This window comes from Alosa sapidissima, chromosome 2, assembly GCF_018492685.1.
Source record: "Alosa sapidissima isolate fAloSap1 chromosome 2, fAloSap1.pri, whole genome shotgun sequence".
NCBI lineage: Eukaryota > Metazoa > Chordata > Actinopteri > Clupeiformes > Clupeidae > Alosa > Alosa sapidissima.
Window position 1 is genome coordinate 10,307,145 of NC_055958.1, and position 430,345 is coordinate 10,737,489.

The following is a 430,345-nucleotide window of genomic DNA, read 5'->3' on the forward strand; positions in this document are numbered from 1 at the left end:
TTAAATTTTCAGTCTGTCAACAACTTTTAACCCTTACAAGCCCGACCGTTCTAATTTCGTTAAAATTTTAACGATGACCAATTATTTAATATCTCAGCTGTCCAATGACTGATTTTATTTCTGAAATCTTCCCCGTAATGCTGACAACATAAGCTTCAATTTGATATGATTGGTTAAGGGATTTATGGCGCGAAATGTTTTGGATACTTGAAGATCAGTCGTGGAAAAAAACGTTTCACTTCAGTCGTATATATTGATATGGACAGCCAGATGCCACCTGCACTTCGTTGGAGTTTACCTCGACTGGAAACCACACAGCTGGATAAACTGAGGTAATATATGTTTTTACATTGGTTGTAGTTATGGTTAATCTTAATTTGTAGTCCTAAAATCATGTTATTTGACAGAAATATGCTTTCTCATCAACGTCAACATTATGGCATAGCGGGGGCTAAGTGCATCGTCATGTAACTTTAGCTAGCTGCATTACTCTGAACTGCTTGCAGTACTCTCGTTTGCTTTTGATGTCAGTTTTTTTCATTTGACAATTTCATTTAAAAACCTGTTAGTATATAACCTGTAAGTAAGTTTGTTTTCTAGTACCAATTTGCTTGTTAGGTAAGCATTATTGGCAAGTCAGTATAACGTTAGCACACCAAAGCTGGATAAATCAATGGGCGCTGCGTTTGTTTGCGTCGGTTCTACATGAAATAAGTTGAGCGATATTTGTTCTCCTCTCAATATGTAGTTGTAGAAAACAAGATGTGAAATCACATATTCTGTCAGAAATGTAGTGCTAATTAACTTATTGCCTGTCCTCGAGTTGTTACCTCGCTAGGCAGTTTGTAGTGAGCTGATTTAGCTTGCTAACTTCTAAATGACAAACATCAGACGTGCTCGTCTCAACATTTTCTAAAATGACATGACTTGATAGCTTTTCTAGTCATCTCAATATGTAGTTATAGAAAACATGATGTGAAATCACATATTATGTCAGAAATGTCATTGCATTTTCAGCAGTTAGTTAGGTGAAATGTAATCTGTCTTTATCTTGATGCCAGCCAGGCAATCAGATTTAGGGCAGCTATAAACCCATGTGTAATAAAATTACTTTTCATACTTCTGAATATTTTTGAGTTACTCAGAATGCTTCAATAATTTCAAGGCTACCTGCACACACACATACATCTGTAGTTTTGATTTTATTTTGTAAATTAATAAAGGTATTACATTTGTATGATTTTACTGTTGTTTCAGATGGAGGATAAAAAGACCTATACAGACCTCGTTGCAGGCCTGAAGAGGTAGCTGACTGCTGATGAGGTTGCGTTCACAATGTTGAAGACCATGTGAGGATGGAGGAAGAAGGTATAGATTTAGGTGGCGTGCATAGGGTGGTGTAGACTGCCACTAAAACACTGTGAAATAGACTTGTTATGTTGTTTTTTATATGTCGTTGTCCCAGGCATATGTGGTTTTATCAACCGGAACGGGTGGGAGGTTGTGCTTAGTAGGCCGTCGTATGCAAACACACAGTGCAGGGGCATGGGACGAAGAGACTCCAGAAGACTTTCACAGTTTTCTAGGATTGATCATTGACATGGGGCTTTACTTCCCTCCCTAATATCCATTGCTACTGGGGAACCAAGTCTCTGAAGGGATCAGGGAGCGTTGACCAAATGATAAATACATATCATATTGTGTACACTTTTTCTCCATTGACATTGCCGTTGTCAGTAGTTTCTTATTATTTCAAGTTTGGCAATGCAGAATCTGATGTTGAACCTAGGTTTGGTAGTTACAGCCAGAAAGACTTCACAACAGCTGGCAGGCATTTCCGTCAAAATTTCAGCCTCGCCTTCAGCTGCTCCAACTTTTAATCTGTCGTCTTTTCATCAAGTACATATTCCTGTACAGCAGGAGCCAAAGAAAAATGGTTGGCTTTGTTATAAAAAAGAATACATAATAACACTAGTAGTTGTATGGCCCGGAGTTTAGCGGTAGGTGACTTCGTTTTTTTGGTAAACAAAATTGCTGTCAGATTTGGCATTCTACAGGAGGGGATGCGTTTCGTTATGAGTCACAGGTCTTCTGTGTTCAACCTTCAGGATCCCCACCCCACCTTTCCCTATCCTCCTCTTTGTGTGTGTGTGTGTGTGTGTGTGAGTTTGTGTGTAAATGTGTTTATTCTCAACAGCCTTGTTCTATGTAATCCACTTTCAAATGTTTAGAACACATTGATTTTTGAGTGATGTTGAAGTTGATTGTATTCCTAGCTTTTCATAAGTAATAATACATTATTATACAATAATTCATTTTCATATTATACTGATTTATATAAGGAAGTTATTTTTGTTGAATCAAATGTATTTTATGTCTCTATTCGAAAAGATCTTCAATAACTATACAGTATACTTACTTCCTGTATTACTGGTAAGGTACATGTTTTTTTTTATATATCATTATTATTGACTGTAGCATTTGCTTATATACAAATAAATGGTTTATTCTTATGGACCAAATAAATCTAAACCATTGTGTCTGACTTCATTATTAGTTTTTATGCATACTTTTATGTTTTTGGTGAGAAAGAGAATGTGAATTCTTTCAACATTCTAAATCCCGTTTCCTGCATTTTTTTACACTGATCACTAAATTTATCATAACTTTTGAAAGGTTAATGATATTCCAATTCAGTCTTTTTTGTTAAATAGCCCACAACTTGCTGAACATGTCATACACTATATTTTTCTCTATCTTGTATAGAAATATGATGAAAATGATTTTTTATGTGAATGAAATTTTAACGAATTTCGGTATACATCTGGAGAGGATTTTCAAAGACTGTTCATTACTATATCAACATTACCATAGGCATTTTACACCATTTGATAGAACTGATCCTTCTGATTACAATGGTATGTACAGTATATCCCATTGATGGTATGTAATATACTCAAGAAATAAGTTTTTTTTTAAGGAATCGATGTGCTTTGATACCAGCTTGGTAGTAGTGATTAAAAAGCATGTGTGTGTGAAGTATCCAAACAATGATAACACTTTCATTATGGCGGCTTTAGCCACAGACCTTCAGCTACTGTACAGTGGGTCCCATTTAGAAGTGGCCACTTCATTCGCACTTTCTGTGATTCTCGCAGCTGCATGAAATGTATTACAACTTTTTGCCACGAGGTGGCAGCTGAAGTCCACTTGATACTGTAAGCCATTGGTTCCCAAAGGAGATTTTATTTGGGTCGCCAGCATAGCCTAGTGACAATTTATGTTGTGTAATAGGCCTAGCTTATACCTTATGTAGCTTAGGAAAGCTAACAGCTTTTTTATTAGGATCTAGTTTGTTAACAGTCACGGTTTTGTCATAACACCCTTTATGCATTTTTGCATTTAGAATAGCTCTGAAACTGGGAGGCGAACACGTCGCAGAGGGGACGCCAGAGCGTGGATATCTCAGTCGCAAAATTAAACAATATATATTGGACGCCTACCATAGTCTAGGCTGGGTGAACCCAGCCTGATCTGCTGGCCTTTTCTTTTTCAGTTTCTTAAAAGATTGAGCTTGGTCTGGTGAAAGCCAGACTAACCATGGACCTCACAGTTGCAAAATGCAAGGGAACATGAATTAGCCTATTTGCAGCGAACAATAACGGACAACAGCTCTTCAACTTGACCCGTTAAAATGTGTATGTAAAACAGTCTAACGACGCATTTCATGAAGGTCCTTTTGGACATGTCAGTTGCACCACTGGTTAGATGTAAAACTGCATTTCGTTTTAGACTACTGGTACTTAATTTGTAACCTGACCCTAGCCAGATGAATTTCGCTCCGCCTAGCTCCACTCATCCATCTGGAACCGATCCATCGGAATGGTGTTTCAGAAGGCTGGGCCTAATCAAAAAATGCTTGCATATGATTGAATAAGCCACTTGTCCGTCATCTATTGACGTGCTACTTCAACCACTCACATCGAAGCCAACCCGTGACGCTGATAACAGTCTCACTGTCGCTTCTCCACTACGTCACATCTCTGAAACTCCCGCCCTGCGTCCTGATTGGCTGAACCATAAAGTCGGTTGCAGAAATCACTCTCAATGGAAGAGGTCCCAGATGGATGTGAGTGAAGCTAGGCGGAGCTAAGGGGAACGAAATTCATCTGGCGAGGGTCAGGTTACTTAATTTGTGCATTGACAATAAAGTTGAATATCATATGAACTAAAGATGACTAAAATCTTGCATATGTAGAAGAAGAAACATTAACAAAAACCCATGGCATGAACTCTCTTCTTGATAGCTGTTGAAAACGGCATGGGACTGACAGGGATTGTTTTGTTTATTAATAAATAAATAAATAAATAAAAATAGAACATTATGCTGATACCTTCTGCTTTCGCCAAATACAATGTAACCTACATGTAGCCTACAGGTGTGCATGACCTTTCATCAGTCCAGTTGCAATGGATGAACTGTGATGAACTGCCCTACTTGTGTAGATTGTTTAGAGATTTTAAAGGTTTTATAACAATGCTACACATTTTTTGGCTAGTGCTACAAATCTATTCACCTTTGCAGCGCCAGTAGGCTACTTTCTGTGCGGCCTGCACACACACACACAGCATGCCAAACAAGCATACACAAAAGTTTCAAGAGTGGGGGATGGAGTAGAGCCACCCCAGCATCACATAGTGCAGTTGTTCAGCTACTTCCATCTAAAAGTTCTCTGATTGTTTTCCATAGAGCCATCTCTATGTGTAACCCACCAAGCATCACAAACCTTCTCTCTCCATAATAGTCTGGATCACTCCACTGAACCATTTTTGTAAATGTATATAGTGGTTGGTCAAATGCCATAACTGGGACTTGGCCGGGGTTTAGGTGCTCTGTCAATGGTTTTACAACATTCATGCCATGTCTGACCATGGCAAAGCTGGCAGCTGTTTCATGAAAGAGAGGAAGGAGTGAGTAGCAGGTGGGTCAGAATGTTCTGGCTGAAGTGAAGCATCAGTTTGATTGCATGCTCAGCCCACTTTCCTCCTCTGTTATTGCCCATGCTAAGTTCACCACAGGTATTGGTTTGGTTAACTTTTGGCACTGAGATGGCCTTTGGTTGACAAGTAACAGCTGGAATTGTAGTGTATACTTCTCTGGAAGACAGAGCAGATTTTTGCGCTTTGAGCTGGCTGAATGTATATGCTCTCTAGCACCTCAGATCGGGAGGCAAGCGTGCTAGTAATTGAGCTAAAAGGCCCAGGCTGCTAGTTCTCTCACTGGTACGTCAAGGTATTGTGAGGGAGGTTTACTCAATGTACATACAGTACTGCACAGCTAAATACTAGCTGGCTACCGTTACTGTAGTACAAAATGCACATATATTATTCAAGAATGCAGTACAAAATTAAGCTCAGCAATTTGAATTCCCCCCTAATGTCCAAGTATCCCTTTAATGTCCCTTTAAAAGACTGTAGGCCACGGCTCCCGGTGCAACGGAGTAAGGGTTTCCCCAAGTAGGCGTGGCCAATGACGTAGACGGTGGGAATCCCCGAGTTTTAGTTAGCGCAAACCCTATAGGTTATTATTTATTTAGCGTAGGCCTACCTATAAGGCTTTTTTTCCTTATCAAAAATGAGGGGGACGACGGCCGTCTCTTCAGCACTGCGGGGGACATATCCCCCACGTCCCCCGTGCCTCCTGCGCCCTTGCTCGGGAATAGGTAGTGTGCTCCTAGTCACAACCCCTCGTTGAGTAGTTCAGTGGACGGATGAATAGACTCCAGCAGGCCGCGAGCTCACGCTGTAAACGTAAATAGGAAGACCTCAGCAATGTGACGATCATCATCGTCCGGATCGGAGCAGCGCCCCGTGGTAACGGCTCCTACACACAGCGTTGCGTTGCAGTGCTGGAGACGCATCCCATTCACTTTACATGGGCTTACGTCATCCGTTGCCAAACTGCATTGTGGGTCCGTTGCGTCACGTTTCTCCCGTCGCTCACGTTGAGAAGTTCAGCTGTTGCTGCACCGACAGACGGCACCGGCCAATCGACGGACGGTACCAACCAATCAAAGTACGGTTATACTTCAAGTAATTTGCATAGCTACCGTCGGGAACACCCACTGGCATGCGTTGACGGAACGCAGCTGTGTGTAGGAGCCGTTAGTATTTCAGTCTCTTAAATAAGTCCAGCAATAGTGTTTAGGCTGATTGGGAGGCGTGATGGCTGATAAGTTGATGGGGGACACCTGGAGCTGTCGCTAATGTCCGCAGTAGGCTTTTAGTGCAACTTGTAAACAAACACACATGCTGAATTGCAATCAAGAAAACACTGCACATCGCCACCACAATCTTTGCCGTGCTCACACTCTATTACATTTGTGTCATATAATCACATTGTGAACATGCCAACCAAGAAAAATAAACATAAAGCCATACTGTCTCATCAGGCATAATAATCCCACCTGACAGTTCTACATTGGCTAATAACATTTGGACAATGAGTTGTGTCCCTAATTAGGGCTTGATCTCTGCTCATGTGGACATTTTTGCAATAAACTGTCTTTTGAAAATTATTAAGTGATTCTTCCAAAAGTTGAAATATAAAATATTTATGTTATGCATACATAAATAATTAACTTCTCAGATGAGGATTCATTTGGGGAGTCATGTCATTCTGACCATTTTAAGCCTGTTTCCCCCCCTTTAAAGCTGTATAAAAGGCATGTAAGATTATTTTCATGGGCTATCTTGCACATATTATTTGTTAACCATCTATATATATATTTACCCTGGAAATCCAGAGTTCTCGCGAGAGCACAATGCACGTTACTTTTACCCCTTGCATCCCGGGGAACCAATCATATCGGTGTATCTGATATATGCGGGCCAGAGGCGAGCTAAACTGATGACAACAGCGCTGCAATGTTGGAGGTCAGTAAACATTGGTCGTAGTGTTATCCAATTGCGTCGAACTCCGGAATCATTCAGAGTAAACATTGGTCTAGTGTTATCCAATTGCGTGCAGTGAGATTTTCAAATGCATGCTTGGTGCCGCCCCTTGAGTTGGGCCATTACATTGTTCACAGCCAGACCCTTAATCTTTCTAGATTACCAGGGTCTGGATTTTCCCAGGCTAATATATATTAAATGTAAAATAATAAAGTAGCAGAATGAACCATGATGCCCAACTATGTAATGTTTTATTATCCTTGGGTCATTTTAGTCGGCCATCTTGGATTTTCCCTTAAAAAATGACCTAAATGAACCAGACATTTTGGGCACCCTTTCTCAAATGATGAGATACATCATAAAGAGTGTCAGTACCAATTTTGGTGCTTCTATCCACCACATAACGATTAGGCCCTTTTTTGTTGATAATCCCCCCTACTATAGGCCAAAGGGCTGAGAGGGACTGAAATGTTCCACGGACCCTTTTTGGTGATGGACCAAGATGCAGGAACACACTCGGCTCCGACAAGCTCTGTTACACGGCCAAAAAAGCCCTTAAATTAAATGTAGATAACCTGACTGTACCCTGAGCTGAGGTGAAGTCAAAACTATAATTAAAACCAAAGTAAATCAAATGTGGCAAGAACAATGGAACACAAACACAAAGGGCAGGTTTTTACATAAGATTCAGAGGCAGGTTCCCTCTAAAAGACAGGGGAGTTGGAATCGAAGGGGGGAAACTAGTGACTAGACTGTTTATTTTGTCCCCCATACCTATTTCATTCACCCGGACCAAGGTAGGCTGCGAACGAACATAGGCACGTTCAGCTGTTGTTGAAAAAATTCCTGAACGGTTTTTATTCCGAGCTGAAAATGCAATTATAGCCTATTTGACAGACAACAGGTTGCTAGTGACAAAATATTAGCTTTCAGTGTGGTACGATCTCTGTAAATTACGTTAATTCAAGTGTTTCAATCATCCAGCTCTCCCTTATGGTTGGCTAGTGGTACACTGTAAAAAATGTGACCAATGGTTACTTAAAAAAATTGTGGCAACAAAGTGACAAGTGATATAATTGAATAGATTTTAAGTACAACTTTGATTAAAATTCATTGAATAAGTCAACTAGATTTACACACTAGATTTAAATACATTGTAATAACAGCAACAGTTAAAATGTGTAAGATTTACAGTAGTAATTGCATGCCAAATGATGAGTTATATAGCCTAAAACTATTGAGTAAATCCAAATTAATTTCACAAGCAAAACTGACTTGCATTTACTAACTTTCTATGCAAAATTGATTTAGATTTACTACATATCTGGTCCAACCTAATTTATATTTACTAATTATTTGGGCAAAAGTTATTTATATTTACTAATTATCTGGTGGAATTTGGTATAAGATTACTAAATGTCTGGATGAAGGTTATTTGCATTCATTAAATAAAACATTAAATAAAATTAATTATATAAATCATATTTCAGTGCCTTGTCTAATGCCTTCTAAATCACTAAATATCATACCTTCTTATCATACCAAAATTTACTTAAGTTACTTAGTCAACAGATCACCATGCATAAAAATAATAAGAGGTAAACATGTATCATTTCATTTTTTTGTGCAACTTTGTCTCACAGGTTTACCCAACATTTTTCAAATGCAAAATGCATTTGGACTTAAGAGACAGAGCAGATAGAATTAAATAGAACTGGAACGATCACATTACTCATTTGTGTAACTAAAAATTCTTTGAATAAATCATGTCCAATTTGCATCCTCGTTGTACACAGTAGAATCACAAGATAATTGCCAATATTAAGTAAAAAAGTCACTTCTCTTAAAATGAGTATGGTTGAGCAACTCAAGCATTTGAAGGTAACCATGTGACATTTGACAGAGACTTAACAATTCCTTTTCCTTTTGCAAGGGTCCATTTTCCTAAGCTAGCAGTTTGTTCTTGAGAATGTTCACGTTTTGGCTTTGAACAGTCCAGCTCAAAGAGGAGTTTCTGGAGGATTTCAAACATATATCTGGGCTCCTTGGTATAGGCCGGATTCACTGCATATGTCCACCCAAGCAGCATGGAGCAAGCCCTTGGAAAGTTCTCCAGAGCAGTCAGAACTTTCATTCCCTCTACCACGATACCAACGTCATCGGGACCCTCTGATGTATTGGTCTCGATGCTGTTGATTTCCATTCTTTGTACAGCAAGGTCCTGTGGCACACTATCTTCATCAGCATCCTGGAATAGTAAGAACATTGTGTATATAGTATATGACTGTTCAGCCCTGCACTGTATTGATGAGTATTTTACTCTACATTCACAAAGACAGGCTGGTCACCTATCAACCTATCTCTAAAGGCATTCATGAAGCCAAGGGTCAGCAACTGGATTAACTCTGCTGCTCTGCTTATTAATACGGTCTGTAAAAGTGGCTGCTGTTTGGAAAGAAAACCTTAGCAAGGAACTTTTAGAGGCAAATTAGAAAGAGACATAGTAGTGCAAATCTGCAAACATCAGTAGCGTGGCAAGGATTATTGGGAGAAATACACTTTATATAGGGATGACCTTCATATTTAATATGTACTTACATCATACTTTTTTAGAAGATGATCTAAAGATCCCCCAAACACCGAATGACAACATCTCTGGTCAAGTTAGCGTTAGGATTGGTTGGAGCCTGAAATGACAAAAATAAACATTATTCAAGGGCTGGAAAACATCCACTGACCTAAAACTTTTTAAAGCTGAAATTGTATTACCGGTATATGAAACCCCATCAAGGCTCCTTGATGTGCTGTTTCAGGGACCCGTCTATTGAAACACTTCCTGTATTTATAGTTGGTTACCTGACGTTTTCAGGTAACCAACTATGACTCCAGGAAGTCATTGGTCCCAGCAAAGCAATAGTGCATAGCATCTGAGCCTGAATTGCAGGCTAGCATTATTTCTTGTACATTTAAGTAATGCAAACAATATTCCAACCCATTCCTAACCCTTCCTTAAATAAAATATGAGCTAACATAACTCATTAAAGGATACCTTGAGTAGGATGGCCTGCATCCTAAGAGACAGCTATAGCCTGTTGTAGCCTATAACATTATACTGTACTTTTCACATGAAATTGTCATATTTTAGCCAAACACTGTTTAGCCCTGCCCTTGCTTTAGGCTAAGTAGAAACAAAGTCAAAACTGAATATAACCAGCTTCAGTTTGAGTTAGGCTACAGCGCAGCAAAATTGATATGCAAACTTACAGTAGGCCTAGATAAAAATAATGTTCGACTGCATAGGGCTATATGTGTAACAATAAATTAAACGGGTTTTACCTTTGGGAAAGTTTCCATATGTGTGTGTTCCATCCATGTGGCGCGAAATGCTTTGAGCGGAAATGTAACTAAGGTGATTAAAAACAACAATCTCCCAATGAGTAAAATTTACTAATTTTCTGTATCTTTGACTTTCCTGATGAAATAAAATTAAATACTACTCATTGATTCACAGCTAATTTTATTCACACAAAACTGAGTAAAATGCAAGTAACAAATACTTAAAAATTGTTGAATTCCACTCAATTTGATTCCAAACTACACATAGCCTTTTTTATTATGTATAGCTCACTATAATTTATTTATTAAATATCAATTAACCCCAGTCTCAGTTTTTACAGTGCATCTCATTTCCATTCTTCACCCCTATGTCTTGCCACTCGGTTTCGAGGGACAAGGGCTAGGGGTAAGATGAAGGGATAGGGGAAGGGGAAGGGGTAAAACAGAGAATTGAGATTGGCCCTAAGAATAGGTCACACTAGTCTTAATCACAACCTCAACATTATAGGGAAACATGATACGGGTCAGTGCACTTTATGTAACCAAAACCAAAGTGAAACTGTAGAACATGTTTTGTTAGATTGTCCATTTAATAATGAGAGAACAATCATGTTAGAAAACAAATCACTAAGTATCACATTGTAAAGTTTACTTTCTTTCTCAACTGTAATACCATCAGCCTGGAAACACCTCATGGATTTCTTAAAATCAACCAGATTATTTGAGAGGATTTAGCAAACGTTTATTTTTTATTTTTTATTTATTATAATTATTTATATTGTTAAACGTCTAATTCCATTGATGCTCCACACCCACCCAACAGTTGGTGGCGGTAATGCACCATGTTGGATGCCAACCGCCAATAAAATTAAAGAAGAAGAAGAAGAAGCTCTGTTACACCTCCGGTAAATACAGGCCGGTGCTGTAGCCTAGTCCTACATGTCCCTGCGGTGAGTAGGCTATAATTAACCTCTTAATATTGCGCTGTAAAATCGAATGTTCTTTAATGTGACGTTTGCAAGTCGAGTTACGGTTTAGGCTACCGTCTGACATATGACGCCCAATGATATGCAGCGTATGTTATGCTCATCGTTGAACCTACACACATTGTGTTATAGTTGCCTCTGAACATTTTTCTAAAAATCAGTCGATTTCGGTTAGCTATTGAGAACTTACAGGAAATGTGACTGGAAATTGTGGCTCTAGACATCCGGTTTCGGGCGTTCTGAGGAAATAATTATTAAGGGTTAAGATTTATGCAGTTTGATTTTGCTGTGTGTGTGTGTTTCTTCAAATTTACATTTCTTCATGACAATGTCAGTGACGACTGTCAGGCTACACAAAGGCGGTGCTTAGTCTACAAATGATTTCCAATGAGCTTTGCTGCATTCTTGATGTCTGGGAATAAACATTCTTTGTGATAACATCGTTCTTCCGACTGCGAGCGCTTTGCAGTCGGAATTTGTGAAAAACATGGACGGCACAGCAACAAAGGTTAATACTCCTTAACCTTAAATAAACGAATGTATTTGCTCAGAACATAAGTATGGTGTGAAACACTTAAGAATATGCAGTTTTCAAGTGAGAAAAACGGCTAGGCCTAATTGCCAAATTTCCCAGTCCCAAGCCACAGCTGGGAAAGTAGCATCCCCCCCCCCCCCCCCCCCCCCACGAGGAATAAGGAATGTATTTTTCATTTTCGTAAACTTTATACTTTTTGAGATATTAACATAAATCAAGCTTATTTTCCCCCATAGACTTTGCAGTGGCACTATGACATCACAGTGGGCTAATCAAACTGATTTGCACCTGTATCAACTGCTCAAATAGGCCCCCTCACAGAGCTAATTAACGACTTAGAATGCAATCAACTGCACCTGTGCTCTCTCACTGACTGCAGCAACTTCAATGGAACTTCTTCTCTGTGTCTCTCTCTATTAAACTGGATAGCTCACTTTTTTCTTCATTTCATCCATTAAACTATCTGTCTATCAACATCCATTAAACTATCTACCTATGCATATATATATATATTAATTCACTATTAAATAATTTAGCTACTTTATTTAATTTAAACTACTTAACTATTGAACTGTTCAGCCATTCCAACTGTCAATTATCAACAATGACTCCCGCCAAATGTTTTCTCTGCTTAAAATTGTTTAAAAATAAAAATCCTCACTACAATAATTCCCTATTAAATAATTTAACAATTTAAACCAGACATCCCAAGTCTCCTGGGAGTCTCCCGCATATTGATAGCGGCTCCCTGATGCCCGCAAATTAGATAAAATCTCCCGGAATCTAGAGCGAGCGATCAAGAGCGTGCATGCGAGACCGCATGTGCATCTGAGTGTAAGCACGCACACGACACGGGGGAGACAGAGGGGTGGTGCGTCTGTGCCTGAGCGCATCCAAGACAGAGAGAGTGTGATACCTCCATGAAATTACTTTTTGCAGGTTGGGATACTGTTAAACTATCCAACTGTTTAACTGGTCAGCCATTCAAACTATCAGTTGTCATCAACAATGACTCCCACCAACTGTTTTTTCTGCCCACAACTGTTTCAAAATACAAGTCCTCACTACAATAATTTCCTATTAAATAATTTAACAATTTAAACTATTTAACTGTTCAGCCATTTCAACTGCCAGTTGTCATCAACTATGACTCCCGCCAACTGTTTCCTCTGCCCACAACTGTTTCCAAATAAAAGTTTGTTTTGAATTTTATGTTAATGTATGTTTTGCTTTTTCATGCACTGGTAATTTCCTCAAAATGACATTTTCTGTGAACTTGCTGTAAACAAGCCAGAGTTAGCTACAAGTGTTAGTTTCCATCTGTTGTCCCTAGCCAGATCTTAACAGGCACCCTAAAATGCAAAAGTTGATTTAAAAAATACAGTAGCAAAAATATGAGCATACCCTCAAACAGACACAGATATTGCTCGCCTCACCTAACCCTCCACTTAAAGGAGAATTCCGGTGTGATATTGACCTAAAGTGTATTGAAACATGATACCGAGTGTGAACGTATGTCTCATAGCCCATCTCGGCTTGTCCCCTGCTACTGGAAGAAACTGGAATCCATGCATTTCCACTGAATTATTTTTGGAATCTGATCCCTTATCATACCCGTTCATTCTTACTCGTTGCTCGACTTATCGTGACTAAATTCAAGATGGCTGCAAACGCTAAACTTCGTGAAGATACTGTCTGTATAAATAGTCTTGTAAGTAAACTACCAGTGCTTTTTCAAAGTTCTCAATGTCTCGTTTTAAATGTCAGGGCCCTCAGAAGTCTACCAATGAAGTGTGGAGATACATTGAGCCTCGTAAATGGGTGTAAAACAGTGATTTATTTGCATGGCTAGCCCGATGCCGAAGCACCACTATTGAAAAAGCTGTTGGTAGCATCGGCTAACTAGCGCCAGATTTTGGAGTGCAGGGGATAAGCCGAGATGGGCTATGAGACATACGTTCACACTCGGTATCATGTTTCAATACACTTTAGGTCAATATCACACCGGAATTCTCCTTTAAATACAGTACAAAGTAAGAATACAGTATAAATACAGGAAGAAAAAAGAAAAGTATGTTTATGGACTTTATTTGGTGTATGGTTACAATTGTAATTGCCCCTAATCCAGGTTTTGAGCTGATTTTTAAAAATGGGAAAGACTATTACACTCCCTTAACTCATTGGGCAGACTATTCCAAAAAATTGTGGCTCTGACAGAAAAGGCTGTTTTTCCAATCCTACTTTGTCTATATTGAACTATGCAGTCCCCTCTGGTGGTTGCTCTGGTTACTCTATTGACCTTGTCCTTCTGTTTTATGAACTGGCACAGTGGTGGAGCAAGCCTGCGGAGTACCTTAAAGACAAGATGAGCATCAGCAAAGTGTCTGAAGTTTTCAAAGCTAAACATGTTGTGTTTTTTGACTATGTGACAATGTTGATAGCTGTTACCCTTACGATCCAATGTCTTTAATGCCTGTTTATAGAGTGACTCCAATGGTTGCAATGTTGTTTTATTGGTTTCGGGCCAGCTAGTTAAACAGGAAGAGAAATGTGAGAAGATCATCGCATGCAAGAAGAGCTTTGGAGCCTTCATCGGTAGATATGACACATGGTCTTATGTTCTTAAAATTTGCCAGGTTAAATTTGACAGTATTGGCAACCTTTTTTGCATGCTTTTTAAATGAGAGTTGTGAGTATAGAATGATTCCCAGATATTTAAAGTCAGGCACCATTCTAACCTTCTCTTGGTTACCTATTACATCAGGGTCATGAGACGCAGTACTTTGTTTTGTAAAATACATACATATGGTTTTGCTTATGTTCAGGTGTAAGCATGAATTAGTTAGCCAGATGGATACCTTGCTCATGGCCTCAGTGAGTTGGTGTGCAGCTTGTTGTTTATTTTTAGCATGCACGTAGAGGACTGTCATCTGCATACATTTGTAAATTTACAGATGGAAAAACAGTGGGCAGGTCATTTATATAGAGACTGAACAGAAGGGGGCCCAGTATAGATCCTTGAGAGACACCTATTTTAGAATTTAGGTATGTAGACTGGGGTCGTTTCTCAAAGTCAAGGATGGGTCCTTCAAAGCCGCTCTTTCAAGGACATTACGTCATCAAATCACGCCAAGCACTGTTCCAATGTCAAGGGTGCTTTAAAATTCTATCAAGTACTGAGTCCTTCGTTCTGAGATTTTCGAGGATGCATGCATGTATCCTCTGCGTGCTTGGAATACCCAAAATCCTGTGCGCACACGTGATTTTTAATAATGCACCTGCATCTTCCTGCACACTCGCTAGTCTGTTCCATTACGGCTCCTACACACAGTGGCATGCGTTGCAGTGCTGGAGACGCATCCCATTCACTTTACATGGGCTCACGTCATCTGTTGCCGAACTGAATTGTGGGTCCGTTGTGTCGCGTTTCTCCCATCGTTCGCGTTGAGACGGGAGAAATGCACCGACAGACGGCACCGGCCAATCAAGCCAATCGACGGACGACACCAACCAATCAAAGTACGGTTATACTTCAAGTCATTTGCATAGCTACCGTCGGGAACACCCACTGGCATGCGTTGACGGAATGAACTGTGTAGGAGCCGTTAGGCTTGTTCGACTTCATGCAGATCTGCTCAGATCTGACTTGATGTGATGCATGCTGGGTTGAACACAATGCATACTGGGATGGACGCAATGCTCACTGGTTAGAAATCCTGTCCGACTTCTGTCAGCAGGGGAGGGACTTACCACCGTGTCACCATGTCACATGACCTAAAATATCGCCGGAGTCTTAGCCTGCAGACAGATCTTGCAGTTGCCTTCCACGGTCTGCACGACCGGAAACCCCCCCCCGTGACGTCAGTTCAAAGACGTGATGGGGCCATTTGGGAGGAATCTCCTCATGGTGATTTTGACTGGTGTCTCATGCTGCTTCCTTATGTTGGAATATGCGAAAATTAACCGAAATTGAAGGGATACCTTCTCATATGTGATTTCTGCAACAATGGTAGGCTAGCCTACTGAAAACGTTTGGATATTCTGTTATTTTCTGCTGTTGGTTAAATAGATAGTAGGGCTGCACGATTATGGCCAAAATGATAATCACGATTATTTTGATCAATATTGAGATCACGATTATTTATCACGATTATTAATTAATTTTAGTGAGAATTTTTTTTTTCCCTAAACATATTGGACTTGCTATCTGGCTCACCCAAATTCTTCCCCTCACATTTACTCCCCTAAATTACTGCAAATATAGATTTGACTGCGACTTCCAAACTTCCAAACAACTTCCAAACAAATGTTTTGTGCGTGCTACTTTGTTAATATTTGGGAAAACGTTAACAGCCCACCGGGAATCCTCCCAACGCTCCCCATTAGCCACTTAAGCTCTGCTTCTTGTTCATGAGTTTACTGTAATTGTTTAGTCCAGGGGTGTCCAAACTTTTTGACTGAAGGGCCACATTGGGTTTTGAAAATTGGCCAGCGGGCCACACACAAATAATAATAATAATAATAATAATAATGTTTTGTATTATTTAAATGACAAAATAATTTTGTTGTAGAAAAATAATTTCTTAAGAAATACTGTTAATTTGATGCTGTTTAATTCATTTATAAATGGTGCACTGTCACTTTAAGACTCTTTGCCAGCTCCACTCAAATAGCCTATGGCTAGTGCTGTGCCTATGCTGTTTAAAAGTTTAAAATTGGTCAGTAGTGGGAACTACTGTTGCCATCGCCCTCTCTCCCACGCTCAAATGCGTCCCCAATTAAATGGACTAGCATAACGTAGTTAGATCTGCTGCAATGGAGATACTATGTATCTCGATGTGACAAGCTGTTTTGACATTGACATTGTAAACGTTCTCTAAGAAGAGTGTAAAGCAGTTTGTAGTAGCCTAAAGTTAACCACAACGTCGTCTATCGCTGGAAAAAAATAGCGAGCGGCCTATGATAAACTAATAAATGCTCGGCGGGCCGGATTAAAGTGCATGGCTGGCCGCAGTTTGGACACCCCTGGTTTAGTCATTCGTTGATATGTAAAACACTGACGTGTAGGCTACATTTTCATTATTGTTCACTCGTTTTGAGTAGGCCGTGTCTTGAAACGCATATGCATTGTAGGTTGCACATGAAGCTTATAAAATACATGAATAAAATTCACGGATCCCGTCGTTAGCTCAACTCTTATTACAGTAGGCTATAGGCTATCGGAGGAAGCAAACAAGGACTAAAAGTTAACGTGATAAAAAAAGGCATGTGTGGTTTACGTCATGTGATGTGTTTCACGAGTTGAGAGCCCTGCTTTGCTTATATTTTTGGTTAACTTAACTTGCCTGAAATCAGAAATATTTTTGAACAATGGATGATCCGCTTCGAGGGACAAGCTCTTGGCCTTCTGCTGTGCCACACATTTGATTTTTGATCGTCGTTTATTGTATAGTCTAACTAGCCTACTAATAGTTAACATAATGTCACTAGTCCACAGTGCATCAGGCTGAACAGTGCAGGGAACAGCTGTCATTGGTAGGCTGCATGCAGGCACATGGTCAGACAGGTTTAAGGAGCGCTTGATTTGTTTTGTAGCGCAGCGTTCTATGGGTTGCCAGGTTGGTTCTATGGGGTAGAGCACGCATTTGAAATATCGCTCGATCACGCAAATTTGATCGTGGGAAGCCAAAATCGTGATCGTGATTAAAATTCGATTAATTGTGCAGCCCTAATAGATAGACACACATATAGGGAAAACACTTGATATTGAATTTATGTGCTACAATGCAGGCCTGTTAACTGTATGACAACAGTGGTTTATTTAAACTACATCAGAATGTATTTCGTCAGTCATCATGCTCATTTTAATGAGTAAGAATGAAAGTTATGCTGTATTTATTGCAAACAAAATTCCGCAATATCTCCCGCGAGTTACGTCAGGCAGACTGTAGCCTGTCTGTCCGGGATGAGCTGCCCTCTGTTGTAGCTCCTCCCGGCTAGCCTCTGAAGATCACGTTAACGTAGAAAGCCAGACAAAGTCAGACGCAGTTCATTTCAAGCCTACTGTGTGTTTTCCGTATGCTAGGAAGAAGCCTTGCCTCGTCTTTGAAGGATTCGACTCGGCAGGACTCGTTCTACCAAGCACGAATCCTTGGCTTTGAGAAAAGCCCTGAGTGTTGTTAATGCGTGTGCTTTGTTTTCTGTCAGTTAAATATGATTCCATCCATTTGATTGCATCCCCAGAAAAAATAAAATAGGATGGTTTTGACAAAAGAGCGTCATGATCGACAGTGCCAAATTCTTTCTTTAAATCTAAAAATATTGCACCCACTATACCTCCTTTGTCTAAATTCATTTTGATGTTCTCGATAAAAAAGCAGTTGGCTGTTTCTGTGGAGTGATTACTTCGAAAGCCAAACTGCATTGGGTGCAGTGGTGAATGGCCTTGGCTAAGATGAGTAATCAGCTGTTTTGCCACCCATTTCTCGGCTACCTTGCATATCACAGGTTACTGATGGGCCTGTATTTCTCCACCAGTGTTTTATTCCGGCCTTGAAAATGGGGGTTACCACAGCTGTTTTCCACGGCCTTGGGAAAATACCTTGTTTAATTGATAAATTGATTAAGTGTGTGTGGTTTGATTAAAGGGGGTCATTCCGTGTCAAACCACCCAGTGGCTGACAGGTCACCCTCTCCAAAAAAATCTGAAAAAATCACAAGTGTTTGTAGACCAAACCTATGCATAAATCTTAAATAGTATATCTGTATCACTAATGGTTCCAAAACTACAGCCCTTTGAAGTTTGAAGTCATTTTAAGCATCGTCGTGAACAATCCTTTTTGTTCAAATTCCAACATTATTGGCTATTTTGGTATTTCACACACATTAGTGAAACTATGTGAATAGAAGTACATTTTCCTGTTAAATGAAAAAATCCAATCAAATCAGGTGTATCTTGTGTAATTCCCCCTCAGCAAAGCTATGAAAATGGCTATAAATTCATTATGTAAAAAAACATCACCACCTTTGAGGGCTTCTCATTCAAAAAGTATGTGACACACATTCATCAGATTTTTCCCCCACTCATATATGTATTATAAGGTAATGTCCATGCATTAACTTAGGTTGTTTTCATTATCATATTGTCAGAACATTTTTTAAATTGGGCTTGATTTTCTTAAAGCCTGTTTTCATCTTCTCATTTCACCACGTGGACAGTTAACAGGATTTTTTTTAACATTTTACCATATATCATTCTGTATGTGAGGATCATCTGCCCAACATTTGGGCTTGTTGCGGAGTTTCTTTATTGAGATAATAGTTTTGAAAAATATTGTCTATAAATCCACTGAATTTGTACTTCATCTGCAGTACCACTTTACACCACATGTGGTGCTCTTTTAATACAATGGAAGTCAATGTAAGAGTAGGAGAGTCACTTGTTTGCTGCACATATTCAATCTAAACACACAGTTTATGGTTGATGGTTGAATTGCTCCAAATAATTATTGCAACATTAACAACATACTACTCATACATAAATCTTGTTTAGAGAAAATAAACTGATCAAGTAAATTATACACACATAAGACTGACTGGTCATCATACATGCAGCAAGAGGATTTAGCATAATTGCCATCTTTTATGAGTTTTCAACAACAGCTTCAACCTATCAGTGCCTATGCGAGTACTTTAATAAATATAGCTGCAAGCAGCAATGTGGGGGCCAAGCAGCTGAGCAGGAGTTGGGATTGCATTGGACTGGACTGGAATGGACTGGACTAGACTGGAATGGAATGGACTGGACTGGATTAGATTGGATTTGATTGGGAATGGGTCTTGAATGCATGTACAAATTTTGCTTTCCATGCGTAAAAGCATTGCTGAGATATGAGCCTACTTTATGTGATTATAGATTGGACTGGATTGGATTGGATTGGACTGGACTGGATTGGATTGGGATTGCTGCGATACAAACCTACTTCATGTGATTGTTGATTGGATTGGATTGAATTGGACTTAATTGGACTAGATTGGATTGGATTGGGATTGGGTCTTGAGTCCATGTACAAAGTTTGGTTTCAATACATGAAAGCGGTAGTAAGATATGAGCCTAATTCATGTGATTATAGTTCCCCCTAGTGGTCAAAAGACACCAAATGTATTGTACTTATTATAAGCCTACTTCCTGTGATTATACATTGGATTGGACTGGGTTGGGTTGGATTGGACTGGACTAGACTGGATTGGATCGAACTGGATTGGATTGGACTGGATTGAATTGGATTGGGATTGCTGAGATATGAGCCTACTTCATGTGATATTGGATTGGATTGAATTGGATTGGGATTGGGTCTTGAGTCCATGTACAAAGTTTGGTTTCAATACATGAAAGCGTTAGTAAGATATGAGCCTAATTCATGTGATTATAGTTCCCCCTAGTTCCCCCATAAAACACCAAATGTATTGTAGTTATTATGAGCCTACTTCCTGTGATAATAGATTGGATTGGACTGGATTGAACTGGATTGGATTGGATTGGATTAGATTGGACTGAATTGGATTTGGATATAAGGCTGGATATATTTCCTGCTAATTATAGCGCACGTAGTGGTCAAATGTCACCAAATTTATTGTAGGTACTAGTGCTGGGCAGTATACCGGTTCACACCGTATACCGGTGTATATTTTCGTTATGATATGAATTTTTAATATACCGCCATGCCGGTGTATTTGATTACACAACGTTTGGAATGCTGCGCCGCGCAACAGTGTTTCAGACGGGACTTTTTTCACACACGCATGGTGCGACTGCGAGGCATGGTGAGGGTAAACACAAAACACCTTAAGTTTTTCCCCTGAAGTATACCTTAAATTGTTTCTTTAGTTAAGGAAAAACGTTAAGGGATACTGCACTGAAAGGGATTTACGGTCACGAAAATTCTATTGAGATTGTTCAACAGCTGTAACTAGCAGGCTAGTAGGTTAGTTAGCAACCCAGCGAACAGAGTGAAGTTTAATGAACTTATCATTCATCTCACCTTAAGAATCCACTGAAATTATCCAGGTAGCAAGTAAAGCATGTTATAGACATGAACTGGGCAATACTAGCTGGCTAGCTAGAAATGATCCTGACTGTCATCAGTGCACCAAAACAAACCTTTTTGTTAATGTTTTGCCTAGCGAACCGAACCGAAGCTCATGACAGGCTAACAAGACATCCACATCAAGTTAACGTTAGCCTACCACTAACATAGTCATGTAAACCACACAATAATAATAAGGCATGTTTCTGATAGTCCTATTTGACAGAGTAAGCATATTAGCAGAGAGGTTTTATTTTAAATTGTATAATTTTCAAAAAAGTATATTATTGCAAGTTGCACTACTTTTTGTATTGGTTTTATACAAGATGTTTGTGAAATTTGCACAGTAAAAGTTCTGTATTTTGACTGCAATTGTCTTGATTAGATTCTTCATTAGAATCATGAGTGGCTCTTTGTAAACAGCATCATTTTCTGGGGCCATGCAAAACTGCATTATCCCTTGTGTGGAGTTATTGTACATCATGACAGTAAAATAGACCATCCTTAGTCAATGTACTGCAGCAATTCCTCTCAACCTGTAGAAAATACTGTGAACATCTGATTATGCATGAAAAAAATACCGCCATATACCGTGAAACCGTAAGAATTTTGAAAAATACCGTGATATACATTTTTGGTCATACCGCCCAGCACTAGTAGGTACTCGGGGCGTGTTCACGAGTCTATATACCAAGTTTGGTGTTGATATGACAAAGTCTTGCTAATTATAGTGCCCCTAGTGGTCAAAATACCAACTATATCAAGTTTGGTTTACGTGAAAGCATTGCTGAGATATGAGCCTACTTCCTGTGATTATAGCGCCCCCTAGTGGTCAAAAGACACCACATTTATTTTGCGTCCTCAGGATTGGGTCCCAAGTCCATGTGCCAAGTTTGGTTTTGATACGTGTAAGCGTTGCAGAGATATGAGCCTACTTCCTGTAATTATAGCGCCCCCTTAGTGGTCAAAGGTCACCAAATTTCTTGAGCCTCCTCCCAAGTGGGTCCTGAGTCCATGTACCCAGTTTGGTTTTGATACGTGAAAGCTTTGCTAAGATAAAAGTTGACTTCCTGTTTGAGATTCTTGGAAACTGATGAGCGTGAATGTTGATTGTCTGATGTCATTCATGTGCTGTTCAATGATGTGAATCTTAAATGAGCAATAGTAGAATGTCATGTGTAGCTGGATCATAATGCTGTAGCTGGGATTCGAACTCTCAACCTATGGATCCCTAGTACCAGGCATTATCCCATTGAGCCACAGCCAATGCTAAACTTTGGAAAGTCACGTTCACATGGTATAAATGTGTATTGATAATCTTTGAAATTTTGGGGAAATTAAACACTTGTAGTCAAGAACACTAATGGAAGAAATATAAATATGGCAGAGTGAATTATGAGGAGAAATGGTTAACAAAGAAGCTCTGTGTCTTGAGATTCTGATGAACTGATGAGCTTGAAATGTTAATTGCCTGATGTCATTCAGGTGCTGTTCAATGTGAATTTTAAATGACCAACAGTATGCAGCTTGAAAATAATGCTCTAGCTGGGATTCAAACTCTCAACCTAAGGATCGCCAGTACAAGGCATTATCCCACTGACCCACTGACATGTTGGCAAGTCACATTCACATGGTGAAAATGTGTATTGGTAAGCAAACAACATCAAGAAATCTCCAAGCCCAAATGTGACAATATAATTTAGGCCTTTCCTAAAAGAGTTAATTATGAAGGAAAAATGGTTAACAAAGAAGTTCCCCTTAATGCCATACTGTGTCTCAGCAATTCTTGGGAACTGATGAGCGTGAATGTTAATTGCCTGATGTCATTCAGGTGATGATCAATGTGAATCTTAAATGACCAATAGCATGTGCAGCTAAGAAACACCAGTACAAGGCATTATCCCACTGATCCACTGACAATCCTTCATATTGCTAAGTCACATTCACATGGTGAAAATGTGTATTGGTAAACACACAACAAGAAAACTCCAAGCAAACATTTCACATGAGAATTAAGAGCTTTTGAAAAAGAGTACAGATCTGAAAATTTGCACTGTTAATGGTATCCACCTCCATACAATAACAAAAGTACTCATATAGCAATATAGGTGATATAGGAAAAAAGGACTGAGTGGTCCAACATCATTGGCCTATATCTCTGAAATGGAACAAGATATCAAAAATGTTTTGATAGCTTTTGTGTGATTTGGTCTAAACATTGTCTGTGAGAATTTTGGTGAAGATTTTATAATTTTTGAAGCCTGTGAAACTTTTTATAATGTTTAGCTTTTCTATGAAATTGTGGCAAAAGTAAACATTTTTAGAGCATAAGACCAGGGTGAAAAATATGCATCTGAATTTAGAGATTAATATGATAAAATAATTTTGAGTCTAGGTCAATCTGGTAAGGAGAAATAAGCATAATTTACTTTTTTTTTGGCAATAGCGCCACCTTTGGGTGCAGTACCCCAGGTTTTGGGTTATGGGTAGAGGGGGGTACTGGTAACCATACCTGAGAATTTCACAACTTTTTACTGTATGGTTCAATGGCAAATATATAAGTAGTATACTCTTTTGTAGGGATGCACGATATATCGGTGGCCGATATATTATTAGCCGGTAAGTGAAAAAATGAAAATATTATTATCGGTCCGATAACAGAATTCTGGCTGATAATTTGCGTCAATATTTTTTAAAGTCCTAATATAGGCCTACGTAAGGTCCGTCTGGCTACACTGAGCTAGCCTACTTGAGCTTGGTTGGCTATACTTTTTCCTCAATATAATGTCAGTGGTGTGAATGTATTTCACCACTCTAACAAAATCTGTGGATATGCGTTCATTTGGGAATCTGTGCATCTCAAAATCCTCTTGTGAATGATCCGCCATTTAGCCTTAACAGAGCGGAGCTCAGCCCTATCTAGAGCCGTCTTGTGCTGATGTGTTTGCACTTTTTAAAAAAAAATTTCAAGAGTAATATTATCGGTTATCGTATCGGTATCGGCCACAACAAACCAATAAATATCGGTTGTCGTTATCGGCCCTAAAATTCCATATCGGTGAATCTCTACTCTTTTGATCCCGTGAGGGAAATTTGGTCTCTGCATTTATCCCAATCCGTGAATTCGTGAAACACACTCAGCACACAGTGATGTGAAGCACACATTAATCCCGGCGCAGTGAGCTGCCTGCAACAACAGCGGCGCTCGGGGTGCAGTGAGGGGTTAGGTGCCTTGCTCAAGGGCACTTCAGCCGTGCCTACTGGTTGGGGTTCGAACTAGCAAACCTCCGGTTACAAGTCCGAACCAGTAGGCCATGGCTACCCCTAAATGAGCGTTTTGTATAATAGGAAAAAGTACAATCACTATGGGTGCCTCGCAGCTTTTCTGCTTGGCCCCCAATTACTAGCCAGCTGGTTATAAAGTCTATATGCATGGTAACGCAGTCCTCTGTGAGAGACAGACAAAGAGCATCAAAACTTCTCCTGGTGCCTAAAATGACGCCAGGATATTTCAAAAAGTTTGTGCTTTTGACCATTTGTGCCCTGAAAGGCAAGTCTTTTACATTCATATTCGGTTACATCTGCCAAGAACGAGAACGAGCTGACACATTGAGTAACGAGTAATGAGTACATTTTAGCTTTAGCCTACCGTAAAACCTTATAGCGGCGTGGACAAAGGGAATGACTGCTAATGTGTTGAATCTTCACCTAAATAAAGTAAGGGTTTAACAGTCCGTGAAATTTGTTCACAATATGAAAGTGTATACTGTCGAATTATGCAAAAGCGTGAAATTCGACATTTTAACCTGTACGTTTGTTTATCGTGGATTTTCTCAAAATAGCACCGTGCGCAAAACGACTGGTTTCGCCTTGCAGGTTCACATACTTACTTATATGTTATGATTTTAATATCTTGTGTAACGGATGCCAGCTAGCTTAGCTGTGCTTGTGGAACGTCGGTAAACCTCACTCCCCGACGCCTCAAGAGTGCTGCTGGCATGCGAGCCAGTAGCCTGGGCTATTGTCTCAATTGTTAGCGCGCTCACCTCCCGATCCGAGGTGCTGCTGTTCGCGGGTTCGAGTCCGGGCGTGTGCAGGGCTGAATCGCGCAGGTTCAACACAACGCAGGTTACACTTGCACATAAACAGGAAATGTATCATAAAGTCAAAGTGCATTGAATGAACAGTCTGAAACTTCTCAGGTTAGTAGATATTATGATTATGATTATGAGAATATCCAGAAACCCAATTGGCCTTCCTGGCATAGCGCCACCACCTGGCCAAGCAGGAAATGTGCCAGAAATGGGCAATGCCTTAACTGATTTATATGAAACTTAGTAGGTATAAAATATTGGAAATCATTATTGTGGTGATATTCACATGTGCAATTCAGATGCCTAGCATAGTGCCACCATCTGGCCAAGCATGAAATGTGCCAGAAATGTTCTATGCTTTGAATGAACAGTCTGAAACTTAACAGGTTAATAGATATTATGATTATGATGATATCCAGACACCCAATGGGCCTGGGACCTGGCCAAGCAGAAAATGTGCCAGAAATTGATAATGCCTCAACTGATTAATCTGAAACTTAAATATAAGATATCATTATTGTGATTATATTCACATGCATCACAAACACACACACGCACACAGATATATACACACACACTTACAGAATCTGACACACAGAAAATACATTATTATTAACATGACCAGTCAAATAACACAAGTCTCACTACACACCACACACATGCTCACTCTCTCTCTGTGTCTCTCTCTTTCTCACACACACACACACACATGCACACGCACAATAACACTGACCTCGCCTACAACGTGAATTTTTCCTGATTGATTTATTTCTGGAAGTCAAGTGAATTAGCAAAATTTCCCTACTAATCTAGTGCGTATTCACTGTAACTCCTAAACTTGAAACAATTTCCACTGTGTTTGACATCAAATGAAAGTTAGATGAACAACTTTAGTTGTGTACTGTATGTGGTTGTTTTACTGTTACAACTTATTGCAGTATTTGTATCATTAAAACAATCAGGCGTGAACTGGTAATCAATGCAACTGGCGGATAAAAAGATAAAGGACTGTACACATCAGCTGATTATGTTATTGTATTAGCCAATGAATTGATTATTATTATTTTGAGCGTAGAATTCCTAATCATCATAATGGGGCGCATCGTCTCAAGTAAACGCTTGGTGACACCACCTTCCAATTAGCATATTCGTGACGTAATAATGTTATGTTGGCATTCATTTAATAATGCCAGACGTGATGGCCCTTTACACCTGTTTGCTCTCTCCTACTCTGTACTCATACAGTAACTGTATTTTAACAACCTAATTCAAAGAATTTTTAATATTCTAAAACTGATAGTTCCGGTCCTTGATTGTGATTGGCTGAATTGCGTTCAATGGCATTGTTAAATCCAGCATAAACATACACCTTGACCGCATTTCGTTCTATATTACTGCGCTACCATAACTTGATAGTAGCTGCATCTCGACGTTGCTTGGCAACCATTCAGATAGAGGAAATATATTTCTTGGCGGAAAAATGATTATCTAGGAATAACTCGTTATATTTATAGTTGCTGTGCCTTTACTTTATGAAACTTTGCCAGGTATTTATAGTAACAGTTTTAGAAAAGCAATAAGCCATTCGAGTCCATAGTTTAATGCTATCATAATACAATGTCATACTATGGTCTGTCAACATTGAGCCTTGAAAATAAAGGAGATTTCCCCAGGGATTTCAATATTGGGTTTTCTGTTGCTATCCCTCTGCTAACAGGACAAATTCACAGACTAAAACACGTCAGGACATGTTCTCAACAATTTTAACATTCTGCAGGTGCACATGAAGCATTTCATAGATGAATAAAGCACTTGTGTTTGATTTTTTGGCAAATTTTTCTTGGCTTCATGAACAATGTATTCTCTTCTTTTGTTATGATTAGTTTTGTCGTGACAGTCTGGAAGTGATGGAAGGTGTGGAAGTTGAGGATGTCAGCCCTGCCTTGGAGGCCACAGAAGACTTTCTTGAAAGTAGCCAGGGTGATGGCCAACTACAGCCATGTAGATTAGAGGAGGTGTCCGTACTGTGCAAACTAAGTGGGATGTGGAACCTTCTGGCTGGACAGCATCAAGAAGATTCAAAAAGTTGGGCCTGGACTGAGCAGACAACCACCCACAGTATCTTGGGCTATAGGCATGGAAAGAGGTGTCGGGCCCACTCGACCAACGACCTTGCTGTCCATAGCAGTACTCTCAATAATGGCAGCTTTAAGCGTGGCCACAACCGATCACACTCAGATATGAACTACAGCACCTGCACAGATAATGGCTTGCCAGTACTTGACAGAAATATGTTGAAAACCTTGGCCTTCAGGACAAGAGGAGAAGGTACGACAACCTTTTTATTGTCTTTATACCCTCATGTGGAACCAGTGTCACACAAGCCTGTTGAACTAATTGCCTCTATTCAAAGAGATTCCATATCAAATCTGCCAGGTTCTAGATCACCCTATCATCAAATCTATTTTGTGCTTTTTGCTGAATGTGCCTTTCCAGCTTCTGAGATTCATGGTTCCTTTGGTACAGTATGTACAGCTTTGACATTCTGTGATGAGGGCCATTTTCCATAGAATTCCAAAATGTATTTAGTGGTAATCAAAATCTAAATCAGGTATACTTTATGTACTTTCTCTCTGACAAGGCTCTAAAAATGGCTGAAAACTAAGAAATGGGATAGAACGACACCTAGTCCATGGGCCAGATGAGATGTCGGTACCACTCAAGGTGGCAAAGGTTGCTTATACTTTTTGAAAAGTCTGTAGTGTCTGTAGTTAGCATTTTTGTATGATAACCCTTCTGGAGTCACAGCTAAATTAGTGTTATCAGCTGTTAAATTTACCCTCCCCCATTGAAAAAACACATTTTCGACACAGGTGCCTATACTGCTATTGGCCTTTGTTAAAGACATATGTGCATATTTGATTTTATTATGTGTGGTATCATTTTAAAGAGGACAATCTGAGCTTTCATTCAAGTCCTTTTATGAACACTTTGGACAAATACAGCCGACCCTGGAGCTCTTCAAGCTTTTAATCACACACATTTTCCTGTCATTTCCGCCTAAATCATCTTTTTTCTTTTAAACCTGTGGCATCAGGCAGAATCAGAGATACAAAATACATGGCGTTTTTTCGAAGAAAGATAGTTTTGCCTACCTCTGAGGTTTCCTTTGCTATTGGACTCTGACTTTAATTTATACTCAACCATCTTCTGGGCTTTGTGATTTTGAAGTTTATTTTGCTATTGCTGGTCCTGTCAGCACTGTCTGACCACTTCTATTTGATCTGCATCTGTTGCCTGAGCTTCAGACAGTGACAAATGTATGCTTGTTTTTGTGAGGCCAAAACTGGTGCATGAACATAACTTCTTGTCCATGATGGGTTGAGACCAGACCAGGGTCAAACCTGAAACTTAAAAAGCCTCAGGGCAGGGCCACAAACACTGACCCTGGTGCTTCACATGAAAATTAATGGTTCTCTATCAGTCGAACTACTCAGCGTTAATCAATGGGAATACACTCCTCGATCACCACTGAACTCCTCTAATAGGTTCTATTGGCGCGAAACGGCTCGGCTATATATTAGCCGTCACGGCCAATAGCAAACACCCTTTCAGGGCTTTCAGACATACGTATAAGACCGGAGGTTCTGCGGATGTTAAATGGTTGGGCACCACCTCTCACCACGTGAGGACGTGTCAATGACGTTTCTTTTGTGCATCCATGTGGCGGGAGCACTTAAATGCCAGGGTCATGACCATGATGGAGTGGCATAATGCTGTCCAGAAAATCGCCGACCTGGAATGACGAAGACATCACGGAGCTACATGAGGGCAGACAGTGTCGTGATAGAATACATGAAGGGAACGGCAAAAGACACGTTGATGTAGGCCTACAACCGCATCGCAAGGCCAAAAGAAATTCAAAAGACCAAATCCTCATAAGCCGAAGGCGCTGAAAAGGCAGTATGACGTCGTCATTGATGACGATAACAGTATTACAGTTTAATACTGTATTACAGTTTAATACTGTTTAATAAATTGTTAGCCAACACGGTCGGTTTTCTGTTCATTGATAGCCTTCTCATGACCTCACTGCTGAGCCCGATATTTGTTGAGAATGAATAATGCCTAGCTAGAGAAAATGAAAAGAAGAAGCTCCTTACTTAAATGCAATAGACACATACAGTATTTGACTAGTTTGCAGGAGCACACAAAAGGCATGTGAATGGCAGATTATCATTTATCATGTTTGATGGACTGTAGTTAGCAGGTGCGTATCCCACATGGGACAGGGGAGATGCTTTTGGGAAAAAAAAAACAGGAAAAAACTAACCACTTCCCCGTTATGTTAGTATTTTGTTTGTTTTTTAAAAACGTTGTATATGATGGCCTTGAAGTCTTGAGTTACTGAATTGGCTGGTACCATAAAGCCTACAAGTTTGTGCATGCTCTCTCCAACGCAAACCAGATTTGGGTTCCATAGCCAAGTAATTCTGCTACATGATGTTGAAAACAGATAAATGTGTTTATTTGAAGCACACATACAAATACTGTAGGTCCGCTTCAAGTAGGCCTATGCACACTTACATGACTACTTCAAGTATTAGCCTACGTACAATAGATTTTTCTTCTTTAGCCTACATAATGCATAGATTTTGTAAACAAAAACAACAGCTGTGACAGCGGCCACATATATTCTGCGTTATAACACGCCTCTTGCGAACTCTGCAAGCCCCCACTCCTCACTCGACAGCCACACAGAGATTCTGTAATGTGCGTGTATGTCGTTCACACATAGGTCAGTATAAGGTCCGCAGGTTAGAATCATATCTGAATCACCCGAAGGGTCAGACCTCCGTTTGACAAACCTCCACATATACTCTGGAGGTTATGTCTGAAAGCCCTTTTTCATTCTTCAGCGACGTCTATTGCCACTGGTCTGAGAACGGAAGAATAGGATCTGAAACAACTGACGGATGACAGAATAAACATTTTCTCTGAAAATAATAAATCAAATCCTAAAAAAGCAAGTATGTCCGATGCCGCCCAAATGAAGCAGTGTGGGCAGTTCATCCCCGCCCTGGACCCACATTCCATTTGCATAAACTGTCTGTATATATCTCATGCCTGGACAGAGTTGGCGGTCCCAAAATTCTGCTCGCACTGCGAGAGGCTGGGGCCGAAGGCTGTCCCCTTCCGGGCTTGCTTGCTTGAGGAGATGGAAGCCAACGGCCCCCCTCCCAGTCTGCCTCTCTTGGGGAGCCACTTGCGCTTCCTGAGTGGCTGCTGGTCGAGCAGGGGGAGGTGAATGTGCCGGTTGGGCTGGCTGCAGAGCTCTTTGGGGTCTCATGATGATGACCAGGTGTCCTTCATGGCCTCCGAGAGTAGCTCACTGGAGCAAACCCGGAGGAGAGTGTAGGGGACGATATGCTCTTGGGGGAAACCCTATTCAGGACGATCACCCGTCCAGGGCTTCGGGCCTTTCTCTGCCCTGCACGGGGCAGAGGAGCAGGGGCTGATCCACCTGCCCAAGGTGGAGGAGGCGCTGGTGCGGTAGCCCGGCCACTCTGCCATCTAAGCCGCGCAGGGCCACTGCCGGTCAGTCGGCTAAGGCTTACTGTGCCTGTGTGGGGTAGGCATGCCGTGCCCTCAACACCACAGCCTTCCACCAGGTCTACGCCGGGGAGAGCATGAGGCTGGCTGCGGAGGAATACCACTGGACCTGGCACAGGGCAGAGCAATGGGCCATTTGGTGGGGCTGGTACGCCATCTGTGGCTCAAGCTGTCCCAGCTACCCGACAGGGAGAAGACTCCATTGCTGGATGCATCTATCTCCCCCTCCGGATTGTTCGGGCCGATGATGGAGAGTATGAGGGAGCATTTTGAGGTGCTGCAGAATAGCACCGTGGCGCACAAGACATTCCTGCCCCGGCAGGAGGCGATCTCCCATCTGGGAGTGGATGCTCTGGCACACGAATGGCCGAAGGCCTTGCTGTATGCTTTCCCCCCCAAAGGCACTGATCCCAGCGATGTTGGAGAGAGTGAGGAGAGGCAGGCACAAAGTGATTGTGATGGCCCCTCATTGGCCCGATCAGATTTGGTTTCCAGTTTGACTCTGGTCTGGTCTCCGGGTGTCCGCGGGGTTGTAAAAAGTATCAAAAGGTAGTAAATGAAATTAGCCAAATTTAAGGCCATTTAAAAGTATTAAAAAGTAATAAACGTCATCTGATGAGGTATTACATTTTCAAACCACTAACTATGATGTTTTCCATTTGTGTTAAGTGCAGGCCTATCTCCTAAAAGTCGCGTCAATTTATTTATATTATATTAATTATATGTGCGAGTAGGACCTGAGCGATATGTCCGTGTGCGTTCGCGGTAAAAACTTTTAGCGCCCCCTCAAACTCTATGCTCAAACTGGACATACGGCTGGCTTACTGCCTAAACTTGTTACCAAAAGTTCGCTACCATTGACGATGTCATGGGAAATTTTTTTTTTCCGGACATTTGGTTAGAGGACTCGAGATTCAAAGACTGGCTTAGGCTAGTTGGCAACAGCCAAGAGGCGTATTACCACGTCTGTAAAAAGACAATAAATGCCCCTGGATGGGAGTGAATGCCGTCAGGTCACATATGGAGTCTACCAGAGCCGCTTTTCTACCGCTCTGGAGTCTACTAGCCAGCAAACAAGAATGGGCGGACGTAATCAGAGGTGGAAGAGTCGACTGCCTGGCTCATCGGCCACGTAGGGCTACTGTCTCCACATAAATATGCGTCATTGAAGCTATCAGTAAGTCTACGCTACCAGCTGTCATTGTCATCCAAAAAAGTAATCATTTGCGCCATCGCGTTTTCAATGACGCAGGCTGTAAGAGCAGCAGACATAGCCTAAACTAGGCCTACATACAGTATCACAATAACCCATTTTCAAATTAAAAGTCCCCATAAAGGCAGAAGGCCTTTTCATTCAAACAAATATATAATTAAATGAAAGGGGAAAAAACAAGAATATAACAGGTAAACATATGCACATGTTATAAGGGGTTATTTGCAATGAGCTACCCCTACCTTGACTACAGAATAGAGGTTAAATATAGGCCTGACAGTGTTGCTTTGTTTAGGCTATAAGATAAGGTTTAGGCTATAGCTCTACCCTCAGTAAGATGTCATGTTAAGGTTAGTTTAACAGGTGTTACCTTTACATTATTCAAAGCTTGCTCAGGAGCTATAGGGTTACTCCCTTGATGTAGTATGTGATGAGATCAAAGTCCCAATAGACTTGCAATTAGTTGAATATAAGAACCTGTGTAGGTTTGTATAGGCTGTATAGTAATATGCTATCAATATATTATAATAGTCAATTTGTCAATTAGTTTCCACAAAATTCCCCAGAAGTCACCATTTAAGGGGTTATTTTTGCAAGCAACAGCAAGGGTGAGCAAGGGACAACAAGGGTGTGTGTGTACTGCGTATGGTCGTGGGCCTTTTTAGAAGAAAGTCCAGTATACCTTTTCTTATTTTCATTTCAAGACTAGGGCTGCACGATTATGGCCAAAATGATAATCACGATTATTTTGATCAATATTGAGATCACGATTATTTATCACGATTATTAATTAATTTTAGTGAGAATGTTTTTTTTCCCTAAACATATTGGACTTGCTATCTGGCTCACCCAAATTCTTCCCCTCACATTTACTCCCCTAAATTACTGCAAATATAGATTTGACTGCGACTTCCAAACTTCCAAACAACTTCCAAACAAATGTTTTGTGCGTGCTACTTTGTTAATATTTGGGAAAACGTTAACAGCCCACCGGGAATCCTCCCAACGCTCCCCATTAGCCACTTAAGCTCTGCTTCTTGTTCATGAGTTTACTGTAATTGTTTAGTCCAGGGGTGTCCAAACTTTTTGACTGAAGGGCCACATTGGGTTTTGAAAATTGGCCAGCGGGCCACACACAAATAATAATAATAATAATAATAATAATAATAATGTTTTGTATTATTTAAATGACAAAATAATTTTGTTGTAGAAAAATAATTTCTTAAGAAATACTGTTAATTTGATGCTGTTTAATTCATTTATAAATGGTGCACTGTCACTTTAAGACTCTTTGCCAGCTCCACTCAAATAGCCTATGGCTAGTGCTGTGCCTATGCTGTTTAAAAGTTTAAAATTGGTCAGTAGTGGGAACTACTGTTGCCATCGCCCTCTCTCCCACGCTCAAATGCGTCCCCAATTAAATGGACTAGCATAACGTAGTTAGATCTGCTGCAATGGAGATACTATGTATCTCGATGTGACAAGCTGTTTTGACATTGACATTGTAAACGTTCTCTAAGAAGAGTGTAAAGCAGTTTGTAGTAGCCTAAAGTTAACCACAACGTCGTCTATCGCTGGAAAAAAATAGCGAGCGGCCTATGATAAACTAATAAATGCTCGGCGGGCCGGATTAAAGTGCATGGCTGGCCGCAGTTTGGACACCCCTGGTTTAGTCATTCGTTGATATGTAAAACACTGACGTGTAGGCTACATTTTCATTATTGTTCACTCGTTTTGAGTAGGCCGTGTCTTGAAACGCATATGCATTGTAGGTTGCACATGACGCTTATAAAATACATGAATAAAATTCACGGATCCCGTCGTTAGCTCAACTCTTATTACAGTAGGCTATAGGCTATCGGAGGAAGCAAACAAGGACTAAAAGTTAACGTGATAAAAAAAGGCATGTGTGGTTTACGTCATGTGATGTGTTTCACGAGTTGAGAGCCCTGCTTTGCTTATATTTTTGGTTAACTTAACTTGCCTGAAATCAGAAATATTTTTGAACAATGGATGATCCGCTTCGAGGGACAAGCTCTTGGCCTTCTGCTGTGCCACACATTTGATTTTTGATCGTCGTTTATTGTATAGTCTAACTAGCCTACTAATAGTTAACATAATGTCACTAGTCCACAGTGCATCAGGCTGAACAGTGCAGGGAACAGCTGTCATTGGTAGGCTGCATGCAGGCACATGGTCAGACAGGTTTAAGGAGCGCTTGATTTGTTTTGTAGCGCAGCGTTCTATGGGTTGCCAGGTTGGTTCTATGGGGTAGAGCACGCATTTGAAATATCGCTCGATCACGCAAATTTGATCGTGGGAAGCCAAAATCGTGATCGTGATTAAAATTCGATTAATTGTGCAGCCCTATTCAAGACATTTGTCATTTTGTCTTGATTGAGATAGAATGATAGTGAAAGAAAGAGTGTAATGCTGGAGAAGTGGTGTGTGCTCTTCCTACACATACAGTAACAATGAAATAACTTTTTTATCTTGGGTTAGGATTAAATAACAAATAATTGTGTATAGGCCAGTGTTTTTATTGAAGCAAAAAAGGAACAAAGTATCCAGTAACTGTAATAATAGATAATTGATTTGAATTGTAAGCATTGCTATACCTTCTTATTCAGAAAGTTAAGTAACAAAAATGACATCTGTTACTTTATAATTAGTCACCCCCAACACTGAATTTCGAAAGGTTGCCACTAGTTGCAGCTCGAAGTCGTGTTGGTATTAAACAATATTGTGAAGGTATTAAAAAAGGTATTAAAAGGTATTAAATTCAACTTAAGAATTTCTGTCTATACCCTGGGTCTCAACTCCTTCATGGACAAGAAATGATGTTCAAGCACTTGTTTTGGCCTCGCACAAACAAGCATACATTTGTCACTGTCTGAAGCTCAGATCAAATAGAAGTGGTCAGACAGTACAGACAGGACCAGCAATAGCAAAATAAACTACAAAATCACAAAGTCAGAGTCCAATAGCAAAGGAAACCTCAGAGGTTGGCAAAACTATCTTTCTTCGAAAAAACGCCATGCCTGATATAAAGCTGAAAATCACCACCTCAGAATGAGATAATATGGGTAAATTATACATTTTCTGAATCCTTAGTCATGCCAGTATTGCAGTGTTTGTATTTTGTATCTCTGATGCTCCCCGATGCCACAGGATTAAAAGAAAAAAGATGATTTAGGTGGAAATGGCAGAAAAAATTGTGTGATTCAAAGTTTGAAGAGCTCCAGGGTTGGCTGTATTTGTTCAAAGTGTTCACAAAAGGGCTTGAATGAAAGCTCAGATTGTCCCCTTTATGATGCCAAACAACAAAATCAAATATGCAAATATGTCTTTAACAAAGGCCAATAGCAAGATAGGCACCTGCATCAAAAATGTGTTTTTTCAATGGGGTAGGGTAACTTTAACAGCTGATAACACTAATTTAGCTGTGACCAGAAGGGCTATCAGACAAAAATGTTAACTACAGACATGTATCTTTTCAAAAAGTATAAGCAACCTTTGCCACCTTGAGTGGTACCGACATCTCATCTGGCCCATGGACTAACCCCCTTTGAGAACTTCTCACTCTAAAAATTCTGGGCTTGGGCCCATGTTGATGTGGGACGCCTGGCTATGGCCCGAATGGAACGAAACTGCCATATGGGTCACTTCATTGATTTTGTGGAGATGGGCTGCATCCACACCCTCTATGATAAAACACACAAGAGACACTAATTGTGTCTTTCCATCAATTTACTATACTGTGTCTAGACACTGATTGCAAATTGGCTGGCAAATCATGTTGCCAGCTGCAATTTTTTGTTTAAACTATCACCTCCTTTCCCAACACATACAACACAGTCATTGTTCTTCCTGCTTAGACATTCTGAGACGTTTTCATGGCATCAGACAGGAGCTCTTCAAAAAGTCTAGTATGAATAATACAAATAGTGATAAAATGTGTTTATGCTAAATTGGTATAATGCTTTAAGTTTACATACATTTTGAGATTACTATTTGTTTCCGAGTTAAGTGCCTCTCTCTTTTCCATGATCTTTTGTTTTGTTTTCTGTTACAGCAAATCCAGAATGGGATTCCAGTTTGGTTAAACAGGGAGCGCTGGAACAGAGAGAGGGCACTAGGGGCCGCTGGACTTCATGTCATGTCGAACTTACCAACTGTGAACTTCGCCTGTACAGCCTGGACAGTAGTGGTAACAGGCAGCTCTGTACTGCACTGTCGCTCTCTCACTGCCAGGCAGTTGGTCCGTTGCAAGGCCAAGATGGACATGTGCTGGAGGCACTCTTTTTTAACAGTACCCTCCTGCAGCTTCGAGCTTCCTGCCAGTGGGAGGCACAAGAGTGGAGCAGGTTGTTATGGGCATGTGTAATTGCCACCCGACCACATAAAGACCCGACCTATTCCAGTAGAACTGCCTTTGAAGCATCTGCTTCAACCACATTGCTGGCACAGCTTACTCCAACCAAGCGACCCACCACCTTACCTCTGTTCATAGAACAGTGCACCAGTGTCCTCAAGGTGGGCCAGTTAAAACAACTCTGTGACCTCAATAACTGGAGGGCCTTTAACTTTGTGCTCACACATACCCATCTGCAAGCCTTCCCAACTGAGGATAAATGTTGTCTGTCTGAACCGTTGCTCCAATATCACCTTGCATCCTGCCTTGCTGTGCAGCATGATGCATCTGAGGAAAGTGGCTGTTTACGCTTCCAGGCAGTCTTTGCAAATGAGGTACTCTGTATGCAGGCAGCGAATGAACCTAAGGCACAGAGTTGGGTGGAGGCCTTGCGTTCTGCAGTAGCTGCACAGAGAGGACGGGGCTCTTTGGGAGAGGACAGCAAGCCTGGTCTTTCAACTCTAACTAAGACTCAAGAGCGTCTCCATGGGCAAGTTCAGAAAGACAATCACCAGTCAGTCACCACCAGCTTCCTCAGCATCCTTACATGCTTGGCTGTGGAGAAGGGACTGACTGCCCAGAACTTCAGGTGTGCAGGTATCCAGTCTGTTCCATAATTCTACTTGTCTGGGAAAATGTCTTCCTATTTGTATTTGTTACTGTAATAGTAATTGGGTCATTCCATGTCAAATCAGACATACTCCAGGAAAATGGTTGCTGCACCATCTCAGGTTTTACTCAGAGTTTGTGTAAATAATGTTTAAGTCCCAAAACTAAGACCTGTAAAATTTTGTTAAATTCCATTCTCATAAATGTTTTCACACTTGAATTTGTATTGTTTCTACACTCTCTAAAATGCCTAATCTTGGAGATCACGTTTGAGCATTAATATCTTAAAAAGTATTATTCCTAACCTGCCCAGGATTGAAGACAAAGTATGACTGACTGGGTTGGGTACCTATCACATTTGAACCAATATCGGTACCGTTGCTGGTGTCTGAGGTTCGGCGTTGGTATCCAACGGTACTGTTTTCGGTACAGTACCTTACCCTTACCCAACTGTGGGTTTTGTGAACCGTGACACCCCTACTTTGAACTGTTTAAAGTCTTGCTTTACCCTTTTGAATGGATTCAGGTCACTTGCGATTCAGAACGATGGGTGTATTTCATTCACAAACACATGCAGGTTTAAATGGTGCGTATTAAGTTAGCAATAATAACTTTTGCTTTTGACACAGACATAACATTACACTCAGACATGAGCTCAGATGGTGCACTCCACTCCTGATGCACATGAAATTACCGAAATTTAGCACCATTCACCGTCATGTGAACCAATACTTGGTAATACCGACCTAATTCGGTCGGTACCGGTAAAAGTACAGTGTTCGGTACCCATCCCTGACTGAACCATTTGATGTTTATACTCCATGCCCATTAGTTGTATATAAAGCCATAGATTTGGAACAAAGTGCAAAACTAGTGATATTGAGGGTCTGGTACCCATTTATTTACCCACATGGCATCAATCAGTATTTTGTCTGCAAATACAATACTTAAAGGACAATTCCGGCGCAAAATGAACCTAGGTGTTCATAAGACATGTGTACCGAGTTCGACCGTTTGCTGGGATTTGTTTTCATGCTAGTCGAATGTGACCAGTTTTATTGCAAACCGCTTATTGGCGTTTAACGCTAGCCTTCGGGGCACTCGTACAGTAAAAAGTAATCGCTATTTCTATACCACTAACCAGGCTCAAAATACACCACACTTACACGGTAGCATAATGAGGGGCTCTACATGTAAACCGAAGCATTGAGAACTTTGTAAGTGTACAGGCAGTTTATTAATTTGAAGACATCGAGGATGAACCCTTTCGGTTTGATGGACGTCCTTATCTTTTCAAGCCGGAATATAGGCTACCGACAAAGAGTGGGACCTGTTGCGTCGCGACACCCAAGAGACGCAGTGTTTTGTAGAGTCTGAAGATTCCCCCTCATTGATAAACAGGGCTGTAGTTGAAACTTTTTCCATGTCCCGAAAAGTAATTGGAGGCGGCGATCCATTCCAGAAGGACCAGATGGACAGTTATCCACTAAGTACATTAGACAAGTTATGTTACATCAGAGCTATTATTTCTGATAGGCCTATATTGAGCAAATTACATTTGATTTTAGTTCACATCGCCTGCATGTGAACCAGATGTGAACGAATGTGTTTCTTTTTAATAAACTGCCTGTAGGCCTACACTTACAAAGTTTTCAATGCTTCGGTTTACGTGTAGAGACCCTCATTATGCTACTGTGTAAGTGTGGTGCTATTTTGAGCCTTGTTAGTGGTATAGAAATAGTGATTTATTTTTACTGTACGTGTGCCCCGAAGGCTATAGCGTTAACCCCTAGGTTCATTTTGTGCCGGAATTGTCCTTTAATTAATGTTGTGTGACCTGTGTCAATAGTTGAGGTCTCTGGAACAAATACAAAAGAAGATATTAAGGATAAAATTAGGTGTGATTGCATTTTTTTTGGTCATTTTCATAGGACTTAAAATGGTAGTTGGGGTAGCTAAGTAGACATGAAAACCAATGTGGGAATAGCTCAGTTTATTATAATTATGTGTACAATGTTATGTTTAAATGAATATGTTTCATTCATAGATAACTACACTTTATTAGTTATATTGTATACTTATGCTTTTTTATTTTTGTCCCTGAGGCAAAACAAGAAGATGCAGTGCAACCGGAAAGTATTCAGACCCCTTCAAGTTTTCCACATTTTGTTATATTTTAGACTCATCTTGAAATGGATTCAATTCGGGTTTTTTTCTCATCAATCTACACACAATACTCCAACACTCCACAAAAAAATCAGGTGTTTGGAGTGTTTTGTAAATTTAGAAAAAAAAAAGTCTAAAATATTCCATTTACATAAGTATTCAGACCCTTTTTTATGACACTTGCAATTAAGCTCTGGTGCATCCTACTTCTGTCAATGGTCCTTGAGTCTTCACACAACCCTGTCTCACAGGTCTACGGACAATTCTCTTGACCTTGTGGCTTGGTTTTTACTCTGACATACACCATCAACTGTGAGACTGTATATAAAGAGATGTCTACCTCTCCTAATAATGGCCAATGAATTAATTTAGGCACAGGTGGACTCTAATGAAGTTGTAGAAGCATCTCAACAGCTTCATAGCTCCAGGAAATAAAGGAACTTATGTCTTTGCGCATACAATTAGGCAGAAATTGGGAGAAGTGCGACATCCATCGTTTGTGTGCAAACTGGATCTACAAAGCTATAAAACTTTTTACAGACACGAATTTTGGCAGTGTTTTGTTGTCGTTTCTGAAGAGCCAATCAGCGAATTTTGGCACGGTCTTGACAGTGTTTCTGAAGAGCCACATCAGCACATTGCATCGCCTACCGACTAGCTAATCAGGGGACGTCCTGCGTCACATCTCATGCGGGTTCTCGTCAGCCAGGGTCGGCGGGCACCATAGCGCGTACAGGAAGGCACAGAGCTAGCGAACTTAGGTCTCGAATCTAACAAGTTATATGGGTCATTCCACGTCAGTTCAACCAGGGCCCACGCACTTAGGTCTCAAAAAATTCTGAAAAAATTACCAGGTGTACCTATGTTACCCAGGAGACACACTGTAAAATTACTCTTATGTAAGATCAATACTTTCCAAGATACAGCCAGTTTTACAGGGGGAGGGGGGTGTCGATTTTGTTCGGGCTCTTTTTTTTGTCAAAGTTCACAAGCCCACAGCGCAAGAACTAAACCATGTAGGAGGCTCAAATTTTGCATGCTGGTACATAAATAGGAATAGTATGTAGCAAAATCGTCATGTTTGGTCTGGATAATCCTGCATGGTCATAGCTGTCCCTCAAAGTTGATACAAATTTTATTGGAGTTTTTGGCTGGGTTCTGTTAAGCCTTTTGTACTCAACATAGGCTCTTGATTTATTTTTCTTACTGAGATAAGTAGAAACACTCTCACAAAAAGCAATGAACAGAAAACAAATCCCTTCAGGGTCTGAACAGCAGACCTCACAAGTCTGAAAAATCATTTTGATTATCATTTTCAGAGCACTCAAACACCTTGTGGGAATATACAAAGATTTTTTAAATATGTGTTTCCTTATTCTCTATGATCCCTTCTTTTTGAAAACACCAATTTGACTTGTCTTATGCAAATCTTTCTTTTTTATTTTCCACCCTGAACATGGGCAAAATGCCCCATTGACATCAATATGTTTTATATAGAGTCACCACACTGCCACCTGTGGTTGTAGAGAGTAACCTGTGATAGCTCTATACAAAGGCATGGGCTGCCATGCATAGACTCCCATGGCAGAAGAAAGTATAATAAAAATACATAAACACAATGGGGTCCTGCACCTTTGGTGCTAGGACCCCAACAATAGTGTGCTGCTTTCAGCAAGCACACTAATAACATAAAAAAATTCCTTAGTTGATCCAGCAGTTTCTCCTTCAGACAACATGGAGATGAGTCATGCATAGTGCTTACTGCTGTTTTTCCTCCAGCTGAAGGAGACGTCAAGTCTTGATTTTTCTCTCGCATAGTAAAACAAATTCCTGCCACAAATCGCTTAACCAATCATATAGCCAGAAAGCCTATGATGTGATGTTTTTGAGGAAGTTTTCAATAATTAAATCAGTTGGGGCATGGCAGAGTTATTAGACTGAATGTCATCGGTACTGGAATACCGAAATTAGAATAGGCCATCCGCAAAGGGTTAATAAAATATAGCATATAAAGAAAAAACGTATGATTGATACCAAATGCGTACAAAAACAAGTGTATACTACCTTTAATGACTTAATGAATCACTTTTTTCCAAATCTAGGTCCTTGTAGAAAATCAACGAGAATGCCGTACAAACCCTACAAAGTTTGGGCTGCCTATGAATAATAGTTTTCATGATGTTAATGTCCAAACATTGCTTCCCAGATAATGTGATTTTCAGGCTGTAAAACTGGTGTAATTTCAAGAACTGAAAATAAAGACATAGGATTTCAACAGAAATATTTTACAGGCCTTGGTTTTGGGATCAAATTGATTGAATTATTCTTGATATAGACATGGTTTGAACAAAATCTGAGATGGTGCTGCAAAAACCTTATCTGATTTGGCTCGGAATGACCCCCATACAAACTTGTATGCACTAGCTCACTGAGGGAAGCTTGTGATGCACAAACGCATCCGAGTGTGTGTGTGTGTGTGTATCTGTGTAAGTGTAATGCACCCTCATCCACTGGTAGCATTTATTGCTACCTAAGGTGTCCTTTGCAAGCTAGCTTGAATGTCAATACTCATTTTTTATTAGATTAGATTCAACTTTATTGCCATTGTGCAGAGTACAAGTACAAAGACAACGAAATGCAGTTTGTGTCTAACCAGAAGTGCAAAAAAAGCAGAAAAGTGCAATGTGATGTACAAAGTATAGGCAGGTGGTGCATAGACAGGAAAATAAATATAGTGCAGTGTAGACAGTAGTATACAGTTGATTTATAGAAGGTGGTTTAGAGTAGTATAAATTAATATAAATATTTACAGTGTATTAGCAGTTACCTTAAGAGCAGAATAAATATGGCTATGTAAAATGAACAATGTATGCAATGTAGTAGTAGTAACATTATAATAGTAGTAATAATAATATAGATACATGTATATGCAGAGTATTAACAGAATATAAAATTCAGTATGAAAAATAAAGACGGATATTTACAGAATGTACAGCTATGTGCAGTGTGGTAACAGTACCATTGTAGTGCAGAAACAGTAACATTACAAGAGTAGTAAGAATAAGTGTATGTGCAGGATGAATAGTATGAAGAACAGTAGAAAATGGCTATATGTAAGTGTAATTACAGTATGTGCATTTGTAAATAGATAGAACACTATGGATGGGATAGGGTAGTGCAAATGTCCAGGGGGGTGCTTTTGATGAAAGCATCTGCTAAATAAATAAATTTAAAGGTAATGTGTGTTAAGAGGTGAACAGTGACATCATTGTCTGTATTGGTGCAACCAATAGAATTATTTGTATCTGTATTCGGATAGGGAACCAGATGTGGCTGTGGTTTACACTGGAAGTTGTGCTAAATTGGGCAGAGACTTTATTTTGTATCCTAATATAATTGGAAACATAATTGATGTGACACTTGTATGACAACCACCACCCCTAAATTAGCTGCTTGGGGTGTCAAGTACATCCAACTGCCATAGCCACATACACTGCCTTACCACATTTACAAGGGTACTGTTCACTTTATGGTGAAATCACTTAACCCATTTACTCCTAATATGCCTTCTAAAAACGCCTATAGAATCCTATTATCCTTATTTCCTGAGGGTTTTCTGAAAAAATACTAAGAATTGTCAACGTCTACCAAAACCTTAATATCTAAGCCTCTGTACACCTAGAAACATGAAATAATAAGCATGCTGTGCTACACAGCAACCAGCGGGAGAGTCAATGCTGTGCTATGCAGCAACAGGCGGGAGATGGAATGTTGCGTCGTGCAGCATCCAGCACAAATGGATTAATGAACAGTTCAGTGTATAGCATTCCCAGCACATTAAAATGTCTGGATGTACAGCTGTATGATTGAGGTTTAAAATAGTACAAGTTATTTGTTATCAAAGTTATTTTAACAAACTGATTAATACTTCAGAGTGATTTTTGATGTTTTTGTATTTCTTATAGGTTGCCAAAGACCAGTGGGTTTATCACAAGACAAAGCAAAGGTTTGCTACTATAGTGGAAGGTATTACTGCCAAAACTGTCACCAGGACAACTTGTTCATTATACCTGCACGATTGCTTCACAACTGGGACACCAACAGATACAAGGTATTAATAACATTTATAATTTATAAGTACTCTATATATGTATCTGTCTATCTCTCTATCTATTTATCGATTTATTTATTTATTTATTTATTTGACTCAAGAAACCACACTGTCTGATCTCTCCAAGGATAGCAGCTGCTTGTCTGTGTGACGACGTGTTGGCGAGAAAGATAATTCCGAATTTACATAAAATTAAAACAGTTATAATCTGTGTTCAACTCTCCGTCCATCTCTGTACTGGTTGCTCTCATTTCAGTACTTATTAACTCCTCATTCCATAAATATGGAGCACATATCACAAGAAAGAGCAGAAGATAAGCTTTGCAATAATGCTAGACATCAATGTTCTTATTTGTACACTGAATTGTGATGTCAGCGCCGGACATATGGCTTCCATCACTTAGTGTCCTCTTCAACTTTAAGGTTTTTTTTTTCATCTTTCTAGTGTTATTTTCACACTTTTCATCAGTGTGTCAAACGCTAATCACTTACGATAGACAGACTCTCTTATTATTGGACTAAATCTGCAATCTGCAACAATATCGAGGGACTTTCACTCTGCTAGTTACCAAAGTTGTTTACCCGGTTGTTTACCTTGGTTACCTGGGAAGAAGCGGCGCTGGAGGAAAAGAGGGAAAAGAGCAGGTCAGATTGATGAAAAAACAACATCGTCCTCCCCTTCCTAGCATTCTCCTTGCTAACGTCCAATCATTGGATAACAAGCTGGATGATTTCAGACTGGCATTTCAACGGGATATCAAGAACTGCAATGTCTCGATACTGAAACGATACCACGGCGAAATCCTAAAATATCTGTAAAAGAAAGGACGCAGACCTCCTCCAAGTGTATTAAGTCATTTGTGTTGAATTTGGTGCACTTTTGTGGTGTGCAAGTCAATTCTGGGTTCTAAACTTCCTACATAATTAATATTTTTTTAGTCAGTAAAATCGCAATTTGTGTGTGATTTAAGTCCTTTATTGTTTGTTATAGGCTAGTTCATTTGCATTGTGTTGTGTTTTGGCAATAAAGTACCTTTAAATAGCCAAGGCTAGATCAAGGTCAGTGTTGAAATTACTGCCTGCAAATCACTGAATGCAGAGGGGCCTAATCTTTAGGCCATCTGATGTAGGCTACACTAGGCCTTAGTGTTGCACGGTGTATCAATACTAAAAAGGTATCACGATGCCTTCACGCAAAAAACGATGCGATTTCCGACGTTTTTAGAATCGATACTTTATTAAAATAATAACGTTCTGCGTCTGTGTGAACTGCTGCTCTTTGCTCCTTGCACGCATCTAGGCAAGAGGGCGTGTCAAGCAGGCATCTCTGAGTGAGTGAGTGGCAGCTAACGTCAACAAAGTTCTTTGCCGACAGTCCTCTGCCTTGTGGATAAAACAAAAGGTGAAGTGAAATCTGGAACTATATGGGATACATCGGGAATAGTGAAGGCAAGCCATCAGGTACACAGAGGCCCGTTTGTAAAATATGTGTCAAAGTCATTTATAATCAGTAGCCTAGGCTACGCATGGCTAAACACCTCGCAGACATATCCCAACATTTTTAAAGAGTTCAAAGAACGACAGGTTAACGAATATGCTATAGAAAACACGACTACATGTTTAGTGCCAAGTTCTTCTCTTCTGTTTTAGTCTAGCCTAAGTGAAACGAGTAGGCCTATGGTTCTCTGGGATAAAGCGAACCTTCCTTCATCAAATGAATTTTGACGAGACATAACGAGGTCATTTTGACGAGACATAACGAGCTGTAGCCTAATCATAGGGTGCTAATGTGATGAAAGCGCAACGTTCACGCCAGAATATCATTACCATAACTTGTAAACAATCTATTTCATGTTCGGTCAGTACTACTGGTAATATTTGTCATGGCATGTTGACTGCAATTTGTTCAATAATTATTGCCCAGATGTTGGATAGGCTACCCGAAATGCGCTAATTAAAGCCCACAGCATATTACCACCGTACGTGTTGAGTCCTAATAATAGCGGCTTATTGTTACGTGGTAGCAAATCATGTTATCAAAGAAATGGACGTAATGTAGGAATGCACACAGATATATTGCAACAGGTAATGGTAGGCCTATCTGACGAAGACCTGAGTGGTTGGAACGTCGTACTTGTACACTGGGCGCAAGACTATCCTCACATTTTTCCCTTTGCAACTGTCAAAGAAATCCCATGAACACTCAAAAACGTGAAGGTGAAGATAGCAACAGTACTAGACTAGCCTACTCGAAAGCTGTTTCACATGAACTCATTCGGAATATTTTGAAAACGTAACAGCTAGATATTCTGTCTTCTCATTTTGTAGACTTTTATCTTAGTTTTTATTTCATGCAAAACATTTTAGTCTCGTCTTTTTTCGTCAACAATAATGCATCTTAAGATGGCCTTAGTCAGGTCCCAGCGGTGGCGCAACTGGCTGGGGCATCTGCACCGTTCGCCAGCGACCCGGGTTCGATTCCCGCCCCGTGGTCCTTTCCGGATCCCACCCTGACTCTCTCCCACTCACTTCCTGTCATTCTCCACTGTCCTGTCATTAAAGGCATACGAAGCACAAAAGAATATACTTAAAAAAAGAAAAAAAAGATGTGTTTCAGGACAGTAGTGCAGTCTTGTCATCGTCTCGTCTTAGTCATGGAAAATGTCTTGTCTCGTCTCGTCTGACGAAATTAACACACTTACAGGTCTCTCTCTTTATTATGACCGTCGCGCTAGCAGAGTTTTTTTTGTTCTGGATTTTTTTTGTTTATTTATTTATTTTTTCTACAGTAAATTTGTGTCAACAAAAGAACAGGCTACACGAAACTTGGTGGGAATGTAGCCCCTCAAGGATGACACGGAACCATTGTTTTTTGTTTTGATCCATCGCCCACCCACCACACCAGGAAAGGAGGGTAGGCCAGACACAGTTTTCTGTGAATATCTCGAGAATTTTAGGGCCTAAAGAACTTGGTCGTTGGTCTGAAAAGGCCATGTCAACCTATCCCATATCCACTCATTTGAGGTATAGCGCCACCTAATTAAAAATGAAAAAGCAAAAATGAGGCGATCGAAGGTATCTTTGGCTGATGTGTTCAAAACTGCATGAAATTTGAAACCTAGTATCATTATTACACCCTCTAAATGCATGCCAAGTTTCATGGAATTTCGTTCATGGGGGGAGCCATATAGCAAATTAATATGTGTACATTTAGTGACTACACCAATTGGCCTGTAGATGGATGGACACAGTTTTCTTTGAATATCTCGAGAACCGTAAGGCCTAGGATGACCAAATTATTTTGGTTTGTTGGTCTCCAGGGGCCATGTCAACACATCCCATATCCACTCATTTGAGGTGTAGCACCACCTAGTTAAAAATGAAAGGCAAAAATGAGGTGTTGTAATCACAGGTATCTTTGGCTGACAGGTTCAAAACCACAAAATTTGTGTAGGATCATTATCACACCATCTGAATGCATGCCAAGTTTGATGGAATTCCATTCATGGGGGGGGGGGGGCGCATATCAGCTATACACACACGCACACCCACGCACAAATGCACGCACACACATACACACACACACAAACGCCAAACACAGGCACAAACACATAAAAAACACACATGCAGGCACATGCGCACACACACAAATGCAGAAACACACAGAAGCACACATGTTCACAAAAACTATGCACACACTCATTTACATACACAAAAGTTGCAGGACAAATTGACAAGTGTTTATTTTAGCGGAGAGAATGTGCAGGAATGAGCGGCATATTTTGTACCGCTTTGCGGTACATCTAGTTTGTATAAGGTTGGCAAATGTCCATAGTGTTTTAGATAATACATTTGATAGCATCTCCCATCTTGCACAAGAAAATTAAGAAACTACTCATGACTATGAGTGACTATGTAACACAGAACATGTTTGAAAGTTGTTCATGACTAATTACTACTCATTATTAGCCTGACGAGCCAGACCTACATCAAAATGTAGGGTCTGGGAACATACAGTACCATTGGCACTGCTCAATCTGAGGGGCAGGATAAATGGTTGTCTTTCAAATTTGCTCTCCACGCAATAGGATAGCACTACAACTGATGAGTCCCATGCATTTTCCCACCAACAGAGCTAGTTGGCTAATTGATCAAACTTTTGCTCTTTTAAAAAAAAGCTTAACTAGTTGCAATTCAAAGACCACTGTTCACCAGCAGCAGCAACCATCTTCTTTGTTTTCAAGTAGCAGGAAATTCACGCGGAACTGTCGCTGACTGCTCTATACATGATGTGATTGGCCTGATAGAAGTTTATTAATTAAATTTGCTGCCGCTAGGGTGCGTCTAGATTTCTAGGCTAACTCATTATCACTTCATTAGAGAGGTCATTTTTTGAATACCAGGAATGGATGAGCCATTACCAGATGAAGGTAGAAAAATAAGAAGCTTATTAAATCTGATCCTGAAGCAGTTTGCTTACCCTGATTGTGGAACTGCCCACATTAAGATCATATTGATACCAAAGTCTTTTGTTGCTCTTTATGGCTCTGTTCCTGTTCTTTGATGATCCTCAGGTGTCCAAGCAGGCTAAGGAGTTTCTGGAGTTTGTGTATGAGGAGCCCCTACTAGATATTCAGCAACTGAACCCCTGTCTCTACCGGCACTGTGAGCTATTGGCCACTGTGCTGACACTCCGGCAAAGATTGCAGTCACTGCGTGCTTACCTATTCAGTTGCCGTGCTGCCATTGCTGAGGACCTCCGCCGCAGGTAAGCACTGAATAGAAAGAAGTTTACCATGTTATTATTGGCCTATTTCTCATTTAGATTTTTTGTTATGATGTAAGTCGCTGGAGAAAAGCGTCCACTTAGAGACCATAACCAAATGCTTTTGTTTGTATTCAGTAGGCATACAGTAAATAGCTTAAAGCAGGGGTACTCAAACTTTTTCCGTCTTTCCCCACTTTGGAAATGGGGAATTTTCAAGTCCCACATCACCCCAATAAAATGGTAAAGTTAAGATATTATTTTCGCATTGTGGTTCCACGTTAAAGTTCCCATCTTGGTCCCCCTTGGTCTGATGTTTTAATTCATATGTAGGCCTATCTATCTATCTATCTATCTATCTATCTATCTATCTATCTATCTATCTATCTATCTATCTATGTCAGTGTCTAATCTTTCTTATAAAAAACAAAGGCATTAATAAGGATAGGCACAAATTGTTAATTTTTTTGTAAAAATGAAATTCAAACATATAAAAGATATTCTTCATTGAATGAATAATGATGCCTCTTTCCATTTGGCCCGTACTGCCCGATGTTGTACACGCAAACGTGACGTAATTGCCTGGCTTGTAGCAAAAACGTTACATTGTATTGCACACACAGCAAGACCGGGCAATGCATAACTTGGTGACCGGATTAAAGCAGTAATGTAATCAAGTGTAAAAGAGCATTTAAAATCGACATAGCTGGGAGATTTACACTTTCCAACTCGGGCGGGGGATTTCCGATATGTCTCTTTACATTTATTTGTTACTGTTTCATTGTGGCTTTTGCTGAGAAACATAGTTCGCAACACACGCTGAACTTGAATCAAACGTTCTTTAGAACACAGCTGATCAACCGTCTGCCTTCACTTTTGAATGAGATCCGTTACCATTGACAGCGGTCATTATTTAGAGGTCATTAGGCGAAAATAATGACCGGTAGAACTTTGGGAAATCCCATTCAAGTCAATGGAGCGTTCTACCTGCATTGTGAAGAGCCATATAATAATGTAATATAATGTTGGTTTCAGACACCTATAAATGTAATAATTTCCCAATATTGCAGTAACTTGGATGTTTTGGTAGGATTCAATTGTTGGGGGCCAAGCAGTGAGCTATGTAGACATCCATGATGTGTCTACTTTTTCTCATGAAGCAAGCAGAGAAGCTGTGTAGGCACCCATAGTGTCTCAAATTAGCGGCCAAGCAGGGGTACGTTTCCCAAAAGCATAGTTTCTAACTACGATGCATCTTCCGTGGTAGTCGTCACTGCCAAATATGAGTCGACCGTTTTTGAGTCACATGTAAATGATACAGAAATGCGGTGTTGATGTTCAGACGTATTTCGGTCACATTTTTAATAAGAGCTAACAAATATGCTCATATTTTTTAATTTTCCAAATTAGAAACATATGTGACAATATGAAGCTTAGTGTTTGTGCATGTGTAACTCAGTGTTGTGCGTGAATGAGTTCAAAAGAACGCGTTCATTGAACACGCTCATTTTTTCGTGAACGTTGAACTGAACGCAACACATTTTTTAATAAAGAACTTGAACGTGAATTAGTTCACATTATGTGTCATAAACGGCAGACATCACTGTAAATGAACATTGGAATTTGTTTTCCATTGAAAACTGAGTGACATCTGTTTTCTCTTTTGAAACGCAACGAGAGAAAGTTCCTCCCTCCTGTATTCTCGCTGGTGCCGCTTAAATCATGTATCACCAGACAGAAATGGTTTTGACATTGTGTGCGCAATGCATTGCGGGCAACGTAGTGTCCGGCTGAGAATAGTTGAATAGCATACTGGCTTCAGCACAACGTTACCCGTGATGAATTTCAGCAGAGCAGGGTAGGCATAGCAACGCCGCGTAGCAGGCAACGACGAGAGCGCGGAGGGCTGGATTTCATTGCACTAAGTATAGAACTGGTCTACCTTGTCTGTAGGCTACTGCTGCAAGTTTCATCACCTGGTAAGAAACCCCCAATTGCAGTGTCATGAGCAAATGTCTACAATGAGCAGCTTCAAAGAACGTATAGTGATTTCTAGCTCGTGGTGTGAAAAAAAGTATTTATTTGAATATCTCACGAAAAAAGTAAAATGAACTGAACTTGGATTATGTGGCATGCTCTAGGAAATCATGGTAAAAAGTACTTAATCCTTAGAACCCTACACTGTTTTAAGGGCATTTTCACCATGTTTAGTTAAAATGATTTATCCTGGTCATTGTAAGTGCCATACATACATGCTATATATTGTTTTTTCAGCAGAGTCTAGGCTACCCAAATCTGCCACAATTTCATGTATTAATACTTGCATTGATTTAATTGATTTTTAAATAATAAAAATACAAAAAGCGTATTATAAAAACTCTTATATTTTGACAAGTATCTCACCACTGCAAGCTGGCAGCTCGACTTGCATGTGTGTGTAGAGCAGACTGTCCTGAATTTGGCAATATCATTGCCATGGTGGAGGGACATATGTGGTGTGCGCCTTACAGAAATAAATGGCATTTTTATATTTAGTGATAAAATGACCTTTCTGCACTCCATATCTGTGACACGAACTGATCTGACCTGACTTGACCCGAGTTTGCGTGTTAGCCTGTGTGTGCCTATGGTGTATGCACTCATAATGATTCTCTACAACTTTTTAATGCATTGCCATGAACAAAGTAAAGGCAAAAAACATGTTTCTTTGTTGAACAAATTGGGATGCAATGTGAGCCTTGAATTGGATGCCATGCAGGAATTTGCTAGGATCTCAAAACCGGATTAGGAACATGCTTTGCCATAGAGAAACACACGATAACATTGGATTATAAACATGCTTTGCCACAAAAACAGACAAAAATGTAGGGTAAGTCCAGCTATATGAAGTTATTATTTTGCTGTCACTTCATTGTTTTATAACCCAGAAGGATGTACTTGGTATCAAATGATAGCTCTGTGTCTCCTCTTTCATCTGACATGCGTGGTATCTATCCGGTCACAGGTCCGCGAGTAATTCAAATGAGAGTAATGGATGTGCAGTGTTGGTTTATGGACATGACGTTATTATTTTGCAGTCACTTCGTCCGTCTTTATAAGCCAGAAGGATCGATATACATGGTAACAATGGATAGCCCTGTGTCTCCTCTTTCACCTGATATGCTTGCCATATCTATGCGATCACAGGTTCGCGAGTAATTCAAACGAGAGTAATGGGTGTGCAGGTGAACGCAGAGAAGTGTAGACTGTAAATATGATGCAAAAGTGCCTAGTCTCGTTGGAAAGCCCCACTTCTGCTCTGTCACACAATAAAGTTTTCATCTCGCTGCGAAGAACAGTTCCGGACAATGTAACAGAGAAGAAAGGGTGTGTTTTTTTTGACGCACTTTGTGTCAATCGGGTTCTAAGGGTTAAAGGAATATTTCACCGCTGGAAAGATGAATTTGTATTGAAATTGGGTAATTTATATAGTAGAAATGTGACACTATTCCGGTGCCTTCTTGACCGAGAAAAGGCATAAATTGTATTTTTGGCTCATGTGGATGAAAGCCAACAACTCCCAGAATGCACCGCATGCAAGGCAAAATATCCAATAAATATCCAATATCAAACTAACTTTACAGCAGTCAGCCAGTTTATGTTATGTGTGGACAGTTAAGATTTAGCCACCATCTAGAAACAAAGCAATACTGCTTCATCACCACTTTTATTCTCGTCTTTTCTCTTGGGTTTTTAGCCCACTCAGAGCATTCCTGCAAAGTCCTTAGGTAATCATAACTGAATATACATATGTCTTTTAGAATCTTCCCAAGAGAGTACCTCCTTCAGCACATCCACTTGTACTCCATGGCAGACCTCCAGCAGGTAAGCCTCACTTATATGAATAGAAAGAGTAGATAAGTTGTAAATTGAAAATGTACTTGGTTCTTAACCATGATTTTTCTCAGTCTAGGGCATTTCAGGGTTCTTAACTCAAACTGATATTTGCAATTAGGCCTACTGAAAAGCACTATTGGATGATAATGTTTCAGAAATAATGCAATACACTATATTATTGTAATTTAAAATTATATAAGCAGAAAAACAAAAGAAGGCTGCACTTTGCATAATATACTACTTTAATTATTGCTGACACATTTAGACGCACTGCCTTCTTTAGTGTGCAAGGTAAGTGCAAGCATGTTGTTGCGTCCAATACAAACATTTGAAGGTATTTCGGGTAATTTGAAAGGAAAAGGTGGTTGACGCATATTGAACACACTGAAAAATATTGTGACGTCACTGGCATATCTCATATCATGAGCCTCCCCATGTAGGCTACAGTGTGATACATGTGCATTTGTTGCAGCTGTGGAGGTTGAGTGTGTCCCTTACTGGGTGTTGATGTTACTTGCCGCTTTTGAAATAAAAAGACCAATTCAGAATGTTTCTAATACCCAGCCTCACAGCAGAACATTCCTTGTAAAACGGTAAGGTGAGAGAGAAACTTTCAAAGTCAAAGTCAGCTTTATTGTCAATTTCTTCACATGTTCCAGACATACAAAGAGATCGAAATTACGTTTCTCACTATCCCACGTTGAAGACAAGACATATTTTACCAATTTAGGTCCACAGACAAACATAACATTCAAGTAAACAAAAAAGTAAGTAAATAAGTAAATAAGAGGGCACATATAATAATGAAAAAATAAGAGCAGCAAAATTTGGTTGAAATTGTGCATAGACAGTCAATAAAACTTTGATAGAACTCCTGGAGCTCTGGAACAATCAAAACAACCAGGTCAAATAGCATAGGTACTGACTATTAACAGAACTCGGAGGAATGCATTTATAGCAGTTTGTAGAAAGAAAGCTCCAAATTCCGGTTGAACCTATTCATACAGTCTATTGCATAACAGCTCTTTCCCATTTAATTTTTTTTTTTTTGTTGCAGGAGATTCAAATTAAATGCTGCCACTCAATTCGTGTCACTCAATTAGTCCTTTTGCCACTCTTAGCCCTTTCCAACCGGTTCTGTTCCCAAACCAACATTTGAACCATTTGGAGCGGCACTTTGGTTTTGAGCTGGAACCAATAAATAGTCGGTTTTTCCTGTGAACTTGAGTGGGTGCCATTCTACGGTTCAGAGGGGAGAAGGCTAAAAGCATGAGGTTTCCCTCTTTTCATCAACTGTTGCAATGGGTAAACAAAACTGGTCATCTAGCACTACACTGCAAAAGTTAACTAGCATTTTGCACAGATACAGTAATTTCTGCCACTTTCACAGGACAAGTGTCATCATCCTCCTGTTTAAATCTAATTGACTCTTGTAATGCATGCAACACCCATTGATGATGACACATCTTTGGTTCTCGTCGAAATTGGTGGAAACTGGTTCAAAGGCTGGTTCACTAGGTAGCACCAAGGTTCAAAGAATTCTGAATGGAACCGGTTCAATAAAGCATTCTCTGACGGTCGAAAAAATGCCAATGTTCAGTATTTTCCCTCAGCAATGAGCTGTATTTTCAACAAATTCATTAAACATAGGTGTAGTTGTGGAATGGAATAAGAAATACCCCCCGCTATGTTTGCTATGTTTTGTCTTTACTCAAAATATTCGGTTACACTTTACTTGACAGTATCGACATAGGAGTGACATGACACTGTCATGAACGTGTCATAAACAAGTCATATTGAATGTTATTAAATGACATTCGGTTTTTGTCATAAATTAGGGTTAGAGTTAGGGTTAGGTTTCATGTCTCATGACAGTGTCATATGTTCATGACAGTGTCATGTCACTCTTCTGTCGATACTGTCAAGTAAAGGGTTACCAAATATTCCAGTATGTCTTGCAATGTCTATATTAGGTTTACAGGAGTTTAACTAACATACAAGTGAATAAATAGCATTTTGCATTGTATACATGTTTCTGGTTTTGGATAATGGTAGGGTTACAAATAGCATAATGCTTCAATGCAAAATATTTTCACTGTATGCATCATACCACAATTATATATTGTATACTATGGTGAGGACACATATAAGTTAAGTTGACTGGTATTTTGCAGATGCTTCTATTCAAAGCGACATGGGCTTCCACCTGACCGATTGTCAGGCGGTGACATTAACGCTGCTCCACTATGCCCACAATGCTTCATCTTCTGTAGTAGCTCATTTTGGGGTTATAACATTACCTAAGAAAACAGCCACTTCAGTTTCCATTAATCCTTTTCTTAACTTATTTGTTAGTTAATTATACCTGCGACTGATATCTACACACCAGAGCCACCCTTGGTTTGTGGGAAACTTCTAACAATCTGATCTGACGCTTGTCCGAAGTGAGTGAGTCTGGTGATACCATTCGTATGCATGGAAGTACTTCACCAGAAAATGAGACCTGTTCCACAATGGCATGTAATTTTTGTGCAGCTGTACATGTTGTGTGCAGGTAGCTGTAAGTATAATAACACGTATGCTGTCAATAACCATGTAAAGAAATGAAATATTTGCTGCCAACAGCTAGCACTATCAGTGATCACCAGCACTGTACTGGTACATTATTACTGTTATTACCAAGATGGCGGCGCGTACACACGCAGCGACCTCTCTCTGTCCCAACCGTACGGTGTTTTGTTCGTTTAAAAAGTGTTTGTCCGAAAGTTTTACGTGTTCGTCTCGTCTTACTACAAGTACAGCAGGCAGTTTTTAATTGACATCTGCAAAAGCAAGTTTTGCAGCGTTCTGGACTTTGCAACAGAGACGCTAAAGGAACTCGGACTACTCCGGCCTGCAACAACACCGGACTCGCCTGCTACTCCTCCCCCGGAAAGAAAGCGTCGGAAGCGGTGTGCGAGGAAGCAGAAGAGGGGCAAGCGCGGAGGCGTCCGGGCCAGGCTAGCGGCCAGCCCAACTCGCCCAGCAATACCATCCATTCTCCTGGCAAATGTACGATCACTGGACAACAAAATGGATCACATACGACTGCTGAGATCAACGAACCGGACAGTAAGTAACTGCTGTGTGCTCGTCTTCACTGAGACTTGGTTAAATGACAACATTCCGGACTCTGCTGTACAACTGGAGCAGCTAGCATGCTATCGAGCAGACAGGGCCATTGTAAAGGGAGGTAAATCACGAGGAGGAGGAATCTGTGTTTACATCCGTGACGAATGGTGCCGGGACACTGTAGTAGTATGCAAACACTGCTCACCACTGGCAGAGTTTATGATCATAAAGTGCCGTCCTTTTTACCTGCCAAGGGAAATTACTGCGATTCTGCTAGTCGCAGTATACATCCCGCCTACCAACAACAACAGCGATAAGAACGCGGCTCTTAGTGAACTGTACCAGGCTGTCAGTGAACAACAGACAGCACACCCAGACGGTTTCACCATCTTCACTGGAGATTTTAACCATGCTGATCTCAAAACTGTACTTCCAAAGCTACACCAGCATGTTGATTTTCCAACAAGAGGAGATAACATCCTGGACCTGGTCTACACTACACACAAAGGAGCATACAAAGCCACCCCCCTCCCCCACATTGGACTTTCAGACCATATCACTGTTATGCTAATGCCCGCATACAGACAAAGGGTAAAAGCGAACAAACCGGTTCGTAAGCAGGTAAAAGTGTGGCCTGAGGGAGCCTCCGATGCTCTTCAAGACTGCTTTGACACAACAGACTGGGAAATGTTTAAGCAGGCAGCCACTTACAACAACCGGACAGACATAGAGGAGTATACAGACACTGTAACCTCTTACATCACCAAGTGCATCGATGATGTGACCCACACAAAAGACATCATCACTCGGGCTAACTGGAAGCCATGGCTGACAGGGGATGTCCTCAGGCTGCTGAGGGCCAGAGACAAAGCCTACAGAGCTGGGGATGAAGCTGGCATGAAAACAGCGAGAGCCAACCTGTCCCGTGGCATCAAGGAAGCAAAAAAGGAATACACTCACAAGATAACCACCCACTTCAAAGACAGCAGGAACGCACAAAGCCTATGGCAGGGCATTCAGGCCCTCACGGACTACAAGCCCGCGCCACAGAGCTGTGAGAGCAACATCCCTCTGCTCAACAACCTGAACCGCTTCTTTGCTCGCTTTGAAGCACAAAACAGCACCTGCCCACAGAAGACCCATCCCCCTCTACATGAGCAGCCCCTGTGCCTCTCTGCCGACAGCGTGAAGAGGACACTTGCTGCTATCAACACCCGTAAGGCAACAGGTCCAGACAACATCCCAGGTCGTGCGCTGAAGGACTGTGCAGGGGAGCTTAAGGATGTCTTCACAGACATCTTTAACACTTCCCTGAAGCAAGCCATCGTCCCATCATGTTTCAAAGCTGCCACCATCATACCTGTGCCGAAGAAAACTGCTCCATCCTGCTTCAATGACTACCGCCCTGTGGCACTGACACCCATCATCATGAAGTGCTTTGAGCGGCTTGTCATGTCACATATCAAAGCCATTCTCCCCCCCACCCTGGACCCCTTCCAGTTTGCATACCGAGCCAAGCGGTCTACAGAGGATGCAATCTGCTCTGCCCTCCACCCAGCCCTCACCCACCTGGAAAAAAGAGACTCATATGTGAGATTGCTGTTTATAGACTTCAGTTCTGCATTCAACACCATAATACCACAACAACTCATCTGCAAACTTGACAAACTGGGACTCAGTACCTACCTCTGCAACTGGCTACTGGACTTCCTCTGTCAGAGGCCCCAAGTAGTATGTGTTGGCAACAATACCTCAAGCAGCATCACACTGAGCACAGGGGCCCCCCAAGGCTGCGTGCTCAGTCCGCTGCTCTTCACCCTGCTGACGCATGACTGCACTGCAACCTACAGCAACAATCACATAGTGAAATTTGCTGACGACACAACTCTGGTGGGTCTCATCACCAAGGGCGACGAGACTCAATACAGGTTGGAGGTCGACCATCTGACCAAGTGGTGCAGGGACAACAACCTCCTGCTGAACGTCAGCAAGACCAAAGAGATTGTTGTTGACTTCCGGAGAGGTCACACCCAACACCTGCCACTGACCATCGACGGTGCTGTGGTGGAGAGAGCGAGCAGCACCAAATTCCTGGGGGTGCACATCAGTGAAGACCTCTCCTGGACCACCAACACTGCATCACTGGCGAAGAGAGCTCAGTGCCGCCTGTACTTCCTGCGGAAACTCAGGCGAGCAAGTGCTCCACCAGCCATCATGACCACATTCTACCGAGGCACCATCGAGAGCATCCTCTCCAGCTGTATCGCTGTGTGGGGCGGAAGCTGCACTGAATACAACAGGAAAGCCCTGCAGCGCATAGTGAACACAGCTGGAAGGATTATTGGTGCTTCACTCCCCTCCCTGAAGGACATTTACACCACCCACCTCACCCGCAAGGCGACCAAAATTGTGAGTGATGCAAGTCACCCCGCTCACAATCTGTTTGATCTACTGCCCTCTGGGAAGAGGTACAGAAGCCTGCGCTCCCGCACTACCAGACTCACCAACAGCTTCATACACCAAGCCGTAAGGATGCTGAACTCTCTCCCTCCTCTCCCCCCTCCACCCTCAGCTACATAACATCCTGGACATTGGACCCAAAATGGCCGCCTGCACTACTCCACTTGCACACTTGCACACTTGTACACTTTACAACTGGTGTTGTTGTCCTGAAAACACAACACTTCTGCTGCTCTTACATAACTTGCACCACTATGCCACTTTCTTCTTACTTAGGTCAAACAGAACTACCCAAGCCTTTTATTGGCCTGAATTTGCACTAGTATTTTTATTGACTGTCTATGCACAATTTCAACCACATTTTGCTGCTCTTATTTTTTCATTATTATATGTGCCCTCTTATTTACTTATTTACTTACTTTTTTGTTTACTTGAATGTTATGTTTGTCTGTGGACCTAAATTGGTAAAATATGTCTTGTCTTCACCGTGGGATAGTGAGAAACGTAATTTCGATCTCTTTGTATGTCTGGAACATGTGAAGAAATTGACAATAAAGCTGACTTTGACTTTGACTTTGACTTATGAAAAACTTGTCACCTTGACAATGCATGCATATTTGGGGGTCATTTTATGCATGATGCATAGCTCTGAAAGAGCCTTGTGTTAAAGGTTGGCAGTCAGCTATTGTGCACATGCAGTTTTGACAAATGACTCTTCTGTTCTTTTTGTAGAGCACTATGGGAAATCTTTTTTTTTTTTTATTTCGGCATCCGTGGTGTGGAAACATGCCAGAAACATTTTACATCACCCAATACCAAATGACCTTTGTGGACCTTCTAGTATGTTTGGCACCACTGACTTCTATTAAGCCCTTAGAATTGTTAGTGTTATCATATGTATTTTTTTTTACCCATATTGTGGATGTATTTCAATGGGATGATAAAAAAAACATGGTTTTTGAGGAACATGGAATATTAAATGTTAAGAACTTTTTAGTACAATGATATTGCATCTATGGATTAATGGGGTAAAGTCTTGTAGCTTTGTAACTAACACCATTGGATTCCCTGACCCTGACAATGTGGGTTTAGCAGTTAAAATCAACATCCCATTCACTTTTAGATCTAAATTACGGAAATAAATTAACTTTTACACAATATTCTAATTTTTTGAGATGCACCTATACATTTAGAACCTCTATTTAAAATGATTTATTTTAAAAAAAATATAAAACACCCTGTCCTCAGAGGTGTGTTCAAATTCGCAAACATAGGTGAACATTTGCAAAACAATTTTCTGTTTGCCTTGAGTTTTCCACAAACGTTTGCGAACACTTGCAAACAGGTTGAGGAGGTAGTTCTCTGTGAACATGTTGGAAGTTGGACGGAGTTACCATTGAGATGGAATGTTTACACAAAATCATTCAAATTGAGCTGTTCATAAAGACATATTCGCCACGAACCTTCACCTCTGTTCAAGGAAATTGAACGCACATCTCAAATCTAAAGCATGACCAATGAAAAATAAATACTTTTTGTCTTTGATTTATGCTATTTGTATGTGTGTTTATTCTTTAATCTTTATCCTTCTCTTCCTTCTGTTTCTATTATTTTATTTAGGTTATTGATGGAAAGCTAGCCCCATTCCTGTCGAAAGTGATCAAGTTTGCAACCTCTCATGTCTACAGCTGCAGTCTGTGTAGTGAAAAGGGCTTCATCTGTGAGCTTTGCCAAAATAGCCAAGTCATCTACCCCTTCCAAGAAAGTGCCTCCAAGAGGTGAGTCATCAGAGCTGGAACAGTCGTCAAATTCAGACTTTTGGCTTCATACAGATCTATCTCCTTATATTAGTGCCCAATGCATCTGTTCTTACAGGCTCTTTTCTTTCTACAGGACTGCATGATTTTATGTATGCATGATGTTAAGTGTTCCACTGAATATGCTTTGCAAAACAAGTTTGGAGTTGTATTCCCACCATTATGATCATGTTTGTTTATAGCCATGTTTGTTACAGTGCCTGCGTGTGACCATCCAGGTTTACTTGTTTTGGTAGATGTAAACAGTGCAAAACAGACCTACTGTCTTCTCTCCTGGTAAGAAAATTGGACCAACTGAACAGTCAGTGCGCAAATTTGGTCCTAAATTTAGTAGGAGTAGCCATAAATAAGTCTAATTTATTAAGTAGAAAAAATATTTTTTTATTTTTGGACATTTCTAGCCATTATATGACTGTGAAGAGTGGATAGGAAATTAGTTGGAATGAGAGAGATGGGGAGTAAGTTTTGGAAAATTACTTCCTGTGGGCACGTCAGTCTGTACAGGAGTTGGACAATGGAACTGAAACACTGGCCAAAATAATGTTTGAGGTTTCAAGCCTATGTTGTGTGACCTGAAGTGCGTTCGTCGTCAAACAGTGGCAAACGTTTGTGGCAAAGCCACAGTTTTCTTTTTAGTTTTAAATTTCAAAGTTCCAGTTTGTTTTAAACTGTAAACAAAAATGGCGAACAGAAAGTGCATTTTTTTTAGCTACAGCCGCAATTATCATCGATGAATTAACAGAAGAAAACGGACTTGACGTAGTAGATTTGATACAAAGTTGCTTACAGACACGGAGAGAATGTGACACTACAAGAATAGAGAGCTACGTCTCCATGGTTGTCCCTGCCTACTGCAATGTCACATTCAGGAAGCATTTTTGGATGCATAAGACTACAGTTGAAGTAGACTGTAGTAGAGATAGATATTAAAATGCTTGTGACCCAAACGTAGGAAATATAATTTATGCCTGATTGACACAGTCATGGAAATTAGGTTTACCAGTATGGTTTGGCTATTGTTGTTTATCAAAAACTTTTATCCAAACAAAATAGGCTAGGCTTAAAATAACATGTTAGGCTTTAAGTTAGGCTAGACTACTGTAGCCTACTTCAGTGCAAAATAAATATAAATAATTACATGTCTTTATTAAAAATAAAATAAAAACACAATACTAGTTCATACCTGGTTTATTTCAGAAACTCTATCAAGACTTTGGACCAATTCTCAGCCAATATAGTGAACCCCCTATTGAACTGCCAATTCTGTCAACGTTGTGGCTGCTGGAGAATCAAGAGTCATTTCGAGGAGTGGCTGATAGTTTATAATAATAATAATAATATTTATTTATATAGCACTTTTCAAGCATTGAGCACAAAGTACTTACAGACAAACATGAAGAGCATTTTTCTATGCACAAAGTGGAACAAAAGTGCTTCATACACAAGACACAAACAAACAAAAATGCCTACCGGAGCGGCATAATTGCCAGCGTACACGTGACACACAAAACGTACAAGACGGACAACAAACAAAAAAATAACAAATAATAAAATACATGAATAAAAACAAATAAACAAATAAAAAGTTATTTTAAAAAGAAAACTCATGTTAACTTAGTCCAGTTGGTTGCATCTAGTTAACCGGCTGTATAGTCCAAGGGCAATGATGAAGGCACACAACTGTGTCCAACCCGGAGGATTTAACATTATCCTAGCAGTCTGGAGAGCACTGGAAGCAATGAACAGTCTGAAGTCGTAGGTGATCCTATAGATCAGCAAATCGGTGGACATTGACAGCGACCGTTTGTTGTTTAGTGAGATCGCTGTCGTCAGAGTTCTTCAAACTTGCTTCTAACGTTATTTAATCCAGACTCCAGGCAGCAGAGCATGGCAGCTCGCAGGTTTGGAGTAAGCAAGGGCAGTTTGCACCATTATTTCATTCTGGAGGTTGAGGTTCTGACCACATTAGCTCCGCTATATATCTGCTGGCCATCACCTGATCAGAACCCTGTTCTTGCAGAGAAGTTTGACAGAAAGGGAGGTTTCCTGGGTGTGATAGGGTGTATTGATTGCACCCACATACCCATTAAAGGTCCATCAACATACAGAGATTCCTACATTAACAGGAAGTTCTATGCAAACTTTCAATTACAAGCAGCACACAGGAGCCAAGAGTTTACATACATCCACACAGGCAATGCAGGGTCAGTACATGATTCACGTGTCTACAGATCAGTGACTTAAAAGCTATGTTGACTGCCGACCTCTGCCCAACCTCTCCCTCCCCAATACCATTTACAATGTGATTCAGCCTACCTTTAAGATACCAACCTGCTTGTCCCTAGGGACAATGGACATCTAACTGAGCATCAAAAGCAATATAACAATGTGCATAGTTCGACAAGAGACAAGAGTGAACGTGCATTTGGAATCCTGAAAGTGCAGTCGTCTCTATTTGCGTCTCCTTTGAGGGAGAAGATGAAACTGTTAGTGTGGACAGTGCACAGATGAATCTCCTCCTGCTGAAGATTTAACTAGGGGAACACAGAGGATTGCAGCAGAGCAAAAGAGAGATGACATTGCTACATTGCTATGACACCAATTTAATCAGTCATTTTTAGGCAAATGTGTGCTGTATTTTATGTATTACATAACAATTGTGTATTATTATTATTATTATTATTATTATTATTAAGTGTGCTTGCTGAAAGCAGCATATTGTTATCAGTCACGCAAGCACACATTTGTATTATTACTCCTTTCAGCCCACTTTTTTGGCCAGCTCCTGCCCCTAGGCCTTTTGAGATATTGACACCGTTCCAACTCTAATACATTGCTTAAGAAGATGGCGTCACTGACCCTTGTCGTTCTTCCGCCATATTGGATTTAATAGAAAGTGAAACCAAAGTTTCACAGGTCACAAATTTGGTCCGATCTTCATCAAACTTGACGTACATGATCCTTGGACCAAGCCTCACAAAAGTTACTAGAAGGATTTTTGATTTTCGGAAGCGTTTAGCTGTCACAGCCAAACGAAATCGCCGGTGTAGCCGCGAAACGGAAAGTAGGGTATTATCTCAGGAACGCTTTCACGCATCGAAACCAAACTTTGTACATGAACTCGAGACTCCAATGTGAGAATGCACAAGATCTAAAAACAAAAACATTCTAAAATCTTTTGACAAATCCCACACAGCTATTTTAAATGACCATCATCTCAACTATTCCTGACGTGACGCATTCCAAGTGTACACAGTTTCTACCCAGCCTTGCCACGCTCATCAATGTAGTGTTCTGCTATGGGATAGTATGGACTTACGAACTGAAAGAACAAGGAGAACATTAGCTATATATAGCTGACATATTACAGTAATTTTCACATCCATGGTGTTCAAATCTAACTGATGATTATTGGTTAATGTCATGATGGGAGAGTATTATTCAAAATGTTACAAGTATGCAAATTCATATATTTACAGGAAATTATGTATTATTGTGCCGTTTTGTTGTAAAGACATGCAAGGCATTCTGGGCCATGTAATAGACAAGCAGTTGTCGCCAGAGTTTAACTTAATTTCCATACTTATGAATAGGAACCTAGGGAACCTAGGGACAATAATCAGCCATCTCTGTTATGAGAACGAGCTGGTAATCACTCACTGAAGAGGGGAAACTATCGATAAAAAAGGTTGTTTACTCTAGAGTAGGGATGTCACAGTAAACCGGTTTTACTAAAAAAAAAAAACATGCACAGCAATACCCTGAAATTTAAACATATTACAATTCCTTTTTTTTTTTTATTGATCCTAAGAATAACAGTGTTGTTTTGCAGTACAATGTGTTTCTAGTGCCTTGCCTCCCCAAGGCGTGTGTTTCTAGTGCCTTGCCTCCCCTAGCCTGCGTCTTTCCTCCTCACACACTTTCAAGCAGCAGCTGTCATGCCAAATACAGTGATACATGGCTGCTAGTTTAAGTGGTGCTGAGGCTGCCCAGCAACAAATAATAATAGGCCAATGTTAAGTAAGGGATAATGTATAGAACGCCGGTCATTATGGGGAAAATAAGTCCCGACAGGGCGAACCAGACTTGTTTCGCCCTGAAGGGACTTATTTTCCCATAATGACCGGCGTTCTATACATTATCCCGCTTATTATACGGCTACTTGCCAAAACGAAAAAATAAACTCCATGATATGTCTCTTTACACTTATTTGTTACCGTTTCGTCGTGGCTTTTGCTGAGAAACAAATAGTTCGCAACACACGCTGAACTTGAATCAAACATTCTTTAGAACACAGCTGATCAACCGTCTGCTTTCACTTTTGAATGAAGTTCCAAGCACAAACTCCGTTGCCATTGACAGCGGTCATTCTTGTTTTCAGAGGTCCTTTCCCAAGAAATAATGATGACCGCTAGAACTTTCGGAAATCCCATTCAAGTCAATGGAGCATTCTACTTGCATTGTGAAGAGCCGTATAATAAGTTGATTTACTCACTTGCATCTGTCAAGTTTGTTTAGCTAACCTACCTAGGCTATGAGATTTAGTTAATTTAGGCCTACTGTTGGGTTTAATGACATTTCAGAAATAGGCTACGCAACCTATTGGCAAACGTTTACATCTGGAGTTACTCGCTAACTATCTCGCTAGCTCACGTCATGTCATTTAAGTACTGCTCACCAAAATCATAAAGGAACATTGTGAGTCACTTATCTCTTCTATGATCCCAGAAAGATTTTCTTCGACTTGTCATTTTTTTGAACATTTATTTTATCTAATGACAAAAAGAACACGATGAATTGCATCCACATATCCTTACGTACTATGCGCAACTATTTTTCACTAGCCTAAAACTGTTCGACTGAAGGCTAATTACTTTCACATATTTCTTACAGTGACAGGCACTAAATTAGACTTAGACACCACAAATGTGCACCCAATTAAACCTACACATCACATTAATGATATGCTTAAGTGTAATAGATTATTTTAAATCTAAATATTACTAAATATTCTTACCTACTGGTAATTACATAATAATTTACTATTATACATAATAATTTGTACCATTAACAAAATATAATCTTTATATGAATTCTAAAATATATGAAATAGAAACATGTCATTTAGCCATAATCTTGTGTGTGTGTGTGGAGGGTGGAGCAGAATTTAGGATGTTCTCTAGATGTTCTCAATTTCTATCTAGCCCAGGGACGGCGGAAGGCAAGCCTGCGCCCTGTGCGAAATAGGAATATAGCGCCCCCATGTTCATAGACTGTGCCACTTTCGACTGTGTGCTACCTTCGCAGAAGCCCCTGGTTGCAGCGTGCAGATCGGGGCTGGTTTCAATGTGGGGGAGCTCAACTTGCTACTTTCCAGCGCTACTGGACCGCAAGGAAAAATAAAAAAAATGTTGCGGGACAATTGCGACCAGGCCTCACGGAAAAAAAATGGTAGTTTACAATTAAGCAATTAGGCTTTTCACATAACATAAACATTTTATTATTACAGGCTATTATACAGAAATCAGACTACCTATTTAATATGTCACGTTTAATAACATTTAAACGTGACATTAGGAACGATTGTGAACGAGTGTCGCTGTCTCATATCACCCTGCGATAGGACCATCAAAGCAGTGCTGCAGAATACAGAAAAGTGCAAAGGTTGAAAAACTTTTCTCCCGCGTATGGGTGCTGTCTCATTCATGATTGTTATTTAACCGATATCACTGAAAATGAATTACTTACTGCTCCCGCATTTAAACAGTCTGTCATTATTTGACAATGAATGTGTTTTCAATGTTGTAGCCTATACTGTAGCTAAGCTCGCTGCGCTGTGGCGCCCTAGTTTGGCGCCCACGGCTATTGCCCAGAATGCCATGCCTTCCGGCACTGATCTAGCCTATTTCATGTTTCCATTATCTACATCCAAAACAATTGTTGAAAGAATGCACAAACTGAAAATACTAGAACACTAGTGTTAAATTATCAGGAGAGAGACTACAGCCTTTGACTTTTTCCAAAAGGGAAATGCGGATATAGTTTACAAAGCAGAGTGATTATTTTATTATTACTACTATGCAGTGTCTTACTGTGAAAAAACGGCAATAAATAACCTTTTAAAGATCAAAACCTCTAAAGAATGTGTTTGTTTGATTTTATACATTAGTATTGTTGTGAAAAATATTCACACAAAACAATCGTAATAATCGTAAAATCATGATTATCCTTCAGACAATTATCGTACCACCAAAATCTCTAATCATGACATCCCTACTCTAGAGCATCGAAGGTTTGAGCATCAAAGGTTTGCCCCTGAAGCTAGACGATAGAACGAACAGGAACTGTAACTGGAATTGGCAAGAGTTCAGAGCAGTTGTCAACTAAAACAGCAAACTGGTAGGAAAAAAATACTTATTGATATCTGGTAAAGTTAATGCCACTGTTATGCCTTTTACTATTATTACTGCATGGAGTCGAAATTTAAAGGCTAAACATGGCTATGCTTTAGACGTGTTGGCATAAAAATCACGATTATCAATGTTAATGCTAATAAACAAAGCAAATGAATAGGCTAATTTTACTAGCCTACTTTTAGGAGGGATGTGGTCTCTGAAAATGTAGGCTATTTTCCTAATCAAACTATCTTGCTAAGGCGACATGTTTGGACACTGATGTTGTTCATAGACAGTGAAACATATGGACAGAGTCATCACGTAGACGTCAGTCGAGATGGGTGAAGCAAATTTAAACCGTTTCCTATTGGTCGACGAGGCTTTCTGCGCAGGCTCAGGGGACGTAAATGCGTAGGCACGTAGTCTGACTCGTGTAACTCTTGTGATAGCTGCAGCGAGAGATTGGTACTTCGTTACCACCACGTCTACATTTACTTTTCTTAAATGTCCTAGTTGTTCGTAGATATATGTGATTTCATATAAACAACACTCGCCACATTCATAGCCTACTGTCTTAAACTTCGCTGAAATGTTGTGGTCCGATGCTTTCGTTCTTATCCAGAGAATACGGTTATTTTGCTCCTGTGCAACGCTTTCACCCGCTCTGGTCGCATGCTCATTACGTAAATTACGTCACGTTAGCATTGATTTTGGAAAAAAGTTTATTATTCAGCCGGTAAGTCAGTTACGAGGTCATGACGCCAATCACACAATGTTGTATTACTCCGAAAATAGAAAAAGTTCATATAAAGGCTTAAAACGCTTCAGCTGTAACGTTATTTGATGTCAAAGTGGCGCCAAATTGTATGGGGTTCAATGGGATGGCTAGGTGCAACTGGTCTACTATTTAGCCTAAGATCCGCCATAGTGTCTACGCTCTCCGAACGTTCGCCTGCCCCCTTGATGTTGTTTGCCTACTATAGCTATGGAGTTACTAGCCAACTATAAGACAGCTAGTGGTCTCTGAAAATGCATTTAAAAACCAGTTTGAATAGCCTTAATTATTTACATGTATTCTAAAGTTTGTCATCATGTTATGTTTCTTAGAGCAATGTATGCCAGCAATGTTGTGAGCATTGTCACAAAGTTTGCTTAGAAAGATTAGAACTTCACGATAGAGCACTCTTATTATTTTGTAACTTCTGTAACTCGTGAACAATGCTGCTGCCCTCTTAAAATGTCTAATTTACATCTGTCCATGTGATATTATTTGGCTTTATTACACATGATTCTGGCGATTTATAACATGTGCAAAGACGTGGCATATTCATAATTAGATGTCACGTTGGTGAACATTTTTCCCCTCGCACTTTTAATGTTAATGCATGTGGACTTCCTTCTCCAAATTGATGTTATGTTTCCATCTTTGATGATAATGAAGATGTATAAGAAGCATTTATTGGATAATCATAAAGCATAATCATGAACCATTTTGCACTGGCCGCTTATGAATTATTGTAAGGCGACAGTGGGATGAGTGTAGCACTTGTGCAGGCACAATTTAACGTGGGTTGGTATTTAGAAGCAGCCGCCTGCATAAAGGTGTGTACCGCAGGGCTTTATGAATAACAATGTACATACACACAAAAATATTTTAAGTTTTGGGCATATGCAGTGTTTTATGTTTGAATCTATGGTGTTTTTTTATATATATAAATGAGGCCTCTGGCCACTGTTTAGGAACGGTCCAAAATCCCTCTGGCCACCATGCAGGACTTTTATCTCTCATTCCCAAGATAAGTTGATGCAGTATTGCAAAAGGAGGACCTACATACTAATAAATTGTTATCTAAAGCTAGATATTTCAGTTTCATTGTTTATTGTACTGTATGTGGTGCAGGACAACGAAGCTACCAGTAGGCTACAGTGTGCTCCTTCTTGTCTTCAAAGCACAACATAATCTTGCACCCTCTTATCTTTCAAGCCTCCTGACCCCTTACCAACCAACCCGCACCTTACGCTCCACTGCTATCCACCCCCACTGCACATCTCCGTTCCATGGGTGACAGGGCCTTTAGCATGGCTGGCCCCAAACTCTGGAACTCCCTCCCACTTGCACTATGTCAAAGCACTTCCCTGTCCACCTTTAAATCCATGTTAACTCACCTTTTCACTCTTGCTTTTCCTTCCTACTTATAACCATGCCTCCTCCATCCCACTCGCTCCTCTATTACTGTTTTATTTTATTTTATTTTACTTTTGTTGGCAATGTCGGTCTCCTGCTGAATGTATAGTGTGTTTTAACTTTAACTATTAAAAGTATACTTTTTGAAAGTGTACTAAGTACAGTTTGTACTTTTTTCGTCAAATCCAAGTGTAATTAAGTATTGAATTATGTATTATGTTCAACTTAATACCAACTTGACTATACTTTGAGTGTAATTAGTGTGCTAAAATGGAACAACTTTTTTCAAACTTAGTGTTCTTAAGTACATTATACAAAAAGAGATTTTATGAGCATTCGGAACACAATCGCAGTACAATTTTGTAACATCCCAAGTGTATTGGAAATGTACTTAAAAGGCATTACAGTATAACTAATAATAGTGTAGTAGTGTATTTTGAATACTCTTATCCTCATTTCTACCGTATTCATTTGGCATGCTTCTGTAATATTTTAAATTAACTTCAAATGTACTTCCTGACTACAATAAGTGCCTTGAAAGTTTGCAGTTATGTTAATAAAAGTATATTCTTAAGATACTTTAAGCATTATAAAGGCATGCAATTTAAGTATAATATTAGTGTGATTTAAAATTGTACTATTAGTACTCTCCTACCTATTCTGTTACATGACAAATTACACTTTGATTATGAGAAAAACATTTTATTGACATGAATGAAAACAAAACATAATATTCATCCATAACAAAAGTAAAACATTTTTCTGAAAGTTTTGGATCTCTTGAGCATATCTTTTCAAGTTGGATGTGGTAACGCGATAAAACATGCATTTGGGCGTATTATATTATTTCACATGCATAGATTTTTCGAGTGGCTTTTTGGAGCGCTGGTCAGATTCCTCCTCGCTCGCAGCATTTTCTTCCATGCTTGGGGAGCAGATTCCTCTGAGTGCTCACGCGCAGAGAGAATTTGCGTGCACGCATTTAATATATACGTGTGTGAAATAATATATAATATAATACACCCGAATGCATGTTTTATTGCGCAAGTGCTTTTTGCCACTATTGTGTCGCGATACTCTACAGCCTCATTGGTAGACCATCAATTCAAAATGCAGATTTCATGAAAAACAAAAGTTGTTTACCCTCCTAGGTGAGAGAATTTGCCCTCTAAGCTTGAAATTGTTTACTGGACACCCAGCCTACAAGCCAACAACTTAACAGTCTAACATGGCTAAATTTGTAATGTATGATCATTTATTGCTTATTTGTTTGCAAAGTCTTCTGGCCCAGAAAGAAAACCATGGTGGTTACGGATCATGGCTGAGGAGGAAAGGTACAGCTGGTAGAGTTGTGCAGTGAGTGAACTTCCCTCCCAACACTGAGATGTGGTGGCAAAAGCTGTGGTAGCTAGCTTCCTTACTAGCACACCATCTTCCAGTCCAAGATGCATAAAGTTTTCGGTGGCAACCCGGGGCTGGACAGCAGTCAAATGCATTGACCTTGGTATTAGAGAATTTGTCTCTGTTGTCTGTGAACAGAAAGAAGATGGACAGCATTTTACAAGATAAACAATATTTTACACAGAAATCCATTGGCAATGATGAGATTAATACAGATTATCTGTACCTATTTGACATTTACTTTTTATGGGTCAAATTGGTATTGACACCATCTGTTCGCCATCCTGGTATGGGTAGACCTGGCCAGGTAGGCCAGGTAGTTGTGCACCTTGGCACCAATATGAGTGCAACCACCCTGTTTTCTGCATTTGATTACCTTAGATTCCTTTGTTTCCAATACAACCCTATTATGGTTTTCGGGTCAAATGGCATTTTAAATGGGAGTCGTAGGGGCACTAGCCTACTATTTTGATGCATCAATCAAAATCATGTATCAAAATAGTTCTGCCCCTACGACTCCCATTCAAAATGGTATTTGACCCAGAAACGACAATACAGTTAAGCTTAATGGTGGCGCTTCTGACTTATTATGCTTATTATGCTTTCAAACGAAAGTTTGACTCGGGTACATTCACAAAGACCCTAGGTTGCATTTTGGCTTGAGTTATGCTTTAAGAGTAATGGGGCAAGGTCCTGGATGAAGAATATTTACCTTTACTGCTGATTATTTGAGGCGTTCAGACATCTCGGTTTCAAAACTGTCCAGGAACACCTGTAAAAACATAGTTAGGCTACAGATTAAAACTAGGTAAATTACAAACACTACCATGAAATGAACTTGAATGCTCTGTCAAACACGAATAATTAAAAAAATCTAAATCTATCGCATAAACCAAGGCATAATATCAATCATGTAGCCTAAGGTTCATAGCAATAACTTAGAACACCAGGTTTAATTCCCCCTCTAATATCAATGGTGGAAAAAAACGTTCTACTTCATAAAATGCATGTAATTTGTCCTGTAGACTCATTTTAAAAGATGTCTCCACGATTAAAGAAAAAAACAGCTACAATGTCATTAGCATGCCTAATGAATGTGAAGTGTGACTAGCCTAGCACCATCCTCCTTTCTGTGAGGTAGCCTACACCACACATAATATTAAAGAACATTGGTGAACTTTAGGCAAACGTTGCATAATAAAGAACACACTTTCTTCCATCATAGTTTGTCTAACGTTAGTGCTAGCCAACGCTTGTCAATAACCCCACAAACACAAAGCAGGCTAATGTAGTTTTCTTCTTGATAGGGATCTGGGTCGACGTGTATGATAACGTTAGCTAAATTAGCTAACGTGATCTGGCATTGCTAGCTTGTACTAGCAAGGATAAAAACAAACTCTTGAAAGATTGCTAAGCCATCAATTTAACTTCTCCAAAGACTACCGAAGGTCATAAAGAGTAAGCTACATCAGAATAATTTAACAATATGCTTTAGGACTCACCTGATAACGAATAACTTGGCACTTTAGATCCAACTGGCTTCAGCCCTTGTTATCTCATATGAAGAGTCCTTCTGGCTCTGTAGGACCAACGTCTCTGGCATGACTAGAATTTATGGTATCTTTAATTTGGACAAACCTGTAACCTTATACGGACCGTAAACGTATGCATTTTCTGGTCTCTACAGTCCATCTGTCTTGCAAATAAAGTTAATGTTTGCTCACACCACGTTTTGCTCGAAAGGTGCACAGATCCGCCCACTTCATTTCAAATTCAAACAGCCATGTTATTGGTCAACTGGACTGCCCATACATTTAACTGTGTTGCCTATAAATTTATTTAACAAAATGCCACATTCATCCTCTCACAACCTCTACTACATCACAAACGTATAGGCTACTACCTTACTAAGACACAAAATCAACAATAAGTATATTTAATTTTAGTACTCTGAAGTTGAACTTAATAACATCTACTTTGAAGTATACTTTCTAAAAGTACACATTAAACATACTTTACATAAAGTACAAAAAGTGTAAGCATACTTGCTTTATACTTCATACTCTATACTTTAATCATATTTCTAACACACTAAAGTATACTACTTTTTTACCTGGGTTACTAAGTGTACTGTGCCTGTATATTGCTTTTATGTCTCTTGTATACTGTCTGTTTGATGCTTTTATGCTACTCTTATGTCTATGTCCTCTTGTCTTATTGTACAATGTCCTTGAGTGACTTGAAAGGCACTTTTAAATACAATTTATTATTATTATATTTATTACAATTCTCCTAAATAAAGTACATTTAGAATGTAGAGAGAAGTGTTGAGCACGTAAATCGCAAATCAGTGTGTAGGAGATGCATAATAGAAAGTTTCTCATTTTTTAGTCATTGAGATAAGGATTGACAAGATTCTAACAACAGCACTAATGTTATTATTGATTTTGCTTATCAATACAACTCTATCAATTCCTAATGTGTGGAAAAGTAGGCCTACACAGGTTTGCAAAATCAAAGCGGGTTGCCCACACACAGACTGTACAGCTCAAGAATATTTGACGATCCATTTTATGTTACTGAACAATAATTAAAACAGTTCAGATTTTATTAGGAAGACTATTCAGACTACTGTAGGCCTACTTTTTTCCCCTCTGAGAAATGTGATCATACATTTTATTAGCAGAATCAATAATGGCATCAGTATTGAAGAAATCCATTCCCATCCTTAGTGCTGGCACATGTAAGTATAGAGCCTTCATGACCGTTCTTACTTTGGTACCTGTAAAATATGATTCTGTGTGTTTGTAGGTGTGAGGGCTGTGGTGCTGTCTTCCATGCTGAGTGCTGTCTACGAGGGCAGTCATGTCCACGTTGTGTGCAACGGGAACTACATAAGAAGCCAGCGTCTTTCTGGAGGCGACTAGATACTGATGACAGTCCTAACAACAGTGTCCTTGGCTACTTTGAGTTGGGCAGCTGAGGTCCAAAAACCATCAGAGGCCAAGAAGCCGGTCTCACTAAAATCAGGGCCACTGAGGCAGCAAAGACAACCACAGCATTCTCTAAAGCAAGAGAGTACCATGTGGCTATGCTATACAATAGACAACTGATTCTTATAATTCTCACAAAGTCACAATACATATTCATTATGGACTCCTTCCTACACTCAAATAAAGGGAAAACCTATATAAAACAATTATTAATATTATGTTTGGACTTACAGTTATGGCAGACTGCACAGATGGGGTTTCATAACCCAGTGGCTTTTAAATTAAACCTTAATCACACCTCCACAACAATACCATGTGATGAACATGTGTGATGTTTATATGGGTTAATACAGTAATGCCATGAAAATCAACAAGACAATAAAAGACTAATTTGGAGTGTAATTCTCCTGGAACTGCCAAGATGATTCACCACAAACTTATACCAGCAATTAACTAAGCTGATTTTTTTTCTTGATGCCGTATGGTCATTTGTGAAATCATTGAACTTTAAAGTTGAATTTTTGAAACAGGGCAGACGTCCAAAAAAAAAGGGGGGAAAATCTCAACACACAGCAAATTTGATGACCTTACACCAATTATACTCTGTTAGACATGTAATTCCAGTAATGTTAGGTGAAGGTTTCTCTACAAGTCACCAAAAAAGCTCGGCCCAAAATGTAAGCTCCCAGGGTCAGACAAGACTTTGGCATGATTTACCAGACTTCAGATTGCCCATTGTCAGAAACCTTTTTTTTTTTTCTTTTTTTTTTTTTAAATAATGCACCTACAAGCTCTCCCTTTAAGACACAATTCTTAAGACTTGATCCTTCCTGTACTCTGGATTTTTTATGTCATCCTTCAAGCCTTACCCTCAGGAGGAGATTAAAATGAATTCCCACATTTAGCCCACATTGCACTATGGTTGTCACACGATGTGTGTGTTTGTATGTGTTTAATAATAAATAGCTAAAACTATTTCAACACCCCCCCCCCCCCCCCAGACTACAGACTAAAAGAAATTAGTGTTGAAATGCCTCATATAAGTTAAATTGATATCATCAGATTCAATAGCAATATATTCAAGTATCCAAAAGGTAAAAAGTGCATGCAGTCATATGCATTTTGTATGCTCTTGTTTGATTGGAATTAAGCATGATGGAATATTCAAAGAGTGTTTGTTTGTTCATTTGATTCTGTATTTATTTATTGGGGGACTAGCAGTGAAGCTTCTTTCTTCCGTGATGGAAGCCATATGAACCCATATGGCAACCTATAGAACCCTATGGTGAAAAATTGTGAAATTTGGCACACGGATTGGGGACAGTCCTCTGACTCATTTCAGCATGTTCATGTCTGCTCAGAATCTCTAGTGCCACTAATAAGTCAAAGTTAGAGTTGCATCTATGCACGTAACTTTTGAACCATAAGCCTGATTTTCAAAAACGTGCACTGTTGGATTCCTTGGGTCAAACTGAGTTCAGTGCTCCCAATGACGTAAATTTCCACCATATCGGATCTAATTAAAAAAGGTTAAGTCTTGACTGGTCACAGATTTTGTTCATTCTTCTCAACATTTTGCACAAATGATCTTTAGCCCAAGCCTCACAAAAGTTACTTATTGCCATTTTGATTTCCGATTGCACCCAATACAGCCGATCAAAACCGCCAAACAAGAAGCAAGTGTATGTCTCAGCAAAACTTTGATGAATCAAATCTTAAAGAAGCCCTATGCAGGTCTGGTTATTCCTTCGCTGTTTCTGGGTTTTCGCCTGATTTGGGCTCGCATTTTTCATGACATAGCTCCCCCTGCAGCTTCGGTAGCAAGTGACTGCTATGCTAAACCCCCACTAGCTAGCGAGCTAGCCATCAATAAACCAAGCTAAAACATAGGGCTCACAATAACACGGTCGAGCAAACACATCGTTCAAGAGACTATCAAATCACATTACAAAAACAAAGTTCACCCAAGGGTAGGCTACTTACAATTTCAACAGCAACAAAGCCAAGTCGGAGTCCGTTTTGCGGTCTTCTTAGAAACTACAATCTGACTACATTTTCGAGGCGCGATTGGATACTTCCGCCGAGTTACATCCGGATGTGTTCGGACCGCGATGATAAAGTTGCATATTCGTTTTTTCCGCGGAGAAGCACTAGAGGGAGACGAAGCACCCACCAAACGACCCAAAAAGTGTTGTAGAACCACTTTCGGCTTCTTTAACTTGGTACACACTAATTACATTAACGATAAAGGCAGCTACAACATGCCTGGCTCCACCGAAGACAAATGAGCAGGCTAAAGAGCCTTCCGTGCATAAGGTCCATTGTAAGGACGCACAAGGAATTTTGCAATATTTGGCCTCTGGGGGTGTTGCAATAAACAGTAATGCATTTTTGTGAATATTTGTTTGCATTCTAATGTTAATTCTGTTGTCTTATTGGTTCACTCTAATCAGACCTCCATGTTTTTTTGTTCGTTTTTTTAATTAAGAACTTTATTCCATGTACCTATGTATTCTATTTGCTATTTTTTATTTGCTCATAAAACATCACAGATAGTTTACATTTGTAATACCATTGGGTTATCATTTTAAAAGTTAATTTAAAAAATATTTTGCTTCTTTTGTTGATAGATGATAGTTGATAGATAGAAATTGAGGCCAAATGGTGTTTTCTTCATTCTTCATCCTCCAGACATAACCACTGGTCAGGAGGCCTAAAAAGTTCTAGTTTTGTTCCGTCGCTCCACAGAATTAACTGCCAACCCTATTGTCACTCATTTATATGGTTTTGGTTCAGTATTCTGTTTTGTTTTTTCTAATTTTTCCTTCCTACCTAAACATGGGGGGCCGTATGAAACCTGCTGGCGGGCCTGATCTGGCCCCTGGGCCATATGTTTGACACACCTGCTCTAGGCCTATTTTGCTTCTTCTGGCACTGATAATCAGCTGCATATAAAGAGGTAGGTATAGTCATTCAAATATTTAGACTGACTTTGTAAAGTGAGTAAACTTGAGTCTATTGTCCATTAGAAATGGACTGATATTTCTCAGAAATGCTTTCACACATACATACATATTTTGAGTTGATTGGCAAAAGGACACAGGCAAATTTTAATGCATTTATTTTTTTCATGGCAACAATTCCCAAATCATTCCAAGATGAACAATTAATATGAACTAGCTTGCTAACCTTTGGTGTGCTGACAGAGCAATACCTAAGATAAGACTAGCTATGAATTGTGAGGCCTTCTCTGCTGGTTTCAACACTCTTTGACTAGACATAGACAATGCACATATCCAAGGCTCCAAGACAAGGCTTGAGGTGGGGGTGGATACAGGGGCTGCCAAAGAAATAAATGTTAATGCAACATATTCACAGTGCATAAGTTCAATAAAAACAATGACATGGATATGCACATATAAGATGTAAAACCTCACTTCTAACTTGATTCTCAGTCAAGGCAAAGGAATTTCCTCATACGTGATTTGAACATATGGTGGCTTCATGGGCAGGTGCCAATATTGGAAGTTATAGAACAAATAGAAGCTTTTCTCCAAGATCAACTTTTCATAGACATCAATGATGCTAATAATGGTATCCACAATAGACTGATGGGGCTGAAATGCATGGTAGAAGTTCCTTATGTCCCAAGCCAGAGATTTCATGGAGGCTTGACCAAAGATGGTATCGTCATCTCCCAAGTAGGTGGGCTCTCCACTGTACAAGTAGATCTTAGTATAGTTTGTTTGCGTTTTGCTTGTGAGCTTAGCACCCAACTCGGATAGCTTTCGATAACTTCGATGCACAAACTGGGAGCAGTCATAGGATTCAAACCATACAGTTGCATTCACACTTGGGTCAGAACGTGCAGTCCAGGTTTCATAGTAAATCCCAGTCTCATTGTCCTCTTGGACCCAACGAGCCATGTCATTGAACTGGTCACCTGACAATGTAAAAAAACAATTACATGTCATCAGAAGTAAAAGCAATTCAGTCATTCACACAGTTTTGAAAATTCCAGGGTTCCCACTAAGTCAAATGTAAAATTCCATGACTTTTCCCTGGCTTTCCCTGACAAAAAAAACTGAATTTCCATGACCTGCTATATAATAAATAAATAATAGTATAAATAGTACAATATACCGACCAAAGATTTCAGAGCAGCTGTGTAGTGTTCAAGAATCTTTTACTTTTTTTTAGAGCAAGAGATGAATAAATGGGCATTGAATAGGCCTAAATAAAGTTGGGCTAACCACAACCACTCAAAGTTAATAACCAGATATACACAAATTCTGTATGGAAATATATTTCTATTAATTACAATTGTTAAACTGCTACATCTTGACCCAAATGTGATGTCTATTCCAGACATGGAAAGCCAGGGGATTTTATAAATATTCCATGACATTACAGAAATCCCATGACCCTTGGGAACCCTGAGATTCCAAAGAAGATATGACTATTGCAAAGATTTTGTAGTGGTAACTGAAGACTCACATATAACAACAATGCTTTACATAATACAGTAACTATATGTCTAATTGATGTAATCAACAAAAGGAAATTATGGGTTTTGCCTATATTTGAGTTCTCTACATAAAGACTAACGAGCACAAATATATTAAGGATAAAACAAGGGAAGGATGTGTTTAGGGGGTAGCTAGTAGGGACCAAAAAAATCTATATGGAAGCAACTGCTGGGCAAAGTGCAAAGTCAGTGTTTGACCAAAGCTCTCTTGCATGAACTAACTGAATCATGTGGTGAAAAAAAGTCATATAACCATTCCAATGACTCCGAAGCTGTTCAGTTAAGGTAAATTAAAGGGACACCAGGCAAGCCTGATGCTTTTTCTCTAGGAAGCACCCCTAGCGTCTGTACGTGTCGATACGTGTGCGAGCCCTCGCTAGGTCCGAAGTTCTTTTCCTTTGCATCTTCGCCGGCTTTGCCATTATACACACGTTTGCAACGATCGCTAGCGTTTCGTTAGCCTGCCTCTGTGCTGGGGATGCAGGATGTAAACTGATCCTGCTTCTCACGATGTCTGAGACTTTGTGAGACTGAAGGTCGGCGGGTACGATACACCGAACTTGCAAGCAGGATATTCTTCCTACAGGCAGTAGGGGCGGGCGAGAGTCTTCATTCGCCATGTAATGAGTCATTTACCGACTTACGAAGATGATTAATTAACACATAAACGTTGCCTGGTGTCCCTTTAAGCTAAAAAAACTGCATAGTTCCCATTTAATTAAAACAAATTAGGAAACATCCAACCTTTAAGCACACAAATTTTCTTTGTGAATGAATAATGTATCGTAAATAAATAAATGTACTATCGGTGCACCATGAAACACTAGTTTGTGCTCACCTTTGGAAAGAAGTTTGTCAACAGTTGTTTTCCCTTGCTTTCTCCCTCTCTCCTGTCTATCTTTTCTTTTCTGATGTACCCGATATAGAGACATATTACACTAGCAGCACTACAATTTGCGCTGCAGCTCTAGTAATGCGCTGCAGTTCTAGCTCAACTATCATAAACAAAATTAATTTAGTTATGAATCTTGGCCATGCAGCTGGACTAAACCATTTTGGACTTTGGAAAAAGGACCTTTCATCCCTCTACGACGCCCGTGATGTCAAGTTATCGGACTTAGGTTTACCCACTGCACATGTCACCTTAGCAATCATAGTAACAACAAGAGTTTCAATGTATTTAGCCAAGGTATATGCAAACTTCTGATTTCAACTCTTTATGTGCAATTCTACATTCATGCGCAACATGGGTTTGGTATAGGTATAAAGAATTATAAAACCAACCTGTGATTTCACCCACTTTCTCCAAAGTTCCATTCTGTTTCCAATGCATATCATCTATCCCCTCAAAGAAGCATGCAGCACCTTGATTACACCAGAAGGGGGCACTGACACCTGGCCTTAGGTGAGGAAAGGTGCAGTTTCCCAGCTGGAACAATTCATACCACTCCATGGTGTAGTTTTTCCCAGTCTCTGTGCTGCTGAATCCGATTGCATCATGCATGATGTGCTGTGGAATACATTGGTATAGTTTTTCACAACCTTAATGAAATACAATTAAACACTTCTGAATTAGTTGGACATGAGTTGAAATGTTAAAATATAATTTAAACTTAACTTTAAAAAAAAGTTTCTCCGAAAAAGCTACATGCAGGGACCCTCTCTATAGTAGCATAGATGTGTATTTTGAGCCTAATCAGTAGAGTATTTATTTTGTTGTAACACCATTTCCCCCCAACCTCAGTTACATAGCTATTTCATTGTGAATCCATTTTCAGCCTAACTCAAAACTGCACCAACTGATGTTGTTTGTAGTGCCAAACGATTCATATCTTATTAATATCATATCTTAAATGGTTTACTCAATCATTTGACTCACACAACAAAATGGGTGCAAACAACCAATCAAAGAAATTATTTTGTGGCAATACTTTAGCAAGTAGGGGTAATGGTTCAGAGTTCACAAAAGGTCATATGCTGCATTGCTACCACATTCTTTAGATGCTGACAAATTTTATTCATGCCCATATGATTTATCAAGACCTCAAATAATGGCACAGCATTAACTAGGGTGGACCAGACATTAGGAATGCACAATTAATCGAATTTTAATCACAATTGCAATTTTGGCTTCCCACGATCAAATCAAGCAATATTAAAATGGTGCTCCACCCAGAACGCTCTGTTACAAAACAAATCAAGCACTCTGTCTGACCATGTGCCAGCATGTAGCCTACCAATGACAGCTGTTCCATTCACTGCTCAGCCTGAAGTTTCCTGGATACACTGTGGACTAGTAGCATTTTGTTAAAAGACTATACAAAAAAATGTGCGGTACAGCAGAAGGTGAAGAGCTTGTCCCTCGAAGTGGATCTTACACTTTCGGAAATACTTCAGATTTCAGGAGAACTTCAGATTTAAGTAAAGTTAACCAAGAACAAGTCATAAGCAAAGCATGGCTCTCAACTCGTACCGTGAAACACATATCACACGACATCACGCCATACATGCCTTTCTTTATCACGTTCACTTTAAGTCCTTGCTTGCTTCCTCTTATGTATAATAAGAGTTGAGGGATCCGTTAATTTTGTTCATTAGTCCATGAGCCAGCGGAGAAGTCGGTGCCATGAGTGGGCACCAAAACAAACCTTTTATTTTGTTTGTCTATGCCCCCATATGACAAATGTCTGATGGACTTTCCAAACTCACAGCTGAATATTTTTACAGCCTCTTGAGTAAATTTCCCATTGAAATGAATGGGATTTTATGGATATAAGTGAAAAAATTGTACACCTAATACATTTTGGTCTGTACCATGAGGGGAAAACTGATTTAATCATACAGTACCCTCCAGAATTATTGCCACCGCTGCTAGAATTTTTTTATGGACATACTTATTTGGAAGTTACTGTACTCTGCCTTTGTATTATCTGCCAACAAATTAAGAGTCGTGCCAAGGCAAAAGGCAGTAACTTCCATAATAATCAATATAGTTGCTGTACCCAGCCCCACAAGGAACTGAGATTAAGAGAAAAATAATTATTATGATGAAAATAATTAATATAATGAAAATAATGATATTTTATCGATATTCAATGTCATATTAAAGCTGCAGTTGGCAAGATTTTTTTATCATATTTCACTGAAACCAACACTATGCTCCGACAGAACAACATAAATCAGCACTTCTACCTCCACCTAGAGCCTGTTATTTGGTTTGCAAAAATCCATAGCTCCCGGTTCTTCTGGTCCAATCAGAGCAGGGCTGTGTGAGATCTGACTGTCAATCACATTCTGGTGCAGTCTGGTGCGCACTGACGAGCACAAACTCAATGAGAGGGTGCTCGGTGGTAGTTGGGGAGGGGCATGAGAGTTGTAAACATTTAAGATTTTGGCTAAGTCCCCTCAATCTGTCAGACTTGCCAACTGCAGCTTTAATATTATAAAATGTTGCTAAATTATGCTCCAGATGTACAGTTGATGGACTAACCCAGGGGTCCGCAACCTTTACTTTCAAAAGAGACATTTTTTGACCAAAAAAAAAAAAAATGTAAGCCCTTTAAATACAAGCAGTTTTCAGCCTATTGGTCTGAATAAGCTTATCAACATCACCTGAATCAAGGGTTAGCCAATGCGTTTTTATTGAATGACAGGCCAGGGGCCTATTGCACAAAACTAGAATAAGGGATTAAGCCAGGATATCTTGGTTATCCTGGCTCAATTTATCCGTGATCCGGTTGCACAAAAGCGGGATGGGGGCAGCAGGATATGTTATGGTATAAGCGATGGCTATTTATTCTGTGGCTAGCCTGCTCCAGCCCAGGCTAAGTTCCAGGATCTATTTAATCTCATCCCTTATCTCAGTCAGCAGTCACCACAAACAGAAACCAATAGTTATTCCACTGCCCACTACACATTGTTATCACATATAACTAGACCCACTGTCATTATTTAAACATTTGTGATGATTAATTAACTTTTACATACTCGCCATTCCCGACCTGTCATGCTACAATGTGACGCCACGGGAGCGCTGTAACCATTTCGCGTGTGGTGGTCGCGACACTAGTTGCAATTGTAAAAAAGGCTATCGCTACCTACTTTACACCGTAGAAGAAGCAATGAAGCCGCTCTAGTTGCCATGGTGAATCAGTGAATCTGTGATCGGTGGCGGGGTCTATTTGAGGGAGCCGTGAGCGCGCACTTATCCAGGATAGGTTTCACCTGGCTTGATGAATCCGTGTCTGCTCATCCTGGCTTGGTCTTTGTGCAACCAATTAAGCCTGTACACTCTTGTTTTGGATTCATTGAGCGCAGCTCAGTAACTTATCCCGGATGTCTTAATTCTGCTTTTGTGCAATAGGCCCCAGAACTTGTCAACTAATCAAACAGTTGAGTGGCCCAAAATAGTCTGCTGCGTCTTTAAGTTGATTCTAAATGGTTCTTATTCCCATTTCCCTTTTACAGTCGCAATCGTTTTCCCTAGTAGCAATCGTAATAATAATCATAAGAATACAATTATTATATGGATATTGCTGCTGGCTTTGTAGGCTAAGCATGCCTTGACATTTTTGCTCAGTGTCCAAATGCAATGTTCCAATGCAATGTTCCAATGCGATTTCATTGTTTCCTGAGGATCACACAAAACTACAAGCCCAATTTTACAAGCTGGAGGAATGTAGCGAGGGAATCGCTGGGCTGCCCCACCCAGGCAATTTTAACTTCCAATGTTGCATGGCATGGTAGCCTATTTGGTCTGCATGGATATCCGCTGTCTTCAACATTACATTTGGGGCAGTCATGGCCTACTGGGGCTTCGGACTTGTAACCGGAGGGTTGCCGGTTCGAACCCCGACCAGTAGGAACGGCTGAAGTGCCCTTGAGCAAGGCACCTAACCCCTCACTGCTCCCCGAGCGCCGCTGTTGTTGCAGGCAGCTCACTGCTTTGGGATTAGTGTGTGCTTCACGTCACTGTGTTTTCACTGTGTGCCAGGCTTGTGCAAAATTCCAGAATTGAATTGAAACTGGCTCTTAAATTCCAATTCAATTCTTGAATTGCACTTGCATTTCAATTGAGGTAGCAAACAGGAAGCAGAATTGCAATTTGAATTGTGCACAACCCTGCTGTGTGCTGAGTGTGTTTCACTAATTCACGGATTGGGATAAATGCAGAGACCAAATTTCCCTCATGGGATCAAAAGAGTATATACTTTTGTGTGTCCTCTTGCTGCAGATCAGACATCCCACCGATAATTCAGTGGCAGTGGTGGTGAAGGCAAACATTCGTCCAAGCATAATTGATTATTAAATTGATCTGTTTTAGCCTACTCCACGACGTTTTGGGGAGTTTGACAACATCGCTTGCTTGTCCACTCAAGCCACGGCAGAAGGGACGCAAAAAAGTGACACAGCCTATGACACGTTTAAAAAAACATGTTTTTACAAATTTTACACGGCATAGACTACAGGCTACATATTTCCACAAGTTTATAACGTAAGGATGTATTAAAGCTTAACACTGTTGTGCAAATTTTTTAATCTTCTAATATTCATTTTTAAGAAATGATATTCATTTATATTTTTAAACAAAGCCAGGGAGCCAACAGAGAGTGGCTACTGTGGAAACAACAATAAAATGTGAGGTTAAAATGTGATGATAAGCAAGTGAAAAAATTAATTTTGCCTTCTAGCCCTATAGACTCCCATTCATTAGGGACTCACTCACCAACGCCCCTATGGAAACTATGGGTAAACTACAACCAGTTTTGATGAATGACAGTCAATAGGGAGTGAACAGGCTCTGCCTAAATGCATCAAAACATCCGGCTCCATGCTGCGCACACATCCATCACTGTTTATAAACAGTAAAAGGGTCTATATGACATGAAGGTATGCATTCATTTACATTAATAGGTTTACGTGTTACAAAATTGTTAAATTAACTTGTTTTAATCCTCAGTTGGCCAACCAAAACAAATCACTAGCAGCAACCACTGAAACCACTGAACTGTATGCAACGCGACTCAACATACAAGTTACCAACCTACTGTACCAAGTTAAGAGTACTGTTACTAGTGGAGAAGCAAAACAGGCCAGGCATTACCATAGCAAAAACTGCCAAATGAGTCAAAAAGGAGCTTGGCACGGCTCGGTTGTTTTGGCATGGTTTGCCAATTTTGACAATGGAGACAGAAATAATTGTGTGCTGTACTGTACCGAACTGAGCCGCGCTGTTGTTGGAAATTCCTCATTACTTGCCCGACTTCGGGCACCAACACCTGACATATTTTGGTCGAAATGCGCAGAACTTCTAGATGAGGCACTGGCACCAGGGCGGTTGAAATAAACATTTCAGTTGTTACTAGAGTAACGAGTAAGGGGTGAATCGACAGGCTACTTACAAATTTCCCCAATAGGTTGCCATACTTAAATTCCCACACAGGAGCTTGGAGTCGAAACACTGAGATAATATCAGAATCTCGCATGTAAGGTATCCGACTGTCGCTGTCACCAGTGGGACAGAAGGGATATAACGCCTGGCAGAACGGATCCACTTCTGGACGTCGATCAAAGCGCCTGTCACACACAAATCATTATTAAAGTTAATGGCAACAAGGATACATGAATCAATTACAGGGGTTTTCAGGTGCATCTCAAAATAACCTTTAGGTTTAACGTTACCGGTCTTGTGTGCCTTCTGGTTTCTCCACATACTGGTTTCCTTGGCGTGCACACGCTGTGCTCATAGCCTACCACAACAGCAGGAGTTGTCAGACATTCATAAACAAGTTGTTTTAGACAGATTTGAAATCGGCTTTTCATATATACGCCATGAGCATTACTTTACAGCCACGGACAAAAGTCTTATAAAAATATATACTTTTGCAAACTAACATAGGGTTGGGCGATATATCGGTATTACGACTAAGACCGATATATTTCTTAAATCGATATGTAGTTGAGACAATATCGTCATATCGATATAATATACAGTGTTTCCTCTAGATTTTTTTTTAACGGTGGTGGCAGGCCATCAACCCCCCCCACAAGGCCACAGTATGAAAAAACTGGGGGTTGTGGGTGTCACTCCCGGGATTTCTTTTGGGGGGGCCAAGCAGCGAAGGCACCCATTGTGTTTCTATTTGTTCTTATTATTGGGGGCCAAGCAGCGAAGCTGCGAAGGCACCCATTGAGTTACTAGCTTTTCCTATTATTATTATTATTATATATCTGCCATTGGAGTCTATGGCAGCCCATAGAACACCTGGCTAAAAAGTTCAGATTTTTTGGCAGAAAGTTTCGGGACACTCCACTGACCACTCACACTTATTTACGGACCTCTAAACCCAGCCATCTAGCGCCACCAACAGGTCAAAATCTGGCCGAAAATTTAATCGCTGGGTCTAAAATTATGAAATTTGGTACACTGATTCAGCATTGTCCCATGATCACTCTCACCAATTTACAGAACTCTATGCCCAACACTCTAGCGCCACCAATGGGTCAAAACTGGATTGCATTAACGCATGTGAAGATTGAACGGTGCATCCGATTTTCACAAATCAGGCACTGTTGGAATCCCTGGACTGACCTAAGTTCAATGACTTCTATTACGTCACTTTCCGCCATATTGGAACTCCGCCATATTGGATTTAGTCCAAACTCTACTAAAAGTTTCAGCGGTTACAAATTTCATTAGATTTTCACAGAACTTGGCGGAGATGATCTTCAGACCGAGCCGCACAAACGATACTTGTCAGATTTTTTAATTTCAAGTTTATTTGCCCGTGACAGCCAATCACACATGGCGACGATGCCACCTAACAGGAAGTGGGCTAACATCTCGGCTATGCTTTAATGTATGAAGTCCAATCTTGGTACAGGGACTTGGTATCTGATTGTGAGGACGCACTACAAAATTGGCATCATGTGGCCTCTATAGGGGGCGCTGTAATGCAGGAAGTGAGCTTGTATCTCAGCAACGCTTCGGTGTAAAAAGTCCAAACTTGGTATAAGGACCTGTTACCTGATTATGATGACGCACTAGGAAATTGGAATCATTTGGCCTCTATAGGGGGTGCTGCAATACAGGAAGTGAGCTCCTATCTTAGCAACGCTTTGATGTATGAAGTCCAAATTTGGTACAGGGACTTGGTACCTCATTGTGAGGACACAGTAGGAAATTGGCATCATTTGGCCTCTATAGGGGGCGCTGTAATACAAGAAGTGGGCTCATATCTCACCAACGCTTCGTTGTATGAAGTCCATACTTGATACATGGACATATTAGCTGATTGTGAGGACATGCAAGGAAAGTGGTCTCATTTGACCTCTAGGGGTGCTGTAATAAAGAAAGTGAGCTCACATCTCAGCAACACTTTGGTGTATGAAGTCCAAACTTGGTAGAGGGACATGGTAGCTGATTGTGAGAATGCAAAAGGACATTGGTGTAATTTGGCCTCTTGCTGTGAGTGCTTGCTCATGCCATGGCAACGCCATTCCTGCTATAGCGCTCTGCTAGGCCCCCGCATTGCTGCTTGCAGCTATATTTATTACACATCTTTCCTCTGCCATTGGAGTCTATGGCAGCCAAAGTTCAAAGGGTCAAAGTTGACATTGCATTAATGCAATTAACTTTTGAACCGTATATGCCCGATTTTGAACTTGCCCCAGTATACGCTATAGCCCAAAATTGCAAACAGTGGATTAGCTGTGGGCGGTGAGCCAAACGCTTCCCAAATAGGATTTTTGAACCAGTTTAGTTTATTACAGAAGACGTAAGAAGTAACACTTACCAACTAGGGGCGTAACTACCGACGGTGCAGCCGGTGCGGTGCAGGGGGCCCACTTCCACACCCCCGATATGAGCCCCCTCCTGTCAGTACTCCGGCTCATCGCATAACATCGTACATAAGCTGCGATCACATCGGCAGTTGTCAGATATCAATATTTTTTTCCTCACACTACAGTATTTCTCTTTCAATGGGATTGACAGCTATTTATACCAGTCTGATGCCCTATAACTATTAGTCATGGTGACTTTATTTTTTGCATTGTGTTTATATCCCAGGGCTGCCAACTTTTCAAAAAACCTTGGAGTGAGATTTGGTGGGGCCAACCCAAATTTTGCTGCGGAAATTTTTGTTTGGCTCATTCAGCATTATACCGTACAGTAAAAAAAACATACATCAGTGGTCCTCAGGTGTAGGGACCAGGCATGGACAGATTATGAACTTTCGGGCCCCTGGGCCCCACATGTATTAAAGGAATTATCCGGAGTAAAATGCACTTTAGATCAATTTACGGATGATTGGGAGTATATACGTTGAGTTGACATCAAAATCATGTCATTCGGATGTGTTTTGAGAAAGTTCGATTTTACCGTTTTTAGTCAAAACTCATTAGCCTGGAAGTGACCAGGGCAAGTCATTTCGCCGCTACAAAATGCTATTTTTATACCTCTTCTACAGTTCCAAACAACATTACACTTACGTGGTAGTGAGTAGGGTCCCTAAAGCCAAACCGAAGTATCCCGAGGTCTTTATGTGGTCAGATAGAGAGTCCAGAATGAATTTCATCAAGCCAGTACCTTTCCGGAAATGTTGCTGCTGCAGCTGGCGTCTTTAAGGGAAAGTCCGTAGGAATCGATTGCCGAGTGTTAAGTAACACGCTCTGGAAATTCACAATTTCGTCGCCGTTTAAAAAAAAACTTCATTTCAATTTCGAAAGAAATACTGGACTATTTTTTTTTTTTTTTTTTTAAAACGGCAACGAAATTGTGAATTTCCAGAGCGTCTATATATTTGTCTATATAACAAAATAAAGCCAGCCTACGAAATTAATAAAAAGTAAATTGTGCATAATTTAAAAATAACTCAATATATAGGCTACTTGGCTACGCAATAAGGTTTCCATTATAGCACCGCGGACCTTCAATGAACGCATGAAAGGTTTGTTTGAAATCCCAACACTCTTTCAACTACATACATAATAGTGATCATCAAATACCTCCCCAGATTTCAGTGCCCATCAGTCCCAACATTTAACAATATAATCAAACAGTCCAAAAGTAAATTAAATATCAAACTAAACCGAAAATGTCATGCTTTTGAAGGCCTACCAGTATGCCGCTCCAAGGAACGCATGTCTCAAAATAAAACTCGCATAAGGAGAAATAAAGGGCTGTCTCGAATACAATCCTGCCCCTAAAGGCCTGTACTTTGTCTTAAGACCCCGGCCATAATTTGAGGATTTACAGTATCTAAGTAGACAAACTGGCTTCAGATATCTAACAGAGTGCCTAGCGTAAACCTATAGGTTATTATTTATTTAGCATACCTATAAGGCTTTTTGCCTTATCAAAAGTGAGGGGGACGACTGATCTCTTCAACACTGTGGGGGATTTGGCGCTCGTCACTGTGTGTGTGACAAGCGGAATGGGAGAATGCGTCAAAAAAAAAAGTTTATGAGCGATTTACGCGCAAATGGGAGAATCCAATGAAAATGACTAAGCACTAAACAGATGCTGAAAACAGCACTGGTATTTCGCACGGCAAAAGTGGGGGGGTCCAAACTAACAATTTTAAAAAGTGGGTGGGTGTTTTGTAAGAGTTTAAGAAATTCTAAATTCAGGTCAGACTTGCTTATTTTTATGGAAATATGTGCTGTAGCCTAAGCTATTTTGCACTTCAGAATTATAACCATGCATTCACAGGTGGAATAGTTATGGTGATATTGCAATAAGTTCACAACCACAAAAACATGCTACATTTCACAGTTCAGAAATGTTCAAAAATGTGTGTACATTTCAGAAATTATTCAGAAGTGGTCACCTGTGTTATTCAGCTAGTTCATTTAAGATAATATATTGGTCATTGTAATGGCCATAGCCTATAGCCTACATGCTATTCCTTTTTCAGGATGTACCCATACCTGCATGATGTGAATGTTTGCATATGGCTTATGTCAGGCTTTATATCAATATTTGTGTCTCGTTATTTGATTTTCTTCATATTTTTGCATTAATGTCACTAGGGAGCATGCCAATATAAATATATTAATTTATCTGTGTGGACTGTGTTAAGTGGGATTGGCTGGAACCTGACAATATACAACATGATAGTGGGATAATCTATGGCTGAGCAATTTACAAAAATGTATGTAGGCCTACTGACAAATTGTTTATATTAGAATACATTATAATTTCGCCCCAATGAGGCTATGTAGAAATGTGTTGCAATTTCAAAACCGGATTACTCAAGAACCACTTATTGCACAGAGGCATGCTTTATATCCTCGTATTCGGTACGGTTTGCTGTTTATTGTGATATTGGGTTTGCCATGTGTTGTGTGAAGGGTTAGTGAGATATTAAACCGAGAGTAATGGGTGTGCACTGTGTGCAAAATGCAAATATGATTAGCCTAAATTGCACGTCGGTTCAATGATGATTTTCTCGCGACCCATTTATCACAGCAACTTGGCGCTAATCATTGGAAAGCTTAGATTCCGTTCGTTCAAATGATGTGTGATATCATATGTATAGGTTTAGTTTAGTTGAACCTCATCTGCCAGGTATTTGACCTACCAGGTTGACACTTCAGCGTGAAAAATACTCAATAATACTCAAAGCATACCTGAAGCCGGGGAAATGCGGGGGGAATGCTCCTGGGATGGCTTCTGAAGTAGCATCGCAAATGAGAGAAAATGTAGAAAATTCCACAGACAGGGGGTGCTCTTGAACCCTCTTACCGTCTCTGAAAGCATAACCGTGGCTCAACAGGTAGATCTATAGATAGGCTAAACTCATTTTTCAGGAATCTGACCGACCGGGTTGACACTTCAGCGTGAGAAATCGGGGGTGTGGCGTGTGAGACTAATCAAATGCGTGTGTCTCACGGCCAATGCGTGAGAGTTGGCAGCTATGTATCCAGATGTTACAACATGAGTTAGAAGTAAAAAACTACCTACAACTTATTCAATTTCTTTATATATTGTCCATTTTTACAAAGGAACAAGGCCTGCTGGGAATGAGGAAAATGTGTTTATCCCAATGATCTTACTTCCTGTCATTCATGATAACATTACGTTGTGAGGCTACTTCTGGATGTGTTGTAGCTTAATAATCATCAATGCAATCAGCAATTAGTAAGCATAAAGGTGACACACAGAAGAGAAAAGAAAGGCCAGAACTGGATGAGGCTAAATCCAAATTGAAGTTTTCTTTTTTTTTTTTTTTTTTTAAAAACACCTCAAATGTTGCTGCTGGCATTGATGCCAGCAATGCTGACGTTAAGTCCTACCTAAGGAGTAGGCTAGCATGGGACAAGAACGATTGAGTGGATTGGCTGTACTCTCCATAGAGAACAGCAGAGCCAGATAGTTGGGTTTCAACGATTTATCATCAATGACTTCGCTGAACAAAAGGCCCGTAGTGGGTGAGTTACAGGTTGCTTTCTGAGGCTATCTGACCGCTGCGCCACACTGTTAGGCTAAATTAAGCAATTGTGTGGTCATTGTGTAGGCGCCACGCGTATGAGTTGCTGTGTTTTCCTTGATGGCTATTTAATTGTTCTATGGGTATATACGTTATCTGCGTTTCAGTTTCGGAAGTTGGGGGAATTCAGTTTAACAGGTGGTAGCGATGACTAGTCAGGTAGCCACTGTCCATGGCTCTTTCTGACCATTTTGGTGAATCTCCATCACACACATGCAACTATGTGTGTGTGTGTGTGTGTTTATGTTGCAGGGGGGTGGGGTTGGTGTTGGGAGGTGCTTGCACCGGAGCCCAGCACAGCTACGCCATTGCCTCCAACCCAGTATCGCAAGAATTCGTTGTACTGTCACGTTTGGTTAATCTACTATTTGTGCTGGGGTTGGAGGAGCTGGTAGGGGGGACAGTTAGTAAGTGCTCTTTTTTAGCGGTAAACGCAAGAAGGCTATGACCCAGAATATTTGAAGTAGCTTACGGATTCACACTTGAATTGAGACAAAGCAACCGAAAAGTTGTTGGCATAAGTCAGCGGCGTTAGTTTAAGCGCATAATTGACCGATCGCAAAATCCCGCCCATCGAATGCAGAAGAGCCAATGGCAGTCCAGTAGCTCCGCGCAGGCAGGCATACTCCGTCAACTTCACTTTACGGCTCCATAGAAATGCATTGGGAGCCGTGATTTTTGTCCGGTTTAATGGGATTTTATAGTGATGTGAATTGAAAAGGACGGCCAAACGACGATGTGGGATTAACGCAACACTAACACATAACACCTTTCAATCTTGATTAAGTTTTCTGTAATTATGTTCAATTAGATTAAATTCTCTCCTCCCAGCTCTCCACTATTTTAAGCAAATGATTACTCCATAGAAAACCATAACAAAACAGTGCTCCACCACATCTGTGGATTAAAGGGGAAACAACATTTTCAACTTAAAAACACAGTTTAGAAATCATTGTGCTGGTAAAATGACCTGTTGTGGCCTGCTCCCCCTACCGTCTTCTAGCAGAAAACCAGCCTTGCAAGACCTGCACTTACGTCCCGGTAATGTCTGAATCCCAAAGTCCCGTGAGAAGCGGGATTCCAGACCAGTTAGCCATGCCAGCTAGCTATAAGATGGCTTAATTTTCTAGATGTTCATCATAACAGAGCAGGCGAAAATGCACTAGAGACAGTTGTGAAATATGCAGCCCAAAGCTGTAGGGGGGGTTCCATAAAGAAAAATGCGACATCAAAAGTGAGAAATTGGCGAAGAAATGACTTGAGTTACAGAACGGCCCTTTAAGCCACACAGTCAACTCAATGTAAGTAGGATAAACAAGGATGTTAATTGTTCTCAGCATTGCCAGCATTGTGTATAATATGATTGTCACTTGGAGGAGACTTGTGGATCACTAACGTTAGCATAGTTAGCTTCCGCTGCTAACGTGCTAGCATCGTCACGTCAGAAAAGCATGGGGCTTTGCACAGTAGTGTAACATTTATTCACCATAAATTAATAAAGTTGAAGTGGCTCTGCAATGCAAGCTATGTTTCCGTTTTTTTGCAGTACCATCCATGTTCCTTACATGACATGGCCCAGTGTCCTTGTAACATCAAGTCTATCTAGCACAGCTAATATTAATATCAGTGAATCACTGGCCTCCCGTCTAACCCAACATAGCTAGATTTTAAATGAAATCAAGTCCGTGGCTCTCTAAAAGAGCCTCTTGGGCTATAACTTTTACAGACAGTCTTACAGCTATGATACCATTGCAGTTCTAGTCAACCCTGATCTGAGTTTGATGCAACAATAACTAAGGGGGCGTGGCTCCCTCGGCCAATTGATGTTTTGTTAACATGTGTTGAATGGAAGTCAATGGGAGCCGTAAATAGCGGTAACTAAAGAATATTTTGCCGGATAGCGAGACGGCGGTGACTCCGGCACCCCTGTCAAAGCCAAACCTGTCGAGTACTTTGAAAGGTGATATCAGGAGTTGAAGATTTCACAAATGTAATGCCAAACATCAGCATATTCGACACAAGTAGGCCTACAGGCACTTCGCGTGTCTTAACATGTAGCTCACTGTATCTTGATCGCTAAAAAAATATACGGGTCGCAACTTAAAGGAACACGCCACCTAATGTCAGTAGTAATATGTTCTTACCTTAACTTTCACGAGTTGAGTCATACCTCTCCCGTGTCGGTACGTGCACTCAAACGCTCTGGTGCGCGGCGCGAATGTGTTAGCATGTTGCTATGCTAGCGGGCTCAGACGTAGCCATAGAGAGAGGAAGATAGCAGTAATCAAAAACATCCACGTTTTCCCTACTTAAATACAGTTGCACGAGTAGTTGATAAAAATGTGTAAGGTCACACAACATGAAACGTGGCTATTTTCCAAGCGAATAAACAGGAGAACTGCAATGTGTGGCGCAATAGCACTTGGGAGTACTTCGACCTAGCGTAGTAATTAATTAACACCTAATTGTAGATCCTATCCACCACAGAGTTTAGAATCATTGCTTGATCGACCCCTCAGCCTCCCCCTCCCCTCTGAGCGAGAGAGAAAGGCACACACACTAGAGATGTGCGGATGGGCTATTATTTCAACCGTAACTGCATAGCAAAACTTATCATCCATCTGCACCAAAGTTTTTTGACCAATTTTCAAAACCACACCCGCCCGCCATCCGCTGGTTGTTTTAATGTATATGCGCTGCTGACGTGAGGCTAGAAAGCGCTTTCCTGTTCTAGAAAGACTGATCCAATGCAGCAAATATATTAAAAGGCTAAAGTCCTACATTGGCTATGTTGTAGCCTATCCCCAGAATATCAGCAGCAAACTCAGTCTCTGTCTCGCAAAACAGTCTCCAAATAAAACGCACATCGGCCTGTAGCCTACAAATTTTATCATTGTAATAAAAAACGCAATTTGGCACATAATTTCAACATGCTGCTATTTAGCCTACTAATTAATGCCTATTGTAGCCTACTTTATTTTTTGCAAAAAGAAAGAAATCCTTGATAAAATAACAAGTCATTCACATTATAGGCTACTTTACGCACTAAAGTACGTCATATCAGGGTGACACTATGACAAGCCTGTTCTGAAGATTTAGAAAATGCACAACTCAAATGGTCCTACCCTCTTCAGTGTTTCCCATACATTGACTTATTTATGGCGGCCCAGGTGCGCCTGCAGGTGTACGGCCACGGTGCGTACCATCAGGCAACTCAACAACGAGAGAGAATTTCCCCTGTGTGTGTATTTACACCAAGTTGGCCCACCATAACTTCCCAACTGCACAGTATCCCATTAACTGCTCGACAATAGGCTAATTACTGTACAATTTAGTAGGCTAAAGTTATCAAAATCAACTTAATGCACGCACCTTTTGTTTGAGCAGTAGAGAGAATAACAACGAATGCATGCAGCAATTACAGAAGTTGTGGGCTATATAGGCCAGGGGTTCCCAAACTTTTCCACGACAAGGCCCCCCAAATTGTGTCACCTATTTTTAATTTAGTCTTAGTCTTGTGACAAAATGTCCTTTTTAGTTAGTCAAGTTTTAGTCGACTAAAAGTCTCATCATTTTAGTCTAGTTTTAGTCAAAAGAAAACTAAAGGTATCTTAGTCTTAGTCAGTTTTAGTCATAACATTTTAGTCTTTTTTTATAACAAATTATTTCGGATTACCATTTGCGTCAAATAGTGTTTTACACATCTCAATTTTCCAACAAAATTGTGTGTCAACAGGGCTACTCGTCTGTTATAATTACTCATTCTGATTTTTTGTCAGTCAGTACGTTTACATGCACAGGTAAGTCAAGCTACAGTTATAGCTCGGCTGGGATTTGACCATAGACTTGACTGGACCACTGTCATGATATTCGTAGACCAGAGTTTCTCAATGTGTGGTCCGAAAGCTATCCCACGTGGTCCGCGAGCAGACGTGGTAAAATATAATATAGATGAGTTGTTTGCAATATTGAACCAACTTGTATGTAAATCCAAACAGTTCTGCAACACTGTCTATGTAAGATATGCCAGTTTAAATCATACAGTATGAATCCTCTGACACAATAAGCAAGGTGGTTCAGTGAGTAGGCCTATTGTGTAGACTAATGTACTGTTGAAGTAGGTCTGTATTTTTTTTTTTTTTTTTTTTGTTAGCTAGGGTTAGTTAAGTGGTCCTTCGTCTAAAAAAATTATTGAGAAACACTGTCGTAGACCAGAGTTTTAATGTTTTACTCCGCCACGCTAGATGGCGATATGCGCCAAACGCAACACATTCCCCAAACAAACTCTCTATCTTAGCCATAGCTAACTTGCTAGCGAACTTTCCATATTAGCTTACTTGCTAGCAAACTTTGCATCATCAGTGTAACTAGTTAAATAGCTGACATTACATGCTGAACATTTTCGTATGGACATTCTGGGGGATGTTAATTTGTATGAGAGAAGCTTCAACTTCTGGGTATGTAGCATTGTGGCATAAAGCTTAGGTAGTTAGCTTAACTCTGGCAGAAATCTCCGGTGTTCTTGTTCCATGTAGTTTCGTGTTGCAGCCACAGGGTTGCAGCAGCAGCACGTAGACTAGCCTACAGGAAAGCTGTTGCGTATGAACTCATTCGGAATATTTTGAAAACGTAACAGCTAGATATTCTGCCTTCTCATTTTGTAGACGAAAATGAAGAGAGATTTTATCTTAGTTTTTATTTCATGCAAAACATTTTAGTCTCATCTTTTTTCGTCAACAATAATGCATCTTAAGATAGTCTTAGTCAGTGTCTCAGGACATTAATGGCGTCTCGTCATCGTCTCGTCTTAGTCATGAAAAAAAAAGGTTGTTGACGAACATATTTCCTCTCGTCTCGTCTGACGAAATTAACACTACTAGGTTTTGGCCAAGGACCCTCTTGATGTGTTATTAAACCCATCGACAATACAACGGCAAATGTAAAAATACATTAAGCTAATCCTAATAATTATTTTAGCCACAAGCACTTCGCAATGGAGCATACAGTGTGTAAAAATTGTATTTGGGGCTTTCTGCTATATGAGAGCTATCACTCTACTATTATTCCCAGTCATTATCATGGGAAATATAATGTTCAGATATGAGTCACATTATTATAATGGCATTGTATAACAACCCTCATAGTAATAGGTATATTTTACATTTTTTCAAATGTATTTATTTGTTGCTTTTATTTTTCCTTCCAACTTGCTGAGGCCCCGTCCCCCACTTTGAAAACCACTGATATAGGCTACTTGTGTTCTTTTACTATCTGTACACCATGTTAAGCTAATTCACCAACTCAAGACTTCAAGGCTATCATGGATATAAAACATAAAAAGAGCAGTTATTTCAGATGAACAAGGAGGGCAAAATTGGTATGTTTGTCAAAACGTTAGCATTACATCTGGATTGTACTGAATAATGTTTACTGATGTTAAAGCGTACACGCTGTTTAAAGGCATACACAACAGTGAACTATAACAAAACTAATGGTAACTTTACCCATAGGGCTGTATAAAGTCGTCCAAATGAATAGGTCGTTATTAGGCGTTGTTGTATATTGCATGTGGATGTTGTACTAGGCTACTTTTTAGGTGACCAATGCACGAACAAAACTGGAAAACGGACAAATATTATCAAGGCTTTCAATGTTTCGTTGTGCGCGGGGGGGGGGGGGGCTGGCTGCAGGCGGCCCACCACAATATCAACATTGACCACCACACAATGATTTTCCAGGTTGTATTAAATTGTGCTTAAATCTGGTTAGCATCATAACCACGCTGCACTAATTTGCTAAAAACTGTTTTTCTGTAATTCTGCAAACCTACCACCACAAATAGAATTCAGTTCTGTGGGAAACACTGCTCTTTCCTCCAACGCTGGCCCTGCCTCCACCCATTCGAAGAACATGGACGTGCAATCATGCACGAGCGAACACTCAGATGCACGAGAGCGAGCCAGGCTAGTGTAGGTTGCACTATATGCGGTGGGCGGTGGTAGTGTAGTGGTTAAGGAGCTGGGCTAGCGTGCAGTAGCCTGAAAGTTGTCGGTTCAATTCCCGGCTTCCACCGTTGTGCCCTTGAGCAAGGCACTTAACCCCAAGTTGCTCCGGGGACAATGTGATCCCTTGTAATATAGCTGACATATGTAAGTCACTTCGGTCAAGAAGTGTCTGCTAAATGTAATGTAATGTAATGTAATGTAATATGAGCTCTAGTCTCCATACATACATACAATCGCTCACATTAGCTTCCTAGCTAGCTAGTTCTACGTTCTTTATTCACCTCCAAAAGGGTTGTAGTTACACAAATGCCCGAAGGCGCATGATTTTAAATACAGCACATAAGAACTAAGAGACGTTGACTATAAAAGATCACAAGCCAATAGCCAGGACCACAAAACTGCAATTGTTTGTGTTAGCCACATAATATGCTGACAACAAGAGCCCATAAAGACCCGTTAACTTTGTGGTTTTACTGTCGTGTAAATGACAAAAATACTTAACATGTCCCACGGGTTAATAGTTCATCGGCTTTACAGCCGCATCCGTTTGTAGACAGTTGTCGCCAACGTCAGAAAGCAGCGCCTCTTGTTGACTCTAGACTCATTATCGCTTTTTTTTTCTTTCAGCCGTTTTGTTCAGAATTGCTCTCTCAAATATAGATTTCCTTTTTACATATGCTAGTGGTGGTGGTGGCGTCTTGTCTGCAATTATCTTCTAGTTATCAGCTAGCTCCAGTACCGCAGGATAATGTCAAAACTGAAGCAACTTGCACTTCGCACTTGCTCTGACCGGGTCAAGGGCCCATCACATTACACGCATTATAGTCAATGGCTTGCACACACAGGAACTGGTCTGCCGCTGCGCTGAGCAAAGCGCAGTGGCACTTTGCCGCTCCTGCACGTGCCATGGTCTAAGTTCAATCAGGTTGAACTTTGACCGCGGTGCGCTGTAGGGGCTTCTACACACAGTTGCGTTCCGTCAACGCATGCCAGTGGGTGTTGATTGGCTGGTGCCGTCCGTCGATTGGCGTCCGTCGGTGCAGAAACAGCTGAACTTCTCAACGTGATGCAACAGACTCACAATTCAGTTCGGCAACGGATGACGTAAGCCCATGTGAAGTGAACGGGATGCGTCTCCAGCACTGCCACGCATGCAACTTGTGAATGAGCCGTCAGTCATTGGTATTGACCTACAGGGCATGAAATTGGCACACGCCAAATGCGGGTAACTTTTGTGATTGGCGAGTGAAACTGTCAATCTACCTGCCACGTTGGCGGGTAGCCAATAAGACTGAGCAAGTGTTGTGTTTTTGACCAATCACGTAGCCCATTGTTTTTGTTAAGCAAGCCCGCCAAGCCGCCATTTTCTTGGATATTCGAAAGAAAATGTGGCGGCATATAGCCAGGGTGAAGAGGCCGTTGGCTGTTACAGACCAAGAAAAAGATGAGGATGATTCAAAAAAAGATAAAAAATTCTAATTGGAAACTGGAGAAGGACTGGCTGGTGTATGACGATAAAACCGAAGAGATGCACTGTAGTGATTGCCGGAGATATGGGTCAGAAAAAGCGAGAACGAATCCGTTTGTAATTGGAACGAAAAATTTCAAATTGGAGACCATTAAGGACCACGAGTCCTCCAAAAGCCACTTACTCACTTTTAAAGTTGGGAAGACGGCTCCCCCAGAGCAGACAGCTGCAGTCAAGGCGCTTACTTCGATGAAAACATCGCAGTTGGAGAGGATGAAGCTCCTGTTTAGGAACGTACACGCCATCGGAAAGAAGATGAGACCCTTCTCCGACTACGTGTGGATGTGCGAGTAAGTACCAACCTGCTTTAACGTTAGTAGATAACTAAAGTACAACACAGTGACACAGTGCAATGACTGCTATGTTATCGTTAACTTAACTCGTGTTAACTTAGCTGTGTGTGTGTAGGCTACGTGCCTGTGTGTGTACGTACGGTACAGTGTAGGCCTATTAGTGCTAGGCTACGTATGTGTGATCAAGCTAACGTTAACTGTGAATTGTCATTCGTATTTTTAGGGTTGATGAACAGAAAGGGTTAGCTGTAGGGAAGACATACAGAAACGCAAAACAGGCCCCAAGTTTTTGTGTTCTAAAGACCAAATCACCAGACACTGAAAAGGTCAATGCCAGTCAACGGAACCAGGCACAAGGATTCTGCAAGTGGGCAACAGATGGAGCCACTCTGAAGTTTTGCTGCTTCATGCATGACACCTTGACTCATCTTGGCAACCTGTCAGTGACACTGCAGCAGTCATGTTTGACAGTGGCTGATGTTGACAATTGTCTTACTTCCACTCAGGCTGTGATCTGCAAATACAAATCCAGGTACATATTGCTTACTGTTTGTAATTTAAAATGTGGTATTAATCATTGCTTCACTTCCAAAAATGTTCCTCCCCTTAAGGCCTTTGCACACATAGTTCAAATTTTATTTTACCTCCAAATATGTGACCTCCCTTTCCTCTCCCTCTGCTGTAATGACTCATGATTAAGCACATGTATTTGGAAGATTTATTCAAATGATACAGCAATAACCTCATTCACAGCAGTATCCACTGAACCATATACATATGTTCACGGTGATGGTATTGTGATAAATATAATTATAAATTCTTGATGTAAAGAAAACTTTAAAATAATTGTAAACTACAACTTCATTTTGTATTACAGACCTGGACCTATGCTGAGCAAGGTGTTGGATTCCAACAGCTACGAGGGTGTCAGGCTTAGCCCTAGTGACACCAGCCAAATGATGGCTAACAAAGACAAACTTCTGGACAAGCTGTCAGAAAGCATGGACAACAGGTTTAGTGATGTCAGGTCAGGAATCCTGAGCAATACGAAGATAGTGAGCTTCCAACAATGGCCTAATGAAAATAATGCAGGTAAGCATCTTTAAAGGAGAATTCCGGTGTGATATTGACCTAAAGTGTATCGAAACATGATACCGAGTGTGAACGTATGTCTCATAGCCCATCTCGGCTTGTCCCCTGCACTCCAAAATCTGGCGCTAGTTAGCCGATGCTACCAACATCTTTTTCAATAGTGGTGCTTCGGCATCGGGCTAGCCATGCAAATAAATCACTGTTTTACACCCATTTACGAGGCTCAATGTATCTCCACACTTCATTGGTAGACTTCCGAGGGCCCTGACATTTAAAACGAGACATTGAGAACTTTGAAAAAGCACTGGTAGTTTACTTACAAGACGATTTATACAGACAGTATCTTCACGAAGTTTAGCGTTTGCAGCCATCTTGAATTTAGTCACGATAAGTCGAGCAACGAGTAAGAATGAACAGTTATGATAAGGGATCAGATTCCAAAAATAATTCAGTGGAAATGAATGGATTCCAGTTGCTGCTACTGGAAGAAACTGGAATCCATGCATTTCCACTGAATTATTTTTGGAATCTGATCCCTTATCATACCTGTTCATTCTTACTCGTTGCTCGACTTATCGTGACTAAATTCAAGATGGCTGCAAACGTTAAACTTCGTGAAGATACTGTCTGTATAAATCGTCTTGTAAGTAAACTACCAGTGCTTTTTCAAAGTTCTCAATGTCTCGTTTTAAATGTCAGGGCCCTAGGAAGTCTACCAATGAAGTGTGGAGATACATTGAGCCTCGTAAATGGGTGTAAAACAGTGATTTATTTGCATGGCTAGCCCGATGCCGAAGCACCACTACTGAAAAAGTTGTTGGTAGCATCGGCTAACTAGCGCCAGATTTTGGAGTGCAGGGGACAAGTCGAGATGGGCTATGAGACATACGTTCACACTCTGTATCATGTTTCAATACACTTTAGGTCAATATCACACCGGAATTCTCCTTTAATAATAATAATAAAATATAACAGGTATTACTGTATATGCACAACAGAATTACAGAGCTTTAGAACTGTTGCAATAAAATCAGAACCATCAAACTGTAAATATTTGTCAAATAGTCAAAATATTAGCCTCTTGTCTTGAAACAAACAAAAACAAAAACAAACTTCCTCTTTTCATATAATTTCAGACTTTGGCGATTCAGAGGTGGAGAGGCTCATAGATCACTTCAGGCCAGTATTGATCTCTGCTGGAGTTGATGTTGATCTGATCCCAGACCAGTGGACCATTGTCAAGTCCTACCTCTACAAGGAGCCAACGACCTTGGAGAGACTCACCTGGTCTGAAGCCAACCGGAAGCTGAGAGGATCGTGCCCTGACATCTTAGACTTTGTGGATCTGGTGTTATGCATGCCAGCATCCACAGCGGACTGTGAGCGTGGGTTTAATGTGACGAAGATGGTGAAGTCTGACTGGCGGTCTAGTCTCAAGTGTGAGACACTGTCTGACCTGCTCATGGTGCCTGACCCTTTACATTACAGTGTAATATGGTTTGGTTTCTGTTAATTATTATGATTGTTGTTGTTTATCTAAATGTTACTCAGTCAAATATTAGACTCTTAGTCTTGAAAAGCAAAAAAAATGTTGAACCTGGATACACTACAGTGACATAGAAACAGTGATGAATTGCAGTTGGGTGTTAACTAAATAAATAAGACCATCAGTGAGATGATTGGCTGTTTGTATTTCTGTTATTTTCTACAAGTAAATGCCTGTCACACCAGGTCAGATACAGTTGTAAGTCATTATGTAGGTCTAGTCATAAATGAGATTAAGTTGGTTAATAACTCGACAGGAGTTTAATTTGTATTCTGTACAAGTTCAAGAACCATTCTTATGCATTTTCTGAGTTGTTCACCTTTATTTTAGGCAGGAAAAAAATTTGGCTGGTAAAAAACCTCTGTGGCAGGTGGCCCTGTTGACCTACCTACCAACCTATCGGAGAGCGTAGCGCATACCGTGTACAATGTGATAGCAATACAATGTGTGTGTGTGTGTGTGTGTGTGTGTGTGTGGGGGGGGGGGGGGGGCGTTTATTGACGAACTCACGGCTCGTGTCCATTATTGCGGCGCATAGACGCTTGCCTAGCCCATTTCGCGGTCGCCGCTTGTGGCGTGTATTGGCTGAAATCAGTTGCCGCTTGTGGGCGTGTAGTTTAAACTGTTCAATTCCGGCACTATCGTTCTGGTAGGACCCGCAAGAAACGAACTTCACTGGCTATCATTTCATTGGCTAACCGCCTTGCGTTAGCCACTCTTATTTGCATAAAGTTCAGCCGAGCCCAACTTTTTGACGCGCCGCTTCTGTTCGAATGGCCGCGCCGCCTTCCCAAGGTGCATTGCGGAAGCGTAAACCCCATCTTGCCGCTCTCCATAGGAAATGACGATGAATGTGCGGCACGGTGGGCTTTGCCGCGATAATGGACACGAGCCGTTACTGTCCAATGATTCTAGGTGGTCTTGGAAATAACAGGTCAGGTGATTGACTTGTTTAATTTCCATTTCAGTGCTTCCAACTCAGTGGCTGTAAGTGTGGAATAGGAATTCAAGTGATTTTGCAAAAATGGCCAAAAAGAGAATCCCATACCCATACCTTTTAAGGATAGTTACAGTCTTGTAATCAAGGCCATCCTTAAAAATATTTTCGTTTGCCGTAACCCGACCGACCCTGTCAATTTAGAACCGACCCAAATATTTATTTTTTTCCCCTTTTAGTCCGACCGACTTGCCGGTTGTAAACTTGCGTTAATACCGACCGATTGTTTTTTTTTTACTCTAAACAACCAATACAAATGCAATAAAATAATATTTATTTTAGTAGGCCCAAGTATTGTGAATATAAATTGCCTACATGCAAACGTGGCTCACTTAAAAAAAAAACCTGTGGCGTCATCTCTACACCATTGGTTTTACGCATGTCACACTATGGCCTACGCTTCGTTTCATTCACACAAACTGATAACGCTTTTACTTGGCACGAAGTTCTGGAAGAACTGTGGCCAGATCTTTTCTCATCCCTCCTCCCCCTAGTCTAACGGTGACCGTGTCGGAGTATTGAAATTGGTTGTGGTCTATTCAGCATTTCTCAAAATATGGGTCCGCAACATGGAGACTGCTGGTCCGCGGAGTCGTGGAGTGAAATTAGGCCCGGTGCTTCATCTGATAATTTGCTGCGCAGTTGATCAAGAAACCGTGGATCGACGAAAAAAGAAAACAAACGTTTCTGCTATCGATGTCATTAAACATGGAGCCCTACAATTAAGTGGTGGTATGAGCATTCATTCAGTGCGCGTCTGCGCGAGAGAAACTGAAACTAATCGATAACGTTGGTATCAAAGCTCCGCTGTTGGAAGGCTATTTATTTATTTAACGAAACTTAATAGAACGACATTGTTTTTTGGAACTTCCTTAAAAACAGAGCAGAGACTGTATAATACACTGTATAGCATTGAGTATTGTATAGTCAAATTTCAATATAACGTGGCCAAGAGCTATTGTAGCCTTCTTTCTGGGTACATGTAGATGAGCCCTATGACCCAAAAGTCTGCCATGACCGGGCCTCAGGTCAAAGAAGTTTGAGAAAGGCTGGTCTATATAACCTGCATCAGAATGAGGTTTGCAATGGTGCGCCTGAAGGCACGGGTTGAAGACCCAGTCAGTTACGTCACGATATGCACATTTGTGTAAATTCATTCCTACGTAATCACCATGACCAAAATTTTACTTTTTTTTTTTTTACTTTGAATCTTGAAAAAAAAAAAATATTGACCTATCTACCGACCCATTTTTATTTTTTTTTGGCTGTTACTGCAAACAAAAATATTAAGGATTTAAGGATGGCCCAATGCTCCGTGAGATAAGGAGCTTGATAGGTAAGCTATAGGCACGTTTGTTTATAGCAGGATCGAATCCAGTTTAATGATATAGCTTGCAAAATATTACATGTCTTTTGTCGGAGGGGCTGTAGTGTGTAGTGCTCGTTGCGCAGATATGCGACTATACTTCAAAATCCGCCGCCCTAAACAACTTTTTTGTGAATGTACGCCAACTCCTGTAGCTCTAACACGAGCAAGGAACCAGTAGGTGGAAAAACAAGAAGTAACACCGACCTTACAATGTAGCCCACTTGAGTTCGGTAACGTTAAGTTAGAGTAGAGCCCGTCTAGAGTTAACACGCTAGTAAAGTTATGACCCAACGTTAGCCTTACCTGTACGGTACTGGCCATTTTCTCTCCCCATTACGAAGATGTGACTCCGTTACTTGCTCCAATGTTAGGTGAGTAAGTAAATAGGCACAAAACAACGTGTATTTCATATCAAGGGATGAATTGGCAGATAATTTTGCTGTTATCAAGTGGTGCTTTCGCTACGGACTTTTCCGTTTACTTCCGTATAATTTAATAAACATCCGTGTCACGTTGTCCAGGTCACGAGATTCTGGTTAATTGCCTCTTCAGTCCTTTCTCCTTCGATGTCTTCTTGGTTGAGTTAAAGACGAAACGCTGCCATGCATAAGATTCAACAACTTTTAAGTTGTGCACTGAACGCTCTGTATGGGGCGCTAAGTATCTACATGATTTCGTGGACAGAATGCCTTTTGTGAATAGGCCTATATATTCATTACGAAACCATGTTACATCGTAACGCCTTTTGTCCACGGAATAGGGCCTACACTTATTAGTTCGCATTGTGTCCACGAAACAGTAGCACAACGTTTCGTGGACCAATAGGCCAGTCAATCTAGCCAAAAGACAAAACATTTGCAACAGAAATGACTGGTCCCATAGGCTACCCTCCTGAATCATAAGGCTACTAAATGTCTACCGCCGTAGATGGAGTGGAACATATTTTTTTTCGAGATTAAAAGTCAAAGTTGCGCCCAACACTAAATTGAGTAGGCTACAATAGGGGAACATTTTCGATTAATAGCTATCACTTCTCCTGTTGATTAGTGACATCATACCAAAGAAAAAATGTATTGCAAGTTTTTGAGATTTTGGCCCTTGGGTCAATGACGTGACACTCATTTTTGTGTGTACATATGGGTTACATACATTTAAAATAGTTAAAATGTGAAAATAATTTGACAAATTATTTTCAAATATCATTTTCATCAAACCCTAATCTTAATGTTTTGGATTCATTTAATTTTGAAAGAGTATTACCTGAATTTAGGTAAAATTGTCAACACGGTGTAACCACAAAAACATGAACCAAATAATTACACTTGCTGAAAAAAAATGTGAAATTCTCTCCAAAATCCCTTCTAAAATAATCTGGCATGATCTTGCACAAGAACTTTTCTATATTTAATACAAGTAATGAAACCCCATTGTTCTGAATGTTTGAATTAATATGTAACACAGAATCGTGTCTGTCACATCAACCACTTAAAATGTCAAGTGGTGTAACCACCATTTAAGGAGCAATTTTGTATGTATTATGTCAGAGAATTATGTGACAGGAAATTATGTCATAGAGAAGGACCCGTCAAGACCCCAACTGCTATGAGTCAAGGTTAGCAACTCTCTTAAAGTAACATAATAGTGTTTTTAGGCCATGGCCAGGCAAGCTTAGGTTACATGTCAAATGGTATGACCTTTTAAAAATGTTGATAAATCATAATAATCATAAAATATTCAATTTAATGTAAAAACTGTGTTTCAATATTCACATAAAGGTGAAGTGTGTACATAGTTGTCCATAATAATGCCTGCAAATTTTGCTTTTAAATAGAAATGTCAAATGGTGTAACCGGTTACACCATTTGACTCTTTTCTGTTTGAGACCAGTTTGATCAGATTCAGGGCCAAGAGTATGTAATTTTAGGTGCCAATTATATTATTTTTATAATTTAAATAGTGACTAACTAGCATGAACAATAGCTTTAAAAGGGTTTAATTAGATTGCAATTTAAGCAATTTTTGAAATGTCAAAGCTTTTCATTTTAAATTTAAACTTCCATAATTATTTTTAAATATTTTATGATGTATGTAAACAGTATGTTCAAATTATAAATAAATAATATAAATACATTTATTATATATAAAATGTGCCTCTTGTCCCCCAATGGATGCCACTTACAAGCAAGAAAAACTTGTCTCGCCACAGAGTCCATGTGAACGCAGATCCTGCTGTTGGTTGGTTGTTAAGAAATGATCATACCCACTTTTTCACTCACTCTTATTCTCTCTCACACACACTTTGGGCCCTAATTTAGCAATATAAAATGCATGGTCACTAGCAAATAGCGTAAATACATTTAGGGGTTTGTCCAGTCCACATTCGGGGTGGTTTTGTTATCAAACGTCAGGTGCCTGGCGCAAAAAGGTGGCTCTTATGTTTCTTAATCAGTCATGGGTGTGTTTTGGGCTTAACATCCTTTAAACCAATGAGGAGGACATCTGTCATTCCCTTTAACAGCAAGCAGGGCAACTTCAAACAGCTTATCAGTATTTTGATAGTCAGCGGTGTATTTGAAGGAATCTGCTTGTACGCAAGACCGTATGGAACAGGTATTCCACTAAGCCATTCTTTACTAAAACCGAGTAGAGTATAGGCTACACACATCTGCACTTGTCTATTAATTGAACATATAGGCAAAGTGAAACTAACTTCACTGTGGTGTCATATAGTCAACGACAAAACAGTTATACACAGTTAATTACTTTCAATATTGAAGGACAATGGGTTACCAGCAAAAACATAGCCTGAAAAAAGCAACACTTCCCCCTATAATGTTCGAATGACTGAATAAATAACCAAAGGACATTTATTCTGCAGAGGAATTGCTGCTTACATCTCGTGACAGTGACGTGTTTTATATGCGGCTTTCACTATAGACCAAGCTTTTCTTGGTCAGTGGCATAATGCTTTTTAGACGGTGTAAGATAGCGATTTTTAGATCATGTGCCAGACCACACCTTATGTCGGTAATTGCCACACCCCTGGGCGCATTATTTAATGTGTAAGATAGGAAAAAACGTATAATAATATAATATAATAATACGCTTTGCGCCAGGTTTTGCATCGCGAAAATAGGGCCCTTTATCTCACTCTCTTTGGAAATAATGAGTATAGACTGAAATTGTATGAGAACTGAATTTAAATCAAATAGAACACAAGTTTCTTCATCAATGTTATGAAATGATATTTGATATGGAATATGATGAATGACATGAATACATATCAAAATATCCAATTCAGTTTACCTTGATGCCTATTTTCTGTGTCAATTTCTTGTCCTATTGCTATAAACGTTTTATGGTCAATTGGTGTAACCGATTTATGTCAATTGGTGTAACCAGTATTTTGTCTAAAATACTAATAATGTACAAAAAAATGTATATGGATAATGATTTAATACTCTACTTTACTGTAATAATGGTTGTTTAAACCATTTTTACTCAAATGGTCAAAGAATAGACAGAAAACAAGATGTTTACAGCATATGGTCTTGGCTCAGTACAATGAAAAACCCATATAATTTAAATTTAGAAATAAATATAATAAAACATATTCTCATAGGATATTACAAGATAAACTAATAATTTCATGAGAGCAATTGCATGAACTCTAGGAGGTGTGAAATATTAGATATTTGTCATTTTTGTGGTTATACCATTTGACAATTTAACAGGCTATTAGTTCTATCTTTTGTTAAAAAATAGCATATACGTCATATTAAATAATATGAATACAACAGAAATACAAAGTATACACTTTAGCAAACCTCAGGCATGTTTTGTTTTAAAGGTTTAAACATATTTTTAATTTTCTCATCTTACCAACCCTTATCTGTCACTGACCCCCCTATTTTCCACCTGGCGCAAAGTTTATTTTCTTATTTTGCACATCTGTTTTTTAAACAATGCGCCCAGGGGTGTGTTAATTAACAACCTAGGGAGTGGCCTAGCGCATTGTCTAAAAATTGCTATTGTACACTGTTGTGTGTGTTTTCAACCCCCCCCCCTTTCCCCAGGGAAAGACCCAAACCACATCCCTGAGAAGTAGTTACGAAATTTAAAACTGTCCCACTGGATCAAGCAGGAACATTGTAAAGAGAACACCAGACTAAAACAGCTGGAACGGTGCAACCTGCAAACACTGTAAAACATGTGAAAACATATTATCACTCTTATTACTGTCAAACATGAAACCATCACTCTTATTACTCCACATAGTCCCCGAGATAGCCCGGTCTGACCCGGGCGCGAGTCGGTCGCCTGGCAGGGTCATCCGGGCCGGTGGGACCTGCATTAGAGGTCCGTCTGTCCTCCAGGTCCGCTGCGGTAGGTGGTGGCACCCTCCGGAGGCGACGGGCATGCCACCTCGTACTGTTGGACAGGCGGAAAGTAGCAGGGCCCAGCTGCTCAGTCACTTGCATGGGATCAGACCAGAATGACCTGAGGCCTCATTTATAAAGCGTTCTTACGCACAGATTTCAACTTAGACCTTGCGTACGCTCAAATCCATGCAGTGTTTGCCATACATTGACTTATTTGTGGCGGCCCACCACAATATCAACATTGACCACCACACAATGATTTTCCAGGTTGTACTAAATTGTGCTTAAATCTGGTTAGCATCATAACCATGCTGCGCTAGTTTGCTAAAAACTGTTGCATTCAAGTTAATTCTGCAAACCTACCACCACAAATATAATTCAATTCTGTGGGAAACACTGCCATGCCAATGCTCAGATTTATAAAAACCGTCTTTGACGTGGAAAAGGTTCAAACTTCACGTACAACCATTTCCTTGTGGTAATGCCGGGGTACTGCAAGTAATCTGAGGTCTAAGTGCGATGCATTTTCAAAATTCCAAGACGAACGATCACATGTCTTTCTTTGCCATATGCATGATCAATATCATAAGATTTTTAAAGACGTTTTTGGACGCAGCTTAATGTTTCATGGTTTGGCATAAAACTGCTAATGAGAACTATAGCCCAAAAACTATAGGCCTAGCTTACTTATTTCATAATATCTAAAAAACACCACCAACACCTACGATAGAATGATTGAAACATTCTTACAGGTGATCTAGTATATTTAGTGTTCTCACCAATCTAATATTGACCATAAAATGTCCAATTGCCCTCGTTTAGGAGAGGAAAAGTACATTTGTGCCAGGGATGTAGTGGTAAAATAAGAGGTGGGTGAACTATGAATTCTGCAATCTCGGTGAGGTGGACTGCGCCATGCGGTATCGGATTTTTAAAAAAGGCATTCAGAACATGTTTGCTAATGGTGGAGGTTATTGTACAATATTGGGAATATAGGATAGTATTGGATAATACAGTTTTGAATGTTAAAAGTGAATAAACTCTTTTTGAAAGGTGGATAAACTCTAATAAGAGGTGGGTAGGCCTAAACTCTATTTCTGAAATGTCAGAGGTGGATAAACTGCGTTTACTCGCGTTTAGCCTCCACTACATCCTAATTTGCGCTCATAGGCCTATTCCCAGCTCCGTAACAGAAAGGTAATATTTGAATGTAAGCTATACAATGTAGCCTATAGATATTTTATATCATATATAGCCTACACAATCAAGGGACGGAAGTTATCCTCTGAAAGCAGGGCATCTTCATATTTAGTGTTGCGGCGGAGTTGCGTAAAGAGGTGCAGAGCGCGCACCTGTTTGCTTTATTTGACTGGCAGTGCCCAAGATCAGATGACAATATGTGAGTTGGATAATGTAGGCTAAAATATAAAGGTAGGCTTAAAGCAAACAATAAAGGACAATGTTTAAGCCATTGGACATTATTGAAAGAAAACGATCGCAAAGATATGCAGAATGAATGAATAATGACCGGTGAACTAGGCTATTTTTTCAGCAAAAACATAGGCTATCCTAAAAGAAACGTTAAGCCTACATGATCACATACATATCACGCTTATAATTTAGTCCTGTTTTGTAGGCTAAATCAGCATATTACCCTGGGTCATATTGGAAACGTACAGTAGCCTACTGTACCATAACGTACAGGATTATGCTGTAGGCCTAGAGGTCTTTCCTTCATAAGGTAGGCCTACCCAATTTTTTTTCCCTACAAAGTAGGCCTAAACATACGAAATGTTGATTATTCACATTACTGCAAGCAAAAGGAATGAAAGCGAGCAGAGGACAATGGACATGGATGCATACGATCTCTTTCCAGAAAGCTTTGCTGGAAAAAACATAATTAGCAATTCGAACTGACGCATATAGGCTAACATCAGATGGCATAGGCTATACAATGTTTTCAATATATCATTTTACATAGGCTACAGGTTTTAGGCCATTGATTTTATTAAAACATATGCTAATTATATTGATGAGGGGGTGTTTACAAGGCGGAGACCTAAAACCATCCGGCTGCGCACAAGTTGACGTTCATTTGTGATTTATATTGGGCACATCTGGAAGGGTGGCGTACGCACGTTTTTTTGTGCATACGTTTGTTTTCTCTGAATCACACGTACGATCATTTCAGAAATGATCTAAGATCAAATGAAGGATGGTTTCTACGCAACACTTTTATAAATGAGGCCCCTGAGCTTATGGCCCCGGGTGGGTCTCTGGACCCTGACCCAGTCCAGGGTGGTGAACGCCGGGGTTTTGACCCTGTGGGAACGGTCAAAGCGCTGCTTCATTCTGTGCTGCTGTGCTGTGACTCTGTCGCGCAGTTGGCCGGATGACTGCCGCTGCACACCCTGTTGTGCGCTTGATGGAGGGCAAACAGGGCCTCGAAGGCGATCCAACGGCAATGACAGCTCCCGTCCCAGCATGAGGCGTGCTGGAGAACTCTCTGTAGTGGAATGTTGAGTAGCTCGATAGTGCAGGAGGGTTCGTGCTGCTGAGAATTGAAAGCCTTCTGCCAGGTGAGCTCTGATTTTTTTTCAGTGTCTGGTTCAGGCGTTCAGGCATTCGCCTGTGGGTTGTAGAAAGCAAGTGCGTATCTGATACCCCGCTCACTGAGAAAAGAGGTGAACTCAGTGGAAGTGAATTGAGGGCCGTTGTCTGTGGTCACTGCTGATGGCATGACCCAGCAGGTGAACAGTGTCTCCAAAAAGTCAATAACCGTGTGTGTGGTGACTGAACCTACCGAGACAGCCTCAGGCCATTTGGAGTAGAGGTCATAGGCCACGATGAGAAAGCGTTGGTGATGCGGGACACCATGGAGCTCACCACAAATGTCCATCTATATATGCTCCCAGGGCCCTGCTGGCCACTGCAGGGGCTGGAGGGGCGGGGCCGGTGGAGGGCCCGTCTTGCCACTCACCAGGCACGCCGTACAGTCCTACAGTACGCCATGCACTAGACCCATTACAGTTTGCATACCAGGAGAAAGTGGGCGTGGACGATGCCATCACTTATCTTCTACACAGGACACATTCTCACCTAGACAAGGGGAAAAGGGCTGTGAGAATCATGTTCTTTGATTTCTCAAGTGCTTTTAACACCATCCAACCCCTCAGACTGGGAGAAGCTCTTGCAGATGGGTGTGGACGCTCACCTGGTAACCTGGATTACAGATTACCTGACCGAGCGACCACAGTTCGTCAGACTGAAGAACTGTCTCTCTGACACTGTGATCAGCAGCACCGGAGCGCCACAGGGAACTGTGCTCTCTCCAGTCCTGTTCACCCTGTACTCATCTGACTTCTGCTACAACACCGAGTCATGCCACATGCAGAAGTTTTCTGACGATACTGCAATTGTGGGGTGTATCAGGAACGAGCAGGAGCCTGGTGGAGGACTTGGTCCAATGCAATGGTGCAAACTCAATCACCTTCAACTCAACACTTCAAAGACCAAGGAGATGGTGGTGGATTTCCGCAGGTCTAAACCAAGCGGCAACATTCTAATCTGAACAATGCTGAACTGCAATACATCGAAAATCCGCTAGGGACTGGTCCCAAAAGCGAGCAAATGTCCATAGACTCCCATGTTAAAATGTCCGTTTTCACAGCGTAAATACATAAAGCGTAAAGCCTGGTCCCATGGACTTTTATTGTACTTTTTGGTAGTTTCCCAGTGCCTGACAACTGTGAGGGGGGTGAATTTTTTTCTCATTACTCAGAAACTCATTAGTTTAGATAACATTTAGATATAAAATATATGAATAATTAAGGGCGTGGTCGGCTTGATTGACGGCTGACGTCGAGGCATACAGCAGCAGACGTTGCCAGCTGAGTGGAAAGTGGAAACCATGAAACTTTGACGTCTCAGCCATGATTATACACAAAGTTACCACATCCTTTCTGAACATCTTTATTCAAAAAGCTGACATAAAATGGTTTGCTAAGCTATTAATTGAAGCCTACTAACCGACACTTTCAGAAGACTTCGTTCCAGTTTTTTCAGGTAAGTGACATTTATTCCACTACTATTTCACGTACATTAGCACTAGATGTTAGATTATTTAGCATCGAGTGGGCACTAACGTTAGGCTACGTTAGCGTCATATCGCCTCAAATAAGTTAATGTCGAAAATGATGACCGAATGGCATAAGCACACACATACATTTAGTTAACTTGAATAAAGTTATAGTTAGTGAAAACCATTGTGCTCCCGTTATGAGTTAACAGACAGCTGTAAAGTTAACGTTAGTTCACAAACATACTGGGGCAACAAAGCATGTTCTCGTCAAAAAATGCTCTGTGGGAATGCTTAGTCCATTGACAATTTATACAGTCTTTGGATTGTCACGTTTAAGATAAAAAACGTTTGTTCATATGATAACTTCAGCCGAAGCATTAAAAGGCTACCGAGGTGAAGTTAGTTTTATATTTGATATTCGGATATTCGACAGATATTCAATTTTTTTTAATGCAGCCGGGTTTAACCCCGTGTTTGCAGACAATGTACAAACAGATAACCTGTCTACTTGCTCCCAGCCGACCTACTTAGGGACCGTCTATAAAGTACCTTCGGAATTACCTTCATAGTCTTTTTTGTCAATAGCTTTGACATCATGTGACTCCAAACCAATGTAGAATAGTTATCCTATATGGGACTCTTCAGACACACCTGTTTTTATAGCCACTGTATGCACACTGTATTTTATATGAATATTTTAAAGAAAATACATTATTTCCCATAAGAAATGGTCTCCTTTCTTTCAATATCTCCCGTCATGTGACCTAGGGACTCCAAACAAATGCAGAATAGTTATCCTATATGGGACTCATCAGACACACCTCTTTTTATAGTGAATGTGTGCACGCTGTATTTTATATGAATTTTTTAAAGAAAATACATTATTTCATATAAGAAACAGACTCCTTTTTTCAATACCTCCCAAGCCATATGACCTAGTGACTCCAAACCAATGTAGAATAGTTATCCTATATGGGACTCATCAGACACACCTCTTTTTATAGCCACTGTATGCACACTGTATTTTATATGAATATTTTTTTTTTAAAAATACATTATTTCCTATATGAATGGTCCTCTTTTTTCCTCCAAAGTCATGTGACCTAGTGACTCCAAACCAATACAGAATAGTTATACTATAACTATAACTGTTCTGCTATGTGGTCCTAATCAGACACACCATACTATAAAGTAATATTTTGCACCTATTTTTTTTTTAAGAATCCCTTTCATTTGGAAAAGGGCCTTCAGATCAATAGCTTCCAAGTTATGGGACCCAAACACACCCCAGAACAATGCAAAACTGTTCTGTTTTGGTACGGTGTACTAATCAGACACACCACACTCTAAATTATTATTTTGCATCTACTATTGTATTATTTTTAAAGATGTTAATTTTCCACTGAAAACCGATTATTGCTTTATGCTTCCAACCAGGGCCAACCACAGAATTTGTAACAACAACAAAGCATTGTATCATTCAACATTTTGTTGCTCTGTTCTTCATTGACCATTTCATTATGATAACTTACCCAATGGAGTTTTGCAAATGATATTTTTGATTCAGACCTTCCTGTAATAAAAAAAATACAAAACTTGACACTCAAGTTGATCTTCAGACCAAGCCACACAAAAGTTATTTGTCAGATTGTTCAATACCAAGTTTATTTGCCAATGAGATGTTATAAAATATGGCAGTGAAACCACTAAACAGGAACTGTGTTCACATCTCAGCAATGAATGAACCGTTGGACAACATATTGAGTATCGTGGTGTAGCAATACTTTTTGGACAAGAATTGCTAGCTTCTTGGTCACCTCTGTACACACGAAACACTCACCATTTATTTTAACAATATCATCGTGCTATATCATTGGTATGAAAGAATATATTTATTATTAATTTATCTGAGTTGGCAGAACTGCGTTCCTCCCCGTTCCCCCCCACCTTAACCCCTGCCCATAGTTATAGATATGGACAACTTACATGGAACCATTGATTTTTTATTATGATTTGTCACCCCCTTATTTTAGGAGATCAGTTCTTCATTGGTCTGGGGTATTTGGGTCCCATAACATGGAAGCTATTGAGCCAAAAGCCATTTTCCATAAGAAATGAATGTGTTTCTTAATATATATATATATATATATACACACAGCGGGGAAAATAAGTATTGAACACGTCAACATTTTTTTCAGTAAGTATACTTCCAGTGAGGCTATTCGCATGACATTTTCTACAGACATTAGTATATATATATATAATAGTAGATAGTAGTACAAAATATTATTTCATATTGAGGTGTGTCTGATTAGTACCACATAGCAGAACAGTTCTGTATTGATCTGTGATGTTTAGGACCCATTATATGGCAGCTATTGAGCAAAAAGCTGTTTTCCATAGAGAATGAATGTGATTCTATTGTTGATCTGTGATGTTGATCTGTGATGTCTAGGACCCAGTATATGGAAGGTATTGAGCACAAAGCAGTTTCCATAGGAAACCATTTTCTTTAAGAAATTAATATAAAACAGTATGTGCAAAAAATCTTATTAAATTGATGTGTTTCTGATGAGCCCCATATAGAATAACTATTCTGCATTGGTTTGGAGTCACTAGGTCACATGACTTGGGAGGTATTGAAAAAAGAGGACCATTCATATAGGAAATAATGTATTTTCTTTAAAAAATGTATATAAAATACAGCGTGGATACAGTGGCTATAAGAAGAGGTGTGTCTGATGAGTCCCATATAGGATAACTACTCTCCATTGGTTTGGAGTCACTAGGTCATATGGCTTGGGAGGTATTGAAAAAAGGAGTCTGTTTCTTATATGAAATAATGTATTTTCTTTTAAAATTCATATAAAATACAGCGTGCACACAGTCACTATAAAAAGAGGTGTGTCTGATGAGTCCCATATAGGATAACTATTCTGCATTGGTTTGGAGTCCCTAGGTCACATGACTTGGGAGGTATTGAAAAAAGGAGACGATTCCTAATGGGAAATAATGTATTTTCTTTAAAATATTCATATAAAATACAGTGTGCATACAGTGACTATAAAAAGAGGTGTGTCTGATGAGCCCCATATAGGATAACTATTCTCCATTGGTTTGGAGTCCCTAGGTCACATAACTTGGGAGGTATTGAAAAAAAGGAGACCATTCCTTATGGGAAATAATGTATTTTCTTTAAAATATTCATATAAAATACAGTGTGCATACAGTGACTATAAAAAGAGGTGTGTCTGACGAATCCCATATAGGATAACTATTCTGCATTGGTTTGTAGTCCCTAGGTCACATGACTTGGGAGGTATTGAAAAAAAGGAGACCATTCCTTATGGGAAATAATGTATTTTCTTTAAAATATTCATATAAAATACAGTGTGCATACAGTGACTATAAAAAGAGGTGTGTCTGATGAGCCCCATATAGGATAACTATTCTGCATTGGTTTGGAGTCACTAGGTCATATGGCTTGGGAGGTATTGAAAAAAGGAGTCTGTTTCTTATATGAAATAATGTATTTTCTTTAAAAAAATCATATAAAATACAGTGTGCATACAGTGACTATAAAAAGAGGTGTGTCTGATGAGCCCCATATAGGATAACTATTCTGCATTGGTTTGGAGTCACTAGGTCATATGGCTTGGGAGGTATTGAAAAAAGGAGTCTGTTTCTTATATGAAATAATGTATTTTCTTTAAAAAAATCATATAAAATACAGCGTGCATACAGTCGCTATAAAAAGAGGTGTGTCTGATGAGTCCCATATAGGATAACTATTCTCCATTGGTTTGTAGTCCCTAGGTCATATGGCTTGGGAGGTATTGAAAAAAGGAGTCTGTTTCTTATATGAAATAATGTATTTTCTTTAAAAAAATCATATAAAATACAGCGTGCATACAGTCGCTATAAAAAGAGGTGTGTCTGATGAGTCCCATATAGGATAACTATTCTCCATTGGTTTGTAGTCCCTAGGTCACATGACTTGGGAGGTATTGAAAAAAAGGAGACCATTCCTTATGGGAAATAATGTATTTTCTTTAAAATATTCATATAAAATACAGTGTGCATACAGTGACTATAAAAAGAGGTGTGTCTGACGAATCCCATATAGGATAACTATTCTGCATTGGTTTGTAGTCCCTAGGTCACATGACTTGGGAGGTATTGAAAAAAAGGAGACCATTCCTTATGGGAAATAATGTATTTTCTTTAAAATATTCATATAAAATACAGTGTGCATACAGTGACTATAAAAAGAGGTGTGTCTGACGAGTCCCATATAGGATAACTATTCTGCATTGGTTTGGAGTCACTAGGTCATATGGCTTGGGAGGTATTGAAAAAAGGAGTCTGTTTCTTATATAAAATAATGTATTTTCTTTTAAAGATTCATATAAAATACAGCATGCACACAGTCACCATAAAAAGAGGTGTGTCTGATGAGTCCCATATAGGATAACTATTCTACATTGGTTTGTAGTCACTAGGTCACATGACGTCAAAGCTATTGACAAAAGACTATGAAGGTAATTCAGAAGGTACTTTATAGACGGTCCCTAAGTAGGTCGGTTGGGAGCAAGTAGACAGGTCATCTGTTTGTACATTGTCTGCAAACACGGGGTGAAACCGGCCGCATTAAAAAAAAATTGAATATCTGTCGAATATCAAATATCAAACTAACTTCACCTCAGTTAAAAGGCTTGTCGGCTAGCTGAGGCAAAATTGTGAACCGCTATGAACCATTGACCGTATACTTTGAACATGGAGCTGTGATAACAAGCGATAGCTAGTCACCATAACTGGTGTTAGTTATAACTGACGTTTGAAACTCTTATTGATGCCATTTATTTGTTAAACACAAATTTGAACGAACACTTCTTGTCTATGCAAAGTTTCCCTGTAGGTAATCCAGACAGACTGGGTCCTGGAGAGGGCTCTGGACTCCTAACTTCAATTCTCGTCTGTGCAGTCGACACTCAGAAGCATCACTTCAGCACTGATTCCATGGTACTTTGACATTTTTCATACATTTAATTGGAGCAACCTACTGGTTGTATATTCCAGACATCGTTACCATATACTGAACAAACATGAATGCATTTCAGAGTGGCCTTTTATTTTGAGCAGTCCAGGGAACATCTGTGCAATAACTATCAAAATAATTATCATTAGCATCTTTTGATAAGTCACACACGGAAAGTAGTTGTATTATGCCTTCAAATCAGCAGGTTTTGGTTGGATACAAATTGCATAATTAAACAATATGGCACCAGTGGCTGGCTACTGTTTGACTGGACCTTGGCCTAACTGTTAATAACTACCTCAATAGGGTGTAGATATGACCTTACACTGTTTCACTGAAAACACAAAAATACAAGAAATATTTATTCTACATTACTTTAAATACACCACATTTGTTTTTGCTTATTGCCCGCATAAACAGGGCATGTGCAATAGTTGAATACGTGTGTCCTGTCCCCATTCAGCTAAGTGTTCTGTGAGTATAAATTTTGGGAGTGAGTCTGCAAATCTTACTTCGTTGTTGTCATATATTGCCTCCACAATCTATGATTGCCACATAAAAAATATTTTTTTAGCTTAATTTGTGAGCACTTGTTCATAGTTTGCAGTAAGGGTGTGACATATGCAGCAAGGATGTGACATATACCAATATTTCTGTTTTCAGATCTGTTTTGATAATAGCCTGACAAGAAGGGGAAATAAGGCAAGCTAACCGAACATGAACGCTGGATCGTGAAATGGCCACCGATGAGAAATTTCAATGTCATCTTAGACCAAGCTACCACTGACAACTTTAGAGCAATATAGCGATTTCAAAACGTGATATTAAGAGTTAATCAAAATGAATTAATGATGTACAAGTTAACTAATACCCTACTACGATTTTGTTATCAATTCACACCACACGTTGACAGAATACAGCGAGCTGGCTGATGTTATCGTAAATTAATTAACGTTACAATGATGGCTGCCACTGAGGATATGAGATGGGTAACGTTAATCACAAAACAATAAAGGCAAAGATACATTTTTGTCAGTATGAGTTGCTGAACCTGTAACGCTAAACTGCTAAATTACTCTACGTTATTTTACCGTAACTTCAGCAAGGGAGGGATAGCTAACGTTATTTTACCGTAACTTCAGCAAGGGAGGGATAGCAAACTCAACTCTTCATTCTCAACTTTTCAACCGTTCACCCGAACACCTTTCAGCATACAAAATTAAAAAGTGTCTGAACATGGCATTAAGAAACATACATGAACTTCACGTTAGCAGATCAAACTTACCAGCAAATTATGTTACAGCAACATTTGTGCCAGTCCATCTTGTAGGCCTAACGTTACAGATAGCTTAGCTGAGGCTGCTCGGTTGACGACGAGGCGGGTTCACCGGCTTGCTCAGGAGGTGGGCGGGGTTAGGATTTCCCAAGGTTTTCCAAGATGGTGCCGCCCATACCCCCCATAAACGGTGTCACTCTCCGATGTGAGTCGCTACCCGACGTGAGTCACGCATGCTCAGATTGATCGGTTTTACAGCATAACGCCAAGGGATCCGACTGAAATCCATAAAATAATTCACTTTTCTGTTTCAAAAACGTTTTAGCTATCTAAGATTGTTTGATTGCTAACGTTAGCAAACGCCATTCAAGTGACAGCCTTTGTTGTGCTTGATTGCTTACTTACTTGCCAGCAGTGAACAAACTTTGTTATGTAGGTCCATTTTTATTGATATTACAGAAGTCTCTCGCTAGCAGGCTACTTCAGCCTCTAATCTAGAACTGACATTAGAGATCATGCCGTGAAAATGTGATGCCTTACGCTAAATAATACATTACTGCTGTGTAGGCTAATGTCATTATTCTGTGGCTAACTGCACTGGTAGTCGCAAAGTAGCAAAGTGACGCATGCGTGACTCACATCCGGTAGCGACTCACATCGGGGAGTGACAACGGCTTCATAACCGTTCTTCAGAAAATCTATGGGTGACTTCAGAGACGCTTTGTCCATATTTTTACAGTCTATGGTCTAAACCCACTCTGCTACCAGTCTCCATTGATGGGGTCAATGTGGAGGTGGTAAGCACCTACAAGTATCTGGGTCTCCACCTGGACAATAAACTGGACTGGTCAGCCAACACTGACGCACTTTACAAGAAAGGGCAGAGCAGGCTGTACTACCTGAGGAGGCTGCGGTCCTTCAATGTGTGCAGCAAGCTCCTCAGGATGTTCTACCAGTCTGTTGTTGCCAGCGTCCTCTACTATGCAGTGGTATGCTGGGGAGGAAGCACAAAGAAGAAGGATGTGGGGTGACTTGACAGGCTGGTAAGGAAAGCTGGCTCTGTAGTGGGAGCTGAACTGGAGTGCATCACTTCAATATCTGACAAAAGAACCCTGAACAAACTGATCAACATCCTGGACAATGAGTGTCATCCACTGGTTGTAAAGCAGAAGAGCCTGGTCAGCTGGAGACTTTGCTCACTGCCTTGCACAACAGACAGACTGAGGAAGTCATTTGTCCCCAGGGCCATTGAACTGTTCAATGCTTCACTTAAGGGAAGAGGAGAGATAGACTTCTGCATAGTCTGTCTGCCTCTTCACCCCTCCATGTTTGGATACTGTCTGTCCACTAGCCACTTTTTACCACTGTCTTACTGCCTCACTGTTTGCGTGCTATATTAGCACATATGCATAACCCCTCCCTCCATGCCACAGCCGAATTGTGGCCACACTTATACCTTTTCTTAATATAGTTATATATATATACATAGTTTTTTCTATAGTTTTTTTATATTACCTTGCCTACTCGGTGATATGTCCATATTTATTTTATGCCGGTCTCTAGACTTTATTCTTGCACTGTTGCACTGTTGGACTTACTCATTTGCACCATCACCATGACACTCACTCACACAGAGCACCTTACCTTACCTTATTATGCACAGAGAATCACAGGCTCAGTCCCTGCCTCAGTCATTGCAAGCGCCTCTTGATTAATCACCCACTATGTGGATACTGTTTTTAAATTGATTTAGATTAAGTGTTATTTAGTATAATTTGTATTTTAGTATATTTAGTATATTCTTTATCTTCTACTGTCCTTATTGCTTAGTTGTGTTTTTTATATTATATACTTTTAATTACTTTTTTCTGCTGTTAGTGAATGTGTGTGTGATGTCTGTATGCTACTGAGACCTTGAATTTCCCCTGGGGATCAATAAAGTATCTATCTATCTATCTGTCTATCTTGACCATGGCTTCGATGTCCCCGTCTATTCCTGGCCACCAGACCACCTCTCGGCACCGCTGCTTCACCCTGACGACGGCCAGTTGGCCTTCATGAGCCAGGTGGCCTTCATGAGCTCGGGCCACACAGTGATCGTTTCAGCAGAAAAGCTAATCCTTAAAGCGGTGAAAAGGTGTCAGGCTGGTAGGGAGGCTGGAGACTGGAGGCCACCCCGAGTGGATGAAGGAGTGGAGCTGTGCCAGCACTGAGTCCTCATCAGAGGCCTGCCGAAGCTCCTGCAGTGACATGGTTGCCTCCTGCGGAGAGTGGAAGAGCTGTATAAGGTCAGAGTCTGTGGTGTCCGTACTGAAGTCTGTGGCTGAGGGAAAAGTAGCCAGAGTGGGTGTAGAGTGTGACAGTAGGTCTGCCACCACGTTCTCTTGGCCTGGCGTATATTGCAGTGTAAAGTTATACTGGTGAAGTCTTAACATACCAGCGATGGATGCTCAGAGGCCTGTGTCCTGATCTGGATGTAGCAAGCAGAGCTGTGAGCGCTTGGTGGTCTGTACGGAGAGTGAATGAACGGCCATACAAGTATATGTGCCAGCACTCGCATGCCCAGACGCAGGCCAGAGCCTCTCTCTCCCCCACTGAGTACTTCTGCTCTGCTGAATTAAAGGCCCGTGAGGCAAACACCACCGGCCGCTCAATGCCGTCATGGAGCTGAGGCAGCACAGCCCCAACTGCAAAGTTTGAGGCATTGCAGGTGAGAAGAGTTGGGCTGGACAGGTCAAAGTGGGCGAGCACAGGTGGTGAGATAAGTTGAGACTTCAGCTGTGTGATGGCGTCCGCACAGGCCGCGGTCCATGTCCATGAGTAGACGGAGTGGAGCAGTAGTGGCAGAATACTGGGGTAGGAAGCGCAGATAATAAGCCGTCATGCCTAGAAAGGAGGCGAGTTGGGCAGGACTGGAAGGCATGGGCAGCCGTTGGATGGCCTGCACATTGTAGTGTAGAGGGCTGTGGATTTGACACCACAGGGCCTTCTGGGGTCAGGCGAAACCCCACAAACTCTACCTCAGATGCAGAGAAGATGCATTTCTCCCCATTCAATGTGAGGTTATGAGAGGCCAGAGTGTCCAGTACCTGTGTCAGGCATTGGTCGTGGATAGCAGGTGTTGGTCCATGCACCACTATGTCGTCGAGAAAAACGACCACTCCAGGGATGCCAGCAAAGATAGTAGACATTATCTTTTGAAAACAGCTAGGGGCGGAGTGTGATGGTCTAGCTACGACCGCGCATGACTGGTGACCTGTTGGCACTCGTCCTCTACGCATCAGCTGATATTTGCACACACACACACACAACACATACACTCATACATGGGCCATTGCTATGTGGATAGATATGTGAAAAACAACACAAGACGGAGCTATTAGAAATGGTGGCACGTTTATTGTTTGTCTGAGTTAGATGCGTAAGCTTGGGTAAAGTATTAATGTTTGTCAACCGATAGCTACCGATTTGCGTTCTTGGAGTCGTCCTCTCGTTCCGGCTTCTGAAGGTCCGGTGGCAAAGGAGGGCCGACTGGATGCCATGGACTGTTTATTGTTTCCGGGCGGCAGTGGACCGTTTCATTATGCTAATTTGTTGTGGGGGATTTCGAGATGGTCCTGATCAAGCCGCATCGATGATAGTCTTTCCACATGTAACCGAGTCTGTTATTTAATAATGTATTTTGCTAATTCTGCTAGTGACATATGTAATATATTTATGCTTGTGGCCCAGAGTCTGTCTTGTCTATTGGGTGTTAATTGATTGTTTAGTGTTTACCTATGTTAAATGGTGCTGGTCGCCAGGTATATGTTCCCCTCTGTTATGCCAGTTCACAGCTTTTCTGAACTAGTTCAAGTTCAGTTCATACATGCTCAAAGTGAACAGTTCACGTTCAAAGTTCACAATTTTAATTCTGAACTAGTTCAAAGTTCAGTTCATTTTACTTTTTTCGTGAGATATTTAAATAAATACTTTTTTTCACACTACGAGCTAGAAATCACTATACGTTCTTTGAAGCTGCTCATTAGACATTTGCTCATGACACTGCAATTGTGGGTTTCTTACCAGGTGATGAAACTTGCAGCAGTACAGACAAGGTAGACCAGTTCTATACTTAGTGCAATGAAATCCAGCCCTCCGCGCTCTCATCGTTGCTTGCTACGCGGCGTTGCTATGCCTACCCCGCTCTGCTGCACTTCATCACGGGTAACGTTGTGCGGAAGCCAGTATGCTATTCAACTATTCTCAGCCGGACACTACATTGCCCGCAATGCATTGCGCACACAATGTCAAAACCATTTCTGTCTGGTGATGCATGCACTGTAAAAAATGTTCCTGTAAAATAACAGTAAAGAGCTGGCAGCAGAGACGCCAGCAGTATACCAGGCTTCAAACTTCAAGTCATAGCATGTTACCTAAGCATTGCATGTGACTCGAGATGAATGGCCGATATGATATATAATGTGCCTATCAATGAATCTAAATGAAATGTATGTATACCAGGCAGTTATTTTTACGGTATTTATATGTAAAATGATTTTACGGTAGTAGCCTGTATGTATACCAGGCAGTTATTTTTACGGTATTTATATGTAAAATGATTTTACGGTAGTAGCCTGTAAACCATAAAAACAGTATATTTCTGTTTTTCTATAAATTACAGTAAAGAGCTGGCAGCAAAGACGCCAGCGATATACCGTAATTTGACGGTATCCATACCGTAAATTGGATTTACAGTAGTAGTCTGTAAATCAGAAATACAGTATATTTCTGTATTCACACAAGCAATAAAAACTTAAGAGAGAATCAAAATCAAATACCTTTATTTCAAAGAGCAATGTCAACATGAATATTGCTACTTTCAAAAAATGGAAATATGGAATGGAAATGTGTTTTTACATCTTAAAATAGTCCTGTGAGGTAGGTTTGTGTTTTTACATCTTAGTTGTTGTGGATCCAGTAGAGATGACCATCACTTTGGTTGCCGCTGTTCCTCTCTGCAGCATTATTCCAGTGTTGCCACTGTCAAACAACAGCAAGAAATCATAATCAGAATAATAAATAAACTATACAATCAGGAATGTACAGTATACACTCCAAGCTAATGCTTATAAAGTTAATAGCAGTTCTCTTGTGGCTTAATGTGTCAATGCCAGATTGTCAAAACAAAGAGAGCGAGATTAAAGAGCTCACCGGTCTATATCAAGTTCCATTCAAGTCAATGAGATTCTTCAGAAACATGGCGACGTGTATATTGACTGCAGAAGACTTCTTCTGGATGATAACACCTTTCTTCTTGGAGACAACCTTGCCCATTTTGGCCTTTGTCCCGCTCTCTGGATTCATACCAATGATGCGCCTGAAATGAAAATAGTCTAAGATCAGAGTGGGGTTGCAACAACATACTGTTTCGTGTATATTCAATTAAATGCAATGAATTGTTCATCAAATGGAATTAGATTAAAGCCTATAGTCCAACAAAATACCCAGTCTGTGTGTGTGTTGAAATTTACAGTAATAATACCATTTTATGCAAAAAATACAAACACATTAATTTAATTGTATATATCCATATAATAATGACAAGGAATGAAAGGGGTTTACCTCTGAATGAATTCCAGAGTGCAGGCTGCCTCATCTTGATACTGAAGGTTGAATGAATATGTAGTAGATTGCAAACACAGCAGTAAGTCCCGTTGCAAATGTTGGTGGGATGCCCTCAGAGATTACACGGCCCTCAAAGGTGATCATCCAACCTCTAATTGTGCCCTGTTGCACCTGAAACTTCAAGTCATAGCATGTTACCTAAGCATTGCATGTGACTCGAGATGAATGGCCGATATGATATATAATGTGCCTATCAATGAATCTAAATGAAATGTATGTATACCAGGCAGTATCAGGCGAGGACTTGCAGGAGAGTTGTCTGCAGTGGCAGACATCTGTAGGAAACAAATACTTTATGCCTACCATAATAAGATTTTAAAGAAGAAAAAATATAAACACACTACTACAGGTAGGTGAGAGTAACCTAGAGCCAAATAGGGTAGGCTTCAGAAGTACCTACAGTCAAACTGCTAAATAGATTTGCCATTCAAAATTTAAAGGGTAACCATTTGTACAGGTCTTGTGGAGTTCTACTGCAAATGTCTAAAACGTAGTATGAACCCTTTTGTGGCTCCAGAGGAAACGACACTGATAATCTGATACGTTTCTGCTGTATTGATTTGATCATCATCATATGTTCAACAGTGTCATAGTAGGGCAAAGAAGACAAGTGAAATACTTTTTAAAACCTTGCACCCACTTTACCCATAATGCAATTTAGCTACTGTGTGACAACATGGTGGTAATGTATCAGCTTAGATGCAGCTTCCTCTGAGCCACAAAATAATGTTTATGTAGTAGTACTCTCCAAATCACACATTGGGTGTCTGGGCACTTAAGACTGATGGAGTCACCCTTTAAAACACAGTGTGCAATATATAACATACAATGGGGGGGGGGATTGGGCGACTGGATGAAACGTGTTGAAAACGGTCTCCACTGATAAATATCACACTTGCTTACTTGGAAATGAGGTCCTATGTCCAAAATCCTGAACCACCCCTTTAACCAAACTAGCCTAATTTCCTTGTTAGCCTAGGCTAACTGTAAAACACACTTCATTAAAGGTTGACACAAACAAAATAAAACTCACCAAAACCATCTCGGTTAGCCGATGTTCCAATAATCCTATAGTTACTTTGTATCCTCAGTTAATTTGTAGATGTCAGACCCGATGTATGTAGATGAAGAACATTCGATGATGTGTAGCACATGTCATCCAAATTGTGCCTCCTCTTCTGGAAAATCTCCTATCCAAATTATGGTTCATGAAGTCCCTCCAATGGAAAACAAATTCCAACGTTCATTTACAGTGTCTGCCGTTCATGACACATAATGTGAACTAATTCATGTTCAAGTTCTTTATTAAAAAATGTGTTGCGTTCAGTTCAACGTTCACGAAAAACTGAGCGTGTTCAATGAACGCGTTCTTTTGAACTCGTTCACGCACAACACTGCCCCTCTGTCTAGTCTGATGTTAGTCTTGTCTGGTCTATGTGATGTGTACTGTGATTACTATGACTCTGTTACAGCTCCCCTGCATTTTGATTAGAGGCTTAAGCAGATTTTTCATACTGGTTCAATATTGCAATTTTGGAAGATTATCATTGTTAGCATTTTTCTATGGACTCTTCTGCTTGGTGGTTCGATCCAAGTCGAATAATAAATTACTGTCCATCTTCAACTACTGCCTCTGCTTCTTTGGCCACACAAACATTGGTTAATGGTAACTTCCGCTCGGTTCCATTACACAGAGCAAAGGCCAAAAGGCATCCTGGTGTAGCAAAGGTTAGGCAGTGAGGTTATGACAATCTGGGTGCAGGGGAACCTGCAGGTAGCCCTGGCGGAGATCAAGCTTGGAAAATGTCTTGGAGCCATAAAACTGTGAGGTCAGTTCTTCTGCAGTGGGCAGCGGGTATTTATCTGGTACCACAGCCTTGTTTACCGCCCTCAGGTCCACACACACTCGCAAGCCGCCTGTTTTCTTTTTGCCAATCACCAGATTCGAGATCCATGGTGAGGCGTCGACTGGTTCGATGATGCCTGCTTCCAACAACTTTGTCAGCTCCGCTTTGACATAGTCGCGCAATGCTAGGGGAATGCGTCGAAGGGGCTGTATGACTGGGTGCGTGTCCGTGTGCAGGAGAGGTTAATGCGTGAAGGCTGAGAGGCAGCCCAGGCCTGAAAAGAGCTGCGGCCATCGCTGTTCCCATGCTGAGCTGACCTGCAGGATTGGTGCCTTGCCGCAGTCCAGGAATGTGAAACCCAGGCTGGTGATGAGGTCCAGCCCCATGAGGTTAGCACCGTGCTCTGCCACTTGGAAGGTGAAGGTCGGGACGCATTTGCTCCCATGGCGTACTGCACAGTTTAGGGAGCCGACTAGGGAGATCTTTGCATTACCGTACCCGTGTAGCACTGCAGATGGCGTCTGTAAAGTTATGTGAGGAAGGAAACGCTTGACTGTGGGCCAGTTGAGAAGTGATACGGCCGCCCCAGTATCCAACAGCAGCGGTACACAGACTCCATCCAACTCCACAGTGCATGTCTTGAATGGTACACGAGCAGAGCTGACTGAATGTATGGGAGTGGGGCTTGTAGTGGTACCTTTCCCGTGTCGTGGACCAGCCTGCGGTCCCGCTGTGGCTGGTGCAGAGCGGCAAACCCTGGCAAAATGGTTGCTTTTCCCACAGCGTTGACACACCTGTCCTCTGGCGGGGCACTCGTGGGCTTTGGTGAAGTGCGAGGAAGAACCACAATCGCCACAGCCGCGGCGCCGCTCGCCATGTGTGCGGTCCGCGTAGTGTATCCCTGTGTCTCCCTCAGACGATGCTGGGCTAGGCAGGTGCTCAGGCTCCTCGACCTGTTGAGTTAAGGCGGGCTGCGTGGAAGCGCGGGAAGATAGTTTTGTGGATAACTCTGGCTGTTTCAATCTGCAGCGCTATCTTTAAAGCCTCGCTTAGTGTGTCACTTAAAGCCTGTGCTTAGAGTGTCCGGCGACATAACCAACTTCTCCCTTGCTACCTGCCTAAGCTATGAAAGTAAGTTAATTAAGGCCTACTTGGTTTACTGACATTTGAATAGGCTACAATATGCAACCCATTGGCAAACTTTTACACCTGGAGATGTCCTTTTAGCTCGTGTCATGTTTGCTAGCTTGTGGGCTCAGTTTGTGTAGTGCAGTGCTACCAAAATCATAGAAATTAATAATATTGTGAGACATTTACCTCTTCTATGATCCAAGAATGATTTCATACGAGTTATTTTTCTATCCACATATCGTAATGCACTATGCAAAAAGTTATTTCCAGTCGTAGCCGAACAAAGTGAGATGCAAGCGTTCAAATCCACTTATAACCAAGGGGGCAGGCGAATTCCCGGAAGTAGAAGAATCAATGTAAGCTGGAGGGACCACTTCTTAGCTAACCCCTATAGAAGCTCATTCATTTTAGGATTTTTTTGAAATACCATAACTTCATATAACATATATCCTGTGCCGATATTGTAGCTTCTGTGTAATCTACATAAACAATAAAAGGCAAAACAAGACTCGACTACCTCATACATAACATTAGGTTCCCGTAAGAAGAATGTTTAGCATGTCCGGTTGTAGTGAAGCTAACGCACCGTAGGGGGATATCCGTATTGTTTGGATAAGAAGCTCCAGCCAGCACGGAAACTCATGAACAAAGCTACAGCGGGGAAAAGAAGTATTGAACACGTCAACATTTTTTTCAGTAAGTATACTTCCAATGAGGCTATTTGCATGAAATTTTTACTAGATATTACTATTAACTCAGATAATCCACCCATATAAAAAAATCCAAACATTAAAGTCCATAGGTTATGTGTAATAAAGTGGAATGACACAGGAAAAAAGTATTGAACACGCCTGCTGAAATTTCTTAAATACTTTGTGGAAAAGCCTTTATTCGTAATGACAGCTTCAAGGCATTTCCTGTATGACGAAAACTAATCAGTGACAGTATTCTGGTGTTATTTTGGCCCATCCATTTGGCCCAACAGATAGTCCTTTAATACTGAAGATTCCAGGGGTCCCTCTTGTGAATACTGATCTTTAGTTAACTTCCAAAACTGTTCAATTGGATTGAAGTCAGGGCCTTGATTTCCTTTCTCTGAAACCAATTGAGAGTTTCCTTTGCTGAATGCTTTGGATCATTGTCCTGCTGGAAGGTCTAGCCATGTCTCAAGATTCTCCCGGAATAAAATGACTCCATTCATCATTCCTTCAACTGTATGAAGTCTGCTAGTACCATGAGATGAAAAACAGCCCACACCAGTCTTTCTGGAGCTTTCTCTAAGTGGTCCTTGGATCTTGGGCTACTCTTCTGACTATCCTTCTGACTTCCTGGTCAGAGATCTTGCAAGGAGATCCTGTGCATGGCCAGTTGATGATGCAGTGATGTTCCTTCCACTTGCAGACAATGGCTCCAATACTGCTTGCTGGATGATTCAGAAGTTTTGAAGTGCATCTGTAACCAGTTCCATTGATATGTTTTGCAACAATAAGGTTGCAAAGGTCTTGGGAGGGCTCTTTGCTTTACCCATCATGAAATGTTTCTTGTGTGACACCTTGGTAACAAAAAACCTTTTTATAGCCCACCAGTATGTACTAACCCAGTTTATATCAATTTGCACAGATAGGAGGGATAATTTCTCTAAATACTTATAGATTCCAGTTTGTTTTTCCCTGTGCCATTCCACTTTTTTACTCATAACTCTACTTTTAGACATTAATGTTTGGATTTTTATATATGTGTGGATTACTTAAGTTAATACTAATGTCTGGTGAAAATTTCATGCGAATAGCCTCACTGGAAGTATACTTACTGAAAAAAATGTTGACGTGTTCAATACCGGTACTTATTTTCCCCGCTGTATGTAGCCACATTGTATGTTCAAGTAAAGCATTGCATAGAGGCAATTAAACCTAATGAAAAACGGCACTAACAATAATCATTTCAGAGGTTTTCGAACTTTTTTGTTTTGTTTTAGCATGACTGTTTTTGAAGATGATCATGTGTGGTAGCTTCAACATTAACACGACTTGGTATCACTTGTGAGGATGATATTAATAATAATACATAAATAAATGTTTAACTTTGATGACTTTGAAGACGAAGGAAGTGTGAGAAGAATGTCTGTGTATCTATCATATGAGTTACAAGATTCAGTTCGATGGCTAACGTCACGAAGTTAAGTGTGAGTCTGGGGCCTGGGGGGACCAACTGAAAAATCGTTCTATTTGACTCTGTGCCCTCCCATTGAAAACAACGGAGTCTGTTCGTCCATTTCTTTTACTGTCTATGGTTATAACGCTACTCTCACGTCCTTAAAGTGTCAGGCAGTCAATTAGACTTACACACGACCAATGTAATAACATTAAAGAAAAGTGTAGTCTAATAGTTTAAATCAATATGAAATAACTAGATACTTAGTTGGCTATTAGTAATTATGCAAGTCACAGAATATTAATTATTAAAAAGATATGAACTGAATATGAATTACAACATATATGAATGTATTGAAACATATGACATTATGCCATCTCTTTAGGGGGCAGTTCTACGAAAGGTTATACTGCTTTGTGAATTACCCCAGTCAAAGTATTTACACAAATAAAGTAGGCCTACTTTGATTTTCTGTAACCCTTACTATTTACCTTTACTTATCCTTTATAATAAGCATCAAGATGAACCGTGTAATTTTGGTCTTACTAAACTTAATTACCCTCAATTAAAAAATAATAATAAAAAAAAACGGAACTATTTTTGCAATTTTCACTTCCTCTCGCAATTTCTTCGCAACAAACGGCTAAAAACACACACAACAGAAAAGTTGTCGCGAAATCAGGCATTTTAGATCGCAACAATCTCAAATCGCAGTTTGTAGGTGCGCAAATCCATACATACCGTAAAACTCCAGATAATAGCCCGGGCTTTTATTTGAGCATTGAAAATAAGGGAGATTTTACAGGTTACTCACCCAAAATACAGGGAAATTATTATCTCACGCGCGACTGGGGTGCCAGTCACACGAGGACTCAGCAGGGTGGTCCATTCCAAAATCCCCGAGATGGGTGAAGTTCCACACCGCACCATACCTAACTATGGGAGGCAGTAAAGAGGTATGTTTTAAGTCTAGACTTAAAAATAGGGAGGGTGTCTGCTAATCGAATTGAGGAGGGTAGATTATTCCAGAGGAGGGGTGCGCGATAGCTAAAAGCTCTGCCACCTACTGTCGTTTTTGAGATTCTTGGAATTACAAGAAGGCCAGTATTCTGTGATCGTAACGGTCTGGGTGGGTTATATGAGACTAGGAGATCTTTAATATATTCTGGTGCCTGGCCATTAATGGCTTTGTACGTTAGAAGTAATACTTTGAAGTCAAACCAAGCGAGTGCTGAGTCTTTAATGCCTATCAAATGTTCAAGCCTGTGAAGTAGTATGTCATGGTCTATGGTGTCGAAGGCAGCACTGAGGTCCAGGAGGACTAAAATTGATATATGTCCATTATCGGCAGCAATGAGGAGGTCATTAAAAACTTTAACTAAGGCTGATTCAGTACTGTGGTGAGCTCTGAAACCAGACTGATATAATTCTTCGATTTTATTCATATGTAAAAAGGCACTAATTTGTTTGGACACTATTTTTTCTAGTATTTTCGACAGAAAAGGGAGATTAGATATAGGCCTATAGTTGGCCAGGCCGTTAGGGTCAAGGGTAGGTTTTTTGAGGGATGGCTTAATAACAGATAACTTAAACGGCTGTGGTACATGCCCTGACAGCAGTGAGTTATTTATGATCTGGAGCAAAGCATTGTCCAAGAAAGGGAGAGCAGATTTCAGAAGATGAGTAGGGATAGGATCTAGTAGACTATTTGTAGATTTTGATGAGGAAATTGTGGAAGTGAGGTCTAATATGTCGATCGGTGTAAATGAATTCAAAGTTGTTCGTCTCATCTGTGATTCAATTATGTTTTCGCTACCGTTCAGCAATGGAGTATGAATATCTGGTGAGACTGATTGGTTATTAATCTTATCTCTAATTGTTTCAATTTTGTCATTGAAAAAATTCATGAAGTCGTTACTGTTTAGGCATATAGGGATAGATTTGGTTACTTCAGTGTGGCTCTTCGTCAGGCGGGAAATTGTGGTAAAGAGGAATTTTGTATTATTTTTGTTTTCTTCGATCAGCAAGGAATAGTAGGTTGACTTAGCCTCGTTGAGTGCTTTTTTGTAGGTGATAAGGCTATCTTTCCATGCTTGGCAGAAGACTTCCAATTTAGTAGTACGCCATTTTTGTTCAAGTTTGCGCGCTGCTTGTTTGAGGGTTTTTGTCTGTGTGGTGTACCATGGAGCACGCCTTACTTGTTTCCTTACTCTCTTTTTTAGTGGTGCTACTGAATCAAGGGTTGAGCGTAATGAGTTCATCTCATTATCAGTTAACAGTCGACCTCGGTTGGATTAAGGAAGGGCCTTCCGATACCACATGGGTCCGGAAGGGGGCAAACGTAAGTGAGATTTTTTCTAGAAAGTCTGCATTAGTTTTTTCAGATAGGCCGCGGCTGTAGTATTCAGCTAAATTGGGTACTGCATATTGTAATGTCATTGTAAAAGTAATTAGATGGTGGTCAGTTAAGGTCGGGTGTTGTGGCAGAACTGTTAACTGCTCTATGCTTATGCCGTATTACAAGACTAGATCAATAGTATGGTATCTCGGTGTGTGGGTGAATTAACATTTTGACAGAACCCAACATGTTCAATTAGGGATTGAAATGCAGTTGTGAGACAATCATTCACATTATCCATATGAATATTGAAATCACCCAATATAAGTATTTTTTCAGTTTGGATGGTTAAAGTGGAAAGGAAATCAAAATATTCTTCTAAGAATTTTGTGTAGGGGCCAGGGGGTCTGTACAATGTGACCACAGTTACAGGCTGATTATTTTTCCAATCTGGGGGTAAAAAATTTAGGACTAGAACTTCAAAAGATTTAAACTTGTGTGTAAGCTTGGGAGATGTGAGAAGACTAGATTGATAAATTGTAGCTACTCCCCCTCCCCTGCCAGTGTGGCATGGTACATGATAATTAAGATGAGAGGGAGGTGTAGACTCATTTAATGGAAGGTATTCGTCTGGTTTAAGCCAGGTTTCAGTAAGGCACATAACATTTATATGATTGTCTGTAATAATTTCATTAACCAAGGCAGTTTTATTCGACAGTGATCGAATAGTGATCGAGTAAAGCAAATGCAAGTTGCGTTTGTGGAGGAATTTGCTTAGCCGAAGAAGTTTTTATCGTAATAAGATTGCTACAAATAATTCCCCTCGTGGGTCGAATAAGAGTTGACAGTCTTGGTACAGACACCCTCTCTATTTGGCTATGTATGCCCTGTATATCCTGTATATCTGGGTGGCTGTTAGGACGGCAGAGATCTGTGTAAGACAATATCTCTGCTGCCTGGATCTCTGGTTCGTCAGGAACTAGCCTCGGTTAAGTGACGGTCTATGTTACTTGAAAGAAGATAAGCACCCCTCGGATTGGGGTGGATACCGTCTCTTTTCAATAGTCCAGGTTTCAAAATAATAATGTAATCCGGCCCTTGAGACTATTTTTAATTGCGACAAACAACGATACTGATTAAAATAGACGATAGTTCCAAGTACGGTGACAAATCTCATTTGTACTCTGCTCCACTATGTGCTAGACATCCAGAGCTTCATTCAAACCCAAAATCGCTGCGCAAGGTTTTCAGGAAATACTTGTATTACACGCGAGAAACACAAAGACGTGCATTTGTAATGACGCGGAAGCGATGCAGGCCATAGTGTTGCATAAATTGAAGCAGAAATTAAGCAATAGGGCCTAGGCCTACACCAAATGTTGAAAAACGTTTACATGTGATGAAGTCTTAGGTAGGCTATGCTATTCACCTATTCTAAATCTGAAGGAGAATATCCTTTTGGAGATTGTGATCGTTCGATCGTCTATTGAATGGAGGGGCTGGGTGCTGTCTGCGTGTATACGACGGTGTCCACTAAGCATACCATGCTTATTTCGACCCTCTGCCCAACATAGCTTGGAGGTTGCAGTGGTAATCGTGATGATAGTGTCTGTAATGGACGTGGTACAGACAGCAGGGCTAGTAGAAATAGGGCTCTAAACTACAAAGTCACCCGCAATATGATGCGAACTTCTGATTACCCGCCATAGGAACTGATTTGACCAGAATACTTTATTGTAGGCCTTGTGGTTTAGAAACCATATACATCTTAGGTGTTGGTATACATCTTAGGTGTTTTCCTGTTAATTTGTTATGTGGGTAATATCAAAAAAGGAAAGTAAACCTGCTCAAATATGTTCATCCAGTATTTAGAAAGGTGCATAATTTGAGGTGCTTGCCATCCAGTGGCAAATTAGATGGGTAAATTTACCCCCTTCATAAACTTTTGTTTTACTCAAAGATTTTTACATTTACAGTAGGACTTTATCTCTGCCCGAAAAACACAGGACGTCCCCCGGACCTTATGCCGACATTCACGACGTCCCCGATTGGTCCCGAACGTCATGTTCTCTAGCGGACGTTCCGGTGACCTTATTGACGTCCGGAGCAAGTTATTGTTTGGTTATTTGGTCCGGTGCAGGACTTTCTGGGGACGTCACCGTCAGGTCCCTCGGATGACATTTGCATTTGGTCATTTCAAATACCTCCTAAGGACCCGACAATAACGTTATACCGGGGACATGGGGGGGACGTTTGTTTATTCACACATGGCAGCGGAGTTGAGAACGCTCTGGCTACTGCCTGCAGGACGGAGACATCACATCCATGCACGACTTCACGTTACACGTCTGGGGATGACTAAAGTATCTATCTATCTAGTCTCTAGCAGTAGTTGCATTAGCCTACCGTAGTCTAAGGCAACATATCATACAGTTTATGAAGTTGTGCGTCTATGAGCAAAGTAGAACCATATGTCTAATTTGCTCATATACGCACAACTTCATAAACTGGGAAAAGGGTTAACGTTAAACTCAAAATGTATGTGCTACATAATTACATAATTCAGCATGTCTGCATGCAGACATGCTGAATTATGTAGCACATACATTTTGAGTTTAACGTTAATGTATAACGTTACAAACTAGGGAAGGGATTTTATCAAAATGTTAGCTGATGTGATGCTTGGTGTAACGTTAGCAAAGTCGCTGTAGCTTCTAGCTTAGCCTACAATGCGCTTTTCTTGAGCTGTCATTACGTGATGCATGTAACATGCTCTAAATAGGCAGTAGTTTATTTAACGTAGTCACGTACTTATTATCTGTTTTATTTTCAGAAACACACACACGGCCGAATTGGGACTGAACTGGCTTTTGGAGCTGAATACGATGCAATAAAACTAGAGAAGAGATTAGGGCATGGGACTAGAGATGTCTAGCAACATAAGTGACTACTTAATTTGTAAAGCAAAACGATCTAGCTCTACATTGCAGAAGAATTAAGGATACTGCTTCTTCATGACTTGTTTAAATGTCATTGTAATTTATTTGACGCATGCTCGCGTTTAAAACTGTCACATAGGCCTAGCTGTCCCCGATGTTACAGCAGCTCCTTGTGGAAACAGCAAAGCGTGCACATATCCGATGAGATTTCTAACGAGGAGCAGAAGCTCTCTGCCTCACCAGAGCCTTACTGTTTATTAATAAAACAATGATATAGAATAGAAACATCAGAATCTATTTATTTCATCTTAAAGTTGGCTATAAAGAGCATTCATAGCCTAGAGAAAATGATACATTTTTCTTTATCTGCAATGTTCCAGGAAGAAAGGCTTACATTTATAGGCTGTCCCTGTTTGATCACAGCACGTCCAAGAAAACGAGTGGATATAACGTCAATGCATTCTAGTTATGTTTCATGTACTTTATTTCATGTTGAGTTTTGCTTCCCAGCATGCATTGTGATTCATTTAGTATTTTTGGCTATTATTAGTTTTTAATATTTTGAAACAATATGGTTTGAACAATTTATCTTAGGCTAGCCTAGGCCTACTCTGATGATGTTTTGAACAATATGCTACGGGATATGCCCATTAAAACGTTGTATTAGTTTATTAAGAAAATGACACCGTAGATGTGAAAGCAGCACATCCTAGCCCGGTATAAATGTCCATGTCTACTCATCGTTAGTGTAATGCATTCAGAGGACGTGATTTCATACATGCGTGAAAATATGAGGTGAGTGAAGTTGATTGCATAGTTGTAGAACAAGTCATTAATGCGTGTTCATGTTCCGTCTACCTCTTTCCTAGCAACGCTGAGATTTACAGGATGTAATACCATACCAAATCGCGCTTCATGTTTTTTTTTTTTTACCATCGCGGAAATTTACACGTTGCGCGCATAACGTCGCGGTGACCATTACAGGACGTCCTCTCAAAGTCTCGTGGACGTCTTTTAGACCTCCCGAACAGAGGACCGCGGGACGTAAAGGGCTACACAATGTCGAGGAGGTGACGTTCGCCAGGGGACCTTTAGGGGACGTCGCCAGGACTTTATTTTGTTTACTGGGTGACCACTTTCAAGCCATGGCCTTTTGAAATTTTGATATAAAAATCCAATGGTGTTGCTTTCTTAACCCTGATGCCTATAGTTTGCCAGGTTTAAAAAAGTTATGAGAGGAAAATATTTTTATTTGGTGTGAAACACACACATACCTGTTTTTATGCTTTTCATTTGTTTTATAATTTGTATTAATATTTATTTTATCATTATTTTATTTATAAGCTAAGGTTGCTAGCACAGGTGTCTAAAACTAGATAAAAACACTTGCATTTTCTGTTTGGAGTTGTGTGTGGTATTGGAAAAAAAGAACATTGCATTTTCAGAAATAGCCGGCCCTCCAATCAGATGACGTTGGCAGAATTGGCCCCCAGCTTATTTGAGTTTGAGACCCCTGATGTAGAGGATGTGTGTTGGAGAAGATCTTGAAGACAATGTGCTGTGTATGTAGGGGGAGGGGGGGGGCAGTGTGCAGCAAGTATGTAGAGGAGGCTTACTGTAGCAAGCAGTGTGCTGTATGTATGTGAGGTGATGACAGTGATGATGTAAGTGTGTGTGTTTTTTGTATGTGTGTTGGGGATGGGGGTGGGGGTGGGGGTGGGCAGAAAGGCTAGGCAATCAAGGACATGGGTAGAGCCTATTTAAAGTTGATTTTTAAGAAAAATCACTACTCACTACTATCTTGCTTCATGCCCCTTCATTTGTCAAAAATGTTTTTTAACCTGACATATAGGCTACACTGAACGCTCTTGTATTGCATTCATTGAGCTCAGCAAAGTCACTTATACTGGATGTCTTGATCCTACTTTAGTGCAACGGGCCTCTGGTCTAGAACACGTTGTGTTTTACGCGACTTTTATTTAGCAAATTCGGCTCGACCGGAAGTCTTATTTTCGCTGAACACTCGCTGATTTCACTCAGAGACGGTTATCTTTGTTTCACTCATGGTTTCACTAGACTCACCATATATATCTATGAGACTCATGGCACAGCCGGAAGTGCAACGTTTGAAGGCATTCTGTCTGCTGAAAATGGATGGCCAGCGTTGGTTGCCACTGGAGGCGAACCCTGATGTATGAATTTAAACGCATTATTAACCTGTGTTATAAAATTCAACATTTCTATAAATGAGTTTATACAATGCGAAACAACATTTCTACTACATTTGGCTGAACTGTTTAATGTTCAGGTGAACTTTCCAGACTCAGTATTTGGATGTAACGTTAATGTTGCTGTAGCTAGCTAGCAATCTGTCTAGCACTAACACTACGTTATTTGTGATATTAGAATACTAATCAGCGTGTTGTATCTTTGTCTTTCAGGTGATGAACCAGGTAACGTTATGTTTCAACTCGTGTCGGTAAGACGCACATAATTAAAAACACAGAACATTAGGGCATGGGAAGTTTTGATTAAGTGAGCAGTTACTTTACGTTAGCCGCCTGACTAACTTGTCGGGGCCCTTCAATCATATACCATAGCTTAGAAATTAGCGTGCAAGCTAACTTCATCCTATGATATCTGACTGTCTGCCTTTGAAGTCAGCGAAATGTGGAATACCGGTGTTGTGTGCCTTCTGGTTTCTCCACATACTGGTTTCCTTGCGCGTGCATGCGCTGTGCTCGTAGCCTACCACAGCAGCAGGAGTTGTCTGCAGACATTCACAAACAGGCCTAGTTTTAAGGGGCCATCACATTGTGCACGGTATGCGCTGCGCTCGCCGCTAGGTTGCTCTTGGTTGAGGTAACGTCCTAAAGATTTTTGTTGTGCTTGCCGCTGGGCTCAGCCAGAGAGCCTGGCCACTCAGTATTAAAGGACAAGTTCGGTATTTTACACTTAAAGCCCTGTTTTCAAAGAGTAGCATAGGCCTACTGTGCACAGTGCACTGACGACTGTAGCAGCCCAACGTAACCAGTTGTTGTAGATGAGAGGCAACCCCTTGTTTCAGATAGCCTGGACAACATGTTACCTGGGTGTTGCCTACGTTATTAATTAATGGTAGCCTACAATAGTTAATTGATTCACGTAACATATTAGTTGGCTCAAAGAGTAGGGAATCAGGATGGAGAGTCACGCGTGTGTTGCTTTTGCGGGATCGAATCCAGTTTAATGCTAGTTTTCAAAACATATATTTTTTACATGTCTTTTGTCCGAGTGGCTGTAATGTAGCCGAGCGCTCATGGCGTATGAAAAGCGACTTCAAACCGCCTAAAACAACTTGTTTGTGAATGTCTGACAACTGCTGCAGCGCATGCACGCGCAAGGAAACCAGTAGGTGGAGAAACCAGAAGGCACACAACACCGGGACGATTTTAAGGCTATTTCGCATAGGCTACTCAATGGTGCTATTTCACACGCATTATAGCGACCCCCACTCACCGGGGTTAGTGGAAGGTGTTAATAGACGATTGGCGTAGCCTACAGTGGACTAGGGCTGTCAAAATTGCTCAAAAATGATGTTCGAATATCCCCTCTAAAATAAACACATATATTCGAATATATTGGAATATCTAGGCTATATTATTTGCGCATTATGTCAGTGATGCGCATCATGTCATCTGTTTTTAACTTTTTGTATGGTTATTGCTTGACAGGGGGGATCCCAAGCAGCTTTCAGCCATAAGGCATTTCCTAATTCACCTGACACTGATATTCAAAATGTTGAAACTATTTCGGCATAGCCTATAAGCAGTTTAATTAAATGTAATGTTAGTTGTAAACAAACGGGCTACTTGGTGAGGCTTGGCCTCACAGATGCGCTCGTGCCTTAAATGGCAATACAAATCTTCACGATAGGCCTATTAACTGACCGCCCGATTCACGTTGGCTGGGGGGCAGGGGGGGGCCATCAGACATTTGTTCCCAAGGGTCTATGAATTGTTAACCCGGCCCTGCCCCCAACGAACGCAACTTTCCACCTCTGAGATAGCTGAAAAGAAGTCTAGAGGACTCCTAACTCACTAGACCTACTTACTGTAGGCTGCGCAAACCACAAGCCTGCATTCGAGGCAGGCCTTCTGTTGAAGAATTTTATATAAATCCTGCGCTAACAGTAATCCTCCTACCCCCGCTACCACAGCTGTGGATAGTGTGGCATGCTCACGCTTTATGTCTCCTTCTTGCAAACTAGGCCTATAGCCCAACCATTTACGTCTTCAAAAAATAACAACTTGCCAGATATGCCTTCATAAATTTGGGCTTCATTCAGCATTTTGTTCTTCCACTGCCTGCTGCATCCTTTCTGTTTTGTATTGTTTAGAAAATGTTTGACGTCTTGAGTTAATGCATTAAACATTGTTTGCTGGTAACCAGCCACAAATAGCCTACAGATTCTTGCGTGCGTTCTCTCCAAAATGTGCCTGTTCTATAGGCTATCCAAGTGCATAATTCTGCGGCATAAAGCAGATGTATTTGTGTATTGTACAGAAAAATAAAAATAACCTGTCAAGCAGTCAATTGACTACATTGCAGTCAATAAGTAGTGCAAATTATGAAACCAAAACGTGGGTCATAGTTGTCTAAGCCTCTGCTGTGAGGCCAAACCCATGAACAAAGACGCATTGATATCTGCAATAGTTTTTTTTTTTTTGGTGAAACAAGCTCACAGCCGAACAAGTCATACTGAAGGGAGAGGCAACTGGCATGTGATCTCCCCACGGGCCAATGGATGTACAAGTTTTCTCCTGTGCCTACGATATTTAATCCAGTGTTTTGTCAAGTTGCAAAATGCTATTCGTTTTAACGAATTTTTATGATAGTATGAAGTACTTTTTGTATAGGGTACTATCTTAATTGCTTTATACTCAATACTTGACCAATGGCTATTGCATCTGTCTATTGAAAGTGAGAATGTGGCATGTGATATACTGTGTAGGCTTCATAAAATAAAATAAACAGATTGCTAATGGCCTACAAGCTGATCTGGGGGGCGTTTCCCGTACAACTACGGAGGTTAGCTTTTTACTAACAGGATGCATCGTTCAACTAACCAACATGTAAGTTACGACTGTTTCCCAAAACTGTCGTACTTACATAGTACTGTAAGTTTGGACCATGATAGTTTCCAAACTTCAGTAGTCTGGACTAAGGTGGTTAATGACGTTTAGTAGCACGTGAACGGGCACCTGCACATACTTCTGTTGCGCATTGCGTTAAGGCCGGCAGATGACAGCCGCCGTTGCACAGCAGTTACCAGTCTCCTGTCCAAGAGTTCGAATCTGGGTTAAGACGTTGACAACAATATTGACATCGTTGTTTACCTAAGTTTATCTTTTGTGCAGATCATATTATCAAAATCAGAATCAGCCTTCTTGGCTTGGTTTGCGTAAACTAACAAGGACCCCCCCCCTCCATGAAAATCAAAGGCTACATATTCTCAGCTGACTCGTCAAAAAGTGCGCACCACCTTATTATTATCTGCAAGTGCGTAGCCTGTTAAAAAACGTCGCCAGATAGTATTAAATCGGCAACAACATTGTTTTCTGCAGAAGCCTACCCAAGGCTACAGATTCATTCTGAACAGTTATTTCTCTACTGGCTCAATTATCACACAAGACACTGTTTTGATTTGCGTAGTTGTGTTAACCCCAACACTGACAATAATGTAGACAGCAAATTTCGATTTCGATTTTCGTTACCACCGTGTAGTCAAGCTTTAAGCCATACCCAAGTAGCCTAAATCGAGGTAATGTTTAATTATGCATGATTTATTTTGTTATTGAATTCGTAGGCTGGGATTACTCTCGGCAACAATTATGTTTAATGGTAGATCCTGCTTTTTCACAAGGGACCGCAGGCAGAGCGATGTACAGTGGTAGAGCGACGCACAGTGGCTGAAAGTGGTACTAAAGCTTCACGCAGCTTCACGCCGCGTAATGCGCGAATGAAGTGGTCATTTGAAAGCGATGCCCACTGTAGCTCTGGCCCCAGATATCGATTGTACTATAACCGATGGAGTCGCTAGCCTCACGTGTCGTATAGTAGAAGCGCCAATGACCAGGGTAGCAGGTTTCTCAGGGCTAGCTAAGGGGAAGAATCTATTAGAAACGTGAATAGGTTGGTGGTTAGCAGTGGGCCTCATTCGTTTGGATATAGCTCCAGGCGAAACAGGCCCAACGGGCTGCTTTTGCTTGGGCTTAGCTCGCCTAACAGTCACCTAAGAGCTATCCCCTTGCTGCGAGGGGGCTGTCATGGTTGTGCTAACTGTGCGAGCGTACTGTACAAGCGTACTATTCCTACAAAACAACTAGATACTAACAATGTAGAGCAAGAACAACTATGTGGTGACACTGTTCCAGTGAGATTTATTTTGGAATTAAAGGGATATTCCACCATTTGGGGAAATTCACTCGTTTTCCACCTCCCCTTGAGTTAAACTGTTGAATTTTACCTTTCCCCAGTTTATCCAGCCGTTCTCTAAGTCTGACAGTAGCACTTTTAGCTCCAGCTCATTGAGAGATCAGATTAGACCGTTAGCATCTCGGTCTAATATGATTCAATGAGCTGGAGCTAAAAGTGTTACTGTCAGACTTAGAGAACGGCTGGATGAACTGGGGAAAGGTAAAACTTTTTTCCTAAAATACTCAAATAGGCCTATCAGAAACATGCCTCATTGTTATTGTGTGGTTTGCATGACGTTAGTGTTAGGCTAACGTTAACTTCATGTGGATGTAGATGTCTTGTTAGCCTGCCATGAGCTTCGGTTCGCTAGGCAAAACATTAACAAAAAAGTTCGTTTTGGTGCACTGATGACAGTTAGGATCATTTCTATCATTTTCTAAGGATCATTTTCCTTAACTAAAGAAACAATTTAAGGTATTCTGTGCAACACCCTTAAATAAACCCCTTACCTAAGGATAAATTAAGCCTTAAGGGTCATACTTCAGGGGAAAAAGGTCTTTTGTGTTTACCCTCACTGCGGCGCAGCGTTCCAAACGTTGTGTAATCAAATACACCGGTATGGCGGTATATTAAAAATTCATATCATAACGAAAATATACACTGGTTTACGGTGTGAACCGGTATACCGCCCAGCACTAAGCGGAGGAGTGGCCGAGTGAACAGCCACCTGAGCGCGGAGCGGGATATTCGCACCGCTCAGCTCCGCTCACTAGCTCTGCTTACCACCATGTCACATGACCTTAAAATATTGCGGGAGTCTTAGCCTGCAGACAGATCTTGCAGTTGCCTTCCACGGTCTGCACGACCGGTTTCCCAGTTCAAAGACGTGATGGGGCCATTTGGGAGGAATCTGCTCATGACTTTTGACGGGTGTGTCATACTGCTTCCTTATGTTGGAATATGCAAAAATGAACCGAAATCGAACGGATACCTTCTTATATTTGATTTCTGCAACAATGGTAGGCTAGCCTACTGAAAACGTTTGGATATTCTGTTATTTTCTGCTGTTGGTTAAATAGATACACACATATAGGGAAAACACTTTTTGAATTTGATATTGAATTTGTGCTACGATGCAGGTCAATTTGATATTGAATTTGTGCTACGATGCAGGTCTGTTAACTGTATTGTATGACAACAGTGGTTTATTTAAACTACATCATAAGAATATATTTCGTCAGTCGTCATGCTCATTTTAATGAGTAAGAATGAAAGTTATGCTGTATTTGCAAACAAAATTCCGCGATATCTCCCGCGAGTCACGTCAGGCAGACTGTAGCCTGTCTGTCCGCGATGAGCTGCCGTCTGTTGCAGCTCCTCCCGGCTAGCCTCTGAAGTTCACGTTGACGTAGAAAGCCAGACAAAGTCAGACACAGTTCATCTTGAACAAGCCTACTAAAAACTTTTTTAGTAACTCAATTTCGCCTATTTTTCAGCTCGAATTTTCAGTTTCAAAGCCGCTGGAAAAAAGTTGTTACATTGTGTTGCACGCACAGCAAGACCGTGCAATGCATGAATTGGTGACCGGATTGAAGCAGCAATGCAATCTAGTGTGTAAGAGCATTGCATCGACATTAAAATGACCAACACAGTACAAATGCAAAAAAAAAATACATGTCATCTCATCTCAACTATGGGCGCAGCCATGTTTGTCGTAAGGTCGTACGGTCACCTCGGGGTACCCTAAAGAACTCCGAGGTAAAGGGGGCGTGCCTTCGTGAAATGGCGCAAGAAATCTGGGTAATTTACACTTTCCAACTCGTGCGGGGGATTTACGATACAAAAGGAAACCATTACACTTAAGATGCTCAACATGCTTCTGCGTCAACTCCACGGCGTAGCCACGCCGTCACTCCTACGGCGTCGTGACCCTTTTATGTCTTTTCTGTGTCGGGTTGCTGAGCATCGCGGTGCATTTCACCGCATTGCATCTGCATCTTCTCTGTTAACCATTTCTTGACTTGTTTGGCTGTATGTGTTTGGATCATTGTATGGTTTAATGGTCCAATGATGCCTATTGGGGCAGGTCTCTTTGCAAACTGCCTGATCTTTTCCTCCAGAATCTCAGTGTAGCCTCTTGCTTTAGTGTTACCGTTCACTTTGAGAAGGTCACCAGAGGGCTATTTCACAAAGGCAGAGTTAAGACATCCAAGATAAACCTCGCTTTATCACTTAACATAGCGTTGTCTGGTCATCCTAGCTCAACTCGTTTCACTAATGCCAATCCAGGATGAGTAGGAGCGACTATGTCAAGCCAGGTGTAAGTAATTCAGGATGTGTGCGCGTTCTCATTTCTGCTCCAAGTGCCCACGGTTGGAATAAAAAAGACGCGGAAAATAGTGTTATTCACACAAAGTGAACAACCGCTTTTGATATAGACTAACAATGAAGTAAAGTTGTCCTTTTTGGAATGGGGAATCATGGCTATTTCTGTAAAACAGCAGGAGTAGGCGTGGTAGACCAACTGAATGCAAATTTACGTATGCACCCACGTGTGAGTGCTTCTTTGTCTGGGCACGCAACGTCATTAAGAAAGCGCTTGCCACTGCAAAGATGCTATGCTATGTATACTATGATATACCTTTACATTATATTTGAAAACACCTTTGAAAACTTGACCCTCCACTTCCAATCAACTACAGTAGGCTATTCATCAAACGTCTATCAACAAAAGAAGTAAACAACGAGTACCTAGGCCTATGTTAATAATTATAAGGCCATCACAATTAAAATGATAACCATATGGTAGTAGACAGACAATCTATTTTGTTTTGCGAGCAAATACATTTAGCAAATAGTATATAAATGGAATAAAGCCCCTTAAAAATTAGCATGGAGGTCTGATTTGAATGATAGCTAGCTGAACCAATAAGACAACATAATTACCATTAGAATGAACTTAGCTTGGCTGTTAGCCTGGTCTTAGCTTGACTTAGCTTGGCTGCTAGCCAGGCTAGGTGCAGAGAATAAATCCCCATGGTAACTTATGTGCCATCTCTTTTGTGAAACCAAGTCAAGGCTAAATTCATCCAGGATGACCAAAAAGCTTATTCCCTTATCTAGGTTTTGTGAAATACCCCTCTGGTCCCCCTGGTTGAAAAACATTCCAAAAGAATACTTTTCGAACCCCCACAATTGAAATGGACATGGTGTCATTGGAATTTGATGCTTCTTTTTTTATGCCAATCTCAGGCCATGTCCCTGGGTCAAAAAAATTCAGCAAAAGCTAAATTCTTTGTCCATGTGTGCCCTTATAAAGGTTTAGCGGAGTTGTGCATGTTTGGAGAAGAGTGATCCATGATCAGCATCCAAGATGACCAAGTGATCCATTTTGAGATGGAGTGAACATTTCAACCACCAAAACACCATCCACAATGTGGAGAATAGCTGTAAAAATGTATTAGTTTTGGGTGTTTTTCAGACAATGGGACCTGGTGAACTTCTCAAAGTAAACGGTAACACTGAAACAAGTGGCAAATTGAGAATTTTGGAGGAGAATATCAGGCTGTCTGCCGAGAGACCTGCCCCAGTAGGCGGCATTGGACCATTAAACTACACAATGTTCCAAAACATACAGCTAAACAAGGCAAGAAATGGTTAACCGAGAACAATACTAACATTGAAGAGTGGCCCAGACATAGTCCAGAACGAAATTGCAATCAAATCGCGACTCTTGGACATTAGAGCAGAACAGCAGTTCATAGCTCTTATAGACTCCATAAATTTAGATATTTTACATCATCCCATTGATCAAATGGTAGAGGCTCTCAATCGTGAATTAGGCGCTCTGCTTGACAGAGTGGCACCCTTAAAGACTAAAAAAAGGCCCTGTAGCAAACTGACACCTTGGATGAACGAAAATATCCATGATCTAAAAAGATCATGTAGGAAAGCTGAGAGAACATGGAGAAAAACTAAGTTACAGGTTCACCATGCCATTCTAAAAGAAAAAATTGCAAATTATAATAGAGCTATTCGGAATGAGAGGAGGAACCACTTCTCTAAGGTAATTGCTGAAAATAGTGGAAACTCTAGGGTGTTGTTCTCTACCATTGATAGGCTATTGCATCAAACACCTTTTGATACACTCAGTCAGGCATCCTCTCTAAGATGCGAAGAATTTGCAGACTTCTTTAAAAACAAAGTCATTTCTATAAGGGAGGCTATTGGTAACACAAGTAATATGTTTGATAGTACACCCAAAAACAGCCCCCCAAAATTAAGGTCCTTTAGCACTATTACTCAATCTGAGCTTGGTAAAATTATAACTCAAACCGGCTCCTCAACATGTGTTTTAGATCCAATCCCTACTACATTCCTCAAAAAAGTATATGATGGCTTAGCTCCCTTTTTTCTCAAGGTAATAAATACCTCATTAGAAACAGGTATATTTCCAACTGCTTTTAAAACCGCTGTTGTGAAACCTTTACTTAAAGTCAAATCTTGACCATACCAATCTGAGCAACTACAGGCCTATATCAAATCTATCGTTTTTGAGCAAAATACTTGAAAAAGTTGTTTGTAATCAGTTAAATACCTTCCTCAACGAAAACAGTATCCTTGAAAAATTCCAATCAGGTTTTAGATCAAATCACAGCACAGAAACGGCTCTAGTAAAAATAGTCAATGATCTCAGACTAGCTACCGACTCAAACAAAGTCTCAATCCTTATTCTTCTGGATTTGAGTGCGGCATTTGACACCATTGATCATAGCATCCTAATTCACCGCCTTGCGAAGTGGGTGGGTCTCTCTGATAATGCTCTAAACTGGTTTCAAACCTACATTACCGGCAGAGATTTTTATATCAGTCTAGGAGATCATGTATCTGAAAAACATGACTTGCCTTTTGGTGTGGCCCAGGGGAGCTGCCTTGGTCCCCTGCTATTTTCTCTATATATGCTTCCATTGGGAAACGTCATAAGTCAACATAATGTAAACTTCCACAGCTACGCAGATGATACCCAATTGTATCTTTCTGTGGAGCCAACTAACCCAGATGGCCTTTGCTCCCTCACTGCATGCCTAACCTCCATTAATCAGTGGATGAGCAAAAACTTTTTGAAACTAAATGATGACAAAACAGAGGTACTTCTGGTTGGACCAAAACTAAAGCGAGATATTATTCTTAGTAATCTGGGGAACTTGGCACACCAGGTCAAACCAAAAGTAACAAGCCTCGGTGTCATCTTAGATGCAGAGTTAAGTTTTAAGCCCCATATCAGTAAAGTTACTCAGACAGCCTATTTCCACTTGAGAAACATTGCCAAAGTGCGGCCCTTTTTAACTCAACAAGATGCAGAAAAACTAATTCACGCCTTTATCACTAGCAGGTTAGACTACTGCAATGCACTTTTCACTGGTCTTCCCAAAAAACATCTAAAGAAATTGGCACTCATACAGAACTCTGCGGCTAGACTTTTAACTAAGACTAAGAAGAGAGAACACATCACCCCTATGTTGGCTGAACTGCACTGGCTCCCTATTTCCTATAGAATTGATTTTAAGGTTATGTTAATTACTTACAAAGCTCTGAATGGCATAGCACCTTCATATATCTCTGAGCTTTTAATATCTTATCAACCACAAAGGAAACTTAGATCATCCAATTCTAATCTTTTAATCGTACCCAAAGTGCTCCACAAACAAAGTGGAGAAGCTGCGTTTATCCATTATGCCCCCAAACTATGGAACACCCTGCCTCTGTACATCAAGCAGGCGAGTTCAGTAAATATTTTTAAAAAAGATCTGAAAACATACCTGTACAGGAAAGCTTTTAGTTAACTCATCTTATCCTGTAGACTACATTTTCAGATTATTCTACATCTGCTACTATTGGAGGGCGCAGCCAGCCAGAAGCAGATGGGCTCCCCCTATTAAGTCAGGTTCTGCTCAAGGTTTCTTCCTGGAATATGGGAGTTTTTCCTTGCCACAGTTGCCATATGGCGTGCTTGTGGGGGGTAAGAGGGTTAAGGCTGCCAGTCTTATGACGTCATTTTCTATATTTTTGATATGTTGCTGAGTATATCATAAACAGCAAAGAAAAGTGATTGATAATGACTGACTGACTATTATTGTGTTACATGCTTCAAATGTAAAGCACTTTGAGCTGCATTCTGTGTATGAAAGGTGCTATACAAATAAAGCTTTATTATTATTATTATTATTATTATAACTCAATCTGTCAAAAAAGTTAGCACAAGGCCTGAGGGGTGGCAAATAATCGCTCTTGACTCAAAACCCAGATTGCTGTTAAAAAGGTGCAGTCTATCTAATCATTGTGGAGACATGGAGAGGCTTTGTAGGTATTATAAGAACCATTTTGAGAGCTGTGAATGCAAATAAAGATGTTTTCATAAAAATGTAAAAAAAAAAGATAAATGCTTTTTTTGATTCCATGTTTCTACCACATTGTCTTACAATCTTTTGACATGTGGTAGTGTCATTTTCAGTCAGAACAAACATATTGGTAAAGAGAAAATTGAATCAATATTTACCAGGGGTATGAATAATTTTGTTTTTAACTGTATGGTAAAGACAGTTGGCTACTTTTCCGACAGCTCTCTCTCCAACCTCCCTGGACATTACTTTCAAACTGAGCTAGTTCAGACAAAGACCATTGGACTGTCTATGCTCATTTAAACAATTGAGCAAAACCTTGCAGTCGTTTTTAAATAAATTTGAAACAGATTCAATAACATCTCAATAAAAAATAAAGCATCACAACAATGTCTTATATAAATATAAAATAGGCACACACAGGGGTGTAAAGGTAAGCCTATTATACCTTACCATTTAGTACAGGATGTTCAATGCAGATGCAGCCTTTAACAGTAATCAACAGTAGAATTTTACGCCCACACAAACGTGTAAGTGCAAGGAAACCAGTAGTTGAGAAAAACCAGAAAGCACACAACACCGGTTACAAAGTATGATATTAAGTATGCTATTGATTTGCTTCTTTTAAATGTGGGAGTTAATGTGACCGTTTCGCCAGGTTTACTCACAAACGTCATTGGACAGTACTTGAAATGATGTTAGCTTATGGTAGTCAAATATGTTGGCTCGGTTCGTTACAATGACTAGTTAAAATAATTGGTCCATTTCAGCCCTCGGATAGTCTTTTTCCACAGACAGAGAACCAGCTCCGTTCCTGTTCTCGAACCAACATTTAAACCAGTCGGAGCATTTCGACCAAACAAAAAACGGTTTGGAACGTGGCACTTTGGTTCGGAGCTTGAACCAGAAAATGTTGTTTTTTCCTGCGAACCGGAGTGGGCATGTCACTTTACCATTCAGATGGGAGAAGGCTTAAACCATGCGTTTTCCCTTGTTATCAACTGTTGTCATGAGTAAACAAAACTAATCAACTAGAACTAGTCTGCAGACGTTAACTAGCATTTTACACAGCTGATTTCTGCCATTTTTACGGGACAACTGTCATATTCTCCCATTCATGCATCTCATTAACTTTTGTTTTGCATGCAACACCCATTGTTGATGACGCACCCTTGGTTCGGTTCAAAACTGGTGGAAATGCGGACTGGTTCACTGGATAACACTAAGGTTCAAATAATTCTGGACAGAATTCAAGAAAGGGTTCACTGTCGGTGGAAAAACACGACCTCAGAGCAATGAAGGCTGATTTATGCTCCTACGTAGAATTGACAGTGTAGCTCCGCAGAGCCCTCTGCGTCGCCATGTACAAGCCCTACACCATCGCTTGACATGCACCTCCAAAACATTTTAACTTACTTAAGGCTTAAAGGACTGGCCATCTGGCATACCAGGCATTTTCCCGATGGCCCGACGCAACTTTTGGGCCGATATAATAGGCTATATAATTTAATTTGTCCAACGATCGGCCCATATGAAGGACAGTCAGCGGCCCACTGGTTCATTTTCCATACTGACACTGGACTGATCCACTAACAGCTCTTGTCAGGCCCCACCCTTCCCCTTTTGGCTCAGAGCCAGGATTCTGTGAGCGCATCAAAATGGTTAATCGAAGTAACCTACACGTTGAAATTGCGGCCTATGTAAGCAACAGGTTGAAGTTTGTTGAATTTGAATGAGATGTAAGCAAGCATACAGAGCGGAGTGACAGTGAGCAGGTGGTGGAGAGTGTAGCCTAGTTGAAGCTACCGTATTTTCCTGACTATAAGTATAAGTTGCATCAGTCAAAAAATCCGTCATGAAGAGGATAAAACATGTATAAGTCCGAACTATAAGTCGCATTTATTTAGAAATGTATTTCACAAAATCCAAGACCAAGAACAGACAGACTATGTAACTGGACACATAGAGGCCAAAAAGATTGAGAATTGTACTGGGAATGTTAATGAAGACGAAGGAGTGAATAGCGGCAAGCTGATAACAAAGGAGGCCAAGGAGGACCCGATGGTAATTGTAAAGGAATTTACAAAAGATTCAGTGAACAAAAACGCTGATGTGGTACATGAAAATTTAGCTAGAAATGTGGAGAATGCAATCAAACATTTTGGGCGATATCGAGGCACAAGCCGGCAGCAGAGCAAATGCTCGAGAGGCTACCTCTGAGAACGAGAGAAAGAAAAAGATGCACGTTTTAAAAGAACGTTTAGACGAAGGAGTGAATGGCTGCAAGATGAGGCGAGCCGGGCGATAACGAAGGCAGCCAACGAGGGCCCGACGGTAATTGTAAAGCAATTTACAAAAGATTCACTGAACATAAATGCTGATGTGGTATATGAAAATTTAGCTAGAAATTGCAGTGCAGTGCAATCAAGCATTTTGGGTAATGTCGAAAAAAGCCTGTCGGGACGCTAAAATGTCCCGGTTTACACCTACCACCTTTACACCAACCACCTTATTATAGCCTCATCATTAACTAAAACCATGTAGAAAGTCTCGAACTTCGAACTTAAAAGTAGAATCGACGATGCAGCCACACCCCCAATGTCACGTCCAGCATGTAAGCCAAGACGCACAAACACACATGCATGTGCTGAACTGCAGCGTCAACACTCTAATTTTAGGCTGCAGCCAGTTAAAATATACACATCAACCTACCGAAATCAAAGCCCCTCTTGCTACTTTGAAATCACCGAAGTGGAAGTATTCATTCATTCACGTCAATTAAAACTAACTTGGCCTACTCAACTTAGCAAGTGAAAAGATGATCTAGTTACAGTCCAAAGTTACTTTAAGGCTTAAAATGCACATTGGTACATATTCCATGAACACTAACTTTGGGTCTCTTTGGAGTGTGCTGAAACAATTAAATTAACATTCTGTGTTTCATTCCACTATGTTCACGTCTCTGTTTTAGCCTAATGTTAGTTCTGTTTACATTACAACCTCGCGGTTGGAACGGATTCAAAATAAAAAGCGGTTTCAAAATAAAAGCCCCCCAAAACAGAAAAGGAAAAGGCCAAAAAGAGTAAATAACATATAAGGAATGCATTAATAGTAATATTTTAAAAAGATTGAGAATCGAATCGTGACTTTAAAATCGAAAATTACATCGAATCGAGGATTTGGAGAATCGCGACACCCCTAGTAGAAAGGCTATAGCCTAAAGTGTACGCCGTATGAGTTCGATAATGTGTGTGCGTGGCGCGCGTGTATCAGTCTGCATAATCAATCGTAACAGTCTGCATAATCTTGCAACCTTACAGTGTATCTATGTAAACATTGCTGCAATGCCTCGTCATATCTGCCTCGTTTTAACAGGACCATGCTGAAGAGAAAGTCATCATTCTCGAAATGACCTATGACTGAGTTTTGTTTTCAAATGTTTTCATGCATGTCTGGATAACTGGTGAGGAATGTTTTGGCGACAGACTATCGTACATCCTCAAATTATGGCCAGGGTCTTTTATTTACTTAAGGCTGATTTATGCTTCTTGTGCATAATGTAATGTTATGTTTTTGTCCACTTTTAGTGGACTGAGTTTGTTCTTTTAAAAGGACTTTATGTCAAAACATTAACAAAAAGTTAATTACAAGTTAACTGTTGAGAAGTAGGGAGGCCTACGTAGATGTTTTATATTAAATGAACGCTTGCTTTGTGCTGTAATTAAGCTTTATTCAAAACAAGTTTATGATGTGCAGTATATTGATATTTTTCATTCCTCTTTCAAGTTTCTTCGGCAGTTGGGTTTGTTACCAACATGGCAGTTTGGAGATGTGTATGGTTTGGACCCAGAACTACTCAACATTGTTCCAAGGCCCGTCTGCGCAGTCCTGTTATTGTTCCCTGTTACAGAGAAGGTAACTTGGCCTCTCCCTCATCCTGTTTGATATCATTAGAATTGTATCATTAACAACAGTAGTTCCCACTACTGCGATTTACAGTGGGCAGTGCTTCGACTTGGCCAGCTTCACTCGCTGTCCGCGCGTGGGATCACGCGGCTTTAATTTGGTGGTCACATGTTTACTTCATTAGCGGTTTATTATTTTTTTGATTATTAAAGAGTGTTTTTCATTTAAAGGTTTGACTTCGTGCTTATTCAGTAGAGCATTTAGTGCTCTCCCCAATCCCAGACGTTCACATTGCATGTTTGTTTGTAATGGGTGCAACCGCGAGATAGGCTATGTGTTTGACGGCAATGAGTTGTTAACAGACATGAACCAAGACATATAGCCCAGCAGCAATCTAGGGACTGTTCGTTATTTATTGAAGGGGCCACCGGAGGAATTTTGAGTGCTTCAGTTGCAAGTTGCATGACCCTCTCTTGCCTGCTAGAAATTGTTCAATGACCCTCCGACAGAATTGTTAAAAAAGACATGACCCTCCCCTGCCAATTGTCGCTGTTTTCCGCCCGCGCCACAGCCACACACTGTGATAACGTTCTTAAATCAATCTTTCCCGTGAGCTTGCATGCTACCAGTCCTTCCTTTTCAAATGTGTTGCGCCTGTTTGCACAATTTCACAAATAATCATATGTGATTAATAATATGACAAATAATCCCTGTGCACGGGGACCGAAACAATGCATGACAACTTTTTCCGTGTTTACCACGTACAGTGGGCAGTGCTTCGACTTGGCCAGCTTCACTCGCGGTCCGCACGTGGGATCACGCGGTATCACGCGACTTTTAATTTGTATTTTTCCAGTGAGACGCTGCAACAACCTAAACAACCGGTAGATGGCTCAAGTGAGCAGGGTGTCTCGTAAAAAGAAATGGAGCCTGGAAAACCCTACACAGACTTCACTACAGACTTTAGCAGACTGGTTTAGAAATAATTTAATAGCCAGTGTCAACAACTTTATTAGCCAGTGTTTAACAACAGTGTTTCTCAAACTTTTTCAGTTTCAGGACCACTTAACTAACCCTAGCTAAAAAAAAAAGACCTCCTTCAACAGTAGCCTATAATTAGTCTACACAATAGGCCTAGTCACTGAACCACCTTGCTTATTGTCTTTGCACTTTGCTTATTGTGTCAGAGGATTCATACTGTATGATTTAAACTGGCATATCTCACATAGACAGTGTTGCAGAACTGTTTGGATTTACATACAAGTTGGTTCAATATTGCAAACAACTCCTCTATATTATATTTTACCACGTCTGCTCGCGGACCACTTGGGATAGCTTGCGGACCACCAGTAATCCCCGGACCACACTTTGAGAAACACTGGTCTACGAATATGACCGTGGTCCAGTCGAATCTTTTACTGTCTATGGTCAAATCCCAGCCGAGCTATAACTGTAGCTCGACTTACCTATGCATGCAAACCTACTAACTGACAAAAAATCAGAATGAGTAATTATAACAGACGAGTAGCCCTGTGGACACAATATTGTTGGAAAATTGAGATGTGTGAAACACTATTTGACTCAAATGGTAATAATTTGTTATAAAAAAAAGACTAAAATGTGTTGACTAAATCTGACTAAGACTAAGATACCTTTAGTTTTCTTTTGACTAAAACTAGACTAAAATGACGAGACTTTTAGTCGACTAAAACTTGACTAACAAAAATTATATTTGAATGACTAAATATGACAAAGACTAAAAAGGACATTTCGTCACAAGACCAAGACTAAATTAAAAATAGGTGACAAAATTAACACTAATCCATATTAACAATAAAAAGCAATTATTGTGTATCTTAACCTGTGTGATTTTCCTATGTACAGTACGAGTCTTTCAGACTGGACGAAGAGAAGAAAATCATCTCAGAAGGGCAACAGGTCTCTTCAGATGTGTATTTCATGAGACAAACCATTGGTAATGCTTGTGGGACAATTGGAATGATCCATGCTGTGGCAAACAACCAAGAACGTCTGGAATTTGGTAAGTGGAAGTGAGTAAAAGTTGATTAGTTATGGTTTAGAGGTGACGCCAAATGGTCAGCATCTATAAATCGTTCAGTCTAATAGTTGCAAAATGTGATTTTCAATGTGCAGAGAACATGCCACAATGAAAAGCCAAATCACTGTAGTGATCTCCTTGTCCCTTATCTTGTCCATCAGCCCAGGAAAAAAACAATGAGAATCTAATGATTAAACCTTGCCTGTCTGTGGGTATTATGGTGTTGAAGACAATGGTGCTTGGATGTACACTATGTATCAAGTTGATACATATTTAAATTATGCCATAAATTATTATTGCCATTTGAATGTATTACAAAATATGGAAAATATCTTCACATCTTTACATTCATGTATACCAGTGTTTCTCAAACTTTTTCAGACCAAGGACCACTTAATCAATAAAAAAAGCCTCACGGACCACCTAGCTAAAAAAAATAAATAAATTAGACCTACTTCAATAGTAAATTACACAATAGGCCTACTCACTGAACCACTTTGATTGTATTATTGTGTCAGAGAATTCATATGATTTAAACTGGCATGGCTTACATAGGCAGTGTTGCAGAAATGTTTGGATTTACATACAAGTTGGTTCAATATTGCAAACAACTCATCTATATTATATTTTACCACGTCTGCTCGCGGACCACTTGGGCTAGCTTGCGGACCACCAGTGGTCCCCGGACCACACTTTGAGAAACACTGATGTATACCACATTTTACATGAATTTGATGAACCCCGTACGTGAAATGCGTCGGAACACGTCTTGGTAATGCGTATTCTGTGTAATCCGCGCCCTGATGAGGTTGTTTTAAATTAGGATAATCTTTTGCCCAATCTGACTCCAATTATACTGTTATTACCAATTATTTTACTGATGTCTGAAGTCGAACAAAACCAAAAGCAGATTACACCCTATTATGTTCAAAAATTGCATTGCGATTAATTTTTCATCTCAACCATATGTAAACATAACACATTTGTATTGATTTTTAGCTAATTTACGGTGCATTGTTAATGCACTACTTCTCCGTTTTTGTGCGATTTACTACTTCCTCTACTTGCTTGAATCAAAACTCTGGATGTCTGCCATCTAGTGGTTGAGAGTACAAATCTATTGGATCTATTGTCTGTTTTAATCAGTGTTGCTGTTTTTTGCAAGTTTACCACTTTGGCGCTTAGAGGGTTAAGTATTGGAGTAATATGCTCAAATCTCTTGGATTTTGTGAGAGCCCTAGCAGCAGCATTTTGTATGACTTCAAGCTGTTTGGTAGTCTTATTGGCAAGGCCTGTTAGGAGTCCATTACAGTAGCCAACCGTACTGGAAATAAAAACATGAGTTTTTTTCAAGTCATGCTGTGACACAAAATCACTGTTTGGCAATGTTCTTGAGATGGTTAAAAAGCCGATTTAGTGATGGCTTTTATGTGCCTGTCAAAATTAAGATCTCAATTCTGACACCCAGATTTTTAACGGAGTCCTTTGCTTTAAGCCCTTTGGATCCAAGAACAGTGGTAACTCTACTCCTTTCATCTCTCTTACCAAATATGATTACTTCTGTCTTGTACCTATTCAGCTAGAGAAAGTTGGGGGACATCCAGTTGTTGATGTTATTGATGCTTTCACATAGAGAGTCAAGGGGACCGTGGTCATTCGGTGATAGGGCTAGGTAGATCTGGGTGTCATCAGCATAACCGTGGTACGAAATTCCATTGTTCTTGATTTATTATTTGTCCGATTTGTACTACTAGAGGATTACAATTGGGAGAATGATTTGCTGACAGTGACCGACCATTCTAGTCAAATGTAAAAATCTGCTTTCTTTAGACAGCGGTCTGCCCATGTCTATTGCCACTGCTACTATTAACTGTGACCATATTTTTTAGAATCAGACTCACCTCTGAAGAAGTTCCTACTGCAGTCATACAAGTTGAGTCCAGATGAGAAGGCTATTTTTCTTGAGAGAGATGAGGTATTGAACAAAAATAATTAAAAGTACTTCATTTTGAAGCATGCATTATATGTAACCTTACACTGGCGAAAAATACCAAGCAGTGGTTGATTCGTTCCCTTGTATTTACAGAGTATACGTGTAACACATGAAACAAGTGCACAAGAAGGACAGACTGAGGTAAGATTTCAGTTTCATTCACCTCGCAGCATGAAAATCCAGGCAATTCTAGCAAAACAATGATAAATTCACATTTGTATCGCGATTTAAAATTGATTCATAGAATTCCAAAAATCGATTACTATTTTGTTCTGTTTCATAACAGCGTTTAAAGGGGTGATTGAATGGATGAACAGCGCATTTGACCTTATATTCTTCTTGTTAACACAGAGCGTATGCAACTTAGGTCAGTCCAAGACATGCTCAGATGTTATTTCACAAGCCCTGTTACAACCCTATAATTAGGCTGGAGAATAAAATGGTCCATTTTGGCAGATTTAGCGCCCCCTCAATGTTTTCTGGACATCCTCATAAATAATGAATTACCTTGCAGCCAATGACTACTCACTTCTCAACACACTACACACTTAATTCCAATCTTTGAGAATTGGAGAAGGGATCAAATACTGAGGAAGAATCAGTCCCGTAGGTGGCGGTATGAAACAAATGAACAATTCAATCTGCCAATATTAACTGAAGAAGACTACTCACTTCACAGTCTTCCAGTTTAGCCTACACATATAAGTGTGCATGCACAGGGCGACCAATTAGTAGCTGAAGCATAAGTAACACAGTTTTTATACTCTCAGCAGTTTGTTTGCTGTGCCAATGCGTGTGCCATTTTTAGTTTGTAGGCTCCTTCCATCTTTGGTAAAAGGGAGTTCGTATGGAGATGGAGGGAATATGAGACTCTGCAAACTCTTATTATATGTACTATGTAATCCCAAAATACTCTCACAAATGCACTCGCGCGCCGCAATTGTAACAATACCCAGCTGAGTTTGCAAAGTTTGAAGAAGCTAGCAACCAGGCCAACACTCAGGGCTGGATGTAGGGTTACAAAGAAATATGTAATAGGCTACTGAGTTTTTCTATGCAGCGAACGCTGTGTTTTGCCATATTGCGTGGAAGGAGCACCTAATCGCTATTAGCTCTTCTCCTCCCCTGTGTTTGCTGATGGCCTACTCCCACATTTCCCTTGCCCTCCTATAAATTCATCAATGCATATGAAAATATGTTACATATTAGGATGTTCAAATCATGAAAATTGTTCTTATAATGCTGGGCGGTATACCGGTTCACACCGTATACCGGTGTATATTTTCGTTATGATATGAATTTTTAATATACCGCCATACCGGTGTATTTGATTACACAACGTTTGGAACGCTGCGCCGCGCAACAGTGTTTCAGACGGGACTTTTTTCACACACACGCATGGTGCGACTGTGAGGCATGGTGAGGGTAAACACAAAACACCTTAAGTTTTTCCCCTGAAGTATGACCCTTAAGGCTTAATTTCTCCTTAGGTAAGGGGTTAATTTAAGGGTGTTGCACAGAATACCTTAAATTGTTTCTTTAGTTAAGGAAAAACGTTAAGGGATACTGCATTGAAAGGGATTTACCGTCACGAAAATTCTATTGAGATTGTTCAACAGCTGTAACTAGCAGGCTAGTAGGTTAGTTAGCAACCCAGCGAACACAGTGAAGTTTAATGAACTTATCATTCATCTCACCTTAAGAATCTACTGAAATTATCCAGGTAGCAAGTAAAGCATGTTATAGACATGAACTGAGCAATACTAGCTGGCTAGCTAGAAATGATCCTGACTGTCATCAGTGCACCAAAACAAACTTTTTTGTTAATGTTTTGCCTAGCGAACCGAACCGAAGCTCATGACCGGCTAACAAGACATCCACCTCAAGTTAACGTTAGCCTACCACTAACGTCATGTAAACCACGCAATGATAATAAGGCATGTTTCTGATAGTCCTATTTGACAGATTAAGCATATTAGCTTTTAAATTGTATAATTTTCAAAAGTATATTATTGCAAGTTGCACTACTTTTTGTATTGGTTTTATACAAGATGTTTGAAATTTTCACAGTAAAAGTTCTGTATTTTGACTGCAATTGTCTTTGCATTCTGATTAGATTCTTCATTAGAATCATGAGTGGCTCTTTGTAAACAGCATCATTTTCTGGGGCCATGCAAAACTGCATTATCCCTTGTGTGGAGTTATTCTACATCATGACAGTAAAATAGACCATCCTTAGTCAATGTACTGCAGCAATTCCTCTCTCAACCTGTAGAAAATGCTGTGAACATCTGATTATGCATGAAAAAAAATACTGTGATATACATTTTTGGTCTTTAGTTGGATATTGGATGCGAGAAGGAAAAAAAAATGGGTGTTCCATAACAGTGCATTTATATTAGTAGTCTGTGAAATGAATGTCCCACACTGGGAAGCATTATAGTTTGATAATGCAGCTGAAGTTAGACTTGAAGAAGAATCTGTCTGCTCACCGGTTCCATTTTTTTAACAGCCATTTCATTATTGATAAGTTGATTATATTTCTATATTAACATGTTATATTAAAGAAAAGATAACTATTTGTGTGTGCTGTAAAATGGTTAGAAGAAATTAAATCGGAATCGGCTAAAATCGGTATCGGCAGGTCAAACTCTATGAAAAATCGGATATCGGAATCGGCCCAAAAAATTGCAATCGGTGCATCTCTAATTAAAATGCCAAACAAATATCTGCAAATACGGCCGTCTTGGATCATCTAGCCTGGTGTCATAGATCTTCCAGTGAAGGAGCTGCTGCATGAAGCTGGAAGTGGGCTGGTGTGTATGTAAATTACGGGAGCGTTACAAAGGTACAGACCAGAGCTAAATAAGGTGCAACCGCCGAACTGTCGTCATCTATTAGCTTCGTCGCGATTCATCCATTTTATAGTTTGAAGTTGTGAGATTTCCATACAAAGGAGTTGACAATGGGGTTTTGAAGTTCCCTGTATGTTTATTTTACATACCGAACTGCAGTTATTGAACTATGCCAAGACAAACTCTGTTTTGCATTCTATCACCATTTAAGGAGAAATCCGTCCGATTTTTACATGGTACTTGATCGCTAATTGTTGCCGAATACTGTCGATAGGGGAATCGGTGCTACCGAACTAGAGTAGCTGCAGCTAATGGCTAGTACTCCCAGTCAGCTACAGTGCTAGGTCTCGGGGCCTCTTAACAGACTCAAAATGTCATTAAAAGGTCTGTACTAGATGAACAGAGTCCTTTAGTGACCTAACGATGCATTTTCTACTCATTATCTGTAATGTAATATATGTACATTGTACAGGTTTATGGGCAGGTTATGAAATATAAAAAAAATAAATATATTGTGTAGTTTTGGGTGTTGGCAGTGTAAGGGCATTGATGAAACGGTGCAGGAGTAAATGTAAACAGGTAAACAGTGCAGTGCAGTCAATGTAAACAGGTAAACAGTGCAGAAGTAAAAGGTAAACGGGTAAACAAGTAAACAGCTAAAGTGCAAATGCTAGACAGGTGGTGTAATTTTGGTGAGCAGTGTTACAGCTTCTGGAACAGAATCGCCTGTATCAACTGCCAGATGAGAGTAGGCTGAAAAGATAGGCTGTGTGTTGTGGATGGAGGGGAGTTGGAAGCCAATAGTCCTTTGGGCAGATTTCACTACTCTTTGCCTTGCGATCGGCAGCGTTGCAGTTGCCTTACCATACAGAGATGCAGTTTTTGAGTATGCTCTCAATGGTAGAACGGTAGAAGTCTGATAGAATCCTTGGACATGGGTGTGCTTTCTTACGGCTTCTACACACAGTTGCGTTCCGTCAACGCATGCCAGTGGGTGTTCCCGACGGTAGCTATGCAAATGACTTGAAGTATAACCGTAATTTGATTGGTTGGTGCTGTCCGTCGATTGGCTTGATTGGCTGGTGCCGTCTGTCGGTGCAGTAACAGCTGAACTGCTCAACGCATGGAGGTATTATATATAACTGGAGAGAGTGACTAAGTCCCACCCTCTATACAAATGAATGGTGGAGGCTAGGCTAGTAAATCCGGCCAATTCATAGTCAACGCCATCTTGAACACTGGGGTTCGGATCCAGTGCCAGTCGGCTCTGACCATGCGCCAAGTTACAAAGATGGAAATGACTCATGGACCAACGTCGATTTTTATTGGATATTCTGTAAAAAGAGAGTCGTCCTCCAGTAAGAAGGTGGCGATAATGCACATAAAGTCCTTGCCTCAAAACAAGAAGAAGAAAAAGTTGCTCGGGAACGCGCATGGAGTCCGAGTGAAGTCGCCCTGAAGCGCAACTTAATTTCATTGGATAACAGCGGCTCTAACTAAGAGCGGTCTGCCTGCTGTCCTGCTGCAAATATTCGATGTGAAATATCCGTAGTCGAACTATAAATAAACTATTCGGTTTTTAGTGACAAGTGTAGTGCATTTTTACAGTTGATGATTGGTTTGTTTTTTATTTGATTGTTTGCCATCTCATAGCGGGTGCTCTAAACGTATTCTAGCGTTGGCCCATGACCAAATCAAGCCAATAATAGCCAGTAGCCACAATAATGACTGGAGCCAGAGCCCTCAATAGCCACCCTGTTTTGAAAATAATATTGAAGATATTCAATATTATTGAAGATAACGCACAGAACGGTCAGCCTGAGCGGACAATTACGTCCCCAACTCATCTAAAATGTGGTGTCTTTACTTTGAGTTGTACACCGCAGATGGTAAAGTAACGGTTAAAGAGAATGTTGTCTGCGGACTCAGCAAAAAAACAGTTTACTTGCGCATCCACGACATCCAATCTTCGCGCTCACCTGTGGAGTTACCATCCAAATGAGGCAGCGGTGTCAGAGGCACAGTAGACGGCCAGAGCATCGTCAGGCGTCCAACATCGTATGATGGCATACTTTCCGTAAATCCTAAATTATTTCCGGCGTCTGCTATTTACTTAGGCTGCGCAAAGCACAGGTATTTATTTGAGGTAGGCTTATTCGAGGCAGACCTTTTCTACGTTATTGTGAGACATGCGTTTTGTTTGGAGCGACATACCAGGCTATCAAACGCAGACGATTTTCGGTTTTGGTATGAGATTTAATTTACTTTTTGACTTTTATTATATAGTTAAATGTTGAGACTGATGGGCATTTAGATCTAGAGGGTATTTGATGATCACTGTAAAGTTTCGTGTAGTTGAAAAAGTGTTGGAATTTCCAGCTGTTTATTGCGAGACAAGGCCTTTCCTTCATTCATTGAATGTGCGCTGTGCTCTAATGGAAACCTTATTGCATAGCGAAGTAGCCTAAATTGAGTTGTTTTTTTTTTTTTAATTATGCATGGTTTACTTTTTATTAAATTCGTAGGCTGGAATGCCTCGCGGCAATAATTGTGTTTAAATGTAGTAGCCTAGTGCTTCAGCCTCTGGCGAGCTCCAAAGGGGGCGGCTATAGGTTGAGAGCAACGTGTTGGAGACCCATGGTGTAACGAGACAAGGGCTTTATGCCGCTGTTGTGTAATTTATTGTCTTTAATCATGTTTAGGCTATGTTTGTTCGGGACAAACAACAACGAAACAAGATCAATACAATTTTCTTTTTTGTCATATGATGGATAAACAACCACAATATGCACGTCTTCTCATAGGCTCCTCAAGAAATACGCACTGAATAACGTTTGGCTGTAGCCGCTGGATAGGTACCCGCCCACCAACATGTACGCGCATGAGAGCTCGTGCCCAACACGGATTTTCGTGCATGGAGCTGGTTCCAAATGCTCCATGCAGCGCCATATTTAAAAATGGCGTATGCTTACATGCCGAAGCTAATCTGCACGCTCTTGACCCCCTGGCTCAACGCGAGCGACGGGAGAAACGCAACACAACGGACCCACAATTCAGTTCGGCAACGGATGACGTGAGCCCATGAAAAGTGAATGGGACGCATCTCCAGCACTGCAACACACGCAACTGTGTGTAGGAGCCGTTAAGGGATTAAATGACGACCTCGCTTACAGTGCCCCCCTCCTCCTCCCCGTACTACCACTCTTCTGCTATACGAAAAAATCTTGCGAGCTCGCGATTTCTTCTTCCTATTTTTCCTAATAATTTCGCATGTGAGATGTATAGATACAGTGGGGAGAATAAGTATTTGAACCCATGCTAAAGTTGACGAAAATGCTCATTGGGTTCAATGCAAATCAAACCAGCTAATAGGCTAACTGAAAAACACACCATGCCAATGTATGGTGAAGGGTATGTGATGTGGGGCTATTTTAGTTCCAAAGGCCAAGGGAAGGATGGATATAGGGATGTAACGATTACCGGTATAATGATAAACCGTGATAAAAATGTTGACGATAACAATTACCGTTTTCTTTTGAAATATCATAATTATCACGGTTGATTACCACGGTGTTGAAACCGTGTGTTTAATCCTTCCCAGCTTCATCCGAGCCTGCTTTTGACATACAGTAGGCCTGGTACAATGAAGCAAAATTGGTACCCTACTGATTCTGTTGTCTAATTGATGGTTTTAACTGCTATTTGGATTAGGCTACAACTGATTTTAAAAGGCGGAACATTTTCACCGCAAAACTTGCACTGTATCATTTAGCCACTCTGCGTCTTTTTATGTTCGCGTCCACATTAAATCCATTCCACTCACGTTATCAGAAGAACACAGTAGCCTAAAGTTTTATTTCGAACACTTAATTTGGTCTTACTCAGGGTAGGAATTTCACGGCGGCCACGTCGTTGCCCCTTGCGTTGGCCGTGATGTCCCTTTGAAAAATAGCCTATGGCCTGTCAAAATATTCACAGTGCAAATTAATTTAGTCTTTTACGCAGTGGAAAAAGTGACCGCGCAAGAAAGTGCGTCTAAATTCACCCAGTCTTCTCAGTTGAACTACTCGCGAAGTAGCCTATTCATCACACAGACACCACATATCACATGAAAGAGCTTTTTCTCAGCTTTTAAACGATGTTAGCCGCGAATTGCTGTGGTGAACGGTTCGCGAGAAAAGTAAATAATATAATTCAATTTAATCATAAATTCTACTGAAGGTTTTGCGTCCATCTCCCTACCCATTCCTCTCGGTGCAATACTTCACGAACCTTTCATTTAACACATGACGAACCATATATCAGAATAAACAGCAGACCTTACTGAACACAAAGGTGTAAAGCAGTCCCCTGTACAGTTAGCCGTTCCAGAGTAATCCTGTTTTGAATTTGCAGTAAATTTCGACATGCATGGTTGTCTCCAAATTTGGGCTTTAAGTTTTACAATGTGTTTAAATTGTTCCACATGATTTCATAACGGGCCAAATACAAAATAAATGTTACAAATATCACCTAGATATTGGTAAATCAGAGGACAGCTGACTAAGAGTTTGTGAAAGTAGATCACAAAATGCTAAGCATGCATCTAGGCTATTTGAGTTTCTTAAAGCTGAACTGTGCTTAAATTGTTCAATACATGATTTAATAACAGACCAAATATAAAATGAATGTTAAATATAGCCTAGATATCTGTAAATATTAGATGATCAGATGATTTGCAGTTCTATGTAATATGTCATGTTTCATGTTTTTGTAATGTTTCATACAGTGATGCAGGTCTACTGCAGTGAATAGGCTATACAACTTTGATCATTTTTATAGCTTACTACTGTATAGTTAACTTTGGCCTTGGTGCCCTAACATGTGGCCTTTGTGCCATCCACCAAATATGCCCAACTGAAGGCCAAGTGGCCTTGCCCCCAGAATGGTGAAATTCCAAGCCTGGTCTCACTCATTGGATCCAAATAACAGTAATAGCAACCTCCAAGTAATGTTAGGGTAAGTTAACACTGCAAAAAATGAATTCTAACCAAGTGTTATTGATCTTATATTAAGATTAAAAAATCTATTTGGTATTGATTTTAGTATGAAAAGACTTACCTAGCGCCCTCTCAAAAGATCATTTTGACTTAATTTAAGAAGACTTTAACTTATTTTAAGGAGTCTTATCAAGACAAATTTGCTCAACGCACTGGCAGACAAATTTGCTTGTTTTCAAGATGAGATGTCTTAAAATAAGTCAATTTTTTTTAAATTAAGTCAAATGATTTCACAAGAAAGCGCTAGGTAAGTCTCTTCATACTGAAAACAATACCAACTAGTTTTTTTTATCTAGATATAAGATTAATAACACTTGGTTAGATTTTGTTAGATAAGCAGTTTTTGCAGTGAAGCTATAAGCACATAGCCAATTAAACATGAATGGGACACTTTTTGAAACTATTTCAGCTTGTGTAGGCCTATCAGTGCTTTCTGAACATATTGAACACACTTTTAAAAATACCGTGATAATACCGAAAACCGTGATCATTTTGGTCACTATAACCGTGAGGTTAAATTTTCATACTGTTACATCCCTAGATGCATAGTATCCTGGATCCATGAAATAAGTGGCCTTTAAAAATAAAAAATCTGCCTGCCTCTATGGGAATTTAACATAGGGGTCAAATACTTATTGCCCCTGTAATTTAAGGAAGAACATTTATTTATTCACGATACATTCTTCATTCGCTAAGAAAATTGGTGTCCTTAAAGTTAGGATTTTTACTATTTGTTTTAATTAAGGCATTAAGATCAATTTCTAACAGATGTTTTATATTTTTCCTTTTAGTCAACTTTAGCATGGGTTCAAATACTTATTCTCCCCACTGTGTATGTGTGTGTGTGTGTGTGTGTGTGTGTGTGTGTGTGTGTGTATGTGTATATATATATATATATATATATATATATCTATCTCGGAGGGCCAATTTGAGGGGTTTAGCACAGCCGCCGCAGAAAAAATGCCGTTGTCATCGAGCCTGCTCTGAATGTTATCGGCCAAGGAGATGAAAAAACGCTCATGAATGGTCTCTGCCTTTAGTTGTTCTCTGTCACTTGGCTGAGACACATTAACCCCCTTAAATGTTTGCTTGCTGCCCAATTCCTCCTTCAGACATCGTATGTTCACTCCATCGGCCTTCCTCATGGACCTCAGTGTCCGCACGGCAACGCCCACCTCAGCATTGACGGTGACAGCTGTGGCATCTCGTCTCTGAAGAAAGAGGGACAGGGCCTGCATCGTTTCGAGCGTGTCTTTCACTAATGCCATCTCCACCACAAAAAGCCACTGAGTCATCTTAACATGAATTCCCTTACATTTGGCCCTGTCTTAGGTTGATCGTGATGTGTCTTCGGCCAGTGCCGCGAAGAGTTTGACCAGGGCTGGATAGCTTTCCTAAAGAGCAGTCACAGATGTGCACGACGAGGATAGCCAGCGCACGTCAAACACCCTTCCTATCCTGCGAGCTTGCATTTCCAAATTGGAAGCGACAAGCTCTAACTCTCGCATGTTCTTCGGACTTTGAGAGAAGAAGGCGTACAGGGAGTCAGTGAACATCTGGAAATGACTTGCATCTGTAATTTGTTTGACAGTGTCATGGACGGCAAGTTCTAGTTTGTGATTCATGCAGTGAATGACAATCAGGTTAATCTTCTCGCGTAGGAGTGTGGCGACCCCCTTGTATCGGCCCAACATAGCGCCGGCCCCATCCATTGCGAACCCAATTAGTCGGGAGCGCAACATGCCTTTTGAGACCCTGCTTCTCAAGGCACTGAAGCAGAGCGTCACAGATCACTGATCCAGTGCACGACTGCAACTCAGGAAGTTGGAAGAAAAAATTGCAACACTCCCCTTCAAATGGAATTCTAATGTAAATTATCAGACATGTTTTATTTGAAACTGTTGTGCTCTCATCAATGAGAATGCTGAACTTGTCGGGTGAGTTTTTAAGGAAGTCCACCAGACGCACTGACATTTTCTCTGCAATAAACATCAGCATATTCCGACATGCCTTGTCAGAATGCAGCATGTTACCGAGGTCAACACCGTTGAGTTGTTGCAGTTCGACCAGGTGAGGCTGCATTTTGAATGACAGGTCAGTGTAGCAGATCATATATGCTGTGCAAATGCAGTTCTCTGTGGTTTTTAAACTATGCTCATGATGCTTTCGCCACAGAGCTGCACTGTTCTCAGTTGCCTTCTCAATTGTGGTCTCTTGTCTTTTTTGTAAAATTTCAATGCATTTGATATGGGTTTGACATTTTCCGTGCTTGATTTTGTCATTTAATTTTTTTGCCGTTTTGGCTTTTATGCCTTGAAGGCAGAGTCTATATCAGGGATGTCAAAGTCAAATACATTAGAGGGCCAAAAAAACAAATTTGCTACAAGCCGGGGGCCGGACTGGTTCAATGTTTATTAAAACATATTAAAATGACTGCACGTAACCTATTGAACAAAGACGTGTACTGTATTTTATTTAATGATTAAATGAATAATGACTGTGACTGAAGTGCAGGCAAAGTTTGCACAGAAATGTACGATTTTTCCCATCCTCACCGACCTTGTCATAAAACTTGTTTAAATGATAATATGATGCCTCCTTGCTGCTTTGTCGTCTACATCAGCCTTTCTCAAACTTCTTTGACCTGAGGCCCAGTCAAGGCATACTTTGGGGTCATAGGGCCCACCTACATGAACCCACCCCCCCCATCAAATTATCATAATGATATCACAATTATTATTACTTTTATACTATATTGCTATACATGCACTTCAAAACAGTCAGTTTTGACTGACACAAACAGTGTTTAAAGTGCTAAGATTGTTCACAAAAGTTTGTGAAAACATGCACATCAGAGTACTGCTTTACTAATGTAAAATATAATTAGGCCTACAATAGTTTCATTGTTTTTGCATTGTTGCATGATGCTTGCATGAGAAATACTTCTCAAAACAACAACAGTTATATGGGTGCCATTGTTTTGGGATGTTTCCCTCATGCAAGAATATTTGCACTGATAGAATATTTATATGCTATTTAATTACATTTAATTTGAATGCCTGAATGTAAGGATTCAGGAAAAACAATACCAGCTTTTGTGAATGGTAAATGGCAGATCAGATCATGCGTAAATAACTGATCTGGAGATCTTTAACTAAGACTAATTAATAGCTTTTGGCTGACTTTAATACTTAATGCCAAACAGTGTTTTATATAGTCTGTGCTCTGTTTTTAATGGAAGGTGCAAAAATCCACGTCGTTCTATTAAATGTCGTTTCATAATTAAATAGCCTTTCAATAAGTTGAAGCTTAGCTTTGCTACCAACATGCACACGCATGCATTAAATAAACAGGAAATTATCAGACGATGGCCCGGGAATAATTTCACTCTGCAGACCATTGTCCACATTGCGGACCGCGGCCTATAGTTTGACAAATGGTGACCTGCACGCTGCCATATTAAGGCCTTTTTACGGTGTGTTTTAGCCGGGTTTTCGCGTGGAAGGCTTTGTAGAAATCTGGTACCCTATTCAACGAAGTTAAACTGAAACTGAGCGTGCCGTTAAGACATCAGAATGAACGAGTTCACAGTAACGTTCATCAGGCAGTAGTAATACAGTATGTTCAGTTCACGTTCGCTCAAAATATGAACACGTTCAGGCACAACACTGGAGAGGGGGGTAGCTGAAAGTTGACATCTGCCCTGACTGAATACTGATGAATAATGAAGCCGAGGCCCACTTGTGGCGCCGCAGTGAGTTCGTGGGCTACCGTTGCATTGTGGGGAACAGAGTATTGGTGCGTGCAAAACAGCAGCCGGCGGCTGTGGCCTGCGGGTTGCCGGTTCTAATACTAATCAAATATCCCGGGGGCCGTAGATAATTCATTCGTGGGCCGGATCCGGCCCGCGGGCCTTGACTTTGACATGTCTGGTCTATATGAAGCGCCTCCTGTGTGTGTGGCCCCAAGTCCCTGATGCCGGAACAAGCTTGGCACTTGACTGACCCGTCTGTGCTGACAGCTAGCCACTCATGACCCTCCCTCCATTTAGCAAAGCGCCCCGGCTCAATACACCCTCCTACCACATGCGTTTCAGAGTCGCTAGCAACATCGGCGTTTCCTTCATCATCAAGAGGCTGGGAATCGTCCTGTAGGCCTACATGAGCGCCAACCTCCAGCGCATTTCTTGTGCTATCACTCTCAGGTGTTAATTTAGTTGTTTTATTATTGGGTCCTGTCAACTTATTTTTCTGACCAGGAACTGATGCTTGTTAGCTGATTATTACGTTACCTGCCAGATTAAAACGCAGTCTATCAAATTAAATATTTTAATAACCTTATCGGGCTAATTGCATATGATCTGAGCTAATTTAAGTTAAAACCCACCAGCTGCATCCCTGCAGGTGGCCTGCAGTGGCAGCCAAACAAAGCTTTCCCAGCTTTGATTCCAATCTACCTTTGACTCTCAGGCATCCTTGCAAATGCAGTTACACAGTACACTCTTTCACTGTTGTCCTGTAATCCATTAGAGACGCAAAAACACCACTTAAGGTAAAAATAAAAGTTGCTGATGTAAAATGGAATGGTTTAGCTGATCGGTCAAAATTCTTAGTATTGGTTAACAGTGAAAATATTGATTATGAACGTCCCTAATATATATGTTTTTGCAATCGTTTAAACTGTGACGTCGTCTTTCAGGCTCCAAGTTCAGATGAAAAGGTGGATTTGCATTTCATAGCATTCGTGAATGTTGGAGGTCATCTATATGAACTGGGTAAGACGCATTGTATACAAATATTTTTGTAGTTCAGTAATTTGGAAAGGGCTTTGTATCACTACAAATACTGAACAATCTTATATCTGTTCACAGATGGCCGCAAGCCATTCCCCATAGTTCATGGAAAAACCACAGAAGACACTTTTCTTGAGGTAAGGACACACAATCTAGAAACTACAGTCTTAAGGAGAGACACATCAGGTGAAAACGTTTTTTCACGCACTGGTCAATTTCGAGATTGAGCTAGTTTGTTACCTTAGCATGTATTCTCACACTACTACAACAAAAAAGTCCGATTTACACATTTAGATGTTTATTTCATTATATTGTGTCTACTCGCGCCTGTATATTTATCCTAAATTCAGCGAAAGTTAGCATTCTAACCTTGCATGCACTCCCGTGACTGTGACCCAAAACATATTGTGTGTAGTACCGTTGGAAAGCTCTGTTTTCCCTGTATCCCGCTATGTGATCCATATATGGACACTTCCTTTGTATCAGCAACCAATCGCGAAAGTTCAAAGACGAGTCTAGGCTGAGAACGGAATCTCATTGGCTGTCTTTCAAGGCTGTTTTCTCAAAACGAGTTTTCTCTCCCACTCTGAGCAAGGAAACTCCACTTCAGAAGCACGTACATACACCAAACTTTCTAGACTTATGCCTAACTATATTTCGAAGATTTTTACAGAAGGGTTTGTTAATTATTCCTAGCCTGACTTGCATGACATTTTATGCCTAAAAACATGGCAAAAATCGATTTTTTAGGGCTATTAACATCATATTCTGATTTACAGGATAACTAAAGTAGATATTCATAAATCCCTCTGTAAATTTTTCAACATCTATTATCTGAACACAATGAAAACATAATTTTGAACCTGGCTGTATCCAATGCTCAGGTTTCTTGCTTTAAAATGTATGCAAATTAGCACATATTTAATTAGATAATGGCAAATTTGCATATGTAAACATTAAATTACAGAAAACTTGTAATACATTTTTTTCTCATATTAATGTAAGTAATCAACTGGGTAAGTTTCATAGTGATATCTGCTTGTTAAAAATGTTACCCTATTCACCTGTAGTGTCTCACCTTAATGTAAGTAATCAACTGGGGAAGTTTCATAGTGATATCTGCTTGTTAACATTTTTTACCCTATTCACCTGTAGTGTCTCGCCTTAAAATACTAAATACCTTTCCTGTGATTGAAAAAAGATGACACTTAGTGAATACATTATCAACAATGTTATTTGGCTGATTATAGTTGACAATGAAAGAGGGAAGTGGCTGTTAAGTTTATTTTGATTTAATTTTTTTGTGATTATTTATTTAACAGGATGCCACAGAAGTTTGCAAAGAGTTCATGGCACGAGATCCACAAGAACTACGTTTCACTGTCGTTGCCCTTTCCAAAGCATAACGTGTATTACTGAATTCCAACAGAAGGAATTTAAATACTGCCATTCATTGTTGAATATTAGTTAGGATGTTTGCATTTTTATAGAGAGGTTTGACTAGAACAAATAGTGTACTGCAAGAGGTAAGGTCAGCAAATTACTGTGGCCTAAAAAAGTGGCATCTCAAGGGAGTCGCTAACTGATGAGCAAAGTAACTCCAAACTGATTTTCTGATGCAGAGGTTATATTAGTTTGGTTTTATACTTGTATTTAAATCTGTGAGAAGTTAATCTCCCTCATTTCATTACTTTTTTATTTTAATGTGATATTTCTTGTATGCCTTTTGAAGTGTGGACTGGACATTTTGCTCTCCATTTATGACTGTTCTGATATAGGAAAGATCACATAAACCACTTACTTTTTTCCTCTTGAAATGTTTCCATCTTAATCTTTTCAAAAAAGTAATTAATTGCTAGGAAACTGTTATGGAATGAGACTGAGATTATGAAATGCCACTCTATTCCTTTTCATTAAAGAAAGGGTTGTCTTGGTAAACAATTCATAAATGTTGCCTCACTTTATGCTGCCTCTTTTAAAAATATATATAATAAATGCAGTTCTTTAAGAAAAGGTCTCAGATGTGTTCTCAGTTTGATATGACAATGGATTAAGTTGAAACATTTTGCCAACAGCCTACATTTAGCCAACGGTCTTTACATTTGTAAATGGGTAGTTGACAAATGGGCAGCAAAAAAGTTTTTGTAAAATATCACTTTTGAAGAAAAATACATATATTTAAGTAGTGTGAAAAAGTTAAACGTTTTGGCCTAACTGCACTGTAAATGTGTCATGATGTGATTATATAAAAAATATTAAGAAAATATACTAAATAACAAACTAGGGATGCACGATCGTCCTGACATTGGTATCAGTGTTGCGCGGTCTGCCCGAAATTGAGCGGTCGTTATGAGTCATAAATAATAGAAAAAAAGAAAATAATATTTTGATATTCGGGTCATTTGCAGGCATCAGGGTCAGTTAAAATTAATTTTTAATTAAATATATATTTTCTAAAAATACTTAAAGTATCACAAGAAGGCTAGCATCAATATTTAACTCATAATTGGTTTTCAAAGATAAATTGCTATTTGCAAAGCTTGTAAAGTAGGAGGGGTAAAATGATACTCTTTTAACATTACCAATTTAATTACACATCTACAAGAGCATACAGGGATTGTATTTTATTAAAATTCCTTTTGATGGCATAGAGAGCTCTGCGAGCTTTCTCTCTTAGCGCATTCACTGCAAGGTCAAAGCTTCCTGAGGCACTGAGTTTCAGGCCCAAGTAATTGTAACATTGTGAGTGCTGTAGAGCGGTGTTTCCTAGAGTAAAAAGGTATCTGGTTGCCTGGGATCTGGCTTTCTTTTGGAAGATTACAATCTTTGTTTTTGCAAAATTAACTGTCAAGGCCCAGTTCTGACAGAAGTGCTGTGTAGCCCTTGTTCAGAGGGCGAGAGCAGCACCAGGTCATCTGCGAAGAGCAGGAATTTAACTTCCGTATTGTTTAGGGGGAGTCCAGGAGCTGTAGATTGTTCCAGTAACACCGCTAACTCATTAATATAGATATTGAACAGGGTAGTACTCAAGCTACAGTACAGCCCTCTCACCCCATGCCCCTGAGTGAAGTATTCTGTTCTGCTGTTATCAATTATCACAGCGCATTTGTTGTCCATATACATGGATTTGATTGTATCATATATTTTACCCCCTACACCACTTTGTAAAGTTTTATAGAATAATCCATCATGCCAAATTGATTCAAATGCTTTCTTAAAATCAACAAAACAAGTGAAGATTTTACTTTTTACTTTTGTTTGCTTGAATAACCATGTTTGTTAATTAGGGTGTGTAGGGTGTAAATGTGGTCAGTGGTACGATGTTTTGGTAAGAAGCCAATCTGACCTTTACTCAAGACATTGTGTTCGGTAAGGAAGGCCTGTAGACGGGCGTTTAGAATACAGCAGAGATCCTTCCTCAGGTTACTGTTCACACAGATGCCTCGATAGTTATTGGGATCAAATTTATCTCCACTCTTAAAGATAGGGGATATAAGCCCCCTGTTCCAGACTTCAGGAAAGCAGCCAGCTTGAAGAACGAGATTGAACAGCTTTAAAAGGGCCTTTTCCAGCTCAGGGGTGCTGTGTATCAGCATTTCAGTCCTGATGCTGTCAGGTCCACATGCTTTTTTCGGTTTTAGTTTATGGAATGTGAGTGTTAATTCTTCCTGAGTGATTTCATAGTCAAGTGGGTTTTGACCGTCTTTTATGATTTTTTCAAGGGAGTGTAACTTTTGTGTAATGACTTGTTGGCCAATTATAAGGTTATTTGAAGGGATTTTGTTGTAAAGGTTTTCAAAGTAATTATTCCACGTTTCTCCATCCATCTTCAGAGGTGTGCCTTGGTTTTGCTTTGGGTTTAGGTTATTCCATTTTAAGGCTTATTGAGGTTTCAATTTCTTCTAGGGTTTAATTATAATAGTGTCTTTTTCTGAATCATATGTTTATATTCTTTACGTTTGCTGCAGTAGTTTTCTCTAATTTCTGGGTTGTGTGGCTGGCGTGTTTTTGGTTGGACATTTTTCTGAGGTTTCTCCTCATTAGTTCACACTCCTTGTCAAACCATTTTTCTTTATGGGTTTAGGTTTACCCTTTACCCGGGAGATTTGCTTTGAGGGCTGTCCTGTGATATATTTCATTTATTTGATTTATTGTCATAATTACATCTGCATGAAGTGCTGTGAATCTTGTTATTAAAAAGTTGCTAATGAGATTAGTAATTTCAACTGAGTTAGATGCATTGATGAATTCAGACACACTGTCAGATGTCCATTTATAGGACAGATTGAGTTTTAGAAGTTTTTTAGTGTCTGATTTTTATTTCCTTTTATTTCCGTTGATGGAAGAGGGGTGTCATGTCAGTAATTGCGTAATCAACTACACTAGATCCAAGAGCTGAGCAGTATGTAAACCGACCTAGTGCTACTAAAGATGCCGCTGGTCTAGTGCGCTGACAAAGGGAGTTCGTCATGCCTATGCTGTAAATTAAATAGCCCTCAACAGACTCTATCACACTACACTGTTGCGTTTTAAGAGCGAAACTGATGCCACAACTGATCTGTGTCTGCTGAAGTAACCTAGGCTGCTACAGGCTGCATTTATTACAGAAAATCAAGCAACATAGCAAGTAGGCCTAGTCTACACTATAGAGACAGGATCTAGTTTACCGCGACAACAGCTGTCACTAATTCACATCGTTGTAGGCTGCGCCAATGCACAGACTAAACGGTAACTTGGACTAAATGCACTTGGTTGTTAGCGACTGACCAGGTTGCTTTTTGAAATGAAATGCCGATTGTAAAAATACGGAAATTAAAGTGCGTGCCGTGCCTATACATTACACAAACGATCTTAAATCGCGGAGATAACATACAGGCAAAGCTGTCAGCAGCAATACATAAGAGCCGTAATAATGTAAGAGCACAGCTGGGTCTCGCGGACACTCGCGGTCTGGGTTAACATTAGGCTATATTAATTCAACTGTGACATGAAGTGAATGAGGCTTTGCGATTTTTTTATTTATTTTTTTTTATCTAGGCCTACGTGAAATTCTGCATCCATTGTACGATTTATTTATTTTCCCCCTCGGAAGGGCAATTTGAGTCGAGAAGGGCATATGGGCAGTTGCCCGGGCAACCTGAGCAACCCCCCTGTGCACGTCCCTGACTAGCTCCTTACCATTTCTATTAATGACGGAGTCAGGGTTGTATCTAGGTTTCATCTGGTTTTCTATGTTTGGTGATGTAATGAATTTGTTATCTTTCTCACTTATTTCAACTATTTAATTTTCCAAACCTGTTCTAGCATTGAAATCCCCACATAGCAGTACATTTCCCTGAGCCTGGAAATGGCTGCATTCTGAGTTCACTGAAGAACAAGGTCACTGAAGAACTCTTCTTTAAAGTATGGGGATTCTGCAGGTGGGGCATATACTGCACAGATGTAGAGATCATTTTCATGACTTATAACTCCTTTATTCAGCTTTAACCACACTCGTGTAAGTTCTTTCTTTTTGACAGATAGATATGGTGTAAGAAATTATTTAAACCAAATTATTATACCCCCTGAGTCTCTGCTACATTTTATGTTTTTGTATTTTAAAGATGGTAAAATAATTTCATTATATCCTGAGGGACAGTCAGTACTTAAATCTGATCTACGCCAAGTTTCCAATAATATAACAATGGCATGGTGTTTGATACTGAGTAGAAAGTCAGAGTTAAGACTTTTGGCTCCAAACAGCGATGAATGAAGCCCCTGGATATTCCAGGAAGTTATGGAGAATGCTCTCGTCATTCTCCATAAGATACACTAAAACAAGAGGCTACATTAAGATTCTGGAGGAAAAGATCAGGCAGTGTGCCGAGAGACCTGTCACAATAGGCGGCATTTGACCATTAAACCACACTATGATCCAAAACATACATCCAAACAAGGCAAAAAATGGTTAACAGAGAACAATATCAACATTTTAGAGTGGCCCAGCCATAGTCCAGACCTTAATCCATCAAAAAAGTGAGCACGAGGCTAGAGTGATGGCAAATAATCGTTCCTGCCTCAAAACCCAGGTTGCTGCTAAAAAGGTGCGGTCTAGGATCATTGTGGAGATATGGAGAAGCTTGGTAGGTATTATATGAACCATTTTGAGAGCTGTGAATGCAAATAAAGATGTTTCCAGTGATTGTTAAAAAAAGGGTATGAATCATTTTGGACACGCCATTTTTCATAAAAATGTTAAAAAAGAAAAAAAAACACTCCTTTTTTTGATTCCATGATTCTACCACGTTGTCTTACAGCCTTTTGTCATGAGGCAGTGTCATTTTCAGTCAGAACAAACGTATCAGTCAAGAGAAAATCAACTTTAAATTAATATTTGCCAGGGGAATGAATATCTTTGTTCTTAACTGTATATTCTTGGTTATTGAGTCATTGAAAGAGAAATTAAGAAGAAAGAAATAGTCACAAATAAATAGATATGGGTATTTTTCCCTTATCCTTTTTTATCTTTAATTTCTTTTTAGCCTAGTTTATTGAAGATGACGTGAAGCAGTTGCCTCACTTCTCCGATGTCAGTACAGACTGGGTGTTTTTTTACCTTGGAGTTTGTCTGAGTAGGTTGTGTGGTGTTGTAAAGCTCCACAGCAGTGGCAGTTGTCCAGCAGAGTGCTGTCCTCATGTGTACTTGTGGTGTTGGAGTTCCTTGCATGAGGGCATGGTTCAGCTTGGCCGGGTCGGTATTGTTGAGCTGGGGTCTGCTGGTTTGAGCACTCCTGGGCTGAGTCCTGCTAGCCTGGGCCTTGCTGTGCTGGGCTCTGGTTGGCTGGCCTGGTCATGGTTCTGCTGGGTTGGGCTCCATTGTGCCAGGATTGGTTGGTCTGCCGATGAGATGGCTGGGCTCCGGTGTGGGCTCTTTGTGTATTAACTCTGTTGAGTTGGGGTTTCTGTTGTGGGGCTGGGCAGCCTGACTGGATCGGAGGTGAGAGGGGACTCTGCCCAGAGTTGTATCTTTTCTGTCCTTTGCTAGTTGTCTAACTGCATCAGGATATAGGTCCACACGGTCATAGAGATGCTCCTCTGACAGAGATGGGTGGTGGGCAATGTGGGTGTTTGGGATTTTTGAGCAATTGCGAAGATATTTTTTGGTTGATCTTGTTGATCAGATTGTTGGGAAAATCTTTTCTGGGGAGGAGTGATGAGATTATGATGTTTCCCATAGGGAATTCTTCATTGACCTTCTTTGCCACCATTTTTATTGCTTCTGCTACGGCCTCTCTTTTTGATCTTCAATTGTTTGTTCCAGTATGAACTAGAACTATGAACACATAGTGGTACAAAATATGACTGCCGCTCAGTCTTGTACATCCGTTCCACGAACATAAATCACACTAATCAATTTTTATCCATCTTTAACTCCATCCCCCACTCTTGAAACTTTTGTGTATGCTTGTTTGGCATGCCTTTGTGTGTGTGTGTGTGTGCGGGCCGCACAGCAAGTAGCCTACTGGCGCTGCGAAGGTGAATAGATTTGTAGCACTAGCCAAAAACTTTGTAGCATTGTTATAAAACCTTTAAAATCTCTAAACAATCACAAGTAGGGCAGTTCATCACAGTTCATCCATTGCAACTGGACTGATGAAAGGTCATGCACACCTGTAGGCTACATTGTATTTGGGGAAAGCAGAAGGTATCAGTTTTACTTTTATCTATTTATTTATTGCAGTTTTCAACAGCTATGAAGAAGAGAGGTCATGCCATGGATTTTTGTGAATGTTTCTTCTTCTACATATGCAAGATTTTAGTCATCTTTAGTTCATATGATATTCAACTTTATTATCAATGCACAAATTAAATAACAATAGTCTAAAACGAAATGCAGTTTTACATCTAACCGGTGGTACAAATAACTGGTATGTCCAAAAGGGCCTTCATGAAATGCGTCACTAGACTTTAACGGGCCAAATTGAGAGCTGCGTCCGTTATTGTTCGTGGGAAAAATACTGATTCCCACATTGCAACTACTGCATCCATGGTCAGGGATCGCCAGCCACAAGTGGGCCGCAGACCACTGGTTGAAAACCCCTGGCTTACAGTATCAAGCGGACTTAAGCTGCCACCTCTTGGCGAAAAGTTGTAATACATTTCACACAGCTGCGTGAATCACAGAAAGCGCCGAATGAAGTGGCCACTTCTAAATGGGACCCGCTGTACAGTAGCTGAAGGTCTGTGGCTAAAGCAGCCATAATGAAAGTTATCATTGTTTGGATACATCACACACACACGCTTTTTAATCGCATAGACTACAACTACCAAGCTGGAATCAAAGCACATCGATTCCCCTCTCACACCCTAAACACGCACTTCAAACAAACAAACAAGCTTCTCAGTCTTGCACATGTATAGCCATAAGCCAAACTGTATCAGACATAACGTTGGTAAGTCATCCATCGCACAGAATGATTTTTGTAGCACGTGCAACAGGTACAGCCCTGCACTGGATACATCTCTCAAAGTGCGCTCTAAAACATTTGGTTTAAATGGAGATGTAGATCATCACTGGTGCGTTATTAAATCTACATTGTGACAAGTTGACACAAATGATTCACTTTGACGAATTTATTTAGTGTAATCAATTACATCGTCTCAGCCCTAGTTACTTTACTTTGAGCCATGCTCTTCCTTACCGGAAACACCTTTGTTTGGGAATGAACGTTAGCTCAGATGCTTTTTGAGACTTTTTGTGGTCTCAATGCAACATTTTACAAAGCACTGACAGGGCCACCAAGTACTGTGAGCGAATCAACAGCAAACCCTATTTAGCAAGCAGAAATGTCCCAGCCTGTTTAGGATGCTTCATAGACAGGTTATCTTTCAGGTATATTTTCCATTAGAAAACCATCGCGTTGTGGCTAACTCACATAGCTCCTGTTAGTAGGCTATGGTCAGAAAAGAATGAGATGACAGTCGAAATACAATTACAGCGCTGATATCAATTTGCTTGGTAACCACATTTATGGTTTTCTACAAATACACCAATAATCAAATTGGCCTCCATCACTCAACCAATGCTAACGGTAGGCCTTACATTATTTTACCTAGGTTCTAGGCTATAGAGATTGAGAAACTATGCAGTATTGACAATTTCCTTACTGTTTTCTCGGTTTTTGCTTCTTTTTCGCTGGCTCGGTCATGACGAATATCTGAGACAGGGCTGTAGTCAAGACCACCTTTGTCGAGTCCAAGACAAGTCCAAGACCAGGACTAGTCAAGACCAAGTCAAGACCGAGTCCAAAGAGGTTCGAGTCCAAGACAAGACAGAGTCCAGGACGGGGAAAAAAGTCTTATGCATGACAGTATCAAGACAATCATTTTGGGTTATTATTATTATTATCTAAAAGCAAAAACAGTGTGACACCACCCATGGTTTGTAAGTGTAACCATTCCCCTTCTCCTCCAATATTATTATAAACTAGGGCTGTCAAACGAATAAAAAATATATTTTGAAATGAATTAATCTTGATTAACTGCAATTAAAAAGTTCCTAAAGACTAAAGCTTCTTAAATAGCATATTAAAATACAACATAAATCACAAAATGAATGAGTAACCACAAAGGTAAAAGTAAAACACTTTTTATATTATTTAAATGATAATACTATTACAGTAATTGTGTTTTAAAGTATTAATTTCTTAGGAAATACTACTCATTTGATGCTGTTTAACTGATTTGTAAATGGTGCACTGTCACTTTAAGCCCATTGTGGCCACGTTCTCATAATGATCTTTTTTTACCAGCTCCATTGAAATATAGCCTATAGCTAGTTCACAAACTCTAACATTGTTTGTACCACATGTATTGCACAATATTAACAATGATAAGCATGATATTACGTGGAATAAACAGCTTTCATTCCTTTGGAAATAGAAGCATGTAATGTTATGAGCCTGAGCAGTCACCTAGCTAGCTAAGTGGAATGCGTTTCAATCGGCATATACTGTATGTGCTTCATGTAAACGAATTATTGAAGACTCACCAGTTCCATTACACAAAGGCAAAGACAACTCTTCATATTTTTGTCCATTTTTCAAATCACAGTGAGTGCAGCCTACAGTATGTCAAAGTGCCCTGGCTCTCACAGTTTATAACTGGTCAGTAATGGGAACCGGATAAATCCGTAATCTCCTGTAACCTCGTCTTTGTTACCTTCCTTTTATAAGTGTCTTATATTAAAAAGGAGATATCAATCATCATCAACAACGACAAGCCAGCTGGAACCTACCGTTTTCTCTCCCTCTCATGTGTGCTCAGACGCGCTCTCAATTAAATGGAGTAGCATATGTTCACGTTGGATCTTAATGGAGACGAACTGAAAAGTATCATCTTTATGTAACTCTTGCTGTTAGTGCATTTTGACATTGTAAACGTTCTCTAACAAGAGTGAAAAGCAGTTTGCAGTAAAGCTACTATTTATTGGATAAATGTTGGTCCCTCTGTCTCTTGGTGCCCTACGCACAGTGTGTGATGCATGTGGTCGTAGCTGCAGCACTGATCGCTGTCCTTTTGGCAACTTTTTTAACTGAAATGTTTCGCTCCTCACGGTTCCTCTTCATCTTCAGCTAACTCCACAGACCGTAAAATAAACTCTCAGGCTTGCGGTTTTAGGTTTTGCGCCTTCCGTAAAACCTAGCGAGTCCGAGAGAAGTCCGAGACCATAGAAAATCGGCCTCGAGTCCAAGACCGGACTCGAGTACTACAGCTCTGATCTGAGAAACTCCATCGCTACCTTTTTCTAGCCGGTGCCTGGCGTGTATGTGTATTTGAATGCAGTAAAGCCATTTGTTACACTCGTTTTACTTCCTGACACTGAGGCCGTCGGCCCGCCGGCCCACAGTTGCAAGGGTGGTTTTTCCGCTCCCAGGCGCTAGGGGGAAGCGAGACGGCCACCATTCAACCCGAAAAAAGTCATATAACCATTCCAATGACTGTTAAAGCTGTTAAAGGGACACCAGGCAAGCCTGATGCTTTTTCTCTACGAAACTCCCCCTCGCTCGGTCTGAAGCTCTTTTCCTTTTCTTTGCGTCTTCCGTCAAGGGTTTTCGCTGCTTCTCTAGCGTTTCGTTAGCCTGCCTCTGTGCTGTAAACTGATCCTGCTTCGGTCAGCGGGTAGGATACACCGAACTTGCAAGTGGGATATTCTTCCTACAGGCAGTAGGGGCGGGCGAGAGAGCCTTCATTCTAGAGCCCGACCGATTTATCGGCGGGCCAATATTAGGCATTTTCCAAACTATCGGTATCGGCATTTATAATGGCCTATAAATGAATATTTTAAAAATAAAATAAAAACGGACGAAACACCCTTCAACCATGTCATGAGTGTTGGCGTTGTATAGTTTGTCCACCAGAGGGCACTCTACACCGTCCCTGCTGGCAACACTCATGTATAACGCGCCACACATCCTGCAACCTGCTGATCCAGCCAGAGTCGGGCAGAGAGAACCAGTTATCCGCGAGTGAGATCATCAGTGAAGTGTGTTCATGGTGATTTGGTCACGAGACATACATTGCTTGAAATAACAATTAAAAGAACATCCCCATCAGTTCTCTTAACTCAAATAAGCATGACAAAATTCGTGAAAACAATGCCCAGTTTTGCTGCTGTTAAATAAGCCGAGAGTGAAGCGGAATTAGCTAGTAATTACGTTACGTTGTTACAGTGTAGTTGACTGTCTGTCCTTTTAACTTTTGACAATGTGACTGAAGATGTATTTCTTTAACGTGACAGTTATAGTGACAGTTATAGCAGTGAGACGCATCATCTCTCCCCGGCCTGTTATTTTGAAAGCGTATGTTTTACCATTTGCAGTATGACGTTATCCATTGCTAAATTAGGGCTCATCAGAGACTAGCTAACCACAAAGCTAGCTAATTCAATGAATATCAGTGAAAGACCGCTAACGTTAACATTAATGAGCTTGGAAACAACAACAAACTTATTCTGCCTAAATAAAGTAATGATTGATAACTAGTATATCTGTAGTTACAGTCCCTGCATTGTAAAATGTAAGTTAGACGTGCGAGGAGTGAACATTTAGACAGAGAAAAAGTATCAAACGTAGCTTGTGAAAAACGTAGCTTGTGCATAAAAGTTTGCTTTTCTTTTACACGTGTGTGAAATCCAATGACGCCAACTGTGCTTTTCAGACTGTCGTTCAGCCGCAGCATTAACGAGTTACATAATGGATTTAGATCACTAAATAGTAGGTTTTAAAAGGCAGGCAGCAACTGATGATTGAAAATGGTTTGATGTAGCTTGATGGAAATAATTTTAAAAGTGCAGGTAAAAGAGATAAGCAAGCTGACATTGTAATTATAAGGTAGCTTATAAGGCAATAGGGACTAATTATTACACACGCACACTCAAACATTTAAGAGTGACCTTTATCTTGTTTAATGATAATACAAATGATGATGATGGTAATAATGTCATCATTATTTTTTGTAATTATTAATTCTTAGTTCAAAGTTATATTTATGAAGCTTCAGTGTTTCCCATACATTGACTAATCTGTGGCCGCCACACATAAATATTCTATGTTTAATTTAATTTAAATTAAATATAAGATTAAATCCTTGCATTGCCATTGAGCTGCACTTTTTACGCACGCAGCCTTTCCTTGTCCCGCCCGCTCTCTCTTGTAGCCCCCTGCCCCTCCTCTGCATGTGCATTTAACAAAATATTCACGATTGTTGAAGGATTGTTGTTGCCACATAGAAGCATTGCATAGAAGACGTCTGGCTAAATTGCTATTAAATCCGCTTAGCATCGTGACCATGCTACGCAAATTTGTTCAAAACTGCTGCATTGAAGTTAACTCTGCTAAGATCTTATCACAACATAGTAGGCTACATTGAAGAGACTAAACTAAGCACAATCAAGCAGTATCTCAAAGCTAACGTTAGAATACTGTTTGGATGTCAAATTTAGCATGCTTATACTTACAGCTGCTTGTCAATTTCGTTGAAGGGCTCATTTTATTGACTCTGACACTGATGTTTGCAAAATCCCGATGTAAATGGAAGTGTTTTCCAAAATTCAAAAGTGCTTGTCCCAAGGAGAAGTACGAACCTTTATTTTAACTGAAAACGTTATGAATTGCATCCACACATTTTATTTATCACATTTTATTTATCAGAACTTTAATATATTTCGATGTTCCTCTGTTCCACTGTGACAATATTATTTAAAAATAAACAAGTTTGTTTTTGAAATGCATTATCATATTATTTTGGTCAATAGTCATAAATAACTACAAATAATGTTAGGGAATTTCCCTAAATAATGTTAGGAAAATCTGTTAATGTTTTGTTGCGCGTTTCTGAAAAAAAATATATATATCGGCCGATATATCGGAATATCGGATTTTTAAATCAACAAATATTTGTATCGGTATCGGCCTTCAAAATCCGTTATCGGTCGGGCTCTACTTCATTCGCCCCGTAATGAGTCATTTAACCATATAACGACTTACGAAGATGATTAATTAACACGAAAACGTTGCCTGGTGTCCCTTTAAATGAAGGTAAATTAAGCTAAAAAACTTGCATATTAAGATAAAAAAAACCTGCATAGTGTACCTTTAACTTCCAACAAAATTATGTCTCACTGCAACGATGCGCCATCTGGTGGACAAACTACTACGTAACGCCGATACTGGAAATGCAGCCAAATGATGATGAATATTTGGTTTTCCTTTAATCCTACTGAATTTGTAATTATGTATCGGCCGTTCTAATTGCCGATACCGATAGTATGTGCACCAATAGTATGTGCGTGCCTGTGTGTGTGTGTGTGTGTATATAAGACCAGGCATGGCAAAACCAGGCACATGTCTCCCCAGAGACATTTTGAGTTATTCACAGATTCTGAAAGTGTAGTTTCAAAGCTATCCAATGATGTCTCACTCATGGAGATCTGATAATATTTGAATAAGTTGAATAAGTATCTGATAAGTTTGAATAAGTAGCCATTTTAAAGTATACACATCTCAAAGCTACAAGCTGAGAAATTAGGCTTTTCAATTTGACTACTTTCTCCCTCAATCCATGGGAGGGGAACCTCACCACACAGTTGCTAGTGAGGCAGCCAGGTCTGGTGTTTGATGCATCAATGGTCCTTATTTACATGACATTAAGATCAACCCTCCCCCCTGTCACGGTCACTGATCTGAGCCTGCAGTGCATCATATGATGCTAATGACCCATCGAAACTATCTGTAATGGGTTACAGAACCAGCTAGTAGCAATGGATAAAGTAGTGTAAAACAAACATGAGATCACATTTGCAAACCATGTTATTTTGAATTAACACTTAGTGCAAGGCACCAGGTTGGCAATGGTTTTAGCAGGTTTAGCAATGGATAAAATAGTCTAAAACGCAAACTAAACAAACATGAGATCACGTTTGCAAAGCCTGTTCATTTGAATGCTCACATGATGCAAGGCACCCTGCCATCAGTCAAAACAAGACATTCTCGCATTATTCAAATTAATTGCCCACCGAAACTATCTGTAATGGGTTTTGGCTAGTAGCCTATGGTGCCAATAGCTAACGACAGTAGGCCTACGTTAGCTAGTAGCAATGGATAAAGTTTCTAACACACAAACTTTATCCCCGTCAAACGTAACTGTGGAAATAGCATCTGATATCTTACGATCTAGCTCCTCTGCTGCCAGACCGAGAGATTCTTCCTCGTTGCCTTGCATCTTTGGCTAAGGTCAGCTCAAGATTAGCGATGTTCTCCAATGTAATGCAGTCGCCTTCATCATCAGATTTAGCTCATCTGCAATCCGCTGTGCTTTGTCCATCTCCATTCCAATTGTAAACAAACAGCATGCTGGTTCAGTAAGTAGCCATGAGGTTACTTCTAGCATACAGCTGATTGGCCGACAGAACAAAAGAGCACTAATAGTCACGCCCAATTCAAACGCTGGTTTACTTCCTGAAACTTAACCATTTTCAAAGACAAAATATACACTTTTAAAGCAACCAATGCTGTTATCTGAAACAATGAATTGCTTCTTTATGACTTCAACTTGCACACTCTGCAAAAAAACGAAAATCACTAATTTTGAAAAAAAAAAACAAACTTCAAAGTCGTTTTTCGACTTGCGTCTGCGACTGAGCCTGATTTTGCCATGCCTGGTCACATATGTGTGCGTGTCTGTGTGTGTGTGTTTCTGTCTGTGTGTGTGTGCATGTGTGTGTGTTTCTGTCTGTGTGTGTATGTGTGTGTGTGCATGTGTATGTGCGTGTGTGTGTTGATGTGTGTTTGCGAAAAAGAGTGTGTGTGACACAATATCCTCTTCCAGCAACCCTTCGCTTAACACAGGGGGTCAAGAGCGTACAGATTAGCTTCGGCATGTTAGCATACGCCATTTTCAAATATGGCGCTGCATGGAGCATTTGGAACCAGCTCCATGCACGAAAATCCGTGTTGGGCACGAGCTCTCATGCGCGTACATGTTGGTGGGCGGGTACCTATCCGGCGGCTACAGCCAATCTTTATTCAGTGCGTATTTCTTGAGGAGCCTATGAGAAGACGTGCATATTGTGGTTGTTTATCCATCATATGACAAATAAACAAATAAAGAAAATTGTATTGATCTTGTTTCGTTGTTGTTTGTCCCGAACAAACGTAGCCTAAACATGATTAAAGACAATAAATTACACAACAGTGGCATAAAGACCTTGTCTCGTTACACCATGGGTCTCCAACACGTTGCTCTCAACCTATAGCCGCCCCCTTTGGAGCTTGCCAGAGGCTGAAGCACTAGGCTACTACATTTAAACACAATTATTGCCGCGAGGCATTCCAGCCTACGAATTTAATAAAAAGTAAACCATGCATAATTAAAAAAAAAAAACTCAATTTAGGCTACTTCGCTATGCAATAAGGTTTCCATTAGAGCACAGCGCACGTTCAATGAATGAAAAAGGCCTTGTCTCGCAATAAACAGCTGGAAATTCCAACACTTTTTCAACTACACGAAACTTTACAGTGATCATCAAATACCCTCTAGATTTAAATGCCCATCAGCCTCAACATTTAACTATATAATAAAAGTCAAACAAAAAGTAAATTAAATCCCATACCAAAACCAAAAATCGTCTGCGTTTGATAGCCTAGTATGCCGCTCCAAACAAAACGCATGTCTCACAATAACGTACAATGTAAGAAATAAAGGTCTGCCTCGAATAAGCCTACCTCAACCTGGCGATGCTCTGGCCGTCTACTGTGCCTCTAACTCCAGGTGAGCGCGATGATTGGATGCGTAAGTAAACTGTTTTTTGCTGAGTCCGCAGACAACATTCTCTTTAACCGTTACTTTATCATCTGCGGTGTACAACTCAAAGTAAAGACACCACATTTTAGATGAGTTGGGGACGTAATTGTCCGCTCAGGCTGACCGTTCTGTGCGTTATCTTCAATAATATTGAATATCTTCAATATTATTTTCAAAACAGGGTGGCTATTGAGGGCTCTGGCTCCAGTCATTATTGTGGCTACTGGCTATTATTGGCTTGATTTGGTCATGGGCCAACGCTAGAATACGTTTAGAGCACCCGCTATGACATGGCAAACAATAAAATAAAAAACTAATCATAGAAAATGCGTTACACTTGGCACTAAAAACCGAATAGTTTATTTATAGTTCGACTACGGATATTTCACGTCATGTTCGAATGCATATTTGCAGCAGGACAGCAGGCAGACCGCTCTTAGTTAGAGCCGCTGTGTTATCCAATGAAATTAAGTTGCGCTTCAGGGCAACTCCACTCGGACTCCATGCGCGTTCCCGAGCAACTTTTTCTTCTTCTTGTTATGAGGCAAGGACTTTATGTGCATTATCGCCACCCTCTTACTGGGGGACGACTCTCTTTTTACAGAATATCCAATAAAAATCGACGTTGGTCCATGCGTCATTTCCAGCTTTGTAACTTGGCGCATGGTCAGAGTCGACTGACGCTGGATCCGAACCCCAGTGTTCAAGATGGTGTTGACTATGAATTGGTCGGATTTACTAGCCTAGCCTCCACCATTCATTTGTATGGTGGGCGGGACTTAGTCACTCTCTCCAGTTATATATAATACCTCCATGGCTTAACACCACCATCTACAGGCCAATGAGTGTACAGTCACTAAATGTAAACCCATGGATGAAATTCTACGAAACTTGGCATACCCCCAGAGAATGTCAGGTTAATCATATAAAATTTAGTGCAGTTCTTAACATCAACTGAAGAGAGGGGCGATTAAAGCAGAATGATATTACATTTTCATTTTTTACCAGGGGGGTGCAAATCACAAATGAGTGATTATGGGCTAGGTTGATGTGGGCCCTTGAGACCAACATACCATAAAAAGTTCTTCATCCTCGGTGCCACGGTTCAGGTAGTTATGTAGTTATTTAAGAAAAACTGCATTTTTTGGGTTTCGGGTAGATGAAAAAAAACTTTGACAATCCCTATATGACCGCTTCACTAGCGGCAGTCATAATTATGATATTTTGTGGATCTCTTAGGGTGGATGGACAGAGTACTTCAAGAGCAGATTCAGTGGTGGGGCACCAGAATTTTGCCACTCTGTGGGTGGGAAACAGCTTTAAGGGGTTGAGGTATCGTCCATTAGAGTCAATGAGTATGGCTGTTTTGATGGTCGGCTGGGCTTAGTGATAGAGCCGCAGGCAGGTGTGGATGTGTAGCAGGTGAGGGTGCAGTAGTGGATGTTAACTGGGTTGGGCTAGTCTCTGTTGTCGGTGTGGGCGTGACTGGAGAGGTGAGCAGGGGTGGTAGAGTGGCATGTGTGGACGCGGCTGTAGGTGTTGGCAGGGGTGTTGTAATCTCTGCTGTCATGTGGGCATGGCTGTGGAGGTAGGCTGTGGCAGGGGTGTGACAGGTGACATCGGCTGGTTTGCTGAGGCAGATAAGGTGGATTTGTTGGTGAGATAGTGTCCATCCTGTGGAGCCGTGCTGGTGTCTGTGGCTGCTCTCTTCTGGGTCTCTCTTCAGTCTCTTCTGGGATTCTGGGATCTTCTGGGGTCCATATTCGAGCTGAGCTCGACCAGGGCCTCCTCCTCCTGCAGGCTCAGTCCATAACTGTGTGTGGCGGCGAAAGAGAATGGATTTCTCACCCACTAATTTCCCATTGCGTCCTCCAAAATATTTGCCAAATTAGTCACACAAGCCTGGCGATGGAGACCGATGTGACGGCCAGTCATTGACCTTGCCCCATCAGTGCATATCCCACAACACCGGCCCGAGTCAAGGCAATTAGCCTGGTAAAAGTTGTTCAAGGCCTTGAAAAGTTCGTCAGCGGTTGTGCGGGCGGGCAGAGGAACACGAAACAAAAAATCTTCCTGCACACTGAGCTCTGATAAACCGAATGTACACCATCAATTGAGCACAGTGTTGTCAGTGGACTCATCCAGCTGAATGGCATGAAAGGGGCTTTCACGAACACCGTCCAGGACCTGCTCTTTGACATCACAAGCCATGTCTGATATTCGTCGCTGGATGGTATTATCAGAGATAGGGATCGCGTCAAGTTTAGCAGCAGCTGCTTCTCCCAGCATCACTGAACACATATCTCTAGCTGCAAGAAGTAGCAATGTTTCGCCAATGTTATGGGGTTTGCCTGCCTTTGCTATACGTAGCGCGACACGATAAGATGCTTCTGTCGCCTTCATGTTAATAGTGCCAAATGACTGTATTATGCTTTTTTGTGACTGCAAATCACACTTCCTCTTAAAAAACTCAACTGGCTTGTTCACTAGATTTGTGTGCTTAGTTTCAATGTGACGCCGAAGTTTGCATGGTCTCATGCTATCATTTGCTAGCACCTCCTTGCAGACCACACACTGCGGCAGAGGTGCAGCCTCGGACTCCGACCAGGTGAAACCTAACTTTTTTTGTTGGGTCCTGTCTCCTGCCTTAATGCTGACTTCTGTTGAGAAGGAAACAATGCATTTTAAAGGTAATACACGCACACACAATTACCGATATCAATAGAGCTGCATAAAGATGTGGACCGTTATTTTTTCTTCGCATGGCACCCCCCAGGGGAGTCACCGTCATCGTCATCAGGGAAGATTGCTTTGCTTTATCAGTAGAGAGAAACTGAAACTAATCGATAACGTTGGTATCAAAGCTTCGCTTCAACCTGTTGAATGCTATTTAATTGTTTAACAACACTTAATAGAACAATGTTGATTTTTGGAACTTCCATAGAAACAGAGCAGAGACTGTATAATACACTGTATAGCACTGAGTATTGTATAGTCAAATTTGAATATAACGTGGCCAAAAGTTATTGTAGCCTTCTTTCTATCTGTTAAAGATCAACAGATCAGTGATTTACGCCTATCTGCTCACCAAAAAAGCTGGTATTGTGTTTCCTGAATCCTTACATTCAGGCATTCAAATTAAACTTAATTAAAAACACATGTATTTTTTTTCTCCTTTTCCTACCAATGTATGATGGTTGCATGAGGGAAACATCCCAAAACAATAGCACCCATATAATTGTTGCTGTTTTGAGAAGTATTTATTTTCTTATGCAAGCATCATGCAACCATGCAAAAGCAATGAAACTAATTATATCTTACATTAGTAAAGCAGTCCTCTGATGTGCATGTCACAAAACATTTAAGTGAAAGTGCATGTATAACAATATAGGCGGCATAATGATTGTGATAATGATAATGACAATTTGATTTGGAGGGAGTGGGGTTGGGTACGTGTAGATGAGCCCTATGACCCCAAAGTCTGCCATGACTGGGCCTCAGGTCAAAGAAGTTTGAGAAAGGCTGGTCTACATAACCTGCATCAGATTGAGGTTTGCAGTGATGCGCCTGAAGGCACGGGTTGAGGACCCAGTCAGTTACGTCACAATATGCACATTTGTTTAAATTCATACCTACGTAACCATGACCAAAACTGTACTTTTTTTTTTACTTTGAATCTTGAAAAAAAATATATTGACCTACCTACCGACCCATTTTTTATTTTTTTTGGCTGTTACTGCAAACAAGAATATTTTTAAGGATGGCCTCATGACTGTGAAAATGGCTGACATTGAACCACAGTGCTTTAAATAGGAGCCCCCAGTATCAGTCATCAAGGCATCAAAATCTGCCACAAACACTTACAACACACAACATCACTCATAAACACACACACACACACACACACGGACAGAACCACCACTGTTCAAGAGACCATTTTGGGGCTAAATGTGCTTTTTCTCATTTGGTTGTTTTCTGTTTGTTTAGAGCAGAATGAGCCACTGTTGTTCAAAGGGCCCATTTGGGTGAAATTATTATTATAATTTATGTTATTATTATTTACTATAGGGTTCTAGAATAAATAAAATAGTGTGTTTGAAATAATGGAATTTGTGCTCTCATGAAGCTGGGTCGATGGGACATGGGGAGGGTGTGTCTGTTGATCAGGGGGGAGGGGGCGTGGCGCCACGAGTAGTTCAAGCAGACGTAGGACTTTCATGTACTTCGATCAGGGGGGAGGGGGCGTGGCACTGTGCCAATGCCATGCCCCCCCTGAGAAACAAAGTCTCACTCCTTGCAAACTTCAAAACTTGAGAGCCCTGGTTAGATCTATAGAACATCTACTTACGTGGATAACATGTAAGGGATAATGGACGACACGGTGGTCTGTTCACAGAAGTTAATGCACGGTCGAGGTTGTAAAACGGCCCCGACGCGACACTAAACCTTGTAGTGCATTAACTTCTGTGAACAGACCACCGTGGAGTCCATTATCCCGCTTATTCCACTGTTGCCACTTGCGTTGTGTTCATTTCCTGTTACAATTTAAACGTTTTAATTGCTAAAACTGTCTTGTTTGTAGAACTAATTTCTTCCGACACATATCAACTAATTTTTTAACTCACAGGACAAACTGCCGTTACTAGTTCTAAATGGATGGTTGCTACGGCCAAAGGCCAGTCGTTAGTTCTATCTTTCCCGTTGTCAAGCGGGCGTATCCCAAGATTCTGATGAACTTTAGCTTTGAAACATCGCTATTTTACTTAGCCTGCTGTCATCCATCTAGCTAAAAGCCACCTCCGTCATATGCTACAATGTTGCAATGTTCTGAACGTCTGCATTTTACAGCTCGGATGCAACGTGACAGAGTGGTGAAGTCCCGCCCCTTCCGTTTGCCTCCATGGGACCTATCTTTCAAAAAAATTTGAACGGCAGTCTATGGCGAAAAATAAATTATTTTCTGGTCCCGGTTGACTTGTGCCTTGAATTACCCATATGATGTTTGTCAATTTTAAAGACAATTTTTCATGTAAAGACATTTGCAGTTTGTTTCGTAACTATTGAATTGCAACATTGTGAAAGATCGTAATTCCAACGACTACAAACCCATCAGTCGCGCTAGTGACGTTAGCTCATTCACAGCCACACTAGATTGTACAAGCATACCAGCAACAGGTCTTAATTGGGCTTTCCTTGCCGAAGAAAATACCATGAGTCAGAGGATTAAACACATCAGGTAGTTGTATTCGTCCATAGACTGTACATTACATACTGTTAAGTGACATAGCAGGCAGCAAGATGCAACCGTTAACTAGCATAACAGCTCTTATCGTTTCATTACGTTGGTGATGTACATCGTTCGAGGCGAGAGATGTAGTCCACTGAGTGGATTCGCATAAAACCAACATAACTTTTGAAGTCTATCGAACAACAGTACTTTCTTGACGTGAAAAATTATCTTTTAAATTCACACACATCATATGTGAAATTTGTGGCACAATTCAAACTGGACCAAAAAATAATTGTTATCTCTCCATTAACTCCCGTTCATAATTTTTTGAAAGATAGGTCCCATGGACCGGAAGTAGAAGGGGCGGGACTTAACCACTCTATTTAAACTTCACAACGAGTTCGGCGAATTAATATACAAGTGTGATACGGCCAAAAAAATGGATCTACTTCATAGGTGTGCAGATAACATACGGTTAATGGTCGTTCTAAATTACGTAGGACAATGGGAAATTTAACCAAGCAGTGGAATAAGGGCTGATACTACATAGGCCAGTCATTACTTTTATAATCATGGGGCAACGCTTTGGGCGAACTCGATGTAGGCTAATTCACAAACGAAACAGGCATGAGACTCTTACACAGCACAGCCGAACTCACTGCTCACTCAGAAGAGTAAAAAGGGACGTTACATGCCATCACATCAGAGTCTCAAAAAGTCTCCAAGAACGCCAGAAAAAGTAGCTAGATTTGTCGCTAGTCGCTTTTTACAAAAAAAGTCGCTTGGGGGGTCTGAAATCTCGCTAAATATGGCGACAAAGTCGATGTCCATGACTTGGCAATTCTATGGCAAGCGGTTTTAACATACCTTATGGCAAACCGCCTACACTGGGTAAACTTGAAAGCAGAGCTTACCATTGTGGGTGCATGCATGGCAAGCTGTTTTAAGATTTAAATGTATTATTCGTAGGAGCAATGAGATATTGATAGTAAATTGAATATAACAGTTCTATTGCATGTTCAAATTTGTCTTATCAATAAAAAAGCAATTCATGCTTTAGACCATTTTAATTTAAAACATTTTAAAAACAAAGTACCAGTTCAGGCACCGTTTCGGCACCGGCACCGTTTTAAAAGTATCGATTTAGCACCGGTATCGGATAAAACCCAAACGATACCCAACCCTATTTATCAGTAAGATTTATTTGCTTTGCGGTGTTGCCTTTCTTTTTAATTATGTCTTTTACATACTCGCCATTCCCGACCTGTCGTGCGACAATGTGACGTCATGGGAGCGGCGTAACCATTTATACTTGCGCGTGGTGGTCGCGACACTAGTTGCAATATTGTCCTAAACAGAGGTGTTGCTGTTGTGAAAAGGCTATTGCTACCTACTTTACAAGAAGAAGCAATGAAGCCACTCTACTCATAGATATTAGAGTATTGATCCTACTTTTGTGCAACGGGCCTCAGGTGTTGGAGGATGAAGTGGAGGGCCATGTTTACTGCATCATCTACAGATCTGTTAGCTCTGTAAGCAAACTGCAGGGGGTCCAGGAGTGGGTCTGTGATGGGTTTTAAGGTGGGACAAAACAAGATGCTAAAAAGACTTAATCAGCACAAAAGTCAGGGCAACTGGTCTGTAATCATTTAGTCCTGTGATCTTTGTTTTTTTTGGGACAGGAATGATGGTGGAGGTCTTGAAGCAGGTTGGTACGTGGCATATGTCCAGTGAGATGTTAAAAAAGTCTGAACACTGGAGACAGCTGGTCGGCACAGTGCTTCAGGATGGATGGAGAAACAAAGTCTGGTCCAGCTGCTTTGCGGGTGTTCTGTCTATTGAACACTCTGTTTACATCCTTCTCCAGGATGGAGAGAACTGTCATTGTGGTGAAGGGGGAGGGAGGATTGGGGGCCTCTGAGCTGGGCAGTTGTGGAGGGACCTGGGCCTCTACTGAGGTAGGCTGAGGAGGGACTGGAGGTTTGGGGCTGATGGATGGGATCACCAGGGTTTGTCATTGTTGTAGCTCACCCTGGTGCGTGTTGGTACTAAGAGGTCCTCACAGAAGCTGGTGTATGAAGTCACAGCTTCTTTAATGTCCTCACAACAGGTTTAGAGAGTTTTAGTTTCTGCCTATATGAGGGAATCAGGTGGACTATGGCGTGGTCAGAGTGACCTACTGCAGCTAAAGTGTTCTCCTCTCTGGTCGGGCATTTAATCTGCTGGTATTTAGGTAGATCATGGCTGAGACTCCCTTTGTTAAAGTCACCGAGAACAATAACAAAAGGTTTCTGATTGCCATGGTGCCGCAAATGGCTGCCTCGGTGTCTTGGTGCACTTTGTTTTGTTTTTGTTTGTTTGTAAACTCAGTGTCATGCAATACTAGAACTCTTACACTAGAGAAGAACTCGTTAATATTAGGGCTACGATCCCTGAGGACTTATTTCCTTCCCTCACTGCCTCAGTAGCTGTCATTTTGGACATTATCACCACCGCTGCATGGAAAGTGAAACCCCGAAGGAGAAGGAGACGCGCTGGGGCGCTTGTACGTCTCCGGAGACAAGGACATCGCACTCCGCTACCGGGAATATTTCTCTTTAACATGCGTTCACTGTGCAACAAACTGGATGAACTCCAGCTACTGGTGGTAAATTTCTAAGACTTTTCTTCATCCTTCATCCTTCATCCTTCATCCTCCGTTTTGTGCTTTACCTAAACTTGGCTGGGTGTAACACTACCTGATTCTGCGCTACAGCTTGCTGGCCTCAACCTGGTCAGAGCGGACCGAGACAGAGCTTTCTGACAAAACGAAGGGTGGAGGTATCTGTTTTTACACCAACAGTGGCTGGTGTAAATATGTGACAGTGATTTTGCAGCATTGCTGTACTATTCTGGAATTATTTTTCATCAATTGTAAACCTTTCTACTCCCCTCCGTGAATTCGCCTCATTTATTCTGGTCGGTGTCTACTAAAGATTGGTGTCTACATTCCACCGCATGCACAAGTGCAGGAGGCACAACGTATATGCTCGTCGACCATATACTGTCTGTAGAGCAGAATAACCCGGACGCTGTTGGACGTTCTTCTGACCTAGTCGGAGAACACATGGGAGTCGAATTATCTGCAACTTCGGGGCTAATCCCATTTCCCTCTTCAGTGGGAGAGTATTGAACACATCAACATTTTTTTCAGTAAGTAGGCTATACTTCCAATGAGGATATTTGCATTACATTTTCACCAGACATTAATAATAACTTAATATCTACACAGGAGCGTCATGCAACATTCTTGGGTGGCACAATCAGGATTTTTTTTCGGGGGGGTGCTGAGGTCTGACTTTGTGGTGCTCAGAAATTAAAATATTTTAATTCATGTGATGAAGGACTTTGAAAGAAGTTTGACCAGACATGTGGACTCGAGTCACATGACTTGGACTCGAGTCAGACTCGAGTCATGATTTTAATGACTTCAGACTTGACTTGATAAAATTCGGCATGACTTGCGACTCGACTTGGACTTGAATACTATTCACTTGAGACTTGACTCGGACTTTGCCTCTTTGACTTGTGATGACTTGACATGTCTCGAATCAAAAACTAAATTTCCTGATCGTGGACCAGTCACCCCACAGACGCTTTCCCGCGACTAAAAAAAATAATAAAAAAAATAGCGGAGACAAGCGGCCAGAGCACAGTACAGTACTGCCGCTACCCCCACACCACACGCGTTACGCACTGTGTGTAGGGCACCAAGAGACAGAGGAAGGACCAACATTTAGCCAATCACTAGTAGCTTTACTGCAAACTGATTTGCACTCTTGTTAGAGAACGTTTAATGTCAAAAAGCACCAACAGCATGTTACATAAAGTTGATACTTTTCGAGTCCTCTCCATTAAGTTTAAGTTTATTTAATTGAGAACGCATCCAAGCACGCACGAGAGGGAGAGAAAATGAGTAGGTTCCAGCTGGCTTGTCATTGTTGATGATGATTGATATCTTCTTTTAAATATAAGAAACATATAAAAGGAAATCGTGAAGGCAACAAATACGAGATTAGAGGAGATTGTGAATTATCCGGTTCTCACTAGCCTACTGTACTGTTATAAACTATGAGATCCAGGTCACTATGACATAGCTGCACTCACTGTGATTTGGAAAGTGGACAAGAATATTATGAAGAGTTGTCTTTGCCTTGTGTAATGGAACTGGTCTTAATAGTCTTGAAGTATTCAATAATTTATTTACATGAAGCACATGATATGCCGATTGAAATACATTTCACTCAGCTACTGTAGCTAGGTGGCTACTGGCTACCAGGCTCATAATTCACTTTTAATTGCAAACAGAAAATGTTAAGCAAGCATCATGTCATACATGCTTCTCTTTCCAAGGGAATGAAAGCTGTTTGTGCCAACTTAATATCATGCTTATCGTTGTTAATATTGTGCTATACATGTGGCACAAACAATGTTTGAGTTTGTGGACTAGCCATAGGCTATATTTGAACGGAGCTGGTAAAAAAAGGATCATTATGAGAACGTGTGACACAATGGGCTTAAAGTGACAGTGCACCATTTACAAATGAGATAAACAGCATCAAATGTGTAGTATTTCTTAAGAAATGAATACTTTAAAACAAAATTACTGTCATTATTATCTTTTAAATAATATAAAAGTGTTGACCTTGGCTTCCCTTATGAGTCGCCACTTCCAGACAGCCTAATAAATTGTTTGCAGGCAAATCTGTGGCCTAGCGCAGTGAACTGCCATCAGTCAAATTATTACTCATCCTTACAGTGGGCTCCGCAATTTGGAAAAACAATATATATATTTGCAGCTGTGCTGAGTGTTATGTAGCTATCCGTTTACAGATTACACAGGTATGCGCATGCATATGTCGTAAAAGATTACAAGACAGAAACATTGAACATATTTTAATCTGTATTTATAAACAAAAAATACTGTGGATTAGATGGAAGTGCTAAAATTATGATCGATAGTCTAATAATGGCATTATTAAGTGAAGAGTACCTGATGACTTGTTCAGGACTTGAAAAAGATTGGGACTTGGACTTGGACTCGACTTGGCTTTGATGTGACTTGGACTTGGACTCGACTTGCCCTTCTCTGTATTTACTTGGGACTTGACTTGGACTTGACTGCTAAGACTTGGGACTTACTTGTGACTTGCCAAACAGTGACTTGGTCCCACCTCTGAGTTTGACAGGTTTCAGTGCTGAGTAAGGTTAACACTAAATATTTGAATATTTTACTAGGCCTAGTAATATATTTATCATTACCATTATGGCAAGCAATAGCTACCTCATTTGTAAGTTGCTACCTGCAAATCATGAGCAATATTGACCTGATATATGAGGGACTGCTATTATTTTCTTGCCCTCTACATCACGGTCATAGCGATCTTATTTAGGCTATATAAAACAACTGTAGGCCTCCTTTTGAACTGGTAGCCTATCCCTTTTCACTACATGGATTAGCTGACAGATACGTGAAAAGAATGTGGAGAAACATCAACGTGATGCCTTGGTTGGATTTTGTAGTTACTGCAAAATGAACACCCTCGTTTCTATGAAACTGGAAACAATTGAACCAGGAGTCTTTGTCACGTACAAGACAAAACAGAGCAGATGTCTGTTAGCCAAATATTTGTCATATTTGTATAAGTAGGCTAGCCTACGTTGTATCAGTGTAACGTTAACGTAGCTTCTGAATTCGCGGCCAACATCAAATCCATAGTTCTAACTTTTTAACACCAAGTCAAAATTTCCAGGTCAACCACAAATAATTCCACTACTTTTTATTGCTTAGCCTACTTACCACTTCAACACCATTACCACTTCAACACCATAACTGTAACAGTTCAACTGTTCAAACTGTAGCCTAAAGTTAACTGTAAAAGTTCACCACAAGCAAAACATTGCGAGCTCAATATGCATGTGAGTTGCTATTAGGAAAAGGGCTGCTGATCGGTCTTAAACTATTTTGGTAGCCTACGATTTATTACACATCCAGAAGAATACATTTGAGTCGTTACAGGCTCTTGCTTATTATGGAGCATAATAGGAACAAAGTTATGATAAAAAAAATTATCAGGGAGGAAAAATCTGAGGGGGCACGTGCCCCCTTAATTTCAATGGGCATGACGCTGTCCACACATAAAACAATCCAAACATTAATGTCCATAAGTAGAGTTATGAGTAAAAACATGGAAAGGCACAGGAAAAAACTATTGAACACGCTAAGAAAAAGCAGGACACAAAGGCAAGGAACGAGCTGGAATTTAAGTAGTTATAGAAGTAATTATCCCTCCTATCTGTGCAAATTAATACTGTATAAGTTGGGTTAGTACATATTGATGGGCTATAAAAAGGTTTTTCGTTACCAAGGTGTCACAAGAACAGTGTTGGGAACATTACTTTAAAAAAGTAATTAGTTATAGTTACTCACTACTTGTTCCAAAAAGTAACTGAGTTAGTAACTGAATTACTCTATGATAAGAGTAACTCGTTACCAGGGAAAGTAACTATTTGCGTTACTGTTTAAAAAAAAAAAAAAGTTGTTTTATCAAAGAATTTGGATTTTTTGAGCAGTTTTGAGCAGCCAGTTGAAATGAGAACAGACAGGTGTTTGTACTGTAGGCTACATAACTTTCGATATTTATTAGATAGATAGATAGATACTTTATTGATCCCCAAGGGGAAATTCAAGATATTGCACATCGACAGACCTACGGTTGTCTTCAGCCTGTGTCATAGGTTTTTGTTGTGAGGCAGAAAGATCTAGCTTTTGTTGCTTGGAGGACTTTGCTCCGAGTCCTTTGTTAGTGGATGGCGAGCTATCATCTGAGGTGGAGGTATCTGTGTTTTTGGCACTGTGCATCACCCTAAAAATACCATACCAACAGTGAGGTTTGAAGGTGGAGGCACCATGTTGTGGGGATGTTTTTCATCTCATGGTACTGGCAGACTTCATACAGTTGAAGGAATGATGAATGGAGTCCTTTTGTCTCAGGAGAATCTTGCCATCCACCAGGATGATGAGTATGAGACATGGCTAGACCTTCCAGCAGGACAATGATCCAAAGCATTCAGCGAAGGAAACTCTCAATTGGTTTCAGAGAAAAGAAATCAAGGCTTTACTTAAATCCAATTGAACAGTTTTGGAAGTTAACTAAAGATCAAGATTCAGAAGAGAGACTCCTGGAATCTTCAATATTAAAAGACTATCTCTTTAAAAGAATGGGCCAAAATCACACCTGAATACTGCGACTGATTAGTTTTGTCATACAGGAAATGTCTTGAAGCTGTCTCTACAAATAAAAGCTTTTCCACAAAGTATTTAAGACATTTCAGTAGGCGTGTAAAATACTTTTTTCCTGTGTCATTCTACTTTATTACACATAATTCTACTTATGAACTTCAATGTTTGGATTTTTTTATATGGGTGGATTATCTGAGTTAATAATGTCTAGTGAAAATGTCATGTGAATAGCCTCATTGGAAGTATACTTACTGAAAAAAATGTTGACGTGTTCATTACTTATTTTCCCCGCTGTATCTGAAATTGGTTAGCAAATTCAGATTCAGTTTGCACACATTGGATCAAATTTAGATAGATATCCGACATTAAAGATGGGTTGCTTTCCAAAATGTATCTTGTGTGCACGGCAATGTCTGTTTTTGGCTGCATGCATAAAGGCCGACGTGAGCAATTGTTTTTTCTCGGCTCGAGGTGCTACTCAAAACATTCTTCAAGGTTGGCAGGTCTGTTACACTAGCCTATAGGCTTATTCATTTTAGTTTATTTAGGCTATAGCATGGCCTAATATTGTGCAGCCAAATCATCCCGGTCTTATAAATTTGCAATTGCGTTTTAAGAGTGTGGCAGTCAGTTATGTGCTTAGGCAGAGCCCCCTCAAATAAAATCTGTGCCCCCTTAGTGTGACCACCAGATAGGCTATTACGTTTCTATTTTGTTGCTATTTCACGTAAATATGGTCTTCTTTCGTAAGTTAGGCTACATGTAGCGCCAGAAAACTCACATACAGTAGGCTACCTATAAAAAGTCTTCAGCCCCATGCTAAAGTTGACTAAAAAGAGGAATAAAAAAAAATCATCTTTTGGAAATGGACCTTAATGCCTTAATTAAAAAAAATAGGAAAAATCCAATCTTTAAGGACACCAATGTTCTTTGTGAATGAATAATGTATCGTAAATAAATAAATATTCTTCATTAAAATACAGGGTGCAGAGTATTCATACCCCGATGTTAAATTCCCATAGAAACAGGCAGATTTTTATTTTTAAAGGCCAGTTATTTTATGGATCCAGGGTACTATACATCCTGATAAAGTTCCCTTGGCCTTTGGAATTAAAATAACCCCACATCACATACCCTTCAACATACCTAGAGATTGGGATGGTTTTATTTCAGTTAGCCTAATAGATGGTTTGATTTGCATTGAGAGATGATCTTATGAAAAGTACCCCATTCCAATCATGAGATATGGTACACATTGAAGCCATTCAGCAGATCAGCAGCTCAGCGTATCCCCAAAAGCGACAGATCCTCCATTGCTAGTGTGAAAACCTTCATATTTCCATGCGCACAGGTCAGAGGCCGGTTTAGGCAGCTAGCATGACCGCCCAGCAACGGTTAGGTAGACATTGGGTGAGTTTCCACAGAAGCAAGACCTGTCTTCCAGTCCCAGGCGATCTCTCTGACCAGACACTGAAGTGGCAACTCTGACTCTGCAGCAGTCGGACTTCAGGCCTACACCCTGTTGATAGTCCAGCCAAGGCTCCTCACTCCAATGGACTTTAACGTTAACGGTAACGTTAGCCTGATGCAAACTGATAACGTTACTAGCCTACTACTACGATAATACCAGGAGAGAATGCACGATAATTGACACCTATGCAAAGCAAATAAGCCTAACTTAAAGAGCACATACAAAAATAAAACAAAAACTTACATTAAATTATGGAAATTATAAAAAAATAAAACAAAAACAAATTGCCAGAAGGAGCAGTGTGACTCGACTGCGTACCCGTTATATTAAAAATTCTATCTTAGCACTCAGCACACAAATGACTGATCCTTGTTAGCAGATCAAACCACTGACACAAAGGGAGGTTGGCCATAATCTTTTGGAAGTCACACAAGATTTTATTATTATTTTGCATTATAAATAATGTATTTACATAGTTGTGTTTATAATTTAGGGGAAGCACATATTTTATCTTGTTCCCACACAACTAAAGACTTGGAACTTGCTGACTTGGTACCATCAGTGGCAACTGTTGGTGGTAATTGCTTTCTACGTCATTTTGAATGTTTTGAACTGAAAAACAAACCACACATAGCCTCTTCACATATAATTGTCAACACACTTATATTCTTTATAAATATGTTGACACATTTACATGCCACAATTAAACAAATTAATTTAATTAACTTTTGACATATTTCATGGCATATTACATATTTTTAGATACAAATTTGTGATATGGCTCTTTTAATCCTTCATCTGCATGTATGCATATTCTTGTGTGTTTGTGGCAGGGCAGAGTTAGCACTGTATTCAATGTTTTATTCATGTTTTCAACTTGCATATCATTTACACATCATGACGGTGTACCAGGTTGATGCATAAAATCTTAATAGAAAGTTATGACAAAAATAGTACATTAGATCTGATACAAATGGGTGTAATCAGGAAAACCAAAACACTTGTTTTGCTATCTGAAGGTGAAACACAGCATGACGGGGTTATTCCAGAGCCAAAGTATAGACTTAAGGATGCTGGGATTATATGGAGCAGGCCACCTTAGGCACTAGACAACATGGTGGAGGTGAAGATCTGCTGCAGTATTTGAGGGATCTGCTTTGTGTCCATGGCCACAAAAGATCGGCCTGAAGGCAGCATTCTCTGAAGCCTAAAGATTGTGAAAGAAAAAAAGGAAGATGGTGGTTCATATTTATCCCCAAAAATATTACCTGGCCAACTGCTGCTTTTATCCTAGTATAAAAGTGGGTCCCTTTCCTTTTAAGGGAAACACATTTATCAACACATTTACAATGTCTGACATTAAGGGGAAGTGTCCACCAAATGCATTTTTTGCGCCGATGTCCGCTATTTTCTATACAAATCCTATGAAGTTAAGCGCTCACAGTGCTCAGCGCCCTTGGCGCTGACCATTTTTTTCCGCGGCGATCTGAGTGCTGAAAGTTGAAATCTGTTCAACTTTTAGAACAGCAGTTGGGCTTGTCAATGTCACTTCTCTCTTGCTAGCCAATTGAAATCAAGGAAGGGGCGGGACCTACAATGTCAACAATGTTGGTAGTGGCAGAGGAAAACTCCATCAGCCCCAAGTCCTATCGTGACTAATATTAAACCACTGCTGCAAACTCAACGCAAATTACAAAGCCTAGAGGGATTACCTATTCTATTGTTTTTCTTTGTTGTCCTGAACCTATTTCAGTTAGCTAGTTAGTTAGCATTAGGCAGAGTTCCAAAAGACGTGCTGGCAGACGGTTTTGGTAACATAGCAACAATAAACACTTGACCAAAGCGCTCTGAAAATGAGGTTGAGGGCGCTAACACCGCAAAAAACGCGATTGGTGGACACAGGCCCTAATGAGTTGGGCCAAAGACCTATTGGTCAAACAGGACTAAAACAGGGTACACAACCTCCATTCCAACACTGGACTGCAGCAGCACGCAGCATGTCACATTATTCAGTGTGCTTGCTGAAAGCTTATTGTTCTTCTTAAGTTTTCTTATTCCTGTAAGCCCGATTTTTGGCCAGCTCCTACTCAGACTTTTTGAGATATCGCCACCGGTCCAACTCTGGAACGTCCGGCCGGAACCGGTGAAGTGTGGAAATTGAAAATGACGTCACTGACCCTTGTGGTTCTTCCGCCATATTGGATTGAATAGAAAGCGAAACTAAAGTTTCACAGGTCACAAATTTGGTCCGAACTTCACGAAACCTGACGTACATCATCCTTTGACCAAGCCTCACAAAAGTTACAGGAAGGATTTTGGATTTTCGGAGGCCTTTGCCCATCACAGCCAAACGAAATTGGTGACGTAGCCACGAAACAGGAAGTTAGATATTATCTCAGAAACGCTGTTATGTATCGAAACCAAACTTTGTACATGAACTCGAGACTCCAATGTGAGGATGCACAAGGGGCAAGGACAGGGGGTTTACTTCTATACTGTTTGGTAAAGTTGAACACATAGTCTACAATGAAAGTAACGAGAGGTATGAAATTATGATTTACTTATTTATTTTTGAACAACGTAGGCTACCGGTAAGTAAAGCGGGAGATGTGGGTTGCTTATGCGGCCGCGTAAGCTGCAAAGCACTGCGTTAAATACTAGAAAGGGTGTGTCGCGGTTCTGCCTTTTCACACCACGACACAGGTCCGTGGATGAGTGTTGTGATTTTGGTTTCGCATATCGTTACAGCCCTACTATTTATTCAGTTATTCATCATCTTTCGTCCTTCGCACCACTTGCAGCCTAGCACATGCATTCTCAGACCTGTCACTCATCATCGTAGGGGAGGTTTTTGGAATCATTCCCGTGTTACAATTATCAGCCAAACAAGGTGATCACTTCAGTCAAGCTTGTGCATCAGTAATGTCATCCATAGCAATGAAGACTCACTCTTAGTAAGGAAAAGTGACAACTAATAAACTAAGAGTAGGTCTGAGAGGCTTTGTGAATAACTTTTAAGAGAAAACTCCCAGCTAAAATATTTTAGTGCGATTTAGGAGTACTCCTAGTGGTAAGATACCACTAGGTTAATATAGATTATTTGTCAAATAAACCAGTAGAACAGAACAATAAAATCACACCCAGTTTCTGTCATAGCAGAAATTACCAGAAGGATTTTTGCCCGTTTGCTCATCACAGCCAAACAAAATTGGCAGCATAGCCAAACAGGAAGTAGGGTCATATGATTATGGTTATGGTTATGGATTTAGCAGACGCCTTTGTCCAAAGCATATCTCAGGAACGCTTTCTCATATCGAAACCAAACTTATTACATAGACTCGGGACCCCATCCTGAGGACGCACAATCCATTTGGCATCTTTTGACCACTAGGAGGCACTATAATCACAAAAAGTAGGCTCACATCTCAGCAACGCTTTCACGTATAGAAACCAAACTGGGTATATTGACTTGGATCCCCATCCTGAGGACACACAATACATTTGGTGACCTTTGGCCACTAGGGGGCACTAGAGTTACAGGAATTTAGCTCATTTCTAAGCACTTTCACATTTCAGAAAACTTGGTACAGGGACTCAGGACTCCATTGTGAGGCCACACATATAATTTGGTGCCCTTTACTAAGGGGTCGCTGCAACTAGCAAAAATGTGTTTTGGCATTTTGGATTCATGTTAATGCACATAACCTTTGACCTGTACGCCGATTTTGAAAAATGAGGCACTGTTAGAATTCTTTGATCACGCCAGGTTCAACGTAGCATATTCTACTGTCTGCTCATGTTAGTGACCGCACCAGAGCAAGCACACTTTCGCAGTTCCTCCGGAAAGGCATTCTAGTTCCTTTCAGCCCACTTTTTTGGCCAGCTCCTGCCCCTAGGCCTTTTGAGATATCAACACCATTCCAATTCTAAAATGTCCGGTCAGTACCGGTGTAAGTTGCTCGAGTAAAACGATCCCACATGTCTACATTCAATGCTATGAAGCCACTTCGAAAGTTTGTTTAGATCCAGTGACACTGCTGTCATGGAAACGGAACGTCACACTTCGGTACTCTATTAGCGTCCCACATTCCTTCCATAATAGAGTACCGAAGTGTGACGTTCAATAATAAATAAAAGTAGAGAGCGCTATAATTGAAAAAAAGGACTTGAATGATGAATTATCATTTGAAAGATGATAGCTAATAAGATTAGCTAGCATACTGCCATTAAACCAAAGGAGTGATGATGGCAGAAAAAGGACCATTTACAAATATTTAGATATTCCATTCATAGTTGGCTATCTAACCTGTGAATACAGGATTAATGACAGCTTTAATGTCTTCACTATATTTCTTATAAAATTCATGTTATTAGAATGGAAAAATAAAGATATTTAACAAAGGTGATTCTAAATTTTGAAAGGTAGTGTATAACTAGAGATACATATTAGTGTGAGTGTACAATGGTAGCTACATGACTCATGACTCACCTTTCAGCCTGGTCTCCAAGTGATCCAATGAAGACAGCAAAGGCATTGATCTGCGGGTTGATTGTAAGTATACGGGCAAAGCGATCTGGGCTGATACCATAGCGCTCTAGGTTGGCATCGCTCAGCACCACCACAAAATGCTCGTCAGCCTCCTCTCTTGCAAGCTCCTGCACTGCATGCTCTGTGCCCTCTAGAGTAAAGTCACCACTCATGCAGAATTGAGCATGAGCGTGCATGGTCTAGGGAAGGTTCAACAACAAAAGGAATGTCATTAAAGGCCAGGCTTAAACTTAAAGAGCAACTTGCAGGTTGATTTACAAAACCTATGGACAGTAATTCAGAAGAAAGTGTACCCATTTTAAGCAGGTTACTAAATATGCCTCTCCCGCCCAAAAACACGTCATATTGGATTAGATTAGATTAGATTCAACTTTATTGTCATTGTGCAGAGTACAAGTACAAAGCCAACAAAATGCAGTTTGCGTCTAACCAGAAGTGCAAAAAAACAGAAAAAGTGCAATGTGATCTACAAAGTATATGGTGCATAGGCAGGACAAGAAATACAGTGCCGTGTAGACAGTAGTATGCAGTTGGTTTGCAAAAGGTGGTTTAGAGTAATATAAATTAGATATAAATATGTGCAGTGTATTAGCTTTATAAGCTTTATATATTTCTTTATATTACGTAGGAGGTAAACGTCTTAAATTGGCGCTTGAGCTCTGTTGTCATTGCGGGTGTAGTTACTAGTCTGAGCAGTGGTTAGAGATAGAGTTCGTACATTTTTTGGAAAGTCATAATGGTTAATCACTGAATTCCAGCCTGTTAGAATAACACGTCCACCATTTTCCTAACAAGAAAAGGAAGGGTTTTCGTATTTGGGTGTGTTTTGTGCAGGCAGCCTAAACAGAGGGGACTTCACCGCCTCATCTGCCACAAAACATTTACACATACATTAATATTCCGAGCATTGACCGTATTCAGAATAACACAATATTGCAAATATAGTGTTTACATGAGTTGTTAATAAAATGTTCCATTCATATTCCCGTTTACATGTCACGCATAGACTGTATAAAATAGGTCACACAACATACTGTATTCTGACGTTTATCAAACGCTGTATCCGTGAATGTTTCCATTGTGTGCATTCAGATACCTGTAAGTATTGTTAAATTGTGTTTGTTACATATTTGCGCTGACATTGCCAGTGGTATTTCATTCTGTAAATGCGTTGTTAGAACATGAGTGTTTGTTTACCGGCCGTGGTATGAACGCAAATGCGTGTAATTTAATTATAATTAGGCTCGCTTATGCCTTGCTTGTTCGCTAGTGTAGTCTACTGTTTGCCACTTGTAGTTAATGTGGCAGCAGCTGGAAAGCAGCCTAAGCTATACTCCCACTTATGTCACTACTAAGCTGTCTTACATGTGTTTCTTTCTTCCTCAACCCAAAAGTGTAGCCTACCTTCTTTGTCATTTCCGAACTTACCGACATCTTTTCTGAAGCTGTAGCCTACTCCGCTCATAAACTATTCCGCCAAAAGGTTGTGACAGAAGAAATATGGGCCGTCAGTTTGATGTTATTTGCCATGCTGCCCAATTTTCGCGACATATTGTGAATATTCCAATAGGACTTTAAATAAAAGCAATCTACATGGATGTTTGATCAACAGCAACGTCAAAAGTATGATTGCTAAAGCAGACTTATTAAACAATATCAAGATAATGTCAATAGACGCAGACACAGCGTTAGCCACCATTTTCACTGAGTCACTCACCAAAACTCTACCTTATTTTAGTTATTCCTTACCCTGTTCTCTTCCTGGCCCCTATCTCGCCTAAGTGGCTCATAATTATAGGGCTATGGCCTGTCACAGGATCCATTACACCATTCATTGTACTTGACCTGTTTACCCTATGTTACCTCACTTCCGGTTAGTGGTTTATAGATCCAGAAGTTATTTTCTCACAATTGTATCACAATATGTTGTTTCTGACGTAGTTATCATTTTATTTCTTTCTGAGTATCTAGTTTTTTCATCATTTATCTACACTATTATATGCTTCATAGGAGTTTCCATCCTGCAAGTTGCTCTTTAATATTAAAATAGTCTTACCATGTAATGACTTCTCACTGCACAACTGGTTTGTCATGAGATATGGGCCTAACATTTTTTACTAATTCTAAAAATCTGTGTGGGAAACCTATTTTTAAAAGTGTCAAAGTGTAAACGGGTCAGTGTATTCTCCCACCTTCAATTGTAATTACAGTATATTTCATTTTCATGATTTCATGCAGGATAAGACAATCTACAAAACATTTTAAATTAGGGCTGTCAAAATAACTGATTAATTTTGATGAATTCATTTGAGAAAAAAATAACTGATTAAAAAAAATAGCGCAGATTAATCGATTCCATATGACTTTTGACCCCGAGCCGTTCTAGTCATTAACATTTAAAAAACGGCCTGATGGTGTTGATAAAAATAAAGTGTTGATTAAAATAAAGTCCTCTGCAATGTCTGCAGCAAGGAAATCCCCAGAGTTCGTCAACTCTAAAGTCGCACATCAATGCAAAGAAATAGTGTTGACATTGAGAGGAGTGTTAATTTATCCTCCCTTTATGTCCCCTAGGTTATATCTGTGGCCTGAAATGCCTTGTATGTGAAAAAAAAACTTCCCGAAGCACTTTTGAATTTATTTCCTCAGCATATTAGATCATATCATAGATTATTATAGCCATTATTTGAACAGTGAAAATAATAATAAAAGAGTTTTTGAACATGTCACTGATGTTGATTATTCAATGATTCATTTGAATTTAAATATTTAAAATACTTTCACAGCAAAAATTATATATGCGATTCATTTAGATTAATCACAGAGTATGTAATTAAGTGTGCTTGCAAAGCACACTTATTGTTCTTCTTAAGTTTTATTATTATTATTATTATTTTTCCCGTCTCCCTAATTTTTTGTCAGCCCTAGCGCCTAGGCCCTTTGAGTCAGACACCGTTCCAACTTTAAAACGTCCGGTCAGTACCGGTGTAAGTTGCTCGCGAAGATGACGTCAGGTGGGCGTGTCGTTCGTGCCCGTCACAGCCAAACGAAATCGGCGGCGAAGCTCCGAAACAGGAGGTCGTCCATATCTCATGAACACTGTCACATATCGATACCAAATTTTGTATTTGAACTTGGGACTCCAATGTGAGGGTGCATAAGCTAAAAAAAAAAAGAAAACATTCCAAAATTTGATATGAGATGCTTGTACTCGTAACTTCATCACTCGTAACTTTAGGACTCCTATTTTTTTTTTACTAAGAGTAATTCAGGAAGCATTTTAGCCCTAAAAGTAGCGCCTAAATCTGTGACAGCTTAAGCGAGGACTCCTAATAAGACCGATTCACAAACAATGTTTTGTGGTGGCATTTCACGTCGCGATGTTTTGAAATGCGTCTAACAATCACGAGGGAACAATTCTGCATTGTAGGTGTAACCCACCTTAAAGTTTGGTTACTAAGACCATAACTTTAGTTTTAGAACAGTTTGAGTTCAATAAATATTTTAATATATAAATAGAATAAATATGAATAAATAGCAAGAAGCTGAGTTTACATGATTATATGTATTTCTTTTTTGGTCTGCTTGAAAGTGCAGGTATTCTAAAATACTTTTATTGTGGTATAGTCATCTCCTAGGTGACGGGTTTGTTTTTTCACTCTCGAGACTCCACTTGAATGAAATTGATTAGACGTTACTGATAATCCTCTTAAGAAAATTAATACTAACTTTATCTAACTCTAATCTAACTTTTTCTAAATCTATTGATCGTATTGAATCATTTTACCTTTCCTTATACCTATTTTTCTACTGATTGTTGAAGACCTGTGTTGTTTGAACCTCGAACTCCGATTGGTTTTTTATGTACACTGGAACACTGGATGGCGAGTCAGTCCCCTTGGATCGATTGAACTGTTCTGCCCTTTCATACTGGATAACCAACCCCTTGAACTGCCCTTTCATACTGGATAACCAACCCCTTGGATCTGTTCCCTGGATACAGATAAGCCTTCACACATACACTGACATTGTACCCTCACACCACCTTACCCGGGTATTTCTTTTCTTTTGGACATTTGAGTTTTTAACTATTGATTTGATACTTTGCATTTTTAAGAGCTCTTTTGTTATTTTATAGGGTTTTGTATTTATTTACTATTTATTTTCTATTTACTAATATTTCCTCTTCTTTTCTCATAGAGAAAAGATATTCTTGCATTTAATAAACCTGCATTATTTATTTATAACATTTTACATACTGGTGTCCTTGTCAATTTACTCCCCCCTTAATGCCGAACCTAGAACTGGCCTAAACTTAACAGTAACTCATAGAAGCACCTCCTTTTACTTTAAAGTGCAATTTATTATTAAGTAGAGTAGAGGGGTGCTACATAGGCATAACTAAGGGATGCAGTAACACCACCAACAACAACCAAAACTAGCCTACTCATTGTTTACATGTACATTAAATGTAACGTTTCATTGTGAATCAAATAAAACGTTGGCATAGGCATATGGTGACAGATTAATTTAATAATATTGCTGCGTGAATCACGGTAAGCGCGAATGAAGTGGCCACTTCTTAATGGGACTCACTGTATGGAAATAAAATAGAGATGTTTAAAATAAGATAAAGTTAGGATATGCCCGCTTGACAACGGCAGAGATAACTGGCCTTTGGCCATAGCAACCATCCATTTAGAACGACTGGCCTTCATAGCAACCAAGGATCTTAGCTGTGATTCATGTAGCTACAGTATGCATGCAATGTGATGCAAAGTATAGAAAGGTGATGAAATATACAAAGACAGGTCAAGAAATATAGTGCAATGTAGACAGTAGTATACAGTTGATTTACAGAAGGTGGTTTAGAGTAATATGAATTAAATATAAATATGTGCAGTGTATTAGCAGTTATCTCATACAATAAGTAGAATAATGTATGTAGATGTAGCAGTAACATTATAATAGTAGAAATAATAATATAGATATATGCAGTGTATTAACAGAATATAAAAAAACAGAATAAATATGGATATTCAATATGACAAATATATAACAGATATGTACATAACATACAGCTATGTGCAGTGTGGAAACAGTGTCATTGTAGTGCAGAAACAACATTATAAGAGTAGTAAGAATAAGTCTATGTGCAGGATGAATAGTATAAAGATCAGTAGAATAACTATGTATAAATGTAATTACAGTAGGCCTATGTCCATTTGTAAATAAATAGAAAACTATGGGTGAGAGGGATAAATTAATTTTATTTAATCGTAAAAGTAAATTGCATTCAATTAAATTGCAATTAAAAATCTTTCCAGTAGGCTTTAATGTCATGCAAAAAGTACAACCAAAGCTGAGCTTGATCAACTAGAACGTCTAAAGAACTAGAACTTGAGTGTAGTTTTTTGCTGGGTCCCAGGCCATGTTGGTCTGAGGGGAAATGAGAAAGCAGACAGTGCTGCTAAGCAAGCCCTCAATGAAGAAGTCACAGAATGTCAAATCCCTGCCCCAGACCTTAAACATATACTGAACTCTTACATCTCAGATAAGTGGCAATCTGAATGGGATTAATATACCAACAACAAGCAAGGAATGGGAATTTTGGCACATTTTCATGATCCACTGGGTCGTTATGGGCCACACAAAATACGGTGTTGCTAAAATTACTCCTATTGTGGCTATTAGAGACATGCGTTCATGAGTATCCAGCTACATTCAATGAGTTAAGTAAAATACATTCACACACACAAAAAAAACATCACTAATGTTGTGGACATTTCTTTATTCTGAGATACATCAATAGGCTCTCAAAACAATCCCAAACAGACATAAGGTCTTTATAGAGCAAATCCATATAGATTATTTGTCAAATAAAACAGTAAAACAGAATTAGGGGATGGAATATATAACATTCACACTCATAGCTCATATTTTTAAAATAAATCAGTGAAAAAGTATCCTGACAAACAAGCAGAATTTTAATGCCTTATTTTGTTTAATGCCATATTTTATAATTTCACATTTTTCTCTAGGTTACCTGATTTTTCTCTAGGTTAGCCCAGTTTGAGAGGTGCAAGACGCGTGACATTATTTATTTTTGCAGCCAATCACTGCTGTCGTTTTATTTTATTGATATGATTTTAGTCATAGAAGCTAAATTCGAAGGCAGGCCACAGGTAAAATCCAACGAACCGCATTCACCCCGCAAGGCAATAGTTGAATAGAGCTTTTGAGGTATTGCCACTGCTCCAACACTGAAAGGCACTGTTAGAATGCTTGGATCAAGCCAGGTTCAGCATGTAGTCCATGAGCCACAGGGGGTCGTCACTACCACTTGGGGGGGCAAATTCTCACTATATTTTTCTGAAAGCTACATATATCTGGAGTATAAAATGGTATGATAGCAAGTTGGATCTAGTAGCTTTGTGGCTGTACAGGCCTTCAAAGTTGACCTGATTTGAAAAAAAAAAGGAAATTCCGCCTATTGGCGTTTTTTTTGTTAAAACACTCATGAGCCCAGAAAATAATCCAAATCGTATTATTACTGATGCATATGTGGTGTTTGATGTTGGCATACATATACTCATTATGTGATTTTGCTCTTCATTTTGGTTGATAAAATTCAAGATTTATGTGCAAAAAAAAAGGAGGCAACAAGGAGGCGGACATCCCCTAGCCCCCCCTCACAACTGCACTACCCTATCCCACCCATCTATCCCATCCATCTATTTATTTACAAATGTACATACTGTAATTACAATTATACTGTACATAGCCATATTCTATTGCTTTTCATCCTGCACATACACTTATTATTAATACTATTGTAATGTTACTGTTTCTGCACTACAATGGTACTGTTACCACACTGCACATAGTTGTACTGTACCCATCTGTCTATATGGTTCATACTAAATATCCATATTTATTCAGTTCTTCTGTAATATATTCTGTTAATACACTGCATATATCTATATTGTTCTTACTACTACTATAATGGCACCGCCACTACATTGCACATACCTGTACATGTTGTTCATACATTGTTCATATTACAGTACATAGCCATATTTATTCTGCTCTTATAAGGTAACTGCTAATACACTGCACATATTTATATTTAATTTATGCTACTCTAAACCACCTTCTGCAAAACAACTGTATACTACTGTCTACACTGCACTATATTTCTTGTCCTGTCTATGCACCACCTGCCTATACTGTGTATATCACATTGCACTTTTCTGCTTTTTTGCACTTTTTTGCACTGGTTAGACGCAAACTGCATTTTGTTGTCTCTGTACTTGTTCTCTGCACAATGACAATAAAGTTAAATCTAATCTAATTTAATCTAAAAAATTATCTGCCTCTGCTTTGCCTCTTTACGGATCATGCTATGAATAGCAGCAGCAATGTCTGCATAAGTTGAGACATTGTTATTGACCTTCTGGACCAGAGACATTCCATCAATGATTGTTGCTGTATTATATGCATCTGGAAGATTATCTGATAGTGATGCAAGTTTCTGCAAATGCTTTGCAAGTGCTGCTTTAGAGGTTTTCCTTGGGGTCCCCTCAGGTGTTGCCAATGACCATGGTTAAGGTCCAAGAGGGTGACAAAAGATTTATCTTATGTCCAGTCTTTAACATGATGGTCTTGCCATGTGCATGTATTTTCTTTTTTGACTCATGCTCGTAAATGTCTTTAATTTTTGCTTTGTCAATGTATCATGGAATTTGTGCTTAGGTGTATCTGACTCCAGCCTCTATGTCATGATCTTTGCCTGTAGTATGAGCCTGAATCAGATCATCCCTAACCTCTTGTGTTGCTTTGCCTGCTGTAGATATGCAAATTAACTCATGTTCCTCTGAAAATGGATTGATCCAATTTCAGTTTCTGTCTCATTCGATCTAACTATGTAGAATTTTTAAAACTGTTGTAAATGTATGTACTTGTAGATCAAGTCTTGGAAAATAGTTATTATTTCTTTTCAATGGAAATGATTTTAACATCAGATGAAAGACAATTTTAAGTATGATGATAATAATAATAATAATTGTACATAATGATAATGTGTAAAGTATGAATATTTTCACCAACCAGTTCATCTACATCTCATTCCCACATTCTTACTAGTCAAAAGTACAACTGAAATGTATAATGTAGATTTTAGCACCTGTGATGCAATTACCATAATTTCCCAACTATTAGCTGCAGCTTTTACATTGATTTTGCAATATTTTCTTTCACTTAATACACAGGGGCAGTTAATATGGTATATGGTTTTGTTTCTTTTAACTTGCATAAAACACTGTCCTGTGGCTTATACACAATATGGCTAATACACAGGAAATTACTGTATGTATTTCATGTGCCCTGGACATTATAAAATTATAATATTTATGTTAAGCTGGGTACATGTGGTGATGTGAACAATTTTCATATGGTATTCCTTGAATGTAAAGGTAATATTTGATTGGTAATCTTAATGTTTTGATCTCTATGGGTAGTTTCAATAAAATACTAATTTACTGAATTTTGGGGTGTTTCCAAATAGTACATTTACAAATAGTAAATAGCATAGCAATGCAGACCTATGTAATCATTTGCATTTCAAGTCTCTGCTGGGAGGTAGGAGGGTATAAATACATTGATTAATGAGGTAGTGGGCATTTCAATTAGTGCTGCAACCTGTGTCTCTGAAAACGTAGATTTGCTCATTATTACACATAAATCTTGAATTTTATCAACCAAAACGAAGGGCAAAATCACATAATGATTCAAAATATGTATGCCAACATCAAACACCACATATGCATCAGTAATAATGAGGTTTGGATTATTTTCTGGGCTCTTATGAGTGGTTTAACAAAAAAAAGCCAATAGGCAGAATTTCCTTTTTTCAAATCAGAGGTCAACTTTGAAGGCCTGTACAGCCACAAAGCTACAAGATCCAACTTGCTATCATACCATTTTATACTCCAGAGATATGTAGCTCTCAGAAAAATATAGTGAGAATTTGCCCCCCCAAGTGGTAGTGACACGCCCCTTTTTGGGCCTGTGGCTCATGGACTAATAGCGTATGTCACTGTCTGCTCACGTTGGTGACTGGACCAGGGCAAGCACACTTTTGCAGTTCCCGCCGGAAATGCAGTCTAGTTTGATTAAATGTTTTAATCGATTGACAGCTCTATTTTAAATGCAGTATAGTAGATATCATAATGAGCAAATACAGTCAAAAAGCAGGTGGTTAAATTGACATGAGGATACTAAGCAGCACTTCAAGATGCCAAACTGTATAGTGAAAAGTGGAGTTTCACAATGGATTACTTACCTTCAGAACTTGCAGTCTCTCTTTGTTGTTCTTAGGGACTTTGTCACTTCTAACTAATTCAATATCAAATCCATCTCCTGAATGGCCTACAATATCATACTGAGACAGAGGGTATAAAGATTAGGAGTAGCATAGTGAGAATCAAAATCCTCTTTCGAGGTAAGGACTGATTTAAGCAATATGACACGAGTGGGAGTGGGGCTGGTAAAGGACAATGGCATGGCTGTAATTCGGCCATAGGAACAAGGCCGAATGGCCAAGTGCCGTAGGCAAGGACACAAGTGTCAAATTGCTTTTATACAACAGTTCCATTACCAATAAATGTTTATGAGTGTGTGTGTGGTTTATGAGAGTGTGTGTGTGTGTGGTCTTACTTTAAACTTATGCTCGTAGTTCTCCAGTGCCTCCATCACCATGCACACAGCCTCCATCGAGCGCTCCAATCGGCCATCTACCGCATTAAACCGGTACATGCTGCCTGAAACGTCTACCAAGAGACGCAACCGCTTGGGCTTCTGCTGTGGGGTGCCGAGCTGTAGCATTAAATAAAGTCATGAGTGCTTATATGCTTACAAACTACAAAGCTACACACTGTCAAAAACGTAATATTTGTGGCTACAGTTAGGCAACAGATTATAGCATCAGATTAGATTCAACTTTAACTTTGTTGTCAATGTGCAGAGTACAAGTACTGAAACAACGAAATGCCGTTTGTGTCTAACCAGAAGTGCAAAAAAGCAATGCAATGCAATGTGATATACACAGTATAGAGAGGTGGTGCAGTATAAACAGTAAAAGACATATAGTGCAGTGTATACAGTTAAGAAAGTGGTAAGGTTTACAGTAATATAAATTAAATATAAATATGTGCAATGTATTAGCAGTAGCCTTATAAGAGCAGAATAGATATGACAGTAAGCACAATGTATGAACAACATGTACAGATATGTGCAGTGTAGTAGCAGTAACATTATCAGATTTGTAAAATATAATAATATATGCAGTTATAAAGAAACTTTACAGAATAAAGATGGATATTCAGTATGAACTGTATAGACAGATATGTACAGTATGTACATATATGTGCAGTGTAGTAACAGCAACATTATAGGAGTAGTAAAAAATAAGTGTATGTGCAGTACGAATAGTATAAGGAGCAGTAGAATATGGATATGTATAAGTGTAATTACAGTATGTACATTTTATAAATATAAATAGAATACTATGGATGGGATAGGGTACTGCAATTGTCTGGGGGGAGGGGACTGTTGAGGGGCAGAATGTCCGCCTCTTTGCTGTCCTTGTAAGGGTTGCCATGTCTTGATTGCCCCTTTACAGAAATTTCAGGTTTCTGGCAAACAGTTGCTGCAAATTTGCGGCAAGGTTATATTTTCACATGCAAATTAGGTTTCTGGCAAATAGTTGTGGTTAACTTTTGGCAATGTTGCAACAAATCTGCAGCAATGTCATATGCAAATTAGTTTTGTCACCAGAAGTTCACTGAAAGTTTGCCATTATTGGCTGTGAACAGTCTGTGGTTGGGGTGAGAAAAGTCTTTGATGATGCTGCTCGTAATATATGTACAGTGGGTTGCATAGGTTTACACCCCCATGCTAAAGTTGACTAAAAAGAGGAATAAAAAATCATCTTTTGGAAATTAATCTTAATGCCTTAATTAAAAAAAAATTAGGAAAAACAGACCTTTAAGGACACCAATTTTCTTTGTGAATGAATAATGTATCGTAAATAAATAAATGTTCTTTATTAAAATACAGGGGGCATTACATATGATGGGCACATCATTATGATTTATTAAGAATGATCATGATGATTTCTTTTTCTGCCAAAAATGTGGTCATCACTACTCAAATTCTGATTTGAACACAACTTGTGCAGTTCTCTAAACACCACAAATGCCATTGTTCACAATTTAGTTGAGGGGCCACAAAGATGATGATCATGCTTAAGAAATCATAAATCATAACAATGTACCCACCGTACTTAATGCTTTAGTTGATGTGTTGTTCATGCATGAGGTCATGAAATACTTTGAACTCATGTCAATTCCTGATTCATAAGATATAAAGGAATGAAGTAATGCATGAATCATGAATTAATTCATGAACTCTTACCGTAAATTGTAACCCTATAAATTTAGATAACTAAGTATAGTCCAATAAATGCAATCTGAAAAAAATGTGCTACATGTTTACTTCAGTAATAATGCTGTCAACGCTATGGTTGTGTCACAAAGCATTTTGTAATTATTATCTGTGGATGATCTAACCATATGAACTATGGAATTTATGTCTGTGTGTGCCCCAGTAGCAAAGAAGGGATGCCTTAACAAAAGTTTTCCAGCTTTTTCCAGGAACATACCTCTGGTTCCAGCTCTCCTCTGCGTTTATAGATTGCTTTTTCTCCGGTCAGTCCATCAATTATTTTTGAGTCATCTAGTTCACCCAGAGCCTGATTCTTCAGCCACTGCCTTTCTTTGCCTTTTGCCTAAGATACACATCAAGGGCACAAGGTCAGAGACATGCTCACACCATTATGCTTCCTAAAAGATCTAGGTTCAGGCCACAAGTCCTCTTTAGATTTGATCAGTAAACGAATAGGGAGAACCAGCAGACAATTAAATAAACTAACCCTTGGACATAGAAAAAGGTGTACAGTGTAACGTGACTAATCTGAATCTTTTATTTTTAAATTTAGAGATTCAATTGTCTCTGGGGTGCCAGGCAGTATTTGCTGCCAATTCAAATGTAGTCACAGTTAGAGTGAAACTATCACACAAATCAAACAACATAGACACGTTTTATAAGTTTCAAATCATATATTGTGATAGTTTAAATTAAACCAAAAATATTCATACACAACTTAAATAATCGATATCCCTCCATACAATCAAAAACAAAAATGCTATTTAAACAAAAAGGGAAAGTATGAAAGAGTCTGAGTCACTGAAGGAAAGTGAGTTGTGGAATATGTTGAATTAGTTGTATACTGGTGGAAGGGAAACGTGAACTCGGAGATGAGTGTTGAGTTACCAGCGGGAGACTAGCCAGGGGAGCTGCAGAGTAGGCCTACGACTTGAACCAGGGATCTTCGCAACACCGCGACAAGAGAAAGGAAAACATCTTGCCATGCTGCCGATCCATTCCGTTGTGCGCAACACAAAGTAATTTGAGCCGGTCCTATTTTGCTCAGGATCCGCGCTGCTTCATAGTAATTCCTCAAAGGGATTAATCCACAAGGGTACGATCCAAGGAATCCAATGTAACTTATCCAGTGTGAATGTTCTGTTTTAAAATGCTCCCGCCATGTCTCACATGCCCTCGGTAACTACTCGCTCCGATAGAGCTTCCTGTAATTAGCGCCGCTCTCCCTCCGCAGGTTAGGCCAAGCAGCCTTTTATCGTCAGCTGACTGCGTGACGTTAACCTAATTGTCGTTTAAGCAACCCGGTTGGATAAGCCTACATTTTTATTATAAAGAATATGGAGCGGTCCGCTACAACAGTATTGACAATGTATTTATTTGGCCAGAAAAGTTGCACAGTCTATATTTTGTTGTTATGATGCACACCTAATGTGGCATTGTGTCAACAACCTTATGCAACGTCACAATTGAACACAGGTCGGTTGATTGTCAGTCGATGAGTTGCATTCATTTTTTGCTGAGATCTTATTTTGACAAAGGGAGAGTTGAGCCACTATGTACAGTCTTTTCCAGCACATACCAAAAAAACTGTGGATTCTGTGGTGACCAATTCATGTATAAAAATGACTCCTCTTGCTCCCTGAACCACAATTACTAAATCTACATACAATACTCTAAGTCCGAGAACAAAGAAAATCAGGGAAGAAAAAAATGTACCGCATAGCGATATATGATATGAACGCTGCATGACGTTGCCACCTGCTATACAAAAAATAAAGGACACCCCATTACTCAATTGAAATTACTATTTGAACACAATAAGGTTGTGTTTTATGTAATTGTAACATAATATGGTTTGATAAATTGGACAGTACTGACTTTTCAATTTTTACAGTGTATGATGTCATCACGCTATATCTCAGAAAGTATTTTAAAAATACAAAAACAAAACTATATAAGTCTTTTGATACAAATACATTATCACTGTAACCAAAGAAAGTAGAACAACATGCCAAACAAGCTGGCTTCTTTTTAAACTCAATCACATTTCCTTTGTGTGCCTGGGGCGGTGGTAGTGTAGTGGTTAAGGAGCTGGGCTAGCATGCAGTAGTCTAAAAGTTGTGATTTCTATTCCCGGCTTCAAATGTTGTGCCCTTGAGCAAGGCACTTTACCCCAAGTTGCTCTGGGGACAATGTAATCCCTTGTAATATAGTTGACATATGTAAGTCACTTTGGACAACAGTGTCTGCTAAATTAATAAGTAAATGTACAAATGCATGACTATTGCCTACATACAAACAGGGGGATAAGCAGGATAATGGCCTTCGAGGTCTCCATATACTGTATGGATATCCGCCTCGTCTATTAATTCCGTATATCAGGACACCTCCCTTACATAATGTTGCATTTATTCCATGTTCAGAGAAACATGATGGACTTCACTGGAATCAAGGTTGTGACTCCATTATTAATCTCTCTTTCTGACACACAAACACATTACCTGAAGGCTGTCCAGAATGATTCGTAGAGACTGAACTTGCCGACGTACTGCTCCAGAAATACGCTCGTAAGTGGAGGCATCATACTCAGTCATTTGAATTTCTTTAAGTCTGATGAATACAAATACATGTGATTTCACAGTAATGTTATGACACAAATCTGAGCTCAGCATTCAGTATCATTTAGGTTTTTAGTTATCGTAATATGTGCTTAATCAGGTTATAACTGGAAAAGGTGTTTACATGACTCATACGCAATCGGAATATTGTTATCATTCTAAATATTTAATTAAATTGTTTTAAAACAGGAATATGGAGTGCACGGGAACATAGTCTATGTCAATGAAAAAAAAAAACAGTGAAGAGTATGTAAAGTCAATCCTGAATCCTGAAATCCTGTTCAACTTCATAATTCTTTGAGAAGATGTCAATTAAGTCTCCTAGAAATATATGGCACCATACCTCTCTTTAAAAGCCTTCTCCCCCATCTCACGTGCTGCCTGTTTGACCTCATCAGGTACAGCATCCTTCTCCATCTGGGAGACCTGGTAAACTTTGTGTCCAGAATCCAAACGGTAGGGGCCTCCCTTGCCCCCAAGTCCTGCTGTGTCCCTGCCACCTGTCAGCCAAAAAATAAATACAATCGTTATGCAACACCTCAGAGTGAATTGAATCATCCCACAAAGTATTTGGAGGTAGCAGAATAATTAGCAATGAAGAAAAAAGGTGCTTTCAGAAATGTGTTGCCCACTGGATCTGTACCAAAGGAGACCAACATTTCTGGTCTTTTTGTTTTTATTTAGATAGGACAGTGAAGATTGACGGGGTGAGTGGGAGAGAGAGAAAGAGATGGGGTGGGATCGGAAAATGACCGCAGGTTGGATTCAAACCTGGGTCCCCATGGGTACTTGGACCCAACGAATTTATGACGAATTATGTACCCATCATCTGATGGCTACTTTCAGCAGGATAACGTGACATGTCACAAAGTTTGAATTATCTGAAAGTGGTTTCTTGAACATGACCTCACTGTACTGAAATGGCCTCCACAGTCACCAGATCTCAATCAGATAGCGCACCTTTGGGATGAGGTGGAATGGGAGATTCACATCATGTGCAGCCGGCAAATCTGCATGAACTGCATGATGCCATCATGTCAATATGGATGTGCATATGGATGTACTAAATTAGTATCTAAATACAGATCCTGTCATTCAGTGTAATGGATAACACTGGGATAACACTGGTGTAATGGAGAAATTACATAAGACTGAATGATAAAAACATTGCACTGAATGATGAAATGTTTACTTCAACAAGTAAAAAATGGTAATTCCATTGTGCTTCTGGTCACAATAACAATATTTTAGAATGGTGCAGCAAATGACTAACGTTTCAATGTGGTTACATCTTCATCAAAGTCCATGGGAGACAGAGGCGGTAGTGCCCTATTAAGTTAAATTGAAAACACCCTCAAGTACGTAAAGGGGGCCATACCTTCAATTAGCCCACGTCATCCCTAGGCCTACTCTCATTTGAACTAGATGTACCGCAGAGCGGTACAAAATATGACCGCTGCCCAGTCCAGCACATTTTTTCCACAAAAATCACGCTGAAAGGCCTATATGATTCTAACTGTCTCACTAAATTGCATTATCCACACTCAATTCTCACTGGTATCTGCTAGACAACAAGTACCAAAACATGATTAGTTCATAGATTTCACATTTTATACAACCCCACCCCCATCTTGCCTGTTCATAATTCTGAGAAATTCTTGAATTGTGTGCATGTGTGCGTGTACATGTTTATGTTTATGTGTGTGGGTGTGTGTGTGTGTGTGTGCGTGCTTGTGTGTTTGCCTGCGTATGTGTGTTTGTGCATGTGCATGCATGCGTACATATGTCTACTGTGTGAGTATGCGTCATACGTATGATTACTGTGAATGTATGTGTGTGCGTGTGTATCTGTTTATGCACATGTGTGCACATGGAATGGGTTAACATGAGCCCTGGAGGCAAAAATACGGAAAAAATTGGTCATCCTAGGCCAGGGGTGGGCAAACTGCGGCCCGCGGGCCGGATCCGGCCCGCCAAGCACTTTCATCCGGCCCGCTGAGCATTTCATTTGGTTATCAGGCTGCTCGCTATTTTTTTCCTGCGATAGAGACGACGTTGGTTAGCTTTACTGCAAACTGCTTTTCACTCTCCTTAGAGAACGTTTACAATGTTAATGTCAAAACATCATGTTAAATAGAGATAACATCATGTTAAACTAAGTTAACTCTTAGTTATCTCCTTTGCAGCAGATCTAACGTGAACATGCGATCCATTTAATTGGGAACGCGTCTGCACTCACGAGAGAGAGAGAGAGCCGCAGGTTCCAGCTGGCTTGTCATTGTTGATAATTGATATCTCCGTCTTATAAGAAACTTTTAAAAGGAAATCATGAAGGCAGCAGTAGTTCCCACTACTGACCATTTAAAAAGTGTGAGAGGGCCATACCGTAGCAGGCAGAAGATCATTGAAAAATAAACATGAATTAAAGCGACTGTCTTAAAGCGACAGTGCACAATTTATACATTTGTTAAACAGCATAAAATTAGCAGTATTTTTAAGCAATTAATATTTTAAAATAAATATTTTGTCATACTAAATTATAGGCTATAAAAAATGTATTTTTTTTTATGTGTGTGTCGTGGGGGGGTTGTTGTGCGGCCCGCCGGCCAATTTTAAAAACCCAGTATGGCCCTTGAGCCAAAAAGTTTGCCCACCCCTGTCCTAGGGCCTACGGTTCTCAAGATATTCACAGAAAACTGTGTCTGCCCTACCCTCCTTTCGCGGGGTCCAGTACAGCGGGGGGGGGGGGGGGGGGGGGGGGGGGGGGGGGGGATACAGATCAAAACAAAAAACGATGGTTCCATGCTATCCATGTGGGGTTACATGCCCACCAAGTTTCGTGTACCCCGGTCTTTCAGTGTCCCGGGAATCCTTGTTGGTGTACGGTCACTAAATGTACACATTTTATTGTAAGGCCCCCCATGAACGAAAGTTCACAAAACTTGGCATGCATTCGGAGGGTGTCATAATGATCCTACACTTTCAATTTCGTGCAGTTTTGACCATGTCAGCCAGAGATATTGTGATGAAAACACCTAATTTTTTGCTTTTTAATTTTTAACTAGGTGGCGCTATACATGAAATAAGTGGTAATGGGATGGGTTGACATGCCCCCTTAAGACCAACATAAAATAAAATTTAAAGAAAAGAATTTAAATATTTTTTTATTTAAATAAAATTTAAATAAAAAAATAAAGACAATCTATTCTCAATAATTGCTTCAATCATCAGAAAATCAATCTGCTTATCTACGCGAAAAAAAAACTTTTCTAGAAAACTTTGACCTGGCCTAGTATTTCATATTGTTAATTTGGTTTGTGTAGAACAGAAATTCGGTTGCTACAGAAATGTGACATCACACTTTGGTACTCGATAGCGAAAGGCGCATATGAAGCACAACTGAAGACACACCGTCACGATATGTGTGTCTGCAGGATAAATGTCCTTAGGGTTTTTTATTCAGTCATTTGAACAGTATTGGGGTAAGTGTTGCTTTTTTCAGGTTATGTTTTCGATGGTATCCCCTTGTAAGTCAATAGAGAAAGTAATTAACTGTGTATAACTGTTTCGTCGTTGACTATGACACCACAGTGAAGTTAGTTTAACTTTGCCTTCAAATAATTGAGTTCAAATAATAGACAAGTGCAGATGTGTGTAGCCTATACTCTGCTAGGTTCAGTAAAGCATGGTTTAGTGGAATACCTGTTCCATACGGTCTTGTGTGCAAGCAGATTCCTTCAAATGTGCCGCTGACTATCAAAATACCAATGCGCCGTTTGAAGTTGCTAACTATGCTAATTATGTTAACCATGTGACGTTGCTAACTTAGCTAATGTTTTTAACAGTTATGCAAACAATGCTAACTATACTAACCATGTGACTCAGTTAACTTAAACTTTTAACTTAAAGCTAACTTTAGTAGTTATGCTAACAATGTTAACTATGCTAACAATGAGACTTAGTTAACTTAGCTAATGTTTTTAACAGTTATGTTAACAATGTTAACCATGCTAACAATGTTAACTATGCTAACCATGTAACAGCTAATTTAGCTAATGTTTCTTCACAGTTATGCTAACAATGTTAACTATGCTAACAATGCTAACTAGGTAGGGAAGACTTATTTTGAAACAATTGTAGGCAGAGGATACAGTTGATGGGAGTCATAGTTGATTGACACTTGACAACTGACAGTTGGAATAGTTGAGCAGTAAAAAAGTTGGATAGTTTAAATGGACTTTTATTTTGAAACAGTTGTGGGCAGAGGAAGCAGGTGAACAGGATCTGTAGTCTGTAGCGGGAGCGAGGAGTTACTCCGCTGCTAAAGTGTGTGTGTGTGTGTGTGTGTGTGCGTGGGTGTGTGCGTGTAGGTGTGTGTATTTTAATATTCAGTCTACTGCCCAGGAGAGGCACTTACCTTAACAAATCACCAGCGCAATAAACTAGGTGAGTATATATTATAATATAACAATAGTAGCTATACTAAATAACAGACAATTTAAATATAGATAAATGCGTAGTTAATATATTGGAATGTCTATATTTAATCTAGTAATAAAATACCCTTCGGTAATAAAACATCAAAACAGTGGCCTAATGCCCAATCACTCTCTCATTCACACATTATATATATATTTTTTTTTTTATAATTTTGCACGGCAATGTTTCTCCAGAATACCACATTTGAACTCCAGTAACCCACCTGTGCCCCCAGCCCACTGGTTTCCTCCTACATGGGGATCATTGTTGGGGTCAACCTTGCCATGTTTTGGAGAGCTGACATCCAGGCCACTGTCCCTCTGGATAGTAATCTGGGAGGGGAAACGATAAATGTGTGTTTGTGTGTGTTTGAACAGAGTGAAACACTGTTATATACATGTCCCTAGTATGATGGTTGGAACAGTCTATTCCATCTAGCTGGGTTGTCTTAAACTCTGTTGATACATTAAAAGAAAGGTCTGGTCTAAAAACAACCTAGGGTCTTTATGGATGAAGACTAGTGTAAACTTCTGTTGGGGACTTAAACAACGTTAACCAGAGTAGTTCTCCCTGCTGAAATGCTGCTGTATGGATCATTGATCTCTTAGTTTATGGAGTACTGTTGCTGATCGAGAATAATATATAACTTGTAATGATTAAATCACTGTCTTGTCTTATTGTCACTGATAAAGAATTCCACATAATTTGACATCTTTATGTTTGATGCAAAAAAAACAAAAAAGACTTGTCTTGCATCTTTTAGTATCTGGCACCTGTTAAAATATATAGATGTCTGTGCACTCTTACATTACTGAGGTGGACAATCCTCAAGTCCTGCCATGTATTCTTTCTACCTAATTTACTACCTAACTTACCTAATTAGAAACCAACACAAAGGTTGGTTTGGGTTGGTGCCAACTTTACTGAATCGTCATAACTGATGAACATATAACTGATGTACTCCTCCTAAGGTGCATTATGGAAGAAGTTCCTATAAGGGCAGGGACATCCCTCTCCATTTTCAAAAAACTCCTGAAGACCCAGCTCTTTAGAGAACATCTCTAACATCTCTACATAGCACCACTTACAGGTCTTGCTGATCCTAGCACTTACCACCCGTCTTGAACTGACACTCAACTGTTTAAAAACAGCACTCACTGATGCACTTATTCTTACTGTACTCTACCGTTTTTAAATTGTCCTAAAATTGTTGAGAGAATTGCTTTAAAACTTAAACTGTTTACCATGTTGTTGTTGCTTTGGTTAAAAATGTGTCAGCCAAATGTAATGTAAAGTTCTATTAAACTGCACAAAACAAAAACAACAGCAACAACTGCACATACTTTGTCCTCTTGAGGAACCGCGGGTATACATTTCCAGTGCACCCATTTAGATAATAGTATTAGACAACCTTCTAATTTCTTGCCATTGTTTAGTCACAGGTGACCCAACTTGGATAATCACCCTTTTTTAATTGGGGCTTCATTAGTCACAGCACATCATCGCACAATCTGCCAAGTTAGACGTGTGTTAGAAATACATATGGTAAATAAGGCCCATTCGCCTTATTCACCCGGTGGCCAGAACGAGGCTAAAGGGTACACTTGCCATTACACTTCAGTCCAGCAGATGGTGGTGGTAATGCGTCTGCAAACTGCCAAAAAAAAAAGCTCACCGATAAAGAAGGGTTCACTGGCCTGTTCTTCTTCTTCAGTGAGTTTTTCTTGGCAGTTTGCAAACAGAGTGCATTACCACCACCATCTGCTGGACTTATGTGTAATGGCAAGTGTACCCTTCAGCCTGACCGCCAGGTGAATAAGGCGAATTGTTTTTAATGATCTGATGATTATATCTTATAGGGCGCAGGGGCGGAGCCAGACATTTGAAACATTGGGGGCTTAGCCCAGTGTCACACACAGGAAGGCTAAGGGGGTCCAGGGGCATGCCCCCCCGGCAGAAAAATTTGAAAAATAACCCCTTAAATAATGACTTTTTCAGTGAATTCTGTGTAAACTAATGGACACATTGAGACTTTAAAAATGTGAGACTCAAGGTATATCTGACTGGCACTTTGGGTCTTTCAAGAGGGGTCTATAGGCATAGCCTATCTGATCAGCAGGCACTTAGTTAATTAAGCGTTTTTTATGAGTTATGGTTTGTATATTATAGGCTACTATACTATGCTGAGATAACCCTGATGGTATGCTACCTTGTCTCAATACATTTTTACTTTAGCCTTATGGTCAGGTTTAGCACAGCCCCACACATAGTGAACTGACTTGTTATAATGTTCAGTAGAACACATGAAACTAAGTTTAATCCAGGGCTTGGGGGGGAATGGGGGGGGGATTCCCCCCTTCAGTGCTTCACACTAGGCCTATGCGCTCTGTGTCTGAGCTGTCTGTGCACGTCCGCAATTGATTATGTTACTCAAAGGGAGAACACATCAATCACATGGTATTGTTTGCCCTAAAATGCATGAAACATGCAAGTTCAAAATCCCGCCGGTAGCCACGTTACATCTCCGTTTCATATTTGCCTAGGCTACTACAATACTTTAATACCTACAATAAATTAATTGAACGAACTCAACTGACAACAGGTAAATCTACTGATTCGGTCATTGAGACTCTATGAATACAGTACAACAAACTTTCTGTCTTTCTGAAGTTTATTTTTGTATTCCGGGGTACATTAGCCTAATTGCCTAATGTCTTGACAATAGTTTTTCTTACCGGCTTACTGTTTAAACTGACTGTGCCGCTCTGAACTTTCCTGCCAGGTTTATGACGTAAACCGCTACATTTCGGCTCTGGCATTGCCTAAACTCATCGTGTGGGAAATCAGATTATCTGTCAATATTGGGCTTTGAAAATAAGGGATAGCCTATTTGCTCAGTAATAGTAGCCTACATTGTGTAACATTTATAGAGAAACCAAGGGGAAGTTAAATTAGAAATTAGAATCGTTGGAAATTGAAAACACATACAAAAAAAAGATTTGGGGCTTGAGCCCCCGAAGCCACCCCCTCACTCCGCCAATGATAGGGCGGTGGTGGCTCAGGAAACAGAGGAGTGATTCAGTAATCCAAAGGTCACAGGTTTGAACACATCTCCTGAACCTGTCAAAGTGTCCTTGAGCAATACACTGAACATCAAACTACTCTCTATGTGCTAGTTGGCCCCTGAAATGAAATAAATACTGTAAAATGAGAGTTAGGTATCACACCATGTACTGTACCATGTACTAACTCTTCAGACTTTAGAAACAACATGACAGACTGACTTGTATAGGGCGACCATCCTCAGATCCAATCATTCCCCTCCACTCCATCAAGGAGCGCTGCAAGTTGTCTAGTCCAGTCTCCCACAAGCGTACATAGCCTCCCATATCCACAGTCACTACACCTCCTGTTCCAAGAGGGGCCAGCAGCACATCTGTGTCTGACAACTTTGAAATCCAGGCAGTGTAGGGGGACATAGTAGAGGACCTATAAATTCAACAAATGTAAAACCATGTAAAAAGATGTTCCCATATAGATTTTAAGGTTCCTACTAGCTATCCCACATGACATTTTGTCCTATGAAAATGACTAACAAGTGCAACCATGCCTAGTTTTCTTCAGCTTCATGAACTGTGAATACCTCAAGTATTGGCACAAGTATAGTACAGGCCAAAAGTTTGAACACACCTTTTCATTCAATGCGTTTCCTTTATTTTCATGACTATTTACATTGTAGATTCATCAAAACTATTAATGAACACATGTGGAATTATGTACTTAACAAAAAAGTGTGAAATAACTAAAAACATGTCTTATCAAGTCAAGTCGGCTTTTATTGTCAATTTCTTTACATGCACTGGTCATACAAAGAATTGAAATTTCGTTTCTTACTTTCCCATGCAGACATAGACATGCTTTAAATACAGACATAGACATACTATGGACATAGCCATAGACAATAAACATTAAATTAAAGTGCAAGACTGGAATATAGAACATGTATGTATCAAAATAGAAATATAGGACATATATATAAAAAAAAAAAAAAATAGAGGTAGTTGTGTTGTATATTTCTATAGTCTTAACAGTTACATGAAGTTTAAACTTGTGCTTGTGTGACCTGTATATTTACATTGATATGCAGTATGCAGTAATTCAAGTATATCAGGCTTGATGTGAAGCAGCAACACGTTTGGCTGCGCAGTCACAGTGCAGTTCCACATGGCGGTGTTGGGGGAGGGGGGGGGTTTGGTAGACAGGATCCTAGTTTCCTAGGTTCCTGGTTGGCTGGTGGGTGGGGGGGGGCTGTCAGTGATGGGAGAGTGGGTAGAGTGTTCAGCATCCTGATTGCTTGGTGGATGAAGCTACTTGCCAGTCTGGTGGTGCGGGAGCGGAGGCTCCTGTACCACTTTCCAGAGGGCAGGAGGCTGAACAGTTCGTGTGCAGGGTGGGTTGTATCCTTGACAATCATTAGTGCTTTGCGGGTGAGGCGGGTGGTGTAAATGTCCTGCAGGGAGGGGAGTGGTGCTCCAATGATCCTCTTAGCTGTGTTAACAGTGCGCTGGAGGGTCTTCCTGTTCTGATCTGTGCAGCTTCCGCCCCACACTGTGATGCTGCTGGAGACGATGCTCTCGATGGTCCCTCTGTAGAATGTAGTCATGACAGGAGGCGTGGCACTTGCCTTCTTCAATTTGCGCAAGAAGTAGAGGCGCTGCTGGGCTTTCTTCGCCAGTGATGCTGTGTTGGTGGTCCAGGAGAGGTCGTCGCTGATGTGCACCCCCAGAAATGTTGTGCTGCTCACTCTCTCCACAGCATCTCCGTCGATGGACAGTGGTGGCAGTTGTTTGTGGCCTCTCTGAAAGTTGACAACAATCTCCTTGGTCTTGCTGACATTTAGCAGGAGGTTGTTGTCTTTGCACCATTTAGCCAGCAGGTCTACTTCTTCTCTGTAGTGAGCCTCATCGCCCTTAGTGATGAGGCCCACCAGTGTTGTGTCGTCCGCAAACTTCACCAGATGGTTGGAGCTGTGAGTGGTTGTACAGTCATGTGTTAGCAGTGTGAAGAGCAGGGGGCTGAGCACACACCCTTGAGGGGCCCCCGTGCTCAGGGTCAGAGTGCTTGAGGTGTTGTCCCCGACACGTACTGCTTGTGGTCTCTGCAACAGGAAATCCAGCAGCCAGTTGCAGAGGGAGGTACTGAATCCTAGCTTGTCCAGTTTGCTGATGAGTTGTTGTGGTATTATGGTATTGAATGCTGAACTGAAGTCTATGAACAGCATTCTCACATATGAGTCTTTATTGTCTAAGTGGGTGAGGGCTGGATGGAGGGCAGAGCAGATTGCATCCTCCGTGGATCGTTTGGCTCGGTATGCAAACTGGAAGGGGTCCAGGGTGGGGGGTAGGGTGGCTTATATTTCTTAATGGGAGAAGGAATACATTCACAACACATGCAACTCCTTGAAAACTTGATCTTCTATTGTCACTACATTGATGATGTGTTTTTGTTTTGTTTTAGATGTACTGAACCCAACCTTTCTGGAGTTTCATAAATATGTAAACTCCATTAATCCTAACAATGACATTAGAATACAGCCAAAGAGAAATCTCATTTTTGGATGTATTAATTAGTAAAGGGGTAAATGGAGATTTGCATTCATCTATCTTTAGAAAAAGCACATGTCGCAAAACTGTCCTGAAAGCTTTCATTCATCACACCTGATAAACAGGATCTGTGACACAGAAGTTGACTATCAATCTAAATCTGTGGAGATGGCTAAACATTTTGAGGAAAGGGGATACAAGACAGAGGTGGTTCAACAGGCCCAAAGGAGGGCCAACCAATGTAACAGGAGTGACCTACTCATAAAAAGACGGAAACCCAAGAGGAATAATCAAGTCTTTTTTTCCACCAGATACAGTAAGGCAGCTTTGAAAATTAAAAAAACATAATAAAGAGCAATTGGGCCATACTTCAAGTCGACACTTCACTGAAAGAGGTATTTTGTGATCCTCCCTCATTCTGTTTTAGACGAGCACCCACATTAAGAGATAAATTGGTGCAGAGTCACCTTACAGTTCAAAAGAAAAAACACTGGCTACGTAAACTTAAAGGGAATCACAGATGTGGGAACTGCAACCATTGTGGAAATGTAGTTAAAACTGCTACTTTTGTGGATGTATACAAGCTTTACTGTCAATGCCTTTGGCAATTGTAACACTACATTTGTAGTCTACAGATTAGAGTGTGAGTGTGGCTGCTTCTACATCAGCAGAACAAAAAGAAGGCTGAGGGACAGAGTGGCTGAAAATAAGAACGCCATAAGGACAAAAAATCCTGCTTATCCCATGGCGGTCCATTACTCTGCTTCCTCCCTCAAAGTGACGATGGTAGAGGTTGTCCCCAAACCCCAGAGAGGTGGAGACCATCTAATGACCCTTCTCCAAAGAGAAACCTTTTGGATTAGTAAATTTAAGGCAACCTCTTTCCCTGGCCTTAATGAGGAATGTGACTTTTCTATGAAGTATGGACATTTTTGTGTGCTTTTATTGAAATCTATTTCTCTCTCTCCCTTTCTTTCTCTCTAGTGATTTGTCTCTTTGTCAGTGTTTTGTCAATTAATTGTGTTTTGGTAACCTACTAGTTGGTCACATGGTGTGTGACATAATAGGAAGGCTCCACCCACTAAACACCTATGGGTGTCCATTGTCCATTTTAAGCTTTGTTCTACTTCCTGTTTCTATGCCCTGATGAAGGCCAATATGGCCATAACATGTAGGCCCATGTGCTTTTAACCAGTTATTGCCATGTTAAATTAAAGGCTTTTTTATACTTTTCAACTTCAGAGTGCATCTGTATTTTCTGTATCTTTTGTATCATCTGCATCTGTATTTTTTGGATTCTAATTTACAGGTCTTTGAGCAAAATCCTAACAGTGCAGCAACCATTTTCCTGAATTCTTTCTGATTTGATACGGAATGACCCCATACCATAATATGTGTTCTGAAATATGAGTCATACAACGTTGTGTGCACTGCCTCACTGAGACCAGTTTGCAACAGCAGAAAAAAGTGGTAACCCCTTCCTTTTAAAGTCCCCTAAATACTAAGTACTAAGTATATGTACTTACCTAATACCTGCCTTACTAAAATCATAGTATATTAATTTCCGCAGGTTACATGAAGTAAAATACAGAGAAACTACACAAACAATACTAAAATATAGCTGCAAGCAGAGATGTGGGGGCCTAGCAGTACACTAGCAGGAATGGCGTTGCCATGGCATGTGCAAGCACTCACAGCAACTTTCATGGCAATTAGATAAAGAATGGTTGAGATATCAGCTCATTTACTTTATTACAACGCCCCTAGAAGCCAAATTACGGCATTATCCTTGTGCATTCTCACAATCAAGTACCACGTCCCTGTACCAAGTTTGACTTTAGTACATCAAAGCGTTGCTGATATATGAACTCACTTCATTTACTACAGCGCCCCTAGAGGCCAAATGATGGCAATTTCCTATTGTGTCCTCACAATCAGATACCAAGTCACTATACCAAGTTTGGACTTCTTACGTCAAAATGTTGCTAAGATATGAGCTCACTTCCTGTATTGCAGTGCCCCCTATTGAGGCCAGATAATGCCAACTTGCCAGCTAGTATTGTTCAGTTCATGTATATAACATGCTTTACTTGCTACCTGGATAATTTCCGCAAATATTATTAAGGTAAGATGAATGATAAGATCATTAAGCTTTAGCCTACTGTGTTCGGTGGGTTAACTAATGGCATCGCGGCAACGACAGCTAGTTACAGCTGTTGAGCAATCTCTGTGGAAACTATAGAATTTTTGTGCTGGAAAATTTTGTGACGTTTTTCCTTAACTAAGGAGACCATTTAAGGTATTCTGTGCAACACCCTTAAGTACATTCCTTACCTAAGGAGAAATTAAGCCTTAAGGGTCATACTTAAGGGAAAAAGGTGCTTTGTGCAACCGGCCACAGGCCCCCAAAAACACCTTACTGGGTAAATGCTTGGTAATTAGGGGAAAATAAAGGAATGGTTACCAGTGAAGAGTTTGATGACACCCAAGCGCAAAACCATTTCTGCATGTGTTAGTGTGTTCTCTGTACATTTTGCATATGACTACCTGTATAGATCACTGAAATAGTAAACCCACTTTCTACACACATATACACTACAAAACACACTTACATTCCCTTTGTTGTCCCTGAAACTATTTTTCACAAACTTCACAAATTCTGGCAAGGTATACTTTAGCATCAATTGGAAATAAAGGAGCCTTTTAAGACCTTTTTAAAGAAGTAATTGCACCCTGTTTAAGAGGAAAATTCAGTTGTTTTGCCCCTTATTCTTAAATTCTTAATCCGTGCACAAATCCACATACTTTTCCAATGAAAAGATAATTGATATTATTAAGGACAATTTAAGGAGCAAATTATCAGAATATATTTTGTAGTGGGAGGAAGGTAGATTTAACATAAAATATCATTAGAAGTCTGGTTACCTTGGAACAGGGATATATTTGACCTTTTTGGAGTTTAAGTCGGTCACCTCCAAGTACGCAGCTGTCATAGGTGGAGTCACATCTGTGAGACGTACACATTCAAAAGGTTATAGTCTACTCATTACTCACAGTCAAGATTGATGCGAAAACAGATAGAGCAGGAGGTAGGGAAGGAGACCAGAGTAGTGACTTACACCTTCTCCAACTGGCAAATTAACTTTTTGCTAGTTTGTAGATTTACTTTTAGAGAAACAAATTGTGTGAGCACACCATCATGTGGAAACACATTATGGCAGACAGATATTCATAGTAGTGTAAAAGTTATGATTAAGGCAATCATGAATTAGAGGTCCATTGCTGTTTTTTTTTTTTTTTGAGTTGTTCATGACTAACTGGGGCAGTTGACATGGGAGAAGCACATGCAGGGCCCCTGAAACATAGGGACATTATTGGACTGATGCAGAAAAAGGCAGGGGGTTAGATCACATGGTTACACTTTACTTGAAGGTATCTACATACAGTAAGAGTGACATGACTCATGAACGTGTCATAAACATTATAAACAAGTCATAAACATTTATGACATAACACTTCTGTCACTCGCTTCTGTCAAGTGTCGTTTGGTTTTTGTCATGACAAGTTAGGGTTAGGGTTAGTGCCAATCACATACTGAATAAAACCATGGTGCAAGAAAACATGCCTCAACACATGGAGACTTTTTTCTCATTGGGAGAACTGAATGAATGACGTTGAGAAAAACAAAACTGGATGGAAAATATTTGATGTTGCATTCTGGTAACAGTCAGTAGAGTGCTGCACAGTAATTTCAAACATCAAAGGCTTCCTCAATCACATCTTCAAAGGGAATAGTTAGCTCGACAATGCACAACAATACACTGTGGAACTTGCAGTTGCCTTCCGAAATCCACCCGGAGCTTGTATTGCTTGTATTTGCCCACTTTTCTGCCCCTCACGCACAAACAAAATTCTACAGTCCCTGTCATTTGCTGGCATAGAATACTGTCTTGTTCTCAAGGAAACCCACCAGAAAATGTAAAACCTAAGTATGTCTCTAGGTGTAGTGATCTTGGGTCAGACTAGTTTTGCAACCAGAATGATTATGCTCTAAAGAATAGTGAATAAACTTCTCTTCCTATGTCACAGGTGACTTAGTCCTTTGTTGCCAAATTAGCAAAGACATTAGGGCCTTATTGTGTGCAGTGTATGATGTGTGGTGTTTAGTGTGTGTGTGAGTAAACATATTTTGTACCCTGATTTGTAGTGGCTGTTTCACTGTGTGTGCATCAATTGTAGTGGGTTTTCTTGATACTATTACTTTTTCTGCCGTACTGACTTTTGGACATCTGCTCATGGACTAACCTGGCAACCTACTTCCTGTTTTACCCCATGCCCATATTTGGACTGTGTCTCCTCCCCTCCTATTGTGAAAGAACTGATCACTGGAATCACTTCCTTCAAAAGAACGCAGACACAAAACCACTGATCATCAACGGGGAGTGTGTGGAAAATATTTTTAAATGTCAAGCTCTTTGGCACACACATCGCCAAGGATCTCTTTAGGACCACCAACACCATCACTGTGGTCAAGAGGGTTCAGCAGCAACTCCACTTTCTGAGAATCCTCAGGAAGAACAATTTGGAAGAAAAGCTGTTGGTATCTTTCTACCGTTGCTCCATAGAAAGTGTGCTTGCATTTTCAGAAGGGTCCTCCAGAGGGTTAACACCGCTTTCCAGAGGGTTAACAGCGCCTTCCCTCGAAGACATCTTCAGTTCCCGCTGGCCACAGCAGAGCAGCCAACATACTGAACATCCCAGACATCATCTGCTAACTCCGCAGCCCACTGGAAAACGATTTATATCCATAAAATATTGGACAAACAGGCTGAAAAACAGCTTTTACCCCACGGCAATCCGTAAACTAAACTCCAAGTAACAGCAACAATTGGCACTACTGTATCAGAGACACTGATTGTAATAACTACCGGAATGTATTTATCATTTTGCACTACTTCATTTATGTGTGAAAGGTGGAGGATGGGTGAGAATATGTCTGTGTGTGTGTGTGGGTGGGTTGGGTTGGATGTATTACTGCTTTGAACACACCGTTAGGACTGCTAATAAATGTCATTGTACTCTGTGCAATGACAATAAAGGATTTCTGATTCTGATTCTTATTACAGCATAGTTACCCATCTAATCAATTTGGCAATGAGCTAATGACCAGCTTTGTGCTTACAGTATATTTGTTTTTTTCGGTTACACTTTACATGACAGTATGGACATAAGAGTGTCATAAACAAGTCATAAACGTTTATGACATAGCGCTTCTGTTATTAAGTGACATTCGGTTTTTGTCATAAGTTAGGGTTAGGTTTAGGGTTAGGGTAAGGATTAGAATTAGGGTTAGGGTTCATGTCAGGTCAAGTCAAGTCAGTTTTATTTTTAAAGCTCATTTAAACATGCACAGAGTGCAACCTAAAGCGCTCCACAAACAAGACACATAACAAGACAAAAGATGCCGGATGGAGTGGCGTAGTCGCCAGCGTGCCCATGACATCAAGACATGACAAATACATTTAAAAAAATAACAAATACAAAAAATGCTGGACGGAGCGGCATAGTCGCCAGCGTACCCGTGACACCAAGACATACAAGACAGACAACAAAACAAATAAACAAATAAAAAGAAAAAAAAAATATATATATATATATATATATATATATTTAAAAAGTGGGAAAAGTGATGTTAAAATTAGTCCAATTTCCAAACCAGCTGAAAAATGTCCAAGGGCAATGATGATCCATGAAAACTGCGCACAGAGCTGTGTCTTCACATGCAACGCCAACAAAGTTCTTTAGCAACTGACCAACCCGGTGAATTCACTGGCAGTCTGGAGATAACGTTAACGTTAGGCCTTGTAGACTGCAGTCTGGAGATCACTGGAAGCACAGTCTGAAGTAGTGGGCGATCGTGTAGATGGACTTTTAACAGCGACCGTTTGTTGCTCCGTGAGATTGTAGCTCTTCACCGTTAACGTTAGTCTGCAGTTGGCATGGCAGCTCGCAGGTCAGCAACAGCTCGGCGGCCACGGCAGATCTTTCGCAGAGTAGCCTAGGTCCAGCTGTCCCGAGAGATCCCCTCGACCAGACAGTGAAGTGCACCGCTCACGGATGGATGGAAGGATGTCAGGGCCAGTTAGTCTGCAGTTGGCATGGCAGCTCGTAGGTCAGCAACAGCTCGGCAGCCACGGCAGATCATTCGCAGAGTAGCCTAGGTCCAGCTGTCCCGAGAGATCCCCTCGACCATACAGTGAAGTGCAGCACCGCTCACGGATGGATGGAAGGATGTCCGATGTCCAGCTAGGGCAAAAGCTAGCCATAGCAAGCTCCCAATGGACAAACGTCAACGACATCAGCTGACTTAGAAGCAGTAAAAAGGACTAAGAATAACACGAAAACTATAAAAAAAAAATGACGTAAATAAATAGGGAAAACATTTAACTAGACAAACCAATACAAAAAATAAACATGACATTACATAAAATTCCGAACATTACATAAAAACAAACAAAAACATGACGCCAGACGGAGCGGCGTGTCTCGCCAGCGTCCCCGTAACCTAGCAACTGTGTCATGACAGTGTCATGTCAATCTTATGTCGATACAGTCAGGTAAAGTTTGACCATTTTTTCATTGTCAAAAGAGGGGTTGTCATGAAAAGTTTTGAAATCAATCCTCTAGGTGCAATTACTTTTTGCAATGCAATTGATGCAATTAACTCATTGAATGCCAAGCTGTTTTCGGAAACTTTGTCCTAGAGTGCCAGCAATCTAGACCATTGTTGATGATTTTTGTACAGCCACAGCATATTCTGTGTTATAGCTATGAACACATACAATGGCTCGTTTAAAAGGTAAGACTTTAAGCTCTCAGTGGGTGCAAACCGTGTATTTCTACACGCCTCTGTTCCTGAGAAATCCCAAGCTAAACAGTGGCTAGTTTTCATCAAAATCACTGTTTTTTTCTAGAAATGGAGATATAATGTCTTTCATGAAATATTAAGTGTTGCCTGTAAACTTTCCGGGAAGTGATCAGCGAGACCTGGCGAGACTGCCACAGACCCACGAAAATGGCCTGGTTTTGAGATGACGTGCATGTGTCACTGATTCGACCCAAAGCGGCAACCGAGTTATGATAAAATGTCCAGATAAAATGTCCAGATTGTGCGTTTTCATGAGTTTTCGATCGTCATATATTTAATTTCCATTCATCACAGAGTTCCCAAAATCACATATAAGGCGTGTTAGAGTGTTTAGTTTCGTAATTTAAAAAAAAGCTAAAAACGTAATATTATGTTTTTGGCACTCAACGCATGGGAAGGAAAAACGTAATATTACGTGTTTGGCACTCAATAGGTTAAGTCAATAGAAGATTTAATTCCTAGGTTATGATGGGTTTACCTTTTGGGTAAATGTCAGCAACAGGCACTTGTGAGGCCTGCAGAGCTCTCACCACCTGGTTTGCCATCAATAACGTTGCACAGTTCATCCTCTTAGCAGTTCCTGTCCGCCGATTCCCTCCAAAGAACATATCCCCACCCCTACCCTCAGTGAGGTGGGTCTCTCTTTTAAATGTAAATACCTCATTAGGCGACTGCAAACAAGAAAAAATGAATTAATCAACATGAAATATTGAAATACTTTTCATACATGTTCTTTTTCAGTTGAGTTCACACAACGTTAAATAATGAGAAGTCATTCTCGGATGACGTCTTCGATCTGAAGCAATCTCCAAACCCCTGTCTAAGGGATTTTTCAAGAGAAACTAGTCATCTTAACATTCTTCAGTGATCATGACTATTTCGAATCATGCAAGACGAAACCTCCAACTCGCCTGCCCGAGCCTCACTGGCTTCTCGTCATCTCCATGTTCACACTGAAAACATCAAACTCCTTTTTCAAGGCTGATGCTCAAAGTCTTTCTCAATGCAGCACTTATTCCAGAAGGTGGCAGATTACCGTCGATGCCCAGCTCCATGCGGTTAGGCTATCCCTGCATCGGATGTGCAGGACCTGTGCCCTCTGCTTAACTGACATCTGCCCCCACTGTGCAAGGATAAAACCCCAGACGCTGTACTTCCATACTAGGGATGTGCATTTCTTTACTTAAAACATTGGGAAATTTCTTTAATTTATTTCTTTATTTTTTGAAGACAAAACAATAATCGCATTCTGTAATCTCAAATATTCAATATTCTATAATTAAATCAACTATTTGGATATTCGAAAATCATGACCCATCCCTATTCTGTACCATAATGTGCAAGTACATGAGTTTCATCCTTCCCGAGCGCCACCAAGGCGCTCTTGCTTCCTGGTTTGCGAATCTTATCCACCGTTGCCAATAAGGAGAACCCATTGGTTAACGTTGAGTGAACTCGACTGAAAGAGAATCTATGGTTGTGAATATAACCTCGGTTCTCTGAAGGACAACATGAAATGTAAATATGCTTCAATGGCTCAATCCCATTTCTAACTTTCAATCCCCCCCCCCCGCATTATGTAACAACATCGCATTTTGTATGAACTTGAAAGATTTTCACTTTATGTAACAACTCCTGAATTTTGAAATAATGTGTCACATTTTGAAATAAACTGCCTAACCGCAGGATGTAATCAATTTCCCCGCATTTTGTGATACATTATTACAGTAAGTCATCTCACAAATGAATGTCTTCATCTGTACATGTTCTATTTTGTAACCATTAAACTTGTGCTAAATTCAACTTAAATAAAATAAATTCAGCCTAAATTGCAGCACCCTCTACATTAAAATGTGGGAGTTATTCCATAATGAATTAAAGTTGTATTGCATTTTGTAGCGTTATTAGAAAATGTGGAGTTTTTATATAGTACAGGGTTTCCCTTAAAACAGAGTTAAAGCGTAACTCTCACCAAAATGCATCCTAGGGTGTTTTTTTGAACGTACCGGAGTCAAACTTTCGTTTTTAAAGAATAATTACATCCAAAGTGCCACTTTTAAGCTTGTCCGCATTGACGTTTTCAGGTGAAATGGCCTTTTGAATGGGAATCCTAGGGGCACTACTATTTTGATACAAGATCGCATCAAAATCGCTATTGTAAACCTTGATATGTTCAGGAGGAGGTTCTCTGGATAAGGATTCACGTACAAACGAGTTCGAACTGAAAAGCGTGTTTATTCACCAGCCACAACGCCAAATCTCTCTTTCCCTCTTCAACCTTGCCACCTCCTCTCTACCCCGCTAAGCATTCTGGGCCTTGTAGTTCTGGCCAGGTATTACAGTTCTTACACTACTTCCCCCCTTCTGAAAATAAAACGTCCTCGTTTTAGATAATGCACATCAACCCTTCACACGGTCAAAAGTGTAACAAGTGAACTCTGTTTACAAACAAACACACACAAACCACAACAACAACAAAACCATCCAACAGAATGCAGTTATGCTGTATTCTGCCATGTAAGTAGGCTATACATCCTGGTCCATAGTGTAGTGTACCTATACTCATCCATACCTATTTTCACTATATCAGCTGGGTCAGTGAACAATGTAAGCGTAAACATACACTTATTTAACAAACACTTAATCCAGTAATCGGCACACTCCATCAGCTGAACAAAATACATGCCATATACTGTATGTGAACATTCAAAACAGTTGTTTTACAGAGAGTATTTAAGTGTCAACTCTAAAGCGTTGAGGAGGGCGCACCATGCGCCCACATCTGGTTCTCTGTTCCTGAGGGGCAATGACCGGTGTGTTTGCCACCAGGTCAAGGGCACTGTCCACTGTTGAGGAAGACGTAGGTGTGTTTGCCACCGGGTCAGGGGCACTGTCCACTGTTGAGGAAGACGTAGGTGTGTTTGCCACTGGGTCAGGGGCACTGTCCACTGTTGAGGAAGACGTAGGCTCACTTGCCACAGTCTCACAGCTCTGATAGACATAGGGCCGTGAAGCTGAGAGTGCCGTGAGCTGCCGGTTGTGCACAGGAGTAGTGGCCAAGTTACAAGTCCATGGTGAACGGTAGGGCTTCAGGCGATTATAGTGAACCACCTTTGGCTTTGCCCTTGGGTCCAGTTGGTCTTGTAGGTTGTAATCCACCCCAATTTCCCCTGGGGATGGGTCAAGGCGTTGCAGTACTTTGAAAGGTCCCGTCCATCTGGGAGACAACTTGTGTCTGGCAAGTGCTGGAAGATTAACCCACACAAGGTCACCTGCTTCATAAGCATTGTGCCTCATGTGGCGGTCATAGTAATACTTCTGTTTAGCACCTGCGGCCGCTATGTTGTCTGCTACCATATTAAATGCAGAATAAAGTCTGTGTCTCACAGCCGTGGCGTATTCACCAGGCGTTCCAGGTGTAGCATTTGTCGCTGTTGGCAAGTCCCCAAGAATGATATCTGCCGGCAAACAAGCTTCTCTACCATGAGTCAGAAAGAAAGGAGTGTGGTTAGTTGATGAATGCACACTTGTATTATATGCAAACTCAACATGGCGTAGATGATCATCCCATTCACCCCCTTTGGTGTAGAGGAACTTGGCTAACTGGTCTTTAATAGAACGGTTAGCTCTCTCTACCATACCATCTGACATGGGATGATAGGCGGTTGTCCGTGTCTTGTGGATTCCTAGGTGTGTGCATAACTCTTTGACCAAATCTGAGTCGAACTGGCGTCCCTGATCTGTGTGCAGACTCAGTGGTACCCCATGTCTACTAATGTAGTCCTCAAACAAGCATTTCGCAACGGTCGTTGCTTTTTGGTCCGGTAGAGCAAATAAATCCATGTACTTTGTGAAGTAGTCCATTATAACTAGTATATAACGATTGCCCTTGTGACTGAGTGGCAGTTCCGTCAAGTCAGCGGCAATCTTTTCAAAAGGCTTAGTTGTCATTATGTTTTGCATTGGGGCCTGCTGGTGTGGAATCTGCGGCCTGCGTGCCTCACATGCAGTACATTGGAGGCACCACTGAGTAATGTCCCTGCTCATGTGTGGCCAATAACAACGGGTTACTGCATTTTGTAATGTTCTTTTGCAGCCAAAATGTCCAGCTAGGGAATGGCCATGTAACATCTTAAAGACTTCATTCTGCAACCTAGTCGGGACCACCACTTGACAGACAGGGTCACCTGGTGGGGGTCTGACCCTACGACATAATATAGAATCCACAATGACCAGTCTGGGAAACTCTTTCCAGTAGTGACGTAACTCAGGCAGCTCACACTTCAGCTGTGAAAAGGGTGGTCTACTGTCACTCAAGACCCATACGGTGACTGTTTTCAAGACAGGGTCTTCCTTTTGAGCATCCTGAAGAGTTTGTCTGTTCAGGTCAAACCAGAATGATTCACTGGGTACAGGATTCGCCACAGCAGGCTGTACTGACAAAGTCAACGCGGTAGGTTCTGGTGATGACTGACAATCTGCAGGACTGACAATCTGTGTTTGTGCTGAAACTGAGTTCACATGTATGGTTTCTCTTATAGGCATACTGTCTTCACCCCGACATGGACGCCGCGATAAAGAGTCCGCATTGCAGTGTTTGAGACCTTGCTTGTGTTCAATTGTCCAGTCATATGGGTCTATCTCCAGTGCCCATCTTGCCCTGCGTCCAGTTGGATCACAATCCAAGGCCATTTTTCTCAGTCCTAGGAGAGGTTTGTGGTCTGTAATGATTCGGAATGGATGGCCTGAGAGATACTGGCGGAAATGTCTTATGGACCACACAATGGCCCACAGCTCCCGATCAAATGTTGACCATCGTCTCTCGGTGGATGTGAGGGTATGACTACCATAGGCAATGACGTGTTCCTTGCTGTTCGCCTTTAGCTGTGACAGCACACATCCAATAGATATATTAGAGGCGTCAGTGAAAAGCAAGAATTCTTTAGAGAAATCTGGATATGCCAGAATGGGGGTATGTGTGAGGGCATGGCGGAGAGTGTCAAATGCTTTTTGTTCCATATCAGTCCATGAAAAAGGCTTTCCTTTCTGAGTAAGGACATGCAGAGGCTGTGACATCTTGGCAAACTGATGTATAAAACGTCTGTAATAAGAACAGAGTCCTAAGAATGCCCTAACCTCAGTAGGATTCTCTGGTGTTGGCCAATCCCTCACTTTGTCAATATTCTTTGGGTCTGGTTGCACACCTGATGCAGAAACAACATGCCCTAAGAATGTCACATGAGATTGTGCAAAGTCACACTTTGACGGTTTCAATTTAAGGTTTGCGGCTCTGAGACGTTCAAACACCTCCCTCAAATGCAGCAAATGAGCAGAGAAGGATTTACTGTATACAATTATATCATCAAGGTACACTAAACATGTTTTCCAAGACAATCCCTGTAGTACCAGCTGCATAAGATGTTGAAATGTTGGGGGTGAATTGACTAATCCCATTGGCATGACTTTAAAATGATAGAGAGAGCGGCCAGTAGTGAATGCCGTTTTTTCTTGGTCTTGTTCGTCGAGCTGAACCTGCCAATAGCCTGATGACAAGTCCATGGTACTGAACACAGCAGAGCCGCCCAGTGCATCTAGGGTGTCATCTGTTCTGGGCAAAGGGTGTGCGTCTTTGATTGTGACTGAATTTAGTGCCCTATAGTCTATACAGAACCGCCAATTTCCATCTTTTTTTCGCACCATCACCACTGGCGCAGCCCATGGACTATGGCTCTCCTCTATTAAGTCTTGTGCCAACATGTCTTCCACTTGTGACTGAATCACAGATTGCATGTGTGGAGAGGTGCGGTAGGCGCGTTTTCTGATGGGGGAAGCTGAATTTGTATTGATTTTGTGCTTAACTAATCCAGTTCTTCCAAAGTCATTTGGAGTCTTGCTGAACACATCCGTGTATGACAGTAAGAGACATTTAAGTTCAGAAAACTGAGAATCTGAAAGACTGCCACACTTCACATCAAATGGCAAAGACTGTGGGGACATTGATGGGGTGGCTGATATCTGACAAACTGCAGGACTACCTGTACTGATTTCATTGTCTGTTACTGGAGTGAACTGTCCTAGCTGCATACCTGGTTGGAGTACAATGGGAGTATTGGTAGGGTTCATGACGCGTACAACAGTAAAACCGTTGTCAGCTCTTGCAAGTGTACGTGCTACTGCAACCCCGTCCAAATCTGTGTGGTAAGGCTCCAAGAGACCATTGTATCCTGTCGGTGAACAAAGATGAGCAACCGTAGGCATCAGTCTTGCTGCACAGTGCATTTCACAGTGAGGGGGTATGGTGGTGCATTCAACAATCTGGGCAGTGCAGCTGTCTGGTGTCATTTCTGAGGTGCGTAGCAGGGGCAGATCTTGATTGTGAAGATGACATAAACCTCTACCTAAATCTAGCACAGCATAATGTTGTTGCAAAAAGTCCCAGCCAAGTATAATAGTCTGACCAACATTCCTAATAACTTGTACTTCATGTTGCAAATTCAGTGAGCCTAGACGCACAACAATGTTCACAGTGCCAAGTGTGTCCAAATGTTGCCCTGTTACAGACTTAGACAAGATAAAGTCCTTTTTGAGAGGCCTTTTGTTCAATGATGGAAGTGACATTCTTATATTCTCATTAATAAAGGAAATGTTTGAACCAGTGTCCAGCATAATATGCATATCAGACCCTTCTACTATTCCCCTTATGTAGGCAACGAAAGTGTTGCAATTGTCATTGTCTGTTATAGAAGAATTTTTGTGCAGGGTATTTTGTCGGCCACAAGGTGGCACCATTGCACAATGAGAAGAAGTTTGGTTCAGCGAATTACTATTTGGGGCTGGTTTGAGGCTAGCTGACGAATGCCCCACTGCATCAGCTAGTTGAAGTTTCCCTGCCGATAGCCATCCTGATACCCATGGTCACTGTCATGATGTTGATGATCACTCCTGTCGTCTCGGAAAGAGACCCGCTTGCGCACTGGACTTGGGCTGTACCGACGGTTTCTGAAGTTCCCTCTTGGTTCACTGTAGTGAGGCCGTGACATCTCCTCATCAGAGTAGTCTGGGTGACGATTAGGTGACGATTTGGAGTAGTGGTCTCTGGGAATCTCCCCCCTGTGTGGAGAGTGTGGTCTATCAAGGCTGCGTGCATAGTAGTCCTGTCTGCGATTGTCCACACTCTGGCGTGCAGACCAATTGTGGTGCCACTCAGGAGACAGATTACGACGACTCATGTGACTGGTAGGTGAAAAACTGCGACCATATCTCTGTGCTGCCGAGGAGTACCCTTGGTCTCCGCCCCGTGGAGAAGAGGATCTCTGAGGGCGGGTTGGTGAATATGCATTGTGACGTGACTTCAAGGTTTGGGCATTAAGTGTCAGTTTTAGGTCAGTTAAGTCTTTGCTTAAGTGTCTGACGGTGTCTGTGAGATCTTGTACCACTTTATGAAGAGGTGCCGTATCATCTGTGATTGTGTTGACTGATGGACTTGTGGCACCGCAGCTGTTTGGAGCAGGTGCTGTTGGTGGGAGTAGTTTAGCAGCCTGTCAGGCACGCTCTGCTTGGGTAGCAATATCAAAAGCCTCTTGGAATGTTTTTACTCCTCGCTCATGACACTTAATCTGAAGTTCCTGATCCAGCCCAGCCAAAAAACGTGTGAGCTTCATATATTCTGTAGCGTTTGGCTCAAAGTCTGGAAAAGCCTCTTTTACCAATCTACATACATCAGCAGCATACACCTCAATGGCCTCATTTGGCCTCCTGCTACGTGAATTAGGAAAGGCCTGGAAGGAGGCTATTACGTCTGTTTTGCCAAAAGCCTCTTGTAAATGTGTCTTTGTTGAAGCAAACGAACGTCGTGTTGCAGAGGGCAAATTATCCCAAACAATGAAAAGTTCAGGCGGTAATCTAGTGGGCAACTCTGACGCCATTACTGCATCCATATTCACACCAGTGTCTCTGTAGCGCGCCTCCTGAATTACCTCGTAACGTCTGGCCCACAATTGGAAGGTCTCGCTGCCATCGTTCCGAAATGGCGGAGGCAGGGGAACATCCCGCGCCTTCCGAGGGACCTGGGCGGCTACATCCGCAGGGGCTCGACGCTCCTCTTGAGACATGATGAGAATGGAAACGATACTCACTTAGCGCCAGCTAGCAAAGCAAAGTCGCGCCCTAGCAGTTAATCCAATTCACAGTTCACTGCAAACAGTAGGCAACTTTGTAGTGCTGGAGAAAACTTCAGACGAAACTCGAACGTGAAGAAACACCGCTGCCACCAGTGTAAACCTTGATATGTTCAGGAGGAGGTTCTCTGGATAAGGATTCACGTACAAACGAGTTCGAACTGAAAAGCGTGTTTATTCACCAGCCACAACGCCAAATCTCTCTTTCCCTCTTCAACCTTGCCACCTCCTCTCTACCCCGCTAAGCATTCTGGGCCTTGTAGTTCTGGCCAGGTATTACAGTTCTTACACTATTTTTAAAATACTAAGAAGGCTCGACACAACATGAAACTTTGATCGAAATGTCATCAGTGTCTCTACACATGACCATGAGCATTGAGAGTTGTTCAAAACCTTTCTTTTAGTAAACTCTGTGTACACAAACAATGTTCTCAATGCTATGATGACAATCAAATGCTTACTGTAACATGTACAACTGTAGAAATGCTATGACATTCACAAATAAAGCTTTCTACAATACAAAATTCAAATCAAACCAAAAGCTGGAACACTCTCAGCAACTCACCATCAGATCAGGGAAACCTACAATAGCCCCGGCATAGGAGCTGTTATCACAAAAGAGGCGATTAGGTGAGATAATCTTTTGATCTAAAGCAGCACTCAGGTTCTCAGAGGTCAACTGGTCACTGGATATTTCCTGGGGAATTGGTGTCTCAAATCCTGATCAAAAGAGAAGTAAGGAGAAAACAATGCAAGAGAGACAAAAACAAAAACAAAAAATTGATCAAAGGCGTTTCAGAGCAAGTTATTCATGTAAATATATTTCAACTAAAAATCCAACATCTCTTAATGCTAAATATGTAGACCGTTTCGTTATCAAAGTTGCTGGGATTTTTTTACTATTGGTACTGACATGTTGACAACAATACTAAAGATTTCTGATCAAGACATTTGAACTCTGAGCTAGATAGATGCCAGCTGCTGGCTAGCTGTTGGCTATATATTTATAATTGTAGCATTCCTGCCATAATTGTAGCATTCAGTAGTTTTATTCTATTGGGTGGTGGTAGCATGGTGGTTAACGAGCTGGGTTAGCATGCAGTAGTTTGAAAAGTTGTGGGTTCAATTCTCAGCTTCCACTATTGTCATATTGAGCAAGGCATTTCACCCCAAGTTGCTCAGGGACAATGTAATCCCTTGTAATATAAGTGACATATGTAAGTCACTTTGGATAAAAAGTGTCTGCTAAATGAATACATGTAAAAATGTAAATGTAGTGCTATATGGGGAAGATCACGTGCATGTTAACATCTAGGGTAAAAATAAAACTTTATACATCTCTACAAAACACATCTGGAATGATTACCAATCAGTTAAAGTTTACAAAACACGTACAAGTTTGTGTCTATGTGCCCTAGATCAAACGTTACAGCATTTTGAAGATAATGACAAGTGGAGTGTCAGGCATTAGGATTTTGAACTCATCTGAAAGTAATTGTGAAAGATATTACTACCTTTTTTCTTATTCTATTACTACAAATTATTTCTGATTACTAGGGATGTCTCGATACCATTTTTTTTTCAAACCGATACGAGTGCCACTTTTTATTTTCCTTTTTTTAAGTTGAAGTTATACTGTAATTATGTCTGCACTGGTTCAATTAGCAACTTGTCTGGAGTAAATAAAGAGAACCTCCTCTTTACCAACATCCACTGCATCATCCTTTGGTCAAGAAAAGACCACTGGTCATGGGTACCTTTTCACGTGTTCAAGTGTTGACCCAGTGGCCCATTGGCAGAAATTGGCTTTTGACTGCATTCAAGCTTTATCTGCATTTATATTTCCTTCCTTTTCTTTAACCATAGCATGTCAGGGTTTCCCGCAGAAAATTTGTAAGTCAAGGTGGTAGGTGAGGTTTGCTGTCGGGAGGAGGGAGGGTGTTGATTTGTTTGTGCCATATTACAATTAGGGATCGACCGATATATCGGCCGGCCGATATTTGCGTTTTTACGTGTATCGGCATCGGTCGATAAGCCGCTGCATTCGCCCGATAGTTTTTTTCCCCGCATTATTTACATACAGGCGTCCACAGGCAGCTCTGTGTTGCTGGAGACGCTGCAATTCACGTGCAGACTGCCCCTCCCCCACAAGCAGAGTGCTGAAAGCCTGCTCTTCAAGACAACAGTAAACTTTAAACTTTCAAAGCATCTTTTAACTGTTTGACTTAGCTGAAATATTGCCATACACTTTGAAGGTGGAAGCAAGTTTGTGGGTCCAAATGGAAAACAAGAATGATAGATAGGTAGGCTACTTTTTTTAACGCTTAACCCGTTTACTGCCAACGGTGCATATATGCGCCCACAATGAGTGTGTTCTAGAATGCCAAGGGTGCATATGTGCGCCCAAGGAGCATCATCATTGCCGCGATAACATGTAGCCAATTAAAACATCGTTACTGTGCTGTTGCTATGTTGATATGATAGTAAACATGTTCTAGACAGATCACGATTGGTTAATATTTCACAAATATGCTAATTACGTCATTCACAAACTTCAAGAAAGAGAGTTTGCGATTGCGGTACCGTGAATTTATGACCATGGAGGAGAGTTTTAATTTCAACTGGGACAGTGACGGCGATGAGTTTTTCGGATTTGGAGAGGAGGACTTGGAGGGGGTCCTGTGTGGTCCAGGGGAGGACGAGGAGGGAGTCGAAGAAGGAGGAGCGGCCGGCGACTTCACCGAGGCCAGCGACTTCACTGGCTGTGGTGAGGGAGACGTCCCGCGGGAGTGGCTAGATGTGACAGGCAAGACGGTGGCCACTGAGGGGGAGAGGAAGCGATCTGATGGGAGGATCCCTCTTGTACACACCAACCCACGACCTGGTCCGCAGAGAGTTTGGGATTGTAGTGATCCATACCTTTTTTTTAAAGCCTTTTTCAGCGATTGTGCTGTTGATCTCATGGTGGCTGAGACAAACCGCTATGCTGAGGCGTTAGCTTCCACCGAGCTAGCGAGTCACTCACGTTTACGTGATTATAAGCCCACTGATCGTTCTGAGATGGAGGCGTTTTTGGCCATTCAGATCAGCATGGGTCTGACTAGAAAGCCTCAAATCTCAGATTACTGGAGCACCCAAAATTCACTGGGCTTGACACCAAATTTCGCTCGTATAATGACACGCAACCGCTTTCAGCTCTTGTCCTCCTGCATCCACTTCAATGACAACTCTCTGAGGTTGGAGAGAGGTCAGCCGGGTTTTTTCCCATGGTTTATTTTGATTTTTTTACAGTTACAAAATCCATGCAAAGATAGAATCAGTAAATATACGTATGCATGTAAGATACATATGCAATTTAGATTGATGATCCACTTTTTAAAATCCGCCCACTTATGGATCTAGTCCTGAAGAGTTTTCAGAGCGAGTACTACCCCCACGAACACCTGTCCATTGACGAGTCCATGGTTTCATTTCGTGGAAGGGTGTTTTTTCGTCAGTACGTGCCAAATAAGACACCGGTTTGGTCTGAAGAATTTTGTCCTGTCAGACGCGACAAGTAATTACACATACCTGTGGCACGTTTATACTGGAGGGGCCTTCAACTACGATCGCTGTCTGGGTATTGGCCATAGTTCAGTTGTTGGCTTGCTAAGGGAAGCCAAGCTTTTGGGGAAGGGACACACTCTGTATACTGACAGCTACTACACCTCACCCGCTCTTTTCCAAGAGCTTCACCGGCAAAACACCGGCGCGTGTGGAACTGTTCGTGTGAACAGGAAAGGTATGCCCCCTCAACTCCATGGTCTGAAACGGCGGCCTTCAGATCGCCCTGTGTTTTTTGAAAAACGTCCACTTTTAACTGCGTCTTTTCGTGATGCTGGTACAGTCACCGTCCTCTCCACAGTGCACGATAATCTCGTTATCACCAAACGAGTGCGTAGCAAAGGGCCTGATGGCTACAGAACTTTGCGCAAGCCAAAGAGCGTGGAGGACTACAACCGCTTCATGGGAGGGGTAGATCGCGGAGACCAGCTATGCTCCTATTACAGCTACCAACACCGTGCAATGAAGTGGTACCATCGGTTGTTCCATCATATCGCACTTGAGAGGTCGCACTTGTGAATACCTACATCTTGCACAAAGAAAGTGGCAATACAATGCAGTCGGCTGGATTCCGCGAGCTTGTGGTGAAGGGGCTACTGAGACGGAGGCAAACTGAGCTCACTCCTCCTCCCAGGCCAATCAGCACACCGTTAGTGCCCGTGCGTCTCACTGGTCGACACTTTCTCGGACAACATGAGAAATCGCGTCCGGACTGCAAAGTTTGTTCCACGCGGAAGCGAAGACCAGATGACGCACGAAGAGGGAGGAAGCAGACACCTTTCTTCTGCAAGACCTGTCCAGACCACCCTGCACTGTGCCCCACTGACTGCTTTGAGATGTACCATACAAAGCTTGTACAAACACTGGTGAGATGTTGTTTGCTTATTATAGTAGGCTATCTAGTATGCGTATCTGGTAAATTACATTAATTTTAATATGCACATGTTGAAATGCATTTTCCTTGTTTCATACAACGTAATAATTACTACTATTGATTATATAAAAGTTATTTATGCACATTAAATTACACTGCTAATAACTATAAATGTAGACATTTGCCAAAATGTTCCATTTTGTTTGAATTTTCTTCTCTAAATATAGTTTTTTTTTTTCTTTTACAGAATCCTCCATCTCAGGCATCCACCACTACCAGCCTAGGTCGTCTAGGAGCACTTTCAATCAGTTAAATCAGCCTTCTTTCAATCAGTTCAAAGGATCAGTTCTTTCAATCAGTTCAAATGATTAGTTCTTCCAATCAGTTACTGTTCATTTTTAGAAATCTATACAAAACTTGAACTGATATTTACTGTTTGTTTGTTCAAATCTCTACCAGTGTGGAGGTTTTACTGTTCATTTTTAGAAATCTATACAAAACTTGAACTGATATTTACTGTTTGTTTGTTCAAATCTCTACCAGTGTGGAGGTTTTACTGTTCGTTTTTAGAAATCTATACAAAACTTGAACTGATATTGTTTGTTCAAATCTCTACCAGTGCAGAGGTTTTACTGTTCATTTTTAGAAATCTATACAAAACTTGAACTGATATTGTTTATTTGTTCAAATCTCTACCAGTGTAGAGGTTTTATTGTTCATTTTTAGAAATCTATACAAAACTTGAACTGATATTTATTGTTTGTTCAAATCTCTACCAGTGTAGAGGTTTTACTGTTCATTTTTAGAAATCTATACAAAACTTGAACTGGCTAGTAGCTGGCTAGCAAGTAGTACACCAGTTTCCAAAAGATGTTCAGAGTTCTTTTTTGTTCACTTCAACAGTTATTACATGTAGCTGTATACTCAAATGAAACATGGATCTAATCCAATGTGTTTTCAAAGGCAAAATAGGAAATTAATCACAGAGAACATAAGTATTGTGGCCACATATAGGTTGCTCCCCGGGCACAACACTGGTCTCTGCTGTTAGTGTGCTCACAAGAACTTAGCCTATGTCAGTCCTTTACTGTTTGCAGATGTTAAAAAAACACCCCAGCAGGTGGACATTTTTTCTTTTATGATCTGCAAATTGACATGTGCAAAGTATCTTGGTTTGTCACCAATACCACCAATAGTATATACTCTTTTGATCCCGTGAGGGAAATTTGGTCTCTGCATTTATCCCAATCCGTGAATTAGTGAAACACACTCAGCACACAGTGAACACACAGTGAGGTGAAGCACACACCTTGCTCAAGGGCACTTCAGCCGTTCCTACTGGTCAGGGTTCGAACCGGCAACCCTCCGGTTAGTTTGAAGCGCTAGCCAGTAGGCCACGGCTGCCCCTCAATTAGCAAAAATAACTTATCATTCATATTTATTGTTCAATATTACTACAGGGGTGTTTATGTTTAGTCATTCTAAACCTTTCTGGACCTGAATTTAATTGCAAAGGAACAGCATAAATAATGACATGCATGGTACTACATGATTAACATGTCACTGTTTGTTAGACTACCTGATTTATCTGAATTGAAACCGCCTACCGTTTGTCACGCTGTATGTTATAAGTTTGCTACTCAATCATTTTGTAATGATGTAATGAGATGTGTGCATATTTAGAGTATGTAATAATATATTATTAATTGATTAAATTACATATCTTCCTATGAATAGTATTGTGTGTGTTTTTGAGGTGATAATTCATTAGTACATATTACAAATTGTATTGTGCAACTGCTGTTTGTAATGGCCACAATGACATACACAATGTTTTTTGGAGCCCTAAATAGAGGCAGTGGTGTAACATCCTTTGTTATTTGACTGTAGCTATCAAAAAGTAGTGTAAAACCAGAAAACAGGTACTTTATACACAGTTTGACAATATCCAGCAGATTTTTGGGGGATTTAGAATGTTGTTCTGGCAGTGAGGGGGTGCAGTATTCTAGAATTCCGTGGCAGTTAATGATCGTTTATAAAACTGCTTGCCATTGTATTTAGGGAGCTGCAAATAGCTAAGTTGTAGGCTATCCATATTCATGCGGTAGCTGTTACAAACACTGGTCATATGAAAGTAGCCTAATGCCAACGTTGTTCCGTGGTATTTGTGGGAGTTTTATTCAGCGACCACCTGGCTGAGTGTTGGACGCGTGTGGTGTGTGTGTGTGTGTGTGTGTGTATGTCTCCCTCCCTGAATGCCTGTTCTATAAAACATGCTTGCCATTGTATTTAGGGAGCTGCAAATAGCTAAGTTGTAGGCTATCCGTATGCATGCGTTAGCGGTAGCTGTTACGAACACTAGTCAATCATATGATTAAGTAATGCCGACGTTGTTCCGAGATATTTGTGGGAGTTTTATTCAGCGACCACCTGGCTGAGTTTTGGACGCGTGTGGTGTGTGCGTCTCCCTCCCCCTCTCCCTTCGAGCGGGGCGGAGTTGCCATCGCAGTGATATCAGAGATTTAATAATGAGAGACGTGTTGAATATTAATTCGTGTTAACGTTTATCATGTACCAGACATACCGTGTATGCCTTACTTGTTTAGAGCCGTTTGCTAACGTTATCATTATCAATCCAATTCGATGGTGGTTTGTCAGCTACCAAACAGAAGTTTGTGTGTGCGTCTGGTCTGTCTCACTCAGTGGGACACAAGCATTACAGCGATATGAGAGTGCTGCGCTACCTGAAGGAGAGATTTTAAAACTTTGAGAGATACGTTTTTATACCTTTTTACGTTGATGCCGTTTAGAACAGAAACATCTGACACCACGTTATTTCCACGTTATTTTCCTCTGCTGATTTATGTTCTGTGGTTGACAAATCTGGCAGCTTTTTTTAGAAAAATATAGACATAGAAAAATTGAAACCATGCAGTCTAAAATGACAAATCAAGCACTTTATTTCAATAGCTACTTTTCAGGCTTATTGTTTTCTTAAATTATTTAAATGTGTTGACAAAGGACATTTTGTGATGACTTGAATTATGTCTTATAATATGTCAGCAAGCAACGCATCATCAAGGCTGTGTTGTAAGATGTTGATGAAAGCATTTTGCACAGTTAACCATATCCAGTGCACTCATCCATAAGTTCAATAAATGTTCCTTTTTTAAATTGAGACTTATAACATTTGTTATCATCATTTGTGTAATTATGTGTCATTTGTATGATGTAAATTGAGGGAGCAAAATAAAAGCAGTATCGGCTCCAAATATCGGCTCCAGAAAATCGGCAGCCTGTATCGGTCATCGGCTAAGGCTGATGGAAAAAAATCGGTATCGGTATCGGCACTAAAAAATCCATATCGGTCGATCCCTAATTACAATTATTTATAAAATTATGTATAACAATTATTTATCAAAATAACAGTTGCAATGTGCAATTTTAATTTATAATAGGCCTATACAACACTATACAAATATGTGTTAAAAAGTGCTAAACAACATAACAACTGAAACAAGAACAGTGAATTAATGTGTGCAAGTTTAACAAACACTAGGCTATACAAACTATACAACACTGAAGTGCAAAAGAAAGTGCAAAACAACAAGGGCCCTAATTGCACTCTTTTGCAAGTGCGGACCATTTATGCTTATTTTCATGCAGGCTGTCAAACTGTTGCCCTGCAGCCTGTTCCGCAAGTCTGTCTAGATCTATACACGGAGAGTGAATGAAGTTGAAAGTATTTTATACTTTGGTGAAAGATTTACAATTTTGATGAGAATGTTTGGAAAAGGTGATAGATGGCGCGATGACATTCAACCAGCACATGCTGCTGTTCGGACGCATCACACGATTCGGAGGCATATCCTACCCGTAAATCCTCAAACTATGGCCGGGATGATAATTGCCAGTAACCTGGCTATCAGTCCACGAGCACTAAAAGACATTGTTTCGATTTAACTCAATGAAATTAAAGAGCTCTTCTTAATATTTTATATTGTCCTAATGGGTCTCAACACATCGCTGTCAAGCTACCAGTCGCTTGCCATCCCCTTCTGAGCTTGACAGAGGCTGAAGCCACTACATTTAAACACAATTGTTGCCGCGAGGTACCCTGGAAATCCAGAGTTCTCGCAAGAGCACAATGGAATTGTCTCTGGGCAAGGAGCAATGATGCACGTTACTTTCACCCCAACATTCCGGGAAACTAGCTAAACTGATGAAGACAGCGCTGCAACGTTGGAGGACAGTACACATTGGTCGTAGTGTTATCCGATTGCGTCAAAGTCTGAAATCATTCAGAGTAAACATGGTCTAGTGTTATCCAATTACGTGCAGTGAGATTTTTAAATGCATGCTTGTTGCCGCCCCTCGAGTTGGGCCATTACATTGTTCTTGGCCAGACCCTTAATCTTTCTAGATTATCAGGGTCTGGATTTTCCAGGCTAGCCGCGAGGCATTCCAGCCTATGAATTTGATAAAATAAAAAAGTAGGCTAAATCATGCATAATTAAAAAAAAGAACTCAATTTAGACAGTAAATTAAATCCTGAACCAAACCAAAAATCGTATGCTTTTGATAGCCTACCGCTGGTATGCCGCTCCAAACGAAATGCATGCCTAACAATAAAATGTAGAAACAAAGACCTGCCTCAATTAAGCCTGCCCCAAATAAAGCCCTGAGCTTTGTGCAGCCCAAGTAAATAAGTAGGCTAAGTAAGTAATAGAACGTCATTATTTGATTTACGGCATTTCAAAATTGTAAAAACTTCCAATTCATGGCACGTTTTTATTATTATTTTGAATGCGTTCTGAAGAGGGAGACTGGCGTTGGTCACGGTTTGAAATGGAAGGGAGAAAACAGTAGCCTAGCCTATAGCTAGAGTAACACGGCGAAAATCGCTCATTTAGGCCTACCTATATACAGTGGGCAGTGCTTCGATTTGGCCAGCTTCCCTCGCGGTCCGCGCGCGGGATCACGCGGTATCACGCAACTTTAATTTGTATTTTTCCAGTGACGCTGCAACGACGCTGCAACAACCCAAACAACCGGCAGATGTCTCAAGTGAGCAGGGTGTCTCGTAAAAAGAAATGGAGCCTGGAAAACCCTACACAGACTTCACTACAGACTTTAGCAGACTGGTTTAGAAATAATTTAATAGCCAGAAATATGCCTGCCCTGCCCTAATAAAGAAATATTTGGTTAACTGCGAGTAAATCCCGTTTGCAGCCGTAGAAGAAATGCAGGACAAATGAAACATTCCGGTTTTCTCTGAGTGCAACGATGATAGACAGACATCATTTGGACAAAATATAGAGCACATTAACCTCCGTTGCTCAGCCAAATGCCTTCCTGTTACGTCCTGTTATCACGGAGTTACAGGCGATAAACGATTTTTGATGGTCACAAGTTTACTTCATTAGCGGTTTACTTTTTTGATTATTAAAGAGTGTTTTTCATTTAAAGGTTTGACTTCGTGCTTATTCAGTAGAGCATTTAGTGCTCTCCCCAATCCCAGACGTTCACACTGCATGTTTGTTTGTAATGGATGCAACCGCGACGCGCTTGACGGCAATGAGTTGTTAACAGACATGAACCAAGACATATAGCCCAGCAGCAATCTAGGGACTGTTCGTTATTTATTGAAGGGGCCACCGGAGGGATTTTAAGTGCTTCATTAAAAAGTTGCATGACCTTCTCTTGCCTGCTAGAAATTGTTCAATGACCCTCCGACAGAATTGTCAAAAAAAAAAAAAATGACCCTCCCCTGCCAATTGTCGCTGTCTTCCACCTGCGCTGCTTTGCACCACGAAGACACACTGTGATAACGTTCTTAAATCAATCTTTTCGGGAGCTTGCATGCTACCAGACCTTCTTTTTCAAATGTGTTGCACCTGTTGTGTCATAATGTGACAAATAATCCCTGTGCACAGGGACCGAAACAACGAAACAGATGTCTTCAAATCAAATTGCCTTGCTTGAAGGCAAACTTAGAGTGATGTTAACCTATTTAAGTTTAACGGCGTGATTGTCGTGAGAGCACAATTCATTGGCGCTTGCATGTTCGGCAGTATGTCTATGTGCGCACCTGCCTACCATCAGGCTACTCAGCTAATAGAGTTTCCCCTGTTTGTATGTTCACTCCAAGTTGGAGTGAACATACAAACAGGGGAACAAACAACAAAACAGGGGAACAAACAACAAAAACAGAAAGGATGGAGACAGCAAAGCTAGAGATTGGGCAGGAACAAGGTCAATTGGTAGATATGCTTGTCAAAACGTTAGGAGCTGGATGTGGATGAATGAAGCACAATTATGCTTTACTAATGTTAAGCATGCACACTGTTTAACGTTACACGGTATACTAAAAGTAAGCCAAAGGTAAATGTAGCCTTTTTAACGTTACACGGTATACTAAAAGTAAGCCAAAGGTAAATGTAGCCTTTTTAGGGCTGTGTAAAGTTGACCAAATTACTGTAATATAGGCTGTTAGGCGTGAATAAAGTAGGCTACTTTGTTGCTACAACCCTTCCGATGTTAATGGGGACGATGTTGACATTTTCCCGTATTTTGGGTGAGAAACCCGGAGCATCGCCCTTATTTTCAATGTTGACAGCTATGGAACGAAAGAGAACGTAATATGGCGCCAGAAATCACATTCCCTCTAGAACCTTTGCTAGTGCCTATGCCCCTCAGTCTCCATTGAGTTTCTACTAAAGCCGCAGTGCGAGGCCTTTATCTTGCTACTCTGCAAGAAAGAAGGAAATGAGGGGTAAACGTGGTGTGCAGAGAGGGGTGCCCGAAGTGTGAAGACTGAGACTGAGAGCTACATGGAAAAATGTGCACCTAGGCCACTTTGAAATGTTGCTGTTTTCCTGATTACAAAATTTGGGTGACCCCCCCTCCTACACTAAAAAAAGTTGGGTGATCCTCCCCTCAACAAAGAATAAAATGACCCTCCCCTATTTTCCTCTGGTGGTCCATTTCATAAATACCGAACGGTCCCCTATCTAAAATAACACATACTTGAAGTACCATTCATGATATGTTGTCAAATATTGAAGTCGTGGGAAGTTTACATAATACGATGTCTTTGTCATGGGGAAGTGTTTTTCCCCATGCATTTATTCTAGGCTACTGTCAGTGACTGCCGCAAGAGAAGCCGGTTCTGTGTTGCGTTCATTTCAGTGACTGACGCGAGAGAAGCGGGGTCTGTGTTGTGTTTTTTTTCATTGGGCATGCCCTGCCGTGCCGTCCACAGCTCTTCAGTTCCGACAAAGCTGAAATTACTTTTGAGTAACAATGAGTGCAGGCGCGCGTTCACGATATATAGTCCTATTAACTGGCCGCCCAATTCACGTTGGCTGGGGGGCAAGGGGGCTATCAGACATTTGTGCCCAGTTAATCCGGCCCTGCCCCCAACAAATCACACCTTCCTACCTCTGTGACAGCTTAAAAGAAGTCCAGAGGACTCCTAACTCACAGACCTATTCACAAACCGGTTTTTGTGCATGCGGCTACAGGAGCTTCCAATCGTGAGGAAGCAATTTTGCATTGTAGGCATAACTAACATGCAATAACGCCACCAACAACAACCAAAACTAGGCTACTCATTGTCAACATGTAAATTAAATGTAACATTATTGTAAATTAAACCAAAATGTTCTCTTTTGCAAACGTAGGCATAGGCATAGTAACAGATTAATTTAATAATGTTACAAAGATACTACATCAATCCGTATGTTTCATGTTCTGTCTTTTTGGCACTGGAGTAGCCCATTGACTCAGATGTGACGAGATCAGGTAAGAGGTTTGGAACAAAAACGGCAATGCTGCTTTGCAATTGTTGGACTTTTATTTTGACACATTTTTGTCGTTCTGTCTTCCACATTCATGAAAGGTTTGGTATGAATGTTGAGTCATGTCTCATGAAACAGTCATGAATGCTTTATGTGCAGTTTATGACAGCTGCTATGAATGTGTTATGAACTCACCTGTCAAGTAAAGTGTTACCAAATATTTTATTGCTATTTAGGAGTAGCCTACTCCTAGTGGTAAGATAAAAGGCTTTGTAAATATGGCCCTTGGTGTCTAACCCATGCATAGCCCATTAACACAAAATAATGGTTGAATATTACTGATGATCATTGTTATTTAAGAACATGCAGTGCGCGTAGGGCACCAAAAACATCTTGCTCGTAAAAAATCATCATACCGCACATTGTGGCGGGTCTGTTATTTAACCTAGGCTACTTACTGTCTGAAATTATTGTGATTACGAGCCAGTGGTTTTCAAACATTATGCGTGACTCGGACATCTAACGAAATGCAACAGGCTCATATCGTCCTCGCATTCGCAAAATGAGGACATAGGCTACAGACTGCTCAGATAACAGGTGTAGCTACCTCCAGTTTTGCACGGTTTTAGTCAAGTTATAGGTCATAGTTGTCTAAGCCTCTATTGCGTTGCCTGTTAAAAACGTCGCTAGATAGTATTAAATCGCCAACAACATTGTTTTCTACAGAAGCCTACCCAAGGCTACAGATTAATTCTGAACAGTTATTTCTCTACTGGCTCATTATCACACAAGACACTGTTTTGATTTGCGTAGTTCCGTTACCCCCAACACTGACAAAAACGTAGATGTACAGTGGCAGAGCGACGCACAGTGGCTGAAAGTGGTACTAAAGTTTCTAATCTAATAATCTTTTATTTATTTATTTTTTTTGACGACATAGGCTACTTAAGGCGGCATGCGTGCGTTGTTAAGGCGGCTGCCTTAACTGCAAAGTGCTGCGGGAAACCCTGCATGTGATTTGCTACACAAATCATCAGCAGTATGTTTGTGTTCTGTTTTCAAGAAATTGTTGTTAGAAAGTTGTTATAAAAAGAAAGTGTTTCAAAACATTCCTTTCCATAGAATCAATTACCGATAAGGATTCATAGAAATGTTTTGAAATAATAATTAAAAAAACCTTACCTAAACTATACTGTTTTGCATGTGCTTTCTGGTAGCACTGAGAGCATGCTTTGATTTTTTTCTCATTGCTTTTAGTTTTTTTTTACCTGAACTCATCCCAAAGCCCATGTCATGTGATTCCTCAGTGATAGTGTGGAGCTGACAAACTCCAGAGTCCTCTGCACCCATGTGCATGGGCTTGGTCAACAAGAATTTCCTAAAGACAGAGTAAAAACAGTCCATCAGTTTGTAAAGGGGTGATAACAGAGTCAAAAGATGCCTATACATTAACCACTGAAATATACAAATTATGGTTTTATGGACTAAAAATCAAATCCCTCTCTCTTATCATAGCCTTACAATAAGATGCATGTTTAGTTCTTAACAGTGAGAACCCTAGTGGTTAGAAGCCCTTTGTAAGGTCTTGCAAGTTTAAGGTCTCATTTGCAATGTAGCTTGAATGTTATTCCTCATTTTGTAAGTCACTTTGGATAAAAGTGTCTGCTAAATAAATAAATGTAAATGTAATGCCAGTGTAGAAGAACCGAAACAAACTTGTTTGTTTTGTTCTCAATCAGAAGCCAGCGATCCTCAGCCACAAGGAAGACAGCTTTTAGGTTGATGGGAAGTGAGATGATGTGAACTTGTCCCTCCAAAACATCTAGGACCTCCAGCTGATTCCTACCAAAACAATATGATGGATGTTTGTATATAGAGTACCATTCAAAACATTGTGTGTAGAGAGGTGTATGAATAGTCTGACTAAGTTAGTCAAACCAACTGTTTTTCTTTTTTCAAAGGGCCTACACTGTAGGCACAGGAGCTGGCCAAAAATTAGGGAGACGGGAATAATAAGAAAACTTAAGAAGAACAATAAGTGTGCTGCTTTCAGCAAGCACACTTAATAATTGCTTATATGAATAGGAAGTAAAATCAGAAGAGGTACCAGATGCTGGCAGGAAGACCTCCAAATAGTAACGTAATAATGACTTACCCATCATGTTTGTAGAAAAGCAGCCAATTCTTTTGGGAAAACTCACAGCACATTTTGAAGTTAGGCTATAGGGAGAGTGATTGCAAGGGCAAACAGGCAGATATTCATTACATTATCTTCATACATGTGGTAAAGAGCTGATGACGCCGGTGGCTGTACTTTAGCTTTTACCTCACTGTCCTTGCTGCTCCACCACTTAGGGGACTGGTTCCTCTTGTGGGTTTGCTCTTCTTTATTTTGAGTGAAAAGCAGCTTGCGTGCAGCGCCAGTCACCAGGTCCAAGTGAACCACTGTGTTACTCTAAAGAACCCAGAGGAGGGGTTAAAAATGCACAAAGAAAGCAATTTTATTTTTTATCAAATTTGAGGTTAGAGGACTATGACACACAGATGGAATAGCATGGTGTTGTAATATATTGTACTATAAATGTTTGTTTGATATCCCCTTGATAGTATAATAGTATAATGAAAACATGGCGGCTACATATGGGAGATTGTCAGCGTCTATAAATAACAGCCCAGGTAGCTCGGTCTCCACTCTCTCTTGTTTCCCTCTACCGGTGTCTCGTCTGCTGTGTGTTTGGTTCGCCGGTGTTTCCCCGTGATTGCTGAACGTGACAACAGGTAGTGTGTTTTGTCTTGTGAGAGCGACCTGGTTTGGTCCTCGTCTCGGACACTTGGACACAGGACTTTTACGGGCTTTTCCCAAATCACGGAAGAAACGTCGACACAGCGGTATAGTAGCAGATAATCAGGCAAGTGATATTTAAATAAACTCCTTAAAACTCCTGGTGCACTTACAAACTTTCTAATGCCTTGTTATTGGACTAAAGGTCATAGTTGTACTACTGTAGAAGTTTCGTACCATTCAGGGCATTATCAGTGGGGTAATTTACGAGATAAAAGTTGGTTCCATTACGACTGCAGAACGTCATTAGTTTCTGACAGCGCTACTCGACCAGGGTTCGACCAAGGGAAAAAAGGTTCTGGGAGGGTGTTTGGCTCGGGGTAATGGTGCAAAGGACCCTAGGGTGAAATTACGCCGAACCATCGCTTTAAGGCCCACTTCTCTGTGTTTCTCCGTGCTTCTTAAAAGGTGCTAATGTTAATCAGTCGTGAGCGGTGCGACTTTAAGTTTAATATATACTTATGCTACCGGGGAGGTTTCCTTAGGGGTTTTCCTGGGGATTTTTATTTTCTCTTTTGGGGATATTTTTATTTTCTACATTTTCCTTTCCTCCGGCGCCTGGGCTGCCTTTAAATGTAATCTGAACTGAGCAAATCACGTTTGTTGCGCTCTTGTTTTGGAGAGCTTCTTTTGTTAGTGACTTTGCTATTTATTATTATTTTGTACTCGTGTTTATCAGCACTGGAAGCTTAAAAGCAGTAGGCTACGTTGTAGTAGTCTGGATTGTCTGTTTTGTATCCAATGGGCTCCATCTTGCACTCTAGCGCAATTTACTTTGTATACTCGCGCTTTTGTCTTTCCTATTTTGCAGTCAGCGCATATTGGAATTTTCCCTCCACAGGTACATGTGCGCCCACAGGGGTGTTTCAGCAGAAAGAGGGGGCGTGTTCCGGCGCAAACGGTCCCTGTTGATATTTTGCAGTTTTTGAAAACAATTCCACCACAGACCAGGAACCTCCTGGTCTAAAGTCAGTGGCGCAAATTCAGATGCTATTTTAAGGGCGCATGCATGGCCACAGGCCTGCAGGAATGAATGCTATGCACACCGATCTACAGAAACCCTGTGCACAGATGGAAATATTCAAAGCCTTGATAATATTTGTCCGTTTCCCGGTTTTGTTCGTGCATTGGTCAACTAAAAATTTAGTAGCCTATATAGTACATCTACATGCAATATCATTACAACAACAATGCCTAATTACGACATATTAATTTGGACAATTTTATACAGTCCTATAAAGGCTAAAGTTACCTTTAGTTTTGTTCCAATTTACCGCCTATAAGCATTATTCCTGCTGCGCTAAGGTTTTGACAAGCACCACAATTTTGCCTACCTTGTTGTAGCCCATCTGAAATAACTCCAAGCTTTGCTATGTTCCCTCCATCCTTTTGTTGTTTTCAAAAAACGTTTTATATCCATGATGGCCTTGAAGTCTTGAGTTTGTGAATTAGCTTAAATCAGCTTATTATGTGCTGTTAACCAGCAACCATAGATAGTAAAAGAAAGCAGCAAGTAGCCTTGGCTACAATTTCTGTAGTTGCTGCGTCCATTCATTGTTATTCTCTCTCCTGCTCAAACAAAAGTTGTGCGTGCATTAAGTTGATGATAACGTGTTTACAAACTCTACTTTACATAAAATATTGTAAATAGCCTACTGTCATGCAGTTAATGGGATACTGTGCTAAGTTGGAAAGTTAGGTCAACTTGGAAACTGTTTCTCGTTGTTGAGTTGCCTGATGGTAAGGTACAGCCGTAGCTTACACCTGCAGGAGCGCTTGCTTGGGCGCCTGTGTTGCGCAATGCACTTTGCTCCTCTCATCTATACGATGCAGTTCCCATTTCTCCAAACCATACATAATTACAAGGACAAATATTGCTACACAAGGGAAATCAGTGTGAAAATGTGAAAAAATAGGTATAAATCTAGCGTACACATTTCCACGAATCATGGATGTGTTGGTGACATAAATTAGGAAATATTAGAGGACTTAATGAGACGTGATGTTGAACTGCATGCCGATGCCATTTAACCCAAATGCCCCAGCAGCAGCACGGGAGAGGAGAGCTTTTCTGACAGAAGATCTGCATTGTCTATAGTGAGGTAATGTTAGATTACATTGCAAAAATATCACCATGCATTCATAACCTCGTGATTCAGTGAGAATGATCCCAAAACATCAGAAAGAGACATTTCTGTATTACATTTTGTCAAGAGGAAAAATCAAAAGCAAACTGTTCCCAACTGACTATAGCGCTGTAAACCATTCCTGGCTGCACCTGGCAAATCCGCCATCATAATAGCAATCCGCTATGGAACAAGCGTGCCTGTTGTTAAAGGGAATGTGAGATGACGCTCTGATAGGTTTATTGCACATTACGCCCAAACCACATCACACCCATGAGTAATGTAGCTACTACAGACCACCCCATTTTAGATTTGCGTGGGGCGCAACAGTCATTATCCCGCCGGTAAAATAGCAACAGCGCCCAAGATCCGCCCACAAAGTGACTTGCGCAAAGTCAATTGCGCTGGAGTGGAAGATAGAGCCCAATATCTAAAATGCCTTGTTTGCGTTGCATTTCAGCAGTTTATTATATTTGTATCTATCCTGCTGCTGCATATATGAAGGAGGCAGACGAGAAAGCACTGCTTGGTCCTGTGAATGAAACATTTAGCTAAGTTTAAAAAAAAAAAAAACACGCCCAGACCACTCCTGTTGACAGGAGCATCATTCTCTACTATTTCTGCAATACGCTTAAGGCATTTTCGTTGCCTACGATAGGAGTTTGTCAAGTCTGAAGTATAACCTCAATGCAAAGCAATCCGGGGGTATGAGTTAGCACACCTCTTGATGATAATAATGCTAGACGCCAGCCTTGTCAAAGTTAACTTTGCAAATGTATTGACTGACTAGCTAACCAACGAACTTCCTTACTAAGATGACTACATTTGTTGCACACTTGAAATAAAATGTCTTCATAAGTATGTTGAAGGTGGTTACATTTATTTCTATTCCAATAACTTCACACATTACATTTCCGTTCGCACATGTACGCTGCTTTTCTTTTCTTGATTTTTTCTACTGTTTAGTTTAATCTCTTTCTACTCAACTACTTGAACTGCTCTATGTGTTATCCTGGACTGCCAGCCACTGGATAGAAAAGGCAAAAACATAGTAATTATGTGAATACAAATCTACAACATGTTTAAATGGCCAAAAAAGAGCAAATCATAGGGGTATACCACACATTACCTTGGTGTTAGGGTACTGCACATGTGACTGACAGTGAGTGGAAACTTCAGTCATTTACATTTATCAATCATACTAAAAATCTGACAGGCACTATGGTGATAACTACACCAGAGGGAAAATTATAATATGGGGCCCTTCATTAGCGTGATAAGGGGATTTATTGGAACTTATTAAATTAAATGAACATTTCTTATAATAATACATTTTATTTATAGAGTGCTTTTGAAGTACTCAAAGCAGCTTTATGTGCATGTTAAAACAGTCATAATATCAAAAACCTTAGATTCTGAACTGAACTGAACAAACGGGTTCATGAAAGGAGGACCACAAACCGCAAACCGTTGTGCAAAGCTTGTGGAAGATTACCCAAAGTGTTAGATTAAAGTTAAATTAATAAAGTGTATGTACACTTTTGACCCTATGATTGATTGATTGAATGATTGTGATGATTCATGTCTACTATTATTCTGGAATACTGCCTCATTGAAATAAAGTAGTTTGACTAATATGGATATATTGCAATGAAATATTCAGAATTGTGAAAAACTGGATGTATTTTTTCCAGGGTGTATGTAAACTTTTCAACTGAACAAAATCCAACTGTATAGGACATGATGATAAAAAAAGTTTTTGTTTTGTTGGCATCCTTCCAGCCTTCTCCACACATTAAATGAGCAATACATTATGAAATAATATAGGCCCATATGATTTTTATCAATGTGTATGTGCCTTGTTCTAGTGGAGTATTCATTAGGATGACCTCACCTCTTCTTCATGGAGAATCACCTGGCCTTCAAGAGGTCCACCAAGTGGTGCTATGGTGACCAGAGGCTGCCAAGCACCACTGAGGGTTCTTGGGAAGATTTCATAGAGGTCCACACAATGTAACACATTTGCCCTTTCTTTCATGGCATAAATGGACACTGGATTACACGTGGCTACGAAGATGACATCTGAAATAATAAACACTTGTTCATATTATTGATATTTTTTGTCTGCAATATTGATATGAACAGAATGATTTATGACAGGAAAATGTCTAATGAAGGGTAGCTTGTTGCTATATCATTGATATTGCTTTCACATTTGCAAATGCATAAGTGACAAAGATTTTGTCACATTATTATCCTGCCATGAGGTTGGCATGTGTTGTGCATATACAATTGTGAGAATAAGTTTACACACCCATGCTAAAGTTGACTAAAAAGAGGAATAAAAATTAATCTTTTGGAAACTGATTAATGAAAGTTTTGAAAAATCATCTTTTAAAGTGAGTAAACTTGAGTCTATTGTGATATTTCTCAGGAATGCTTTCACAGCTGACGTCTGACTACCCATAACCTTAGCACCTGATTTTAACAATGAAATGTATGCCTTTATCAGTGCAAAAGACACTTTTTGTGAAGGGTGACAAGACTTTTGACCGTGTCAGTTTGACAGTATTACACTTCCCGCAGCATTTTGGTAATATTTTGCGTTGAATCTGGGGACAACAATTGTTGTTTTGGTTGTGTTGAGCTCTTGAAATTGTCCTGGTTTGTTTGTTTTCTCAAAAAAACTACAAAAGTGTGTGTATTTTTAAAGGGGTGACAAGACTTTTGTTTATGTGTAATAAATTGGAATGACACAGGAAAAAAGCATTGAACGCGCCTACTGAAATTTCTTAAATACTTTGTGGAAAAGCATTTATTTGTAATGGCAGCTTCAAGACATTTTCTGTATGACGATACTAATCAGACACAGTATGCAAATGTCATTCTTGCCCATTCTTCTAAACAGATAAGTCAGTCTAGATAATGTTGAAGATTCCAGGGGTTCCTCTTGTGAATCTTGATCTTTAGTTAACCTTCAGAACTGTTCAGTTGGATTTAGGGCCTTGATTTCCTTTGTCTGAAACCAATTGAGAGTTTCCTTTGCTGTATGCTTTGTTTCATTGTCCTGCAGAAAGTCATTAGTTTCTGACAGCGCTTCTCGACTAGGGTTCGACCAAGGGAAAACAGGTTCTAGGAGGGTTGGCTCGGGGTCATGGTGCAAAGCTCCCTAGAGTGAAATTACTTCGAACCATCGCTTGAAATTAAGGCTCATTTTTTTAATCCAATGACAGATGAATTGACTTGTTTTTTATGTTTTAATTTTAAGAAGATTTTGACTTATACAATACTAACTAGACATTTTATCTTATCTTAAAGATATCACTTTTTGCAGTGTAGGGCATTTACATGTGTTGGATGTGTGTGTGTGTGCGTGTGCAAGGTCCTTCTGCTGGACACATACCCTTTGCAGTGGTGACATCACATACAATGTTGACCTCATTCATAGGAATCTGCCAGTGGGCATGTTCTTCAGTGAAGCTCACAGCTCTAGACTCGTTTCTCTCAATGTCATAAGGCTGAACACGCAGGAAGACTGGGCCCTGTGGTACAAAGCAAATTGATAACTGTTATAAAAGGTTTCAAAAACCAGTACACAAAATAATATAAGCTATTACAGTTTGGAAAACTGTAGCATTTGTTAAAAAGCTCATACCTTGATGTCTATTTTATAAGATTCAGTGGGGCACAAGAGTTTGCGCCGTACATTTCCACTTTGATTTATGGTCCAGTATCCAGACATCTTGCATACAGGAAGAGGCAACCTTAGGGAAAGGGTGCACCTATATTTACTATCTAGGCCATGACTGAATGAACTGGTACACTTTTCAAAATGATGATTAGAAACAACATTTCTCTTGATTTACATCTCTTATACAGCTAATGTGTCAAAGTAATAACAGGCTTTTGGTGAGATTCTGGGAATGAAGTTGTCTCCTTAAACTGCACTCCCGTCGTCTAGATCGTATAATGTAAGGTGGCAATCCTAGCGGTTTTAAGCCAGTCCAAGTGAGTCTTTTTCTAGTCTTGACATTACGACAAAATCAAGCGTGTTTGATATTATTGCAAGTCTTTTAGTCTCGGCTCATGATAACACTAGTGTGGACAATATAAAAACCAATACTGAGCTCTCTCCAGCACCGGACAGATAGGGGCAAAGTGATTAAAGCCAGATGTGAATATTTGTTATCTAATTTCTTATAAATTATTAGTATTCTACCTGACAGAACAAATCTAAACACTTCACCTTCCCCTGCAGGAACACTAGTTTTAGGCTGATGTTAAAAAACTGACGTTTAAGCCACTGTACTAGATTAATTCAGTTATATGTATAACCATAAGCAGCACATGTTGCAGCACTCCGTATTGTATCTCTCATAAAGGTTTGCGACTTTACACAGTAAATAAAAATCCGAAAAATACTTGGCCTCTTCACAAATTTGCAAAGTTTGTCCCCACCTTCTTTTTTACGGTAGCACCCTGTGGAAACTTGTGAATGTGAATTGTTTTTAAATGTGAGAGGGTGTGAGACGGTAGTTTTCAGTCTTTTCCAAATCTGTTCAAAGTCTTCTGATGTATGGGTAGCATTTGTTGTCCAGGAGTCCTCTTTACCAGTCAATAGACCTTTACCTCTTTTATTTGACTTGAATAACAAGTGTACCATTATTTCATGGCAATAGTTTGTTCATCAATATAATCACAATTATATGATTAACAATAACATTGTAATAACAACTAGTAACCAATTTAACAGCTAAATAAACCCCTGACTCCCATAATAAGGAACTGACATAGTATCTGAATATTAGCCTGCTGGTGAACTGGACTGAAGCGTTCTGTTGGTTAAACTTTTGACAAGAAATAGGGCCAACCACCAAGGTATAGCAACACACATGGGACCTGTTGTTCAGTTGCACATGCATATTCTTGTTTTACTCAAAACTCTACCAATTGGACTTTCGCCTTTGCCATGTACTGTAAGAGGGTTGCAACTGGATCACGGACAAATTGAGCCAGGATAACCAAGATATCTCGGCTTAATCCCTTATCCTAGTTTTGTGCAACAGGCCCCTGGAAAGAGTGCACCGTACACAAGCTCCAAAGCCTGCCTTGGGACAACGTCCGCGAGCCATCATTGTTAGATTCCATCGCTATCAAGATAAGGAGCGTGTGCTCCGATGGCCAAGGTCACAGAAGGAAGACAAAGTTCGACGGCAACAGAAATCTATTCCCCGATATGAGTTCAAGCCTGGCCAAGCAACGAGCGACATTCAAGGACATCAAGAATAAACTCTAATCACGTTCCTACGCCACCCTGCTCGCCTCATCTCTTCGACACCCCTGAAGCAGCAGAAGCATTCTACAATCAGATGAAAGGGAACTTTCCAACACCGATAAAGAACAAAGCTAAATGATGCCTGCCACGTCTGAAAGGTTTGAGATTGAGTTAGCTTGAACACTAAATAGCCTGGGTGATAGGCTATTAGATGCTGATTTTGGATAATTAATAAAACACCTGAATTGCGCTTTAGACTATGACACTGAAAGGCGAGTTTTGTGTTGGGTGGGGTGAATTGGGTAAATGTAGAAAGAAGCTTAACTTTTGAACAAAAAAAAAGTGTTTTATTGTGTGCACTTGCAGTGTATGCGTTCAGTAATGGGAGCAAAACCCTTCTTGTGTTGAACTGAGTTCGATCTCACCTCTACAGAGAATGCAGAAAAAAGCAGACTGAGATCTAAAGGGATGCTGTATGAATATGGCGACAAAGCAAGCCATCTGCTGGCCCTCCAGCTCAAACACCAAGCAACATCACGACACATTGATCAAATTAATGATCAGTTAGCGGGTCTTACAACGTGTCCCCCTGAGGATCAATGCAGCTTTCAAAGCATACTATTCCAAACGTTATACTTCTGAACCCCCTCCTGCAGACTTAAACATGAACACATATTTGAAACATGAACACATATTTGGACAGCATAGACATACCAACAATTGATATTTTAACACAGATATCACTAAATCAACAAATAACCCTAGGGGAAGTATATGACAGTATTAGGGAAATGAACAATGGCAAAACACCAGGGCCTGATGGGCTGCCGCCTGAGTTTTACAAAAGATTCTCCATTAAATTATCCCCTTTATTTCTAGATATGTTTAACCACTTCTTGTCTATAGGAACACTGCCAAAGACTTTGACGGAGGCGTCTATTTCAGTTATCCTTAAAAAGGATAAGAATCCTGCTGAATGCAGTTCCTATCAACCCATATCACTTCTAAATGTTGATGTAAAAATACTAGCAAAAACACTGGCAAGAAGATTGGAAACATGTCTCCCCTCGGTAATTTCTGAGGACCAAACTGGCTTCATCAGAGGCCGTCAGTTATCATCAAATATAAGACGTCTATTAAATATTATCTCTGCCCCATCCAATGCGATAAAGCCTGAAATAGTGCTTTCACTGGATGCGGAAAAAGACAGTATAGAATGGGGGTACTTGTTTAAGGTGCTGGAAAAATGTGGGTTTGGGAAACAATTCATAACATGGATACGCCTACTCTATTCATCGCCCCTTGCCCGTGTTAACACAAATAGGTAGTACTCAATATACTTTCCTCTGTCCCGCGGAACTCGCCAGGGGTCTCCGCTGTCACTGCTACTTTTCGCCCTCGCTATTGAACCGTTCATCAACCCATCTGCAGGGTATCAGACAGATCCCATCACCTGTGCTAATAAAATACAGATACTAGAGAAATGTGGTACATTTTCAGGCTACAAAATCAATCTCCAAAAAACAGTGTTTCCCAATAAGCTCTAAAGCCAAAACACTTACAGTACACAGGGACAAATACGTTTCAATCTTTCACCAGGTAAGGGGTTACATAAATATAACATTGGCAAAGTAATGATTAAAGTAAAAGCCAACCTACAGAAATGGTCCAGATTGCCATTGTCATTAGCGGGCAGAGTACAAACAATAAAAATGAATGTCTTGCCTAGATTTTTGTTCCTTTTTCAATGTCTACCTCTCTTCCTGGCAAAATCATTTTTCAAGAAGCTTGACCAAATTATCCTCCCATTCTTGTGGGCAGGCAAGGTTGCCAGAATTAACAAAAATGCTTTGCAGGCAGCAAAACCAGAGGGTGGCCTGGGCCTGCCTAATTTCATGTTCTACTACTGGGCTGCAAATATACAAAAAATACTCAGCTGGAGAGTGAGTTAGACTGGTGCAAAATGGAGTCCCTCTCCTGCCTCACCTCCTCACTTGTAGCTCTGACATGCTCCCCTTTACCATTCTCAGCCACAAATTACACCTCAAACCCCGTAATTCTGTCAACCTTGAAAATATGGGCACAGTTCCGCAAACACTTTAAATTAAACAATTTCACCCTCCTTGGTCCATTATGCTATAATCATAATTTCTTACCTTCCAAACTTGACTCTGCATTAAAGGTATCACATCATTCAGGGGGCTGTTTTTAAATGGAACATTTGCTGACTTTAAAAGTTTGTCCCATGAGCATGACTTACCCCAAAGCAACTTCTTCCGCTATCTTCAGGTACGCAGTTTTATTAAAGACCATTGCAGCATGTTCCCATCTCTGCCTGCAGACTTACCAAGAATTCTTGACAGACCTGAAAGCCTGACAAAGATCTTGTCCAAGTTATACACATATATCCTTCAATCCAACCCCTCTCCGCTGGTCAAAGTTAAACAGGAGTGGGAAAACGAGCTTGGAGTCCAATTTCAAGACTCCTAGTGGGGGCCAAATAACAAGCGAATTGCTCCTCATCCTGTGCCCGTCTTAACTTAATACAATACAAAGTGCTACACAGAATGCATTTCAGCAAAGCCAAATTAGCGAAATTTTTCCCTGGCACCAGCGAGGCCTGTAATAGATGTGTTTTTGTACCATCTGACCTAACCCATACCTTCTGGCTATGCTCAAAGCTAACAGGATTCTGGAAGAACTTTTTCAAGATTATATCTGAGGTTCTAGATACAGATATCACTGTATCTAGAACCTCAGATATAATCTTGAATCCTGTCCATTTATTGCCATGGTGTTCCCCTGAACTACTCTGAATTTAGTAAACAGAAATGAAATGTTTTAGCATTTGCCTCTCTGATTGCCCGCAGATGTATCCTTCTACACTGAAAGTCTCCCAAACCCCCAGCAGATAAGTCTTGGGACACTGATTTAATGTCATTCCTTAAGCTAGAAAAGATCAAATTCTCACTTAAAGGGTCAACTGAGGAATTCTACACTACATAGCAGCCTCTCCTCTCATATTTTGATAATGTACCTATGACTCCTACCACTTAGATATAAACAAAACTTTTCTATTTCTCTAACCAGTTGTACTGTTGCCACAATGCCAATGTACAGATACAAGTTGTTTGATGTGATACATTGATGGAGAAAGGTGGACCAACTTGGGGTGGGGAATTAGGTGGGTTTTAAGTTTTGTATTTGTGTTTTATGTGTATTTGTGTATATTGTGTTTTTATTATTATTATAATTATTATTATTATAATTATTATTATTATTATAATTATTATTATTATTATTATTATTATTATTATATATAGATTTTTTTCTTTTGTTCTTTCTTTCTTTCCTTTTTTTCTTCACGTATGTTTAGAAAATAATAATGATGGTCACATACATACAAGATCTATGTAATTTGATGTGATGTGTTCTAATAAACAATGTTATAAAAAAAGAAAAAAAAAAAAACTTTTTTGACATTTTTTGGTCCCAAACAAAAATGTACACATATTATCTTCCAAAAATAGACCCTAGGTAGGACTACTTTAAGCACTTGTCCCCAACAATGTCCTCCATAACACGCTGTTCTTTTGAGGTGCTGCACCAGTGCATCCATGGTTGGGGGGATTTGATCCATTACTTTACTTTTTTTTGTGGCTTAATTGATGTTCAGTTGGCTGCCGGTGTGATCATAGTGAAGAATTGTAAATCATTCCACCATGTAAATTACCTTATCTAACATGGTTTTTGGAGCTTTTTAAGTGAAGGTCTCTCTCATAGGCCATCTCATAGGCATTGCAGGTATCCCATGCAGTCTTCTTGCTCCTGGTTGTAAATGCGACACTATGAGCCTTGGATATTTCAGGACCCAGAGACTTTGCAATCTCATGGGCAGTTATGCATCTGAAGTGCTTTTCAGTCCCAAATGCCACAAACAGTTTTTCAATGTCCAGCTCTAGCTCTATGTGCAATAGCTAGGGCGACGACATCTGTATCTACAGTGTGCAGGGTGATCTTTTTAGAGTCTCTTCTTGCAGAATCTGCCTGTTGGAGTAGCATCTTCATATCTGCCTCTTAATGTGCACCAGGGGCAATCTCTCTCTTTCACGTGGGTAAGAGTGGAAACAATTTGTGGAAAAGTTTGGTGGTCAACATTTCACAAGGTTCCTGGTCAGGAAGTCAAACCTCTGATTTGCTTTCATCCACTCTCAGGAAGCCTTTCCAGTTGGTTGGCATATTATTTCTCCATCCACCATCTCATCCACTCCATCTTGGCCCCTTTCCCCACTTCAGTCTTGTCTGGGACTGTTAAAACCTCATAGCAGTCATATTCAATATGAACTCTGTTGTCCCTTTTTAGTGTGTGTGTGTGTGTGTGGGGGGGGGGGGGGGGGGCACTAAACAGGTTTCAGCATGTTGATGCACTAAACTCACATATTGGTTTCACAGTTGGATTATAACATCCCAATAAGTCTGGGTGATATGTGAAAAAACACATCAGGGTGGGCATTTTACTTCCTGTCATAACCAAATTATGTTATTATGTTTTGATGGTTAAGAGTTACAATGTTGTCATATACGACAATGTTAATTAAATGAATTTATCGACGCTGTGAGAAGAATTACAGTACCTAAGAAGATCCAGAATGACATTTCGATCCCATATTTGGGACCGTACGATGTGATATTACGTGCATCTTTCTTATATCAGCCTTTATATCAATGAAAACATTTTGTCTTAGGAAGCATATAGCACAGAATAGAAGTCACCATGTCACTGACTGTTAATTGGGCTACCAATCTTGCAGTCGCAATAAACAATGGATCCGAGACATTTTCCTGTTCCTATATTCTGTTTATGTAGGCTAATGTATTTTTTGAATGTAGCCTGCACTGTGCAAAGAAATAAAAGATAAAGTATGGTGCATATCCACACTCATAGAAATGAACATTGTGTGACACTTACGTATCTCCTTTTATGATCTCATTCAAGAAAGATTTTCTTTGACTTGTTAATTTTTTGAACATTTATTTTATCTAATGACATAGCAAACATGATGAATTGAATCCACATATCATTGCACTATGCTAAACTATTTTCCACTAGCCTAAAACCTTGAGTCTGAAAGGTAATTGCGTTCACGTTCTCCTTAAAGTGACTGGCACACAATTAGACTTGCACACCACAAATGTGATGATATTGAAGACGACTGAAGTGTAGACTAATAATTTAAATATCAATATGATGTATTCAAATTACCAAATGTTTAGCTATTAGTAATTATGCAGATCATAAAATTCTATAAATAATTAACAATATACAGTATATAAAGTTTATATTAATTCCAAAATATGAAAAAGAAACCTAGGACAACCATCACTTTCTGTGTGCGTGTGAGTGTGTGTGTGTGTGTGGAGGGTCAATCAATTTCAATGACTGCCACTGATGTGAATGATCACACAATATTCAAAATTACTAATGGCGTCAAGGTGGTTGAGATTCTTCACTTGGTACTGGTATTGAAACAAAAATGTTGGTATCGTGACAGCAGGAGTTGGGGATGTGTCCTGAGACCAAACCTACGCCCTTGAGACAATAGAAGAGTTTGGTTCCCAAACGCTATATCCACCATTTTAATGAATTTTCATACATTTTTTTTTTTACATTTTGTTTTCCAAGTAATTTCAGTAGAATAAACCCTTTAAAGAAAAAATGGAACATGTTGGATAACTAAAAGGAAACATGTTTACATTGTATGAACTATTTTACTTCTATGCCTGTATAAGTCAGGCCTTAAGATATTCTCTGCTGAAAATGTTTGACAAAAACTACTAATTTCAGAGCTCTTTTTGAAAGCAATGTTTTTTATGGTGACCATATGGGCTAGCTGCGATTGTTTGGAGTTCTGATAAAATATACAGATACTACTAGTTTATTTCATGTTTCATAACATAGACATTAACAAAGGGCATATTTTGAAATGAAAATAGGCCTGTTATATAAAGCCTTGGGTTATCTTACTCCTTAGCAAGGTGCACACTGCTGGGCTTTGCTCCAATTGGGATTCCATGCTTGTGCAGTGCTGTAATCAGCACCTCACGTGCATCTTTGTTGTAGGAGTCAAAGTCAAAAACATTTCGTACCACATTGGCAAGTCCTTCATTTGGGAATTTCTGTAATACAAAAAAGTACAAAGAGAGTTACAAAACACACTTTCAGTATTTTTTTCTGGAATCTAAAATGGAATTTCAATCTTACAAATATGATAACATTATCCACATTAAGTTCTAAGAACATACAAAGTATTGATTTCTATGGCAGTTGCTAGGTAGTAATCATGGAAGTGATTCCTGGCATTTTGCTAGGGTTGAATGGAAAGGGACAGTGAAAAAAGGCGCCTTTCAAGCACTCTGCACATTGGTGCCGACATAAGTGAATCACACTCCACTTCCGACTTTCGATTCAATTTCAAATTTTGGCGCTGATGTTTATGGCAAGTGTCAGAGCACTATCGTCGGTGCCTATTTGCGCGCTTCAGGCACAGCCGTCAGTAGAACACAGCTGCAAGGCGGCTTGATTGTGCTATTATGATGTAATAATGGCCCAATTAAAGTAAGTTTTAGTTAAGTGCTTACTTTTTGGGACAGCCGTGGCCTACTGGTTAGGGCTTCGGGCTTGTAACCGAAGGGTTGCCGGTTCGATCCCTGACCAGTAGAAAAAAATGTGGGCGGGGGAAGTGGTTGAGCACTCCTTTCCCAGGCCCACATCCACGGCTGAAGTGCCCCTGAGTAAGGCACCTAACCCCTCACTGCTCCCCGAGCGCCGCTGTAGCAGGCAGCTCACTGCTCCGGGTTAGTGTCTGCTTCACCTCACAGTGTGTTTACTGTGTGATGAGACTAAATTTTCCTCACAGGATCAAAAGAGTATATACTTACTTACATATACTTAAAGGCGCCAACATGAGTGCGCTGACATTTACTAATCACACCAGTGACAATATTTTTAACGGAGTTTATTGAGCGCCACCAACAAAAATTGTCATCAACATGGCGGTGGTGCCAAAGATCGACGATGGTGTGTGGGGTTGTATTAAAAACACTGGAATCTACAGTAATTAGCCTGACATAGTTAGACTCAATTCTATTCAGAATTTGAGTCTGCTACTGCACCATTGAAATGTAATTACGGGGCGTTTCAACCGATACAATGAGGATATATCCAGCCTTGATGGGGTTTTGGCATGGCACATGTTTTTGTTAAAAATATTTATTTCTTTATGATTTTCCTTTTTCTCAGAATAAAGTTGCTTCCCTTCAAGGTTGGATTTTCTCTCATTGTTTTCATTGACAGATTACAATAAATCTCTAAAAGATTTTTTTTTATAACTGTCAGCAAATAATTCCGGAGGGTACTGTATACATGCATATATCCCTTGGATAAAAGTGTCTGCCAAATACCATAACCAAAATCATGTCGAATTGAGAGCCTGATCATATCATTGTGCGTACCTGAAGGTGTTTCACAATATTGACCACTTCCCTTGTTGAGTAAGGGTATGTAATAGTACCCTTGTCTGCCATGGTTCGCAATTCTCCAAAAGCAGCCACTAGCTTTTGCAGAATTACTTCTGGGACATCTGGCCCATATCGTCTTAGCATTGCAAGCTCTGCTTCCGGCTTGGGATTGTCAACAGCATGACAACTGAAGATATCACCTGGAAAAGGAAAATGTCTGAAGTATAACAAAGCATCCCACAAAAGTATTAAACAAATAATATATGTTACTACTGACAATAAAGTCTTACCAAGTGCACCAAAGAAGTCATTCCCCAAAAATGGAAATCCAGGCCGGTTGGCCAAAACAATCATTCTGAAGTCTGGGTGCATGACAATGACATTGGGCATTTCAACGGCTTCTAAAATTTAAAAAGAACAAGAAAACAAAGGAAATAAAGAAACATTAAAAAATGAATATTGTTTGAATGCATGTGTATTTCATTCATTAGTTGAAGGAATACATATCACAAATATATAAATTAAAAATTGAGAACACAGCCACAATTGTGAGCTCAGTGTGTGTGTGTGTGTGTGTGTGTGTGTGTGTGTGTGTGGTGAGTCTGTTGTGTGTGTGGGTATGTATGTGTACATGCATGCGTGTATATGTGAAGGCTACGGTCTGTCACAATGAGGCACAACATACTTCAGAACACAACAGCAAGGAGATTCCCAGTATTGTGCAGCAACTTTAGGGAGTTTTTCCTCTGTCTCTCTACATTCAACTGGATATTTCACTTCTTTCTTTCCCACTTTCTCTCACATCTTCTCTTTCTTCGCTTTCTCTTACTTTTGTATCTCTGTAACCTCCCAATTTCAATTACTTTTTAAACTATTGTTATTTGTATAAGTCCTTTCCTAATAATAATTAATCATTTACAGTTTACAGTTACTGTTCTAGCCAGAGCATGTATGTTGGAGAGAATTTAAAGTCGAAGGCGAAGTAATGTTAAAATTCCACAATTTAAACTTTAAAATGCAGGGCGGTATATGGCTCTAGCTGTTTATCTGCTGGTCAATGACGGACATTAGGTTAACTGCAGGGTAGCTGGCTAGCACTCCAGCTTGTCAATATTATCAGAGAAAAAATAGGCTATTGTCCATTAATACTTGTTTCCTAATTAAAAAACACGTTGGTAATGTTAATGTCACACAGTCTGTCCACAAAGGAAACCTATCACATGAACGAGCGGATCTAAGCTTTAAAATGACATTAGCGGCAAGTTGCTCTGGTGAGAAAATTAAAATTGAACTTGCATGAAATTTAATCTGAATTCTGCACACCCATTTCACTTGGTGAAGTATCTCACAAACTCTTCACTCAACGCATGGCAAACCATATATCACAATAAACAGCAGGCCTTACCGATTATGAGGATATAAAGCAATAAAGCATGCCTCTGTACAATAATTGGTTCCTGAGTAATCTGGTTTTGAAATTGCAGTAAATTTCTACATGGTCTCCAACTTTTGGGCCGAAATGTAAACTATTTATGTCAGTAGCCTGCATACATGTTTGTAAATTGTTTAGCCAGAGTATCCCACCACCATGGTTCATATATTGCCAGATTACAGACAATCCCACCTAAACAGATATGAATATATATTTTTACTGGCATGCTTCCTACTGACATTGATGCAAAAAATTATGAAGGGAAAACAAATCATACTTTTCTGGATGGGTAGCCCAGAATGAAAAGGTAAGTTATAGCATGTAACCTATACATGGCCATTACAATGACCAAGATAACTAGCTTATTTTAGATTTACTAGCTGAACAACACAGGTGACCACCTGCATAATTTCATGGAGTGCTGAAATATACTATTTTGACCATTTCCATTTCAACTGTGAAACCCACAACTTTGTAGTTGTGAATTTATTGCTGTAGGCCTAGGCCAGGGGTCGGCAACCTTTTTTGCCTGGAGAGCCACTTTTACCAAATTCATTTTTTTTTTATCTCAGAAGAGCCACATAAAGACATAAAACATAAAACAGAGGATTTTTTTAATACATTTTCTACTAGTTTTAAAAGTAATGTGCAAGTAACTTGAAATGTAAAGTGGAATGACAGAAGTATAGGCCTTAGGCTTCCCATGTAGGCTAAACACCACCCCCTATTTTCCCAGTGTCCTTTGGTATGCAAAGTAACATCATACAGTGGGCAGTGCTTCGACTTGGCCAGCTTCACTTGCCGTCCGCGCGTGGGATCACGTGGTATCACGCGACTTTAATTTGTATTTTTCCAGTGAGACGCTGCAACAACCCAAACAACCGGTAGATGGCTCAAGTGAGCAGGGTGTCTTGTAAAAAGAAATGGAGCCTGGAAAACCCTACACAGACTTCACTACAGACTTTAGCAGACTGGTTTAGAAATAATTTAATAGCCAGAAATATGCCTGCCCTGCCCTAAGAAAGAAATATTTGGTTAACTGCGAGTGAATCCCGTTTGCAGCCATAGAAGAAACGCAGGACAAATTAAACATTCTGGTTTTCTCCGAGTGCAACGATGATAGACAGACATCATTTGGACAAAATATAGAGCATATTAACCTCCGTTGCTCAGCCAAATGCCTTACTGTTACGTCCTGTTATCACGGAGTTACAGGCGATAAACTATTTTTGATGGTCACAAGTTTACTTCATTAGCGGTTTATTTTTTTTATTATTAAAGAGTGTTTTTCATTTAAAGGTTTGACTTTGTGCTTATTCAGTAGAGCATTTAGTGCTCTTCCCAATCCCAGACGTTCACATTGCATGTTTGTTTGTAATGGATGCAACCGCGAGACACGCTTGTCATAGGCGCCGATACCGTGGGTGCTCCGTCTCTCGGGCACCCACTGAAAACATCGAGCACCCACGTGTGCCAGCTTACAGTCCAGCCAGCTTACAGCTAAATTTATATTAATTTAAAATCAAACATCGCAGTTTATGTTAAATTCAGCATCTCTCATAATGTGTATTAGGATATGTTGCTGTCAATTCCCTACTCCATATACTAACCACCAACGAGAGCGTCTCTCGCATGAAAATTCCTGACACTTCCCATCTGAAGAATTAACACAAGGTCTTCAGCCCCAAATGTTTAAAATGTATATAGCCCTGAATATCATTTTAAAAGTAGTCTGACAAAGCTTATTGTTTTGTGACACAGCTAAACACTGGTACCTCATAGAACGTCTATAACATAGCCTAGATGGTCGCAACTCACAAAAGTAAAGCAGATAGAAAGAACTCACGCAAATCTAGCCTACAACACGCAGACAGCTTCAAGATTCAAGATTTCTTTTATTACATCTCATTATAGGTTTATAATAAAGTAACATTTGTTGTGTTTTTTCTCCTCAAAAAATAAATCAATGAAAGGGTGTGTGTGTGTGTGTGTGTGTGTGTGTTTGTAGAAAAAAAAGGGGGGGGGGGAAGAAAAAAAAAGTGCCTTGTTGTCTTCAGCATGAGTTCAGCAATCTAACTGCTTGGTGAAAGAAACTACTTCGGAGTCTGGTGGTACGAGCTTTCAAGCTTCTATATCGTTTGCCAGATGGTAATAGCTCAAATAGTTCATGGTTGGGATGACTAGGATCATTCAAGATTTTTTTTGCCTTCCTAATGCATCTTCCCTCAAATAACTCCAGTATGGAGGGTAGGTGACAGCCGCATATGGTCTGTGCTGTACGCACAACTCTCTGAAGTGCTTTTCTATTGTATTGAGAGCAGTTCCCATACCATGCGATTATGGTCCCAGTCAAGATGCTCTCAATGGTGCCTCTGTAAAAAGACCTGCGCAGGGGAGAGAGCGCACACGCGAGCACAGGTGCTTTATGATTGTTGGCTTCTGATGGTATCTTGCTAATTCGCTGAACTGCATTAGGTGACACAAATGGTATTGCCTTTATCTTATAACTCCTTGTCTGAGCGACTACCAGGCCTATGGTTTTTAAAAGTCAGATGTTCGCTGACAAAGACATTAGAAAATTAAGAATGTTTATTGACTTGAAAAATACACTAATTTTTGCTTCATTCAACCCTTGAAGACATCGCGGCCTGGTGCGCTATCAGTGTTGCGCAGGTCGCCCGATATTTTAATCAACCCAACCGCAACTCGGACCGCGAATATTAATTAGGACAAAATTATACCCGACCCACGATCCGACCCGCTTATTTACAAAATGTGTGCTTTTGGTTATAGCCTGCATGCAGTGTGACAGTAGGCCATTTCTGTAAAACAAACTGATTTATTTGCAAAACTTTATGCAGTAGAACTACATGCAGTAGGCATGCAGGACATAATGTTTGCGCAGGAGAGAGAATGAGAATAAGAGCGCAAGCACGCACGCAACCACCAAGGATTAGAACACTAGGATAAGATTTGAAGGCCATGGACGTACATCTTTCTTTCGGAAACAGAAATGGTGAGGCAAGGTATAGGCAAGAGAGATACATTGCTGATCAAAACGTTAGCGTAAGAACTGGTTTATAATGCGGAATGAAGCACAAAGCACATTTACTAAAGCACATCCACTGTTTAAAGTCACAAACACAACGAACTAAGGTAACTTTTATGCATGCGCGAACCTACAGTGGGTCCCAGTTAAGTTTGGACGGGTTCCTTCATGAATCACGCACCCCATTTTCTCAGCAGAAATGGCACAAACTGCAGTTGACACAAACAACCACAAAGTGTCACTCTGGAGTTCTGCCACTACTATTTGTGATGCGACTTGACTTAACTGCTTCCATGACGCAGTGAGCCATTACCAAACATATGATAATACAATAGCGTGCCTTTATATATATTATACCCTATTTGTAGTGTAACGATAAGCGCATGAGACTTTCAGCGGGGGCACGGGAACTTAAACAGACTCATATTGCTCCTCATAACCATCTATAAAAAAAGTGTTTTTTCTTTTCTTTTTGAGCACGTCCGAATCCCAGGACATAACGCACTGGACCTTATAATAGGCTCGAGATATAATTCCAAAGGGGGCAGATATAGGGGCCTACTGCACTTAAAACTTAAAAAGATTGAACGAAGCTTCCCGAAATTTGAAATTGCGATAAGTGACTGGCATCGGGTGAAGCTTTTCGAAGTTGAACAAGCTATTAAAAACTATTTGCGCACCTCAATGTCACAGGAGAGACTGGGCTCTCCCTTCTATGAATTGAAAAAGACGTTATGCTACCTGCAAACTTTCACTGCTAAGTTTGCGGCAAAGCAAGACAATGTTTTTTCAGAGTCAGGATATGGCGAGTCAGTGTCATTTATTTGTCCAATGCCTACAGACCAGTTTCCACAGTGCACATCTTATCAACAGTTTGAATGTCGTGTGTGTTTCTGCTCATTGACAAATACCGTTCAGCACAATGATTCATGCCCAATTAATTTCCCCTGTTAGGAGGAATAGTGTTCGCCTTTGTTACACTATTTGGTTTCGTGATGTAGCCTATGATAAACACCATATGGCCAAATATGTGACTCAGCTAATGTTATAGGCTATACAATTTCCCCTCTTAAAGACAAGCTGGTGTAGCTTATTAGACTAGGCTACTAAATTGCACCGACGGTAGCCTTGGCTATGTGTAAAGTAAGCTATCGCATGATTTCATGCACGCAAGTTCATGCATCTGTCAAGTTCGCACAGGGCCTCGCACCATCTGTCAAGTTCGCACAGGGCCTTGCACCCCCTTGCGACGGCCCTGCAGCTCCTCCTAAGACAGCGAGGAAAAAGTTAAAATATGCGATAAACCCGGGAAAAGTTGACAAGTTTGTTTCGGTCCCAGTGATTATTTGTGAAATTGTGCAAACGACAGCCTTTTCAAGGCATTTCAAGGAAGGTGTCATAGCATGCAAGCTCCCAAATTGACCCAGTAGCCTACAGAAGGCATCAATAAATTGTTGGGACTGGGGAGGGTCATGCGTTTTTTCTCAATCACTTTGGAGGGTCATAGAAAAATTTCTTGCTGGCGAGGGAGGGTCACGTCTTTTTTGACTAACGCTCCCAAAATTCCTCCGGTAGCCCCTTAAATAAATAACGAACAGTCCCTAATTGATTATAGCTGTAGGCCTACACCAGCAATTGTTGAACATTTACCTGTACAGGACATTGACAGTAGCCCAGCCTAACAAGCAGATGTTGCAAAAGACATCAAAAGAGGCAATTAATCAGAAATAAATAATGTAATCTGCATCGCTTTATTTAACAAACTGCAAGCAACAAGGGGGTTGAGTTCGCTGTGAGGCCAAACCCAAGAGCAGAGCCTATCTGTTAAGGCACTCGATAGGCTATATAGTAACGAGCTGTGTGCGCCTGGAAAGACAATAGAAGATGCTTTCTGAATAGCACAGCGAAGACGGCTCTGGTCATCCCATACCCTCCCCCCACTTCCTGTAGCCTATCATTATGACTTGTTGCCGTTTTGGGACATTAAGCTTTTTCACGATAAGCCCCCCTCCCCCACCCCCTTCTGTCACAAGCAGTGGGGGAGCGCGGGGCACAAAGTAACACTTTTTGGTAGACGAAGGAGGGTTCTCCGCGCTTCTGTCGTTTGGCGACAATCCGGTGCAACCAGGCCAGGACAGATATTTTAGAGAGGAGTTGAGACGCCGGTGCAGCTCAGATGTCTTCTTAATTTTCTTTATTCTTTAGTAAAATGTGCAGAACATTATTAAACTTTGACTAACGTTTCGATGTGTCGATGTTTTTGACTAACGAACATCGAAACGTTAGTCAAAGTTTAATAATGTTCTGCACCTTTTACTAAAAAATAAAGAAAATTAAGAAGACATCTGAGCTGCACCGGTGTCTCTAACACTTTTTGGCTTTGGCTAAATATTTCTAAAATCATTTGAGTTTCACTAGTCACATGTTTTAACAAGGAACACTTGTTATTGAACTAATAACAGACGTGTGTCGAAAATTTACTTTATTTTCCATACGGAGAAATAACATATGCAGAGTCTAACCAAGGTCAATCTTGCCAAAAAAGCCCTCAAACCTGGAAACACATGAGACAAAAGTGCAAAACGTCACAAAACTAACTAAACTAACACGCGCATATTTTTGTATTGCAATCATTGTAGCCCACAGTTGTAACAGAGCGTAACAGTCGTTTTACTCCCCGTATGCACTCATTATAAAGAATGTTTAACGTGTCCCAAAAACAGCTATCAACTAATCACCAAACATCTTATAAACAAGTATTGCCAGGAGCAACACCTTGCAAAAAATGATAACAATAGGCCTAGGCCTTTATATGGCTCTGCTCCTGCCTAGATTCGAACTCAGAACTGCCTGAAAGTTGCAGACCTGTTCTGGAAATACGCGCATTAACCCACTCGACAGTCAGACAATGCTATCTGCTTCGAGTAGGCCTATTGGGTAGGACTGTAGCCTACACTGGTTGCTGTGGCACACCTCGTTAGTGTAGTAAAACAAATCAGAACTATTCACGAGGTTTCTGGGCAGCATATTTATGTTCTGTTAGCAAGCAAACTTCTCATGACTGCCGACAAAGTAGCCTACTGCCAGCTGACGAAGCTCTCATTTTAAAACATTACTGAGAGACAGGCACTGTACAATCAAGACATCTTGCCACTGAATCCATTATGTACAAAGCTTATAGGCTACAGTGGACTAGCATGTTGCAGGGGCTGCTAAAAACACAGAGAAACGCACTGAAAACTCGGCCAATCACAGCCCTTGCTGTCGAATGCTCCGCCCGGTTCGACCGTGGAACGCCACAGCGGACTATGCTGCCCCCAAGCGGCTGTAGTTGTACTTAAAATTCACCCAGCTGTGTGAATCACCTTGATGGTGAATGAAGTGTCAATTCTTAACTGGGACCCACTGTATACATACCGGTAGATATGGCTGTGTAGTCTGTGCCATAACATTTATTCCTGCAGGCTGCCCGTTTTGGCTGTCATACTTTTAAATGGCTTCGCAAGAAGTAGGCCTACATAGACCATAACTTGTACTACTGTCATCTTCTTTAAGAACTTTTCCCAATATTTCCCATAGCCTATATAGCTTTTCCTGAAGGGGTGTCTTTATTATTTTAACTCGCATCTTCAGCTTCTTTACTGTTGACTTTACTGTATTGATGCTTTACTGTATTGATGCTAGCCTTCTTGTGATATTTTAAGTAGGCCTATTTGTAGAAAATATATATTTAATTCATTTTAACTGACCCGCCTGGAAATTACCCGAATATCATTAAAATATTTTGTTTATGACTCATAACCGCGGGTGACCGCTTAATTTCGGGCATACCGCGCAACACTGTGCGCTATGTAGATCGTTTCTCGTACCATTTAATTTCTCAGAATTTAGGTCTACTAGGCCTACAATAACGTCATCAGCAAATACATCTTTTATTTTTAGTTGATCAACCACAAAGAGTAGCATAGGCCTACTGTGCACAGTGCACTGACGACTAGCAGCTCAAGGTAACCAGTTGTTGTAGATGAGAGGCAACCCCTTGTTTCAGATAGCCTGGACAACATGTTACCTGGGTGTTGCCTACGTTATTAATTAATGGTAGCCTACAATAGTTAATTGATTCGCGTAACATATTAGTTGGCTCAAAGAGTAGGGAATCAGGATGGAGAGAGTCACGCGTGTGTTGCTTTTGCGGGATCAAATCCAGTTTAATGCTAGTTTTCAAAACATATATTTTTTTACATGTCTTTTGTCCGAGTGGCTGTAATGTAGCCGAGCGCTCATGGCGTATGAAAAGCGACTTCAAACCGCCTAAAACAACTTGTTTGTGAATGTCTGACAACTGCTGCAGCGCATGCACGCGCAAGGAAACCAGTAGGTGGAGAAACCAGAAGGCACACAACACCAGAACGATTTTAAGGCTATTTCGCATAGGCTACTCAATGGTGCCATTTCACACGCATTATAGCGACCCCCACTCACAGATAGGCCTATTAACTGACCGCCCGATTCACGTTGGCTGGGGGGCAGGGGGGGCCATCAGACATTTGTTCCCAAGGGTCTATGAATTGTTAATCCGGCCCTGTCCCCAACGAACGCAACTTTCCACCTCTGAGACAGCTTAAAAGAAGTCTAGAGGACTCCTAACTCACTGATCTACTTACTGAAGGCTGCGCAAACCACAGGCCTTTTTTTTGGGCAAGCCTGCATTCGAGGCAGGCTTTCTGTTGAAGAATTTTATATAAATCCTGCGCTAACAGTAATCCTCCTCCTCCCCGCTACCACAGCTGTGGATAGTGTGGCATGCTCACGCTTTATGTCTCCTTCTTGCAAACTAGGCCTATAGCCCAACCATTTACGTCTTCAAAAAATAACAACTTGCCAGATATGCCTTCATATCTTTGGGCTTCAGTCAGCATTTTGTTCTTCCACTGGAAATGACTCTTCTATATTTGCTGCCTGCTGCATCCTTTCTGTTTGTATTGTTTAGAAAAGGTTTGACGTCTTGAGTTAATGGATTAAACATTGTTTGCTGGTAACCAGCCACAAACAGCCTACAGATTCTTGCGTGCGTACATTCTCTATTCTCTCCAAAATGTGCCCGTTCTATAGGCTGGCCAAGTGCGTAATTCTGCGGCATAAAGCAGATGTATTTGTTTATTGTACAGAAAAATAAAAATAACCTGTCAAGCAGTCAATTGACTACATTGCAGTCAATAAGTAGGGCAAATTACGAAACCAAAACGTGGGTCATAGTTGTCTAAGCCTCTGCTGTGAGGCCAAACCCATGAACACAGACGCATTGATATCTGCAATAGAGTTTTTTTTGGCGAAACAAGCTCACAGCCGAACGAGTCATAGCACTGAAGGGAGAGGCAACTGGCATGTGATCTCCCCACGGACCAATGTACAAGTTTTCTCCTGTGCCTACAATATTTAATCCAGTGTTTTGTCAAGTTGCAAAATGCTATTCGTTTTAACAAATTTTTATGATAGTATGAAGTACTTTTTGTATAGGGTACTATCTTAATTGCTTTATACTCAATACTTGACCAATGGCTATTGCATCTGTCTATTGAAAGTGAGAATGTGACATGTGATCTACTGTGCAGGCTTCATAAAATAAAATAAACAGATTGCTAATGGCCTACATTCGGTGCATTTCCCGTACAACTACAGAGGTTAGCTTTTTACTAACAGGATGCATCGTTCAACTAACCAACATGTAAGTTACGACCATGATAGTTTCCAAACTTCAGTAGTCTGGACTAAGGTGGTTAATGACATTTAGTAGCACGTGAACGGGCACCTGCACATACTTCTGTGACGCATTGCGTTAAGGCCGGCAGATGACAGCCGCTGTTGCACAGCAGTTACCAGTCCCCTGTCCAAGAGTTCGAATCTGGATTAAGATTTTGACAACAATATTGACATAGTTGTTTACCTAAGTTTATCTTTTGTGCAGATCATATTATCAAAATCAGAATCCGCCTTCTTGGCTTGGTTTGCGTAAACTAACAAGGACCCCCCCCCCCCCCCCATGAAAATCAAAGGCTACATATTCTCAGCTGACTCGTCAAAAAGTGTGCACCTTATTATTATCTGCAGGTGTGTGACTTTTACTTACGTGCACATGGCTGCAAATTGACTTTTAATTTATGTATTTTCTGCCTTGGGCATTTTAAAATATGGATGTATGGTGGTTAGAAGTGTACATATCAATTAGAAACCTAAATATATTTATAATTATTAATTTGCAAACAAATAACTGGCGTCAGTGACGTCTTTGACATGAAGATCCCTGGAACTACAGTGGGCATCGCTTTCAAATGACCACTTCATTCGCGCATTACGCGGCGTGAAGCTGCGAGAAGCTTTAGTACCACTTTCAGCCACTGTGCGTCGCTCTGCCACTGTACATCGCTCTGCCTGCCGTCCCTTACATAATTGTTGCCGAGAGTAATCCCAGCCTACGAATTCAATAACAAAATAAATCATGCATAATTAAACATTACCTCGATTTAGGCTACTTGGGTATGGCTTAAGGCTTGACTACACGAAAATCGAAATTGAAATTTGCTGTCTACATTATTGTCAGTGTTGGGGTTAACGCAACTACGCAAATCAAAACAGTGGTGTGATAATTGAGCCAGTAGAGAAATAACTGTTCAGAATTCATCTGTAGCCTTGGGTAGGCTTCTGCAGAAAACAATGTTGTTGCCGATTTAATACTATCTGGCGACGTTTTTAACAGGCTACGCAATAGAGGCTTAGACAACTATGACCCACGTTTTGGTTTCGTAAATTAATTTGCCCTACTTCTTGACTGCAATGTAGTCAATTGACTGCTTGACATGTCATTTTTATTTTTCTATACGATAAACAATTACATCTGCTTTATGCCGCAGAATTACATTCATATTTGGCTGACTGCAGACGCGCCACTTCCCTCCCCATATTCCAATATTAAGATAGTATAAAGTGCTTTTTGTATAGGCTACTATCATAAAAAAAATAGTTAAAACGAATAGCTATTTGCAATTTGACAAAACACTGGTCCTCATTTTGCGAATGCGAGGACGATATGAGCCTGTTGCATTTAGTTAGATGTCCGAGTCACACATAATGTTTGAAAACCACTGGCTCGTAATCACAATAATTTAACACACGACAGTTGGATAACCTACTTCATCATGTCCCCATGCCTACATTTTTGTGAGTAGCATAGAGGTCGTTAAAAACAATAAAGTATGGCTCTCCGTTTGGGACATCGAAAACTTTTTTTAATTTTTAATAGACTACCGTCGAAGATGCTGACTTGCAAAAGCCTCGGGATAACACGTTATCTCCACTATCATCAGTCATGCCCCTTGATCAAAGTGGGGAATGAAATAAAAGTTTGATAACCACTGGCTTAACAAGTTACCTGCAGTCCAGAACACAGAATCTATTGCAATATTCTGATGATTGGCGATGATATCGGCAAATGTTTGTTTTCCAAAGTAAGAATTTCACTTCACCATGCACCTTCGACAATACCTGGCCTACCTGGTATCATTACAAACATTATTCTGTGTCCTAAAACTGGCATATTTTATGGCATTGTGTCATGTAAGTTCGTTGCAAAATCTAGAGAAATGTGTGAGGTGGTCAGCGGGGGACAATTGAGACACACATTGGATTGTGTTATTACTTGAACATTCCACACTATCCACAGCTGTGGTAGGCCTATCAGGGGCAGGAGGATTACTGTCAGCGCAGGCTTTATATAAAATTCTTCAACAGAAGGCCTCGAATGTTGTCTTGTTTGTGGAGCGCTTTGCTTCGCTTCTGTAATTTCGGCTTCATTGAAAATGAGGGCTTCCCTCAATGACCCTCCGAGAATAAATAAAGGTTGAATGAATGCAGGCTTGCCCAAAATAAAGGCATGTGGTTTGCGCAGCCTACAGTAAATAACAGACCCGCCAGAATGTGCGTTATGATGCTTTTTTACGAGCAAGATGTTTTTGGTACCCTACGCACACTGCATGTTCTTAAATAACAATGATCATCAGTAATATTCGACCATTAATTTGGGTAAATGGGCAAGCGTGACCACCTTGATTGGCTGATTGTAACGCGGGCATGATTCCAAACACCTCCCTTACGATGATGAGTGACAGGTCTCAGAATGCGTGCGCTACACAAGGACGGAAGATGATGAATAACTGGGGCCGTAGGCTATTCACAAAGGCTTTTATCTTACTACTAGGAGTAGGCTACTCCTAAATCGCACTTAAAGATTTTAGATTGGAGTTTTCTCTTAAAAGTTATTCACAAAGCCTTTCAGACAACTCCTAAACTAGGAGTGAGTCTTCGTGGCTATGGATGACGTCATTACTCATGCACGAGCTTGACTGAAGTGACCACCTTGATTGGCTGACGATTGTAACGCGGGAATTCCAAACACCTCTCTTCCGATGATGACTGACAGGTGACAGGTCGGAGAATGCGTGCGCTACACAAGTAGTGTGAAGGACGGAAGATGATTAATAACTGAATAAAAAGGCCTAGCCTAAATGAATAAAGACTAAGGCAAAACAAATAGCTTAGTAGCCTAATGAAACATAGGCCTATGGATTGATGCAGTAGCCTACCTTTGCAACATTATTAAATGAATCTGTCACCATATCCCTAGGCTACGTTTGCAAAGAGGAGAACATTTTAATTTGATTCACAATGAAACGTTACATTTCATTTCCATGTTAACAATGAGTAGTTTGTGTTGTTGTTGGTGGCGTTATTGCATCCCTTTTATGAATGCAAAATTGTTCCCTCGCAATTGGAAGCTCCTGTTGCGCATAGGCTATTTCAAAACATCGCAACGTAAAATGCCACAAAAAATCTGTTTATGAATAGGTCTTAGTGAGTTAGGAGTCCTCTCGACTTAAAGGAGAATTCCGGTGTGATATTGACCTAAAGTGTATTGAAACATGATACCGAGTGTGAACGTATGTCTCATAGCCCATCTCGACTTGTCCCCTGCACTCCAAAATCTGGCGCTAGTTAGCCAATGCTACCAACAGCTTTTTCAGTAGTGGTGCTTCGGCATCGGGCTAGCCATGCAAATAAATCACTGTTTTACACCCATTTACGAGGCTCAATGTATCTCCACACTTCATTGGTAGACTTCCGAGGGCCCTGACATTTAAAACGAGACATTGAGAACTTTGAAAAAGCACTGGTAGTTTACTTACAAGACGATTTATACAGACAGTATCTTCACGAAGTTTAATGTTTGCAGCCATCTTGAATTTAGTCACGATAAGTCGAGCAACGAGTAAGAATGAACAGGTATGATAAGGGATCAGATTCCAAAAATAATTCAGTGGAAATGCATGGATTCCAGTTTCTTCCAGTAGCAGCAACTGGAATCCATGCATTTCCACTGAATTATTTTTGGAATCTGATCCCTTATCATACCTGTTCATTCTTACTCGTTGCTCGACTTATCGTGACTAAATTCAAGACGGCTGCAAACGCTAAACTTCGTGAAGATACTGTCTGTATAAATCGTCTTGTAAGTAAACTACCAGTGCTTTTTCAAAGTTCTCAATGTCTCGTTTTAAATGTCAGGGCCCTCGGAAGTCTACCAATGAAGTGTGGAGATACATTGAGCCTCATAAATGGGTGTAAAACAGTGATTTATTTGCATGGCTAGCCCGATGTCGAAGCACCACTATTGAAAAAGCTGTTGGTAGCATCGGCTAACTAGCGCCAGATTTTGGAGTGCAGGGGACAAGCCAAGATGTGCTATGAGACATACGTTCACACTCGGTATCATGTTTCAATACACTTTAGGTCAATATCACACCGGAATTCTCCTTTAAGCTGTCCCAGACTTAGGTGCTACTTTTAGGTCTAAAATGCTTCGTGAATTACTTTTTGTGAAAAAATTAGGAGTCCTAAAGTTAGGAGTGACACGCCCATTATTTTTAGGAGTTGCTCCTAAATTCGCCAGTTAGGAGCTACTTTTAGCCTTAAAATTCTTTGTGAATATGGCCCCTGAATAAAAAGACCTAGCCTAAATGAATCAAGGCAAAACACATAGCCTAGTAGCCCAATGAAACATACGGATTGATGTAGTATCTTGTAACATTATTAAATTATTCTGTTACTATGCCTACGTTTGCAAAAGAGAACATTTTAATTTGATTCACAATAATGTTACATTTAATTTACATGTTGACAATGATTAGCCTAGTTTTGGTTGTTGTTGGCGGCGTTATTGCATGTTAGTTATGCCTACAATGCAAAATTGCTTCCTCGCGATTGGAAGCTCCTGTAGCTGCATAGGATTTCAAAACCGCAGGTTTGTGAATAGGTCTGTGAGTAAGGAGTCCTCTTGACTTCTTTTAAGCTGTCAGAGGTGGGAAGGTGTGATTTTTTGGGGGAAGGGCCGGATTAACTGGGCACAATTGTCTGATGGCCCCCCTTCCCCCCAGCCAACGTGAATCGGGTGGTTAGTTAATAGGCCTATCGTGAAGATTTTTCCTGCCATCTAAGGCACGAGCGCATCTGTGAGGCCAAACCTCACCAAGTAGCTCGTTTGTTTACAACTAACATTCCATTTAATTAAACTGCTTTATAGGCTATGCCGAAATAGTTTTCAACATTTTGAATATTAGTGTCGGGTGAATTGAAATGTTCTCAAAGTAGCCTTATGGCTGAAAGCTGCTTGGGACACCCCCCCCCCCCCCTTTCTGCACTCATTGTTTCAAAAGGAGTAATTTTGGCTTTGTCAGAACTGAAGAGCTGTGGACGGCACGGCACGGTATGCCCAATGAAAATAAATTAACAATTAAAAAAATTAACAACACAGACCCCGCTTCTCTCGCGTCAGTCACTGACATGAACGAAACACAGAACCCGCTTCTCTCACGGCAGTCACTGACAGTAACCTAGAATAAATGCATGGGGAAAAACACTTCCCCATGACAAAGACATCGTAAAACACTGAAAGTTAATATTTTGTCACTAGCAACATTCATCTGTCCTTTGTCAAATGTATTATGTTCCAAGTACCCTATGCGTAATTCTGCTTCATAAGGTTGAACAAATACATTTGCTTATTTCACAGAAAAATATAAATAGCCAGTCTACAGTGCAGAGTTGGTAAGTTATGGTAGGCCAACTTGCAGTGAACATACAAAGAGGGGAAATTATTTCTCTTGCAGCTGAGTAGCCTCAGGTGCGCACGTAGACATAAGGCCGAACATGCAAGCGCCAATGAATCGTGCTCTCACGGCAATCGCGCCGTTAAACTTAAATAGGTTAACATCACTCTAAGTTCGCCTTCAAGCAAGGAAAACGATGATTTGAAGACATCTGTTTCGTTGGAAGGGCAAGGGGTAGCAACAGGGCAACACAGAGACAGGCCCGATGGCAGGGCTGTTATGAGAGTATTAAAATATAGGATATTCTACGGGAAAACATTAAAACGGCAAGACAGCGGGGAAAGTTAAAATACGTGATAAACACGGGAAAAGTTGGCATGCATTGTTTCGGTCCCCGTGCACAGGGATTATTTGTCATACTATTAATCACATATGATTATTTGTGAAATTGTGCAAACAGGCGCAACACATTTGAAAAGGAAGGACTGGTATGCAAGCTCACGGGAAAGATTGATTTAAGAACGTTATCACAAAGTGTGTGGCTGTGGCGCGGGCGGAAGACAATTGGCAGGGGAGGGTCATGTCTTTTTTAACAATTCTGTCGGAGGGTCATTGAACAATTTCTAGCAGGCAAGAGAGGGTCATGCAACTTCCAACTGAAGCACTCAAAATTCCTCCGGTGGCCCCTTCAATAAATAACGATCAGTCACTAGATTGCTGCTGGGCTATATGTCTTGGTTCTGTTAACAACTTATTGTCAAACGCATAGCCTATCTCGCGGTTGCATCCATTACAAACAAACATGCAATGTGAACGTCTGGGATTGGGGAGAGCACTAAATGCTCTACTGAATAAGCACGAAGTCAAACCTTTAAATGAAAAACACTCTTTAATAATCCAAAAAAATAAACCGCTAATGAAGTATCGCTCGTAACTCCGTGATACCAGGACGTAACAGGAAGGCATTTGGCTGAGCAACGGAGGTTAATATGCTCCATGTTTTGTCCAAATGATGACTGTCTATCATCGTTGCACTCGGAGAAAACCGGAATGTTTCATTCGTCCCCGTTTCAATCGTCCCGGTTGTACCTACTCAAAACGCAGATAGAACCTTATTATTCTAAGGTAGCGAAATAGCGTTCAGCATGATTCATGCCCAATTAATTCCCCCTGTTAAAGTGTTCGCCTTTGTAGTTTGGTTTCGTGATAGCCTATGATAAACGGCTTATGGCCAAATATGTGAAAACGTTAAAATACAGTAGGCGATAAACCCAGAAAAAGTTGACAGTGATTTTTTCATAATCACTTTGGAGGGTCATAGAAAAATGTATTGCTGGCGAGGGAGGGTCACGTCTTTTTGGACTAATGCTCCCCAAACTCCTCCGGTAGCCCCTTAAATAAATAACGAACAGTCCCTAATGAAGTAAACTTGTGACCATCAAAAATCGTTTATCGCCTGTAGGCCTAACTCAGTGATAACAGGACGTAACAGGAAGGCATTTGGCTGAGCAATGGAGGTTAATACTCTATATTTTGTCCAAATGATGTCTGTCTATCATCGTTGCACTCGGAGAAAACCAGAATGTTTAATTTGTCCTGCGTCTCTACGGCTGCAAACAGGATTCACTCGTAGTTAACCAAATATTTCTTTATTAGGGCAGGCATATTTCTGGCTATTACATTATTTCTAAACCAGTCTGCTAAAGTCTGTAGTGAAGTCTGTGTAGGGTTTTCCAGGCTCCATTTCTTTTTACGAGACACCCTGCTCACTTGAGCCATCTACCGGTTGTTTGGGTTGTTGCAGCGTCTCACTGGAAAAATACAAATTAAAGTCGCGTGATACCGCGTGATCCCACGCGCGGACCGCGAGTGAAGCTGGCCAATTCGAAGCACTGCCCACTGTATGCTTCTACTAGTATTCTACCAAAGGTCGAGAGGTGTAGTTGTAACTACACAACTTTACGATAGTGGTTGCGAACGTTCATTGCTACTATGGTTTTGGGAAACACTAACGTAGTGTAACGATGCATTGGACTAGGCCTATGTAAGTTGCAAATATGAATGTAATTCTGCGGCATAAAGCAGATGTATTTATTTATTGTACAGAAAAATAAAAATGACATGTCAAGCAGTCAATTGACTACATTGCAGTCAAAAAGTAGGGCAAATTAATTTACGAAACCAAAACGTGGGTCATAGTTGTCTAAACCTCTATAGCGTAGCCTGTTAAAAACGTCGCAGAAGCCTACCCAAGGCTACAGATTAATTCTGAACAGTTATTTCTCTACTGGCTCAATTATCACACCACTGTTTTGATTTGCGTAGTTGCGTTACCCCAACACTGACAATAATGTAGACAGCAAATTTCGATTTTGATTTTCGTTACCAGTAGTCAAGCCTTAAGCCATACCCAAGTAGCCTAAATCGAGGTAAATCAAGCTTTTTCAGAAGGGGCGGCAGGCAGAGCAATGTACAGTGCCAGAGCGACGCACAGTGGCTGAAAGCGGTACTAAAGCTTCACGCAGCTTCACGCCTCGTAATGCGCGACTGAAGTGACCATTTGAAAGAGATGCCCACTGTACCAACTCTGCACTGTAGACCCTAACTGGCTATTTATATTTTTCTGTGAAATAAGCAAATGTATTTGTTCATTAGTTTATGAAGCAGAATTACACACTAGGCTACTTGGAACATAACACATTTGACAAAGGACAGATGTTATAGTGACAAAATATTAACTTTCAGTGTTTTACGATGTCTATGTCATGGGGAAGTTTTTTTCCCATGCATTTATTCTAGGCTACTGTCAGTGACTCTGGGTGTCTGGGTGTCAGTGTCAGGGTTCTGTGTTTCGTTCATGTCAGTGACTGACGCGAGAGAAGCGGGGTCTGTGTTGTGTTAATTTATTTTCAATTGGTCATGCCGTGCCGTGTCGTCCACAGCTCAGTTCTGACAAAGCCGAAATTACTCATTTTGAAACAATGAGTGCGCGCGTTTGTATGGTTATATTGCTTGACAGGGGGGGATCCCAAGCAGCTTTCAGCCATAAGGCTACTTTGAGAACATTTCCTAATTCACCCGACACTAATATTCAAAATGTTGAAAACTATTTCAGCATAGCCTATATAAGGGCAACATACCAACTACCTGGAGAGTGTCAGAGGGCTGCTTTGTGCCAAAGGAGAAGGACTCTTCTGTGATCGGCCAGTTCCGCACCATCTCTCTGCTGAGTGTAGAAGCCAAGATCTTCTTCTCAGTCTTGGCGAGAAGAATAACTAACTACATGACAGCAAATGGATATGTCAACATCTCGATCCAGAAGGGGGGGATTCCAGGGTTCTCTGGATGCCTGGAACACACTACCATCCTCAGCTATCTGATCCAGGAGGCCAGGGGGAGCAAGGGCAACCTAACAGTTGTCTGGCTGGACCTCGCAAATGCATATGGGTCCATGCCCCATTCCCATCAACAAGGCTATGGAGCAGTACCACATCCCCGACAAGATCAGGCAGATGATCAACAGCTACCTGGGGTCATTCAAGCTGCGGTTCCAGACTGCCAAGTTCACCACCACATGGCAGCCACTGGAGAAGGGCATTGTAACAGGATGCACAGCATCCCCCATTCTGTTCATCATGGGGATGAACCTCCTGATTACAGCAGCAGCAGCAGTGGCCAAGGGACCAGTTACGGCAGCAGGGAGCAGACAACCCCCACTGAGAGGATTAATGGCCTCACCATAACAACCACAACGCATGTGCAGGCAAGGTGGATCCTGAAGACTCTTGGGGCTTTAGCATCATGGGCGAGAATGGCTTTTAAGCCCAGGAAGTCACGGAGCATGGTGATAAGACGGGGGAAACTAACAGAGGCTTTCGAACTGCATGTCCAAGGCAAGCAGATCCCTACAATCAGGGAGAACCCCATTAAAGGCCTGGGGAAGTGGTACGACGACACCCTCAGGGAAAGAAACAACATCTCTGACACTGCAAATCAGGCGGACGAGTGGCTAAGGAGGATTGACAAGTCAGGCCTACCCGGCAAGTTCTGGATATACCAGCAAGGCTTATGTGGCTGCTGACAGTCTATCAGATCCCAGTGACTGTAGTGGAGGGAGTGGAGAGGAAAGTGAACAAACATCTGAGGCGGTGGCTTGGTATCCCTCCCAGCTTCACTGCAGTGGGGCTCTACATCCGATCAGGACAGCTCCAACTTCCATTTTCCTCTGTGGTGGAGTTCAAGGTGGCTAAGTGCAGGGTGGCAATGATGCTCAGAGACTCAAAGGACAAGCAAGTAAGCAACGCAGGGGTCACAACACGAACAGGCCGTAAGTGGGCAGCAGACACTGCAGTCAGACAATCTGAGAGCTCCCTGGAGTTGAGAGACATCATTGGCAATGTCTGCATGGGTCGGCAAGGACTGGGAACATCTCACTTCACACAGTGGAGGAAGTCAAGCGTCCAGCAGAGGCGGGAGATGGTACAAGCGGAAGTTCGTCACCAGGAGGAAGAGACACGGAAGGCTAAGGCTGTGGAACTGGCAACCCAGGGAGCATGGACCAGATGGGACCTCCCAAACAGGAGGGTCACATGGACTCAGCTCTGGAGGCTGGAACCTTTCCGTGTTAGCTTCCTCCTGAGGTCTGTGTATGACACACTCCCATCACCAGCTCTGCAAGATGTGTGGGAAGAGGGGGACACTGGCCCACATTTTAGCAGGGTGCCAAATCACTCTGGCTCAGGGGAGATATAGGTGGCGGCATGACCAAGTGCTCCGAGTGATGGCTGACATTTTCGAGCAAGCCAGGAGAAGACCACAGCCGACCAAGCCACAAGTACCATCAATGCAATTAGTCAGGGCAGGAGAAAAGTCATCCTCTGTTAAAAGAGCCAGGACCAACATCCTCCAGGGGGCACAGGGGTGGGAGATGTCAGTCGACCTGGGGAAGAAGCTCACTTTCCCACCCATCGTACAGACCACCTTGAGGCCTGACGTTGTCATCTGGTCAGCAAGCTAAGAAAATCATCCTGGTGGAACTGACTGTGCCTTGGGAGGAAGGCTGTGAGGAGGCCCATGAGAGGAAGAGCCTAAAATACCAGGACCTCATCATGGACTGCAAAGACAAAGGCTGGCAAGCATGGCTGTTTCCAGTGGAGGTCGGGTGCAGAGGGTTCCCAGCACAGTCAATGTGGTCTGTGCTCACTGCACTTGGCATATCTGGCAAGGAGAGGAAGACAGCTGTGCGCAGGGTTGGGGAGGCAGCAGAGAGAGCCTCATGCTGGTTGTGGTTTAAGAGGGAGGAGGGGGGCTGGAGGCCTGGAGATGATGGGCAGTGACCTGGCCACCACTGCTGACCCGCCAGCTGGAGGGTGTAGCGGTTAAGGGTCGAAACACTCCGAGAAGGTTCGGCACCGTCTGATGGCATCAGCTCCAGGCCAAAAGCCACCCACAGTCACTTTAGGGAGTGGCTGTATGTATAGCATCACGTGATGTATTCAACAAGTAAGCAGTTTAATTAAATGTAATGTTAGTTGTAAACAAACGGGCTACTTTGTGAGGCTTGGCCTCACAGATGCGCTCGTGCCTTAGATGACCTATTAACTGACCACCCGATTCACGTTGACTGGGGGGCAGGGGGGGCCATCAGACATTTGTGCCCAGTTAATCCGGCCCTGCCCCCAACAAATCACACCTTCCCACCAGCTGTGACAGCTTAAAAGAAGTCGAGAGGAATCCTAACTCACAGACCTATTCACAAACCGGTTTTGTGGCATTTCGCCTGTTTTGAAATCCTATCCTGAGGAAGCAATTTTGCATTGTAGGCATAACTAACATGCAATAACGCCACCAACAACAACCAAAACTAGGCTACTCATTGTCAACATGTAAATTAAATGTAACATTATTGTGAATCAAACGTAGGCATAGGCATAGTAACAGATTAATTTAATAATGTTACAAAGATACTATATTAATCCGTATGTTTCATTAGGCTACTAGGCTATTTGTTTTGCCTTACTCTTGATTCATTTAGGCTAGGCCTTTTTATTCAGTTATTCATCATCTTCCGTCCTTGCGTAGCGCACGCATTCTCAGACCTGTCACCTGCCACTCATCGTAAGGGAGGTGTTTGGAATCATTCCCGCGTTCAGCCAATCAAGGTGGTCACTTCAGTCAAGCTCATGCATGAGTAATAACGTCATCCATAGCAACGAAGACTCACTCACTCTTAGACTGTTAGTCAAAGATTCTAGAACGCTCAGCTCCAGAATCTGTTTAGGAGTTGTCATTTTCCCTTACTAAGAGTAGGTCTGAAAGGCTTTGTGAATAACTTAATAAGAGAAACTCCTATAGCTAAAATCTTTTATTGCTATTTAGGAGTAGCCTACTCCTAGTGGTAAGATAAAAGGCTTTGTGAATAAGGCCCCTGGTGTCTAACCCAATGCATAGCCCATTTACACAAAATAATGGTCAAATATTAGGCTACTGCATACCAAACGGGAGATTTTTTTTCGGGGGGGGGGGGGGGTGTCAGTGTTTATACCGGATCTGTGTTTGCATATTTAATACGTTTCATACACGTGTTTCCACACTGCATTTCGGTCATTGCTTTTACCTTACCATTACCTTACGCATTTTGGGTTGCCAGGATTTAGCCTATGACAAAACGGTTGAAATTGAAATTAAGTGATCGTGTATGTGTAGATGTATTTCAAACACAATCTGACAACCAGAATGGATCAATGATTTTAATTTTGATGGCCATGCAAATTACGGGAGTTTTCCGGGAGAAATAACAAAACGGGAGGGTGCTGGGAGATGACCTTGAAATACGGGAGAAACCCGGGAAAAACGGGAGTGATGACAGGTATGGGCTACTGATGATCATTGTTATTTAAGAACATGCAGGGCACCAAAAACATCTTGCTCGTAAAAAATCATCGTACCGCACATTGTGGCGGGTCTGTTATTTAACCTACCTACTGTAGGCTGCGCAAACCACAGGCCTTTATTTTGGGCAAGCCTGCATTCGAGGCAGGCCTTCTGTTGAAGAATTTTATGTAAAACCTGCGCTAACAGTAATCCTCCTGCCCCCGATACCACAGCTGTGGATAGTGTGGAATGTTCAAGTAATCTTACCCCTAGCCCTTGTCCCTCGAAACGGAGTGGCAAGACATAGGGGTGAAGATATTCTCCTTGAAAATGAGACACCACTAGCCAACCATATGGGAGAGCTGGGATGATTGAAACACTTGAATTAAACGTAATCTACAAATCTTCATTATTAAACTGTCATTTAATAATGCAGGCAAGCCTAAAGTAGACGTACAGTGGGCATCGCTTTCAAATGACCACTTCATTCACGCATTTCAGCCACTGTGCGTCGCTCTACCACTGTACATCGCTCTGCCTGCGGTCCCTTCTGAAAAAGCAGGATCTACCATTAAACATAATTGTTGCCGAGAGTAATCCCAGCCTACGAATTCAATAACAAAATAAATCATGCATAATTAAACATTACCTCGATTTAGGCAACTTGGGTATGGCTTAAGGCTTGACTACACGGTGGTAACGAAAATCGAAATAGAAAATTGCTGTCTACATTATTGTCAGTGTTGGGGTTAACGCAACTACGCAAATCAAAACAGTGGTGTGATAATTGAGCCAGTAGAGAAATAACTGTTCAGAATTAATCTGTAGCCTTGGGTAGGCTTCTGCAGAAAACAATGTTGTTGCCGATTTAATACTATCTGGCGACATTTTTAACAGGCTACGCAATAGAGGCTTAGACAACTATGACCCACGTTTTGGTTTCGTAAATTAATTTGCCCTACTTTTTGACTGCAATGTAGTCAATTGACTGCTTGACATGTCATTTTTATTTTTCTGTACAATAAACAAATACTGCTTTATGCCGCAGAATTACATTCATATTTGCAACTTACATAGTCCAATGCATCGTTCCACTACGTTAGTGTTTCCCAAAACCATAGTAGCAACGAACGTTTGCAACCACTATCGTAAAGTTGTGTAGTTACAACTACACCTCTCGACCTGTGGTAGAATGCTAGAAGCATAGTTCCAGGGATCTTCATGTCAAAGACGTCACTGACGCCAGTTATTTGTTTGCAAATTAATAATTATGAATATATTTAGGTTTCTAATTGATATTTACACTTCTAACCACCATAAATCCATATTTTAAAATGCCCAAGGCAGAAAATACATAAATTAAAAGTCAATTTGCAGCCATGTGCACGTAAGTAAAAGTCACACACTTGCAGATAATAATAAGGTGGTGCGCACTTTTTGACGAGTCAGCTGAGAATATGTAGCCTTTGATTTTCATGGGGGGGGGTCCTTGTTAGTTTACGCAAACCAAGCCAAGAAGGCTGATTCTGATTTTGATAATATGATCTGCACAAAAGATAAACTTAGGTAAACAACGATGTCAATATTGTTGTCAAAATCTTAATCCAGATTCGAACTCTTGGACAGGGGACTGGTAACTGCTGTGCAACGGCGGCTGTCATCTGCCGGCCTTAACGCAATGCGCCACAGAAGTATGTGCAGGTGCCCGTTCACGTGCTACTAAACATCATTAACCACCTTAGTCCAGACTACTGAAGTTTGGAAACTATCATGGTCCAAACTTACAGTACTATGTAAGTACGACAGTTTTGGGACACATTCGTAACTTACATGTTGGTTAGTTGAACGATGCATCCTGTTACTAAAAAGCTAACCTCCGTAGTTGTACGGGAAACGCCCCCCAGATCAGCTTGTAGGCCATTAGCAATCTGTTTATTTTATAGCCTACACAGTATATCACATGCCACATTCTCACTTTCAATAGACAGATGCAGCCATTGGTCAAGTATTGAGTATAAAGCAATTAAGATAGTACCCTATACAAAAAGTACTTCATACTATCATAAAAATTTGTTAAAACGAATAGCATTTTGCAACTTGACAAAACACTGGATTAAATATCATAGGCACAGGAGAAAACTTGTACATCCATTGGCCCGTGGGGAGATCACATGCCAGTTGCCTCTCCCTTCAGTATGACTTGTTCGGCTGTGAGCTTGTTTCACCAAAAAAAAAAACTATTGCAGATATCAATGCGTCTTTGTTCATGGGTTTGGCCTCACAGCAGAGGCTTAGACAACTATGACCCACGTTTTGGTTTCATAATTTGCACTACTTATTGACTGCAATGTAGTCAATTGACTGCTTGACAGGTTATTTTTATTTTTCTGTACAATACACAAATACATCTGCTTTATGCCGCAGAATTATGCACTTGGATAGCCTACAGAACGGGCACATTTTGGAGAGAACGCACGCAAGAATCTGTAGGCTATTTGTGGCTGGTTACCAGCAAACAATGTTTAATGCATTAACTCAAGACGTCAAACATTTTCTAAACAATACAAACAGAAAGGATGCAGCAGGCAGTGGAAGAACAAAATGCTGAATGAAGCCCAAATTTATGAAGACATATCTGGCAAGTTGTTATTTTTTGAAGACGTAAATGGTTGGGCTATAGGCCTAGTTTGCAAGAAGGAGACATAAAGCGTGAGCATGCCACACTATCCACAGCTGTGGTAGCGGGGGTAGGAGGATTACTGTTAGCGCAGGATTTATATAAAATTCTTCAACAGAAGGCCTGCCTCGAATGCAGGCTTGTGGTTTGCGCAGCCTACAGTAAGTAGGTCTAGTGAGTTAGGAGTCCTCTAGACTTCTTTTCAGCTATCTCAGAGGTGGAAAGTTGCGTTGGGGGCAGGGCCGGGTTAACAATTCATAGACCCTTGGGAACAAATGTCTGATGTCCCCCCCTGCCCCACAGCCAACGTGAATCGGGCGGTCAGTTAATAGGCCTATCGTGAAGATTTGTATTGCCATTTAAGGCACGAGCGCATCTGTGAGGCCAAGCCTCACCAAGTAGCCCGTTTGTTTACGACTAACATTACATGTAATTAAACTGCTTATAGGCTATGCCGAAATAGTTTCAACATTTTGAATATCAGTGTCAGGTGAATTAGGAAATGCCTTATGGCTGAAAGCTGCTTGGGATCCCCCCTGTCAAGCAATAACCATACAAAAAGTTAAAAACAGATGACATGATGCGCATCACTGACATAATGCGCAAATAATATAGCCTAGATATTCCAATATATTCGAATACATGTGTTTATTTTAGAGGGGATATTCGAACGTCATTTTTGAGCAATTTTGACAGCCCTAGTCCACTGTAGGCTACGCAAATCGTCTATTAACACCTTCCACTAACCCCGGTGAGTGGGGGTCGCTATAATGCGTGTGAAATAGCACCATTGAGTAGCCTATGCGAAATAGCCTTAAAATCGTTCTGGTGTTGTGTGCCTTCTGGTTTCTCCACCTACTGGTTTCCTTGCGCGTGCATGCGCTGCAGCAGTTGTCAGACATTCACAAACAAGTTGTTTTAGGCGGTTTGAAGTCGCTTTTCATACGCCATGAGCGCTCGGCTACATTACAGCCACTCGGACAAAAGACATGTAAAAAATATATGTTTTGAAAACTAGCATTAAACTGGATTCGATCCCGCAAAAGCAACACACGCGTGACTCTCTCCATCCTGATTCCCTACTCTTTGAGCCAACTAATATGTTACGCGAATCAATTAACTATTGTAGGCTACCATTAATTAATAATGTAGGCAACACCCAGGTAACATGTTGTCCAGGCTATCTGAAACAAGGGGTTGCCTCTCATCTACAACAACTGGTTACGTTGGGCTGCTACAGTAGTCAGTGCATTGTGCACAGTAGGCCTATGCTACTCTTTGTGGTTGATCAACTAAAAATAAAAGATGTATTTGGTGATGACGTTATTGTAGGCCTAGTAGACCTAAATTCTGAGAAATTAAATGGTACGAGAAACGATCTACATAGCGCACCAGACCGCGATGTCTTCAAGGGTTGAATGAAGGGAGTTTGCAAAAATTAGTGTATTTTTCAAGTCAATAAACATTCTTAATTTTCGAATGTCTTTGTCAGGGAACATCTGACTTTTAAAAACCATAGGCCTGGTAGTCGCTCAGACAAGGAGTTATAAGATAAAGGCAATACCATTTGTGTCACCTAATGCAGTTCAGTGAATTAGCAAGATACCATCAGAAGGCAACAATAATAAAGCACAGTGCGCGTGCGCACACTCTCTCCCCTGCGCATAAAGCTGTCTGCGTGTTGTAGGCTAGATTTGCGTGAGTTCTTTCTATCTGCTTACTTTTGTGAGTTGCGACCACCTAGAATATGTTATAGACGTTCTATGAGGTACCAGTGTTTAGCTGTGTCACAAAACAATAAGCTTTGTCAGACTACTTTTAAAATGATATTCAGGGCTATATACATTTTAAACATTCGGGGCTGAAGACCGGACAAAGCCTTGCGTTAATTCTTCAGGTGGGAAGTGTCAGGAATTTTCATACGAGAGACGCTCTCATTGGTGGTTAGTATGAAGTAGGGAATTGACAGCAACATATCCAATCACATTATGAGAGATGCTGAATTTAACATAAACTGCGATGTTTGATTTTAAATGAATGTAAATTTATTTAGCCGGGACTGTAAGCTGTCACACGTGGGTGCTCGATGTTTTCAGTGGGTGCCCGAGAGACGGAGCATCCACGGTATCGGCGCCTATGGCGTATCTCGCGGTTGCATCCATTACAAACAATCATGCAATGTGAACGTCTGGGATTGGGAAGAGCACTAAATGCTCTACTGAATAAGCACAAAGTCAAACCTTTAAATGAAAAACACTCTTTAATAATCAAAAAAATAAACCGCTAATGAAGTAAACTTGTGACCATCAAAAATCATTTATCGCCTGTAACTCCTATATAACTATATTTTGTCCAAATGATGTCTGTCTATCATCGTTGCACTCGGAGAAAACCAGAATGTTTAATTTGTCCTGCGTTTCTTCTACAGCTGCAAACGGGATTCATTCGCAGTTAACCAAATATTTCTTTATTAGGGCAGGGCAGGCATATTTCTGGCTATTAAATTATTTCTAAACCAGTCTGCTAAAGTTTGTAGTGAAGTCTGTGTAGGGTTTTCCAGGCTCCATTTCTTTTTACGAGACACCCTGCTCACTTGAGCCATCTACCGGTTGTTTGGGTTGTTGCAGCGTCACACTGGGAAAATACAAATTAAAGTCGCGTGATACCGCGTGATCCCACGCGCGGACCGCGAGTGAAGCTGGCCAAGTCGAAGCACTGCCCACTGTAGGCTATATCATTTAATTGGATTTATCCTGACTGTAGATTAAGCAGGATGGATATGAGTTCATAACAGTGTTTAGCCTATTGTGATATAGATAGATAGATAGATAGATAGATAGATAGATAGATTCAAGAATTCAGAGTTTGATATTGATTCAATATAGTTATGCTACTGTAACGTTAATGTTGTAGCTCTTTTGTGAAAGTTGCATTGGTTTGATTCTGCCCAACTGTTAAATTGTTCATTTCTCTTGTCCTTTGTTTTATTATTTTATTTTTTGTATTTTTGAAGAGTTTGGTTCCAAAATGCTATATCCTTCATTGTCATAATTTTTTTTTTATTTTTTTTTAAATGTTGTTTACCAGGTAATTTCAGTGGAACTGTAATTGTGTTATTGCTATTTGATTTATCTTTACTCAATCAAAACAACACAACTGCAAAATTATTGATATTGCCTGAGATACACAATTAAATGACATTAATGTTTTTAAAAATTGAAATATAGCGTTTTGGAACCAGACTTTTCATTCATCCCTTCATTCATTGCACCTACTGTAATGTACCATTTCTGTATTATCTGTTTTTACCTGAGTGTAATCTTCCACTGTGCGTACCCCAGGAAGATTAGCAACCACTTTATGGAAGCTAATGGGGATCCAGATAAATAATAAAGAATGAAGAGTACACTGCAAAACTGCTTATCTAATAAAATCTAACCAAGTGTTATTAATCTTATATCAAGATCAAAAAGTATTTCGTACTGTTTTTAGTATGAAGAGACGTACCTAGCACTTTCTCGTAAAATCATTTGACTTAATTTAAATAGAGCTTGACTTCTTTTAAGACGTCTCATCCTGAAAACAAGCACATTTGTCTGCCAGTGTGTTCAGCAAATTTGTCCTAAAAACAAGCAAATTTGTCTGCCAGAGCGTTGAGTAAATTTGTCTTCATAAGACTCCTTAAAATAAGTTAAAGTCTTCTTAAATCAAATCAAAATGATCTTTTGAGAGAGTACTTGGTAAGTCTCTTCATACTAAAAACAATACCAAATAGATTTTTTGATCTTAATATAAGATTAATAACACTTGGTTAGATTATATTTTTTTGCAGTGTAATGATAATATTCATAATAAACCGAAACAATAGAAACAGAAACAATAGGCTTTAAGGCCCATTCACACCAAAAACGATAACGATAACGATAACGATAACCAGGCTTGGAATTTCACCATTCTGGGGGCAAGGCCACTTGGCCTTCAGTTGGGCATATTTGGTGGGGGGCACAAAGGCCACATGTCAGGGCACCAAGGCCAAAGTTAACTATTAGTAGTAGGCTTTAAAAATTATCAAAGTTGTATTTAGCCTATTCACTGCAGTAGACCTGCATCACTGTATGAAACATTACAAAAACATGAAATGAAAACATGACATATTACATAGAACTGTAAATCATCTGACTATCTAATATTTACAGATATCTAGGCTATATATAACATTTATTTTATATTTGGCCTGTTATGAAATCATGTATTGAACAATTTAAGCACAGCTCAGCTTTAAGAAACTCAAATAGCCTAGATGCATGCTTAGCATTTTGTGATCATTAAGGCTACTTTTACAAACTCTTAGTCAGCTGTCCTCTGATTTACCAATATATAGGCGATATTTGTAACATTTATTTTGTATTTGGCCCGTTATGAAATTATGTGGAACAATTTAAACACATTGTAAAACTTAAAGCCCAAATTTGGAGACATCCATGTATGTCGAACTTTACTGCAAATTCAAAACTGGATTACTCTGGAACGGCTAACTGTACAGGGGACTGCTTTACACCTTTGTGTTCGGTAAGGTCTCCTGTTTATTCTGATATATGGGTTGTCATGTGTTAAAAGAAGGGTTCGTAAAGTATTACACCGAGATGAATGGGTATGGAGATCATGGGACGCAACACCTTCAGTAGAATGTATGATTAAATTGAATTATATTATTTACTTTTCTCGCGAACCGTTCAACACAGCAATTATCGGCTAACATCGTTTAAAAGCTGAGAAAAAGCTCTTTCATGTGATATGTGGTGTCTGTGTGATGAATAGGCTACTTCGCGAGTAGTTCAACATGAGAATGGGTGAATTTGGACGCACTTTCTTTCTTGCGCTGCCACTTTCTCCACTGCGTAAATGACTAAATTAATTTGCGCTGTGAATGCTAAGATTATTTTGACAGGCCACAGGCTAAATAAAAATCGCTATTAGTAGGACGCAAAGCAGAATATTGAAAGAAGGGGGCACCAAGGCCACCGTGGCCTGTAAACCTCTGATTTTCAAAGGGGCCTCACGGCCAACGCAAGGGGCTACGACGGCCATGGCCGTCGTGGCCGCCGTGAAATTCCTACCCTGACGATAACTATAAATAAATATCGTTCTCGTTAATATGAATGACGACGTTCACACATAAACTATAACGATAACGACATAAAGAACGATATCGTTGGGGATCACTTTCAGAGCGATTTTCACAACAATAAAATGCTAATAGCCAATCAGAACCCATCGAATTTTAGCCCTCACACAATGAGAGACTTTGTTTATCGTTTGTTCAGTGTGAACACTTTTATCGTTATGGTTATGGTTATAGTTATAGTTATCGTTATCGTTCTTGGTGTGAATGGGCCTTTACACCTTCGGTGCAGGCCGCAGCCCTCCAGTGCTCGGGCCCAAATCATTCCTATTTAAACTATGTCTATGAGAGCTGTACCTGACACAATCCTCCTTCCATCTGCCAGAATCATCTCTCCATCCTCTACAAGGGTCTTCAGTATACATGTGACATTGGTAGGGGCTTTGTCGGCTTCATCAATGACCAAGATATGTCCCATTTTTACTGCTTTTACCTTCATACACAAATACACAGGTGAAGAGGGGAGAAATTAGGATTGTATTGTATTATTCATGTAAAACCTTCATGGTTCATCAGGGTCCATCTATTCCAGTGTCAAAATACACTCCATGGTCAAGTTTGTCACAGGCTTTATTGTGCTTTATTGGCACTTTGAAAGCCTTAAAGGAATGTTCCGGAGCAAAAACAACCTAAGGTTTATTTCCAGAAACTAACAGGTTCAAACAGTTGTTTGAGAGCATAATGACATTTATTGGTGCAGTTTTTGAGCAAGACAGTTGTTCGCATTAACACCAAATTGTCTTACAATGCAACTGCAAAGGGCAAAGGCACACATCAAAAAAACAAACTCTGTTTTCACCACTGACAATGTACAAAATAGAATGACATTTCTGTGGTAGTGTGGTGAGGTTCTCTACAGACAAATAGAAGTATTGTAAACATTGTAACTGTGTTGAAAGGCCATAAAAAATATTTTCCAAAGGGAGTGTTTTTTAACCTGCTGCTCCCAGATGGGTGTAGTTACTTAAGCAATAAGCCCCGAGAGGCCGTAGGTTACACTGATTCTACAACAGCTAAGGGGCGTTGTTAGGCACGACGTGCTAGCGGAGATCACAATCACAATCAAGGATCGGAACTATCCATTTTAGAAAAGCAAAGATTCATTAATGACTTTTCCCATTTCTTTCTCTGCCTAGCACCAAAATGTAATTTGCACCTACAGTGGCTTCCACAATATTTGGCACCTCTGACAAAGATGAGTAAAAAGGATTATTAAAAAATCACTGAAATCACTCCAAATAATTTCAAATAAATGACTGATTTAATTGAATTAATTTATCCTGACAAATCCCTCAGAATAATCCACAACTTTCTGTTTCACAGAGATATAAATATTAAGACACATAAGCCAAATGCCCTTTCTCATTCTCACTCACACTTGACTTGTTATTAAAAATCAGCTACTCCTTTGAAAATATCAGGGAAGTAGCGAGGGTACATGGGACGTTCAACCCACCCAACACCACCTTTTACAGTTATGCAAGTATCAAGTATGTTTCAAGTATGTCAGTAGGTGACTAGCCCAGGCTTTATTATCCTACAAGATATTTATTTTTTCTTTCATTTCAAGTGCAGGAAAAGTATCAGCTATGTACAATTATTTTTTATTTTCATCTACAGCGTTTTCCACTTTATTTCTGGCTATTTGATGTGAATATGTCTCTGCAGAATCACAGATCGGGAGAATCTCATGGATGATTCTTTACTGCTTGTGCTATACATAGCAAAATACAGGATAGGCCTACTTAATTTTGCTGCTGTAGGCCTAATTCTAAAAATATGTAGTGCTCCACTTCTGAAATAAAAGTTTGAGTATGGTCCCATTAGAGTGTCTGATAGGGTGCAAATAATTGTGGAGGCCACTGAATGTTCTATGACAATGCCTGTGAACATAAGCTATTGCAGGATAGTTGTCCTATTTCTGGTCTATGCCAAATACTTAAAGGTAAAAGGTAAATTGTAAATACTTGCAGAATGTTTTGTGTGTGTGCATGTGATTTGACAGAGCAGAGCAATATATCACTCATGATACTGACCAAAGGTGAGTCTTCATATACAATGATCCCATCTCGTACTGAGGGCTGCAGGGTTAAGGTCTGCACTGTTGTGTCTCTATATATACATAAATATAAAAAAAGACAATTAAGAACAGTGCCCCAAAGCATGTCTAAAAAACCTTCTTTACATTTCTCAGAGGGGTTTTCACTTAGGTCTCAATAGACACTAAATTAGTATGGTGACCCAATTATTTTTTATTTTCATCTACAGTGTTTTCCACTTCCTTTCCATTTGATGTGAATATGTCTGCAGAATCACTGATGGAAAGAATCTCATGGGTGATTCTTAACTATTTGTGCTATATAGTAGCCAGGCCATGGGAACATGTGACTTTCAAACAACTTTCACTGCTCTGGGCTACTTTTGAAGTGCTGCAGGGGACCTAATATACTTCATTAGTCTTAAACACTGCTTTCGCCTCTGGATAACACACAACACTACCACTACGGTGAGGAAGTTGGTGTTGTAAGAATACCCTCATATTTACCAAACTTAACAATTACCCCCGAATATTTATCTGTACAGCTACATATAATTGTAGTCAGAAGCAATAGCCTATTAAGCTACAGTACAATTGGTTCTGACAATTTTTCAGATGACATTCTTGATTGCTAGCCATCAGTTATGTATGTATTGCATCTTAAAGAAACCCCTGGCAGTGGCTTGTCTTTTCAATATCTATAGACACACACATTTCATGATTGCTTACAAATCATTAAATCTGGGGTCTCAAACTACCGGCCCGCGGGCCAATTCAGGCCCAATTCCGACCCGCGACCTAATGTCAAAATAATAATGTAATTCGGCCCTTGAGGGCATTTTTAATTGCGACAAACAACAACACTGATTAAAATAGACGATAGATCCAAGTACAGTGACAAATCCCATTTTGACTCTCCTCCACTAGTTGCTAGACATCCAGAGCTTCGATTCACGCGAGAAACACAAGACGTGCATTTGTTTGTAATGACGCGGAAGTGATGCAGGCCATAGTTTTGCATACATTGAAGCAGAAATAGGCCTACACCAAATGTTGAAAAAACGTTCACGTGTGGTGTTATAAAGTCTTGGGTTGGCTATGTTATTCACCTATTCTGATTCTGAAGGAGAATATCTGCATTTTGGAGATTATAACAGTGACAGTCACGGTGCATCTGTGATGGAGGTGCGTCTTTGCGTGTATACAATAGTGTCCAGGCATACCATGCTTATTTCGACCCTCTGCCCAATATACCTGGAGGTGGCAGTGGCAATTGTGATGATAGTGTCTGTAATGGACGTGGTACAGACAGGGTAGTAAAAATAGGGCTCTGAAGAACTACAAAGTCACCCACGATAGGAACTGATTTGACCAGGCTACTTTATTGCAGGCCTATAATAACGGTTTGTGGTTATAGGCTAGTAATAGTTTACTATTGTTGGTTTACATCTTAGGTCTACTGTTTTCCTGTTAATTAGTTATGTGGGTACCTAATATGACAAAAAGAAAGTAAACCTACTCAAATATGTGCAACATCCAGTATACTGAAAGGTACATCATTTGAGGTGCTTGACATCCAGTGGCAAATTAGATGGGTAAATTTACCCCCTTCATAAACTTTTCTTTATACTCAAAGATTTTTACATTTACAGACTTTATCTCTGACCACTTTCAAGTGTTTTGACATTTTGATGTCAAAATCCAATGGTGTTTTTTTCTTAACCCTGCCACCTAAAGTTTGTTTAAATAAGTTATGAGAGGAAAATATTTTTATCTGGTGTGAAACACACATACCGGTTTTTATGCTTATGTTTGTTTTTATAATTTGTATTAATATTTATTTTATCATTATTTTTTCTATAAGCTAAGGTTGCTAGCACAGGTGTCTAAAAAGAGATAAAAAGACTTGCACTTTCTGTTTGCAGTTTTGTGTAGTATTAGAAATACCCATTCTTTTTTGTATTATTCTTTAACACTGACGTGGCACTCCAATCAGATGACGTTGGCAGAAGTGGCCCCCAGCTCATTTGAGTTTGAGACCCCTGCGTTAATGAATGACCCTTCTACAATACATCATCCTGAACACTCTGAAAATAACAGCCTACCAATGCTTTTCACAGTCTGAAAAACTAAAAGTCAAATTATTTTTTTACAAAATAAAACTTTCAGAAATTCCTCCCAATGCATCATTGATGATGAAAACATAATCAAAAGTACAGGTCATCAAAATGTGGCTGGTGTGCTAGGGTTCTTTTTTTACCTATGAAGTTGCAGGTATTCTCTTGGCCGGTTCATCAGATGTAAAAAACGGTCAACAATCTTATTCTTCCCCACACCCTAAAAAAAAGAGAAGAGATACATGAACGCTTTTGACAAATCGTTGTTAAGATGAAGTATCACCACTTTCCGTAATATGATTATGTTGAAGGCGCTGTTGTGAACGCGGTGTCTGCATATTCTGTGCAAAAGGCTACACTTGACTTTTGGACCGGACAACATGTCTGTTAATATTTCAGAATACCGGACATACAGAGATACATTTATACGTCAATTAATCACAAACTACATTTCAACAACCCAGTCTATTAAGCGCAATCAATCCTAAGTTAGGATTGCACAGACCCTGTCCTAAATTCAGAATAATAGGCAAAATTGACTGCAACAGTCTTGTTAGGTTGTTGCATAGCCTAAGACAAGATGAGAAACATGACTGTTAGGGACACCATAAAGCATAATAATCAGTAAATCACTAAATATGTTAATTAAGTGAACTAAACAAGAAACTTGGACATGATACAGCGGAGAAAATAAGTATTGAACACTTTTTATTGAACATTTTTTTTCAGTAAGTATACTTCCACTGAGGCTATTCGCATGAAATTGTCACCGGACATTAGTATTAACTTAGGTAATCCACACATATATAAAAATCCAAACATTAATGTCTAAAAGTAGTGTTATGAGTAAAAAAGTGGAATGGCACAGGGAAAAAGTATTGAACACACTAAGAAAAAGCAGTACACAAAGGCGAGGAATGACAAGGAACAAACTGGAATCTATAAGTAGTTAGAGAAATTGTCCCTCTTGTCTGTGCAAATTGATATAAGATGGGTTAGTACATACTGGTGGGCTATAAAAAGGGTTTTTATTACCAAGGTGTCACACAAGAAACATTTCATGATGGGTAAAGGCAAAGAGCTCTCCCAAGACCTTTGCAACCTTATTGTTGCAAAACATATCAATGGAACTGGTTACAGATGCACTTCAAAACTTCAGAATCATCCAGCAAGCCGATAATGGCTGACAATAAACAATAAACTCCACATGATATGACTCTTTACATTTATTATGACCGCCGCGCAGCGAAGCGGCGGTCATATAGGTTTAGTCAGATTTTTTTTTTTTTTTTTTCGCATGTCCAAATTTCCGTCAAGGATTCCCGGGACACTGAAAGACCGGGGTACACGAAACTTTGTGGGCATGTAACCCCACATGGATAGCATGGAACCATCGTTTTTCGTTTTGATCTGTAGCCCCCCCGAAAGGAGGGTAGGGCATACACAGTTTTCTGTGAATATCTTGAGAACCGTAGGGCCTAGGATGACCAATTTTTTCCATATGTTTGCCTCCAGGGGTCATGTTAACCCATTCCATGTGCACACATGTGCATAAACAGATACACATGCACACACATACATTCACAGTAATCATATGTATGACACATACTCACACAGTAGACATATGTACGGTAACGATTCTGTAGCTGGTTGAAAGTTATGTTTTATTTTCCAAGTAGTTAATTATTATTTTTTTAAAGGGGTGCCAGGCAGCATAAGCTACCAACTTTCAAACACAAAATGTTATAGGAGCACACAGTGAAAGTGTCACAGTTATAACATTAACCCATGAGCCCCTTCAGTCAACAGTGAAATCAGAATCAAATTAAATAAAATTGTCTGGCCCTCACCAGAAGCACCACAAAATCCACATACTCATAAACAGGGTGCGATTTGTAGGGGGGTATGGTGAGGATTTCCCCCCCTCTGGTTTTCCTATCCCTACCTCTGCTAAATTATTTTTATCGTCAGGGGGGACTACATTTATCCCCCTCTGCCCCTCATATTGATTAATGCTACTTCATATAAGTAAAGCGCTGCAACGTGAGAACAGTCTAGTAGGCTAGCCTACATAATAATCTGACATCAGAAACGCACCGTCACCGTCAGCACTCATGCTGCTGACACAGTGGCTGCGTGATAACTTAATTTGGCCTTGATCGTGCAGGACATTTCAAAATGTCGAGTGTGTAATCCATCATAAATGGCTAGGTTCAATGGAAAAGTTAGCTGGACAAATGAAAGAAAACGAGAAGGATTCAGTGAAGCATAATAATGTTTTAGAACCTTCAAAATTAGAAAACTGATGCGACTGAGATGGAGGACAACTGCATGTAGAGTAGAACGTAGGCCTATTGTCCGAAGGAACTTACATTAAATGAGGAGATATTTGCTGAATGTCACAAAAAGTGTTACAGAAATTGCTTGGCATCGCTTATTCAATGGCTCTCTATCGAAACACCTGTAGTTTGCGGAGGAAAAACGAGAAAGCACTCGTTTGATAAATCAGCCAGTAGTATACAAATAACTTTTAGAAATAATCTGTACTGCAAAAACGAATGTTGGTGGGTATTTAAACTATCTAGCGGGTGTTTTAACAGCTGCAAGAAATAGAAGCTTCATGGTCTTTATGTTCTGGTTCGTAAATTATTTTCATAAAACTTCAAGTTGCCCTATAACTTTACTCTCCAAACTCTTCACTGCACTGTAGGCAATTAACTGACAGTATGATAGGCTATTTATTTTCAGTAGGCTACAATAAACACATTTATTTTTTCAACTTTTGCAATATTACGCACTTGGCTACTGAACGCAAATCAGCAGGAGAGAGAATGCACGTAGCCTACGCAGCGTGTAGCGCAATGTGTAGGCTATTTGGTTACCAACTAACACTGTTAGCCAATTCACTAAGACTTCAGTGCCATCATATACAACGTTTTTTTACACAACAAATACAGAAAGGATGGAGCCAGCAAAAGTAGAGAAGTCATTTCAGATGGGGCAAGAACAAGGTGAATTTGTATGCTTGCCAAAACGTAGTCCTACCCTGCATTAGAGGAGCTGATCATCGTACCAAGCACAATCGCTGTTTAAAGTCATACACCACGGTAAACTAAAACTAAAATGTTACAAAGGTGGCAAAAATAATCTAGGGTATTATTAGCCATGACATTACTAAGCTATGAATTGTTCGTTCGTTTTTTTTTTTTGGGGGGGGGTTGCAAACTTATTCAAAATCATCCCCCCCTCTGGTTTTTACACAAATCGCACCCTGCTCATAAACATCAAAAATCACCATGAATCCATACACTCTACAGTTGAAACGGCACATCAATGACAGATAACAGGAAAACCCCAATGTTTAAATGTCCTTTTGAGTTTTGGCCCATTTAGTACTCCGCAGTTCTACAAAACAATACCATAGTTTGTGAGTTCATCGGCAGTAAATATAACAAAACACTTAGTCAGACGTCACTTTTTTTGAGTTCAGTTTTGGAAACGGGGATGATTGTTCTTTCAAAAAGGATGGTCAAAAAATATATATGAGTATTTCGGAGTAACGGGGAAACGTGGGCAAAACGCGAAAACAGTTCCTCTGGCAACGATCAGTGTAGGTGCGATGTGTGCGTTGGTGTGTGCGTAGCGGGGCTTTGGAAACACTGCTCCAGCGGTAATGACACCGCCGGAGTTACCATCGGATATGCAGGCTTCTCGGTATGTGGCTGGTTGTGGACTACAGCCCCAGGAAAAGGTGCGCAGGCCGCTCCGTAGGCAACCGGACTCAGGCAGGAAGACAGCGGTCCTCAGAGGAGTGAACGTCGCAGCTCCGCGGTTTAAATTTAAAGTTTAAATTTCAGATCTTCCGTCAGCGAGGGAATCTCCACTTAAAGCCGGCACGGACTTGACAGCGTAGGCTCACGAAGAGACGTGTTTTTAGCAGTTACTATGCTTTAGTTTGCTTTTCTTTGTCGTAGTTGTGTGTGTTGATTGCACTTTTCTAAGACTCAAAAGAAACGGATTATAGTGTTTGCTGTAGGCTACGTTCTCACTCTCTCTCTCTCATTGCCTGCGTCCAACTATCTTTTAACTCTGCCGTGGCACTGACTTAATTACAATAACCGCCCCCACCTGAACTGACGATTGCAATTGTTAATTGGTAACTCGCAGCTGAGCACAGGAGAGACGGGGCCGTCACACCCCTCCCCCCTTGGGAAAAGCTGACCATTACGATGGAAGCTTAACATCCTGCAGATCTTCATCACCAAAGCCTAGGTCCTAAGTCCTCATCATCACTTTCTCCAGCAAAGAGTTCCAAGACCCCCTGACGCTGCAGCTCATGATACTCCTTAGCAGTGGGGAAACAGGGCTTCAGTTGAGAGACATAGACAAAGCGCATGTCCTCACCGGTGGCCTCGTTGACAACCTGATAATTCAAGGGTCCCGTTTGCTTCACCACACGATATGGCCCTTGCCATTTAGGAGCCAGCTTGGCACTGAAAGACTTCTCTGCTTTGGAGTATGGATGAGTACGCCGCCAGATCCAATCAACCACCTCAAAGTCCAGATCTCTTCGCCGTTTATCATAATTCCGCTTCTGGCGAAGTTTGGCCTTGTACAAGTTCTTGGAGACCAGCTCCTGAAGCTCATTGATCTTTGCACATTTCTCATAGCTTGGATGAGATGGATGAATGTCCCTAGGTTGCAACGCGCTGTGTAAGGGGCCCTGTAACACACGGTTGAGATTCAGCTCAGCCGGAGTGACACCAGTAGACTCCTGGACAGCAGAGTTAATTGCAAACCGGAATTCAGGTAGATAGACATCCCATCTTTTATGATTTAGACCAACATAGGAGGCAATCATAGTTTTTAACGTAAGATTCACCCTCTCTGTCAAATTGGTTTGCAGGTGATACGCAGACGTAAACCTTTGATGGACACTCCAGCCTTTACAGGTCTCCTTCATGACAGTGGCTACAAAGGGCGAGCTCTGATCTGATAAGAGGTACTCAGGTACCCCCCATCGGGTCAGTATTTCATTCACCAGGGTCTTGCTGATTGTTTCACTGGTGGCTTGGCACAAGGAGAAGAGCTCAACCCATCTGGAGAAATAGTCCACAAAAACGAGGAGATATTCATTCAGTCTGGAACTTCTGGGAAGTGGTCCCATGATGTCGACCCCGAGCATCTCCCACGGTCTGGAGGTGACAGTTTGTTGGAGCTTTCCACCAGCCTTCCGACCCTCTGGCTTGTACATCTGACAGGTCTGACAATTCTGTAGGTAAGTCTTAACATCCCGACTCATGTTTGGCCAGTACACCACAGAATGTAGACGGTGGTAGGTCTTGAATCTGCCTAGATGACCAGATAAGGGATCATCATGGTAAGCCTGCAGTAACTGTGGCCGGAGCGATGCTGGCACATAGGCCTGATACAAAGTGCGATGAGGCAGCTCAAAGACTCTGTAGACCTTATCTTCCAGGATGGTCTTTTTGGTGACGGCATCGATAGATTTCTCACCACCCTCCAAGAGAGATTTATAAAGGGCAAGAACCTCTGGATCGTCCTGTTGGGCTTTCCACAGCACCTCGTCTGACACAGGAAACTCCATTTTCTCTAACTGGGGCGTCTGGGCTCTAGTCTGGACAGTGGCACAGGTAGCCTGTAGTCCATCACCCTCTAAAGGAACAGAGTTATATTTTCCCTTTCGATACTCCACTGAGAAAGAGAACTCTTGCAATCGTAGAGCCCAGCGGATGAGTCTTGAGCTTGGTTTACTAGTCTGAAAGACCCAGACCAAGGAGGCATGGTCGGTGACCACAGTAAAGTGACGACCCTCCAGGTAGTATCGCCCAAACCACGGCAAGACATTCCAGCTCAGTTGCAGAGTAGTTCCTTTCAGCAGAGTTAAGGGAACGGCTTGCAAAAGCCAGCACTTCTTCCTTCCCATGTCCTGTTCTCTGGGTAAGCACTGCGCCCAAGCCCACCTCACTTGCATCAGTATAGACTATAAACGGGTAATTGAAGTTAAATGTGTTAAACTGTGCTTGATCAATCACTTCCTCCCATGTGTCCTCTTGCTGCCACTGAGCCGACACGGCAGATGGCGGCACTGCTGAAAAGAAGGTGAAGGTAACGGAGGCTAAACTTTTGATGGGCTGCGACAAATTAAACTTCTCTTGGGGTCTTGAAGGGAACCAGTACTGCTGTTCCAGGACATTGATTTGTATGCCACTACGAGATAAGAAGTCAAGGCCTAATACCATGGGGAAAGCAAGAGACTGAGCAGGTAAGACAACACAAGGCAGAACACATGAATGGCCGGAGACACCGAGGGTAAGTTCAATCCAGCCTAATGGTTGCTTTGCAGATCCATCTGCCAAGAACAATGGCCCATTCAGCCATGGATTTAGCATTGTAGAGGTTCTGAGTTCTTTCCACAGGCGCTCGTTCATCAGTGAGAAAGAAGCTCCAGTATCCAAAGTGGCTGTTCCACTCCAGGTTCCTATGGTCAGAGGCCCTGTAAGCTGTCGGGGAACCTTCAATGAACCGTGAGTGAAGAGCATTGATTCAGAGGAGGAGCAGCAGAGATCACTGTTGTCCAAGTCAGCATGCGTGACCAGAGAGAACTGCGGGTCTGATGACGATCCGGGTTGATGGAGGTGTACTGGAGGCTTCCCTGGTTTGTAGCTTTTTTGGGTAGGGTGCTTTGAGCAGTTGCCTGGTGGATGGCCAACCTCTTTGCATTTCCAGCAGAACACCGTAGGCTCCTTTGAAGGTGGTGCTTCTTGTCTCACATTTTCTGATTTAGAGGTTGACAATGTTCAAACTTCTCTTTATCCTTCTCCAGCTGCTGTCCAAGTCGTACAAGGGCACCTACTGTGCTGACTCTTCCTCTCAACTGGCTAGCCATGTGGGGGTGGATGTTCTTTAGAATCAGCTTAATGACTTCTTCTTCCCCAATGCCAGCCTTCCACTTGCGGCAGAGAGCATGATAACCGTACACAAAGTCCCGGATTGACTCACGCTCACCTTGGAGTCGGGTTCGCACTCGATCTTCCAACTCCTCCTGATAGTCCTCTGCCAAGAAAGCAGTAACAAACTGGGCTTCAAACTCTGACCACTTACTGACTGTATGCCTTGCAACGTCCCACCAGTCTCGTGCCGTGCCATGCAGAACATTACCCATGGTGGCCAGAAGCTCCTCATCACTGAGTGGGCGTAGGGTAAGAAAATCCTTGCACCTCTCGAGATACAGGATACGAGGATCAGAACTGTCGCCCTTCTTGCCAAACGAGGGGAACTCCATTTTAATGGGCATTTTAGCAGTGCGTCTATTTGGCTCACCGGCCTGAACAGAGAGGGTGGAACTATGCGGATAAGGACGGCTGGGTTGAGATGGAGTTGTTACCTCCTTCTCCAAAGACGCCACCTGCATAGATGAGGGTAGTCTGGAGTGAGGCAGGGTAGAGGTCCCACTGTCTAAACAGCTGGATTCAGGGGCGTGGCCTAAGGTGGACATCAGGGAGATGGAGTGATTGCTGTTTTACAGAGACCACCTCTGTAACAAGGGAGTCCAGTCGCTGAGTGGTGTGCATGACTTCTCTTTGCAGGTTGTCCAAAGTTAGATCAAATGGTGTAAAAGCTGAATTGACATCACTGAGGACTTCAGAGTGGTGTTTTTGCAGGCGCCACTGTAAAGCATTCATCACCTGGGTTTGCACATAATTCAGATTAGACTGCAGGACACTGAGGATGTTCTTACGCACTTCATCACATTGGGCTACAATCTGATTGTCCACTGTATACAGCCGTTGTGTTAAGGCATCCATTTTAATTTTTTGTTCTTCATGAGAGACCTGAATTCTATGAAGGAGGAGCATGGAGGAATCCGGCTGTGCTTGTTGGAGTGCAGTCACTCGTTCCAGTAAAGATAGCTCATTAGGGGCACCCCTGGAGCTCACAGAGGTACACTCATGCTGAACTGGTTGCTCAGGTTCCAGCATAGCATCTTCAAAGTCTCCAGCATCGCTGTCAGATTCAACAGTGGTAAGCCTAGCCTGGGCTTGTGCATCATTGGTTGGTTGTCCGCTATAAGGTTGCTGGTGGCCATGCTCACTCTGGTCCTCATCTATGCTATGGTCTGCAAACAGGGGCATAGTGCCTTCCATGCGTGTCTATTTGTAGTATATGATTTGACGTTATGAGTTTAAAAAGGGTAGCAAGGGATTGCTTTTGTTGAGTTCTTTTGTTTTTATTCTCTTAATTTAATTGTGAGCTTTTGGTCTTAGTAGGATAGTCTAATTCACTGTTAATTTTAACTTTGTAACATCTGGGGTGCCATTTTCTGTAACGATTCTGTAGCTGGTTGAAAGTTATGTTTTATTTTCCAAGTAGTTAATAATTATTTTTCTTAAAGGGGTGCCAGGCAGCATAAGCTACCAACTTTCAAACACAAAATGTTACAGGAGCACACAGTGAAAGTGTCACAGTTATAACATTAACCCATGAGCCCCTTCAGTCAACAGTGAAATCAGAATCAAATTAAATAAAATTGTCTGGCCCTCACCAGAAGCACCACAAGATCCAACATACTCATAAACATCAAAAATCACCATGAATTCATACACTCTACAGTTGAAACGGCACATCAATGACATAACAGGAAAACCCCAATGTTTAAATGTCCTTTTGAGTTTTGGCCCATTTAGTACTCCGCAGTTCAACAAAACAATACCATAGTTTGTGAGTTCATCGGCAGTAAATATAACAAAACACTTAGTCAGACGTCACTTTTTTTGAGTTCAGTTTTGGAAACGGGGATGATTGTTCTTTCAAAAAGGATGGTCAAAAAAAATATATGAGTATTTCGGAGTAACGGGGAAACGTGGGCAAAACGCGAAAACAGTTCCTCTGGCAACGATCAGTGTAGGTGCGATGTGTGCGTTGGTGTGTGCGTAGCGGGGCTTTGGAAACACTGCTCCAGCGGTAATGACACCGCCGGAGTTACCATCGGATATGCAGGCCTCTCGGTATGTGGCTGGTTGTGGACTACAGCCCCAGGAAAAGGTGCGCAGGCCGCTCCGTAGGCAACCGGACTCAGGCAGGAAGACAGCGGTCCTCAGAGGAGTGAACGTCGCAGCTCCGCGGTTTAAATTTAAAGTTTAAATTTCAGATCTTCCGTCAGCGAGGGAATCTCCACTTAAAGCCGGCACGGACTTGACAGCGTAGGCTCACGAAGAGACGTGTTTTTAGCAGTTACTATGCTTTAGTTTGCTTTTCTTTGTCGTATGTTTGTGTTGATTGCACTTTTCTAAGACTCAAAAGAAACGGATTATAGTGTTTGCTATAGGCTACGTTCTCACTCTCTCTCATTGCCTGCGTCCAACTATCTTTTAACTCTGCCGTGGCACTGACTTAATTACAATTAAAGGTGTTTAAGTCGTGATTCACTCGGATCTTTCACCCGTGTCTTTAAATTAACCCATGAGTCGCGAGTCTCTAGTATCATTAACTCGGATCAGTTGAGTCCTACTACAATTCAATCTAAAACGATAAACAGCGCCACACACAAACCTCTTGCAACATTAGCTAGCCTCCTAGCCCTAGCCATCGTAGCTGCCAAAAATGTAACAATTTCGTAGGCAACCACAACTCCACAAATTAACTCAAGCGACTGAGTGAGAAGGCAGTCCGAGATAACTGGTTAACTTCCTGCAGAGCCGGAAACATTGCAGACTCACAGACCATGAAACTCAGATTGGAGCGGCTGAGTAGCAATCCGGGTTAGTCGGATCAGCCGGCCGGTTAGGCTACGTTGGGTACGAGTCAGTCGAATCAGCCGGCTACGTTGTCATGAGTGGATCTGCGAGAGCGAGTAGCTCCTCCTCGAGGTGAAAAGCAATTCCACAAAAGCCATTTTTCCACTTCTGAAATAACATTCAATGTTCTGCATGTAGCCTAGACATAATTAGATTTGGTGTATAGATGTAGCATATTAAAATGCAATTAGGTCGTGCAGACAGTCCGAACTGCACGCTCATGGAGCTGCTTGAGTATCTACCTGGGTCAGTCGAATCAGCTGGGTGGTCGGTTACTTTGTTATGAGTGCGAGTCAGCCGAATCAGCCGGCTACGTTGTCATGAGTGGATCTTTAGAGCAGCGAGTAGCCTAACTCCTCGTCAAGGTGAAAAACAAATCCACAACAAAAGCCATGCTTTCACTTCTGAAATAACATATGTTCTACACGCATAGCCTACTTTAAAATGCAATTAGGTCACGAAGACAGTCCGAAACATTGCAAGCTCTGTATGGAGTTGCTTGAGTAGGCTAGCCTACCTGGGTCATTTGGATCAGCCGGGCGGACCGGTTACGTTATGTTGTTATGAGTGCGAGTCAGTCGAATCAGCCGGCTACATGAGTGGATCTGTAGAGGAGCGAGTAGCCTAGTTTCTACTCGTGTCAAGGTGATAATAATAATAGGCCTAATGAGAATAGTAGTAGTAGTAGTAGTAGTAATAATAATAATAATAATAATAATAATAATAATAACAATAATAATCATTTATTCACTGCAGGGCATTTCTACGTTCCTGCATCTATGTCTACATTGAAAGTCAATTGCTTAGGCTAGGTTAAGACAATAAATAAACAGTCTGGCTCAAACTGCTTTCTTTCCCGTGAGTGGGTGGAGGTTTTGATGCTATTATATTAGGCTATTTTATATTATATTATATTATATTATATTAGGCTACCTAACAGTATAGCCATGATTAATAGTAATATTAGTTGCCTAGTATTAGCAGCCTATAATACTTATTAGAATAGATTCCTAGTAGCCTACTATTAGTAGTAGTGGTAATAAACATTGTAGCAGAGTAGCATTAGACCTAGGCAAACTTTTCTATTGTTAACAAAACAACAACAAATAATGAATTATTATAATATAGGCTACCCTCTCTGTCAATAAGATCAAAGTTTCTGAACATGAGCACCAAAAAGATGAACAATGTGTGGATGCACTTTGACCAGGAGAGCAAAACTCTAAAGGCTAAATGCAAGTGCTGCAAAAATCTGGTTTCAAATCATGGAGGATCCACATCCAACATGAGAAGGCACTTAACGAAATGAAGCACCCCACGGCACTGCTTGAACGTAGGACTGAATTTCTTTGCGATTTAGCAATACTGACTCAAGTGACTCGATCAACCCGGATCAGTTTAGTGAGTGACTCAGAATAACCCGGATCCTTAAAAGGAATCGAGTTTGACAGGCCTAATTACAATAACCGCCCCCACCTGGACTGACGATTGCAATTGTTAATTGGTAACTCGCAGCTGAGCACAGGAGAGACGGGGCCGTCACAGTACGCATGCATGCACATGCACAAACACACATACGCAGACAAACACACAAGCACACACACACACACACACACACACACACACACACACACACACACACACAAACATAACCGTGTGCACGCACACATGCACACAATTCAAGAATTTCTCAGAATTATGAACAGGCAAGATGGGGGTGGGGTTGTATAAAATCAATGTTACATGTGAAATCTATGAACTAATCATGTTTTGGTACTTGTTGTCTAGCAGATACCAGTGAGAATTGAGTGTGGATAATGCAATTTACTGAGACAGTTAGAATCATATAGGCCTTTCAGCGTGATTTATTTTTGTGGAAAATATGTGCTGGACTGGGCGGCGGTCATATTTTGTACCGCTCTGCGGTACATCTAGTTTGTAAATGTTTCATCGTGGCTTTGGCTGAGTGACAAATAGTTCACAACACGCTGAACTTGAATCAAACATTCTTTAGAACACAGTTGATCAACCGCTTCCTTTCACTTTTGAATGAAGTTCCAATGCAAGACGTGACTGGACTACTTGCGGAGTGATGAATATGAAGCACAAAACCCATTTTCCTTGACAGCAGTCTGTTATACTTAGCAACGGTCTGTAATCGAGAAATACCAGACCTCCGAACGTTTATTATTTTTGATTTCTCCTCCATCTACCCATGTCCTTGATTGCCTAGCCTTTCTAACCCCCCCCCCACCCCCCACCCCACCACACACACTTACATCATCACTGTCATCACTTCACATACATACAGCACACTGCTTGCTACAGTAAGCCTCCTCTACATACTTGCTGCACACTGCCCCCCCCCCACCCACCCACATACACAGCACATTGTCTTCAGGATCTTCTCCAACACACATCCTCTACATACTTACAGCACACTGCCCCCACCTACCCACACACACACACAGTCACTGCTCCACTCCCCTCCCGCCCACACACACATCTTCACTGTCATCACTCACATACATTACATACAGTACTCTGCTTGCAATAGTAAGTCCCTGCCCCCCCCCCCCCCCCCCCCCCTACATACACAGCACATTATTTCATCAGGAAGCTTCTCCAACACGCATCCCCAATATACTTACAGCACACTGCCCCCCCCCCCCCCCCCAATACACAGCACATTGTCTCATGAGGAAGCTTCTCCAACACACATATTGCACACTGCCCTCTCCCCACATACACAGCACACTATCCCATCTCCCCTGTCATCCCCCCAACACACACACCAAGACCCCTAGCAGTTGGATTAGCCCCTTGAGCCGTGGATCTGCCCAAGGTTTCTTCCTTGGTAAGGGAGTTTTTCCTTGCCCCTGTTGCTCTTGGGTGCTCCTTGTTGGTGCCCCCCACCCAATCCCAATCCTCCCACACCTTTTTTATGCAGCCCTTGCCACTTAATCTACCCCCCCCCATTAATGCACAAATTAATGCAGAAAACTGCTCCATCCTGCTTCAATGACTACCGCCCTGTGGCACTGACACCCATCATCATGAAGTGCTTTGAGCGGCTTGTCATGTCACATATCAAATCCATTCTCCCCCCCACCCTGGACCCCTTCCAGTTTGCATACCGAGCCAAGCGGTCTACAGAGGATGCAATCTGCTCTGCCCTCCACCCAGCCCTCACCCACCTGGAAAAAAGAGACTCATATGTGAGATTGCTGTTTATAGACTTCAGTTCTGCATTCAACACCATAATACCACAACAACTCATCTGCAAACTTGACAAACTGGGACTCAGTACCTACCTCTGCAACTGGCTACTGGACTTCCTCTGTCAGAGGCCCCAAGTAGTACGTGTTGGCAACAATACCTCAAGCAGCATCACACTGAGCACAGGGGCCCCCCAAGGCTGCGTGCTCAGTCCGCTGCTCTTCACCCTGCTGACGCATGACTGCACTGCAACCTACAGCAACAATCACATAGTAAAATTTGCTGACGACACAACTCTGGTGGGTCTCATCACCAAGGGCGACGAGACTCAATACAGGCTGGAGGTCGACCATCTGACCACGTGGTGCAGGGACAACAACCTCCTGCTGAACGTCAGCAAGACCAAAGAGATTGTTGTTGACTTCCGGAGAGGTCACACCCAACACCTGCCACTGACCATCGACGGTACTGTGGTGGAGAGAGCGAGCAGCACCAAATTCCTGGGGGTGCACATCAGTGAAGACCTCTCCTGGACCACCAACACTGCATCACTGGCGAAGAGAGCTCAGCGCCGCCTGTACTTCCTGCGGAAACTCAGGCGAGCAAGTGTTCCACCAGCCATCATGACCACATTCTACCGAGGCACCATTGAGAGCATCCTCTCCAGCTGTATCGCTGTGTGGGGCGGAAGCTGCACTGAATACAACAGGAAAGCCCTGCAGCGCATAGTGAACACAGCTGGAAGGATTATTGGTGCTTCACTCCCCTCCCTGAAGGACATTTACACCACCCACCTCACCCGCAAGGCGACCAAAATTGTGAGTGATGCAAGTCACCCCGCTCACAATCTGTTTGATCTACTGCCCTCTGGGAAGAGGTACAGAAGCCTGCGCTCCCGCACTACCAGACTCACCAACAGCTTCATACACCAAGCTGTAAGGATGCTGAACTCTCTCCCTCCTCTCCCCCCTCCACCCTCAGCTACATAACATCCTGGACATTGGAACCACAATGGCCGCCTGCACTACTCCACTTGCACACTTGTACACTTTACAACTTGTTGTTGTTGTCCTGAAAACACAACACTTCTGCTGCTCTTACATAACTTGCACCACTATGCCACTTTCTTTCTTACTTAGGTCAAACAGAACTACCCAAGCCTTTTATTGGCCTGACTTTGCACTAGTATTTTATTGACTGTCTATGCACAATTTCAACCAAATTTTGCTGCTCTTATTTTTTTCATTATTATATGTGCCCTCTTATTTACTTATTTACTTACTTTTTTGTTTACTTGAATGTTATGTTTGTCTGTGGACTTAAATTGGTAAAATATGTCTTGTCTTCACCGTGGGATAGTGAGAAACGTAATTTCGATCTCTTTGTATGTCTGGAACATGTGAAGAAATTGACAATAAAGCTGACTTTGACTTTGACTAGGCTGACACCAGACATAATTTCACTGCATTTCTTACTTCCAGTAACTATATGCATGTGACAATAAACTTCCTTGTATCCTTGTTGGGTAGGACCATTCAAGTGAATGGAGCATTCTGCAGCATTATGAAGAGCCGTCTAATAATCATAAATAGGCTACAGGTGCAGTCGAAGATCCTTGATTACTAACTCCACTTCAACCCTCTATGGTGGAGTCTTGTATACATTCTAAGCATAGAAACAGGCATGACAAGACGATTGCCGATTTAAAAATCTAATAATTGCCAGCTACAGTTAGGATTTCTTAAGTTATATAAGATAGGAGGTCTGAGATAAAGACAGGACACAACCATGAGTTTAGAAATTGTTTCTGTAATAGGAAGATAGGATTTTTCCTATCTTTGAAACTTACGTTAAGATAAGACAAGCAGTTAGGATATTTTTCTGTAATGAGGCCCCTGGTCAGTTCCCCACTTGGATGTTGGGAGTGTTATTGTACTATTTAATTTGGAGATAAGTGCATATAGCTTGGAGGTTAATTTTTGAGATTTTCATGAATTCTTCGATTAACTGAGATGGTTATGATGTGTTGTTAGTTAAACTGGTTTTCTCTTTAATCCTTAATCTAAATTGATATTGAAGGAATTGGTCTCTCCCAACCCCATATTCCTCTATGAGTATGTTGAATGACATGAGTTGATAATTCTCAAACAGGTGGTGAAGGTGTGTGATTCGCTTTTGTTCCCATGTGGAAAAGTAAATAGGTTTGTTCTGCAACATGAAGACTGGGTTGTGCCAGAGTGAGGTGAACTTGTTCAGTGCTAGAGATGATTTAGAGATCTGATTCTGATTGTTTTCCACCAGTCTGTCAGAGTTGTAGAGATAGTAATGAGTTTATAGTGGATAGATGTTTTGATTGATTGTGGGAAGCACTGCATGAAAAGTTCAGTATGCGGGACTGTTGATTGTCGTGGAAGTTCAGGTATACGACTGTACACGGCAATTTGCAGGCAACACCGAAAACAGCCGTGAATTGTCGGAAATTGACGTGGGCCTTGCCTGGCAGTCATCCCCCCCATGACCCCCTCCTCCTAATTCTAGGGGAGGCTTTAACATGTAAATGAAAAGCTATACAAATGCAAATCAGGGTAGCAGGGGGAGTTTTACCCCAGGTGACATTTTTCTAAAAGGTATTAACTTCATTTTAGGAAAAGCTCTGGTATAAATAGATATATTTATCTATAGAAATAGATATAGAAAGTATGTTAGATTAATTACTGTGTCATTAGCAATGGCCAATGCTATGTAAAAAAGGTACACACTATGTATTTCAACAATTAGTTTTAATCAAGCTTTGCCATAAAGGTAAACGGTGCATCACATGCAAACATCACAGTCTCAACAGGCTCAAAAGGCAGAAAAGTCTAAGCTCACCTCTGTTGCAAAACTGTTGCAAACCAGTACAGCTTTAGGTTTCTTTCTTTGTCTAAAAAACCTGCCTCTTCTGCCACTGCAACTCTCAGGCGAGTGTCACATTGCTCCTGTTTAACCTTTTAATCTCTGCAATTTCCACTCTTTTTACATTCTTCCATTTCATTGTCATAAGTTTAGTTAACAAAGATAGTAAAAATGGCACATATTCACTGAACTTCAGTGGCTAGTTTTAAAACATGACAAGTTCCGCGGGAGCTGTAGCACAGTGATAGCGTCTTTGTCCCACACCATACACAGGCTCATTTCCCATAGGGACCCAGGTTGAAGTCCAACCTGATGTAATTTCCTGATCTCACTCCCCATCTCTCTCTCACATTCATTCCCTGTTTACCCTTCACTGTCCTGTCAAACAAAATCTAAAAAGCATTGCAAATGCATTTAAATCAGTGGGGTATGAGATGCATCTCATGAACATGAACACACACACACACAAGGTCTTTTTTGGTCTAGTGTCATTTTTTTAGATACATTCAATCATACAAGATAGGTCTCCGCTCACTTTACCTAAAGATGTAGCCATCCGATTCAATTCAACTCAGTCACTTAGGCAAGCTGATTAGACTTCTGAGTTAAATATCTAATGCAAATAGAATCTGACATGTATGACGGCATTATCCACTTACTTGGTTTCCCACCAACAGCAGATGTTCTCCTAGCAAGAAATCCTTCAGCATGTCCTCCATTACGATCATGTGCTAGGGAAAGAAACCAATCATATTATCAATATTTTGATGTCAAAAAGTCACTTACTACTTCACAGAAGTCCTAAAAAAAATATATTGAAGATATTTGACACAAATAAAATTAGGCAAGAGTATGTGTGGGACAAGTGCTGTGGTCACATACTGTACAGAAGACAGTCTATGTAGAACTGGAAAGACAAAAAGCAGGTCATATAAAATAGGACAAGGTAGAACTTTTTATATCCTCTTCCACTTTATATTTTCTCATTCTGCAGTCGCAGGTGGTTACAGAAAAAAGGAAATGTAGGTCATCTTTTCATGCATCCGCCAAGTGGCATATCCCATCCTGTTAGATTTTTGAAGTTCTCATCAGAGCAATCAGGAAGGACAGACATGCAGGAGAAAGTGTTCATCTGAATGAAACTGGCTTAAACAAGCACACACAATGGCAACAAATTCCCATACTCAGATTACTCACCCTTGTTTAATCACTCACAAAAAACACTGATTGCTCTCTACCACCTGTTTACTGAAGATGAAAGAAGTGTCCATGTTATGTCACAGCTCATAGGAGCATCCTCACCGCGTCCTATTGGCGGCCACTATATACTCTCTGATAAACATTTGCACTCACTCATGCTCATATTTCACTCCTGTTCTCCAGATATTACATCATTTAATTTGTCATTTTAGCAGGTGGGTGCACACACACTGTGAAAACCGTGTCAAACATTTCACTCACGTTGATCCATTTATTCATTGTAAAACTTGTCTGCCTATGGTAACATCTATTTTGCACACTGTAAAGATGTTTTGAGAGTTACCTTTTACATCTTAAGACATGTGTTGTTTGTTTGTTTCTTCGTTGCTTTTCCAAATGGTTATTACACTTTACATCTGTGGATGTATTGATCATTCCCATTGGTGGAGTGTGGTCCCATTGGCTGAGAGATAACGAGGCTGGGGATAAGAGCCTAGCTGCCCTCTTCAATACACATTACTTAGAGGTGAGTGTTTTATCAGTGTGTGAGTGTGTGTGTGAATGGGTGAATGTGAGGCATGAAAATGTAAAGCGCTTTGGGTGAGTCGAAAAAAGCGCTATATAAATGCAGTCCATTTACAAGTAAATAAATGCAGTTAATGTAGCCTTGTCTAAAACAGTTTAGTCTATGTTAAACTGTCTATTACAATGGGAAATGTCTATGGTAAACTGTCTATTACAATGGGAAATTACAATGGGAAATGTCTATGGTAAACTGTCTATTACAATGGGAAATGTCTGGACTTAAAAACATAATAGCCTAAGTATCCCTTCATCCTCTCTCGCCCTCCCTCACACACACAGAGGCGCGCCCACACTCAAACACATGCCTTAAAATTTCTTACCTCAGCTCTCTGCCATAAACTATCTCAGGCAACTTCTTTTTTTAATCCAAGAGTGAGCTGAGCAGCAGGGTCGTTTCCAGATAATCGTGGTTAGGATTTAAATGTTATCCGTTCGCTTACATCAGGTGTTTTATGAAATAAAAGCTAGTTTAGGCTATCATATGGATAATTAAAAACAACTTTAATTTTATTATATGGATAGGCTTTGTCCCCTCCAGCAGAGTTTTATATCCAATCAACTCTGATGTGCATGTGCATTTGAGACAGAGACAGAGGAGAGGGGAACAGAACAGGCTTGTGCAAAATTCCAGAACTTAATTGAAACTGGCTCTTAAATTCCAATTCAATTCTTGAATTTCACTTGCATTTCAATTGAGGTAGCAAACAGGAAGCAGAATTGCAATTCAAATTGGGAACAACCCTGGAACAGAAGGGGGAAATCTCATTTTAGCCTACTGCACACGCACATGAATATACTAACACAGAATGCTGCTATCTAGCGAATTTGACCCGACTCACCCACAACCCGCGACATTACCTGGAAGTCTCGCCCGCACCCGCCCAACCCGCGGGTCTTATTCCGGCCGGCGCAACACCTCAAAGAAGTTCTCTAAAGAGTTGGTTCTTTAAAACCTTCTTAAAGATAGAGGACACCTCTGCCCTGGTACTTATTGGTGGCTCTTTCGACTACTTTTAGTGCATTAGTGACTTGAATTGGTAATGCAAATATACCTGTAGGTTCTCATAGAAGAGCACATCAGGAACCTTCATCTTCTCATCTGGTTTGTAAACAGGAACGGACACCGACCCTATAGTCAGTATGCCATCTGTAACCACACCTGTAGAAAAGAGTATGGGGTAATACAGAAGTAAACACACGGTCTCAGAGAATAACATCTGATATCTGCTGACTGAGGTCACCCACATGTGTAATTCTGATGAGTAGCTGACTGTGCCAGCTCCTGTATGGAACAATCAGCAAGGGTCTTCTGCAGAGCAGTACGAGCCAAGCTGGGCAAAAATCTGTGGAATGGTAAAAGAGTATATTAAAAACTCAAACATCTTGCCAATATAGGGATGCTCTAATGATCAATTTGAATGGTTAGGAAGAGTTATTAAAACACATAGGCCATGGATTTTCAAACTCAAATTCAAATAGTTTTTAACAACACTATTAGTGCTGCCACTAACGACTAATTTTCTAACGAGTAATCTTTAGAATATTTTTTCGATTAGTCGACTAATCTAAACTGCTATTTTTTTTTTTTTTTTAAACAAGTGTTTGTTATTTCGTTGTGTCCATTTTATTTTGAACTCAACTGAAGCGCCAAAACATAAAACATATATCAGCCTACTTTTGTTAGAAGCTCATTAAGTAAACTGTTCAAAAACATGCTGTTATTGACATGTATCACCTTACTTAACTACATATGCTTGTGGTAAGTGTGTTCTCTGTAGTGAGTTATGCTACGACCTGAGATGCACGACACGTCAATGTATGATCACGTTCTGTGTTATAGGAACGCTGTCTCTTTAATGACGTGCTTGATATCACGGGTGGCGTCATTAATTAGAGTCTGGACTAACCTACTACGCTTAGCTCTGCCTATTAATGATTCGCTCTGAAAGCAGGCAGGCACGCAGTTATATGCAACTCGCGTTACACTTGCATGCATGGCGGGGTTTACTGGCAAAGTTTAAATAGCCTGTTTAACATCCAAAGACAGTCATTGTACTTCTCAAGAGTTAATAACATAGAATTACTAATAACATTACAGTGAGCCGTTTGAGACGGGAAACCAAAAATGAATAGGCGGTCAATAGTAAAACGACTTGTCGACAAAAACATTTGCCGTCGACTAATTTTCATGGTCAATTACGTTGACTAAGTCGACTAATCGCGGCAGCACTAAACACTATGTAGCCTATGTATCTCTCAGGATGAGTTCTCTTTCTCTCTGCTTATATTGTTAGCCTAAATGAAAAACCTCTCATGGAATGTAGAATGTAAAATCAATTTTATTGTAGGCCATTAGGGTCTAAATCCAGCCAGCATGTTTTAAAGAATGTAACTCGCCATGTGCTGTTGAAATTCATCACAAAGAATATCAAGGAGAAACATTTTTAAGAAAACATTTCTCAGGTCTCAAAATTGGTCTGATCTTGTGGCATAGACTATCTTCAGCCCAAGTCCCACAAATGTATTGCTTTTTGAAGCCAAATAGGAAGTGACCTTTTACCTCAGCTAATCTCTGGTCACTTGACAAAAGACTTGCTGTGAGTGCTTATAGTCATCTGACTGATGTAATAGCATTAAGTTGCCCTGGCAACTCCAGCCTGCTTGCTCCCCTTATTGCTGCTTGCAGCTACAGTATATTTACCATTATTATTATTCTAATGTATGCTTTTAAAATAATAATAATAATAATAATAATAATAATAATAATAATGTTGTGTTTATATACTGTAAGTTGCTTTGGACAAAAGTGTCTGACAAATACTGTACCATAACAATAAGCACATAAACATATTCAGTGCTCAAAGGCCATTACCTCTGCCACTGCAACATTTTGATTAAAGGATTGTGCAAATTCAGGGTGTGCTATCAGTGCTTTTTTATTTACCTGGACAGGCAAGCCTTGTTCACAGCATGTGCAATACTCTCTTCTGGATACTGTGAGATACGTCGACATATCCTAAGCAATTGTCTGGTGGAGAGTGATGAGGCCAAAGACTGGTACTGAAGGAATAATAAAAACATAATAATAAAACATTATCACATATAAATAAGTGAACAAAACAACAAAATAACACCCATGCAAGCGCAAGAACAGACAAATATAAACCACACATACATTCTGATTTTGTAGGCAGGAAAGCATAATCTGTGCGTAACGGAAATTAACAGCCATTTATAAAGATTCTTGGTATAACTACATGTCTACATGATGGCCAAGAGCAGATTAAGTATTTCAGCAACAGTCTTTACTAAAGTACCTCATTTGAATTTGAATTACTGAAAACTTATATATACTTATACTGTACAGCACACAATGGAACTTACTGTGGGGTCATTTGTTTGCTTGAGTCTGTGGCTGAGTTGAAGCAACTGGTCCACAGCTGTGTTAGGGACATTTGGGACCTGTGAAACACAACCAACAACCATGCCATATCACTGTTGCTATGAGACAGAAATGCCCCAACCCCCCCCCCCACCCCATAAGAAACCTGGATGGAAATCTATATTCAGACTGTTATTTTTCTTGTTTCATTACCAGTACCAGATACTATCTATTCTAAAAAAAAAAAACTTTTATCTATTCTATACTTTAAAATTTGTCCAATCTGCATCTTGCTGCAATAACAACCATATTCATTAACTCAGGAAAGACAGATATTTAGCAACACTTTATCACCTGCTTCAGGGACAATTTCATCACAACGTCCCAAAAAATTGTGTGGCATGTACAAACAGACCACACACTGCTAAAACATCAATTTGCCTGATACAGGAGTGAATGACTGAAATCGACAGACTGTGCTGGTCACGCACAGGCTTAAAAAGACAACGACTAGCTAGTTGGTAAACACGCAGGCTCGGACTGAAGTAATCTTCGGTAGCGGTATAAACGTAGCGTTTGTGGATGGCCGGCTCACTTTGATCTGTACATTGTTGCAGTTTGGCCATTCTGTTGTTTATTGCGAGGTCAGACTGTGTTGAATTAGGGGTGCTAGGCACCTGTTTTGTTTGCTGCTTGGTAGGCTAGGCCACTATGCTGTATTTTGCTGGCTATTGATTGTTTGCCTCGGCGAAAAATGTCAGAGTTTAAAGCAGAAGAATTTGTGACTCAGGAAGTGACCCATGCACGTTTAGTTAAACTTTCAAAGCCAAATCATTTGCAATGAGTTGAATTTTGTAAAGCAGATGTCTCACAAGACTCCAAACACCTCCCTTACGATGATGAATGACAGGTGACAGGTCTGAGAATGCGTGCGCTACACAAGTAGTGCGAAGGACAGAAGATGATTAATAACTGAATAAAAAGGCCTAGCCTAAATGAATAAAGAGTAGGCCTAAGGCAAAACAAATAGCCTAGTAGCCTAATGAAACATAGGCCTATGGATTGATGCAGTATCTTTGTAACATTATTAAATTAATCTGTCACCATATGCCTATGTTTGCAAAGAGGAGAACATTTTAATTTGATTCACAATGAAACGTTACATTTAATTTACATGTTAACAATGAGTAGTTTTGGTTGTTGTTGGTGGCGTTATTGCATCCCTTTAATGAATGCAAAATTGTTCCCTCGCGATTGGAAGCTCCTGTTGCCGCATAGGCTATGCATTTCAAAACATTGCAACATAAAATGCCACAAAAAGCTGTTTATGAATAGGTTTTAGTGAGTTAAGAGTCCTCTCGACTTCTTTTAAGCTGTCCTAGACTTAGGTGCTACTTTTAGGTCTAAAATGCTTCGTGAATTACTTTTAGTGAAAACAAGTAGGAGTCCTAAAGTTAGGAGTGACATTAATTTGATTCACAATAATGTTACATTTAATTTAGCCCACATGTTGACAATGAGTAGCCTAGTTTTGGTTGTTGTTGGTGGCGGTATTGCATGTTAGTTATGCCTACAATGCAAAATTGCTTCCTCACGATTGGAAGCTCCTGTAGCTGCATAGGATTTCAAAACACGGCGAAATGCCACAAAAATAGGTTTGTGAATAGGTCTGTGAGTTAGGAGTCCTCTCGACTTCTTTTAAGCTGTCACTGAGGTGGGAAGGTGTGATTTGTTGGGGACAGGGCCGGATTAACTGGGCACAAATGTCTGATGGCCCCCCCTGCCCCCCCAGCCAACATGAATCGGGTGGTCAGTTAATAGGCCTACTGTATATTGTGAAGATTTTTCTTGCCATCTAAGGCACGAGCGCATCTGTGAGGCCAAGCCTCACCAAGTAGCCTGTTTGTTTACAACTAACATTACATTTAATTAAACTGCTTATAGGCTATGCCGAAATAGTTTTCAACATTTTGAATATTAGTGTCGGGTGAATTAGGAAATGTTCTCAAAGTAGCCTTATGGCTGAAAGCTGCTTGGGATTCCCCCGTCAAGCAATATAACCATACAAACGCGCAGCCTGCACTCATTGTTTCAAAAGGAGTAATTTCGGCTTTGTCGGAACTGAAGAGCTGTGGACGGCACGGCAGGGCATGCCCAATGAAAATAAATTAACGCGACGCAACACAACAACACAAACCCCGCTTCTCTCGCGTCAGTCACTGAAATTAACAAAACACAGAACTCACTTCTCTTAAAATAAGTGATAAACACAGAAAAAGTCGGCATGCATTGTTTCGGTCCCCGTGCACAGGGATTATTTATCATATTATTAAATCACATATGATTATTTGTGAAATTGTGCAAACAGGTGCAACACATTTGAAAAGGAAGGACTGGTAGCATGAAAGCTCACGGGAAAGATTGATTTAAGAACGTTATCACAGTGTGTGGCTGTGGCGCAAAGCAGCTCGGGCGGAAGACAGTGACAACTGGCAGGGGAGGGTCATGTCTTTTTTAACAATTCTGGTCGGAGGGTCATTGAACAATTTCTAGCAGGCAAGGGAGGGTCATGCAACTTTTGACTGAAGCACTCAAAATTCCTCTGGTGGCCCCTTCAATAAATAACGAACAGTCCCTAGATTGCTGCTGGGCTATATGTCTTGGTTCATGTCTGTTAACAACTCATTGCCGTCAAGCGCGTATCTCGCGGTTGCATCCATTACAAACAAACATGCAATGTGAACGTGTGGGATTGGGGAGAGCACTAAATGCTCTACTGAATAAGCACAAAGTCAAACCTTTAAATGAAAAACACTCTTTAATAATAAAAAAAATGAAACGCTAATGAAGTAAACTTGTGACCATCAAAAATCGTTTATCGCCTGTAACTCCATGATAACAGGACGTAACAGGAAGGCATTTGGCTGAGCAACAGAGGTTAATGTGCTCTATATTTTGTCCAAATGATGTCTGTCTATCATTGTTGCACTCGGAGAAAACCAGAATGTTTAATTTGTCCTGCGTTTCCTCTACGGCTGCAAACGGGATTCACTCGCAGTTAACCAAATATTTCTTTATTAGGGAAGGGCAGGCATATTTCTGGCTATTAAATTATTTCTAAACCAGTCTGCTAAAGTCTGTAGTGAAGTCTGTGTAGAGTTTTCCAGGCTCCATTTCTTTTTACGAGACACCCTGCTCACTTGAGACATCTGCTGGTTGTTTGGGTTGTTGCAGCGGCGTTGCAGTGTCACTGGAAAAATACAAATTAAAGTCGTGTGATACCGCGTGATCCCGCACGCGGACCGCGAGGGAAGCTGGCCAAATCGAAGCATTGCCCACTTTATGTGAATACTGGAAGGACATTTAGTCTGGGTGATATGTGAAAAAACGCATGAAATGTATAAAAACATGAAACTTGGTATACTGGTACAGTTTGGCTCCCTGAACACTTTTAGAAGTAGAGCCATTACAAAAACGCCTTGTGGCGGCCATTTTACTTTCCACCATAACCCAATTATGTATTTTGCACCAATATGTTCAGGTGAATAGTTAATGAGGAACTGATTCTAAATAAAGACTCTTGGATCCTTGAATCCTTGATATCTTTGTTCTTACATGGGTCTCATATATTACATGTGAAAACGGAACATGTTTTTGGAAGACTATGTCTAAACAATTGTGTGCTTGGATAGATGGAGGTGTGTCTTGACGCTCACCATGGCCTGGATAATAGCGGTCTCCTCAGCTTTTCCTAACTGGCTGACTGTGTGGAAGAGGAACATTGTAAGTATCTCAGGGCCCAGCCACTGCTTGGTACTGCTGCCTGGCACTGGGGGCTCAGCCAAGGCCACCACACGGAAAGATGGATGCACAGAAAACACAGACCTATAAAACAGAACAACGTGTTTTCATAGCACTTTTCTTGGCTTTGAAATGGTTAAAGGAACAAAAAATATATACCATCAATATTTTCAAAACATTATATCTTTCAATGTTCTGGAAATAATTAAAATAGGATCCATTTCATTCAAATATTTTCTGCTTGCAACATTTGTGTACAGCTTACAGTATATGTCTCTGAATATCAGTATTGAGCAGCCTAAAGGATTTCTGTGGTTTTTATACAGGTATATACTAGTCTATACCTTATTAAACGTTTACATTAAACTTATTAAACGTTTACATTACTTTTGCTTTGTGGGTCAGATATCTCAGTGTTTTTTTAATTATTTATTATTTGTTACTTAAGAACGCCATGGGTGCCGGGTCATGCCTATGTCTGTTGTGTTTGATAATAACAAACCAATCAAATCAGCAGGAAGTCATGTGGATTTTGGCCCAAAAAGAAGTTGGACTATAGAACATGCTAGAACATGTGCTACAATTTGAAGAACTAGATGTACCGCATAGTGGTACAAAATATGACCGCCGCTCAGTCCTGTACATCCATTCCGCGAAAATAAATCATATTAATGAATTTGTCTCCATCTTCTACTCCATCCCCCACTCTTGAAACTTTTGTGTATGCTTGTTTGGAATGTGTGTTTGCGGGCCGCACACAAAGTAGCCTAATGGCGCTGCAAAGGTGAATAGATTTGTAGCACTTGCCAAAAAATTTGTAGCATTGTTATAAAACCTTTAAAATCTCTAAACAATCACAAGTAGGGCAGTTCATCACAGTCCATCCAACTGGAATTGGACTGATGAAAGGTACACCTGTAGGCTACATTGTATTTGGGAAAAGCAGAAGGTAGCAGCATAATGTATTTATTTATTTATTATTATTAAACAAAACAATCCCTGTCAGTTCCATCCAGTTTTCAACAGCTATCAAGAAGAGAGGTCATGTCATGGATTTTTGTGAATGTTTCTTCTTCTACATATGCATATGCATAAGTTTAGTCATCTAGTTCATATGATATTCAGCTTTATTGTCAATGCACAAATTAAATACCAGTAGTCTAAAACAAAATGCCGTTTTACCCAGTGGTGCAAATAACTGACATGTCCAAAAGGGCCTTCATGAAATGCGTTGCTAGACTGTTCATACACATTTTAACGGGCCAAGTTGAAGAGCTACTGTCCGTTATTGTTTGTGCAAATAATATGCTGATTCATGTTGCCTTGCATTTTGCAACTATGAGGTCCATGGTTAGTCTGGCTTTCGCCAGACCAAGCTCCATCTTTTAAGAAATCAAAAAGGAATCACCGGCAGATCAGGCTGAGTTCACCCAGCCTAGTCCATGGTAGGCGCCAGATAGAAATATTGTTTAATTTTGCAATTGAGATATCCACGCACTGGCGCCGCCCCTGCGACGTGTTCGCCCCCAGTTTCAGAGCTATTCTAAATGCAAAAATGCAGGGGGTTATGACAAAACTGTGACTGTTAACAAACTATAAGCTATATAAGGTAGGCCCTATGCTAGGCCTATTACACAACATAAATTGTCACTAGGCTATGCTGGCGACCCAAATAAAATCTCCTTTGGGAACCAATGGCTTTACAGTATCTAGCGGACTTAAGCTGCCACCTCTTGGCGAAAAGTTAATAGTTTTGCATTTCAGTAGTAATACATTTCACGCAGCTGTGTGAATCACGGAAAGCGACACTTCTAAATGGAACCCAACCCACTGTACAGTAGCTCAAGGTCTGTGGCTAAAGCAGCCATAATGAAAGCGGTTGGATACTTCACACACACGTGTTTTTTAATTGCATAGACTACAACTACCAAGCTGGAATCAAAGCACATCGACTCCCCTCTCACACCCTAAACACGCACTTCGAACAAACAAAAAGCATCTCAGTCTCACGGTATAGCCATAAGCAAAACTGTATCTGACCGGTGTAACGTTGGTACTAAATAATCCATCGCAAAGAATGATTTTTGTAGCACGTGCAACAAATATGTGTAGGTACAGCCCTGCCCTAGATACATCTCTCAACGTGCGCTCTAAAACATTTGGTTTACATGGAGATGTAGATCATCACAGGTGCGTTAATAAATCTACATTGCGGTGAGTTGACACAAATTATTCACTTTGACGAATTTATGTAGTTTCAGTCCTAGTTACTTTACTTTGAACCATGCTCTTCCTTACTTGAATCACCTTTGAAAATAGAGGATTGAAGTATATGGGTGTTTGAGAATGAACGTTGACTCAGATGCTTTTTGAGACTTTGAGCAGAAATGTCCCAGCGCGGTGTTTAGGATGCATCATAGACAGGTTATTTTTCAGGTAGCCTATATATTTTCCATTAGAAAACCATCACGTAGCGAACGTGTTGTGGCTAACTCACTTAGCTCCTGTTAGTAGCCTAGGTTATGGTCATAAGCAAATGAGATGACAGTCGAAAGATGCAATTAGTGCATATCAATTTGCTTGGTAGCCTATAACCGCATTTATGGTTTTCTACAAATACATCAATAATCAAATTGGCAGTGGCGGACCGTGCGTTCAGTGGTTAGGCCTTCAATGATGCCTATTTTTTGACAAAAAATAATAATAGGGGGGCGTTCCGGGGGGATACCCACGAAGATTTTTTTTTGCATTTCAGCGTTAAAATGTGCAATTTCCCAGCATTTCACGGTGGGAGGAAAAAGTTTTCTCTTTCTCACGCTTTCTCATGTGTAGCACTCTAGAATCTTCGTTAGACAAACAATTAATGTTCCGAGCTAAATTCCGCATTGCTTAGATCTTTATTAGGCGAATAGCACCCGGATCATCCTTATCAGCAGCAAAGTGACAAGGCTAGGCATTATTTATCACCCATATTCATTACAATCTGCTGCCTACTGTCCGGTGAAGACGTGCAATTTAGTCCATGTCATATTGAAAGTGAACACCAAGTGGGCTCAAGTATATGGGTTTGTGCAGACTATTTTTAAATATTTAGGCTATCGGTTGCCTAACTTATGTAACACTGCCACGTCTACAATGATGTGTTCATTTAATAGTTTAATCTGACATCAGCAAACTTGCTTCAGACTGTTTGTAGGGCTCTCCTACTTAGCTGTAGCTTTAACGTTAACGTTAGTGCAACTGTTTTAGGTTGTGCTGCTGCTCTGATTAATCAAAAGCTAATGTGGAACTACAGTAGGCTATCCTACAGTGTTTGCCAAACGTATTTATGAAAAAGCGTCTTAACAGAAAATGATAAGAAAATGTCTCAGCACACCACCATGATATTAAATATAAAAGTCAGAAAATGTATTGCCCTATGCTACTGCTTGTTGCCTATTTCATGATGTCTGATGGCCACGCCATTGATTTCACCAATAATGTCCACAAAACACAGATATATAAATAGCCAGACTAACTAGCAGGGCAGAAAAACCAAGGCAAATGACAATTTTCACATACAGTAGATGCCGATCCAGACAGCTTAACCAAAGCCACATCAACTCACACAACTTCAAGATAGCATACAATCTAGTAGTAACCAAGCACTGCGGTTTGCAAGCAGCACAAAAACACTTTTTTATTTTATTTAGAAAAGGGCCAGCTTACAAGCATGTATTAAGTCTACGTTTTCAAATAACATGAAACAAGACTTACCAATTCCTGCATACTGACCAGCTACAGGCAGAGCTAGCTGACATTATGTGCATCTTGCTAACATGTAGTCCAGTTGACACTGTAACTTTGATGAAGGCTTATCAATACATTTTTTTTAAACAAAAAACGGTCAATATACTGTCCATAGCTATAACCATAGCCATGTCAGTGTGACATGTACTTTTCCAGTGAATGTCAGTCTGACTGACCGTACATGCTCACGAAGTTCCTCAAGTCAAATAGATAGTCTAGCGACTAGCATCAAAATTCGTGATGAACGGTTCCGGGTATTCTTTTCGAACATTGCAGGCCCAACTGCAGTCAGACCTGCCTTCCTCGCCATAATAGGTCGATTTGATTGGCTAATCAATCAGATGTAGCCATCAATCAATCCAAATCCACACATATGATTTCTAATGGTTGCTTAGGTACCGAAAACGCAGTGATTCCTTGTGAAGGCCTGATGTGGGCCTTAACAAGACATGCGATTGGATAAAAATGTATTGCACGCCCTCACTATTTGTTCACACAATCTGTCAATCAAATATAGCGGACAGTGGTAGGATATGGTAGTAGCCTAGTCAAGAACGATCGGGAAGGAGAAGAAGAAGCGAATAATAAATGGTAAAGTAAAATGTTATTAAAGACACTATTATTTTTCATTCGTTTGAAAAAAGTTAGGCCTTGAAGGCCCGCCACTGCAAATTGGCCTCCATCACTCAACCAATGCTAACGGTAACATCATTTTACCTACTCTAGGCTATTGATATAACTTAAGATTAACGTAGCCTACCTGCAGTAAAAACCAAGCATGTCCGATAAACATTCTCAGATTTATTTCGGCTTCAAGAAGAAATGGGAATTACATGTCATGCAGAAATCATCCTACCCTTATTAGACGTTCTCTGCGGTAAACTACAGTCTTGTCCTTGTAGGAAGCGTAGTGTCATTCCAACCCACTTTAGATTAACTTCCAACAAAATTACGTCTCACTGCAACGATGCGCCATCTGGTGGACAAACGACTATGTGACGCCAATACTGGAAATGCAGGCAAATTATTATGATGAATATTTGGTTTTCCTTTAATCCTACTGAATTTGTAATTATGTATCGGACGTTCTAATTGCCGATACTGATTGTATGTGCGTGCCTGTGTGTGTGTATATGTGTGCACCACCATCTACAGGCCAATGAGTGTACAGTCACTAAATGTATACAACTTAATTTTTTTAGACCCCCCCCCCCCCCATGGATGAAATTCTACGAAACTTGGCATACCCCCAGAGAATGTCAGGTTAATCATACACATAAAATTTGGTGCAGTTCTGAACATCTTAAAAGACAAGTTCGCTATTTTACACTTAAAGCCCTGTTTTCAGATAGTTTATGATTAAATAGAACGTTTAAGATTGAAATTTGGACACATGCTGCTGTCCTGAGAATTTTCAGTTTCTGTGGTAGCACCCCCACCCATCTCCACAACGCTGCATAGGTGCACTGGAACAATCTTTCTAAAACGCATTAAACTTTAGTTTACAAAGACGTGAAACTCAAGCGCTGGAGGTCAAGCGCTGGACTGACCAATCGGAAGCCAGGCTACAGGACGCCCTTAGCAACATTGACTGGGAGATGTTCAAGACGAACTCTGCTGACATAAATGAGTTTACGGAAGTATCATTGAGTTACATCAATATGCTAACGGATTCCATCATCCCAACTGTAAAGATCCGAAGCTTCCCTAACCAGAAGCCATGGGTGGATAGAGAAGTGAGAACGGCATTAAAGACACACACCATGACTTATAATGCTGGGCTTATTTCAGGGGATATGACGGATTACAAAGCAGCATCTTATAGTTTATGTAGAGCTATTAAAGATGCTAAGCGGCGCTATAGAGACAAAGTTGAAGCTGATTTCTTGGAGGGTGAAACTAGCACGAGTGTGGAAAAGACTCCGAACCATCACTGGCTTTGAAAGAAAGTCCCCTCCTATGATGAATGTGAGTAAAGCCCTCCCTGATGAACTTAATGCTTTTTATGCTCGCTTTGACATGAAAAACACAGACTATCTTGCACTAGCTGCAGCATGTGAAGCAAATGAGGATGCACCTTTCTGTGTCTCTGAGGTCGATACGAGCAATGCCTTTAGGAGGGTTAATTGTAGAAAAGCTGCTGGACCGGATGGAATTTCTAACAGGGTTTTGAAATCCTGCGCTGCTCAGTTAGCTCCTGTGTTCACTTATATCTTAAACACATCATTGGCTCAAGAGACAGTTCCTAATTGCCTCAAGCAGTCTGTTATTGTTCCAGTACCGAAAAACAAAAGTCCATCATGTCTGAATGACTACCGCCCAGTAGCCCTGACGTCTACAGTGATGAAGTGTTTTGAGAAGCTTGTGAAAAACATTATCTGCTCATCCCTCCCTGCCTCCTTCGACCCCCTCCAATTTGCTTACAGAGCCAACAGGTCTACAGAGGATGCCATCTCAAACCTCATGCACACCACCTTAACTCACCTGGAGGAGGGGAATGGGAATTATGTGAGGATGCTGTTCATTGACTTTAGTTCAGCATTCAACACAATAGTACCTCTCACCTTGGTCACAAAGATGAAGGCCTTAGGACTGAACACCACCCTGTGTCACTGGATATTTGACTTCCTCACCAACCACAAGTTGGTGACCACAGTAACCACAGGTTACTCTATACAACCACAGGTGGCAGTGTGGTGACTCTATATAAAACATATTGATGTCAATGGGGCATTTTGCCCATGTTCAGGGTGGAAAATAAAAAAGAAAGATTTGCATAAGACAAGTCAAATTGGTGTTTTCAAAAAGAAGGGATCATGGAGAATAAGGAAAAACATATTTAAAAAATCTTTGTATATTCCCACAAGGTGTTTGGGTGCTCTGAAAATGATAACCAAAATTATTTTTCAGACTTGTGAGGTCTGCTGTTCAGACCCTGAAGGGAATTATTTTCTGTTCATTGCTTTTTGTGAGAGTGTTTCTACTTATCTCAGTAAGGAAAATAAATCAAGAGCCTATGTTGAGTACAAATATGTCTTCTGAAGGCTTAAACAGAGCCCAGCCAAAAACTCCAATAACATTTGTATCAACTTTGAGGGACAGCTATGACCATGCAGGATTATCCAGACCAAACGTGACGATTTTGCTACATACTATTCCTATTTATGTACCAGCATGCAAAATTTGAGCCTCCTACATGGTTTAGTTCTTGCGCTGTGGGCTTGTGAACTTTGACCCCCCCCCCCCCCCCGTAAAACTGGCTGTATCTTGGAAAGTATTGATCTTACATAAGAGTAATTTTACAGTGTGTCTCCTGTGTAACATAGGTACACCTGGTAATTTTTTCAGAATTTTTTGAGACCTAAGTGCGTGGGCCCTGGTTGAACTGACGTGGAATGACCCTGGACTGTTAACACTCAATATGTTCTGAAGAAGTCCAGACTCTACTTCCTTCGTCAGCTAAGGAAATTCAAAGTTTCTAAATCCATCATGAAGGCCTTCTACACTTCAGCGGTTGAGAGTGTTCTAACTGGTAGCATCATCACCTGGTATGGGAACTCCACAGTTAGAGATTGTAGTACTCTGCAGAGAGTAGTGCGCTCAGCTGAACGTACTATAAGAACTCAACTCCCTGCTCTACAAGATACCTATTCCAGTAGAGTACTCCTAAGAGCCCAAAAGATTCTGAAGGACTCTTCTTATCCTAACAATGGATTATTCCTACCGCTGAAATCAAGAAGATGCCTATGTAGTCACAAAGCCAGAACTGAGAGACTCAGGAGAAGTTTTTATCCCCAGGCCATCCGAACTCTGAACTCACACTATACTGACTTTGCACACATTCACTCCTCAGCACTCATGACCCCTCCCCCCCCCCCCCCCCACCCCCCACCCCCCACACACACACACACACACACACACATGACTTTTAGCACTTTTACATCCCTCTCCCTATGCTACAGACCTTTTAGTTATTTTCTTATTTCATCACACGTCAAAACACACACACACGCATCTGACTTTCTCCAACTTTTGCACATCTCCATAGAACTTTTTATTTATTATTTTTGATTTCTCCTCCATCTATCTACCCATGTCCTTGATTGCCTAGCCTTTCTGCACCCCCCCCCCCCAACACACACACTTACATCCTCACTGTCATCACCTCACATACATACAGCACACTGCTAGCTACAGTAAGCCTCCTCTACATACTTGCTGCACACTGCCCCCGCTCCCTACATACACAGCACATTGTCTTCAGGATCTTCTCCAACACACATCCTCTACATACTTACAGAACACTGCCCCCAGTTCACTGATATGCTCACACAAAAATCGCTGCAAAAGATGCTTTCCAACAGGTGTTTTACCATTTGTTGTAAAACTGTGGAGCTATTTTTCCAAACGCCTCACACCCGTACATTCTTCCGTTGAGAGCTTGAATAATAGACACTCAAGCCCAGTTGGTGGCGATAATGCACCTTACACCGTACACTTGTCAATTACAAGCAAACCACTGGCATTTCATTGAATACACAGACGTAGCAGAAGATCGCTGTCTTGAAGTATTTTGCAACAGACAGCTAAAAATGGGGCGATTTTGTGCAGTTCCGAAATGCGGGAAAATTTGTGGCAAAAAAGTGGTCACAGACTTCCTTTCAACGATCCAGAAAGGCTAAAGTTGTGGCTGGAGTTGCTGGGGTTGGATGTGAGCACACCTGTTGAGGATCTGCAGAAAGCTGAAGCATTTTACTGAACTTCGCTGGAGGTCGAAACAAATCGCCCAAAAAGCTCTTTCGTCTGAGAAATTACCTCCTGGGGCGACAGAGTTGGAAGAACTTGTAAAGTTGACATTTTGTAACGTAACGTTTGTAACAGGCGGAAAATGAACTTATTTGTTATGTCCATAACCCGTCATGTTCACATCATAAGCCTAACACTAACCCTAGCCTACATGAATAATTTGGCTACATGATTTTGTACGTTTACTATTTTTTTGGCTGTGGAACTTTCATGATGAAAACGTAATGATTCACATAGGCTATATTTCACATCGTGCAAGTTCCAAGACATTTTAGCATTAGCCATGGACGTGACAATACGATACCGCAACTGCACATTTAATACAAGTCAATGGAGTTGGACAAAAACTACGATAAAACCTGTTGGAAAGAATCTTTTGCAGCGATTTTTGTGTGAGCATATCAGTGAACACCCTTGACCACTCGGTGAGTTTCGCGTCTTTGTAAACGAAAGTTTAATGCGTTTTAGAAAGATTGTTCCAGTGCACCTATGCAGCGTTGTGGAGGTGAGGGGGGTGCTACCACAGAAACCGAAAATTCTCAGGACAGCAGCATGTGTCCAAATTTCAATGTTAAACGTTCTATTTAATCATAAACTATCTGAAAACAGGGCTTTAAATGTAAAATACCGAACTTGTCCTTTAACTGAAGAGAGGGGCAATTAAAGCAGAATGATATTGCATTTTCATTTTTTACCGGGGGGGGTGCAAATCACAAATGAGTGATTATGGGCTAGGTTGATGTGGGCCCTGGAGACCAACATACCATAAAAATGTCTTCATCCTCGGTGCCACGGTTCAGGTAGTTATTTAGGAAAAAACTGCATTTTTTGGGTTTCGTGGGGCCCAGCGCGGGGGGGGGGGGGGGGATTGGCCCCCGGGGACCAAACAAATTTTTTCCGTAAAAGTCTAGTGGGGCTACATACCCACCAAATTTCATGTTCCCCGGTGGTTCGGTGTTCCGGGTATCGTTAACCAAAAATTCAGGAAGTAGATGACGGGGAAAAAAAAAAAAACTTTGACAATCCCTGTATGACCGCTTCGCTAGCGGCGGTCATAATAAGCAATGAGATCAATGATCAAATAAGATGATGCTAAGGTTATATGAGTGTTAAATGAATCAATCACATATAAATGCTGGCTCGCATTGGCTGTGGTGCCCTTTTGGCTAGTAACATACAATCTTGCCCATGTTAGAGCTATTTAAACTTCAACACCACTTGTCATGTATTGAAAGTGGTGTGATTTGCACTACCTCATGCAGTTCATTTTCTATTAATTTCCACTCATTTAGAGCCTGTTTTGCAATTGAGTTCCATAGATTTGCCCTGTCAATTGCCCAATGTGGTGTCTAGAATGATTATGTAGCCAAAACAGACCACGCTTGGTTTGACAAGGCTTGGTTTGGTGTGCATAGAAATAAAAATTATTTCTAAGAATAGAATACATATTGTCTTGTAACATAGTTAATTCAAGGTAATTGGTAGTGTGGTTAGTATGAAAAGTCTACATATTGTCTTGTAACATAGTTAATTCAAGGTAATTGGTAGTGTGGTTAGTATGAAAAGTCTATCTTATGGTTCTGTAGATATATTCAAATCAATGAAGGCAACTACACAGAGTTGTGTGAGGCCAGCTGCAGCTACTAATTGCTAATGGCAAACCTCTTTTGCAGTTCTTCATCAGACAGCTGCAGCTCCTGCTTCATAGCCTGGTACCTGTCCCACCTGAGCAAACGGGTGCCATCATACAGTGCCAACTCTCGATCATGAAGCAGTCTAGACGGTGGTGGTAGCGGGGTGAGTGTGTGTGTGTGTGTGTGTGTGGGGGGTGTGTGGGGGGTGGGGGGGGGGGGGGGGTTGTAAAGGGAGAGAAAACGATGAGATTATTTTTGACAGTGCATATCCACATTTCCTTACATTACCATACCTGTTAACATTTAGGTTTCAAAACATGGGAGTTTTTTTAGACAGTCCGTCAATAAACCACATAACAGTGTTTTATGCAAATAAAAAAAAACTGTGTATTGAGTTTATTAAACATTAGGTTATTGTGTCACAAAAAAAAACAACTAAATTCCAAGTGATTACAGTTATCAAGATATTTCACCTCACTATTTAGATAATTATCGTGCATAAGCCCTGCCTAAAATTGCTACATTTTAAAGGAACACGCCATCGATTTATGAAATTCAGTTATTCACCATCTCCCCTAGAGTTAGATAAGTGAGCAAAAACATTTTGCAATTTTACTGATGACATGCTATCCGGCAACAAGAGATTCCATTCACTATGCTAAGCTAATCTAGCGGGGGCACTGCCGAACTAAGACTATGCATGCATGGAGACAAAAATGCTTTTGCTCACTTATTTAACTCTGGGGGAGACGGTGAATAACCAAAATTCATAAAACGGTGGTGTGTTCCTTTAAGTCTGAAAATGATCTAAATTATAAATGATTATACATTATGCAATGGAAAACAACAACTTATTCAGAGAATTACTCACTGAGAATTACTTTTAATTTCATTGTAATAAACTGCTAATGTACGATGGCCGACGGGCTTATGTTGGAAGGCTGTTTTCATTTATTTCATGAACTGCACTAACATATCACTTTCACACATTAAATGGTACATTCTTTGTCTCCCTCTAAGTTTCATTTCTATTACTGAAGTACTGTAGTTGAATTGCACTTTTTGTCTATTCCAAGATATTGTAGCCTTGTGTTCAATTACCACTACTACTGTAATTACTCGTGTTGTTGCCTTTTGCAACCTGTAAGTAGCAGTATAAGATAAAGAATAGTGCAGTTCAACTACTTTAGTAAGAGAAAACGAAACTGAGGGAGACAAAGAAAGTAGCATGTAATGCGCAAAAGTGATATGTTAGTACAGTTCATGAAACAAATGAATAGTTTGATGACAGCCTTCCAACATATATTTTGCTTCACATGTCCAACATGTCCATCTAACTCATTGGCTCTGGGTTTTGTGTTGTGGTGTGTTGTGAATTTGCAGCACGTTTCTGAAATGTGTTGTGAATTTGCAGCGTGTTTTCTAAATGCTGAGCATGTGTTGTCAAATTGATGAAGATGTTTTTAAGTTGGTTGTGTTTTGCCTACTTTGAAGTGTTTTGGCGATTTGCAAGTGTTGTCATACATTGCATGTTGTTTGCATCCGTCGTCTACCATACTCAAGAGTCACAGTGTTGCTTATTATTAGCTAACAATCTTACCCTTAACCTGAAAGGGAAATAGTTTCTGGAATCTTAACTGACCTGGAGAGAACGGCCAGTGTGCCTAGGTTGACCCTGTGAATGCCATCTAGTACCACCAATTTGCCCTCCTGAGCTGCATTAACTAGAGGGGAAGCCCTCCAAGCTGTGTCCCCATTGGGCAATGTGTAACGTTGCTGAAGTAGGTCCCGAGCAGTCATGTCCTGAGCAAGGTATATCAGACAGACACACACACACACACAAAGTTGTTATCATTAGAAATGTTTGAAAAAAAAAAGTTGATTCATAAGAAATGTTTAGTAATCCCCAGGTAACCTATTATTACAGTGCAAGAAAATGCACTGTACTGTTCTTTCTAGGCTTCTTATTATGACAGTGCATGAAAACGCACTGTACTGTTATCACTAGGCTTCTTATTATTATAATTACAGTGCATGAAAATGCACTGTACTGTTCTTCCTAGGCTTCTTCTTATTCCGCTGACCACTTTTTGTTTGCACTATTTAAGTATAAGTATATAAGTATACTCTTTTGATCCCGTGAGGGAAATTTGGTCTCTGCATTTATCCCAATCCGTGAATTAGTGAAACACACTCAGCACACAGTGAAGCACACACTAATCCCGACGCAGTGAGCTGCCTGCAACAACAGCGGCGCTCGGGGAGCAGTGAGAGATTAGGTGCCTTGCTCAAGGGCACTTCAGCCGTGCCTACTGGTCGGGGTTCGAACCGGCAACCCTCCGGCTACAAGTCCGAAGCACTAACCAGTAGGCCACGGCTGCCCCGCAACTTGACCCGTTTAACTTAGAAACTTCATTTAAACTTTGTAACATAAGTCTTCTAGAGGACATGGATGCTATGTATTTTTAATTTTTGTAAACTTTATACTTTTTGAGATATTAACAAAATAATAAGTTGACTTTCTATTGGGCATTATGACATCATAAAGGGCCATTACGTAAGGGATAACGGCCGCCGAGGTGTCCTGTTACACGGAATTAATGGACGAGGGCGAGAGGCAAAGTATGTCGTTTTGGACAAAAGCGTATCCATAATCATAACCATAAACATAACGTACTAAATTGACGGTTGAGTAGTACGTTCTTAAAGGATCAGTATGTAGGAAAAAATGGAAAATAAACTGTAACCATTCCAAAAATTATCACCATATGTTGTCAGAGAGTAAGGAAACACAATGAATTGAAGTAATGGCTTATTTGACAACATTACCCGTAAAACCGTATTTAACGTATCATGGCTTGGTCAGCTATCTGCACCTCACCATCTCACCACAGGGGTCCCCCAGGGCTCAGTGCTGGGCCCCCTTCTCTTTGCTATCTACACCACCTCCTTGGGACAGATTATCCGTTCGCATGGCTTCTCATACCACTGCTATGCAGACGACACACAGCTCTATCTGTCCTTTCCACCTGATGACCCCTTGGTTTCAGCACGGATCTCGGATTGCCTCTCAGACATAGCTACATGGATGAAGGCACACCACCTCCAGCTGAACCTCTCAAAGACTGAACTGCTGGTCCTCCCAGCTAAACCTACCATACACCACGACATCAACATCAAATTTCACTCCCTGTCTGTTTCACCTACCAGGACTGCAAGAAATCTAGGAGTTGTTCTCGACAACCAACTAAACTTCTCAGATCATGTTGCCTCAGTTGCCCGGTCATGCCGTTTCGCACTCTACAGCATACGGAAAATCAGGACTTACTTGACTCAAGATGCTACCCAACTTCTGGTTCAGGCAATAGTCATCTCACGACTCGACTACTGCAATGCCCTCCTGACAGGTCTCCCAGCCTGTGCAGTGAAACCACTTCAGATGATCCAGAACATGGCGGCGCGCCTGGTCTACAACCAACCCAAAAGGGCACATGTTACCCCGCTGCTCATCCAGCTACACTGGCTACCTATGGCGGCCCGCATCAAATTCAAGGCTCTAACGCTTGCCTACAAAGTAGTCTCCGGTTCTGCTCCCACCTACTTGAATGCCCTCATACAGACAAACTCTACCTCCAGACCGCTGCGCTCCTCAGACGAACGACGTCTAGCTCTACCACCAGTACGCTCAGGCCAATCCAAACTTTTCTCATCTGTTGTTCCTCGTTGGTGGAACACACTGCCAGTTCCTACAAGGGCAGGGACATCCCTCTCGATTTTCAAAAAACTCCTGAAGACCCAGCTCTTTAGAGAACATCTCCTCTAATAGCAACACTTACAACAAGTCTTGCTGATCCTAGCACTCACCAGCCGTCTTAAACTGACACGTAACTGTTAAAAACAGCACTCACTGATGCACTTATTTTTACTGTACTCTAATGTTTTTTAAATTGTCCTAAAATTGTTGAGAATTGCTCTAAAACTTAAACTGTTTACCATGTTGTTATTCGCTTTGGCTAAAAAAGCGTCAGCCAAATATAATGTAATGTAATGTAAAAACCCATGAAAAAAATTAGTCACGGGGCGGAATCTCTTGGAATTTTCGTTTATGTTTTGAACGATTAATTCTAGAATAGCGTATTAATAATGGGCTGGCATGTCCTCCTATTTGTGTTGCCAAATTAGCAAAGACCAACTGTCAACTTGCTGTCAGTTGTAGCCTAGTCATGAACGCCTACAAGAGGCAGACAAATTTCCAAAATTAAAACAAGAAACAAATTAAGTGGACATCGGAGGAGCTTCTTGAGATGGCAACGTCTTCATCAAACGAAGAATATCAAGTCTGACGCAGAGTTGGCCATATTTCTCCACGACAGGTAGCCTAGGCTAAACTTCATCTGCATCGCTAACTTCAGCTAAATACGTTGGTTAGAAAGGTATTTTTTGTTTTCACTGTTTCCGTAATGTGTAGCTGGGTCATGGTTGAAGAAACGTTAAAGCAGCTGCAGGTCAACTAACGTTGGCTAAATCTTCATTAACGTTACATCTGGCAACCCAAAAGAGGCTCGCGTCTGGTAGTCTAGAGAATGTTCACCAGTGTTTTGATTTTGGCCTACAGAACGTTCAGTAACAATCCAAATCGCTCCTTTAACTCTAACTGCCACGGAATTCTAGAATACTGTACCCCCTCATTGCCAGAACAACATTCTAAATCCCCGATGTTATGCACCCAAACAGATCCGGAGGGGACACAGATGGAGGTGCACCAGTTGATGTAGAAACTGACAGTGTCTGTGTAGTCATGAATGTTGTCTGTGAACTCACACATTCATGTCTGTGGACTCTAGGCTGCCCTACAGACTTGCTAGAGCATCATCAGTCCATATATTGACAGTTCTGATTGAGACTGATTAGCTTTCAGGCGTTTGATGTATGTGGGCTTTAACAGGATTGCTAGGCGGTCAGATCTGGCAAAGTGGGGTTTGGGTTCAGCTGCATTTCTGATGTTATTGTTGCAATAATCGAGAGTATTTCCTCTGGTTTGGAAAGTGGTTTTCTGAAGATTGCAGTGATTAAAATCTCCCACGAAATTACAAGCACCATCAGGATACTAGTTTTTGTGCTCATTTATCATGCTATGCAGTTCTTTAAGTGCAGCCTCCTCCTTAGCAGAAAGAGGGATGTACACATGTAAATCTATTGGTAATTGAATATGTCAATACATAAACACATACATCATTATATGTGTCAATCTATTGATAAATAAATATGTCAATATATGTGTCAATATGTTTTTCATTCCTTGTGTCAATTCTATATGTCTTTTAAATGTGTGTGTACATTCTATGTGTCTTTCAATATATGTGTCCATCTATTGGCCAATAAATACTGTCAATCTGTCTTGCATTACATGTGCCAATCTATCATTCAATAACTGAATCAATAATTAAAAATACATCAATATATTTCTCAATTTATTCACTTCAATTTCAAAATTGAAGAATAAATTGAAATTTAGATTGAAGAATAGTGAATGAATTTATTTAATTATTGACATATTTATTGACCAATGGATTGACACATAGAAGAAAAGATAAATTCACACGTATAATTAAAGATATGTCACAAAAACATCCTCCATAGAAAAGTGATGCTGAATTAAATTATTCTTTCTTATATTTTTACTATTTACATACAATTTGGCGACCTTCAAGAAATGATCTTGCAACCCCCTAGCTGAGAACCATTGCTCTATAATGTCATATTATTGACATTAATTATTTTGACTATAATGAAGTAGCACACAAATACCTGATACAGCATCATAGGCTCGATGGTATACCCCAGCATCTCAGCAAACTCACGAACAAAAACAGATTTGCCACACCCCTGTGCAGTGAAAAGCAAAAAAGGAGAGAGCCAACCAAATACAAAATATGAATAGTCGTTTCATAAACATAATTGCCTGAAGAGTAAAATAACAGAAGATTGGAAAACAGACTAAGATTAATATTTTTTTCGTTCTCATCTACGAATAGCTACGAATAGCTACAATAGCGAGTGATGACCCTTATAGGCCTGATATTTACAAAGTATACCTTGGCTCCAATAAGACAAATGTCTTTGACAAAATGAGACTGCATCATCTCTGCAAGCAAGTGAGAATGAGTGGGTGTCCTGATGAAGCCAAGGCTCCTATGGGGTGGACGGGGTGGGCGACTTCCACATGGCACCTGAGAGGAGGGGGGATGATTAGAGGCAGACAAAGCAGAGAAAAGTAAAACAAAACACTATGAAGATATATGAAGGTATATGGCACAGGCTTTAATAATCAAAATCCATCTTTAGTCACATTCATTTAGGCAGACAAATAAGATATATTTTAATCCAACTCATGGACATTATTTAATCCAAGCCATGGACATAATCCTGCTCTTTGAAGCCTAATGTACAGTAACTTCAACCAAAAACTTTTCCTCACAAACTCAATGACTCAACACTTTCCTGGTACGTAGACATTAGTGACATTAAGTCAATGTTGCATTTCATAATTTGTAGATGCATAAGATAATTTGTAACAAGGAATCCTTACTACAAATATTTACAATAGCCTCAATTATCTCTCACCTGAAAAGTGATGTTATCACCTGCAGCATGGATGGTAACAGCCACTTGAGCTGTAATCTTTGAACTGACCGATTCCACGTTGACCACCTCAGAAACATGGCACTCAGGAGACTCAAAAAGCTCAAATCGCTAAAAAAAGGACAATAGTTTCAGATATAAAATGACTATTCTAGTCCTCCAAACAATGCTGCCGTATAAAAAGTGTGGACTGACAGATAAGGCTGCTGTAAAACTGCTTCTTGGTCAACTAAAATGTAATATAAAATACCTAATTCAAGAGTCTCAAACAGGTGTGGCATGTTGAATGTTGGATATAAATTGAATGTTGAATATAGATTTAAATGGGAACAACTTGTATCTTGTCTCTAGAATTGATAGTTAGGGGTAATACCATACATTAAGTCTGCAGTTATACACTGGTAATTTCAATGCTGGTTCTTGACTATCTGAATTCAGTTGTGTTGCATTGAGTCTAGTGGTTTTGTTCGTTTGCAGTCCCAGTGTTGGGAATGCAACCTGACCTTATCAAGACATAGCAACCATCCCATAGCTGTCAATAATGAATACTACACATATTCCAAACCATAATAAAACAATTTGAATTGTCAGTCATTCTTTGATAACAACATGGGTAAACATTTTACTATATTATAAAGCCTACACACCTACATCTCTGGAAAAGCGATGCTGCCATATACAGTACCCTCCAGAATTATTGGCACCTTTGGTAAATTGACTAAAAACAGGTATAAAAGGGAAGCAAGTTTATTCTGAGAAAAAGGAAAATATTAAAGTTGTAAAGAAATAAATATTTTTAACAAAAACACATAGCTCACAATTATTGGCACCCCTAGAAAAATCTTATACAAAACCTAACAGAAGTATTTTCCTATCTAATTTAAACTTATTTAAGTTAATCAGAGTGTCTGTGAACTTTCAGAAGTAGTTCATGACTTTCTTTTTCACTAAGGTATGAAAATAAAGTGACAGAGGCTAAATCCTCTAGTCATTTTTCAACATTGGAAAGACAAGAGAATACACTAAATTTAAATAAAAAGGAAGTGTGTTGATATTTGTAAGTCAGGGAACTTTCTTGAAAATGCCTATATTTACAGTTAAAACAATGATTAAAAGGTTCTAATCAACTGGAATTTGACAAACATGCTTGGACAAAGACCCATGGTTATCCTGCCCCCACGTACAGTATGGAGTATGGTAAGATGGCAAAAAAGTATGGCAAAAAATTCCATAAGAACCACTGTTGGAGAGTTACAGAAAAAGGTATTATCTTGGGGTCACCAAGTCCTCCAAAAAATCTTCAAAAGTGACCTCACTGCTAATAGATTATGTAGAGGGCATGCCAGGTAAAAGCCTGCCCAGTCATTTAATTGCCAATGTAAACTGCAGGAGTTACTGAATGGTACAGTGACTTTGTCTGGAAGTGTGGTATATTGTCAGATGAAATGAAAATTGCGCTCTTTGGCTAGAAACACTTTAGGTGTGTTTGGCGTACAAAGAAAAATGACTATACTGAAAAGAACCACATGCCTAATGAGAATTATGGTGGAGGGGCTGTGCTGGGGATGTTTTTATTCCCAAAGGCCTTGGGAACATAATTAAGTTGCTTGGTATCATGAACACCAAGAAAAACCTGAACATTGTCAAAGGAAATCAGTCAATCTCTGCCAAGACACAAAAAGTTAGTCATTTGGATCATTAATCAGGTCAATGAACCAAAACAAACGTCCAGATCAAAACAAATATGGTTTACTGAACACAAAATCAAGCTTTGGCCATTGATATCTCAGTCCTCTGATCTAACTCCATAGAAAAAGAGTTGGGTGAGTCAAAGAGGAGAATGTACAAGTGTGGACCTAGGAATCTGGACGATCTGGGGAGATTTCGTAAAGACGAATGGTCTTAAATCCCTTGCTTTGTATTCTCCAACTTTAAGGGGTGTCATAGGAGAAAATTATAAGCTGTTTTATTGGCAAAGGGAGGCTTAAGAAAGTATTACAAGCAGGGGTGCCAATAATTGAGTAATGATATTTTCCTTTTTCTCAAAATACATTTGCTTCCCTTCAAGGTTGGATTTTTCCTAATTTTTTCATTGTGAGATTACAATAAATCACCAACAGATTATTTTTTATACTGTTTTTTTAGTCAACTTTAGCAGAGTTGCCAATAATTCTGGAGGGTACTGTAGAGAGAGATAATATTTGGCTAACTGTTTATTGTGAAGGATCTAGAAAAGGATCATATGACCTTTATAGGGTGTTGCAACCAAATGGTCATGACAGTCTGGCTGATACCTGTTGATATAACTGCCTGACACTGTTATATCATCTTTTATGGAGACAAATCATGAAATGGGTTGTTCAAAGGAAAAAAAACATAAGGTTATGTATATAACTTCGGTTCCCTGAAGAACAACATGAGATGATAACCAATGGGAATCCACCTTTAGGTGACGTCACTGACCTGAAATCTTCTTCAATCACCTGTCTTGTGGGGTGATATTTGTATGCTGAGTTTATAAAAGGCACTGTCTGCGAATTCTTACTCTGTCAACATTGTGAAGTGGCCGATACGGCCAGAATCAGGATTCAATGGCTCAACCATGGCCAACCCTACGTTCTCTTACAGTTGAGTTCTAAGCACACTGATATGCGCAGAAGAGTTCTCGCATGCGAGAGGTTGAAAGCTCACCGAAAAAAAACAAGGGTTCACTGGCCTGTTCTTCTTCTTCAGTGAGTTTTTCTTGGCAGTTTGCAAACGGAGTGCATTACCACCACAATCTGCTGGAATTAGGTGTAATGGCAAGTGTACCCTTTAGCCTCGTTCTGGCCACCGGGTGAATAAGGTGAATTCCTTCCCTTGGTGGCCTTTATTTGCAATTATGCCTACATTTTTTCAATGTTTGTGGAAATCATTAATTGTTGGGGCTCTTCTGCTCTCCCTTCAGGACTACGGTACTTCATCACTTACGGTACACCCTGGACACAATCTTTTCCAACTCCTCCCCTCTGGTAGAACATCGTACACCAAAGCCTGGCTGGATGGCTAGCTATTTTGCATGTTAACTCTAGAGCAGAGGTTCCCAAACTGTGAGGCGCGCCTCCCCTGGGGGGCGCCAAATAATTTGAGGGGAGGCGCGGAAGGTTGATTCAAAAAAGAAGGAAAAGCGTTTATTTCATGTTAGAACTATCTATGTTTTTTTTTTTTCAATGATTATGTAATTTTCAACATTATAAAATCCAAATAAATAACAGGAGAGATGTATACTAAATCTTTGGGATAGTGGAAAGTATTATTGATCCCTATCCTGAGTGAGAATGTATTGTGCCAAACTTCATAACGTAATTTAGCAACAGTGCCGCCAGCCGAGCTAGCTGCAAGTTACCAGTGAACGGTAACTTGCAGCTTGGAGCTCGAGCTCCAAGCGGATTTGTACACACAGCCTTACAGCACTGTTTACAGCTCTTTGAGTCACGGTAAAATGTATTTTTTGGTATATAGCTAATTTAGATAAACTTATGGTGTGGGTGCTTGCGTTTCTTTAGGAACGCCGCCTTGATTTGTATAGAAATGAATATTAAGTGACAGATACAAGTAAGAGGTTGGACATACGTGACGGTAATATGTGACGTTCCGATAGCTAACTTAAAATGGACAGATTTGTCACATTTTATCGCTGCACGGCCCGAGCCTGATATGGGCAACAAAGCCAAACGTCAAAAATATGATGAAAACTCATTGCATTGCATAGCATAGTATAGCACCAATTTAAGTGGCTTAACTGAAGTTGAGGTGTCACTGTTTTCAGAGGGGAGGCCCACATTGATGGAGTTTGGGAACCCATGCTCTAGAGGATATCTGGACGGGAACAGCTTCTTTGCACTTGCTTTCAGCCTCATGAATAGCTGCAGGCATCCATCTATTATGCCATACACCTGCCATACACCACATCTGTGAATACCCACCCCTTATCAATTTATAGCTGCTTAATTATAGAACAGGTCTGCTTGTCTGAGTTGACAGGTGTTTGTGTGCATATGAGTGTGCAGTGCACCTTACATGGAGTAATCCCTCCACAGCCGTGCGCCCCTCTTTGCCAAGTATGATGTGATAGGGATACAATCTCTGGATGAGCTGTGGTGGGGATAGCATGGAGAAAAGATTCTGGAAAGACACAATTCTAAATCAAACTACCAGAAACACACATTCAAGTATTATTATTAACAACAACAAACTATTATTATAGTAACACTGTATTTGTGTAGCATATTTCATTTATATGATGCAGCTCAAAATTCTTTGACAAAAGAGAAAGAATTTAAAAGTAGTAATAACATTCAGGGAGAAACATAAAACAACAGTCCTTGTTATATATATTATATATAGTCCTAGAAATAGGGCAGAATAGTAGCCTGGAAGCCAGCCGAACGTAGCCCTGTCCACAACATTTGATTAGATTAGATTCAATTAAATTCAACTTGTCATTGTGCAGAATACAAGTACAGAGACAGCGGAATGCAGTTTGCGTCTAACCAGAAATGCAAAAAAGCAGAAAAGTGCAATGTGATACACACAGTATAGGCATGTGGTACATAAACAGTATAAGATATATAGTGCAGTGTAGACAATAGTATACAGTTAAGAAGGTGGAATGGTTTACAATAATATAAATTAACCATAAATATGTGCAGTGTATTAACAGTAACCTTATAAGAGCAGAATAGATATGGATATGCACTGCACTATGAATAATGTATGAACAACATGTACAGATATGTGCAGTGTAGTAGCAGTAACATTATAAGAGTAGTAAAACTACCTGTGTGTGTATGTGTTTGTGTGTGTGTGTGTGTGTGTGTGTGTGTGTGTGTGTGTGTGTGGCATGTGTTTGTGTCTTTACAGTGGGCATCGCTTTCAAATGACCACTTCATTCGCGCATTACACGGCGTGAAGCTGCGTGAAGCTTTAGTACCACTTTCAGCCACTGTGCGTCGCTCTACCACTGTACATCGCTCTGCCTGCGGTCCCTTCTGAAAAAGCAGGATCTACCATTAAACATAATTGTTGCCGAGAGTAATCCCAGCCTACGAATTCAATAACAAAATAAATCATGCATAATTAAACATTACCTCGATTTAGGCTACTTGGGTATGGCTTAAGGCTTGACTACACGGTGGTAACGAAAATCGAAATCGAAATTTGCTGTCTACATTATTGTCAGTGTTGGGGTTAACGCAACTACGCAAATCAAAACAGTGGTGTGATAATTGAGCCAGTAGAGAAATAACTGTTCAGAATTAATCTGTAGCCTTGGGTAGGCTTCTGCAGAAAACAATGTTGTTGCCGATTTAATACTATCTGGCGACATTTTTAACAGGCTACGCAATAGAGGCTTAGACAACTATGACCCACGTTTTGGTTTCGTAAATTAATTTGCCCTACTTCTTGACTGCAATATAGTCAATTGACTGCTTGACATGTCATTTTTATTTTTCTGTACAATAAACAAATACATCTGCTTTATGCCGCAGAATTACATTCATATTTGGAACTTACATAGTCCAATGCATCGTTCCACTACGTTAGTGTTTCCCAAAACCACAGTAGCAACGAACGTTCGCAACCACTATCATAAAGTTGTGTAGTTACAACTACACCTCTCGACCTGTGGTAGAATGCTAGAAGCATAGTTCCAGGGATCTTCATGTCAAAGACGTCACTGACGCCAGTTATTTGTTTGCAAATTAATAATTATAAATATATTTAGGTTTCTAATTGATATTTACACTTCTAACCACCATACATCCATATTTTTTAAAATGCCCAAGGCAGAAAATACATAAATTAAAAGTCAATTTGCAGCCATGTGCACCTAAGTAAAAGTCATACACTTGCAGATAATAATAAGGTGGTGCGCACTTTTTGACAAGTCAGCTGAGAATATGTAGCCTTTGATTTTCATGGGGGGGGGGGGGGGGGTCCTTGTTAGTTTACGCAAACCAAGCCAAGAAGGCTGATTCTGATTTTGATAATATGATCTGCACAAAAGATAAACTTAGGTAAACAACGATGTCAATATTGTTGTCAACGTCTTAACCCAGATTCGAACTCTTGGACAGGGGACTGGTAACTGCTGTGCAACGGCGGCTGTCATCTGCCGGCCTTAACACAATGCGCCACAGAAGTATGTGCAGATGCCCGTTCACGTGCTACTAAACGTCATTAACCACCTTAGTCCAGACTACTGAAGTTTGGAAACCATCATGGTCCAAACTTACAGTACTATGTAAGTACGACAGTTTTGGGAAACAGTCGTAACTTACATGTTGGTTAGTTGAACGATGCATCCTGTTAGTAAAAAGCTAACCTCCGTAGTTGTACGGGAAACGCCCCCCAGATCAGCTTGTAGGCCATTAGCAATCTGTTTATTTTATTTTATGAAGCCTATACAGTATATCACATGCCACATTCTCACTTTCAATAGACAGATGCAATAGCCATTGGCCAAGTATTGAGTATAAAGCAATTAAGATAGTACCCTATACAAAAAGTACTTCATACTATCATAAAAATTTGTTAAAACGAATAGCATTTTGCAACTTGACAAAACACTGGATTAAATATCGTAGGCACAGGAGAAAACTTGTACATCCATTGGCCCGTGGGGAGATCACATGCCAGTTGCCTCTCCCTTCAGTATGACTTGTTCGGCTGTGAGCTTGTTTCACCAAAAAAAAAAAACTATTGCAGATACTGTATCAATGCGTCTTTGTTCATGGGTTTGGCCTCACAGCAGAGGCTTAGACAACTATGACCCACGTTTTGGTTTCATAATTTGCCCTACTTATTGACTGCAATGTAGTCAATTGACTGCTTGACAGGTTATTTTTATTTTTCTGTACAATACACAAATACATCTGCTTTATGCCGCAGAATTATGCACTTGGATAGCCTATAGAACGGGCACATTTTGGAGATGCAAGAATCTGTAGGCTATTTGTGGCTGGTTACCAGCAAACAATGTTTAATGCATTAACTCAAGACGTCAAACATTTTCTAAACAATACAAACAGAAAGGATGCAGCAGGCAGCAAATGTAGAAGAGTCATTTCCAGTGGAAGAACAAAATGCTGAATGAAGCCCAAATTTATGAAGGCATATCTGGCAAGTTGTTATTTTTTGAAGACGTAAATGGTTGGGCTATAGGCCTAGTTTACAAGAAGGAGACATAAAGCGTGAGCATGCCACACTATCCACAGCTGTGGTAGCGGGGATAGGAGGATTACTGTTAGCGCAGGATTTATATAAAATTCTACAACAGAAGGCCTGCCTCGAATGCAAGCTTGTGGTTTGCGCAGCCTACAGTAAGTAGGTCTAGTGAGTTAGGAGTCCTCTAGACTTCTTTTCAGCTATCTCAGAGGTGGAAAGTTGCGTTCATTGGGGGCAGGGCCGGGTTAACAATTCATAGACCCTTGGGAACAAATGTCTGATGGTCCCCCCTACCCCCCAGCCAACGTGAATCGGGCGGTCAGTTAATAGGCCTATCGTGAAGATTTGTATTGCCATTTAAGGCACGAGCGCATCTGTGAGGCCAAGCCTCACCAAGTAGCCCGTTTGTTTACAACTAACATTACATTTAATTAAACTGCTTATAGGCTATGCCGAAATAGTTTCAACATTTTGAATATCAGTGTCAGGAGAATTAGGTGATTCCCTACTCTTTGAGTCAACTAATATGTTACGCGAATCAATTAACTATTGTAGGCTACCATTAATTAATAATGTAGGCAACACCCAGGTAACATGTTGTCCAGGCTATCTGAAACAAGGGGTTGCCTCTCATCTACAACAACTGGTTACGTTGGGCTGCTACAGTCGTCAGTGCACTGTGCACAGTAGGCCTATGCTACTCTTTGTGGTTGATCAACTAAAAATAAAAGATGTATTTGGTGATGACGTTATTGTAGGCCTAGTAGACCTAAATTCTGAGAAATTAAATGGTACGAGAAACGATCTACATAGCACACCAGACCGCGATGTCTTCAAGGGTTGAATGAAGGGAGTTTGCAAAAATGAGTGTATTTTTCAAGTCAATAAACATTCTTAATTTTCGAATGTCTTTGTCAGGGAACATCTGACTTTTAAAAACCATAGGCCTGGTAGTCGCTCAGACAAGGAGTTATAAGATAAAGGCAATACCATTTGTGTCACCTAATGCAGTTCAGTGAATTAGCAAGATACCATCAGAAGGCAACAATCATAAAGCACAGTGCGCGCGCGCGCGCTCTCTCCCCTGCGCATAAAGCTGTCTGCGTGTTGTAGGCTAGATTTGCGTGAGTTCTTTCTATCTGCTTACTTTTGTGAGTTGCGACCACCTAGGCTATGTTATAGACGTTCTATGAGGTACCAGTGTTTAGCTGTGTCACAAAACAATAAGCTTTGTCAGACTACTTTTAAAATGATATTCAGGGCTATATACATTTTAAACATTCGGGGCTGAAGACCCGACAAAGCCTTGCGTTAATTCTTCAGGTGGGAAGTGTCAGGAATTTTCATACGAGAGACGCTCTCATTGGTGGTTAGTATATGAAGTAGGGAATTGACAGCAACATATCCAATCACATTATGAGAGATGCTGAATTTAACATAAACTGCGATGTTTGATTTTAAATTAATGTAAATTTAGCCGGGACTGTAAGCTGTCACACGTGGGTGCTCGATGTTTTCAGTGGGTGCCCGAGAGACGGAGCATCCACGGTATCGGCGCCTATGACAAGCGTATCTCGCGGTTGCATCCATTACAAACAAACATGCAATGTGAACGTCTGGGATTGGGAAGAGCACTAAATGCTCTACTGAATAAGCACAAAGTCAAACCTTTAAATAAAAAACACTCTTTAATAATCAAAAAAATAAACCGCTAATGAAGTAAACTTGTGACCATCAAAAACCGTTTATCGCCTGTAACTCCGTGATAACAGGACGTAACAGGAAGGCATTTGGCTGAGCAACGGAGGTTAATATGCTCTATATTTTGTCCAAATGATGTCTGTCTATCATCGTTGCACTCGGAGAAAACCAGAATGTTTAATTTGTCCTGCGTTTCTTCTACGGCTGCAAACGGGATTCACTCGCAGTTAACCAAATATTTCTTTATTAGGGCAGGGCAGGCATATTTCTGGCTATTAAATTATTTCTAAACCAGTCTGCTAAAGTTTGTAGTGAAGTCTGTGTAGGGTTTTCCAGGCTCCATTTCTTTTTACGAGACACCCTGCTCACTTGAGCCATCTACCGGTTGTTTGGGTTTGCGTCAAACTGGGAAAATACAAATTAAAGTCGCGTGATACCGCGTGATACCGCGTGATCCCACGCGCGCGAGTGAAGCTGGCCAAGTCGAAGCACTGCCCACTGTATGTGTGTGTGTCTGTTTGTGCGTATGCTTGTGTCTGTGTGTGCACATGTGTGCGTGTGTGCCTGTGTGAGACATGTTTGTGTCTTTGGGCTCTATTTTGATGACCTATAACGGAAGTATCTTTGCGCAAGTTCAACGTCTCCTTAAGTCCTCTAATATTTCCTCATTTATATCATCATCACATCCATGATTCATGGAAATGGTGTGTACGCTAGATTTATGCTTATTTTCCCACATCTTCATGGACACCACAATGATCCCTTGTATTTTTCCTTGTAATTATGTATGATTTGCAGAAATGGGAACTGCTGCGTCCGTGTATACAACGAGAGACAATTTATATGTGTCTTCACATTAAGTTGACCTACTATAACTTCCTGCAACTGTACAAGAAATTGTAGTCTTGCTACTTTCTTTTACCATCTATGGTTGCTGGTTATCAGCACACAATAAACAGATTTAAGCTAATTCACTAACTCAAGACTTCAAGGCCATCATGGATATAAAACGTTTTTGAAAACAACAAAAAGATGGAGGGAGCAAAGGATGGAGGCAGCAAAGGAGTTATTTCAGATGGGCAAGGTAGGCAAAATTGTGGTGCTTGTCAAAACATTAGCGTTACAGCTGGAATAATGATTATAGGCTGATGTTAAAGCTAACACGATGTTTAAAGCTATAAACAACCGTAAATTGGGACAAAACTAAAGGTAACTTTAGCCTTAATAGGAATTGTTTTCTGAATCTGCAGGGAACGTTTGCGCCGGAACACGCCTCCTCTTTTCGCTGAACTGCCCCCAGGAGCGCAAGTTCATTTCCTAATTTAACGACCTGCATCTGTGGAGAGAAAATTCCTCTGTGCATTCAAGCAACATAGGAATGACACAAGCGCCAGTGTATAAAGTCAATTGTGCTTGAGTGCACGATAGGGCCCTTTGTGTGTGTTTGTGCGTGTGGGTGTGTCTATGTGTGTGTGCATGTGTGTACATTTCAACTTCATCCGGCAACCCTTCGCTCAATTCCACCATCTGCAGGTCGATTTGTGTACAGTCACGAAATGTACACATAAGTTAATTTATTGTATGACCCCCCATGAAGGGAATTTCACAAACTCAGCATGCATTCAGAGGGTGTCATAGTGATCCTACAGGTAAAATGTTGTTAAGTTCTGAACATGTCAGCCTGCGATTACGGCTCCCACACACAGTTGCATGCGTTGCAGTGCTAGGGATGCATCCCATTCACTTTACATGGGCTTACATCATCCGTTGCCGAACTGAACTGTGGGTCCGTTGTGTTGCGTTGCTCCCGTCGCTCGCGTTGAGAAGTTCAACTTTTGCTGCACCAACGGACAACAACAGACGGCACCAGCCAATCAAATTACGGTTATACCTTAAGTCATCTGCATAGTTACCGTCGGGAACGCCCACTGGCATGCGTTGACGGAACGCAACTGTGTGTGGAAGCCATTACAGAGCCTCAGTTTTGCTTTTTCATTTTTAACTATTAGGCGCTATTCCGTAAATGAGTTATGGGATGGGTTGAGATGGCCCCTTGAGTCCAATGCACAAAAAAATGTGGTCTTCCTAGGCTCTACAGTTCTCAACATATTCAGAGAAAACTGTGTCCGCCCTACCCTCCTTTTGAGGGGTCCATCAAAACGAAAATTAATGTCATCCTTGTGGGGCTACATGCCCACCAAGTTTCGTCTTTTACTGAATTAATTGTAATTAAAATTACTGAAGGAAAAAAAAAATCCGGAAGAAAAAAAACTCTAAACCTATATGACCGTAGCGGTCATATAGAGTAATATATTATAAGAAAAACAGAATAAATATGGATATTCAGCATGAACTGTGTATAACTTATGCAACCCACTGTATGTACAGTATCTTTGAGGGACTGAATCTTCCTCAGTATCTGATTTCTTCTTCTGGCTCAGTGGTGTACAGCCCCATGTGTATGAGGCTACTGTGACGGTAAACTGGCATTGAAGCATAACATTTCATATATAAAAAATTGGGTAACACCTTACTTCACAGTATCGACACAAGAGTGACATGACACTGTCATGAAACATGAATCCTAACCCTAACCCTAATCCTACAACCCATATCCCACTACAGCACCACACAGTCCATCAACCTTAGCTTACCGGACACTACCATGGTTCTTTTGCCCCCCCTCCCTTTTTATATATATATACAGTGGGGAGAATAAGTATTTGATAATATAATATAAGTATATGTAGGGATATTTTAATTCCAAAGGCCAAGGGAACTTTATCAGGATGCATAGTATCCTGGATCCATAAAATAAGTGGCCTTTCAAAATAAAAAAATCTGCCTGCCTCTATAGGAATTTAACATAGGGGTCGAATACTTATTACCTCTGTATTTTAAGGAAGAACATTTATTTATTTACGATACATTCTTCATTCACTAAAATTGGTGTTCGGGTTGGATTTTTAATCATTTTTTTTAATTAAGGCATTAAGATCAATTTCTAACAGATTATTTTATATTCCTCTTTTTAGTCAACTTTAGCATGGGTTCAAAATACTTATTCTCCCCACTGTATATATCTTTCTTAAAAATTTAACTTGGCTACTGAGCCCACTCGAACCCATGACCCTTACAGCCTCCAAGTGACTCCCTACAACTACAATACCTTTCCCCTTCCCCTTCAGACTCTAAACCCCTCTTTCTATTATTCTTCACAGCACCACTTTTTCCAACACTATGGATTCATTCCTCTTCCACTTTTCCTTTCTTTTCTTTTCTCCCCCCCCAAACTGCATTCTACAGAGGCAGTCTTTATTGTTGAGGTCAGACACGATAATCAACTAAAAATCTTGCACTCGCTTGACTTTTTACCCGTGTGCACTGAGTCGGTTCTGCCAAAACGTATGAAATAAATCAAATAAAAAAATAATAAATCAAATAAATCTTGAAGTTAAGTTCATATAAGTTTGATAACTTTCTTTGCATTCATTTGATCAAGACACACTGGTAAGAAATGCTTTACATTATTAATATGGACTTAAAACGTTCTGAAATGCAAAATAAAAATAATAATAGAATCATAAAACATGCAATTAATTGTGGTTAACTATTAAAATTCAGCGATTATTCGTGATTAAGAAAAAACATTTGCATTTGACAGCCTAATGTGAATATTCAGACCTTGAAAAAGGATTAATAAATCAAACCTGATGAGGGCTCCAAGAATGCAGGGAGAAACTGAGAATGGTTTAGACTGTCCGTATAGTGTTAAGATCTTCGATCTGACCCAAGCTACATACACTGCCAACAATTTGTCGCTCGTCGCTCATCACCTCAAAAGTCAATTATTTCACAGCACCAATGGCTATTTCAACTGACTATTACATTAACATTCAAACAATCCCAATCATGACATTTCTAGAACTTACCAAGACTTTGACAGCTGGACCCAGGTTATCCACAGGGAAATCAGGCAAGGCCAAATTAGCAGACTCTTGTGAACATAGGGTGGTTGCAAAAGACAATAGCTGTGATACCCTACGAGAAGGGGAAAGGAATATCAGCCCAGTTTAAATCATGGTCAGCAACAAATGCCTTGATATTTTGACACAGCTCAGTTAATATTAATTAATTACATGATCCAGAGTTTTTCAACTAACTTTTAATTGGGTTGTAGTAAATGTACACCATACTCAAACAACCACTTCAACATTGTTTTCAAAGAGGGCTAAATCAGCATTGCTTACATTACATAGCAATACATAATAATATAGTTGTACAGGCAAGTTATATGGTTATGTTTACGGTCATGGAATTTATCAGATGCTTTCCTCTAAAGCAAATTACAAAATAAAGTAATACAAAAGTTAAAAATTCAGAGTTAACAGTTTTAAAAAGTTGGTAAGACAACATTAAGTAACAACTAGAATTGCATCTCTGAGGAACTGCAAGAGTGGGCTTGACCAGGTGCAGGGCACCAAAAGGATTGCAACGGTACCTCATTTTTGAAAATTGGGCACACAGATCAAAAGTTATCTGCATTAACGCATCCAACAAGCCAAAATGCATAAATAGATTGCTATACTGGTTGCTAGGGTAATCATGTTGGTTGCTAGGTTGACATTCTAGAGAGAGTTGTTAGGTTGTTGCTAGGGTAATTAGGATGGTTGCTAGGGTGTTGCTAGGGTACATATGGTGATTGCCATGCTAAATAAAATGGTTGCTATGGTAATTATGTTGGTTGCTATGTTGGTTGCTAGGGTGACATTCTAGTGGTGGTTACTAGGTTGTTGTTACTAGGTTGTTGGTAATTAAGATGGTTGCTAGGGTGTTGCTAGGGTCATTAAGATGGTTGCTAGGGTACATATGGTGGTTGGTATGGTAAATAACATGTTTGCTAAGTAATCATGTTAGTTGCTATGGTGGTTGCTAGGGTAATTAGGATGGTTGCTAAGGTGTTGCTAGGGTGCATTTGGTGGTTGCTATGCAAAACAATGCAGTTGCTATGGTGGTTGCTAAAGTAATCATATTGGTTGCTATGGTGGTTGCTAGGTTGACATTCTAGAGGTGTTTGCTAGATTGTTGCTAGGGTAAATAAGATGATTGCTAGGATGTTGCTAGGATAAATAAGGTGGTTGCTGGGTTGTTGCTAGGGTTATTAAGGTGGTTGCTAGGGTAACAATATAGTGGTGGTTGCTAGATTGTTTCTTGGGTAATTAGGATGGTTGCTAGGGTGTTGCTAGGGTATCTATGGTGGTTGCTCAGCAAAATAACGTGGTTGCTATGGTGGTTTCTAGGGTTATCATGTTGGTTGCTATTGTGGTTGCTAGATTGACATTATAGAGGTGGTTGCTAGGGTAATTAAGATGGTTGCTGGGTGTTGCTAGGGTATATATGGTGGTTGCTAAGCAAAATAATGTGGTTGCTAGGGTAATCATGTTGGTTGATATGCAAAATAATGTGGTTGCTAGGGTAATCATGTTGGTTGCTATAGTGCTAGGTTGACATTATAGAGGTGGTTGCTATGTTGTTGCTAGGGTAATTAAGATGGTTGCTAGGGCATTGCTAGGGTAATTAGGATGGTTGCTAGGGCATTGCTAGGGTACATATGGTGGTTGCTATGCAAAATAACACTGTGGCTAGAGTAATCATGTTGGTTGCTAGGTTGACATTATAGAGTTGGTTGCTAGGTTGTTGTTAGGAAAATTGAGATGGTTGCTAGGGTGTTGCTAGGGTACTGGTGGTTGCTATACTAAATAACACGGTTGCTATGGTGGTTGCTAGGGTTAAAGCCAATCAATGAGTATGCAGATTAATGTATGCAGGTCAGTCTGTGCGGTCACATCATTTTAAAGCCAATCCAAGCCAACCCATGTGTACAGGTCATGTACATAGTCTGCAGCAGATCTACAAAGATTTGTTTGACATGGACATGGCGCTGTCCCATCTTTTTAAAAATTCAGAGTTAACAGTTGGTAAGACTACATTAAAGAAAAACTAGAATTGCATCTCTGAGGAACTGCAAGCGTGGGCTTGATCAGGTGCAGGGCACCAAAAGGATTGCAATGGTACCTCATTTTTGAAAATTGGGCACACAGATCAAAAGTAATCTGCATTAACGCATCCAACAAGCCAAAATGCATAAATAAAGTGATTGCTATACTGGTTGCTAGGGTAATCATGTTGGTTGCTAGGTTGACATTCTAGAGAGAGTTGTTAGGTTGTTGCTAGGGTAATTAAGATGGTTACTAGGGCGTTGCTAGGGTAATTAGGATGGTTGCTAGGGCGTTGCTAGGGTACATATGGTGTTTGCTATGCAAAATAACATGGTGGCTAGGGTAATCATGTTGGTTGCTAGGTTGACATTATAGAGTTGGTTGCTAGGGTTAAAGCCAATCAATGTGTATGCAGATTAATGTATGCAGGTGAGTCTGTGCGGTCACATCATTTTTTAAAGCCAATCCAAGCCAACTCATGTGTACAGGTCATGTACATAGTCTGTAGCAGATCTACAAAGATTTGTTTGACATGGACATGGCGCTGTCCCATCTTTTTTTACATGACCTTTACAACTGTTGCTGGCTAGGCATTGAACTGGGCTTCATTTAAGGATTCCAACGGTACTTCTTTATATTTTATATATATGAGGGGCATAAAAGGGTTGAAAGTTCAATATCATAATGATGTCAGATACAACCTTACACTTTCAATGTCCTAATGTATTTACTAGGCTAGATTGGAAATGACTCTTACTCAGTCCAAGGACCCAGTGGTGAGGAAAGTTGCACCCACAGTTAATGCAGGGAGGAAGTGGAACCCAGAACAGGCAGTTAAGCAAGCTCAATCAGCATTGAAGCATAGGGATATAATGGGCCACATGCAGCATGGGCGGGGGGGTCTAGGGGTGGGCGTAAGTAAACCCTTGTGGAGTAAGGCTTCTGCAGGAGAAAAGAAGAAAATGGTAGTGGAGGAAATGCATAGACAGGAGGAGGCTGTAAGATGTACTAAGGCAGTGTCGCAGGCAAAACAAGGGCAGTGGATGAACTGGGAAGGGGTGGGAAAAAGACGGATTAAATGGAAAGATCTATGGGGTATGGAAGCTGGTAGGATCAGATTTATGTTAGGTGCTACATATGATGTGCTCCCATCTCCCAAGAATTTAAGTCAATGGTTTGGTGAGGATGATAAATGCATACTTTGCTCGTGTGTGGGCAGTCTCCACCATATCCTATCAGGGTGCAAGGTAAGTCTCACCCAGGGGCGGTATACGTGGCGTCATAACCAGGTATTGAAATGTGTGGCAGCGGCAATAGTGGATAAAAGGAGAGAAGTCAATTCATTAGCAGCTAGTAAAGGGGTAAGGCAAATTAACTTTGTAGGTCAGGGGGATAGACCTTGTTCCGCGAAGGCCAGGTGTAAAACCGGCCAGTTGAAAAATGGGGCGGGCTGGGAAATGAAGGTTGATCTTGGCCAGCAGATGGCGGTACCTCCACATATAGTGAGTACTAAACTACGACCCGACGTAATTCTATGGTCGGATTCAGAGAAGATAGTTTACTTCATTGAACACACTGTTCCTTGGGAAGACAGAGTGGAAGAGGCCAATGAGCTGAATAGAGCTAAATACACTGAAATAGCAGAGGAGGAAGCCAAGCGAGGTTGGAGTGCATGATTAAGGCCTATTGAAATCGGTGCACGTGGGTTTGTGGCCAGATCTGCTATTGGCTTGCTGTCTGAATTGGGCATTTGTGGTCGAAGTCTAAGGCAGGTGGTTGTCTTTAACAACATGAACGGGCAAGCGAATGGTTGTGGGTAAGGAGAAGTTACCCTTCCTGGGGTGCAAGCTAAGGTAAGCTAACTGGCTCATTTGTTTTGTGTTTGTGATGGACTGTGCCTAGGTTGATGGTACTTGGCTAAGGTTTTTTATGGTTTATGGTTCAGTCCGCATCAACGGGACGGACCAACCTAGCCAACTTATACCATGCCTAGGTTGGTTAAGGGTATTTGGATGTTTGTTGTGGTAATATGGTGGCAGCATGGGGCATAAGCTAACTGGCTAATTTGTTTTGTGTTTGTGATGGGGCCTAAGCTAACTGGCTAAGCTAACTGGCTAATTTGCTTTGTGTTTGTGATGAGCTGTGCCTAGGTTGATGGTTGGTTGGCCAGGGTTTTTATGGCTATGGTTCAGTCCACATCAACGGGACGGACCAACCTAGCCAACCCTTGACCATGCCTGGGCTGGTTAAGAGTATTTTGGGTATTGGATATTTCAATGTGGTAATATGGTGGCAGCATGGAGGGGAGTGTCTCCAGGATGCTGGTTTCACTGATAAGCCTTCATGAGGTGTCGTGGGCCTAACTTAACGAAAAATCGGTGAATGAGGGTGCCCACTTGATAACCCCAATGACATGCCGCATGCTATATACTGCTGTTGGATGGGCCATTTGTATTGTGTTTGTGACCATTTGTTGGCGGATTTGTGGGTAGTGTGCCTTTTAAAGTTAAACTTGAGCAGGGGCTTCTGAATGTGTTTTTACCTTGGATTTTGGCACAAGGGATTTTAACATCTAATCCTGTGTATTAATGTAACTAGCTGTTTAGAAATATATTTGTTGGTTACTGTAAATAGATGGGAGAAGTTCCTCACCTTTGTGCTGCAACATTTGGTCCTATAACATATAACAACTCCAGCTGGTCCTACAATAAAAACCTTCATTAAGTAAACAAGTCCAAACAGTTTGATTTGTATGCTTTTGCTTTACCAATGTCATACTGACTAATGTTCTAAACAGCATAGCACTTAAACCAGCACACCTTGAAAGGGAGGTAGTAGATGTCTCGAGCTTGGAAGCGTGATCGTAGAGGTGGGTCAAGTGGGTTCCCAGTGTATCTTGGAACAGGCAGCCCCAGGGCAATAACACGGAAATCCTCACTCACACGTACAATTTTCCAAGAATCAAGTTCCTTTTTGGTGTGCTCCTGTAGACATTACATAATACTACTCTCAAATACCTTTTGGTTCTATCTTTTTGTTACATTTTAAGCCAATAGTGATAGCAAAACACTTCAGGTTTACACATTGAAGCATATTCTGAGAGACAAATACAAACACATATTACAGCTTAGAATCTGTATCTGTCTGAATCTGTATCTTCACTGTAATTTCTTTTTCTTTTAATTTCAGATATTTATACAACCTTCAAGTACTGATAAAATGGGCAAGGAAAGGTCTACCTCTAGGAGTTTGTCATAGCGCTGTGCCGCCATAAGAAATCGTCCATCCTCCAGTTGCATTTCTCTATTCTCCAACAGGTTGTTTAGAACTGGTAGCACATTCCTCTCAGCTTTTTCCAGTCCTTCCAGGACAAGGATGCGCCCCTCAATGGCTGCACGGACCGCACACTAGAACAGAACTTAACATTACAATGCAAAAGTCTTCCCATGTCCTTGCTTCACTCATGTACATAAAGGTTGATACTGTACTAGTTAAACTTTTTAGGTCAAGCACACTCTATTCTCCAGATGCACTCCTCCCTGCCACAATATTGCATTTACCACTGCTAGTGCAGCAGATTAGTAAAAAAATCGTTCACGTTGGTATAGAAGCATGAAATTTGGCACAGATACTCTCTAAGGGCCAATATTTTGGAAAAAGACGCTGGCCACTCAAAAATTCAATATGGCGGCTATTTTTCAAGATGGCCGCCATTGCTATTCAATGCTTATTATATCAATTATTCAACAGTATAACAGTGATTTAAGCATATCATTTGATACAAATACTCTCTAAAGGAAATGTTAATGGGAAAAAATGCTTGTCCCTCAAAAATTCAAGATGGCCGCCATTTTTAAAGATGGCCACCATTCCTGTCGAATATTAATCATTTCAATTGTTCAAATGGTGATGCAAGTATAAAATTAGGCAGAAATACTCTTCAAGGAACACTCTTTTGGGAAAAGGTATGTTTCGCTCAAAAATTCAGGATGGAAACCATTTTTCAAGATGGCTGCCATTCCTGTCCTATGTTCATTGCCACTGTTTCCAAAAAGTGATACAGAAAATATGCCACAAATATTCTGTTAAGGCCAATTTTTGAAAAAAACTGGATGGCCAATAAAAAATTCAAGATGGAGACCTTTTCCAAGATGGCCGTCATTTCGGTAGTATGTACACTGATGCACACATGCATGTTAGCAAAAATATTCTAACGCCCACACTTTTAGAAAAAGGCAATTGCAAAAATTCAAGGCATTTTTCAAAGTGAGTGTTGCTTTAATAGCCTCCCTGCTTGGCAGTCAGCAAGTGTTGTATTGGGGGCAACATATCCAGGAAGGTGTTCATATACATCATGGTCCAGAATTAGGAAATCGGCTCTCGCCCACTGCAAACTTACTTTTTTATTCACATTTGCAATTGCACAGTTCTGTGCAAGTGAAACCCAATCTAAAACAACTGCTTTCGGGCAAACATGTCAAGTCTAGCCTCATCTACACTGACAGCTGTGCTTGATCGATCATATAGCAGGACCACAAACTTCTCAAGGATCTCCAGGTCACTATTGTGAAAGAGTGGAATGTTGGTGGCAATCATTTTATAGCCATCATGTTGAGAAACATGATGGGTAGGTGGTGATAGGAGGGGTTCCTTTGTGGCCAACATTTCATTCAATCAGTTGATCTCTTGGCTGACATGGGATTTTCATTTGCCATTTTGGGGGATTGTTGTCTGATTAAGGCCGAGGGGTTATCCTTTTACCACCTCAATCAAAGACATAGTACACATTCAAGTATGGGATACAACTAGGTTTGGGTCACCTACACCTAGCTAGATCATTCATCCAGTGCCATTTAAGTCCCGTGTGATCTGTACACCTTCCAGGTAAGCATACATGAACAAGTCATGTATTGCCCCGCTTACCCTTGGCTCGGCTCTCCCGTGCTGGCACAACCTGTCAATTCAGGTGCGGCTATCTAACTACATCTAGCATCACCATTTGAAAAATTGATGTAAGGATTCAAGAGAAATGGCGGCCATCTTGAAAAATGGTTGTCATCTTGAATTTTTGAGGGACAAGGACATTTTCCAAAAAAAAAAACATTCTTAAGAGAGTATTTTCACAAAATGTTATGCCTACATCACTGTTTGAACGATTGACATAATGACATTTGACAGAAATAGCGCCATGCAGGGCTTGAAAACGAAATTATTTTTCAAACATTCCGTTCCGAACGGTTCAGGTAGGCCTATGTTTTCGTTTTCGTTCTTGCATGCGTTCCGCCACCAACATATCGGTCCTGAACCGGTTCGGAACGCAAAATATCATTCGTTCTTAAAGTTCCGGCAGTGTTTGGCGGGCCTATCAAGTCTATTTTTGTGGACTTTACCTTAATAGACGTACTCATCAGGGGCGCCTGTAGGAATTAATGCTATGGTACGCTATTGATACAGCCCTATACAGGCTAAAGTTACCTTTAGTTTTGTTCTAGCGTAACGTGACGTCTGGCTTTAGTGCAGTCTAACGTTCTGACAAGCACACCAATTGCCTACCTTGTTCTTGTCCATCTGGAATAACTCCTAGCTTTGCCGCATCCATCCTTTCTGTTTTCGTTGTTTAAAACTTGTGATATCCATGATGAGTATTGAGTTAGTGAATTAGCTCAACATTGTGTGCTGATAACCATATATAGATAGTCGAGTAAAAGAAAACAACAAGTAGCCTATTGCGTGCCTGCGTGCGTATTCTCTCTCCTGCTCAAACAAAATCTGTGCACGTTCATTTTGATAACGTGTTCACTAACTTTACGTAATAGAAAATGGTAAATAGTTGGGAAGGTATGGTAGGCCAATTTGGTGTGAATACACATACACACAAGGGACATTTTCTCTCACTGTTGAGTAGCCTGATGGTACGCACAGTGCGTACGGACGTACACCTGCAGGCGTGCCTGGTACTCATTATTTCCCCTTGATTTAGCCTATACCGTAGCTATGCCCAAAAATAATAAAATCACAGGCGGCATCCAAAAACATTCAGATGGGCTATCCATCCCATAGCCTACAGACTTACTGTAGGCCTAACCTATGCCTATAAATAATTTCTTATCAAAAATATTTCTGGATACGTGCTAAACTCCTTACCTGGTTGTAGCCTAAGTTTTATCCATATGGAGATCTTCAAATGCTTGCGCTATAATTCCAACCCTGTTTATAAACGAACCTGTCTGTTGCTGACAAGGCCTATCTCAAATTTCCAGTTTAACTCTTCTACATAGAATAGGCTATAATTGCGCAAACATTTCAAATCCCGACTTTAAAACGACAAGGCGTGGACAGGCAAAATAGGCTATTACGCATAGGCTACAAACAATTTCCAAACAAGTTTCAGTAGCCTACGCTACGAGCTGGCCTAAGATCCTTAGTGGCAGACGGATAGGTTACATTACAACAGCAAGACAAAATATACACATTTGGACCAAAGGTCCATTTATTCGTTTTTTTTTTTTTTTTTTTCAAACTGCAGAAATCAAATTTTTAGGCTGTTATATAGAGAACAAAAAAAAAACATTATTAACCGGTTTTGTGGATTTCAGAATAACGTTTCTGTTCCGGAACAGTTGAAGACCATTTTGTTTTCGTTTCCGTTTCCGCTCCTCGTAAAATTCCGTTCGTTTTCGGTTTTCGTTCCTTGAACCGGTTCGGAGCCCTGCCGCCATGTTGAATTTTTGGGTGGCCAGCGCCTTTTTCCCAAAAAGTGACCCTTAGAGAGTGCCAAATTTCATGCTTCTATACCAATTTGAACGATTCTCTTGAAATATGCCATTAATCTGCTGCACTACGCATGAAGGCATCAAGTTTATAGGAACATTCTGGGATACAAGCTTATTTGCTGTGATGATACATACCCTCCTCATCTCTGCATGCAGAATCTCAATCTGACGCACCCAGCGTTTAGCCTAGTATAGCTCATTGAGGTGGTTGGAACCAACTAGCTCAGGATTGGTCATTTTTCCCCCGGAGGGCCACATTACTTTGATAAAGTAAGTCAAGGGCCACACATTGGACAATTTAAAGAAGCACTATGCAACAATTTTAGCAAAAATGACCATAATTTTACAGGTAGAGAGTGGTCTACAAGATGGTTCTACAACACTTTCTGGGTCATTTGGTGGGTGCTTAGTCTCCCACTATCGCTTCTCCGCGGAAAAAACGAATATGCAACTTTCTGGACCCGGTCTGGGTAAATCCGGATGTGACTCGGTGGATCATAGTCCATGGGCCAGGACCTAAAAAAATCACATATCGGTATCACCTGAGGTGGCAAAATCTACCAATGATTTTTGTAATCCTCCATGCCTGAGGGACATTATTTGGTATGATAACCCTCTCTAAGTGGTAGCTTAGTTGTATTTTTCCTAGCTTGTATACCTGCACACAGTAAATTATACAATGCAAGCCTATGTACAGATATGGGTGCCTCACAGTCTGGAGGAAGGTGGGACATGTCTTAATCCATGTTATACCACATCTACATGACATAGGCTTGTAGAAAATATAAAATTTAGATGGATGATTTAGTTTTTCATTAACTCATTGAATGCCAAGCTGTTTTCGGGAGCTTTGTCCTAGATTGCCAGCAATCTAGACCATTGTTGATGATTTTTTTACAGCCACAGCATATTCTGTGTTATAGCTATGAACACATACAATGGCTCGATTAAAAGGTGAGACTTTAAGCTCTCGGTGGGTGCAAACCGCGTATTTCTACACGCCTCTGTTCCTGAGAAATCCCAAGCTAAACAGTGGCTAGTTTTCATCAAAATCGCTGTTTTTTTCTAGAAATGGAGATATAACGTCTTTCATGAAATATGAAGTGTTGCCTGTTACTTACTTGTGTAAACTTTCCGGGAAGTGATCAGCGAGACCTGGCGAGACTGCCACCTAGTGATAGACCCACGAAAATGGCCTGGTTTTGACCTGACGTGCATGCGTCACTGATTCGACCCAAAGCGGCAACCGAGTTATGATAAAATGTCCAGATTTTCATGAGTTTTCATTCAGTTTTCGATCGTCATATATTTCATTTCCATTCATCACAGAGTTCCCAAAATCACATATAAGGTGTGTTAGAGTGTCTAGTTTCGTAATTTAAAAAAAAGAAGCTAAAAACGTAATATTACGTTTTTGGCACTCAACGCATGGGAAGGAAAAACGTAATATTACATTTTTGGCACTCAATGAGTTAATGATGCAGGCTAAATTAAATAAAATGTACACATTTTCGCCTATATAATACATTAATATATACATGCAAAAGGATGGAAAAAGGTGGATCAAGTCCAAACTCATGTTTTGTGACATCTAGAGAGTATGGGCTTTTAGAAAATATATGGATTAAATGGCTGAATAGGCATGTTTGGCTTTGATAGAGACCATAATGTCTTGACTGCAAAAATGGCTCAACTTTAGGCTACAGTGGAATTTATAGGTGGATGTGCTCAAACGTTTGAAGACAAGATTAATGAGGACTCAAAAATATATTTTTAATCTTCGTCACTATCATCATATTCATCCAGACTGGCATTTATGTTCTCCTCATCCTCCTCTTCCTCTATCTGATTGCTACAAGTTTGTAACCTACACAATTCCGTGCACTTTAATTTGTTTGAAAGGCAGGAGCAGTCAGGAAGTTTGCAGGTCCGTACACATTTGCAGGACAAGTTAGTTTCATCTTTGTCTATGTCTGAATCTTCCTTTGTGTACGCCCTGTAGCAGGATCTATGGTAATGGCCTTCTGCTGCTACTAAGTCACGACTGGATAGTACTCTTTTGTAACCTTTCCTGACGGCTGCTCTTCTGATTTTGTCATCAGGTCTTAACTCTGCGCATTTTGTTAGACTCTCTTTTGTCCTTTGACCTTTCAAATACTTGCTACATTCGTCACAAAATACAGGTGCTGGTCATATAATTATAATATCATGAAAAAGTTTATTTATTTCAGTAATTCCATTCAAAAAGTGAAACTTGTATAATGTATACATTTATTCTACTCATTATGATATTTTTCAAGTGTTTATTTATTTTAATTTTGATGATTATTGATTGCGTTAGCTTACGTTAGCTAGTCAGCTCATTCACATACATAGCAAAGATTCTAAAGTTAACTATAGAATCTTTGCTATGTATGTGAATGAGCTGACTAGCTAACGTAAGCTAACGCAATCAAGTTTAAAATATATAGTTCTAGCATTATAAAAATCTGTTGACAACCAACCTATCATCTAAAGTTGCCCTACTACAATAGGCTAACCAAATGTGTTTTGTCTGAAATTCATTATTGACATAGGAACATTATCTTTGAGCTAGCCTCTCTCCACATCAAGGTTTGCAGGCTAACTTTTAGCTTTGAAATCTCGGTCAACATTTAAGCTATAAATATCAGTTAAACAAGCAGCACATAAACCTCAAAGAACAATATCAGTATCTACTAGTGCAGTTGGTATAGGAAATGCATATGCCAATTAAAAAAACGTCGTACCTTCGTCTACTTACCACTGACGATATCAGGCAGAAAGCAATGGATGTGAATGGGGCTAAAGCCGTGAATGTCAAAGTTAGGAACTTGAGCTCAGCATAACGTGGAAGTAGCCGGGAAAAAGCGCCGCCATTGTTTCCTATGGAAGTCTATGGGAGTGTCGCCACTCTGTTTTATCTACCGCTCTGGCCTGGGCTAAAGACAAAAAGGACTGGACTGCTGCTGAGTGGTCCAAAGTTATGTTCTCTGATGAAAGTAAATTTTGCATTTCCTTTGGAAATCAAGGTCCCAGAGTCTGGAGGAAGAAAGGAGAGGCACAGAATCCACGTTGCTTGAAGTCCAGTGTAAAGGTTCCACAGTCAGTGATGGTTTGAGGTGCCATGTCATCTGCTGGTGTTGGTCCATTGTGTTTTCTGAGGTCCAAGGTCAACGCAGCCGTCTACCAGGACGTTTTAGAGCACTTCATGCTTCCTGCTGCTGACCAACTTTATGGAGATGCAGATTTAATTTTCCAACAGGACTTGGCACCTGCACACAGTGCCAAAGCAACCAGTACCTGGTTTAAGGACCATGGTATCCCTGTTCTTAATTGGCCAGCAAACTCGTCTGACCGTATTGTGAAGAGGAAGATGTGATACGCCATACCCAACAATGCAGAAGAGCTGAAGGCCACTATCAGAGCAACCTGGGCTCTCATAACACCTGAGCAGTGCCACAGACTGATCGACTCCATGCCATGCCGCATTGTAATTCAGGCAAAATGAGCCCCAACTAAGTATTGAGTGCTGCATGCTCATACTTTTCATGTTCATATTTTTCAGTTGGCAAACATTTCTAAAAAAAACTTTTTTTGTATTGGTCTTAAGTAATATTCTAATTTTCTGAGATACTGAATTTGGGATTTTCATTAGTTGTCAGTTATAATAAATGAAAAATGAAAATAATTATTTTCAAAATGAAAATAATTAAAACATTTGAAATATCAGTCTGTGTTTAATGAATGAATATGACATACAAGTTTCACATTTTGAATGGAATTACTGACATGATTGAACTTTTTGATCCACATACTGGCCCTGTGGCCCAGCAAACACCAACACCAGTGTTGCCAGATTGGGTTGAGTGATTTCCGCCCATTCACGCTCAAAAACCCGCCCTCTTCAGCAAAAAAACACCCCAACAACGATTTTGTCATAGAGAACCATTCAACTCAAAATTTTATTTGCCCACCTAAAGCTTATTTTCCCCCACCCGACGAAGTCAAAAGAAGCCCAATTAGGCGGGCACCCGCCCAATCTGGCAACACTGACCAACACACTCTTAAGTTGGCAGTTTATATTTGTACTGTAGAATGTTCAGAAAAGAAATCTAGTTCCAGACAAATTGAAAAAAACTGAATTTAGGCCTAATGGTTATGCAGGATCTACATGCATTCTCTTTAGAATTGAAATATCATGGCATGTCCGATCATTATAGTTTTGGTATCATTAAGGAAAACAGATGAATTACCCTAAAATATATTTTTCTGAGAAGTCTATATATTCTAGATGTGATATAGCAAGAGTTTGGATTTGACCCACCCACTTTTAGTCTTTTGCCTCTATCTAATCCTATATTATCTAGGTGAAAAAGTGTATGACGGATACATTTTAGCCTATGTAATTCATGGAAAGCTAAATTATCCATCTAAACTGTATATTTTCTAAAAGCTTATGCCATCTACATATGATATAACATAGATTAAGACATATTGCATCATCCCACACACTTGCATACACCTATACCTACACATAGGCATGTATTGTGAATTGTACTGGGTATGGTTATAAAAGCCAGTAAAAATACAACTAAGCTACCACTTAGAAAAGGTTATCATACCAAAACATATCTCTCAGACATAGAGGATTACGAAAATCATTGCTAGATTTTGCCACCTTTGGTGATACCAACTTCTGCTCTGGCCCATGGACTATCAGTGGAAGTATCCAATCGCGCCTCGAAAATGTAGTCAGATTGTAGTTTCGAAGAAGACTGCAAAACGGACGCCGACTTGGCTTTGTTGCTCTTGAAATTATAAGTAAGTAGCCTACCTTGGGTGAACTTTGTAATGTGGTTTGATAGTCTCTTGAACAATGTGTTTGCGTGACCGTTTTATTGTGAGCCCTGTATGTGTTTAGCTTGGTTTCTTGATGGCTAGCTCGCTAGTTAGTGGGGGTTTAGCGTAGCAGTCACTTGCTACCGCAGCTGCAGGGGGAGCTGTGTAGTGAAAAATGCGAGCCCAAATCCAGCGAAAACTCAGAAACAGCGAAGGAATAACCAGACCTGCATAGTGCTTCTTTAAATAAAACATGAATCGCATAGTGTGGTTATGTTAAAATGTACATGACATAGGGTACATTACATATGGCAAACGCAAACTGATTTGTTACTAGGGTTGGGCACCGAAACACGGTTCTAATATGGCACCGGTGCCGACGCAAACGGTAGTAACTGCATCGAATAACAACGTGGATTTCGGTGCCTCATTTCGGTGCTTAAATAGCGTTTTTTTTTTATTTATTTTTTATACGAGGCATCACTGCATGTCATGCGCCATCTCTAACGTCTTGCTCTGATAGTAACACATCCAGATACAGTTAGCTAACATAAACACTGGATGTATAAACCAGAGGGGTGCACCACGTAGGCGAGTGGACAGTGTTTGACAGCTTGCGTGAGCCCAAGTAGCTTACTTTAAAGCGATATCGTGAGCTCCTGTCAAAATCTAGCAGTGGGCCTAACTACACACAAGCAAAAGGCTATGAAACAACATCAACAGTAGCCTATACTTTACACAATATCCTTGCTAATGTGCTAACTGGCACATTTGAAATGTTATCAGCAAAGTTGTAAGGTGAAAACTTTATTTCACGGTGTGTTATAAACAACATAATGGCATGATATTAATCTTTCATGTGGATGAGGCCCATATAGCATCACAATGAATATGAAGATCATGTTAAAAGTTAGCTGGCAAAAACATAAATATGTATGTTACATACCTGATGTCACTGAGCTGTCAAAGAGGCTACGAAACCATCTCCGTACATTATCGCTAATTAAACTCAGCTGACTGGTGTTGTGGTGCGTATAGCCATAGTTGCTGTTAAAATGCCTACTAGGCTAGTGCTGGGAATCTAAACACTTCAACACCGACATGTAGCCTAACATGTTAAAAATTGCGTGTTATGGGTTAAGACATGACATTTCTTGAAGCATTTGGGAACACACTGAATTAACTGGAAAGTAGAGTCCCTGTTAGATTATCTTGCTTGCAAATGCCGTTGTCCATGACCTGGCAGTTCTATGGCAAGCTGTTTTAACATACCTTATGGCAAACTGCCTACACTGGGTAAACTTGAAAGCAGAGCTTACCATTGTGTGTGCATGCATGGCAAGCTGTTTTAACATTTAAATGTATTATTCGTAGGAGCAATGAGATATTGATAGTAAATTGAATATAACAGTTCAATTTCATGTTCAAATTTGTCTTATCAATTAAAAAAAAAGCAATTCATGCTTCAGACCATTTTAATTTAAAACATTTTAAAAACAAAGTACCGGTTCAGGCACCGTTTCGGCACCGAAACCGTTTTAAAAGTATCGATTTAGCACCGGTATCGGATAAAACCCAAACGATACCCAACCCTATTTGTTACGATCAAATTTGAATTCATTCACAGTAGTAGACCTGCATCACCTGTTCTCTTTTCATCTTTGCAAAGTCAGATAAACTCCTATTGAACTTAGTGTTCAGGTTCTCGAGTAAAACATTGTATCTCTCTGTGTGGCGGGATGGCACATCCAGTAGCCAGAGTTGGGAAATGTGTGAAGTAATTGTCGGTCATTTGTCAGAACAGGCTCAGTTTTGCTTTGAATGGTCGTAAATTACAATAAAGTTTGTGCATGAACATATTCTTCCCCTGCAACTTGACTTAGGTCATTCAAATGGCCGACTATGAGTTAAAATGTATAGTTTCACCATTTCGTCAAATTACAACATATCAAAAAAGGTTTCACAATTTAGAACCAGGAGCATCTTGTCATCATGTATACCAACTTTGACATGAATTGGATCCATCGTCTAGGAAAAGTGCGTAAAAATTGATCATGTCTACAACGCACAAAATCCCAATTTCCTCACTTCCTGTTGGGCGTGGCTAATGCAATGTATATATACAAAAGATGTTTGTCTTGGGGAGATACATACACCTACCAAATTTGGTGTGTGTAGCTGAAAGTATATGCCAACCACAGGATCAGTCACCTAAGGTGGCACTATAGAGTCTGTGGGCCACACCCAGGGCCAAAGCCTCTGTAACTGAGTAGCGGGCTCTACGACTGACTTGTGTACCAAATTTCATGAGTTTTCGACCATGGGAACCACCTCAAAAAAGGCTAAGTCAGGTCCAATGAAAAATAAATAAATAAAATATAGCCGCAACCCGTGACATTTCGCAATCCAACAAAGCACCAACGTGATGCGTTTGTGAAATGTACATATTTGATGCATGTGCTATTCGTTTTTTCATTTTATTTTCTGGCACATTTACTTCCTTGGCCAGGTGGGGGCACAATGCAAGGCAGGGCCATTGGGTGTCATCATAATCATAATATATATTAACCTGAGAAATTTCAGACCATTCACTTTAAAGGGGTCATAGAATGCAAAACCGAGTTTACCTTGTCATAGATGAATAACGATAGTTCAGTGGGTGAAATGGAGATACAGAGAAGTTCAAAACCCCATCCACGCCTCCTTTCTGTGCAAACCTCACAATTCGAAACACCCGCCATAAAACGGGCGAATCCAAAAGAAGCTCAGAGTTTACGCAAACTCTGAAGTGGTGCCCTATTTGGCTCTGGCCTGTACATTTGTCACGCCCCAAAATTTACATACAGACCAGCCCACTGGTTCGCTGGCCCAAGAACATGAATGGAGGTCGTGAAGATGTCAGACACTAGTTTAGCTAGCCTACTGTTGGGTTTACTTCTACAAGAATTACAAAGCAGGCAGTTTCTCTATCGAATGCCAGAGAGGTAAATGCAGTGTTCCAGGCTGCACGGAGAAAGGGGAAGTTTGTCACAGTCTTCCCAAGGATCCGAAGACTAGGCAGGCATGGATAATGTTTGTCTATCAGAAGATCCCTGCAAATTTCGACGCTCAGCCATTTGCTCTAAACATTTTACCGAAGACAGCTTTCAAAATCTTGGACAGTTTAAAGCAGGATTTGCCAAACTTCTTTTACTGAAACGAGGGGCTGTTCCGACCGTAAGGTCATCACAACCACAAGCTGTAAGTATTATTTTGTCGCTAAGCAGTTGATAGCAATGCTAGCATATCGTGTATAGCAACATACATGTACACGTAGAATGTGTTACGATTCAGTTTGTTAGCAATGGGGGCAAAGAACATTTCTGATACACTGTTTGGTTGGCCAGATGGTGGCGCTATGTCAGGCATGGAAATTACACATGTGAATATCATCAAAATATTGTTATTTAATTAATATTTTGTTAATAAATTCCAAAAACTATTCTGACTTTGGCCAGCTGGTGGCGCTAAGCCAGACAGGCATATTGGATGTTTGGATGTCATACACATAATCTGATTAATCTAATGCATCTGATTGTGATATACAACCATCCATCCAAGTGGAAAGAACACATTCCTTCTCTTGTCAATTCGTGGCGCTATGCAAGGCATGTTAAAGGAAAATTCCGGTATTTAGCACTTTGGGTCCCTTTTCTGGTTTGTTTTGTATGACCTAGAGTGGTGGACACCGAAATTTTGACAATTGGTCCCGTCTCGACTTTTCTGACTCGTTTTGAATCGCCTTTGACTACTCAGAGTGGCTGCCTACAGGCATGCTCAAACATGTCCTAAAACAACCCTTAACGTTCGTTTTCAAAACTGTGCAACTCACCGAGTGGTAAGTGGTGACCCGAGCAACTTCTTCTTCTTCTCCTTCTTGTTACGTGGTAAGCAATGTATGTGCATTATCGCCACCCTCTTAACTGGATGACGACTCTCTTTTTACAGAATATACAATAAAAATCCACATTGGTCCATGCGTCATTTCCAGCTTTGGTCCGACAGACGCTGGATCCGAACCCCAGTGTTCAATATGGCGTTGACTATGAATTGGCCGGATTTACTAGCCTAGCCTCCACCATTCATTTGTATGGAAGGCGGGACTTAGTCACTCTCTCCAGTTATAATACCTCCATGTGCCTAATGGACAAGTTAGCTTTGATTGACAACAGCTCTGGCGTATGACAAGCTACCAGGATGGTTCCAGGATATTCTTGTAGCCAATAAGTAAGGAAATTGAGTCCACCTTTGTTGTGCGTAAAGATAGCTTACTAGTACGTCCGGCGCGTCAGAGGAGAGGAAAACATGCCGAAAAGACAGGCAAAAGCGAAGAACGTGGAGGTCGAACCAGCTGAGGAAAGTACCAGCAGAATGAGTGAAAGTAGCAGTAGAAAAAGTGATGAAGAAATTAGTGACATTGAGGAAAGTGAAGTATCAAAAGAATCCAAAGGATTCATGGACTTCTTAGAAGGAAAGGACCCCGACATTGAATGGTGAGTAAACACTATATATTTGTAACAGAAACTCGCTATATGGTATGTTTATGTATATATTTATGTTATGGTGTATTTATGTTTCCCCGCAGCACTTTGCAGTCAAGGCGGCTGCCTTGGCAAAACAAGCCTGCCGCCTTAACTACGTCGTCAAAAAAAAAAAAAAACGTGTTACTTTGTCCTGTTTTCTCCCTTTCATTCCAAACCGTGACCAACACCAATCTCCCTTCTCCGCAGAACGCATTAAAAAATAAGAAGAAACGTGTCATGAATCGAAAAATAATCAGATTTTATAATCTTTACATATGTGATATGCCTCCGAATCAGAGCTAGTGAGTGGAGCTGAGCGGTGCAAATATCTCGCTCCTCGTTCTCAAGAATCAGTCAAATCGCGAACAGCCACAGCTCCGTTTAATTGTCAGGTGTGATGAAATGCGTTCATATTCCACTTTTTATGTCATAAAAGTTGCAGGCCTATGGAAAGGTTTAGTGGTAGGGTTGTCCAATGATCAAGTTGTTGCTTCAATTTGTGTTTTAATTTATGCGACGCACCGATGCTGGGTTCATCTGTTTGGCGCAAGTTTAAAATATTTAGCCGACTGCGTGATTTGTCATTTTCGTTCTTTTGGCAATTAATCCCTGATCCCTTTAGTTAACGTTGCCAAGCTTGTTTGTTGTTGCACTACCAGTGTTGCAGTCTTTTAAAATAAATGTTCTGAGTGAAATATATTGCAGTTGCTCTTAGTTCTTAGGGACCGGGGAGCTAAATTGACCTGACGCAAATTTGACCGGAGAAGCGGCTGAGTAAACAGCCACCTGCTCTCAGCACAGTGTTGACATGCGCGTCTAATTGGACGCGCAAGACTGACAATAGAGTCCAGGCCCATCCGTGCCTACGCGTATGCTTCCTAAATTATTTAGCTAACTCAGGCCCTTGAAATTATCTTTTTAAAGCCAAGGAGGATGGCTTGTAACAATGCTAGTTGTCAGCCCGGCCATAAGTAGTGACTGATCACATTTGCACATTTTGTTGTTTTGCACTTTCTTTTGCACTTGTTCTATAGTTTGTAATAAGTCTTTGTTAAAATTGCACAAATTACACAAATATTTTGAAATATTTGTATACTGTTAGTAGTATTAGTTGTATAGTTTGTTTGATCTTGTTACTTTGTTCTTTAACTTTTATTTTAAGAAGCTGGTTATTTATTTATAATGTAGTGTTTAATAAATAATTGTTAAATATACAGAGTCTGTAGTGTATCGTGTATTGCACAAACAAGACGCCAACACCCACACCCCCCCCACCGACGGCAACCGATACAAGAACCCCCCGCTCGGATGGCAACCGATACTAGACAGCCCACCACCCCCCCCCCCCCCCCCCCCCCCCGGACCTATGACCTACCACCTTGGCTAACACATTTCCTGCGGGAAACCCTGTACAATAATCGTACTTTACATAATTGGGATGTTAGGGTTAGTGACCAATATGACTGTACAACCCCATTGATTGAGTGCATTGCCATGGGGGAGGGGATGCAATCTACCTGTGTGTGTGTGTGTGTGAGAAAGAAAGAGAAAGACACACACACAGGGGGATGGGGGTGAGGGGGACCTAGGTGTCATGGGGGAGGGGATGCAATCTACCTGTGTGTAGTGTTGCACGGTGTATTGATACTAAAAAGGTATCACGATGCCTTCACGCAAAAAACGATACAATTTCCGACGTTTTTAGAATCGATACTTAATTTTTTACTTATTAAAATAATAACGTTCTGTGTCTGTGCGAACTGCTGCTCTCACTGCTCCTTGCACGCATCTAGGCAAGTGGGCGTGTCAGGCAGGCAGCTCTGAGTGAGTGCGCGCGCAGCAACGTCAACATAGTTCTTTGCCGACAGTCCTCGGCCTGGTGGATAAAACAAAAGGTGATGTGAAATCTGGAACTATTTGGATACATCGCAAATAGTGAAGGCAAGCCATCAGGTACACAGAGGCCCGTTTGTAAAATATGTTTCAAAGTCATTTAAAAGCAGTAGGCTACGCATGGAACTTGGCTAAACACCTCGCAGACATATCCCAACATTTTTAAAGAGTTCAAAGAACGACAGGTTAAATATGCTATAGAAAACACAACTACATGGTTAGTGCCAAGTTCTTCTCTTCTGTTTTAGTCTAGCCTAAGTGAAACGAGAATGGTTCTCTGGGATAAAGCGAACCTTCCTTCATCAATGAATTTTGACGAGACATAACGAGCTGTAATCATTTTGACGAGACATAACGAGCTGTAGGCCTAATCATAGGGTGCTAACGTGAGCAATGTTCACACCAGAATAACATTACCAACACTACCAAACAATCTATTTCATATTCGGTCAGTACTACTGGTAATATTTGTCATGGCATGTAAACTGCAATTTGTTCAATAATTATTGCCCAGATGTAGGAAAGGCTACCCGGAATGCGCTAATTAAAGCCCACAGCATATATTACCACCAAAGCGTGTTGAGTCCTAATAATTATAGCGGCTTATTGTTACATGGTAGCAAATCATGTTATCTAAGAAATAGACATAATGTAGGAATGCACACAGATATATTGCAACAGGTAATAGGCCTATCTGACGAAGACCTGAGTGGTTGGAACGTCGTACTTGTACACTGGGCGCAAAGAAGACTATCCTCACATGTTTCCCTTTGCAACTGTCAAAGAAATCCCATGAACACGGGAAGGCCTAGGGTAGCCTATACTGTACATCAGATGGCCTAAAGATTAGGCCCCTCTGCATAGCATTTAGTGATTTGCATGCAGTAATTTCAACACTGACCTTGATCTAGCCTAGTTTGGCTATTTAAAGTTACTTTATTGCTAAAACACAACACAATGTAAATGAACTATAACAAACAATAAAGGACTTAATCACACAAAGTAGGCTATAAAAAAATAATAATTATGTAGGAATTTTAGAAGTTTAGAACCCAGAATTGACCTGCACACTACAAAAGTGCACCGAATTCAACACAAATGACTTAATACACTTGGAGGAGGTATGAGTCCTTTCTTTTCCAGATATCTTAGGATTTCGACGTAGTATCGTTTCAGTATCGAGCATCGTGATATTTATGGCAGATATCGTATCGAAGTCATAATTTTGGTATCGTGACAACACTACCTGTGTGTATGTGTGTGTGTTCGAGAGAGAGAAAGAAAGACACACACACAGGGGATGGGGGTGAGAGGGACCTAGGTGTCATGGGGGAGGGCATGTGTGTGTGTGTGTGAGAGAGAGAGAAGTAGGGGGAAGGTGAGTGTCCTGTGTGAGTCTGAAGGAGGGGGGGGGGGGGGGGGCTAAGGTGACTGATGTGTGTGTGGGGTTTAGTTTGTACCGGAGGTGGAGTGAGAAGCATGGGCCTGTAGTATTGTGAACATGCAGTCATAGGGGAGGGAATGCAAATGTAGTGTGCATCTAATGTGCTCCTGTGTGTATCTGGTTTGATTGTTTTGTCTCTGTTCTCTTCAGTGATAGTGATTGTGACCGGACGGCCCTCAAGTCGGTGTCATGCCGGGCTTACTTCAGCACCCTCTGGTGGGCATGCACGGTTAAAACTTCGTCCATGGGGTTTGTCAGAGGCACATGGTCAACGCAAACAGCTTCAACGAGGCACGGCTGGCAGCCAATCGTCGCCACCCACACCTGCATCGCATTTGACCTCGTTTGTCCAAGCACAAAAGGAGCAGCGCCGCCGAGGAGAAGTGAGTTTTGGATTTTCTAACCACCACTCCAATATCTGTTTTTCACAGAAGGCGCCTAAAACGACGACCCACAGACGACTGGAGCTCCAACTGGCCGAAGCCTGCCTACAGTTGTGACCTCCAGTCTCCCTTTATTTCAACAGTGGTGAGCCCCTCATCTGCACCTTGCCTGCCTGGCTGATTCCCCCAAGAACCTTCTCCCTATGCACCGGAACACGACGACGGGCCTTCACTTGCACCTACCTAGCTAACACACAGTGTGGAAAAAAATAAACACACCCGCATTGTCGGGTTTTCACTGCATTTCTGCCTTTGGTTCATTCTTGCCCTGCTACATGATGAAGACTTCAGTGATGAAGACTGGGAGCCGGCAGTCTCCAGCAGAAGTAGATCTCCAACTTCTTCCAGGAAGAGAACAAGAGGAGAGAAGAGGAGTCAGCGGCAGGTTCTTCGTCCTCTAACCCTGCAAATGGGGTTATAAACTTTTCGTTCTTGCTGATTCCACCAATGGGTATACATGGGACTTCTTCGTGTATGAGGGTAAATCCCATGTCCTGATAGGGGAAAGGCCTCAGCTATGACTCTGTGATGGAGTTGGTCTCCCAACGGCTTCTGGGGACTGGGTATAAATTGTATGTTGACAATTTTTACACTAGCCCCACACTGTTCTCTCCAGTCAAAGATCTGGGCATGTTAGAGAAAGGCAGTCCCAAAGGCACCATCAGATGGATATGGAAAGATCCTTTATTGTTTGTGCAATGGAGGGACACACAGGATGTCCAGATGTGTTCAGCAATCCACCAGGCACATGGAGACGAGACTGTCCAGAGGAGGGTGAAGGGTGCGGATGGGAAGTGGTCCATGGAGAACCTGCCAGTTCCACCTGCAGAGCAAGAGGTGCACGGTTTGCCAGCTCAAGACACCAATTTCCTGTGAGACTTGTGACAAGCCATTTTGCTTTGTGTCAACCAGGAACTGTAACAGAGACTGGCATCATAGCTAACCCTAAACACAGACTGCAACATAGCCCAAAAGTCACTTTACATGTTTCCTGTAAAGTGTTTACACTGCCATTTGTAAATAGTTTCCTATGAGCCCTATGTAAATAGTTTTTTCTACACTTATTATTCCTATTTCTATTCTATTTATATTATTATTTTTGTGTGTTGACATAACTCTACTCTGCACTTTATTGCATTCTATTGTGCCAAATGTAAATAGTTTCCTCCACTCATATTTAGTTTTACTGCACTGAAGCCATTTTGCTGTTCTTCACCTATTTTCATATTTGCCTTTTACAAATGTTTGCATTACTACAAATGTACTTTTACAAATACAAATTTGCACTATAGCACTTCGTTTGTTTATTGAAATTCTTGAGGCGTTTTGGCAAAAGTAGAGTTTTGTGTGAAGTAATACCTCTGTAATACAGTTCCACAGCCATCTCTGGGTGTTAGCTTTCATTTGAGACCAAGATCATGCTTCTAGACCTAGGGGTTCTTCTGTTATTAGACTTTATTTGGAGTATGCATTTTGGGTAACCAAAGGTCCCTTTTGGAGTCTCCAAAAGGACACTGAGCAAAACGCATATGCATTTCCACACAAACATGGCTCTAAAGGGGTCATAGGGGTCAAACATGGCTCTAAAGGGGTTCATTGTACAAACATTTCCTTAGATATTCAGCTTCACAACACCTGGGAGTTGGGCCTCTTATGTATTTCAATGGCAAAATAAGGGACTTTCACATCAGAAATGAGGCCATTTCCAGGGATTTACATAACTGCCTGAAAGAAAAAGCAATATTCCAGCCACTGTAGCGCTTTGACAGTACATAAGAGTCATTCTGACAGTTTCTAAAAATTCTACAAGGTCTCAGCTTTCAGGGGATACCAGGCATTTGATGATAGGTCACAGTATGAGGACACACACGCTGTGCAATTTCGGGCAAAATCCCAAAAATAGGCCCATATTCATATGAGGTTAAGTAAGGGATAATGTATAGAACGCTGGTCATTATTGGGAAAATAAGTCCCGACAGGGCGAACCGGTCTTGCTTCGCCCTTAAGGGACTTATTTTCCCAATAATGACCGGTGTTCTATACATTATCCCGCTTATTATACGGCTACTTGCCAAATCGAAAAAATAAACTCCACGATATGTCTCTTTACATTTATTTGTTACCATTTCGTTGTGGCTTTTGCTGAGAAACAAATAGTTCGCAACACACGCTGAACTTAAATTAAACGTTTTTTAGAACACAGCTGATCAACCGTCTGCCTTCACTTTTAAATGAAAATCCGTTGCCATTGACAGCGATCATTATTCAGAGGTCCTTAGACGGAAATAATGACCGGTAGAACTTTGGGAAATCCCAGTGTGAGTGTGTGTGTGTGTGTGTGTGTGTGTGAGACACAGGGAGAGAGACTGTGTGTGTGGTGTGTAGTGTAGTAAGACTAGTGCTGGGCGGTATACCGGTTCACACCGTAAACCGGTGTATATTTTCGTTATGATATGATTTTTTAATATACCGCCATACCGGTGTATTTGATTACACAACGTTTGGAACGCTGCGTGTTTCAGACGGGACTTTTTTCACACGCACGCATGGTGCGACTGTGAGGCAGGCATAGTGAGGGTAAACACAAAACACCTTAAGTTAAGTTTTGGACTTGTGCTTTTCTTTGAAAGTTGAGCAACACAATGCACTTAAGTCATTCCTTTCGAAGAAGGATGTATTTGCCGTTTTGCCGACCGGATACGGATATGGTCGTAGCGCTGGCCTATTGCATGCCTAGGCAGTTTGAAAGACAATTCTCTGCCCGCCCCTTGGATTAAGCCAGGTGAATGGTTCGATTACAGACTATACATTTCAATGATATAGGATGGCCCGCCAGGCTAGAGTTATTCTACATCATGACAGTAAAATAGACCATCCTTAGTCAATGTACTGCAGCAATTCCTCTCTCAACCTGTAGAAAATGTTGTGAACATCTGATTATGCATGAAAAAAAATACCGTCATATACCGTGAAACCGTAAGAATTTTGAAAAATACAGTGATATACATTTTTGGTCATACCGCCCAGCACTAAGTGAGACTCGTGTGTTTTTTGACTGGTCATGTTAATAACAATGCATGTTTGACTGGTCATGTTAATATACAAAGCAGTTGGATACAAGAGCTTGGCCCTGGGTGTGGCCTAGAGACTTGCTAGTGCTCCCTTAGGTGACTGATCCCGTCGTTGGCATATACTTTCAGCTAGACCAGGGCTTAAAATTCATTTTTTCCCCCTTAGATTATTCATGTAGGGGGGATTTACACAATTTGGAGGGGGGGGGGGGGGGGGGGTTGAATTTTGATACCAAGTCAAGAATTGCGATTTCGATACTTCTTCGATACTTTTTTAAAAATGTATTTGATTTGGGGGCACCCACCACCTTGACGTCATCAGTAATATTGAATATACTGTAGTGGGATCATTCACACCAGTGGCCATCCTAGATTCTGCTGGACTCTCTCCACACACACAAACACACACTGAAAATGATGGCTTATGTGATATATTCCTATTTCATATATTTTTTTAATTCATCTAGTGTATTTAGTTAATAATGTATAGTATTTTATTAGTAATTACTGGTAGCTAAACATATTTAGTCATTTGAATGCTTCATATTGATTTTTAAACTATTACACTTAGGCATATTTTTAATGTGGTGTGTAGGTCTAATTGAGTGCACATTGGTGATATGTAAGTGTAATTGAGTGCCTGAAATATGTGAGAGTAATTAGCCTTCAGCCTGACGGTTTTAGGCTAGTGAATAAAAGTTGTGCATAAGGATATGTGGATGCAATTCATTATGTTTTCTGTCATTAGATAAAATAAATGTTCAAAAAACTAACAAGTCGAAGACAATCTTTCTGGGATCAAGTGTTTTGCAATGTTCACTAATGATTTTAGTGAGCATTACTGGCAGACGTGACCTGAGCTAGCAGGATAGTTACCAAGGAGCTCTCTTCAGATGTAAAAGTTTGCCATGGTTGCGTAGCCTATTTGCGTAAGCGCAAAGTGGTTCTCTCTGTGTGTGTGTGTGTGTGTGTGCACCCAACAGAAAGTGAGGTAATTGGGATTTTGTGCGCACTAAGATATGATGAATTGTGATGCTGTGAGTGACCGAGGCAGCCAGCCCACCAATTGGGATGTGAGCTTGGGGTTGTAGGTGGAAAAGGAGGTGCAGGAGAGGTTTTCAGCGTGCAATTCTATTTATTAAATAACCAAAAGAAAAACTTGCAGGAATAACAATAGGCTATTATTTAACCAAAAAAACACTTTTAAACAAACAAACCAAAAATAAGTTCAATATTCCAGCCATCAACAATCACAGAGCATAAAGCTAAATCTCTACCTCACAACAGGAGAGCTGCTCTCTCTTTGCTCTCTCCAGGGGAACTGAGCTACCCCTCTTAAATAAGCCCACCAATTGGCCTAAATTAGCCCAAATGAGGATATTGGCTCAAACCACCCTAATAGGTAACCACTTTCACTGGACAGTCACTATTAACAAAATACCTAACTATTACAAATATATACAAAATGACAATGGTGCATATTACTACAAAAATGTTAATTGTTAATTACCATAACCAATATTCCCCACATACATAATAATAACAAGAAGACAAACAGACAAGGCAAACACCCCTGTATCATAACGCCCCACTCCCTCCCCCTGTGGGATGTTGATAAAAGCACTGTCCCAATGCGGAACGCGCTTCCGCAATGGGACAGTAGCCGGGAAGCCGGAGCACCAGGAAGTGTTGTGAGTGGTGAATGTTAACCGGTTTACAGGCGTTGTACAGCGAATGCAAATGGTAAATGGAAAGACAGTGGGTACCACACTATGTGTTTAAGTTCCTGGGGACAAAGAAAGACATTATTATAATTAACGCCGCTTTGGGCAAAACTAAAGAAAAATCACGGCAGACCAAACATTTGGTCGAAAGAAAAAATAATTGTGTGTGAATTACCTTCACAGCTATGAATGCCCAATTTTAGGGTCTGGGCTGCTTGCTTTTTAAGTTGGCTGTACATATTTGGTTGTGCTTACTGGCTGAGGCTGACTGTTCTTCACCTGTGTCTGTAGTAGCCTAGGCTACTTGCCAAAAACATGTGCACTGGACTGGATTCCCTTCAATATTTTTTTCAAAGTTAGACTAAGCTATTTAAATATTTTAATAGGCCTACTTTATATAATTTACTATGTACATATATTGTCCCATATGCAGCACAGCAAATTAAAGTTAATCCACTGCTTTACATTTTGCATACCAGATGTATCTAAATCAACCAAAGCTTGACTGAAACATTGTAAAACCATTGACTTGTTTTAAATAAATTAAGAGACAGATCCTCCTCACATGATCCAACTCTTTCTGCCGCTCATTCTACCACTCACATAGGCTACCTGTGTATGTCTCAGGCCACGGCTACACCACGAAAACGTCAGGAATATTTGTACATACTGTATTATTACCGGTTTCACACCTTTAACAACACCAGTGAAAAACATCTTCACTTTGCAACCACTACACTTCCTCCCGTAGCCGTATAGTCAATACAATTGCGTTGTAAATACACAAAACCGGATGGAAACATTTCACTCGCTCTCTTGCACTCGCTGGCGGTCCCATACGCAAATTTAATACCTCCCTTTCGAAAATTCAAGACATCCCAGACAATTTAAGACCTTTTTAGGCCTTAAAAACCGAAAGTTGAATTTAAGACTTTTTAAGACTTTTTAAGGATCCGCGGGAACCCTGTTATTGGGATGATATTCACATGTGTAATTCAGATGCCTAGCATAGCGCCACCATCTGGCCAAGCATGAAATGTGCCAGAAATGTTCTATGCTTTGAATGAATGGTCTGAAACTTAACAGATTAATAAATATTATGATTATGATGACATCCAGATGCCTGGCATAGCGCCCCCCACCTGGCCAAGCAAGACAATGTGCCAGAAAATAACATGCAAAAACAAATAGACATCAACATCAACCCATCATACATAAATTACATGATATATGTCATACACTAGTGCTGGGCGGTATGACCAAAAATGTATATCACGGTATTTTTCAAAATTCTTACGGTTTCACAGTACATGACGGTATTTTTTTTACCATACATAGTCAGATGTTCACAGCATTTTCTACAGGTTGAGAGAGGAATTGCTGCAGTACATTTGCTAAGGATGGTCTATTTTACAGTCATGATGTAGAATAACTCCACACTAGTGGTAATGCAGTTTTGCATGGCCCCAGAAAATGATGCTGTTTACAAAGAGCCACTCATGATTCTAATGAAGAATCTAATCAGAATACAAAGACAATTGCAGTCAAAATACAGAACTTTTACTGTGCAAATTACATCTTTTATCAAAGTACATCTTTTATAAAACCAATACAAAAAGTAGTGCAACTTTGCAATAATTATACTTTTTTGAAAATTATACAATTTAAAATAAAACCTCTCTGTTAACATGCTTACTCTGTCAAATAGGCCTATCAGAAATGTATTGTTATTGTGTGGTTTACATGACGTTAGTGGTAGGCTAACGTTAACTTCATGTGGATGTGGTTGTCTTGTTAGCCTGCCATGAGCTTCGGTTCGGTTCGCTAGGCAAAACATTAACAAAAAAGTTTGTTTTGGTGCACTGATGACAGTCAGGATAATTTCTAACTAGCCAGCTAGTATTGCTCAGTGCATGTCTATAACATGCTTTACTTGCTACCTGGATAATTTCAGCGAATATTCTTAAGGTGAGATGAGTGATAAGATCATTAAACTTCACTGTGTTCGGTGGGTTGCTAACTAACGACATCACCTACTAGCCAGCTAGTTACAGCTGTTGAACAATCTCAATAGAATTTTCGTGACGGTAGGCTAAATCCTTTTCAATGCAGTATGTATCCCTTAACGTTTTTCCTTAACTAAAGAAACAATTTAAGGTATTATTCTGTGCAACACCCTTAAATAAACCCCTTACCTAAGGAGAAATTAAGCCTTAAGGGTCATACTTCAGGGGAAAAACCTGGTAAATGTTTTGTGTTTACCCTCACTATACCCTCATTATGCCTCGCAGTGGCACCATGCGTGCGTGTGAAGAAAGTCCCGTCTGAAACACTGTCGCGCGGCGCAGCGTTCTAAATGTTGTGTAATCAAATACACCGGTATGGCGGTATATTAAAAATTCATATCATAACGAAAATATACACCGGTATACGGTGTGAACCGGTATACCGCCCAGCACTATCATACACAAATGATATATATATATTCATCCATAGGGTTGGTTGCAAAGGGGCAGAAAATTTCCGGTAAATTTCCGGAAACTTTCCATGGTAAGTCAAGCTGGGGAATTTTGGAAATATTCCAAACTGGAAACTTTCATGGAATTAAAGGAAAGTATGGGAATTGATGGGAATTTTGGGTAACTCATACAAACGGTTTCATATACAAATATTAAAATTTTGTTTCGTAATAGGTAATATGATTTGTTTGTTCGTATTTTCGCATACAAAATACTAGTGGGAATCCCATTCTCTGCCTATGGTTTACTAGCGTGCTAAGCTAGCGACACTGAAACCACTGAACTGCCCAAGATGCACCACGCCACTCAACAACAAAATCAGATTGGTTGGAACATTGATTCACTATCACTTTGTCTAGTCAGATTCCCAGAAAATGGTAAAACAAATTTAAAAAATATATACTGTATAAAAAATAATGACACAACATAACACCCCAAACCTCATAGATTATGCTTATTTATAAAGATGTCCAACTTAATCAGACAGGCAATATGAGCATATGGTTATTAATCTTCCTAGAACTTATGCAAAATGATGTACACCCATTTGAATGAGGACAAAAGTGACAAGCCCAGTAACTGGGTAACTCTGTTCACACCAGTTATTCCCACATGAGATGACGTTTTCACTGGGATTTTCCCCCCTATGCACATGAACGCACCATAGGTTTCCTTTATGTCTAGAAACCTATACTGATTGCTGTCCTGTGTGCATGTGATCAGGATGTTTAACTGCTGCAAGACGGGGATTTGTCCACTACATAAGGTCCCTGTTATAGACTAACTTGCCATATTAAAAATTCCCAGTTTATTCCCATTAATTCCTGTTTATTCCCATTAATTCCCATGGAAAGTTTCCAACTTTGAAAATTCCCGGAATTTTGCAACCCTATTCTATGCGTAGCACTTTTCAGTCTAAGATAAACAGCTTTTCCAATGAAAAAGATTGTAATTCAGTGGTTTCTTGCCTGATCAACGTAGAAGGCCGTTCCAGCTCGTATCTCTCTGCGTTGTTTCAGATCTGTTTCAGTGGTGTCACGAGAGAGAGCAACATATTCAACTTCCCGTTTTGTCAACTCCTGCAGAGCAGAATACATTTTTCAGATAATGGCAATGACCAGAGGAATGACATGGTAAAAATGAAAAAGGAAAAAACTGACTGCATAATTTTGCCCATAAAAGTTTTTTACACAACAAAAGTAAAAGCACTTTGTTTTGACTGCAGGGACCCTCCCCAGAATAGCATACAGTTAGGAACAATATTTTTCATACCCCTGTCATTATATTGATTTAATGTTGATTTTCTCTTGATCATGTTTGTTCTGACTGAAAATTACACTGCCACATGACTAAAGGTTGTAAGACAATTTGGTAGAAACATCTACCTTTTTTTTTGACATTTTTATGAAAAATTGCATGTCCAAAATTATTCATACCCTTTTTAAATAATCAGTGGAAACATCTTAATTTGCATTCACAGCTTTCAAAATGGTTCTTACAATACCTACCAAGCCTCTCCGTGTCTCCACAATGATTCTAGACTTCACCTTTTTAGCAGCAATCCGGGTTATTTTTTAGGCAGGAACGATTCTTTGCCATCACTCTAGCCTTGTGCTCACTTTTTTGAAGATTGAGGTCTGGACTCTGGCTTGGCCACTCTAAAAAGTTGATATTGTTCTCTATTAACCATTTCTTGCCTTGTTTGGCTGTATGTTTTGGATGATTGTGTGGTTTAATCCTTACTTTACGTACACACCGCCACCGACTTGAGCTTTTAAAGAAGCTCTGGTCGCTCTGTCAAGGACGCTTGTCAAAAAAGTCCAGGGAAGCTTTGGACGCTTTGGCCGCTCTGACGTGACAGCATTTTACATTCCATCGTGTTCTATCTTAATACTTCCGTCTATTCGATTGGTTGCTGGTCGTTGGACGCTGAACCGCATCATAGCTCATTACCATAAAGTTGACTGACTTTCAACTTTCTGCTTGACGCTCAAGTCGCTCAAGACGCCCAAAACGCGACGCCGACGGATTTGACGCTTCTGGCAGCTGAGAGAAGCTGGCTTCCATTGAAAATGAATTAATCTAGTACCTGGCCTGCAGACCCGTTCGCAATTTGGTGTTGGGGGAATTTAACACTTGAACTGAGTTAATGGGTCCCTAGACATGAAAAATCACAGAGGTGCTGGTCCGCCATAGTGCCACGAATTGCGCACTGGACAAATCAAATATGGCCGCCATCGGCTATGATGAAAATTCAACTTTTTGGTTTCTGAATATATATACACATGTAATACCTCCATTTAGACGTATTATGGTATCTGGAATTCATTTCTGATATTGTTATGACCATATTGGATGATTTATGACCTTAAAAGGTCATGGTCAAGGTCATTTTTCTATTCTGAAGACCTTGGCCAGGAATAAAAAACAGAGAGCAATAAGTCTAATTCTACTAAATCTGACATTTAGCATTAATTGCTAATATTGTTTTTAACATTAAGGATGATCTTTGACATTGAAATGTCAATGTCAACATCATTTTTCAATAACTGGATTAAGATTTTTCTTTATAGTTACTTTTTATTGTATTTTTCCACACAATTATTTGTTTTAATTATAACAAGACATGAAGAGAAGAAACGTAACAATTATAAACATCCCCTTTGAACTTTTATTTTAATTGGGAGCTAATACAATGATATAAAATAAAACAATTGGGTGCAAATAAAATTATGTAGCCATAAAAGTGATGCAAAATAACATCATACCAAATTAAGTAAAAGTGTACCATATACTGATTTCTCTCAAAGTGTACTGTATGTGTGCAAGCATGTTAGTGGGATGGGTTTTTACAGGATGATTTTTCCATGGCAGAATACGGTGCATGAAACTCCAGCAGCGCGACAGCGACATCGACGATTGTCACACCTGCCTGCACACTTACATACTGTGAGCAGACTTGGTGGTAAGGGCTTCAGACATTTTGATGGCAGTTCCGTTGGCTCTAGTCTTGCTTTGGAAGCTGTCTTGCAGACCAAAATCAACTTCCAGGAGCACTTCTCTCAACTTGGTGCCTACCTCTCTCATTATGTCCTGATTATTCAGCTTGATGGCCAAGTCAGTAGCGTTAATGTCAGATGAGAAAAAAATGTCAGATTAATTTATCCTACTGTTGGGAGCGATTGTGACCAATTCTCCATAGTGATCAAGGATCAGCTTTTTCATATCACAGGTCTGGAAGGTACTTGTAAGCACCTTGCCTTCTTCCAACAGGCTCAACGCAAACTCCACAATATCACTCACAGTGCAACACTCTCCCTTTGCCAAAAGCTTGTCAATATATGAAAGAGCATGAGCAAATAGCACCTGCTTAATGTTGGTAATGGCTGGTTTCTCTAGTACTTTGGCTTTGATGGCACGTTCATATTTTCGCATGTAGTTCTGGCGACAGAGATTGTGGCAAAATAAATCTGCTGATATGACTGATTTAATATAGAGCTATCTTCATCGTCCCTCAGTCGATCTGCAATTCGTGTGAAAACTACATCTTGGTTATGCTTTGCTGCAGCAATGAGTTTCTTTGCACTATCATACTCACAAATTCTGTACTTGTCACGACATTTCTTGTGTTCCATATATCCACATACAGTATAACACAGGGCAATGTTCTTGCATCCTTGTCAGAACTTGGAGGTGCACAAGGTGTAACACTTCTTCGTAAGGTTGCTGTGAATTTAACACTTGTAGCCTCATCTTCTGTCTCACACACCTTAGATTCTTCAATTCTTTTCTTCTCAATAGATGTCAGTTTACGAGAATGAGTGTATGACTTGTAGCATTTGTTGGTATTATGGTAAACAAACGTGCTATTATCATCATTATCCTCATCATCATCCCCCATCAGAGTTTTGATACGATTTGTAACCACATCATCACGGATTTTAGCAGCTTGTTTGATCCTCTCACATCCTGTCTTTTCACTTGTTACAGGCAATTTATTATCTTCTTGACAGATGATACATAACCTTTGATTAAGATTGTCCTGATCCGCCATTGAAGCAACCAAATTCAAGCTTTTGGGACCCGAGGGGTATTTCACAAAGGCAGAATTAAGACATCCAAGATAAGTGATAAAGCAAGGTTTGACATAGCGTTGTCTGGTCATCCTAGCTCAACTCGTTTCACTAATGCCAATCCAGGATGAGTAGGTGCCCACGGTTGGAATAAAAAAGACGCGGGAAATAGCGTCATTCACACAAAGTGAACAACCGCTTTTGATATAGACTAACAATGAAGTAAAGTTGTCCTTTGTGGAATGGGGAATCACGGCTAGGCCAGGCCAGGACAGATATTTTAGAGAGGAGAGACGCCGGTGCAGCTCAGATGTCTTCTTAATTTTCTTTATTCTTCAGTAAAAGGTGCAGAACATTATTAAACTTTGACTAACATTTCGATGTGTCGATGTTTTTGACTAACAAACATCGAAACGTTAGTCAAAGTTTAATAATGTTCTGCACCTTTTACTAAAAGAATAAAAAAAATGAAGAAGACATCTGAGCTGCACCGGCGTCTCTCCTTCTCTCTAACACTTTTTGGCTTTGGCTAAATATTTCTAAAATCATTTGAGTTTCACTAGTCACATGTTTTAACAAGCAACACTTGTTATTGAACTAATAACAGACGTGTGTCGAAAATTGACTTTATTTTCCATACGGAGAAATAACATGCAGAGTCTAACCAAGGTCAATCTTGCCAAAAAAGCCCTCAAACCTGAAAACACACGAGGCAAAAGTGCAAAACATCACAAAACTAACTAAACTAACACGCGCATATTTTTGTATTGCAATCATTGTAGCCTACACTTGTAACAGCGCGTAACAGTCGTTTTACTCCCCGTATGCGCTCATTATAAAGAACGTTTAACGTGTCCCAAAAACAGCTATCAATTAATCACCAAACGTCTTATAAACAAGAATTGCCAGGAGCAACACCTTGCAAAAAATGATAACAATAGGCCTAGGCCTTTATATGGCTCTGCTCCTGCCTAAATTCGAACTCAGAACAACCTGAAAGTTGCAGACCTGTTCTGGAAATACGTGCATTAACCCACTCGACCGTCAGACAACGCTATCTGCTTCGAGTAGGCCTATTGGGTAGGACTGTAGCCTACACTGGTTACTGTGGCACAGTCTTGAGTGACCGAATTCGTTTTCCTTTGTTATATGAATGCTGTCATTTTGTTAACATTACTGTTAAGGAGATGCTGTAGGCAAAGGCTATATTTCAACCTCGTTAGTGTAGTAAAAAAAATCAGAACTATTCACAAGGTTTCTGGGCAGCATATTTATGTTCTGTTAGCAAGCAAACTTCTCATGACTGCCGACAAAGTAGCCTACTGCCAGCTGACGAAGCTCTCATTTTAAAACATTACTGAGAGACAGGCACTGTACAATCAAGAAATCTTGCCACCGAATCCAAAACTATGTTTAACATTATGTACAAGGCTTAGGCTACAGTGGACTAGCATGTTGCAGGGGCTGCTAAAAACACAGAGAAACGCACTGAAAACTCAGCCAATCACAGTCCTTGCTGTCGAATGCGCCGTCTGGTTCGACCGTGGAACTCCACAGCAGACTATGCTGCCCCCAAGCGGCTGCAGTTGTACTTACATTTCACCATTCACCATGATCGTGAATGAAGTGTCAATTTTTAACTGGGACCCACTGTAGGGCTTATTCGCAAACACCAGCGAGGCCATATTGTTGACATGACAATCGCCTGCAGAGCGTAGATTTGAGTTGAGCTGAGCAGAGCACAGTAGCCTAACGGCTTCATCTCGTCAATATCAAGAGAAGATAAACTTAATCATTGTGGACCCATATCTAATAGACTCAATAGCATTAAGTAAAGAAACTGTATTGCAACTGTATCTTGTGTTGGCCTGTTGCTCACAACCTGCAGCTAAAGACGTTGCTAAAGTAGTGTAAAGTGGATTAGGCAGTGATCGTTCCTGTCTGATAGAAGTTATGATGCAAAGTTATGTCTGGATCTGAGGCAGAAAAGGCTTTCTCTAACATTTTCAAAATCCAAGTGAACAAAACACTACAAATTTGAATTATCTACTGATATCTTTCTTCACTGAGTTTGTTCCTACTATTTGCCACTTGCCATGCATAGTCTAAGATTAAACGGAGCTGCGAGGGCGCACCACCGATATTAGCCTAGGCTACTGTAAAATGTTAGCTAACGTTGCCTACCTAGCAATACTTATCTATGCAAATTCTCAAAGGTAATCTACGGTAATGTTCAAAGGTAATCTACGGTAGGCGACTACATCGGGCTACTGCTGATGTCTCCGTCATTGCATAGGGCAGCTGTCTGCAGTCTGTACTGTCTGAAAACTTTGTAGGTCAACTGATCTTGAGATGGAACTGGCTGACATAGCCGACAAAGACATGTGGGTGTCCAAGTTCAAGCGCTTGACAGCGGACCTTGAAGATGTTTCACGTCAGAAGGCCGCTCTTGCTCAGAAGCACAAATGGCGTGATATTGAAAACCTCCCCAAACCACACAAACTTGTGTTTGAAACTTGGAATGCTATCCCCGACATGTATGTGAACATGAAAAAGTATGCACTTGGAGTCCTGTCGATCTTTGGATCCACATTATGTATATGAGCAGGTGTTCTCCAACATGAAATATATTAAAAACAAACATCGCACACGCCTCACAAATGACAGCTTACGTGAAGATGAAGGTGACGGCATACAGCCCCGATGTGCAGACGCTGTGCACTGAGGTTCAGGAGCAGAAATCACATTGACCAAGTATGATAAATATTTTAATTGCCATTATTTTGCATATATATATATTTTTTTTTCATTGTTCAGTGTAAGACATTTTTTTATTCAGGTTGACAGCTGACTGCACAGCGCCAGTAAAAGGATGACGGCACACAGAGAGGACGGCATTTTTGGTTTGCTGCCAGTGGATAATTTAATACATTGAGTATTTTACTTTTTATTTAACCTTCAACCCAACGTTTTTTTTTTTCATAGTTAAAAATGTTTTGTTGCATGCAGAAATGTTATTTCATTTTTTCTGCAGTCGTTCATTGATTTCATAAATGTAACATATTATAGTTTGTTTATGTAACGGATGCCAGCTAGCTTAGCTTAGGCGTGTGCAGGGCTAAATCGCGCAGGTTTAACACAACGCAGGTTACATTGGTGCCGTGACCCGGATCGGGAGTGAGGTTTAGGGGGGTGAGTGTAACGGATGCCAGCTAGCTTAGCTGTGCTTGTGGAACGTTGGTAAACCTCACTCCACGACGCCTCAAGAGTGCTGCTGGCATGCGAGCGAGTAGCCTGGGCTATTGGCTCAATTGTTAGCGCGCTCGCCTCCCGATCCGAGGTGCTGCTGTTCGCGGGTTCGAGTCTGGGCGTGTGCAGGGCTGAATCGCGCAGGTTTAACACAATGCAGGTTACATTTATACATAGCACAAAGGCAAAAAAAAGGTTATATGCAGTGTTATTTCATTTTAAATTTCAAAAGGGTTTTGTGGCTCCCAGTGTTTTCTTTACTGTGTGAAACGGGTCCAAATGGCTCTTTGAGTGGTAAAGGTTGCCGACCCCTGCCCTAGCAACAAACTAGCAACCAACCACCACTATAATGTCAACCTAGCAACCAACATGATTACCATAGCAACCAGCATAGCAACCACTTTATTTGGCATAGCAACAACCATATGTACCCTAGTAACACCCTAGCAACCATCTTAACTCATTGAGTGCCAAAAACGTAATATTATGTTTTTCCTTCCCATGCGTTGAGTGCCAAAAACGTATTAAATTAAATTAATTTAATTAATATTACGTTTTTAGCTTTTTTTTTTAATTACGAAACTAGACACTCTAACACACCTTATATGTGATTTTGGGAACTCTGTGATGAATGGAAATGAAATATATGATAATCGAATACTCATGAAAACGCACAATCTGGACATTTTATCTGGACATTTTATCATAACTCGGTTGCCGCTTTGGGTCGAATCAGTGACGCATGCACGTCAGGTCAAAACCAGGCCATTTTCGTGGGTCTATCACTAGGTGGCAGTCTCGCCAGATCTCACTGATCACTTCCCGGAAAGTTTACACAAGTAAGTAACAGGCAACACTTCATATTTCATGAAAGAGGTTATATCTCCATTTCTAGAAAAAAACAGCGATTTTGATGAAAACTAGCCACTGTTTACCCACTGTTTAGCTTGGGATTTCTCAGGAACAGAGGCGTGTAGAAATACACGGTTTGCACCCACCGAGAGCTTAAAGTCTCACCTTTTAATCGAGCCATTGTATTTCTTCATAGATATAACACAGAATATTCTGTGGCTGTACAAATTATCAACAATGGTCTAGATTGCTGGCACTCTAGGACAAAGCTCCCGAAAACAGCTTGGCATTCAATGAGTTAATTACCCTAGCAACAACCTAACAACCACCTCAATAATGTCAACCTAGCAACCACCATAGCAACCACTTAATTTGGCATAGCAACCACCATATGTACCCTAGCAACCATATGATTTACCCTAGCAACAACCTCTTTAATGTCAACTTAGCAACCACCATGATAACCATAGCAACCATCATAGCAACCACTTTATTTGGCATATCACCTATCTCTGCATTATTTGTTTTTCCTCTGTATGATATTTTACATCATATTTTTGGCATTTTCATGCACTGGTAATTCCTTGGAATTCCTTGCATTTCTAGTTTAAAGATGTAATAATCAAACTGTAGTAAAAAAAAAAGTGTGGACCATTACACTAAATGACAGTTTTGCATTTATACAATTATTTTTCCAATTTATTTTCCTCAAACTAAGGTAATAAAGTAGATTATCAAGTTTAACTCCATATATTATTGATGTATACATGTCTATTTTGTGAATTTAATTTAACTGGATCCAGAAAAACGCTTATTATTACGCCTATCAAAGCATTACATCTTTGATTGTTGAAGTACTAGGCCTACCAGGTACTGCATTGCTATGGAACGTCTCAGCGGGCCTGGAGGTCCAATGAGGAACACGTCTTGCCCCAACAGATCCTTTTGCATAATCCATCGGAGATGCTGTACAACAGTCTGGGGCAAGGTATCCAAAACTGCAAAAGACAAGCTAAATAACTGCAAGTCCCACAAAAAAATGCCAGAAGTCCACACATATGAGGCTACAAGTACTGAGGACTAACCAGCTATGCATTTAAAACACCAGTCAGTAAACAAGATCAGAAAGAGAAAAAGTCAAAATAGGTCAGAGCAGGTTGCTTACTGTGGTTTATGGGAACAAATTCTGGTCTTCTTGGCTTTTTGAGCTGATATGAAAGGTCTCCAATTTTAACAGTGTCACCTACAGAAGTGAAGGAAGTAGTTTCACTAGTGACAGTATGACAGATCGTCCTGCTTTGCTAACAACAAGGTCAGTTAATCACCATATTGAACCCTTTGTGCCAAACAAGGTTTTCTCCTTTCTCCTTCTCTGTTTAAAAAAAAAACAAGCGTTGACTTGCTTGCTAACTAGCAGCATCATTTACCCTTGTGCGAGAACACAATAGGCCTAACCAACAGATGACAATAGAAATATAAATGGAATTTTACAGAAAAATAATAACAAGCAGGTCTATTCTCAGTTAGCAATTTCACAAAGATGTAACCTTACCTGAGGAGGTGTTTAAAAACTTGCTTTTAACATGATGACCATAAACGGAACATAGCCATTCACCCTTCGACATGACAGGTCCCAAAATATTCCTTATTCTTGTTGCAGCAACAGCCGCAGCTGTGCCTTTACATATAATCCTCGAGGGCATTTTAAACAGCAATCAGTGAGCTAAAATAGTGCAATGATAAGGGCATTCGTGGCCCTACGTTACCGCTTTGTAATCATTACTTTGAAGAAAAGCTGGATTTCAGAAGTTAGGCAATGGATTCGTCCGTCAGGAAATTCTTCCGACCAGAGCGTTATGCACAACATTTACGTTCCTGTGTTTTAAGGGCGCAGTTTCGGTTTTGCCAAAGGTTATTCAACATCTCTCCCTCCCTGGGGCCTTGTTTATACAGGCTGTTCAAATTGGTTGACAGTAAAGGAGTCATTCAGTTATTCTTTGATCATTGAATGTGTGAATTTGAGCTTGTGGTCTCGTTTTGATGCAATGTTGCCTCTTGAAGCATAAGCATGCAGGGCGTGCATGCATGCAAACTTTATGGTCCACTAAATGAAGGATCCAGTTGCAGCTTACCCAGATAGCAAGGTGACATTGATATGATGTTGATTTTCCACCCAAATCATCATTTTGGTTGAGATTGAAATCTCAATGGTAAATAGACATTGAATCAGCATTACAATCCTGACAAAACCCCGACAGTGCATGAGCATAAATAGAGAGACATCGAAACAACATTGGTTTATAGTTTATATTGCCATAATCGATAGAGCATCGATACATAGTTCACTAAAAGATATTGAAAAGTCATGGATGTATGGTTTACTGGGAAATTTTGACGTGGTGATTGAAAAGTAGGCTAGTGGATTTTTAGTTGACCGCGCGACGACGTTTGAACTGTCCGGCTGGAGATCATTTTGAGCAATGATTCAGTCAGACCAACCGTGTTCAGCTCTATGTCAAGTTCGCCGCTCCACCTTAGGTAAGCAAACATTTATCTATCTAACGATAATGTTTCAATGTGAAATTGTACTACATTAAATTCGTGCATGTTTACAGTCTATGTACATAGCCTACTGTCTAACTTACAAACTCATTCATGCTCATAGCTGCCAACTCTCACGCATTGGCCGTGAGACACACGCATTTGATTAGTTTCACACACTCACACGCCACACCCACGATTTCTCACGCTGAAGTGTCAACCCGGTCGGTCAGATGCCTGAAAAATGAGTTTAGACTATAGATCTACCTGTTGAGCCACGGTTATGCTTTCAGAGACGATGAGAGGGTTCAAGAGCACCCCCTGTCTGTGGAATTTTCTAAATTTTCTCTCATTTGCGATGCTACTTCAAAAGCCATCCCAGACGCATTCCCCCGGCTTCAGGTAGGCCTATGCTTTGAGTATTTTTCACGCTGAAGTGTCAACGTGGTAGGTCAAAAATACCTGGCAGATGAGGTTCAACTAAACTAAACCTATACATGATATCACACATCATGTGAACGAGCGGAATCTAAGCTTTCCAATGATATTAGCGCCAAGTTGCTGTGATAAATGGTTCGCGAGAAAATTATCATTGAACCGACGTGCAATTTAGGCTAATCATATTTGCATTTTGCACACAGTGCACACCCATTACTCTCGGTTGTAATATCTCACTAACCCTTCACACAACATGTGGCAAACCTAATATCACAATAAACAGCAAACCGTACCGAATACGAGGATATAAAGCATGCCTCTGTTTTTGAAATTGCAACACATTTCTACATAGCCTCATTGGGGCGAAATTATAATGTATTCTAATGTAAACTATTTGTCAGTAGGCCTACATACATTTTTGTAAATTGCTCAGTAGTTTATCCCACTATCATGGTTCTTATATTGTCAGGTTCCAGCCAATCCCACTTACACAGATAAATGAATATATTTATATTGCCATGCTTTCTAGTGACATTAATGCAAAAATATAAAGAAAATCAAATAAGGAGACACAAATATTGATATAAAGCCTGACATAAGCCATATGCAAACATTCACATCATGCAGATATGGGTACATCCTGAAAAAGTAATAGCCTGTAGGCTATGGCCATTACAATGACCAATATATTATCTTAAATGAACTAGCTGAAAAACACAGGTGACCACTTCTGCATAATTTCATGGAGTGCTGAACATTTCTGAACTGTGAAATGGACCATATGTTTTTGTGGTTGTGAACTTATTGCAATATCACCATAACTATTCCACCTGTGTATGCATGGTTATAATTCTGAAGTGCAAAATAGCTTAGGCTACAGCACAAATATTTCCATAAAAATAAGCAAGTCTGACCTCTGAATTTATTCTTAAAAGTGCACCAGATTGATGCATTTAAAAGTTAAAATATACAAACATTTCTTAAATTCTTACAAAACACCCACCCACTTTTTAAAATTGTTAGTTTGGACCCCCCCGCTATTGCCGTGCGAAATACCAGTGCTGTTTGTACGCCAAATAAATAATAACCTATAGGTTTATGTAAAACTCCCCATTAACAGCATCACGTCACTAACCACAGCTAGACTGCACAATGGTAGGCCTTCATAAGCATGACATTTTCGCTTTAGTTTGATATTTCATTTACTTTATCCGCTTTCATGCGTTCATTGAACGTCCGCAGTGCTGTAATGGAAACCTTATTGCGTAGCCAAGTAGCCTATATATTGAGTTATTTTTAAATTATGCATGATTTACTTTTTATTAACTTCGTAGGCTGGCTTTATTTTGTTATATAGAAGTATCTAAATAACCTGGTAAAATGTACCAGAATTCAGGAAATTGCATCTAGTCCAAAAAAAAATTTCTGGGGGAGGACCCCCATACCCCCACCTGAAATGTCCCACCCACTTTCAGAATGCCTCCATCGCCCATGGTCCTAGCATTAGGCTAGATCCCTTTGATACCAATGTTAATTTAACTCTGGGACCCTGGTCCCTACACCTGAGAACCAATGTACTTTTTTTTTACTGTATGGTATAATGCTGAACGAGCCAAACAAAAATTTCCGCAGCAAAATTTTGGTTGGCCCCACCAAATCTCACTCCAAGGTTTTTTGAAAAGTTGGCAGCCCTGTTCATGCTTGAGTCAACTATCGTTGCTGTTGTCAAATTAATGTTTTACGTTACGTTATGGCAGTTCATCATAATGTTATGTTAAAGATGAACTGAACTGAAAGAATCAACATTGATAATGTGTTGATTATGACAATTAAAAATAAATGACACTTAAAAAAATCAATACGTAGCCTTTTTTAAGCAACACCAAAATTGGTTTGTTAGTATTAGAACGCTGCCAGTTTCAATGACGTCACTGGCATGGTAGGACCTGAGAAGTTCTATTAAGGTTTTGCACCTACGTCATAATGTCATGTGACCGTTTGTTTACAACTAGAGTGGTAGGCAAGAATGGTAGGCAAGGCACTGCAGAGAGTGGTAGGCAAGCCTACAACAGTCGGTTGCATAGGCTACACATAGTTACAAATAGCTTAAAAATTGAAATTTTAATATCAAATATTGACCGGGATGCCGACCACTTGTGTAGGCCCTAACAGTTGGTTTTACAATAAGAAGCAAAAAGGCGATGAACTACCGTTTAGCCTACCTATCCTCGTGGTTGTGGAGGATGATCGTTAGCAGCTGTGAAGTCTTTTATTCTCAAGATAGCCTAATGGTGTAGCCTACTGTCTACGAAGACGTAGGCTAAAATACTACTATCTATAGTCATCCAAAAATGAATAGCCAGAGATAGGCTATGAAGGGAAAAAGTGCAGCATTTTAAACATGGCAAGATTATTTTTACCGGAACAGTTTGTTCTAATTTGTCTCGTGAAATTCGTGCTTGTGGACATCAATCACCTATCTTCTGTCCTTCTATTTCAAGTTATCATGAGTGTCATTTGATTATATATAATCACAACAAATGCTAATAAATGAAAACAGAATAGGCTTATGTGCTATAGGCTAACGTTACAGGTCAGGCTAACTCCCGTATGTCAAAATAAACTGATTTGATCCTAATGGTTTAGCGATCACACACAACAACTTAACACAGCAACCTCAAACACCACTGTTGAACCTAGGCTACTGCTTCAGTCATGTAAGAAATAAGCAGTTTATGAATTATCTTTATCCGTTTAATCAAGTCCACATGACCAAAATAACAACATATTTAAAGGCTGAGCTAGCATAACAGCCTAATATAGGCGATGCTGCAATGGATAACTAATAAAAAGTTTCATACAATTAATGAACTTTATCACTCACATTCTGAGTTTTTCTGGGTGGTTATATATCCATGCAGATCGTCTTCGAATAAGCCATCGCTGTTATATGATATAATATGTTACAGGATTCATGACTAACGCCATTAATGTTACATGATGCTGACTGACTCTGGCTATAACAGTAGGCTACCGTTTTAACGTCTGCTGAGTCTACTGCCTACCAAGACCTGTCGCTGTTCAGTTGAAGTTAAATGATCAAATATTGTTTGATTTTGTGTCAGCTTTCAGAAGGAAGACATGTTCCTTTCTGGTCAAATTTCACAGCTTCTAAGAAAGGCTATTGTCTTCGTGTAAACCGAGTTTTGAACAGAGAAAAAAAGTTAGGCTACCATTAGGCTACATGCAGGTTCTCCCATAACGTTATCGATACAGATCAATGCAACAAATCAGGGCGATTTTAGCGAAACAACGTTCCTGTGACAGGCTATCAAATATTGAACAATGGGATAACGTTTCATCATCACCTTTATTGATGCCTGAAATACAGAGATGTAGCCTACTGAGAGGCAGCTGCAGACAACGATGTTCAATGGGTTCAACTTGTCCCTTGCCTACCAGCTGGATGTAAACAAAGCTATAGAACCTAGAATACGTCACATGAAAAACGTTAATAGGCAACAGCTGCAGCATATTATGTATACACGAAAATTAGTAATTTTAATGGCATGGGTTACAAATTTGAGCCTGTGAGGGACAGGCCTGTAGTGTCTTGACTACCACTAGATGGGTTTCAGGCTCCAGCTCAACCTTCAGTAGGATCATTTGGGTGAAAATGACTGTGTGGGCGCTGCCGGAGCATGGACACTGGAATCTATCTGTTGCAAAGCAGTGGCGAAACGTAGGGAAAATGTTCAAGGAAGCCAAAGTGACGGGAAAAATATGTTTATTTATGTATGTGTTTATTTCGGGGGGTATACATTTTGTGCAATGTACAACATAAATACATTTTGTGCGGCACAACATAGGCTACTGTAGACCTAGCCTACAGGTCATGTAGAAAACTGGATGAGGGGCGCTTGAGACAGCAACACGCACGCTGTCTCTCTGTCTCCCTCCATCCCTCACACACATTGCCTACTGTACATCCTCCACACAACTGCATACTCACTCACCACCACTACATTAGGCCTATGCGAAGGCTACGGTGCATATACAAATAAGCTATATGTGACCCCCAGGGGGTGCTCAAGCTCACAATTTGTATAGCTAAGCTAGGCCACCAAACAGAGCTCTCCCTCAAACTACCTAGGCAGGTTATGTCCAATGAAGGAAGAGGAATGGAACTGATGTAATCAAAAATATATACATTTATTAGACACTAGACAGACACCATAAATACACTAATAGGCAATCAGGACAAGCAAATGTTCCACATAGGCAACAGTGGATGAAATTCTACAATAAATTACAATGAATGAATAGGTCTTCCAGATGAGTTACAGTGTATAAAGTCGAATACATTAATAAATACTTTTCACATACACAATCCAATCTGCAAGAGGCACTTCACACCAAATGGGCCGTACACACAGACACAGCGTTTCACACTTCACACTAGTGAGCACTGCAAACGAAGCACTGTCCCCATAAGAAATATTGCACAATCCCCAGGCCGAATACGTATTACAATGACTGCCAGACAAACAGACAAAGAAACAAGCAAAACATTTAAGCTAACAGGTTACCACCAGCAGGCTTCCCCCTAGGCCCACCTAAGTTCCCAGTAAACATTCAACAGACGTGGTAGATTTCCGAGGCACATACATACATGAATTGAAATAAAACGAAATAGTTAAATCCAGGAAAAACGGTGGCTTGTTGGACAGACGAAGGCAATCCTCATTTTTAAGACCAGCCAAGATGAATTAGGACGAGCCAATGAAGTTATACCAGTGTGGATGACTAATAGCTGTGCACACTCTCGCCAGCATCAGCGTTGCTTGTTGCTGCAAACCAGTGTGGATTCACTCCTCGCTATTATGCGAGCAAAGTAGACTTGAAACTGTGTGTACCATTTACTGGTCACCATACGCACAGACACCAGGCCGAGGTTTTCATGTTTGCACAGCTTATTCCACAAAGCTCACTCTTCAACACACACCGCACTATTGTTCTCCTGTCTGCATCTCACTACATTTAAAAGGAAGCGCTACTTGTGCCACCTGATCCAAATAATCAGCGTCAGTGGGACGGCCTTCAAGCTGCGCTTCCTGTCTCAACCACCCTACCCACTACATATATAACACGCATTGTCACATCAATGTAGGCTAACGCAGTATGGACTACTGGCACTCGTAACAGCAACTCACAAGGGCTCTCTCTCTCTCCCTCCCTTGAAACTGTTAAAAACTTCGTTACCCCAAGTTAACCCCAGATACACGGAGGATACACGAGTTTGCCGTTTATTTTAGGCTAACCTTAGTGGAGAGTTTGCAGATTTTTACCTTGTGGATGTTGATATTGCACGAGTCTCTTGGATAGCAGCACTGCGAGTTAAACTCCCTCGCATCAACAATCTGCCCTGAGACGGTGAACAACTGCCTTCAGGGTGAGTAGAAAGGGACATTGGATTCCGTTTACAGACCCACTGTGGTTTAGATACCAGCTAGTAAAAGCATTATTATCGATCTGTGATATCATCGGAGTCATGGTTTATACTCTCTATGGTCGGAGTGCTAGCTTGTGGAGTTTGACATAAGAGTGTTTCCAAGGTGTTTAGCTGCTAGCCCTTTCCTAGGTTGGATCGTATGGTAGCCTATCTAACACTGGACCTCATTTGAGGCTACTTCGAGATATTATTCCAAAGGGGACACTACTGCACTTAAAACTTTAAACGATTGAACGAATCTTCCCGGACTTTGTAATTGCGACCAGTGACTGCATTGGGTGAACGAAGCCGAAGTTGAAACTTAGGCTCCATGGCACATAGACTGTGGGCTCGCCCTTCTATGAATTGAAAAAGACTACAAGCTGCCACCGAGTTTGCGATAAAGTAAGCAAGAAAAGGGTTTTTTAAGTCAGGATATGGCAAGTCAATGGCATTTATCCGTCCAAAGTTACAGACCAGTTTCCATAGTGCACATCTTATCAATAGTTTGAATGTCGTGTGTGTTTCTGCTCATTGACAAAATAGCGTTCAGTATGATTCACCCTGTTAAAGTGTTCACCTTTGTTTCACTAGTTTGGTTTCATTTTGTATGAGATTTTGTGATGTAGGCTAGCCTATGATAAATTGCATATGGCCAATATGTAACTCAGCTAGGCCTAATGTTAGTTTCCTCAGCCATGTCAGCTAGCCTCAGACTCATTATCTGCTATGGCTGCTAGTGCTAGTGCAGAGTAGCTTACCATGCCAGTGACGTAGCCGATTGTTGAAATCCAACATGGCGGCGCCTGTGTAACAACAACACCACTTTCAACGTACAATTTTATCCCTTTTAATAAATTCAGCCATTTTAATCATTGTACCAATGAGAAGAAATAAAATACATCTGTTATATCACCTTTACTTCAAATTCCAGTTCAGTTCATCTTTAACGTTAACGTTAGGCATTCTGATTTATAATTAGGCCTTCCTTAACGTTAGTTGTCAGTAAGTTAGAGTTTATTATATTCATATGATTTACATAAAATGTTTGAGTTTAAACATACTGTCAAAATGATAGGCTGAAGACGATGTGCTGCTGGCTAACGTGAACCAGCTAGCTATAGCTTAAGTTGCCTCACATTTTGAGTTTGTAAGTTAGTAGGCTACGATGTACATAGACGGAATATGATTATTCTAAAGTTTCACTTGTAAGTAGCCTTCAGTTGAACAAATGTATCTAACACTGTCTATCTTTCTTCTATTTCTGTTATGTGCCGCTTCACTCAACTGGATGGTCAGACTGCAACCGTAGGCCTACTGAATGGATGGCAGGGAATACAGCACACGGGAATTTATAAATGAAAAAGAGTGAATAAATGCACTTGCTTTTCAAACTGATAACAAGTTGTCAATGGTTATTTATGCAAGCTTGTGTAGCCTAAACCAGACGTACCTAGGCTAGCCAAATGTATCCTGGCTGTAGATAAAGCAGGGTATGGATTTCCCAATATTTTGCCAGATTATAGTGGTTTACTGCGGTTTAATATGAATTGAAATACCATTGAAATCGCATTGATCTTTAGTTTGGTTGTAATTTCAACATTGTTTCAATATTTATTTTAATTGAAATCCCGCTGGTCCATAGTTAATAAATCAACATTGTTTCAATATTAACTGAGGGTGCAAACTGCGAAATCCGACATTGATTCAATGATTTATGGTTGACAATGCAATGTTGATTCTACATAGTTTCAATGCCCGTCTGCTATCTGGGTATACTTCATAATTAAATTATGAAGTATAAGTTTAATGAATTAAGTTTAATGTTTAATGAAGTATTAAACAACACGTGGAAATAAAGACTAATCAGTTAGCGTGAGAAATTGCGTGTGGGGTAGGCTATGATCAATTGCACGTGTAGCGTCTTTCTAGCCAAACATTCTAAATTGTATGCATATTCTACTGCTTGATTCAGTTTCCCATTAAGGTTCTTTAGAACGTGCAATTAAAAATCGGTTATTTGCACGGCTATGAAGTAGTTCCATTTTTTTGACATTCTTACATATTTTTTTATCAATTCGCCGAGTGCTTTAGAACGTTCAGTGAAAATTACCGTTAATTTGAAACATTGTATCAAGGAAAAACAGCAAAGAAACACTGCTGCGCTGAATATGTCAATTTGACACCTGGGCCAAGGCAGAGTTATGGGGAGGGCAGGAGACTCCAGAAAGCCAAAAGCTGTCCATTAAGAGGAAAAGTTGGCCTACAACAACCCCGAAGTAGCCTGGCGAGCCAGACCCACATTAAAATGTAGGGTCTGGACACTCACCGTTCGCAGTGCTCAGTCCGAGGGGCGGGATAATCAGTTGTCTTTCAAATTCCCTTTGCACGCAATAGGACAGCGGCAGCGCTATGAGTCTCATGCGTTTCCCACCAGCGGAGCTAGTTGGCTAGTTCAAACGTTTGCCAACTTAATAAAAGCTTAACTCGTGTCACACTGTTCGCCAGTAGCAACATCCATCTGATTTGTTTTCAAGTAGCAGGGAATTCAAGCCAAACCGTTGCAACTCTGCCATCAATCATTATGTTAAAGGTCCAGTATGTAGGAAATAATGGAAAATAAACTGTAACCATTCCAAAAATGATCACCATATGTTGTCAGAGAGTGAGGAAACACGATGAATTGAAGTGATGGCTTATTTGACAACATTACTCTAACCCGTAAAACCTATGAAAAAAAAGAGTTACGGGGCGGAATCTCTTGGAATTTTCGTTTATGTTTTGAACGATTAATTCTAGAATTAAGCAATATAGCACGAGTGAGAGTGGGGTTGGTCATGGATATTCCTACGGGTGTTGTTCGGCCGTAGCCACGAGGCCGGAGGCCGGAGGCCGAGTGGCGCAGGCAACAACATCCGTGGGAATATCCATGACCAATCCCACGATCACGAGTGCTATATTGCTTTTATACAACAATAAATAATCTGAAAACACCCCATTATTGTTTAAAAATGTTAATTTCGACATCGTTCTTACGCATCAAAAAATTAGGGGTTTGCACCAACGTCACGTTCTGGCCGGTAACTATGGTAACCCAGCACGTACAATGGAGTATTATGGACTTTGGATATCTTACGTGATTGTAGCCGTGTCTAAACAACAGAAAAGCTCATCAAAATGCGTCTAAGACGTAATGCGTCCACAAGCGCCCCCCTTCCTCTGATAACTTCTGGCATTATTGTCCCTTCTCCCTGTTTTTTTTATTTGCAAACATCATTGACATTACAGAAAATGCAACACTACGACATGCACATGAATACTACATACGACAAACAGATGTACATTACATAAACACATACTGTAACTTAACAAGACATCACATTGACTTGGCTTCCACAAAAACAACATAACATTAATAACAGAAAGGCTAAGGATGATTTGCGTCCAGGATGATTACAGATATGATTATCAGGGATGAAATTGATGACCGGAATGAAAAGAGGGGGGGGGGTGCGGATGGTAGCTCTGAGAGTGTGAATGAGGTGGTGTTGGGATGGGGGGTGAGGGGTAGTGAGTATGTGAGGATGTATGTGTGTGTGTGTGTGTGTGTGTGTGTGTGTGTGTGTGTGCATATGTATAAGGCTGGCTTGCTGTTGGGCCAGGAGGAGAGAAGCTGGAACATAGAGAGGGAGGGTTTCAGAGGAGAGGAGTTGTAATTATTCTATTAATGATAAGTATAATAATAGGAATAACTGATTGCCTGACTGATTGCCAACCTGGGCACCCATTAATGGCCACAGTTCCACCCAGCCCCCGCAGTTATACTGCGACGAGCTGACAGAGGGGAGGACCTGCGTGCCACCCATCGCCCCAGGCCCCCAGCATATGCACACATCCCCTACTACCACGACCAACCACACCTCGCCCCCAGACCTTCACCCAACACGCCACTCTTGACCTAAATATGTACAGTATGTGAATGGCTATAGGTTGAGGGGTCTATCTAGAGTGTAGCATTAAAAGAAGTGGGCATGCATGGTGAATATCTGTCAGGATATTCTTCTCCCTGGTTTTTTAATAACTTTTGGAAGTCGATACCTACACCAGATGTTTTTCTCAGTCTGACCTATTGGTACAACCTAAAACACCGCAATAATTAACCATTTTACTTCAGTGCCTAATGCTTTCTAATGAGGCGAGTATCTCCAATATGGCGATGTCCAGATCTGATGACACGCCGTGCAAACCCCTAATAGTTCCCTTTTCAATAGACAGCGTCTTGGTTGCTAGGTAACTAACATTCCAGACCCCTCTCGTTACGGGCAGAGCCCGTCTACGGAGAGCCTGGCCACTCCGTATTAAGTCCCATTGTACTGACTTTTGGTTGCAGTTCCACCAGAGTTCCACCGGGGCGTTGGGTTGTTGTTGCCCATAACACGCTAGCATTGTGCTAATGAATGACGTCATTGACACGTTTGAAATATAATACTCAACCAAGTGTATTTTCTTTGCCTCCCCTTTTGAATACAATATTCAAATTACTTGAAAAAAAATTATATCCCGAGAAAAGTGGATTTTGAGGGGTACAGCTCCATAGACCTCCATGCATTCTGCACTAGTGGACGAGCGCCCTCATGTGGAACCACAGAAGGAACTGCAACCAGTTCAGAAACCGGAAGTTTTCCGAGAGTGGCAGTTCTCCCCTTATTAGACATTCTCTGTTACGGGTCTTTGTGGTTTACATGTCTTCTTGAAAGAAATGTTGAAATCACATTCATATCTAGGTTTGCTGCATGCATGTTACAAGGACACTGGGCCATGTCATGTAAGGGAAAAAAACGGAAACATAGTCTACATTGCAGAACCACTCAACTTTATTAATGTATAGTGAATAAATGTTACACTACTGTGCACAGCCTGACGTGACGATGCTAGCACGTTAGCAGCGGTTAGCTAATTATGCTAACGTTAGTTATCTACAAGTCTCCTCCAAGTGACAATCATATTATACACAATGTTGGCAATGCTGAGAACAATTAGCATCCTCGTTTATCTTACTTACATTGAGTTGACTGTGTGGCTTAATCCACAGATGTGGTGAACCACTGTTTCGTTATGGTTTGCTAAGGAGTAACCCATTGCTTGAAATAGTTGGAGAGCTGGGTATCAAATCTTCGCATTGTATCGCGGAGTGATTTATTATTAGCTGTGCTGAGTCTGAGTCTGAATGTCCAGGGATATTCCAACTCATGGAACGTCTCTCGGCCAATCAGAAAAAAATAAATAGTTCCATAGAACCCAATTGTTGTATAATAGCGTATTAATAATGGGCTAGCGCGTCCTCCTATTTGGGTTGCTAAATTAGCAAAGGCCAACTGTCAACAGCTGTCAGTTGTAGTCATGAACGCCTACGAGAGGCAGGCACATTTCCAAAATTAAAACAAGAAACAAATTAAGTGGACATCGGAGGAGCTTCCTGATATGGTGACGTCTTCATCAAACAAAGAATATCAAGTCTGACGCAGAGCTGGCCATATTTCTCCACAACAGGTAGCCTAGGCTAAACTTCATCACTAACTTCAGCTAAATATGATACGTTGGTTAGAGAGGTATTTTTTGTTTTCACTGTTTCCGTAATGTGTAGCTGGGTCATGGTTGGAGAAACGTTAAAGCAGCTGCAGGTCAACTAACGTTAGCTAAGTCTTCATTACATCTGGCAACCCAGAAGAGGCTCGCGTCTGGTAGACTTGAGAACGTTCACCAGTGTTTTGATTTTGGCCTAGAACGTTCGGTAACAATCTTACAAATCGCACCTTTAAGCCCACCTAACGACTCTATACACGATTTTATTGGCCTGAATAAGTTTCGATTTCTGGAGCTCACAAGCCAACAGAGAGTTGCTAGACTAGCCCTGGCAGCTGCCGCTAGGGGCGCGTCTAGATTTCTAGGCTAACCCCGAAGGACAGCAAGAGGCACAAACTTTGGACGATCTGGACTTAATTCAAAGGCTTGGGCAGTACGTCTTTTTACCGATTGGCTAAATGAAAATCAGATTAAATTGAACCTAACTGAATTGGACTAAATCAACTTAAATGTACAACTACGGATGTTTTATGCAAGCCTTTCGTAACCTGACTCTCGCCAGATGAATTTCGTTCCGCCTAGCTCAACTCATCCATCTGGGATCGATACATTGGAGTGGTGTTTCAGAAGGCTGGGCCTTATCAAAAATCCTTGCATATGATTGGATAAGCCACTTGTCCGTCATCTATTGACACCACTCACATCGAAACCAACCCCTGACGCTGAGAACAATCTCACAGTCGCTTCCATGGAGGTATTATATATAACTGGAGAGAGTGACTAAGTCCCGCCCCATTTCAATGGTCATTTCAATGGCCTATGCTAGGCTAGCTACTTTAGCCAAAAAAGTTTGAAATTGACCGCAGCCATCTTTATGAAAATGGCGTTTCATGGGTGTTCGTTTCCGGCACCAGCTAGAATCAGCCTATTAGATTCCACGTTACAGACAGAGACAACGTCAGGTACAACGGTATGTCGTTGATGAAGATTGGACATTCCCTCAGAGGAAAAGAATTTGTTCGGGAACGCGCTTCACTTCACCTCGTTATAAGCGTAAATTTATTTCATTGGTTGGGATAACATTTTGGGAATGGTGGTAGAAGTTTGCCCTGTCTCTGAAGTCCTAGGTTATTTAATGTGATGTTCATATGTGATAATAAACAATGCGAATCAATATTAAGTCACTTTAGGCTACACAAACAATGATTCCTAAATGCTATATTTGGACAGGTTGTAGGCCTATTACGCAATAGGCTATCCAACGAAAATGACTATAATTAAGTAGACATGGGATGTAAGAAACTTGTGGATAGCTGGGATTTTTGATGCACCCAGTGTGAATTTGCAGCTTGTTAAACCTAGGCTACATTTGCAGGCAGACGAAATGAAGCCAACGCAAGTTAAACTTACCGATAGAAGCGCACATCCCTCAGGTATTGTGGTTTGAGCAGGCATTTCAAGAGTCTGCAACTGTTGTTGATATTTGGCTTTTGCCTCGACTGGAAGCCTGGCCATTTAAATCAAATGCATAGCCTAATCATGTCAATGTTGCAAGAAAGCAAACTAAATAAGTTATTGACATTTGTTTTGTTTTAAATCACTTGGGGAGACAGGTTACATGATCCAGACGTTGCGTTGTCATGGACTACAGGTAGGAATACCGTCTACGTTTTAAAATAGTTTTCATACACAGCGCAATGAGTAGGCTAATAACTGGATATAGGTCATTGCTATGCATCTGCTAAAATGTATGGTCATAGTCAGTTACCTTGTCAACCCACACATAAGGCAAATAATATCCTGATATGACAACATTTACTTTTTCTTTTATTTACCACAAAGTCAGGTATAATACAGCCTAACCATGTAGGCATTAAGACAAGTATCAGTAGCTTAATCCAAGTAGTTAGTTGTTTATTTGTCGTCTTCCAGAAATGCAAACCAACGTGGACGCACGAGGACGCTCGTGCCCAACACTAAACTCGTGCATGAGCTGTCATCTACCAATCCGCATGTAAAAACTGGTGCCGGAAGTTGCAACCATGTAACGGTATGTTTTCAAAAATGTCGGCGGCCAAATGCCATGCTAAGTGGCTGAAGCTAACCCTTCAAATCCTGACCCCCTGGTCGCTTCTACGCTACGGCGTCCTGATTGGCTCTACCATAAAATCTGGTGCCGAAATCACTCTCAACGGAAGCGATCCCAGATGGATGTGAGTGGAGCTAGATGGAACGAAATTCACCTGGCGAGAGTCAGGTTAAAGGACAAGTTCGGTATTTTACACTTAAAGCCCTGTTTTCAGATATGTTTATGTTTAAATAGAACGTTTAAGATTGAAATTTGGACACATGCTGCTGTCCTGAGAATTTTCGGTTTCTGTGGTAGCGCCCCCCCTCCTCCACAATGCTCCATAGGTGCACTGGAACAATCCTTCCTAAAACTGGCCATTAGGTCAGGTCTCAACCAGCACTTTGAAAAACTGAACATAATCACAAACCCAGCTTTCAAAACAGCCAACGATGTCTTGAAATCGGTACTGAAGACCTACCATAAGGCCGGCAAAGATGTCAGCGAACACTACCCCTCTATCCCGAAGAAGGACCTGCAGGCCATACGCACCTCCTCATACCTGTCGACCAACTCCGCAGCCGGGCTTGTCGTGAAAGTTTGGTTCGACATCCAGCTGAATTTGGCACGTAGAGGAAGAGAGGGGAACCGACATCTTCGCCAAGACTCTTTCCAGGTAAAGACAGACAAGGCTGGGGTCGAATATGTGTGCCTGTTATACAACGGCGACACCAACAACCATAAGAAGGCGACTGATCCGCAAAAGCAGCTGTATAGGGGGTTCATGTCTGCGCAGCCTGGCGAGCCGCTTTGCTCAGTTGCGAGCTTCAAGAAATATGTTTCGAAATGCCCACCTGGTGCAACAGCATTTTATCTGCACCCACTGCCAGGCTCGGACTGGTAATCTGTACAACAGGGCAAATGCCCGGTGGTCCGGTCCACATGTGGGCCGGTGACCTCAGGGATTTTTTTTTAAAGTTATTTAGCCTATTTGCAGCCCGTCATGTAGGCCTAGGCCTAGCCTATAAATGCAGTTGCATCCATTTGGCTTGGGGGGTGACAGGTCAATTATTTTGGCCTCTGCATGACAGGTTCAGTGTGTTACGATCGCGCCCCCCTGCCCCACCCCTCAAGTGGATTTATCCAAGCAGCCGCTAGGTTTGTGGGGAAATATAGCCTACGAATCCATGCCTGGTAGCCTAGGCTATATAAGTGCCCTCCGCTGGCTGGTGTTCACATCATCGCAGTTTAACCGTAAACAGCAATCAGAGGTGTCTAGTTTTATTCCATTAATATATTGTTTTTTATAGACGTTAGTTGCACGCGCTACCAAGAGCTTCCATTTAATGCATCATGTAGGCTACTGTAGTGCGGCATGTCTATCAACATAAAAAAAAACCTAGGGTAGCCTACAATTTTCTTGGAAACTTGGAAAGTGGAAGTCTCTCCACCGAGTGTTACATTAGATGCACAATCAATCGTGAGTCGATGCAAGTAAAAAGTATCAACTGGTAGGTTAGTAACGAAGGTAGCCTAATTTTGCAAAATGTGATGACGGCACACAAACTTGGCAAATGTGAATCGCAGACTATAACCAAAGTAGGCTAAAGGAGAAGATTTGCACCAAATAAAGGCTGTGGTTGTGTTTCTACAACATGGCACAAAATGTCATTTTTGTCAACTATGACAATGTCCATGTTCAGTAGCCTATATTTTTCATTTAGTCAAGCAGTGACATGTGGTTTAATGCATGGGGTAACATGACGTGAGCCAGACAGACAGAAGATGAGCCTGTCTTTAGTAGCCTATCCTGTCCCTCTCAAATCACTTTAAAATAGTGTGATTAGCAACCAGAATTTTTTTTGGAGATGGAGAGACACCCCCGGACCCCCGTGTTATTGTGATTATATAATAACCTATAGGTTATAGGTCCAAATCTAAATGTTTGGGTTCAGTTTATGAAGTGTTGCTACAGCATAATACTGTGTGTTTGTTATTTATGGGGGGAATCAGGGGGGGATTTTGGTATCGGTGGGCTTGTGTGTGTGTGGTGGGGGGTGTGGGTGTCGTCGGTCCAGTGGTGGGCCGGTCCAGGAGAAAATTGCCAGGGCCGAATTTTGTTCCCACTCCGACCCTGCCCACTGCGTACACCGCAGGAAGTTTTAGAAAGAAAAGACTGTTGGTACTCCAAAGAGCCGATGGGAGTTAATCATCTTGGACCGATGCTGCCGGGCATCAGTGAGGCTGTTGGACTTGAGAAGCGCTTCACCAACCACTCTTTGTGCGCTACTGCCGTTCAGCTGCTGTCCGAGGCTGGACTGGAGAGCCGGCAGATCATGGCAGTGACTGGACACAGATGCGAGGCTAGTCTCAACAGCTACTGGGCACCCACGGCAGTCAACAGAAAGCAGTGGATTGGGATACTGTCCGGGAAAAAAGTCTCAACACCCGCGGCAACTCCAAATGACCAAAAGAGTGCGCTTAGCTCAACATCTTTTGATATGCCGTTCTCCATGTAAGGGATAATGGACGACACTTCATTAGATTATTCGGAAAAAAAACGCACGTGACATCAACATATGAGGCAGTGCAAGAACGCAAAGCTACAGAGTACTTTGATGAAATTATAAGACGTAGGGTAATTCAAGATAAACAAGCATTCCTCATGACAGAACTCTTGAAAGACTTTGAGGAGATCTGTTTGGATTTCAGAGTGCAGGTCCCACCAATAAGGCAAACAAAGTACCTCAAGATCCACCTTGAGCAAACCTTTCAAGATGAAATTGCGTTTTCGAAAATTCGTCTAAGGAAACAAGTTTTGCATTCCAGCTTAGCAGGACCACCCACCTATGTTGAGGCTACGTTGAAGGGTCATAGTTTACGAGAAGCTGATTTAATCAAGGCTTTTGCTAGACTTGTGAGGCAAAAAATTGCAGACAAACATACACTTGACTGGCCACCAACAAAAGATGAACTGTGTGAGTCTTTGGACAATTTTCTTCCACTTGAATGTATTTTCAATGCAATTGCATTGTCGTTGAATGACAAATGGTCCATCAATGAAAATGGACTGGTAAATGTACCCAAGGACCTGAATCATAAAATCTCAAGTCTCACTCAGGCATGGGAAGCTTTGACATCACATGGTCGGTCACCTTTAAACATTGCAATGGGTTTGACTGTCAACCGATTAACTGGTAGTAAAGAAACGTCAAAGTTAATGCAGGGCTCTCAAGTGTCACGCATTGAGCGTGACAGTCACTCATTTCAGTCTTTTGTCACGCTCTCCCCCCACACATTGTATTTCTCACTCAGAAAAATAACTGTATTGTATCTGGGTAAGATTTAACGCAACAACCAATGAAAAACACGTATCCTGGAATTGTTGAACGTGAACCTGTTACCTACTTCTTCAAAGTTTCGTTCACCTTGGAGCTTCAGTTCATGGTTTCAGCACAGAGTGTCATCTTTTAATGTTACAACAAATCCACAACTTGTTTGACACAAACAATGACAACGTGACTGCTGCTATAGAGAATGTTTCCCAGATAATTAGCATCAGTTGTTCATGACTGTCTGTAACTTAGCCAACAGTTTCACAGCCTGTTCATTGACAACACTTGCTCAGAACAAGTAGCCTTTCGTTCACACGATGACTGACATATTGTCACATTCTAAACATCTCTCTCTCCAAATAGGCTTAATCATTTTATTAGCACTAAACAAATTAAAGTGTATTGCATAGCCTATTGTTATAGGTCACTTTTAAAATCAGGGCATATTATATAATTATATCCTGGCCATGGATGCATTAATCATTGCATCTGTATTCAAAAATGTTGGGTAAAAAGCAATTAAGCATCCTCTCATTCACCCTGAGAGGAAAGCCCCCTAAAAGGTCCAGGTTAGTGGATGCTCAGAGGTGGTGAAAAGGCCCATTATTGAATTGTCAGTGCCATGTGTCAAATCATTTCTTTTGCAAATCTGAGCAATTATAAATTATACTTTTGCCCCATTTTGACTTAGGAGGGCATTGCTCCTACATACTTTAGCCAATAATCAAACGTCTGCTCTCTTTTGGAAAGCTGAGACACTGTTGGAAAACAATTAGAATAACTGTGTGATGTACTGTCACAAAGTTACAAAGGCTTGATTATTCTTTTATTTTTCTACCGGATAACAAGCATCTTTGAATTGACCACATTTCAGCCCTCTAGGTCTTGACTTGATATGACTTGAGTCCTAGCATTAGGTCTTGTCATGCTGTGTGCAAAAGTAGATCAATATAGAATGACAATATGAGTACTTTAGACCATTATTTGCCAAGGTATGCTCATGCACTTGGTAAAATGCCCTATGAAAACTCCCCATAGGACTTTGGGTTATCCAAAATGCATACTGGCAATCAAATGCTTACTGCATATGAACCCCACATAAGCATAATCTTGGCCTCAAATGAAAGGTAATACTCTGAAGTTTCATGCTTGCATTTGGATTGTAGGCTACTTCAGGTTCTGATATGACTACACTAAATATGGAATAATAACAAAAAATACAAATCTTTACAATTTCTATTTCAATTCAATTGGTGTGTATAAGACGGGCTATATTTCTGCACAACTAATATTGGATCAACTGGTAACTGACCTGGGGCTGGTGTATGCTAGCTGTGATGCTAGTTGCGTGTGTAAATCCTCACACCCCTAACCTTAAGAACGCTTCTAACCGCTGAGTTGGAAGCCTGGGCTTTTAGCTCAGTGGTTAGAGCGCTCGACTCCCATGCCAGTGTGTGTTGACGTGGGGGGGGGGGGGGGGGGGGGGGGCTGATTGTTGACGGGGAATGTCACTCTTGCCTGTCCTCAAAACTTGAGAGCCCTGTTAATGCATCGTAGTGGCATGGGCATATCTTACAATGACATAAGACTGCTTAACAACACTTGGGCAGAAACTGTGACAATGCTGCTCCCACCTGGATTTGTAATGGGTAGAGCTGTCCATATCACCTTTGATAATTCTGATGGACGGCAGCAAACTCTCACTGGATCACATACAACACACCATACTACTGGAACAATATTTCAGCATTCTTTTCCGGGTGACAAAAGGGAAACTAACTATGAACAATATGGTGATCTTTTGCAACAGGAAAGGAAAGATTATGGCTCATACATGATTCCAAAAAATCGCCTTGATCCCCCGCCAATACCTGACTTTCAGGACAACTTCAAACAGTCACCATTGATTGACAAATCTTTTTTCCGTGACTTAGCGTGGGTGCTGTGTGGTTCGATAGGAAAAGAATTAATTCAGCAAATACGGCCAAAATTAGACACAGATGATCTTCTGCCAGTTGGATCATGGACAAATTTTATGAAGCAGGTAACGGATACAACCACAACAAGGTGTAAATTGGAATACCTCCCTGTCATACCACTTCCTCCACAGGAAAATGTTATCAAATGGTATATGGAGATGATCCTAAACATGCTTGATCAACTTGAAATAGGTCACATTTTCCTGCATGCTGATGAAGCTATTGCTTCAAAAGTTCTTATGATTCAATGGCTGAATGAAGGGAAGTATGAACAGATTGTAACTCTATTGGGTGGATTCCACACAATAATGGTCAATCTCAAGATCTTTGGCAAGAAGTATTCTTGCCTTGGATTGAAAGATTGGTGGATAGATGCTGATGTAATAGCTCATGGTTCTGCTGATCAAGCTTTTGCAGGAAAACATTATCTCAGAAGCATGAGGCTACACAAGCAGGCATTTGAGGCCTTGCTTCGCTATAGAATAAAGGACATCCTGAATAAAGATGAGTTAAGCCAAGAATTCAAAGAAACAATTGTGAATTTGCGACTGAGCCAAACATCATTAAGGATAAAAAATCCTTGAAATCCTTAATTCATTCAACAGATTTCAAAGAAATGATGGGCCAGTTGACCGCCGTCTCTGGTACCCAGTCAAAAATGATGATACAATACATCCAATATGTGTTAGCCATGCTATGTTTTGTCAGCGCTGTAAGAGAAAAGGCAGTTGAGCGTCATTTAGCAGCTGAACGTGCATTGTTGCTAAAATGCTTTGCATTTGGTCATCAAAACTATGCTCGTTATTTAACCTTTCAACATGTTAAGCTGCAGGATATCAGACTCAAGAAACCAGAGGTTTGGAATGACCTTTTGGTCAATGGTTTTGGTGGATCAATTTCTGGAAAACCATTTTCAACTACCCATGGTGACCTGATAACTGAGACAACAATAAACAGGGAGGTTAAGATTAGAGGAGGCCCAATGCAAGGTGGATTCAGCACTGATGAAAAGGCTGTTGCTACCTTTGTGAAGACAAGTCACTCAATGGCATCTGTTTGAGTGAAGCTAAAAGAACGTCTGAATGTCTTGACACAGTCTGTTCATCAAGAGACAACTACTGGAGCAATCATCAAACATGCAGCAATGGTTGACAGACTTACAGTACCTTGCAATTGGACAAGTATTTTGATCCATTTTTACAGGGTCCTGCCAGACATTTTAAAACTGGATCAGAGGTAGAACCAGCTGTAGTCGAGGGACTTTTAAATTCTTCTGTGTTGGGAGAAGAAATGTATAGGGAGTTTGTAGAAAAGAGAGTGAAAACCACAGAGAATAGGGTCAGCATATTTGCTCCAATAAAGAACCCTAGAATCAAAACGGGTATGGAGCGAGTCAAAAAGGTCCCCAAAGCAATAAGTACTCTCAAGGAAGACCGGCAAGCATTTGGAGTACTTGTTGGGAAGGCAGCAAGTGCCAAAGAAACACACTCTTACCCTATTACCACTGTTCCTCTGGCATTAGCATCACCCGACAGAGATCTAAGACAAGGCAGGAAAGCAGCATTGCGGAATTTCTTAATAGAAGAATCTAAAGCAGAAGTGCAAACACCTTTGTCCGAGGCAGCATGGTTAATTGATGGAATGGCTGCAGTGAGGTCAATTAAAAGTAAAAGAACGTGGGGGGAGTATGCAAAGGTATTCTTTAAATTTTGTATGTCTACAACTACAGATCAGGCATAATATTTGATAATTACGCACAGGAGAGAACAAAACAACTCGCACAACATCGACGTGGCCATCCTAGCAAGCGTGTATATATCACAAGTCAAGACCAAAATATGCCACAACAAAGGGACTGGGAGGATTTTCTTCATAGTGGAGACAACAAAACAGAACTAATACATTTCTTGGTAAAGTATGCCAAAGATCTTAAAGACAGTTTCAAAATACCCCTCCAAATCACCTCTAATGAAAAGACCTGGCTCATCTCAAGTGGGAACATCAGAATTTCAAAACTGCAACCATTATGAAGCAGACACACGCTTAATCCTCGAGGCAAACAAATTGAATGCACTTGTAATTGTGTATGCAGGAGACACTGATGTTTTTGTGTTACTGGTGCATACATTTCTAAAACGGACCTTTAATCAAAAGTGGCAAATGAAAATAGGACACAAGCAATTCATAAATATTGACTCAGTATGTGCAAAAATCGGTCCAGAGGCGTTTGCCATTTTACCAGCATACCACAGCATTACTGGTTGTGATACAACATCTTTCCCATTTGGTATTGGAACTTTGGATCAGATCTGAAATCTATAGGGTGTTTGTCTGGTGCTAAGGAGTTCTTTCACACTGTGATGTACTCTGCTAGAAAAGGTGAAAGTCATGTTGATACCAGAATTCGAATGTATGAAAAGCAGAAAGTGAAATCAAGTGTTGTAATAATTCCGGATGAAAACAGTACAATCCAACATTTAAAATGGAGTTGTTATCATGCATACATATGGCATCAGTGCACACAGCAAATTATTGATTATCCACCATTGAATGAAACATGGGGATGGAAAGAAGAAGAAGAATATGGCATCGTTCCTGTGTGGTATACATGTAGCCAGTTCCCACCAAGTGACAGCCAGCCTCCTAACGTTAACAGTGATGCAGAAGAATTAGTTGACAGCAACAGTGAAGACAGTGAAGACTCTGATAATAGTGACTCAGATGGTAGTGAAGATTGTGTTTAGTGGCAGCCTCATTATTGAATGATTGTAAATATGTTGTGTAATTAGTTAACCGTTGGTATTGTGAAATTAAAAGAAAAAATGGAAAAAAATATATAAATAGTAAAAAAATAAATAAAAAACAACAAGAAACTACAGAAAAAGTCCCCAAATTGAGGGGGTGGTGGTGGGTTTAAAAAAAAAAGTTTAAAAAAATGATAATAGCCCTAATAACTTTAAAATATAGCCAGAAATTGATGGAAAATCTATTTTGGAATATGGCGGCCATATTGGATTTTTGGACAAAATTCAACAGGCCCCAAGTTTTAATCTGTTCCAATAGGGGTTCTGATCAGGAATCCATGGATAAAACTTTGACCAAAAACTAGGCCCAATAATTCCAGCAGATGACCTGTCTATTATGTTTCCTGCTTAGATCAAGAAAAACATAAAGTTACAGTTTGGGGCGATATGGCCAACGTGTGTGAGACTGATGTCATGCGTATAGCAGATAAAACTTGCTAATGTAACAATGGAAAACACATTGATGGGGCTGAGCACGTAGCCTAATAAACATACGACAAATGTTGGCGCAATCAGCACAAACGGTTGGGTAGGCCTTTGGACATTGAAGCTACAACTGCTGGGCCATTTCTACATAGTACACAAACATTTCTTTAAATAGCACAAATCAGCATGCACGTAGCCTAAACGATCGCAACTATTTTGAGGAGATTTGGACACTGATGAGGGGCTGAATGACATCACACCTGTAACAAAGCGTGATAACATTTGTGCAGCTATGTTTTTTTAAGTTATTTTTAACGGCACAAATCAGCACAAACATAGCACAAACGACTGAGACCATTTTGGGGAATTTTGAACATTGATGGGGGGCTGGTGACGTCACGCGAGTAATAAATAAACCATAATAACTTAGAAAACATAGTAGCACAAATGTTTTTTTTTGACGGCACAAATCAGCACAAACCTAGCACAAACGATTGAAACCATTTTGTGAAGATTTGGACATTGATGGGGGGCTGGATGACGTCACACGCGTAACAAATAACGTGGAATATCTTTAAAAACATAGTAGCACAAATGTTACTTTTAACGGCAACAAATGAGCACAAACGATTGAGACTATTTTGGGGAAATTTGGACAAGTATGGTGGGCTAAGTGACGTCACTGGCCAGAAAGTGTAAAGTTTAATTACTTAAAACCCTTAACAGCACAAACGGTCATTTTTACAGCACAAACGTAGCACAAACGAATAGCAGTGTTTTTAATCATTTTTGAATAACATGGGGGGCCAGCTTCACGCAGGTCTTCCTAGCCCCTTCTTTAATAATGGTGTCACCATTCGTAGGTATTACCGTGGATCTCGGTGCACGCATCGTTCAAGGGTCCCTCCGGAGACAGAGGGTGTTTCGGGACAGATCCGATCCTTTAGCATTGCCTGAGGATATACTTTATGAGAGATACAGGTTCTCATCAGAGGGTATTCGCTATTTGATCGCTCTTGTTGGACCTTATGTAGGTAATGCCACAAAAAGAAGCCGTGCGCTTACAGTTGCGCAGTGTGTCTGTGTTTCACTGTGTTTTTTTGCCACGGGAACATATTTACATGCAGTTGGTGATGCAGAAAATCTAAGCAAAAACACGGTGTGCCGTGCAATTCAAAAGGTTGTAGCTGCACCCAATAAATTATTAGACGTGTTTGTGGTGTTTCCTGGCTTTTTGCCCTCTCAAACCGTGAAGGAAGGATTCTATCAACTTTCAGGTGATACAAAACCACTAAATGTGTGGCGGTAGAGCGTCAGTCTTGAATGTATGCGTGCGGGGTTCGTTCTTCAAGCATTATGTACTTATGTGTAGGGCTTGAATAGTCCATAATATTGTCACATGGAATAGTTATTCGCTAAAGGTCATGGAAGTATGGCCAGTGTGGTGTATTGCACGTGTTTTTTTTTACGTTCTACAATTGACCTAATTATCTATAGTTTCTGTAGGCTTTACAACTATTTTTGGTCTATTGACATCAACTTTTGGATGATGGTGGCGATTCTCGTTGAGTTTAATGTGTCATGCAATGTTGGGGCAGGGCACCTCGACGATCGCATTCCTCAATAATTTATCACATAACCCTGGCGGCTTCAATAAGGATTGCAATCCGCGCTAAAAGACCTGTATGGTCGTAAAGTAGTCTGCCCCATGGTCATATTCTAGAACTGCTCAAATTATTCCGCCAGTTATAAATTAGGCCTATCGTTTTATTTCAAGATGCAGAAATGGCAAATAGGCTAGTGTTGCACCTGTTAACCGTGTTGAGTTTCTGTTAAAAAAAAAACAATTTGAGAGGTTGAAATTAGAAGATACGTTAGCTAACCCTGGTGTCTATCTTGGTTTAGTACAGGGGTATTCAATTAATCTTCAGCGAGGTCCAGTTACGGAAAATTTCCTCAAGCAAAGGTCCGGAGCATCATAATGTTTAACGTGCGTGTTTAGGCTATGTATATGTATGTATGTATAATATTAGGATGGATGGATGGATGGAGCCTAGTTGTAGATAGATAGATAGATAGATAGATACTTTAACCCATAACCCATTAATCAGCAAGTTTAATTTAATTTTTTTAGTTTTTTTTATGTTGACCCGAAATACTGGAAACCCAGGAATATCACGTTGTAGGTCAGTGATGTAGGCTTAACTAGATTGTGGTGGATCAATCATATTGCCTTCTTAAATCGTAAAATATTCTGTGGTCTCAGTTCACTGTTGAATGGGCCTAGCCTACCCTATGCTTGCTCAAAATATATGCTTTGTCTAGTAGAGGTGCTTCAAATTGGCGCTTACAATCGCCTGTCTCAGAATATATAGAAGGTCCAGGGCAATTCCGCGCAAAACTGTCACATCCATATTTAGTTGGCGTTACGTACGTGACAGTTTTGCGTGGTATTGCCCCCGTATCGTTATATAAAGCTCTGTTCTCGCTGTCTAGCTTTCTCCTCTTTGAGCAATCGATTATTTGAAAATAACTTACTTATCGTTAAAGGTGTCATTCACTCACAAACCGTTTAATACTTGTTACTTTCGAAATACTATAGCTCACTCCAAGTTGCATATGCATGCTGCACGTGAAAATGATCTTCTACCCCCATTGCCCGCATTAGCCAATGAAAGAAAATACACGGGAAAACAAGCGAATCAGAAAGAGCCCTTCCCAATGACGCCGAAGGGAAACTGATTATTCATGGCCTCGCCCACCTTGGCTTGTGACTGGAAGATTTTGCGGCTAGGGGATTGTCTGTCTGCGCTAGTAGGAGCTAACAGCAAGTTGCTAACATGGCGTAAAAAAATCGTGCCTGTGTTATTTGTGGCAATAACACATCAATGTTGCATGTCTTGCCTTAGAAACATGAGTTGAGGAAGAAATGGTTCAGATTTATCGTTGGAACACCACCACCGAAGTAGTGCAACATTAGTTCTGTGTTCCAATCATTTCGACCACACTCACTGCCTACAGTTAGAAAGTGGTTTTGCATCGATGTTCTGAAAACCTGGTTCTGTACCGTCATGACGATCGACCACCAGCTCACAGGCTGTAAGTACAAACAAACTTTTCCACCTAACATCTGTTACAAAATAGCATGTTCATATTCTTCACGATAGCATGCATGAAAAGGGTACAAGCTAGGCTTAGGCTAGCCTATATTACAGGAAGCTACACCAGGCACGTACTGTAACTGAAGTGTTCTGTTCGCGACGTGTAAAATCAGAGAATGTCTAATAGGAAGGGCTCTGGTAAAATCCATTAGAGGAATGGTCTATTTTCCCGAAAGTAGCCTACAGGCCACTAACACGCCAGGTGTAGCTACTTCCATTGATTAGGCCTATTGGAAGCTAATTGTTGCAGTACATAACGCGAACGGAATGCTTCAGTTACGTGCCTGGTGTAGCTACACTCATAAGAAACTGACCACACTACCCAGAGATTTAGCTTGTTGAACCTATAATCTTCTAACCTAAGCGTTAAACCACAAATAATATTATTAGCAACAATATCTTATGCTCAACTAAGTACGGGTATTGTTCTAGTCTAAACAGGGAAAATCAAAAACACAATACCCGTGCACTATTAGGCTAAGTTGCTATCACTAGAGCTCAGGTATTTACACTTCAGTCTAATTTATGTGTTCTTGCCATTATTACATTGACCTTTGTAGGCCTACAATGATGTTTTGTTTGATTACTTGCTGTTTACTTAGTGTTTTGTATGTCTTCCAGAGCACATCCTGATGTCAGGCTACACAGCTTTCTAGCCTACATTAGGTCATCACGTTAGAAGCAAAGGTTTGTGATCTAACTTTTATTGTTGTGCTAGTTAGTTTCTAGAAGTCTTTTTCTAGTAGGCTAATACAGGTTCGTATGTGCTCGTCAATGTTTGGGAAAGTCAATTCATGGGTTTCTTCAGGTCACTTTCCTGTATAAAATCAAGCACCTAGATTATGAATGCAGACTGCATGGTGCTTGATTAATACACCTGTGTAAATGGACCTGATGAAACCCATGAATTGCATAACAGATAGAATTGATATTACCGAATGTCTTCTTGTGGGTGTGCTACTTAGTACATCATACACCTTACCACAGTCACTAAAATATTTTTGTTTCCATTGTGCCAGTACAGTTTTGTGTGAGATAGTGAATGTCCTGTGTACTATTAGTATCTTGTAACTTGACAGTAATACACATTTATTTACTTTAGGTACCCAAACAGAATACTTCATGAAAAGTATGAGTATTGATACAAGCACTTCGAAAACACCATGGGCATGGGGGCCTGCTACCTCTACTGCCATCAAGCCTGTTCATCCAAGGCCAGCTAGAAGACCTCGGGTTGATCAAGAGGAGGAGGAGGATGAAAGCGACATCTCCACAATAACACCTGATGGCTCCACCTATGGCCCAGCGCAATCAAAGAGCAATGTAATAGAATCATCACAGCCAACGAATGTGTTTTGTGTGTTGTCCCTTCGGATCCCCAGGACAATACAAGCCAAAACAACAAGTCAGACCTTTTTTTCCTAAATAATCCCAGCACCATCTTACAAAGGATCTGTAGGCCAGATGTCTGCATCGTCTGGCAAAAAGAGGACATTGTTAATTCTGTGCATAGTTTGGATGTTCTTGTTTTGTGTTTGCATTATTTTAATAGACTGCAATATTACTATTTGTCAGTGTTTCACGGACCACCTAGCAAAAAAAAAAAAACAGTAGACCTACTTCAACAGTATATTACACAATAGGCCTTCTCACTGAACCACCTTGCTTATTACAGTGCATGCAAATGCACTGTATTGTTATTCCATGGGCTTCTTCTGACTTATTACAATGCATGAAAATGCACTGTACTGTTCTTCCTAGGCAACTTCTTCTTATTAGAGTGCATGAAAATGCACTCTACTGTTATCCGAATTATTCTTAATTAGAGTGCATGAACAGTAGATTTTAAAAGACTGCAATAGTACATAACAGTAGATTTTAATAGACTGCAATAGTAATATTGCAGTCTATTAAAATCTACTGTTATCCGAATTATTCTTATTATTACAGTGCATGAAAATGCACTGTACTGTTCTTCCTAGGCTTCTTCTTATTACAGTGCATGAAGTAACATGGATAGCTAAGTAACATGGTTAGCATAGTTAGCATGCTAGCATGTTAACATGTTAGTTAACATTTTTAGCAAAACTGCTCAAAATGATTAGCTAAGTTAGCTAAGTAACATGGTTAGCATGCTAGCATGTTAGTTAGCATTTTTAGCAAAACTACTCAAAATGATTAGTTAAGTAACATGGTTAGCATAGTTAGCATGCTAGATAGCATAGTTAGCATGACTGTTAAAAATGATTAGCTAAGTAACATGGTTAACATAGTTTACATGTTAGCATGCTAGTTAGAATAGTTAGCATACCTACTAAAAATGATTAGCTAAGTTAGCTAAGTCACATGGTTAGCATACTTAACATGTTAACATGCTAGTTAGCATAACTACTAAATATGAAAACATTAGCTAAGTTAACTATTATTATCTTATTATAACTGCTAGCAAACATTAGAGCCATTCCAACTGTCAGTTATCATCAATTATCTACCTAAATAATTTAACCATTTAAATTATCCACCTATTTAACCGTTCAATCATTCCAACTATATTAAACCTCATCTACCTAGCAACCAATATAGTTTGTTTTTACTCTGTATGATATTTTACATCATATTTTTTGCATTTTCATGCACTGTATTTCCTTCAGGAAATGCTTTTCTAGTTACAGTGCATGAAAATGCACTGTACTGTTCTTCCTAGGCATTTTCTTCTTATTATTATTACAGTGTATGAAAATGCACTGTACTGTTCTTCCTAGGCTTCTTCTTCTTATTACAGTGCATGAAAATGCACTGTACTGTTCTTCCTAGGCTTCTTATTCTTATGCTTATTACAGTGCATGAAAATGCACTGTACTGTTCTTCCTAGGCTTCTTCTTATTACAGTGCATGAAAATGCACTGTACTGTTCTTCCTAGGCTTCTTATTACAGTGCATGAAAATGCACTGTACTGTTCTTCCTAGGCTTCTTCTTATTACAGTGCATGAAAATGCACTGTACTGTTATTCCAAGGCTTTTTACAGTGCATGAAAATGCACTGTACTGTTCTTCCAAGGCATTTTATTATTATTCTTCTTCTAACGCACTTAATGCAGCTTCAACCGTTTAACGTAGAAACTTCATTCAAACTATGTTACGTAGGTCTTACTTAGGACATGGGTGCTATGTATTTTTCATCTTTGTAACTTTTATACTTTTTAAACTATTAATTAAAAACTAATCAAAATTTCCCCATAGACTTAACATGGGCTGATGACATCACAATAGAGCCGTTAAGCAATTAGAATCCTATGGCAGGTGTTCGGGCCACCTGGATCAACTGCCAGTCTTAGGCTTTAAGCATACAAACTGGCCCTATTAAGACTACACATCCTGTTCAACTGCTTCCTCTCCCAAAAACGGTTTCAAAATAAAAGTCCTCACTACAATATTTCACCAGAGAGGGTTAAAGCGGAGCGAGAGGCGCAAACGTTCGACAATTTCCGCGTTCGATTATTGCAAGGGGGAGGGGGGGAAATCCCCCTTTATGCAGACCAGAGTAAACCCTGCTGCACTAATGTCAATGGAGACTTGTGGAATTTTACCAATAAATTGGTCATTATGTCTTTCTGGATTTGTTGAGGGTTTTTTGGAAATTTTTGTCATAATCTGTAAGTGTTTGGGATCATTTCAAGCCTAAAAGTGTAATTTTTTAGCGTTCGGATTTGTGATAAACTAACTTAATATCAGACCATGCCGCTGCCAGTTAGTGTCCGGTTGTTAGCATGCTAGCTATCCTCTTAGCTAAGGTAAAATTTTAAACGGAGAAGTGTAATTTCTTTGAAATGACAACTAGCTGAATAACATTACTTACATTAGTTAAAGTGGATAGTTTATACTCAAGTGAATTTGCAACAGTATATTAAGTTTAAGTGAAGTCCTTCAACTACTAGTCACTTGTTAGCGCATAGCTGTATTGCCATAGCTACTCCCATCCACTTGTATAGCATTTTAAGCTAGCGTTAGCTAGCTAGCTAGCTCGGTTCACATGACTAATTAAATTATTAATATCATGTCCTAAAGAATGATTCATTGGTATCATATATGATTTTAGACAATAATACTGTGAACACAATTAGGTTTATCTGTTCTTATTGCTTATTAAGAGAGAAAGTTTATTTAGTGACGTAAGGTGACACTCCCACTTATGCAGACCGGAACTGTCCCGTTTTGCTCCCATAGTAACGAATTACGTTGCTCTATCTTGCTAGTAATCAAGGATCTTTGATTTCACTGTTAAACAATTTAACCCTTTAAACTACTGAACCTTTTAACTGTTCAGCCATTGTAACTGTTACTTATCATCAACTATGACTCCTACCCACTGTAGCTAGTTAGCTAAGTAGCATGGTTAGCATAGTTAGCATGCTAGCATGTTAGCATGCTAGTTAGCATTTTTAGCAAAACTGCTTAAAATGATTAGCTAAGTTAGCTAAGTCACATGGTTAGCATAGTTAGCATGCTAGTTAGCATTTTTAGCAAAACTGCTAAAAATGATTAGCTAAGTCACATGGTTAGCATAGTTAGCATGCTAGCATGTTAGTTAGCATTTTTAGCAAAACTGCTAAAAATGATTAGCTAAGTTAGCTAAGTCACATGGTTAGCATAGTTAGCATGTTAGCATGCTAGTTAGCATTTTAAGCAAAACTACTTAAAATGATTAGCTAAGTTAGCTAAGTCACATGGTTAGCATGCTAGCATGCTAGTTAGCATTTTTAGCAAAACTGCTTAAAATGATGAGCTAAGTCAGCTAAGTAACATGGTTAACATACTTAGCATTTTAATATTGTTAGCATGCTAGTTAGCATAGTAACTTGGTTAACATTATTATCTTTGTTAACATAGTTAGCATAACTGCTAGCAAACATTAGAGCCATTCCAAGTGTCAGTTATCGTCAACTATCTACCTAAATAATTTAACCATTTAAACTATCCACTTATTTAACCGTTCAATCATTCCAACTATATTAAACCTTATCTACCAAGTAAATCATTTACCTATATAAACAATCCACCTATTTAACTGTTCAGTCATGCCAACTATATTAAACCTCATCTACCTAGCAACCAATATAGTTTGTTTTTACTCTGTATGATATTTTACATCATATTTTTTGCATTTTCATGCACTGTATTTCCTTCAGGAAATGCTTTTCTAGTTACAGTGCATGAAAATGCACTGTACTGTTCTTCCTAGGCTTCTTATTCTTCTGCTTATTACAGTGCATGAAAATGCACTGTACTGTTCTTCCTAGGCTTCTTA

The 430,345-nt window shown here is 40.5% G+C and overlaps 4 protein-coding genes and 3 long non-coding RNA genes across 13 annotated transcripts; 4 read left to right on the top strand and 3 right to left on the bottom strand.

Annotated features, from left to right (window-relative positions):
• Positions 1-11,106: 11,106 nt before the first annotated feature.
• plekhm3 (pleckstrin homology domain containing, family M, member 3) lies at positions 11,107-72,533 on the top strand. 2 transcript variants are annotated; one of them, XM_042067847.1, is made up of 8 exons: positions 11,107-11,240; positions 26,875-27,319; positions 35,893-36,828; positions 42,972-43,117; positions 47,692-47,885; positions 51,683-51,746; positions 58,950-59,107; positions 71,939-72,533. In XM_042067847.1, exons 2-8 carry the CDS (start codon positions 26,899-26,901, stop codon positions 72,108-72,110), a joined length of 2,091 nt encoding a protein of 696 aa, XP_041923781.1. In that variant the 5' UTR covers positions 11,107-11,240; positions 26,875-26,898; the 3' UTR covers positions 72,111-72,533. The 2 variants fall into 2 exon arrangements, with proteins under 2 accessions (XP_041923781.1, XP_041923791.1); XM_042067857.1 differs by lacking the exon at positions 71,939-72,533 and adding an exon at positions 59,223-59,306.
• cln5 (CLN5 intracellular trafficking protein) lies at positions 62,433-102,622 on the bottom strand. Of its 4 annotated transcripts, none has more exons than XR_006024566.1 (5): positions 102,276-102,621; positions 83,050-83,224; positions 77,933-78,158; positions 75,325-76,063; positions 62,433-62,443 (listed from the first exon to the last, which is right to left on the bottom strand). XR_006024566.1 is itself a non-coding variant. In XM_042067876.1 (5 exons), exons 1-4 carry the CDS (start codon positions 102,380-102,382, stop codon positions 75,576-75,578), a joined length of 996 nt encoding a protein of 331 aa, XP_041923810.1. In that variant the 5' UTR covers positions 102,383-102,621; the 3' UTR covers positions 75,226-75,460; positions 75,558-75,575. The 4 variants fall into 4 exon arrangements, 3 of the variants coding, with proteins under 3 accessions (XP_041923810.1, XP_041923803.1, XP_041923823.1); XM_042067876.1 differs by lacking the exon at positions 62,433-62,443 and having other exon boundaries at positions 75,226-75,460; positions 75,558-76,063; XM_042067869.1 differs by lacking the exon at positions 62,433-62,443 and having other exon boundaries at positions 75,226-76,063.
• Positions 102,623-134,899: 32,277 nt separating this feature from the next.
• Positions 134,900-168,339, top strand: uchl3 (ubiquitin carboxyl-terminal esterase L3 (ubiquitin thiolesterase)). 2 transcript variants are annotated; one of them, XM_042081838.1, is made up of 9 exons: positions 134,900-135,014; positions 135,264-135,275; positions 149,466-149,594; positions 151,470-151,626; positions 153,534-153,619; positions 153,731-153,778; positions 166,230-166,305; positions 166,402-166,460; positions 167,646-168,339. In XM_042081838.1, the coding sequence occupies exons 1-9, from the start codon at positions 134,916-134,918 to the stop codon at positions 167,727-167,729; spliced, it is 750 nt and encodes a 249-aa protein (XP_041937772.1). In that variant the 5' UTR covers positions 134,900-134,915; the 3' UTR covers positions 167,730-168,339. The 2 variants fall into 2 exon arrangements, with proteins under 2 accessions (XP_041937772.1, XP_041937782.1); XM_042081848.1 differs by having other exon boundaries at positions 134,910-135,014; positions 135,264-135,301.
• Positions 168,340-169,395: 1,056 nt separating this feature from the next.
• On the bottom strand, positions 169,396-181,849 carry LOC121685042. Its single transcript, XR_006023236.1, has 3 exons — positions 181,706-181,849; positions 181,487-181,498; positions 169,396-169,405 (listed from the first exon to the last, which is right to left on the bottom strand). It is a non-coding gene; the product is annotated as an uncharacterized LOC121685042 (long non-coding RNA).
• Positions 181,850-197,063: 15,214 nt separating this feature from the next.
• Positions 197,064-399,050, bottom strand: vwa8 (von Willebrand factor A domain containing 8). 2 transcript variants are annotated; one of them, XM_042065280.1, is made up of 45 exons: positions 398,766-399,050; positions 398,379-398,456; positions 398,081-398,211; positions 390,008-390,118; positions 364,990-365,157; positions 364,570-364,734; positions 364,403-364,452; positions 359,684-359,792; positions 350,901-351,005; positions 346,824-346,952; positions 346,295-346,429; positions 346,008-346,085; positions 341,842-342,002; positions 340,228-340,341; positions 329,886-330,054; positions 326,172-326,249; positions 325,732-325,847; positions 324,033-324,130; positions 323,840-323,946; positions 321,662-321,733; positions 305,214-305,290; positions 302,952-303,027; positions 301,213-301,348; positions 270,837-270,947; positions 270,541-270,746; positions 269,054-269,205; positions 261,409-261,517; positions 261,157-261,295; positions 259,648-259,835; positions 255,112-255,240; positions 254,941-255,005; positions 254,502-254,627; positions 254,054-254,163; positions 241,072-241,226; positions 232,808-233,000; positions 228,327-228,408; positions 223,083-223,287; positions 220,022-220,130; positions 215,663-215,819; positions 215,203-215,311; positions 212,919-213,044; positions 210,914-211,072; positions 210,540-210,638; positions 201,137-201,375; positions 197,064-197,854 (listed from the first exon to the last, which is right to left on the bottom strand). In XM_042065280.1, exons 1-45 carry the CDS (start codon positions 398,914-398,916, stop codon positions 197,746-197,748), a joined length of 5,691 nt encoding a protein of 1,896 aa, XP_041921214.1. In that variant the 5' UTR covers positions 398,917-399,050; the 3' UTR covers positions 197,064-197,745. The 2 variants fall into 2 exon arrangements, with proteins under 2 accessions (XP_041921214.1, XP_041921224.1); XM_042065290.1 differs by lacking the exons at positions 197,064-197,854; positions 201,137-201,375; positions 210,540-210,638; ... (3 more) ...; positions 215,663-215,819; positions 220,022-220,130 and adding an exon at positions 222,795-222,981.
• LOC121685054 lies at positions 242,120-247,092 on the top strand. The gene is made up of 3 exons (XR_006023243.1): positions 242,120-242,129; positions 244,441-244,443; positions 247,006-247,092. It is a non-coding gene; the product is annotated as an uncharacterized LOC121685054 (long non-coding RNA).
• Positions 279,260-298,966, top strand: LOC121685047. Its single transcript, XR_006023239.1, has 3 exons — positions 279,260-279,271; positions 281,402-281,406; positions 298,821-298,966. It is a non-coding gene; the product is annotated as an uncharacterized LOC121685047 (long non-coding RNA).
• Positions 399,051-430,345: the final 31,295 nt, after the last annotated feature.

What these genes read in the sequence shown, in the direction of transcription:
- plekhm3 (XM_042067847.1), top strand. Translation starts at nt 26,899, where the DNA reads ATGGAAGGTGTGGAAGTTGAGGATGTCAGCCCTGCCTTGGAGGCCACA. An exon ending in CTTCAGGACAAGAGGAGAAG is followed by an intron (nt 27,320 to 35,892) that starts GTACGACAACCT and finishes TTTCTGTTACAG; the next exon opens with CAAATCCAGAATGGGATTCC. An exon ending in GCTGAGGACCTCCGCCGCAG is followed by an intron (nt 47,886 to 51,682) that starts GTAAGCACTGAA and finishes TATGTCTTTTAG; the next exon opens with AATCTTCCCAAGAGAGTACC.
- cln5 (XM_042067876.1), bottom strand. Translation starts at nt 102,382, where the DNA reads ATGAAATACACGTTGTTTTGTGCCTATTTACTTACTCACCTAACATTG. An exon ending in GCAACCTATTGGGGAAATTT is followed by an intron (nt 78,159 to 83,049) that starts GTAAGTAGCCTG and finishes TGTATTCCACAG; the next exon opens with CACATCATGCATGATGCAAT. An exon ending in GAAAGTGGGTGAAATCACAG is followed by an intron (nt 76,064 to 77,932) that starts GTTGGTTTTATA and finishes TTACATTGTCAG; the next exon opens with GTGACCAGTTCAATGACATG.
- uchl3 (XM_042081838.1), top strand. Translation starts at nt 134,916, where the DNA reads ATGAGACTCATGGCACAGCCGGAAGTGCAACGTTTGAAGGCATTCTGT. An exon ending in CACAAGAAGGACAGACTGAG is followed by an intron (nt 153,779 to 166,229) that starts GTAAGATTTCAG and finishes GTCGTCTTTCAG; the next exon opens with GCTCCAAGTTCAGATGAAAA. An exon ending in AGGTCATCTATATGAACTGG is followed by an intron (nt 166,306 to 166,401) that starts GTAAGACGCATT and finishes ATCTGTTCACAG; the next exon opens with ATGGCCGCAAGCCATTCCCC.
- vwa8 (XM_042065280.1), bottom strand. Translation starts at nt 398,916, where the DNA reads ATGCCCTCGAGGATTATATGTAAAGGCACAGCTGCGGCTGTTGCTGCA. An exon ending in GTTTTTAAACACCTCCTCAG is followed by an intron (nt 398,457 to 398,765) that starts GTAAGGTTACAT and finishes TCACTTCTGTAG; the next exon opens with GTGACACTGTTAAAATTGGA. An exon ending in ACACTGGCCGTTCTCTCCAG is followed by an intron (nt 340,342 to 341,841) that starts GTCAGTTAAGAT and finishes ACCACCGTCTAG; the next exon opens with ACTGCTTCATGATCGAGAGT.